The sequence below is a fragment of the Watersipora subatra genome, chromosome 9 (genome assembly GCF_963576615.1).
Source record: "Watersipora subatra chromosome 9, tzWatSuba1.1, whole genome shotgun sequence".
NCBI lineage: Eukaryota > Metazoa > Bryozoa > Gymnolaemata > Cheilostomatida > Watersiporidae > Watersipora > Watersipora subatra.
This window is the reverse complement of record NC_088716.1, coordinates 40,720,382-41,166,150: the sequence shown is the minus strand read 5'-3', so window position 1 is coordinate 41,166,150 and position 445,769 is coordinate 40,720,382. Positions and strand designations below refer to the sequence as shown.

The 445,769-nt window shown below is 35.3% G+C and overlaps 17 protein-coding genes, 1 long non-coding RNA gene and 1 other non-coding gene across 31 annotated transcripts; 7 read left to right on the top strand and 12 right to left on the bottom strand.

The window, feature by feature from the left end:
- The first annotated feature begins 30,777 nt into the window (after positions 1-30,777).
- Positions 30,778-36,029, top strand: LOC137404462 (uncharacterized). Its single transcript, XM_068090673.1, has 3 exons — positions 30,778-31,026; positions 31,898-32,080; positions 35,713-36,029. The coding sequence occupies exons 1-3, from the start codon at positions 30,993-30,995 to the stop codon at positions 35,907-35,909; spliced, it is 414 nt and encodes a 137-aa protein (XP_067946774.1). The 5' UTR covers positions 30,778-30,992; the 3' UTR covers positions 35,910-36,029.
- A 40,891-nt stretch (positions 36,030-76,920) lies between these two features.
- Positions 76,921-101,780, bottom strand: LOC137403953 (cytochrome P450 2C37-like). 2 transcript variants are annotated; one of them, XM_068090083.1, is made up of 9 exons: positions 101,763-101,780; positions 92,861-93,069; positions 92,227-92,379; positions 90,023-90,133; positions 87,315-87,523; positions 85,905-86,088; positions 81,802-81,942; positions 79,025-79,177; positions 76,921-77,479 (listed from the first exon to the last, which is right to left on the bottom strand). In XM_068090083.1, exons 2-9 carry the CDS (start codon positions 93,060-93,062, stop codon positions 77,154-77,156), a joined length of 1,479 nt encoding a protein of 492 aa, XP_067946184.1. In that variant the 5' UTR covers positions 93,063-93,069; positions 101,763-101,780; the 3' UTR covers positions 76,921-77,153. The 2 variants fall into 2 exon arrangements, with proteins under 2 accessions (XP_067946184.1, XP_067946183.1); XM_068090082.1 differs by lacking the exon at positions 101,763-101,780 and adding an exon at positions 101,642-101,755.
- Positions 101,781-105,423: 3,643 nt separating this feature from the next.
- LOC137404045 (rho guanine nucleotide exchange factor 26-like) lies at positions 105,424-156,597 on the bottom strand. 2 transcript variants are annotated; one of them, XM_068090199.1, is made up of 20 exons: positions 156,131-156,597; positions 146,959-147,147; positions 135,133-135,296; positions 133,042-133,161; positions 132,634-132,911; positions 124,781-125,212; positions 124,516-124,677; positions 118,857-119,006; positions 116,728-116,927; positions 115,536-115,718; positions 114,953-115,080; positions 113,986-114,140; positions 112,491-112,643; positions 111,972-112,173; positions 111,488-111,580; positions 110,712-110,875; positions 108,808-109,005; positions 107,988-108,067; positions 107,710-107,814; positions 105,424-105,889 (listed from the first exon to the last, which is right to left on the bottom strand). In XM_068090199.1, exons 1-20 carry the CDS (start codon positions 156,540-156,542, stop codon positions 105,741-105,743), a joined length of 3,717 nt encoding a protein of 1,238 aa, XP_067946300.1. In that variant the 5' UTR covers positions 156,543-156,597; the 3' UTR covers positions 105,424-105,740. The 2 variants fall into 2 exon arrangements, with proteins under 2 accessions (XP_067946300.1, XP_067946301.1); XM_068090200.1 differs by lacking the exon at positions 114,953-115,080 and having other exon boundaries at positions 111,488-111,581; positions 112,075-112,173; positions 113,986-114,154.
- A 4,208-nt stretch (positions 156,598-160,805) lies between these two features.
- Trnar-ccu (transfer RNA arginine (anticodon CCU)) lies at positions 160,806-160,878 on the top strand. Its single transcript has one exon. It is a non-coding gene; the product is annotated as a tRNA-Arg (tRNA).
- A 3,404-nt stretch (positions 160,879-164,282) lies between these two features.
- LOC137405074 (histone-lysine N-methyltransferase 2D-like) lies at positions 164,283-166,832 on the bottom strand. The gene is made up of 2 exons (XM_068091301.1): positions 166,825-166,832; positions 164,283-166,293 (listed from the first exon to the last, which is right to left on the bottom strand). The coding sequence occupies exons 1-2, from the start codon at positions 166,830-166,832 to the stop codon at positions 164,283-164,285; spliced, it is 2,019 nt and encodes a 672-aa protein (XP_067947402.1).
- A 6,646-nt stretch (positions 166,833-173,478) lies between these two features.
- Positions 173,479-214,112, bottom strand: LOC137403686 (uncharacterized). Of its 5 annotated transcripts, none has more exons than XM_068089691.1 (21): positions 213,993-214,112; positions 202,758-202,954; positions 201,355-201,490; positions 200,009-200,142; positions 197,825-197,975; positions 195,023-195,234; positions 192,032-192,235; positions 190,777-190,997; positions 189,158-189,342; positions 187,589-187,711; positions 186,451-186,613; positions 185,088-185,259; positions 184,164-184,358; positions 183,897-183,994; positions 183,486-183,686; positions 183,014-183,148; positions 181,596-181,749; positions 180,471-180,576; positions 179,677-179,697; positions 176,641-176,810; positions 173,479-175,198 (listed from the first exon to the last, which is right to left on the bottom strand). In XM_068089691.1, exons 2-21 carry the CDS (start codon positions 202,950-202,952, stop codon positions 174,323-174,325), a joined length of 3,852 nt encoding a protein of 1,283 aa, XP_067945792.1. In that variant the 5' UTR covers positions 202,953-202,954; positions 213,993-214,112; the 3' UTR covers positions 173,479-174,322. The 5 variants fall into 5 exon arrangements, with proteins under 5 accessions (XP_067945792.1, XP_067945787.1, XP_067945788.1 ...); XM_068089686.1 differs by lacking the exon at positions 213,993-214,112 and adding an exon at positions 207,532-207,614; XM_068089687.1 differs by lacking the exon at positions 213,993-214,112 and adding an exon at positions 207,532-207,614 and having other exon boundaries at positions 176,641-176,807.
- Positions 213,976-273,964, bottom strand: LOC137405073 (proto-oncogene tyrosine-protein kinase ROS-like). The gene is made up of 15 exons (XM_068091300.1): positions 273,950-273,964; positions 257,611-257,735; positions 252,535-252,648; positions 246,786-246,824; positions 238,047-238,228; positions 230,507-230,604; positions 228,425-228,629; positions 223,848-224,070; positions 223,570-223,728; positions 222,527-222,674; positions 221,263-221,420; positions 220,595-220,770; positions 219,172-219,361; positions 217,784-217,976; positions 213,976-214,150 (listed from the first exon to the last, which is right to left on the bottom strand). Exons 2-15 carry the CDS (start codon positions 257,690-257,692, stop codon positions 213,976-213,978), a joined length of 2,142 nt encoding a protein of 713 aa, XP_067947401.1. The 5' UTR covers positions 257,693-257,735; positions 273,950-273,964.
- LOC137405072 (uncharacterized) lies at positions 270,614-271,228 on the bottom strand. Its single transcript, XM_068091299.1, has 2 exons — positions 271,219-271,228; positions 270,614-271,086 (listed from the first exon to the last, which is right to left on the bottom strand). Exons 1-2 carry the CDS (start codon positions 271,226-271,228, stop codon positions 270,614-270,616), a joined length of 483 nt encoding a protein of 160 aa, XP_067947400.1.
- A 12,417-nt stretch (positions 273,965-286,381) lies between the features above and the next one.
- LOC137403613 (pyridine nucleotide-disulfide oxidoreductase domain-containing protein 1-like) lies at positions 286,382-305,746 on the bottom strand. 4 transcript variants are annotated; one of them, XM_068089585.1, is made up of 13 exons: positions 305,681-305,746; positions 305,034-305,152; positions 304,865-304,954; positions 301,879-301,998; positions 299,350-299,421; positions 296,600-296,736; positions 296,272-296,438; positions 295,785-295,861; positions 293,485-293,712; positions 292,173-292,301; positions 291,336-291,473; positions 287,578-287,653; positions 286,382-286,917 (listed from the first exon to the last, which is right to left on the bottom strand). In XM_068089585.1, exons 2-13 carry the CDS (start codon positions 305,100-305,102, stop codon positions 286,742-286,744), a joined length of 1,479 nt encoding a protein of 492 aa, XP_067945686.1. In that variant the 5' UTR covers positions 305,103-305,152; positions 305,681-305,746; the 3' UTR covers positions 286,382-286,741. The 4 variants fall into 4 exon arrangements, with proteins under 4 accessions (XP_067945686.1, XP_067945688.1, XP_067945690.1 ...); XM_068089587.1 differs by having other exon boundaries at positions 305,034-305,149; positions 305,567-305,706; XM_068089589.1 differs by having other exon boundaries at positions 305,034-305,149; positions 305,681-305,701.
- A 1,475-nt stretch (positions 305,747-307,221) lies between these two features.
- Positions 307,222-330,624, top strand: LOC137404405 (neurochondrin-like). Its single transcript, XM_068090605.1, has 13 exons — positions 307,222-307,846; positions 307,965-308,083; positions 310,197-310,402; positions 311,096-311,204; positions 314,521-314,703; positions 318,304-318,431; positions 320,621-320,780; positions 322,844-322,976; positions 325,787-325,861; positions 327,448-327,505; positions 329,187-329,289; positions 329,903-330,000; positions 330,352-330,624. The coding sequence occupies exons 1-13, from the start codon at positions 307,252-307,254 to the stop codon at positions 330,467-330,469; spliced, it is 2,085 nt and encodes a 694-aa protein (XP_067946706.1). The 5' UTR covers positions 307,222-307,251; the 3' UTR covers positions 330,470-330,624.
- A 143-nt stretch (positions 330,625-330,767) lies between these two features.
- On the bottom strand, positions 330,768-331,389 carry LOC137404406 (histone H3). Its single transcript, XM_068090606.1, has one exon. The coding sequence runs from the start codon at positions 331,381-331,383 to the stop codon at positions 330,973-330,975; it is 411 nt and encodes a 136-aa protein (XP_067946707.1). The 5' UTR covers positions 331,384-331,389; the 3' UTR covers positions 330,768-330,972.
- Positions 331,390-331,931: 542 nt separating this feature from the next.
- LOC137403910 (histone H4) lies at positions 331,932-332,430 on the top strand. Its single transcript, XM_068090021.1, has one exon. It carries the CDS (start codon positions 331,943-331,945, stop codon positions 332,252-332,254), a length of 312 nt encoding a protein of 103 aa, XP_067946122.1. The 5' UTR covers positions 331,932-331,942; the 3' UTR covers positions 332,255-332,430.
- A 2,864-nt stretch (positions 332,431-335,294) lies between these two features.
- On the bottom strand, positions 335,295-335,809 carry LOC137403909 (histone H2A-like). The gene has a single exon (XM_068090020.1). The coding sequence runs from the start codon at positions 335,807-335,809 to the stop codon at positions 335,432-335,434; it is 378 nt and encodes a 125-aa protein (XP_067946121.1). The 3' UTR covers positions 335,295-335,431.
- A 255-nt stretch (positions 335,810-336,064) lies between these two features.
- LOC137403911 (histone H2B, gonadal-like) lies at positions 336,065-336,882 on the top strand. Its single transcript, XM_068090022.1, has one exon. The coding sequence runs from the start codon at positions 336,095-336,097 to the stop codon at positions 336,461-336,463; it is 369 nt and encodes a 122-aa protein (XP_067946123.1). The 5' UTR covers positions 336,065-336,094; the 3' UTR covers positions 336,464-336,882.
- Positions 336,883-338,050: 1,168 nt separating this feature from the next.
- On the bottom strand, positions 338,051-340,765 carry LOC137403912 (uncharacterized). 3 transcript variants are annotated; one of them, XR_010979633.1, is made up of 4 exons: positions 340,526-340,765; positions 339,916-340,073; positions 339,048-339,142; positions 338,051-338,945 (listed from the first exon to the last, which is right to left on the bottom strand). It is a non-coding gene; the product is annotated as an uncharacterized lncRNA (long non-coding RNA). The 3 variants fall into 3 exon arrangements; XR_010979632.1 differs by having other exon boundaries at positions 338,051-339,142; XR_010979634.1 differs by lacking the exon at positions 339,048-339,142.
- Positions 340,766-344,364: 3,599 nt separating this feature from the next.
- On the top strand, positions 344,365-392,301 carry LOC137404184 (H(+)/Cl(-) exchange transporter 4-like). Its single transcript, XM_068090345.1, has 17 exons — positions 344,365-344,644; positions 348,491-348,712; positions 349,532-349,668; positions 352,763-352,927; positions 357,452-357,524; positions 359,675-359,889; positions 362,889-363,074; positions 365,774-365,919; positions 374,495-374,708; positions 382,368-382,453; positions 383,494-383,615; positions 386,517-386,631; positions 387,094-387,248; positions 387,418-387,525; positions 389,394-389,518; positions 390,216-390,310; positions 391,610-392,301. The coding sequence occupies exons 1-17, from the start codon at positions 344,404-344,406 to the stop codon at positions 391,710-391,712; spliced, it is 2,508 nt and encodes an 835-aa protein (XP_067946446.1). The 5' UTR covers positions 344,365-344,403; the 3' UTR covers positions 391,713-392,301.
- Positions 390,968-393,447, bottom strand: LOC137404186 (succinate dehydrogenase assembly factor 3, mitochondrial-like). The gene is made up of 3 exons (XM_068090346.1): positions 393,312-393,447; positions 392,361-392,662; positions 390,968-391,708 (listed from the first exon to the last, which is right to left on the bottom strand). The coding sequence occupies exons 1-2, from the start codon at positions 393,410-393,412 to the stop codon at positions 392,416-392,418; spliced, it is 348 nt and encodes a 115-aa protein (XP_067946447.1). The 5' UTR covers positions 393,413-393,447; the 3' UTR covers positions 390,968-391,708; positions 392,361-392,415.
- Positions 393,448-404,822: 11,375 nt separating this feature from the next.
- On the top strand, positions 404,823-421,955 carry LOC137403760 (nicastrin-like). 2 transcript variants are annotated; one of them, XM_068089790.1, is made up of 4 exons: positions 404,823-404,975; positions 415,740-415,836; positions 418,065-418,212; positions 419,798-421,955. In XM_068089790.1, the coding sequence occupies exons 2-4, from the start codon at positions 415,744-415,746 to the stop codon at positions 421,678-421,680; spliced, it is 2,124 nt and encodes a 707-aa protein (XP_067945891.1). In that variant the 5' UTR covers positions 404,823-404,975; positions 415,740-415,743; the 3' UTR covers positions 421,681-421,955. The 2 variants fall into 2 exon arrangements, with proteins under 2 accessions (XP_067945891.1, XP_067945890.1); XM_068089789.1 differs by having other exon boundaries at positions 415,736-415,836.
- A 16,838-nt stretch (positions 421,956-438,793) lies between these two features.
- LOC137405071 (ribosome-binding protein 1-like) lies at positions 438,794-443,603 on the bottom strand. Its single transcript, XM_068091298.1, has 6 exons — positions 443,523-443,603; positions 440,364-440,921; positions 439,989-440,318; positions 439,567-439,896; positions 439,145-439,474; positions 438,794-439,051 (listed from the first exon to the last, which is right to left on the bottom strand). The coding sequence occupies exons 1-6, from the start codon at positions 443,601-443,603 to the stop codon at positions 438,794-438,796; spliced, it is 1,887 nt and encodes a 628-aa protein (XP_067947399.1).
- Positions 443,604-445,769: the final 2,166 nt, after the last annotated feature.

The following is a 445,769-nucleotide window of genomic DNA, read 5'->3' as shown; positions in this document are numbered from 1 at the left end:
TCTTTTTTACAGTAGGCTCCCACCTTTCTGTGGCTAGATACCATGTACGATCAACGCCTAGGTGATGGGCTTCATGTAGATCACGAAGTTTCCTTTCTATACTGTCAGAAGTTCTTACACTGACAGCACATACTCGTTTCTCCAACCATTTGCGGGGAACTCTAGTCAGTTCATCAGCTTTATTGTCTTCAGACTTTACGAGAGGTATCTGTAAGACCAATTGATACTCACTGATTAGATCATTTAGTAGATTGAGACGTCGTTTCACCAGCATTTCACTGAGGCCGCTCACCTTTGGTCTTATACAGTCCTGTAATACAGATTTCACCCATCCAAATACTGCGGCAGAGTCTATCAAAATTGTCACATTTTTGAGATTCCATTTCATAACCATATTGATTGTTTTGATAACTCCTTCTAACTCTGCCATATTGATAGGGGTTTCATCATTGACACCTCTCAACCAACTTGCATCCTCTACTATCTGATTATCAATCTCGACACATGCTCCTATTGCCAAGCTGCTAGCATCACACCACACTTTATCACTCTCAGATGCAGGTACTTTCCATTGGCCAGTTACAGGGTCATGGCGGTGTATGCTTTTATCAATCTCATCTAATTTTTTCTTGACATTACTGGGTACCTCATCGTCCCACCCATAAGCGTTAATTTCTCTTTTGAGATAGCTACATGCTACTCACAACCACCTTGCTACTGGATAGTGACCAATCTACTTTCCACATATTGAGTACAGATCTCATTTGGTCACAGTGGAATGCACTTCTGGCAGCTCAGAGTCTCTACTCCACTTGAGAGTACCGCTATTGGAAGCCTTTACTCTCAAACCCAGTACTCGTGCGCTTGACAGACTTTCTGGTTTTTTTGACAGTAAGCCGTACTTCTGCAGATGATTCTTCACTTTCAACGCTGACACAACATTTTCATTTACCACAATATCATCTATGTAATGATCTGTGCCTTTGGCTATCTTCTCATCCATTGACAGAACCTTTGCTAAGATACGAGACATTATCTTAGGTGCCACATTCAAGCCAAACCCTAACCTTGTCATCACATATAACTGACCATTGAATCGAACAGCTTGAAACCGTTGTCGTGAACTGTCCACATGAAGTTGTAGGTATGCCTTTTTCAGATCTAACATACACACATTGTCCCCAAATGTTCTCCACTGCCTCAGTTTTTCTTGACATATAGCTACGTCATTTCCAGGATTGCCGTTCACATGCTTGTTTAACTCCCTGCTATAGTCCATTAATGGTCTCACCTTTCTACCTTTGTTTGACTGAAAGACTGCCATCAGTGGAATTATGCCACTTACGTTGTCATGAATCTTTACTTCATGTGGCTCCAGCCAGCCATTAGAGATCCACTGCTCAATCTCACAGCTGTATTGTTCTTTATAGTCTGTGTTTATAGCATACTAAGCGAATTGATTTTTCAACTCTGGTTCGTGGCTTTTCCATTTTCATACTACTGTCTACTTAGTTCCGTCAAATACAATGCTGCTTTAAAGTCAGTATCTTCGATAGTCAAACAGTCTGTCTCAGGCTTTTTCTACTCAGAGTTATCTTCATATAACATAGTAACCACAGGTTGTGATGCACATCCAAATGTTACCCTGTCTCTTGCACGTATTGTCACACCTTTAAGTTTGTAGATTCCGTCTACACCAAGAATCAACCCGCACCCACATACTAACTCAGGTACTACCAAGCAACGTAACTGAATAGTGTCATAATGGTCTATAGCTACATCGATGTCAGCTTCTCCACAGCATTGCGTGCTATTTCCATTTAACATCTTTACTGTCCTTTGTTGCCCTCTTATGCCAAGACCTAATTTACGAACAACACTTGCTGAGATTACCGACTGCTCACATCCACTATCAATTAGAGTTTTTATGGACAGTCTATGAAGCCTCACAGATATAATTGGCAGCGCCGTCTCTAGTGTTGGTTGTTGGAAAGAACATGCAATGCTGAGGCTTCCCCGTTCTCATTTCTCTGCTGCTTTTTAGCTGTCCAATTTCTGCTTATATGACCAATGTTATTGCGGTTGTAACCACAAGCTGGGTTACTAGAAAAACTTTTCGTTTTTTTCATGTAGGACAATGTCTTGAAATATGTCCAAAACATGGGCAAGCATAGCATTGAACACCCTTGCTGGCTGATTACGTGTGTCATGTGTAGCAGCACCGCATACATAAGATGACGCACCTGAATTTGAAGAAAGAATTGCTCGAGCTCTAGTTACAATTTCCCTTAACCCCATCTCCTCTACGGCAGCCAAAGCTTTAAGCTGGCATGCTACCTCTGATGGCAGCCCTGACATAAAAGCGCATTTAAGAAGCGGTTCTGGATTAGTCTGTCCCATAGATTCTACAAGCCTTCTCAAATCTGCTAGGTAAACGTCTACTGTTTCATTATCTTGCAAAGCTCGCTCACGTAGTTGACTGTAGGCACTGTATATATTTATGCTAAATGCCGTCAGTAGTTCTTTTTTCAGCTTAACATAGTCACCCTTCACATCCTCAGACAGCTGCTCATACAAAGCAAATGCTGAGCCATTTAAGAATAGTGGTACAAATATTTTAAGATCCTCTACTTTTTGTAGTTTAGCCACCAGTTCTAGTTTTCTGATCCAAGTGCCGAACTCTCCACTGATATTATTGTCCTCATAAGATTTGATTAAATCAGATAGTTTTACTGCCATTGTTTCTTATAGCCGAAATAGCTTGTAATAAGTACTTTTATCCTTGTATAGTGCACCAGCTAACTTGACACCAAGACCGCTTGTATTCGAATGACACAATAATAGGTATAACATAACGAATGACGTAACGAATGGCGTAACCACTAGGTAAAAAACACAGAGACAGCAATCCATGAGACAGCAATTACTTGTACACAGAATGAGAAATAGTATTACATGCAGTAGCAAGAGTAAATGATATAGGCTTATAAAATAATACATGCACGCATAGGTTATTATATATACATAGACTACAACTACTATAAAGTGACTGCTGTATATTAACTATTATAAACATCACATGTTATATATAATATATACTAGCTGCGCTTCTCAACGTTGCCCGAGTGTTACAAATCAGCTTATAAACAATGAAAAGTATTGAGAGTTGCTTGCCACTTGCTATTAGCCTGACACATTGCCAATAGAAAATTTGAGTAAGCTTACTAATGAGAGCTATTCGTCTCCGTAACGTTACGGAATTACCCTGCTTTGTACGCAAAGCCATTGGGTATTTGCTCCTATATAGCCACATATATCAGCTAGCTAACAAATCAATCTCTGTGGCCTAATTGGTACGGCATCAGACTGGTGAACGAGATGATGAATGATTTGATTTCGGACATCGAATCAATTTTGGTACGGATTCTTTATTTCAAGGTTTTAATAGCTATAGCTGAAATGATACACATATCCACACACAAACTTTAAAAAATATACATGTGTATATAGAATAACTAGTATATACATGTATTACCTTTTATATATTATATGTTATATATTATTTGTTACATTTTATATATTACATGTATATATTATGTATAATATATTATATTTTTTATATCACGTTATGTGTTATATATTATATGTTCACTATTATTATCTTTTTTACTTTATTACCTTAGTCGATAGGAACTGCAAAGGCCTATTATATCTTTATATCTCTATATCTCTATATATATATTTCTCAAAGTCCGTCTGAAAGTCTGTCTGTTGGAAATCCGGCTATAGCTATTATTAGAACAGCTGAGCTGGACAACTATACAGACTCAAAGTCACGGCTTACTGTCATTGAAAGCATAACCTTATTAACTAGCTTAGTGGAGTTCTCCATTGGCAATATGCCAGGCTACTAGCTTGAAAGGTACAGTTGTTTGACAAAGTTTTAAAACCTTTACAGTTGTTTTTATTTTTCTCTTAATTTATTTCAACTACACAACACACTTCTCTCATAATATGTACATGTACTTTGAAAATTATAATGGCAAATGTAGTTATATGTTAAATACAAATCAATTTTCTGTCCAAAGACTCTTCTATTACATGGGCAACGCCAGGTGGCACAGCTAGTAAACAATAATAAATAGATCCCTAAGTATCTTTCATCACTGTATCTAAGAATGTTTTCAATCAGAGTTGAAATGGTTAAAGAAGGCAATAATAAACTCTTAATCTACACACATTTATTTGATATTATATTATATACTTGACTTATATACTTGTCTTTTGAAAACCTTTGTTTTGGATTCCGGAATCTAAGGTAATCTATATATATATATATATATATTTCTCAAAGTATGTGTGTACACATTCTGGCTATAGATCTTAAAATCTTTAGATAAATATTCCGTACCGAAGAAAGAGATTGGAACTCGAACCCTGCCATTCATCAGACTGACGCGCTATCCACTAAACCACAGAAATTGAATTGCTACCCTGCCAGTATAAGTCAGTATGTGAGAGCAAATACCCAACAGATTTGCGGACGACGTGGGTCATAGCATAACGTCACGAGAAGCTGTTCACTCACATTATTAAATGTACTGGCTGATAGCGCACAGGCTAATAGCAAGCAACTCTCACTACTTCTCATTGTTTATAAGACAAAACACTTTTCTCATGATATGTAGTTGATAGTTGGAATGGCAAATGTTGTTATATGTTAAATACAAATCAAATTTCTGTCCAAAGACTTTTCTATTACTCGGCTAACGCCGGGTAGCACAGATAGTTCAACTATAATTAGGTAATTATCACTTTATGCCTTCTTAAAGGTAATGATTTTTCTATCATTGTTTTATACAACAAGCCTTTGCAGTTCACATTATATAAGGTGATAAAATTAATAATAGTTACTATATAGTATACAAGATATAACTTATAATATATAAGATATTATATATGACATATCCAATAAATATACAAGAGCAACAGTACAGTGATTGGTTTATCTTTTGAAGGATTAAAGTACTGCTGCAATTAAATTTACCTCTGTAATGGTAGGTTCTGCTGTGATCGTTGTCAGTAGCTCTCTTGCACTGGTTACATCTAAGAAAACCATTCAATAAATGTTTTTTATAAACTATTTATAAAACAGAGTTCTCATAATGAGTAGCAGCTGCTGTCAGATAAATTATCTTTATGTCTTCATGCCATTTTAATTTCCACACTTGTCACAGTTTTTTAGTTACAGCTTTAAACATATTCTGGACATCTAGCTGACAAGTTATGCTGAGTTTCCTCAATGTTTTTTAATTTGTTAAAACAGTAAATCTCTCTTAAAGACATGACATATCACGTTTTACAACATTTTTAGTTGAAATAAATTATATATCTGCCCTTATTAATACTGTAGTTGTGGTAAAGTTGTGGAGACACAAGAAGAACTTGACGCACACAAACTCACCTGTGTTCAATTACTTAATAAATACCTGGATGAAAACATTGCTATTCCTGAGGTTCATAGGTACATCTACTGCAGGCTTTGTGGTATGCGATGTACAAATAAACAAGATTATAAAAAGGTAAGTTGTAAAGTTAGTTATTTAAATTACTTATAACAAAACTACAAAAAACGTTAATGTACATTGCTATAGCACAATACAATATAACATATGTGCATCACTACATTCTGATATAATATATTGTATATAACAAAGTACTACATGATGTTATTTAGCATACTATATAGTATGTAGTAAAATAATATGAAATTTAGGCATCAATATAAGATGATAAAGTATAGCACAGTATGATGTAACTTCTTGAAATATAATATAACAGAAAATCTATATATGTAAATTTCAGTGTTTGTCTGTCATCTTTAGTTTCTGTTTTAAGTAATAGCGATGAAATTAAAGGAACAAAAAATCTGCTTTGAACTGGAATTGAACTCGAAACCTCCAGTTCTGCAAAAAGGTGTGATGTTCACTAGGCCAAGCGACTACATTGCCATACAATGGAATAATCATGGTCAGACTCATTATGCCGGTTAAAATATGCAGGCTTGAAGCACTTGCAAAAATACTATTTGTTACTACTAGCATGCTTAAATATCATGACAGATTTCATGAGAGATCTTGATGCAAAACGTATTGGTTACAAGCTGGTTTCACAACTAAAATTATAATAAGTTAATTTAGTAGCTTATAAGCTTATAAGCACCAGATTGGGGTTCTATTCCCAAAAAATCAACTGGTTGCGACAGGAATGGTTTTATTTGACTTCCCTTATTTGCAATTGTTTTTTATGTTTGAGGTGATCTGGCAGTCAGGATGTTTTAAAATAAAAATTGACAAAACGTTATCACAGTTAAAATGCTCAGATCAAGCGGAAAGCTTTTGCTTGCTGCTAAGCTGATACCGCACTTTATCTTTGAAGAGGTTTTCACAATAATTCCATGCAAGTTTTGATGTCTATTCATTTGTAGTTTATCACATTTCTTTGTTCCACCTACTAGGATTTTAAGCTTAAATTTGATTTCAATAAAACCAATAGAAATATGATTAAGTGAGAAAGTTTAATAATGATATTGCAGCATTTCAACAAACATCATTCAAACCAAGGAGAGTTGCACGCGTGTAAACACTGCAATAAAAAGAAAGCATTCACAGACAAAAAGAAGTTGAAGGCACACCATAAAACTGAGCCAGTCTGTCCCTCTTGTGGGAGACGGTTTGACAAACTCACCACTCTGAATATTCACATGCTAAACAAGAAACATGATAAAGAAAAAAGAAAGGGTAACCTAAGAATGTTATAAGTTGAATTTTTGATAAAGTTCTAAAAATAATTTTTGATTCAGTTAAAGTTGAGCCTGTGCTTCAATCGTATACTAATTGCTTTGCCATAATTACTTGTATTTTCAGTAGAGAAATGCTGACATAACTTGTGACCAAATTAAACTACAAAATTCACTGAATCAAACGATTTAAAAACAATCGATGCTTTTGAAATACTATACATGTACTTTAAAATGATCAAGCTCAAAGATCTATGTTGTGCACTGCAGCTAAACTATTCAATGAATACTTATTTCACTTTCATAACTTGGCTTCAAATGTTATGAAAGTGAAGATAGTGAAGCGCTAATGAGCAGCCAGTGACAGCAGTGCTGCCGGCGCTCGCTCACTTGTGTGATGCCATTAATGTGTCTGTTCTTCTGCAAGCTGCCAGTGGGGCTGTTCTGCTGCTAGTCTCAAGCTATCGGACAGTCCCTTTTGCGTTGTTTGTGCTTTCCGTTATTTTCTATGCTTCACTTATAAAATATTTGCTATAAAAAATCACAAACAAAAAATTACCAAAACTCGCACTTATCATAATTATCATAATTTATTTTTTAGAACTAGAAAAAATTTCAAATTTTTGAAAAGGCTGTATACTGCTAAAATTTGAGTTTTATATTTTCCAATAAGCTTTCTATGAACTACATGAATTGTTGTGTTGATGATATAGATTCATGTTTAATGAAGTTGTGACTTGTTTACTGCTTTAAAATTGACCTAGAACTTAGTTTTTGCAGGTTTTATAGATAAATTATTTTGCAGAACTAATGACCTAGCCTGCTATCATAAGAGTTCTTGTTGTTTTCTTAATAATTTGCTGAGTTGAAAATTTCACATATTCAAAAAAAAGTTAAATCAATTCTAGTATCAGTGTGTTTGACTTTTTAATGTGTCAAACATGTGCTTTAATATTAATTTTGTTAGAAGTACAATATTATTTAGGGAAGGGGTATAACGGGGTACCTAATATCAACACATGTAATTTTTACTTTCTCCTATCCTGAGACAAGTAATATTTGTTTTAATGCAAGCATGTCTATGTTTATTCTATATAAGTCTACTCAAAGCTTCATTGCAGCTGTTTATAATGATATTGAGTTTTTTGGTGTTTTGTAAATTAATCCAATTTCCCGTTTTACTCCAAAAGTGTGGGTAAAACGGTATGCTACGCTAATATCAGGAGGAATGTTTGGATGATTAAAAAAAATGCTTTTATTAGGTATTTATTTACTCTAATAATTAAAAAAATAATACAGTAAATTAGACAGCTTGAGAAATAATGAACTGTAAGCCTATAATTTATTTGCCTAGTTCACACATAAATTCATCTTCCGCATCATTGAGGCCAGCACAAATCTCGTGAGCCCAGCTACTGCAATGCCTGTATTTCACCTATCCATTGTCAGTACATGTATTACCTTCCCAGTAGGAATCATTGTAGTATAGACAGCTAACGTCTCTGTCGTCGTTGTTACTACTTACTAGTGTAAGAGTCTTCCTTCTCTTAGCCTGTTTAGTTTGTTTCTATCTAGATGTTGTTTAGCCACTTGTTGAGGGTTTTTCTGTCAAATGAGCTAAATAAACATTAGTAGTAAGTATAGCGCGTCTCCTTCTGTTAGCTTTACGTTTTTTGAGTGTGTCAGTGGATTTCTTAGGAAACAGTGATTTTGTTTTTGAAAGTTTATGACAAGATGTGCTTTTAGTAGTTAATGCAGATTTTGATGGTTCGCTAAGGACAGATGAAGGATTACTAGCTTGAAGATTCTTGTACGCTTCTGTATTGCCAGTAGGCGCTGCTGCCTCAAAAATGTTTTCAGTAAATACCCCACGATCTGCTGGAAAAAGCTCACTCTTCCTACATGTAAATCTGCCTATGATATTTGCTGGAACCGGAGCTTCGACATACGCCTTACTAAATAAGGTTGCTACTTAGTCCAACGACACTACATGGCCAAAATTACTTCATAGCCATACCTCAACTTTTGTGGCATACTAGGTGCTGAGTGAACCCATCACAGACATTTCCAGGGGCTGCATGCGGTGGCTACAGTGTGGTGTCAAGCATAATATGGTAACTACGCTGTCTTTTGCCTTTTGTATTACAGAGAGATTCTGCGTTTTGGTTCTGTGATCATCGAGTATCAGCAGAGCTGGGTTGTTCAGGGTAGACCCAATGTGCTTGAGAAAATGTTCAAACCACATTTTACACAGATAGGTTTGCATCTATCCCAAAGGGTGTGTGACACAGAGGGAATCTGTTGGGGTTTCTAACTTGAAATGGGGCTTCGTGTGGACTCGAGGAAAAATTAGCATTGGAGGGACAAACATTCCAGCAGCATTCATACCATTACTGCAGTGCTCAGGGTACCCCATTCAGCTGATGTCAGGGAGCCCACCTGTTTTTTTCACAAAGAGAAACCACTTCAGAAGTTTTGGCCTGCACTGTAGTAACACCTGTATCACCTGCGTTAGATATCCTGCTTGCTGGAAATTTTTTAGCATCCTGAATACTCTACAGAAGGTCAAAGAATGAGGATACAGATCGCCTAATGAAACCTCAGGCTCATGCTGCGGAGGTAGCCTCGGGGCTTCTCAGTGACAAGTTATGCCTACTCATAAAGCTTCTTATCCAATCCCAACCAGCCTGTTTTGACTCATGGTTGAATGAATGATGAATATTGTTGCTCTCAGCATATCAATACACTAAACTACGCAGTCCAGTTGTAGTTAGACCATACAACTTCCGTAGACAATCTATGAACTTTACATAGGTTACAAGCATAGCTTCTTGATCAATTGTAAATGCAGTTTGTCTACTACCCAGTGATTTACTGTTTTTTTGGAATAGTTTGTTGCCATCCTTACCTACATCTAATGTGCTCTTTGAAACACTGTATGTCTTTGCCGCACTAAGGTATCCACATTTGGCTTTCTTTACATAAGCTATTGCTTCAACCATAGAAACCTTATCCTATGACTGCCTGTAGGTTTTTTTACATAATTTCGTGGCATGTTGACACCTAAAATGTAAAGAAATGAAGTTTTACAGCCTGAGGTAAAACGGGATAGCATTGGGTCAATGGGATACAAGTTATCCCATTTTACCCAATACTCTTAGCCTATAAATTTCATGTGTAAAAAAATGAATAAATAAATCCTTTTTGAATCCTATTTCACCTGCAGCTTAAACACTGAAAAAATTGTGAAAGTTGTTACAGGTTATAAAACAGATAATTGGAGATTTAGTGACTGGTCACATGACCTTTGGTTTTTTACAAAAAACTTTGAAAAATATGAAAAACTTACCTCAAATTTTCTGATCATGAGAAAATGAAATATGACCTTGACATTTAGTAAGCATAAGTCACTGGTATTCCCTGTGTGAATTAGGAGTTACTACCTATTTCCTATATAAAAAATATTGCCCTATCCCATTTTACCTCAATATCCCGCTATACTCCCCATTTCTCTACTTGTCTAGTGTGTCCTTTCATTTTATCGTTTTTAGAATGATTAATAGAATTCATAAGTTTAATGTTCATTTGATAAAATACAAAATAAAACCGGACTTCTCATTCTCTTTCAGAAACTTTAGCAAAAAAGCAACATCGCAAAGGTCCACATGTTCCCAATGTCATGGAGGTAATGGAAAAGTCTCAACAGCCCGACCTTCCAGAAGGTTTCAATTTCATGTCAGTGAGGCTAAATCCTCTTTTCAAACTACCAGACCCTGAGACAGAGAGGGTTGTACACGTCCCCGAAACTGCTTACAGGCAAGGCTATAGTTTGAGGGCTGACTTCTCCGCTTCACCTTTCCCAGAGCTACTTGATGATGATGAGGAATATTCTGATGACGAGCTGTAATTCTTACATGCAGTCGGGTGTCTGAAGTGACTGCCTAAACTTTCTCTTAATTGCATGCGGACCTAGTTCATTTGTAACCAACTTAAATAAAATTTTAGTAGATTTTACATAAAGTAAAAACAAGTTAAAGAAAGTCGATTTCATTCAAAAGCTATCTTACAGTTTTCAGAGTTGCTTTCATCTTTTTCTTTGGTTGTAGCTCTTTAAATCTTTGCGTATTTCCAAGAAAACTATCAACTAGCCCAATCATTATCTTTGTCGCATATGAACTTTGTCTATTTTATAAATGTACTATAATATTACTTTGACAGAAATTTAATGATGAGAACACAATATGAAAGTGTAACTACACAGATGAGGTCAATCAGCAATACAATTATGCACATAGGTTCTTGTTACTGAAGGATAGCCACGATTCCTAAGTTTATTATTGTTTAAGCTAAAATGCATGACTAGCCTATGCCTTTTGTATGTCTTTTATGATTTTAGTTTATTTACTTTGTTGTTGAGTTGTATTTTGGATAGTTTTCTTATATAGAACACCGTAACTAACAGATAACAGTGGTTCCTTGGTATATTCTTTGTTCAAGTAAAAATCAATTTCGCCCCTGGAGTCTGTCTGGTTGTTATACTTGAAATTAGTCTCTTTTTACCCGCATTATTAAACTAAAACAGATTGCATCAATATAAGCCTTTTTCCTACTTGCATCCATTTTTATTACTGTTTTATTGTTCTGGGAGGTAATGAGAGACGAATGAGAATTAATAACCAGTTTTTTATTACTTTATTGGGAATAACTTCATTTTGAACAGAAATGTTTTCCAAATTATGCCACCATTTCTTTTGGTTGTTATAAGTCAAACTATTCATTTTCGTTATATTATATTAATTAAACAAAAATTATTCAATAGCATGAGTATTACTAAAAAAACAACATGTATGTTACATTTTTACACCAGCTGTATTTAAATGATGAAAGTGTACTCTAAACAGAATTGAAAGGGGATAAGACTTGCATATATTATGTAGTGAATATTAGCCAGCATGCTACTTGATCTAGAAAAAAAACATTCAATAAACGTTTTAAAAACTTCATAAATAATATATAGTTGAGATTTGTCTGATCTTGCAGCTCTTTCGCAGTCTTATCACAGTAGTGTCTGCCATGCAACTCCGAAACTCTCGTTATTAACCGTAGTATATATGAAACAGGTGAGAGTTCCAGATGTATGTATGTTTGACTGACTAAACAACAACTGAACACAAGATAGTAACAGCTATACAGGATAATACAGGATGACTTTAGCAGTGATCATCACACAAATATGTAAAATACGATGGCGCGGGTTACAACAATATGATGGCTTTATAACAGTAGCCCAGAAGCCATTATCTGAACTGGGCATGCAATGGATCGAGCCTCATAACTTGTCTTTTTCTATACAGTCAGATTTTAATGCAACTGTATCAAACATGCAAATATGTGCAATGATTTTTTTATACAACATTGTCGAATATATATTTACACAAAGTCCAAAAGTGCACTCAAATGTTGGATGAAATTAAAAATATTAATATTTCTAACAAATATCAACTCCGCTGTAAAATATTAGTTTGTTAACTGCAAGCAAAATATAAGCTACCAGCTGGTAAAAATTTTGTCAGCTTTCCAATGCACATTTATTTATGGCTTGAACACAATAGAGAACGTCAAAAAGCAAATTAGAATATCCAAAGTGGAAGGAATTCATCACAGAAAATGAGTCAATCGCCTTACCAGAGAAACACCAAAAAACATCAGCGATGGATCAGGTGATTACAAATATGCAGATCTGTCATCCCCTGCCAGATATGACCTAGATACCAGGAGTAGGTTACGAACTCCATCCTTTATGTCTACATCACATACACTAGCTAGAGACTTACACAAACAAGATATCTTCGCACACCTGACATGAAGCATTGAGCCTTAACACTCATCCTATTCTCCACAAGCTAGCCTTCCCACATACTAGACAACTATAAAAGAGAACAGCTTCAACGACTCAGCCTCTCTTTTCCTCAGCCTCTCTTTCCCGAGGGCCTGCTTAGGCACTCTCACTCTGCCTGCTGAAAAGCCTCTTTTTCTCCTGCCTGAGGAGTCTCTTTCCCCTACCACCTGCTGAAGCTTTCCACCTATAGACAGTCATGACTCCCGTTTGACACCTATTCAGACACTAGACAGCTATTCAAGTAGAGTTATAACATTCATTAGCTATTTTAAATTGTTTTCATTATTATTATTGTTTAGAATTTTGTTAGTCATGCATTTTAATTGTTGGACTAAGAGAATGAAGAAGTACTTTTTACTGGTAAATATCAGTATTGCTTACAATAACTTAACACCTTCACTTGTACCTAAACCAGTAAGAATCAGACTAGTTCTCACAAGCTAAGCAAAAGTGCACAAACTAAACAGTCAGAATAGAATAAGATGACAAAGCTAATTGAACACTGAATGATGTGTGTGGATTTACATTAGTTATGCATAACATAATTTCTCCATATCCACCTATCACCAAGTACATACAGTATATGAATATTTAGCTTTGGTTATGCGTATATGTGTTAGGCAACATAAGCGTTATCTTTGAGTAAACTTTTATATAGATTAAAAACGATCGGCTTATGCGCAACGGGAAATAGAAGATTGGGGAAATTATGTACGGTTCAGCAATTTGTGTTATTAGTCTGGTTGATATATCGATGGTGAATTGCTACTTTTTGTTGTTTCAGCGTAATCTTTGCATCTGCTTCACTCAGTGAGTTCATGCTTTGTTGTGGCATGCCTGATTGAACATTATTTATATAAATATATATATTTATATATACCAATATATATTTATATATATACATATATATTTAGAAGAAACCAGCCCACCAAAGAAGGAGAACATAAAGTTCACTAACAATTATTGCTGAACTTAGTGTTCTCCTTTTATGATGGACTAGCCCGTACGCAAGCCATGCAAGGGCTTAGATACAGGCTAGCGGTGCACTTGTTGTTTTATCAAGTTACAACAATGTTCCACTCAACAACTACTCACCTCAGGCTGGTGGCGAAATGATTATATAATTATATACAACTTACCAATATATCACTCAGTCAGCAATATACCATTCTAAGTCAGCAATACACCACTCTGAGTCAACAATACACCACCCTGACTCAACAATCTGAGTCCGCAACACACCATTCTATGGCAACAATACACTACTCAAAGTCGACAATACACCACTCAAAGTCAACATATACACCACTCTATGTCAACAATACACCACTCTATGTCAACAATACACCACTCAACGTTAACATTACACCACTCTATGTCAACAATACACCAGTCAACGTTAACGATATACCACTCTCAATATAGCAATGAAGATGATGCACTTTGTATTTTGAGTATTCTCAATAAGTGATCGTTAATTATTATTGTCTTAATCAAGTACCAGCAAGATGGCAGCGAGAAAGAATTTTCGAGTTGTAGCGAGTTGAAGCGGAAAGGAGACTTTTAGGATAGAAATGAAAAATTTTCTACCGTATATGCCGTTTATCGGGGCTCCCCAGGACATTTTGGATAGGAACTAGATTTTTCTCAGTTGGTGGCCGTCGTAAACGCTAGTAGCCTAGTTACAGTAAAAAATTTATATCTGTACCTAAATTGATTTTTACAGCTAGCTATTATGATTGCATAATTCATTACAATCGAGTCTCACATCTCAATAAGCTAGCACGCTTTACTAACAAAATAAAGCCGGTAATCGGCCGTTTTTTGAGCTGTGGAGCACTATTTGCACAGAGCCTGCGAGGCTCCAAGGCAAAGTAATTAAATTCATTGCAACAGCTTGCATTGTTGACCTGTTCAAATACGAAATGCTGGATGAAATTGCTAGTGAGTCAAAATATCAATTAACGGGCTTTTCAAGCTGCAAGGAATCTCACACCAACTGAAAAAACCGAGATGAGAAAATAGCGAACCAAGTTTACTCCAACTTTCAATGAATAATCAAATCATTAATCAATAAAGATGTAAATGTATCATTTTATTGATAATTTTACACTATTTTTCTAGGTCATTCATTTGCCAAAACCATGTACTTCGTTGTTTGAGGGTTAGTACTAGTACTGTAGTACTGTAGTACTAGTACTGTAGTCGATTGTATGATTTTAATATAATCACTACAACTAGGCCACTTGAAGCAGCTCAGTTGGAGAATGATTCCAGCATGATATCACTACAGCAAAGGGGCTTTATGGTGATGAAAGTCTACTACTACCACTCCTGTAAAAAAGACTACTGTCACATTCTGCATACGCAAACTGTTTCTGCCACAACTAAAATCAGTAAGTTGAGGTAATGACATTGTATAAGCTATTTAGAGCAAAATTAAATCTTTCATTAGCCTTTCTCACTGAAAAGTGCTGTCTAATCTTTTGTCTTTGATTCAAGAAAGATAGATTGTTTATTTTTCCCATTTTATTCAGAATTGATAGTAAGTTTCGTAACTAATCCATTAACCTTTTCATTGATTGTATATGTATATTTTTATTGATAGGTTGCGATACACAAGGACCATCAAATGGATATGAATGATACTATTTGCAACATAAAGACGATAGATAAAGATAGCTGTGATAATGGTGATGATGAGAAGATCACCATATTACTGACATCTGTCTGAAAACGTTCTATCAGCAAAATAAATAGCATGCCCTGTTTAACATTTTGTGCCAAACAACATGAGCCAAAATTTTGTTGTAAATACAATCTAGTATCAAATAGGTATTATGATGGTTGTTTGTTATGAATAAATGGCATCAGTGGTGAAGTAAGATAAAATAATATAGGGTTTCCAAAAGTGTTCAATATTTATCCTATGCAGACATCTGCGATCATTTGTCATGGGTAGGTTGCAAATGTAGTAAGTAGCTATAGCCCCATCTAGACAATGATTATAATATTATACAACTATCTTAATTGTCTGATCATCAATTTCACTTTTTTTTTTAACTCCTATTCGCTCACTAGTATATGTTGTTTGCTCTTAAAGTGAAAGTAAACACATAATTTTAACATTGTCTTATATGATTGGTAATGCATGATACTATGTTAATTGAACGAGAAAACAAAATTTTAGCAGATATTTCTACTAGTTTAGCAAGTTCAAAGTTGAAAATATATTTTGGTGCATTTACGTCGGACCATCACTGATTCTTAATACAGCGGTTTCCGGTAACGATTTCTTTACTTATTTGTTAGTAATTCAAAGCATTTTATTTTCTTTTAACCACAGTCAGTTAATTACGATGGGTAAATGTCTCTTTGCTATTTGTGAATCTGACACTAGAAGTCGTAGCATAACCTTTTTTAGAGTTCCTGTCTTTCAGTCGCCAAATTTAGCAAAACTATGGCTGTCTAAGGCAAAGCGTGCCGACTTAACTTTTTGCAGACTACCTGCTAGTGCGGTCATGTGCATTAGGCACTTCCATAAGAGCCAGCTTTATTCGGAGCAATTTGGGACAACTACAAGATTAAGAGTGAAAGAGGGAGAGGTTCCATTCCCTAATGGTGTTGTACCATACAGCAAGAGAGCATCGTCAAACAGAAAAACCTCAACCGTAATTTATGAAGAATTTTAAATAAATATTAATAACAAATATAGTTATTTTATAATATAAATTAATAAATATAATAAGTCAAAATATGTAGTACTGTACATTAGTATAAAGAAATGATTTGATATGACTGGGTGACAATGAGACTCAGGCTGAGTTGCATAGGCTACGTTTGATGTTAACCTGATTCACTTGAATTAACTTGGTTAACTGAGTAAAAGTTAGTAAGAGAATCTAAACTTTCTGTTCGGTCAGAATTGTCAAAAATACTCTAATTGTTCGTAAAATATATGACTAATATTATCATAAAATTTGGATTGCATTATTATTGTTATATTCATGCCACCATTACTAATATAGGCTTTACAGATAACTTGAAGCGATTAGCCCACATGATTATATTTGTAGTATTTGCGTTGTTTTGTAACGTTGTTCCATCAAAAGAAAACCTAATTTTTACAATCTAATTATATAATAATAAATTGCAGATTTAAATTAGGCCTCAGTTTGTTATTGATTGTGTTGGCATTTATTTTTTCCTCTGTAATTTTAGCAATCATCCCATGCAAGTATACAAACCATGTCGCTAATATTCACAGGAGCTTTCCAGGACATAACAAGTTCATCCAGTGTTCTCATGAACCAATTGATGCGTGAGTGATGAAAAAATATATTATTTATACCCAATTTTGGCATGAAAGCTGTATGTTGAATCTAATAATGTATTCAGAAATATCAAAGCACAGGGAGATGTGTAATATAATATTTTATATATCACTTAGAATGCCTTTGGTTTGGGATATAAGAATATGTAGTCATTTGTTGCATAATAGTAAACAGAAATTGTACAAATGGTAAATATTCTGCAGCTGGTTGACATTTGAATAAACAAAAACTTTGCAGATTTATAATATCTTGAAAAACAACAACGAATAATTTGATGTTTACAGAGAAATGGAAAGAAAGGTGAAATGGTTAATTCCAGGAAGTGCAGGGCACAAAGTCCTTTGTGATGCGTTAGGGCAAGCGAGACTGCTAAACACATTGCGTCTGTTGAACCATGGTCAACACACGGGTGCTTTAGAAAACCTTCACAGCCTCATATTAAGTTATGCACCAAAGCGAATAGACTTTGATCCCCCAGGATATTTTACAAGAATTAAACTAGCAGTGATAGTTCACAACGCGAATGTGGGAAGAGAAGTTCTGACTGGTAAGCTGTATCTGCAATAAAATTATATATGAATTATACTACTCTTCAGCAAGGATACAACTTTTACAGCTTGTACAACATTAAAGATAAATTTATGCAGAAAGCCAGAAATTGTAATAACACAATTGATAGCTGGCTTTAAATTTTAATTATTATAAAGTTATTTATTAAAGATAGCGATGGGGAACTGAAGATGACAGTCTATTACTCTAAAGAAGCTAAACGCTCTCACACAAGAAATTTATATGCTGAAAAAAGATTTGAATTTCGAAGAGAGCTTTTGAAAATTATCTGTAAGAAATCTATTGGATCAACTCCAAAAGTGCATGCAGTAAGTCATACCTAATCTGTAATGTAATAAAAGCTCATTTTTGCGGCAAGATGTTGGTTCAATTAATCACTATCACACAGTCTGCTGAATAATGCATGAACATACAGTCAACATGCAGTCTTAAATTAACCCTAACACTGTACTGTGCAACATTCTGAAATTACTATGATGGTGTAATATACAAATATTTGAATTGCAGGACACAGCAGCTCCACTTTCAAAAAATCTTATAAAACCAGATGGTAACACAGCGAAAGTAATGCATAGGTCAAGATTTACATAAAAGTTAAACTCAATCCCTAGTTTTATGTGAGATACTTTTTGATAAAATTAATATAACAGGCTATTCAAATTATAAATATTATGCAGTTCTTTGTATAACACGATTTACATTTATGTAACGTAAGCTGTTAAATGTGGTGTTTTTATGTCATGGCGCAAGTCAAATGATTGAAATATAATTATTTCTCAAACCATACATTATTCACTTATTCACTGTACAAGTCATGAAGATCAGCTAAGTAACGTTGCTGTCAGATTCAGTTAAAAGATTTATAAAAACCATATTTTGCTCAACTCACAACTGAACTTACATTAATTTCCTTCATTCATAGTAAAAAGCTCCACTGCATCTGCGTCATTCTGATCTTCATCTTCTGATTCCACATTTTTGAAGCCTACATAACTCCCATTTGGATCAGGCCACATTGTGCGTATGTAGGCACGAAGGAATAACTTTCCCATCTCTTCTTCCAAGGTACCCGTAGACGAAATCTATATAGTTTCTATAAGCATGGTGTCTGTAGTTTAAATTAGTCATGTTAGTAAACAGAAGAGCATCCCCTCTGAAGCCAAGATACCTTTGATGCTTGAACTATAAGAGTTGTATCGCAACTTTCCCCAATATCTGATGTATTAGTAAATTAGAGTGCATGATGCAGCTATTTATACCGGGACTATACTGATCATCCTGAAAGTTTGTCATAGCCAAATTTTCAGTGTAGCCACATACTTTTTCAATAGCTGTCGGCAAGTCAGAACAATTGCCACACTTGCAAAATTTATCTAGAGTTGGTAAGACGTCAGTGGAGGTAGTCGTAGGCAAAGCAGTTGTAGTCGAAGCAGTGATAGTAATAGTAGTGCTGGTGGTCGTTGCTATGCTAATCGTTGTTGAACATGACAATGATGAATCTGACTGTCTGTTTCGCTTGCGCTCATTGAAAAGTTCACCTCTGATATATTTATATCTTTGCCCATCTTCAACTTCAGCATCAATTGGGCAGCTTCTATAAGGAGTGGTTGTTTTAGCTGTGAGTCTTTTAGCCATTGTATTGTGAACCAGGCCCGTATTTCCTGAAGTGGCTGGGCGGCTGAGCCGCCCCAACTTTTTAGTAATTTTTAACGGATAAGTACTAAGAATTGCAGTCTAAGCTCATTCACTTAGAATTTCCAACTACTAATTACAAGCGCTAGTTGCGCCCTAGTGTAACTAGTGATGAGGCTCACTAATCTAGTATTGGTTTTGCTTGCCACTAATTCCGTGAGTAAGAGATCATTTTCTACATTGAAGCAAATCAAAATAGCGATGAGGAGCACTATCAGGCAGGCTCGTCTAAATAAATCTTCTAATATTACACATATATAAAGATGTTGAAATACATGTAGATACAGAATCAGTTGTAAAAGATTTCTGCCATGGACACATTGACAGAACAAAAGCTATTGCAATAAAGAAGTAATAGCTCTTGTTCTTTCAAAGGTTTTTACAGAAATCTGTATTGTCATGAGTTTTAGATCGTTTGTTGAATAAAGAAAAAGTTTTGCCTACCATGAACTATAAGCAATATATTTATGTAGATTTCGATGCTTACACTTGATTGCATTTATGCATACTTTGAGGGTTGTTGATGCCTAAAAGGTCCAGAGCTCCGGGGCACTGCCCCATATCCCGTTGAAGAAGGGGGAGAGCTAACACCGCCCCCTAAACCCCCAAGTGTTCATAACTAGTTGCCTAACATTTGCAGCCTCAACTTGCAACCAGGGAATACAGGCTTGTTGTGAACGTAGTAGAACAACGACAGAAATAATTTAAGTTGAAATATTTTAGTGATACGCGTACGTATTAGCAATGACGATCAAAAACGTGTTCTAAATGTGCGCTTGTTTCCGGATCGTCACAATTGCGGGAGATGTGCAATGTCCCTCACATTAGATCACGATTCCAGTCAAATGTTACGTGTCTCATGATTGGATGATTGATTGAGAATCAGTGTTCCCAGTGGCAAGTCCGTTTCACACTCATTTTCGCAATGGCTTTATCTATCCGATTTTTGCAAAACATGTGTAGTATATTAGCTTCGTCCCTTTTTCATAAACTTTGATGCGCATGTGCAGCATGCGCCATCTTTAACATGATTAATAAAACGCCTTATAAAGTTATAACAAGTTGGCGACAAGCTGTGGGATTTTTTTTCTTTGTTTTGCCTTACGAACATGCCGGTGGGCAATATTGGAAAGTTTAAACATGAGTCAGAAGAATGGAGCACTTATAAAACTAGATTAACCTCCTGGTTGATTGTCAATAACATTACTGAAGAGGGAAAGAAGAAAACGGCACTGATAGCGGTGCTGGGTGGCAATGCTGTTGGACTGTTAGTTAGCCTCACTTCACCGGATAAAATTGATGGCAAGTTGTATGATGACCTTGTTGGAGTAGTGGATGGCCATTTTGGAGCTAAGAATGAAGTTGCTGAGGCTTACGTGTTTGATACTCGTAAACAATCATCTACAGAATCAGTATCTGAATTTGTGTTCACTCTCAAGACATTAGCTACTCATTGCAATTTTGGACCCTCAAAACAGTTGAAACAAAAACTACTTAACCGGTTAGTTGCGGGAGTGAGATCAGACACAATTAGACAGGCTCTGATTAGAGAGAGAGCAGGCTTGACCTGAGACAACGCTGTAACATTGGCAACATAGATGGACGATTACCAGTCAAGTGCCATGGCAAGACAAGTCTCTTCTGACTCAGTTGCTGGAATTAAGGTTGTTAGACATAGTGGAAATACTTATGGTAGAGTTCCGAATGCACTAAAGTCCCAGGCATCCAATGACAGAGCCCCTCGCCTGGGGCCGCCATCATCCGCAGCTAAGTATTCTAATGTTAACAAAACTACGAGATGTTGGAGATGTGGTAGGGGTCACACTGCTGATAGATGCCAATTTAAAGATGCTAGCTGCCATCTTTGTGGAAAAAGGGGCCACATTAGGCCTATGTGTAATTCAAATCGGGCGCAGGCTAATGCTGTAGAACATTATGATGGAGAATTATGCTCTGACTTTGAACATTTTGAAATTGCAAACACTCTTTTAGCTGAGCAATCAAATATGTCTAATCCATATTCTGTTGTTGTCAATGTAAATGATGTTGATTTGACCATGGAAATTGATACTGGTGCTTCTATCTCTATAATTCCATATCATATGTATCAAATGTATTTTAGTGCTGTTGAGCTTACACGCTCTAAGATTACCTTTGGTAGTTTCATTGGAGATGGGGTGAAGTGTGAAGGCAAGACATTAGTGTCTGTTAAACATTTTGGTCAGACTAGGCGGATGTGGTTACATGTGCTTGGTGCTTCTTGCTTCGCGTTGTTGGGGAGAAATTGGTTGGGTGAACTACGTATTAATTGGCAGGCAATAAAGAGTGTTGTAAGTACACAGGTGAGTGGCATCAATAAGCTTTTAGCTATGTACTCTGACCTCTTTCATGGTCAAGGTTTGTTAAAAGACTCGCCGGTTAAACTTGAGTTGGTCGACGGGGCGCTTCCAAAATGCTCTCAACCATATAGAGTACTCATTGCACTTCAGTCCACTGTTGATAAAGAAATTGACCGACTAAAAAATGAAGGGATTTTGACACCTGTTGAACACAGTAATTGGTCTACTAGCTTGCTGTTTATTCCCAAGTCAGATGGCTCAGTAAGGCCTTGCGGGGATTTTAAGTCTACGGTCAATCCACTTCTCAAAGAAGTTGCACCACCTCAAATTAATATGAAAAATATATTGTGCGATTTAGCTGGAAACAAATAATTTTCAAACCTGGATTTTGCTCAGGCATACAATCAAATGGTTATAGATGAGTCATCAAGAGAATTGTTAACCCTGGTCACCCACAGGGGTCTGTATCAATATACGAGACTGCCATACGGTATAAAAACTGCTCCGCCTTTGTGGCAAAGAGCTGTCAAGGGTGTTTTGAATGGTATAGAAGGTATTCATAATTATTATGATGATATTTTGGTGGCTGGGCGTACTGTAGAGGAACATAATCATAGACTGGGATAGTGTTTCAGCGCATAAAGGAGTATGGGTTGAAATTAAAACGTTCAAAATGCTCTTTTCTTAAATCTGAAGTGAGCTATCTTGGTCATGTTATTAGTGGGGAGGGTACCAAACCAATTCCTTCAAAGATAGAAAGTATTCTCCAAACTGAGGCGCCTCGTGATAAGTCTAAAGTTAGATCTTATGTTGGATTGTTAAACTTTTACAGACGATACTTGCCTAATCTTGCTTCTACTATAGCACCGTTGAATGCCTTACTGAAGACGAATGCTAGATTTATCTGGAATGAGGCGGCCAATTGTGCATTTGAAAGGTTTAAGGACTTGTTGAGGGCTAGTAAATTATTAGTTCATTTTGACCCAAACTTACAGGTGAGACTTACATGTGATGCTTCAAGAGTGGGCGTGGCAGCGGTTCTTTCCCATGTTGTTAATGGAGAAGAGCGACCTGTACAATTTGCATCACAGAAACTAACTCCTGCTCAAATTTTATATCCTCAGATAGAACATGAAGGTTTGGCAGTGATTTTTGGTTTAGACAAGTTTAGACATTATATTTATGGTCGAAAATTTATCTTAGTTACAGACAACCAAGCGTTGAGTAAAATATTTGATTCAGAAAGAGGTCTACCAGTCATGACTGCTGAACGCATACAGAGGTGGGCGTTAAAACTTTCAGGTTATGCTTACACGGTTGAATGGCGCAAAAGAGCAGAGAATAGGGCTGATTTTCTTTCTAGATATCCTGACCTAGTTGGTGCGAGTAACTTGAATGAAGAGCAACATGCATTCATTTTTAAGGTTGACAATCTCAGGCTTCCAATCACTTCATCTCAAATTGCTAGGGCTACTAGTAGGGACCCTGAACTGTGTAAAGTACATAGGCTAGTAATCTAGGGTTGGCCTCACAGGCTATGCGAGGCTGATCGGGACTTGAACCCTTTCTTTATACATGGACATGAGCTATCTGTAGTGTCAGGGGTGGTAATGTGGGGTAATAGAGTAGTGATACCACGGTGTCTTCGAACTAGTCTTTTGAAAGAATTACACATAGAACACTTAAGTACGTCTAAAATTAAATCGGTAGCAAGATCATTTATGTGGTGGCCCTGCTTAGACAAAGATATAGAGAGCACCAGTAAGTCTTGTGATGCATGCATGGCCACAAGCAATGACCCTAAGGTATCTAATACGCATCCCTGGTTACCCACAGCACGGCCCTATCAACGCATGCATGTAGACTATGCTGGACCTGTTGAAGGTCATATGCTACAAGTGGTTGTCGATTCATATACAAAATGGCCAGAGGTCTGTTTTACAAAATCTACTACGTCTCAAAGTACAATAAATATGCTCAGATCAATTTTTGCTAGGTGGGGTGTGCCAATAGAACTGGTTGGTGACAATGGTCCGCAATTTTGTAGTAAAGAGTTTGACAATTTTGTTGCTCATTTAGGAATTAAACATCAACGTGGTGCTCCATACCACCCAGCCACAAACGGGCTAGCTGAGCGTTTTGTACAAACAGTAAAGGGTGCGCTTCTGGCATCTATTTCTGAAGGTTTAGATATACAATATAGGCTAGACATGTTTTTCTTAGCTTATCGTAATGCCGCTCACTCAACTACAGGTGAGAGTCCTGCTGACTTAATGCTTGGTCGACCACTTAGGACTAGACTTGATTGCTTAAAACCAGAGATTATGTCAAAACAAAAGGATGCAGGGCCAATTTTGAAACCTCGTGAATTTAATTCAGGCTAACATGTGTGGGCAAAGGGTTACCTTTCAGCTGATAAATGGAAAAAAGGGTAATTTTGGATAAGATTGGACCATTATGTTATTATGTAGAAGTTGAAGGGAGAAAATAGAAGCGCCATGTGGACCAACTTAAGGTTTGTGAAGGAGAAAGTGGCATTTCGTCAAACTGTTTTGATAATGAGATTCCCTTAGATATCTGGGTGTAACCATTGGGCCATTTGCCTTGTGAGGTAATTTCTAAGAACACCGCCGAGACTGCTCCCCGTTTACCTCAGCCGATCTCTTCACCTCAAGCGGAGGCGATACCCAGGCAGGTAGAACCTCCTCCAAGTAGTCCTCTAATCTCTCAAACTGTAAGTACACCTTCTACTCCTGTCACCACATCACCGGGAATTAGACGCTCAAGCAGAGTGCGAAAGCCACCAGAACGTCTGGACTTATAAGTATAATTCTAATTGTATGGTTACATATGTTTTGTTGCAGAATTGTATAAGTCTGTTTTCATTATACTACCACTCATGTTTTGTTATGGAATTGTGTTTAATGTTTTATACTGGCCACTCAAGCTTTGTAGTGGGAGAGCTGTAGTATATTAGCTCCGCCCCTTTTTCATAAACTGTGATGTGCATGTGCAGCATGCGCCAAATTTAAAGGTTGACTTGCAACAAAATTCACATTACAGTTATTTGGTATCAAAAGATTCACCATGTCTTACTCTGTTGTGTTGTAAGTGCGAAGTATGTGGAAGTGTGATTACAAGCTCAAAAACGAAAAGCCGCCGTAGATTGGAATCTCTTTATTTCGATGACGTAACCACGAAATTTGGTTATCGTCTTGTCATGTGATGTTCTCACGTGAACTGAAAGGCCAATAAAAAGCTCAATGTAAAACTTACCGTAGTACTAGTTTATGACAAACACTTCGGGTTTTACCGAAAACCCCGTATCAAATATAGATGCTCGCTACTTTACAGTTTTGTTTCGGCATTATTCCATCGTCAAGTCGTAATCTGATCATGTGACCCAATACTTCGCAAATAATTTTTGCAAAAATTTTCGATTATCACAGGTTACCAATAGGCTCGTCATGATTATCAGACAATGATATGTACTCCTTCGAGCTAAGGTTAAAAAGTTTAACGGTTTTTACGGTAAGTTATAAGATATCAGTGCTAACAGTGACAACATTACAACGACGATAAAATAGACGCGTAAGAACAATAGACATGGTTTTATTGAATGCGTGAAGTATATTTGTGAAAATATTTTGACGAATGAGATAGCATGAAAGTGTAAACAGAAACCATTCTGTAACAAGTACGTCCCATTTGAGCCTTTTTGGAAAGCGAATCCAAACTACGGCGGTCTCGTGTGGCTGCGATTAACTGTTCGTTTTTTAGCTTTTAAGAGCTTGTAATCACATTCGCATATATTTTGCACCTACAACACAACGAGTAAGACATGGTGAATTTTATGATACCAAATAACTGTAATGTAAATTTTGTTGCAAGTCAACCTTTAACATGATTAATAAAACGCAGTATAAAGTTATAACAATATGCAATTGAAAAAAGACTCTGTACTCAGTTATATGTGAATGCACGGGCATTTTTTGTTTTTAAAATATTATTCCGAGTATTTATCTGTTGTAAAAAATAATTTATATTTTGCTAAACGCAGTAAATTACACAAAACAAATAGGGTAAAAGTTGGCCTTCATCAGTAAATTGTGTTTACTTTCCCTTTAATGTACCTTAACCTTAGTTTTTTGTAAGACTAGTATTCATAGAGAAGAATGGTAATTTTATTTTTCACAGTCAACAAACAAGTTTGGAACACAGGCTATCAGTAACTTTAGAAGGGCCAACTCTCAGGAAAAGCAAAAACTCGTGTTTGACAAACAGTATTACATGTATATTAAAGACTCGCTAATGCATAGCCTGACCGTGTAATTTCACCACAATATCACGAATTGGCGCGTGAGTAGCGATCGGATTGTTTCTCGACTGTTGGAAAAACGTGGTTTCACCAGATATCTCTTTTATCTCTCTATTTGATGTCGGTTGCAGCATCGAAACCTTACTACGGTAAATGGAATTTCTGAAATTAATTGGTTACAAGCGATCTACACTATTTTTATATTTTTTTTATAGATTACACAAATTTGTATAGCCACAGCTAAACCAATTCAGACTAGCTATCCCAATTCTATCGTTTTCAAAACTCCAAGGCGATGGCATACTGTACGTAGTTTTACTGCGAATTTATTGACAAATTACCACATTTCCTTTTTGTTTCTATTCAGGTTTTTAATTATGCAATACAAGACTTTACTAATGTAGCCGCCACTTTTATTAGAATATCCCTAGGTTTTATTCTGGTTGTGGTTAATATTGTTTGGAAGGTTCGTATCGCTATTGTCTATAACATTGTTATCCGACTATTGATGGAAATCTTTACAGTGCAGTGCCTTAGAACAACGATTTTAATAATTTGGATGGAGCAGACTATGCTTTAGGAATATTTTGAAGCGCTCTAATTTAGATTGCTCGCTTGCTTTTAACTCAATAAGGGCCAATAAGATTATGTACGACTAAATACGATTTGTTATAGAGTGCAACTGATAACTGTACGATTCGATTTCAGTGTGCAGGAGAATCAGTGGTCTGACTTTAAAACTATTTCTGAGTAGTACGTTGAAAGTAGGTCTGAGTTCAAATTTTCCTTTGCTGTATTTACCAATCGCGACGATATTACTATGCTACACAGTATGATCTATGTTCAAGAATAAGGTAGGCTTTATCCATAGATATAATAAACCCTATTTATATACATGTATTTATAAATCATTTAAACCCTAAATATATATTTATGTTATATATAACACTATTTATATATTTATAAATCGTATATATATAAATTTATAAATAAATTTTATAAATATATATATAAATATGTATATATATAAATTTATTTATAAATTTATATATAAATTATTTATAACCCTATTTATATATTTATAAATCATTTAAACATAAACCCTATTTATATAATTATAACTAAGGTTTATTATATTTATGGCTTTATCTATATTTAAATTATGCGCCTTTTATTAAAGGTTGACTTGCAACAAAATTCACATTACAGTTATTTGGTATCAAAAAATTCACCATGGCTTACTCTGCTGTGTTGTAGGTGCAAAATATGTGGAAATGTGATTACAAGCTCTTAAAAGCTAAAAAACGAACAGTTAATCGCCGCCATCACGTGTTCAATCCATTTGATTATTGGTTTGACACGTGATGTTTTCACGTGAATTGAAAGGCCAATAAAAGGCTCAATATAAAACTTCTCGTAGCACTAGTTTATGACAAACATATCGAGTTCTACAGAAAAGCCCGTATCAAATATAGATGCTTGCTACTTCACAGTTTTGTTTCAGCTTGGTCTAATCGTCTAGTGTAATCTGATCATGTGAACCATACTTCCTGCCAAACAGCACGAATAATTTCTGCAGCGTTTTTCGACTATCACAGGTGACCAACAGGCTCGTCATGTGTATCAGAGAATGATATGCACTTCTTCGAGCTAAGGTTAAAAAATTAAACGAATTTTCACGGTAGGTTTTGAGATATCAGTGCTCAAAGTGACAGCATTACAATGATGATGAAATAGACTCGTAAGGACAATAGACATGGTTTTATTGAATGCGTGAAGTATATTTGTGAAAATATTTCGACGATTGAGGTTGCATGAAAGTGTAAATGGAAGTCATCTTGTTCAATTACATCCCAATTGAGCCGTTTTGGAAAGAGATTCTAATCTACAGCAGTTTTGTGATGGCGGCGATTAACTGTTCGTTTTTTTAGCTTTTAAGAGCTTGTAATCACATTTCCACATATTTTGCACCTACAGCACAGCAGAGTAAGACATGGGGAATCTTTTGATACCAAATAACTGTAATTTGAATTTTGTTGCAAGTCAACCTTTAAGCATTAGGCAAATATAGTTTAAGCAGTACGGTTGAACAATTTCAAATGTTGAATAAATAATGAAATGTCAAAATTATAATAGATTGTTTCTCATAGAACAGGTTAACTTGTTAAAAAATAAACACGTTTGGAACTTGCAACAGTGGTCTGTAGGCCTTCTCGGTTAGCTAGCAAGGCTAGTCAGACAGAGAAATCTAGAACTTTAGTGTAATATAATTATTTTATCATTTAATAATTTAGTGTGATAGAGATAATTGACCGCATATATAGTACAATGCTACAGGAAGACCTTTGAAGTGAAAACTCATTTGTTTATTTAGTAAACCTGGATCCTCATTTCAAAAAGACCTTCTGTAGCAGTATACAAGCAGTCCAACGTATTCACACAGCAGCAAGCTGTGTGAATACGTTGGACTCTTCTTAGAATTGTTTCATTGGTTCATTTTCAGGATTGATAAAGAACGAGATAGGTTCTTTATTAATCCTTTATCAACACACGTTACAGTCCTTATTTTTGATGTATAGAAGAGATCAATATTGGTTCTTTTACTCCACTTCCTGAACAACAGCTCTTTCTTACATAATTTCGGCTCACAGTAAAGAGATTACAGCTTAAAATGAGCTCTTCATACCATTACCGTAAAACCTCTAATTGAACACTATGGTGCTTTATTTTTCAACCCTTCCTCTCTAGTGGCACTCAATTGGAGGTGGCGTTCAAATAAAGGCTGGCATTGTATTGTTTAAATGATTCATCAGAACTTTGGGAAAATTAATTTAGCCCTTTTTTGGGCGAAGCGAATGTTGCCTATGTTTTGCCCTCTTTTTTCCGGTGGAGCGGTGTTAAAACTTTTGGATTCAATAAATTTGCCAACTTACCTCTAACTTGTCAAAAATCTCTAAATAAAATTTGCATTGGGAAGCCGAGAGATATCTTTACTAGTTGTTATCTATTGCTTGAAATTAATCCCAAGGATATCATAGCCTTTGCCTCGCTTTGCAATTTATTAGAGCTTTCAATTTTTTATTTCATTCTAAATTTGAAGGCATATTTTTATTTTGTATCTATATTTAACAATGTTGAATAAAAGCTGATTGCACTTATTAATATGTTTGCTGCAGGTTGCAGCCAAAACTAGCTTTTTATGTGCAATAGAAGAGTAGTTATGAGCGCCAATTGTTAAAATAACCGCAAGGATGCTATTAAATAATATGCTATAAATCTGCAAATTTATAAGTTATATAATGATAATCGATCAAATGCTACAAATATATATATTCATGAGCAAGTGACATGATTGAACCATATTTATATGACATCCAGAAACTAAAATTAACGTTTTTAAAACAAAAATATTTGCATCGTTTGCTCGGATAGCTGTATTCTGATTGTTGCTTTCGATGGAACGAACATCTTCTGATTGTTCACTACCTTCCACAATGTCTTCTGACCTCGACTGTTCTTCTGCACTGCTGAACTAGTCAATAGTTTTTAGTCAATCTTTTTGGCAGGGCAAAACTTTTACGCTTTGCGTTTAGCACAAAAGCAACGCACAAAAGTCTTGCTCGCTAAGCGTAACCATTGTACCATCGTAAATGTAAACCATTGTTATATATTTGTACTTCAGTGTATAAACCGTTTTTATATACATGTATTTTGAAGTATCAAGACTGGGTTAAACAAGGAACTACTATTAGCCTGAGGCAGTTGTTAATTATTTCTATGGTGTTGCTTTTTAGGTTTTAACGAAAATAAATGGATAAGCTTAAATGTACGGCCACACGTAACGACTTTTTCGTTGATTCTGACCGAAATCACGAAAAACACAGAATTCTTCGGCCGAAATTCACAGAATTATCTTAGGTGTGCATGCACACCGAATCGTCGACGAAGCGCTTTTAATTGGCTAAACAAATTATTAGCGAGCATGATTCTAGCAGCTTTTACAATTTATATAGTCCAAGAAATGTATTCCGACACACAATAAAAGTACCAGCGCAATTCGCCATTGTACGTACAGTGTAACTGCTTAGATTGCGCTATTGTTGATTCTTTATTGTTTGGACACTGGCTACAAATCGTTTCTTTTTTAATAATAGTAATTTCTTTTTTAGCAGCAAAAGTTCCGTTGTAGAAAGAGTTGCCATCTTTAACTCAATCAAGTCAGTTGCATCGTATGTACTATGTCAACTTGCGCTGGTACTTTTATTGTGTGTCGTAATACGTGTCTAGGACTATATAAATTGTAAAAGCTGCTAGAATCGGGCTCGCTAATAATTTGTTCAGCCAATTCAAAGCGTTTCGTTAATGATTTCGGTGTGCATGCACAGCTCAGATAATTGTGTGAATTTCGGCCGAATAGTTCTGTTTTTCGTTGATTTCATGATTTCGGTCAAAATCAACGAAAAAATTGTTACGTGTGGCCGTACCTTTAGAATGGGACATCAAGAAAATTAATTGTTATTAATGTAAACCATTCATTCTTGATACTATTTTGTGGACACTTTCTACGGATCAATTGATATTATGGGCTCGTAAAGATCAAATAATGTCAAAGTGATGGTTAAATGGAGATGGTGCTCAATTAGAGAGAACTCTATTTTTCAACCCTTCTCTTAACGTGGTGGTCAATTGGAAGTCGCATTCAAATAGAGGTGGCGTTCAATTAGAGGTTTTACGGTATATTAATGAGTTAGGTTAACTAGTTTAATATTCGCTTAATAATAGTGTCTAGAGAGCTGTTATTATCCTTATCCTTTGTTATCATAATAAGATTTATGTACCATGGCATGGCCAGCGCAGGCTGGTACATTTTGTATTATATTCTATGCCTTGTTGAACAAATATAAACAACTATTGTCTTATATGACAAAGCACAGAGTTTTCTATGGTTTGAAAGCGGAGATAATGCATTATTCTGTAGCTAGCTAGTGAGACGAGTGGAATAGAGTGAGCTGTAGTGTTCTTCTCAAAGACTTTGTCACAAATGAAAAAGTCGCTGCTCTACATCGTCCTCGCAGGTATGTGCAAGTGCTTTTCAAGTTCTCATCGGTGTCAGTAAAACATTTTTTTTAGCAATAACATTTGTTGTAAGGTCATTCTTGAAACATGATGAAAGTTAGCACTTGTAAGTTGTAAGATTGTTTTTATTGATATATAGTTTATATATATCAGCATGTTTATTGAGGCTGTAATTTAAGTATATATAAACTGAAGTGTCTACAACTTTTAGACGTTATAAAATCAACCACAGTAAAGAGTAACAAATTCAAGAGATCAGCAGCTAACCAAAACATTTGTAAATGCACATTTACCATGTTTTAATCAATGTTTTGGTTTCGTGACTTACCCGTATGTATGTAAACAACTGTTATACTGTTTGAGAGGTTTAAATACTCTTATTTAGCTTGTATGAAGCATTTGATGCTGAATAAGTGAACATCCAAAGTCCAATAGAAGTTCTGTGATGCCCACAGTCAGCTTAGATATATCAAAGCTTTTCAAGTCTTGCAGTTACGCAGCTATTTCCAAATGCACCAAGTGTGATACGAATATCTCAGTTTTGACAAAGCTATATTATAGGCCTATCAACAATTTTATCGGTAGTCACTAAATATGATGAACCATATTCAAAAGTCTAGTATTCACAGGTTTTATGCACTCTGATAAAATGGGAAACACCTACAAGTCTTTTCATTTTGCTTTGATTGTTTTTATTTTGGTCACGCTTTGCCGAAGTGCCCTTCTTAATATCTTTATTTTTCTTATGGCTGGTGGTCTATTTACAGCATCAATTAATCAGACTATAAAATGTTAGAATTGGATGCAGTCAATCTGTAGGAAGTGGTTGAGTAATTGAGACCTTATGAAACACTTGTATATAAATTACAGGAGTATTTGCTGTTACCTCTGGCACCATATGCTATACATGTGATGACTCAGATTGTGATGATGCGTATGACTCACCAGCGGGACATGAAATTCAGTGTTATGATGACAGGTTTGCTCTAGAGAACGGGGGCTGCAGCAAGGCCAAAAGCACTGCCAAAATTGGAGGCCGCATGGTTTCAAGTGGTGAGTATATTCTTCTACTAGTGCAGAAAAAGTCAGTCAAGACTAGTAGAATGTGTTATTTACGAAATGGAATCCCTTTCAGCTGGAGACAAAGATGCCCTACATTGATGGTTAATCCTAACAGTATTTCCCTACTGGCTTATTAAAGCCTATAATATCAACTTTTCCAAGATGGCAGTGAGGCTTAATAATTGCCTATACATAATGTATCGCAGTTGACTAACATACTCCGTGTTCTCCTTCCATAGTTTTATATTGAAAGGATATTTATTCCAAGTCTTAATAATAATTGTTTTGATATCAGTGGTAGCTTCAGGTATTGTTAAAAAAGATAGAAATGATGCTCAGCTGCAGTGGTTGATGAGAGGTAATGTATATAATCAGCTAGTGTTTCAGCACTGTTCACCATGCTGGTTTTTATCCATCATTATTTATTGTCATGAGTTGGTTACATAAGCTATACCATTTTGTTGTTTGAACATAATACAGTCATCATTTACTTGAGGAAGAGAATTGAAGCTAACCTCTGGTCATGAGATACAGCTTCGACTAACTCTAGCACTTACACTAATCAACAGTCATTTGGTGTTTTAGAATAAGTATGCATATAGTTGTTCTCTAAGTGTTTCAAAAGGATAAACCTGATGATCATTCACAACACACTAGCTTAAGTTTGTTACCTTGCCGTGTGTCACGCTTTTCAGTGATTAAAGATGGGATTGCGTCAAATTTTAGTTCATTTTAACAAAATGTATTGATTTTTTTATCAGTTGATATGTTGTTTGTTGTTTTAGGCGATCTCATTGTCAAGATATTTGAAGATTAAAATCAACAAAAATTGATCGCGATAAAAAGCTCAGAAAAAAAAGATGTGCCCAGACTCGCCCAAAATGATGTACATATATATAGTGAAACAGTCTGTTTCTGTCCCTTGTATTCACATCGACTTTGCAATAAAAGTCTAGTCCTACGCAGCTCTATTGGCATATATTTTATTTTGTAATTGCTCATGATTGCTAGGATGAAATTTTAAATCTAGCTACAGATACATTATTATAAATGTCTCAAATGCCTCAAATAAGGGAAATTAAAAATTTGTCATACTACTTTCCTCTAAATGCTGTGTAAACATTTGAGTCCCGGCTACGATTCTACCAGTTTACAGTCATTAGGTCGTCGAGTTAACTTAATTCATCGCAGCCTTTGTATCAGCGAAGTTCTCAGTTGCTATCCACACCAGAAACTAGTTACTAAATAAAATAAGCAAGCCGCATCTTTGAAAATAATATGTTTGAATATATGGCGGAACCATCCGCATCCCTAAAAAAGTCATGTATAGTCAACCTTATCTAGTCATTATGCCTATCAGTATCAATTTGTAAAAAAAATTTACTGGTCACATTTTATTAGTTGATTCAAGTACAAAACAAATGATTTTATGAGTTGACCGAATTAGTGAGCGCAAAACAACATCAATTTCTTTGAAATCAATTAACCCACCTATTCTGGCAAAGGGTTAATAAAGCCATTCTTGCACCTGGTTGGCAGTTTGGGACTTACCTGCTTTCAATGAGCAGCGTGAAGCATAAAAATTTTTGAGCTTTTAATTTTTGGTCCGTTGGAATTGAGTCGAGCTATGCAAAAGTACCGTTAATACAGCTTGGATTACACTCCATAAATCCATTTATCAGACAAGATTTTAGCACAGATGGTAACAGGGCTATGATGTATTGAATATTTTCTGCAAATCATGTTTTGCATTATCTCCAACAATATTATTTTATTATATAATTTTTACAAGCCAAAAAATTTTCATCTCGGCATAAAGCTTTTATTAAAAACATCTATCCAAGCCATGTTCATAGTTTCAGCTCATATAATACGACAACTTAATCTACTGCAGCAAACTCAAACAAAACATATCATGGTTTGTGCAGCACACATTCGTGTCTCTCTTTCCCATTTATGGCAGTTTACAGACTGACGTAACTGCTTTGCTGGTGGTGCCACATGAACGTCATGCAATCAATAAAACAAATGTAGATATGTAGACATTTATAGCTATGTCATTCTAACACTTATCTACTGAATGCTTTCAATTTGGGAGTTAGATAGATTGCTGGTGTAATTTTCAAAATGATTAAATGTTTAATAAAAGCATAAGTACGCCAAGCCAACAATTCGAAGCTTTGTTTCCGAGAGTTGAAGATGAGCATCGATCAATTGATTTTCCTCACTTTCTGCAAGTGAGAAGTGAACATAAATTCTAATCATAAGTCTAATTTATTAGCTAAAAATGCGAAAGAAAATTTGAAGCAAATATTATAGCTAGGTGAAACAATAAAAAAGTTATGAAACGGTGATTGGTTATCGCAAAAAGTTATAATTTTAATTATTAGTAAATGTATTCATGAGTACTAAAATTATTACTTTTAGTATATTTAACCCCTGCTCATTAATCTAAACCATTATATTGCTAGATGCTATAGATTAATTTAGAAGCCGTCAATTTATCAATCAACATTGTTTATTTTGTAGCAAGAACTCATTGTGCATCCGTATCACGCACGCGTGCACAGGAAGTTAAATTATAGTCTCAAACGGAATATAATCTGAATGTAAACATAACAGTATATATATAGGAGACTCAAAGTTAAAGATAACTTTACCTCCATTCACCTATTTTCTTCTGCAGCATAACGCTACTGATGCCTGTCAGCTCTAGACATAAGCTGTCTGCCCCAATCTTTAACCACCTGATGCTCAGAAAACTCTGAGTCACCTTCGCTCAATAAAACATGTCGATGCAGTAATTCAGTACGTAAATTAACGATGTCAATTAATTAAGTAAATGTCCAATGTTGCTGCACTATCTAGTAATTGAGTAAAATCCTTAACAACGAGAATCATTGAGATCACAGACAACGCGTTTTACAAGTGATAAAATTTATCATGACCTATATGAAACATTTCGTGCTGATGATTGGCTAAAGAAGAGATCTTAGATTTATCGCTCGTGGGCTCTTTTCATATGTATCACTATATACGTCACGAATAAAGCACCCGCTTGAATCTGAACGTTTCAAAAGATGATCTCATTCAAACGCTGATATCTCTGAACAGGGTTAGTCTACAAAGACAAAAATTACATCAAATTGTAGCTGATATTTTAGCCTTTTATTGGTCTTAATTTCATTTGATCGATTTTTTTGACGCAATCACATCTTTAAATAAGAATAAATTAGAAGTATCTCAGTACAAACAACAGCTGTCCAGTTTTTTTCTGTTTAAACACGCTGGCAGAATTTTTTTAGAAAACTCTTGATCTATAATAAAAACACATTATTGTGAATTTATATTATTTAGTGTTTATTTTCAATATATATATATATAAACATGAGCTGTCAATTGCCTCGGTAGAAAAGTAGAAACTAAACAAGGAATACACAACCGAGGAATTGTCACCAGTCTCTCTAGTACCTCATGAATAATTTAATCATTGCATTAAAGCATCTTCCATTATATTCAATTAAGAGTCACCTAATAATTGATGCTAATGACTCTACAAAGGTTACTGATGCTGTGCATTGTCTTCCTTCAGTTTTATTGGCTCATTTATGTTAACATTTTAGTGGTGAGGTCATGTGGAGACATATATGATAATAGTCAGTGCGCTAACAAGGATCGTGAGATCATCAAGAGTGATGGATACAACTACCGTGTTTCTTACTGCTCATGCCGTGGGGACAGATGCAACGGTGGACTGTCTCTGAGTTTTCATGTTTTCTCTGAGTTTGTGATTTTATTGATCAGTTTTTTTCTTTTTTGATCGCGTTGGTGCGCACCTGTGATAGCACTATAATTATATTTTTGTATTTTTAAAAACTTTTTAGTGTATTAAGAAGTTATTATTCTATTATTACAATCAGCATAATAATAAAAAATTGGAAGGCTATCATGACATGTTATCTAATGTCTAAAAGGCCTGCTAAACTGATGACTAGGGGGACATGTTTTCATTGGATAATAGATTGAACAAAATGCTATTATCAACTGTTGTCTGACAGTTTTGGGCCCATGAAAAATCATCAGGTGTAATAAGTAACTGCCTTACTATTCTAAAATATGGCAAGATAGTTTATTGCCGCAGCTGGTAAAGTGGTGGTCTGTAGAGCCGAAGGTTGTGTTGGAATCCTGTTGAAAGCATTCTTTTTTCCAACTTCCAATCATGGCTATGGGCAGATGTCTCTTGTTAAAGTGAAGGTTACAGAAGTCACATGATTTCAACTGTTAAGTGTTGTAAGTTTACTATAATAAGAGTTATGTCTGTCCGTCCAATGCTATGATTGGAGGTGAAAAAAAGGATTACTTCGTACGGGGTTCAAACTTCACATCAACTATACCATACCAACTCTGTGACCAGTGCTCTATTCAACCACCCTTTGATTTTCCAAATAATTGTGCACATATTTATTACACTTGACTATCTCTCACTGCATACCAGACTGCCAGGTACTAGTATAAATAGTTTACAGCTCATTTCTTCACACTTTCTGTGCAAGCAAACTTTATTTTTAGCCAATAGATTCTTGGCAAACTTTATTTTTAGCCAATAGATTCTTGGCAAACTTTATTTTTAGCCAATAGATTCTTGGCAAAGTTACAACTAAAACTATTTAAATAGACAGAGCCTAAGAAGGCCAAACATTACATAATAATTATGATCTGTAGAAAGATTAGGTACACTCCGATAAACTAAGGAGGGTCTGATATTGATTTGTATAATCAGCCAGAATGATATATGCATGTATTTCTAAAGTTGAACAAATATGCAATAAATGCTCTTGCACTCAGAAGGAAGGGCAATATATAGTCAAATAGTCAAAGTAGGAGACAATATATCCTTTTTAGTACGACGCGTTCTCAAGATATGCTAGAATAATCAGAAGACAGTGCGTTATACATTAACACTCGAGTAAGTCCAGAATACCTATTGGTGAGATAAAGGACCTATATACTCATATTACCGGTTTGCGGGTGCTATAAATATTTTTACAACCAGATCAGAGTCAATATACATTGGCATAGCCAAAATGATGTACAGCAGCATATCTATATAAATCTCAGAGTCAATCATTTGGTGTGTCTAGATGAGCTATTGAAAACTAGGAATGACAGATTCAGTTCGCGCTGGATTAGAACTTGGAACCTCCTGATCAGGCTCAGGAGGTTCTGAGCTCCTCCTTACCAATTGAGCAACACAAGTTGCAGTAATTCATTAGACAATATGAATCATTATGTCAGCTAAAATACGCATAGCACTCTGGCTTTCGCATCACTCTAAGCTTGCTATCTCTGCTCTTATTACTAAGTTTAGCAATACGGATAGTAGTGTACTCAAATTGGTCAAGGGGGATGTGACAGGCTAATGGCAAGTAGCAGGCAACTACGCAACCTGCCACTATTTATAAACTGTTTTTAATACCCGTGCAATGCCGGGCATTTGGCTAGTACAAATGAGTACTGTTAGTATATGACTATATATAGTCATATACTAACAGTAAGTTTGGTTATATACTTAGATTACAAAAGTAGGGTGCAATGTATAAATACATAGTCAATGTATGTATCTCGCTGGAGAGAGTCAGAGAAGGGTGGAACGTACACTTGTGTGATCGGAGCCAGTGCAATTTGCACTCATACAACTACAGGTTGCTTTGGTTAAAGAAATGTATCTTCACTCAATCTGAAATGGATCTAATGTAAATTCAAGTAATGAAATGAGGATGCAATATATACTTCTATGATCACAGGACGATAGAATATAAATTTGTATAAATAGTTGAATACAGAATAGGCACTCAAATATCCAGTGAAGGGCGCATTATAGACAAGTATAATGAGCGGGAGATGCATTATATATAACTTTGCAGAGTGATCAGATCATAACATATCCATGGGGGATCAAAAGTAGGTACAATATCCACCAGTGGAGTCAGTCGACGGCCCACATACACTTGTATGAAAAGAGAAATGTAAAAGGTATTCTTGCATCATCAGTTAAGATGCAATAAAGGATTAGGGATTTTTGGGCATGTTATTATCATACCTGTGGGCATGTGCCTAATAAAGGATTTAATCTCTCTCTTTCTCTCCTTCTCTCTCTCTCTTTTCTCTTTCTCGCTCTATTCTTTGTTTCCTTTTCTCTCTTTCTCTTCTTTTCCTTCTCTCTTTCTTTTTTCTCCTCCTCTCTCTTTCTATTTCCCCTCTCTTTTTCTCTATTTTTACTCCTTTTTCTCCTTCTCTCTCTTTTTCTCCTTCTTTATCTTTTTCTCCTTTCCCTCCCTTTTCCTCCCTCTCCTTCCCTTTTCTTCCTTCTTCCTCCTCTCTCCCCTCTCCCTACCTCTCTTTCCTTCTCTTTGCCCTTCACTCTATTATCACTCTCTATGTTTATTATAGGTGTAGATGGATAAAATCTAAACATATAGGTAGTATGTTCACAATGTAACAATATGTTCACAGATTTTTTGATGTAGTTGGTAAAAATGTGGTGATCTGGAGTATGTGATCAATAGTACACAAGTCTTAGCATATCGTTGCCTGTCGTCGGTATGGTAAAACAGGAAATATATATGAACGACATTGATCAGATGACAATGACATGAGCTTAAAGTATAATAACAATGTTTTCTTTCATTTTATGTAATATCTACATGTACATTGCCTAAACAGAAACTTGTTTGTTAAACACTTGCTGCAAACATGATCAATATGTTTGAACCATGTAAGATTATTACTTATGGCGGAGTCAAGGAGTTTTGTTGATCTCCCCATAACAGAATGTTATTTCTACACGTAAATTGAAAAATGCAACATTCATATTGAGATGACTAGTTAACCAAAATGGCAGCCTTTGCAGTTTGATAAGTATGGTAGTACCCAATGAACAGTTTTTTAAATATTAGAATCACATTTCTGTTTCAGTAAGGTAATTTTGTTGTGACTTCAGACAAAACAGTTTCATCGACATATGCATATGTGGTATACTTAACAAAAGCATTGTAAGCAAGTCATTTATGTAATTCGTGTAAACTCATGCTCATTAAAAAGTGTAAAAGCACACATAGATCCTGGCAGCACTCCAATTGAGATATTCAAACTATTGGATTGAACATTCTTAACACCTGCAAATTTTTGCGGTCTGGTAGTACTTGACACTTGAGAGAGGCTATACAGTCATAATTGCAAGGAGACTAGTATTTTTAATACTGAGAAAACAACTTCAGCGCCTGAGAAAGGCAGTATAAATACTGAGGTGATAATTAAGTTGACCTATATTTAGATGAGGACAAATCACGTCACAAAAATCTAGCAGATAATAAAAAAGTTGCTAGATTATATTGGCAGTTGAATATCATAGAGTGTGGTTCTACCTATAGCCTGTCTTGGTAAACTGTTGTTTTTGCGGAGCTGTCTCCCGGCGAGCGGAACGAGCAAAAAAACAGCTTGTCACAATACGCACTGCACCTGATGCATCAGCTGCACTAAAAGGGAGTTGTTCTCTTCTGTTCATGCAGCTTGGCTTTTCTGATATGAACCATATTTAGATAGGCCTTTTCTGTTTATGTTCTTCACCAAGTTAATTGCTGTAAACTTTTTCTTCTAGATTGGGAATGTTACTAGTGAAGCAATATAGATTTTATTTGTTTTATGTTTGTGTTTTTATATTATGCCAATGTCAAAAGTCTGACCTTCTTTTGCATATATTTAAAGTTAAAACATTCAAGTATTTCTAATGTGCTAAATATTTTAATAAATAATTTTTTGACAAATATGCGGATCATATTATATTTATTATAATATTAGAAAACAATTGATTTTAGTATAATAAGTTGAGTATACAGCTTAGAGTTAAAGGGTGTGGTGTTGAAAGGTTTAAGCAAAAATGTAAAAATACTAATTTTTCAATTAAATTATAATGCAATTTTATCGATAATTATTAAAATTCACATAAGATATCCGTATTCGGATAGTTTCATTCTGTTGACTGAGTGGATTAAATTAAACGTTATGGCATCAGGACTTAATGAATATTTTTTGTGTCAAATTATGAACAAAAAACTTTTCAATTCCATCGCTGTAGGGACAATGTAGTATTCACCCTGATAATACACAACCGAATGTTGGTATCTTGCCGAGTTGTGCTGAAGTAAAAACGCTTTTCTTAGCTCTTTCTTATACATAAAGTTAGTATTCATCCATGTACCGAATTAACTAGCATTGTTAGCAGTAGAGTATACAATTACTTTATGTAAGTTGACTATATAGCTCAGGGCTGAAGGTTAATGTACAGTTGAACTTACCTTCTTTATTTGTTCTATATAAAGCCTTGCTGTTCTTTTGTAATTGTAGGAAATAAAGTGGAATTGTCTGTAGATTCCACAGGGTATCCTTCATTCTACAGAGATGAGTTGATAACTCTAATGTGTACCTTTATTGGGGATGCAGCTGTTACTGATGTCTACCTAGTTAATGGTAACACTGTAAGAGCCGATAAGGCTTTTTGAAGATTTGATTCGGTAGATAACAAATGGTCACCTGGTAATGCTCTGAACATACCAGGAATTCATCGAATAGAAGAAGATAATTGCGCAGCTGCTGCAGCTGCTGCTCCTCCATTTATTCTCTCCATAACAGGAACCGTATCAGATGATTTGCTTAATGTTAACTTTAGATGTTTCGCTGACTTCCTATCAACTCGTGCCAACTCTTCATCATTTACTATATCCACTATTAAAGGTAAGTTGATGTTACTGGTGTGCTGTGAGATTTCTCCTTAGAGTTTTTAATACATGTATGTGAGCAGAGAAACTCACTTCTAACTCATTTATGTATGTCTAGGCTGTGGCATGTTGGGTACAATATATTCATAAGAAAATATTGTAACTCTTTAGCGTATTCCACAGCCCAAAATATTAGAACCGCCTTAATAAATACTGTAGGCTTGGTGATCCACAGGGTCTCTTATGTGTGTATATATAATATATATATATATAAAAATTGTTTCCTCACCCCGGATACCCCGTATGGGTGGTAAATTCTGCTCTAACTCGGGTCTCCTACCAGAGACCTGGGAGTTTGAGCACTCGCCTCAAGATCTTAGCTGTTCCCAATAGCGCACTTTTCTGCAACTCACCTGAGTTGATTGTTGTTGGTATTTGGGCAAGCCACATTTTATGCGCCGGTGTTATTGCGCCCAGTGCCCCACTGACTACTGGGATTACAGTTGTTCTTACATTCCAGCATTTTTCAATTTCTTCTCCAAGAGGGAGATATTTCTCTACCTTTTCTTTTTCTTTGCTGGCATATATATATATATATATACAGGACAGATAGCGCAGTTGGTAAGGTATTGGGCCCATGATCATTAGGTCCTCGGTTCAAACCCCAACAACTGCACTTTTCTGGGGGTCCTTGGACAAGACCCTTGCTTGTATAACGTCTACAACCTCTATGATGAGTGCAATAACCAAAGCCATGCCGGCTCGGACGTCGCCCGGTCAAACAAGGTCCGCGCTCAGCCTTTAGCTGAACCAGGACAAGGCAGTGAAAAATGGGCTACTGGTTCAAAACAGATGAAATGGACTCAGACTGATAACACGGACCTCATGCAGTGCTACTTTATGAGTGAACCTCAAAAGTGGGGCTATATGGGAAGGATGCGTCAACTGTGGATAAACATGCGCCCTGAATTGCCACTAACCTCTAAGCAACTTGTAGCTCAGAGGAGTAACATAATCAAGCGGCACCTCATATCGGAACTTGAGGTAGATGAAATTAGGGAACAGTTCACCCAAGTAACCTCAACCAAAGAGGAGTGCATATCAACACACACTGTCACACATACACGAACATGTGTTGATTCACGGGTTGAAGAAGACATGCACTTGGACCTTGACCCAAGGGTGAGAGAGCTTGCGGAAAATATCATCAACAAGATGTCAGCTGCTAATGATTATGGAAGCAGGGTACCACTACGAAGAGTTAGCAAGGCCATACCTAAGAAGCTGTTAGAAGACATTAACATGGCACTGGAGCCGATCTCAACTGGATCAATCAGTGAGACTAATGCCTTAATCTACAGTACAGCAACCGTCATCTTGGAGGAGACGGATATTAAGCCAATGCCAACAAGGCATCAAGCCATTCCATCCTGGCAGCTAAGGCTACAAAATAAGATCAAGGAGTTGCGCAAGAAAGTTAGTAGGCTCAGTGAGAGATCTAACCATAGTTTGGAGCGTCCAAAAAGGGAAGCCACAATAGAAGCTCTAGAATCTGCCAAACAGCAGCTATTAGCACTCTCGGCACGACTGAAGCGGTACACCAAAGAGCGGGATAACAAGAGAATGAACAAACTGTTCATCAATAATCTATCTAGAGTGTATTCCCAGTTCAAAGGTGAACTGCAGAGGCCAATGTCTGAGCCTCCCCGATCTAGCACTTCAAAGTTCTGGAAGGACATCTGGGAGAAAAAGACTACTCATAACACCACTGCAAATTGGCTGAAGAGGCTTAAAGAGAGCCATCAACACACTGTGGCCCAGCAAGGACTCACCATCAGCAAAGAGGACATCAAGTGCAGAGTGCAGCGTATGAAGAACTGGGCAGCACCTGGCCATGACATGATTCAAGCCTTCTGGTTAAAGAAATTGACATCACTTCACACTAGAATGGCTAAGCAGATGGAATGCCTAATAGAACAAGGTGACCATTCAGAATGGCTGACTAAAGGACGAACTGTACTTCTGATAAAAGATCCAAAGCAGGGGCCGATTCCCAAGAACTATCGACCAATAACGTGCTTGCCCACCACTTGGAAACTGCTCTCAGGAATAGTTGCAGACAAACTGGAGGAGCACATGAGTCACTATATGACCAGTGCTCAGAAAGGAATTGGGCGCAACACCCGAGGAGCTAAACATCAGTTACTGGTGGATCGGATGGTCTGTCAAGACAGCAGAAAAAGGCAAACCAATCTTGCCATGGCTTGGATTGACTACAAAAAGGCCTATGACTCAATTCCCCATAGTTGGATACTTGAGTGCCTCAGTATGTACAATGTTCACCCTGCTCTTGTGGCATTCATCAAGATGTCAATGACCAAATGGAAGACAGAACTGGAGGCTAATGGCAAAAAGCTGGCGAGTGTACAAATTAAGCGAGGTATCTATCAAGGTGACTCCTTATCACCGCTGCTCTTCTGCATATGCCTAAACCCTCTAAGCAATATGCTGGAGGAGACTCAATATGGGTACCAGTTTAAGAGTAGCACCAAGATAAACCACCTCTTCTACATGGATGACATCAAGCTGTACGCTAACAAAGAAAGGGACATTGATTCGCTAATACATCTCACTCAGGTATACAGCAAGGACATCGGAATGACCTTCGGTATTGAGAAATGTGGAAGGCTAATTCTTAAGAAAGGCCATTCTATGCTCACAGATGGCCTAAAAATGCGAAATGGTACCATCAAAGATATAGAAGAAGGGTACAAGTACTTGGGGATTATGCAAAGCAACATCAACCACGAAGCCGAGGTACGTCACAAAGCCATTACCGAATACAAGAAACGCCTTCGGCAGGTCTTACGGAGCCAGCTCAATGCCAAGAACCAAGTCATGGCAATAAATACCTACGCACTGCCAGTAATAAGATATCCAGCAGGCATAATAAAGTGGACTGAGGAAGCCATCAAAGAAACAGATATAGCAACTCGTAAACTGCTGACCATGCATGGAGCACTCCACCCAAAATCTGATACTACTAGATTGTATCTCGATAGGAAAGATGGCGGTAGGGGACTCAAAAGTGTACAGCAGACAGTGAAAGAGGAGGAGCAAAGCATCAAAGCATATGCAGCCTCCATGGCCATCTCAGATAAGTTGCTAGCTGAATTTCAATCGGCTGCTCTTACAACGGACCTATGCCCTGATGATGAGGAAATCGACTGGCACACAAAACCTCTTCATGGTGCTTACCACCAACAAATATCTAAGGTTGGCAATCTTCACCAGACATATATGTGGCTGAACAAAGGAAACCTAACGGCCAATACAGAGTCGCTAATCATGGCAGCCCAGGAGCAAGTGCTCCCAACAAGGCAACTCCAAACGAAAATCTATCACACTAGAGACGATCCTAGATGCAGACTGTGCAAAGATGCACCTGAGACCATCCAACACATCATCAGTGGATGCAAGCAGCTAGCAGGGAACGCATACACTGAGCGGCATAATCATGTCGCAGGTGTTGTGTATAGAAGTCTATGTGATGAGTATGGCCTTAATAAACCACAACACTGGTGGGAAGCTCCTGGTAAGGTGAATGAAAATGACCGCGCTAAGATCCTCTGGGACTTCTACATCCAAACTGACAAGCATGTCCTAGCAAACCAACCAGATATAGTGGTGGTAGACAAGGAGAACAAGATGGCTACTATAATAGATATAGCAGTACCTAATGACTACAATATAGCCAGCAAAGAAAAAGAAAAGGTAGAGAAATATCTCCCTCTTGGAGAAGAAATTGAAAAATGCTGGAATGTAAGAACAACTGTAATCCCAGTAGTCATTGGGGCACTGGGCGCAATAACACCGGCGCATAAAATGTGGCTTGCCCAAATACCAACAACAATCAACTCAGGTGAGTTGCAGAAAAGCGCTATTGGGAACAGCTAAGATCTTGAGGCAAGTGCTCAAACTCCCAGGTCTCTGGTAGGAGACCCGAGTTAGAGCAGAATTTACCACCCATACGGGGTATCCGGGGTGAGGAAACAATTTTTTTTATATATATATATATATATACATATATATTTCTCAAAGTATGTTAATGTATGTAAATATAAGAGAGTGATGAATAACTGATACTAACGATAAATCTTGCAGATAATCTTACATTAATCTTACAAATGATTGTTGTAAAATTTTAAAATAATTACGAATTACTAATTGATTAGGTTTAGAAGGAAAGATGTGAAAGCTAATACACAAAGTGAGAACTGATAGAAAAAATTTTGAAACACGCATTTCACGAACAAAACATTTGGCTGTTGAGGAAAGGAAATAGCGCTTGTTACTATACTATATCGCTATTAAAATAAATGCTAATTAACAAAATGAATAACATTCAACAACAAAAAAACTGTAAAGGTTTTCAAAATTTCTCAATCAACTAACTTTTAAACTTCATACCATGAGACAAAGGTTCCCAAACCACTGTAAATTTAAAAGTTCCTAACTTTCAGCTTTTAATAACGTACAGTTCAACCTATTCTAGCGGGACTGTTTTAGCGTTGCTAACCGAGTTTTTCGAGATCCGAAACAATTTTTTCCATTAAAATAAAATTATTTAAATTTTACTCCGTTCCAAGATGAGGAAAAACTTGGGTAAATTCGGAAATATACTTCGGTAAAGTATGTTTTCAACATTTTACACCATAAGCTGCACTGCATACTATAAATAGAAACGGGTATATATTGTAATAAAATGTTTTATATTTATGATGATGGAAAAAGAAAGCAAAAGTAAACATTTTGTATGCTTGGCTTTTAAAAAATCCAAAGCATTAAAGGTTAAAATACAATAATAAAAATTGCAAAAATAAATAATGACGCAGCAAGAAATGCAACAAATATTTGCATCAAAAATCGTAGGAAAAAGAAAATATAAACAGCAATGGCCTGTTTACTTTACATCTTTAACTTAACATCTTTACATAACAACTGTAACTTTCAAACTTCATATCATGAGAAAAAGGTTTTGTGCAGGACAACTAAATTAAAACTAAATAAAAGAACTGTAAATGTTGTCAAACCACTGTAAGTTTAAAAGTTCATAACTTTCAGCGACGTATAGCTTTTAGTAACGTACTGTGGAACCTCGGTTATCGAACATAATCGTTCCAAAAGGTTGTTATGTGTTACCTGTTAGGTTATGTTATGTGTTAAGTTGTTCTAGCGTTGCTAACCAAGTTTTTCGAGATCCAAACAATTTTTCCTATTAAATTAAAATTATAAAGATTTTAATCCGTTCCAAGATGAGGAAAAACTTGGGTAAAATCGGAGATATACTTCGGTAAAGTATGTTTTCAACATTTTACACCATAAGGTGTACTGTATACTGCATACTATAAATAGAAACGGGTATATATAGATCGTGTTTAATTTTAATAAATTGTTTTATATTTATGATGATGGAAAAAGAAAGCAAAAGTAAACATTTCGTATGTTTGGCTTTTAAAACATCCAAAGCATTAAAGGTTAAAATACAATACTAAAAAATATGCAACAGATAGTTACATCAAAAATCGTAGGAAAAAGAAAATATAAACAGTGATGGCCTGTTTACTTTACATCTTTAAAGGAGACTCATCATCCAAAACAATTTAGGGTAACTCGACTGAAAGGGTTAACTCCCTAGCAAATTTCTTCGGTAGAGGAGGCGTCGTCCCACATGGTTTCTCCCTTTTTGTAAAGAATTTACGAAGCGTAAAATGCTTATTTGTTTCCGAGCGTTTCCGGAGCTTTTCTACTTGCAATGCACATGCTCCAGCTTAGTCGAGAACCGAATTTATGTTCGAGCTCCGAGGCAAACAAATCTCAAAATCTTTGGTGAAAAACCTAAGGCTAAAATAATTAGCATGCGCACGGCATTATATTTTATATGAAAACGCATCTGATTGCTATGGCGTAATAGCTCAGTGGTAGAGCAGACAGATAAATCCCTCGTCGATGAGAGCCGTCATGAGTTCAATTTTCGAATCTTGATTTTCAGCGATCCATCAGATCGCTGAAAATCAAAATTTTAAGATCTATAGCCGGATTTCCGACGACAACACACAGACTTTGAGAAATATATACATACTAGCTGTACCACCCGGCGTTGCCTGGGTAATAAAAAGTCTTTGGACAGAAAAATTATTTGTCCTTAACATATAACAACATTTATCATTCTAAATTTCATACTACATATCATAAGAGAAGTGTTTTCTGCAGTTGAAATGAATTAGGAGAGAAATTAAAAACAACTTTAAACGCTTTCAAACTTTGTCAAACTGTAACTTTCAAACTTTATATCATGAGGGAATGATTTTGTGCAGAACAGGTTCTTTTCTTTGGAGGTATTAGACAATGTGTAACTTCTGAGAATACATGTATTTAACAGATTAATAAAAAAAATATGACAGAATATATGGTAGTATTTTGTGGTTGAAATTTTATTAGAACAATGTCTGCCAAAAAAAGTTGAATGAAAAATTAATATTAATAATAAAGGTTGGAAACTAACTATGTAATAATAGGTAACAGTGATAGGACAATGAATAATGGTTAAACTTCAAACAGATATTAAACTCAAATTATGTTTAAAAAATGCAAGTTGCAATAAAAACAATAACGTAACATACTATAAAAACTTATATTATTAACTTCAAAAGTCATACAAAGTTTATAAATGTAATAAGAGAATGTAAATCTACCTATATATATATTTCTCAAAGTATGTAAATGTATGTAAATATAAGAGAGTGAGGAATAACTGATACTGATTGTTGTAAAATGTGAAAATAATTACGAATTACTAATTGGTTAGGTTTAGAAGGAAAGATGTGTAAGCTAATACACAAAGTGAGAACTGATAGAAAAATTTTTGAAACACACATTTAACGAACAAAACATTCGGCTGTTGAGGAAAGGAATAGCACTTGTTACTATACTATAACGCTACTAAAATAAACGCTAATTAACAAAATGAATAACATTTAACAAAATAAAAACAACTGTAAAGGTTTTCAAAATTTTTTAAACAACTGAAACTTTCACACTTCATATCATGAGGAAAAGGTTTTCAAACCATTGTAAATTTAACAGTTCATAACTTTCAGCGACGTTTAGCTTTTAATAGCGTACAGTTCAATCTATTTTAGCGGAACTGTTCTAGCGTTGCTAACCAAGTTATTCGAGATCCGAAACAATTTGTCCCATTAAAATAAATTTTAAGTAGATTTAAATCCGTTCCAAGATGGGAAAAAACTTGAGTAAATTCGGAGATATACTTCGGTAAAGTATGTTTTCAACATTTTACACCATAAGCTGTACTGTATACTACATACTATAAATAGAAATGGATATATATAGATCGTGTTCAATTTCAATAAAATGTTTTATATTTATGATGATGGAAAAAGAAAGCAAAAGTAAACATTTCGTACGTTTGGCTTTTAAAACATCCAGAGCATTAAAGGCTAAAATACAATACTAAAAAATATGCAACAGATAGTTACATCAAAAATCGTAGGAAAAAGAAAATATAAACAGCAATGACCTGTTTACTTTACATCTTTAAAGGAGACTCATCCTCCAATACAATTTATAGGGTAACTCGACTGGACGGGTTGACTCTCCAGCAAATTTCTTCGGTAGAGGAGACGTCGTCCCACATGGTATCTCCCTTTTTGTAAAGATTTTACGAAGCATAAAATGCTTATCCGTTTCCAAGCGCTTCCGGAGCTTTGCTAATTGCAATGCGCATGCTCCAGTGTAGTCGAGAACCGAATTTATGTTCAAGCTCCGAGGCAAACAAATCTCAAAATCTTTGGTGAAAAACCTAAGGTGAAAATAATTAGCACGCGCAGGCTGTATATTTTATATGAGAATGCGCAGGGTAACTATGGTGTTATAGCTCAGTGGTAGATCATCCGGATAAACCCTCCCGTTCATAAACCCGTCGAGAGTTCAAATCCATCAGATCGCGACAAATCAAGATTTTAAAATCTATAGCCGGAAAACCGACATATACACGACATACTTTGAGAAATATATATATATATTTATATATATATAAGGTATGGCCTTCATTTCTATAGTTATTTGATTTTTCAGCATTTTCAGTTTCATTTGCAAAGCGTTTGTGTTTTCCGTGTCTTGGAGTGCTGCATATTTGAAACTCTTTGAATTGTAAAACCAAATTTATTATTATTTATTATAAGGTAATTACAAGTAGAGATTTGGCAGTACATTTACTCAGATGTATTATTAAAATATAATAATACATCTGAGATTTTGTGTGAGGGCACTGAACACTTATCCCACGACCAAACGAGCGGAGTGAAGTGTGGGAGTTTTTATGATAAATGCATGTGCACACAACTTACGAAAGTTATTCATCAACAATGAGACGAACCCTCGTCAAGAAATTTCATCAACAAATTTAAGCATCGGCATGTAAAGTCGTTAAGGTATAATAACGATACAAAACACATTTAAACCTTTTTAAATATATTACCAAGTCTTTGTAAACCGTCGGTATTATCTTAAGACTTACCCATCTAATCGGATTATACACAAATAGGCAGATTAATTTCAACGAAAATAGCCAAAAAACACTCGAAAAGCTTGGTTTAATAAAAGTTAAGACCGAAAATTGAAACGCCGAGAGACAGATAATAGAACGATTAAGTCTCGCGCATTTCACGAAAAGATAACGCGCATTTTTCACCAGTCTATAGCATTGTCGAATTGCCGAAGGTTTTGGCAACTAACATAGGAGTACAGATATCGTTTCATTTTTGCCGATTTCAATTTTTTCATTTTCAATTGCCGACACATTTGAATACTTTCTCCATTCTAACTGATGTCCAACGCAGTATAAGTAAAGCAAATGACGATGATATTTTTTAACGTTTCTTATGAGATTATTACAATAATTAATTATAAGTTTGGATAACTACAGAACAATGACTACGTAGTACAGACTTTCTAAAAATCTAACGCAGTGTAAGTAAAGGCATGACGATGATATTTTTTCTAACGGTTCTAATTAGATTATTGCAATAATTAATTATAAGTTTGGACGACTACAGGACAATGACTACGTAGTACAGATTTTCTAAAAATCTATATAAATATCACAACTTCGTGATATTGTTAGCTATGCCGTTTTGAAATGTAAACAAAATTGTGCATTGGTTTTTTATTATTACTATATGAATTATATTGGTTATTCTAATAATATCAGTGCATTTTACTTCTAATATTGGCCAATATTGCATTTCTTTTTTTGCAGGAGAAGAGATATAAACATATAATCATTTCCTTTCATTATTGCTATTTGTAGTATATAATAACACCCAGTACATTACAGCTACCATTGCAGTTATCATATTTGACTGCTAATATTGCATTTCTCAACCATCAGTACCCTTTCTTTTTTCCAATATCACTTTGGTCGTGGGCTGTATGACAGTGGAATTTCTAGTTATCCCGCGACCAAACAGAGCGAAGCGATTGGTTGGGAGATTTATGATAAATGCACATGTGCACACAACTCCCGAAAACTATTCATCAACAATGAGACGAACCCTTGAATCAAAATTTCATCAGCAAGTTTAACCATCGTTTTGTAGAGTAATTAAAGTATAATAACAATACAAAACACATACAAACCTATTTAAATATGTTACCAAGTTTTTGTAAACCGTCGTTATTATCTTAAAACTTATCCATCTAATCGGATTATACACAAATAGACAGATTTATTTAGACGAAAATCGTTATTAAAACTTGTCAAGCCTCACTTTTATAAAAGTTAAGACCGGAAATTGAAACGCCGAGCGACAAAGAATAGAACGATTAAATCGTGCGCATTTCACGAAAAAATAACGTGCACTTTTCACCAGTCTATAGCATTGTCGAAGGTTTCAGTGATTAACGTAGGAGTACTGAAATCGTTTCATTTTTGCCGATTTCAAATTAACTGACATTTCAGACACATTTGAGTACTTTGGTATTCTAACTGATGTCCAACGCAGTGTAAGTAAAGGATATGACGATGATTTTTTTTCTAACGATTTTTATGAGATTACGATATTTAATTATAAGTTTGGATATTCTTCTTGATACTTCTTGATATTGTTAGCTATGACGTTTTGAAATGTAAACAAAATTGCGCATTGGTTTTCTATTATTACTGTATGACTATTACTAAGTTTGGATATTCTTTTTGATACTTCTTGATATTGTTAGCTATGACGTTTTTAAATGTAAACAAAATTGTTCATTTGTTTTGTATTATTACTGTATTACTATATTAACTAGAAATTCCACTGTCATACAGCCCACGACCAAAGAGATGGCCAGAGATATTGGCAAAAAAATAAAGGGTACTAATGGTTGAGAAATGCAATATTAGCAATCAAATGGCTCTGCAGTGCAATAGGATAACTGCAATGTTTTGCAATGATTTTGCAATGATAAATGTTTTCAATGATTTGTTTGCAATGTTTTCACAATTTTTTGCAATGCAAAAAATGTTTGCAATGATAAATGCAAAGGTCAACGCGTCGACGAAGGACAATGATGTCAATTTGTTGTAATTGGCGAGGTAAATTTATTACAAAGTCATTTACGTTCTGAGGGAAATTGATGACATGACCTCTGAACCCAAATTGGCCACCACGTGGAAGACGGAATATAGACATTGTAGGATTAACCTGAGCAATGAGTAACTGTTCTATAAGTGTAAGAGAAGATAACAATTCAACAGATGGACCTGGGTCCATATTGTTGGCTGCACTGAATTTATTAACAGTGTCAGGTCTAACTTGTTGACACGTATGACATAGTTGTATTTGAGCATTGTATGTAATAAAATGTTTTTCATTACATTCAGTACATGTGAGCTGTGATATGTTGTTCTCAAGTCTGCCTAAAAAGTTGTTACGCAGTTCTTGAAAAGCAGGACAATCTAAAGATTGAAAATGAGGAATGTGATGAAGGGGGGCATTATTGGGAGGAGCAATATTGTTTTGTGCAATATTTTCATTGTCAATGATGTCCATAAAATCATGATCATCATCTGGAAACAAAGGGGCTGTCAAGTCGATGTCATTTACATCGCCTACAACATCTACTAAAGAATTATCTGAATCAGATGAGTTGTTGTTATTAATTTGAGTAGCGTGTTGTTGAACATTAGCATTTGATGTAGATGGTTGCTGTGAGGACCTATTTATCCTCCTATTCATCCTAGTTATCCTCCTATTGCGCTGTAATAATTGAGAGACACGTGGACGGCCACTGCGTCGGCCGCGACGTGGTGTTATGGGAAGTTGTATGTCCATGGCAGTTGTCAAGTTGTTTTGAAATTAAGTTCAAAGTCAATTATGCAAAACAAAAGGTTGTAAAAAAATCACACCTAATCCACTACTATCCCAAAGATATGGTCTACAACCCGATTTTACTGAAAATCGCCACAAAACAGTTAAAAAACTTGATTTAATACAACAATAAATCACACCTAATTTACTACTATCTCAAACCTGTTTCACAACACTAAAAAATATTAATTAAAGCTGTAGGCCTAACCTACTGTAATTTAACAATAAGTAACTTAACAATAACGTAATTTAATAATTAATTTAATAATGTTAATGGAATTTCTAGTTTAATAATGTAACTTAACAACACTTAGCAATAAGGAAATATGTTTATTATAACTCTGAAATACAAAATTAGAAGTAAAATGGCAAGCTACTGTGTACTATACACAGTTGAAAGTTGGTTGCGTTGAATGTGGAATGGTGTTGATAGCGATCTTTAACAGAAAGCAAGTATGAGCGTTCACACTTCTGAAAGTTTTCTGCAAACTGCAGCAAAATAAAGAAAATGTTATCGTCATAAACGGGCGTTGTAGTTCGGCCCTAGCTGGTACGTAAGTTGTAAAGAATTTCGGCTAACGTTTTAAATAATGAAGCCTTCGGTGATTGGACAAAAAAACATAGGCTGATAAACGGTGTACCACAATTTCGTACCTGTAAATCGGTCTACGCCTCAAACGGTCTACGTTTATTACAAAAACCTTCGAATAAATTCGATTACAAGTAAACAGCACCATAGACTGGTGAAATGAACACGGTTTTCTCGTGAAATACGCACTACTAAATAGTTCTACAATCGGTCGCACGGCTTTATTGGCGTTTCAATTTTCGGTCTTAAATTTTATTAAACCGAGCTTTTCAAGCTTTTTGTGGCAATTTGCGTTCAAATAAATCTGTCTATTTGTGTATAATCCGATCAGATGGGTAAGTTTAAAGATAATACCGACGGTTTACAAAGACTTGGTAACATATTTAAATAGGTTTAAATGTGTTTTGTATCGTTATTATACTTTAACGACTTTACATTCCGATGCTTAAATTTCTTGATGAAATTTCTAGCCAAGGGTTCGTCTCATTGTTGATGAATAATTTTCGTAAGTTGTGTGCACATGCATTTATCATAAAAACTCGCACACATCGCTCTGCTCGTTTGCTCGTGGGATAATATTGGTTATTCTAATAATATCAGTGCATTTTACTTCTAATATTGCATTTCTCCTATTGCAGGGGGAGAGATATGAACATATAATCTTTTCCTTTCATTATCGCTGTTTGTCATGACCAAACACTTTTTTAAATAGATTTTCTAAAAATCTATATAATAAATATCACTTTTTGATATTGTTAGCTATGACATTTTGAAATGTAAACAAAATTGTGCATTGGTTTTATATTACTACTATATTAATAATCTTGGTTATTCTAATAATATCAGTGCATTCTACTTCTAATATTGGCCAATATTGCATTTCTCCTATTGCAGGAGGAGAGATATAAACATATAATCTTTTCTTTCATTATTGCTGTTTGTTGTATATAATAACACCCACACCCAGTACATTACAGCTACCATTGCAGTTATCCTATTGCACTGCAGTGTCATTTGACTGCTAATATTGCATTTCTCAACCATCAGTACCCTTTCTTTTTTCCAATATCAATTTGGTCGTGGGCTGTATGACAGTGGAATTTCTAGTATATATTATCCCGCGACCAAACAGAGCAAAGCGATTGGTTGGGAGATTTATGATAAATGCACATGTGCACACAACTCCCGAAAACTATTCATCAACAATGAGACGAACCTTTGAATTAAAATTTTATCAACAAATTTAACCATCGTTTTGTAGAGTCAGTAAAGTGTAATAACAATACAAAACACATACAAACCTATTTAAATATGTTACCAAGTCTTTGTAAATCGTCGTTATTATTTTAAAACTTACCTATTTAATCGGATTATACACAAATAAACAGATTTATTTGGGCGAAAATCGTTATTAAAACTTGTCAAGCCTCACTTTTATAAAAGTTAAGACCGAAAATTGAAACGCCGAGCAACAAAGAATAGAACGATTACATCGTGCGCATTTCACGAAAAAAAAACGTGCACTTTTCACCAGTCTATAGCATAGTCGAAGGTTTCGTTGATTAACGTAGGAGTACTGAAATCGTTTCATTTTTGCCGAGTTCGAATTAACTGACATTTCAGACGCATTTGAGTACTTTGGTATTCTAACTGATGTCCAACGCAGTGTAAGTAAAGGATATGACGATGATGTTTTTTTAACGATTTTTATGAGATTACGATATTTAATTATAAGTTTGGTTATTCTTCTTGATACTTCTTGATATTGTTAGCTATGACGTTTTGAATTGTAAACAAAATTGTTCATTGGTTTTCTATTATTACTTTATTACTATTACTAAGTTTGGATATTCTTTTTGATACTTCTTGATATTGTTAGCTATGACGTTTTGAAATGTAAACAAAATTGCGCATTGGTTTTCTATTATTGCTGTATTACTATTACTAAGTTTGGATATTATTTTTGATACTTCTTGATAATGTTAGCTATGACGTTTTTAAATCCAAACAAAATTGTTTATTGGTTTTCTATTATTACTGTATTACTATATTAATAATATTGGTTATTCTAATAATATCAGTGCATTTTACTTCTAATATTACATTTCTCCTATTGCAGGGGGAGATATAAACATATAATCTTTTCTTTTCATTATCGCTGTTTGTCATGACCAAACACTTTTTTAAATAGATTTTCTAAAAATCTATATAATAAATATCACTTTTTGATATTGTTAGCTATGACGTTTTGAAATGTAAACAAAATTGTGTATTGGTTTTATATTATTACTATATTAATAATCTTGGTTATTCTAATAATATCAGTGCATTCTACTTCTAATATTGGCCAATATTGCATTTCTCCTATTGCAGGAGGAGAGATATAAACATATAATCTTTTCTTTCATTATTGCTGTTTGTTGTATATAATAACACCCACACCCAGTACATTACAGCTACCATTGCAGTTATCCTATTGCACTGCAGTGTCATTTGACTGCTAATATTGCATTTCTCAACCATCAGTACCCTTTCTTTTTTCCAATATCACTTTGGTCGTGGGCTGTATGACCGTGGAATTTCTAGAAATTCCACTGTCATACAGCCCACGACCAAAGTGATATTGGAAAAAAGAAAGGGTACTGATGGTTGAGAAATGCAATATTAGCAGTCAAATGACACTGCAGTGCAATAGGATAACTGCAATGGTAGCTGTAATGTACTGGGTGTGGGTGTTATTATATACAACAAACAGCAATAATGAAAGAAAAGATTATATGTTTATATCTCTCCTCCTGCAATAGGAGAAATGCAATATTGGCCAATATTAGAAGTAGAATGCACTGATATTATTAGAATAACCAAGATTATTAATATAGTAATAATATAAAACCAATGCACAATTTTGTTTACATTTCAAAATGTCATAGCTAACAATATCAAAAAGTGATATTTATTATATAGATTTTTAGAAAATCTATTTAAAAAAGTGTTTGGTCATGACAAACAGCGATAATGAAAGGAAAAGATTATATGTTCATATCTCTCCCCCTGCAATAGGAGAAATGCAATATTAGAAGTAAAATGCACTGATATTATTAGAATAACCAATATTATTAATATAGTAATACAGTAATAATACAAAACAAATGAACAATTTTGTTTACATTTAAAAACGTCATAGCTAACAATATCAAGAAGTATCAAAAAGAATATCCAAACTTAGTAATAGTCATACAGTAATAATAGAAAACCAATGCGCAATTTTGTTTACATTTCAAAACGTCATAGCTAACAATATCAAGAAGTATCAAGAAGAATATCCAAACTTATAATTAAATATCGTAATCTCATAAAAATCGTTAGAAAAAAAAATCATCGTCATATCCTTTACTTACACTGCGTTGGACATCAGTTAGAATACCAAAGTACTCAAATGTGTCTGAAATGTCAGTTAATTTGAAATCGGCAAAAATGAAACGATTTCAGTACTCCTACGTTAATCACCGAAACCTTCGACAATGCTATAGACTGGTGAAAAGTGCACGTTATTTTTTCGTGAAATGCGCACGATTTAATCGTTCTATTCTTTGTCGCTCGGCGTTTCAATTTCCGGTCTTAACTTTTATAAAAGTGAGGCTTGACAAGTTTTAATAACGATTTTCGTCTAAATAAATCTGTCTATTTGTGTATAATCCGATTAGATGGATAAGTTTTAAGATAATAACGACGGTTTACAAAAACTTGGTAACATATTTAAATAGGTTTGTATGTGTTTTGTATTGTTATTATACTTTAATTACTCTACAAAACGATGGTTAAACTTGCTGATGAAATTTTGATTCAAGGGTTCGTCTCATTGTTGATGAATAGTTTTCGGGAGTTGTGTGCACATGTGCATTTATCACAAATCTCCCAACCAATCGCTTCGCTCTGTTTGGTCGTGGGATAACTAGAAATTCCACTGTCATACAGCCCACGACCAAAGTGATATTGGAAAAAAGAAAGGGTACTGATGGTTGAGAAATGCAATATTAGCAGTCAAATATGATAACTGCAATGGTAGCTGTAATGTACTGGGTGTTATTATATACTACAAATAGCAATAATGAAAGGAAATGATTATATGTTTATATCTCTTCTCCTGCAAAAACAGACAAAACAGACAAAAACTGACCAAACAGAGCGAAGCGATTGGTTGGGAGATTTATGATAAATGCACATGTGCACACAACTCCCGAAAACTATTCATCAACAATGAGACGAACCCTTGAATCAAAATTTCATCAGCAAGTTTAACCATCGTTTTGTAGAGTAATTAAAGTATAATAACAATACAAAACACATACAAACCTATTTAAATATGTTACCAAGTTTTTGTAAACCGTCGTTATTATCTTAAAACTTATCCATCTAATCGGATTATACACAAATAGACAGATTTATTTAGACGAAAATCGTTATTAAAACTTGTCAAGCCTCACTTTTATAAAAGTTAAGACCGGAAATTGAAACGCCGAGCGACAAAGAATAGAACGATTAAATCGTGCGCATTTCACGAAAAAATAACGTGCACTTTTCACCAGTCTATAGCATTGTCGAAGGTTTCGGTGATTAACGTAGGAGTACTGAAATCGTTTCATTTTTGCCGATTTCAAATTAACTGACATTTCAGACACATTTGAGTACTTTGGTATTCTAACTGATGTCCAACGCAGTGTAAGTAAAGGATATGACGATGATTTTTTTTTCTAACGATTTTTATGAGATTACGATATTTAATTATAAGTTTGGATATTCTTCTTGATACTTCTTGATATTGTTAGCTATGACGTTTTGAAATGTAAACAAAATTGCGCATTGGTTTTCTATTATTACTGTATGACTATTACTAAGTTTGGATATTCTTTTTGATACTTCTTGATATTGTTAGCTATGACGTTTTTAAATGTAAACAAAATTGTTCATTTGTTTTGTATTATTACTGTATTACTATATTAATAATATTGGTTATTCTAATAATATCAGTGCATTTTACTTCTAATATTGCATTTCTCCTATTGCAGGGGGAGAGATATGAACATATAATCTTTTCCTTTCATTATCGCTGTTCGTCATGACCAAACACTTTTTTAAATAGATTTTCTAAAAATCTATATAATAAATATCACTTTTTGATATTGTTAGCTATGACATTTTGAAATGTAAACAAAATTGTGCATTGGTTTTATATTATTACTATATTAATAATCTTGGTTATTCTAATAATATCAGTGCATTCTACTTCTAATATTGGCCAATATTGCATTTCTCCTATTGCAGGAGGAGAGATATAAACATATAATCTTTTCTTTCATTATTGCTGTTTGTTGTATATAATAACACCCACACCCAGTACATTACAGCTACCATTGCAGTTATCCTATTGCACTGCAGTGTCATTTGACTGCTAATATTGCATTTCTCAACCATCAGTACCCTTTCTTTTTTCCAATATCACTTTGGTCGTGGGCTGTATGACAGTGGAATTTCTAGTATATAATAAATGTTCAGTGCCCTCACACAAAATCTCAGATACTGATAAGTTTCAAACTTCTCTGAACTTCATATATTCATACCTCAAGTTGCTTGCTAATACTTTTAATGTTGCATGCCTATTTTGACAGTAAAAGTTGTGTCAAGTGTTTATTAAGTATTTTAAAGAATGTTGAATTAAAATTTAAATGTGAATGAGTGAATCTTTAGTGAGTTATTTAGTTCGCTTTTATTACAAGCAAATATACATTTCTGAGGTCTTAGTAGGAATTTTGCATATCTCTACCATTGACAGCAGGCTGTAAATTTCTTTGTTCTCTCCCACCAACATAATTTTACTTTTTTGGTTGGTGGATAAAGTTTGTTTCTTTATGTTTACTCAATCTAAGAAGATTCATAATTGTAACAAACAGTGAAAATAACTGCCCAAATTTTGTCTTCTGGACAGAAATAATTGCAAAATATGCCAATCTGCAACCTGTGGATTTCATCGTGTTAATATTTTATTCCAAATTATATAGACCACCCTTATCATTCATGTGGGACAACTCATGTAAGATTACTAGTTTGTTGATTATCCGCATCTGGCAGTTAGAGCAACCGGAGAGATAATATGTAGTATAAGATAAGCATAAGATATTACATAGCTGTTTTTAGCAATCCTAGCAACAGTCTTTCCTTTATTCTCCTGTTATGATTTTTTGTTTACTTATGCTCTGTTGTTTCTTAGATAGTTCTTTCTGTAGCCTCCCTTTATCTAGATTCATCTCCTTATTTATAGTTAAACCTGAGAGTCTTGTAATGAGCGAACCAGATCAAATAGTCGAGGAGAATGAGTTTACATTCAGCTGTGTAAATACTGGAGGAAATCCTGGCTCCATGCTAGAATACGGTTCGTGTTTAACTGAAATAAGTCTAAAATGTATTGAAAAAGTATCGTGATATAAAAGTGTAACAAAAATTATGCAGCCTTTTCTCAAACCTGCCCTAATTTCTAAATCAAGTTTTGATTTGCTCCTGTTATTGGTTCCCTACGTGATTGTACAATCAGATGTTGGCAACTATACATTTTTGACACTGCTTCAGCTTAGAGTCCAAGAAAATATATTAGTGTGTATTGTAAGATAACACACACATTGTGAAAGTTTGTTGATACTGCTGCCATGAACATCTTGTAATAAGAGACTAATATCTTACACTAAGATGTATCTCATGACTCATCACTTGTGTTACCATTTTTCCACGCAAACAGGAGATCATTTGATTGATAGCAGTAAATAAATTACTACACTTCTGGTATCTTGTTGTTGGCTACGCATTTTACTCTGATATGAAATCAATGACTATATGAAATATTTCATATAGTCATTGAAAACTCTACTGACGACATTAGTTTGTTAACAATTCTTTAAACGAGAGCATGTCATATACTTGGTAGAAAAAGTTTGCTTTGATCAAAATAAATGTTTCTAAGAGTATATGTAGAAAAGTTTGTTTACTTTGGCAAAAACTGAAAAACTGTCATTACTCCAAAAACAGAAGTTAAATTAATAGAAACAAAAGTTATCCTACTATGCTAATCATCGACTTGCACAATCGGGTCTAAAGGAAAACCTGCCAAGCAAACGCCAGCCAGCAAAAACAAGATTAGCCAATTTCACCTGCAACGAAGAGGGTTAGTCGCGTGCCTCAGCCTTATGACTCTGTCTCTTTCACCAGCTTTAGGCCACTGCCTTTGACACTAGCCTTAGTCTTGGCCTTACACGTCAGCTTACGTCTTAGGACTAAACCTAACACATTAGCCTTAGGCCATAAACTCATCCTTAGTGCTTAGCCCTAGCATCTCGTATACGAGGTCTGATCAACAAGTTCCAGGAATGGCTGTATTGTTGCAATATAGATAGTTTTACAAACAAACTAAATTAGTCTCCTTCAAAATACATTCCTTGAGAGTCTATACATTTAGTCCAACGCCGCTTCCATTGCTCAAAGCAGTGACAAAAGTCCGCTTTCTTCAGGGCCCGCAACTCCAAAGTTGTATTTCTTTTAATTGATTCGATGTCTTCAAATCGTTCACCTTTAAGCGAAAATTTTAACTTTGGAAACAACCAGAAGTCACAGGGAGCAAGGTCTGGTGAGTACGGGGGATGAGGCACAATAGAGATGGAGTGTTTGGCACAGAATTCATTCACAGTCAAAGATGTGTGTGCTGGGGCGTTATCATGATGTAACCTCCAACCACCTGGCTTCGCTAAAGCTGGTCTTTTGCGCCTGATACTTTCTTTCAAGCGCCTTAAGATATCTCTGTAAACATACTGATTAACAGTAGTTCCTGGAGGTAAGAATTCTTTGTGTACTATTCCATCAATGTCAAAGAAAACAACCAGAAGCGTTTTGATCGCTGACCGTGACATCCTCGCCTTCTTTGGTCTAGGAGACTCAGGTGACTTCCACTGTGAACTCTGCATTTTAGTTTCAGAGTCGTACCCATACACCCAGCTTTCATCAGCTGTTATAACAGTTTTTAGGAAGTCGGGATCATGCAGTACTGCTGTCTTAAGTTCGCTACAAATGTCAATTCTTCTCTGCTTTTGATCATCATTCAGCAAACGTGGAACAAACTTTGCAGCTACCCTATGCATGTTAAGATCATATTTTAATATTTTATGAATGGTACCAAAAGAAAGCCCAGTTTGTTGGCTTACTTCTCGTATAGTAACACGGTGATCAGCGTTGAATATAGCCTTTACAGTGTCAATGGCAGTGACAGTCCTTCGTGATGTTGGAGCTCCAAAGCGTTTATCATCTTCAACCTCTTCTCTTCCTTCTCTAAACCGTTTGTGCCATTCATAGACTTGTGATTTCTTTAGAGACTCATCCCCGAAGGCTGTATGCAACATTTGAAGGGTATCTGATGTTGATTTACCGAGTTTGGCACAAAATTTTATACAGACGCGTTGTTCGTTTTGATCGGCCATTTTGAAAAATTCGCCGAATGATCCAAACTAGTCCGTGATTTTATTAATATTGCTTGGCAACGACTACGAATTTTGGCCTAAAACTTTCTGTACTAACTAATTAGGAGTTGTTCTTTCGTTTGCAACTATGAAAAAGTAACTCCGACATAGACTACTAGTCATGATAACACAATTCCGGGAACTTATTGATCAGACCTCGTACTTGGTATAGGAATAGCTCATATGCTTGATATAAGAACATATCTTATACTTGGTATAGGAGCATCTCAGATACTTGGTATAACAGCATCTCATATACTTGGTATAGGAGCATCTCATAAGCATGGTATAGATAGATATCATATACTTGGTATAGGAACATCTCATATACTTGGTGTAGGAGTATATCATATCCATGGTATAGGAACATTTCAGATACTTGGTGTATGTGCATCTCAGATACTCGGTATAAGAATATTTCATACACTTGATATAAGACGATTCATATATAATTGATATGAGAGCATCTCATATCAATTATATACTTATTATAATACTTACTATAATAAGTATCATTATAAGTATATTAATATTTATTATATTACTTATAACAAGTATTATTATACTTAAAATTTATATACCTAATAGCCACATACTTATTATTATGCAGGTATAATAAGTATGTGCACAATTAATTCCAAAGTATAGTGAGTTGGACAGTGTAGTGTAATTGTCTAATGCCTTTCTGCTGAGCTGGAGGTTGTAAGTTCAAATCAACAGAGTAGAGTTTTCATTCCTAAAATGTTACTATAACTGGACAGTCGGACAGACAGAACACATACAATAACTTATATTTGTGTATATAGATTGGTAAATGTCCATTTTCACTATATTTTTGTCCACAAACACCCCAATGAGATAGTGAGCATTTTGTAGGAAGTGTGCTTTTCTCCCACCTTGTGCGTTGTTTGAAATAGACTAGTTTGTGTTTTCTGCTTTACAGAGGTACTACGAGGAAACATGGTGGTAGCGAATACCCATACCTACACCCCCACAAAAGATGATAGAAGAGGGCTTACTTTGATATGCAGGAATGCAGCTCATTCAACTCTTGAGAATTTCTACCCCAATATTGTCAAACAAGAATTTACTCTGGAGCCACGCTGTAAGTCTACAGGTGTCTCTATGCATAACAACAATAGTAAATGTCTATAAAATGAGAGGATAGTAAGTTTAGATGTTGCAGTCAATAGTATCATGTGTACTTTTACTTCCGATTTAATGATCATATAATTTTATTTGTGGTTTAATCTGTTCATTTAGTTAATGTAAACTGATTTGCAGTCATACACTATGTTTCCATGATGCGCAGTACTTCGATGCAGCCCCCTCCAAAGTCGAGGGATTGTACGTTTACATGCTGCGCAGTGGTTTTCAGCAAATTAGCCAGAGAAGAGAAATTGTATAAATCGAATCGTCGGATGAAGACATAGAATCGATCATGGATACCAAACGTCAGGAACGGTCTTTTTATGCTTCTGTCGTCATTATACTTTTATTTACAATACACATTCACAAGGCTTTACAAACCTTAACACAATTTTTACAAAGTAATATATTTTTATTAGGTATTTTTAAGTAATACGTATATTATTTAAATGTTACTTTAGGACTTGCCACCTATTTTTTGAAAGTATTATAACAAAGTCCGGAAAAGTAATCACCTCATCATCCTCGTCTGTGCAGACCATAATTAAATTTAAGTGAAAGAAAATCGAAAGATTAGAAAAAAACAAGATAAGAGGGATAACTTTTGTACTAGTTTATGGCCCTCGATGAATCTACCTTCACAGCAAGAGAGGTATCCGCAGCCACTGCGCAATTGCCGTTTCCTTGCTGTGAATTTGCACTGGCTTCGCACTGGTCAGTGCGCAGTGATTTCAGTGCGAAGATGCCGTTTTCATGATTCGGAGAGAGCGCAACTCCGAAATACTGCGCATCATGGAAACATAGTGATTGTTTTAATAAACATGATAGGCTTGAAGACTAATAGGTTGCTACGTAATTCCCTCTATTATAAATTTGGTTTGTTTGTACAAAAATAAATCGGTAGAAGATTCAATCAATATATTGTCAAAGACTCAGCAAAGTGACCGTAATAGAATACTTTTGGTAATTATATTATTAAAGTAAAACGATCAAGGTTTGTTTTACAGATATCGTCTTTGAAGAAGGACACTCCGGAGAACTATCTGTGACCCTTAGCCCCGACTTTGATCAGACACTCAAATGTGGTATCACTGGAGCTGGTGTTATCATTAGGTGGGAATGTAAAGAGGTCTGTGCATTAAGGAGTGGCGAAAAAACTGTTATTCCTGCTGATTCTGCAAGTGATGGAGATGAACAAGTGATGTCTTGCACTGGAACGGTTCCAGGAACTGGTATAATATATATTATTAGATGAAAGAATTATTCTATGAATGTTCTGACACCATGGAGTTATGCATTGTTACTAGTGTTTCTGATAAGACTTAGTATTCTCACTTTGGTAAACAAATGTGCGTTGACAAAGGTTTGGTAAACAAAGGTGGATTGACCTATCTTAATTAGTTTTTGATCATGTAGTTGTTTGTTTCATCTATTTCAAGATAAAGTACATTTTTTGTTGTTTCTTAGTTTTGATATGTATTAAAAAAAGGCACAAAACATTTCTTGCACCAAAACAATCATTTTAGAATACCTCATCATGGTATAATATAATAAAGAGACAAACAACTACGTGTATTCAGAAAAGGGCCATTGAATGTATGAAGTTTAAAAATTCTATAGTGTCTTTATAGCTTTATTTTTTACTAGCTTTAGTGCTTTGAGTTTGTCTTTATGAGTTCTAATCTTACCTCTTCCTTCATGATCTTTACCCTCAGGAAGTGTTTACAACTTTGGTTTATATAATAGGATTGCAACCTAAAACATACAATTTTAACATCAAATGGCGATCGGATGGTGCTACCCCTACCAATCCCGCGGGAGAGAATAAGAAAGATTCAAGTCTGGGAGCTACCATCGGAGTTGCAGCCGGTGCGGGTGTACTGATTATCGGAATGGTTGCTTTGACAGCAGTTGCGATAAGAAAACGAACAGGTGGGAGTTACAAGATTTTATTATTAGCTCTGACATACCTTTTACTTTGTATCTAAAGAGCACATATTATTGTGGGAAAATGAATTTAGACAGAGGGCAAAATTGTCTAGTAATATGAGTTTATATTAAAACACACAATTCTTAACTGGTTAAAGTTGTTTCATTTGTTTACAATAGTGAATTATCTTACATGAGCAATGAGAATATTTTCTTTTAAATCATTGAATGTGTTTATAAGGCTCTAGTATAAAAAAAACTACCACGACTTTTTTAAATTCAGGTCTATTGTGTGATTAACATACAACTACTACAGTTTTGACAGGATCTGCCGAGTCATGTTCATGTGAAATAATTTTTTGTTATTATAATGTATCATAATATATTATACATTGCATTACTATATATTATAATATGTATGTATTATATAATGGCGATGTTAACATAGTATTATAGTATGTTATTTTATTATACCATAATATATTAAACATTGTATTATACAATGTTAAATAAGAGACTTTTAACTTAGATCAAAAAAATTTAGGTCACCAGGAGCATCAGCTCTTTTGTAACGGACTAAAATTTACGTAGTTATTGCCATTGTACTTTAATTTTTACTACTTATATCCAGAGTAATGTTTCAAAAGATGTTGTTTTTATATAAAAAAAAACTTTGTTCAACAACACGATGTTACTATATTGTTTTTCCTGAGCATGTATCAACAGCACCTTTTAATTATATTTCTTTACTACTGTTAAATTATTTAGCATATGTACATAATCGTAGTAATCTTTGTCATTATCCGACTCTAGCATAGAACTTTGTCTAGTGAGGAAATAGTAAGAAATGAATTTGTTTAGCTGGCCAGTTTGTTTATGTTTCGTTACTACACTGAACTTATTATTGTGTGTTTTTAAATAGGTAAAAAAGTTAGGTTTTCATTTTTTTATCAGTTATGGTAAGTTGCTACAAATGCAACAGGGTAGAATCTCTCATTTTTTACCAAAACATAAAAGAGCATAATAAAATTATAAAGCATTATGTGGTTTTAAGTAGGTACTCCGTATTTTTTGAACACTGTATTTGGCAGAAAGCATAAGGTAAACTACCATGTAGTTTTAGCTTTTAGAGTTAAAACCTTTTTAAAGTTAATCTCATAAGAAAAGCACTAACAATAGAATCATCACAAGATATGTAAAAACTGCATGAAATGTACTTGTATTAACAAGTGTGTGTACTTACACCAGTTTAGCCATAAAAAATCGCGGTCTTTTTATACTGACTTATGCATTGTCCAATACTACCCAATACTGCCTAATACTATCTAATGCATTAGCATTATTCACTCACTCTCACTGCCTTGACTACCCCTGGCTGCTTTGACCTCAGACGCCAATGTAGCCTGAGCCCAACAAATTCAATATTACAACATGCCCTTTTTTGGGTCACATCAAAACTACTAATGAGCACACGTATTAACTCACCTTACTTGTGACGCTCATTACTTGAACCCATTAGGGTCGTCTCTATAGGCTATGCCTCTGACTTGTCTGACCCTGTGCCTCTGTCAAAAATGTCTTAAGTGCCAACACCATCGTTAGTATGTACTCTTTTCTGCATCCCCCTGACCACTGCCACCACCAATACCTTCGCTGCGACCACGGTCACTGCCAACATTACTAACAGCCCTTCCACCAACGCTGACTAGCAAAAAACCTGTTAATTGGGTCAATAATGAATCCTCAATCTTATCTTCAATCTCTTCCATCTTAACCATGCTTTTCCTAATAGAGGCGAACTTTGATGGAGACGAAGCTCTACCTGGATCGTAACCAACTGCACAAGGGGTAAAATTACAAAACTGGGTGTCATCATAGACCTAGACCTATCGATTTCAGCCTGATGTCCTGCTGATGCAGGTCTACTACTGGCAAACCTCTTCAAAACCTTGGTTAATTGCTGTGTAGGTAACTGAATGCCATTGCATTTTCTAACTCAGATACTACTGCCGTTAGCTTAGCTTTCAGCTCAGCCATTTTCTTCTTGCACTTCTTCTGTACTGCCTCTTCCTCTCTAAATCTATGCTACCTTTCTCTCATAACCGTCTCTGTCCAACATTTTATTAGTGAACATCTCAGCTAAAAAGGTATACCTTCCCCACTATGGATACGGGTGTAGCTAGTTTCTTAGCACCTTCACTCGCCTCAGCATGACAGCCTTCCCTAACAGGTCCCACAGACCCTCTCACCTTCCTGGTGCCCAAAGCTGACCTTTCTTGACTACCAATATGTCTACCACTGTGTTTGTACTGGTTTTTGATACACCCTTTTTTTAATGGTTTCGCTATTTCACAAATATTGAACTGTACTGCTCTTTTCAACATCTCTTCCCTGCCAGATTTATTCATAAAGTTTTGCAGCTTGACATCATCTGAACCCTGACAACTTAACCCATCAATAATTGACCTTGATGAAAACAATACAAGTGGCCTAATACTATCAACCTCCTCCACAAGCTCAAACTTCCTTTTGCAACAAGCAATTATGACATCCAATAATTTCAGCTGCTTCAACTCAGTTACGCTCAAAAAGTTCTTTCATCGTATAAACTTCAGCATCCATAGTCTGTGTTTAATGTCCAAATGAACTATCACCATTCCAACTGCGTTCAACTCACTACTATTATCATTTTCTAAAATGGTTGATGGTTTCCCTAACCATAGGTTTAACGTGTTGGCTGTTACCTCAGTTACTATCAACACCTCAGCCCAAATATCAAACATAAACTCAACAGACACTTTATTGATTTTTAGAAACTGCTCCACTCTTTTGCCTAGTCAATGGTCTTCACCATGTTTGTTCTTACAGCCAACAAAGTTTACACTTTTACCGTTGCTACTGTCACTGTACCTCTCATCATGCCTATCCCTTCTCCTCTCTCACACTAACCATCTTTCTCATACCCGTTCATACTGTGGTCTACTCCACTTATCCTTGTCTCTGCTCTGATACATTTTCTTACTGCTATCTTGACTGGTAAACTTCTCATCATTGCTGTTATTGCTACTTCTTTGCCTACTGTTACCTTGATTTCTGTCTTACCGCACTTCTCAGCCCCTATCTCTGCAGTCTTGGAATAAATGGCCTCGGTTCCACAAAAAAACACATTTAAAAGTGGAGCGAAACTATCTGAGAAAACTGTAGAAAACTATCTCTACTACATACTCTACTATCTGCTCTATATATAGAGACACACAGATCTTTGTTATAATCTCTATACCTCCTGTTCTCAGTTCTCAGTATATTCTCGACCTTTTGCCGCATACTTACTGAAAACACGCTTATCATTGCTATCTTCGTATCATTTCCTATTGCCTCTAAGACTACTTCTCAGGGAACATCTACCTTACGAATCGTATCCTTTATCACCACCCCTAAGTTACTGCATGTGATTATCCGACATATTTGCCACCTCGTTCTTAATCTAACTTCTCAAGTCATTTAATCATACAACATCTGATCTTTGCTTTCACAAACATGTTCAAATTATCCGCCATATCACGAGCCCTCAATGCCTCATTCAACATATCCAGAATATATGTCAAATCAGCTTTTTCATCATGTTTCTATTCACTTCTCTATCTCTCAACCCGTTACCTGCCACTATTAGAGCAAACCCTATTCTATCAGCACTATTAACTATCTTGTCATATCTCCTCAAACTCTCAACTCGTTGTAAAAATTATCTATCGCTTTCATCAACTGCCGATTTAGTCATAAGGAACTTATGCCTTTTTACAAACATGCTCTCTTGTCTATCATAATACTCCAGCAAAATCTTCTTGACCAATTCATAAGTAGAATTTGCATCAGCTACATCAAACCCTGCACCTCCAAACAATTCTCTACCGCTGTGTCCAACAGCTCTCCACAATGGCACCAACTGAACTCTACCCCTCATGGTAGGTGATCTATTACCACCTTCAATTTCATACTCTCTCCTCTCAACTGCAATCTCGATACACAAATTTATCTCCTCTACAAATATATCCTACAACAATCACCAAGATGACCAAGCACTAGCTTTGTATAATTAATCTTTATCACGTCACTTTACTCTACACCTCCTCTCATTATATATTCTATTCTCACTATCTCATAAATAACAAATTTTAAAATCTTACTCGTACATCTCCATCCCTTCACAGCTTTGACACCTCACAGCTTCAACAACTCGTCTCCCCAACATGTTACTCACACAACATGCTACTTTCATGCCTGTTAAAGAGTACCGTCAATCAATAAACTTAAAGAGAAACTGCCACGAACAGCTTTCATTGTCTTTTCATTGGTAAATCAGACACGCTGATTCCGATTTTGTACTCAAAACAAAGATTGATCCACTAACTTTCAAAGTCATTTTTGTTTTTGAAGGCTTTTTTACAGCGATTCAATATTGGTGTCGCAACGACACAATTGACACAACAAGCCCCGCCCATAAATATGTGACGTAGCCTAACTTTTTAGAGGCGGAAGTTGGAGATGTTTAGTCCGATCTAGAATTATAGAGACGGGTGTCTTAAAACCCATTATTCTCCAAATCCAGCCATCAAAATAATCTCAGTATTTTTTTAAAGGTGGATAAGCTTTTTAATATTGCTCGTTGCTTGTTTCAAGATGTGTAATAGGCTGAACGCCAAGAAAAATGAGCTTAAAAAAGCACGGTAACAACGCTATCTTGTTATAAAATCGCGCCTTTTGAGCTCATATTTTTGGCGTTCAACCTGTTAAACATCCTGTAACAAACTACAAGCAATCTTACATAGCTTAATGCCATGAAATGAACTTGTTGCATTATCAAGTGTATGTACTTACACCAGTTGTACCATAGAAAGGCTTCGTCTTTCTTTCCGCTGACTTATATACTGACCGATACAACCCAATACTGCCTAATACTCTCCGATCACCTGGCTTTATTCACTAACCGTAATTGCCATGACCGCCCGCACATGCTTCGACTTCAAATGCCAATATAGCCTGAGCTCCACAAATTCGATAATATGTCAGTACTTACAGAGAAGATATATATTTTATATTTTTCTTTATCATTTGCATGGTAACTAATATCTCCATCAGACACTCTCTAACCTATTCATGTTGATGTCATTGAATTATGTACACAATAGGCACAATGGAGGATCAGAGTGCTGGAGCTGGAGGTGTTGGAAAGAATGCACAAGGGTTTGTATCCAGTCTATCTCTTTTCTATCAGAGACCGTTACTTCTCTTGTTTAACTTATGTACAAGGTAGAAAGTATTAAGTGTAAAGAGCTGACTTACCAGCTAGTAAATCGATAGACCTTGACTAACATATTTCAACATATAAATCAGCATTGTAATACCTCTTCAAGTCGGCTGTCCTTTAGCAGTTCAGAATAATTGTAGAGATAGTTATTTTCTGCGTTTTATCAGCACACATGATGATCTCTCACAGCACATTACGCTGCCAGGTTACTAAGGCTTATTAATTTGTCGATTATACATTTACTATTATAGCTGAACAAAAACTCAAAATGTGAGCTGACCTTCTCCATTCTGACCTTCTGACCTTCTTGCAGCGAGTAATCTTTTGAGATATAAGCATAATAGCTGCTTCTAGATGGCCACTACAATATGTGACTAAATTCGTGAGAGGCTGCTTTCAAGAACAGAATCGCTCAGTTTTTCTCCTCGAGTTAGTTTGAAAATTTTTTTTAAAAGGTTGGCTGAAAGTTATAGTGAATACAAGACAAAAATTACTCAACCAAGAACGAATGCTAAAATATATGATAGTAAAGTTAAAGTAAGTTTAGTGAAAGATTAAAACTTAGCTTCAAGTGTCTGTTTAGTAAGCTAAATTTGTTGAAGTCAAATTCAAATTCTATATTACGTAGGGTCACAAAGGTTTAGTGTGCCAAACGTGTTACCTTAAAGTCTTTCTAAAACAGCCGTTATCCACGTCTGTCTTGAAATTAAAAACTTACAGTAGTGTACATAGGGATGTTAACATCTGTTGCAAATAATAACTGCTAAGTAGGTATCCTAGCTACTGAATTACAGCAATTAAAACAAGTTTCTTAAAAGGTAGAATCTTGTTTAGGTGGGTTTTTTTCATTCTATGGTAACGGATTAGGTTAAATTGTATTTAGTGATTTTATATAGGAAATAGTGCCTTGAGATGCGAGTAAATTTACTTACAATCTCAGTTCCAAAATACATTAAGCTCGTATGCCTATTATATACGATATTATACGGAATAAAACTGTAATATGTAAAATAATTCACACATAATTTCAGTGTTCGCAGTTTGTTATTTGACCAGTTATAGCTATGAAGTTTTAATAATGAAAACTTGGCTTTGCACTGAATTTGAACTCTGAACAATTCACTACCATTCAGCTAGTATATACATGTATATGGTATGTATGGTATCTGTATATACTATACATGGTGTATAGTATATATACTATATATATTTTGTGTTACCGCGGCAGCAGCGCAGCGCGGCAGCTTTTGCAAGGTTTGTGTTATTTTTGTAGAGCTTCGGAGCCACATACAAAACCAACTGCCGCTTAGTCTGACCATAAAACTGATTTCTTTTGTGATAAACGAGTAAGTTTATTTAGATTTTACTAAACTTACCAACTTCTTTGAAAGTATCTTTGACTTTATTAGCAATAATTTTTAAGACTGTAGTTATTAAAGACTTGTTTCACATAATAACTCGTAGCCATAAAGTCACTGTATGTAAAGTTTGTTTCATGACTCAATCATAGGCACAGCCTGTTTATACATGAGCCAAGATAAACTGAGGATATCCCATTGCCGTTTTGCCAGAAACATTGCTGTCTACACAAACCTTTGATATATAATAGTTTTGGAAACATTTTTAGATGTTCAATCGCTGGTATTATTTGAAAGCTTTTACTTCTATGTAGGTTTTGCTTTTCATCTCATTATTTCGGGTCAGCTGATTCAAACTGAATGCTGCAGCAACTGAAACAAGTTCAGATAAGGCAAAAATTAATTGAGGAAAATATTGAATTTACAGTTTTAAGATATTATTACAGATCCTTGTTTAGGTTCAAACTGTCCACCCCATAACTATAATATTATTATATTATTAAGTATATTAGACTCTCACACTTGCTTAGTGTGAGAGTCTTGATGTCAGAATAGTTAAAACTAGTTGGTAAATATGGTAGACTTTCAACAAAAATGTAATACATGTAAATGTTAAACTCAGTTTACAAAATCTACAGATATAAAAGCAATGAGTTAGAAAAACTTTCTATTACATACATAGTTAGAACGAAAAACAGAAATTAGCTTCACCTTTTGCTTTCACTTTATTTGTTTTAGAGTGAAATTCATGCGGGATGGGATCAGCCAAAGAAGCAGAAAAGATGTCAAGAAATTACAAAAATGTTCATGCTGTTATTTTTTACTGTTTGTTTATCACGTCGGCCAACGGCAATCTAAAAGAACTCATGTCTTTCTTTTGTTGTCTTCATTCAATAAAGTGATTTACTATTGCTCCAATCTATAAAACTATCTTAGCAGATGAATAACAGTCCAAGAGCCTAACCAGTTAACAAGTTACATAGTTACATAGCAAGTACATCTTGATAATTTAATATCAAAGTAATTTTATGTACGTGTAGTAACGCTTACATGTATGTGTTGTTACGTGTAGTAACGCTTACGTGTATGTGTTGTTACGTGTAGTAACGCTTACGTGTATGTGTTGTTACGTGTAGTAACGCTTACGTGTATGTGTTGTTACGTGTAGTAACGCTTACGTGTATGTGTTGTTATGTGTAGTAACGCTTACATTTTTACGCAGTTCCATGGACAGACAGCCTACCTGATAGCGTGACATGAAACAGCAAACTTTTTGAATCGTTGAAAGACACAAGCGAGTTGTGTTATTTTGCACAAACCTTGCAAAACATGCCAAGTTGCATAACCTTAATCGTGAGATAGAAATATTTCATATCTCATCTCTTAGCTCGATTTTATATGGATAAAACTATGACAGCTGGCCAACAGACACTGATACTGAATTTGTGAAAAGAAGATGTTTTTGCAGTGAAATTCATCTAAAATACACTACCATTCATTTTATACTCATTTATACTACTTCATTTTAACTTTAATAATTTGGCTTAATTTGCTATTCCTAGTTAGGCTATTTGGTATGTCACGTGTCTAGACAGTTAAAGATTTAATAAGTATTACATAGGTATCAATATGCTTACAGCACTGAACTTTGAAAAATAGACTTCTGATGTTTTGCTAAATAAAGTAAAAGTGTTTAGGCACTTTTGAAATTTTGTTTTCATACAGAAATACAGCAAATACATTTAGTTAGGTGAAAAACATAAATTTGAATCTATATATATGTAAACCTCAAAGTTGGTCGGTGTGTAGTTCGGTACATCCAGCTATGGCTATTAAAGTCTTGGAGACAAAAAATCTGTATGACAAAATATTTGATTTCAGACCCTCCTGTGCGCCAGGCCAATTCCTTACCAATTAAGACACACCAGCTTGATTAATTTATTAGATTATATATGTATAATTATGTGGGTACAAATACTCTACCACTCTCAGTTATGGCTTGGTGTAATGCTTGCTCTCCTGTGAGAGCAAGCATTAGCTTGCTCTCACAGGAAGTAGATGAAAAAGTAGATAAAAATGTAGATGAAAATGAAAATTAGATCTGCTATCTAAGGAGAATTTGATAATTGAATCCCCATTTAACTGAAATCTTAGATTTTATTGAACCTTACGCAATTCGTACAAAGGTGCGAAAGCATGCAGATTAAAATGTTTGTGGTGTCCTATTGGTATATACATGTATATGTTTACTTTCCTGTGAGAGCAAGTAGTTAGCTCTTATTAGTAAGCTTACTCAAGTTAGCCATATGCAATGTGCCAGGCTAATAGCAAGTGGTAGGCAACTAAATGACCTCTCATTGTTAATAAGCTGATTTTTAATACCCGTGCAACGCCGGGCAACATATATATATATATATATATACGTATATACATATTTATATATGTATGTATATATTTATATATGTGTGTACCTATATATAAAAAAGTTGTTTTCTTACCCCGGTTAACCCATATGGGTGGTAATTTCTGCTCTAACTCGGGTCTCCTACCAGAGACCTGGGAGTTTGAGCACTCGCCTCAAGATCTTAGCTGTTCCCAATAGCGCACCTTTCTGAAACTCATCTGAGTTGATTGCTGTCAGTATCTGGGCAAGCCACATTTTATGCGTCGGTGTTATTGTGCCCAGTCCCTCGATGACTACTGAAATTACAGTTGTTCTTACATCCCAGCATTTTTCAATCTGTTCTCCAAGGAGAAGATATTTCTCTACCTTTTCTTTGCTGGCTATATTGTAGTCATTGGTCACTAATATATCTATTATAGTAGCCCTCTTGTTCTCTTTGTCTACCACCACTATATCTAGTTGGTTTGCTAGGACATGCTTGTCAGTCCGGATGTAGAAGTCCCACAGGATCTTAGCGCGGTCATTTTCATTGACCTTACCAGGAGCTTCCCACCAGTGTTCTAGTTTATTAAGGCCATGCTCATCACATAGATTTCTATACACATAGACTTCCGTGACTGACTGGCACTGACAGGTGTTAGCGTGTTGGGACAATAAATTGAGCACGGTAAGTTTGAATCCTGTAATATGTTAGCTTTTTTACAACCACCCACATGCCTTCAGACTGACATGGCTTTCATAATAGGGAAGATTTAGTGCAATTGAATCTACGATTCTGGTATATTATTTTATTATTGGATTACTGGATTTTTCAAAACATTCAGTGAAGTATGAAGTGAAGTTGAAATAGGATAAATGCTCTGTGAATAGTTTTTTGGGTGAAAACTTTAGCTACAGTAAAACTGTGGGTGTATGAGCAGCATAAAAACTTATTATCATTTAATATATAACAAAATGTATCATTTTAACTTTTAAACCTCATATCAAAAGAAGAGTATTTTTGAGCAGTTCAAATGAATTAAGAGAAAAAATAAACTATGCGTACGTGAAATTGTGCATATAAAAGAAGTTACTGTTGCAGCAGAAGCTCGTTGTATTCACAGTTTTTTATGGACGATACTGGCACCTCTTGATACTGGTGCCTCTTAATACTGGTGCAAATGTGAAAATGAGATGTTGATTTTTCCTAGTCTGATACTTTGTCTGACCAAATGGAGAGAGAATGTAGAGGCAAATCCTATTCCAGATAATACAATTGTGCACTTGAAAAGCATTTAGCTTTGACAGATTTACCAAAACTGGAAATATGAGTGTAATGGCTTGTTTGAAATGGCGCATTTGAGCATTACCAATTAAAAAATAGGTGATAATAAAACAAATTTCAAAATAAGGAGCAAACACAAAAGGCAATATTAATTAATACACGTGTGGACCCTCCCTATATAAATTTAATTTGCTCCAGTATTGGCATTGTACGGCAAAAGTGTCGTAAAAAGGGGTTTAACATCCCATGGTTATTATCTAATGCAAACATACCCTGGTAAAAATCATCAAAATTTTATCTACTGTACATATTAAAAATTAGCAACAAATAATATATTAACCTTAGTAACTATAGTTACCTAGAGTAACTTGAGTGTATTTAAAATGGCTTAGCTCTGTGGATGCGCACGCTTGTTTCTAGGCTTAGGATTTAAACGTCTCGAGTAAATCTACTACGAAGGTGATTTTTCATTGCTCAAACTCTATTGCTGTGACTGGACAGACATGCGGACAAACATTGAGATTTATATATATATAAACTTCAGAGTTTGTCGTTGTCATCTGTCATTATCTGTCTGTCCTGCTCTAGCTATTAAAATCTTGGAATGAAAAGCTTGCTTCTTGCTGGATTTGAACTCGCGAATATTGCAACCGCAAGTTTCTAAAGTCCTTACAATTCTATCACTCTTATCATATACTGTAAACCTTTTCTTGATGGCGCATGCTAAACAACATACCAATTGATACATTGCACCCACGTGCTACGATGCTCCTGTTATAATATATTTTTCGCCTAATTCTATGAAACAGGTTGCTTTTTCGTCCTTGCCAGACTAGGACAAATTTGCTTCCCGCCAAACAATATCAACAAAAACTTCTCTCGAAATTAAAGTTTGGTGGTTGTTGTACTGATTACGACAAAAAACAAGAAATTTACCTCCCAAAAATACAGAAATACCTCCCACCATGGCCCGAAACAGATATATGTTGCTTGCTATCTCAATTCAGCGTTATTTGTGGTGGTAAAAATGGAATTGACAACAGATAAGCAATACCATTTTAGTTCAAAGTTTGAAGTTTAGCAAAATACATACTAAAACTTCCTTAAGGTATGTGTTTAGTAAGCTAAATTCATTTAAGTTAGATTCAGCGTTTATATTATACATATGTCTCGAAGGTAAGAACTCTCCGCGGTACGTACTGCATATGGTACATTTTAATTGTTACATTTTCTTGTAGATCATAACCACAAAAGGCACTAAAGTTATGGTAGGTAACTATATTACTAAGGTTAACATATTGTTTTGTTACTATTTTTAATGTTGATGATTTTGATTATTTTTACCAGAAGGTGATTAGGTTAGATAATTACTATGGGTTTCTGTAGCACTCTATATGATATTTTCCCATTCTCATGCCATCACTGAAACGAACTAAAAACATATAATTGTATACCAAATCATTTTTCATTGTAATCGTAGCAAATCAGACAATATTTAGCCATTACTTGCTAATGATTTCTCATTTATATACTTTTACAGTGTTATTTTTTTTCCTAATTCATTTCAACAAAACACTTCTTTCATGATATGATATTGAAAGTTACAGTTGTTTGAAAGTTTGAAAACCTTAACAGTTGTTTTCTTTTTTATCTTAGTTCATTTGGACTGCACAAAAAACACTTTTCTCATGATATGAGGTTTAACAGTTGGAATGGTAAATTTTGTATAAACTGGATAAAATTAATTTTTTTTCCAAAGACTTTTTATTATCCGGGCATTCTTCTAGTTTATATAGATTAAATGTGTTAATGAAACAAGTCACCAAATTCATGTATAAGAAAACAATCATCAAGCAGACTAGCACAAAATTGTTTTATAAATTTTTCTAAAAGTCCGTAAGACAGTTTCTTATACAAAATATGCTATTTTGTGCATTATTAGTAGACTTTTTGCATCATTTCAAAGCTAATCTTTGTTTCAAGTAGATTTCCCTCAAGACTTGTCTACTTCTGCTAAATGTGTCTATTCGACGCACAATATTACAAGCCAGCAAAAGAGAACTCTGAGATACATATCGGAAAAAGAAATTGTATTTCTCTACTAATGCTGCAAATTTAAAGGAAAAAAATCTAATAATCATTAAAAGATAGCTATCCTATTCTAAACACATACGTTAAGATAAATAGAAAAGAATTGTGATGACAAGCATTGATTTGCAATTATTGCAAGTTATATAATAAATTAATCAAGTCATTTAGAATAGTGAGCTTACAGCTCTGTTTAAGCTACAGTTACAGTTACAAGTGTTCACAGTCGCTGTTTAAGAATAAAATCAAACTCTCGTGGGGTGTAAGAGAAAATATTAATCCCGTCTTCTCTGACCTTCTCCTCCGTGAGTCTCTTCACCTCAAATCTTTGCACAAACGCGACGAACATCATGAATAGCTCAGCACGAGCCAGTGCTTCTCCAGGGCATGCTCTCTTGCCAATGCTGAATGGGAGCATCTGTTTGCTCGACGGTCGTACAAACTCTCCGTTTTCATCTAAAAATCTATCTGGATGGAATGTGTAGGAATCCGGGTAAATATCCTCGTCGTGGTATGTGCTATAGAGGCTGGCCATCACCACCGTGTCTGCAAGTAATGTATTTCAACTAGCCTTCAAATAGCTTATAAACAACAAACATATTATAGCAAAGGCCTCGAACGAAAATTAATGTTTACATCCTGACATGATTTTACCGATTTTTATGTTTATGATGGCCATTAATGTTTAATCAAAATCGATGGCTTTCATACAAATAATATTCCAGACTTCATACAAGCCAATATACAAAACATGATATAGGTGTTCTTTAAATGCACAGAAATCTTTTAAAAGTCACACTTTGAGTGAATAAACATGTTTCATGTCAGCATTTGATGTGATCATTACCAGCTCATCCGTTGAAATGCTTCATGCGCGCACTGCACTATTTTGAGTATGGTGAGGAGGATGTGTTTCAATATTCAATAAAGTTATTCTGTTATTCTCATACCAACACAGACAGCAACACCAAATAAATAGCCTTGTATGTATGTATGTATACACCCACATTAGCAACCACAATAGTAAGAAACTTTTTAAATTTGAAAATTCAATAAATTTAGCAGCATAAAAAGAAGAGTGTCAGGAGAAGATATAAGAAGTATCTTTGCGATGCTGCACCTATGATACCGGAATTTTAATGACTGAAAGGATGCCAGAGATTAACACTTAGAATTTGCTGTGTCCTTATCAGGAATAGGTTTCACCCATATCAGGACAGACTTGAATGGTTCGTTGTATAACAAAATTTTGTAATACGAATAATCTTGAATCATTTATAGAGAATATCGTGGAAGTTCGAATATATTTTTGGGTTTATTAAATATCAAAATTAAATTAAAATTGAACAGTTTAATTCATAAACTGCAAACTGAACAACATTACAGAAGCGTCTGTGTTGAATACTAGTGGTATTTGATAGTCCTCGGCACAGACAGATTAGCTGTTCCTTATAGACAACTACTATCTTCAATTCTTTTGCGAAAGAATATTTCTCTGAATGTGTGCCTCATGCAAGGTAACACATGCAAGTGATTGGTTCAAGTTGATAGCCAAAAATACTAAGATGGAATGTGTAAAGTTAGGCCGATTTTCCCGTGTTTAGGCAGCGCCTTCTCACGTCAATTACCTTCTATGATTCATAGGTCGCAAGTTTAACACCTGTGGCAATATATATATGTAATGACCAGACATTACTGAGTCAACATTGTGGTTACCAACTCCATGGCTAAACGTACACTTCAAGACAATAGATAGCTCGTACACTTAAAAACATGAAAAAAGCCTTCGTTACCCTATGATACATCTGAACCAAAAATTGTTAAACTTCTTAACTGTCAAATGTGTAGTAATAAATGGGTTAATAAATTAGCTGTTCCTTATAGACAACCGGTATATTTAAATGAGTTAATAAGTATATTACTATGGTGAACTGTAATGTTTAATTGCTGCTGGTAATGCTTTAAAATATGGCCTGAGAATTTTACAGTAATACCCAAAAGATGTGGCAATAGTTGAGTGAGCTATCTCTTTGCGAAAATAATAAATAAAGATATGTCCATGAATATACAGGTATTTTGTGGAGATCTTACCTTTGGGAATTGTATGCCCCTGAACAACAATATCCGCCGTACACAGGTGGGTTAGGGATATCCAAGCGACTGGTCCACATCGCATCAACTCCTGAAGGAAAGCTTGAGTGAAATGCATTGAGTCTTTGTCAGCCAAACTGACTGACCTATTGCCTGAAAGAGACACCATCAGTGTATGTTACTGACTGTTACCATCAGTGTCTATTACTGACTGTTACCATCAGTGTCTGTTACTGACTGTTACCATCAGTGTCTGTTACTGACTGTTACCATCAGTGTCTGTTACTGACTGTTACCATCAGTGTCTGTTACTGACTGTTACCATCAGTGTCTGTTACTGACTGTTACCATCAGTGTCTGTTACTGACTGTTACCATCAGTGTCTGTTACTGACTGTTACCATCAGTGTCTGTTACTGACTGTTACCATCAGTGTATGTTACTGACTGTTACCATCAGTGTCTGTTACTGACTGTTACCATCAGTGTCTGTTAGTGACTGTTACCATCAGTGTCTGTTACTGACTGTTACCATCAGTGTCTGTTACTGACTGTTACCATCAGTGTCTGTTAGTGACTGTTACCATCAGTGTCTGTTACTGACTGTTACCATCAGTGTATGTTACTGACTGTTACCATCAGTGTATGTTACTGACTGTTACCATCAGTGTCTGTTACTGACTGTTACCATCAGTGTCTGTTACTGACTGTTACCATCAGTGTCTGTTACTGACTGTTACCATCAGTGTCTGTTACTGACTGTTACCATCAGTGTCTGTTAGTGACTGTTACCATCAGTGTCTGTTACTGACTGTTACCATCAGTGTATGTTACTGACTGTTACCATCAGTGTCTGTTACTGACTGTTACCATCAGTGTATGTTACTGACTGTTACCATCAGTGTCTGTTACTGACTGTTACCATCAGTGTCTGTTAGTGACTGTTACCATCAGTGTCTGTTACTGACTGTTACCATCAGTGTCTGTTACTGACTGTTACCATCAGTGTCGGATAAGCTGATCTTAATATTGAAAATATTTGATATACAGTCATACCTTGACATACGAGTCATACCTTGACATACGAGTCATACCTTGACATACGAGTCATACCTTGACATACGAGTCATACCTTGACATACGAGTGCGCACACATATGAGTCATACCTTGACATATGAGGACACATACGAGTCATACCTTGACATACGAGTGTGCACACATATGAGTCATACCTTGACATATGAGGACACATACGAGTCATACCTTGACATACGAGTGCAGACACATATGAGTCATACCTTGACATATGAGGACACATATGAGTCATACCTTGACATACGAGTCATACCTTGACATACGAGTGCGCACACATATGAGTCATACCTTGACATATGAGGACACATACGAGTCATACCTTGACATACGAGTGTGCACACATATGAGTCATACCTTGACATATGAGGACACATACGAGTCATACCTTGACATACGAGTGCAGACACATATGAGTCATACCTTGACATATGAGGACACATATGAGTCATACCTTGACATACGAGTGCGCGCACATATGAGTCATACCTAGACATATGAGGACACATACGAGTCATACCTTGACATACGAGTGTGCACACATATGAGTCATGCCTTGACATATGAGGACACATACGAGTCATACCTTGACATACGAGTGCAGACACATATGAGTCATACCTTGACATATGAGGACACATACGAGTCATACCTTGACATACGAGTGCGCACACATACGAGAAATTAGAAATATGAGAAAAATTCTGAGCAATTTTTTGCCTTGAGATACGAGACAAGTTTGAGATATGAGCGTATGAGACAGTTCTCAATGCGGCCACTAGGTGACTGAGTAAGTGAGAGGTTACGTTTAAAAACAGCATCACTCGATTTTTTTCATCAGATAAGTTTTAAAGAAGCAGGCTAAAAATGAATGCGAGTCAAGACGAAAAGAACCAAACCAGAAAAAGAAAACTAAAAAATGAATTAAGTTTAGTGTAAGATTGAAACTTATTTTAAGTGTGTGCTTAGTGAGCTAAATTCATTAAGTTATATTTAAAGTTTGCGTCAAGTTCGCATCGCAAAAGTGTAACATACTAAACGTGTTGTCAGCAAGTCTCTCTCACCGCCATTATCCATTATCATCTGTCTTCAAGGTAAGAACTCCATACAGTACTGTACATAATACTGTGACAGTTTATTGCAGATCATAATCACTAGATAGTATTTACTACTTTATGAGCATAGGTGGTGAATTAGAATAATTAAAAACATGTTTTTCCATTATAACATCCTGTTTTAGGTGGTTTTCAGGGTGTGGAAACAAATTAATTTTTATCTTATTATTTTATATAGGATGAATTGATTAGAGATATGAAAAAATTGACAGAATGCATTAAGTTCGTATGTCGAGGTATGACTGTGAAAGCATTCAGAGCATAAACCCTCCAGACAAGACAACGGGATGCCTTAGCAGGTAGTAGTGGATATAATGCAAAACCTCTATTTGATCGCCACCTTTATTTGAACACCACCTCTATTTGAACACCACCTTTATTTGAGCACCACTATAATAGGAGAATGGTTGAAAAATATAGCTCCATGGCATTCAAATAGAGGTTTTAAGGTATCTTGCAAGAAGATGACAGACCCTATTTGCTATAGGAGTCGAATATTGCATTTATAGTAAGCTAGGCGGAGTGAGAAGAGAACACAATACACGCAGAACGGAAAGAGGAAGAATCTTACCAACCACTTCTTGTATCTCCTCATATACTCTTTGTTGGGCTGATGGATAGTTTACAAGGAAGAGTACAGACCATGTGAGGGTAGTTGATGTTGTGTCATATCCGCCGAGGAACAACTGCCTCACACTCGCTGTTATTTCCTCTAAATAACAAGAAATTGAAAAGAAATTTTTACCTCCATGTGATTGGCTGAGTTTTATGCATGCAATGCAAAGACTAACTGTGATGTTATCACAGAACTATTGCACAGTAAGCATTATGAAAATAAACTAGGTGACTACACCATAATAATTTGTTCTATTCTATTAAAGCTTTACTAGAAAACTTGGAGACTACACAAGTCGTTAATATGCTGGATGTAAAAGAATTTATATACAGACCTTTTTCTGTAAACTCATAAAAGTGTTACATCACAACAGAAATTAAACTGAACCTATAAAATGATATGTGGCATTATTATCATCATCAGCATTGTTACAAATAACCATGGATTACAATTAAAAAAACCTAGAGACAATAACCTAAATTGATTTAAAAAATATTTTTTGAATCTTGAAACTTTAAAAAGCTGCAACTTCGAAAGATTAAAATAACGATTTTGCAAATTTCATTATTGGGCAAAGAAGAGAAAACCCAAAGGCATTCCAATAAAACTTACAGCGAGTCAGACCAATGTACAAAAGTTCATGGCAAAGCTTCATGTACAAAAGTACTATGGCATCACGATTACTAACCAATCAGGTGACAGCTGTGCAGAATTGTTGACAAATTACCATGGTAACAAGCACTGACAATGCTTGCAACGTGGACGTCTAAACAGCCAAACGGATAATCTAACCAAGGTCTGAGACTATAATTTTCCTTACTTTGTAAAGTAGCAGTTTTTAATAGTTTCATTTAATCAAAACTAAATTTGGAGTTGTCTTCTGTGGTATGGTTGTAAAATGGTGGTTAGTTTCATTCATTGTTGCCCCACCATAAATTTTACTAGCGCCTGTACAACACTTCATATGTATAAGCCTAATGGATAAAAAAGCTAAAAACTTTGGATGCTTTCCAATACAGCAATGACAAGAGATGTTTGTGACAAATTTCTGTTACGCAGTAAAACCTTTGAACGATTTTCGATTTACCGCAATGGTGAAATAATACAACTTCTATACATAGATTGAGCATATAATAGACGTAAATAAGTGTGGAAACAACGACAAAGTCTATGCATTTTATAAAAATCTCTGGCCGGACAACTTTCTGTTAATCAAGAGCAGGCCTGTATTCCCTGGTTGCAGGTTGGGGCGGCAAATGTTAGACGACTAGTTATGAACATCTGGGGGTTTTGAGGGGGACGGTGAAAGGCCCCTCCCCCCCCCAACAGGTTTCGTTTATGTAAGGCCTCGACTGTACTTAGCCACCGAAAACAAGTTCCTAAAAAGTTGGGGCGGCTCAGCCAGCCAGCCGCCCCAGAGAATACCGGCCTGATCAAGAGTAATTTTAGTTAGGGATAATCATTAATCGTTGAACACATTTACACACAATCAGCAGTAGAGGTCAAGGACAGAAACACACTATGGTTGGTATATATATATATATATATGTTTCCAAATACCTACATAGTTAATTAAAAATGCTCAACGGTATAACCATTAGCATTGCCCATTCTTTTTGTCAAGTCATTACGTAGATTGTTGTTTAAAATAACATCACATTTGTTGCAAAAAATCATGCTACGAATACACCTTGGAATGTCTTGTCATCAAACCTAATATCTCGGTACTGCAGATCAAAATTAATGGAAACGCAAGGAACATAATAGGCATCTAATTATAATAGTACATACGATATTAGCGAAACAACGATCTTGTTTAGCGATGACTTAAAATTATAATTATAATGACCTCCATAAAATTAAAGTCAAAAATTTAAAAATACTGTTTCATTTACTCCTTTGGATCTGCGGACCATCGAAACTCAAGCTTAGCAAGAAGAGGTAAGATGTTAGAGTAAGGAGAATTTTAACTAAAAGAGGAGAGGAGGAGAGACCACACTACCCTAGGACACTTATATTTCGCTAGTATTTAGTTTCGAGAGTAGCTCACAGAGTAAAATTTCGAAGCAACTTAATTTCGCAGCTCTGATGAGTGCGAAAATATAGTGATGTGAAAATAAATGCAATGGAACAAACATAATTAGATTCCTCAGGATCAGTTCACCGATAAAAAAAACTTCAATTTGCGACTAGTTTGTAATTGTGAACCGCAGGTAGAATGGTGTGGGCAAGGTCGATAATGCAATTTGATCACTTGTTGCCATTTGTTTCTTGGACTATCAACGAGCCCGTTTTCACTGGGGCAGCTGGCCGGCTGAGCCGCCCCAACTTTTTGGAAATTTTTTACGGTAAGTACAGTCCAACTCGGATAACTCGCCCTCAGATAAAATGTAACATTTCATCTCAAACACAAGGTTAACTCTAACGGATTTGTTTGGTCAGTTCGAACGCAATGATAAATTGCTTCAGATAACTCGACCTCAACATCATTTATTCGAAAAGTTATTTGCCCAACGGCCATGGACACGGCTTTTATCGCTGTAGAATATCACTTCATTCCAAGCCATAGAGACAAACATCAACTTCTAGTAGTTCTTAGGCATCATTATTATCATCATCAGAGGCAAAATATTTTTGTTAACGACTTTTATAAAGGTTTGCAGAAGATTAAGTTTTATCAAACACCCGCTCGGCCATGTCCCATCGAAAGCGTAAAAGCCTCCGAATGAACTTAAAATAAAATCCGCAAAATTGATTTTTGTTAAAACGCTCAAAAGAAAAAGATGTCTTTTTTCTGAGCGTTTTAACTGCGGTCATGTTTTGCCTATTTTAATTTAAAAACGTCTCGTCAGTCATATCACTTAAAACAAACAAATCTCAAAAAATTACAAGTTATTGAAGAGGTGTCAGTGGTGAATCCAAACCTTTCCAGAGCCATGCTGCTTGTGTAGTACTGCGAGTGTCAGTGTGTCTTATTTTCTTTCAACACACGGTGCTCACTGCATTGATTGATGTCCCCAGCAAACGATAACGCTACTAACGCCGTGTGCATTGACATCAAATTCCTATCATTATAAATCATTAATAATGGGAAAATAATCATAATTAATTGCAAAATAATAACGTAATAAATTTTGACAGTCAAACTATTTTGTTGGTTTATATTTTAACGATGCTATAGTGGTCGTTAAAAACGTTAAAATAAATGTCGTTATAAAATTCCATTCTACAGTATCAATGAACAAAGCTATTTAGTTTCGCTTTTTCACTCGTTTGTTATGATAGTTTAGTTTCGTACATGAAACTTTCGCGAGAGGATGACACCGCGAAAACGCGAAAGTTAGATGCCGAGAATACATAAGTGTCCTAAGGTAGTAAGAGAGACACTTGGGGAACTAGCATTTATGTTTAGGTATATACATTCCCTGAATAATATAACCTATATGTAACATGTTGCCACTTACCTACTCCAGAATCTTTGCTTAGTGAGTTATACATTTATAGCGCCCTAAAAAGGTTTCGCTACGTCACAAAATCATGAGTGTTTTTAGTGCCCAGACTCCATTGTAAAATGGGTATAGGTAACCATTGGACAAACACTCAGCATTCGAAGGACAATCCAATGTTTAATTAGCTACCATAGACCAACTCTGATATTTGATTGGCTACCACAAACTAGCTCTGATGTATGATTGGCCACCACAGACTAGCTCTGATATTTGATTGGCTACCATAGACTAGCTTTGATATTTGATTGGGTATGACAGACTAGTTCTGATATTTGATTGGCTACTATAGACTAGCTCTGATATTTTATTGGCTACCATGAACTAGCTCTGATGTTTGGATTGGCTACCATAGACTAGTTCTGATGTATAATTGGCTACCACAGACTAGCTCTTGATATTTGATTGGCTACCATAGACTAGTTCTGATTTTTAAGTAGATACCATGGACTAGCTCTGATGTTTGATTGGCTACCATGGACTAGCTCTGATGTTCGATTGGCTGCCATTAACTAGCTCTGATGTTTGATTGGCTACCAACGACTACTTTACCTTCATTAGAGTAAATCTCATCTCCAGTTTTAACACCTTCAGCTAAACTATAATCAATGTAGTCCTTGGGCTCATTCACATCCAGGTTAGCCTTGTGTTCTTGTATCTCTTTGGCGATAAACTGGCTAACTTCGTCCCAATATCCGGTGTATTCCTTTAATTTCAGCGGGTCCAACGGCCAAAACTATTAACAGATATTTCAGTGTATCTACAGGAATACATATACATGTAATTGGTTTACAAGGCTTCAACATTTATTTAACCTGTATTCAGCATGTCTATTCATTTCCAAGCTATAAAAGGAAGTCACATATTCCAGCAGGTTTAGCAGCAATTGAAACCACCAAAAGTTCCTGACAATACATAGTTAAGATACATTTTATAACATAGGACAGAAAAGTGCATTGCAAAAACTGGCAACTGTTCCAAAACAAAACTGATCCAGAGGTTTTTGTCATAGCTGTACCTTGTTTGGCCTCACTAATCTTGGTTAAACAAAACTCAAGCTAAAGATAAGAAACCCAGCTAACTCGGATCACTCTATTAAGTAGGTCAAGGAAGAACTTACAATAAATACCTGACGGAAAGTTGAAGTGGTGTCTAATTGCAAACAATGCACAAAGGTTTAACTATGTACTACGAGGGATGGTTAACACTGAGAATACTGTAACATTGTACCATCTAAAGTTGGATCACATCATGAGCTACTTTGCAAATCAAGGTTTTAGCGGGTCTTTTTTATCCTCTAATGAACAACCCAGAGTGTGTGAATGTGGCGGCAAGGCTAAATATAAATAGTACTTATATATACGGCTCGTGCTTATTATATAGACATGTAGGCCGGGTTGTACATTACGGAAGTACTAGCCATAGATAACGCTTGGTATTATATCATGAAACAAAAGGATTGGCAACAATATGAAAGGTGTATATTAATACTGGATTGTGAAGGCCTTTGTACTGTAATGAAGGACCATAACTGACCACTGTACAATGGTCAATATTCTACTCACCTTGTATAAAGGACCATAACTGATCACTGTCCAATGATCAATATTCACCTTGTATAAAGGACCATAACTGATCACTGTCCAATGGTCAATATTCACCTTGTATAAAGGACCATAACTGACCGCTGTCCGATGGTCAATATTCACCTTGTATAAAGGACCATAACTGACCACTGTCCGATGATCAATATTTTACTCACTTTGTATAAAGGACCATAACTGACTACTGTCCGATGATCAATATTCTACTCACCTTGTATAAAGGACCATAACTGACTACTGTCCAATGGTCAATATTCACCTTGTATAAAGGACCATAACTGACCACTGTCCAATATTCTACTCACCTTGTATAAAGGATCATAATTGGCCACTGTCCAATGATCAATATTTTACTCACTTTGTAGAAAGGTAAACGAGATGCTATGAGCTGTTTGGCAAAAAATCCGTCAACTTTCAAAAGTCGAGCAAACTGTTTGTCAGCATAGTCGAGTCTTCTACCAAAAACAACTTGGTTGATGATGTTGCAGATTCCCTTTCCGACAACCTCTTTAAACGTGCGGCTGCTCTGTTTGCCCTCTAATGTTGCAAGCAACTCAAGGTTGTACTCTGTAATTTCATCAGGAAATAATAGTAACAAACCAACAGAAGACTGGCTCTTAAAATCTAAAGTCAGCAGTTATTAATTTTACTGAATAGAAAGTCAGGTAATCGCGAAAATTTCTACGCATATAAAAACCAAGCTACACAATTACATGAAGAGAAGTGATTAAACTATCGATATAGTGAAACAAGTAGTTTGGTCATCAGCCAATCACTGAGCAGAACAAATGAGTCAGTCTTCAAACATTTTTTTTGTCATCCATACATGAATTGTTGATCCATATATGGTTAAAGACTGTTATTTGTAAAATAAATTGTTATAACTTTTTATTACCAATAAATTATTACTTGCTTGAAAATACCGTAAAACCTCTAATTGAACGCCATGGCGCTCTATTTTTCAATCCTTCTTCTATGGTGACAGTCAATTGGAGGCAGTGTTCAAATAGAGACTGGCGGTGTACTTTTCAAATGGCTCGTCAGAATTTTCGGAAGGCAAATTTAGCACTATTTCAGGCGAAACGAATGTCACCTATATTTTGCTCTCTTTTTTCGGTGGAGCGATATTAAACCTTTTGGATGCAATAAATCTGCTAACTCGCCTTTAACTTGTCAAAGATCTTTTAATAAATTTATGTGCATCGATAAACTGAGAAATATCTCTATTAGTTGATAGCTATTGCTTGCAATTGACCAGCGATGATATTATAGCCTGTGTTCTTTTTTGCAATTTGCTTGAGTTTTCAATGTTCATCTCATCCTAAATTTGAAAACATATTTTTATTTTATATCTGTATTTGACATTGTTGAATAAAAGCTCATTGCACGCTTTGATATGTTTGCTACAATTTGCAGCCACAACGAGCTTTTTATGTGCAATAGAAGTGGAGTTATGAGCATCGATCCATCGTAAGCCAATTTAGGATAGCTGCAAGGGCGCTATTAATTAAATAACATGCTATAAATCTGCATATTTATAAGTTACACAATAATAATACATCAAATGATACAAATATATATATAAATATAAATATAGATATATATATATATATATATATATATATATATATATATATATATATATATATATATATATATATATATATATATGAACAACTGACATAAATGAATCAAAAAATGTTACATGCAGAAACAAAAATTAATGTTATAACACAAAAATATTTCCATCGTTTGCTCGGATAGCTGCCTCCTGATTGTTGCTTTCGATGGAACAAACACCTTCTAGTTGGCAAACACCTTCCAGAATATCTTCTGGCTTCAACTCTTCTTTTGCGCTGCTGAACTAGTGAATATTAGCTTCCAAATATTTTTAGCATAGCTTTCACGTGCTGCATTTAGCACGAACGCAGAGCGTAAAAGTTTGCTTAGTAAACGTAACCTTTGGTCCAAAACTTTCGAACTGGATGTTATACGCATGTCCTTCGAAGTATTAGGACCGCGCTACACAAGAAATTATTAGCCTGAGACAGTTAGTAGATATTTCTATGGCGTTGCTTTCAAAGTTCCATCTACCATCATAAATTTAAACCATTTTTGTATATGTACATGTACTTCGAAGAAGCACAACCGTGTTAAACAAGGAACCACTATTAGCTTGCGACAGTAATTATTTCTATAGCTTAGCTTTGAAAGTTCATCTATTATTGTAAATTTAAGCCATTTTTGTTATATGTAGATTTCTTCGAAGTAGAAAAACCGCATTAAACAGAGAACTAATACTAGCCTGAGATCGTTATTGATTATTTCTATGGTGTCGCTTTCCAAGTTTTACCGGAAAACAACTAAAAGCTTTGGAATTGGATAACGAGAGAATTATTTGTTATTGATATAAATTATAAACGATTCGTTATTAATACGATTTTGTGGACACTTTCTACTGATCAGTTGATATTATGGGCTCGTAAAGCTCAAATAATGTCAAAGTGGTGTTCAAATGGAAGTGGTGTTCAATTGGAGAGTGGCGGTCATTTTTCAACCCTTCTCTCAGGGTGGTGGTCATTTGGAGGCGGCAATCAAATAGTGGCGGCGTTCAAATAGAGGCGGCGTTCAATTAGAGGTTTAAAACTGTGACATAATTTGCGAATTACGATCGGTGATCTTTGACATCAGCGGGTTGAGGAAATAGATAATGGTTGGGTGCCTCCTTTAAATTCTTCAGCTTCAAGCTGAATAAATAATTAGCAAGAAGCAAATGATGAGTTGTTTACTATTTGCTTCTACTTATCTGACAACCTAATTTTGTTTTAGTTTTTCACAAGTGTCTGGCTAGCCCTTATGTGGGAAAAGTTATAGTACAACTCCTAAAACTGTTTAGATGGTAGTTCATTGCCTTTGGAAGAGAAGAAAACTACAAAAGCTGTTAATGTTTATTAGTAATTCTATGTTCTGTTAGCTACTGACACATGAAGTGTTTGTCACAACAAAAGCAAAATAACGTAATAATCATGACCTTCACATAAGAATGAGGACCTATAAACAACCAACCAAGTTCTTGAGCAATCTTGCTCTCCACTTTAGCTTTACCCATACCAAAATCTCTTAACACGATCAGTGCCAGCCTCCTCTGCTCCTTCCACTGGCTGCTAAACACCAGCCCTGTAAGAAAGCTTCCATTTTCATTCTGCTTTTGTTATAATATGACAGCATTTTATAGCTAAAATATTACAAAAACTATATCAAACTTGAGAACGTTGCCTCAAAATTTTGAGATAGCAGTGGTACACAATACCCAAATATGTTTATAGCATGTGTAATATTGCTTATCTTTGTAATTACAATCCATGTATTTACCTGAAACTACATGATTACAAGCTTAGATATACATGTATATATATATATAAAAAAAAAAAATTGTTTCCTCACCCCGGATACCCTGTATGGGTGGTAAATTCTGCTCTAACTCGGGTCTCCTACCAGAGACCTGGGAGTTTGAGCACTCGCCTCAAGATCTTAGCTGTTCCCAATAGCGCACTTTTCTGCAACTCACCTGAGTTGATTGTTGTTGGTATTTGGGCAAGCCACATTTTATGCGCCGGTGTTATTGCGCCCAGTGCCCCAATGACTACTGGGATTACAGTTGTTCTTACATTCCAGCATTTTTCAATTTCTTCTCCAAGAGGAAATTGTATATATATATATATATATACAATTATTATATGAAATATATATATATATATATAATATATATATATATACATGTATATATATACATGTATATATATATACATGTATATATATACATACATGTATATATATATACCTATATATATATACATATATATATATCTATATAGATATATAGATATATATATATCTATATAGATATATATATATATATATATATTTACTGTATATATAATCAATAAAACAGACTATAACTTTAGATGAAACACTTGATTACTATTAGTTTCATGCTTGGTAAGAGCAATCTTCAGATAAAGTGACTGTACCAGTTTTGGTTACTTTATAGCCAGCTAGAACTATTAAAATTACTAAAACTTTGTAGCTGGATGATTATGGTCGTTAAAGGATTCATAGAAGTATCAGGTTTTAAAATTAGACAGTAGAAATTTGCTAGCATGCCCGCAGGCGCTGACGACTTCATTGCATTTGTTTAATGAGGCTAGGTGTGGCCTGTATATCTAAAGTTATATAGCAGTCTAATAAAACATGACTGACAGTGAAGGATGTCGGCTGTCACTAGAGTAAATCTTTATCAGCGGCTGCCAGAACATCCCCTGTAAACACTTTTGTGGCCTTCAATGAATGAGTACGGACTAGTACATATAATATAACATACGCTGTCACAGACATCATGCGATGTTACTTCCATTTTTTATCAATATCAATACTTTTACTTAGCTAAACCAACGACCCAACATTAAACACAGAGAGCTTCGGCCACAAGCTAAGTTGTTGAATTTTTTTGAGCGTCTTTCAAAGCAAAATGAGCAAGCTAATACTTTGAATTGAACTTTGAATTTATGAAAAAAAGGTTAGGGAACGAAGTAGCAAGTATACTAGGGAAACTTGGTGCCTCTCAGTAAAAATATGATGATGAATTCAGTTCTACAGAGGCAGACAACTCCATGGATAAAGCACCTCAAATCTAAAAATTCAATTTTGGTTTTATACAGGTATTTAGCGGTATTCTCCTAACAAAATTACAATCCTGCAATACTGAGCAACTTATAACTTATGTTTACCGAACTAAATCAGCCAACCAGAATACTTATGTTTTCCATCACTGTTTGTAGCTTGTAGCAGAAAGTTTATAACGCTAGTGCAGGACAATGTCATGATAGCTATCATTGTAACCCATGGTAACGAGTAAATAATTATTTATATTAACTAGGAAATTCTTATTACATTTTCAACTGCCAATTACTTATGTTTTTTTAATTTAAGTTCAGACAATTTTCGTGACTTATTTTGTTCAAGGATAAAATTATTGTAAGGAAGCATTTCAGAGTTTGGCATAACTGAGTAGCTTTATAATAACCTAAACTTGGGAATTCTATGCAAAGGCAAGATAGATCGTGTGCTTAAAGACCAACATAGCTAACAGATAATATAAACCTCAGTCCTAGTAGGAATCTTAAAGCATTCAATCCCTTGCTCAAGTTATAAGTGTGCTAGAAATATTCCTCTAACACCTTTCAAAGCTGACATATAACTTTCACACTCACCATGAGCCTTTTGAGTGATTGGCATCTTTCGGGCAGAACAATGTTCAGCATTCTTCACAAATGCCTCATGAATGGCATCATAGCCAAATAAAAGCACATTCCAAGATCCTAAACTTACAAACGAAACCACATTCCCGTACCTCTTCCAGTTGTCTACAAATCAATTTAACCATAAGATATGATTTAGCTCGTGCTCGTATATCAGAACAAGATCAAGGACAAGTCTGATACGCTGAGACAGTTTGGCTGTCTTTGAGACAGACAAAAATCGCTTGACTAAAAAGCAATATATCCATAAAGATGTAATCATCGATGAGAATGTCAAGTTATTCTGCTCCTTGTCAGGATAAAGGCAGGCACTTGTGTAAAAATTGAGAGCCATTAATCCACTCAATAAAGACTGCAAAGTATGTGAAAGTTACAAGCCAATTATATAACATAGAAATTACTGAACATTTGATCTCTTCAAGGAATCGATTCAACGGCCCTTTTTGATTACCCTATTAATTGTTATTTACCAATTATGTGGTCATATCAAAATAAAATAAAAAATTTCATTTCAAAATCAGTATTTCCTATTAACAAAGAGATCATAAATTTTCTGAATGCGATGAATCTGATGCGAAGTACTTACAGTAGCGATATGCGTGGCGAGATTCAGCAAATAGCGCAATATCATTGCCGATAAATGGCAGAGGGAGAGGACCAGGAGGATAGAGATGCTTCTCCAGTAACTTCCTCCAGAAGGCCAGTACAAACACAACACATAGGAGGAAGATGGTAATGATGTTGCTAGAGAAGATGAGACCAGCAAGCTCCTGAATAAGGCCAAGCATTCTTTATCTACATATAGTGAAGAAGCAGCTATGACGAGATTTGTGGAACCAACAATTTATTGCAAGGCTTCATAATCTGCTCGCTTCTGGGTAGATATATTATTTTGTGAATTAGCAATGAAAACAAAAACAAAATTGAAATAATTCTTAAAAACAGTTCCAAGAAATATATTACTGCGAATCAGCTACAAGCACAATCACGATATTTGAGCTAGAAATAGGCATAGATGTATTTTGGAATAACACACAATTCGGTTTGATAGCCTGTTTTGATAGAAAATCATATTTTGTAATCTTTTGAAGTTTTTTCAAACTAGCATCCTAGAGCTATTCTTCAATAGAATTGATTGCCTATATAATTGCATTTGTTATTGCTATATACTACCAATATTTTAGTAGAAATAGTGGCTAGTCTCATGTAAATACTATGGGTTTCTGCATTTTTCGACCAATATCATCCAAATGTCACACACATATGTTCTGTGCCTCCCACCGAATTGCTAAAATATTTGGTTTCAAAATCTTATTTGGTTCTTGAGAACCAGCCTTTTTAAACACCCAGCTGCAGGCTATCTGATTGAACATAAAATAAATCACAGGCTTACTGCTAGTACTAAAGCACATATGTAACCTTACATCTGACTGAGTGCACATGCACCAAGGTTTATAGTATTGACTCATTTATAAACCACAAAACTGAATGGGTCTTGTGGGAGTTCCAAGTGGGTCACCTCTAACAAAATGGCTTTCCAACAATTCTTTTTCCCAATGTAAGGAAACAAACAGGCTAGCAATCGGATAATCTATTGTAACAATATAATACTAAAACATTCCCTCTTTAACAACCCTACTTTCTGACATACAGTTTTGTATAATGGCCTTATACATATTCGTATCTTGGTTTTTTCTGCTTACAACCCACTTAGTGGGTTTGTATTTTTATGTTTTATATTTAACCCACAGTGATGGGCTTCGTCTACAATTTTACTACTTACTAGCACGTTACACCAGACATTATCCTATAATATCACCAAATATTCCTAACAAATAATAAAATCTAACATTAGGTAGGAGAGTGATATGATAGCTCTGAAGGTACCAATCATGATATTCAGTTAGCTAATCACCGTAGAGCAGTTACTGAGTTCTCTGAACACTGAAATTATACAAAGATAAGATGGTTGTTCTCTCAAAGGTGATAGGCTAATAATTGCCAAAAAGATAACCATCTGGACATCAAGATATTGCGGCAAATTCAATCTGTCTTTCGACAGACTATGTATTACTTAAGATGTAAAGCAAATCAACAAAGCATGTGGTGTCTGCCAAAAAAACTGTCAATGGTGGTAGGAGTCTTGCTAGGTTTATAAGACACAGCATCCATGAGGTGATCTAACAAAATAGTGAGCCACAATATTGATTCAAGGCGACTCAGATGTTTGCACACATAAAATTTTTCTTATTTTTTCAAGTTTAATGAAAATGCAGAATCTGCCAAAAAAAGTTAGAAAATATATCAAAACCAGCAGGTTCCCCTAGAGAGGCTTTTCTAGAATACAGAAAACGCTGATCGCCATGATGGGCGGTAATCTTGTACGAGCTGGTTCTACAAATTCATGGTTTGTATTCTCAATGAGCATTGAGGAAATATACAATAAAACAGTAAACATTGGCCCTGGGACTTCTATAATGGCAGTGTCAAGGATTTTTAAAAATGGATAATGGGTAAAAACATTTTGATGAGGATTTAAAATTTACATAAGATAGTGGTAAGAAATTTCGAATCATCCCAGTTCTCTGATAAACGCTAGCTCAAATCAAGCATCAAATATAAGCTTAAAGTGAAAAAGAAAAAACTCCAGAAAGGGCATCAGCATCAGAAACTGCAACAGCCTGGTGTTTTAAATACTGGTCGAGTTTAATCGGAACTAAAAGCTGGCCTGGCTGACTTGGATCGAAACAGGCTGAACTAGACAGAAAAATGGTCCAGCAAAAGTTGAACAGAAAACTCGCCTGGCTCACTGGATTTGAGAGATTGCCTAGTTGAATTAAACCAAATATCTGTTGTAACTGCTCAGAACAAGTGGATAGCCCAGTAAGAGGAGTAAAAGACAATTTGAACACAGGTACTTGAAATTCTGATTGGCACGAGGACCTAGGTTATTTAATCAAATGCAACCAGTTTAATCAAATGCAGTGCTCAGTTTATAAAACATGTGTCCAGCCAGGTTAGTGCATTTGACTAGATGCAGCTATGACTCATTACCTTATTTTACACCTATGTACCCCAAAATTACAAACAAGCCGAACCCATTAGTTGTTTCCCAAAACCTCAGGTGACTGCAGCTCTGAGACTCTAATCTATGTCCTGTTTTATATGCAGGAAACAGAGCTGATTTAACCAGTGTTCTATGTTTTATGCTAACTAGTCAGCCAATAATTCAATTAATAACGCTTTTTAGTGAATTTGGTGAAGTTAACTAAAACAAAAACCAACACACAGTAAGAGAAGACTACCAAAAATGTTCAATACACAAGCCTCGTATACAGAGTAAAAATAACAAAACACAAAAGAATGATTAAAATAATATAGGCCGAGCCTAATGGCTAAGATTGGTCAGTGTACATAATACAGAAGGTTAAGAAGAGCGCATACAATGTAAATCACCCAATCGCGTGTCACAATAAATAAGTAATAGTCAAAAATTTTACTGACTTAACGTTATGCCCCCTTACGCTAGAGATATTTCTACTACATCCTTTTATTACGTATAAATATTAGGCGCTTTGCCTGAGGTTTCCACTGGTAGCCATGGCGCTATATTGTGTCAAGTGCTCATACGAAACAAGTGGTTTTGTAGCCTAAAATACCATGACTAGCTCCACCGTTGTCGAGTGTGTTGTCTTCAGTGCAGTGTTTATCTCCCTTTTTAGATTGTTCTGAAGTATCATGGGATCATGGCTATGAAATTATTCAAAGACTATAATGCATAGTGTCGGTCTGAGGTTTCTCAGGACCAAGGCTTGTCTCCGAAGAGGTCTCGCCGTAGGTCTATAGAAAAGCAGTGCCTCAAGAGATGCAACACTCACTTTCGTATATGCCGTCTTCTTCAATTAAATAAAGAAAGCCCTTGGAGAGGCAGTCATCTCTACAGCGGCTTCGATGGCAGCCCACAAGGACTCACAGATTTGAGCGAGAGCCAACACAAGCTTTTGCTGCGATTCAGGTGATAGCTACTCTCAATACTATTAACTACAACCTGTCATATTGAGTTAACGTTCTTCTCAAGGGCCCTTTTCAGAGCCACAACTTTATTAGGGAGTAGGCTATGGCTCTTTTGGGTATTTCCATGTTCTTCAAGCTCAAAGCACAGCAGCGGATAACAACAGTATTCTTTAATGGCTAATCATCTTCCTACTTATTCCATAGTTACTCTCCGGCAAACAAATTTGTGAATTTCTATTTGTGACACTCAAATCCTTTACAAATCAGTTCACGGTCCCAGGTTGCATGCTTATCTGTTAGGTTTGTGTGGTATGTTTATCAAACACTCAGTTTATTCAAATTCAAAACGCAACTGAATTGTCCAAGTACATAGTCTAACACAAAGTCATTGCATCAAGCATGACGTAATGTAAGCATTGCAATAGGCTGTACATTTTACATAGGCAATACATTCTACATCCCCTCTTGATCTCAAGATCAACTGTTGTAAAACCATACAGCATAACATCTAATATATCTCAGGATTAACTGACTTGTACAACCATTACAGCACAAAATTTGATAACCACTTAAGAAGACGTCTATCTTGAACAGGTCTATTTTCAAAGTCACTATTTTGATCGAGATCAGAGTCAACAGGATCTCGATTCAACTGAGCATTGTTATCAAGCAGGTCTGAAGTACTAAACTCAACTTCGACCTAATTAGACTCTCTAGTTGGCCTAGTTGATACATGTATACCATCTGCAATGTCGTCTTGATGAGCCAATCTAAAGTCAGACACATGCCTATTTGTGCCATCGACTTCAACCAAAGTGCTAGAATTTATCTTTGTCACTTTTCGGCATGTCCACTTATCAAAGCACCTAGCATTAACTGACTTGACATAAACAGTGCCTCCAACTTTGTATGGGTTAAGGCTGCAGTCTCTATTGTCACTAAGCTTTTGTGGTATTTCTGTCGATTTGGTCGCCCTGCTAAGTCACTGCGATAGCTGTATAGTTCTTCCACAGGCACTATACCATTGGAGTTTGGCGAATTGTTATACCAATATGCCATTTCGTCAGGTCCTTTACCAGTTCTCATGACTGCTCTTTTTGTAGTACGGTGATGTCTTTCAATTATTCCATTTCCAGTAGGTTTATAGGCACAGCTGAGGATCTGTTCTACACTCCATTTCTGCAGAAACTCTTTCATTCTAGCGCTTGTGAAACATGGGCCATTGTCACTCAGAAACTCCTTAAGAGGTCCACGTCGTCGAGACACATTGTCCAACTGTTTGATTACTATGTCTGATGTTTCATTAGCCAGTTTGAACCAAAGAGAAAACCTGCCAGGCCCCCAATCAATAATAGTCAGATAAGGTCGACCGTTCACATGAGTAATATCTGATGCAAGGCGCTCCCATACATTTGCTACGTTTAGCTGACCATGATCCCATTTGATTAGATGAGGATCTACACTGTTACACATAAGACAAGTTTTCACTACTTGCTCAACTATGTCTTTCTTGATTGTTCGTCCAAGCTTTTTCTGTGCTAAGTACAGGGTTTTGCTGACACCAGAGTGGTGGTCTTGATGAACTTTCTTTACGTCTTCTATCTCATCTGTGTTAGAAAGTACAACCCCTGAGCATGCAACAACTTGTAGCCATGTCTTTGGTACTCTGGTTAGAACATCCGACTTGTTCTCACCTGATGGAAAAAGTTTGATCATTAGTGTTAACCCGTATTCATCAATCAGCTGACCAATAATTCCAAGTCTACGTCGAATGATCAACTCACTGAGGCCAGTAACCTTAGGCCTTTTGGTATCTTCTATCACTGAATTTATTCACCCATAAACAGTAGCTGAATCTGTGATCACTTGCACATTTGTTATTTTCCAGTTTAGCGCTAGGTTGATTCCTTTCAATGCAGCTTCTAGCTCAGCAACATTTATATGAGCACCATCATCCTCTTTACGTAGCCATGCTGCATCCTCAACAGTGTAACCATCTACCTCCAGAGACACTCCGAGAGCCAAGTTGCTGGCGTCACATCACACAGTACACTGAGAGGTCTTCTTGACATCCCACTTGCCTCTCACTGGGTCTTGCTCTTGTACTTTTTGAAATATTTCATCCAACAAAGATTTCACAGAACTAGGAACTGTTTCAGACCAGTCTATGTCATTAGTCAATCTCTTTACATAGCTACAAGCAACTCTTAACCATCCAGCAACTGGGTAATGTCCAACTAGTTTGCCACAAATGGAAAAAAGGTCTCTTTTTGTAACCTTTTCTGAAACTACAGGCAAATCACCATAGCATTTCCAGTTGTACTGATCATCTTCTGCATTGTTTACTCTAAGACCCAACACACGAGTATTTGATAGTGTCAATGGGTCTTTTGCCACAAGTCCAAACCTTAGTAAGTGAACTCTAAAACATCAGCTTGAACCACCTCCTCGTTTACCCAAATGTCATCAATGTAGTGATCAGTTCCATTGCAAATCTGTTCATCCAATGAGAGCACTTTATCTATGATCTTGGACATTATCTTGGGAGCAACATTCAAACCAAATCCCATGCGTGTCGTTACATACGTTTTACCTCTGTACTTTACTGCCTGGAATCTTTTCAGACTGGGTTCTATATGAATTTGTAGATAGGCCTTCTTCAAATCTAACAGACATGCTTTGCTTCCCCCTAACCTCCAAACTCGCAGTTTTTCTTGGCAAATTGCAGTCTCAACACCTGGATTACTGTGAATATAGTTGTTTAGTTCATGGTAATCCATAACAGGGCGACGCTTATTGGGCTTGTTTGGTTGTTTTGCAGCCAACAATGGAATTATCCCCTCTACATGACCATGGACTGTGCTATCATATAACTCCAGCCATTCATCATCTATTCAGCGTTGCACTTCTTCATCAAACTCTTTTCTGTCATCATCATTTATCTTGTATTCAGAGCAATGATTTTGTAGAATCGGTCCATCTTTCCATTTCCATTTGACAAACCATGCACTACCATCAAATCATGCTATGAAATCCTTATCATCAATCTCTAAACTACTCTGGTGTCTTGTGCCAACACTTATCACTGGCACCTCACCACCAAACTTACACCATTGTGAACATCAACATTAACTCCACCGAGTTTAGCAATAGGATCCATTCCCAATATCACTTGTGCTCCACCTACTAGTGCTGAAGCAATCAAGCACTGCAGAGGAAGCTCTTCATTTCCTGTGACATTGACTTCTAAAACAGTTTCACCCTTACACTCAGTAGTTTTACCGTTTAACATGCTGACAATTCGAACAGGACCGCTAGGCCTTTTACCCAATTTAACACAAAAATCATCTAAAACCACAGTCTGTTCGCAACCAGTATCTTCAAGAGCTCTTGCCGATACTTTGTTTACATAAATATCAATAAATGGTAGCACCTCTTTGTTCAGTGACTTGTAGCGGGGAGAGTATCTGGTGCAGACACTCCCCCATTCTCGTTTTCCTTAGCCTTAGAGCAATTCCTAGCTATGTGATTGCCAAGCTCTTGACAGTTGTAACACTTTATTAGCCTTTTTGCACTCTTTACAACCTTGGATGAGCACTGGTGGGCTTCATGACCTCTGCCATTACAAATTGAACAAATCTGTTCAGCAGGTTTTGAGCCTACATACCCCATTGCACAGACTCCTTGTGCTCCACCATTGCTAGACATAATCATTCTGGCTCTCGTGGCCAACTCTGACAACGAAAGTTTTTCAACTGCTGAAATGGATTTTATCTGGGTAGCTACATCGATTGGTAACCCAGCCACAAAAGCACACTTCAACAAGGGTTCTGGTACTGTTTGGCCAATCAGTGCTACTAGCCTACGCAAATCTGCCAGATAAACATCAACAGTTTCTCCTTCTTTGTATATCCTTCTTTGTAGTTGTCCGTATGCGCAAAAGTTATTTACTCCAAAAGCAGTCATTAGCTCCTGTTTAATCAGTGCATAATCCTTATTAGTGTCGGCTGACAGTTGTTTATAAATGGCGAATGCCGGTCAAGACAGAAAGAGTGGCACAAAAGATTTCAACTCCGTAATATTCTGCAGCTCAGCTACAAGTTCTAACTTGTCACACCACTCAGAAAAGTCGCCACTCTTCTCTACGTCGTCATAGGTTTTAATCAAGTCTGAAAGTTTTACTGCCATTATTGGCACAGTTTTGCCGCCATAGCTTGTGGTATGTTTATCAAACACTCAGTTTATTCAAATTCAAAACGCAACTGAATCGTCCATGTACATAGTCTAACACAAAGTCATTGCATCAAGCATGACGTAATGTAAGCATTGCAATAGGCTGTACATTCTACATAGACAATACATTCTACAGTTTGTTGACTAGATGAACCCTAGCTAATATTTCCCAAGCTCAGTGACATCTGCAAATATGTCCCGCCTAGTGAGCATTCTGTCACACTTAGCAAACGCTGCATCCTGTCCAGTGGATTCTGTCAGCAAAATGATAAAGTTGCTCTTGTGGATGATGATTGTGACAGGTTGACCGTGAGATTAGCTTTCATTCCTTCCATGTTTTCGCGTGCCAACTCACAAATAAACTTTCTGTTTTAGTACGCAAAGATACACTTCACATCTAATGTAATAATAATAAATAAATTTGTAAGCATAAGTACAACATATTGCGCCAATTATGCAAGGGCTCCTATACTGATCTTTGGACTGTTATTCTAAAATTTGTGACACAAATTAGAAAACGTTTGCTAATATAATAGCCTCAGTTACACCTGCGTTAGCTGTAGCGCTATCAAAATAAACGGGTCGTCATTTACATTGAACTCAAAACCCCTGGAATGGCAGAGGTCATTCGCGAGTACGGAAATCCGGCCGACGCCATGTTCAGGTACCGTTTGAATTAATTTCGTTGGGGAAACAGTCCCAACATCGACAAGTCCGAACCTAGACAAGTCCCAATCTCGACAAAGGTTGGTCCGAATCTAGACAAAGGTTGGTCTGAATATCGACAAAGGCTGGTGCAGTTTTACAATAATTTTATCCTTTGTTCTGGTGCTCTCACGCACTAATCTTCAACAAATAATAATAAATACCTTTCGCAGTGTAGTCCTCACTTCAAAAAATAAAAAGGGGGGAGGGGGAGGGGGGGAGGGGGGAGAGGGGGAGGGGGGGAGAGAGAGAGAGAGGGTGTAGGTGCACAGTGCTATTGCTATTCCATGAACTGCAAAAATCGCAAGAATGGACTTTCAAAGGAAAGGGCATGACATTTCACAAGTGAGTCACTTCTACTAGTAGTTATATTACTATTGCTAAAGTCTACGACTACTACTAGTTGTGCTACTACTAGTTAGTGTGAAAGTTTTTCTCTGTATCTACGTATGTGTGTATGTCTATTATAGAAGAGTAGAAAATGAGAGCTGTATGTATAATGTATTGAACTGTAATGTAGAAGTGTAATACTGAACTGATTTGCCATAGCCAGGAACTTTGCTTATATAGTAAAAAAAAATATTCTAGAATTTGCCAGAATAATAGTAAACATGACTTGCGCAATTCTTGTCATGCAGACAAGTGTATAACAGCATAACATATAAACAAGACTAGTAAATGATGCAATAATGTAAGCATGAGTAATAGTCTAGAATGTTCTGGATTATACTATACTATGACAGTTAGTACTGCCACTAGTTAGTTCTACTACACTAGTCACAGATCTGCCATCCCCAAGAGTGGGGCAATGCGTGAGATTTGGTTTTGGGGCAATTGATGTATCAATGATAGTATATATAAAATTGTAGAAATTGGGGCAAAAATCTCATGCATTTCTCACGCATTTTCATTTTTTCTTTGGGGTGGCTGCGTGAGTCTCACGCCCAATGCGTGAGAGTTGGCAGGTATGACTAGTCACTGGGTGAGTGAGAGTCGATCAGTGTCACTACTGAGTGTACGAGTTTGACTGTAGTTTGTCGGTGATTAGATAAATTTATAAGCTAGTGAGTGAAATGTTCTTCCTTCAGAATGAAGGTTTTTATTATTTAAATTTGGATTTTTTTTTATAATAATATTTTGGAACTACAAACCATTAGGTTATTTCTAAAATATTTATATTTGAAAAAATGTTTGTTGTACTTATAATATTATTTATTGTTGTAACTGGATATAGCTAGCAGTAAGGAGATAAGAGTAATAATACTATTGTTATTACTATTGTTGCTAACTAACTACTACAGTTTCATTTTAATTTTTAGATTTCCAAACAAAGCAACTGAGGACTCACGTTATTTACAATGGTATCGCAACCGCAAAAGAGTGAATAAGCCTGATCCTTGGGCACTTATCTGCAACGAACATTTCAATGATCCATATTTTGACAACAGGTTAAAACGTTCGACTGAAGTCGTTTAAAGGTAATATTTTTCAATGTTGAATGATGCTTTTCAATGATTGAATTTAAAACCATATTGTCAAGCACAGTGCTGCAAGGTTATTCAACTTAAAGTAGATATGTTTAAAAAAAATTCAGAAACCTCAAACAGCATGCCAAACAGTGACAGCTGCCACAGCAAGTGCTTATGAATATGCCAGCAGCTTAGCAGAAGATGTGATGTGAATTTCTCTAGCAATGCATCTGTGGCAATGGTTAGTACATCTTTGCAGTATTTCTGCAATTTGTTTGTTGTCATTTCTATTGAAATAATCTCATGGATGCAATCCATTTTTGAGTCATGCTTGATTAAGAAACTTCCATTAAGCTTTATGCCTAAGATGTGTGTGAATGACTTCCAGTGAAAATTGCCACATTTTCATTTTACATAGCGATATGGTAGCATTTTGACCTGTTTTATTTTCGCTTGTTTTATTAGTTGTATTGTTGTATCTTAAGGGTACTATGTTTATGTGAATAAGACATTCATTTTTGTTGATTTTATGTAATTGTTATAATTGATGCTTTTGTTTAGGTGGTTGGAATAATAATCCTACTGTTACTCAGTTTAAGGCTACCTTTCACAAACTTATCAGCAAATGTGTTACAAAATCAGATGCTGGTAAGACAGTTAATGTTAGTGCTCAAAACGAGATTATTATCATACAGGCTACTCCAGAAGTTGATCAGTTTGGGGAGCACACAATGATTTCAGATGAATTTCTTTTATAGGTAACATTATAGTCTATATAGCTGGCTAAATTGTGCGAAAGCTAACTAAAGTATTGTCACGTGACATTTGCCATCAGTTGCTGGTTACCACTGAGTCAAGTATCCAGTACCGACATCTCTATACTCTACTCGAACTACAAAACAATGGAGGATTGGTGCGTCCATCAGACGGTATCATCAGGATCCTGCTAGTTGCAGATCAATACTTTCATATTATTACAAAGCCAGATCCACTCCATTGTGTGGTGTATTTTATTAGTAGTGTAAGATCTAGTGATGTGTTATGCCTTGGGAAACACCTTACGGATATGGCAGATGGCATATCCAACCACTGCGTCATCGATGAAAAACCTTATTCAGTCGTTTTATGATCACCGACAGCATCATTATGCTAAAATTCTACACTCAAACTGCAAGGTGCATCTTTGTGGCATACAATACTAAAGTAGTACTTTTTAAAGGCCAGTAACAATGTAATCACTGTAATATTCATCTGCAGCTGTTGTTGTGCTGTTATTCTTAATCTGATTTAGTTCCAAGAAACTCTGATGCACCTTGGCTCAATATCCAGTGCTATACAAATCTCCTTTTACACAGTTTCTGTAACGTGTATGTATAAGTTTAATCATCTGATTCCACTAATTCCTGCATTTCCTTGTTTGCATTATTTTGATTATCCTCTATTACAACTGTTTTTAATTTCCATTTAGTTGTTGCAGTAGTTCATTCCATCTTTTACAGATACTGTATTATACATATCATACATTCATAAGCTATTATCACTTAAATCTTGAAAACAGTTGCTGTTTTGGCAGCATGCCTATGTGTTGTTTTTATCGAAATACTTCATGTGCTAAGTTTTTTCAAATGCATTTATGCATATGTAATATAAATTTTAATATAATGGAACAGTTATTTGCCTGGATATATCATTTGCTGGGTTTATGCATCTTTAATACAACAGTTTGTATGAATAACATGGTCCATGAAAATCTATTTTACATCTACTTATCATTTGATATATCCCACTCCATATGTTATAAATAGGTTTTCTTCTATCAGGGCACTCTAAACGTTGTGTAGAAGAAGTTTTCATTAACACCCAGCTGGAAAATAACTATTCAACATGTACATTTCTGTCATTTTTCACCGTTTGTTTAAAAACGAAACTAGCATTCGATTAGCTCTCCAATATGGCGCATACGTTACACATCACTATCAACGTAAAAGTCATGTGATTGCCATTCTAGGGGTTTTAAGTTCAATGGACATTCACTTGGGTTTTAGTAGAGACGATACCAACGTATGCCAACTGTAGAGTGCAATACCGTACTTGCCGCTTTAGTTACGAAGTTACGTAAGAGAAGACAAATCCTGAAAGGTTTACATTACCGGTGACAGTTTTACCACCTTTGGCGAACTAATGAAACAACCAACATTGATCTATTTGTACATTGTGCCCTCAAAAGCCATTGATCGATCTCTAGCCTTTAAAATTTTTTGAATTATTTATCCGCAGAAACACACCGCTTGAAATAATTTATAATGTTGTAACCTGCTGACAAATAATAAAGCACATCTGTAATCTTACATTTGACTCGGTAAACATATAGCAAGGTTTATAGTATTGACTCATTTATAAACCACAAAACAAAAAAAGTTTTGTAGCAACTCGAAGTGAGTCACCTTCATCATATTAGACATGCACTCACCACCGCTTTCATTTCATTCGCTGCGTTTTACAAAGCTACTGTAAATCGTTTATGTGACTGGAGATAAAGGCATACCTAAAGTTACTTGAAGCTATCAATCCAAGAAGACTCATTACAAATGTGCAATACAACAAACCAGTTGAAAATATATACACCACTCAATAGAATTTATTTATAGACCTTCCTTGTCAACTATAGATGCTATCATTGCGTGTAATGATTTTGAGGAGTAAAAATCATGCAAACTTTATTAGTTAAAATTCTGTGCAAACTATCTATAGAATAAATAGATACAAAATAAAGTTATAATATATAAAATGATAAATTCTACATGAACTGATTGACTGTAGAAAAAGGCAAGGTCAAAGGTCAAGCTCCAAAAGTGCCATGAGCTTGAGATCAGTAATTATTAGATGATCTTTTCTACTCTAGCACCAGAATAAACTTTCATATCTACAGAAATATTACAAGTTAAAATAGTAAATCAGAGTAATTAATATAAAATGCATTCCAGGAATAATGATATGGCGTGGAGAGACAAGCGGGTGATAATAAAAAATAATGTTGGTGATGGATTATTGCAGAAGCTGAGCTGCGGCTTGCAGTAGTTTGTTTCGCTCCTTGAGATGTCTCGCCCTAACATGTTCATTCTGTAGTTCGAGAGTGTAGCTCTTTGGAAGCCAACCGCGTCTGCCATCAGTAACCCGCTCCCCTTCATACCAACCTGCAGAAGTCAGCGTATATATATTGCCAAATAGCTAGCTGATATAAACATTCAAATTACCCATATAAAGATTGGTAGTTCTATGTCTGTTGCGGCAAAAATGCTGGTAATAAGTTTATCTTATTTTTTTTTGTGCAAAAATTTCAGAAATTTTTCACTATAGCATTTTATATATTTTTTGTTTATTAAATTTCATTACTGTGTTTTCATTACATTCCATTTTACATGAAATGTAAATGACAAATTATTTTATGATGTTTTAAACTTAACACTATCGTGAACCAGATATAGATATAAGGAGCACGTACTTCCATTCCCATTGCATACACATCAGGTTGAACCACTCTGATTAAAAATTGAAATTAAATACTTGTGAGAAGAGGCTGGAGAGCTGAAAAATACATATAAAAATTTGTTTGTTTCAACTACTGACTTTCAAGGTACCGTAAGTGCTGACAATACATTTTTTGTTGTTAAACAGGACTGGCACTCGCGATGATAAAAAGTGAAAATCCATGAAGCAAAAAATAAGAAACTAACGAACTCTAATCTTATGAAGTCACTTTTTCATTAATCAGAAGCATTTTTCCTCTCTTTCTTAAGTTCACTTTTGAGGGTTAAAAGTTCTTAGGAGACATGATGAATTGCGTCACAAACATTTTGCACTTTGTACTTATACACTACACAAAGCGTTAAAAAACTGCCAACCGCAATGACAGCTGTCACAATAATGCTCACGGCAGGATATCATTAGGTAGGCGTTTATACCACTAGGTAAGAGGAAAGATTTATGTATTTTTGTTTTGTTTTTAATTGTTTTCTTTAATTTTTATTTTTAATAAATATTTTTACACCGCTAATTACTTAAACTGCAAAAGCTGAATGTACGGTTAAGTAGAGAGAAATTACTGTAATGCCAACTACCATTTGTAGCAGCCCAATGACATCACAAGGCAAGAATGTAACATTGAATAGGCTTGAATTGAGTATGTCACATGATCTATAGATGGACATCGCACAGCTTTGTGGAGTAGAGTAATCACTCATTTACAGCAGCTAATGGGTCAGAACTGTTCATAAAAAAACATATTTAGGGAGAAGAGAGAGAATAATTTAGGCAGTTTACGAAGAAAGTACAACCCAGTAAAAATAAACTAGTTCATCGCGTTGCTTTTCCTAAAAAACATGGATTAAGCTGGCTGGCTCATTTTTTTAATAGTAAGAAAAATGCTGCGACGAGATCATGTGATTAAAATAATTTTTGTGAATGACTTTCACCTATGGAGCTTTTTAGAATTAACATACTAATCCAGCAATATGATATGTTGGGCTAATATGATGGTGAAGTATTGTCTTTCATGCCTTGTGGCCTTCACTAGAACTCTCGCCTCTCATTCTTTCATCAATTGTACGTCTTGTCGATGACACAAAAAACATGGGCGTTTTAAAATGATATTTCTTCAGCTAAATATCGACCGCCTATGATGTCAACTGAACTATTAGAGATCAAACGATTTGAGCCAGAGAAGGGGGTCGGACTTATACGACAGGTGAACGTCAAAACTAGGATTTTTAAACTAAACTTTAAAACTCGATTTATAGCGGCGGGTCAACTTGTACGCCGGAATTTACGGTAATTTGGTCTGCTGAGCCGGTAACCCGGCTCTTTGAGTTGTTATTGCATAGGCACAGATCCAACAGCAACGACCCAGACACTGAGTTGATATAAAGTGGAGTAGTGGGATATGGTAAAAAAATCCACTAAATCACCACAACAGAAACAGTTAAATGAAGTTGCATGGCTACGAGCGTTCACTTACCATCAGGAGTTTTACGAAGAACATTGACCACATCTCCAATCTGCAAATTCAATTCATCTGGCTGCTGAGCAGAGTAGTCATGGGTCACCTGTACTTGAGGACAATCTGTAAATATTGAAAGGATAAAGAATATACCTATGTAGGAAATGACATAACCAATTGAATTGTATACAAAAGCTCTCAAACCCTTATAACATACAATCTCAACTAGAAACACTTGTTGTCTTATTTGAGATTAACAACAAATTGACCATCTCCAGAGAAAACTGAGAACTGACCCCATGACTCGTAGATCTTCTCACCAGTGTCGTCAGTTACTGGTGGCAGAAAGGCTTCAACCCATCTTGTCCTTTCCGTCCTAGGAAATAGAAGATGATAACTAATGAGGGAGACAGCTCGCTGAGAAAGAATAGGTAGTTAGATTTAGATCTTATAATACAGTTACCCAACAAACACATAACTCATAACTCTCACAACTATGATAGATTTTGGTCGAGTACTACAACGCGAAAAATCTCAAATCAAATCATAGTCGACCCGTGGAAAATAAGAAAACTAAATCGGTTGTTTTGGCTGAATACCACACAGTGCCGCTGCGTATGGCCAAAAGCTGCATCAAGTGGCTCTAGTAAGATTCATACAGAATGTTTCTGATCAGTGAGTAGTTAATTAATTAGCCTATAGTCTGTAGTTAAACGAAAGGATCTCCATCCCATGTTTACATCTCAGGCTGCGCTGAGTTTCATTTGGCAAAAGCATGAATTTTTCATAGCAATTTCTTTTCACAATGACCAGCCATGTCATACGCATTACAGTTACTGGGGCCTCGCAAATTTTAGATCAATGGATTTCTGATGGTAATGGTACTAGTGACAGTAATTTTTATTGTAACGCATGTTGGCAAGAAGCCAAAAAAATGTTCACACTCACTCTGCAACTCATTTGTAGACTTGCTTCTAGAACATTAGCAGGTATTAAATTTGATGATGAATTGAGTACCAGCTACAATGATGTACACTTACTCAACTACCATCATGTCAAGTCGAACATTAAGTTAGTACAAGTCACACAAGTCTCACTCTCAAGTACAGTACTTACTCAGACTGACAGCTGAACAAGAACTCAGAGTGCTTCTTCTGGTGATTCTGTAACAGTAGAAGCATGAACATAAACTTAGCCTTGGCCTGAGATTTTTGTGCCGTTGGGCTGGGACGGGATGTGGAGGGCTGGTCACCTTTCCATAATTCGGTAGATATATTGGCTCTAGATGCATAGTCTATGACCGTGAAGTTGTCCCTGTATAAAGTGAATGAGTGGTTAAGAAATGTAGAGAAGAAAACTTCAAACAATACAATTACATTCAGGCGATCAAGGGAAATAGGGCAAGCTACATGTAAATGTAGCAAAGGAATCTTGTTTGCAAATACACCGATGAGCATTGATTTAATTTTTAAATCCACCAATGAGCATTGACTTAATTTGCAAATCCGCCAATGAGCATTGATTTAATTTGCAAATCCACTAATGAGCATTGATTTAATTTGCAATTCCACCAATGAGCATTGATTTAATTTGCAATTCCACCATTGAGCAATGATTTCTTGGCATTTTCACCAAAAAGCAATGTTATTGTGTGCTATTTTCCCAACAAGCAGTAATATTATTTCCAATTTCATCAATAAGCATTGATTTTGTTTGCGAATCCGGCAATGTTTTGTTTAACTTAAAGACAGTTTTTTAATGATTATTGGTAATGATATCTCCTCAGATATTACTTTTACATGTAGATTGAGAGAGAGAGAGTATTTAGAGCAACATGACTTGCTATGTTTATATTCAGTATTGACATCATGCTCTTATTAGACAATAAAGATGGTTTTACAGTGAGATTATAATCTATGAATACAATTTGTGATGCTGATTAGCATGAATTTAGTAATGGTTTTGACTCGCTGTTCTTACTTGTGAGCTGATAAAAAGTCAGGTGAATAAATGGTTTTAACACGGGTCAAATCACCATCATGCCAGTAAATAAAACCATCACCATAAAAGTCAGTTTCAGCGCACCGTAAAATGGAAAGATTTTGAAATAGACTTCCAATTTACACAAAATATGTATTGTGTTGAGCTGAAAAACTTTAAGAATAGCAAACCAATGCAAAGAAGCAGAAATATCAACTTTTAAATCAATAGTAAAAGAACCAGATGTTTAAATTAAACATATGTCGTAATCAGCTGCTTTAAAATCCAGCCCTGTCAACAACACTATGATTGAAAAAAAAACTTTTTATATAGAATAACTTCTAGCCAGTCAGTGAACTTCTATTGCATAAAACTGTAAAACTCAACTGCAGTCATTTTGGGACCAAGAATAAGTTTGCTATGTTACCGTAGCGTTACCATGGTTACCATAGTTACATGTAAAATGATGTTACCATAGTTATCATGGTGTTACCATAGCGTTATCTTACTAACTATAGTATTACCATAGTGTTACTATCTTTAACCTCTCAACTCGCGGGTTGACAGTACTTTACCTTAGATACAGGTGAGCAGGCGCGTAGAATTGGGTATGCTTAGGCTTGCAGGTAGAGCGAGTGATAAATAAACATGGCGAAAATTAATCTGGATCAGACTGGATGTAGTCTCAATAAATTGTATTTATTTGTGCTATTCTTTCTTTTAACAGCTTTATTTTCACTTTTCACCAAACTTTTTACTTTTCTTCACAAAACTGTCGTGTTCAAAATACTTTGGATATTATATGATGGAAATTATCCCACATCTTGAAACAAATACTTGCTTAAATTTCACATGTAGTCTTTAAAAAAATGTTAAGTCGAGGTTTGACTGTACTTTCTTTAAACCGATCAGCTCAGCCATTGAGAGCATACATATCCTTTTTCAAACCAAGTTAAAACATAGCTTGTAAGGCTACAGCTCAGCTACCGCTACACCACTTTTTAGGCATGTCATTCACTAGAAATACGTCATTAACGCACCCTTTCTTTTTAGTGATGAGCAAAAGATCGTTGAAGAGAAACAAGGAAAGCGTTTTTGGTTTGACATTAAGAAGGTGGACAGCAGACTTGGCGCCATCAGCTGACATGTGTTGCAGGTCTCCTTGTTTCACCAGCTGCCTTGATTGAGAAGCCAAAGGAATTTTCTACAATTGCAACCACAACCAAGATAAGACAAAGCGATTTCCATATGCAGGAGTTATCTCCTCAATACCACACTGAATCCCATCAATAGCTATGGTTGTGACAATGAGTTGGGTTGATCTAGAACAGGGATTTATTTCAAAAAGTTTAGCAGCATGATTACAAGCAATTTTTATAATAAGAGTCATGTTCGTATGTTCGTTTGTTCGTTCGTCATGTTAGTATGTTTAAAGCCACGGTTGAAAAAAAATTTGTTTCCAACAGGATTTGAACTCATAGCTTTCAGCTTGGTAAACCGATGCTCCACCACCTTCACCAATCACCTCTTCACCATATTATGGAACAATTGCACAGCTAGCTTTTACACCTGACTATCTCTTACAGCGCACAAGACCGCCACAGTCCTAATGTTATTAAATAGTCTGCGCGAGGTTCATGCGCAGAAAGTCATGGCTAACATAACCAAGTTGCGTAGGTGATAGAAACGCTACATGAGTAGCGTCAGTTGATTAGCCAATATCCTTCTCTAGTAGCACCAGAAATGGAATTTAACGTTAATTTAAAAAAAATTAAAGATGAACTTTCTGAGCATGTAGAAATATCTTATACTCTACCTTGAGTTTGTTAAATAAGAGCTTGTTTTCAATATTGATAATCTGTTCTGTCTGCTCCATCTTCCTCGCTCCCTCGTTACACCGAGATACAACCTACAATACCATGTGAGAATATAAAGTATACTAAATAATAGAAAAAAATACACTGCTTTCATATTTCTAATGCACTTGAAAATGAGAGTTTGTTTGTACTGCTTTTGCAATTTTAAAAAAGTTTAATAAAAACAAAATGAATATTCAACTAACATTGAATTTTGCTGATCTTTGAACTACTGCAATAGCGATACATTACTGTTTGTATTGAGTAAAAGCATCGTGCAATAGGCTTAAAATCTTTAGAAATTTGTTTTTTTAAACTGAGTGTGATAACAACGCTCCCTAATTATTCTTGTAGTAGGATTAGAGGCTAGTTTATACAAAGTTCTGCAATCACATGTGACACTGTCACATCCCTTTAAACAAGCAAGCAATCAACAAAACTCACCTTTTTAACAAGATCATAGCATTTTTGAGCATTCATATATTGATTAGAGCCAACTTCCTGCCTTCTGAGAATAGCATCAAGCAAAAGGGGTAACCTTGTGATTCGTTGCATAGGAAGAAGGAGGAAGGAGGACATGTTAAGACCTTGGCATTCCTTCGATCTTTCTAAGGTTGCCAACGCCTCTTGAAATCTTGCATTATCACTACAAAAAGTCAGATTCACTTAACCACCGATGTCCATAATTATTCACCGAAACAGATATTCTGCTTAGACCAAAGGATATAAGCAATTCAACAAAACCATAGATGTGTCTGGCATAGCCAGCAAAATCATGAACATGCTTGAGATAAATTACAATAATGCTAACATTTTGCATTTACCCGATAGACACTACTAGTAATTCCATAAATGTATGCAATGCCATAGATTTAAGCTACGCCATAAGTGTACGCAAACAGCTAAACATCAGGAACAGCAACTCTTAGAAAGCACACAAATAGACTAAAATCATATGGATACCTGAGCTTTTTGAGAGTTTTATCCTGGAAGGCCTGGTTGCTGCAATATTTAATATATACATCAAAGTCGGAATGCGCATATTTGGATACCAGCTCACAGACATCTGTCAGTATCACATTCTCCTTCCAATGTTCCTCCAGCTCCCCGAACAACCTGTGAATTTATGCGTTTGGCGCCATGAGCACGCAATAAACATGCAGAGAAAGTTCACATGCATTTAGAATGTCGCTGGTGAAGCAAAAACTCAGAAGTACCATGAGTCAATAATAGTTTCCATAGAACTGTTTGACACCTAGTATTTATTCATTTTATACATTTTGATGGCTATTAGAAACAAAACACAATATAAAAGAGTGCTAAAAGACAAAAGAAATAATTAAAGTTATTTTAAAGCGCACAGCAAAGGCTGGACTGAGGCATAAAAAGGCCTGTGGTACAGTCGGAGGAAAGGGCTGTGGTACAGTCGGAGGAAAGGGCTGTGGTACAGTCGGAGGAAAGGGCTGTGGTACAGTCGGTGGAAAGGGCTGTGGTACAGTCGGTGGAAAGGGCTGTGGTACAGTCGTAGGAAAGGGCTGTGGTACAGTCGGAGGAAAGGGCTGTGGTACAGTCGGTGGAAAGGGCTGTGGTACAGTCGGTGGAAAGGGCTGTGGTACAGTCAGTGGAAAGGCCTGTGGTACAGTCGGAGGAAAGGGCTGTGGTACAGTCGGTGGAAAGGGCTGTGGTACAGTCGGTGGAAAGGGCTGTGGTACAGTCGGTGGAAAGGCCTGTGGTACAGTCGGAGGAAAGGGCTGTGGTACAGTCGGTGGAAAGGGCTGTGGTACAGTCGGTGGAAAGGGCTGTGGTACAATTGGTGAAAACGACTGGAAGTCAATAAGTCAGACAGTCTGGCGTCGAGTTGACCAAGCAGTCTGTGAGCCAGTCAGTCAATCAGCCTGTGTTTCCATGCTTTAAATAGGTTTGGAGTTGCCCACTGCCAACATATTTGCACCCTACCATTTGAACGATTTGGAGTTGCGCTATGTAGATCTTTCCAATATTTGTGATGTATCACAGCGAACGCCTCCGCACAAATTTAGTGAAGCGAAATGGTGTCGAATACATTCAAATTTTATCGTTACTATAGTTTAGAGTGGAAGCAACTCCGAACTCATTTAAAGCATGGAAACACAGTGAATGTGTCAGCGAGTCAGTCAGCTAATCAACCAGACAATCAGTCAATAAGCCAACTAGTCGGTCAGCTAGCCAGTCCAAAAAGAACAACCTGGAATATTCCGGAAGAAAACAATAGCTGGATGTTACAGAAGTTGTTTGATTCTTGACTCAGACAATCCATTGCACATATTTATTCCCAGCAGAGCATACTTGCATGATTTGATCAATCAAAAGAGAAGAATCATAACAGCATCAGAAGAGTAGGTTGATAAAATTAATTTATTGTAACTAGCGTACTAACACTGTAGTTACCTAACAATGTTGTGATATTTTCAAGTATTACCTGGTTGATACATCGAGCACTGCCGTGATATTTGAAAATAGATCTTTTTTATCTCTTGCGCACAAGATCTCTTCATTGCAGAATTGTTTAGAGTGATAGAAGACATTGCTGAGCATCATAATGCTGCGGAGATAAGAGGCCTCTGATGTGACGACCTGCGAGAATACGACTGCCCAGTATGTTTTATGTTCGATGTCGAGATGGAACCAAGCAGTGTATATTAACCATTAAATATCTTACAAACCATCATCATCAGAAATGTCTTACAAATCATCAGTCAAGATCATAGTTATACTGTATAACAATCTTTTTAACTACATAATCTACAACGTACAAAAACACTTCTGCGGATTCATGAAGTCACAGCATTGTGCCAAATAGTACTGGGCCTTTATAATACTTTGCCTAGATAATACTATGCCTAGATAATACTGTGCTTAGATAATACTGTGCTTAGATAATACTATGCCTAGATAATACTGTGCTTAGATAATACTGTGCCTGAATAATACTATGCCTAGATAATACTCAGCTTAGATAATACTGTGCCTAGATAATGCCTAGGGTGAGTTTGGGAAGAATTTAGAACGAATTAGACAATTTACACGTATTTTACTGTTCGTATAACATAAAATCCCTATAAAGTAAACATTCCCGGAGGGAGTTGTTTACATTATATCTCATGGCACACAAGTCAAGTTTTTCTTGCCGAAAGAGTAAGTTTAGAAAGATATTGGAAGAGATTAGGCAATTTACATGTATTTTACTGTTCTTATAACATAAAATCCCTATAAAGTAAACGTTTTTGGAACGGATTATTTACGATGCAGGGGCGTCTACTGCACTTGTGTTGTCCATTGTTTATTTATTTGTCTAAAATTTAAAATTTGAGACTGAAAATTATGTTAGCAATAAACCTCTCATTTTTCCTCTTCCGCACTCTGCACTGCGCCCACTGCGCTCTCACCTCAAACATAGCTTCCTGTAGTTTTATTTCTTCAGCTGTCATGTGTTCAAGGACACGGCTGTTGAGTACGTCGGGAGTTGTGGACCAGAGGGCAAGATTTGGTTGACCTCCTCTCATCAATGTAGAAGCTGTGGATGCAAGCAGTTAGTTAAAATAATGGGTGCATATGCAAGGCAAGCAAGGGTTATCACACGGTAGAGCAAGAAATGACTCTTGACATTTATAGTTCTCACGGCAAGCGTAGCGACTGATGTTGAAGCGACTGATGTTGAAGGATGATGTACTGCAGGTAGTAAATAAAACCAATAAAATAAGTAGAAAAACTAAGTGTTAGTTTTAAATGAACTCAGCGAAGAGTGAATCAAAATCTGCTAGTTTCAGTCATCAGTACATCATCAAACCTGTTCTGGTCTAGCATTTACATCTACAGCACAATCCTTAACTAGGCATTGAATCAACACACAGACCAGTTTGAGAGCTCATGGTTTTCAGCAGAACTCTAAAACTCATAAAACCTTTATTCCAGTAGGAGCATTTTTGAAAAAAATTTTAACGATTCAAAACAGTCTAGGCTAGCACCTACTTTTGCTTTTGTTTCGAGACCTGTCCTTGACCGAGCTGAGGATGCATTCGTGATATGACTGGTAGAGTGTCTCATCTTCTACCAGTAGCTGACTGGTGACCCTCTTAGACTCTGTGATGCGCGGGCTGCTGCTGTCAGTGATAGGTGATTTACAGCGTAAGATACCTGGGGCCTCTTCTTCTTCTGCAAAAATTTTAATACCATCACAAACTGAAAATGGACATTTCCAAATGCATGCTTGGCAAGAAGGCTGAAGCAATTGCTAGTGCCAGTCTGGCAATGAACACCCTACGAAGCACATCGCGGGTAGTAAACATGAGTGTAATATTTTTTATTGACATCTATGCGGATCGATTTTATTATGATGCATGTAAAATATTTTGTATATTTTTAGTATTTACTTTTATTAAATATATTTTTCAACTTTTTTGAATTTAAATTGGTATTATATTATTTCTAAAAACCCAGTTTACATTTTAAGTAAAACTACATGTACATTGTATAAATGCATTTCGAGTTTCATTTTAAAGCATTCTCTCTCACAATCAACCAGCCAATCACGAGAAAGCTGCAACTATAGATATCAAACGCCCCTAATACTTGCGAATAAGGAAGAGCTAGCCACATCATCAAATCATTAGTATGCATTCAATATTTCTCAAGGGTGCTGCCGCTTTAAGATTTGAAAAAATTTAACAACACAAATGGCAATCAAACTGGTTAAAATTTCAAATATTTAATTGAAGAATTGAATATTTAATTTAATCCCATTGCTGAAAATACCAAAGTTGCAATCTTGAATAAATGGAGTCATGCTTGTAAGCACCATTTTAGACGCAGTGATGTCACGTCAAACTTTTATCAGCTAGACATGTTAAAATCCAATAGAGATTCCTAACATGAAAAACTGCTGTAAAAAATTTACATAGACATGTCTAAAATGATATTTACATTTATTACTCAATATTTTGCTAGAATGTGACTTACATACTTGATGATTATTGTAGTTTGTTACGACTAAAATTGGAGTTATCTCCCTACACTTATTGAGCTGATTAGCCGCATGTGATATTACCTCAGCCTTGAGTCTATGCATAGACTAGTGAAATGTTTATTACTACACGATCATAAAAATGTTTAAAAGACAGTCTTACAATATGTCCAAAAGACTCGCTGGGCTGCTTTCACGAACCTATAGGAGGAGTGGTTTTAAAACTGTTATTCCTCTGAACGGTAGCCCGAGCGCTATTCAGGATCTCAGTCCGCCTGCGCACTGACTCATCATCTGAACTAGGCATGATAAGTGTCAGTGAGCTCTCCTTTCTTAGTGGAATGTGAGGGATGGGTGCAGTCGTGTCAGAGAGCGAGTGTGAGCTAGGGAAGGCAGGCGTGCTACAACATACAGGATTTTGTAAACAAACATGATGCTTAAGCGTGGTAACTTTGTTGCTGATGCCACAAGCTATGCATTGATCACAATACCAATAGTGAAAGCGAGATCACAACCCAAGGATTTGGTTTAAAAAATGTTAGTATGGATTGCATTTCATAGGTTAAATTTGGAACAGGGAAAACTGGCTAATATATCGATTAATATTTACTTTTTTCTTATTATCGACGTTATTACGTAATCAGATTATCTCGCAAGTAGCCAGCTTCTTCTAATCCATATACTGTACTAACTGAAAACTAGTTTTGAGATATATTGCACAGGTAAAATATCACCATCTATAGCATGAGAAGATAACAACCAATATTTAAGCACGGGAAGATAGTGAATATGAACGTAGACATGAACATAATTAATACAGCAGAAATCATGTAATGGCTATGAACAACCATGGAGACAGCCAAAAGAATGCTTATTTATAAAACTTCCACCCTAAATGTTTGAAAGACCAATCAGTAGTCAAAATAGCTCTTACAGAACTTCAGAAACATGTCTATGAAAACATGTCTATGGAAGCATGTCTATGGAAACATGTCTATGGAAACAAGGGTGCATACAGATACTCTATGCATAAGGAATAGGTGTATGGAGTACATATACTCTGCTAAAATTCTGATGACATGGTAACCAAAATTGTGGAAAAAAATACAATACAACAGACGCTCCTAAAACAAATATCGCACCGACTTCACGCTTTACATTATATGAAATTTTTTTACGTAATACGAAGCAAAACCTTCATATAAATTATTTGCGTTAAGTGGAATTTACGCAAGAGGTTTACATGTTAGGAGCGTCTACGGTATTTATTATGATTAGGATACACAAAGGTAAGTAATAACCAGGTTTGGTAAGCCTCGAATGCTTGAGGCAAATATGTGTCTCTCGATACATAATAGAAAATCATGACCAAAGATCTTTGTAAATAGTTCATGTTTCAAGGCGACCACCTAACACTTGCATATAACAGACATCTACAGTGAACGCTGATGTTTGTACTGGATTAATCTAACAGTCATTATGCGATTTATTGAGCAATCCCATGTCACTGAGCGTTGATAACTGCAAGTTCATAGACGCATGGAGGCTTCAATCATTATTTAGATAGATATTATTAAATAATATATACTAGATGGATAATTATTGCAATAGACATTTGTTTTTACCCATATCATTTATAATTACATCCATGGTGAGATTCTCGTCACCTGTTGAATGTGAATTCACCGTGTGAATGTACGAGGGTTAAAGCAGATGCTTGCCTTGCCATGGGCCAATTTAGCTCAGCTGATAGTAGCCAAATCTAGCCTGCATTCTAATATTATAATGGTTTGTTTAATTATGTCCTGACCAGTATTGTTTTCCCATTTCTAGTAAGCAACTGCATTGTAATCTTAATATTCTAATGTTATGTTTATATCACTTTGAAACATTTCGGCAGAACAGAAGGAGCAGCTGTATACTTGTAGGAAAGACAACTTGTAATTATAGAAATGTAAAACCACTCTAACATATCTTGTGTAGCGTTTCAACCTATTTTACTTATTCGTGTTATTCTTTCATTTTCAGCTTTATTTTCACTTTTACCAAACTTTTTACATTTCTTTTACAAAACTGTAATGTTTCAACAAACTTGGGATGTTGTATGTTGAAAATAACTCCACATTCGATTGGTCAATATTATAAATTTTGGTTATCACATAAAATGTAAGCGTGTGTTGAGCTGCTCAGTAACATGCGACTGTCTTTCCCCTTTGTAGCCATTCCATCACATGAATACAAATTTATGTAAATCTAGCTCCATTGTCGAAATATTTAACATGAATATGATAAGGCAAGATGAAGCAACACCATGATAGCCCAGCACTCACCTAGCAGCCTTATGAATGTGTGGGTCTTCGTCCACGACAGTTGCATAGATCTGTGGTGATGATGTGGGTTCCTTGTGTTCCTTGCCTACCAGTCTTGGTGAGCGTGGTAAAGGTTTTGGAGATTTGGCAGGCATAAACTTTCTTGTATAGCTGAAAAAGACAAAACGAAACTGTCAATTAACTGTTAATTAAAATACCTGGTTCAGCATACCATCACGCGAAGGGCAGACAGGGGAGGCAAATCTATACAGTAGATATTCCTATAAATTATACCTTCTTTAAACCTAAATTGCAGAAAACGTAAAAAAATATGCAAAGTCTTTGCTTCGTAATACGTAAAAAATTCCATATAATGTAAAGTGTCAAATTGGGGCAACTTCTCAAACTCGATTTGAATGGTAACATATCTCATCGCACTTGTGAGAGCAAACGAAGTATGTATAGCGTTTTATATATATATATATATATATATATATATATATATATATATATATATATATATATATATATATATATATAAATAATTTCCTTGACATTTTGGTTCATCGTGGTAGACCGACAAAACAGAGAATAGGTAGCTACGCAATTGGTAAAAAATACTTGAAGGCGATCGATTTGTTAAGGTGTACCAGCGTCGGTCTACTAATCTGAACGCCACAAGTTAGGAGTATCGCCAATAGTTACTGTATATTCTATCCTAACCTTGACCCCTGGGTACAGATAGACAACGAGCAGGTAGACACCACTCTGGATATTAAAACTATATTTTTGTTTTGCTTTATTGAAGACGTATAAAATATTTTTTATTAGTTTTACTTTGCAGAATAGACTTGGCTGTCTAGAAAAATAAACAGATCGTTGTAAATGGTCGTCGAATATATGCACTCCCCATCAATTTATTGTAAAATTACCGCAATCTGAGGCTATAAAACCAGAGAAATTGATCAGAAAAAAGAGAAAAGTTGTCAATGCAAACTAATAATATTACAGTTACGATACAGCCAACAAATTAAACAGTTAAGTCTAGTTTTTTTTGTATGGCCCAAGGAATGAGTTTGGAAAGATCTCGGAACGGATTAGGCAATTTACATGTATTTTACTGTTCGCATAACATTAAATCCCCATAAATTAAACGCTCCTGGATCAGATTTCTTATGTTGTAGGAGCGTCTACTGTAATTAGTTTTAGCGTAAATCCAAGCATGAAAAAGTTGTCTATCTATATATATATAAATCTCAGTGTTTGTCTTTTTGGGAACCCCTGTCCAGCTATAGCGATTATAATCTAGCAATGAAAAATCTGTATCGCATAGGATTGATCCCAGAACCTCCCGATCACAAGGCGGCAAACTAACCCATTAAATTACACAGGGTAAAATGGATTCATTGGGCAGATGGTCATTATCTGTATTATAATACGCATAGCTACTCTGTTTTACGCGCAACGTCACTAAAGCTTGTTCTCACAGCTCTCATTGGTAAGTTTAGCAATCCGTATACTAGCTTACTAAAATTAACCAACGACAACTACGTGTACACTACCTCCCACTGTTTATACGCCGTCTTTTAATACCCGTCTAACGTCGGGCAATCGGCTAGTAGCTGTACGATTTTGTTAGAATTTTGGTGCGCCCCTCTTGTAAATACTACGCTTGGAAAAAATTTTTCCAAAAATGTGCTGAAGTGGTATGATTAACCATAAAACCAATGTTATTTTTTCCCACAACCTTTCATGTTTTGTACCATTTTTATCGTGCATGCACCAACATAATAAAATGTCTCAATATATAGTCTGCTGTTGATCGTTATCGCACATCATCTGATTGATTAATCCAAACTTGATTCAGCGTTTTAATTGACCATTACAAGTATGCATATGTAAATGATCATATCATATTTGATACCATTAGAAGCCTCAGGCTGTAGGTGTTCTAACAAGCATTGTCTCGGGAGAACCCAAATAAAAACTTTGAGACTTTATATTTGATAAGGCATATACATGCTGCAGGTACCAAAAGTGGCTGCAATGAAAGAAAGCGACCACTCTATCAGTATTTTATCAATTTTGCCAAGTGTAGTCAAACACATATCCCTAAGTATCCAGAGGTCACTTGAGTAAACTAAACAAAAATCCTTTAAAGTAGTAGTCCATATGAGCTGCCTGTGGGTCTGTTATAAAAATAAAACAACTCAATAAGTGAGCTGTAAAATTTACCTAATGTTACGTTGATATTTTTTTAATTACAGTTGTATTTATATAAATTAAAAAATGAGTTTGATAAGTTTAGGTGAACTCCAGTCACCTATAGGTCCTGCTTCAGTTGAAGGAAAACTATTGTGCCCGTAATGTAAATAGTGCTGCTAGAAAGTTCCAAGTTGAAAGCTGACAGATATAGCGAAGATGGGTAGTGAATGCAGTTTATCACCCACGAAGCATGACAGCATAAAAAACTTATCACTATAACATCAAGAGCGAAGGAAACTTCCGTGTATTTGTTCAAGAGTGAAGGAAACCTCCGTGTGTTTGTTTTGCAGGATGACTGTGATCACAGTGAAGCGTCACAATATGGAGCGACCCTTCACTACTCGTCACAAAAGCTGTCTTGCTAACTATACGCTAGGAGGTGCACTTCTGGCAGAAAAAAACCTGTGAGCTAAAGCCACCTTTGAGTAAGCAACAGTCCTTCAAGAGGCTCACAAAAAGCCACAAAAAGAAACCAAAGCCCAGTTTAGAGCTACACATTTTCTGATCAAAACGAAGAAGGTATGTTCATATAGAGAAGTTGTCACAGAAGCGAAAATGAGTATTCAAACTGTATTTGAAGGCAAAAAAAACAGAACCGATGTGATTTTCACTCTTTCTGTGTCGGTCATGCCTGGTAACTTGGCCAGGTGTTTTAGGATCCAGCGCAATAAGTCTGGAGACAGCAGTAGGACAAAGCACCTCCTAGTCTTTAACAGTTAGGGCCTTTGAAGATTTCTCCACAGCAGAAGAACCTCTGATACTAATGCCATTCAAGGCAACTATCAGTGCAATAGACATGTATAAGACAATCAGGGTTTTTGTTCATGAAAAGGTATAATCTGAAAAGCTATGATCACCCGATGTAGTTTCATCAGTAACTGTAAAAGTGATAGATTTTCTCAAGTTTCTGCGCAACTACTGCATCATTCACCACCAGGCACCATGTGCTTTGAGAGCAGGATATCTTCCCTCGTGATAATCATAAATTGACATTTGCTCAAAAGCAAAACAGAACAAGATTCTTAAGATGCTATTAGAGGAAATGTCATCTAAACATGGCGACCTGCTGCTCCATACAGTACATACATGTAGATCTAAAGCTTCGGCTCAGCAGAGAATAAGTTTTACTTTATTTCATGATTTTTGGGTAAAATCTAAGAGTTCAGGCAGTCCCAGGGCAAAGAAGTCTCGCAGCGAGAGGACACGGAACGACCTTGAAGTTCTGACAGACAATAGTGGGAAATGACCAATTACAAACTCGCATTGATATGATAAGTTCTTTAAATGTGTTTAAAGCTAAAAAGGAACATTCTCTCTGCGGATTTTCAGAAAAAAATATGCTGCACTTTCCGGTGCTGATAAACAGCGTTTGCATCCTAGTCATTTGAAAAGTATTGTGAAGTCATAAACCGAGCTGGCCAAGAGTTCAGAATAGGTTATGCGACCTTGCATGCTAATGCTTGCATGAGTGTAAACACAGGTTTTTGCTGGCAACTGAGTTTAACATTCGACTTGTATGCTGGACAAATGGAGATTGAAATCATTACATGTATTATAAAATGGCTTCCACTTGAACGCCTACCAGGATGTGCTAAACCTCTGGTGCCTTGTTGATACAGATATGAACAGTGATGTATTCTCAGATCCTACAAAAGTTGTCAGCCCGTTCCAGAACTAGAGAACTCTGTAAGTAGAACTTTTTACTTTTCTTTACAAAACTGTAATGTTTCAACAACTTTGGATGCTGTAACTAGAAAACTTTGTACTGTAAGTAGAAACGTATCTATATATATAAATCTCAAAGTTTATGTGCGTGTGTCTGCGTAGTTCAGCTTGTCCAGCTATAGCTATTAAAATTCAGGAATTACGAATCTGTATTGCAGAAGATTTGATCCCAGAACCTCCCCTTGGCCAAGCAAATACCTTACCAATTAAGCTACGTGAGATTGATGGATTCAGTGGGCGATATATGTCGATGTGTAAGTGAAAATACGCCACCACTCTCCGTTACGGCGCAACGTACTTTTATGCTTGCTCTAACGGCTCTTTATTAGTAAGCTTACAAGAATTACCCATTGGCAATGTGCCAGGCTAATGGCAAGTGAGAACCAACTACATTACCTCTTACTGTTTATAAGCTGACTTTTAATACCCGTGCAACGCCGGGCATTCCACTAGTTGCACCATATAAATGCCTTAACTCATTCCGAATACCCAACAAAACTTAGACCAGGTTTGCATAAATTATAAATTCAAGTAATGGTTAAGATCTGTAACAAATACATGTTATAAATAATTATATTTCTACATGATAAATATAAAGATAAACATGAAAGAAAGAACCAAAGAATAAGAAACAAAAGCTACAAACGGTTTGTTATCTTTGGCATTGGCTGTATAGACAAGGTTAAACGAAGACCGTGGGGGAGTGGGAGAACACTGAGATTGGGACTGAGACTCAGAGTGGGAGAATAGATTGGCTGTCAAACTTACAAATAAAGCTATTTCGAAGCTATAACTATTTCGAAGGTTTTCATTTGTGTTATCCAGAAAAAATGAAATTTTTGTAAATTAATTGTCATGAGATTTGAAGTACACCAGTTGCTGATAATTTGCATGATGAGATTGCAACTCACCTCAAAAAGTTGCACATTTTTGTTATGATTCACAAAGACAGCTTTATTGACATATCTAAGTTATATTTTATATTTGTTCAAAATTGTTGTAAAACAATTTAAATGTAGCTCCAAATAAATTGCTATGAATGTCACAAATGATTTAACGATAGGTTAATTAAAATTTGAACAAGAATTTGCAAAGTTATCATACATTGACAATTTTTTATAAGACGACCTGTTCTCATATTTTCAAAAAAAATTAGCTGAAAAAACTAAGATTTTGCATGTTTTTTTAATATTTAAACCAAACTTGACAGAAACAGAGCTACACAGTAAAGAGTAATTAACTCTGCAGGCTTTGAAAGATATTTTAATAGCAACTCAATTTCACTTATAACGACAGTCAGTGCGGGTAACATACTTAAATCCCAAGGAGTTTGTAACAGAAAAATTAAGTGTGGTACATATGCATTCATAAACACACTGCCAAGTGGATTGGTTTTCATGACAATGGTAAGCATCGAATCTCGGACAAAAAAAACTATGAAAATACGTTGCTACAGCATGATTTTTTTCATTAGCTGAGGCGGTAGTCCATAACAAAGTGATAGTTGTATCGCCACTCATGAGCAAGCATTTCAAACGTCAATAAATTAATCCATGAGGAAAGTACTCTTGTTTAAAACATAGTTGTGTCCCATGCGCATACTTTGCCAATGTCATAATTTTTTCAAAATCTTTCAAACCACCTCAAACGGAATAAATCATAAGTAACTCATGTGAGTAATATGTCTGACCTTGGACTAGGCAGCAAGGTCATTGCATGCTCAATTTCTTCGTAACAACTGGAGTCACTTTCCCGAGTCGTATCCTCTTGCCCTAGTGTATTATGGGCCCTTGAGGTAGTCCTCGGTGGAGGGGGTGGGGCAGGAAGAACCCCTAAATCCATACCTTCATCACTGCAAATATTAAGAGCACCAGATAGATTGCTACACCGATTAACAGTTTAACAATCAGGAGAATTTATTGTCAAATGATGAAAGTCATCATTACTCAACATACCAATTCATGGACTTGGTGTTTCTAGGTGGAAGAGGTGGTGCAAACATAACAGAACCAGCACTTTGTGTACGATGCCTACTTGACAGAAGAGTTGTCTTCTCTCTGGGTATAAAAACGCGTCCTGAATCACTTGCTGGCCCATGGCTGTTATGGCTTGATACGCTGTTGACATCACTCTGCGAATCGCTATGATGCATATCCATCGAACTTAAATCTGTATTAGGCTGCACGGAATCCTTTGTATCGATGCTTATATGTTGTACGACTATTTCCGTCTTGCTTGTTTGAGGATTACCGTCGGCCTTGGCCTTCTTTCGCTTAGCAGCGAAGAACGTTTTGACAGCTGCCAGGGTGCTGCTTGAGCTTTCTACTAATTTTTGCACAGTGGTTTTGCGCTTGAAGTCCTGACTGTTAAACTTTATGAATCTAAAACTAAACAGTACCTCCAAAATTAAGCGCATAAACAACACTAGTAATGTCTTTAAACACAACAGGCATGATTGTAATTCCGTAGAAAATAAAAATCCACTAATCATTAAATATGTTAGCTTGAAATGCCTCATTCTAACTCCTATAGCGTAATAATCTAACAATGAATAGAACAACATAATAAATGCAAATACGCATATAATCTTTACTGGATGTTTTCATGAGCTCCTGATTGTCATGTAACGAATAGAAACCAGTTGGTGTTTGATTAGTAACAGTTGGTGTTTGATTAGTAACAGTTGGTTAGTTTAATTGAAGGAACGGTGTAGAAACTTTCAAAATGTTTTTGCATATTTTTAGTAAGTTCATTCAATTAAACTAACGCAAAAATAGCGAGGAAAATTGTGCCAAAAGCACAAGTCATATAGACAACCACATGTAGATTGAAATATATTTCTACCTTAATCGGCAAACCATGATTCTTAATACAAGAGAAACTAAAGAGAATCTCAAAGTCTCTCAACTATCCATCAGCCAACTACTCATCTTCCCGCTCATACTTGAATTCCTTATAGCACAGTACATACTCGAACAGTACTTACTAGAACAGTACTTACTAGAACAGTACTTACTCGAACAGTACTTACTAGAACAGTACTTACTAGAACAGTACTTACTAGAACAGTACTTACTAGAACAGTACTTACTAGAACAGTACTTACTAGAACAGTACTTACTAGAACAGTACTTACTAGAACAGTACTTACTAGAACAGTACTTACTAGAACAGTACTTACTAGAACAGTACTTATAGAACAGTACTTATAGAACAGTACTTATAGAACAGTACTTATAGAACAGTACTTATAGAACAGTACTTATAGAACAGTACTTATAGAACAGTACTCATAGAACAGTACTCATAGAACAGTACTCATAGAACAGTACTTATAGAACAGTACTTATAGAACAGTACTTACTAGAACAATACTTACTAGAACAGTACTTACTAGAAAAGTACTTATAGAACAGTACTTATAGAACAGTACTTATAGAACAGTACTTATTGAACAGTACTTATAGAACCGTACTTATAGAACAGTACTTATAGAACAGTACTTATAGAACAGTACTTATAGAACAGTACTTATAGTACAGTACTTATAGAACAGTACTTATAGAACAGTACTTATAGTACAGTACTTATAGAACAGTACTTACTCGAACAGTACTTATAGAACAGTACTTATAGTACAGTACTTATAGAACAGTACTTACTCGAACAGTACTTACTCGAACAGTACTTATAGAACAGTACTTATAGAACAGTACTTACTCGAACAGTACTTATAGAACAGTACTTATAGAACAGTACTTACTAGTTGACCACTACTTCTGTCATACCTCTTTAAACACGGGCAGAGCCCAAAAAATGTGCTAGTGTAGGTTAATAAAAACCTCGACTACAATGATTTTTTCAATCTAAGATTCTTGAGATCTGATGATCAGAAACAAGATTAAACCAATCAAAAGTGATAACCAGACATGTATGCATTTTGATTGGTTCTACATCGTACATTATATACAATATTAATTTATTCGTCGTTTAAACCTTTTTGGGCAAAATTTTGTCGAATGAATTCTCACATTTTAAAAATGTTTTTTACTATAAATCTTGTTTTGAAAAGCTTACGGATTATAAAATTAGCTAATATGCAATAGTTGAAAAACTCTTACCACAGTCTTAGAGTGTACACCTCCCTACACATTTACCACAGTCTTAGAGTGTACACCTCCCTACACATTTACCAAAATGTACAGATACAACAGCAGGCGCTCAGTCCAATAAAACAAGAATATGTTTTTCTTAATCATTTACTGTTACGTCTTGCTTCAAGTTACTTTACATAAAGTGCATTATTGTTGTTACAACAATATTTAATAATACTAATAATTATAACATAATAATAAACAAGTTTTAGTCTTATAATATCAGGCCAATTATCTAACAAAACCCGTTCATCATCATCAGTGCATTGAAGAAGAGCAGAGTATATTGAAAAAGTTCACTTTCATACCTTCCCATCTAACGCATGCGAGTAGAATACAGATTAATGCCCACTAGACTATTGGATAAGAGGCGAGTATAGATAACACACTAACACCTCTAACCTAAAAACCAATCCAAGGTAGCTGAGATCACTGGACTATTTGATTAGAGATGTGTGTGGATAACATACCAAACCCTAGCTTATAAACCAAACACACCAAGACCTCCAACTTACAAATCAATCCAAGGTAGTTGAGATTCCTAAAACATCTGTTTAGAGATGAGTGTAGATAACACACCAACACCTAAAACTTCAAAACCAAACACACCAAGACCTCCCACCTAAGAACCAATTGAAGGTAGTCGCGATCACTAAAGTATTGGATTAGAGATTAGTCTAGATAACACACCAAGACCTCCAACTTGAAAACTAAACACATCAAAACTTCAAACCTAACAACCAATATAAGGTCGCCGAGGTAAGTAACTGCGAGCTTCAACCTCGTACATTACCTGAATGCTAGCGAATTTTACCCTCCTAGTCTAGTCGACTGAAGACTACTTACACTTAATGAGAACTTGTAGCGGTGAGAGCTTCAACCACAATGCTTATCACGTACAATGTCATAGAGTTATCATTGTGCAAAGAGATAAGCCTTAGCAATGATACTAGTCCACATTCCTAGTCTCTCACTTTTACCTTATATAATCAGAGAAAAGTAAACACCCTTGAAACAGAGGCGCCGGATTAGCAGGACGAATTTCTTGGCCACATTTAGCTATGCATTAATTCTGATTGGCTCGTTCCATAACCCGACTGCCTCTTCAGTTGAGCACACTATAACACTGAGCAAATATAGAGGGTGTACATAGTATATCTTGTTAAATAAACCATGTATTAGATTTCTACTATTTCCTACTGAAATATAGCTTACCTTTTTAAACACTGGAAAGCGCGTAGGATGGGCTAACCAATACACGAGAAAACCTTGAGCTAAACCGACTCACTGAGTTTTCATAGTCCAATTTATCTCCAGTTAATCTAACAAAGCTCAACACGTTTACATTTCAACTAATATAATCATCATGATATTTTTGTAAGCTCCTTTCAATAACTGCTCAATGCAATTAATCTTTTCACTGTTAGTTAGCGATGTATTCATAGAGTATGAATGTAAACAACTATTAAGAAATGCAATGGTCTGACGACTCCTCAAACTGAACACTTTCATGTTTCAATTTGTTGCATTGGTTTGATTTTTTCATAGAAAACTGGGAATCAACGATTCAATCGTACTGGAGCTATTAACCTATGTCAGAGAAAATAAATCAAATTTTTCTAATAGAGATAAAAACTCAGACTGCACAATTTGCTAATAAAGTCGCCATTCACAGTAGATGGTATATGCGGTACTTTGTAGGTTTTATAAAATATGCCCTTTAGCCTTCTTTTGTTCATTGTTATGTAATTGTTATAAGAAATACTCTGCAAACAATAATTGAATCTAACAGGATTTGTCAAACTGCATCATATAAAAAAATGCAACTTTATAAATAACGTTGGAGAACGTTTTATAAAAAAAAAATAAAAAAACAAGATATTCGTTCACATAATTTACGAGTAACAGCAAAAACCTACTCAGTTTGTTGAAAAGAGTTGCAGAAAAACAAACTCATCTATGAATTTTTTTCCCGACAGGTTTGCTTGAATATATCAATAGTAGACATTGATACAATTTTGGGATCATTTCCTCTTTTTATGGATAGTTGTTGAAGTCTAATACATATTTAGATTACTATTTTTTAAATATGTCACATATGGTTTTTAGCAGCTGTGTCCATGACGTATGCTAAGCAAGCGAAACAAAAAATTTTAACGATGTACAACATGACCTGTTCAGGGAACAGTCATAATAACCACTGCATTTTAATGTTGGGAAAACATCTGTTATAGGAGTTATCATTCCTTTAAAAACAACATTTGGACAAGTTTAATCAGAATCAGAAAAGATGGTCAACAAAATGATATCATGACTTCCACAGTGGTGTGCCAAACTACGACAAACTTCTACATAATACAACATCTGACATGTTTCATTGAAAGCTTCTGCGCTAGAAATCACCAGAACTAAGCAACTCGAACAATTTCTACTCAGAATTTGTGAGCGGTTTAAATATGCAATTGAAAATTTATATAGTTAAAGTCTATTGGTTTCATTAAACAAAAACCTGACACATGTCTATAGTTTGTAGACAAACATAAATACAAGAAAAGTGTTAAAGGTAGTTGAGCCTTGGTTCTTGCTCAAATATTGTTTTCAATCAACCAGAACCTGTAGTTGATTGTTATGCCAAAACCAGACTAGGCTCACAAGCTAGTACATGGCTGCATTGAATTGATAAGGTTGACAACTGAAACTGCCAACCTCATTGACCTCTTTTGGCCATTCATTGCTAATGACCTATATTATCAGTTACTCGGTGTTGAAGTTAAAATTGTAATAGAAATCTATTTTTGACACTTTTAGTTTCAAAGTACAATTTCATCAAAACAAAGTAAATTATATCATATAATTGTAATAAATATAGACGTGAAGGGGTTTTGCATATAAACTGACATCGGTGAAAGCAGCTAAAATGATCCAAGATGATCGCATCCATTGATAGAATCTTCATGTTTCAATTTTTCAACAAATGCATATTGTAGAAAAAAATGGCCATCTGAGGATCAAATCTTCTTTTTTACGCAACTTATTGCCCTACAGAGGAAATAATTGTCAATGGAAACACAATGAATGATATGTGCATATAAAAGTTTTGTGCTCAAAAAAGGATGTAAACATTTTAAAAATCTGAATTATTCTGTTCAAATAATTATGTATATTTTCTTGTGACCTTTTTTTCATTACTCATAATTTTACTTTACTATTCTATTTTTCCTTTATTTTTTGTCTTGTCTGATTTGAACTGTTGACCTATTGACCTATAGCATCAAACATTGTACATATAGTTCATATCTTCATTGACCGATGTACATATAGTTCATATCTTCATTGACCGATGTACATATAGCTCATATCTTCATTGACCGATGTACATATAGCTCATATCTTCATTGACCGATGTACATATAGTTCATATCTTCATTGACCGATGTACATATAGCTCATATCTTCATTGACCGATGTACATATAGCTCATATCTTCATTGACCGATGTACATATAGCTCATATCTTCATTGACCGATGTACATATAGCTCATATCTTCATTGACCGATGTACATATAGCTCATATCTTCATTGACCGATGTACATATAGTTCATATCTTCATTGACCGATGTACATATAGCTCATATCTTCATTGACCGATGTACATATAGTTCGTATCTTCATTGACCGATGTACATATAGTTCATATCTTCATTGACCGATGTACATATAGCTCATATCTTCATTGACCGATGTGCATATAGTTCATATCTCCATTGACCGATGTACATATAGTTCATATCTTCATTGACCGATGTACATATAGTTCATATCTTCATTGACCGATGTACATATAGTTCGTATCTTCATTGACCGATGTACATATAGTTCATATCTTCATTGACCGATGTACATATAGTTCATATCTTCATTGACCGATGTACATATAGTTCATATCTTCATTGACCGATGTACATATAGTTCATATCTTCATTGACCGATGTACATATAGTTCATATCTTCATTGACCGATGTACATATAGTTCATATCTTCGAACTCTGCTTTGAACGGCATCGACCGGCGATAACAAGTTTTCATATCTATTTACATTCATTTAAGTTGAAGGCTTTGCCTCACGCCTGCTACTTACAGACTTTCAAAACTAGTTAAAATACTACGCATAGCTAAAACTAGGGATATACATATAATCTTGAAATGCAGGCAATTTTATTATGACATCAGTTGGAAATGTATGGAAATGTTACTAAAAAAAGATACAAGCCCATTTAGACATACGAGCCTGTACTCTTAGCAATTAATTTCTCACAAAGATAAGATCGCAGAGCCAGCGTTTCGAATGTTTAATTTCCAGAACTTGTAAACATGGATGAAAAGATTGTGCTCATTCATAGACTTTGCTAGGTGCACAGTGTTCATCCATCCATTGGTCTCAGTACGATTGTTAATGCCTGTCATATTCACAATAATTGCCTTCATTATTCATTTATTTTCTCCTATTCTCATGCATCTCTGTATGCTTGTATGTTTTTAAGCTTTCATCATGTGATGGTACATCAAAAATTCAGTCGTGTGCCTGTCAACTATAAAATTCAGTCGTGTGCTACCTGTTAACTATAAAATTCAGTTGTGTGCTGCCTGTCAACTATAAAATTCAGTTGTGTGCTGCCTGTCAACTATAAAATTCAGTTGTGTGCTGCCTGTCAACTATAAAATTCAGTTGTGTGCTGCCTGTCAACTATAAAATTCAGTTGTGTGCTGCCTGTCAACTATAAAATTCAGTTGTGTGCTGCCTGTCAACTATAAAATTCAGTTGTGTGCTGCCTGTCAACTATAAAATTCAGTTGTGCGCTGCCTGTCAACTATAAAATGCAGTTGTGTGCTGCCTGTCAACTATAAAATTCAGTCGTGTGCTGCCTGTCAACTATAAAATTCAGTTACGTGTGCCTGTCAACTATAAAATTCAGTCGTGTGCTGCCTGTTAACTATAAAATGAATCCTTTTATTTCAGCGTACAGCTAATCAGCGTACAGTACGTTGTTGTTGGTTAGGCGCTAATGTAGCTATACCTAACATTGGTTAGAGTTTGCTAAAACTCTAGAGCTATGTATTTCTGAACACAAAGTGTAGCAATATTACATTCATCAGCCCAGTTCTTCTGCACGCCTCAATTGAATAACATCATGGAATACTCTATGAACTTGTAACTTATCCATGATACTAAAAGCGAGTGTTAGCTATAATTCAAATGTTGTTCAATCATAACTTCAAAATTAAAATTAATCGCATTGGTCGATACATCATCGCAGGGTCAATATATATCGCAAGGTTGTTCTTAGACATGCCATCATCGTGCCATTTAGTAGTTTTCTAGTTAAACTTTAGAAACTGTTATATCCACATAGATTAAAAGGTAGCACTTGGAAAGTATACACATAATGTACTATGGATTGTATATCTTCAATCTTATGGTGTTTTCACAATGAACCATCCTCAACGTATCCCTCATCTAGAATGACCTCATTGGCTAACAACGGTTAGAGTTAAACTAGATTGTTTTGCATGATTTTTTACGTTGCAACATAATAAATGATAATAGGCCTACTCTTTTTCCACCCATACCAAACCTTGTGTATCAGCTCACCTTTTTGTCCCACCGGCTTGTTTCTTTCCAGAATGTTCTCTCATCAGCTCCAATAGCTGACGCGAGTCTTGATTGTCATGATAGTAAAACTTGGAGCGAGATTCGGGATGGGTTTCAGAGGGTATGCAAGTGTCATAGTTACTGTCATCATTCCCGTCATTATTATTATCTATGCGAGTGCTTAGTCTATCTTTGTTTTGCATAGCCTCAGAACCTGATTGATTGTCGTTGCATGGGCCATCACTACCTTCACCATCTGTTTCCCATTCAGAATCAGACTATAAAACAAGAAAATCCATCATGGTTTATCATACAAGTCAAACAGAGAGAATTGAACAAAGGATTACTTGTCAAACTAACATTCAAGGCTAGAACCAGCAACATATCAAGACAATCAGTCAAACTTACAAAGTCACTGTCTGACCCTGAATCTGAATCAGCCAAATTTATAGCATTACGCTTAGAACTTATAGTCTCGCTCTTGCTTTCAGTAAGAGTATAACTGCCGCAGGTTTTATCCTCTCCTGTCTAAAAAATGAGACAACTGCCATAATTTCAAAAAACTATGCAAACTATGCAAACTAATATAGCTGCAGCTACGGTACAGCCTACAAATTAAAAAGGTTAAGTTTTCCTTTTTGTATGCCCAAAGGGGTGAGTTTGGAAAGATCTTGGAACGGATTATGCAATGTACATGTATTTTACTGTTCTTATTACATAAAAACCTTATACCATAAACGTTCCTGGAGTAGAGTATCTACGTTGTAGGAGCGCCTACAGTACATTATTATTTCAAATTGGATACCAAAATAAAAAAAAATTATAATTTACCGAACAAAGCCTGTTTTATGCTATTTCAATTACTTTTTTTTGTAAAAATAGCAGATGAAAATTTTTAAATCATGTTCAATTTAAAACATTGCCTCAGGAAACAACATTCAGCTAATAGCTGCCATTTAAATACAATCAATACTAATATGTTCATTTTCATAGACATTGCTAACACAATGCCAACAGCTTGCACAAAATTACAAAAGAAAATTGAAAAATTGTCTGAAACGATCAATCGCTGCAAGCAAAGATTGCATAGATGCCCACAACTCCCTAGCGGCGCAAACCATTTACATTTTTGCAGCCTCCACAAAATGCTACGATGAATCTAAAGAGTTTTCGATTAGTGCACATGATCAAAATTAACTAGAGATAAATTGGACACCATATAAGCTAAAAAATCGCTGACAGATTTCTTATCGGTAAAACCTCTACCTTCAGTGCTGAAACTTATTTCCTTCTGGTTTGTTCAACTCATTCACATTATGACTCAGGTCTATAATCCACTGACGGAGTCAACAGTTTTAATAAATTATCGTTACAACTTGTAAGTTGATGTAATAAACAATAAATTAATTACTTGTGTTTCTCCACCCATGAATTTGAGGTTTGTGCAGGTTGAATGAACTCAGTCATGCTTGTTACAACAGAACATCTGTTTATGAACCTCGAGGAGAGGTCATTGTTTGTAACCCTACTGATCCTCAATGCCTCTTGTTGGTCATTAAAGCACATTCAAATACATTCTTCTTCAAAATAACATTCTTATGTATTGTCCTGCATTTATTTTTACAATCTTTGCTCTGTTTTTCTTATGAACTCGTAGAGATGTTTACCGCAAGGAAAGAGTAAAGCATCCCACGTCTATAGTATTAAAACCAACTTCTGAAGCGCATCCTGATATCAGGTATGATGATTCAAACAAGATAACATGAATCACCTGGTCAATCATCAAGAAATCACCTTATGACTAGGATGCAGAAGAGAACGAATGCAATTCCACGGCTAACAAAAAATCCATACTCCGATCAAGAGCCATTCATGTGAATTATGCGAGATGCTATAGTTACCCTAGTCAATTATTGATATGTTCAAAGTACACGACTATCACTAGAGAGATGACATTAGTCGTGCAATCGCATCACAAACAAGCAGCTGTCACTAGCCATTCTGAATTCACGCAGCTTTGTATCGACTGCAGCCCTAATCTGAAAATTTAATAGGCTTCAGCGACTACTCTTGTCTGACACTAGCTCGGCATAGAGAATTTACAATCTAATTTAAATAATATAGATGTCAAATTTTTTTTTCTGCCATCTAAAAAGTAGTCACATGTAAAAAGATGACCTCATTCCATGAGTGTCCAAGCAGCCAAGTACTCCAATAAAAACACCACTCAGTGAGAAGATGAAGATATAAGCCAGATATATTATATACGCAAAAATACATTTCTACATCATTTAATTCACTTGTGAACTTTTGTGAACAATGTTTTGAAAGAGTAAAATTCTTTTCAAAACCCTCATATATAATCATAAGTAAAACCCAACATCAATTTTCAAATATTTTATAACCTCTGCACCAACTTTTCGAAATGCCATATTTCAAGCCCACAACAGCGGTACAGCCATTGAGCTATGTACCTATTCTTTGGTGCTAGTACAATACCTTTGTACTCTTCTTTGTAAGAGTTGTTCTTCCTTTTGCAACGGCTTTCCCTAAGATGGCTGCCTTCTTCCGGTCCCGTGGTAAAGTTCCATTTAGTTTGCTGGGCACATGATACTTGTAGGTAGAGATATGGGATTTGTTTGATCCACCCCCACGTGCTGGTCCTATAACCACAGGCTACATACATCTATTTTTTATCTTAAAGTCCTCTACAGTCATAACTAAGTAACTTCATGATTCCTGTTGAGCAAATTGAATAAACAGTTGAAATAAATAAATTTTCCTTAGGCCTACCATAGGGTGCATCATACCATAGGCCTACCATAGGGTGCACCGTACCTTAGGCCTACCATAGGGTGCATCATGCCATAGGCCTACCATAGGGTGCACCGTACAATGGCCTACCATAGGTTGCATCATACCATAAGGCACACTCTCAAGTTCAAGGTCAATTTCTGTATTTTACAAATATACATATAAGGCGCACAATATTGGAAAACGCATTTTAAAACATAGGCTACCTAGAAGCATCAGCAAAGACAAAACAGCGAGATAAGTAAAAACTCTATTGGTTTAAATATTCACTCTTTTTCCAAAACCCCTCCGAGTTTTTTTCCTCGGTATCTGAATTAAACACCTGAGCTATTTCACTGCCCAACATTCCAGGCTTCTCCTCATCATTGTCCGAGTCGCACTCATCGGCCGGTTGAGATTCAACATCGATGCCAGCTTTCTAGAAAGCTCTGGTGATAATGGATGGATTTACCTTAGTCCACCCTCACAGATGGTGACCTAACTTGCCAGCCGCTGCTTGCAGTTTAAACTGAGCCTCATAAGCGTGTCACTTTACTGATGCCATTTTAGCTGGTTTCTTAACCAACTAAATAGCACTTACCAGCCACCTCTGCTGTATGCCCAGCATGAGTTTTGATTGGTGTAGCGAAAACGGTCTGCGCAGGGTGACCCTAGTGCACTTAACAAGGACACAACAGATTTTAGAAGTCAGTCCACAGACAGAGAACGCCGTATTAAAGGGCACGCGATCAATTTTTTATAAAATTCTAGGCTTGTAAGTACGCCCTACGTTGCGAAAAATACGGTACTTTAATATAAGGTAAATTGAAAAATTAAACATATTTGGGTAATAAATAATTTGATTCAAAGGTCTCTAATTAGAGAAGAATCAAGCAAATAAGTTATGACAACTCCTGCCACATCCATACATGTACTTTTTCTAACAATAAAGGCAGAGATGGCGCTGAAAGCACATTTAATAAGCTCCGATTTATAGCTTAGGCAACTACCAAAACATTCCTATTTCAAAAATGTTCACTACATGTTTTTTCTTTATGAATAGTTCAGGCCTTAACAACAGGCTCTTTTAGCCATAAACTTCAATAACGAGATAAAAGTGAGAAAACCCTTCAATATGGTCAGAGTGGATGGTGTTGTTAAGAGTTAGCCTGTGGTGAGAGGGAAAAATAACAGAACTATAAAAGCATTAACGAGGACTAAGGCTGAGAACAAACAGAGAGGGAACAATTTCCCTTGAAGGAATGTTGATAAGCACAAGCGGTAACAATTAATCATCAGCTACCAGCAAAGTGTATGACAGAAATACATGGGGCACCTGCGGTCACCCTGGATATACTTATCTTGCAGTGTCATTGTTTTACTGTGCATCGCCACAAAGTGACACAACTACGAAGGTTTTTTCAGATGAGTGTTATCTATACATTACATGACCTTTCTCTATTACAACGCAGATGAACAGTCATAGAGATAAATGAACAATTGAATATCTTGGACTAGAGAGAAGGAATGCAGCCTCGGAGATACCAAATTGAATCAGACAAAAATATGACTAAACATGAAATAGTGCCAAAATTAAAAAGAATAAACTACAATATCTTGCAATAAGCTGTCTATGGTAAATGTACTTACAGGCTTGCAACACCAGCGAAGCATTTTAGATCTCCGATATAGGGTCTACCTATATTACAAGTTACAGACACAGGGTCTACTTGTGTTACAAGTTACAGACACAGGGTCTACCTATATTACAAGGTACAGACACATGATCTACCTATATTACAAGTTACAGACACAGGGTCTACCTATATTACAAGGTACAGACACATGATCTACCTATATTACAAGTTACAGACACAGGGTCTACCTATATTACAAGGTACAGACACATGATCTACCTATATTACAAGTTACAGACATAGGGTCTACCTTTATTACAAGGTACAGACACAGGGTCTACCTACATTACTAGGTACTTACACAGGGTCTACCTACATCGCAAGGCCCAAACCCAGAACGAAGCCACAAAATGACAATTTACTTGTTGCTGTTAAGCAATTTTAGATTATTGTGGATCGGCACTAATACAATGCCATGGTTTATCACTGATATCAGAATATGTTACAAGACTCAAACTGATATGTTCAGTAAACTGCATTAAAGAATGAAGCGTAGGTTCCTCGTGATCAACATGGAATAAAGAAGATGAAGTAGCTAGAAGAAAAGCGAGGATGACATACTTGCGTATAACTTGAAGCATAACTGCCACGAACAGCTTTCATTGTTTTTAATAGGTTAATCAGACAGGCTGATTCCGATTTTGTACTCAAAATAAAGATTGGTGCATTAATTTTCAAAATGATTTTTGTTTTTGAAGGCTTTTTACAGCGATTCAATATTGGTGTTGCAAACGACGCAACAAGCCCGCCCATAAATATGTGACGTAGCCTAGCTTTTTATGGACAGAAGTTGGAGATGTTTAGTCCGATCTAAAAATATAGAGATGGGTGTCTTAAAACTCATTATTATCTAAATTTAGCCTTCAAAATAATCTGTCTTTTCTGAAAGATAGATAGGCTGTTTAACATTGCTCGTAGCTTGTTACAGGATGTTTAATAGGCTGAACAGCGAGAAAAATGAGCTCAAAAAAGAGTGATTTTATCACAAGCTAGCGTTGTTATCGCGTTTTTTGAGCTCAATTTTTTCGGCGTTCAGGCTATTAAACATCCTGTAACATGCTACAAGCAATATTATATAGCTTATCTACCTATCAGAAAAGACAGATTATTTTGATCGCTGAATTCACAGAATACTGGGTTTTAAGACACCCATCTCTATAATTCTAGATCGGACAAAACATCTTCAACTTCCGTCCATAAAAAGCTAGGCTATATGTCACATATTTATGGGCGGGGCTTGTTGTGTCAATTGTGTCGCTTGTGAAACCGATATTGAATCGCTGGAAAAAAGTCTTTAAAAACAAAAATGGAGTGGACCAATCTTTATTTTGAGTACAAAATCGGAATCAGCATGGCTGATTTACATGTGAAAAAAACAATGAGAGCTGTTCGTGGTAGTTATGCTTTAACCCAGGCATGTCCAAAATCCTGCCCGCGGGCCAAATGCAGCCCAGGGTCAATTTTCATCCGGCCCGCAGCCTCTGTCATAAAATCAATAACATCTGACCCGCCTGTGGAATTAACCCTTTGAACCCTAACGCCGATTTTCAAGCATTTCGTAGGGAGTGTCAAAATCCCTAACGGCTTGAATTCTGGCATTGGCATGGCTTTGTTAACAAAAGCAGTTTCTAATTAACAGCGTAAACCAATCATATTAATTCTTGCACAGGATGTTTGACCAGAAATGTCTCGCCTATTTGTAACAGTTTTCAAATATCTTCACTTCCTTCGATTTAATAACAAATTTTATTAGAACGGTATCGCGAAAAAATTGATACAACTCGTTTGTTGGTAGGTCATAAACGATTGTGATGCAAATAACAAATTTTATGATACTAACTATAATTTTCCACTATATTTTGAGTCATGAAATGGTGATGAACATGTGCTCAATGGATATGATGCTACTGTAAATGTTTTTACAATTTTTTTTAAATCGTACAAACCTTTATAGGTTTGGCCTGAATAATGTTGACACACTGTTTTTTCTGTTTGATGACATTTGCTGTGAGTTGCTCGACCTTTTCACTAATGTTTTATCAAATATCATTGTATTATGAACATGTTTAGTTATATTTAATGAAAGTTTAAAAACTTAGGATCATTGGACAGATTGCTTAGGGTTACTGACACCACTGACAAAAACGACCAGGGTTCTAGGGGTTAATAAATTGGGCAGAAGCACTGTTACCTGCGTGTTAAACATTCAAAAATCCAACCAACATTTATAGTTACTGTCATATTTTAAATGAGCCCTGCACTTGTTGATATGCCTATTACTTGTTCACTTCTCTGTAAATTGTGTTTAAAAATTCTATAAATATTGAACTGCCATAGTGAGATATTGTTACACGTTACAAATGTAATTTGTATTCAAGAGTACAATTACTTCTTTGCAATTGTTACAAAAAAGTTAGTTTTAAAAAAGTTAAGTTAACTGATTATCAAATTTCAATTATAATGTCAATGCAATTTTGATATGCATGTTTCAAACGAACCAAAACACATGCGTAAGATAAGTGAATTTAAAATTAAAAAGCAAATATGAAACACAGATTGGTGCGGTAAAATTTATTTAAATTAATTGCTGTTATATGTGAAAAGTTTCTGCCAAGGTTGGCCCTCTATATTTTTAACACGCCGAATCTGGCCGCCTTTGCAAAAAGTTTGGACACCCCTGCTTTAACCAATGATAAAATAGCAAGTAGAGATAAATCCACAACCACCCCTTCTTTAAATCACTTAACAAGTTGTGATAAAAGGGCAATCTTTAGTACCATCATCAAGGTTTACACCGTTTGGACATACATGTAATAGCATAACTGCCAAACCTGCTAAATTGGAGTTGTGTGCTTATGGTGGAGCCATTTACTAAGTTTCCATACTGCGATTGTATAGGCTATTTGCGCCAGTGCTCAAGTCCTATGCTGGGCCAACAAACAAATCATGTTTCTATAGAGTGCTATAGTAGAGTGCTATAGTAGAGTGATGGTTGTGTGATGCCTTATGTCAATGCATATGTCTGTATATGAAGCAACACGAAAGCCAGACCTATGCATGCACAAGTACGACGCTGTTGGTCGCTATAACCCTTTTCATGGTACAACGATGGCGCATCACACGGGTGTTTCACTTCCCAACAGCTATTCTGAATCACGGCAGAATGAGAGTGACACGGCCGTTTCCATGATGGCATTGCAGTTATATACAGAGGGATGGGGTATCGCTGTCACTACTCGGCTGTCACTACTCGGCTGTGAAAGAAATAAAGGAGAACATGCCAACCGCTATCAAAAGAGATGTCTAAATCGTGTGTGTCAAGTGGAAGATTGGTGTCATCTCCCTGCGTTTGTTCACTTCTGATCAAGTGCCAACCATTTCTTATGGAATGTCATTAATAGGTGAAAGTGCACAGAGAAATCTTAGGCACAGTGTTCACCGAAATGCCCCCACTTCAAACTAATTTTATTAGCATCTTTAGCCACAGACTATTTAATTCTTTACCGTCTGTGGTATGACCCTATAGCGGTTCAGGGTCAAGCGGTTTGTTTATACTTTCATTTGCTAATTGCTAACGCTTCACCACCGGGACACGATGAAGGATTGGGGTGGCGGTTTTATAAAAGTCCAATTGAGCGATTTTCAGGTGAAATAATCCGCTAGCAATCTTTAAAGGTTGACTTGCAACAAAATTCACATTACAGTTATTTGGTATCAAAAGATTCACCATGTCTTACTCTGTTGTGTTGTAGGTGCCAAATATGTGGAAATGTGATTACAAGCTCTTACAAGCTCAAAAACGAATAGTTAATTGCAGCCATCATGAAAACGCTGTAGATTGAAATCCCTTTCCAAAACAGCTCAAATGGGCAGATATGTTTCCGCACCGAAATTGGCTTACAGACTTTTTAACAGACTTTTGTATGATCTCTATTTATATTAGTATATTTTGCTACTTTTAAATATTTAATGGTTAAATAAGTCAATTGCGAATAGCTGAGATAGGTATTTATTGAAAAATAATGACGTTTGCTTTTTGTGAATGCTATTAGATTGGCTTAGCTCAAATGCGAAACTGCGCATCTCATTCAGAGATCATATAGCATTCACGAAAAGGATTTCCCAGAGTTTTCCATGGCGTTACGGTGGTCTTGACTGAGTGAGGTAGTGATCAGAAAACAACCAAAAATGTCATTATTTATTAATAAATACCTATCTCAGCTATTCACAATTGACTTATCTAATCATTAAATATTTAAAAAGAGCAAAATATACTAATATAAATAGAGATCATACAAAAGTCTGTTAAAAGGTCTGTTAGCCATTTTTGGTGCGTAAAAATACCTCAAATGGGACGTAATTGAACACGATGGCTTGTTTACACTTTCATGCAACCTCATTCATCAAAATATTTTCACAAATAAACTTCACGCATTCTATTTCATCATCATTGTAATGCTGTCACTTTGAGCACTGATATCTCAAAACCTACCATAAAAATTTGTTTAATTTTTCAATCTTAGCTCGATGGAGTACTTATCATCCTCTGATAAACATGGCGAGCCTGTTGGTCACCTGTGATAGTTGAAAACTGCTGCAGAAATTGTTCGCGCTATTTGGCAGGAAGTATGGGTCACATGATCAGAATACAACTAGATGATTAGACCAAACTGAAACAAAATTGTAAAGTAGCGAGCATCTATATTTGATATGGGCTTTCTGGTAGAACCTGAAGTGTTTGTCACAAACTAGTGCTTATATTGAGGATTTCATTGTCCTTTACTTTCACCTGACAACATCACAGGTCAAAACAATAACCACAATGTTTGAGTACGTCGAAATAAAGAGATTCAAACCTACAGCGTTTTCGTGATGGCTGCGATTAACTGTTCGTTTTTTAGCTTTTAAGAGCTTGTAATCAAATTTTCACATATTTTGCACCTGCAACACAGCAGAGTAAGCCATGGTGAACCTTTTGATACCAAATGACTGTAATGTGAATCTTTTTGCATGTCAACCTTGAAGCCGAGACTTTGATACTGAAAGACCAAATTTCAGGTTATTAGAAACATCGTTATTTTCGTAACTGGCTGAAATCTACATGTAGGCCTACAATATGTTTGGCCTCTGTTCAAACTGCCTTAACCAGTCATTTGACAACATATAAAAGGAATTCCATGCTATGGTGTATTCTGATGCAGTGATTCCCATGTTGGTCACATATCGTTGAAACCGATATGTAGGAGATAACTCGAAGTTTATGGATACGCACAGGACAAACAAATGCTTATCACACACCCCATTCTACGATGATATTTGCTAAGTATTATGTCACGTTTACCTCCCTGGAATATACAATATGGAATCCAAAAGTACCCATAAAATAGCAAACTTTAGTAAAGGCATACTCCGGTATAAAATTTTGATGACCATGCACAATGTCAATCAAAAATCTTATTGATTAGTACTTTACTACCTATGTAGGGGCATGTCTTACAAACTTCTACTAGATTTGAAAAGACAGGAAGAGACGGCAAGTGACTGATTACCGGAAATCAATCAGTTCTAGGCAATATGATTAATAACAAAAAGGCAAGAATAAAAATATGCTTGGAGTCAACAAAGTACAGGTGAACCTTGCGTGGATGACCCTTAGAGGGAGCGCACCAGCGGAGGCAGTTGAAAAAGGAAGTTGAAACATAATCTATGATGAAATGAAAAGATTAATTTGGCACAGCACTGGGGCGCCAGTAGCAGCTAGTCGCGAAGTGATTTCTCTCTCTTTCCATCGATCTTATTGGACATGCTTAACAAATGGAGTTTATCAGCTGCGTTTCTTTACGCAATACAATGCATACAGCCAGAACTTCCTCAATGACTTTCTCGATATAACCCATAGCAGGTGGGCAGAATGTGTCCAGCTGTGAGCATTGCAAGGAACACTCCAGGGCACTCTAACTCGCAGATCTTCCATCAAGTTACTTACTTGAAAGAAAATCACCGTGTTGTGGGTTACTACTTAATTTTTATATATATGTGTAAATGACAAACAGATTTTTTCTATCATAAAGCAGCGGTTCCTAACCTTTTTAATCATACAAAACCCTACTAGTTTCATATGCCCTGTCACCGAACCCTTCTTTATCTATATATACATATATATATACATATATATATATACATATATATATCAGTATTTGTCTGTTTGTTGGTCTGTCATTCGCGTGTCCAGTTATAGCGACAAAGTTATAGGAACAAAAAATCCCCTTTGCACTGTATTTGAACTCGGAACATCCAGGCCTGCAGAAAGTCATGCTAAAACACTAGGCTACATGTCCATGATGAATAACTGTGGACATACTTGTTACATTGGTTAAAATACGCATAACGATGTTGTGTGACGCTTAACTTCACAACGTGCAACGCGCATGGCCTTCACTGCTCACATTATAGAAAGTTAAGCAATATAAGCAAGCTTAGGTTACTAACTTAAGCCACTAAAATTAGCCAATTTGCTCATTTTGTCATTGGCTAATTAGTCAACTTGGCCAGTGGCAACTATATTACTTGCCACTGTTTATAAGCTGTTTTTTATTACCCTTGCAACGCCGGACATTCATCTAGTTGAAAAATGAAATATGATTTTTTTCACAATCAAGAACTTAGGTGTACGTTTTACTGCTGCACAAATTAAATTGAGCATTAACATCATGGTTTTCAAATAGCAAAACCAATACAATGCATGAACTAACAAAAAATGCAGTATCATTTCATAGACATGCCCTTGCAAATCAGAGTGACTTCTGCTATTGCCTTTGAAGGACTGCCATATGTCTTGACCTAAGCAGAATCCCTGAGGCTGACTAACCAAACCCCTAGAGTTTAATCGAGTCAAAAACAACTGCCTCAAAGGTATGATGTATCGTAGGTTGACCTGCTTCATCTAGTCTCTATCGCAAGAACATGGCAGCATAACTTTCAGTCTATCGACCATGATGAGGAACAAAAAATACCATGAGGTTGCTGTTAAAACCTTATAACATAAAAAGCTACAGCACGCTATTTTCTGGCATAGAGCAAACCACTAGGAGAATGCCATTCTGACGCACACCAGATAGTTTACATCCATGACAGGTCTAAATATCGTCATATGGTCAGCGCTATGTGCCGCACTCCAGAGCATCTCCTGAGCAAGCGTAAATCCTTGATAGCGTCATAATAAATATTACAGCATACTATGGCTATATCCGCACTGATAACTCGGGTGACAAGGATGATGCCTCGCAACGAGTAGTTTACATTGCTTGAGCCATAACTGTTGGGCCTTAGCCTGAGGGAGTGGGAGCATAACTACCGGAAAGTTTCAGACAGGAAACACAAATGGGAGGAGCTGGTGGCGGACAGCTATATTCAGATGTGATGAATTTCCACAGTTCAAACCTGTATGTATAATTTCTAAAACTACCTATTGCTGAATTGGTATGTGCAATAAGCCTTGCTTAGCATTCGTATCTATAAACATGGAGTTGCATAACAAGCGTCGAAGTGATATAGCGGGTAAAAAGTAAAAATTAAGAATAAGGAATATTTCTTCTTGCACACCATCGGTTCTTATCATACCTAATGCCAAAGTTCACAAAACTATAAATAGTGACATATTAGCATTGATAATCTACCAGGAAGTGAATTTAATTTGTTAGGTAATAAGATTTAACTTGCGAAACGAAACTTGCGAGACTTGTCAGAACGATATTAATAAAAGATAACGCCATTTTGACATGAGGTTACTTGCGAGTAACTTATGATAGCCTTGCGGTGTTATAATTGTAAGCAGATGAATCCTGAACATTGCTCGTAGGAGAACACCAGCTAAACCGTGGTCAGCTTGATTCTGAACTTCTCGTCAATTGATAGGACCGCTAGGACCTTTAGTTTTACATCGAGAACCCTTGAAAGTAGATAGTCAAAAAATTGTTCATTCCTATTTTATGAAAAAGGTTTTATTTCATCTTTATTTTATAAAACCGGTTTTATTTGCTGAAACCATCAGATCCTCAGACACTGGAAATATTAGCGAGTTACAATTATTTTAAATGGCTAAAATCTTTACTATAATAAGAGCCGTGTCTGTCTGTCTGTCCGAAACCACGTTAAAAGCATTAGGAAAAGAAATTGCCACACGTGAGAGTTGAACCCGTATTATCGTTTCACAACCAGGCACGTTATCAACTGCACCACTCGACAACCTTACTGAACTGAAGAATAATTGTGCGTATAGTTATTACACCTGACTATATCTCACAGTGCACAGGACTGCCAGTGTACTAGTACCAATAACAACAACGTATCATCAATCTGTAAAAGGCCTTACTATATGTGGTTGCAAGTTGCAACTAGGCTTATGAGGTAACACAGAATCGAAAATCAAATCACTCAATAAGAATCAGAACTGCATAAAAATAAAAACTGCTCATTTTTACGCTGCCAGTTAATCTGTCAATGAACCTGATAGGCTGCCCATTATCCGTGTCAATGGACACCATATTTGACTGGTTTCTGGGTCGTTTACACCGGTCTCTAACTCATAGTAGATCAAAACATAGGTGGGAAGTTGGCAAAAGACTAATGTCTATCATAGCTAATCCTCCATGATCGAAACAACTGCATACCATAATTTACATATTTCAGACAGAAGTGCGTGGAGCTAACAAGTGAAATGAAGGATATAAGTGAACAGTCGGTAACGGGTCGTGCACCTTACCACTCAAGCTTCGCGATGTTATGATGTAATTGTTTGGTGGCGATTCTGTAAGTAGACGCTTTGAAAATCGGCACCATGTAAATAGATATCAGCAATAAGAACAGAGATATTGACAATCGTATGAATGATACGATGAGAATATCAGAGTATCGCTCATTCTGAAAATGATCACTCATTTTCAGAGTGAGCGATACTGGAACTAAAACACACAGGCTTTCCAGTCTTATAATAAGCTCATTCCATGACCTTCCACGCACACAGGCATTCATGTAATAAATGTCTCTAATTATCACGAACACAAAATGATTTCTTTTCAAGTTAAAATATACAAATAAATATTAGCAAAAGTTTACAATTATTTTTACATAATAATAATATTGCGATATATCATGAGTCATCCATAAATAGACGATTTGAGATACATTACGATGCGATATTGCAAACTTGCAATATCGCATCGTCTAGTGATTTTGGAAACCGCGAAGCTCTATTCACACTTTGGCCCCAGGAATCATAGAGTTATAACAAACCTGTTGTAGAATAGTCAGTACTCAACAATCTCATATTAGATTATGCCTTTTAATATACTGGATACATAAAGAAGTGATTTATGCCTACTGAATACAATAAGTGGTATATAATAGCAGAAGATATAAAGGAACTAATATCCAAATCAAGGAGTGACTAAACACTTTCATCAAACATAAAGAACTAGAGTCAGGTAGCTTGCGTTTCCCTCATAGCTACTAAAGTTTATTGTGCGATCATGGCCAGTCAAATACCAATCCTGAAAGCCATGCAGTCGAGCTCCAACACCGAGCCCTGTCAGCATTTGAGTAAAATGTTGTGATATATTGATAACAGCTTCGTCATCACACGAACATACCCTTGTATTAGTTGTTTTACTTGTAAGGCTGCCAATAGTAATGAGTTAAAATACAAGGGATACATTAGGATGGTCCTATTTCCATAAACATTGTATCTACTAATGGGTTGCCTTTAACAAATTACCATAAATGTTGTACAAACCTCAATAGGCTATGTTGAAACAGCATCTATTTATAGTCAACTCACGCAAATACTTTGCTGTGTCATCGGTAGTTGTCTCCACCACACTAGGATCGGAATAATGAGGTGGTTCTGTAGCAGCACTGCCAGTAGTACCGTAGCTACTGGATGTCCTTTCTGAGAATGTGTCATCCAGTTCAGAAAGGACTTGGTAGTTAGGGTCCTGACTACTGCTATGGTTGCTGGAAAGAGAACCTGTCAAATGTAAACAAGATTTCAGTAAAACTCAAAATGAGCAACCTCTATAAAACATACTTTAAAGTGATAAATACTGGATTAAACCAGCACCATACGTCTGGCAAAATGGCGAAACAACCACAAAAGTCACCTCTACGTGTATCATGATTCATACAGAGTTTTAGTTATAATAAAATTACTAATAATGATGGACTAGTAGCGAAGATCAATAGCATTTCCTAAAGACAAAATGCATGCTACTTCACCAGCTTATATTGTGTCTATAGAGTACGTGGATGGCTTAAGGATTCCTGTGAGAGTAAGTAACCAGATATGTCATAAAAACTGTGGCCTGAGTTCTTTATAACCAGCATTTATGTGCAGGCTACAGATAGCCGCTTATTGCATAGTAAGCCTGCTTGATGAATACTAATAATGTTTTTATTGGATTCATTATCTGGTCATACTCCAAACAATAGAGCAATTACAGGGTAAATAGTATACCATTGTAAGAGGCTGGGTAGAGGACGACTCCAAGTCAAACGGCCAATGTAGGCCTCAACAATCACTTATATATTCCTATTCAGAAGTAGATATATTTGTCATGTACGACGAGGCATGTGATTGGAACCTGAAGCTATCCTTAGTTTAGGGCAAGGCGAGGGGTTTCCAACAAAACCAGTATGGCTATAACTACATGTATGATAAAATCTTTGCAATAATTCAGCTGGGAAACTTCAGGTAAAAAATCAAATTAAGATAAAGCAATAACTAGACCAGTTTAACAAAAAGATATAAAACTAGTATTGGTTTAAATTTTAATTTCATAAAGTAAAACTTTTATAAAATTACAACTTTTTATACCAGGCAGGAAACTGGTTCATCGGAGCATCCTTTGATGCATGGTAACACACAAGACTAATAATATTCAACACTTTGAATGAAATTCTATTAAGTGTTTCACAATTCAGAGCTGATCGTGTGAACCTTTGACACACGGAAATGGCTGTAAGGTTCAGTTTTTATTCAAGGTCATGTGTTGTGTGAACCTATCACAAATAAGCAATGAAAATAAATATATTTTAAGAGAATTGCTGATATTATAAATTGGAATTAGAACTGTTAAACTGTTTATTAGAATATTTACCCACATTGACCGTTTGACAGTCAACTCGAATTTATAAATTTGATAACATACGATCATCTCTGACTAGATAGGCCGCCATGTAGATAAGTTTTTGAAGCAATAGCTACGAGGAATATATTTTAAGCATAAAAACAATGAATGTCTTAAACAAACAAACAATCTCTAATACGATTCGGAAAATGGTTTCTAAGGCTTACTTTCATAGAACCAAATGCAGCTAAGATTCAATCTTTACACAAAATTTGTTTAGGGTACAGAATACTTTTCCTAGACTAGTTTTAGTGATTTGAGTGCTCTTGTTATTGGCTCACTGCAGCATAAGACATCATTGTTAGCTTAAGCAGGAGGATAAGCTTCTATATTGGATTGCAGCCTTGTTCAGATTGTTCATAGGTAAGAAAATCGTCTAGAGTCGACTATAAATAATTGTTCATCTTGGTGTGCAAGAATATAGTATAAAAACACCATAGCACATAAAATATATATCTTATACATAATAGCAGATATATATAGCGTATAGAACAGATATTAATAATAGATATCATATATATAATAGTGGATATATACAGCGTATATAACAGATATTAATAATAGATATCATATATATAATAGTGGATATATACAGCGTATATAACAGATATTAATAATATACATCATATATATATAATAGTGGATATATACAGCTTATATAACAGATATTAATAATACATATAACATAAATATAATAACGGATATATACAGCGTATATAACAGATATTAGCAGTGCATAAAATTGATGTTTGAAGGTAAAATTTAGCCTAATTTGTATAAATTGCGATAAAGACAGCGACGAAGACAGCTGATGTAGCCATGACTATGCCTGTTTATACAGTCAGCTCCTTTTATCAAATAATAAATATTTAGCAAGAGATCAAAGCAAATATAAGCTAGGCATAATCAGTACCTTTGTTTATCACGTCTGCTCAACTAGAACCCCTACCATTAGAAAAAACTACAGCTACAGCACATTTCGCAGCAACAAGTTTTGCTAAGAGCATTTGACAAATCTCAGAATTCCCTGAAAGTTGCCGTAATACGAACATCAATATCATTAGGGACTCTAACTGTAGAGCATTGATTGAAATACATAGGACCAGCTGCCCGGCCATAAATTGTTATTGATTAGTGACCCGAGCAAACAAACTCGTAATTGTTGTTGGTTGGATGCGCGTGTCTGATGACTAACAGTCTCTCGAGGAGTGACTCACACGTTGTGTAAAATGGTCGATACCAGCAGCTTAGACACCAAGGTATGCGTGGACTGTAATCCCGTGACTAACTATCGATCGCAGCGTCATACGTGTCATGGTTCAACTATCCCACCGCAAGTCGGAAAGCTTTGGTAAGATGGAAGAGAATTTTTCTTCAGCTTTGAATCACCAAAGACAGGAGATTTTGAAACTAAAGTCATAAATCTTTTAGTAGATCACCGTAGCAACAGCGCATTAGGCATGGTAGATGGAAGAACATATTAGCATACAGTAATTCCAGATTGGTATGGTATGTGTGGCACGCTGACGTAGGAGTATTTGAAACTTTGATGATAGGGAATAATTAAAATAATATATTACACTTATTTTATATTTGATGCTCATTTGTGTTCAGCAAAAACTTATCAACATCAAAATGCGTTCATTCGCCCTATCAGGTATCAAAGGACAGGTGCGCTGGGATAAGTAGCTACAAATCCTGATGGTTGCTTCAGATATGCTGCCAAATCAGACATTGTCCTAAACCAAAATTATAACAAAATATCTATTTTGCAAAAAACAAAGTTGCAATATATCGCAGATGGTCAATGACGCTTCTCGAGATGGACATGGTTTAATCGAATCGATGACGCCTCATTCTACATAAACTTGCGATATTTATTATCTGACCTATGGTACTTCATAAAATTCCTCTTTTTCCAAATAGTGACGTGTAACTCTCAAGTGTTTATGAACTTAAGTAGTCACTGTAAGAGCCATATTCTAGAAGCTGTAGCAGTTCACTTTGTTCCTTGTTTTATTAGTTTATCGTTTAGTATCCACCACATTTATTCCTTTGCGACGCTACGAATACCACTTTTTGGCACATATGTGTTTATTTTTCGAGGCCAACTTACGACATAGGGCAGCAATCGTATCGATCCAAGTTCTATCAACCTTTGTTGGCACGATATTAGCCTACAGCTATATATTCACTGATGTTCTAATCTTTCCACCTTTTCAATCAAATTCATATCATTGACAACAGCTCACTATACCCTTGTAATAAACTACTTTCAGTAGTAATGCTACTAAAGACGAGACCTTTTGGAACACCGGCAAATTTGCGAAGTAAGCGATGCATGATTTAGTCCAGAGAACTGCAGTCCAAAACAATAAGGCATCTCGACAGCTATAGGGTATGAATCCATGGAGTTAATTGCACCTGAGTGACTGCATTGTTTATTTTCGAACGGGGAAGTAGGGCCTACATACAGCTTACACCGCTGTTGCACATATCGTATCACTTGTAATGCTGCCAAATAACATTACTAAATTTCAAAAGTCAAACCAATGTTGAAGAAGAGAGCCATTCAATCGGGTAACTACATGTAGATGTTGATGTCAGGGACTATGCTGGTAGAACAAGGGCGCTAAGCAATTGATCCCACACCCGTGCAAAACTGAACAGTGGAAAACTAGCAGTCGTAGATGAAGAGGTACGACGGTGTTCCTCTTTCATCGATTCGAGATAGAGGAGCCGAGAAATGATAAGAAAAGAACAACCATTGCATTGGCTGACTTCATAATCTGCCGATGTCAAAACTGTGAACCATAATAATAAAGATAACACTGCAATTTAAAGTCTGTCTGTTTGTAAACAAGTAATAATTAGTAGCAATAGTCACAGGTGATTGCATTTAACAAATTGAAACCTGAGACTAAATAGCCTACAGCTTAACAATTTATCTAAAAGTAATGCCTGTGGTCACATGATCACAAACCGCAACATTTTCATATTAGGCGTTAAAATCATCTCTTACTTATCACCCTGTGACCAACCCATAAGCCTAAAATGACTCAAATGGAAAGGTTAGATTGTAATGCAGGAAATACAAAGATAAGTTGGAACCATCAATGCATCGCCACAAATAATAGTTCAAACATAATTCATCAAGATGGATAGTGCTGTTTCCTGAGGAAATACTATTGTTTGTGATATTGAGTAGAGTTAAGAAAAATTGAGTATAAGTCTACATGACTCCTATGTTATATGGAAGGCTATCATTTACTGTAATTATGCTTTTTATGAAGCTCAACTTATTTAGGGAAGGAAGACAGCTGGTTAAAGTTTTGTCAATGAATGCTAGGTTATAGAGACTATAGTTGCCTCCAGAATACTGTAGCTATGGCTAGTCAAAGAAAATTTAAGTCAATAAAACCCATTGGATGATGGTGAGGACCCCATTTATGAAAACCCGTAGCCTGCAGGTCATCAATCAAGGTTTAAGACTATGGATGACTAAATTCAGCAACAGTGATAAAACTTCACTGCTCGATAACGAAAACTATCCATTCTTTTTGGAATATTGGCGAAAAAAATTAGATAATGACCAATTTTATGTGTTGAAAGCAGGGAGTAGCAGTGACCTGATGGTCTGGAGTGCTTAACCTATGAATAGCAGGCTGGGGTTCAAATCCCAAAAAAAACTGATGGTTGTGACAGGAAGTGCTTTCAAACTAGAGTATGCAAAATAGCATAATTAGGTTTTGATGACAAAAAACCTTTCTGCATGTAATGAACATTTGTTCATAATATATCCACAAATAGTTCGCGATTAGAGTATCTCAATTCGATAAGGGAGCTTTCGTCAGACAGTCGGTGCGCAGGTTGCCGAATTATTCATTTCTTATGAATGCATTTAGCATTTGTATTCCAATCATTTGCTGCTCTCAATTATAAAAGAACTAGCGAAATTCCCAAGTCATTGCACAGGTATTAAAAATCAGCTTATAAGCAATGATAGCAATGACACACTTATAAACTCAGCTTATAAACAATGCTACTTGCCATTAGCCTGGTACATTGCCAATGGCTAATATAAGTAAGCTGTTTATCTACTGCTCTTACTAATACCTAGAATGACATGACGTTGCGTCACAACCGAGAGTCCTAGCTTTTTCACCCACATAGCATTATATATCGCTCAATAAATCTATCAAGTTTGCATGGCTTAATTGGTAAGGCATTTACCTGGCCAACGGGAGGTTCCAAGATCAAACCTTTTGCAATATGGATTCTTCATTCCAAAATTTAAAAAGCTATGACTGGACATAATGAAGCTATGGAACTTTTCCGACACCATGGAACTATCCCATCGTTGAAGTGGTGCACATCTGTGTAATGTGCACCACTTCAACGATGGTGATTGGCTGTCGCGGAACACTTGGTTTATAGTTGCTGCGGGACTACTATTTCATCGTCTCGACGAGCGCATTGCAAAATGACAATGCTACACCGTGGACCATTCCCTGATGTGAATGCGGGATGGAGTTGTGATAGTGTGAACAATGTTATCACAAACAATCACCGACTCATGTGATTTGGGAAATAGTACCGACCAGCCTTAAAATAGTGATTGAGGCCTCACCTCCCCATCATGCCTTAAAGGTTGACTTGCAACAAAATTCACATTACAGTTATTTGGTATCAAAAGATTCACCATATCTTACTCTGTTGTGTTGTAGGTGGAAAATATGTGGAAATGTGATTACAAGCTCTTAATAGCTCAAAAACGAACAGTTAATCGCGCCATCACAAAACCGCCGTAGATAGAAATCAGTTTATTTCTCTGACGTAGTCATTACATTTGGTTATTGTTTTGTGACGAGATGTTCTCACGTAAATTGAAAAGCCAATAAAAGGCTCAATATAAAACTTCTCGTAGCACTAGTTTATGACAAACACTTCGAGTTCTACCAAAGAGCCCGTATCAAATATAGATGCTCGCTACTTTACAGTTTTGTTTCGGCTTGGTCTAATCGTCTAGTCGTAATTGATCATGTGACCCATAACTCCTGCCAAACAGCGCAAATAATTTCTGCAGCATTTTTCAATTATCACAGGTGACCAACAGGCTCATCATGTTTATCAGAGGATGATATGCACTCCTCCGAGCTAAGGTTAAAAAATTAAACGAATTTTTATGGTAGGTTTTGAGATATCAGTGCTCAAAGTAACAGCATTACGATGATGATAAAATAGACACATAAGAACAATAGACATGGTTTTATTGAATTCGAGAAGTATATTTGTGAAAATATTTTGACGAATGAGGTTGCATGAAAGTGTAAACAGAAGTCATCTTGTACAACTACATCCCATTTGAACCGTTTTGAAAAGAGATTCTAATCTACAGCGGCTTCGTGATGGCGGCGATTAACTGTTCATTTTTGAGCTTTTAATCACATTTCCATATATTTTGCACCTACAACACAGCAGAGTAAGATATGGTGAATCTTTTGATACCAAATAACTGTAATGTGACTTTTTTTGCAAGTCAACCTTTAAGAACTGCAACTTGAGATATCTTTGAATGATTAACATTAGTATGGTATTATAGGCGAATACATGCTGTATAGCAGCTATATTCAGTGAATCATAAAATGCAGATGAAAACTAAAAACCTATTTCATCACATGATGGATAAGATTCAGCATCCTAAATCCGGTTGTCTCCTTGCAAGCAATGCCACCATATTTGTAATATGTGGCCACCACTCCCGCAGTCACGCCTGCAGTCCATTTGATTGCTTAATTTTTATGGTTAAAACACTGGTAACAGCAAATAGTTTTTCTGTCTGCTATATCAATTACTAGTTGGTGTAATCATTGATAACTGCATGCAAAGTGCAAGCAGTTTTGAGCACATAACAGTAACATATAAAAACTAATTTCTTTAGAATCTATATTGTTGAACTGATAGGAGTCATTGTAAACTATCAGTCAACCAGAGGTTGCCTGTGAAAGCCATTTGTGAAAAGATTATCATAAACTATATCATGCTGGTCAATCCTAGGGCAAGCAGTCATATTTAAAATTAATACCAGCATGCCAGGCTTTTCACCTCGCTACCCTATCGCTTCATCTACATGTAGACAGTATGTACAACTCACAATGTACAAGGGACGCCTAGACTAGATAAACTAGCACCTAGAATATATCATATACAGTGCACCCGTCAAACAACATTAATCCGTTTCGGTGTTGGTATCGCAAGGCAAAAATGTCAGAGAGGGGTATAGAAACTCATAGTAATTATCCAATACAAACCTCCATGGTAGAAAGTGTCAAAATTGTATATAGATACTGTACATATTAAAAATTAGTAAAAAAAAATAGCGTATTAACCTTAGAAACTAGGGTTATCTGCAGTAACATTAATATATTTAGTGTATTAGTGGTTATGATCTGCTTATGATCATAACTTTAACCTTAACGTTGTTATCAATCTTAGGACCCATGGCTTATGAACTGAAGTTATATATGTAGTTATACGCATAAAATGAATTGAAGTTTATAGTAAATATTATATTGAACTCTCAAATGCACAATAAATTTTCACTTTCGCGTAATTTTCACTAATTTTCGTTTCACTAACGCAATATCAAGCATTTACAAAACACGAAGAGTGCTGAACTGAGAGAGGGAGAGCATCGTATAACTTTCAGGCATTGTGAGAGTGATTTCAACTCTCGACATCTTCGTTATTTTAATGTATTAAGCACACTTACTGCCCAATTTGAATTTTGAGACAAAGTTTTGTTGATATCGTATGGCAAAAAAAATGTCATATACCGGGGGGGGGCGGATCACAGATCACTCAAGTTGCTCTTCCAAAAGATGATGGAGCGACGATGCCTTCATGGATCGTTTATAGCACACTATCGTGTACCTTAATATAACATAAACCCCTGTAATCCCTTCATAATTAAGAGCAGCAAACGATTGGAATGCGAACACACTTCTCAAACACCAGATATAAGAAGTCATTACATCCTCTCACACGTGGTAATTTGAAGGTGTTCTTAGCACATAGACAATGATTCAGCGTGACAACAAACAGAACCCAGTTGGGAGGTCATTGTACTTCGGGTTTTTGACAGAAATGTATCAAAGTATGATATTAGCCAACACATGGCTGCAGTCTTAGCCTTAGCACCTTAGCACTCTAACAAATTGAATTCCTGACCTGATGCAGGAAAATTAAAATGACTAACATTTTAATACAAGCAGCTCTTCGGGAAAATAAGCTTCTTCTCACAATAAAATGTTATACATGGACTGTATGTTGATAGCACTTAGCATGCTATTTTGCTGGTGACACCATCACTGAGAGAACATACGGTTAGTACTGTGACCTAGTAGCACAGACGTGACATAGCTAGCTTTCATGCAGCAACTCATGGAATCTCTATTATAGGGCATCCAAAAATAACACTTCAGTTGGTGACAGCCATTAAATAGCACTGTTGTAAGCTTCACGACCTCCGCTAGTAAGGCGAGATTGACTCCGCAAACTAGTATATAACTGGGTGGATAAGGGAATTGACAAAAATGGAGTGAGATGAGTGAGAGGAGGTGATGACGGTCATAAATTTATTGCAATCTCCTTACAACACAGCTAATATTGTTCAATGCTGATTAGTCATAAAGATTTTTTGTTAGCTCATTGCAAGCCAGGAAAGTAAGAGCTGAGGGCCAAATCTCTATCCGTAGCGTTATTGTAATGATTTCCATAGCCAGTGAATCTATATCATGTTAGGTTAGAGCTGTTAGTACCCACCGCTATACTTGAGATCGCATGTAGAATGGCCACTGTCTTCGCTTGGACACCTTACTTCTACTGATGTGGTATCCTCTTCATCGGGCTGTGGAATTTTCTCCCCTGGTGTATGCCTTGCACCACGACAGCTACTACTAATGATAACAAGGGCTGGAGCGTGTCTGTTTTGTTTTAGTGATGGCTTGGCAGTCAATATAGGAGGTTTTTCTCCACTAAAAGATCGAGCTTTGGTAGTTAACATAGAAGTTTTCTTCCCATCAAAGGTGCTGGATTTGGTCGTTAGATTAGGTTTAGAGTTGAAAAAGTCTGGCTCTGGTTTCTTACCCTTCTCCACCATCTCGATGAAGGCACGAACATTACTCCCACGAGGTTTCGTTTTACTTTGTAATAGATTATCCCCTTCCGACGACATTATGACGCTGTTCAGTAATCTTTAACAATTAAACATGATATAACAGGCAGTAAAATATTCCTTCGTACAACCTCAAATGTTAGCACTATGGCTATTGCTGCTCTTTTCTTCCTCTATATAATCCTTGACCTTCTTATGTTCAATAATTTGATCCTAGAACAAGATAAATATATTATTCATGAACACTGCTACGGCGAAGGCTAGACTGTTTCGCATCCATTCTCTGGCTTGCAGTGAAGGAAGCATTCAAGCGTGTGAAATGTTGAAAGGTTAAAAAACAAGTGGAGAGATATTCTAGGATTATGGTTACAAGTAAGGTCACCTCTAACAATGTATTGTCTAAAAACCTCCAGGTGAATCACTGTGGTGATAAATGTATCCTCATCAGTATTGCCCTGACTTACTAGTCTTTGCCAACTACTATAAGCAAATGCTATTAATCACAACATATACATATCAATGAGTTAATTGTTGCTTATACACCTTCTGAGGCTATAGCCCTACAAACTGGACAAAATGTCGACTTTATGGAAGTTAAGTGCGGTATTAGTCAAAATTATCTGAGAACTCTTAAACTTCATTAGGAATACTACTAATGAAATAATAGCAAAAGTAATCGTTCTTTGATAAGGCACCCGACTGTAATCGCCTTTGGTAAATCAGTGTCCCGAAAATATCTAAAGACATAAATAATTACAGCAAATGCACCGGTTCATATATTCCTGGCTGACATCACTACATCAGAAACCAAGCGACACTATACCAATGTATAACATCCAATGTTATCAGAACTTGATGATTAATTTCTTTTGAAACTGTCCTAATTCTTCCTAAAAATAATAGCAATATGTTTTCTATAAAAATATACATGTATATAGATTATGTAGATATAATCTACGGTATATATTATGATTTCGATAAATTTGCCTAATCGTTGAAATGTTCCCAACATGGTATTCAACTAGCTATACAAGTATACGTATCTGTCTGCAAATATATAGAATGAGCTATCGCATAAAAAATGTTTATTTTAGTAACTAACTACCTATGCAATAAATGTTGACAACGAGATGATTAAAAATCTAGTGATTATGCGCCGGATCCGAGATTAAGCACTTGGTGACTCCTAATGGGTCTAAAACTATCTGTATTTTATTCGTATTGATCTATATTTATAAATAAATTTGTGTAATAAAGAGAAAAGTATTAGTCTATATGCGACTGTAGCAATACCTTCAAACCAAGAGCTCGTTGAAACTCTTAATTAATATATTGTCTCAGCTTTGAAGAGACACAAGCGAACTCTGGAGTTTTATTAAAAAAAATCTGCTGAAAACGACTCTTAGTCTACCCATATCAATCGGGGTATAGACAGGCTGCTGTTTATTAACCCAAGATACACTCAGGCTAAGTTTGCGGAGCGAGCCTAAGGACAAACCGACTCGCCGAAAACTCATCGATGTATTTTTATGACGAGTTTAATCTCAACGAGGGCGAAAGCGGAAACTATTGGTAGTGCAAATCTGGAGTTGCTTTCTTTACGGGCAAATGTCTGACAACTACTTACAGCAAGGATCGATAAGCTTGCATAAATTGTAAGATACATTGTAATAGATTTTATTGAATATCCATGTAATGCCCACAGGCGTAATGGCTCATTCTTTATAAATATACACTGTATATCAATGTGTATTTGAATTCATACTAATTGTTTCACACATCAATAGAACACTATTTCACTTAATTGGTCAGCTATTTTTGTATAAATGGTAAATTCATAAAAACGCTATATTACACTTATTTTGCTTATCAGACACAAATTACATTTGTTTCATATGTAATGCAGTAAATATAGATGGGTTACCCTTATTGTTGCTTTTATTAACCTGAGTACTCTTGCGGTAAATAAGGCATTACATAAAAGTAGCAAAAACAAAATGATCATTCTGTACAGATTTTTTCTCAAAATAATTTTTGCCAGATTAAACTGTCCGCTAAACAGTTGGTTTTTTATTTGCTCTTATAACAAAAATTATATTGTATACTAGCATTAAGCTCAGCATTGCTAAAAGCTTTTTCGTTTTCAAACAATTAGCCCTTCATAAGCTTTAGAAAACACAGCTTATGAAAATAAAAATTCATGATCGTGTTCATTGAGGGCAGCCGTCCTTAATGCTTGTGAAGCCGCAATCTTGAGCTTCTAATCAGATAAGTGATGAAGAGGCAGGTTATCAAGAACCAGATAAAGTTTTAAAGCCAAATACTTTTGGTGATCTGACTGAAGGCACAGAGCTATACGTGTGAAGTGTGGATAAAATCGGGCAGAGATGTAAAAATTCATAGCACATAGCATGCACTACACCACACCATACTACATTACACCACACACGTGCATGTGGGTGTGTGTGCATGTGTGCGTGCATGTGTATGTGCGTGCGCGCGTGTACACGTGTGTGCGTGCGCGTGTGTGCACGCATGTGTGTGTGTATGTGTCCGTGTGTGCATGTGAGCGTGCGTGCGCGTGTGTGTGTTTTTGTGGTTTTTACACAATAAATAAATTGTAGTGAGTCTGCTCATGTAACTCTTCTCTCATATGACAATTTATTAATATCACGGAATGCCACTCTTATTATAGTAAAGATGTTCTGGTCATGGGAAGGTGGTTGATTAGAGCAGTTGGTAGAGAGTCTATCTGTCATATTGAAGGTCATAAGTTTGAGTCATAAGTCTTTGTAAAAGAATTTTTTACAAAGCATTTGAGTTACCGCTTATATAATTTCTCTAACGTGTTTCAAGATTAACGTTTTATAAAATAGCAAATGATGCTAACATAACTTGCATATTCCAGATTGTTCATCTATTCCTACAGCCCTTAAAAATGTGACTGATGTGAACGGCAGCTGCCAATAAATGGCTTCAAATTTAGAGTAAAGAATTTATGATGTCATAGATATAGGAGCTCCTAGACTGTCCTTACATATTGACTCACTGATCAGACCAGTCCCTACCTGAAACTAACCTATTTTGTGATGGCTCGAGTGTGTGCAAGAAGGCCTGCACAGGTAATACCTTGGCTTAAAAAGATTTAAAACTGTTGACAAAGCGTTTTATTTTGAAAAGAATTTTTTCAATAATGTCTTCCACATTATGCATATAAGATGCATGAATAAACAGAACTGTATATCATTTGCAAGACTAGAGGTACGTGTCATGATTATGTTGGTAAGAGGCTCATAACTCCTCAGTTTGGCTATTAGCTGCTTATTCTATGTTAAATTTATCCTTTTTTATATAGTTTGCGTGTAATTAATTGTAATCAAATAAGTTTAGAATATGTAAAAATTTAGTCATAACTTTTAGGGAAAAGAAATTAAAAGAAAAAGCGACATTTCAGTTTTCTAGCAAAAGAATATTAATATTCAATAATATACATATATTGTTTATATATAGTTGTGCATATATGTGCATCGACGGTCAGTTTTATGACCTTTCTTGTCACTCATCTAAAATGATTTTATTCAAACGCGCAAAGATTTCACTGAAAAATTAATTTTTTTCTCAGTATTTTTTTGTTACATATACATATATTATAACAATTTATAATAATATACTCAATTTAAAATAATATAATAATCTTTCTTATATAGTAAAACATTTTGTAAATCGTGAAAAATTTATGCTTGGATATGACGAGAAACCAGTTTATTACAATTTAAACAATATATGTATAAATTTTTTCTTCACTTTGGTTTACCAAAATAGGTGGTAATGTTTACTCATGCTTGGGGTCTCCTACCAGATTTCTGGGCATTCAAGCACTCACCTTAAAATTTTGCCTGTTCTTAATTACGTGCTTTTCTGAAGTTGACTTGTGTTGATTGTTGTCAGTATTTAGTAAAGCTATGTTTGCTGTGCAAGTGTTATTGTACACAGTGTTCCAATGACTACCAGAATTACCTTTGCGTTGTTCAATCTCTTCTTCAAGTGGGAGATATTTTTAGAATTTTATATCGCTAAGCTAAAAATTCTAGTGTTTGACAAGTATGGACAAGTTTAACTTTTGCATGTTTTTGGGTATAGCCTGCTATTTTGGTTCATATTGTTATATATATGCAAACTAGGTTCTTATTTTGATTTTAGGCTGTCATAAGTTTAATAAGCGTGAATGATTTGTTAAATTTTACTTTTTGTAAAAGCAAAACAATGCTCTTATGTTTATAACTACTGGAAAGTTTTTTTGACATAAATGTAGCTCGCTATATAGCCTCTGTGGCCTAATGGATAAGGCATCTGCCTCCTAAGCAGGAGATTGCGGGTTCGAGTCCCGCCAGGGGTTAATATTATACATCTTTAGAAGATAATGTCATTTTGATGAAACATTTTGCAAGCTACACACTCTGTATCGGAAGTACTATGGTTGATGGCATTTAAGTTTCAAATAGGGTGTTATGATTTCAAAGTTTTTTTACTTACTCTATTTTGTCAAATAACATTTTTATAGTCAAACTAGTTGAATGTCGGGCGTTGCATAAGAAATAAAACAATTATGTAATGAATTTGAGTAACTTACCAAGTAAGCCAGTAAAGGTAAGCTTACCTTTACTAAAACAAAAACTAAAACAATTACTGTGTCTGCAGATGGCTTAATAATCGTTACATTATCTATTGCACTTGTAAAAATAGTCTAAGAGCTTCAAGTAAATTTAAATGATAGCAAATATGCAAAAAAAAATTTTAAATTATGAATATGTTATAATATACAGTTTGTAATAATTTGTAGTTTAACATAAAAATTTAATTGCTTTTCAGAAGATATGCTAAGCATTTTTTGTGACATGAATTTAGATATTTCACCTATGGCTTGCTACATTTTACATAATGAACTTGAGTGTTTGAACTATATAAATAGACTAGCTGTGCTACGCGGCATTGCCCGGGTATTAAAAATCAGCTTCTAAACAATGAGAAGTAATGAGAGTTGCCTGCCACTTGCTATTAGCCTAGCACAATGCCAATAGAAAATTTTAGTGAGCCAACTAATGACAATTACTTACGCAATCACCGTGTGGTGTGCGGTATGCAAAGCCATTGGGTATGTGATCCCATATAGTGACTTATATCTGCACGTGAACAACTCAATCGCGAATAGTAGGGTCCAAGATCAAATCCTCTTCGGTACGGATTCTTCATTCCAAGATTTTAATAGCTATAGCCAAAAAGCCACAAATACATATGGACATACTTTATGAAACATATAGATGGTTAAATAATACATTTACTTTATTCACACCTGTCAATGCTGTTTCGAGCAAATTAGACAAAGAGACAAAAAAATATGCTCCACCAGTTTGTTCAACAAGAGACAACTTCAACATGAATAAATGAACCCCCTGAAAGTTTACATTTTGTTCGTCAGTTCGTCAGTTGTTACAGTTCATCAGTCTATAACTTTTATGTTTTAGTCGTAATTTGTTGATAATTGTAAAAAAATAACTTACAAAAATATTATTGCAGGTTGCTTTTGTATTTACATTGTGGCATGTTAGTCGTCGTAAGTTAAAATTTTGTCAAAGTAATATATTAATGTAGTAATATAGTATTATAGTAATGTAGTAATATAGTATCATATTAATACAATAATACAATAAAAAAGCAAACGAAATACATACAGCAATATTACGATTGGCTATGACTAAAATAAATCTTTTAGAAAACGCCAGTGAAGAAGTCGAAACAGGCAAAACATACAAAACAGACGAAGCAGACGAAGAGGAAAACTAAGCGAAAGTACCGTAGTCGTGAAGTGAGCCCATCCTGGAGGCCTAAATATGGTTGCGGTCGACTGCATTGGAACATGAGAAATCATGGCAAAATAGACGTCCGACGATATAAACGTCAATCGACCACTAAAGAGACAAAGAAAGGTAGGGCATGAGTTGTTGATACAATTGAACATGATACATTGCTAAAATATCTTCACCAATCCTATCAAGTGTGTGTAAAGTTTTGAAATCAAGCCAGTTGCTAAACATTTAAATTCGATATGAGGATTGTCGTAAACTGACAACATATGACATATGACATATGACACATTCATATAGACATATGAAAACAAAAAATAATTGAATCCTCCCTATGCAACAAACTCAAGAAAGCATGTACAACATTAGATAAATTTAAATTGTTGCATAACTAGTTGTTTTTAAATATCAGCAATTGAGAATTGAAAAACTATTATTTTAAAATTTTTAAATTTTGTATTATTTTTATAATTATTGTTAAACGCAAAAAGCCTTTTTGATCATAACATCTATGAGTACTAACTAGATGTATTGATTATAATAGCAGTTCTAGTTAAAACTGTACTTGAAAAGCTTGCTTAGCCCAGATTTTAATCTTAAAAGGTTTTTGTCAAACATATACACATATTTACCACTTGGATTTGCGACATTTTCTATCACCATCTCTAATAACTGACCGATGCAAAACCTGTTCAAGGTTTTGAATATTCTAGCTCCATGTTACTGTCAGACCCCAAATCTGTATGATTTTACAGCGCTGATCGTAATTATGGGCCCACCTAAAAGATTTTCCAAGTTCTATGTCATTTATGTCATAAACCCACTTTTTTATATCAGACTATACATACTATATGCATTTGAGAAACAAGTTTTGTAGACAATCTGTCTGCCACCAAAAATATTCTCAAAAAACATTGTATTTATTCTATTTTATGATTGGCAATAGGGAATATGATTGGCCAATCAAATATTAAAGCCGGATTAACACTTCAAAGATCAATAATTTACTTTTAAATGGTTATTTGTATAATCATGTTCAAAAACCATGTTGAAATTTAGCCAATTTGTCGATTAATATAATGTTTTATTGGATTTTTATTCATAATGTGCAGATACCGCTATGTTACACCAAAGCCAGATTAAAAAGACAAATATTGGTATATATTAAACATTATTCATGTGTAGAAAATCCTTAACTTTTCACTAATGTTTGTATTTCTGTAATTTATTTAACAAATACTAAAAAACTATGAATTAGTAACAAATAACGTGTTTATTTTAAGCCGCCCATTAATTATGCTCACCACTGTGGTTGAAATATAAAAAACCTCTAAATAAAATAGTGCAATTACTGCAATGCTAGGAATTTTTTGAAAATTTTTATAAAAAGTTTATACCTTAAAATTATTTTTAACACTTAGAATATAGCTAACAACATTCTTTACCCACTTGCAGCTCAAAGGTTAGCAGTGAAGGAAACCATCAGAAAGTCAGCATTGCTAGAATATTCCGAGGCAGTTTCAATACATGAAAAACCATCAAGCATTCATTCAACAGGTAAATCTGTCAACCGACTTGTAACATGCAAGGCACCCATTTTTTGTTTGCACTTTCACTTTTGACTTTTAGGTTCATATATACATCTCATACTAATTTCAATTCATAAAGTGATAATATATCATTATAATGTCATTATATTAACATTATAACTAATATAACGTTTTGTGTCATTCTAAAAACTATAGAATCTAAACAATTTCTTTGGATTATTATGTAAAGAAAAGTAAAGCCTTATTTTAGAGTGTTATTTGTGTGCTGCTTGCGCTGCCACCCATTTCTGTCAATATTAACAACACAACATGATAACCAAGGCTAGCTTAAAGAACCAGCTTCATTTTATATTTAGCTCAGGTTATTGAACTGTAATAAATAAATAGTTTTAATATGAATAATGGTAATAATGATTGTATAGCAGTATTTGAAGGGGTGCTGTGAAGGGGTACTGTGATGGGGTACTGTGATGGGGTACTGTGATGGGGTACTGTAAAGGGGTACTGTGAAAGGGTACTGTGAAGGGGTACTGTGATGGGGTACTGTGAAGGGGTACTGTGAAGGGGTACTGTGAAGGGGTACTGTGAAGGGGTACTGTGAAGGGGTACTGTGAAGGGGTACTGTAAAGGGGTACTGTGAAAGGGTACTGTGAAGGGGTACTGTGATGGGGTACTGTGAAGGGGTACTGTGAAGGGGTACTGTGAAGGGGTACTGTGAAGGGGTACTGTGAAGGGGTACTGTGAAGGGGTACTGTAAAGGGGTACTGTAAAGGGGTACTGTGAAGGGGTACTGTGAAGGGGTACTGTAAAGGGGTACTGTGAAAGGGTACTGTGAAGGGGTACTGTAAAGGGGTACTGTGAAAGGGTACTGTGAAGGGGTACTGTGATGGGGTACTGTGAAGGGGTACTGTGAAGGGGTACTGTGATGGGGTACTGTGATGGGGTACTGTGAAGGGGTACTGTGATGGGGTACTGTGAAGGGGTACTGTGATGGGGTACTGTGATGGGGTACTGTGATGGGGTACTGTGAAGGGGTACTGTGATGGGGTACTGTGATGGGGTACTGTGAAGGGGTACTGTGAAGGGGTACTGTGATGGGGTACTGTGATGGGGTACTGTGAAGGGGTACTGTGATGGGGTACTGTGAAGGGGTACTGTGATGGGGTACTGTGATGGGGTACTGTGATGGGGTACTGTGAAGGGGTACTGTGATGGGGTACTGTGATGGGGTACTGTGAAGGGGTACTGTGATGGGGTACTGTGATGGGGTACTGTGAAGGGGTACTGTGATGGGGTACTGTGATGGGGTACTGTGAAGGGGTACTGTGATGGGGTACTGTGAAGGGGTACTGTGATGGGGTACTGTGATGGGGTACTGTGATGGGGTACTGTGAAGGGGTACTGTGATGGGGTACTGTGAAGGGGTACTGTGATGGGGTACTGTGATGGGGTACTGTGAAGGGGTACTGTGATGGGGTACTGTGAAGGGGTACTGTGATGGGGTACTGTGATGGGGTACTGTGATGGGGTACTGTGATGGGGTACTGTGATGGGGTACTGTGAAGGGGTACTGTGATGGGGTACTGTGATGGGGTACTGTGAAGGGGTACTGTGATGGGGTACTGTGATGGGGTACTGTGAAGGGGTACTGTGATGGGGTACTGTGATGGGGTACTGTGAAGGGGTACTGTGATGGGGTACTGTGAAGGGGTACTGTGATGGGGTACTGTGATGGGGTACTGTGATGGGGTACTGTGAAGGGGTACTGTGATGGGGTACTGTGATGGGGTACTGTGAAGGGGTACTGTGATGGGGTACTGTGATGGGGTACTGTGAAGGGGTACTGTGATGGGGTACTGTGATGGGGTACTGTGAAGGGGTACTGTGATGGGGTACTGTGAAGGGGTACTGTGATGGGGTACTGTGATGGGGTACTGTGATGGGGTACTGTGAAGGGGTACTGTGATGGGGTACTGTGATGGGGTACTGTGAAGGGGTACTGTGATGGGGTACTGTGAAGGGGTACTGTGATGGGGTACTGTGATGGGGTACTGTGATGGGGAACTGTGATGGGGAACTGTGAAGGGGTACTGTGATGGGGTACTGTGATGGGGTACTGTGATGGGGTACTGTGAAGGGGTACTGTGAAGGGGTACTGTGATGGGGTACTGTGAAGGGGTACTGTGATGGGGTACTGTGATGGGGTACTGTGATGGGGTACTGTGAAGGGGTACTGTGAAGGGGTACTGTGATGGGGTACTGTGATGGGGTACTGTGATGGGGTACTGTGAAGAGGTACTGTGATGGGGTACTGTGAAGGGGTACTGTGATGGGGTACTGTGATGGGGTACTGTGATGGGGTACTGTGAAGAGGTACTGTGATGGGGTACTGTGAAGGGGCTAGAAATTGTGGAGAGAGCGGAAAAAGTACAAAACAAAATAAAAAAATAAAAAAGATTTCCAAAGTCCAACTTGTTGCACTTTTGGGATTAGCAAAATTAAAACACTTTCTGGAGCCCACCTTATAAGGTAACTTAGTGTTTTTAGCACCAAGACTTCAGTAGAGCTTTAGACTATGTGTACTAGCAACAAAAGCAGCAACACCAACAACAAAGACAACAACAGCAACAACAACAGCAACAACAACAATTACAACAAGAATAATTAAATTTCAATATTGTGGCAAAAGAACATAGCTGTTGTTTAAATTGTAATTCAGAGCATGATAGCAGATTCCCTAATGCCTTTTATGATGCCATTTCATGCTCAAATTATAATTCTATTTTTAGACTTTTCCAAAGTCTGCTTTGTTAGAAATAGTGCACTTTTTACTAAATGTATTAGGGATTAAAAGTTAAAATAATATTTTAAATATTATATTAGATCACTTAGATGCTCAGAAAAGAAATAGTACCAGCTTAAAAAACAAACTTTAGCATCAATAAACCTTTACAGTAATAATACTAACAACAATGGTAATAGTTAAAATGCTAACAATGCTAGTAGTGATGATAATATCACAATGAATATAAAAGGTTTAGCTGATTTCAGATGTAGACCAGCCGTGTACAAGTCTTGATGGCAAAGTGCAAGAGATAAATAGCTTCAGTGAAAATGGAGTGCCAGTTATAACTGCAGATTCCAACATACAGGTAGACACACAAACAGAGGATAAGCAGGTTTCAGCTCATCTCATCTATGAAGATGATGATGATGATGACGAAGAAGAGGAAGAAGAAAGCATAAAGGTAAACAGCTATGTACTATAATTGTTGCAATAAAGTCTAGCAAGTTGGATAAAAAATACATCTGCAAATTATGTAGCAAATAAACATCCTAAAAAAATTAATAATATGAAAGTTAAACTTGAAATAGAAATTAAAGACAACTATGAGTAAATAATCAGTTAAATTGTTGAATGAGGAACCAAATAAATGAGTGACTGAATATATAAACAAAATAAACAAATAGATGAACAAATTATTCAAAAAATAATGTATTTACTATTTGCATAGTGATTTATAGACAGTTAATAGAAATTCTTGTTTCTTCTGCTTATACATTTACCAAATATTTTATAATAAAAATAAATAAAAAGTTTTGTTGCTTAATATGCAGAAAACATGTGTAATAATTAGAACATAAAAAAATATTTAAAATAATGCCACTTATAAAAATGGTGTTTTATAGCATAGCAAATCAGCAGGTCGTTTGAGCCTAAAAATAGATATTCAATCAACAAGAGAGGAACATTCCTTCTAGGTAACAATTCAACAATTCTCAATTAGCCAATGAGATAGCACCCGGAGATAACAAAAGGTCTGTATGTTTACAAGAGAGCATAATTTCTCTCATAGATGCGTGCTGATTTAGAAGATTCTCTTATGGATGTGGCCACGGTACCTGAACAGGAGCCAAATACTGATGCAGCTATGACAGACCAGGCACCTCACCTCCCCCCTCGCTATCCATGGAGTGATGATGAGAATTGCAACCATAATAACAATGTTTTACTACCTCGGCCTGATCCCTCAGGTCTGGTTTTATTACGGGAAACATCTGTTATACTTCCACTCGTTAGTAATGTCATTTGTCATAGAAACAAGCGAGATGTCTCTAGAGTACTTGTTTATTAAAAAAAGTTTTTTAGAGATAGAATTCAAATGTCAAGAAAAAGCAACTTTCTTGTTTGTGTGATGAATAACATCTTTGGAGTTGCTTGCTCTTTAAGCAGTTGAATCGTTTAACCTATCAAAGTTAGTTGAAGATAGCTCATTAGCATGCAATTAGTATTACATTGAGATTCTACCTAAAAACCAAGACATACTATATTATATAATATAGCTATAACTATAATATATAGATACAAAATAGCTAAAATATAGAGAATTGAAAGGTTCATGAAAAGAAACAAATCAAAACGTCACTTATGTCAATAGATAGACTAGTTATAGCTGCAGCACATCCACCTCAGGGTATAAAGACTTCTTCTGTCATTGTGACGATATCATTCTCATTTATACAAAAACTTACTTTGGCATGTCTGAGATACATAATGCACATTCCCTCATGCTTGGTGAAACTCTGAAAGTTCCATCATTCTGAAGGTTCCTGCAGCTCAGTTCCTCATGTGTGTCAAAACCTCCTTCAATTAGATGATGCCTGCAGCACACTTCCTTATGTGTGTCATAACCTCTGTCAATTTGATGATGCCTACAGCACACTTCCTCATTAGTGCCATAACCTCTGTCAATTGTATGATGCCTTCAGTACACTTCCTCATGTGTGTCATAACCTCTGTCAATTTGATGATGCCTACAGCACACTTCCTCATGAGTGCCATAACCTCTGTCAATTGTATGATGCCTTCAGTACACTTCCTCGTGTGTGTTATAACCTCTGTCAATTTGATGATGCCTACAGCACACTTCCTCATGAGTGCCATAACCTCTGTCAATTGTATGATGCCTTCAGTACACTTCCTCGTGTGTGTCATAACCTCTGTCAATTTAATGATGCCTTCAGTACACTTCTTCATGTGTGTCAAAACTTCTGTCAATTTGATGATACCCTACATTGCACTTCCTCATGTGTGTCCAAACCTCTGTCAATTTGATGATGCCTACAGCACACTTCCTCATGAGTGCCATAACCTCTGTCAATTGTATGATGCCTTCAGTATACTTCCTCGTGTGTGTCATAACCTCTGTCAATTTGATGATGCCTACAGCACACTTCCTGGTGTGTGTCATAACCTCTGTCAATTGTATGATGCCTTCAGTACACTTCCTCGTGTGTGTCATAACCTCTGTCAATTTGATGATGCCTACAGCACACTTCCTCATGAGTGCCATAACCTCTGTCAATTGTATGATGCCTTCAGTACACTTCCTCGTGTGTGTCATAACCTCTGTCAATTTGATGATGCCTACAGCACACTTCCTCATGAGTGCCATAACCTCTGTCAATTGTATGATGCCTTCAGTACACTTCTTCGTGTGTGTCATAACCTCTGTCAATTTGATGATGCCTACAGCACACTTCCTCATGTGTGTCATAACCTCTGTCAATTGTATGATGCCTTCAGTACACTTCCTCGTGTGTGTCATAACCTCTGTCAATTTGATGATGCCTACAGCACACTTCCTCATGAGTGCCATAACCTCTGTCAATTGTATGATGCCTTCAGTACACTTCTTCGTGTGTGTCATAATCTCTGTCAATTTAATGATGCCTTCAGTACACTTCTTCATGTTTGTCAAAACTTCTGTCAATTTGATGATACCCTACATTGCACTTCCTCATGTGTGTCCAAACCTCTGTCAATTTGATGATGCCTACAGCACACTTCCTCATGAGTGCCATAACCTCTGTCAATTGTATGATGCCTTCAGTACACTTCCTCGTGTGTGTCATAACCTCTGTCAATTTGATGATGCCTACAGCACACTTCCTCATGAGTGCCATAACCTCTGTCAATTGTATGATGCCTTCAGTACACTTCCTCGTGTGTGTCATAACCTCTGTCAATTTAATGATGCCTTCAGTACACTTCTTCATGTGTGTCAAAACTTCTGTCAATTTGATGATACCCTACATTGCACTTCCTCATGTGTGTCCAAACCTCTGTCAATTTGATGATGCCTTCAGCACCCTTCTTCATGTGTGTCATAACTTCCATCAATTTGATGATGCCTACAGCACACTTCCTCATGAGTGCCATAACCTCTGTCAATTTGATGATACCTACAGTACACTTCCTCATGTGTGTCAAAACCTCTGTCAATTTGATGTTAACCCTAAGGCACACTTCCTCATGTGTGTCAAAACCTCTGTCAATTTGATGATACCCACAGTACACTTCTTCATGTGTGTCAAAACCTCTGTCAATTTGATGATACGTACAGTACACTTCCTCATGTGTGTCAAAACCTCTGTCAATTTGATGTTAACCCTAAGGCACACCCTATCATAGGTGCCATAAAACTTAACATAGCGCTTAGAGCGAGTGTAACGAGTTACAAGTTTAACACATATATTCTAGGAGTAGGAATCATTGTCAGTTGTTACTGGACCGTGCATTAGTTCAGTATTTGTAAAAAAAACATTACTCCGGAACATAAAATTAATTATCGTGTAGAAGGAATTAAACATGCGTGATTAAAAGAGTTATTCCCTCTTTGCATCATTGTTCACTGATGCGATGATGCTTAGGTGGTGGCATCTGTAACCTTCAAGATGAATACTTCATAGAACTATTTGTGTTGATGAGTGATAAAGATTTGTCATTATTAAATCAATAGCATGTTTAACACTATGTCACAGTTTTCCATGAAGACAAAGTTATCCCCTCTTCAAATTACTGTCTCCGTCGGGATTCAAAAATCACTTTTTGACAAAAATAAATGCTCCGCATGATTTTTGGATTGGGCAACAGATTCTATGAAAGTGTATTGCTTCTTTACTAAAAATTTTAGTTGAGACTTTTTGTGTTCAGCAATAATAATAACAATAATAATAATACAGGTTTGAAAAATTTTTAAATTTAATTTTGTTAATTTTCAATTGCTGAATATCAAGGACAACTAATTTGTAATTTGGTAACTCTTTGTTAATCTCAACTTGCCCAATTTTGTACTTTCTCTCATGAAATTGTTATATAAAGATGAATATATTATTATTTGCTTTAATATTAGCTTGTAAAATTAATTATCTAAAAATAACTGTGTACCGTATAAATTGGTATGTAAACTAATCTGAAAATTTTTAACTTGAAACAAAAAAAATATTTAATTTAAAACAAACAAAAAATTTTTTAAACTTGTTTAAAAAGTCAGTTCGATTAAAACTTTTTGTCTCACATCTTTTTTCAGCTTTTATCGATTTTTCTTTTGTATTTGCATACATTGGCATATTTCATCAGGCTTTATACATTGTTTTATCACTGCTGATAATTGCAGTTTTGTACCATATTTAAGTAGTTAAATATTTTTACCCGTTCTTGCAGTACTAACTATGATTAGAGACTATAAAAGTACAAGCCGTGGAGGAAGACTTCCACACAGGAAATGTGCCATGTACGCGAGAATCAAGATAAAACAAATGTTTGTCAGCACTAGGAAGCAGACTGGGATCAAAGCTCCACACTCAAAATAATCATTTCATCAGAAAGTGTATTTCGATTTAAGCAAATGACTGCATAGCGACAGTCTGCAGAGACAGCAATCATTGCATTTCGGAACTAGAAATTAAGATAGGTTCTGAGTAGATGATATATAGTACATAATTATGTAGAGCATTTTCGTAGTTATTTTGTGAGTTGTAATGGTCCTATATGTATATCTAATACAACACAAATTGAAGAAAATAGATAAATGCAATATCATATTATTAAAAATATTGCTTGTTATACGCTGGCAGGGTCATTCGCATTGCTCAGCCTAAACTAACATGAAAGGTTATGATTCACTTTGTTCTGCTCTGCCATCCTATTTAAATAGACCAGCATAGTGTAAACAGTCTATGGTTTGACCTATTTAAATAGACCAGCATGGTGTATACAGTCCATGGTTTGACCTATTTAAATAGACCAGCATGATGCATACAGTCCATGGTTTGACCTATTGACCTATTTAAATAGACCAGCATTGCGTATACAGTTCATGGTTTGACCTACTTAAATAGACCAGCATTGTGTATACAGTTCATGGTTTGACCTACTTAAATAGACCAGCATTGCGTATACAGTCCATGGTTTGACCTATTTAAATAGACCAGCATGATGTATACAGCGCAATCTTAATAGACAAAGTTAATTACATGTATTCTGCTATTTGCCTTGTATGTCAAAATCGTCAAACACTGAAACAAACAATTTATATAAATTACGTTGTTTTTTTACAGTTTATTTTAGAGCTAAAAAACAAAAATAAATATTTTAAGCAATTACATACAACTTTAAAACAAATGCGTTGTACGAAAGTAACAAAACATTTAAAAAAATGAATGTAAAAGCTTAACAAAACCTCTAAAAATAAGTTAAAGCACTATTGTATTATTTTTATGCTTCATGTTTGTAGCTTTTATCATGGTTTTTAATTTTCAGATACAAAACTTTCTCGAGAATTTTTTTAACTTCATATGCTGAAAATTACTTCGTATGTAGGGAGATACATCTGCACAAATTCTACTCGTTACATTGTAAAGTTTGTACATGGAGGTGATCGCTAATTTGGGTTAAACTGTTTGAGTTACCAGAACTGTCGGTAAGAGCAAAGAATAACAAATTTACAAACAGATAAATACGGTTGGGGTTGAATATTCAGCAGAGCAGAAGTCAAAGGATTCATTCAAAGGGTCTCATTTAAAAAAAAACAAAGTCTGCCATCCAATAAGTTGTTTTTTAATTCTTATATCTGGTGCTAGTGATTGAGCAACAGAAAAGCAAATCTGACCACTTAGAATGTACGACCATCAGACCACAGTTTCTGATTGTTTAAAGCTAATTCCGTTTTTACATCGCAACATTTTTTGCAATCGATATTTTGTAGTTTAAATGCGTGTCTGTATCTGGAAGGTGTGACAATAACTGGTGAGTGCTCTCTTTAACAGCATGTATCACTACAAGTGTATGTGCAGTCACGATCCTAAGTGTTAGCACTCCTGCCTATTTTCAAAATTTTCAGCATTTTTTGTAGCATTTTGTATTCTTTTGATGAGCAATACCAAACTTAGCAAGTTATAAAAACTCATTCAATATATCACATTGGTTTGAGTGGATTACAAGCCTACCTTCTTTGTAGCTAACTAGCTATATAGCCTAGAATCTTAACTTTCAGATGATATCTAGAATGAGTATTTTACTTAAATACTTCACAAACTATCATTGAGGTGAATGTTACTATATAAAAACCTATAATGGACAGGCAAAATATCTAGAGTTGCTAACACTTGTGATCCTGACTGTATATATATCATATCTTTTAACAGAAAGTGTATATTGCTGCTTAATAACTTCTCAGTGTTGTACATGAACATATGTTGTCACAATTAGGCAATACAAAGAAACTAGGAAACAACATAAGATTCTGTTCATGTTAAATTTATTCATCACTATGAAAATATTGCACTATGTACAATAACATAAATATTTGCGTAAATATAATACTTTCACTTATTACTCAAACGATCGAAAAATAAAATACTTTGCACATAAATGTTCCAAAGGGATGACCAGGCAATATTGAAGCTTAGAGTGTGAGTAAAGACAAGAATCATGGGTTACTGCTCTCACTATTAAATGGTATTTCACAAAAATATATAGGACATGCCTGAAAAAATTCCATCTTTAGACCCGCCTACCCTTAATCATACCTGAAACAAAATTATTTTGTCTTCATATTATTTCTGAGTGCAAAAATTAAAAAATTAGGAACTCAGTTGAAGCTGAAATTATTACACAATATATTAACATTAAAACCTGGCAGTGGTTTCATCATCGATTTGTTAAAAATGCTGAATAGAATGTTAACATTAAAATTTGATGTCAATTCTTTTTAACATGGCTAACTATGAATAACATTTGTTACACCAGAAAAAACGATATTGAAATAAAGAACACATTTAAAAGATTTGTTGGTCAATACTCACCTGATGAAGAACCAAATAAAATGTTTGCTGCAATAATATGTTCAGCTAATATCGAGGCTGATCATTGGCTGTTAAACAGCATGAAGCCCTGAATTAATCTCTCATAGAAATTTAAATTATCTAATTTTAATTAATATAGTATGTACAACATAATTTAAATACAATACCAAATTGTTAAAACACAATTTAATAGGAATGATAAGTTATCTTTGTTAATTTGCTGGTTGAAAAATGTAGTCAAATCAGAAATGGCTATTAAAATTATTCCCTCAATAAATTGTTACAAAGTTTGAGTAAAAATGACGGATGAAGTATCCAAGCGGCTGGGATCAGCCAGTCGTTTCTGGCGCCTCAATGGTGGGTGGTACTGAAACCGATCAGAACTGTAATCGACTTTTGCTCCAAAAGGCGTTGACATGGTGAGCCTACGCTCTTTCGCCGAACCAATAGCGTCATCTGACAGAGACGAAGTTAACGATGGCTTATTCAACCTTGAAATACCCTTTGGGTCAGCGGCATGCTCTGAATATTTTACTTGCGTTGAATCACTTTCTGGAATGTGGTTGTCATTACTGTTGTTGTTTGCATTAAAGTTCATTGTTGAATATTGCACAGTACCACTGGCTTCCGTGTCAGCAATTGGCACAGAGGTTACGGTGCCAGCTTCTGAGGCAGCAATTGGCACAGAGGTTACGGTGCCAGCTTCTGAGGCAGCACTTGGCACTCCTTCATGGTTAGGAAAGGCCATAGTTGAGTATTGCACATTTGCCTCTGGCAAAGTTTGTTTGGGACTAGAAGCTATAGATGTGTATTGCACAGTATTGGTGTCTGATGTCTTATCAGAAACTTTTTCTGCGGCATCGTCTTTTACATCAGCAGCCGCCTTATCTGAGCTTCCAAAGTTGATTGATGAGTATTGAACAGTTTCGTTTGAAGTTGGTGGCATGCCCGAAACATCTACACGTAAATGACTGTTCGCTAACTTCTCTTCCCGAATAGAGCTCATTGTTGGCTCTCCAAGATTGGCCATCACACTTTCTTCAAAAGAAACTTGCCGACCATCGGACTCGGTGTAAGTTTTTATAGTTTTACAACGATCAGCAGAAATTGTGCTGTCACTCCGAATATATTTGTTGACTCGCCGCCCAGAGTCAGCCTATAAACAGGTAAAACTGGCTTCAATAACCAAGTTTACATACTCATAAATACTGTAAAAGCTTTTTTATCGCAAACATAACTGGCAAATTTTATCAGAAGTTGAAAAAAAAGTATTTACAACTGAAATACATTTAGCAATGTAAAATATGAACTCAAAGAATATGGATAACAATAAAGCTGACAACACAACTAGTGGCTTTGAAAGTTTTTAAGACATTTTTTTCTATAAATTGAACCATACCAAAATAATTATAAATGGTTAAAATAGCAACTGTTTTATATGAATGTATGTATGCTCACTAAAGTAAATTGGTGTATATTTTCCAATTGTCCGGATTATATTAACATAACTCCAATAGAGACATACTACAACAATAACTCACTGTAACAGGAGTTTTTATATAACCGAGCTAGTACAGCTTACATAGCTTACAGCTTACATAATATGTATTATGTATAAATGTATTATTATATTATAGTAATGAATCATTAGAATGTTCTAGAACAGTATTAATAGTAGATCACATATCTAATTTAGCATAGTGTGTATAAGTAATGATGATGCAACAATGATTATAATATATAAAATTATACTGTATTTTTCGTTTCATATTTTCTTTTCCTTCAAAGTTACCTTATCACAGCTACTACTTAGCACTGATGTAAACACCAGAATAAGCATTGACATGTTTATCACATGCTTTCAATAGCAACAGAGCGAGAGATCTTTGAATTGTGTGTATGTTCAGAAGCCTTTCGAATTACTGCCATCCCATTGGCTAACAGTGACAAAAATTTATGCTTTTTGAAAAATTGATGGAAACAATAAGAATGCCATTGCAATAATTCTTTTCATGACTAAGGAAATAAACAAAACATCACAAATACACCAGATGTCTTTATTACATAAATTCTACTTAATATAAAAGTTTAAGTAGTTTTTGCTTCTTATTATGTGAAAAATTCCGTATAATGTAAAGATTTAAGTCAGTATAAGTTCTCAAATTTGATTTGAATAACAAGAATCTCATTGTTAGCCTGAAAATATAATTTTTTTCTTGCGGCACTTGGGAGAGAAAATGAGGTTTAGAAGTATCTCTATTATATATAGTGCAGCTGTAAGCACACAACTTCCTTTATTAACAAACAACTAAACTAAAGCAGGTAATAATTAAAAATAGTGAGTAGGTAGGGAACATCAAGGAGGAAGCATGGCCAGAATATTTGGCCCGTGTTGATACTACATGTAAGTCACTGGCAAACACGTGACAAATGTCAGCACCCTAAAACATTGGTTTGTATATCCATGGTTTAGCATAATGTTGACAGCAATTGACTATGAAGAAGCCTTCGTCTAAGGAGACCTATTAGCAAGCACCGGCTAAATACCTATCTAATAGCAAGCACTTTCTAGAGGTTCGTGAGAAAACAAAAACTCACTGGCACGCTTTGCCCTCTTTCCAAGTGTCGGTGACCAGATGTTTTTCTTTGGAGAAACTTTTTCACCGAGCTCATGATGCCTCTCTGCTGAATACGCTGTTCAGATGAAGTTGCAAATTGTTGAGAACTTTCTTGTGTGTCTTCAGTGGTTTCTCTTTCTGATGGATCTGCTAAAATTATCCAAAAAACATTAGAACTAATTTTACAAATAAAGTAATAAAAAGTTCCTCATCACAAATTTGGCCGATTATGAAACCGGATCAAAACAAAAATTGCAGTTTATTATTATTGTGAAGGGTTTTGGAATTATCCAATCAAATTCTAAAGTACTAAAACACAACAATTAGGCTAGTAGACCATCCTTTGCCAAAAATGAGCCACAAATGATTAAGCGCACCGCTATTTCTGATTACAACAGCGAATAAAATTGTGTGAAATTGAGTTCACTGGGTTCCGTTCCACAGCACTACTTGCGGATGTCAGCTAATTGAAAAAAAATGCCTCCTTGTAAATTTTGCCAAAATGTGTCAGAAACAGTGAATCAGCAATAAAGCCTGGTGCAAATTTAACGGATGCAGAAAATAATCGATAAAAAGTATGAGAATCAAAACGGTTTAATCTGACCAACTTTATAGACAGAATTAAAATCTTCGTCGTTTGCTTTAAATTTAGTATTTTCAGATTAGTTTACATACTAAACTACATGTATATAATACTTCGTTATTCTTAAATAATTAGTTTTCTGGACTAATATGAAAACAAACAATCATAGATTCATCTCTATATAACAAAATTCGCCCAATTTCGCTAAACGCAAATTTGGGAAAATTGCGATTAGCAAAGAGTTAATAAATGAAAAATTAGTTGCCTCTAAAATTTAGTGATTGAGAATTAAAAAATTATAAATTTTAAGACTTTTGAAACTTGTATTATTTTGTTATCATTATTATTGTAGATTGCAAAAACCTTTTTGATGATAACATCCGAGTGGTAAATCAATGTACACTATATAGCACAAATACCCTCCAATTTATAAGAATGTACATGCAAGCTGATTTTAGACCTGCTGGTAATGCCATCTCTCAACTGGTAAATGTTGACATCATCTGCAGGTTTCTAAAGTATATCTACATGTTTGAATAAAACAGAGAATGAGTGATATGATATGTCTTCTAAGTGCCATTACCTAATTGTAAATGCAGCTGAAAAGAGTTGATACTGTGCTCAAATGTTTCGAGAATCAAAAAACCTTATAAAGAAGTACGGACGTTTAAACAGGTAGTTGCAATAAATTCCTTATCAGAAAATAGTTTTTCAAATTTGCTTATCTGTTGGTTTTTTTTTTCAAGCTACAATAGCAATAAAAGTTGTAAAAAGCGATGGGGCAGCGAAAAAGCTCTAGCATTCTCCAATTTCATATTAAATCGGAAATAAGTTTTTTTCAAACAGTTTATAGTTGTTCTGAATGCAGTAATGTAGGTAAACAGTCAACAGTTTAGTAGAGCCAAATAACAATATATTTATCATGAAAATGAGCTTTTGTATACAAATATGCTTTGGGGAGTCATTATTATTATTATTATTAGCTGACCTTAATTCATTGGAAACAATTTGACAGCTCTATACGTGCTGCTGTTCATCAATAGGACTAATATTATATTGCTAGTGCGTTAGCAGAAAAGTTGGAAGAGTTGAGTATTGTTTTAATTTTTAATTTTGTTTTTATTGAGCTTGTCTAAATGCTACAAAAGCATCGACGTACAAAGTATCTCATTTTCAGTTATTCTAAAAGAATCACAATTTTTACCCTTCAACTGTGTAGGTAATAATAAAAATACGTAAATGGTATTATTTGAGTTCCGTAAAGGTTGAACTGAACGAAAATGAATTTTTTAAAGATAAATCACGAAATAAAATCGCAATCGCAATGTGATGTTTGTAAAGTTTTACCATCACGCCTTAAAGACATTCTATTGCTAATAAAAATCATATAGGCCTACCGTTTTATTCATTGCATAATTTAGCAAAGATTTTATGTTTAGCGCTCAAAGTTGTACAGGAAACTTGCCGATAGTAAGGAAACAGTTGTTTACTAGCTACTGTAATGTAATAGACAGTATTCTAGCACCAACAGCGATGGCAATACACTTTGTCAAACAAGATAGTATATAGTGTCAAAAGCTCAGCCAAGCATTCAATGCCACTCCCGAGCAAGCAGAAAGTAAATCGTCAGATAATGTACTTCCTTCTAGTAACAGTAAAAGCTTAGTTGGAACCTGGGCCTCTGAGAATTAGAAGTAACTTTACTATAGCATGCTTTCTTCATCAAAAGACCGAGGACTTTATGTAGTATGGTGTTATGAAATAGCAGATATGTTTCCCCACCGAAATTGGCTTACAGACTTTTTAACAGACTTTTGTATGATCTCTATTTATATTAGTATATTTTGCTACTTTTAAATATTTAATGGTTAAATAAGTCAATTGCGAATAGCTGAGATAGGTATTTATTGAAAAATAATGAAGTTTGCTTTTCGTGAATGCTATTCGATTGGCTGAGCTCAAATGCGAAACTGCGCATCTCATTCAGAGATCGTATAGCATTCACGAAAAGGATTTCCCAGGGTTTTCCATGGCGTTACGGTGGTTTTGACTGAGTGAGGTAGTGATCAGAAAACAACCAAAAACGTCATTATTTTTTAATAAACACCTATCTCAGCTATTCACAATTGACTTATCTAATCATTAAATATTTAAAAAGAGCAAAATATACAAATATAAATAGAGATCATACAAAAGTCTGTTAAAAAGTCTGTTAGCCATATTTGGTGCGTAAAAATACCTCGAAATAGGAGAAAACCCACAACCATCTTAAAATGATTATTAAAAGCTAACATTTAAAGGTGACACTAATTTACCAAAATGTAAAAGGGTTCTACTAAAATAACACATCTTGCAAACACTTCACGGGACAACAAAGTTTTAAGCTGACAGCAGTTGGGCGGGACAGCATCACAATAACCCATAAGATCTTACCACACATAGAGAGCAGTGGAACTTTATAACATGAGAAGACAATTGTAATTGACAAAAAACTCTGCTTTCAAAATGGTCAAGTCAGTAATAATGTATATGATCATATTCATTTTAGCATAAACAACATCTATAATCTAAAACCGTTTTTCTTAAACGTGCCAAGATTGGACGACTGTACCAGTGTTTCTTTGGATGCTTTGAGTACCTTAGCTACTCAAGTCAGTATAGTTGGTTCAAATAATGACTTTTGCAAATCTTTATAAACAAGCAAGATATAACCTCTTGTTTGTTCATTGAGCGAATCAACAAGATTTCATAGTAATCCACATGAGCTAATTTAAAACCTGTGAGTTGTCTGCTTCCGACAAATAAAAAACTTGCACCTTTCTTAAATATTTTTTTCTCTGGAGCAGACAACGCCATGTTTGTGTTTGTAAGGTATTTTTTAAAACAAAATATTTAGGCCATCTAAACTGGGATTGTCTTTCTCTTAAAAGGTTTTTTAGGTAGAATGAAACATTTAATCTTAAGCAAATAAGGCTACATAGGTAGAATCATAGTCCATGTATGATAAGACGAGGAAGGGAAACATGTACCATGTACAGTTAAGCAAACATTTTGGAGTATAAGCCATCGCAAACAAAAGTGGAAACCAAATAATACTAGCTCAGGAGATCAAGGAGACAACTCTAAATAATGCTAGTAGCGCAGGAGATCAAGGAGACAACTCCAAATAATGCTAGTAGCTCACGAGATCAAGGAGATAACTAAAATGAAACAAAGATAAAAGGTACCTCTGAAATCTTTTTCAAGATTCTGCTCCGACTCGAAAACTGGTGATTCAGCACTAGCATTATTCTCTCCAGCACCACTGGATGTTGAGTTAGCAAAAAACTCATTCTAAAAAGAATATGACAGTTATGTGTGAGCCAATGATTTGCATAGAATGATGTATTGTAGATGCTGCAAGAATTACTAAATGCTGCATGCTGGTGTAATTACAACAACATTATTAACAAAAAACCTGCAAACAGCTAACATATTCAAAGCTTATTCATATCAGCTCTGTGCAAAATTCAGATCATCTATATTTCTTCATACTTGCATATTATTAGTCATAAAATGTCTATTCTATATGTCTATTTTATATGTTTATTCTACATGTCTATTCTACATGTCTATTCTATATGTCTATTCCATATGTCTATTTTATATGTGTATATAGTTCTGACTGTCTATTTTTGTATTAGTAAAAACATTGTTATAATTATGGTACTACTATTATATGTTATACTTATTATTATTATAAAAAGTATAAACATGCAGACCCCTACTAAGTCTTCATTAGCCTACGCTCGATCAGTTTATAGATTGAAAATGTGCAATTTTTAAAATGACTAGAGAGTATATACATGTACATAAAATGCACAGCTAGCCAACACAGTACCAACAGATATTTTACTAACATTGAATACTATCATAATAATATTGGTAATATTGATAATGTGTAAAATATTGATAATATTGATCTGTAAAATATTGATAATATTGATCTGTAAAATATTGATAATGTTGGTGCGTAAAATATTGATAATATTGATGTGTAAAATATTGATAAAACAATGATGCATAACAAGATCTACAGTGGACTAAGCAATTAATGCCGCATGATAGGATGTAATTTAATCTTTCAATTACAAATTAGTCAAATACAATCAAACAGCCTTGATTACTAACTTCCTTCCTAACGGTCTGCATGCCGTAACAATGACATTTTGACCATGGCAAGTTGTATATGAACTTTTATACGTTGGTTTGCTGTCAGCTAGTCTATGGTAGACCAGTTTCTATAGTTTTCATATATTCTCATTTGTAGCCAGTTTTTATGATTTCCAAAATTTAAAACGTTCACATCGCACCTCTGACATAAGTGGCTTATTGGAGTTGTCAAACTCTGTTATAATTTCATCACTCATTTCTTCATCTAGGAATTTAGTCAGTGTTTGGTGAATGTTTGAAAATGTAGGTCTGTCAGCAGCATTGTAACTCCAACAGCTGCTCATAATCTCAAACCTGAAACAAACCAACAGACAAGCATATGACTAGTAGCTAGTAGTACTTTAAATGGCTGAGAAATGAATGAATGACTAACATGCTGCTGGCTTGAAGTTATAGTTAAAAAGATGAATGACAAACACCCTGCTGCTCTGACTGCAAAACTAAAATTCCTGCTACTTGCTATCTTCAACTACTCCTAATAGATGATATTAAAGCTGATCAGGATTTTATGAAAAGAAAAAAGCATGAGAAACAGGTTTGGTTGCTGTCATCAGAGACATTACAATGTGACAAAACAATATGATATTATCTTTTACTATTTCACTCCATATTACAGCTATTCTTTATCTTTACTATAATAAGAGCTGTGTCCATACGTCTGTCCGAAGCCATAGTTGACGGTTGGAATAAAATATTGCTTCATACAGGATTCGATCTCATGACATTACCATGAGAATTTTTACATTCACTCTAACAATTCATTCTAATCATTCACCTTCCAGCGTCTTAACTGCGATAAAGTTTTGACATCCTGCAGTCAAATCACCTCAAACATCAAAAACAATTGTAAATGATAAAAAATACTGATAATTTCTGATAAAATCGACTAAAATTTTGTGTAAGTTCATCTTTAAGAATATTTGTGCACATAATTATTCTCTGTGTTTATCCTCACGCAAGACGATCTCTCATGGCACACTAGACTGCCATAGTACTAGTAGTTGTTCTCAAAATGCCAGCATGACATTTTGATAAAATAACTATACAAGTCATGTACATGTATGAGTATATTGATTTGATGTACCAAACATGATTAGTCGAGTTTCATAACAGAAAGTATGTAGAAGTCATTAATGAATCCACCCACTGTAAACAGCTCTTTAACTTATGCAGCTATTAATAACTTCACATGGTCAATGTTGCTATTGGTATTGGCAGTCCAGTGCGGTGAGAGATGATCATGTGTAATAAGTGTGTGCACAATGATTCTAAGATACAGCAAAAGGTCTAGTGGCACAGATAGTAGCATGCCTAACTGTTAGGCTGAATGTCTGAGTTCGAATCCTGTGCCACGCAATATTTTTTCCCAACATCCAGCGGTGGCTTTAGAGGGATGAATGCAGCTCGCATTATAGTAAAGTTTTTATAAGTAACTAATAGCCAGCAGGTAAAAGACAGTTCCTAGCAAAATCACTAGTAAAAGCAAGCTGTGTGCTGTAAGGAAAACTATTTTCAGCGAATGAGGAATCAGTTTACAGTTAGTATGTGATTTACTCACAGCATCTCAGGACACCTGCACGGTTTGTCAAGTGTGCCCGAATTGGTGACAAACTTGAGAACTTCAATGTTAGAGCGTGCTGGATATGGCTGCATAGCCAGAGTAAAAGCCTCCCACATGAGCACTCCAAATGCCCTTCAACACAATGTAGATGATAACAGCTTTAGAAATGAACACATGTAAATTTGCTCTTACGTAGCATTGTGTGCCAACAAACATTCAAAATCGTATCTTCAAAAAATGACATGGGTAGATTGGGAATAAAGGGCATATAAAACATAACCACCCTAAAAGCTATGATAAACATATATAAAAAAACATTCAAAATGTTGCAGTTAGCAAAGCAAAAATTACGAATTAAAAACTTTCAAGACCATTCCTTCAAGAACAAATTTTATGAAAACATTTTAAAACTCTAATTTAGAAAAATCTAAAAGGTAATTTCACTCCGTCAAAAAGTGCTTAGACCTACCATATATCACTCTGTGTTGTGAAGACACCATCTACAAGTGCTTCAGGAGACATCCATCTGACGGGTAGCAGTGCTTCCCCCTCCTTACGGTAGTAATCATTTCTGTATATATCACGGGCTAGTCCGAAATCTCCCAGCTTCACCTGATATTCAGACTCTTCCGAGAGTGAGCTCACTAGACAGTTTCGAGCGGCCAAATCTCTAAAGAATGATTCGGAATAGCTGGTAACAACAGTTTCCCTTTCTATTAGCTAGTTTTCTATGTAATCATTAGTTAAGAAATTGTGAATAACAAAATAATTAAAACGACTTTTTGTGTGTCAATTACGAAAAAATTTGCAAGAGTATAGCCTCAGGCCTATTAGGGTTAACTTTAAAGAAGTTAAACAAAGTATGTCATCTAACACCAACCTGTGCACGAAATGCAACATCTCCAAATACTTGCATCCAGCTGCAACATCTATGCATATGGATACCAGCTTATGAAGGCTTAAAGTACCTGCTTTAGCCTGTCAAACATACAAACATCACTATTGATTAAAATGAAAACTAAATCACAGAGTTAAAGTACCTGCCATGGCCTTTCAAATGCACAAACACTTAGGTATTCCTTTTTAAGTATCATTGTGTTTAAAATAACACCGCAAAGTTGAGTTTTAGAAATGGTTTGGGGCTCACCCTAGTAGGCCTAGCCTTTCGGAGAAACGCTACAAGGTCTCCCTCATTCATCAACTCAATGATTATATAGTATGGGTCCTTGTCTATGCAACTGCCAAGTAATCTAACAATGTTCTCACAATCAAACTGACACATCAGCTTAGCCTCTTTAACAAACTCTTCTTTATAGGACTGTGAAGCATCGGCCCGCAATGTCTACAATGAGCCACATCATTACAATGTTTTTCTTGAAGCTAGGCTACTGTAGATACTGAGGACATAAAATTGAAAAAGATAAATTAATGCTGACGTGTATCTAGTACAGTATATATAAAATCATATCAAATACTTCAAGTTGTGAAAAAAATCTTTTCAATCAGAAGGAAGAGAATTATATTTTTGAATGTAGGCTCAAATTAGTGAAAATCATAGTGAAAATTATTTTTCACTATGATTTGTGCAATATATAATATAGTTTTATTATATTATTTGATATATGCTTATACAAAGAAAATTTTAACTGGAGCTATTTTTGAGATTAAAAAATATGATGTATGCCAAAGTTTTTGTATTAAAAATAACTAAACGCATTCAATTAAAAATAATTAACAGCTTTGCTGACTTTTTGAATTCAGAAAGAGTGATGTGACACTGTTTGCAGTTGTAGACCAGAATTATTTATCAAAGCTAAACTAAAAAGATCAGCCTGATAAGAAGCTCTACAAATCAACCATTCAAATGACGAAATTAGATGTAAAACAGACACAATTGTTCATGCGCACACCTATGAACCAGGTATATTATTCAAAGAGTAGACTACTCCAAATAAGAAAGAAGTTGTCTATCCACAAACACTCTATTTCCCATATTTAATCATGGCTAAAATTCAGAAAAATGTGAACTAATTGAATGTGATGCCCTAGCCTTAGGATCAAAGGTTTTTACCTTAACAGCTACGAGTGTGACGGAGTCATTAGCAATTATATCCTTGGCTTTACCCGCGTACACTTCACCAAAGGCTCCACTGCCCAAAAACTTGGTCAAAGTAAGCTTACTTCTATCATATGGCTTCAAAAACGCCTTTTCTTCCACAACAGACTCTCGAAAATGCAGCACCCTACAATACCATCACCTGCATACTAAAAACATAGAGCGATGCATAAGTGCGTGAAGGCTAATCTATGGTTTAGATATTAATGGGTAAAAATATATTTCTTTGGATGTAAAATTCTACCAAAAGTAACTGAGAGTACATACAAGCAATATGTAAAATAGTTACGTTCATATCTCAAGTATGCAGTTGAGATGCTCGTAATTTAATAATGATAATAATAATGATACATGCATTTCTCAACCATCTATAACCCTTTCTTTTTTCCAATATCACTTTGGTCGTGGGCTGTATGACAGTGGAACTTCTAGTAATAATAATGATACATGGCAGAGATTCAAACTCTTAATTTTGAAATGCTATGAAAACATAATCACTGCGTTTTCATACTTTAAGCGGGTTCAGAGTTGCCTGCTGCTGACAAACTTGCACCCTATCGTTTTGATGATAGGGTATTTTACGTTAGCACTATATAGATATTTCCAAGGTTCACGATGTATTCCTCATAACAACACTTGTTCAAGTAGACTCTCTTTCGGATCACAGTTACTTTTAGATTCATACGCAGTCAACTAGTTGCATTAACTAGCCCAAGATGTCTGATCGCAATGCTGGAATTTTTTACCTCCACTGGGAAAGCTTAGCCAAGTATTATTAATTCAGATCCATCAACAGTGAGAATATCTATGAAGTCAAGTACTCTCGCAGCGAATGACTTCTTACAAATTTAGTAAAATAGAGTAAAATGCATTCAGATTTTACCGCTTCTATTTGCACCCACTCGTTTTAACGATTAGGAATTACAATATAGATCTTTCCAAGGTTCACGATGTATAACAACACTTGTTCAACACTCTGTCGGATCTCAGTTACATGTACTTATAGATTCATACATAGTCAACTAGTTGCACTAAATCAGGATGTCTGATTGCAATGCTGAATTTTTTTACCTCTACTGGGAATGATAGCCCAGTATTATCAATTCAGATGCATCAGCAGTGAGCATTTTTATTATGTAAAGTAGTCTCGCAGCAAATGTCTTCTTACAAATTTAGTGAAGCGAAATGGTGTCGAATGCGTTCGGATTTTACCATTTCTATGAACTGAGTCGAAGCAACTCTAAACCCATTTATGGTTTAGTTTACCTATAGCTTTACAACAGCAAAAGAGCGGGCTCATTAAGGTAATTCATCTTACCCTTCTCCTTCATAGACTGAGTTTTCCGTGAGTGTGTAGAAGGGACCTGAAAGTCTATTTAGTTGATCATTCACATCAGTGGAAGGCATGCTAACCATTCCTGTATGAGTGTCATATCTCACTTGTGATGAGCTCTTCATTTTCCTTCTTCTCCATCGAAAGCCTAAAAGATAAAATAAATGTAAATTCTGCAGCTTATAATGTTAGATATTGAATTCTTATTTTTCCTAAAGTATGAAAAGATAACTCCAACAGCAATTGCTTTTGGTTATGCATAGGTTACGGCCAGTCTTTGCATTTTACACAATCCTAGAAACAAAAAATGTTAATGTATAAACACACAGGCACGCATGCACACATATATGTATATATAGTAGCGGAATGTCCGGCATTGCATGAGCATTAAAAATCAGCTTATAAACAGTGATAGCAATGACATACTTATAAACTCAGCTCATAAACAATACCTCTTGTTATTACCCCGACACATTGCCAATGGCTAATATAAGTAAGCTAGTTATCTACTGCTCTTACTAATACATAAAACGACGTTGCGTCGTAATGGAGAATGGTAGTGTATTTTCACCTACATAGCAACATATATTGCCCAATGAATTCATTGATCTCGCGTAGCTAAATTGGTAAGGCATTTGCCTGGCAAACAGGAGATTCCGAGATCAAATCTTCTGTGATACAGGTTTTTCATTCCAAGATTTTAATAGCTACAACTGGACATACCGAAGTACACAAGTACACACAGACAAATTTTGAGATTTACATATTTGTAGTTCGACTGTCTATGTACAGTTGACCTACGAAAATGTGGATATTTGGAGTTGGTTATCCTTTTTCTACTGCTAATACAGAAAATAAAGAATCATTTACCTTTTCTCACACTGTTAGCGCTCTGAGCAACCACTGAACATTTTGAGATGCCTTCTGGCAGTTCAAAAGTGCTCAATTGCTGCAGATTGTGTTTTATCTCACAGTCAGCGGTGTAAAGTCATCTCCGCAAGATATACGCAGAGTTATCTTATCTTTACCAAAAGTTACATCTATGCCCAATGCATCACACTGGGTGTAAATGCAATTTTGTTTTAAAATACAACTGCAAAAACTATTGTTAAGGAATGCTTACAAAAATATGCAGTTAGACAAGAAGTGAGTAGGATAACTCCAGCAACACAAACTCCCACGATAAGACTTGTATTTGAAGTTGTTTCCGTCTCCACAGTAAAGTGTATTTGAGGAGACTCTGGCCCTAAAAATATTAGCATCTGGTCAAGCGCAACATTGACAGAAAAACTTCAAAACTAGAGAAAAAAAGTACTCCTAACTTTTAAGAACACAGGTGTATAAAACATGAGGTTTGTGGTCAGTTAATAGTGCTTCAGGTCCCGATGACCTGTTATAACAGTTTTTTTTACTTTACTATATTTTGCCATGTTTTTTCCATATCTTCCATATGCTGGCAATATTTTTTCACCTTTTTTCCAAACAATATCAGCAAAAAATTTTCAAGAAAATAAAACTTGACAGTTAGTGTACTGATTAAGACGAAATAACGAAAATGTCGATATACTATTTGTCAAAATTCCTCCTTACAAAGCCTGTAAGAGATATACAAGGCTCGCTATCTTAGTTCAGTGTTATTCGATATAAGTTATATTAAAAACAAATTCAAAAACAGATAAGCGGTAAAATTTTAGCTTATGACAAAGTTGACATTTAGTTTAGCAAAATATATATATTAAAACTTAGCTTTAAGTACGTGTTTAGTAAGCTAAATTCATTTAAGTTAATTCAACGTTTATGTTATGTGTCTGTCTCAAAGGTAAGAACTTTTTCTGGTACATACTGCAAATAATACATTGTAATGTTACATTTTAATGTAGATCATACACTATATACGCTAAAGTTACTGTAGGTAACTATAGTTACTAAGGTTAACATATTATTCTATTACTAATTTTTAATATGTACGTACAGTACGTATATAAAATTTTGATGATTTTTAGCAGCATTAGAAAAGTTCAATGAGTTTCTACACCACTCTATGCAATACTTTTGTTTTATGATGCCAACACTGAAACGAATTAAAATCATATAATTGTATACCAAATAATTGTTCATTGTAATCATAGCAAACCAAACTTTATTTTGATTTTAATTATTACACATTTATAATTAAACACCTTTATAGTGGCTTTATTTTTTATATTAATTTATTTCAACAAAACATTCATGATATGAAATTTAAAAGTCGAAAAACTTTTACAGTTGTTATATTTGTTTCTCTTAATTTATTTGAAATGCACAAAACAAAATTTCTCGTGATATGAAGTTTGCAAGTTGGAATGTTAACTGTTGTTATACAGTATGTTACATAAAAATATATTTTATGTGCAAAAATCTTTTTATTACTCGAGCAATGCCGGACTATCAGTAGTATAGTATAAATAGTACAGTATATATACAGTATATAAGTAGTGTATATACTGTATATATACTGTACAGTAGGATATATATGTAGGATATATATATACATATACAGTATATATATACAGCATAGGTATACAGCATACATATACATGGAAATATAAGTTTTTTTTATATATACATAACTACTGTAACTTACAAAAATGTGGATATTTGGAGTTGTCTATCCTTTTTTTACTGGTAATATAGAAAATGAAAATGTCTCTACCTTTTCCCACACTGTTTGTGCTCCAAGCAACCACTGAACATTTTGAGATATCTTCTGGCAGTTCAGACCTGCTCAAGCGCTGCAGATTATATTTTATCTCATAAGTCAGCGGTGCAAAGTCATCTCCACAAGATATACGCAGAGTTATCGTATCTTCATGGCTGCCTGATGTTGCCACCCAACATCTATAAAATCCAACATGAAAAATATAAAAACTATGATGATGATAATGAAAGATCCTCTCATATAAAAGGTAAAAAAACAACAATTTAACTAAATTATACAGACTGAAGCACAACTCCATGCGTCTACCAACAGACAAAAATGCAGCAATCTGCTTCAAATGATATTAACCAACGCTAAGTAACTTTACTAAGTTTTCATATAGCGATAGTGTGGCGACACTTCCCTACATGGCCAAAACAGCTGCATCACTCTCATTCTGTCATGATTCAGTGACGCTGTTTGGAAACGAAACATCCATTTGATGCCGTATCTTTGCACCATAGCAACGGCCTTAGTGATTAACAGCATAGGTCTCGCTTGAAATTGACATAAGGTGTCGCACAATCATTGCTCTGCTACAGTGTCCTATAGAAACATGATCTGCTTTTCGGCACAGCAGAGGGCTTCAGCACCGGTGCCCCGAGGTGCCACTACACTATCGCTGTATAAAAACTGAGTCTTTATGCTAAACAAACTACCTACAGGTTGATGCCATTAACTTTTACCTACACTTGGTTTCTGCACTTTTCCTAAGCAATGGTATGCAAGCAACACAAGACTCGTGGAAGAGAGCAGCAAGAAGGTTGTTGTTAAATGGCATGTGATATGTTCAGTTAAAGCAACTTCTCTGTGACACCACATTCGTGTGATCAAACAGTATTCAGGAAATTGAGGCTGTTTGAGTCATGTGCGTAGGAGGACTTTCTTTTATATTCCACCCAAAATTATGGCCTCCTTTTAAAGCGCTGACCCTTACCCATCGTGCTCTGAGCAAGGTTACGCATTTAGTGTGAATCTTTGCTGACATACATATGTAGAGTATTAAACATGTGGGATTGGCAAAACAATTAAAATTTTTATCTTTGCGAAAACATAGCTCGGGAAGGATCACAGTTTGGTGTTAACATTGCATAATATCGTGGTATCCTCTTACAACCCATGTAAAAGTTAAAAAAGATATACTTTCTCAGTTAAATATTGTTGAGTTGGCAGTTTGATTGACAATGAGTAGACACACATTAAAGAGCTGCAAAATAGGTATCTATATCAAATGAGACGAACAACTTCATAAAAAATCGTATCAAAGAAAACAAAAAGCTGACATAATTTGGAAGTAAAATTATTAGATCAGTTATGAAATAAGAAATTAGTAGTTCTCATATCATATTGAGATATTAGATGATATCCGCTATCATTGATGATTTTTCATAAAAAGTTTTTAAAAAATCGTACCAAAGGTTTTCATGATGCAGTAATAAAGACAAAAATTTAACAACAAGTGTAATTTAGAATAGATTTACGATTAGGCACAAAGAATTGGAATAATCACCGAATATCTTTGGTTTATTAGATTACTCTCAACTTGCAGGAATAATATTGAACAAACAACATACTTTTCTGCGTTACACTGCGCGGAGGTAATTGAAATGGCAGCAGGTGCAGTTTTGTTGGTTCTCACAGAGAAGGCTGGAAGAGTATAGTCACGTAGATATGGGTATTCCAAAACTAGCACAATGTTATATTCGGTATCTGACTGCAAGTGTGAGAGACCCACTGTATAGCTTGAATCAGGTTGTACCTCCATGATGGTAGACACTTGATATAAATCTGTATTCTACATGTAAAGATTCAACCAGCATAACATGTCAGCTTCTACTACTGGAAGAATAATGCGTAATGACACGGAATAACAGGTGCTCAAGTGTCATTATTGAATGTGACAGATTTAATGCTGATGAGCAAAGCAAAGCCAGTCGATGATATACGATATCCGCAACTGGTGATATTTCAAATAACGGTATAGGCTAACTAACTTCAAAAGCAGCATGCAGCTTGGCATGTGTTCAAATATGTCTATAAGTGCAATTTTGAGTAAGACCAGCACCGGAGACCAAAGTTTATATTAAAACTTTCAAGCCTACTCTTGTATACACAAGCAGATCCCCTGATACTAGGCTGTATTAACAACTTTCCATAGACTGTGAAAGTACTTAGAATAGAACAATTCTTTTTTTAAATAAATATCCTTTTGAAGCTGCAAGCTTGTAGAATTCAATAATAAACAGAAGCAAAATAGAGTAGATAATTTTGTTTTCACACTTTCTAAGATGTGATGTTTTAGAGATAACCGAAAAAACATAATAGTTGAAGTACACAGAGCCTGATAGAGAGTGTATATTTGTTATAAATAGAAAAACAAATCATTTTAGTACAAAGCTTTTGATGCTGAGAAGAAGCTTGCTAGCTTTGTATATGTTTTATCCTTCATTACCAAGAACTTCAACCAGTGTGTCATTAGAAACTAACGTTCTGTTAGCAGCCATTTTTCATTCCTCTTTTGATTAGAAATATTTAGTAAGAAGTACAGAGGGTACTTCTACTTACTATTTACTAAGTAGAAGTACACTCTGTATTTTAGTGATATCTCAAGAACTAATAGTACAATCAACTTGAAACTTTGGAATCGTACTGAAAACCTATTAAATTGTAATAAGCAAAATTATCAATCATTTGTAAACTCAAAGTGCAACAAAAAACAAAATGGAACTATGCAGCTGGGTTTACTCCAGCAAGGGATCAGATGAGAAAACAACTCCCCGACCATCTCAGGCCCAGGCTTGAAAGTGTTAAGCAATATGCACAACTTACGTTAGGCCAGTACTTTATATGAAAGCTTATAACTTGATCTTTCAAAGGAGAGATCCAACTGAGAGAGATAACACCAGTTGAAACAGCAACAACCTCAAGAGGCTGGGGTTGCTCGAATGTTGACATTTTAGCTCTGTTTGTACGTTCACTTTGTTCACCAGCAAACCAGAGTGATTCATCGTCACTCCTACAGTCTACCTGCATCTGCATTAAGAAATCAACAATAAAATCTCACTTGCTTTAATCTGACATGAAAATCTCAGACATCTGCAAGCACTATATTATTTTCGTTGAGACCAATTGAAGCTGGAGTAATCGCTTTTAACTATAAACATTAAAAAACTGCCAGTAGATTAATTGATTCAGTCCATGATTTTGTTGCTTAGGGCTTATTTTGTGGCATTTTGGGGCTTATTTAGTCCCATTGTTAAAATTTACATACGCAAAAGCTTTGTAGTTGGCAAGTTGCTAGTTTGCAACAGGCAAGTTGCCATTTTCAAACTAGCAAATGCAACCTGCCAGTTGCAAGTACTAGTTTTCAAGTAACTAGTCAAAATAGCCAAGGACTTGTGGCATATTTGACATATGGCATATAAGAAATTCATATAATATCAAAAATAGTTAGCCTGCAATGCAAATTAGCAAGTTGCCAGTTTGCTAATTAATAAGTTGCCAGTAGCAGACTAACACCTGTATGTTGTCATTTTCAAATATCGCTTTGCAGGTTGCTAGTCAGAATAACCAATGACTGGCAGCTGCAGCAAATGGTTGATTAGTTGCCAAAAGTATCAAAAAATTTGAAATATTAAGAATAGCGAAAGCCTACTGATTTCAGCCTCACTAGTGAGAATGAACCTCACTAACTTTTAACTTCAATACTCTCAGGCTAGCCATAGCCTGTTCTTCCAATTTTATAGTTTAATGCGTTTTATACTATCACTTTAGTGATTTAATGAACTATTTCAAAGCATTGTTCAAAATTTCTTTGGAACTAAAGGAGAAAGGTAATGTGAAAATTAGATATCTTTTGCAGATGCCTCTTCGTATCAAAGTGTTTAATTCATACCATTGATGATAGGCAAGAAAGCAAGTTAAGCTTTGCTCATCAGAGTCAAAGAATGTGAAAAGTTAAAAATAACATAGAAAACAGGCTGCTCTTTTTGTCACCCCTATTGATTCGGCTTGGTATGATTGTTCTAACATCGATTGGTGTAATACTAATTTGTCTAAATCAAACTGGTTTGATAGACAAATTAGTCCAAAGACATTTAGCTTAAAACTAATTTGTTTAATATGAAATTTGGTCTAATGTACAATTTGGTCTAATGTAAATTTTGGTCTAATGTACATTTTGGTTTAATATACAATTTGGTCTAATGTACAATTTGGTCTAATGTACAATTTGGTCTAATGTAAATTTTGGTTTAATATACAATTTGGTCTAATGTACAATTTGGTCTAATGTACAATTTGGTCTAATGTAAATTTTGGTTTAATATACAATTTGGTCTAATGTACATTTTGGTTTAATATACAATTTGGTCTAATGTACAATTTGGTCTAATATACAATTTGGTCTAATGTAAATTTTGGTCTAATGTACATTTTGGTTTAATATACAATTTGGTCTAATGTACAATTTGGTCTAATGTACAATTTGGTCTAATGTAAATTTTGGTTTAATATACAATTTGGTCTAATGTACAATTTGGTCTAATGTACAATTTGGTCTAATGTAAATTTTGGTTTAATATACAATTTGGTCTAATGTACATTTTGGTTTAATATACAATTTGGTCTAATGTACAATTTGGTCTAATGTACATTTTGGTCTAATGTACATTTTGGTCTAATTTACAATTTGGTCTAATGTACATTTTGGTCTAATGTACATTTTGGTTTAATATACAATTTGGTTTAATATACAATTTGGTCTAATGTACAATTTGGTCTAATGTACAATCTGGTCTAATGTACATTTTGGTCTAATGTACATTTTGGTCTAATTTACAATTTGGTCTAATGTACATTTTGGTTTAATATACAATTTGGTCTAATGTACATTTTGGTTTAATATACAATTTGGTCTAATGTACAATTTGGTCTAATGTACATTTTGGTCTAATGTACATTTTGGTCTAATTTACAATTTGGTCTAATGTACATTTTGGTCTAATGTACATTTTGGTTTAATATACAATTTGGTTTAATATACAATTTGGTCTAATATACAATTTGGTCTAATGTACAATCTGGTCTAATGGCGATTAGTTTAAAATTGGTGCAAAGACAAAGATAGAAATATGAAAACTTAAATCAGAGACTTGTATTTAGTGGAAACAAATTATAGAGTAGCGGAAATTTTCTAGGATTAAATGTACATGTAAATTCAAGTAATTTTTATGAACAAAAAGAACTTTACAAATACTAAAACACAATTCATGCTTTGTAATTTGAAAATTAGCCTAAAAATTCTCACATGCGCAGAGCCTACTAGCACCTCCAGCTGTCTATGCCATGCGTCTGTATGCCAAGTTGTTCTGGCTAAGGCGATAACAAAAAATATAGCTGTAGCTAGAATAAATAAATTTGGCACTGGAATTAGGAATTAGGCGTTGGTTTTAGACCATTTGGCTAATCCATATTAGACCAATCGTCTGGAACCAAATTATTGATATTAGGCCAATCGCCTTTGGACTAATCGATATTAGACCAATTGGCTTTGGAGTAATTGATATTAGACCAATCGACTTTGGAGTAATCGGTATTAGACCAATCAGCTTTGGACTAATCGATATTAGACCAATCGTTTTTGGAGTAAACAATATTAGATCAACCGTCTGGAACCGATTGATTCAGGCTAACCCTAAGCCTCTAAACATGAGCTACACACCGCCACTCTTCTGAGCACAGGTGTATGCCTGAACAAACTTCTACCCACTTCCTACTCAAGGGCATGTTGTGTACATATGTACATGCATGCATACATACACTTATCATGTAGAGGGTGTCTGGTTTCAAATCAACCATTCTGTACAGAGGATTGCTAGCCTCAACATATGCAAATTTCAGATCAAGATGGTCCGAGAAGTATTTGATGGAATAGGTGTAAAGCGTATCATTCAGAAGAGGAGACGACTTCCATTTGACCTCTATAGCCTCTGGTGTGTATGGGACAGCATATATTATAGGCAAGGGAGATGCTGTAAGAGGAAATACAGAAACACCATCCAATAAGGTATTTTTCAATGTCAAATAACTGGAGTGAAACTACATTTAAATGGTTTATATTCAGTTGAAGACAAATGATCTCATAATTCCTTATATTCAAGGATCTTATATATTTGAAGAATAGCTTAAAAAGGGCTAGGTGACTCGTACATTTGCTGAGTTAGGGGCCTACAGCTCCCACATTTGTGGGTTAGGGGAGTGGTCTCATATCAACCTATTATTATCATTAGTAGTATTACTATTATTACCATTAGTAGTATTACTGTTATTATCATTAGTAGTATTACTATTATTATCATTAGTAGTATTACTATTATTACCATTAGTAGTATTACTGTTATTATCATTAGTAGTATTACTATTATTATCATTAGTAGTATTACTATTATTGTCATTAGTAGTATTACTGTTATTATCATTAGTAGTATTACTGTTACTATCATTAGTAGTATTACTATTATTATCATTAGTAGTATTACTGTTATTATCATTAGTAGTATTACTATTATTATCATTAGTAGTAGTACTATTATTATCATTAGTAGTATTACTGTTATTATCATTAGCAGTATTACTATTATTATCATTAGTAGTATTACTATTATTATCATTAGTAGTATTACTATTATTATCATTAGTAGTATTACTGTTATTATCATTAGCAGTATTACTATTATTATCATTAGTAGTATTACTGTTATTATCATTAGCAGTATTACTATTATTATCATTAGCAGTATTACTGTTATTATCATTATTAGTATTACTATTATTATCATTATTAGTATTACTATTACTATTATTATCATTTTAGTATTACTATTATTATCATTAGTAGTATTACTGTTATTATCATTAGTAGTATTACTATTATCATCATTAGTAGTATTACTATTATTATCATTAGTGGTATTACTATTATTATCATTAGCAGTATTACTATTATTATCATTAGTGGTATTACTATTATTATCATTAGCAGTATTACTATTATTATCATTAGTAGTATTACTATTATTATCATTAGCAGTATTACTATTATTATCATTTTTATTATTACTATTATTATTAGTAGTAGTATTACTATTATTATCATTAGTAGTATTACTATTATTATCATTATTAGTATTACTATTACTATTATTATCATTTTTAGTATTACTATTATTATCATTAGTAGTATTACTGTTATTATCATTAGTAGTATTACTATTATCATCATTAGTAGTATTACTATTATTATCATTATTAGTTTTACTATTATTATCATTAGTAGTATTACTATTATTATCATTAGTAGTATTACTATTATTATCATTAGCAGTATTACTATTATTATCATTTTTATTATTACTATTATTATCATTAGTAGTATTACTATTATTATCATTATTAGTATTACTATTATTATCATTAGTAGTATTACTATTATTATCATTATTAGTATTACTATTATTATCATTAGTAGTATTACTATTATTATCATTATTAGTATTACTATCATTATCATTAGTAGTATTACTATTATTATCATTAGTAGTATTACTATTATTATCATTATTAGTATTACTATCATTATCATTAGTAGTATCACTATTATTATCATTAGCAGTATTACTATTATTATCATTAGTAGTATTACTATTATTATCATTAGCAGTATTACTATTATTATCATTAGCAGTATTACTATTATTATCATTAGCAGTATTACTATTATTATCATTAGTAGTATTACTATTATTATCATTAGTAGTATCACTATTATTATCATTAGTAGTATTACTATTATTATCATTAGTAGTATTACTATTATTATCATTAGCAGTATTACTATTATTATCATTAGCAGTATTACTATTATTATCATTAGTAGTATTACTATTATTATCATTAGTAGTATCACTATTATTATCATTAGTAGTATTACTATTATTATTATTAGTAGTATTACTATTATTATCATTAGCAGTATTACTGTTATTATCATGCTTAGTATCACGTCATAGAAAATAAGCACGCGAAAAAGTGTGCTTTGCACTAATACCGAAGTTCCAAGGAACTTCTAGGCAAAACAAGGCAAGACTATTAAAAGACACAACAAATACCTCATTTTAACATATTTATCCTATGTTTATTTATTGGTTATTTTGATTAGCGGTATTGGCAATTTAAGGTCAGTTAAGACTAGGTGGTTTTGTGAGTGATCTACAGCTGATATCTCATATGTAAACAACCGATCATGGGTTACGGTGATCAGGGTAATTGACAGAAATCCATCTACGCTAACATGAACACAGCTTCAAACGTGTCAATTGTATTAATTTATATTCTTATAAATATAAATTATATATAAATATAATTTATATTTATAAATTATATTTATATATTATAAATATAATTTAATATAAAGATAAAATATAAATATATATTTATATCTTATCCCTATTGCATGACAGCTATATCTTGCTAAAGCCTTTTAAAAATGTTGATACACAAAGGATAAACACATAAGAAAAACTATTAAAGAAAACTCAGCTATACTAAGAGTTATTCTCTCACGTGTAGATGTGTTGTAGAGACGGCCAGCAGACCAATCACCAAAGCCAGCAGAAGTCTCTGCCCTAATACTGATGTTATACAGAGTATTGTCCAACACATCAGCCTCAATTTGTGGTGGTGATTCCTCTCTAACAAAAACTTCTTCTCTCACCTACAACCGCAGAAGTACCCTTCGACGATAACAAAGATACAAGACCGTATTATATATCTACTAGCTGTCGTCAATTGTTTATATTCGCTGCCAAAGCAGTAGAATTGGCAAATCATAAAACAGCTCATACCCAGTGACAAAGTTGTCGAAACAAACTGAGCTATGTAGTTGATTTCAAGCTGTTGATGTTTATACAGCGTAAAAATTTGAGGGGAGAAAATTAATAAACAGAGGAGAAGGTTACAATGCAGAGTTAAGCTCCACAGATGACAGACAAACGTCAGTGACGAACACTATATGACGAATGTCTGCCACATACATATGGCAATACATATGCACTAGTATCCTGTCAGTCTCCGGTGCAGGGAGAGATGGTCAGGTGTGCCAATAAAGCGCTGAGAATAAGTATGGGCATAATTATTCTGAGCTTGTATAATGTGAATGGTTAGTGGAAGTAGTAGCGTGCTGAGTTGCTAAGCCAGAGATGTCAAACTGAATTGTACAAGAGGCCAAAATTCAAAACACAATATAGGTCGTGGGCCGAACAGGATAAACATTTATTGAAAACAATAAAACTAAATGTTCATGGAACATAAATGTGGATGAAAACAGACAGAAATATAATTCTGAAACGAACTTCAGGTTAAATTGACCCGAGAAGTATGCAGCAAGGCAGCTGAAGCGTTGCATTATCGGATCTGTAGTTCTGTGCAGTATTATGTCATCAGTGCTCCATACGGATGAGCCACGAATAACAATGTAAAATGTTCTTGCGGGCCAGATCTGATTACAAGGTGGGCAGGATGTGGCCCGCGGGCCATAAGTTTGACACACTTGTGTTAAGCTGAGTGTTGTGAGTTTGAATCCCATACGATGTAATCTTTTTTTAATCTCTATTTGTGGCCTTAAACAGACAGACAGATTTGACTTCTTTGTTATGGTGAAGATTGAATAAAGAGGTTAATCAGATAATAAGATAGTTAATCAAACAGTAATACACATAATGACAGAATCATTTTCAAGTTTAATCAGCAAAGTCAAAAGTCATAAAGTTGACAAATAACAATTCATAGAGTTATCAATCGCAAATCGATTGAGTTTAAATCACAAAAGCAAATTTTATACAGGCCAGGATGAAGTCCTTGTGAATTCTGACTTTACTTAAAATAAAATTGACAAACTTGATCGCTATCAAAATGCTCAGAAAAAATACGTGCAAAATGACGTCACTAGTTGTTATTATTATATAATTGATATCTACTATTGCGTTCAAGCTGAAGCGTTACGCGTCTCTATTCTGACAGTCTCTTTGCAATTATAGATGTTGTAATCGCACTTCCGATTGAGCGTTTTAGTCGCGATCAAGTTCTATTGATTTTAATCTTGAAACATTCTGGCAACCAGATCATCTCCAAAAATCAAAAACAATCGCAATTGATAAAAAATACCGACATTTTCTGATAAAATCTTCAAAATTTGGTGTAAGTTCATCTCTAAACATCAGCTAGTAATGACAATAATGATTTAATTCTCTTTAAAAGAACAGCTTCAAATTGAACCCTGCTATTTTTACCAGTCATTCTACAAGTTTGACCTCTAGATGTTTGACCTCTAGAAGTTTGACCTTAGTTGCTAGATCAAAGTCAGCAACAGTCATGCTTTCTCATTAAACTACTGCCATTGCAGTAATGGTCGAAAAACTTCAAATCTTTTTGTTCCCATCACAATCTATAAATAATGTCAAAGTTATATACCCGTATATCCTAAATTCTTTTGACATCATCCAGTCAAATGTTGCAAGGCATGAAATCACAACACTAGATTTCTGATTGATCATCTATCATACATCAAGTCTCACCTCATAGTGGGAATAAAGCTCAAGTCATTTCAAGTCAAAGACTTAAGTCATTTGTGAATGCTCACTAACCTGTGGCATTCAAACTTCAGAAAAGCATAAAAGATAAACTCCTAAATAAGAGTTTATTATTTTTGTAAAATGTTGAATTAAATGTTGAACATGTGATTTACTCTACCTTTGATATCAGACTGATCTCGTACCGGAGTATTTTACCGCCAGTAAATGAAGGAGCACTCCATTTGGCAATGAGGCTAGGATGGGTGAGGTTTCTCCTGACAAGCATTCTAATATCATTGAGTACTCCAGGAACTATAAAAATAAGCAATGTATTAATAGTCTATTTCAACCATGTTTTTATTGTAACAACGCAGAGCAGGGAGAGGGCAAGTCTTGATCAAATTCCAATTTTTTTTCAATGCATTTTTGCGGCTCAATCTGTAATATTTGTAGATCTTTGCTTCTGTTTTAAAATTTTCTCTTAGCAATATTACCTCATGCTTAAAGGTTGACTTGCAACAAAATTCACATTACAGTTATTTGATATGAAAAGATTCACCATGTCTTACTCTGTTGTGTTGTAGGTGCAAAATATGTGGAAAGGTGATTACGAGCTCTTAAAAGCTCAAAAACGAACTAAATTTAGCAATTAAAACAGAATTTAGCTACAATGAAGTGGCTAGAGAAACTAAACACATTAAACAGTTTCAAAACCTCGAATGCCATTTTGATGAAATTTACATGCTAGCTGTTTTGACCGTGCTATAGATACTCAGTGAATTTTACTGAATATCATAACTGATATTATTTGACCAACTTTAGACTGTGGAGACTGAGTATGAACAAGTTCTAGACTGCAGTCATAAGTTCACTAATTTAAAACTCTCATCAGAGAATACTTCCTGTACTGGTCCCAACTTGATTTATGACTCACATAAAATTGTCTTCCTATTCCGCTGCCATTAGCTAAAGAAAAGGCAGCAAGGCTTGTTTTTATATTGTTTAAAAATCTTTTTTTCTAAATAATTTTGATGCTTTGAACATTACAAGAACTCTTTGCATTAAAAGACAGTAAAAATGGATAATTTAATTGATATACCAACTTCAATAACTTACATACATTCACTTGAGTATGAATCCTGGTTCATAATGGTCACTGTTCGTGCGTACAAACATTTATAGATAGCAAAGGAAATATTTGGTTTAGTCATAAATGTTTGTCTGTATTATGTGCCTTCTATGCGTGCAACGCTACCAGTGTCAACAAGTCTTTGGACAGATTTAGGTCAGTGAACCTTATTATCGCTGCTCACTGAAGCAGTGCATCTTAGGGTAAATTATTTTTATGCATTTTTACACACTCTTTCATTTTTGTTGTTGTTAAACGCTTGTAAACACTGGCTGTTGTGAACCAGGATTCAATATGACAGTAAAAATAACCTCCAAGTTCCTTATGCTCTCAGAGAGAGAAATATGATGAATGCTAACAACTTATGTTACCTAAACTGAAACAGTGTTACTTACTTGTAGCAGGTGAGTTTCTCTCCACTTTATGACTTTTTCCAGTCCGCCATTTTGTGTACGGCTCAACAGTGATGAGTAGGAGAGTCTCAGGGTCGATATTCGTGAGATACGGAGTACTTGACTCATCTAGCTTACTCTAATAAGTCATACAACAGTTTGACACATTTGAACAGAAGATGCTAGAAATGAGGTTAGCCTACTTACCTTTAGCTAATTATTCTCATATATTTGAGAGAGTAAAACTGCATTTACGCTAGCCAATAGCTAATCAGCTACTTTTAACAATGCCTAATGGTTGACAAATGGAGAATGACTTATTTTTGGCTGAGTAAAAATTCGCTGAAGTTGGTGTTATTATATTACTAGGTGAATCCCCGGCGTTGCCCAGGTATTAAAAATCAGCTTATATACAGTGACAGGTATTGTGAGTTGCTTGCCAATTGCTATTAGCCTGGCACATTGCCAATGACTAATTTGAGTAAGCTACTATCTGTATTGCTAAACTTACTAATAAGAGCCATGAGAGCAAGCTTTAGTGCTATGGGTATTTTAACCGACATAACGACTCATAAGGTCTAATGAATAGTGTAGTCTATTTGGTAAGATAATGGCCTGAGGAACAGGTGGTTCTGAGATGAAATCCGGCACGAAACTGTTTCCCATTCCTAACTTTTAATAGCTATAGCTGGACAGACAGACAGACAGGCATTGAGATATGTATATGTATAGATTAGCACTATAAAGAAACAATGTTAGCAAATTATAAACAAACCAGTCCGGGTAACTGGGTTCATTCTGGTGTGTTACAAGTCGAAAAAAGCAAAACTTGCTGTATCAAAGGACTGTTGAAGAATGAAATATATTATAAAATATTTACCATAATTTTTAATGAGCCAGTTGGATACTGGGGAAAAAAGATTGCATTGCCCAGGTTTTGAGCTCAAACAATGAGCTAAGCAGCCAGGCACATTACTATCTGCACCACTCAGCTAACTTGTTGCAATGTAGAATAATTATGTACATAGTTATTACATCTGATGATCTTTCGCTGTGCATGGGACTGCCAGATCACTAGTTCTTATAAAATCTGGTGCTGAAGCGGCTCAAATAGATCTTTTACTCATGCTGCCGTTTAGTCACCTGTTAGGGTTTGAAAGCCTATCGTATAGTTAAGAATAGTAACTGATCAGCTATATTTTAAGGAAAACAAACATAGTCGGCATTTACAGCCATTAATGACTCACCACTCTAGCTAGCAAAAAATATTGCGAGTCAATTATCTTGACATAAATAAAATCTAGTACAAATATGAACTAAAATTTGCTCAACAGAAAGACAACAAATTATATTAAAGCAATAGTAATACTTTTATTACATATAGTACGGTTGGGTGAACGGCTTACCGAGTTGTAATACAAAACTCTGGGAAAATAGTACCCCTCCACTAGGACCATGTAGTTAACTTCGATAGGGGGAAGCGGGTCTGGTGATGTCAAGTTCCAATCAATAGTAAAATTATCAAAGACTCCATTGATGCGTATGGAATCAGCAGCAATCTCTGGTACAACATACTCCACCGTGTCTGTCTGGTTGTCCATACCTGACAAGGATACAGTGTACAATGGTGATTACCTCCTTTTCATTTTACTAGCTGTTAACACTTTTAGTTATGCCAGCTTGTACGTGTGTGTATGCCGCACTTACAAAGAATAAGTATATCTTGGATTATGTTTACTACAGGTAATAGACCTGTACTGGTCCATGAGCCATCCAACTGAGAATAACAGTGATATGATTATCTCTGTATGTATGATTATAGCCTATTGAAGACATCAAAGGAAATGATACGATTATCTGTGTATGTGTACTTAGTCTATCAAAGGCATCAAAGGAACTGATATGGTTATGCCGCATGTTTATACTTATAGCATATTGAAGACCTCAAAGGAACTTTGAGCTAAAATCAGTAACAGATTAAGCGTTAAAATGAGAGAGGTAATCCACTCAATATATCTGTCAGGGTAGTAAAATTGTATTCTAGTCTGAAAAAAATTAACATCTGTTCATTCTATAGCCCTATTAGCTGTCTAAGTTTATGTATACCGATTACGTTTTTATGTCTATGCATTCTATATTAGCCTTTTATACCTACAATGTATGTATATTACCTTTCTATGTCAGAGTTGATGTCTCATGTTAATGTCTTACAATACCATCTAACAGGTAAAACAAGAAATTATAAACATTTTATCCATGCTTCTTTGCAGACCTTATCACCTTAGATAGAAAATTTTAACCTTCACAGATCCAACCTACCCAGGTTATAATAGCAAAATAACAAAAGATATGCCGGTAGTTATAACATCATCTATTGGGAGTTGTCTTCTAAATATTGCGTTCAATCGATTAGAAGCCAGTAAACAAACCCAGTGAAGACACATAAGCATTCACTGCAAACAACTGCTATTCAAGAAGTGGTCAGCTATCGTAGCCTATTAAATTTCGCTACTCCCCAAGACCTTGAGCTACTGTTTTTAAGGCTGCTTTGAGAAGCATGTCTGATAATGAAATTTACTGACTCTAACCATACAAAGTTACTGCAATTATTTTCTAATTATAAAGAGTAAATGATAGCATTTTGTCTAAGATAGCTTATTGCTAGTAATGAAAATGAAGCCTTCTACCAATGTAATCTTTGGTGAGTTGTTATCAAACCTAAACTTTTCAGTACGTTGTGCTTAAGAATTTATGTTTATTACACACCATCTGTTTCAACTATTAATATTACACTGCTATTGTAACAACGGAGTATATATTTGAGGGCGCTTCCATATCTATCATTGAATAGAGGTAGGTGTTGAGCAGCTGACGAATATTTATCATTAAATGGAGGTAGGTGTAGATCACCTGTTGAATATCTATCATTAAATGGAGGTAGGTGTAGAGCAACCATTGAATATCTATCATTAAATGGAGGTAGGTGTAGAGCAGCCATTGAATTTGGAGTTTTCCTCTTTACACATTAATAATGTGCCAATAATGCTATCAAGTAAGATGTCCCGAAGACAAAAAGATGTTAGGATTCAACAAACACGCCTGTTATATGGCGAGTGTCTAATTATTGTAGTCTTCAAATATTAACTATTTACAAATAACTTGGACCACAGTCTGTAATGATAGATCAAGAGGCATGCGCTTATCTGCTGCCAATGAGGCTGACCTGAAACTTACTATTCTGTACCCGGATAATACCAAAACTACCATAATTTTCTAAAATTAAGATATGAGGAATTCAAACACTCAACATGTACTCCATGCATGGGTGTATCTGAAATCACCCTTGATGTTTTACAAAAGCTGTCTGTATAATCAACATAGACAGGGAGCAGCTGCAGCTCAGTGGTCAGAGTACTGGCTTATGATTAGTACGTCATGTCAGTGGTTGGAATCATATGAGGATCATTGGTGGTGGTAGGAAGGGCATCCATCTATGACTTCTCCTGCACTACATTATTCCAAAGTATGTAGATTCAGCTCAAAAAACAAAAAGACACTTACCCCCATAGCCTCCCCCTCCTCCCCATTCTCCCCCTACCCGAAAGGTCTCATAAGAGCATCAGACTATAAACAGTCAGGAAATCTATATAATCGGCGTAAACAAAAATCGCAACTTGTTCAAAAGCCTTTGTGTTAGTCATGTCACCCTGGCTCAAACTTTGTTACTTATAAAATGAACTCAAGCTAAATATTTGTTATATCCATGTTTTAACAAACAGCCTGTACACTTTTAATGCCCACTGGCTGATAGTCATCGCTGCTAAGAAGTCAGCAAACCCCATGTTCGAAGCTAACGAGTACACACATAGTATGCAGTATGTCAGTGAAGATTCATACCATAACACGAGCCATGATCAAAGTGACATCTAATGTTATTATCGCTAGTTTGTTTAGATAGTGAAGAAACTCTACTGAACGGAATGAATAAACTTGTGACTCCGCAATTCTAGTTCTACTAGCGCAATGCACTTGATCAGTTACTAAAATAAGTAAGCCGCAAAACAAGCAGTTTAAAATTGACAGTTTATGGTGACTACTTAATTTCATCACAGCGTATTTTAGGCAGGCTGTAGTTCCAAATTCTAGCTAAAATCTAAACATGAATGTTCTCGCATTGTATCATGCTATAGATAAGCCCCTTACATTTAGAGTAGTAACACTTACTAGGCTTGACATTCCACAGACTGAGTTCAGTTCGCAAGTGCTACCAATCTTTTTACATATCCCATTGTTCATTCTATACTATCACAATTTGCTGTCATTCATGATAATCTACCTATATGTAAGATTTGCTTGGGTAATCCTACACAAACTTTACTGAAGGACTCAAATTGCATTATCGACCTCGCCCACACCATTCTACCTGCTGTTCACAATTACAAACTAGTCCCAAATTGAAATTTTTTTTTTATCGCTGAACCAGGCCCGTATTCCCTGGAGCAGCTGGCCGGCTGAGCCGTCCCAATTTTTTAGGAACTTTCCGCGGCTAAGTACAGTCAAACTCAGATAACTCGCCCTCGGATAAAATGTAACATTTCATCTCAAACACAAGGTTAACTCGAATGGATTTGTTTTGTCCGTTCCCACGCAATGATAAATTGCTTCAGATAACTCGACCTCAACATCATTTATTCGAAAAGTTATTTGCCCAACAGCTATGGAGACGGTTTTTATCGCTCCAGAATATCACTTTATTCGAAGCCATAGAGACCAACATCAATTTTTAGTAGTTCTCAGGTGTCATTATTATTATCATCAGTGGCAAAATATTCTTGTTAACGACCTTTATAAAGGTTTGCAAAATATCAAGTTTTACCAAACATCCACGTGGTCATGTCCCATTGAAAGCGTGGAAACCACCGTATGAACTTAAAATAAAATCGGCAAAATTGATCTTTGTTAAAACGCACAAAAGAAAAAGATGTTTTTTTCTGAGCGTTTTAACTGAGGTCAAGTTTTGCCTATTTTAATTTTAAAATGTCTCGTCAGTCACATCACCTAAAACAAAACTAATCTCAAAAAATAGAAAAATGTTGATACTTTCCGATAAAATGTTTTAAAACTTCACACGAGAGGCCCGGCTGAGGCTCTACATAAGAAAAACCAGTTGGGGGGTTTACACCGCCCCCTCAACACCCCCAGGTGTTCATAACTAGTCGCCTAACATTAGCCGCCCCAACTTGCAACCAGTGAATACAGGCCTGCGGTGAACTGAACCTGAGGAATCTAATTATGTTTTTTCCACTGCATTTATTTTCACATCACTATATTTTCGCACTCACCATAGCTGCAAAATTAAGGTGCAGTGAAATTTTACTCTATATGCTACTCACGAAACTAAATACTAGCAAAATATAAGTGTCCTAGGGTATATGTGAGATTTGGTAGGCAAGTCCTATACATGCTTCACTGAAGGACTCGAGTTCAATTCCCAAGTGCTACCAATCTTTTTACATATCCTATTGTTCATTCTATACTATCACAATTTGCTGTTAGCACTGCTAATCCACCTTTGTATAAAATCAATTCTCAAGAGCCCTCACTCATTGCCCGTACTCTATTTTTATGAATATGAAGTGCAGCTAGTTATTGATAATTTGATTATGTTATTAATAGTTGGTGATGAATGCAATGTTATTTATAGTTGTTGAAGGCTGCAACGGCAGTTTCGATACAAATATTAGAAGCTGCAATGACAGCTTCATTTCACATAGCTAAAGCAAACACAAACCATACAGCGTAGCAGACCAATTATCAAATGCTCCACGCATAAGTTGCTAGCCTACCAAATGTGAGTGTCTAGAAATTTTCAAATGTGACTTTTTAAATGTTGCCAGAAAAACAACAATTTTTAGCACAATGCAATGTTTCCATGGTGTAATACAGTGTTTGATGGGAGAGTTTTTATCGGGATTAAAGTTCACTATTCAAAGCACATCCCAACACTTTTATCAGCTGATGAGATAGTGAATTGATAGCTTACATATTGTAAACAATGACACTGTGTAGCCATGCTAGCATTTTGCAGAGCCCCAACTAGATGTAAAACTTTTATATACTAGAGTAATCTTTTTACAGCATAATATTAACAGTATGAAGAATCAATGAAATTCGTCTTACCACATGCTGAACTAAAGAGAAGCAAAAGTTGAAGAACTCTACAGCCGTCCATAACATCCGCCAATGTTTATCAAGTACATCCCACTGAGACGATACCGTGTGACACTTTATGAGTTGTTCCCAATATACTGGTAGCAAGAATACAGAGCGAATCGACTCTCCGATTAGCCCCGGAGAGCCAGCATGATTGGTGAAAACAACATCAATATAGATTGTCAACTAATAGATTAGCTAAGCGGATCTAAAAACAAAACCGCTGTCATAGCGATGAACAAGTTTTGAGGTCAGAGTAACGAGGCGTCACACGTTACAGTGAGATGAAAAGATAAAACGGCGAGGTTATCACTAACTAGCGGTATGTTACACGTCTGTCGCTTATGTAAGATCACCCTTCGTAGCTACTTCTACACACCCTTTGAAATTTGATGCCTTTTTAAGAAAACTATGCGTACACTGTAACCTATAACTCGTCGCTAGTGGTGTTGCGTGGGAAGTGTCAAAGACCCCCCACATTCTTGAGAGATACGATATGTGCCTAAGGTTACTTAGTCACATTCAAGAGCTTTGTATGAATGGCCAACAAGAATAAGAAAGTGGTTGAATATTTGCCTGCTTTTGAAAGTCATTGATTCACTCTAGTTGTTTGGTTAGTTACTAGACCGCAATATGACTGAACAATTTCATAGCCTAGAAGCCATGAGGGTCCTATAGATATCATAGCTTAAAAATCATCTGCTACAAACTAGGAACCAAAGGTTTGTGATAGACATCATAGCCTAAGAACCAAAGGTTTGTGGTAGATGTCATAGCCTACGGCTTGAAACCAGTATCATAGTTTAGAAACCACGGGTTTGTTAAAGATATATAGACGCCATAGCTGAAGAACCATGGGTTTGTGACTTATGGCATAACCAAAAGTTTGTACCAGCTGTCATAGCTTAGGAAGGCAAGTTTGTTGTAGATGTCATAGCCTAAGGACCATGGTTTGCAAAAGTTTTATTAACCTAGAGAAGAAAACTTTGCTCTAAATGCTATACATTAGGAACCACGAGTTTGTTATACATTTCATAGCATACAAACCACGAGTTTGTTATAAATGACATCCTAAAAACTACAAGTGTGTTATATATATCACTGCCTAAGAACTATGAGCTTGTATCAATATCAGCAGATATGATTACCCTCGGCGGCGTGTAACCAGGTCTCTCATCAATGGTTTACCTTATAATAATGATAGTATCTCCATCACATGCTGGAGGAGGTGTGACACTAGAAGTTAACAAACTGTATGCAGCGTTAGCTTTGTCATATGTTGTTTTATGTAAAAACTAAATTCAGAGTTGCTTCCCCTGATCGGCTTTAAATGCAATGGTGCATTCAAATGATGCTGACCAGTCATTATTCCTGCTGCTTATGTAATACTCCACGAATAATATGATGGCAAGTTGAAACAGTTGGCTACATTCTCATTTTAGAGCAACTAAACATGGGAAAATGCATGAATCATTTCCTATAACATAAACCTCCTATAATATAAATTTCATTAGGCGTAAAAAATTTATGTAGTGTTTGCTTCGTATGGTGTAAAAAATTCTATACAACGTAAAACATTAAATTAGTACAAGTTTTCAAATACGACTTGAATAATGAGAGTTTTATAGTTAGCCTTAAAATATTGTTTTCTCTTCTGCCGTACTTGTGAGGAAAAACGATGTATAGAGGTATCTATCATATTTCTGTGAGAGATCATCAGATGTCATGATAAATCACAGCAAATAAGTATGTGCATAACTATTCAGTCGTGCCTAAAGGCATACCTAATATGCCTTTAGATATGATGATATCAGTCATACCTAATATTATTATTTTTGTGATATTTAAACAAATATAGTCAACTAGCTGCATTACTTGTGTTCGGGAACAGATTTACGCAAAGCAATAGTTTTATTTAGAGTTGTCTTTCATACTGTAAAACAACTCCAAATATGCAAGTTTTATTGAGAGTTGTCTTTCATACTGTAAAACAGCTCCAAATATGCAATCTACTGAAATTTTTGGGCTGATCTGACTGCATACACATATGCAGTCGTACATGTCAATAATATTAACGAGACCAATGGAAATATGCAATGTGTTTTGCAGCTAGTCTACAATGCATCAGTCTCGAACCACTCAAATCGGAATTGTCCTAATTTTGTACACAGAACTGATAATGAAATTGACATTGCTAGGCAAACTGACGTTCTTCAAACTGGCAGTATTGAAAAGTTTTACATATTTTAAGAAATTCTAGAAAATATTTTCCTATTGCACTGCTTAGCTATCACCAACATTTATTGAATTGAGACTTCTACATGCTTGAAACACTAATCATGACTCACCAGTTCTTCGTCTATAGCCTGCGTTTTGACATGGTATATACAAACTGTGCAGCAGTAATGTGGTAGTCTTGATAAAATTTATTATCAATAAAATCTACTATATAAACTACATATATGGCCTCTCGCCTTTTCAACGTAAAGCATTACATCTGGAGCATTTTTGGACATTCGTCCCATAGAAAAATTCGGCCCTATGCTATGTTGCAGGACTGTAGTCAAGTGCAAAGTTTTCTGTCCATACACGGCGCCTGGTAGCAGCTTCTGTAGTTAGTGCATCTCGCTGTTGTCGCCGTTTCATCTGCTCAGAAAATTCAGCTCATCGAGCAGCTGTTGTAGCTAGAACATCATGTTCTTGTCGCCGCTGCATCTGCTTGGAGGTTTCTGCACGTCTGGCCGATGTAGCGGCTGCTCTGAGCCGTTTGAGTCGCTGCTGGGTCGGTTCAGTAGTCTCTGCACTTCTAGCGGCTGCAGCATCTATTCTGGCCTGCTCTTGATGTACCTGTGTTTGTTCAGCGGTTTCTGCTCTTCTAGCAGCTGCTATTCTGTTTCGTTGTGGGCGTAGCTGCGTTTGCTCTGCAGTTTTTGCTCGTCTAGCTGCTGCTTTGCGAATTCGGTCTCTTTCTCTACGGGAATCAATCTGTTCTTGCATTTGGGCAGTAGGCTTTTTGAAAGGCATTGCAATGCTTCAAGCATTTTTAAAATTGAATGAGATGGTGTGCTTGTTTTGAAATATACACTGCTCGCTTTCTTCTCACCGTCGTCTATCGCAACGCTCGGAGTGCCCGTGCAAGTTCTGTAGTAGCTGTAGATCTTTAGTACTTGTAGCTGGAAAAAAGAGTAAAAGTAACTCAGCTGCGGAAGGAAATGAACATGTTTACTATCACAAACAGCCGCAAATCCAACGGTTTTAACCTTTTCACTGAAATAGACTCATGAGTTTTCTATGGTCGACCGCCGTAGACGCATATTTGCGACTTTCCCAGCAGATGCTAGTAACTGAATTTTATTATTCGTTGATAACATAACCAACGATCTTTAGGACTTTTATGGTAGTGACAGTGTTGTCCTAAGATTTCTCTATAAAATTAGCCTAAAATTTAATTTTAAATCTTTGTTTGAGAATTTCCAACTTAAAAGCGAAGATTTTTTGTGCGAGTTCATCAAATGCGTCCGAGTTAAAAAACAAATAATTACTTATGTTGATGACACTATAGCCATTTCAGATTTTTGTGATTACACAGATAATTAAAATGCACAAAGTATAGATACAACAAATTTTTTGTATAGCAGTGCTTGTTAACATGTTGGCAAAATGAAATATATAACCAAAACAAACGTTATAGATGGAGTTTGAAATTGAAAAAATATCCTATACATATTAAGCAATATCGGCAAAATGGCTGGCAGTAGGCCGATAGCTAAATTTGTACACGGACGCAAGTGAAAGGTGTATGTAGTGGAAGTGTGGCAATTCATAGACAATACAACATTGATTAAGAAATACCTACCTTTTTTATGTAGAAATGTAATAGGTGAGAACTGCATTTTCCAGTGGCAGCAAGAAACCAACGTTCGCGTGACCTTCTCGGTACACGTTGGCAGTAAATATTAATCGCATGTAAATTACTATTCGTTAATTTAATTTATTAGTTAGTACATACGTTAGTACATTTGTATAGCTGTATAGGCCGCCGAACTCAGGACGGCGCTTTCTAACACGACAGCAATTTTGCTGTTTCAAACGCACCATTGTCGTTGGGCGCCGTAAAGAGGCGCGCTAACCAGATATGACGTGTTCCATGTAAAAACGATGATGATTAGGTTATGTATAATAGAAGCGTGTACTAACCGGAGATTCCCGTTAACGCGCCCAAGATACCTAGTAGCGGGTAATAGTCCGAAAAGTACGGTACTCTATAACGCGGACACTCAATCACACACACACAGACAATGATTGCCGTTTATATAGTAGATTTATAATTAAAAATTAACTGCTAATAAATTTAAATTGTTTTTGAACAACTGTAATAGCAATGTAATATTAATAGTAAAACAGACGGTAGGGTGTAACTTTAAATTCTAAAGCAACGTTTAGGGCCCACTTAAAAATTCAGGTTAGAGAACAGCCCACTAAAAATTACATTGGTAAAAAGCTTCATTTTAATTACTAGCAATAAGCTATCTTAGACAAATTGCTATCGTTGACTCTTTATAATTATAAAATAATTGCAGTAACTTCGTATGGTTAGAGTCGGTAAATTTCATTATCAGACATGCTTCTCGATGCAGCCTTAAAAACAGTAGCTCAAGGTCTTGGTGAGTAGCAAAATTTAATAGGCTACGATAGCTGACCACTTCTTGCATAGCAGATGTTTGCAGTGAATGCTAATGTCTAAAGCTAATGGTCGCTAATCGAGCGAAAACAGCATAAAGAAGATAACTCTAAGCTGACTCCAAGATAACTCCATATGTATAAGTCTCAACAACCACTCATCTTATATACCATTAAACTAGATATATATTTTCACAGAGATACATGCAGATATACAAACACACCGTAAGTTGCAAATATAAAAACAATAATCAATATAATAATAACAATAATATTGCATCAACATGAAGCAATTGTTGTGGAGCATTTACAATTTGCCAAACCTTGGCAATTTTTAACGGAAATGGGTCACTTTCTGAAATGCTAAAAAAATCATTTAATGTACATCAAGAAGTATTGCAACAAAAACTGTCATATTGGCAAAACTTCAACGATGAACAGTTGGCTAATTGGACAGTTGGCTAATTGGACAGTTGGTTAAATGGACAGTTGCTTAATTCGACAGTTGGCTAATTGGACAGTTGGCTAATTGGACAGTTGGCTATTTGGACAAGTTGACTAATTGAACAGTTGGCTGTTTAGACAGTTGGTTAATTGGACAGTTGGCTAATTGGACAGTCAGCTAATTGGACAGTTGGCTAATAGGACAGTTGGCTAATTAGACAGTTGGCTAGTTGGACAGTTGGCTAATTGGATAGTTGGTTAATTGGACAGTTGGCTAATAGGACAGTTGGCTAATTAGACAGTTGACTAATTGGACAGTTGGCTAATTGGCTAAGAAAAATGACGCAAATGCTCACAACAGATTATCAAAAATTAGCGCAATAGTGTATTAGATTGTCAAAAAATCGCTCACCCAGCACACATTGTGTCTATTAAAAGTACTTACTCTGTAATTCCTGCAGACTAACCAAGTAAACCATTTGCATCCCATATAGAATGTCACCCTACCCTGTTGCACTTGTGTTTATCTCTGTACTAACTGATGTCAACAACAAACATTTTCACTGTACTTCATGGTGCATAAAAATACAAACTTCTTATGGTTTTAAAGTCATAGTATATTACAGGTTTTACAGATTTCTACACTCGGTTTCAAGTGAAGGGATGTTAGAATGACAAATCACCAACAATTTGCTGTCTCTGCAATGATCACAATCACTTGTCTAAGCATGCCTTAAGAGTATTGAAGCTACGCCAGATTTTGGCTGATGCTAAAGGCATGATTCTCTGGGGCCACAGGCTAAATAGTAAGCTCAACATTTAAATGTGTGATTGTAGCTCTGCCCTAATTGTGTGATATTATCAAATATTTTTAATAGCAGTGCCACTCTGCAATTACTAGCAAGGTGCAATGTTTCGACAGAAGAAGCTATTGAGATCTGATGAGGATCTGAATTCGATGAGGTGGAGTAAAAATGTTCACCATATAAACTTGATAAGTGTGCCGATTAAACCACCTCACCCCCTGCCTTTTGTAGATTTTTAGTCTTTGAACACCTTTTTGTTTAAAATAAAATACCTGTATCAGATTAGTATAACATTTTAAGTATGAGGTGGCCTTATTATAAAAATGTGTTTTTGCGTCAAAATTTTAATATCCTTTAAAATAATTATAGTTTTGTGCATGATTAAAGCTTTTAAAAGCCTCTAATTTACTTATCCATGGTGGAACTACTCCTGTCCCATGTCCAACCTTTGCTGGCACTAAGGCTAAGCAAGATGTGTCAGTTAGGAATCTGGCTTACCTTCGAGTCGGGGATGAAAACTTGGTGAGTAATAGAGGAAAGCAATGACGTTAGTACCCAAACTATTGTAATTCGTCTTGAGCTTAACATCCAGGGTTCTGAGACTAGAGTTGAGTATCACATAGAACTTGTCATCTGAGGCTATGAATGGCTGGCCACTAGCAAAAATAAACAAATTATGTTAAAACCCATAGAAATAACAATTGATACGAGCTCAACTACGATGTACATTAACATTAGATGCTCCTACAACGTAAATAATTAATTCATTTTGAGAATGTTTATGTTATATGAATTTTACGATATATACAGAGTGAACTACATGTAAGTAATCTAATCCATCTCAAGATTTGCTTATACTTACCCATTTAACGCTTCAAAAAAAAAACTAAACCTAATTTTTAATTTAATGACTCTACAGCAACTGTAGTATTATTGGTTTGTATTGGCTACTTTTCTCTTTTCTCTTATCGCTTACACTTGGTTTAGGATCTATGGTTACGGTAATTTGACCTCACGTTACGTCAAGGGAAGCACACGCACACCTTCAATGTTAATTTAAATCAAGTTCCTTCACTGCTTTTTCACACGGCAAAATTGTATACAACTAAAAATAAAGTAAAACAAAAATACGTATTGACTACAATAAGAGTCTGTCTGTCTGTCCATCTGTTCGAAGCCAGGATTAAAGATTAGTATAACAGATTGATTTTAAGGAGACTCCAGCTTGTGACATTCAAAATGGTAGACAGGCAGTCTAACACCTGCACCAATCAATTGCCTTTGGGTACGACTGAATAATTGTACACATACTTATTCGCTGTGCTGTATCATGACATCTGATGATCTCTCACAGATATATGATAGATACCTCTATACATCGTTTTCCCTAACAAGTGCGGCGGAAGAGGAAACAATATTTTTAAGGCTAACTATAAAACTCTCATTATTCAAGTCGTATTTGAAGACTTGTACTAATTTAATGTTTTACGTTGTAAAGGATTTTTTACATAGTACGAAGCAAACACTACATAAATTCTTTACGCTTAATGGGATTTATATTATAGGATGTTTATGTTATAGGAGCATCTACTGTATTAAGTGAAAAGAAAAACAAACCAAAGGCAAATCATTGATTGGCTGAATAGCATTGAAAGCTTTTTTGTGACTTTTATAAAAACAAATCACTTTATCATAAAATTTATCAATCTAATAAAACCTATTACACTCAGTAGTTTAAGAAAACAAGTAGAAGGTCATGTTTGAAGTAAAAATTATTAGTCCAAGAACTCATTTATTTTTTAGTAATTTTTACTTTTTTAATAAATAATAATTTAATAATAATATTTTTTTAATAATAATATTTACTCAACAAATGGACTTTGCTAGATATCTACAGGAAGAGATTTTAAAGACACTGTTAATCCAATATGTCGAATAAATACATTTCACATGTGGTAAAAAAGACTGCCACTCATGTGACATGTGCAGCCTATGATGCAGAGGTCAATTCATCATTAAAGAAATTGGGTGTGAAATCGTAAAAGACTTCAAATGCAAATTTGGGCACTCTCTCAAATAATTTACACATCAGGTGAAAAAAATGATGAATATGTTTATGAATATTCTTTTTCATCAAAAGTATAACCACCAAAATATTGTGGTAATCTTACAGATAGAACTAAACAACCAAATTGTAAGCGCATTCATTAGAGCGTCAGTCTACCATTCCACAGGTCGCAAGTTCAAATCCAGTACAATTCAACTTTTTCCCAAACTCCAGCTGTGGCTTCGAACAAACAGAGAGATGCAGCTCTCATTAAGAACTCATGCTACACATGGACTGACCCACTTTTGTTCCACGTGACTTCTATGATTCTTATCATTATTGAATGCTGTATTTTAATTTAGAAGCACTAATACTTAATTGAAGATTTTTCAGAAAAAAATTCAAATCTACAGGTCACATGTTCTACATAATGACAATAACTAAATTGACCAGTAGCACCGACTTAATGCAGAGAGAAGATAATTTCTACGTGCAAAACTGCTTCCCAGCATACTAAATGCTGGTAACATCAAATATAATATGGTAGAATAGGTATAACTTATGCTATTCAAGCACATCCATTATAGGTGAGCTACATAGCAAAAAATGCTTTAAAACATGCATAGGTTGTTAATGTTCAATTGATTTCTAAAACTAAAGAGAATACAACTTTAGTCTTCATGCTGTTTCAGGAGTTTTCAATGAATTGGTTAATGGTTCAAAACAAATGCTGACTTGAGCTGACATGCAATTAGATTTACACAGCAAGGTTAGTAGCTACTACCACTAGTAGTTAGTAGCTACATGTACTACCACTCAAACCAGACACCACAAGCCAAGGTAAATACCTCCGAATAGAAAGATAGCTGAAAAACAGCACAGCGTCAAAGCGTCAAAATTTAGCGCAAAAGTGATGAACAGGAACAAATTCTGTAAGCTATACAGTTTGGCAAAATTCAAATTCTTGTCAGATACAAATTCAACATAATTTTACCTCCGCACATACACGAAGGGTTACAATGCATTTTACTTATGAAAGGTCTAAGCGAAATCAATATTTTTATCTGGTATCATGGTTTTTTATATAGCCTGTTTTTCACATATCTTGTAATAGTGACCACATATGAAATCTCATCATGTCATCTACATGCTCATAGAAATATAATTATGCATCAAGAGATGTACAATTAAACTTCAATAACATAACCTAGTAGTAGACTCTAAATTGGATATTTTAAAACCTGTTGTAATTGATAATTTAAAGTTTGACAAAATAGCCTTAGTTTTATATTTAGTTCCTGTATAACTGTCATAGGTTTTACGCAAAGATTTATTTTCTATTATTATTATGAGCAATCTTTATTGTGGTAATCAACAGTCACATGTACTATTATGTTTTCCACAAAGTACCACAGCAAGTAAACTAACTAACAAGCAAAATAAAATAGAAAAAAACTAGAGTGGTGTAACTAGTATAATAATGCTGTAAAGCCTTTACAAGAAAAACATTTTGAATAAATTTTAAAGACTGTTTTAAACTATCACTATGACAAAATCAGCTCATATTTAAAATAATTAAATTGTTTTATAAAGAACATAAGCTTCAGATATAGTAACCTAAACACTCGCACATGTATGTCAAAAAGCTAGCTCATCCTCTAGCTAAAAATTAACTCATTTATAGATTAATTCTCTTTAACTTTTCATTATAAAACGGGTGTTATATTTCAACTCAGAATTTACAGCATAATATCGCAGTTTCTAGTTTTTTTTTTCATTTTTGTTTTAGGATGGACAAAAAGAAAAATTGTAAACAATGACCTAAGTGTATTACCGTGAGTAAAACCTTTCAACATTGGCACTCAAATAAGTATAGCCTACTGATATTTATATTTTTGTATTAGGGAATAGGGTTTGCGTTTTGGTCAAATTACGAAAGTGATAGTTTTTCTTTGGCGTCCAGTTTTCACAAAACTGGAAAACAATATTAAACATAGCAACTTTTTTTCAAACGCCATGACTCTTGCGCAAAATTTTCTGGTGATTTAAAAAATTTTTTAGATTAAAACTTTATGACAGAAACTTTAGAGTTCAAAGCCAAAATACTGAGTGTATGCCAGTAAAGATTATTCGGCGAGAATTAATTCCGTCTGAATGAGCGAATGTTCTGTAATGAAAGAGTTAATATATATTCAAGTGAGAAAAGCGTCCAAAATTTATTACGTGAAATACCCAGCCTTACCTCATATCGATAGATGACTCAACAGAGGTCTGTGTGTTGTCAATCAAGTCTCTGGAGTAGAGAATCGTTGTTAATAGACTTGTCATAGCCCAGTGAACCTTGTTACTTGTCATATCTACTACCGGCCCATTTAAGCGTCTATATGGGAGGCCATCATACAGGGCAGCACTCACCTCATAGCTGTCAGCGGGTCCTTAACAAGTACAAAATATAAAAACCTATTGACGATGACTGTGTTGTGACAGCTAGTATCACGTTACAAGGAAGGTATATAGGATCAGAGTCTAAAAGTATAAGACTAACTGTAGATAACTAGAATGTATGTGATAACACAAAAAAGGAATTTGTTTTAATGTGGAGAGTTTTACAATAACAGCTTTAATGAGCAAGTATGTTTTTATGAAAAAGGTTTTTAAACGTTTCCAAAATGTATTTCATAAATAGTGATGTTTTGTGGAGTCAGCATAACAAAGCTGACAAATGCAGTCATCAGGACAAGGTGTTTTTATTTTTTATAACATTGATATTTCCAAGATTAAATTAAATTTAAAAAATCTAATTAAAAGAACAAAACAATTTATTTTTAAGATATTCAACTGCTCAGTATTAACACTTTTCACAAGTGGACAGCATAAAATATTGCCAAGTTGGTATGTTGATTACTGCCACAAAAGACTTCTGTGACAGTAATCAACATGCCAACCTATTAAGCTTTTAGGCTGTTTTCTGTGACACGATTAAATAGTCTTTTATTTTAATGAACCGCTATATGATTACTAACATAGTGCAATATTTTTACTGAGGAAGGCTTTATATTGATGTGTCAGATTATTAACAAAGATGTCCACATCTAACAACTGCACATGATGCCTCTCTTAGTTCTGTAGTCTCTGAAAACCTCTTTAGAATTTAAAGAGACTTCATCCTCTTTTAGAATGAGAAATCTATCACAGATGGTTATAAAATTCAAGTATAAAGCGACAATACTACAAAAATCTTTTTTATAGTCTTTGTATGTCTTTTTGGTGCAAAAAGATTTTTTGCACCAAAGTTTAATATCCTGTAGTATAATAACAATTTTGTAGATGGTTAAAAGCTTTAAAGAAAACGCTGATTTGTATAGACCATGGTGGAGCAGTAATGGCTGCTTCACTGAGTTTAATGTCGATGAAAAGATTCCAAATAAGGATCTCTATAGCATGACTACGAGGCTACAGAGCAGTCATGGTGGTAAAGTAGAAAAAGAATTATTATTCTCACAAGTAGAAACATCACCAAGCGCGTTAGTTAAGAAAATGATGCCATAGAGTACTACAAATAGCTTTGAAAACCAAAAAGAATAGCAAAGAAATTCTATTAGAAGGTGAGAGCAACTCCAAGTAGCATACCCATGTCAAAGCTGTATAAATTATTGTCTCTGGTAGGAGTCCAGTAGATTCGACCATTCACTGAGTCGATGCTGAGATGTTTAATAACAAGGTTCAAAGAAGCAAGCTTTTCCATATTTTCGTTTAATGATTCGGCATAGGCATCAGCCCTAAATAGAGCTTGTGTGTCCGAACTTGCCATGTACACCATCTGGAAACAGGAAAAATTATTTCAAAAATACAAATTGATTGTTTCAACAAGAACAAAGAGGAGGTATCAACAGAAACGAAGATATCATTTCAACAGGTACAAAGAGATCTCTTCAACAGGTACAAAGAGATCTCTTCAACAGGTACAAAGAGATCTCTTCAACAGGTACAAAGAGATCTCTTCAACAGGTACAAAGAGATCACTTCAACAGAAATAAAAGGCAAATATTGGCGTTAAATAAAAATAATGATTTGACAATAGTAAAACTAGTAATAATATTGGTTGAGAAAGAATAATAGCATAATATTGTCATTGTTACGCGTGAAAGGCAGTGATAAAAATAGTAGAAGTAATATAATAATGGTTAAAAGTAGTAGTAATTATAAGATTATTATTATTAACATTAAAGGTATAATAAGTAAATGTTTAAACCAACAAAAATATTAAAAATAATATTAAAAAAAATAATAATGCCGTTTATGTTTAGCTATAGTTACAGAAAACTTTGACTTTTGCAAAAACCAGGTGATTGGAAATGGCCAACAGTAAAATAATAGTCATACAATAATGGTAGCATTATTAACATACATAATAAGATGCACGAGTTTACTGTATAAAGATTTTTGTTTTGGTAACAAAAACAACATTTTGTTGATGATTACAAACGCCAATAAAAAATTATATATACATATAAAGATCAGCATCTGTAGCATTATGTGTTGGTGTAACAGATGCTGCATGGTGGAGGGCACTAAATTAAGTTGCTTTCATGTCAACCAAAGCCTCTACCACTGAACCAATAACTCTACATAAATATAAACGCTATCTCTCGCTCTAAAACTAAGTTTCCATTCAGCGGTGATGTAGTGACACCTGGATGCGCTAGGGCCGAAGCGTTATGATGGGCCGACAAGCAGATCATGTTTCTATAGGGCACTATAGCAGAGCGATAGTTCTGCGAGATCTGCATATGAAGCAACAGGAATGCGTGACCTACGGGCAAGCACAAGTGCGATGTCGGTGGTTGCTATGGCTGTTTCTATGAAACAAAGATGGCGCATCGCATGGGTGTATCACTCTACAACAGCTACACTGAATCACAACAGAATGAGAGAGATATCATTGTTTCCGTGATGACATTGCAGTACCATATGGAGGTGTGTCGCAACAATATCGTTGTGTGGGAAATCAGTAATAGAAAGCTCTGTTTCCATTATATGTCATTGCACATACCTTGCCTATCCAGTCGTAGCCAACAGCAGATATAGCTGTGACCTCTTCAGATACAATAGCTGTTTTGCTAGAGATGTCCAGCAGCACTAGTGTAGTAGTAGACTTGTCGATACACCCAACAGAAAGTCGAGGAGAGACGATCATGTATAACAGACTTTCATCTCTCCGTATCATTTCTAGAGGTGAATAGAAAATTATTTTTTAGTTTTTTTTATGAAATAAAATCTTCAGAGATCATGAGCTAAGAGTTTAGTGATGTAACAACTCGAAAAGGTCTCAACAAAATTATGAGCTCATCAAACTGACTTGGTAAATTATAAGGGACTTGCGATGAATGTCTGAGTGTGGTCTTGCAAAAAGGATACACAATATTTTAAAAAAGTTATTAGACTAAACTAGAATAAACTGAAGATTAAGCTAGACTAAACCTCTCATGACCTGGCAGAATTTACCAAGAGAAGGTAAATCCTATAGACAAAAAAAGACTAAGAATTTTTTTGCATTTGTTAATTTTGTTTAAAATAAAAATATATAGAGAATCAATCGCAGTTCAAGAACTTCACACCAGCAAAGAACTTTTACAAAAACCTTTAATTAACTAATGAGATTTAGTCTCAGAACACCACTGCTAGAAAAATAATACTAGGCATGAACTGAGGCTAGCTTACCACAGATGACCCAAGAAAAGCTAGAGACATTCCACGTCTGTTTCAGGTCTCCAAAAGCATCGATAGCACGGAGATGAGATGTGGTGCTCGTGTAGATCAAGGGGTCGGACGAGAGCGTTCTACATGTTACTGTTCTCATAGGACCTCTATCTGTCTCTCTGATGCAGGAAAAATCAGATGAGTTACGCATGAACCATGGCAGTTTAGACTAGCACTTGTATTTTTCTTTTAGTTCAATAAATTTCAAGTCAAAATTTACAAAGACTACAGTGATACTATTTTAGATCATAATACAAGGCACGTTTATGTCTACTGTATCTATTTCTCTCTTTCTCAGAGAGCCAACAGGTGGGTGTTTGAAAAGCTAATTTTTGGAGTTCAGATGGAGTTCTAAAACTAAATATTTTCAGAGATGTGGTGGAAGACATGGAGCATATGCTTGTGAAGTGTGAACAAAATCGGCTAATAAATATATAATAATAATATATATTAATATACATGTATAAATAAATCGACACACAAATGAATTTTGCATCACGTGTTAGAAAATTCGTATGTAGAGGCATCTCAAGTAGGGAATTAACTGTATTATACCTTTCAGTGAGCATATTCTATGAAAGCAAGTTAAAACAATAAACTTACTACACATACATAGCTTCACTTCTGCATTTGATCGGTGAGATGGGATGATAAATCTTAATAGAAGCTAGCATTCAGAAGAGGCTTAAGAAGAGGCTTTCATCTTAGAAAGATCTTAGAAAGATGAAAGCCACAGTAAAAACAAAATCAACCATTACCTATCAAGTGCATAACTTCAACTCTACACTTGACTGGTGAGATGAGACGATATACTTTTATAGGAGTTATCTTCTTTTATTAACTAGCTTCAATTATAGATTAGAAAGAAGTCGATGTAAAAGATTAACTACCACTTATTGGTAAGCAAGAACATCATATCACCGATAAATATAGAGACTATTACCTATGAGAGAGATGCACTCAACTGATGCAGCGGTTAGATAAAACCATAGATTTAATGAACCCTTATTACATCTATGGATAAAACCAAAAGATCTACGCTGATTGCGATGAGGTGATTTACCAAAAGAGCTTCTACCAACAAATACAGCATCACATGTGGAAACTAGAGCATTACATCGAAAATAAGTTTTGTACCCATTAAACTTTCACAATTCTAGCTAAAATAACAAAATATGCAAAAGAAAGACAGGTGACAGATACCAACAGGTAAGTGAACACTTACGTATACGCTAATATAGACACACTGTAGTTAGTTGAAGGCTGCAGGTCACCGATATAAAGTGACAAGTCTGTCAGGTTAGTAATGGACTGAAAGTACTCATCAGATGTGATATTTAGCTCATAGTTCCACGCTGACCACGCTGCCTCTGCTGCAAACACCAATATTTTTAATATAGCGTGTTAAGCTCTGGTGTTTCTTTAAGCAATCCAATATGGATATTAGATTGAGTAACTAATATATGGTGAATATTGTCAAAGTGCTAAAAACCTGTTAACACATTGTTACAATATCGTTATGTTTACTAGGAGAAAGCTCGGCGTCGCCTGGCGTTGCTTTTATTTTTAATCTGATAGCCCGCAGCATACATGTAGATTTTTAATCTGATAGCCCGCAGCATACATGTAGATTTTTAACGCAAAATCGCTAAACTGCTTGTAATCGAGTCCAAAGTCATATGGCATCCATATTGTATGTTAAAGATTTGCAGATAAAACTAATAATTTAGAAATTTATCGTATTCTTTTTGTTTCTATTTTTATTTATTATTAATGTCAGATTTTTAGAGTAAAAATATTATCCATATCAAATATTTTATTAATAAAATATCCAGTTTAAGTCAAAAATTATTAAACGTGATTTTCTGCTAATATATGTGTAAAATCAGCAATTTTAAACAAGACAAATATTAGAATAGGTCCAAGACACAACTAAAAGTAATATATTGATTATGTAATGTTTAGATCAGAGCAATAGCATATGATAGTTTCAATTTCTTTGCTACACCAGTGAGCATCTGATTGCATAACAACAATTATCTATTACATAATTACCAATACTGTACAAATTTTTAACATTATTTGACGCCGTGTGTATGAGCTAAGCATAATATATTTTACTTTCATCTAAAAGTTTAAACTAGATTTATTCTGCTGGTCAACTTTCAAAACCAGTTTTAATAATCTTTAAATATTTTTAAGCATAACCAGAAAAAAAAACAAGAAAAACACAAGAGAAGCACAATAAAAAGAAGCAAAGAGCCTTACACTGCATGTACTTAGAGTCTTTGGATAACAAGCCTGACCACCGAGCCAAAACCTGCTGCTTAAGAAGGTAGTGTCCAACAATGTCTGGTTTATCCCAGTGCATTCTGATGCCAGTACTGTCAGAGTAGTATTCGGTGAAGTCTGGATACGTCGTTGGAACTGAAAATAAATAATGGAAAAGGAAGGTCAATACACTTTTAGAGCAGCTAAGACATATTTTGCTACCATGAATATTTAGATAATAAAACCCTTGATCATGAGCTTTATTGATGACTCACCAGGCAGCGGTTGCGCTTGTCTATTCCAGAGAGTTAATAAACTTTTAGCTGAAATGTTAAGATTCTCGATGCTAAGGAGTTGTCCACTCTCTTGCAAACTCCAATGCAGCAGAGTTGAGTTGTTATTGGTCTCCAGCCATAGACAATGGGTGTCGTGAATGCAGTTTAGTTCTGTGTAGATGTCTCCTGGAGTATGCTCCAAAGGAAGGTGGGTTCTGACATTCTTTACATATAATAAATGAAATAAAATAATAAGTAAATTATTTTAAATATAATAAATGATGCATTTATATTCAACTTTTTAGAAAAGGTTAACAGAGAAGGTAGACGCGAGTTGTTTGGTTATGAGTAATGGGCTACACTGATTAGTAAAGTTGTTTTCTCTTTTTGGTTGGTTGATTAACCATCAAATGTGAGATAATATCTGCAAATTTTGAATAAGTAATTCATATACTCCTCAAATTTCAATCTAAGGCTCATCAGTGGATTTGTGTTGGATAATAATATTTTATTTACAACTCTCGCAGGCACTTGCAACATTCTTACTATCTTAACAGGCACAAATAATGGCACTACCATGAATGAATGAATGAATGAATGAATGAATGAATGAATGAATGAATGAATGAATGAATGAATGAATGAATGAATGAATGAATGAATGAATGAAGGAATGAATAAATGAATGAATGAGGGAATGAATGAAGGAATGAATAAATGAATGAATGAGGGAATGAATGAAAGAATGAATAAATGAATGAATGAGGGAATGAATGAAGGAATGAATAAATGAATGAATGAATAAATGAATGAATGAATAAATGAATGAATGAAGGAATGAATGAATGAGTGAATGAAATTTGTATGCTCTTCATTTATAGCTTCTTTAAAAATGAAGATAAATAATAGCTAATGTAATGCAGTCATACTTGGACATACAAGTACCCCAACATGTAAGAAACTCAAAATATGAGCTGACTTTGGAGCAAGTTTTTTCCTTGAGATACGAGTAATCTTTGAGACCGAGCATACGGACCGGTCGTTGATGGCCACTATAAGGCCAAGCTTGCGAGATTTGCTTTCGAGAACAGCATCGTTCAATCATTTGCCTTGAATCAGTTTTGAAAATTTTTACAATGAAGTTACAATGAACGCGAAGCGATACGCCGCTAACCGGAAACAGATACTAAAAAATTAAAATAACAAAAATAAAGTAAGTTTAGAAAAGATTATAACTTGGCTTCAAGTGTGTGTTTAGTAAGTTAAATTTATTCAAGTTGAAAGGGTTGCTTTCAAGTCTCTCTCAGACGGCCATTATACACAATGACTGTCTTGAAGGTAAAAACTTCAGAAAGTAGTGTACATAACGGTGATACATGTTATTGCAGATCATGACAACTAAATACGTATTTGTTACTTTTTTACCACATCTTCTGAGTTACAACAATTAAAAGATTTTTTACACTATAATGTTTAATTCATGTTTTTTTTCACAGTATGGTAGTGAATTAATTTGTACTTATATATTTTATATAGGGAAATGGTGCCTTGAGATGAGAGTAAATTGACATACGCGCTCAGTTCCAGGACGTATTAAGCTCGTATGTCAAGGTATGACTGTATTATTTATTATGATCCTAGTTTTCCCAAAAGTATCACTACCACATGTGCACTTGGCAGTTCCGTGCACCATGAGAGATCGTCATGAGCAATCAGTATGTGCATAATTATCCGATGAAAGATTTAGGTGACTGAGTAGTGTAGTAATTGACACACAGGTCTCTAAATCGGAGGGTTTGAGTTCAAATCTCATGAGAGGTATCTTTTTTCCGCTAACCCTGTGACCTTGACTTTGGATAGACCAACAGATGAAGGAACACAGCTCTTATTATAGTAAATATTTAGACAGTTGACAGTGGCAGCACTACCGGTGATTTATTCCAGCTCACCACCCTTCTACCAATCACTGTATCACACGTTCACACCACTAAATATTTAGATAGTTGACAGTGGCGGCACTACCGCACTACCGGTGATAAATTCCAGCTCACCACTCTTCCACCAATCACATCATTAAAGATTTGAACATATTGCCTAATCTTAAACTTGCTCTTTCTGCATTTATGTTACAGGTTTCAAAATCTTGCATAAACTATGCCCAGAATACTTATCTTATTATTATAGGTATTTAACCTTTCACATATGATTGACATTGTTTTCTATTTCATGACACTAACATACTACATCCACTATCATATGTTTCAGTTTATGAAGTTTGATGATGACATAACATACATGATGACACTAACATACTACATCCACTATCATATGTTTCAGTTTATGACTCTGATGAACCTGATTCTACAACCTACGATCGTTATCCGACTCCTTCATAATACTATTAGATTACCATCTTTTAAAACACTTCTATTTAACCCGCTTAATAATTCCTGATTTCTCTCTTTTCTTTTGTTTTTTTTGTTTTGACATGTAACAAAAACTATCATTTTTAAGGACTGCTAATACCAATAAAAACTTATATATATACAAAACCGGTAGTCAAAGCTTTAAACCATTAAAATAGCCTTAGAACTGAAAAATTATCAGTTGTTCGACAAACTTAGGCTTTAATAATGAGAGAACTAAAATATTTAAATATACAAGTGGCGTTTAAGTTCCGCCGAAACAAAATATTGACCAACTCTCATTCTACAACATGTTCTACTAGTCAAAGACATATGACTAAAGTACTTTGACTCGTCCATCACATGAGCCAATGTGAGATAACGATATCTATTTATAGATTGTAGGTACTTGTAAATCGATAAACAGAATAGACATACTGTTTCAGGATAAAGCCATTGTATAAACTACAGAATAATACAAGTGATAATGCTATACCAGCTGGCAGCTGCAGTGACTGCAGCTACGGAACAGAACACGTATGACCTTTTAGACTGCAGCTGCACTCTAAAGGGTCATATGTGTTCTGCATTGTGACTTGACTCAATGTTATAAATAATTCGAATGATTCATTCAAACTATCAGCATTTGGGTCACATGAGCAATGCAGGCAAATTATTCAGCATGCTTAATATTTTTAAATTTGGCTCATTTTATTTCATTCGTTATAAAATGTACTTGTTTGTAACTAATTACTTAGTTGATTTAATAATTGATTTACTCAGTTTTTAGTTCAAAGATTTCATTCAAAAATATTTGTTGGATCATGCTAAAAAATTTTGATATTATAACAAAAATTGTGATGGAATGCATGACAATAATTTTAATCTATAGAGGGAAGACAAAAAAAGTTTGAAAACATGTATGAGAAATTTTTTAATGGTTTTAGTTTGTTTTTAAGAAACTGTCAGCACAAGATAACATTCAGAGTGAAAATGGCAAGCATCCTTTGCTGGTATTTTACTGTATGAACAACATTTGCTGCTGTGTTCAATGGACGTATTAAACAACCACTACATTAACTAAAACAACAGTATATTGTGTAGACTGAGTCATATGAGGTCTCCTTGTATGTCCTCAAACACTAAACAAAATTGGGAAACAAAAAAAGAATTTATTTTAATATTTTTGTTGTTGCATATTCTGTTTCTGACTAAAATTTACAAGTTAAAACGATGACTTTGAAGTTTTGTTAAAATTTAACACTGCTGTTGTACTTGTACAACATTTTCTACACTAGTGAATAAACAAGCCCTATTTTATTTAACCATTTGAACCCTAATGGCCGGTATTCTTGCATTGCGTAGAGTGTGTCCGAAACCCTAATGGCCGGAATAGCGGTATTCATATGGCTCTGTTTACAAATTTTTCAGAAACAGCGTAAACCAATCAAATTAATTCTTGCACAGGGCATTAGACCAGAAATTTCACTTCCATTTTTAACTGTTTTTAAAATTTGTTATCTACTTCCTTTATTATAATAACAATTTTTATTGGAATGATATCGCAAAAAAACTGATACAACTCATTTGTTGGTAGGTCATGGATGTATGTGATGCAAATGAAGAATTATACGATACTAACTATAATTGCCCAGTTTATTTTGAGTCATGAAATGATGATGAACATGTGTTCAATAGATATGATGCTACTGTAAATATTTTTACAAGTTTTTAAAATCATACGAATTTTTATGGTTTTAGCCTAAACAGCTGTGAAACACTTTTTTTCCGTTTGATGACATTTGTTGTGGGTTACGGACATTTTTATTAGTGCTCCACCTAATACCATTGTTATACGAGTACATTTAGATATATTTAATAAAAATTTAAAAACTTTGGATCATTGAGCAAATTGCCCAGGATTACTGACATACATTGACAAGGATGGCCAGGGTTCAAAGGGTTAAACTCTCAACTAAAGTTTATTTGCAGAAATAGAATATGCGAAAGGGCAGTAAACACCTAGAACTTGTGGAAATAACCGAACTAATTAAGAACTCATACCACTATTATAGTTTTCAACATAAAATAGCCTGTGTTCTACTGTTGACCCAGTAGACCTAGTCACGACTATAGCCGATGCTAGCGATCGCGCGAAAGTGTTGCACTGACCTCTCCATCGAGATACGTTAAAGTTATCTCACGGTAGGCGACATCGTAGTTGTAGATTGAATAGAGATCATAGCAATCATATGCCACAGAATAGGTAGATACATTAGCCCTGATTGCAACGTCAATGTTTTGCATCGACCCGGAAATTTCCTTAGCCATGTCATGTTTTATCAGCATCCCGGTGTCTGTGATCCAGTAGAGATACCTGAAGGTGAAGAATATAAAGATATTATATAAAATTTATAAAACGGCTGACTTTTTACATAAGGCTAGTTCACATTATATTGTCGAATGTCGAAGTTGCTCTCACGGTGAATACTCATCGACTATGTTGAGGCAACCCGGATACATCGAAAAAGTTAGCAGCAGTTGAACTTTTTCAATAGTTGAGCATTCACTTTAAAGATAGTGATTGGCTGTCGATAATTGCTTGATCTATAGTTTCCTTCATAGCAGTTGCTGCGAGTCTGGTATTTCATCATTTCCTTGAGCGTATTGTATAGCACTATGCCGCGAATTATTCACTGATGTAAACGCAGATGGTTTTGAGAAATGGTGAACACAGACAATCATTGAAATATTGTATGATTAACACCAACATATGGCAATATAGTGTGAGACGGCCTTCAGTCTCATTAGGTATGACAAAGATTTCCACACGGAGATGTTGGTTAATATATTAATTATATGGTAAATTATAACCAATGATTTTATGTATAATTGTTTTACTATCAAACAAGAATTCTAAATTTATGTACAAGGGTCATTCAATTAATAAGGTGAATTAATTTATATAAAAAGTTCTATTATAAGTAGAAGCCTAATTTGTTTTTAAAGTTTATATATTCTCTACTGATGACGCACATCATTTTTCTTGGAGATCATGTGATCATTTTTAAAGCAGATTAAAAACGATGTAAAAAAGATGTCGAGGTGTATAGTCAGTTGGAGTCATCTTTCCCCAAGAAAATGCTAGGCTCCATACAGCAGCCGGAACAAAAGAACAAATCAACACATTTTATTGGAAATCGCTACCTCATGCTCACTACAGTCCTGATCCTGCATCATCTGACTTCTACCTGTTTGGGCATGTCAAGGAGCTTCTGAGAAAAATCCACTTTGATAATTAAGTTGAGATTAAGATTTTCATGGGGGGAGTTTAAAAAAATCAATATGAAGATTTCTATGCTGAAGGCACTCGAGACCTGATACCTCGATGGTTAAAAGTGTGAGTCATTGCTTAGAGATTATGTTGAAAAATTAAAAATTATAAGCTTCTACTTATCATAGAACTCATTTTCTAAACCAACTAGTACCCTGGCAGTCTACTGTACTGTAAGAGATCAGCAGGTGTGACAATAAAGCACAGGGAATAAGTATTTGCATAACAATTCTAGAGCAATCAAATGTGAACAATTAATACAGATGGTATCGTGCTTGACTGCTAAGCCTAATATTGCCAGTTCAGACCCCGTACAGTGTAAGCATTTTTTTTCAAACGGCAACAGTGGATTTAGACAGACGAACGGACCGACGGACAGACGAACACCATTCGTATTGCAGGAGAGATCAAACATTCCTTATTTGCTTTTTAAATATTTGCATGTTATGGGTGATTAAAGCTCTCCGAAAAACTGCAAGTAGAAAGAAGTAAGGCAAAGACTACTGTAAGCTTATGAGATTTTAGTCTCATTCCAGTGACTTAAAATTAACTTTCTACAAAATATTGTAAAAATAACAAACCCGGCAAACGGTACTAAAACCTTTATTACTAGTTGTTCTGAGTACAGCTAAACATTTATATTAAGTAGACTTGATACCTTTAGCTTATTTTAGAACAGTGAAAATTATTTTATTACTTGCTATTTGAGCAGAGTAAAATAACAATTACATGTTCAAAGGTTTACTAAACGTGGCCAGCTTATTCATAGGCAACATCGTGATAAACTAGCATCGCTTTAGGCCAAAGCGTTTGAAAATACTTTGGACCACAGGCTAATTATATATATATATATATATATATATATATATTATATGCTGCATTATAGTTTTAATAACCTGAGATCAAAATTGTACACTCACCCATTAAATGCATCAGCGGCTATTGCTCTTGGTGTGTATGTGAGATATTCATCATGCAGGTGGAGGCAATTCCGCAACATCATGTCACATTTGTAGAGCTGTGAAAGGAATTTTTTAATTAAATGTGAATGCACAATATTTTACAAATAAATAAAAAGGAAAAGCCAATCAAGACTGATAGCATACCATCAGCTCAATCAACATAAATTGGACAAAATGTCAAAACCTAAAAAAAGTATATTGTAAAATGGTACAATTGTCAACCTGCTATAATGAGTGAGGTTCCTTATAAAATGATTTTAAAATGACCACCAATAAATAACTGCACATATTTTAGAGAATGGGAGTTTTCTTCTCATGGAAAAAAATTATCTTTTTGTTGTGACTCCAAATAAAAAGCGTTCTTGCTAGTGTGCAATGGAATCCTTGAGCATTAAATTTTAATGCACCCACTATCAAAACATTTTATGGCCATACACATATTATTGAGCATAAAAATTATTATTGTTATCTAATGGGAGGCCTCAATGAAACCTTGCTTTACAATCAGAACAACATAAGTGGAACTAGTTAGCATATATAAACTAAAAATTCCCCTGTCATACAGCCCACGACCAAAGTGATAATGGAAAAAAAGGGTACTGATGGTTGAGAAATGCAATATTAGCAGTCAAATGGCACTGCAGCGCAATAGGAGAACTGCAATGGTAGCTGCAATGGTAACGGTAATGTACTGGGTGTTATTATGTACAACAAACAGCAATAATGAAAGGAAAGGAGGATATGTTTATATCTCTCCCTGCCATAAGAGAAATGCAATACTAGAAGTAAAATGGCAAGCTGCCGTGTAATATACACAGTTTGAAATTTGTGTTGGAAAGTTGATTGTGTTGAATGTAGAAGGGTTTTGACAGCGATATGTAACAGAAACCAAGCATTAGCATTAACGCGTCTGGAAGTTTTCCGCAAGCTGGAGTAAAATAAAGAAATATTCTTGCCACAAAGGGGCATTGTAGTTTGGCCCTAGCTTGTAGATAAGATGTAAAGAAATCTGGCTAATGTTCTAGATGATTTAAAAAACCTTCAGTAATTGGACAAAAAACGTAGGCTGATAAACTGTGTAACACATTTTCATACCTGTAAATCGGTCTACGCCTCAAACAGTCTATGTTAATTACAGAAACTTTCAGCAATTAAACAATGCTATAGACTGGTGAAATGTGAACATTTTTCTGGTGAAATGTTGGTGACTTAATATTTCTACTCTTTGTCGAACGGCTTTATCGGCGTTTTGTATGCCTGTGTTAATTTTGATTAAAGTAGGCTTGTAAAGTTTTTATTTCGATTTAAAACCGAATTAATCTGTCTATTTATATAAAATCCGTTCAGATGGGTTAGTTTTAAGATGTTGCGGTAACCTTTCAAAGACTTGGTAACATATTTAAATAGGTTTATATGGGTTTTGTATCATTATTATACTTAAACGACTCTACACAAAAAGGGTTAAATTTGTTGAAGAGATTTCGGTACAAGGGTTTGGTTACGGCCGTTAACGTATAATTTTTCGGGAGTTGTGTGCACATATGCATTTATCATAAATCTCCCGAACAATCGCTTTGCTCGTGTTTGGCCCTTGGATTATTGGTGCTGCATTATAGATTGGTCGTAAGCAATAGATACAAGTGTTTTCTTTAAACCACACTTACTTACCAGCTGGAGCGCTTTCATGCATCTGCCAATACTCGAGGGAAATTACGCTTTATTGAATTGCAATATGAAAGCAAATACAATCAAACTTGCTCTGAAGTATGTTGACAAACGGTCAATCGTTCAATGCCATCCATCAGTAATATAATCCTTTAGCGTGTTTTCAAAGCAGCACATCCTACCTACTCTCTACACTAAGTGTTTTCAAAGCAGCGCATCCTACCTACTCTCTACTCTAGCGTGTTTTCAAAGCAGCGCATCCTACCTACTCTCTACTCTAATGTGTTTTCAAAGCAGCGCATCCTACCTACTCTCTACTCTAATGTGTTTTCAAAGCAGCGCATCCTACCTACTCTCTACTCTAATGTGTTTTCAAAGCAGCGCATCCTACCTACTCTCTACTTTGGCGTGTTTTCAAAGCAGCCCATCCTACCTTCTCTCTACTCTAATGTGTTTTCAAAGTAGCACATCCTACCTACTCTCTACTCTAATGTGTTTTCAAAGCAACACATCCTACCTTCTCTCTACTCTAATGTGTATTCAAAGCAACACATCCTACCTTCTCTCTACTCTAATGTGTTTTCAAAGTAGCACATCCTACCTACTCTCTACTCTAATGTGTTTTCAAAGCAACACATCCTACCTACTCTCTACTCTAATGTGTTTTCAAAGCAACACATCCTACCTTCTCTCTACTCTAATGTGTTTTCAAAGTAGCACATCCTACCTACTCTCTACTCTAATGTGTTTTCAAAGCAACACATCCTACCTTCTCTCTACTCTAATGTGTTTTCAAAGTAGCACATCCTACCTACTCTCTACTCTAGCGTGTTTTCAAAGCAGCACATCCTACCTACTCTCTACTTTAATGTGTTTTCAAAGTAGCACATCCTACCTACTCTCTACTCTAATGTGTTTTCAAAGTAGCACATCCTACCTACTCTCTACTCTAATGTGTTTTCAAAGCAGCACATCCTACCTACTCTCTACTTTAATGTGTTTTCAAAGTAGCACATCCTACCTTCTCTCTACTCTAATGTGTTTTCAAAGTAGCACATCCTACCTACTCTCTACTCTAATGTGTTTTCAAAGCAACACATTCTACCTTCTCTCTACTCTAATGTGTTTTCAAAGTAGCACATCCTACCTGCTCTCTACTCCAATGTGTTTTCAAAGCAGCACATCCTACCTATTCTCTACTTTAATGCATTTTCAAAGCAACATATAATAAATATAAATAATGAATAAATATATGAGCATTCACTCGTGGACTATCGCTCATGTTATTAATGCTAAACTACCAACAAAATGACTTGCGTCAGAAACATCGTTCATCCCACAATTACCCAGCATTCCATATTACCCAGCATGACCAAGTTAGTTATTTTACTAAGGGGGTGTTGGTGGCTGGAAATATAGCCTGACTACTCATCTGTTGATTTTGATTTGATGTGTCCTTGACCTTTCTATATAAGAAACTTATAAGAGTATGGCATATGGATAAGTCTTACTGCTTGATATAGAAGCATAGGGAACTTTGATGTCCTATTTGTGTGCTGTCAGCACAGTTATAATAGCTGTCAAAATAGAAATGCTGATAGAAAAATAGCCATGCATCTTAATGCTGTTATCAATTTATCCGTGGTTTTAAGAAGACCACCCAACCTTAACCGATCTTCAGCTATGTTAGTAAAAGTAAAACTAAGGCTATCATTTGACATGCTTCGACCTTAAGGGAGTTCGATAAACAAACAGTAAAGTTTATCTTTAGTACAACTAACAGTGGAACACCAGCTGTGTATGATAGCCTGCAGGAGTAAAAAGATGGTGAATAAAAATCCTGGGAACTTTTATTTTGAATATTGTTGTTGTTACTAGGCATGCTCAAGGCTACCAACTTGCAGATGTCTGGCTGAGTTTGTAAATAAGAAGCTCCCACACTGTTATATTCTAGAAGGATTATGGGAATAACATGGAGCTATTTATTTTACGAAGATTACGGACTACAGCTCAATATGCTTCAGTTTTTATTGTTAAATTTTGTTTTATTAGTATTTTATTGCAGTATTTCGGTATTAATAGTTGTAAAAAGTCTTTTATGTAGCGTATAACTGGTACTGTCATTGTGACTACCAGTAAAAAGTCTTTTGTCTAGCGTATAACTGGTACTGTCATTGTGACTACCAATAAAAAATCTTTCATCTAGCATATAACTGGTACTGTCATTGTGACTACCAATAAAATGTCTTTTGTCTAGCGTATAACTGGTGCTGTCATTGTGACTACCAATAAAAAGTCTTTTATCTAGCGCATAACTAATACTGTCATTGTGACTACCAATAAAAAATCTTTCATCTAGCGTATAACTGGTACTGCCATTGTGACTACCAATAAAAAGTTTTTTATCTAGCGTATAACTGGTACTGTCATTGTGACTACCAATAAACAGTCTTTTATCTAGCGTATAACTGGTACTGTCATTGTGACTACCAATAAAAAGTCTTTTATCTAGCGTATAACTGGTACTGTCATTGTGACTACTAATAAAAAATGAAACAAGGTCATCAATTAAACTGTCATGTAACCTAGAAGCGATGATTTTTCTTTTTTTCACATTTGTCAGCCCACTAGTCGTACGTCGCTGTTTCCATGATACGGTTAACCCACAGCCCACTAGTCGTACGTCGCTGTTTCCATGATACGGTTAACCCACAGCCCACTAGTCGTACGTCGCTGTTTCCATGATACGGTTAATCTACAAGTCATCAGCAAGATGGAAATGGTACAAATCTGAAGGTCAAGCGAGTTTACATGCAAATTTTATTGAATATTTCACGCTAGCAAAAGATGGAAGTGGCAGTTTTGAAAGAAGCGCAAGAAAATGCCACGCAAGCTATTCCATTTAAAACATTTTCTACACTTTATGAAGTTCACACTTCAACTTCATAAAGCTTTTCCTCAATTGTTCCGATTTTAAAAGCATGTTGCTAAGTGACATGCATGTAGGAGTGCGCTTCTATGACCTATGACCTACGACCTCTAGCATAGAATGCCTTATCTTTTTTAAAAAATGCCTGAGTTACCAGCAACTACTGAAACACTTATCACGCAGTAACTCAATGTGCGGACAAATCCAAATTTGCATCATCTGGGTCATGGAAACATAGTTGGTGCCTGATACGTACTGAGCCCTTGACAACTCCCTTGGTAAGAAAGATGTGAAGTCAATATCTAGTTGCATGTGCATTCACCATATGCCATTGGGAGATACGCAGACTTGCGTTCAATTATTTATAGGATGGTTTTTTTCACAGAATATCAACTGGATAATGCCACAATCGAACTAATTTTAAGTTTGTTCAAAGATTTCCTAGATATAGATAGTAGGAGCATTACTTTGTCTGTATATGATGGAGCATGATATCAAGCGTGATTGTGTCATTATTCTGAAGAAAGACAACTGAAATAGACTGACAAAGGATGTAAATCCTAGAAACAAAGGCTACAGATTAAAAGAACTTAGGCTTTTGTTGAAAGCTGCTATGTAAGAAACTAACCCATGTCAGCTATTCCTACGAAGAAATTGAGCCCATTTCAGGGCCAAAAAAAACCAACAGTTTTAAAACCTTCATACAGAGCTTCACCATTTCCAAGGATCACCAAACGATTCAATTCAATATTGCAAATAGAAGCTTCATGTATATTATGTGCTATACGTATATTATTATATACATTATTATATATGATAATATAGTGTGTATATTATATTATTATATGTATTATATCTTGTTAATATTTATGTGTATATTTTAACTTGAAAAGAAACAGTTTTGTGTTCATGATAATTAGAAACATTTATTTTATGAATGAAGGACTTATTATAAACTATAAGGCCCGTGCGATTTGGTTCCAATATCGCTCATTCTGAAAATCATCAGGTGTTGAGATAAATCTTCGTTAAATGATTATATCATTTATACGATTAGTGATATCTCATTAATTGGTGGCGATTTTCAAATCAACTACCTTCCAAATCGCCACCAAACAATTGAATTGCCATATCATGACGTACTTTCAAATAGACACCTGTCGGGTGGCAAGAGAAAAATGAGATGGTATCTCTACTTTCAGTCTTCCCTGTCTGCTCTGGATACAACAACTCTACGAGTATATCATGTATGCTCCACCAGTATATCATATATACTCCACAGGTGTATTATATATACTCTACCAGTGTCTCATACTCCTCCAGTGTATCATATATACTCCACCAGTGTATTATATATACTCCACCAGTGTATCATATATACTCCTCCAGTGTATCATATATACTCCACCAGTGTATCGTATATACTCTACCGGCATATCATATATACTCCACCAGTATATCATATCTACTCCATTCAGTATATCATATATACACCATCAGTGTATCATATATACTCCTAGGGTGTATCATATATATTCCACCAGTGTATTATATATACTCCACCAGTGTATCATACATGTATATACTCTACGGGTGTATCACACACTGGTAGCTGAAGCTCCTGCTTTTACCATAATTATCAGCACTCAAGAAGGAAGTAGATACACATGCATGACAAGCCTCTCAATACAGTTACTTATTTACATAGCCAATGAGGAGGGATAGGGAGAAACCTTTCTTTTCCCCCATTGTGTTTACATTCCAATAAATGACTAGCAAGTCTGAAGAAAGAGGATGAGGTGAAGTCACCTCTAGAACTATTTTTGTAGCCTAAGAACAATATACATATAAGACACGACATGAAGAACTCGAGCCTCTGTGTATTTTGCTGTGACAAAACTATTCAGACATAAACTATATATTGCAATGGTTCCCCATTCATAAAAAGATTTACTCTACTGTTTTACGTGATAATTACAGATTTTTGTTGTTGCAAAAAAGAGCATTTCGACTAGCTTTCAAATCTACATCATATTCCAGCATATCTTATTCCAACAAATGAGCTTTCCAAATCTTGGTGCCTACCTATTTACATGTACAGGCTAAATGTTTATTTTAAGTCAATTACAGGTTTCAAGATCTTTCATGGTTTGTGTGCTCATTTTTTACAAGACAATTACAGGTTTTCAATTCATTTCAACTTACGTGATATGAACAAATCGCATCCAACTTCTAACAATTATTTTGAAAATATCATTACTAGCTGCTTTAACAATATTCCACCTAATATCCGTTCACTTAGCAGAGAAAGGTATTTTAAACACTACATGTCAAACCATTGATATGATTTCATTGGCTAACTGTTACCATTCAATAGATTTCATTGGCTGACAGTTGCCCTTTTTTGTTTTGTTTTATGACTTTTGTATGGCATAATTTGGAAATTTGGAAAGTATTTCTGTTTGAAAAAAAAAATTTCCAATAAAATGATATATATATATGATTAATACACTATTAACATACTAAACAGCTGTTTGCGTAAAAATATACCAAGTATTGTTACAATCTTTTACATTCGCAGGTCAAATTTGTTATGGTCTATCACAGCTTTTATTTATAACACATTTACCCCCGAGGCCACTTTTCATGAAGCGATCGGAAATATGAATTACCTAAAAGTGAATATCTTCTTTGTCTACATGACTAACATTGAGATATGAATCTCAAAGTTACATGAAATTTGCAAGAACATAGCTCAAGTTCCAGTCATGTAAAAGTTTTTCTTGGAACTAACAATTTTTTGTTAGCTAGCACCATGGCAAACAGCTTACGTTCTGCAAAGTAAGCCTTTTCGTAATAAAGTGTTTCAGAATGAGATGAATTATAGATGAAAGGAACTCTTACCTGCTGTGTTTGTGTTAGGACATACAGAAGGGGACTTAGCCAATCAACGCTCAGCTCTGCCACTTGCCATTGGCTGCTTAGGTGTTCAACAGTTATAGGACTGGCTTTGATGTCTATGACATGTATACCTCCAGAGATATCAGTGATAAAGATCGTGCAGCCTTCATAATAGACATCTAAATCTAAAGGGAATAATAGAGAGTGTTTGCAGATAAGGCATACCTGATGTTAGAAAACATATTGCCAGACGCATAGTGAAAACAAATGCCAAAACCTTGCCATTTAGAATGTGAAAATACACATGCAAATAAGGAGCTCCTAGAGGTCAATCTAACCCTAATGTAGTAATAATGGATCAGCTAATAATTGATGAATTAAAATCATGCTCAAGTGAACGCGCTGGCAAAATAATAGACAGCCAAATTTATTCTAAGTTATTATGTAGTTTAAATGTCAAATAAAACATGTGAAAGATACTATCAGGTTTCACACACTTACTACAGGAAAGTATGCATGACAAAATATGAAAGTATCTTTTGTGGAGCTGTGGTAAAAATGCGTTAAAATATTTATAAAGATCTGAGGTGACAGCCTTTGCTTATGGATCACTGCATGGTCTTGGTAACTATTAAGGAATCCTAACTGAACCTATATAGGTTATCGTGTTCCATCATGTACCCTACAAAAGCAAAGACTAGCGTGTTTTTTTTGAAAATGTGAGTGGTGAACGTTGATAATTCTAAAGCTGCATTCATACCAGCCGATTTTCGACCAATTCTCTGGCCGATTTTCCCACCAACCGAAAATCTGTTTGCATCGTGTGAACAGAGCCAACGAGCCCGAGACTGATTTTGTCTAGATAGAAATTTCCGGGGGCTGATTCTAGGCCGATTTTCGATTTGAGTAGCCACTGAAATCATTTTTACAGCTAGTCACACATTGTCATTTAACCCTCTGAACCCTAACAGCTGGTTTTCCGGCATTGCGTAGGGTGTGTTAGAATCCCTAACGGCCGGAATTCCGGCATTCACATGGCATTGTTTACAAAAGCTGTTATTAAGTAACAACGTAAACCAATCAAATTAATTCTTGCACAGGATGTCAGACTAGAAATTTTACTTCTATTTGTAAGTTTTCAAATATCTTTATCTACTTCCTTCGTTATAATAACAAATTTTATTAGAACGATAACGCGAAAAAGTGGTGGGTCACAAATAATTGTGATGCAAATAAAAAGTTTTATGATACTAATTATAATTTTTTAGTATATTCTCAGTCATGAAATGATGAATAACATGTGCTCGATGGATATGATACTACTGTAAATGTTTTTACGAGTTTTATTAAACCGTACAAACCTTTATAGTTTTAGCTCGAATAATGGTGAAGTACTGTTTGTTTCTGTTTGATGACATTTGCTGTAGGTTGCCCAACTTATTTACTAGTGTTTTATCAAATATCATTGTAATATGAGCATATTTAGATATAGTTAATAAAAGTTTAAAATCTTCAGATCGCTGGACAAATTGCCCAGGGTTACTGACACGCATTAACAAGAACGGCCAGGGTTCAAAGGGTTAATGTGAATGCCATATTTGTCTTTGCATTCGTGCATGTTTTTGTCATAGCTTCCGTCTTGAATAAAAATTCTGTTGATAGCACCGCACCACTGAACGGTGCTATCAATGCTCAGGTTGAACTATTATGCCATTGAATAATAATTGCTAGATAAATAATATTGAATAGTATTAATAGCTATAATAATTGAAGCATATTATGTTAGCAAAAGACTGTCCTCCCTAAAGTTATGCTTTATTAGTAATAAGCTGGGCAGAGCAAAACAATCAGTAAATTTGCTAAAAAAAGGTCCATGAAAAACATTGTAGGAAGCAGTCAATAAATGCCAAGCATGATTCATTAAAAATATACCTGCTAAAGTTATTTGACCCTGCAAATAAAAACTGGCAAAATCACTCATTCTTGGTCCAAACTCAGCCTGGTGTGATCGGAAAAGATCTGGCTAATAGCACTTATAAAATCAGCTGCTAAAACTTGGTTTGCAAATCGGCTGGTGTGAATATACTTCATGTGTAAGCTTACGCAAAGAGAATCCAGAAGCACCCTAATTATGACCTACATTAGCACCTTAAACAGGCATTAAAGCTGTCAGCCGGTCATTGACCCTGTAATCTTGCTGCCAACATCGCATAACGTTCCTAATTGCTTGTTGCCTCCCTGCCAGCTCCCAACAGCCTCTTAAGACCCGTGCACACTATCGCGGCCAGTGTTTAGCTGTGCGATAGACTGCAACGATTAGCTGTTCTTAAGTCATCACCAATGATAAGGTGTACACACTACAAGCAATTAGCTTAATAGGTGACCCCTAACCAACAACAATTACAAATTATGAAATTGCTTTGGTGATATCATAGGTCCTTTTGTTATCTTTTATTTATCTGATTATGCAATTCATCATGAGTGTAGTTCATCACCATGCTTGCGAATATGAATCGACGCCAATCTTCATAACTGTTGAAATTGCATCCAATTTGGTCAACAAACAGCCAATCAAGATGCTAACAGTTGCGATCATCGGTATCAAAGTTCAATATGTTGAAGTCCATCGTATCATCGCTAGCAACAATTATGTTGGCCGCCCATCGCAAAATGATGTTATAGGAGCCCATCGTTGCGGTTAATCGCACAGCTAATCGTCGATTTGAGCAACAGTGTGCACGGACCTTTAATAATGTTCACAAGTACTTGATAAGGCAGCAGAGGAGAGGTTAGAAAAGGACTGTCAAGTTTCTGAGGAGCAATGAAACTGTATACTTCAGCTAATGACCTGTGCAGGTTTCCGAATATAAGCAATGACCTGTTTCACATGCTTTAAATCTCTCCCCTTCTCTCTCTGCAGCTCACATAAACTGTTGATTGGACGATAGATCATATGGGCAGCCTGTTACCAACCTTTTTTTACTCCTGCACCCCTGAAAAAACTTTGCTCTAACCTCGCACCCCCATAAAATAGCAAGTATGTAAACTACGAGATGTTGATGCAACGTATATATTTTGGTAACGTATATAATCAATACAAAAATCGCCAAATTTCAAGCTCGAGATTAACTCTTAGCTTTAACGAAAAAAGACGAAAAAGCATCGTGCTGCATATACTTAGATCCCAAAACATTTCAATGTAATTGTCAGCACGAAAAGAATTGGCCTTGACCCCAGATATAGTAATTGAACCTTACAAAACATAATCTTTAACAGGGGTGTCGTAACGAGTGACCGCATCGGTAAAATAATCAGCGTGCGCTATATCTATAGCTGAACGCACACACTAACACTTAGAAACATATATATTCAGTAGATAGATCGTATGATAAACTTTTGTACGTTTGGCAGTATCGCACTTAAACGCGGAAAAGTCGTTCAGCAAGGACTCAAAGAAGTAACATCTCGGGAATCCTTTTTTCTGTTTGGTGCCATGACATTCTTTTCCGATTAAGATCAATTCATCATCAATGTACATATGAAAGAGGAATCAAGAATGAAAATACTATTTAGGAACTCCATGATGACATCAGCCTAAGTTTTTGAAAATTTTCTTAGAATTTCCTCAAAAGATATCATATCCTTTAAAGTGCAAAACAATTCATGAAACTAATGAAATTTCTTAGAAGTTGCAGCCCTGCTTCTCGCACCCCCTGGGATGATGTCTCGCATCACCTGGGGATGCGAGCACCCCTGGTTGGGAACCGCTGCTCTAAAGGCTGGTTTACATTATATCACAGTGTGTCTCAACCTTGATGCCAAGATACTTTATATACACAGACTTCATATTAGATTCAGAGTATTTCTTACAAGAAGAAGCCTTGTTTTTAAAGTGCTAGAACGATCATACGCCGTTAGAAAACCATCAACACAGTCAACAATCAGTAATAATGCAGCGATGGAGCGATGAAATCATTCATGGTAGCCAATAGCTAAACAGTAAAGAGAACATTTACTTCCATATATTATCATCATATGAAGAGGTTACACAGAAATGCTGTCTGTAAATGCTGTCCGTATATGCTGCCGTGTAGTTAGTTTACTAAAGGTTACTCTCATTGACTTGAAGAGTGTGAGTGATCAAATTCAATTTACCAAAGTTAACTAAATCATGAAATTTTAAAACCTAAGATAGGCGGTTTAGTGTAAAAAGTTGTCACTCAAACATCAAGTTGTTGATTGGTTGGTGTTTAAACACATCAGTCCAAATCGGCAAATCATCTAAATACTGCCACTAGTATATCAAGTACTTTTCTAAAAAAATTTCAATTTTTACACAATTTTTTTGTATGAATAAACATTAATAATTATTCGTAAGTTATAGTTTGGGGTTACAAACTCCATTATAAATGATACAGCTTTACAAGATTGTAACGTATTTAAACCATAACTGCCACGAACAACTTTTATCGTATTTACTAGGTAAATCAGACACGCTGATTCCGATTTTGTAATCAAAATAAAGATTAGGCCACTAACTTTCAGAGTAATGAAGGACTTTTTATAGCGTTTTAATATCGGTCTCGAAAACAACACGATCGGCATAACAAGCTCCGCCCATAAATACGTGACATAACCTAGCTTTTTAGGAACAGAAGTTACCTAGGGATGTTTAGACCGATTTAGAATAATAGAGATGGGTGTTTTAAAATCCATTAATATCTAAATTCAGCCTTAAAAATAATATCAGCCTTTTCTGAAAGGTAGATAAGCTATTTAGCATTGCATATTTAAAAAGAGCGATAACAACGCTAGCTTGCGATAAAACCGCGCTTTTTGAGCTCATTTTTCTCGGCGTCCAGCCCATTCAAACGTCATGTAACAAGCTGCGAGCAATTTTAAATAGTTAATATCCCTTTCATAAAAAACTGAAATTATTTTACAGGCTGGATTTAGATAATAATGGGTTTTAAGACACCCATCTCTATTATTATAAATCGGACTAAACATTCCTAACTTCCGTTTCTGAAAAAGCTAGGTTTCATCACATATTTATGGGCGGAGCTTGTAATGCCGATTGTGTCGTTTTCGAAACGGATATTGAAACGCTTTAAAAAAGCCTAAATGACTTTGAAGGTTAGTGGACTAATCTTTATTTACAAAGTACAAAATCGGAATCAGCGTGTCTGATTTACTTAGTAAACACGATAAAAGTTGTTCGTGACAGTTATGGTTTAATGATCATACATACAGCTGTGTAAAAGATGGCTATAGCAAGATGTGAATGTAAAGATAGATGCTGCAATCTAACTTTGGAGTGATGACAAACTTCTAAAGTATACGATTGAAATTTGAACTTCACAGTGAATCACAGTAATTCCAAAAAATATTAGCATTGGCATTAAAATTGGCATTAAGTATATAAACAGCGATTAGTCAAAATAGAGTCAAGCCTTCGCCCATGATTGTGTTAGCAGAAGTGTCCTGTCCAAACTTTAATTTTTATCTACTTATGCTTACTAGCACCCTGGCTCACCAATGAGCTGTGAGGGATTGTCAATGAAGCAGAGAGAATAAGTATGCGCACAGCTATTCGCATATGTCTGAACATGATCAGTTAGAGCAGGTCATAGAGTGTCAGGCTAGTAAGCCAAATATTGTGAGTTCAAATCACATTTTACGAAATCTTTTTTCGTTAGCCTCCAACCGTGGCAGCAGATAGACGGCTGAACTGATACCATTCCTATTATGGTAAAGATTTAGCAGCAAAGTACAATCCAAGCCTATGTGTTCAATGTACACAATGTAGTGGATTAAAAGATTGTTTGACACTCCAAGGTTGACACATAATACATGCAGCTGTAGAGGAGATTGGCTAGACAAGTATGTGAATGATCTGGAAAGAAAATAACTTGAGCAAATATTGCAAAACATCAGTATATTTTAGAATAATAATTAGAGTACTATTAACCACAGAGTCTGTGTAATTTTGTAACTTTTAGCAAATATAGTTTTAGACAAGACAGGATATGGCATTTGGCAGAGAAACCAATCAGACCACAGGGAAACCATTCGGCATGTGACCGGATGCAGTTTACGCTTTCCCATGAAGACTTCAGCTAAACCTGAAATGCCTTTTCACTATGTTTGGTTTACCGAAGCATGCAAGTTCACCGAAGACCTCTCAGTTTTAGCAAATATAATAAAAAAGTAATAATGAAAATTAAAAGAAGTTACAGTTGTTTTAATTGCATATATTATGTAATCGCATGTCATGATTGTTGGTTTATCATTATTAGTGTTTAACAGTACTGTATGTATGTCCATGTTTTCAGTATAAAAGATGTAACAACAACAAACTAAGACATTTTTGAAGTTGTCTGTGGTAGCTACTAGATATTATATACACTTAATTAGCAATAATTTCATTTTAAACAGAAACCTTTCCAAATCATGCAATATAGAAATCATAAAACAAAAAACAGCAACAGTCAATCAAATAAAACAAATATTTTAAAATATAGCATTACTACTAAAATCAAATATATGGCTTGACATATTGCGTTTAAAATACTTTTCTTAGTTAAGAGGACGAATATTACGGTAGAATAATTTTAAAGGAGCTAGTTATGGTATTTTCAAAATAATCATTAAAGTTTGTACCCAATTTGTTCACATCACATAAGTTGAAAAGAGTTGAAAACCTGTAACTGTCATGTAAAGAATGAGGGCACAAACCATGGAAGATCTTAAAACATTTAATTGAAGTAAAATAAACATTTAGCATATAAAGTAAGAAGAAACAAAGATTCGGAAAGATGTGCTGGAATATGATGTAGGTTTGCAATTAGTCAGAATGCTGGTTTTTGCATCAAAAATAAATCTGTAATTTGTTAATGGATATTGTTATTTTATCTAGACCAAAACAGTCAGTTAATATCAACTCTTTAATTATTTATACAATATGTGCGGAAACAGTAGTGTAATTTTTTATTCTTTTTTATAGAACCTTAGCTATCAGTATTGAACATTTGCTAAATAACCAACCTTTAATGCTAGTCCCATAGCGTTAAAAGTTGGTTAAATCCAGCATGTAGAATAACCAGAGTCAACAAATAACTACAAATATTTTTGCTTATTACAATTCTTTTAAAAATATTCTCACTAGCTCTTCTAACAAGGTTCCACCAACTTCAACATTTATTGTTATTATATTAGAGAATCATTCCTGTAAAATGCTAAAAACCATTCTCAAAATGTAATTAATGTGGCAAAAGTTTGAATTATTAGAAATTATTAACAATGATTATTTTAGTAAATTGTTGCTTAAACCATGCTGAAAAAACTAAAAATATATTGACCAAAGCAGCTGCCGAATTATTGGATACTAATTCTGCTGCTGTGGCATGATTAGCTACCTAATTGTTTAAAAGGTAGCCAATCACCGATTAATTCATTTGGTCTACTTCAATTATGAAACGGGCCAGTTCTGCTTATTTTGCTTATTCTGTTATTCTGTTATTCTGCGTCAAAACCAAGCATGCTACCACTCCATCACCTAATCACTGTGTTGGACCACAGACTAGTCATGCATATCATGATGATAAGATGCCGATCTCTCACGGAACTGCTAGCATGCTAGTATCTTTACTATAATAAGATTTGTGTCAGTCTTTCCGAAGCCACTGTTGAGGGCTTTTAGAAGAAAAGACTGCTTTCAACAGGATTTGAACGCCCAGCTTTAAGTTCACTAGAAACTGGGCCAATCGACTGCTTTGACATTTTTGGAGTAATTGTACATAATTATAGTTATTACATATGATGATATCTCACAGCACACTAGACTCCCAGATTACTAGCATTGATAAAATCAGAAAGATCAATTTTGTCTGAAATAAAATCTGAAAGATCGGTTTAATTGCACCAAAGTGTTGTTGTAACTACACTGAGTAGTACAGATGCCTAGCAATTTGCTGTCACATGGGACAGAGTCATTTAGTGCTGCCACTGAGCTAGACACACCCAACCTTTACAACTTTGAAATTCACCGATGAGCAGAATGAGACACCATTGATTGGATTAAAAAGGATCAATCTTGTGAAGTGCCATAGAGCAAGGGGTCAACTATCCTAACTTTACATTTTACAAAATCGATAAAGTTTGGGTGGTGAACAGTGGCTGATAGAAGTAGTCAGAAAGCACCTACATGTAGGTAACAGACTATAATGTACTTGAGCAGTAATTAAGCTCAAGTGGGCCATAATTACTAGGTACAGCGATTGTGTAGCGACACCTGAGTGTGCCCGTGCTGAACCACTGGGCTGATATGCAGATCATGTTTCTAGGGCGCAACAGTAGAGCAATTGTTGTGCGACATCTTATGTAAAGGTCTTATGTACCTTTAAGAGGTCAAGCAGAAAACAAATCTTTAATGGTCTTTATGGCGTTATTCGTTACGCACATGACGCCAGTTAATCAACAGTTTTTGTTACTCTTGTTTCTATGGCACAAAGATGGTGTATCGCGCAGTTGTTTCGCTTTTAAACAGCGACCCTGAATCACGACATAATCAGAATGACATGGCCGTTTCCATGATGGCATTGTGGCACCACATTGGGGCACATCGCTACGCTACTGTATGAAAACTTAAAAATATTGAACTGTTACGACACACGGGGTTGAGAGCCAAGAGAAGTACGACTGAAGACGAGATAAATCAATCTGCAAGGCATATCTACTGACCTGTTAGAGTGGAGTTGTGGGAGTACAGCAGTCGTTCATCTACAAAATAAGTTAAAATATCATTAGCAGGCAGCTGTTACAAAACTTGACAAACAGGCTTGACAAACAAGGCTCAGTCCAAGTATTTCAATATTTAGGAGTGTAATATTGGCCCCAACTGCTATTGCTTGACCAACGATATTTGATCATTCATAACAAGTGCATAATAAATAACATAACATATACTTTATTCAAAAAAACTTAATTGTATACTTAGAGAGCTGGGTTATTACATCGCTGATGCCTTTGTTTTTACTGCTAAGAGGTGTGGCTTTAGACATATATAGTGTTTAGACATATATAGTGTTTAGACGTATATAGTGTTTAGACGTATATAGTGTTTAGACGTATATAGTGTTTAGACGTATATAGTGTTTAGACGTATATAGTGTTTAGACGTATATAGTGTTTAGACATATATAGTGTTTAGACGTATATAGTGTTTAGACACATATAGTGTTTAGACGTATATAGTGTTTAGACACATATAGTGTTTAGACGTATATAGTGTTTAGACACATATAGTGTTTAGACGTATATAGTGTTTAGACATATATAGTGTTTAGACGTGTTAGTGTTTAGTGTTTTATATAGTGTTTTAAGCTTGAGTGAGAAAACCAGAGAGATAATTTGATATCTTACTTTGCGAGTTTTTATAACATTAATGTGTTTAAAGATTAAAGATTAGCTCATAAGTTTATGAATTAACTACCCTGCAGTAATAACTACAGGAGCTGCAGTAATTAACTACAGGAGCTGCAGTAATTAACTACAGGAGCTGCAGTAATAACTACAGGAGCTGCAGTAATAACTACAGGAGCTGCAGTAATAACTACAGGAGCTGCAGTCATAACTACAGGAGCTGCAGTAATTAACTACAGGAGCTGCAGTCATAACTACAGGAGCTGCAGTAATTAACTACAGGAGCTGCAGTAATAACTACAGGAGCTGCAGTAATTAACTACAGGAGCTGCAGTAATTAACTACAGGAGCTGCAGTAATTAACTACAGGAGCTGCAGTAATAACTACAGGAGCTGCAGTAATTAACTACAGGAGCTGCAGTAATAACTACAGGAGCTGCAGTAATTAACTACAGGAGCTGCAGTAATTAACTACAGGAGCTGCAGTAATTAACTACAGGAGCTGCAGTAATAACTACAGGAGCTGCAGTAATTAACTACAAGAGCTGCAGTCATAACTACAGGAGCTGCAGTAATTAACTACAGGAGCTGCAGTAATAACTACAGGAGCTGCAGTAATTAACTACAGGAGCTGCAGTAATAACTACAGGAGCTGCAGTAATAACTACAGGAGCTGCAGTAATTAACTACAGGAGCTGCAGTCATAACTACAGGAGCTGCAGTAATTAACTACAGGAGCTGCAGTAATAACTACAGGAGCTGCAGTAATTAACTACAGGAGCTGCAGTAATAACTACAGGAGCTGCAGTAATAACTACAGGAGCTGCAGTAATAACTACAGGAGCTGCAGTAATAACAACAGGAGCTGCAGTAATAACAATAACAATAACTACAGGAGCTGCAGTAATAACTACAGGAGCTGCAGTAATTAACTACAGGAGCTGCAGTAATAACTACAGGAGCTGCAGTAATAACTACAGGAGCTGCAGTAATTAACTACAGGAGCTGCAGTCATAACTACAGGAGCTGCAGTAATTAACTACAGGAGCTGCAGTAATAACTACAGGAGCTGCAGTAATTAACTACAGGAGCTGCAGTAATAACTACAGGAGCTGCAGTAATAACTACAGGAGCTGCAGTAATAACTACAGGAGCTGCAGTAATAACAACAGGAGCTGCAGTAATAACAATAACAATAACTACAGGAGCTGCAGTAATAACTACAGGAGCTGCAGTAATTAACTACAGGAGCTGCAGTAATTAACTACAGGAGCTGCAGTAATTAACTACAGGAGCTGCAGTCATAACTACAGCAGCTGCAGTAATTAACTACAGGAGCTGCAGCAATTAACTACAGGAGCTGCAGTCATAACTACAGGAGCTGCAGTAATAACTACAGGAGCTGCAGTAATTAACTACAGGAGCCACAGTCATAACAAGATGAATATGAATGGTAAATAACTGATTGTTCATTAACCATATCCCATTTACAAAGCTTCCTCGAGGTAATGGTGTGTAAAATGTGGAGATGCACTGATGGTGTGTTGATTAAGTCAATAGATTTCTATACAGAAATATCCATCAATGAACAGTCGAAGCATAACCGACGTTAGATGGCAAAATGGCTTCAATGTCAGGAATGCATCTTAAAACATAACTGTCACATACAACTTTTATCGTAGTTTCTAGGTAAATCAGACGCGCTGATTCCGATTTTGTACTCAAAACAAAGATTGGTCCACTAACCTTCAAAGTCGTTAAGGTTTTTTTAAAGAGTTTCAATATACGTCTCGAAAACAACGCAATCGGCATAACAAGCTCTGCCCATAAATATGTGACGAAGCGTAGCTTTTTAGGAACGGAAGTTAGGGATGTTTAGTCCGATTTAGAATAATAGAGATGGGTGTCTTAAAACCCATTATTATCTAAATCCAGCTTGTAAAATAATCTGTCTTTTATGAAAGGTATATAAACTATGTAAAATTGCCTGTATCTTGTTACATGATGTTTAAATAGGCTGAACACCGAGAAAAGTGAGCTCAAAAAACGCGGTTTTATCACAAACTAGCATTGTTATTGCGCTTTTTTAAATATACAATGTTAAATAGCTTATCTACCTTTCAGCAAAAACAGATTATTTTGAAGGTTGAATTTAGATAATAATGGGTTTTAAGACACCCATCTCTGTCATTCTAAATCGGACTAAACATCCTTAACTTTCGTTCCTAAAAAGCTAGGTTACGTCATGTATTTATGGGCGGAGCTTGTTGTGCCGATCGTGTTGTTTTCTTGGCCGATATTACAACACTGTAAAATAGCCTTTATTACTCTGAAAGTTAGTGGACCAATCATTATATTGAGTACAAAATTGGAATCAGCGTGTATGATTTACTGTATGATTTGACAGTTAGGGCTTGAAGCTCAGCGAGAAAAAGTGATATTAACTCAATGCGTACCACGAGTCGCGTAGCGTGACTCGGTGCAGGTTTTGTGTGTGGCCAAAAAACGTGTTGTGCAGCTTTAGCAGGTGTTGTACAAAACACTTCTGATTAGTGAGTATTTAATTAATTAACCTATCGTATCCGTGCTTGAACAAAAGGAAACTATAGTCTACCTCTGTTTAGCCAATAGAAAATTTGTTTAAAGCTTACCCTGAGCTTAGTTTCACTTTGCAAAAATGTCTGCTTATATTTTGATTTCTTCTAAGCAATAACCAACTGTATCAGTCGCATTATAGTTACGGAGATTTCACAAATTGTAGATCAATGAACTTCTAATAATTATCAATTGAACAATAGTACTACTGAGAGTGGTCATTTTATTTTTATTAGTAATAATGGTGCCATATGCTAAGATAATATTGAAAACTCATCTACTTTGAACATTTTCACAGTACTAGGGAAAGGAGCCAAAAAAGTGTTCAAGATCATGTTGCAACACATTTGTAGCTTTTTTATGGCATCGGTTGATGTGAAATTTTACGCTGATGAATTAGATAACTAAATTTTTTCCATAGACTGTGCAATTCAAAAGTTAAAACATTTTATCTATGTCCTTGTGAAATGTTACATTTTACCTTTTTACCCGATGCTTAATTATGCCCATGAAAGAAATTCATTCGGTAGTGAAAGAGTTAACGGAAGACATCGTTTTAATATTTTTACGTAATGCCAATTTGCTTCTTCAATTCATGAAAGAGTTTTGATGACTGAGGCAGCAATCATACGCTGCCCAACCTATTTATCTAGAATACGTCGGTCAAAGGACTCCGTTGAGAAAGCATAATGAAGGAACAATCTTCGATGCAATAAATAATCTCTATCCATTTACAAACCAAACCTCTGACAGACAATTGCCTCATGAAATCCTCGTCGTCTATCGTATCTAATTGTACAGTGGGCAGAACCACTAACGACCAGCAAATATAATTAAATTCCTCTATGCAGGAAAACACATTCCTCTATGCAGGAAAACACGCTCCCATAAGTGATGCTGGTATCATTCATAAAAGGTGAAAATGCCCACGGCACTCTATTAGACTGAGAGATGCATTAACGCGCATAAACAACATGATTGTAAGTCTAGGCAGTTTCACAGCATGCGGTTGCTACTTTCTCCTTTTAATGTAGATGTCTAATTTAGTGCAATTCAGCTGTTTGTTATTAATATTATAAGTTTTAGATAGAAATAAAGTTTTAGATATATGGATAGAGTTTAGACTTAGCTGGAGTTTTAGAAATGAATAGTTTAGACTTAGGTGGAGTTTTAGAGATGAATAGTTTAGTCTTAGGTGGAGTTTTAGAGATGAAGAGAGTTTAGACTTAGCTGGAGTTTTAGAGATGAATAGTTTAGACTTAGGTGGAGTTTTAGAGATGAATAGTTTAGACTTAGGTGGAGTTTTAGAGATGAATAGAGTTTAGACTTAGCTGGAGTTTTAGAGATGAATAGTTTAGACTTGGTGGAGTTTTAGAGATGAAGAGAGTTTAGACTTAGCTGGAGTTTTAGAGATGAATAGTTTAGACTTAGGTGGAGTTTTAGAGATGAATAGTTTAGACTTAGGTGGAGTTTTAGATGTGAATAGAGTTTAGACTTAGCTGGAGTTTTAGAGATGAATAGTTTAGACTTAGCTGGAGTTTTAGATATGAATAGAGTTTAGACATAGGTAGAGTTTAGACATAAATATATTGTAATAAATATGATACTATGTATTCTTGAGAAAATGTAAAACAAATCCATTTATGGGTTAATATTTTGCACAGCTAATGCAAATAATAAATTTTGACAACTACAGATTAAATTCATCTTATTACTGTAGATAAATTAATAGCATAAAATAATATAAAACAATAAAATATAAAATTATACATTAATTATTATATTCGATGATCAAAGTATCTTGGTTATACTTTAGTAAATGTGATTGTATTTAACATTGTCACAAAATTGTGACAAAATCTCAAATAATGCTGGCTAAAACTACATTATAATAAGCCAATCACTGTACGCTTTATTCTGAGATGTTATACTGTAAACGAAACTCCGTTTTGGACTAACTTGCGTAGGGAACTATTTTTATGCTAACATCCAAACTGTATATTTTTATATCCGATACCAATGAATATTTGCAAGAGGAAATTGTGCCGATACTGTGCAATACTTGATCGCAGTTCGTAAAATTGATTGGACCATGGTTTACTTTCTGTGGAAATTGTCAGCTGCAATAAGACAAACCAAAAATTTAACCAATTAATACAGTTGTATTGTTGTTTATTATTTTGAAATAAATGTGAAATGGCAGGAGAGATAGCAGCTACTAAATAGCGCACTTTAGCACCTAAACTGTAAAAAATGATGCAATTTAAAAATTTAATTATTAATTTAAAATTGGCGTGTTCAAAATATTTTAAAAAATGGCACTTGATAGTTTGCCCTCTCAGCCATTTCCTACAAGAGTAGTTCTCCTATAAAAAAAACCCAATGCACAGTTTTGTTTTTAAAAATTTTTTGACATAAAATAAATACACTTTTGAAAACCGATTGTGGTTATATTGTAGAAAGCAATGATCACCTTCGCAAGTTTGATTGAGGGAGAAGCATCGAGACGTGTAGACCTCATTGTCATTAACGAACAGCAGACCGATTATTGTGCTGTTCTCTAGAGTTTCCGAGAACCTGGAGTAACCTAAAATATGAAATAAACAGTAAACTATACACAAGTATAAACAGTATACTCAAGTACTTTTGGTATAAAACTAATACAATTTACCATTATAATATCTTTACACTTTTTTAGCAAGCATCATCAAATATATAACAAAGCTGTACAAAGAAGCAGTAAAAGTTTTGTATGCTTGTACGCAGGCGAACCCGATAGAACGTATGGTTTTGATAGTTTTGATTGGTAATATGGTGTGAAGCATACCGTTTCCATTTGAAAATTGATACGACCTTGAAATGTGACGGTTGTTGCAGCATTGATCTACAGTAGTGTGCAAAAATTACGGCAAGCCCCTAAACAATACAACATATATCATGTTTCCTTTAAGGTTACTGCTGAAATTCACCAGAACTAAGCAACTCAATATATTATTTTTATTCCAAATTTGTGAGTATTTTAAATATGCAATTAAAACTTAATATATTTCAACTCTACTGTTTTCATTCAACAAAAGCCTGATACATGTCTCATCTTGCAAAAAACTTTCAAATAGCTTTCAGTTGTTTGAGCCCAAATTGATAGCCAGCTCTTTGCTTTGAGATGTTTCTGTTTTGTTACTAAACTCATCGGGTGTTTCCTGTATTCTTTGTAGCATAATACGACTTTTTTGAGATATGTAATGGTTGACAAGTTTACTCAGAGTTTTGGGATTACAGCTCAGTTTAACTTTTAACTCTTTGTGGTCAGAGACAGTTTTTTATCATTTAATTAGACAAAAAGAGTACACTATAAACTTTAAAATGATGTATGGCCCTACGTACTTAGAGCTGATATGAGATGAACTTTCAAACATTTGGGTCACTTTAATTTTGTATATAGGCCTATATATAAAATTTTGTATATATATATAAAATGACAAGTCTGTGTGCAAACTTATTTTCTCTAAGCTCTTTCTGTTTTTATGTGTTTTGCTATTAATATCTCACATTTTCTTTATGCATTTAAGGTATATTGTATGTACTCGGCTTGCAAAGTTATTATAGGTAAATGGAGAAAGAACAACTTCAATCAGAGATGATGAAAAACTGTAATTAGTGAGAAAACCAACTGTATATGTAGCACATTCAGTGAGTTTCACATAAATAGGAAAAGATTAAAGAAAAGGAGTGATAATCAATATTCATACAGCTAGCTTAAAATTTATAAGTGGCACTCATCATATAAGATCTGTATAAAGACCTAAGTAGAGCACCCCTGGGGATTTCTTGTAACGATGCTGCCTCTTTCATATGTCGACTGTGACCGCGCTGTTGCCCGTAGGCTGATATCTCAAATAGTAACTACTTTTGTATAAGGTTTCACATTGACAGGATATATGTGATGTAATGCAATATTACCGGGTCATTTACGGAGGCAGCGCAAACATCAATTTACTTTAATTTCCAGGTGCTGTCATCATCGTAATAACATTTTCCTGTTGACATATCCTTTAATTAATGGCTAATGATGTCATTGCTACTATGCTTTCGCGTGTCGCTAAATCGTGTCACAGAATTGTGTCAAACTGAAGCAATAGTGATATGCACGATCCTTACATACTTTGAAATCAAAATGAAAAGGATTTTTAAGAGTCGTTTGTCCAATTATATTAATGAAGTTCTATAGCTACAATAGATGCTCAAGACAACGTAAGCATCTTTTTATGTAAATTTCACATAACGTGAGGAGTTGATGTAAAGTTTTAGCTTCTTATTACGTAAGAAATTCCATATAACGTAAAGCGTGAAATTGGTGTAAGTTCTCGAATTGTACTTGAATAGCTCCAGTACTTGAGTACTTGAGTACTTAATAGTACTTGACCTCCGTAAGTAACTTTAAAAATATCTTTTCGTTTTTGCCACTTTTCCAAAAAACCGACGTATAGGGGCATCTCTATCGTATATACAGTACTAGTAAACTGGTACTTCAGTGTAATATAATAGATAATAATAACACATACATGTATATAATACCATATAGTTACTGTATACAGTTGTTAAATTAATAGGTTTGGTTTTGGGTTTTTCCTTTCTGAAGGGCCGAAGGGGTGAGTTTGGGAAAATCTTGTAATGAATTAGGCAGTTGACACGTGTTTTACGATTCATTTAACGTAAAATTTATATAACATAAGTGTTTTCAGAAAGGCTTGTTTACATTGTATGGGTTTCTACTGTAATCATTTTGGTAAAATGTTGATTTTTGTTATGGTATTATACAACTTTATATGCTATATTACTATATACATCAAGTAACTGCTGTAGTTGCCGCTATATCAGCGTATCAATGCTAAAAATTGTATAACCTTTTGACCTATATATTATGCATATCAGCATCTCAATTTAACAAGTGTTGATATAATTCAATAGTGAGTGTTATATTATTCTCCATATGAAGGTGTAGCAGTCTATATACTTTGACAGACAATTCCATTTTAACCAAAAGTAATTTCCTTGCGGAATAATTTTAACCTTTTGGCATATTTAGTCATGACCAATACTAAAGGTAAATGACAACCACAAATTATTGTAGTTATAACCAGGCGGCAGAGTATCAACTCAACTGGCTGAATAGCCTCACATTATGTATGATGCAATATTACCATCTATTTTTTAATGCTTAAGGCTGATGTCGTGCCTTGTTTAAGATAACATGATATTCATGACAAAAACAACCCTTTTACCAATATATTTACAGTAGACACCCCTACAATGTAAATAACCCTTTCTGAGAACATTTATGACAAGAATTTTACGATATACAAAGAGTAAAGCACATGTAAATAGCCTAATTTACTCCAAGATCTTCCCGAACTCGCCCTTTTAGCCCTCTAAAATGAAACAAACTAAACTTAACCTTTCAATTTAATGACTGTACAGTAACTATGGTATTGTTGGTTTGTATCAGCAACTTTCTCCCTTTTCTCTTATCACTTCCACTTGATATAAGGCAAATGATTATTGTAATATTATGTCTACTGTTACAGTATAGACGCATTTCTATCAAAGCCAACATGTCAGTTGTGCATTAGTAAGAAAACTATGTCTAATATATACTACTGCTTATCACTGCAACATTATATCTCAGTCAGCAAGTCAGCAAGAGTCAGCAAGAGTCAGCGCTATCTCAATTTTAGCTTAATTTTTATTAATCTAGTTCAACTATTTTAAAAAAGAAAGCACGCAAATCAGCTATTTTTTGTTGCTCAAGATAACTGAAAACGGCCAAACTATTTTCTATACGCACTCATATTGCTTATGCAGGAGCTAATGAGATGAAGTGAAACAATTCTAAATTTAGTTTTGGCATAAGTCAAATGTAAAACACTCATTACTGTATATAACTATATATATATTACTTTATTGATGATAATTTTATCTCAAACAAATGTTGTTCAAATTATGCCATACAAGAATCATAAAACAAAATAGAACAACAGCTAGTATAGTCAATAGAATCAGAGAAATGGTTTGATATATAGTGTCTAAAATACCTTTCTCTTTTAAGACTTTTAGGACTTCCACTGTACCACTATCTACTAATACTACTACCTAGTAGTTGCTAGTGCCATTGATTACCAGCACCAAAATTTTAGCACTGCTGGTTACTAGTAGTTATACATAATACTAGAAAAAGATAAATTTATATCTATATTAGAATGGACAAAATAGTTTTGGGTGTCAACAAACTGCTTTTCAGACAGCCTTCTGAAAATGATTATGGTCTAGAACTGTGGTTTGACTGTAGTTTTATTCACTTGAAGTAGCCTGTGTACAATTTTACTAATTCACAGAATCACTGGAATGCGATTTTGGGTGCACCTGAGCAAACGATATGCCGCATTTTTCAGATTATAAGTCAGTTTTCTCATAGGTTTGCTGGGAGTGCGCCTTATACCTCGAAGCTACGCCTTATGCCTAGAAGCTACTTGGTTGTAAAATTATTGACTGCATAACTTCTGGTATGCACCATTTCACATGCTATTTTCCCACTAAACAACTCTAGGCTTCTATGTCGATAATTGCAACATTGGTGTAAAACTTGTAGACTGGTAAAAAATGATGGTTGCTCTTATTGAAATGAATAAAAAAATGCTAACCGCGGGCTAAAAGCTAGGTGGTTGATTCTTCTACCTCTGATGTTAACATCGTGGAAAAGTAACGCCGTAGATGAATCTTTAATTGGATTTTAGCTACCATGTATTTGGAATGAAACTTTTTAGCATGTTATTTATATTAAAGTTATCAAAATAACTCTTAACATGTATTGTTAACATGCTCAATTGTAACATACAGTGTAAGCATACCGATCAGCCTGTTGTTGCCTTTATTATATTTTTAGACTAGCTGTGCTACCCGGGTTGCCCAGGTAATAAAAAAGTCTGGGCAGAAAATTGATTTGTATTAACATATAACAACATTTGCCATTCTAACTTTTAAACTACATATCATGAGAGAAGTGTTTTGTGTAGTTGAAATAAATTAAGAGAAAAATGAAAACAACTGTAAAGGTTTTAAAACTTTTTCAAACAACTGTAACTTTCAAGCTATTAGCCTGGCACATTGCCAATGGAAAATTGCAGTAAGCTGTTTGGCTTCTAATGACAGTACTCCATGACATGGCGTCAGCATTGTTGTCCAGCTGCAGTTATTCTAATAATAGCTATAGCCGGAATGCAGACAGACATACCACACACGGACATACTTTGAGAAATATATATATAGATGGTTCATTATTTAAACTTTAAATGACATGTCTCTTTTTGGCGTTGGATTTTATCAAATAAAGTTCCTAAAATGTGATTTATATATGCTATTTCTTCAGTATTATACATTTTATGGCTGGTGTGATTTACACTACAGAGAGGCGTGCTTTCCGGAAAATATGTTAAATTTTTCTAACTTGCTATGCTCCACGTTGCGCTTCATAGGCATGTGATAGGACACTCACCTGCTACATTAATGTCACATCCCAAGGCCGGTGTCAAGAGAGTGCAAACGACAAGGAATAGCAGGTTAGTTATTCGTGACATCTTCGCATGCTGAAAGTTATGCAGGGATCTTGCTGTGGCACATCTAAAACATTAAACCTTTGAAGAATGAATAATTAATGATCTTATTGAGAGAAAGTAGAATAAGTGGCGATAGATGAACCAACGATGCATCGATTACCACCTTCAGTTGTCAGTTGAATGCAAATTTGGCCGAGTCCGCGTTTACTAGATCAAGCTATAACCATTAGATAACAGTTAAGCATTCCTGAGTTGAACACCGACTGTTTAAAACCATCTGGCTCGATAGGAAATGTGATGTTTCCGAACTTTATGTTTCCATTAGCTGTTGATTCTACATACAGACGTGCTATGATAATAGCTATATACGCTAGCAACATCCTTGAGTATAGTCATTTGATCTTTCCAAACATCTCACCCTGCCAAGACTACGCTATCTTCGTTATAGATTAAATGGAATGATTAAACAGACAAACAGACAGATACAAACCATGAGTACAAAAGTTGTGTAAGTCTGCAAAATAAAATAAAAAAAATTTTGACACTGTTTGATCGGATTTTCTACTTTTTGGAAGCTCATTGCCCTGAGTATTTTGTATTCCGCTTTCATGAAGCAACGCAGTGACTAGCATAGGTAATGAATTTATATGTACAGTGTAAGTGCAATTCCAAGTTTAGTTGAAATATAGCTGAAAGATGCTGGTGTCACAGTATGGGTGTCAAATAACTTTTGTAAAGCTCAGTCTAATGTTAAGAAAAACAATATTAACGACACAAAGTTCTTTCACATCTTTGCCTTTTTACATTACAAATGGAAATGGGTCGTAGAAGGATAAAATGGCATGATTCTATTCACAGATAGATCAACCATAACGGCTCTCTGCTAAAGCTAGTGTTTGTCGACGAATCATTTTTGAGCCACGAATTAATTTTCAAGTACCAACGAATCTAATCATCCACGCCTTATCCCTTACTCAGTTCTGGTAAGGTAATGCATCAGAAAGGCTGGTAAGGCTCGGTTTCACCGGCTATTCCATATATCAAAAAATATTCGACGATTTTTCATAATGCTGCAAAAACCAAGATCATATGAAAAACAATAAGATACTGTTAAAGGTTGACTTGCAACAAAATTCACATTACAGTTATTTGGTATCAAAAGGCTCACCATGTCTTACTCTGCTGTGTTGTAGGTGCCAAGTATGTGTAAATGTGATTACAAGCTCTTAAAAGCTAAAAAACAAACAGTTGATCGCAGCCATCATGAAGCCGCCGTAGTTCAAAATCAGTTTTTTCTCTGACGTAGTCATTACATTTGGTTATTGTTTTGTCACATGATGTTCTCACGTAAATTGAAAGGCCAATAAAAGGCTCAATATAAAACTTCTCGTAGCACTAGTTTATGACAAACACTTCGGGTTTTACCGAAGAGCCCATATCAAATATAGATGCTTGCTACTACACAGTTTTGTTTAGGCTTGGTCTAATCGTCTAGTCGTAATCTGATCATGTGACCCATACTTCGCGATTACTTTCTGCAGCATTTTTCGATTATCACAGGTGACCGACAGGCTCGTCATGTTTATCAGGAAAATGATATGTACTCCTTCGAGCTAAGGTTAAAAAATTAAACGAATTTTCATGGTAGGTTATAAGATATCAGTGCTAAAAGTGACAGCATTACAATGACGATGAAATAGACGCTTAAGAATAATAGAAATGGTTTTATTGAATGCGTGAAGTATATTTGTGAAAATATTTTGACGAATGAGGTTGCGTGAAAGTGTAAACAGAAGCCATATTGTACAACTACGTCCTATTTGAGCCGTTTTGGAAAGAGATTCCAATCTACGGCGGTTTTGTGAGGGCGGTGATTAACTGTTCGTTTTTGAGCTTTTAAGAGCTTGTAATCACATTTTAACATAGTTTGCACCTATAACACAGCAGAGCAAGACATGGTAAATCTTTTGATATTAAATAATTGTAATGTGAATTTTGTTGAAAGTCAACCTTTAAAACCTTTTTTAATGTCCTGCTTATTAACATAGAAAGGACCTTATATTGAATAATGTTAACCACATTAATAGTGGTTAACATATCCACTTCCAGATATGTTAATATATTTTACTAGCATTAATGAGTACAAATATTGAATAGTTTATCTCCTTCAAACATCACTGATTTTTTTTAATTTTCAAATATTAGATTTTAACAGTATGATTATTTTATTATATAATTTCCAAAAGATGCACTCAACAATTTTAATGCTAGTCCTTTCAATATTTTGTCAAAAAAGATAAGATGTATACCCAAGCTTAGTAGTTGCGAGGCTTCCTGGTATAAATTTTTGTTGTTGCGTATATGACATCACATGTCAATACCTTTTTGTTTATTTTTTGTAGCACCATTTGAAGAACTTTTTTATACAAGTGATTATGGACTGCCCAATAAGAGTGCACATACATGTATAATTTGTTCCTTTATCATTAACTATAGAGATATTAGTCACTTGGACGCATTGCTCAGTGATATCAATATTCCTCAAGAGCTACTACAAGTTGAAAAACTAATCAATGATCTTGTCGTCATGCTTTGTATTAAAGCAATGAAAAAATAGTCAGCGATTATTAGCCAGAAAAAATATTTAGATGATGTAATTTTTATTAAAAGTTGTTGCCTTTGTTAAATGAAAGTTATAGCAATGTGTCGATATATATCGCTAATTAGTACATAATTGTTAGCGAGTAAAGGCTGGTTCATGCTGTATGGCAGTATGTAGGAGTTGTCCTCGCAGCGATTATTTGTCGATTATGTGTACTGCAGACCGAAGGCATCCCAGAGGCACCGCGGATACATCAGGAAACATTGCAGCTGTCAAACTTTTTCAATATTCTACCGAGGATCCATAAAGTTCTGTGCAATATGCACCACCTCGACAATGGTGACTGACTGTCACGAGTTGCTTGATCTATATTTCCTATCATAATAGTTGCTGCGGGACTACAGGACTCAGGACTAGTAATTCATCGTTTTAGCGATCCCATCGTATAATGAGAACACTGTCACAGACGATTCACTGATGTAAACAACGGATGAGTTTATGGTGGTGTAAATACTGTTATCACAGACGATCACAGATGCATTGTGGGATTAACACCGACATATAAATAACTTTTGATTATAAATAACTGTAATGTGAATTTTGCTGCAAGTCAATCTTTAAGGGACACTTATTTAAAGATTACACTTCTCATCTAGTAATCAGCACATACGGCATCAATGTACACTCCAAGGTTTGCTCGCATTTCAACACATGCTAAAGATAAAATTAGATGGGACAACTTGTTTTCATGTATGGTAGAAATTGGACTTACACAAACACATGATAATGCAATGCTAAAGATGACAAGCCAACAGATAGCTGACAAAGTTGTCAACAAGATGATAGTGACAATGCATAAGTTAGCATTAGCATAACAAGTTTAAGTTCTCAACTAAAATGAGTAAACATGTGAGCCTCTTTACTGTGCATTTAATCAATCGATCAACAAATAAATTTTACAAAGATTAGCGTTGATATTGTTAGTCGGAATAGTTAGACTGAACTCCTGGTTGTAAATTAAAGAGGATGTTAAGTACAGAAGCTATGTTTTTCTTGCAGCAGACATATAGAAAGCTAGACTGATGCTATGCAATAATATATAATATAACCCAAGCTTTAATATATACGGGTCTGCATTTACGGTATATCGATGTTGGCCAACTTTGCATCCTTACATAAATTGAGGCTATACGCGTAACATGCATCTACACATTACACATTCACAGACATATAAGTATGTATTAGCATTTTGGGTATGCACATGCACACATCTATGCATATAAATCGTCACTGTACATGACAAACATTTGATCAACAACAGGTCGATAAATTAGAAGATCGGTAAAAATACATTTATGGACTAACACCAAGCCAGCAAAGATTGATTAAAAATGGATTGATAGATTCTTAACAAATGATTTTTTCAAGAAAATATAGTTCTTAGGAAAAATACAGTTCTTAGTAAAAATTTGTCTTTGAAATATCAAAAACCGATGGTTGTCGAAAACCAGCAAAAGCGTCGCAAAGCAAGAGATATAGTGATGAGAAATTTCAAGTAACTAAATCGTGATATAACTAAAAAATTAAAGAGCATTATAAAAAGAAATTAATTCAGAGTTCTGCGCTCCATACTGTCAGCCTCAACGTAACCAATATAGGTAATACAGGGAAGATGATCAATGCGTATAGAATGAGACAAATGAGCTGATAGAAGGGTTTGACATTGTGGCATGCAATCGACCAATATGTTAATTTTACATTTCAGCAAGAAAGATCAGTCCGAAGATTGACCTAATTCTGGTCACGAACAGTGGCTAAATATGAGTTATTAACTCTTTCTTTTAAGACCAAAAATTAACCAGATCGAAATCATTATTTAAGCAAACCCAATCTGGTAAATCGTTGTTTTGTGAAGCTAAGATTAATATTTTCTGGAATAGAGATTAACGTGTTCAAAGGAATGTAGATAAAAAAAAATTTCTCAAAGACATTAAAACAACAAAAACCTGTTTGAACATAATTGCGCTTTTCATAAAATTATATGTATAAATATAAAAACTGGCCAAGCTAGCGTAGCCTTAAAACAGTGTTGCAGATGGGACGGGTGCCCAAAAGGCTATGCTTATCTTATAATAAACTCAAATACATATATCAACCCATCTTCTGAGCTACTTTGAGGTAATATGTCTAGCTAATAGCTTTCGAAATGTTTTAGTGCTGCAAATAGTGCAACACAAGGTCACCAGTGCAACACTCGCTGCTGATTTACTCATCATGCTTGTCGTGAACATGCATTTAATATTCCCAACGCATATGCAAAAATTTCATTAAGTCAAAGTTTTATGCTAATAGAATACGCAGACATGGAGACGATCATTGATTGATTAGTTTAATACGCAGTGGCTAGTAGATTTTAGTAATGAACAGAATTTGAACTAGAGAGATAATAAAAACACAACAATAGCAATGATAATGATGTAATATTTAAAGAGACTCAACGGATAATTTCAACTGTCTCATATCACTCTAACATCAACCACTCAATGAATTGACTGTAGAGAGGTGAATAAGTTGAAATCTTAAAACTGTATTTGTTAGTCGTTTGTCATCTACATGTCCAGTTAGAGCGTTTAAACTTTAAGAATTAAAAAACTACTGTGCACTGGCATTCAACTCAGAAACAACAGTTCTGCAGACAGGCGTGCTATCCACTACGCCTTGCAACCACCTTACCATACTATGGAATAATTGTGTACACACTTATTACACATGCCAATCCTTAATGGCAATTGTTTAAAGTAAGCACGTTTCAGCTAGCATGCTTGAACTACTAAAAAAGACATGCCAATACTTCCCCAAAATGCTATAAATATATGTATATATAGCATAAACTTAAATAAACTTATAGCTCACATAGAAATAAACAAACTTTTTAATGTAAACAATAGAATGGTAAATGTTGTATATATATATTGATAAAAAATAAATTTTCTCGACAAAAACCCTTTTTATTACACGTGCACCGCCAGGTATTCAGCTAGTATGTAATAAGCTCACTTTCAGCTGAAAAGAAAAAGATTTCATTAAGCTTTTAACAGCCTAGACACTTATGATAATTCCTGAATAAACACTATAGATAATTTTATGAAGCATTAATACAAAAACATTTCAATTATCTAAACTATCTAAAAAAACTGAGCGTACAAAGATAAATTAATAAGATAATAATTCATAAAAAGAGGTGAACGGCAGACAACTCAAAATCTGTTTTAAATTCAGAAAATAAAAAATATTTTCTGACTTTCAAGTTTCTCGACTATATGTATTGTCATTATGTCTCGCCAGATATAAGCAGTTCAGGTTTTATGAATTTCAAAGAGATCAGAGACTTACAATTTCCAGGCTTACTCACATAACGCAAGCTAAAAATAGACGTTTTTCATAGAGGGGTTTGTGAAGTTGTCACCTCTGTGTAATAGGCCTTGCTATCAACTAATTTATGCTTGAATATTGGATACAAACTTTATTCTTGGCATCTTTCCAGCTAGTGACCTAATCAAGGGAGCTCAAATTTATCTATAATTTTTGACCCGTCACTAAAATTACTTCATGAAAAAGCGGTCACATAGATTTCTTGTTTTACACCAGCTACATGAGTGGTGCATAATATAGTATGCGTAATTTGACAGGTGTAAATTGTCTCGCTTCAAGGCATACATATCTGTAACAATAGCAACCAGCTATTGACAAAGATTCCAACGCCCACAGCAAAAGGAATCGGGCTACCAATAATACGTGACAAGCGTCAGTTAGCTTGGAGGGTTAACTAATTGAAACAAATACCGTGACTATATTATCCCTATAATTCGACGAAAAAAGATCAATCCGCATTGTTATATGGAGGCCATGAATGCTGAGTGTACGACAAGAAGTTATAAGCTCTTCTTGGAAGGATCTCGCAGGGAGGCAGCAAACTGTACGACTAGCAGGGAATGCGCGGCTAGTCGTCTGCTTCGTATAAAACAAGAATAGTTATGTTCACCGCTTTTGTCTAGTTTATTAAATATTATTGGACCAATTCGATTTTGAAATCATGGTCAAAAACTGAATTCTTGCATCCAGAGAGCAATAGTACAACTTGACTCTTTCGCTACCGTAAGCCGATGAATCGGCTTATCAATAGGATTTGATTTTTCTTTTCATTACGGAATCTACACATTAGCTAGAACAATCAAATTTTGTCTCCGATGAAACAACCTTGTTGCCAGTTACCTACAACCAATTAAAAATCTTTTAGCTCAGCACTTTTATTACTAATTATTTTCAAAATGGGAAAACCAGATCGTTATTGTCATGGCAATAAGCAACTCACTTGCAATAAGCAATTGAGCAACTCATTTGTTCAACGCAAAAAACCGTCAGAGGTTTTGTGGGAGTGAGATTCACTAAACAATATTATACTTATCTTGTAGAGAATTTTGTTTTGAATAACATGAATTTTAGAGTAAAACACTATCTACATTGATTCTTGAGATATTGCATAAATACTAGCAGTATATAGATTTTTCGAAAATCCGTTTGAATTAATTTGGGGGAATAACGATTTTAGCGCAGTAGTGAAAGAATTAACTAAATGCTAACAATAAATAAGCAGACGTATGGAGATAATCATCTCATCATAAAATGATGTGATTATCTCCACATGCGACAAGCCACATCACAAAATGATGTGACTTGTCGAAAAGTATAACCATTTTACTTGTATGTTAACTAGCATTAACTCATTGCACAGCGTTCGCACATGGCCAAGAGACATGTGATGCGGCCTTAGTAAGCTCCATACAAAACATTTTTGATTAGTGAGTAGTTAATTAATCGACCTATCATATTTGTACTTAAACAGAAGGAAAAAATCATCTGTCTGCGTTAAGCTAATAGGAAATGTGTTTACAGTCTGCCTGAGTGTAGTTTCGTTCTGCAAAATCTATATTTTTGTCGCATTTTTCTTTTTCACAAAGATCAGTCTTGTCAGAGGCATTACAGCTATAGAGGTTTCACTGATTGTAGATCAACGTACTTCTGTCGATTATGTATTGAACAACAGCTCTACTAAAAGTGATAGTTTTATTTTTAGCAGTGAGAATGATGTCGTAAGCTATAATAATTTTAATAACTCATCCGACTCGGAACATGCTCACGGTTAGTAGCAAAAATGGCCGATGAAGTGTCTGAGCTCATTCTGCAACACATTTGTAGTGTTTTTTATGGCATCAGCTGATATAAAGTTTTATGCTAATTAATTTGGTATGTAAATATGTTTATAGACATGTGGTTCAAAGGCTATGACATTTTATATGTGCCTTTGTCAAATATTAGGTTTTACGAAATATTTAATTATGTTCAGGTAAAATAATTAATTGGGTAGTGAAAAAATTAAGGAACATTCAGGATACACTCATATTACCTAATTGAAGAAACACAGGCTATATACACATACCTATATATGTATATGTAGATTCAAAGATTAACTAATTGAAGGGGCACAGACTATATACACATACCTATAGGCTACATGTACATGTCGATTCAAAGGTCAACTAATGAAATGCAACATACCTAAACAGCATACGTGACTGATCGATCGATCATCTCGTTATTAGAGATAGAAACAAGAAATTTCCATACAAAGCAAAAAACCCCATAGCCTCAGACCAGGAACTTTCAAAATGTGGAGTTTACACACTAAAGTGAAAATAAAGAGACAGATAACAACTAGTGAGCAGATTTTGTTTGTCGAACTCCAAGGGATAAGAATGAAAGACAGAGGAAGTAGTTTAGAGTGTAGGATGGAACAGGATCGACATCTAGATGAACCTGGGGTTGCAAAGAGAAAAAACTCTCAGGACAAACATAGCTCTCATGACAAACATAGCTTCATGAAAAACATAGCTCTTATGACTAACATAGCTCTCATGACAAACTTAACTCTCATGATAAACATAGCTTCATGACAAACATAGCTCTCATGACAAACATAGCTTCATGACAAACATAGCTTCATGAAAAACATAGCTTCATGAAAAACATAGCTCTCAAGACAAACATAACTTTCATGACAAACATAGCTTCATGAAAAACATAGCTTCATGACAAACATAGCTTTCATGACAAACATAGCTTTCATGACGAACATAGCTTTCATGACAAACATAGCTCTCATGACAAACATAGCTCTCATGACAAACATAGCTTCATGACAAGCATAGCTTCATGACAAACATAGCTCTCATGACAAACATAGCTCTCATGACAAACATAGCTCTCATGGCAAACATAACTCTCATGACAAATATAGCTTCATGACAAGCATAGCTTCATGACAAACATAGCTTCATGACAAACATAGCTTCATGACAAACATAGCTTCATGACAAACATAGCTCTCATGACAAACATAACTCTCATGACAAACATAGCTTCATGACAAGCATAGCTTAATGACAAACATAGCTTCATGACAAACATAGCTTCATAACAAACATAGCTCTCATGACAAACATAGCTTCATGACAAACATAGCTTTATGACAAACATAGCTTCATAACAAACATAGCTCTCATGACAAACATAGCTCTCATGTCAAACAGCATTGGTGTAGTCAAAAGGTAGAATAACAATTAAAACGCTGATAAGATTGTCATGTGTAAATGGTAGAGCACTGGAAAACTACAAACAGCGATGAGAACCGGTAAAAACTGCTACTGATCACTTGAAACGATCCAATCGATTGAAAGAGCGAATCAATTAACTGACGTCCATGACCAGAGAGCATATGATCTTGCAAAAGTTCGACTTTTCCATTATTTGTGTATTTGTAATTTTTCCAAACACGACTCAATTCAATGGTGATAACAAACTATGCTTGATAGGACAACTTTCTGTTGAAAATAAATATTTTTTAGTCGAAAGCCGATGAACTACAATGGTAACTTAATAATATTCAGCCACCATCTGCAACATAAGTTTAATCAATTTCCAAAAGATCAACATTTGGAACATTTACAGTGGTGATATTCGTTGGTTGGTCGATTGCACTATCAGATCAAGCATTTGTAGTCTAATTCGTAACATTTCATTCTGTGAGTTGGCAATCATTAAATTAATAACTGTAGTGGTTACATTACTTGTATGACAAAGTCGGCGGCATCACTAGTTGCAAATCGTCTCATATTATTTGCTTTGCGACATAGCAGCGATTTTTTACACAATCAGTTTGATCTTTTTTCTACAAACAACATTACGATCTTTCAAATCGTATCGATATAAACATTGTCAAACTTTGCTAGCTCAATCTTAGTCCAAGACTATACCTTTTATTAATCTTCTAAAGACATTCTGTGGCTCAAGTGTAATGGACAGTGGCTTATTGTGTAACAGTGTCTGCAGCTAGTGCATTTGCATAGCATGAAGGTGAAACAAGATGTTTGCTATTACAATGTGCTTAGTAGTTATAGAACTCACAGATATCTACTCAAAAGTTCCAAATGATTGTATTGGTGATAGTACATGAATTATTGAATTTTTAAAATTTCCTAATTCAGTTGTATGTATGTATAACCCATAGATATATATACCCATAGGTATATATATCTATGGTATAACCTTTTATTGGCATTAGTATTAATTAACAAAATGATGATCTTGGTTAAATGCCAAAACAGAAAAGAACCAGAAATCAGTAATTATTGATTGAGTTGAATGGCCGTGTTTTAAAAGATGATAGTCTAATAGTATTGTAGAGGAGTAGGAATAGTGGTTGAAGGTTGCAGTAGCAGAAAGTTCATAAGTTTAAACATATAATAGTGGATGCAGTATGTTAGTGTCATGAAACAGACAACGATGTTTGTCACATATGTGAAAGGATAACTACAAATATTCTGGACAGTTTATGCATGATTTTGAAACCTGTAACACAACTGCAACACAGTTCAGGCTTTTGTCCAAAGATCCGCTCATGGATGACTTAGCCTTTTGGCTTACTGGCATAGACCTATTAACTATACTATTACTAATAACTATTAATATTAAACATAGTTAATAGGTCTATGCTTCCTGGTCAAAACCTGTAAACCCTTAAAATGTTGTCATTTGTATAAATGTGTGCAGTTATGGTTGTGATACGGAGGAAGGAAAGGAAGAAAAGCAACAGCCTCCTTTCATCTACGAAGTCAACACAACACAAGATGAACACTTGTCAGTTATGAATGCAAGGAAAGTGTGAAACTAAAGTTAGTATAGTTCATTCAGTTTTTATCAATAGAACTAAAGAGCTTTATAAAGTAGCTTTATAGAAGAATTCAACACGTCATTATGACCTTTAGAAGGAATATGAGAAGCATTTGTGCACGAGGAGATCTACTTCATTGATGCTATTTAACAACAGTTTCTCGCATTAAAATGTAAATTTGATGTTACTAATAGACTTATTATTTTACACCGAGTGAAGATAGATCAAAATTAACTTTATTATCCCGGGTCAATGCCATTTCAAGCAAATTAGACCATGAAACAAAAAACAAAAACAGTAAAAAATGTAAGGTAAAATATGTGTATTTGAAAAAAGCTCTTGTTGCTAACGCCTATGCATAAAGAGTATTACGTGTATGCATATTGTTACATATTCACTATGTTTCCATGATGCGCAGTGCTTCGGAGTTGCGCTATCTCCGAATCATGGAAACAGCGTCTTCGCACTGAAATCACTGCGCACTGATCAGTGCGAAGCCAGTGCAAATTCGCAGCAAGGAAACAGCGACTGCGCAGTGGCTGCGCATAGCTGTAATGTCGTGGAGACGGATTCTTCGAGAGCCATAAACTAGTACAAAGGTTGTCCTGCTAATCTTGTTTTTTTACTATTCTTTCGATCTTCTTTCACCTAAATTTAATTATGATCTGCATTCACGACGATGATGAGGTGATTACTTTCCTGGACTTTGTTATCGATGCCAACACTTTTCGAAAAATAGGTGGCAAGTCCTAAATTAACGTTTAAATAATATATTACTTAAAAATACTTATTAAAAATATAATACTATGTAAAAAGTGTGTTAAGATTTGTAAAACCTTGTGAATGTGTATTGTAAATAAAAGTATAATGACGACAGAATCATAAAAAGACCGTTTATGACGTTCGGTATCTGTGATCATTTCTATTTCTCCATCAGGCGATTCGATTTATACAATTTCTCTTCTCTGGCTAATTTGCGGTATTTGCTGAAATCCACTGCGCAGTATGGAAACGTACAATCCCCTCGACTTCGGAGGGGGCTGGCTTCGCAGTACTGCGCACCATGGAAACATAGTGATTGTTACATGCATATTACATGTATTACAATCTATAATGTAAATGGGTAAAGTGTTGGTGTCTGATATAAGGCGTCATGGTTTTTTGGGAAAGTAGGAATGAAGTGGATTGTCAGGCAGATTGGAGATATGATTCGAGTATTCTCAACAGCAAATAACTAAAAACACATCAAGCTACAGAATTAAGGGCATTTAGATGCTGTCCGTAACTGCCCATATCTGGTAGCATAACCCTAAAGCATATTTTTTGAAAGCGTTCTAATTTTTCTTTATCCGTTTTCGATACAAAGAGATACCAGCTTAGCGCGGCATAAGACAAAATGGACAATATATAATTCTGGTAAAAGAGCGATACACCTTTTTGTTTTACACCCATCTTTCTGAGATGAATTAGAGCATGAGTTGATGGTCGAGTTTAGGAGATAATAAAGTTGACATAACTTTGGTAGAAATGGTAAATGGTAACTTTGGACAGAATGATAAATGGTTGTCTATTATCTAAAATAAACTGTTGGCTTTTTATTTATAAACACTACAACTGTGATATAAAAAGCTCATAACATTTTAGTAGTAGGTATTTAGGAGCTAATCAAGAGAAGAGTTTGAGGCACAAGACAGACATCTTTATTAAGAACAAGTAAATTCTTACACCAGCCAATGAATTGGTAAAGGCCAAGCGAGCAAGACAGAAGTGGTAAATGTTGGTTATGAAACTGCGTGTCAAGGAAAGACAATGGTTATCTTTGAAGGTTCAGTCAAGTCTCGGGTCGATAAGATAAGCATACGGATGTGACATGTACGGACAAGTGTGTGTGTGCTCAGCAGGGTGCACAGTAAACAAATAAGAGCTTGATATTTATTGCAGCGATATGACAGTAGAGCCCTTATCACAACTATTATTAAGCAATCATCTTCCCTTCTACTTCAAGGAAGAAATATCATCCTATGCACTGACCAACAGACACTGAACTAACAATTCAACAGGGGGTGGGGGTAATGGGGTGAGAGTAGTGGGGTGAGAGTAGTGGGGTGTTGGTAGTGGGGTAGGGGTAGTGGGGTGGGGGTAGTGGGGTGGGGTAGTGGGGTGGGGGTAGAGGAGTGGGGGTAGTGGGGTGAGGGTAATGGGGTGAGGGAAATGGGGTGAGAGTAGTGAGGGGGGTAGTGGGGGTAGTGGGGTGGGGGTAGTGGGGTGGGGGTAGTGAGGCGGGGGTAGTGGGGTGGGGGTAGTGGAGTGGGGGTAGTGGGGTGGGGGTAGTGGGGTGGGGGTAGTGGAGTGGGGGTAGTTGGGTGGCGGTAGTGGGGTGAGGGTAGTGGGGTGGGAGTGGTCGGGTAGTTTGGAATAGTAGGGGTTGTTGGGGGTAGTGGAGGAGATAGTGAGGGAGTAGTGGGGGTAGTGGGGAGAGTAGTGAGGGTTGGGGGAGGGATTTATGGGTTAGGTAGACTTTTAATACTATGATATTAATTTTTGGACTTACCAAATATGACTACATGTTTTGATTCAATTTTACAGCTTTAAATAAGTTCATGAAAACTAGTATGGTTGAGAAAGCATGTTTGGAACCTAAATGAACCTCATGCTTACCCAAGTGCATTGGTCTAGTTTTGTGTGCCCTGCAACTAAAAAGAGATGACTTTGAATGCTATAGAGTAAATTGGGATCGTAGGATGGAGGCACAAGAGGAAATGGCAAAATAGAGTTACTCACTACACTCAGTGTTGGAAATGGTCATAGAGTGTTCTGTAGAAAGTGTGAGTAGCAATTATAAATTAATTTAGTTCCTTGTGGTAGTGCGGTTAGATAGGTCGATTGGGCCCTCAAACTTGATCCTAAGAAACTTAACAAAAGTATTCACATTTTCTGATAAAACTTGAGATTAGAAGTGTCAACTTTTTTATTATCTCAAATTTCTTTACAATTTCTACAAATAGTTGAGATGTTTGTTTGGCCTGCTGTACATTAGGCCATCGCATAGCTGACCTCTGAATAATGAAGTACAAGCACATTGTATATCGACCCAATGAAGGTTCAAGTTCAAGAAATGTTTTTTGTAGTCTAAAATTAAACCAAAAAAACGTTGAAGCAGATGCTTTAGTAGAAGATACTAAGTTTAAAAGGTCAGGAATTGGATGTGATGATCGCTTGCTTCATCGCTGAAGGTAATAAAGGAATAGTGAGTAGAAGGCAATTTACAACAACCTCAAAAGTGCAGCTGGTAGTTATTTCTCACATTCCAATGGTCTCCTTCCTAGCACTATCACAAGAAACTAAATTGATTTATAATTGCTACTCACACTTAGTACAGAACACTCTATGATCATGCCCAACACTGAGTATAGTGAGTAACTCTATTTGATTATGTCCACTCGACCACTCGTACTTTTACATTACGGTAAAGCTAAATGTAATTTTGCAATATTAATTGATTGGATGTATATATTGTGGCCCCACTTTGGTAATTTGCTGCCAGTTATAGAAAATGGGTTATTTCTTTGCTGAAGCTAATAAAGGTAGAATGAAACATAAATTCAATGATTTTGCAGGCACTTCATTAATGGAATTTTAACAGCAGTTTAAATTGCTGATCAAGTAACCTCAAGATGGTTGTTATCAAGTGCTAATGTTGCTAGAGCAACCTGTGAGATCAGAGCCAGAGGTTGTGGAGCAACAATCCCTCCACTGTCTTAGTACCACAACCAGTAATAAATCAACTAGAATTATAAGTTAAGTCAAATGAGAATTTGAGGTCAGCTTTGGCTCATTTCAGAGTAACTTGGAATATCTCTGAGTCCCTTTACGCTCCCAGCGAGTTTCACGTAGTGCTGCATACATTACCAGACCATTACAACTAAATTGATCAAATACTAGTACCCTGGCAGTCTGTGCACTGTGAGAGACCATCAGGTGTAATACCTATGTGTACAATTATTCCATAATGCAGCAAGGTGGTCGAGTAGTGCAGTTGGTAGTGTGCCTGGCTGCTAGCTCAAATATTTGAGTTCAATTTCTGTGCGATACATTTTTTCCAACTTGTAAGTGTGGCTTGCGACGAAACAAGCGAATGGACTGACACGCCTCTCATTATAATAAAGATTTGGCAAAAGATTGCAGTTTATGAAGTGAATTCAAATCTTTGTACCTCAGAGTATCAAAAATCTGCAGTTCAATGTAGTGAATAGAAACAAACACAAACATGCCTTATAGATAGTAGTTGGAAGCTAAGTACTAACCAAGCTAATCTAGCATGAGTACTACAGGCATTGTGCTACGGTGCTCTAGCCTCCCCTAAGATTAAAGCTAATCTAGTGTTTAGCAAATGAACTAGACCATGTTTAGTCTAATGCGATAACGTCTACCTTGCCAACTGCTGAGTAATAAAATTGGCTAAAGTTCCATTTAGAACTCTGTTCATCGGCCCAAGTTTTCCTATAACTTGTCATAAAAGGAAATTCCATCGAGTCAAGTCGTTATCACCTTTTAAAGAACTAGGCTATGACATCATAAGTTAGCAGGTTTAACCCTAACGTAATGCTTGTCCATAAGGTAGATCAATTCTGGAAGAAGTATTTAGAAATCTATGATTACCAAGAATTGGATCGACTTCACGAAGTGCTAGACACTATACTGCAATTGCATGACTTTAAAACACCCCAACTACTGCTAAATAATTTCTAGTGCCTCAAACTTGAAGAAGACATAATAGGAAAAGTTTAAACTGATGTTATTGTGCTGGTAAAGGAGGAATACTGAGATGAAAGCTAGTAAATTTATTTAAAAGCATTGATGGTGTTGTAATTCGTCAACTGGAAACAAATACATTTAGTAATTGCTAGTACTCATACATGTTGCCCTGTTTAAGTTTCGCTATACACCGGTTTTAAGGTTGATAGAAACATGAGTGGAAATGAGAAAAGTCAATGATGATGATGGTTAACATGAAACAATTTTGAAAACTGTAACAAAAGCATCGCTTTATAAACATCCAACTGGTAAGCGCAGTCAGGAGATAGGCCTACAAGAAGCCTTTTTTCTATTGAGGCAGTCAAGAGTGTGACGAGTAATGACAGCTAGTGCAGGTTGATACAAGATAAAGCACACGAAGCAGATGGCACTCACTACAGGTTGACTCCTTCCATACTCACCGGGTGGTTTGTTACTTCACCTAGCTGTATAAATATCCAACTGAATACAAGGAGCCTCTTGCTATTGTGGAAGTCTATAGTGTTGACAAGTAATGACAGACACTGCAGGTTGACACAAGATGAAGCACACAAAGCACATGGCACTCAAACAGGTTGACTCTTTCCATACTCACCAGATGGTATGTTACTTCTGTACTATATATAATCCAGAAGAGAAAACATTTTCTAAACTTTCAAGGTCAAGCGCATTCGCTTATCGTTTAGATTACGTAGACTCACTTCTGCTTATCAAACGCATAGTCACATAGAGCAATCGAACGGACAAGCACATGCTCATGTTATGCTATCGAAAGTCACATGATCCAGTGAGCAGTAACAATAACAGAGTTGAAGCGTGATTGATTGAGCTGAACAAATAACAATCAACTGCTTGTTGCATTCTATTGGAGGCTGTACTTTCCTATAGACTTATGAAAATAATTAGGTTGCATCTATTATGAAACCCACGCTGTGTCTGGGTTTGCTATAGAAAAATTAGCCTGAGCATCATACATGCATTATTTCACCTGGCTAGTAGGTGAAACCAAACTTATTGTAGCCAACCAGAGCTAGCTAGCAGCTGTCAGGGGGTTAACCATAGATATAGTAAACCCTAGATATGCGAATAATCAAAACAAGTGAGGCCTATAATTAGCATGACGCAACGTCATGGTGATGTGCAAAGCGAATCAGCTGATCTATTAACTCCTATTGACTTAGCACTAAAAACTGCTCAATTTTTCCATAGTTTGTGCATCTGAGACTACATATTTTATTGAAAATATGTAAAACTTATATGCAGTAATACTTCAACTTACGAGTGCCCTAGCGTACGAAAAACTTGAGGTACGAGCCAGCTTTTAAGCAAGTTTTAGCACTAAAATACGAGCCATGTTTGAGATACGAGCACATGAGACAGTTGCCAAGTATGTCGGAGGTGTTTTATGAGAACAGCATCACTCTGTATTTTTCAACTGCTCAGATTATACTTTTGTACCAGGTTTTTTGTGCGCGATTTTCAGTGCAGAATTATGTGAATTAAAAGTACCGTGCGTAGACCGAAAGTTTGCCAGTAAAAGGATAGATAATGCAAAGAAAAAGCGAATGATAACAATTGATATTAAATGGAAAATTATTGAAAAATATGCAAAAGATGTATGCGTGATGGAGCTTGCTCAACAATATGACAGAAATACATCCACAATTATCAAACACAAGGATTATATTCAAGGCATTTAGTCTGCAAAAGGACTAACCATAGTTTCTAAACGATGCAGCGATCTTCACGACCACTGATGGAGAGACTGCTCAGGTTTTGGATAAAAGACAAACAATTGGCCGGTGACTGCGTAACTGAAACGATGCTACGTAAAATGGCCGGTGCTATCTATCAAGACTATAAAAAATAGACATTCGGACAAGTTGGCTAGCGGTCGTGCATTAACCCTTGGTGACAACACCTGTGTTCGTCCTGATCGCAACACGTTAAAAGGGCAACGAAGGCAAACGTCCTTAGATAGGTTTCTCTTAAAACGGCCAGCTGGTCGTGAGAGCGAAACAAAAGAAAAATTAGCTAACCACCGAGAAACTTGAAACTATGAACGCCGAAGAAACTTTAATTGCGTTAAGTTAAAGATTAAAGTTTGCTTTTAGGTTTGCTTTTAAGTTTGTCTTTTAAGACTTAGATAAAATCCAAATTTATCAAAGTCAGCTGTTGTAATGAAGGATAACTTATCTCTCCCTCCGTGGCAAATGCTAGCATTAGCTGCTATTGTATGTATTTAATTTAACATTTTAATTAATCACATTTCCTTGCATTATTTTTATTTGTTGCTTTTTGAAAGCATGTGGTAAGTTAGGACAATAACCAACATGTTCTTTCTGTTACAATATATTGTTTTGAGTGTTTTATTTGCATTTTCAAAGTATGAAAACCTATCAATATATATTTAATTGTTCTATATATAAATAAATTGCACCAACATGCGAGTAAATTGACATACGAGCTCAGTCTCTGAACGCATTAAGCTCGTAAGTCGAAGTATGACTGTAATGACTTTGGATGAGAAAGGCAAGAATCTTACACACATGGTAATAAATAATACCAATGATTTAGAAGCTTCTATATCATTGATAATACAAAGAGTGACCAAATAGAAATTAAACTAATAACAAACTAATGAATCAAATGAGGTTTAGAAGCAGTTACGCTGGACCCCTGTATTAAACACCCATTAGACATGACTTAAAATAACTAGACGAGATAGTTTTTGTCTAAGGTTGGTTGAACTAGATTCCTGCTTTGAAGCGGCATAGTGTTTTCTGATTTTAGTATAGCGATTTACTATAGTTTTGAGTAGACTGTTGGCATGCACTGTACATGTAAAACCTTGATGGAGGTTATGTAATAAAACATATATGTTACTGTCTGTGACGTTACTTGTTTAAAAGCTCTCTGTGTGATACCACAGCTCTCCATGTGTGAACGTAGGCACTTTTCTGCAGCAATTCATATTCGGCCTATCAATCTGGTCACCAATCCTCCTCTGTTTTTAACTGAGATTAGGGTTATGTCATCACTATTTCTACTTCCCACTACTTCGACATCGGTCAAGAACTTGATACGCTCATCACATTTGAGTTAGAAAAAATCCTCATCACCGAACTCCTCATCTTCACCTTCCTCAGCTTTTGTCTCTTCTTTCTTTATCTTTCTAGCCAGAGAATGTAGCAGGAGTTGGCCAGTTTTTTCAGCCCTGCTCACATCCAGATCAATACAGTTAACATTGGGATTTGGTGTGATATCTGCTTTTATGAACAGTGCTCGAAGTGCAGATCTAAAGCACTGCACATCCGGGTTATTGTTATAGCCACCCTTAGATCGTATTGTGGAAAACAGAATCTCAATGTGATCCTGGTTGATCTTAAAGGTTAGGAAGTAGTTGATGTAAGGGTAGTTGCTGAAAAGATATTGAGCAATGTCATGTACAGATTTGGCTGCTGACTCAAAACCAATGACGAAATGATGATGATTTTCCTATTATTTTTCACTAGCAGCTTCCAGCTTGGTGTCTTTAATCGGCATAGATAGCTTATGATATTGTTGAGAACTTCTCGTTTTGAGTTGAAGTTCTGTTTTGTTATGGGCAATTCAGGATATACCTGAGGTGTTGTGGTCTCTTCTGATGACATTTCACTAAGAATTTGGTCTTATTGTTTGTGTTTGTTATGTTTATGACTTAAAAACTAGCATGCCAAGCATGCTTCCACTACTGAACTTATTGCTCAAATGAAGGCTTTGATGCTGTGATGCACATCACTACGACGTAACGTCGTGAAAACAACAGCCAATTATAGGCCTCACTTTTGCTCCATTGTATTGATAGCTATTCGCCAATCTAGGGTTTACTATATCTATGGGGTTAACACACTCATTGCACCTGATCAGGTGATGAATTGAACTGATTATCAAGCAGTTGTCTTCTCTTTGTATTATTAGTGACCAGAAGTGTTTTTTATGCGGTTTCCAGATTTTTGTTTAAATATTTTTGTTTTAATATATATATATTAAATATATCATTTTAAATATAAATGATTTTTATATTATTAAATATATATACTTTAATATATATTTGTTTATAATATTATTTTGATGAATTACTGGGCTATACAGTATTGGGTATGCTGATGTAAGGTCCAAAATTGAAAAAATTAATGATGACATGATCCGGTTTTTTGCAATTTAAAACTGTAAAGATAAAACCAGTTATCATGCTTCAAGTAAAAACTGTTGTTAGCATACATATAACTTTTACACATGAGCCTATATATATATATATATATATATAGCTCCATTCTGGTTGGGCCATGTACACAGAATAGGACAAGACCGGCTTCTACATCAACTATTATACTCTCAGCTGTGTGATGGTAAGCGAAATCAAGGAAGGCCTAGACTCCACTTTAAAGAGATATCTAAGAGGAATTTAAAATGGAAACAGACCAATATAAACTCATGGCAGACAATTACTTGTAATCGAGCTGAGTGGAGATCTGCTATCGTACGTAAGACATAACTATAGGCAGTCTTAGACACCTTGACTGACTGCAGAAGAGGCATTCATCTCTCTCTCCAGACAGCTCGCTGTTTCATCTTTTTCTAAGCTCATCAGTGGAACAAGAAGTGAATGTTTGTTATTTGCAGCTCTTAGACCAGAGATGTCAAACGCAATTGTACAAGGGGTCAAATTGAAAAGACAATCTAGGTAGGGGACGAACAGGATAAACATTTATTGAACACACTAAAACTAAATGTTTTTGGAGCATAAATATGGATAAAAACAGACAGGAATATCACTCTGAAACAAACTTCAAGTTAAATTGACGCAATAAGTATGCATCAAGGCAGCTGAAGCATTTTATTGTGGGATTTGTAGTTTTGTGCAGTATTATGTCATATTATGTCATCAGTGCTCCATACGGATGGGCCACGAATAGCAGTAATGTAAAATGATCTTGAGGGTCGGATCAGATTACAAGGTGGGCTGGATGTAGTCCCCCCTTTTGCAGGCCATGAGTTTGACACATTTGCAGCTATTAGACTATAGCTCATTATTTTCGAACTTTTCCCAGCACCATTTTTAAACATACACGCTGTAAAACTCAAATATTATACACTGTTTACATGAATGAAGAGTTTCAAGTGAAGATGTATTCAAATATTGATTTACATGGAAAGCCCAACCTCCTTGAGTCTTATACAAATCATTAGATCTTTGGCTACTTTTTCAGAACCCACTGTTTTGGTAAAACGTGCAATCTGAAGGAAACGGAAGTACGCTAGCAACACTGACTTTGCTCAATTCAAAGACTTAACCAGGAGTGATTGGTTTACTTGAATGGTAAAAATCAAACCTGGTGCAGTCAAATTATTTCCACCCGCTTAAGCTTAGAAGTCAAATCTTTGTATGCATCTACAGTGCTTGTTTTAGTTGCCGTCACAAATTATGTCTAATCTGTCAAATTAATATTCTAAGCTATGTTTCCATTTTATTGTCTCCTGTCAGAATAATTATTTTATTGTATTAAAGGTGAAGTCTACTTTAAAAAGTAGCATAATAAAATTTCATAAGTGCCAGTCAATTTTAGTGTATAGTTAACAGAGAGCAAAAATCAGGTGCCAATGTCAATATTTATGAACAAGAGTGGGCAACTTCTTAATTTTAATGTGTTATTTGTGTTTAAACAGTCTTTCTGCATGTAGTAGCCAAGCGGTCCTGTGGTGTTCATTCTAGGATTAGCATCAAATCTAAATGCTCCTAATGACTTGAACATCACGAGAGACATAAATTTAAGGTAGCTGAGGCTACCTACATACAATACGAAGGTAGATCGCATGTACATGTACGTACCTTCGCATGTAATGACCTTCCTTTTATGGTTGCTAAGCCGATGAAATTGCAAATTATATTATTGTAGCAGCCAGCTGCTGTCAGGTAGCATGTGTACAGCATGAGTTCCAATTACTTATACTTACTGCAGTTCCCTTGTAGACTGTCTCCATTCAACAAACAAATTATGTACTTACAATTTACCTGATATGGAAAGTTATGACCAACTTTCAAATGCCCTTAATGCTGAGAAGCTAAATGTGTTTTGAGATATTTGCTGTTTAAAATACTCAGACCGCATCTCAAATTTGCCTGGCCATATATTACATTCCTACATTCCCTACACCTTGGACCAGACACCATCAGCTTTCCAGTTTACATTAGACAACAGGGTTATGCGAAAAGAGCTTTTTCTTTCAACACAGACAATTAACTGTACTTTACTACTTTTTTGTTGTGGTTTTTTGTCTCAGGGCCTAAATAGCTTTAAACGGCCTTGACCTGTGTAAATAAAGTAAATATCTATCTAAAGCAGAACTTCCTGGTAAACTATTGCCGTCAAGCATGCTAACAACCTGGTAATCATTAATATGGGCGAAGGTTTTTTCAAACATACAACAATCTTCACTTCCACTGACTCGAATGTGTATATAAGATGAACTTACACAAAATCTTAGTAGATTTTATCAGAAAGTATCAGTATTTTTCCATCATCTGTGATTATTTTGATGTTTGAGGTGATCTGACTGCCAGAATGTTTCCACTTTAAAATCGATATAACTTTATTGCAGTTAAAACCTTCAAACCAAGCAAACGTGCGATTATGATGTCTATAGTTGCAAAGAGTTCGACAGAATAGAGATGCGCACGCTGCAATTTGAACACGATAGTCGATATCAACAATAGCAGCTAGTGACATTAACCTTGTGCACATACTTTTCTTGAGTGTTTTAACTGTGATCTTCCCGACAGTCAGATCGCCTCAAACATCAACATGATCGTCGCATGTAGTATTTGATATCATCCTTTTCTTGAACAATGATGCCTCAAACATCAACATGATCGTCGCATGTAGTATTTGATATCATCCTTTTCTTGAACAATGATGCCTCAAACATCAACATGATCGTCATATGTAGTGTTTGATATCATCCTTTTCTTGAACAATGATGCCTCAAACATCAACATGGTCGTCGCATGTAGTGTTTGATATCATCCTTTTCTTGAACAATGATGCCTCAAACATCAACATGATCGTCGAATGTAGTGTTTGATATCATCCTTTTCTTGAACAATGATGCCTCAAACATAGGCTTGTTTAGCAAAGGCTTTAGATAGAAGCAACTTAGGTGGAGAGCTTGGATGATGTTTGCACCTTGTTTGACCGTGCACCTGCGGTGATTAGCTGCACTTTGACGTAAATGATAAAATGCACGCCATTATACCAATTTTGTGATGAGAAAATCAATTGAAATGCGAAAACAGACCTTAGCACAATCTGAAGTTGAATAATTTTAGATAAAGTTTAAGGATGCCACCAAAAGCAAGTAGTTACACACGTCTCAAACCAAAATCCTTCAACATTTCGTGACTGATTGGCTATAGAAATAGGACTATCTTATAATGAAGGGAAGGTGCAGTAGCAGGTGTCTGGAAGGCATCTTTTTATAGACTGTCATTAAGACCACAAATAGTTATGGCCATCTATAGCAGTTGGATGGGTCAACCTCTACATTCCCTACCCCTCTATAACCATATACAATAAACGCTTCTATAAACCTCCCATCATGTAAATTCCATTTAATGTAAAAAAATTTTATAGTTTTTGCTTCACATTATGTGTGAAGTTTCATACAACGTAAAGTGTCAAGTCGGTGCAAGTTCTCAAATTTGATTTGAATTATGGGAGTCCATAGTTAGCTTTAAAATATAATTTTCTCATTTGCTGCATTTAATGGAGAACACTACGTATAGGGTTTACTATATTATATATACTGGTGACCCGGACAATCTAGTTTGTCGTGAGACATCAGCAGGTGTTGATAAAGCGAAGAGAATAAGAAGCTGCACAATTATTCAGAAATGCCTCAAGGCAGTCAATTGGTGAAGGTGCTTAAGTGTTGGTCTATCAACATTACTCTAACCCTGGCTTCAGAAAAATGCACGAACAAACAGACACCGCTCTTATGGTAGTAGATATATATTTGTATATATCTATATTTTATATTTATATTAAAAAATGTTTAAATATAAATATTTAAATATATTTATATACATTTAAAATATATATCTATATTTTTTTACTCTATTTTAAACACACAATTTTCTGTTTTTTCTACTCTAGACCTTGCTGTCTAAAAAGAGGAAAAATTTTTTAATTGACATTGACATTGTGCACTTCCCTAACTAAACGTAAAAATACCGTAATCATAAACCCTAAACCAAATGAAAGTGATATGAAGAGAAAAGTTGCCAATACCAACCAATAATACCACCGTTACTGTACAGACATTACATTAAAAAGTTAAATCTAGTTTTTTCCTATTTCAAGGGCCAAAAGGGTGAAGTTGAGACAATCTCAGAACAGATTAGTCAATTGATATGCATTTTACTGTTCATATAACATAAAATCCCTATAATGTAAACTTTCTTGGAACAGATTATTTACGTTGCAGGAGTGTCTACTGTCCATGGCTATTTAGCCAGCTAGAGAAGCAGGATTCATGCAATAAACATCACCATGCAATGTCATGAGGTATGTGAGTTGGTCTATACATCTATCTATTGGTTAACCAGCAGCAGTGAGTACCACCAGCTGCCGATCTCCTAACCAAGATTAGAATATCAGACTGTTTGTGAATGAACATTGCCAATAAACTGTAACGCCCCTTCAGGAAAGCTCATCAATGAATGACCATCTATTTTAACAGCTGTGACCAAAAATTACTAAATAAGTACTAGCTTGGAACTTGACTTGCCTCTCAGCCAAGATAATCACATTTTGAATATGCAATGTGCCAGCCAGCAAGCGAGAGTATACATAATAACTGGAGGCGGACATATCTTCGCTGAACAAGCTTATAAACTTTGTAACCGATAATATATATATATAGAATAATATAACAATATACATGATAACAATATATATGATAACAATATATATGATAACAAATAAATATATATTAATAGATATATTTTAAAGGTATTACTGTTATTGCAAAATTCCCGAAATCAGCTCTTTGCTGACATCCGGCGAATCAAAAACGCTAATCTAGTTAGTATGGTCTTGAAGTGGTACCCGCTGCCGAGGCCGGAGTAATCTACACGCCATTGGGCTGTCCTTTTTCTTTTTCCTTTAAATTGCAGTAATTTTTTTATCCACGTGAGCCAACCCCTACTCACTGCTTGTCATCTGGGCTCTGCACCTCGATTAGCCAACCTATTGCACACATGCAGCCTTCATCAACAATTTTCATTGTGTATTTCTGAACAATTGTCTAACTCGGTGAGAAAATAGAACTCCATTTAAAAAGCTTGCTATGTATTAACGAATCTAGTACATATGTTAACAAACATTCTGATCCTCCAAACCCCAATATATTCATGTGTTTCAAAGACAAAGGCATGCGAGTTCCCTGGTTGCCTTTAGATGGTGTAATTTCGGTGCTCTGCATGAGATGAACTTTATGTTAGTTAAATGCAGCATCATTTTGACCTGATTGGCCTCGTGTTGCAACTCACAAATAAAATTAATCATTTGATGCGTTTCATTGAAGTGCAAACAGTGCTTTATTGTTCTTTTACATAAAAGATTAACTTTTGTTTAAGAGTCAACTGTGAAAAGATGTATATTTAACAGGCCAAGAGAGCAAACATAAAGTATAGTACTAAGCCAAATACATATGTTGTCAATTGAATAGACCATAAGTGTTTTACTAAGAGCGTACTCACAATTCCTTGCTAAGTTTAAATGAATCACTTTGGATAACATTACACTCACAGTAAACAATTTGTGTCAGGGAGCATGAGCAAAGCTCCCGTAATGCTAAATCTCACAGTGAGAAATTCAGTCTAAACGGTTTACAAGTATGCTGATGCTGATAAAGAAATAATAATCTCCAGCAAACAACAACAAGAACATCAACAAGGAATTGCTGCGAAGTAATATGAGAAGTTGAGAACATAAATGGTATATTCTACTCCAAACTTCAATAAGGTATAACCTTGTCAACTGCAAAAAAAATAATAGACTCTAATCAACTTCTTAAAGCAAACTGTACTTTGATCCCAAATATTGCAATGCCCCACAATAGTCATCCAAAACAGTCTAATGGAAAGGCCAAATCAACCTCTGGAATGAACATGCAGCAGGTAGTTAAAGAATATTTTCCAGAGAGATGTTGATATATTAAATTCCATTGCCTTCAAATTGAACATGATAGTAACATGAGAAATGTTCTTTTTTGCTCAGCTGAGATATCTGCTTCTCATCCACCAATATTGCTATCTCAGACTAACCACAAGTCTAGGCAAATCCTGAGGCTTTTTCTAGTTATTTGTTTACCAGTCAATATGTAAGTCTCTAGAACATTTCACAGTGAAATTAACCGCAGTGAAGTGAAGAGCATCTATTACCAAACAGGCTTTTCGAGACATTGACAACGGATATGGCACAATAACCAATTTGAAGTGTCCTCAACTTTGACAACATTAGCAGCTTGGCTAAAGAAATGTATCTCATATAATTACAGAGCCAACAAGCCGATGGACAATAAGAATTTACTATCCTTCGTTTTTTCGTGACGTCATTTTATCGTTGTCGGCTATCTTTATAGACAATTTTATCGTTAGAAACACGAAGCTTTTGCAATGATAATTTGAAAACGATGTTTTTGTTTGCAATTTTTTATTATAGTATCAAAACAACACTTAAAAGTACTAATAACTCAAAGAAAAATGATCATTTCCTACAAAAATGGCGGCTCTTTCGTGAACGAGCGCATGTGCAAACGACTTGATGACGTCAAAAAAATGATGGATAGTGGATTTGCTACGTTATGCTGTACTAGTGCCCTTGGAGTTTGGCGTCGTGGGAGATAGTCAGGCGTGTTAATAACCGGCTCAGTACCGTAAAACCTCTAATTGAGCACCATGGCGCTCTATTTTTCAACTTTTCTATAGTGAGGGTCAATTGGAGGCGTCGTTCAAATAGAGGTTTTACGGTATATGCACAATAATTCTAAAACAGTCAAATGTCAATGATTGGTGCAGGTGGCAGTGGTGCCACATGTCATGGGTTCAAACCCTGTATGAATCAATCTTTTTCTCCAACCGTGGTTTCAGACGGACGGACCAACACGGCTTTTATAATAAGATTTAAACATAATAAAGCATCAGTTGAAACAGTGACTGAAGAATTCTACAATTTAGAATTTAGTTAAGGAGTAGACCCACCACATAAAAACAGCTCTACTCTCTTGTTTGCATTCTACTGCTTAGCATGATTTCGTATTCCCTGTTGTTATGAAGTAGGCCTACATGAGTTTTTAATAACATACCCCTCACAATTGTAAAATAACTACGATAGTTTGGGAACGAATTTAGTAGATGGTGATAAGTGAAAACAGAGTTGTAAGGGACTCATTGGCATTAGGTAAGCGTCAGGATTGTGACACATTAAAACTGCAGTGCATCGTTGCAGTTCAGTATGCAGTAAGTTTGCAATGCATTACAATTTTCTACCATGCAGTAGACATTTATTGCTACTGCAACTGTGATCCCACTGCAAATTGCCTACGGCGACCTAAGGCACATTTACTTTCATGGCAATTACCTGAAACCCAGCAATTTAGGACCCTACAAATATGCATTCTTGAAAACTTGAAACTAAATGCTTGTGTGTGTATTGCAACTACGCATTAGTATGGTTAATACTGTAGATTAACCGAAACTACCGACTTTCTAAGTCTTTGTATTGCAATTTCACTGTTACTGCACTATACCCGAAGTTCTCACCACAATTGATCTTGTTCAAAAGTTGAATTACCTGAACAGCTTTAGATTTGATTGACTCCAGTAATTACCACTAATTAATCTAGTCATTCATATCTGGTCGTGTCATATTGAGTGTGTTTCTACTGTTTGCTGTAAGGGGAATCTAATGCAACCCTCCTTAGCTGACTGAGACATTGTGACTACTGAAATAGGCTGAAGTCTGCTGTGTTCATGTGAGATTTAATTCCGAGTATACATATAAATGATGCCAAAACACTGGTTCTTTATTTCAACAATGTACAACACTGATCAATTTGTTTGCCACTCATACTCAAGTTTCCGCAGCTTTCACATCTCACAATTGTGTTGTGGTTGCGTCCGAGTAAACTCAATACTTGATTTTGCGTAAAACCCTGGTAGAAAAACCAGCATTATTTCTAAGGGAGGTAAGAGTATAAATACACGGTAAAGGTAAGTAACAGTATAAATACATGGCCCAGATTTACCTTCTGTTTCGTTGATAAACAAAAGAATTATATTCATATCATCAAAAAAGTATAGGCAGTACAGAAGGAGTAAAAAAAGACAATAGAAATAATCAACATAACAAAAATATCTTTAGCATTAGAAACAACAGAACTTCTCTGCAGTTTAAATTAATTATTGAACCTGACTTACACAATTTAATTAAAACAAGACGTGTTAAAGAGGTTTGACCTTGATAACGTTTCTTTTGCAATAGGCTCTGTTCACTGAGTGATTTTTAAAACATGGATTTAAGCAAGCGCACACATAAGTTAAGCAAACAATAAATTACAGGATGTGATAGAAAGAGTTGTCTGCTCTTTTTTAATATTGGTTAAAAGAGAAAGCAATTCTTAATTTCCAAGATAATAGAAGCAACTAGTATACTTGAAGTCTGCTCACCAAATTACTATTTAAATTTCAAAAAATCAACCAATGAGCAGGCCACGGAGTTCCCCAATTTTTGTATAGTGATGTTTTATGTAGAGAACATCCATAAATTTTATTTTAACAAAATTTCAATCTAAAACTCATGTCAAGCATACTCAGACAACACACTCATCTGGATATAACAAAATCTCTTACATCAGCAGCCAATCAGTGCAGGCAAGAAGAGATATATATTTATATATTTATAGAAACCAAGGTGATACAAACTAAAGAGGTGATATATATTTATGGTATTCACTACCTTTCACTGTGTGAAAACTACAATATGAACTGGCACTGCTGTGGTGTAACTGGTATGATGGTTGATATAATACTGAACATTGAACATGATCTCTTACTTGTTTGTATATTAAAGCTTTGACTCATTATAGTGCATCTACACCGAATAGCAAGTAATGTTGTCAATATATCTCACCAACTGGCACGATTATAAACAAAAGTCACATCTAATAACTTGAATATAATTGTTAACTGAGCAAGGAGAAGTTTACCCTGTTACTTGGGAAGGGGTGATAAGTGCAATCGTAGACAGATTTATTAAATTTGCAGACTAACATGACGCCTACCTCAGTCGAAATAATCTTCAATGTCAATGTCTGAGTCCAGCAGAGAGTTTTCAATATGAGAAATATCTAATCTGTTCAAAATGAGATTCTCAAATGTCTCTTCTAGGTCGGTGTCCCCTATCAGTACTGCCCCTACCATTCGACCGTTCTCCATGACCACCTTGACATACTCTTCACCTGCAATTGGCAAACAAGCTGAATGCAATAATTCAATTTAGAATATAAAAAATTATAAAAATATTTGAACATATTCTGGAGTTGAAACCAGAGTAAACGCTTCATATGAATGAGGCATACACAACAACAAAGACCAGCATACAATTCTATCCTGTGTTCAAGGCACACTTCACATCTGCTGTAATTCTCAACTAGAAAGTTAAAAAAATCTGCTAGTTGAAGATTCGAGGTGAACAACAAAAATTAACACCACATATCCTCTGTAACCCGACCGTTCAGCCACACCCCTCCTCTCGAATTATCAAACTTTAATACTACAAAGCAAAGTGCCATGATAAATTGGGGGTTATGTCTATTTTTTATGTTATACAAAATACGTTGAGCCTGTGAGTCGATTAAAACACGAAACTGCGCTGGGTTATAGCCAATTGTAGCAAAATAATCAAGTGCAGTAGCCAACAACAGGCTGCAGGAGAAAGGTCTACAGGTTATTTCTTATAAATATATCTGATAAAGCAGGTGAGTTGGGTGTTGAAAATCTAATACCAGAAGCTTACCCTCATCTCCAAATCTGTGAGCTAACTTTACAACACAAATTTGAGCTAAAGGAGGTAACTACTGTTGAAGAAAAATACAACCAGCGCTAGTATAGTGACCTACCTTTAGTACAACGTAGGTGCACAACATAATCATCAGGATCCATACCCTGCGCATTGTAGAGGCCTAGCAGTACCACCTAAAGAAACCAGACAAAAACATTGAAAGGCAGACAGCTCCAGTTAAGTTAATCTATATACATGTACAGTGAAACACGGATAACTCAAACTTCAAGGGACCGAGCAAAAGTGTTCGAGTTATTAGAGCGTTCAAGTTATCAGGACAGTCATAAGTGCACGTATTTATCAGTAGATAAATGTACATATACAAACTATATATCAATCAAAAGCATAGATTGCTTGTTGCAAGTTAAAGGGTTTCTCGTGTGAAGTTTTAAATATTTGTAATCAGAAAGTACAGATATTTTTTTATCACTTGAGATTTGTTTGTTGCTTTAGGTGATGTGACTGCCAGGACATTCTCAGATTAAAATTGGCAAAACTTGATCGCGGTTAAAACGCTCAGAAAAAATACATACGTATTTTTTTACCGAGCGTTTTAACCAAGATCAATTTTGCAGTAAGTTAGTTATTAAAAAACTGCTTTACTATTAAAAACCCATTATCAATTTTGCCGATATTACTTTAAAGTTATCCAAATTTTACCTCGCATTTCTTGCTTTCGGAGGGCTTAACGCTAAGCGGATGTTTGGTAAAATTTGATTTTTGCAAACCTTTAGAAAAGTCGTTAATGAAAATATTTGCCGATGTTGGTAATAACGAGGCCTAAGAAATACTAAAAGTCGATGTTTATCTCTATGGCTTGGAATAAAGTGATATTCTAAAGCGATAGTAACAACCGTCTCGGTAGTTGTTTGGCAAAAAACTGTTCGAGTTAACGAAGTTTCGGTCGAGTTATCTAAAGCCATTTATCATTGCGTGGGAACGGACCAAGCAAATCCATTCGAGTTAACCGTGTGTTCGCTATATCCGAGGGCGATTTATCCGAGTTTCACTGTATATATAAATCTCAAAGTTTATCATTTGTCTGTTCCAATAGAATGATGAAAACCGTGGAATGAAAATCCATATCACACAAGATTTGATCTCGGAACCTCTTGTTCACCAGGCAATAAGCTAACCTATTAAGCTACATGAGATGCGATGGAGTCATTGGGCGATATGAGTTGTTATCTGGGTTATATGCACAGCGACTTTGCGTTACGCGCAACGTCGCTAAAGCTTGCTCTCTTATTGGTCTATAATGGTTGCTTGTGGCTCTTATTGGTTAGTTTAGTTTAATATGGTTACTAGCTCACTCAAATTAGCCAATGGTTACTACATTGCCTGCCACTGTTTATAAGCTGTTTTTAATGCCCATGCAACATCGAACATTCGACTAATCTTTACTATGATAAGAGCTGTGTCCATCTGTCTGTCCAAAGCCAGGTTCAGAGGTTAGGATAAAAGATCCCTACGTACAGGATTCAAACTCGCAGCAATCAGCATAGCAGCCCGACACTCTAAACCTCGTCTACTATCCAGCATTTCTGAATAGTTGCGCGAATATTTATTCTCTGTGTTTCATCAGCAAGCCTGATGATCGCTCTCGGCACACTAAGACTACTAGGGCAGTCTTAGTGCGCTATCGGTGACTGTGGTCGCTATTATATACTAGTGGCAATAACAACTAGCTGAATAGTTCAGCGAACTAATACACGATGAATGTTTGGCGATTGAGATTTGAAAAACCAGAACTGCTCGAGTCATCTTGATATTTTACTATTAACAAATATTTCAGACCAAGAGGCTCACCTCAAATCATAAATTTTTTAACACTTTCACTGCCGCAGACGCATAAATGCGTTTTCGTGGGACGACTGCCGTAGACGCATTATTGCGACTTTCCCCGCAATTGCGTAGTTACCTAATTTTATTATTCGTTGACAGCATAACCCACGGTCTTTAAGACTTTTATGAAATTGACAGTGTTGTCCGAAGATTTGTCTATAAAATTAGCTTAAAATAACGAAGCAGTTTTAAACTTTTGTTTGAGAATTTCTAATTTGATAACGAACATTTTTTTGTGTGAGTTCAATAATTACAGCAAGCGAGTCAGAAAACAGGTAATCAGTTGTGTTGATGACAATATAGCCAATTCAGATTCAGATTTTCGTGATTATACAGATAATTAAAGCAGCAGCACTGTCTCCGATAGTGGTGAAAGTAATAATTTTTACGAGTAAGGAACATTATGGAGGATCGTTTTAGCTTCGCATCGATCATAGCTTCACACAGCTTTATCATCGCACAAAGTATAGATCCAATGAATTTTTGCATAGCATTGTTGGTTAAAATGTTGGCAAATTAAAATATGTAACAAAATTGTTCTAGATAAAGATTGAAATTGGAAAAAAATACTGTTTACATATCATGAAGCAATGTCGGCAATTTTCGGTAAAATGGCTGGCGCTTGGCAGATACCCAAATTTGTACATGGCTGGCAGTGAAAGGGTTAAAGGTTGACTTGAAACAAAATTACATTATACAGTTATTTGGTATCAAAAGGTTCACCATGTCTTACTCTGCTGTGTTGCAGGTTTAAAATATGTGGAAATGTGATTACAAGCTCTTAAAAGCTCAAAAGCGAACAGTTGTTCACAGCTATCACAAGCTATAGATTATATTTTAATCTAATTCTATTTTAATGAGGCCGGTGTTATACAGTTTTATGTATGAAATGTTGAGCCTCATTTCTATTAACAGTGTTTTCTTTACTTTATTGCTTCATTGCTACCTGAAGCAAACTTCTTCTTGGGGATGATAAGCATGTACAGTAAACTATGATTTAAAGATACTTGCTTCCGCGACACTCCGTAAGTACAAGTGGACGCATATCGCGCAGGTCATAACTCGGTAACTACTTACAGCGGAAACTTGGTTCTCGAACGCTTCAGTTCTCGGCCAACTCGGTTTTCGACCAAAGAATTTGAGATTCGTTTGTCTCGGATCTCGAACATAAATTCGGTTCTCGACCTAACCAGAACATGCGCATTGGAAATAAACATTTGGAACAGCTGCAGAAACATTCGGGAGAAGCAAGTTACGCTTCATAAATTCTTCACATGGAGGAAGGAACCATCTGGGATGATGTCTTTTCTACCGAAGAGATTTGCTAGGGAGACAACTCCTCCAGTAGAGTTACCCTAAATTGTTATGGAGGAGGATTCTCATTAAAAAATATGAAGTAAACTTGCCATTGCTGTTTATAATTTCTTTTTTACATAATTTCTGATGTAACTGTTCTGTTGCATTTTCTGCTGTTTCATTATCAAATTCTGCAATTTTTGGTATTGGTATTTGGTATTGTATCTTAACCTTTCATGTTTTCGATGTTTTAAGAGCTAAGCATACGAAATGTTTACTTTTTGTTTTCCTTTTTCATCATCATAGATAGAAAACCTTTTATTAAAATTAAACACGATTTATATCTACCCGTTTTTATTTATAGTATGCAGTATACAGTACAGTTTATGGTGTAAAATGTTAGAAAATAATTTACCGAAGTTGTTTTCTCAATTTGGAACAAATTAAAATTTACATACATTAATTATAATGGAAAAATTGTTTCAGATCTCGAACAACTCGGTTTTCGAACAACCTTCTGGAATGGATTATGTTCGAGAACTGAGATTCCACTGTACTTTATAAATATTGGTAACAATTCAGAGTTGACTTGAATCGATTGCTAGACAACAACACATAGTTATGGTTGCCACAGCCACAGAAGTGAAATTGTGACCTTGAAACCATCAAACTGACCTTGAAACCAAAGAACTTCGTCACATGACTGAAGATCTCAAAGCAGAAGTCCATCGGCACAGAACAGTCAGCCAGGTGATTAAACATACACTTGGCAGCATAGCAGCCCATCTGCTTAGCTTGGGTCCACAACCGCATCTACGTGGTATAGAAATACAGTTTGGACAAATGTGTGGTAAACAGCAATAAGTACTAGAATGCAATATAGAGTTATCTGCTCTTTGCTTAACATTAAATGAAATGACAGTGGAAACAATTTCTATATTTACGACAAAACCTTCTATAATAATAGTCGTGGCTCAATATTTAATGCCACAGTTGGAGGTTGGAAAAAAGATTGCATCTTTTAAGATTCGAACTGGTGACTTTCAACATGGTAGACCAACACACTAAACGCCATGCTAATCAGCCACCTTTTTGGATTTTAGAATAGGTGTGCCGATAGCTGTTCTCTGTGCTTTATCGGCTCACCTGACGATCTCTCATGGAACCCGAGACTGCTCACAATATATTGCCAATAAAGCGACCTGAGTTTGACGAACAGATATCGAGTTTGCCCACTGTGTACAAAAAGCAACAACCTGTATCAAATGTTTTGTACCATCTCTAGACATGAATGTATCAACAGTTCACCAAGCATTCGTATTTATTTCACAACAGCCTAGTGCCTTTCTTGGGTTGGCTAGATGACTGACTCTTCTGCAGCTATGTTCAGAGTTTTAAAACAACCAATCATGGAAAAGAGAATTTAGAATAACCACACTAGATGTTGTACTCATTTAAGTCTTCCAGCATTTGATACAGGCATCAGCAACACGCAATAATGAACATGGTTACCTGAAACCATTGAGAGGACTGCTGCCAAAGACTTGTATCGACGATATCTCCAGCAGCATAGACATCTGGTATATTGGTTCTCATCTCTGTGTCTATGAACAAGCCACCGTCTTCAGAACAATCTAACACCTGTAATAAATGCAGAACGAAATAAGCTCACACATTATAGCGCAGACTGTAATGAGCCATGTGTCATGATATATACTGAAAGGCCTGCACTCTGTTAACACTCTGAAGCCTAGGCCCAAGATCATTCTGGGAGTTGTTTTCCGACTTGTTCCCACCCCAAGTAGGCTTGGCTATGTAGTTTTACTGTTTTCTTTCCGATTGAAGCTATATTTTGGTCACTTTATAAGTAGTAAGTTTTCAGTATAGCTCCAATGTTTCAAGCAGACTAGATGATTAATTCTTGAGATATCACCAAAAATACCGGGGGTATTTCCAATGTCCTAATCAACCAAGAAATGAAAAATGGCAGCCGACAAAAAATTTGTTTCTAATGACACACTGATTGAAATTCTTAGTAATGAAAGTTCAAAAATAAACAAAGCTACAAAGGTTCTTGTCCCCAGCACCAAGAGCATTAAAACTATTTGTTTTTCTATTCATAATAAATATACACACTCTATCAGACTTGGTGTACATAATAAATATACACACTCTATCAGACTTGGTGTACATAATAAATATACACACTCTATCAGACTTGGTGTACATAATAAATATACACACTCTATCAGACTTGGTGTACATAATAAATATACACACTCTATCAGACTTGGTGTACATAATAAATATACACACTCTATCAGACTTGGTGTACATAATAAATATACACACTCTATCAGACTTGGTGTACATAATAAATATACACACTCTATCAGACTTGGTGTACGTTTCTTCAGTTAAAATACTTTCCGTCCTGGTTATTCAGTTTTAAAACATCACATCTTTGAAAGAATGAAAAAAAAATTATTTAATCGATTTGATTTCTGTTTTTTCATTGAATTCTACAAGCTTGCATCTTCAAAAGGTTATTTAATTAAAAAAGAATTGTTTTGTTCCAAGTACTTCCACAGTATATGGAAAGTTGTTAATACTGTGTAGTATCAGAGAACCTGCTTGTGAATACAAAATTGGGTTTCAGATTGTTGAACAGTGAGGTAAAGGTACTACTGCATCATGAAGTCTGGTGTATATTGATAGCATTTATGGCCAATATAAGGACTATAACAACAACAGCAATTGTAATCCCTGCTAGTGTTAGTAAGATTACTACTATAATGCTCATTTGACACACAGAGACCTCTACCTCGAGTTTCCCAGCGAAAAGAATATCACAGGATGGCACAACTCCGGTAGCATTGACAACTACATCTGATCCGTAGACACAGCCATTGGTTAGCTCTATGTAGACAGGCCATGCATTTGTAGAGCTTGTAGCCTCAGCTGATCCAGACTCTAGAAAGGTTTGATGTGTCATTATTTTCTGAGCCTCCACTTCATACTCGACCTTCACTTTCTTGATGGGACATTCATTCTGATTAAGATATAAAGCAGGTTGTAGAAGTTGTCTCAACATGAATTGTTGAGAATTATAAATACAGTTCATTAGCAAGCACGTGATTTGATGAAAAACAACCTAGATTTCAGAACACACACAACGAGACAACAGGCTATTTTCAATAACATGTTCAAATCATACCATGAACAGTATATTAACTTAAACTTCTGACATTGTTGACATCTCAGTAATTAAATTTGTTCCAACGTTGTTCATTATATCTACTGAGCTGCAAAATGCTCCCATCAAATATTACAGTTTATTCTGGAAGAACCAGCCAATCAGAAGCATTTAAAGTAATACCAAAGTGCACTCATCGTTACCGAGAGAGAGAGAGAGAGAGAGAGAGAGAAAGAGAGAGAGAGAGAGAAAGCGAGAAAGAAAGAGAGAAAGCGAGAAAGAAAGAGAGAAAGCGAGAAAGAGAGAGAGAAAGAGAGAGAGAGAAAGAGAGAGAGAGAAAGAGAGAGAGAAAGAGAGAGAGAGAAAGAGAGAGAGAGAGAAAGAGAGAGAGAAAGAGAGAGAAAAAGAGAGAGAGAGAAAGAGAGAGAGAGAGAGGGAGAGAGAGAAAGAGAGAGAGAAAGAGAGAGAGAAAGAGAGAGAGAAAAAGAGAGAGAAAGAGAGAGAGAAAGAAAGAGAGAGAGAAAGAGAGAGAGAAAGAGAGAGAAAGAGAGACAGAGACACTACCACGTGATTAGTACAGCTTAACATAAAACATTACAAGTAGCCAGTATTGATGCTGCAAGTTCAGGGCACTCCGCTGAAGTACAATGCTTAAGTACATGCATGCACTAGTTAGATTATAAGATTAACTAGATTAATAAGATTATAGGATTAACTGGAATACAAGATTAGATAGATTAAAAGAACTAGCGATTTCTTGGCTCAAGTGAGTGAAGAATTTAGATTATAAGACCAGCTACATGTAGATCATAGGATTGGCTAGGTCATAGGACTACCTAGATCAGAAGTCTACCTAGATCAGAAGACTAGCTAGATCAGCGGACTAGCTAGATCAGAGGACTAGCTAGATCAGAGAACTAGCTAGATCAGAGGACTAGCTAGATCAGAGGACTAGCTAGATCAGAGGACTAGCTAGATCAGAGGATTCGCTAGATCAGAAGACTAGCTAGATCAGAGGACTAGCTAGATCAGAGGACTAGCTAGATCAGAGGACTAGCTAGATCAGAGGACTCGCTAGATCAGAAGACTAGCTAGATCAGAGGACTACCTAGATCAGAGGACTAGCTAAATTATAGGATTAACTGGAATACATGTACAGGATTAGATAGATTACAAGAACAATTTCTTGGCTCAAGTGAGTGAAGAATCACAAACAATCAATTGGAATCCAAAGTAATGATAATGTAACAATACAACTTCTCCCCCGCACCCCTACCTGCAAAGATAGGGGTGCGGACAATGAGACAACATACATTCTTAGACCACTATCTCTTAAAATCAAAGTCAGCAATGTGGCCAGGCTGTTTTTGATGACATACATTTCAGTAAATGTTTGGTTCACATGATCTTTTTATCCTGTCATGATTTTACTAGTAGCCAATAAAGAATTATCTAGCTTAGTAGATTGCGAAATTGAAAAAAAGTGATTATAGGGCTGAACGGAACCAAAGGAGGAAAACTAGAAAGAGCAGTAGCTAGGTGTCTATACTTGTAGAAGCATCAGTGAAACATACTAATAAACACAACTGTGATGATGCAAGCAAAAATAAACTTTTTGTAAAGACGTAGGTGACAGGTTTTTTATAGTTTGTTGTTTAAGACGAACAACCTGATTGTTGTTATAAATGGCTTTAAATTCTTTTAATCGAGGTCAAAGAGGCTACTTTTCATGTAATTAAAACTACTTTCAACACTTCATTCACAAAAAACCTTCCATGGCAAGCTTTTTAAACTCTTTTCTTACCTCTCAAACACCACAAGGGAATAAGTTTTTTTAGCATAATTAGGCAAGATGCAGTTTTTATACGTTATTGACTAGGTGAAAAATGCTTCGAAAAAAATAAAAGCGAAAACAAAAAGAAACTCACTTTAGCTCCAGAGAGGAGAAATGAGTTAGCCCAATCAGGCCCTAACGCATTGCCTCGGTGTCTGTAGATTTCCTTTCCTAAAATTGATGCAAGTGAAATATCAGATACAGTTTATGTCATTAAGCATCACATGCTGATGAAAAGCAAGCTATGAAAACACTTGCAGCTTCAGTCATCTCAGTTGAATGAATGTGTTTACACATTCTATCATTTTATTAAATTACTCCATTTTATTATTTAATTTATATCTATTTACTCTTTGAATTTTTTTGGACACACAATCACAAACAGCAAAATGGTTGGTAAATCAGATTGTCCAAGTGTATCTCATAATCTTAGCAATGGTTTTGACAAAACTAGCCAAGCAAAGACCAACGAATTGACCACTCCTCCCCCCTCCCCCCCCCCCGCCTCTCTGAAACTGCATCACATATATTAGTCGGATTAAAAATCAGTAATTTGTTAGCAGGTATAACAGTCTACCTACCAGGTTCTTTCCCATATTTCCATCTTTTATGTACACTTTCCTTGCCTTCTGCTTTGCTGTCTTGCAAATGAGGGAGAAAAAACTGGGCCGCTGATCCATCAAAGAAGGCAGCAGAAATTGACTTGTGTTTCACACACCATACCATCTCACACGACTTGATCTCGTAACTGCAGTAAATGGAAACAAACACTTTTCTTAAATATAATTTGTTAGTAATTAGCCAATAGTAATTGTCAACAGGTTACTAGCTACTGTTCAGGTTACTATCGTAGTCCACAATAAAATAGCGTTATGATAATCTCAACATGCTGAATTATAAGAAACTCACACAAGCTCAGTAGCAATACCACCATTGCCAACAACCACGACTCTTTTTGCAGTTTTGAGCCGACCTTGAAATTCTGCAACACTTTCTGTATCCCTGATGGAGAGCTCAAGGTTGGCATCACCACGCATTGACAACTTCTAAAAATAATTATGGAGCAATATAAAAATAAAGGAGTTAATTTTGTCAAACCAAACAATGTTTGGTCACAATGAGAAAATATACAATAAAAGTTGAGTGTTTTCAAAAAATTATGATTTGAAAATAACTGTAAATGCATACAAATTGAAAGGCATTATGCTGGACTATAGAACTTTGTCCATATCCAAAAGAGCAGTTATTGCTGCTAACCTTTTAACAAACAACTGATATTTTCAACGTGAGACCCACAAAACTTGATCCACAATAAATTTACTGAAAACTTTCAACAGAGACTTTGAACCGTTAAAGATAAAAAAGCCTTAATTTGTTAATTTAATTCAAGCTATCTGATGTAGTTAGTAGTTAACCTTGATTTGTCATGATATCTGGTGGAGTTAGTAGTTAATCTTGATTTGTCATGCTATCTGGTGGAGTTAGTAGTTAACCTTGATTTGTCATGCTATCTGATGTAGTTAGTAGTTAACCTTAATTTGTCATGCTATCTAGTGGAGTTAGTAGTTAACCTTGATTTGTCATGCTATCTGGTGTAGTCTGCTTGAACAAACAAATGGAAAGCTTTGGACACTGAAGACACTTTGCGGACAGTATTGATGAGTTCCACAAAAAGGTGGTTTAGTGAAAAAGCTGACCATCTCACCAGCACACTAAACAGCAATAGTAACTTCTCTTGTCTATTATGTTTTCTGATCTTTTAACACAGTCCAGGTTATACAAATCTCGTGTAGAAAACACTCTTTTACACAAGACGAAGATTATGGTACACAAAAATTAGAAATAGTCGCTGCCTGCTGGGCTTCTGAAACAAAGAGAGAGTAATTAATAGCTTTAATAACTTTGGTTAAGCTTGAAGCTGTCAGCATACGAAGAGATGTCAAAGAATATCTAAATCAGGTTTGTACAAAGCTTATATGATTTCAACTATCAAGTTAGCAGAGTCCTCAAGTTGGCAGAGAAATGAAATGTTTTAAATGCTCGAGTAATCCTGCTTACTTATTCACCAACGAGCTAAAAAATGTAAGAGGTACGAGAGCTTCTATTCATTACAGAAAAAATGATAGACTGAGCAATTCACATACAGTCTCGTTTCTTTTAAGTCTTGCTAAGATTTACAGCTGTGTGCCAAACGAAAAGGGACTAAGACCTGACATTGCCCTTAGCTTAGGTTCAAGCAATGGGCTTTATTAGAAGCGCAAACAAAAATCTACAGCATGAGTTCTTATCTTTAGCGTTCTGCAGAGAGAAAACCAGAGCAGTGAATTATTGGGCACTATGCTATGTAGAAAAGCAAATGAATGCTGTAAATGTGTGTTTCCCAATTAATATTAACTATAAGGGAAGCTCAAAGACTATGTGTATAATAACAGGGACTGGATTTTAGTTCATAGCAAGTAACTTTATTTACGGCTGTATGTCGCAACGCATCAACTTGTCATATCATTGACAATGAGCCGTGTTTAACTGTGTGTAGCCATTTAAATTACAGTAAGCTATAACTTTATACAGCAAAGCATTATTTTATTATTATTTTTCCTAATATCTAATAATAATAGGGATGCCAGAAGAAAGTCTATGCGCTTGCAAAACACATTACTTTCCAGTCTAAATTAAATTATATCAGTAATAATTTCCTCATGCGATGTAGATCAATTGTTGATAGACAGGTGTCACAATTTTCATGAGAAAAATTCAATTTCGGGGTAATCAGCCCCCATATTGTGACCTCTTTTTCTGAACACCATAGCGGGAAATTTTTAAAAATTAAAGTCAGTAATATCTGAAGTAAGTTGTTTGCTTTTACTACACTTTTTAAAAATTGCAGAAATAGCTCATGCAAAATATCTTATTCTAGCTACTCTAAAAATAAAACCAATGGGTTTTTGCTATATATCCTTATATTAAGGACTATCTGTGCTACCCGGCGTAAATAAAAATCGTAATAAAAATCAGCTTATGAACAATGAGAAATAATGAGAATTGCCTGTCACTCGCTATTAGCCTGGCACACTGCCAATGGATAACTTGAATACGTTTACTAATAAGAGCTACCCCTCTCCGTGACGTTAAAACATCGTTTTGCCTCGTGACCTAAAGCGGTGGAGTATTTGCTCCCATATATCGTCCTGCTAATTTATCGAGCTCGTGTGGCTAAATTGGTAGGGTGTTGGACTGGTGAACGGGAGGTCCCTAGATCAATTCTTCGGTGATACGGATTCTGAAATCCACGATTTTAATAGCTATAGTTATTTTAATAGTCAAACTTTGAGAAACATATATATCGCCTGTGTAAGCAACTATGAAAATGTGTAATAAACAGCAGTGAATGATCCATCAAAAAGGGGAGACAATATCCAACTTCAGTTTCAACAAACCTTTTTATCAAAGACCTATTAATTTGATAAAATTCTCATGTCACACCGCTTATAAAACTTTGTGTTCATATCAATTATATAAAAGATCACTTTACCTGTATGGGAATGAAACAGAATCTTGTCACAACTATGAGGCACAACAGCAGCTAATACAACCTTCCATAAACACCTAGTGCGCCATGGTACATGTAACTATATCTAACAGCCTTGCCTGCCACCTACCTTTGGAGTAGCCCCGGTAGCTATACAAAGTTTATCATAGGAAAGGAGTGAGCCGTTGGACAGCACCACAGTCTACAATTGTAGGTAGTACAAAATACAGTTAGTAAAAAAATAACAACACAGCAGGCAGGTATAAAAAGTATTTCATATTCATTTATAGAATGTGAATGAGGGCATAAAAATGATTATCATCAACATCACACTTTTATAACTGATTCCCCAAATATGATTATCACCAACATCACCCTTTGATAACTGATACCCCAAATAGCACAGACTGTCTTACCAGTTAACAAATCGTTTTGACATGCTACACATAATATATATTGTGTCCATTCATGCTTACGGTATATAAAATACTTTATAATACAATAAACGAGCACTTCCACCCACTCCTGAATATGCTGAATACTGCTGATGCTAACTTGAAGCAAACACTCGGCTCCAGCCCATAACAATTTCTAATATATTACATCTGAAGTTCCAAACTTCCTGAAAGTCTCACAATTTTGCAAGTAAATTAAAGTGATAGATAGAAATTTAAAATTGATGTAAAAAATTTTACAATATAAAATGTAGGCACTAACTTAATGCTCACACAGTCTACATACGAGTAAGTTATGCTGTGTATCTGCATCCCAAATAAAATATTTTTACAAATAGAAATAAAATGTTTTTACAAATAGAAATAAAATGTTTTTACAAATAGAATGTATTTTAAATACAACTAAACAAAAATAAATAAGATAAATTTGTCTGTGAAGTTATGCCCAGTTTCTCAACCAATACCACTACCTCTATCCTGCTTGCGGCCTGCTTATATATATATTCACTTTTTAAAGCGACGATAACATTTTACTGATTATTATGTAACCAATTTAGTTTTTCTCACAAATTTAACACAATACTTTTATTTTAATATTTATTGTGAAATTGTTGTAGGTCTATGGGACAAATTGAATGAATTACAGTGTGTTCCAATAAGAATATTTGATACAACAAACAATAGTTTCGATGTGCAACCCAGAGCGAAAATAACTGCTTATTCACACATTACAATCGCTCCAACTAATTTCTATTACTTGAAAAACAAAACCTCATGCTTAGCATGAGATTCACCACAGCTCCATAGAAATAACTAGGGTATATCATAGACTTCCAATAAAATTATTAGCATAGACATATATTCTCTCCTCAAACAGTTTATCGGTGAATAGATTACAAATAGATAATCAACTACATAAAACCGTTTTAAGCATATTCAAAGGAAAATTTAAAAGAAGATACTTTTCTGAATGTGTAACTTTTAGTGTTTGCAAACAGAATGATTTATATTTCAGTTTTTAATCAGCTTATTATTCAAAGTTACTGCAATGCTGCCCAGTATATCAGGAATAATTCGAGAATAAATATTTGGATTGATACAGCACGGAACTTCTGAGCATTTTAAAATTAAAAATATTTAATGTTTACAGCTGAAAAACTAACCTGTCTTGCTTTACTACTCGTAGACATGTTAGAATATAGCTGAATAGCTTTTGAAGCTGATCACAGCCATAATCGAAACATTGTATATTGTAAAAAACCAATATGCATTGCCCGGTTGTGTTCCCATGCTTGATACTAAAACCATAGTTGATACTTAATACCATTGCCTAGACCAGCTATGGCCAAATCGCGGATCTAGATCCGAATTCTTTTAGTTTGTTTTGTGGATCCTTGTGGTTTTGTTTTGTGGAAGTTGGCTGTCAACGAAGATTTTTTAAGTATTTTTAACAATATTTGGTTTAAAAAGATGTTTGTAAACTTTTCTTAAAACTTTTGTAAATTCATTGTTTTCGGCAATGAATTTTTTGAAAGAATATCATAGAACACAACTCACAAATACCCATCTTCATGAACTTTAGGAGTCCGCTGTAAGTAGCAGGAAACCGTGTTTTGATAATATTGAAAAGTCAAAGCCCGCTCATCATTTTCTCACTGATATCAGACATACTTGTTACATCACATTAATTCACTGATTTTTAGTCAAATTATGGATACAAAAAAGTTTTTTAATCGTATTTGACTCCTAATTTTAAGATGTACACAAATAATTGCATGTTTATGTATGGTAAAAAAGAAAAATGCACACCTACAGCTTGTGGGTCTTTAGTGCGTCATATTCGGCTGTAACGGTTCACAGTCAGAATCATTTGGCCATCCCTGGCCTAGATCTGAGAGGCACTCTAAACTCATATTGACAATGCATTGTTTTTTTTTAAATAAGCACCATTTGGATTACTGCTGTATTTTATCATGTCTCTAAGTAGGAAAGCACACCAGTTAATTTAATTAAACTACAAACTATAAATGTTCATAATTTTAAAATGGTCAACAAGAAGCCGCCCTACTCAAGCTCCGCGCTGCATCAATCCAAACAGTTATTCAAGGTTAAACTTTGCTACAATATACATGTATATCTACGATATTTAAATCCATCTTAGGTATTTAGGTAGTCCATAGCTACATGAACTAGTTGCTTCCCACCTTCTCATCAGCATTGATCCGTTTGACCTTGCCATGCTTGACAGTGATGTTGGGAAACCTGCGTGTCAGTATATCGGCTGCCTTTTCAGCAACGTCCATTGACTCCAGCGTCTGGCCAAACTATTCAATAAAGGGAGAGACAACTCAAAGAATCAATCAACAAGCAAGATCAATATTGTATAATTAATATAATATCATATGAATAAAAATAGCCAAATAAAACTTCAACAGTTCAAGCACAGGATCATGGGACAAATAACTTTGCTTTACTCGGAAGAAATGGTCACAGAGTGAAATTAATTTTTATTTTTGCATTATTTACAATGTGTTACACACTTTGACTCCACCATGTGCTAGGAAAACTTGTGTGACGGCAATTACTAAATAGCATGAACTGCGAATAACGGTAAAAAAGCAGATTTCATCTAACAGAACCATATTTTTATAGTTTGGTAATATAAAATAATTCAGATCCATTGTGTTTTGCTGCAGTAATCATAACTTCAGTTTTAACAGACGCTATTACAGTAGTTCTAAAACTTTACAAAACTCTAGCAAAACTAACAACTACCTTAAAAAATTAGCTAAGCTTACAACTAATAAATTAATGATTACTTTTTAAGAACCATATCTATATAGCAAGCATATTAGCTGGAGCCTTTTATTTCTAGCTGATCTAGTAATAAAAAAGATGTTGATTGTTGTTACGTAATTGTGCATAGGTTGCAGCAGTTACATAGAAGAACAGTCCGAGGGAGGCAAATCTAAATTGAGTTATGGCATATATCATAAAATGAAAAGCTTGTTACTTCATAAAAATAGCATAACTCCTCTGTTTGACCTTCCGATTAATGCTTACAGGCTATAGGTGCTAGGCCAAAGCACTTTTTGGAAAAATTTGTGGCAAGGTCATGGACATGGGTGAAAATTGCAAGCAACGGGCGTTGTGTGTAATGCAGTACATTACCAAAGCTATCCCCCCTATGATTCATTGTCACAATTGGCTAAAAATTGTTTTATACCATCATCAGACAATTATCAATTATATTTACTAATTAGAACAGAGAAAATAGTTCTTAAAATTGATTTAGGAGCCTCAAAAAGTTGAAATTTTGGCAAAAATGGAAAAAAATGCACTTGAGGGTCATGTTTGGGGGCCATTTGGAGGTACATGTGAAGATTTTAGCCGCAGTATCTCTGCATTTTTCAACAGTTCAGGTCTCAAAGGTACTAGACACAAATTTTCATGCATGTCCAAGAACTTGCCACAAAAAATTGATTTTGAGCACTTTTAGCCTATTGGCCTAGCACCTACTAGTTTAACGCTTTAACTGATCCGAGACTGTGTTAACAATTTTTAATAGACTGTGAAAACACTTTGGATAGCACAACTCCTGAACTGAATATCATTTTGATCCTATAAGCTTGTAGAACTCAACAAAATAAACAGAAATTAAATAGAGCGAATGGTTTTTACTTCACCACTTTTCAACAATGTGATGTTTTAGAACTGAAAAATCATATGATTGTCGATATTACTCTGTGTACATTTGATGTACACCGAGTCTGATAGAGTGCATACATTCTTTATGAATTAAAAAGTAATTTTATAGTTTTAGTGTAAAACTCTTGTTGCTAAGGAGTAGAAGCTTTCTAGTTATGTGTATTTTTGATCCTTTATTGCTAAGAATTTTAAGCAGTACATCATTAGAAAATAATGTTCTGTCGGCAACCATTTGTCATTTCTTAGTCGGCTAGAAGTGCCTTCAGTAATTTGGCAATATCTCAAGAACTAACAGTTTAATCAACTTGAAACTTCAGAATTATACTAAAAACGTCTAACACACAAAGCGACCCAAATTTTAAAATCCTACATGAGTTGGAAAAACTAGAAACAAAATTTATGAAACCGAGTTTACTCGGACGTAGGATCAAGTGGGAAAACATGTTCCCTAACTAATTCGGGTCCAGTCTTCAGAGTGTTGAATCTCACCAATGTTCTAGAATGGTCTGATGTTTTCACCTTTTATATGCATTTAAATGTAATATTAAGGCGCTTAAGAAATTTTTTGAGCAAATAAAGAGACAAGTTTTTTTGCAATGCCAGCGACCCAAACAAGTCCTGTGTTGCATTTTTTTGTTCATAGACAAAACCAAAATTAAAGTTTTATCAATAATTACTGATTATAGCGATTTAAATTTTTTTGTTTAAAGACCAACTACATATTACATCAAATAGTAAATTCTACACTTTATCAACTGATGATGTGCAGTTTAAAACCTGATAACTAATCAAATATCTATTCATCATTTTACTACGCTCCTCCGAAACACCATAACAGTTTTAACTGTATAGTGCTATTACATCTCCGTGACATCTAAGGTCAGTGACGAACCTTTGTGTTTATATGGATAATAGCCTACGCACAAGCTGGACATCTATTAGAAAAAAAGCCCTAAGAAGTTTCATTGCAAAAAGTTCTTGATACATTTTCAAATAAAATTAACTTACACTCAATGAAAAATTACAAACTATTTTGAATTAAATTCATCTTATATTCTACATTTGTTAAATTTGTTGTGTTAAAGTTTTATTTATTAAAGTTATGTTAAATAATTTAGATGCTACTTCAACAAAGCAATTATTTAGAATGTGAACTCTGATGCAAGTCTAGCTATATACTGCCATGTAATATTTTTAGAAATAAAAAATGGTCAACAAGGAATGTCCTTTAGAACCCAAAAAAAGTCAGAACCTGTTAGTTTACAGAATATTTCCTAGTATAGATTTCTCTTAAAATCTACACAGATTAAAATATTAATGAATAAAATTACTTGGTCAAACTAAATAATTAAATTCTAGGAAAAAGAATACCGTGACGACGAGATGAAAAGTGTGTGCTACTAAACCAGTCCAATTTAATGTTACTGTTGCCCAAATCAAGACCAAGTCATACCTTAAAAGTGCCCCGAACACTTTACTAACCTTATGATGGTTGACAACGGCTTTGATGAGTGTGGAGGCGCTGACAAGAACAATGTCCACGTCATCACAACTCTGGCTAAGATATCCAAGCTAAAATAGTCAGCCATAATGGTATGTTGCTGATATGATAAGAAGCAATGTGACATGAATTTTGAGCAAGCCTACTAACCGTTTCAGCACACGTTACTCCAGCGATTCCTCCTCCAATCACCACAAACGTTGCTCTTTTAGCAGCCATCTTCACGGTTACAGTTATGAAACCATTTTACATAGGTTACTGAGGAGCTGCTGAAACAGATTCATGAACAATAAAATTTAATGTAAAAATGAATATGGGCTGACCAGGTTTACTTCTCAGTTTTAGATAAATTTCAAGTAAAAGGGTTAATAAACTACAACGAAATATTCTGCAGAAACGAAATGGATAACAGTAACAAAATAGATTATCGACATTATCCTGCAAATACAAAACTTGGTATACAAATTAAAAATCACTTTATAGCAACTTATCCCAATATCTTAAATCTCACTCGTTGATGGGCGCATATTGGACTTGACTCAATAAACTCAAGAGTCTATGCAGGTTTTCATGTATAAATAAACCAATAAATAATTATTAATATTCTATGAAATCGTTGCACATATCTTACTTTTTTAGTTAGACAAAAGGAATAAAAGAACAATAGTTTTAATGGAGGTCACCTGAGTATTGACACGTTGAATAGGACAACGTTGTAACTCTAAATGCATTTCAACTAGTTAATTATAAATGTATTATGCAATGACTCACATTGAATCGTGTTTGCGCTACTGTACCACAGTTCTACGGTCCCCGCTTCACCTGTCCTTACCCCCTCGGACAGTCGGTGCACGTACCGATAGTCTACTACAAGAAATCCGAGATGGAATTGTTGCAAGGTAAACAGATGGTGCAATAAGAAGTTGCGACTTTATGATAAATACGGTATTTAGCAATAAGTTAAAAACAAACATATTGATGTAAAATATTTAGTTAAAAACATTAAAAAAATGTCAGTAATTATTATTGATAAATATTAAGTGTTAATACGTTCGAAACTACAGCAAACAACACGTTTGTCAAGGTTAAATACAATTTCCAGTCTCGGTAATTAACTCGTACTTTGCATGATTTTACCCGATAAGTTTTCTTTATTTGTAAAAGTTTCTATTTAGATTTTAAGCTGTTTTAGTGACATAACGATCATTTTCTATTTATAAATTAAAATCAGATGTTCTGGTTTAATGTTTGTATTCTTGAGTCCGTGCAACCGTATTTAATACACTACAATTGAACAACGTAGTCTGTTCACTTGTCACACCGTTCACTTGTGGAACCTGGTTACTTGTCATACAATACATTGGTGTTAGTTAACTATATAGCTTTTGTTTGTAATTTAAGTTAAGTGAATATTTAGTTGCATTGTTCTACTTGATTTTCCCGCAGATCGCTGCGTTCTACCAGATTTTTACGATGATTTCGCAGTAACACTGTTATACAAAAACATCTATATATTCTACCATTATTATCAATGTTGCTCAAACTAAATGTAAAATATAGTATGAATGTATTACTAATAAGTAGGGTATGCTATATTTGGCTACTGGTGTTGTTCACGTTATGATGATGCTTAGTTCGAGTGAAAAACATTTATTTTTTCAGTTATGCCTAGAAGTAAAATGTAAGATGAAGATATAGAAGTTTAAAAGTCAAGTCTTATTGTAAGTGCATAAATTGTAATTATATGTTATATTGCACCAGTTAAGTTTACTTGGTAAATTTGTTGTTCATTGTGCTATGTGTTATCACAGAATACATTGATTTAGGTGTATTATCTCTTTCAGAAATATAAAAACTATTGTTAAAATGCTAATACAAAAATAATACAAATGGTCAGTGTTCAGGATAAAAAAGCCTATAGGTTGAACTTCCGCCGTTGGCAAGTTATGTGATTGCTAACAGCAGACAATTCACTATTGCTTATAAAATTGTAGGCCCTACCTGAAATTTCATTCACATAGGTTTAAACAATATTTCTGAGAATGAGGATTTAAATTGGTATTTTCTAGTTAGTACTGCTAGATTAATTTGCTGATGGTGGTAAACTTTTCTACTAGTCTTATTTCCTTGCAAAGATTTAGAATAACCAACCTAAAGCTATATTGTCATTGTTACAATGCCGTTAAGCCTGTAGCAAACACTGATGGCTTTTTGTCTCCGACTCTCAGTGCCTACCATATTTCTATACCTATAAATCAAATCGCCAATTACAAGTTTTATATGCTCCAATGTTTATGGTTTTTGTCGACTTTCATAAGCATTAATTATTACAGCACTCTTGGAGGGTTCGTAGATCAGAACTGCAACAATGGCTCTTCCTAAAACTTCAAAGGAGCGAGAAGAAGCTTGCTTAAGACTTTTGAAGGCAACAAAAACAGACAATGAGAAATTAGCTGCATTGCTTCTTGTCCCAAAACTATTTTCTGTATCATTGGACGATGATAGAAGCAATGAGACATCCAGCGAGGAGACCTGTAATGATTTAAAGCCAGTTATTGACAAGGAATTTCAAAGAGACTTAATATCAGCCATCGATTTTCAATTTTTGAAACGAATGTTATCGGGCACTTGCTCTGACGAAGACTCGTCACTGACAGGTGACAGAGCATCACTAAAGATGGCGGCTCTTAGTGTAGTTCTTTGTTTTACTGAGGATGGCGTACTTACTGAGGATCAAGTTTCTGACGTCATATCTGAGATTGAATCCATTCTTATAGTCGTTCAGCAGAGCAAGATTAAGGATGACAATGAAGAAAGTGTAACTGCAGTTCAAATGCATAAAGAAATTGGGAGTCTCTGTATTCAATGCCTAGAAAACTTTGCCAGGGATCAGGATGTAGCCATTTTGGAGACAATACTCATCCCAGCTATGTATCGTGTTGCTCTCAAAAATACAAGCAGGGGTGGGTTGATTGTTCATTCCTGTATCACCGACATTGTCTTGTTGTCGGCGTGTTGGATTGAATTAGATGGGCTCCATTTTTTATGTACAATGCATCCTAACCATTTTGCATTTTACAGGTCTTGTTGGAGATCAACTACTACAACTTGCATCAAATATTCTCAATCGTAGAGGAACATTCTGGTTGCATGGCAACAGCAGGCTGGCTGTAACAGCAATATATTTACATCAAATAAAGGTTACTATACTCACATATTATTGGGTGTACATTAAAATGTGTAGTCAGCGTTTAGTATAGTGTTAAGCCTTACCGAAAAGTTATACAACACTATAAAATTATTCTCAATTCAGCTAAAACTGCATGCCTATAACTGAACTGTGATGAAATGGTGGACCAGAGTTGTCTCCTCATACTCATTGAATATTAGTGCTTGTAGTATTAATTTAAAGCTACAATTGTAATAGGATTGTAAAATTTAAAAATTAACGACGAAACACAGCTTGTCTTAGTTGAATAACCTTCAACCTTGCATATTGTAATAATCTTTATGGAAAAACTCATTAATTCAAAGAACTATGTTTTGTGTTTACAGGTTTATTCTGTTTCCATCAGTAACGATATTTTAGCAATGATATAGTCATTTGTTTGCATGTAAAATCATCTGTTATTATTTATATAGTCATTTGTTAGCATATACATTGAAATTTTATTATTCATATAGTTATTTGCTAACATATATACAATGATATGTTATTATTTATATAATCATTTGCTAACATATACATACACAATGATATGTTATCCCACGACCAAACACAAGCGGAGTGATTGTTTGAGAGATTTATGATAAATGCATGTGCACACAGCTCATGAAAATTATTCATCAATACCGTCGCAAACCCTTGTACCGAAATCTCATCAAAAAATTTAACCATTTTTCAATGGAGTCGTTTAAGTATAATAACGATCCAAAACACATAAACCTATTTAAGTATGTTACCAAGTCTTTGAAAATTGTCGACAATATCCTAAAACTTACCCATCTGATCGGATTATACACAAATAGACAGATTAATTTGGCCGAAATTTGCAAAAAAAAACTTGCTTTTTTAATCCAAATTAAGACCAGCCAACGATACGCCAATAAAGCCGTGCGACAGATAGTAGAACTATTAAGAAGGGCGCATTTCAGGAGAAAAACGTGCTCATTTCACCAGTGAATAGCATTGTCTAATTGTCGAAGGTTTCTAAAAGTTTTTCATTTTTAATATCTTGCAAAAATATTTAATTATAAAAATAATTATTTGATTTTATAAAGTTATCATAAGAATAATTATTCGAATTTATTTGTCCAAAGGTTTCTGTAATAAACGTAGACCGTTTGAGGCGTAGACCAATTTACAATTTACAGGTATGAAATTGGGGTACACAGTCTATATTTTTTCTCCAATTACCGAAGGTTTCATTAAATTATTAAAAACATTAGCCAAAATTCTTTACATCTTATGTACAAGCTAGGGCCGAACTACAACGCCACTTTATGACAAAAATATTTTTTTATTTTGCTCCAGTTTGCAGGAAACTTCCAGACGTGTGAACGCTCATACTTGCTTTCTGCTAGATCGCTATCAAAACCATTTTACATTCAACACAACTAACTTTTAAACTGTGTATATTACACAGCAGCTGGCCATTTACTTCTAATATTGCATTTCAGAGATTTTGTTGTTGTTAATTTACATACATTACAGTAAGTTAGGCCTACAGCTTTAATTAATATTCATTTTATTGTTGTAAAACATAGGTTTGAACATATGTTCCCCTGTCAAATTCCTAGATTACTAGAATTTCCTTTTTGAAGTCATGCTCCATCAAATTTATTTTATGCCATCTCGAACAACTCTCATTTACACTTTTACACTATACTCTGTCAATTCCTGCTGACAACTAATTTTTCAACAACCAGCACTACCCTTTCTTTTTTCCATTATCACTTATTCCATTATCAGGTCGTGGGCTGTATGACAGGGGAATTTCTAGTTAATTAATATTACCATTTGCGTTTGTTATTTTTTTGAAATTAATTTAAAAGCTAATTTTCTTATTAATACCTATTTTTTAATTTGTAATTTTTACATGTACCGTATCAATTCCAAATATGCTGTTATTTTATATTTCTAGTTATTTATATAGTCATTTGCTAACATATACATTTGTAATTATTTATTTAGTTTTTGGCTAATGTATACATACACAATCATATGTTACCAATTAAGTAATCACTTGCTTGTACATACAGTTGACTTTATTCCTCATATAATGCTGCCAGTGTGTATGTTCAATTTCTCAGATCAGTGAGACTGGAGCCATAGATTTCGACACATGTGAAACAGCATCTAAACTTGTTTATCATATAGCTAAGGGCAGTCTTCCAGAAGGGCTGCACACCCTTGTCACCCATGTCATGGGCAAGCTGTGTGATACCCTGAAGAACCGGCTGCCAAGTGCCCAGCGACAGCAAGCTCTCAAGCTTCTTACCGGTCTTATTCAGATCAGGTGGGTGTCTTCAGAGCTTATGTATTCCTCATCTGTTCTAGCTCTACACACTGCCTAAACTGTAGCGTGGCATATATTGCTTTGACCTTGTCTTTCTCCATGTCATCACAACTGAGCTTGTGTGAATGTCAAGTATTTTTCAAGGTCATCACAACTTTAACCTTGTGTAAGTGTCAGGAATTTCTCAAGTTTGTCACAACTTTAACCTTATGTAAGTGTCTGGTATTTCTTAAGGTCATCACAACTTTGACCTCATGTATGTGTCAATCTGATTCCCCCACTAGATCAAGCTAGTGGTGGTCACCAATGTAAAAGTTTTACTGCTGCGTCCTCATGTGGACATGGGGTTTTAGTTTAACTTTTGATGAACACGCTTGATTAAGTTCTGAATGTCTATTTTTACAAACGAAACTGAGATACATAGATTTAGCCAATTCACCTCAGGCTAAGCTATCGCCCAGAGTGTGACCTCAAACCTTATGTCACGAGACTGTGGTAAATTATTACCGCAATAGCATATGGAAAGATGGTAGATTCAAAAGATGGGGTGGGACAAACTTTTCCTGTGAAGTTAGAATGATAATCTATGTCATGAATTATAAAAATAATCAGTGTATTACTTTTAAATTTAGCTCATGTTGTTTTGTCTGGTGGTATTTTGGTAGGTGATCAGAAATATGTTTTTCTATTCAGAGGGATTGCAGATCTGATCAAAGAAAAGGGCAGCAAGGCAGCACTCTTAGTCATTCATCTCTGCAGTATTGATGTAAGGATGACTTTGGAACAGGATGATAATGAGAAGGTATTACATTGTATATTAGTATTATGTGGAACACTGACAGAGTACCAGATTTTCAGAATGTTAAAATTACTACTAAGTGGCTGCCGATGTCACATTGGCGAGTAGTAGAGTCATTGCTATGTATTTATACAGTAGATGCCCCTATAACAGAAATAATCGTTATGGGGATCTCACATTATACGAGGTTACGAACAGTAGAATACATGTAAATAGCTTACTTCATTCCAAAATCGCCACAAACTCGCCTCTTTGGTTCTTCAAAAAGGAAAAACTAAACTGAGATTTAATGTACTAGAAATTCTCCTGTTATACAGCCCACGACCAAAGTGATATTGGAAAAAAGAAAGAGTATTGATGGTTGAGAAATGCAATATTAGCAGTCAAATGGCACTGCAGTGCAATAGGATAATGGCAGTGGTAGCTGTAATGTACTGGGCGTTATTATGTACAACAAACAGCAATAATGAAAGGAAAAGATTATATGTTTATATCTCTCCCCCGCAATAGGAAAAATGCAATATTAGAAGTAAAATGCACGGATATCATTAATATAGTAGTACAGTAATAATAGAAAACCAATGCACAATTTTGTTTCCATTTCAAAATGTCATAGCTAACAATATCAAGAAGTTGTGATATTTATATAGATTTTTAGAAAATCTATTTAACTATTTAGAACAAATAATAACAGTAACATATTGCCCAACATCGGTCACTATATACTTCAATCTTGCAAATTCGAATACTTATTCTTATAATTAAATCTTATAAAATCGAATAATTATTCTTATACTTAAATATTGTAATAAGCTCATAAGAATCGTTAAAAAAGATATCATCGTCATTTCCTTTACTTTCACTGCTTTGGACATCAGTTAGAATACCTATGTACTCATAAGTGTCGAATATGTCAGTCATTTTGAAATCGGCAAAAAAGAAACGATTACTTTTCATTACTTCTACGTTAATTACAGAAACCTTTGGCAAGTGGACAATGCCATAGACTGGTGAAATGTGCATGTTTTTTTTTTCGTGAAATGCGCACGACTTGATGGTTCTATTCTTTGTCGCTAGGCGTTTCGTTTGCCGGACTTACTTTTAATAAAAATAAGGCTTGTCAAGTTTTAATAACGATTTTAGGCCGAATTAATCTGTCTATTTATGTATAATTCGATCAGATGGGTAAGGTTTAGGAAGTTTTCTACAAATAATAAAAATTTGGTAAAATATTTAAATAGGTTTATATGTGTTTTGTATCGTTATTATACTTAAACGACTCCATTGAAAAATGGTTAAATTTGTTGATGAGATTTCGGTACAAGGGTTTGCGACGGCCATTGATGAATAATTTTCGTGAGTTGTGTGCACATATGCACTTATCATAAATCTCCCAAACAATCGCTTCGCTCGTGATTGGTCGTTGGGTAAATTTAATAACTGTACGGTAACCGTGGTATTTTTGGTGTGTATTGCCATTTTTATTTTTCTTATTACTTACACATGGTTTGATTAAAGGTCAACTTGCAACAAAATTCACATTACAGTTATTTAGTATCAAAAGGTTCACCATGTCTTACTCTGTTGTGTTGTAGGTGCAAAATATGTGGAAATGTGATCACAAGCTCTTAAAAACTCCGAAACGAACAGTTAATCGCAGCCATCATGAAAGCGCCGTAGGTTGGAATTCCTCACCAAAACGGCAACACTTTCATGCAACCTCATTCGTGGAAATATTTTCATAAATATACTTCACGCATTCGATAAAACCATGTCTATTGTCCTTAAGCATCTATTTCATCATTATTGTAATGCTGTCACTTTTAGCACTGATATTTCAAAACCTAGCCTAAAAATTAGTTTAGTTTTTCAACCTTTGCTCGAAGGATTGCAAGTCATCCTCTGATAAATATGAGGAGCCTGTTGGTCACCTGTGATAGTCAAAAAATGCTGCTGAAATTGTTTGCACCATATAGCAGGAAATATGGGTCACATGATCAGATTACGACTAGATGAATAAAACAAGCTGAAATGAAACTTTAAAGTAGCGAGTGTTTATATTTGATAATTGCTTTCCGGTAGAACCCAAAGTGTTTGTCATAAACTAGTGCTACGAGACGTTTTATGTTGAGCCTTATATTCGCCTTTCAGTTCATGTGATACCATCACATGTCAAAGCAATAACCACGTCGAGTTGAGTACATCATCGAAATAAAAGGATTTCTACCTACGGCGTTTTCGTGATGGCTACGATTAACTGTTCGCTTTGAGCTTTTAAGAGCTTATAATCACTTTTCCACATATTTTGCAACGACAACACAGCTGAGCAAAACATGGTGAACCTTTTGATAACAAATAACTGTAATGTGAATTTTGTTGAAAGTCAACCTTCAAGTTAAGGAACGACATTGACATTCAATGTCAAATCTAATCATTTTCAAGCAGAAAGGTTTATGCTGCAAAGGAAAAATAAATTAAAATTGTATATGTCTGTAACGAAGTAAAAGAAAAACATATCTTTGCTATAATAAAGGAGAGTTTGTCGGTCTGTTCAAAGCAATGGTTAAATTTTGGGATAAAAATTGCCTTCAACGAGACTCCAACCCATGACATTCAGCTCGGTAGACTGATACTCTAACACCTGTACCAATCGACATCCTCTAAGTATTCCGGAATAATTGTGCTGCTACTCGTTTGCTGCGCTTCATCGACACCCCTGATGATCTGTCATGACACACTAGGTTGCTAGGGTATGGTATAAACACGGTGTAATAGATACGCAACTATACGTCCTTCTCTCTCCCAAGTGCTACGAGAGAGAGAATGTTAATGTAATATTAATTAATATATAATAAAATATATTAAATTAATATATAATATTAATTCTTGTTATTCAAACCGAGTTTTACAACTTGTACCGACTTAATGCTTTACATTATATGGAATTTATCACTGTGGAAGATACTTGTGAAAGGTTTATGTTGTAGGTGTGTCTACTGTAATAAAACTCTGGCATCTCATCTTCGTACTACATAAGTGCATCGTTGCAGCAGCGAGCTTATCTACTTAGTATTGCATGGTTACGCTTACGGTGTGTATCATTGCTGTTGCAGCTGCACACTATATTGTTATTTGATGGTAATCCATAGTCAATTCGCCGCTTTCCTCTAGCCATTCAGCAGCAAATATTGGATGAGCTGACTTCGCTGTGCGACTGCTTGTTTACAACTGGCTGCTATGTAATAAACTAGGCTTGGTTTCCTTATGTAAATTATACGCTTTTGTCCTTTGTTTTATTTGTAAGTTCTGCCCTCCACAGGTAGTGGCAGAGAGTGAAACACTCAGCTCGGGTTTCTTCGCGCTAGAGCAGATGATATTCTACATGGCGCGAGAGGAGACAACCCTCGCCCTTGACAGCAAGGAAATTTTACAAGTACATTCAGCTCTGCAGGGTGCTGTCAGTGCTATCTTGTACTTCTTGACAGGATGTGACACAGATAAGGTAAGCACTGTCATTATCATGATTACAGTGAGTCAGTAACATTCATTGTTACTATAAAACCTCTAATTGAACGCCACTTCTATTTGAACGCCACCCTGAAAGAAGGGTTGCAACGTAGAATGCCATTCTCTAGTTGAACGTCACCTCCGTTTGACCGCCACTTTGACATTGGTCCTTTAGGAACTCATAATAACAAGTGATCAGTAGAAAAGTGTCCACAAAATAGTACTAATCATGACTCAGTTACATCGATAACAATTAATTCTCAAGGTGTCCAACTCCAAGGCTTTTCATTATTTTTTGTTACAACTTGGGAAGTAACTACCATAGAAATGATTAATAACTGTTTCAGGCTAAAAGTAGTTCCTTGTTTAACGTCGTCTTAATACTTCAAAGTACATGTACGTGTATATAAAAACATTTTACATTTACGATCGTTGATGAGCCACTAGTTTTAAGCTAAAGGTTGCTTTTAGCGAGCAAAACTTACACATTGCGTTTGTGCTAAATGCAACACGTAAAAGTATTACTCTGCCAAAAAATACTTTGAACGCTAAAATCGACTAGTTCATCAATGCAAAAGAAGAGTTGAAGTCAGAAGACATTGTCGAAAGTATTGGACTACCAAAAGTTTGCTCCGTTGAAAAAACAATCAGAACGCAGCTATCTGACCAAACAATGCAAATATTTTTGTTTTAAAGACGTTAATTTTTGTTTCAGCATGTAATTTAAGTATGGTTAGTTTATGTCACTTGTACATGAATATATATATTTGTAGCATTTGATCGATTATCCTTATATAACTTATAGATTTGCAGATTTATAACATATTATTTAATGCTTGCGGTTATCCTAACACGGCTTATAATGGATTGACGCTCATAACTCCTCTTCTATTGCACCTAAAAACCTAGTTTTGATCGCAAACTCTAGCAAGTTGTGCAATGAAGTAGCAAGCAACGAGTGCAATGAGTTTTTATTCAACACTTTTAAATATAGCTTTAAAATAAAAGTTTTCCTTCAAATTTAGAATAAAATAAAAAATATAAAGCTGTAACAAATTGCAAAGCCAGGCACAAATTTGTTTTGACAAAGCTTTGTCAGATTATATCAGAGTTGACATACTTTGAATCTTTATGATGATTTGACAAATTTCCCATTTTTATAGTTGCCCACCCAATTATTTCAAATTTGAAATACTTATCCTTCAGCTTTTCGCAAGCTATTTGCGGTTTCCCTACAATAGTCAGGGCTTAACTATATGATCAAGAGTCTTGAGTCTGTGCCGTATCTAGCAGCATTTGTGTCATGGATTCCAACAAGAGGAAGCTATGTCCTCCTCCTCAGGTGTCCAATACTGGTAAGTTTCTGCAGGAATTGATCTCGGCTGCCTGTTTCATCTATTGCTAATGAATACTTACTCAGGCATGTTTAAGTTCTCAGTAAGTTATTCTCTATGCTAGTTGCAGTTGTTCCCAGGCTATATGTGGGTGCTAGTCGTGAGTTTAAAAATGAGAATGTTTTGGATATTGTGTGTTATTATTTGCCAACGATTTGATATCATATCTGTCAGCTGCTTAAAAATCGTTTGAGTCAGCTTGGCTTCATGAGTTTTACGTAAACTGTAAAGTGATGAAAAGGTTTTTGTATGTTTGGCAGTTTTGTGTGTATTAATAATGTAATGTATTTAATGTAATACAATGTATTTAATATATCTGTAGATATTACCACAAGTTCTGGGGCCGTAGTTACTGGAGAGCTAAATCAAGGGAGTGCTACCTCATGTTTTTCAACACCGACTGAGAGCATACAAAGTTATGAAGACTTCTTGTTTGAATGCAAAGGCGCCGGGTCATCCTTCATCTTCAACCATGAACATCTGTCAAAGATGATGCACCAACATCTGCACGAATTACAGAAAAAACATATTGATGAGAGTATTCAATTTCTTTTTCATTCGATATCACAGCCAGCTGCTGATCAAGGACAACTGCTTAGCAATGTGTCTAGAGTCGAAAGTCTAATAACTTTTCTTCGAAAACCCATGCATGCCGAAATTGCTTTGGGAGCTTTTGTCACTGTAGCCAGTATTCATCTCAAGCTGTTGCATAAATTGGGGGCCATGGGTTTGGTTCAAATCTCCAGTTTATCTCGTCTCGTTGTGGAATATACTCGTCATTGCGAAAAAGTCTGGTACAGAGTCTGTATAGCGAGGAATTCAACTGTTACTAAAGTTTTATCCAGTGAAGATCAGATAGATGCAAGAAAATGTTGTCGAGTCGTATGGTTTGATACCTTTGCGTTGCACTCTTTTAAAAAAAAAATTTATTATCATGAATGTGCGGATGCAAAGGCAGTTCAGTCTGCCCAAGAGAAACTTCGCACTCTTGCTCAAAACAGCAGATCTATATATGTGAATAAAATGAATGAAAGTTTGCATGCTCTTCTTAACCACCCTTTATTTGTAATAAATCATTGGCAGGCCCTATACACACCTCACTTATTATAGCATGTTATTAAATATTTGTTTTTGTTTACGTTTTGTAACTTGTTGAATAGAATTTTGATTGAGCGTACTGTTCATTGTTTTTGTTGTCATGTTCATTCTGTGAAAAAAATACCATTATAATAAAATGTGTCTTTAGCAATGCATGTCTTTCAAATTGGTGTAAATGTTACTATTCAAATACGTTCTCTGAAGAATACATCTTTGCTTTTTCATTCATTATATGAGGCAATTTGAAATAGACTTTTAAACATTGATATGATTTTTGTAGCAAACATTCGTGCAAAATACAATGTGTGGTAACAGCTTGTAATTTGTTATTGACATATGAACTGTTCTAAAACGATGCTGTTAGGCCGTTTCATGCTGTTAGGCTTGCTCTGAAAATCCGTTTTTGGTTTTCAGAATGTATTAGATAACGAAAGTATAATGGTAGTATCTGTGAATTAAGTGGCATTGAAAAACGACTTCTAAGACTATATTTGCTCGACTGTAAATGGTGGTTTTTCTTAGATTGGCTGAAAGTGTGCTCTATATTTCGTAGTGACTTACAGTTTGAAAAAAACACTAGTTCCCCAAACATATTTCAACTTATAGATGGTCTGACACAAATTCATTTGCAATTGTACTTCATGTTGGGATGTCTGCAACATAAACATGTTGGTATATTGTGCATTACATGATAAGAGTTCATATTTGACAATTTGTAAAGTATTATTTGATAATTATACTAATTGTTAGCGTCACCTCTATTGGTCAAGCTATTTTTGAAAGATGTATTACAATGCTCCTTTATGCTAGGGTTTAGCATTGATTTGACTTTGATCGGCCAGTTTATTTATCTCACCGAAAACTGTTATTAAATCACGTAGATGTGTGAACAAACTACTAACTCTTCAACTCAGATTCAAACCTGCTTATATGTGTCGTTCATTACTACCTCGATATGGGCTGGAGAACTAAGCACTCAACCTACTGATGTAACATCAAAAAGATACTCTTTAAAAATTTGATGTCTCCGTATGAATTATCGGTTGGAAAGTCAACTTTGAAATTAATCAACACTCGTAGACATTATTCTATTGTGGTTGTAGCCTCTGGATCAGATGCTGTTTGGGGTAATCGCTGCATGTGTGCGGCTGCTTGGTGCTTGGACAGCTGAGGAAACACAGAGTCTATTAAGCAAATACACTAAAATACTGCCCATAATCATAAGACTTTGGTAAATATCTTTCAGCAGTTGATCTGTGCAGATTATACCTTCACAAATAAGACCTCATGGGGACTCTTTCTTTTAGCAGTCAATCTGAGTATGTTATACCTTCATAAATGACTCCTCGTGGGGACTTTTTCTTTTAGCAGTTGATCTGTGTAGATTATACCTTCATAAATGAATCTTGTGGGGACTTTTTCTTTTTACAGTTGATATGAGTAGGCTATACCTTCATGAGTCCTCATGGGAACTTTCTTTTTAGCTGTTGATCTGTGTAGGTTATACCTTCATAAATGAGTCTTTGTGGGGACTCTTTTAGCAGTTGATATGAGTAGGTTATACCTTCATAAATTAGTCCTCATTGGTACTTTCGTTTTTGAGTGCAATGGGATAGTAAAAAGTTGGTTGTTGCACCATCTTTTTCAGACCATGCTTGTAACTACACGAAAAAATTATTTTTTGTTAGGGTAGGAATATGGCATCAGCAAAAAAATCACATAGGAACCATAGTAAATATGAGGAGTTTACATAATTATTTGAACACATCACACTTTGGTCATGGTACCTTCAGGTGTACGAAGAAGGCACTAACAACTGATCTTTTGTACAAGTTACAAAGCTGATTAATTTCTCATATTGAAATCTTAATTTTTTCAATACATACAGAAATCTCTTTCCATTCGTTGCTACAGTCAAACATCAACATAAATTATCTAAATTATGAAATAAAACTAGCAAATATTTGATTTTATACCTGAAGTAATTTCAAACATATGACCTTTGAAGTTTGCTGTGGAATCTCAGCTTTACAAATGAAAATTAATAATGATGCATAAATAATTGTAGAATTTTTAAATAATAAAGAATATATAAGCTAAATTATTTTTATTTTTACCTAGTTTAAAATATAGCAAGTTACGCTGCAGATCTGAAGCGCAACCTCTACTTCTGAACCTCGACATAGCTAAGATTATTTTTTTGTCCGAATTTTTCTAAGTTACAGGACTGATAAAAATATTTTCTTATAAGCTGTTATTTTATTAGTTTACTGTTTATATATTAAGGTAGCTTTTTAAATTTAGTTCTTTACATGGTTTACATTTGTCTTAATGTTATTTGTAATTACCTGCGTATACTATATATTAAGGAGATAAGCTTTAGGCTGTGGTTAAACTGATTAAACATATTACAGTGTACTCTTATGAGAATTTATGATTTAAAATATGAAGATTTTAACACACAAAGACGTTCTCTAAAGAAATGAGCTTCATTTGTAGAGCCTTGAATGTAGTAGATTAAGTGAAGGCAATTATCTTATCTTAGAGTATTGGAGTTATCTTATCTTACAGTATTATAACGACAAAATCCATTGTGCTAAAGGTCTTTTTGCATTACCTTGTTTTGAAGATTGGAAACCACAAAGCTATAAATACTCGTCTTTTCAAAATGGAGTTTTGCTACATCATTTTTTTATAGAATGGGTGATATAAAGATTCCTTCGGCAAATGAAAATGGTGATCTTCAAAGATCTTGAATGTTGTGAGCAATTTCTGATTTTTATTCGAGAACAATGATTGCTATTTCTATACAGCCAATAATATCAGTCCGCAATGACAAAACAACCAATTGAATGCAATTTTAAATTAAGGCAAAATTATTACTTTCTAAATACAAACATCATTAAAAATGTCCTCAACATTTCATAGAGATATGCATACAACTGGAATGAGTGCATACAACATACTACTGTACTAGTACAGTATTAGTATAGTAACTGTTTAGTACAGTCGTATGTACATAGTACATACAACTGTACTAAACAGTTTATTAGCTTATGTACCTAATTTGGTTTTGCTATGGAAGCCAGCTACAATATATGATATTTTGTTCTGTTTGACCTTTTTTGACATTTGGAGTACATATCTGCAAATAGGCCTTCGAAAGAATAACTACTTCTACAAAAATATCTCCAAAGTGCGAAAACACGAAGATGATATTTGATAAATGGCCTATTTTTAGATTATCCATTATTCACCATACGAACTACCTAATGGCGTTTTAAAAAATTGTAAATGAACAGCCCAAAGTGAACTTTTTTCAAATGGTTGGCAAAGTATATGAAATTTTATGTCGATGAACTTTTTATGTTGAATTTTATAATGGCTCTTGGCAGTGTCCTTTTGCCTTATCTATTAAAGCTCTGGCATGCTGAGTGAGATAGACTGCTTCCAGTTCCTTGTACCAGGGCTCAGCAATCTCTCTACAGACACCGAAGGCATTGTCGAAGTGCTCATTGACAACGTGGATTTCTTACGTACTTATCTCTGTTATTGCGTTTCTCAGCTTATCAATCAGAAGGTAAGCTTATCTCATTCCAAACAATCAACTTTTAGTAGGGGCTAGCCGAATACCCGGGTATTGCGCGGGTATTAAAAACAGCTTAAAATTAGTTGCAGGTAGTGTAGTTGCCTGCCACTTACCATTAGCCTGGCATGTTGCCAAAGATTAATTTGAGTCTGCAACTATTCGTATTGCTAAACTTACCAGTATGAGCCGTGAGAGCAAGCTTTAGTTGCGTATTGCAGAATGCTACTGTACATGCATTTTAACCGACATAACGGCTTATATAGCCTCAGAATTTAATGCATTTCGCGTAGTTTAATTGGTAAGATATTTGCCTGGCGAACAGGAGGTTCCGAGATCAAATTCAGCATTAAACAGATATTTAATTCCTAAATTTTAATAGCTGTAGCTGGACAAACCGAAATGCACACACATAAGCGTTGCGATTTATATAGATAGATAAAAGAGTTAGATCCTTGGGTACCGTTTCTTGAAAGATTATAAAACAAGACACATCCACAGGGATTTTTATATAACTTTAGTAAGAGTTACTGTATTCAAAAACTTTAACAAATATTTTATTCAACAAGAAGTTTACTTTGTATATTAGATGTTTGGTTTTACTTTATTTTCTATTTTTCATTTTGAAGTACTGCTGAAAGTTTCAAAATGGCCAACAAATAACAACAATATTACTAGACACTGAGGACGAAATCACCAGTACTTGATTTCGGCTGAAGCAATCTTTATTGATTGAATCATAAAGAAAAAGTATTGAAGGATTCTAATTTTTTATTGGTTTATGGATCAGGTTCTAAGCCATCGCATAAACAAAATTTCCCTAACCCAACCTTTATAGAAATGACTAGCATAGCCAAACTATGTTATAGTATGGTAAATTTGTTGAGGGTTTGTGAGGAAGAGCATGAAAACTTGTTTCAAGAGCATGATTGGCTAAGGATTAGCAGGCTAAGGAATAACCAAAATACTGTGATCTGGCATCAGCCGCTGGTAGCAGCTTGCCATCCTAGAGAAGAGTTAAGACAAGTACTACAATGTGCTTTCTGATTGAAAATTGATTCAAGTGCCACTAAGTTTGATCTTCTTTGTAAATTTTGAATATTATATTATATTCGTTGAAAAGCCAAAAAATAAGATTACACCATTTGTCCAGGTTTTTTGCAGGTTGTTGCAGGGCATGTAATAGCACTAGGAAAATATTCTGTTACGCAGCACCGTTTCTAACCAGTATTATTCCATGCTATTGTAGCACACGGTAGAGTAGCTAAAGCCATAGTTTCAAAAATCACAGGTAGGTAGCGAAATTAAGCTTTACTTGTTCTTAACATATCGTTGTTTTAGCTGTTTATTTACAGTATGTTAACCTAAAACCACCGTCTGGGCTAATCCACGCTGACCAATATTTAGTTATAAATGTGTTTCATTGTCCAATTGTCTCTAGTTACTTCTATCCAATCAGTGATTAGATGCAGATCTCGCCTTCAAATCAGTGATCAGATGCGGGTCTCATCATCCAATCAGTGGTTAGATGCGGGCCTCATCATCCAATCAGTGGTTAGATGCGGGTCTCATCATCCAATCAGTGGTTATATGCAGGCCTCATTATCCATTCATTGATTAGATGCAGGTCTCATCATCCAATCAGTGGTTAGATGCGGGTCTCATCATCCAATCAGTGGTTAGATGCGGGTCTCATCATCCAATCATTGATTAGATGCGGGTCTCATCATCCAATCATTGATTAGATGCAGGTCTCATCATCCAATCATTAACTAGATGTATGTGTTTTGTTACCCTAATATTACTTAAAAATATGTTTATTTGTTCGATTATTATTTTTAAACATTTCCCAGTGATCAATCATCTGTAATTTTTACATCGTGTTATCCAGTTATTTGTCAGATAAATACTTTATTGTTTAATTGTGTTTGGTTCATATCTTAGAATCACATATTGATGCGCAACCACGAGGCAAGTTATGTTTCCTTATCCAATCATGTCACCCATATGTTTCATTGTCTAGTTTGCATCCTAACCGTGAGTGTGTCTTGCTGCAGGAGGAGTATGAACACATGCTGGTTAATTGCTGTGTTGTAATACTCAACTGTCTGATGATGCCAGATGTCAAACTCCAACCGAGTCCTGTCCAACAGCTATTAGACGCTGTAGCTATCGAAGCACTCAAAATTGGTGAGTGTATAGAGGGTTGGAGGGGATGACAACCCGCTTAGTCTGCTGGTGGAATGTATTGGTTCACAGGCTAGTTATGTTTTTGTGGGCATTGGAAACAATATGTTGCTGGTTGAAGTCTCTATGTCTATGCTTGTCATTCTGTAGCATTGAATTTAATTCTTTTAAAGATGAACTTATAAAAAATATTGGGAGGTTTCATCAGAAAATTGGTATTTTTCTATCATTTGCAGTTGTTTTGGATGTTTGAGGTGATCTGGCTGCCAGGATGGTTCTAGATTAAAGTTGACTTGATCCCAATTAAAATGCTCAGATTCGAGGGAAAGTGCGATTATGTCGTCTATAGTCACACTTCGACAAAAAGACCGACAATATAGAGACACGTAACGCTGCTACTAGAACGCAATAGACTATCAAAAAACTAGAAGACTAATGATGTCATTTTGGCACATAGTTTTCTTCCAAAGGTTTCAACCACGGTAAAGTTTTGTTGATTTTAATCTTGAAGTATCCTTGTAGTCAGATCACCTCAAACATCAAAACAATTGCAAATGATAGAAAAATACCAATTTTCTGATGAAACCTCCCAATATTTTTTATAAGTTCATCTTTAAATTCATGTTTAATCTACTAATTAAAGCCGGATGAAGGTTAGAGGCACAGGTAGTATCGGTGTAGCTCTCTTTCAAACCTTTTTGTATTTTTTTGGCCTTCCCCCATCAAATACCAATGATCAATATTTATGTACACTACTATAAATACTGATATATATATATATATAATTTATGTACACTACTATAAATACTGATATATACATGTATATAATTTATGTACACTACTATAAATACTGATATATATAATTTATGTACACTACTATAAATACTGATATATATAATTTATGTACACTACTATAAATACTGATATATATATATAATTTATGTACACTACTATAAATACTGATATATAGTTTATGTACACTTCTATAAATACTGATATATAGTTTATGTACACTTCTATAAATACTGATATATATAGTTTATGTACACTACTATGAATACTGATATATATAATTTATGTACACTACTATAAATACTGATATATATAATTTATGTACACTACTATAAATACTGATATATATAATTTATGTACACTACTATAAATACTGATATATATAATTTATGTACACTACTATAAATACTGATATATATAATTTATGTACACTACTATAAATACTGATATATAATTTATGTACACTACTATAAATACTGATATATAGTTTATGTACACTTCTATAAATACTGATATATAGTTTATGTACACTTCTATAAATACTGATATATATAGTTTATGTACACTACTATGAATACTGATATATATAATTTATGTACACTACTATAAATACTGATATATATAATTTATGTACACTACTATAAATACTGATATATATAATTTATGTACACTACTATAAATACTGATATATAATTTATGTACACTACTATAAATACTGATATATAGTTTATGTACACTTCTATAAATACTGATATATAGTTTATGTACACTTCTATAAATACTGATATATATAGTTTATGTACACTACTATGAATACTGATATATATAATTTATGTACACTACTATAAATACTGATATATATAATTTATGTACACTACTATAAATACTGATATATATAATTTATGTACACTACTATAAATACTGATATATGTATAATTTATGTACACTACTATAAATACTGATATATAGTTTATGTACACTTCTATAAATACTGATATATATAGTTTATGTACACTACTATAAATACTGATATATATAATTTATGTACACTACTATAAATACTGATATATATAATTTATGTACACTACTATAAATACTGATATATATAATTTATGTACACTACTATAAATACTGATATACAGTCAAACATGGATAACTCGAACTTCAAGGGACCGAGCAAAAGTGTTCGAATTATCAGAGCGTTCAAGTTATCAGAGCACTGTCACAAGTCCATGTATTTACTTAGTGAGTAAAAGAATGATAGAAATTTAGGTTGGATCAGATTGATGAGAATGTCTAGAAAAGAATTAGAAAGAAATGAATGGATAGGCACTTCAGGAGGAAAATAAAGAGTATAGATTTTCCACTGGCAAATGACGCACAGGTCTTTGATACGAGAAGTTGTAGAATCTCTTTGAGAGGTCTAGAAAAAGCCAACCATCTAGGATTATCTAAGGGCCGTGTTCAATCAGGTAGCAGTCAAGGAATGTTTCCATTTCGGGGATGGTCCGTACAGCCTTCTGCCATTTGCAGTGTCACGTAAAAACAAATAGATTAGAGCGTTTTAACAACAAAAATTTCTGTGTATGAAGCAACAACAAAAACAGTCAAGTTTTTATGCACAAGTGTGGCATCATTGGTCACTACGATTGTTTTCATGGCACAAAAATAGCACATCACACCAGTGTTTCACTTCTAAGCAGCGACACTGAATCATGACAGAGTGAGAGCGACCCGGCTGTTACCATGATGGCATTATAGCGCCATATAGGAGTGTGTCACTATCGAAACTCAACATATAAGTGTACATAAGCAAATGAACATATCAGGGGGATATTGTTACTATTCCCAGAAATTCAATTTGTTGACAAGGGCCAGCATGTTATTTGTTGTTAACCTATTCGTATGTTAAACAGAAACCAAGATAAACTCGTACATGAGTGTGTGAATCTATTTATATATATACATGCATGTTTGTGTACGGAGTAATGGATAGTAGTTGTGTTTGTTTATTTCTGTAGTTACAATATGCAAGAATGTAGACTGCAATATAACAATCATGGTTACTGGACTGGCAGCTCGTCGCAAGTTTCAAGGTTAGTTCCCAAATGTTGTTCACTAAGGCTAACCGCTTGCTGTGTTGATTAAGTCAAGGAATTTCACTATTAGCACTACCTTTGATTGTCAACATGAGTTCTGTATCAGAAAAAAAGTTGTGCTTTTGACAATTTACTGGACGTGAATAGGGGGCTTTTAGAGCATTAGTTTAACATGTTGGGTTTTAACTATACAGTAGAAGCTCCTATACTGTAAATAACCCGTTCTGAGAATAGGAATTTCACGTTAGACGAACAGTAAAATACGTGTAAATTGATTAAGCCATTCTAAGCATATCCCAAACTCTTCCCTTTGACCGTTCAAATAGGAACAAACTAAATCTGCCTCATGATACGCTAGACTGAGTGTACTACTATATGTAATAGAGATAACCCTCTACATCGTGTTCTCTGCCAAGTGCGGCAATAGACTGAGTGTACTACTATATGTAATAGAGATAACCCTTTACATCCTGTTTTCTGCCAAGTGCGGCTAGAGAGAAAACAATATCTTTACAGTTAACTCTGGTTAGTAAAATCAAATTGAGACAATGCACTGACTTGATGTTGTATGTTATATGGAATTTTGTAAGTAATAAAAAGCAAAAACTATGAAAAAAAACCTTTGCATTAAGTGCAATATACGTTACGGTAAGTTTATGGGACAGAATTGTTTACTGTAGTTTGTTGCAGAAATGCTTACTGTAGTTTATGTTACAGAAGTGTTCACTAGTTTATTTTACAGAAGTGGTTAATGTAGTTTTTGTTACAGAGGTGTTTGCTGTAGTTTATGTTACAGAAGTGGTTACTGTAGTTTATGTTACAAAGGTGTTTGCTGTAGTTTATGTTACAGAAGTGGTTACTGTAGTTTATGTTACAAAGGTGTTCACTGTAGTTTATGTTACAAAAGTGTTTACTGTTGTTTAGGTTACAGAAGTGTTCACTGTAGTTCATATTACAGAAGTGTTTACTGTAGTTTCTGTTACAGAGGTGTTTATTGTAGTTGATGTTACAGAGGTGTTTACTTTAGTTTATGTTACAGAGGTGTTTACTGTAGTATATGTTACAGAGGTGTTTACTGTAGTTTATGTTACAGAGGTGTTTACTGTAGTATATGTTACAGAACTGTTTACTGTAGTTTTTGTTACAGAGGTGTTTACTGTAGTTTATGTTACAGAAATGTTTACTGTAGTTTATGCTACAGAAATGTTTACTGTAGTTTATGTTACTTAAGTGTTTACTGTAGTTTATGTTACATAAGTGTTTACTGTAGTTTATCTCACAGAGGTGTTTACTGTAGTTTTTTTCCTTTGCTGCCTCATATTGATCTGATTCAGTCCTCCCACTAGCAAGACTACCATGATCTATCTGTATAGCTGATTAGGTTTTTGGACCAATTTCTAAAGTTTTTACTCACCTTCCATGAGCGCCTTATGCATTTTTGTTAGGATGAAAATACTTTCAAAGTCACCATTGTTTAACGATTTATTATGGAGTGTCTATGGACCAGCCCTTTATATTGTAGTCCAGCTACTATTATTAATTCAGAACATTTCATGTGTTATCACTTATTTTACTGCTCGTAGAACTGGAAATGGATTCAGTTATGGACGAGGATGAACAAAAACACAAAGAGTTTTACAGGTGAGACAGGCCTAATATTAGTGTAATCAATTTTGCTGGAAAGCTTACGGGTGGCAGTTCTTGGGTTTAAACTTGGTGATAAGCTGAAACACTTTTTGCTGTCGCTCTGCAATTATTTTACACACGTAGACACGGTACTGATATTATGGAACATGAATATCGGAATATTCGTGGCACAAAATGTTTGTGTCAGATTCTCTAATGGTAAAAGAATACATTTGTTGATTTCATCATCTAGTGTGTAACATCTCCGTTATAGACATAGTCCCATAGACACGCTTCCATTCATAGACATCCTATAAGAGACTATTCAACATTTGTTAACACTTCTGATTTAGAACACTTGTAAGAATTATATAAGTGATATACTGTATCACTTATTATTGGGATATAATTATATACTGATAATAAAAAGTCTTTGGGCAGAAAATTGATTTGTATTTAACATAATTATAACAACATTTGCCTTTCTAACTTTCAAACTACATATCATGAGAAAAGTGTTTTGTGTAGTTGAAATAGACTAAGAAAGAAAATCAAAACAACTGTAAAGGTTTTCAAACTTTGTCAAACAACTGTAACTTTCCAACTTCATAACTTTAAAAAAGTGTTTCATGAAATGAAATTTTTCATCGTGTTTCGATGAAAAATAAAAATGTAAAGGTGTTTAAATGTAAATGTGAAATCATTAGCAAGTAATGGCTACATATAGTCTGTTTTGCTACGATTACAATGAAAAATTATTTGTTATACAATCATATGATTTTCGGTAGTTTCAGTGTCAGCATGCAAAAATTGGCATGCCAAATCGCATGCCAACACTGGCGTGCGAAAATATTGTAGGCTATAGACATACATAGAGTGGTATAGAAACCCGTAGAAATTATCTAATGCAATCACCCCCTGGTAAAAATCATCATCATTAAAAATAGTAGCAAAACAATATGTTAACCTTAGTAACCATAGATACCTACAATGACTTTAGTGCATTTTGTGGTTATGATCTGCTAAAATAATAGCTATAGCTGGACAATCACAACAACAGATGAATACACGCACGACCAACTTTGAGAAATATATAGACTAGCTGTGCTATTCGGCATTGCCCGGGTATTAAAAATCCGCTTTTAAATAATAAGAGTTGCCTGTCACTTGTTATTAACCTGGAACATTGCCAATGGATAATTTGAGTAAGCTTACTAATAAGAGCTACGGATTCTCATGGCATTGCATCGTGAACGAAAGTGTAGCGTATTTGCGCCCATATAACGACATGTATCGCCTAGGGAATTTAGCCAGTCTGTGTGATTAAATTGGTAGGGCATCGGACTAACAAATGGGAGGTTCAAGATCAAATCTTCTGCGATACGGATTCTTTATTCCAAGATTTTTATAGCTATATGGACATATACAATGAAGACAAACTTTGAGAAATATATAAATAAATTAGGAGTACACAATTTAAAGTTTGCGGGAATAAGGCTCGAATAATTGAATTTAACTTTCAAAACAAAACTATGACATTCTACATTATGACATTGTATGTGCAGGTAAAATAGTATGCCTAGCCAAAGTAAGGCCATTGCTCTGTTAGCCATCAGAGTGCAAGAACAAGTGACGCTCATTGCTAGTCCTAAACAGAGTCAATCTCACTCAGGGAGTTGTCTGTCTTGTGTTTCAGTAAATCCATAGAGTACATGTTAGCTATATCAGACAAGGAGAAGAGATTCAAGGATACAGTCAGATCTGCTGATTTACCGGAGATATGGCTCATGGGAATTCAAGTATATTGATACTGTTATTTGTTGATGTTCATTTGTGCTTTGTCAATCACTCGATATTGTGTTAAAAATACTCAGCTACAATAATATCATGTGTGACAAATAATAAAAATAATATCGTGTGACAAATGATAACAATAATATCGTGTGACAAATGATTACAATAATATTATGTGTCACAAATGATAGCAATAATGTTGTGTTACAGTGATATTAAAATATATTGAGTGTGACAAGCAAGCATTACCAAATCACACGTGGCACACAATAAGTATGCTCCTAGTATGTTTTGTACAAAAGTGAGGGCTAGTTACCGATATAGCTGGTTAGAGATCACAGACTGCGGCAAGGTTTTGGTGACATTGTTCAACTCTGACCTAACCAGTGTTGTTGCTGGGATACAAATTATGTAGCATACTAGAGCTCTTGGTCAGCTTGTGAATGCAAAAGTTCAACAAGTCAACACAACTTTTATGACATTTTCATAGCAAGTGTGTCGTCGTTGTATTTGTACTCTGGAAAATTTGATTGTCAAAGGTAGCATAACACAGGCTAAGGTTATTTGTATTAATATAAAGGGTTTGTGCTACAGAGCTACATTTAGGCCATTTTGCAGGTGCTTGGAGACCTGATGAAGTTGTCACCAGCTATCAAGGCTATCCTTATCGAAGAGCGTATTATACGACAAGCGCTTAGCTTATTTGATAGACACAGGTGGGCATGATGTTTAGCATATACTTGCATCATAAATTGTCAGCCATTGCCACACCGTGTTCGTCTCATGTAAATTCATGAAGTTGAATTGTGAGCTACATCAAACTTAAAAGTGTGATTGATAATATTATTTTATATTTTGAGCAGTAAGTCAAATCGCATCAAAACTCCAGCTTACTACAAATAGGTAGATTGGTTTACATCCTAATCTAGATGCAGATCACATCTGGTGATGCAGAAAATCAGTTTTGGTAATAGTATACATAACTGTTTTGCTTGTGCTACTAGGCCATGGATGTTTGCAATGCTAGGTGTCAAAGTAATGCCTATATGTGGAACAACTATTTGCAGTTCCAATGTGGATGCAGCGTTTGTATTGGAGAAGTTGCTACTAGCGATGGCTGAATACGGTGGTGCTAAAGATCTGATAGCCAAAGTAGATCGGGCACGGAAAGGAAAGAACAGCTGACCATAACACTACTTTGATAAAGCATCTCCAGTGCATTATTATACTAGTGGTGGCGAAGCCATTGCGAAAAGACTCAACTTATGGATGAGATGATTTTTGCTGACTGCTCGTTTGTCTAAATTCACTCAAACTCGAATAAAATACAGTGAACCATCCTCAATGTTGATATTCATTACAAGACTGCTAGCACTACACATTCATCACTGATGTTGAACAGCATTTGTAGAATACACATCAAGTTTTTTGTGAGGTTCCCATCACATAGGGCTGGAAGATTTGATCTGCATTCCATAGCAAAATGCACTCGATTTGAACGAAAACTTACTAGTATGTAGTCGAGCTATCACATATGGGCACTGAAAATTGTTCACTATTGTCTGCACTATACTATTAGTATTCAAGTGTTTACTTATTAATTAGTTATCGAGGAACAAGACATGAAACAACTCTCGTAAAAGTGGTGGCCCTGAAAAGGGCCGTTGTGGGAGGACTGGCTAATTGATTTAAGCGCGTTCACCACGGATACGCCTTGCCAGTTGGATGTCCTTGGGCATGATGGTTACGCGCTTAGCGTGAATGGCACACAAGTTAGTGTCTTCAAACAGACCAACGAGGTAAGCCTCGCTAGATTCTTGAAGCGCCATTACAGCAGAGCTTTGAAAGCGGAGATCAGTCTTGAAATCTTGAGCGATCTCACGAACCAACCGCTGAAAGGGTAACTTTCTGATCAGCAGCTCAGTGGACTTTTGGTACCGTCTGATCTCACGAAGAGCTACGGTTCCTGGCCTGTATCTGTGAGGTTTCTTCACGCCACCTGTGGCCGGGGCACTCTTTCGAGCAGCTTTAGTAGCCAATTGCTTCCTTGGGGCTTTGCCTCCAGTGGACTTACGAGCGGTCTGCTTTGTACGAGCCATGTCTCCTGTTCCGTTCAATGATTTGAAATGAGCGCTTAAGGGAACCTCGCCGTTTTTATTTCTACGCACTAAGCATCAAGCACTCTCATTGGCTGAAAAATATATGTGTCAACTATGCTTCAAACAAAGTTTAACAATTTAGGCAATTTATCAATGACAGTATGAACAAATGTTACTAAATTGTTTTTATTTTCATTGCATCTAATGTGTTTAAAATAATAAAATACCACATTTTTGAGCGAATGCTCAAACTTGAAAAGAAAAAGCTTGTTTCTACTATACCGCTTTCGGGTAGCTATAAAGATTTCTAATTGGTCACTAATACCATAAGTTACGAAAGTCACTGAGACACTCGCTTATCTGGCAGTATTCCGTCTATGTATTTTGCGCCAACGGGTAATAATTTGAATATAAAACAACGATCGATACTAAGACTTTATAGCTAAAGGACGACCGCTTGTTTCAAATATAAATCTGCCGTCGCACTCATTGCAGTCATTCTGAATTGTAAATTCAGAAATTGTCATTCTGAATTGTAAAGTCATTCGTAAACTTGAAAATGTCTGGTCGAGGCAAAGGCGGCAAAGGATTGGGAAAAGGAGGCGCTAAGCGACACAGAAAAGTTTTGCGTGATAATATCCAAGGTATCACTAAGCCAGCTATTCGACGTCTTGCACGTCGAGGTGGAGTGAAAAGAATCTCTGGGTTGATCTATGAAGAAACACGAGGTGTGTTGAAAGTCTTCTTAGAAAATGTCATCCGAGATGCGGTTACCTACACAGAGCATGCCAAAAGAAAGACCGTCACCGCCATGGATGTTGTGTATGCTTTGAAACGGCAAGGCCGAACTCTCTATGGGTTCGGTGGTTAATTCTATTAACATGTATTCGCCCCAACGGCCCTTTTCAGGGCCACCATCTGACTAAGAGTTGTTCAAAGCTTATTTCGACAACCATTAATATTTTAGTAGACACATGCAATTTCTATTACACACAATTTCAGCTTGTATGTTCTTTGATCATCAAGTAATAGATATCTTGACCCGTAGCAGCTGCGCACGATATCATTTTCAACAATGATAGCTTCTAACAAGACACATTTTTGAGAAATGTTAATTGTACCGGTCATGCCTTCTAATAGCCATTGTGGTGTTCATTGTGAGACTCTGACAAGTCTTATTTTAGGGTTACTCTTAATGAAGATTAATACCATAATAATATATTACAAATAGAAGTCTCTTAACTACAAAACATCACATGAATTAATTTGGCAAGAGTTAAGACTTGCTACAATGTGGATGAAAACAAATACTCAAAGCACATTTGACTACCGATCAATGCTATCTCGAAAATTTGGCTAGGAAGCTGCTGTGTGGGCATGCGCAAATATCGAATCGTGATGCAAAAATTCGGTTCCTACGCAGTTGTCTTCTCCTTCTGAATCTATGAACCGAGAGAGAACAACTATCGAAAAACTGAATGCACTTGAATTAGCCTGGGCAAGGCTCTCGTGGGGCAGTGGGGGATTGGGAGAGAGAGCCTGGGACACATTGCAACACGCGAGGAAGACAACTCTAAATGTCGACTTCTGCAATCGCTAATATCACAATCGTTATTTCCGAAGGAGTATCGAGTGACGGTCTTTTTTATGATCTTTGCGAGTATTATGTATTACATGTATTTTTAATCTGAATTGGCAGCAAACAAACGCTGGTTGGTATGTATGAAATGTTGGTCGCATAATAAATCAATCACGGGAGTTATATTATTTCATATGTTTAATTAATTCGGTTTTGATTTAATTGTAATCAAAAATTAAATCAATTGAATAAAAGATTTCCAAAATAACAATACAAACGAATAGCAATAGAACAACAAAAATTAATCGTACGCCGCTAATAAAGAAAAGTTTATCTAGGAAAAAGTAATCTCAGTTCTATTTTACTCCCGAGTATTGTGATTACTCGCGACAGTTATTATGAACAACTCGGACCTACCACTGCAAAACGGTGTCATCATACCTGCCAACTCTCACGCATTGGGCGTGAGACTCACGCAATCACCCCAAAGAAAAAATGAAATTGCATGAGATTGTTGCCCCAATTTCCACAATTTCATATATACTATCATTGATACATCAATTGCCCCAAAACCAAATCTCACGCATTGCCCCACTCTTGGGTTGGCAGGTCTGGGTGTCATCTGAAAGCAAATACTCTTTCCGAAGCCAGTAGGAAGAACTATAAATTAGTCAAAACCTGCGATATGTTGCAAAGCTTGAGACTGTTTTGGTCTCAGCGTGACTATGCCTAGCTCTGATAGATGAATTTTGAATCACTCTATTTTTTATCAGTATATGAAATGAAACTGCAAACGTGAAAACGCAAGAGAATAGTAACTTATGGTTCTTATCGTTTTGTTATCAAACGGGGTATTACATAACTACCCAGCCTATCAAAAACATGACGATAGGCTTTTAAATGCGCCACATCTAATACTACATCGTGAGATCTGAATCTATCGACACGCTTTTCGAGAGCCATGCCCAGGCTACACTTGAATGATTATCCAGCACTACCCTTTACCACGACCTCGTACGATTAGATTTTCTAGAAATATTACCAATCAACCTACACTTGCTAGCTCGCTTTAAAGCAATTGGTGGGTTTTTGAATAACATTTGCCATACATCTCACAGGTAAAAACCTTACATGTATTTGAGAGAGGAATGTATGATAGTCAGTTGTATATGTTGATATAGATATAGATTGTGTGAGTCTCACGCCCAATGCGTGAGAGTTGGCAGGTATGGTTAGTAGAAACAGGAGAGAGAAAAAGCCAAAATATCAAAATTATTTCATACGTTTAAATGCGTTTGCAGCCTCCACCTTACAAAAATACAATCATATTACAATGTATATGAAGAATGTTTTTCATACATAAACGAATACAGAATATGCTATATACGTATTTGCATAGCTGCCGAATACAGCTATGCAAATACGTTATGTTATTTTGTTAAAAGATCTCATATTTGCAACTAAAGATTTGTCTCAAAAGTATGCTTATGTTATATTTCGATGACGTAGCCACGAAATTTGGTTATCGTCTTGTCACATATGTTCTCACGTGAATTGAAAGGCCAATACAAAGCTCAATATAAAACTCATCGTAGTACTAGTTTAGGACAAACACTTCGGGTTTTACCGAAGACCCCGTATCAATTATAGATGCTCGCTACTTTACAGTTTTGTTTGGCCTGGTTTAATCGGCAAGTCGTAATCTGTTCATGTGACCCAATACTTCGAAAATAATTGCTGCAGCACTTTTCGATTATCGCAAGTGACCAACAGGCTCGTCATGATTATCAGACAATGATATGTACTCCTTCGAGCTAAGGCTAAAAAATTAAACGAATTTTTACGGTAAGATATAAGATATGTTCGTTTTTGAGCTTTTGAGAGCTTGTAATCACCTTTCCACATATTTTGCACCTACAACACAATAGAGTAAGACATTGTGAATTTTTTCATGTCAAATAACGGTAATGTGAATTTTGCTGCAAGTCAACCTCTAAGATTATAAGATCTATTTTATGTTCTACTCAGATCAGGCCTGCCACTCACACATCAGGTGTGAGAGACACGCCATTACTCGTTTTACCCAAGCTAACCTGTTTTTTTGCCCCAATCTCCAAGTAGCCGTATGGAGTTGTACTATCTTTCGCTGTGATGTTTTTATACGCTATGAAAATTCACCCCACTTATCAACCTCGCGTCTTAATCACCTTCAAAATAGACACTCCTTTACCCACTCAAGGGTTGGCATGCCTGAGCGCAATTCCAAATTACAGCTGCACGCTTTGTAAACTGCGATACTAGGCCATGATTAGATTAACATACACTAATTGCACAAGTAAGAAACTATAGTATTTATGATGCACATGAATTATTCAAAAACTACTGATATTTAAGATAATTGAGAACAACTCTCGGGATATGGTGGCCCTGAAAAGGGCCGTTTGGGTTTTGGACTACACGAGTGCGGTCTTAGGCAGATGCCTTTTTGGTCTTGCTTGGCAGGAGTACTGCTTGTATGTTGGGAAGAACACCTCCCTGTGCGATGGTAACACCGTTTAGGAGTCGGTTGAGCTCCTCGTCATTACGAATAGCCAGTTGGAGATGTCTTGGGATGATCCTGGTTTTTTTGTTGTCTCGTGCAGCATTGCCTGCGAGCTCCAATACCTCAGCTGCAAGGTATTCCATCACAGCTGCCAAATACACTGGCGCACCAGCGCCAACTCTTTCGGCATAATTTCCTTTTCTCAAAAGACGGTGAATTCTGCCAACAGGAAATTGCAAACCAGCACGAGAAGACCTCGTTTTGCTCTTGCTTTTGGCTTTGCCACCTTTTCCACGTCCGGACATTTTGATTAGAAGATTTTGGCTGATTGTTCAACGAATACTTCGGCGTTTCGAAAGTAGTTAAATTTATACTTCTTTATCAGTAGTTGAAATGAACCAATGATATTGGACTTGATTGTTTTAAGCGAGCGCCTTTCAAATATTCAAGATGTCTATTACAACCGCTAATAATCCAAATATAAATGACCAATCAAAGAAACGCATTTAAACTACCTAATTTGCATAAAATGTTGTATAAAGACGCTAGAAGTTCTTATGGCTTTCATCGTTCAACTGATATCGTCAGTCATGCCACCCAAAGTTAGCAGCAAAGGAGCTAAGAAAGCTGGAAAGGCCAAGGCCGCCAGATCTGGAGACAAGAAGAGGAAAAGAAAAAGGAAGGAAAGCTATGGCATCTATATCTACAAGGTGCTTAAGCAAGTTCACCCTGACACTGGTGTCTCTAGTAAGGCCATGAGCATCATGAATAGCTTTGTCAATGATGTCTTTGAAAGAATTGCTGCTGAAGCTTCAAGGCTTGCTCACTACAACAAGCGTTCTACAATTACTAGCCGCGAGGTACAGACTGCTGTTCGTCTCATTCTTCCTGGAGAATTAGCCAAGCATGCTGTCTCTGAAGGCACCAAAGCTGTTACTAAGTATACCAGTTCTAAGTAATTTGACTGCTTTCATGTAGTCGCCCAACGGCCCTTTTCAGGGCCACCACTTGTTCTAAGAGTTTGTTCTGGAGTAAATAGTTTTCATGTAATCAAGCTTGGAGTCCATCAAGCTGGTTTACATTAGCGGTACTACACAAGTGCTGGTATATCAGTCAGTTCTGTTTCCATTACAGTAATGTATGTATGTAACATCTCAGTTCAGCCCTCCTTCTGCATATATTAATATGTTTGTGTTCATAAAACCGTGAAGTTAGTGTTATAGCCTGTGAAGAATGTTCTGGTGGATGACAAACAACCTTCCCATGTGCAGTGCCATAGTTGCCATATTAATGAGTGAGGTATAGAGAGACATATGAGAGTGACTAGATCAAGGTGTTGTAAAGAGAATTATAACTGATTGGAAGCTTGTCTTAATAAACTAATGTACTCACACAAACTATCCTGTATACCCAACCTCCAATTTCATAGATACATTACACATACAAAAGCCACTGAGCGCCTCTGACATACACATCTTGCGTGTCCCTCATCTAAACAATCCTTACATAAGATGTTATAAAGATGTTCTAAAACTTTAATTATGTGATGTGATTTTTCCCACAAGGCCTGATTTGCTTTTGGCAGCATTGCTGGTGAACTAAAGAACATTTCATCAGAGAACCTCGCCACAATTATGTTTAATTGTCTCCTCCCAACTAGTTGACCAGTTGTTAAGGTGTGTTGTAAAGAAGTGTATGAAGGTCTTATTTGTGAGGCACTATTCACAGTTGAGCTTAACTGACAAAATACTTTTCTTCTGCGCCTATATCATTATAGATGCAGGCCTTTGCGATCTATTAGGAGTTGTTTGCTCATGACTGACTGATGCCAGATTTATCCACGTTTGACTACTGGTTGTTCTCCTGGAAGCATCACCAGTGAAATGTTGGAAAGTGTAGATGTGAAATGTTGGAAAGTGTAGATGTGAAATATTGGAGATGATAGATGCGAAAAGATGGCAGTCATTATTTATCAATTCTGATGCATAGTGACAGGTGCCAGCATGGTTTCGCTCTCAAATGTGTCACAATTACTGTGTCATATTTTGAATGGGTTTGGAGTTGTCCACTGCCGATGAATTTGTACCCAGCTGTTTCAACGTATCGATTCGGATCTATCAGCAGTGAGCATTTCTATTATGTCGAATTATACTCTCACAGCGAATGCAAACGCGTTATAGCTAGTAGCAAACACAAATAGCTAGTGATGGAAAATGCTTTCGTATGCATCCAGATTTTACCATTTTCATGATTCGAAGTAGAAGCAACTCTGAACTCATTTATAGCATGGCAACACAAGGTATATCTTTAGCGACTGTTAAGAAATATCGTGAATGTGATTTTTTTTAGAAGTACCGCATTGATTCTCAAATGATCCTCTTGAGTGCTTGCAGGTGATGATGATTAAAATGGTTGCATGGCGAGTTGTAACCAAATATATGTATAATAGATTTTCGTCGACCATGTTACTCATACAAACTGTTGTATTACAAATGCATAAACCCGGCAAATGATATATTCAGGCAAATAACAACTGTTCCATTATATTAAAATTTATATTATATATGCATAAATGCATATGGAAAAACTTAGCACATGAAGTATTTCGATAAAAACAACACATAGGTATGCTGCCAAAACAGAAACTGTTTTCAAGATTTAAGTGATAATAGCGTATAAATGTATGATATGTATAATACAGTATCTGTAAAAGATGGAATGAACTACTGCAACAACTAAATGAAAATTAAAAACAGTTGTAATAGAAAATAATCAAAATAATGCAAACAAGGAAATGCAGGAATTAGTGTAATCAGATGATTAAACTTATACATACACGTTACAGAAACTGTGTAAAAGGAGATTTGTATAGAAGTGGATATTGAGCCAAGGTGCATCAGTTTCTTAGAACTAAATTAGATTAGGAATAACAGCACAACAACAGCTGCAGATGAATATTACAGCGATTACATTGTTACTGGCCTTTAAAAAGTACTACTTTAGTATTGTATGCCACAAAGATGCACCTTGCAGTTTGAGAGTAGGATTTTAGCATAATGATGCTGTCAGAGATCATAAAACGACTGAATAAGGTTTTTCATCAATGATGCAGTGGTTGGATATGCCATCTCCCGTATCCGTAAGGTGTTTCCCAAAGCATAACACATCACTAGATCTTACACTACTGATAAAATACACCACACAATGGAGTGGATCTGGCTTTGTTTGAATACGAAAGTATTGATCTGCAACTAGCAGGATCCTGATGACATCGTCTGATGGACGCACCAATCCTCCATTGTTTTGTAGCTTGAGTAGAGTATAGAGATGTCGGTACTGGATACTTGACTTAGTGGTAACCAGCAACTGACAGCCAATGTCACGAGAGCACTTTAGTTAGCTTTTACACAATGTAGCCAGCTATATAGACTATACTGTTACCTATAACAGAAATTTGACATCTGAAATCATTGAGTTCCACAAACTGATCAACTTCTGGAGTAGCCTGTATGATGAGAATCTCGTTTTGAGCAGTAACATTACCTGTCTTACTAGCATCTGATTCAGCACCACATTTGCTGATAAGTTTGCGGAGGTAGCCTTAAACTGAGTAACAGTAGGATTATTATTCCAACCCCCTAAACAAAAGCATCAATTATAACAATTACATAAAATCAACAAAAATGAATGTCTTATTCACATAAACATAGTACCCTTAATAAGCAACAATACAACTAATAAAATAAACGAAAATAAAACAGTTCAAAATGCTACCATATCGCTATGTAAAATGAAAATGTGGCAATTTTCACTGGAAGTCATTTACACTCATCTTAGGCATAAAGCTTAATGGTTGACTTGCAACAAAATTCACATTACCGTTATTTGATATGAAAAGATTCACCATGTCTTACCCTGTTGTGTTGTAGGCAGGGTTGTTTAAATCAAAACAATCGATTTCTATTGTTTTATTTGATTTTTTTTATTTAAATCGATTTTTTTGATTTTTTTTGTTCCAAAAAGATGTTTTGTGTTCTAAATTGCAAGTTATCGCTATCAATACGGAATTTATGATTTGCAGGAGTATTATGTAGTTTTATTACAACAACTAAGAAATGAAAAAAACATTTACACAGTTAACACACGATAAAAAGGACAGCATAATTTATGCGTTGGACATTAAATCCCAGAAACGAAGAATCACAGAGAACAGATCACACAACTGCTAAGCTGCAGACATATTCATAGGCACTTGCTGTGGCAGCTGTCACTGTTTTGGGTGCTGTTTGAGGTTTCTAAAATTTTTTTAGATATAGCTACTTTAAGTTGAACAACCTTGCAGCACTGTGCTTGACAATATGGTTTTAAATTCAATCATTAAAAAGTATCATTCAACATTGAAAAATATTACCTTTAAATGACTTCAGTCGAACGTTTTAACCTGCTGTCAAAACATGGATCATTGAAATGTTCGTTGCAGATAAGTGCTCAAGGATCAGGCTTATTCACTCTTCTGCGGTTGCGATACCATTGTAAATAACGAGAGTTCTCAGTTGCTTTTTTGGAAATCTAAAAATTAAAATGAAACTGTAGTAGTTAGTTAGCAACAGTAGTAATAACAATAGTATTATTACTCTTATCTCCTTACTGCTAGCTAGATCCAGGTACAACAATAAATAATATTATAAGCACGACAAACACTTCCTTCAAATATCAATATTTAGAAATAACCTAATGGGTTGTAGTTCCAAAATATTAATATAAAAAAAATTCAAAATTTAAATAATAAAAAACCTTCGTTCTGAAGGAAGAACATTTCACTCACTAGCTTATAAATTTATCTGATCACCGACAAAATACAGTCAAACTCGTACACTCAGTAGTGACACTGATCGACTCTCACTCACCCAGTGACTAGTGTAGTAGAACTAACTAGTGGCAGTACTAACTAGTAGTAGCACAACTATTAGTAGTCGTAGACTTGAGCAATAGTAATAGAACTAGTAGTAGAAGTGACTCACTTGTGAAATGTCATGCCTTTTCCATTAAAAGTCCATTCTTGCGGTTTTTGCAGTTCATGGAATAGCAATAGCACTGTGCACCTACACCCTTATCTCTCGTACATAAATTATTAGTAGTAATCTCAGTAGTCTGTTCCTTTGATTGAGCGGTGTATTCGTGACCTTCCATAGCTGTTAAATCTGAAATTAGATTTCTTTCTCACATTGAACACAATGAAATTAGCTTGAACATTAACTGATAATGGCGTCGGTCGGATTTCCGTACTCGCAAATGACCTTTGCCCTTCCAGGGGTTTTTAGTTCAATGGATACCGCATTATTTGTAGCCTTTCTCTTGTCATTTGATTATTTATCGGGGGTATCCCAATAATACGGTAACGTAATGATTCTAAAGATGGCTTTACATCTCAAACTAAACATGAATTGTTCACAACTATCTTGCATTCAAGACACTTTGGCAGTTTCCATTTTATTTGATAATATTCTTGCAAATAAAGACTTTTTGTCATCAGCAAAATAGATGATTACATGTACATTTTAACTAACAGCCCTCGTCTGAGCAACGGCCCTATAGCGAAAACTAAACGCTAATGGTTTGGCTCGCCAATCATACAAGGTAGTTGTTGCCTTAGCGATTTTGCTGTATTTTCGGTTTTGAGATGCGTTATCACGCTTTCATATAAAAAGCCTCACTAGCGACAAGTTTGTAAGTTCACAGTCTATTTCTTGCATTTCCTTTCAATTTTCATGTAGCATTTTCTGGAAGCTACAATCTTTCCAAATCGTGAAGTTTGTTCAATAATTGTATATATATGTATATTTGTGGTTTTTGTATTTGAATATATGATTGATTAAATTTGGGTAGTGATAGGTTATTATATAAATGATTAGATTTGTGTATGATAGGTTATTAGATAAATTTGGCAAATTTATTAAAATCTGACCAAGAATAAAAATTACTATAAGTTTCATATTACACAAGAGGCGTTTGCCACTCATTCGATAAAAAACTAGGCATCTTATCTGATGAGTGTTTCACACCTTTTGTGTAATATGAGACTTTTAGTAACTTTTATGCTTAGTCAAATTTGAATAAATTTCTTATCAAATTTATAGTAAGCTCTACTTTAGTATTGAGCTTTTTATGCCGACTTTTAGCCTAAACGTTATTGTAGGTTATTATATAAATTGGCATAATCATTTTAGCGTAGTACTTAAATCTTAAGTCTAAAGAAGTCGAAAATCATTTCAAACTAAACACCTCCACCGAGTGGTTATATAGGCCTATATATATATATATATATATATATATATATATATATATATATATATATATATCTCCAACGCTGATATTTAAAACTGCGATCGTTTAAAATTTAGATGCACTGAAAAATATGAATTATTAATCATTCGTAAGCTTAGTTCGACTGGTAATTAACTAGCATGACACCCATCAGTAAGAGGCTTAAAGAAGACACTCAACTCTTGATTTCATTTACACATTAGCTCTTTGTCTGTGGAACATATAGTTTTTCTTTACTTAATTTACATGTTAGTTAAAATTCTACATGGAAGATGACGTCACTTCCATTCTGGTCTATCTTGTGAAATTCAGCATTGAGCTACATTTCATGGTACAATCAAGTTAACATTATTGAGGCAGTAACATGTAATTTAAAACAAAAGGTTTTTCAAATTGTTTCTGGCACTTGTCACCTTGGAATCTTGGTGCTAGGCTTTAAAATTTTCCAAGCACACCATTCATTTCTGTGTGCAAATAGCATTCTGGTTTACTTACAAAAGAAATTGATAAGACATTGACAGATGTTTTTTTAATTCTAAACTTATTTTTTGAGTTTATGTAGCCCTGTATTAGAGTTAATTTTCAGATCCAACACTCAAAAAAACACTAAGCTACTAGGTATCAAGCAATAAATTTATAAAACAAACTGAAAACCAAAAATTGTTGTCCATGCTATTGAAGAAAAGATGAAAGAACCGCAGTACATTGTTACTGTTGTTGAAATAATCTGATGAAAAAAATTCTTGATGCAATCTTCTTGTACCATTATCAGCTCATGGATAAAACAAGCTGAGTTGCTATCAAAAAGTTACCATATTTTATATATATGTGCTTATATATATAGAATATGGTAATTGTGCTGATATATATTTATATATATCAGCACAATTATTTTATGAGAATTTTCTACCATAAGCCACAAGTGATCTTTAGATCCTAAATATTTCACTGTTTATTCCATATTGCTACATTTACACAGGAAACTAAATGCTGAAATATAAATGTAAAAACGAATACGCTTAGGAAGCAGTCCCTTTATTCAACAAGCTTATAGAATCGACTAAGAGGTTTTAGTTAATGATTAGATTAAGCATTTTATTCCACATGAGGTAGTTCCACATGAGGTATGAAAACTTTTATTATTGAACAATAAAGCATTAACTGGGTGTTTGAAAGAATTATCTTGCAATTAACAATTATAATTTGTAGTAAACTAATTTGTATACTGTATTATATACAGTCAGAATTTATGATACCACTCGATAATTCATATCTACATTCATTTTGGTACCTTTGCTAGCGTCATTTTAATCCATTTAATTGCCGTATTTTCAACATAATTAGATGCAGAAATTTCCTCTTGTTTTAGCAGAGTAAAGCAAACGCCTTTTAGTCTCATTTTATAGCAGAAATAATGGAGTTAGTGTTACAAATTATACAAACAGAGTACAGTGATCTCTCATTTTTCATAGTTAATTAGCTCCGGTTAGAGTTTGTTAGAAACTAACAAACATATATATATATCTAATGTTATTAAATATCATCGTATGTTTCAGTTTATGATTCTCATGTTACTACAACCTTCAATTCACTATTAAGACATCTCCACAATACTATTAGATTATCCTGACTCATCTACAATACTGTTAGATTATCAACTTCTAAACACTTGTTCCACTCACTCAATAATTCCTGATTTCTCTCTTTTGTTTTGGCACAAAATGAAAAACACCATTTTAATGATGATTACAAATGTCAATAAAGAGATACATACATATATACACATATATATATATACATACATATACATACATACATATATATACATATATATACATATACATACTTATATATATATATATATATACATACATACATATACATACATATATATACATACACATACATACATATATATACATATACATACATATATATATATATATATACGTACACATACATATATATACATATGTATACATACATCTAATAAAATCACTTTCATTAACCGTAAGAATTTCTCTCTTTTTTCTTAGGTTCATTAGACCAATTAGTAGTAGTTTAGTTTATCTTGTTATAACTGTATTAATGGTATTTTAGCCATTTTACACACCCCAATCGCCCTTTTTAGAGCTACAAATTACAAAAGTTGTTCAAATTATGTTGCAATCGTACCACAAAATTAATTAGTTAAGATTACAATGAACAAATAACTTGGTTATCTTTTGTTTTTGTCAAGGTCAGTTGCATATGCATTTTCATTGAAAAAAATTAATTATCAAATGTTGTTTATTGAAAATTCACGCCATATTAATCATTAGATAGTTTTGCATCTCACTGTATTTGGTTCATGGTGGTTTTTAGCGAAATCAAGGCAGTCAGTCATTGCTACTAACAATTGTCCCTGAAATGAGAGATGGTCTTATAATCGCTGACGGCACTGTAGTTGTAAACATGTTCACAAACCTCTATCGATTATCAAGTATCCTGCATCATTAAGTTTATCTCTAATGTATTTGTATTATTTTTAGATGTTCAGAGTTTTTTATATTTAATGTAACTAAGAAGTGGCTCCATGACTGAAAGAGATGCATTGCTCTCCGACTGCCAAGATGAGGATGAGCCGTTAGTGTCAGATGCAGATTTGCAGAGAACAAATCATCGAGGAAACAAGGCTAAAGTCAGCAAGGGCAAAGAGAGCCAACGTAAAAGAACAAATACGCAGATGTCTATGCATAGCATGTCAGCGTCAGTAGCTAGCAGCACTGATGAGGACATGCTGGATGTAAGCAGCGCCTCAAATTTTTCTTCAACTAGTAAGTATCGTATTATTCCTCTTTATGCGTGTATTTGGCGTGTTAGTTTTACTGAAACGTGCATTCTGAATTAACTCTTTCACTATTCTGCCGGAAAGCCTTTATACACCTTAGCCTTAGCACCTATACAGGAAAGCCTTTATACACCTTAACCTTAGCACCTATACAGGAAAGCCTTTATACACCTTAGCCTTAGCACCTATACAGGAAAGCCTTAGCACCTATACAGGAAAGCCTTAGCACCTATACAGGAAAGCCTTAGCACCTATACAGGAAAGCCTTAGCACCTATACAGGAAAGCCTTTATACACCTTAACCTTAGCACCTATACAGGAAAGCCTTTATACACCTTAGCCTTAGCACCTATACAGGAAAGCCTTTATACACCTTAGCCTTAGCACCTATACAGGAAAGCCTTAGCACCTATACAGGAAAGCCTTAGCACCTATACAGGAAAGCCTTAGCACCTATACAGGAAAGCCTTTATACACCTTAGCCTTAGCACCTATACAGGAAAGCCTTTATACACCTTAGCCCCTATACACCTTAGCCTTAGCACCTATACAGGAAAGCCTTAGCACCTATACAGGAAAGCCTTAGCACCTATACAGGAAAGCCTTAGCACCTATACAGGAAAGCCTTAGCACCTATACAGGAAAGCCTTAGCACCTATACAAAACAATTGATCACAGAATTATCAGATCCACACAAAATTTTGATACAATAAGTTTAGAATATCGAATTATCTTTAGTCGAAAACAAAATGAACCAGTTAATTTTCTTTTTACTCGGAATTCACAGCATATTGTTACGATTTCTGAATTTTGTTATTTTTGGTTTGGGATGAATGAAGAGAAAAATTGTAAACAGTGACCCAAATGTATTTCTGTTAGTCGAATCCTTCAACATTGGGCCTCAGATATTTTTGATAACTATATTTTTAGATTAGAGAATGATAGTCTGGGTTGTTGGTCAAACTGCAAAAACGATAGCTTTTTTCTTTTGCATTTAGTTTCACTAGACTAAACAAAATATTAAACAAGGCTTTTGTTTGTCAAAAACATTGACTTTTGAAAATATTTTTCTGCCGATTCCAAAATACTCTAGATTAAAGCTCTATGACAGAAACTCTAGATTTTGCGGCAAGTATACCCAGAGTGCATCAGCAAAAATCATTGAGCGCTTAATAATTCCGCTAGAATGAGCAGAAAATTTTGTTGTCAAAGAGTTGATACAACAATTTTGGGTGTGTGGACAAATTGTACCCCAATAGACTGCCGGGGCATTGATTACTTTCAATATTTCAATATTTAACTCTTGGTTAACCTTTTCTGTCAACTGGTAGTGTGCTTAGCGAATCCTTCTATTCACCTTGTTAGCAACTGGTAGTGTGCTTAGCGAATCCTTCTATTCACCTTGTTAGCAACTGGTAGTGTGCTTAGCGAATCCTTCTATTCACCTTGTTAGCAACTGGTAGTGTGCTTAGCGAATCCTTCTATTCACCTTGTTAGCAACTGGTAGTGTGCTTAGCGAATCCTTCTATTCACCTTGTTAGCAACTGGTAGTGTGCTTAGCGAATCCTTCTATTCACCTTGTTAGCAACTGGTAGTGTGCTTAGCGAATCCTTCTATTCACCTTGTTAGCAACTGGTAGTGTGCTTAGCGAATCCTTCTATTCACCTTGTTAGCAACTTTGCCAAGTTCTAGGTGTTGAATAGTTTATTGTGTGGAAATCTATTTAGAAAGTATGAACATCGAACTGAAAGAGATTTTATCAGAAACAACAAATACGGGGAGTGATTTGGATGGAAGCACTCAATCCGTAATAGAGAACTATGGAGCTCTTCGAACAATTTCACTAGAACCATGTAATGCTGGCTCCTCATTGCCAGTTTACAATAGTTTTGAGAAGCGTAGGAAGTCTGGTAAATGGCACTCTTTTCTGCTTTCACATTCTCTTTGCGACCAATCCAGTATTGCTGCTCAGCATGTCATTTGATTCAAGGTACTGGTCATTTCCTGCTGCCGAAGCCTTTCAGTTAAGAAAAGTTAATGGCTATTTAAATTCATTTTTCCTCATCATCGCTCACAACTACTGTATCATGTCATTCTTTGATTCCTGGTGATTGCTGGCTCAAGTGAACATCTGGTCTACAGGCCAACCCTATATGTAAAATATAGAAAGCATTATATGTATGTGGTTTTGTTTGTCATTAAAAGACTGTTGTTATCAGGGTTTGTATTCGGCTGTGTGTGAAAGAGTTTGGTATGTTGTTAAAATGCATATAATAATCTTTGTGTGGTCTCTGTACAGCCTTCAGATAAATTCTACAATGGACATTTTGTGAATGGCTGTTTTATATATATATATATATATATATATACTAGCTAAATTTCCGGCATTGCCTGGGTAATAAAAGTCTTGGCACACAAGATTAAACATATAACAACAGTTACCATTCTAACTTTCAAACTTCATATCATGAGGAAAATGTTTTGTGCAGGTCAAATAAAATAAGAAACAAAATAAAGCCACTATTAAAGTGTTTAGATGTGAATGTGAAATAATTAGCAAGTAATAGTACTAGTATTAGTAATAGCTAAATTATGTCTGGTTTGCTACGATTGCAATAAAATATGATTTGGTAATGATACATTTAATATGAACTGAGAAAACAAAATAAAATTCCTGAATATTTTGAATTAATAATAACAATTCGTGCACAGAAGTGTGAGTGTATAAAAAAGGTTACTGTTCCAGCAAAAACTTTGAATACGACGATGCTGGTACCTCTCGATACTGTTACAAATGTAAAAATGAGATATCGGACTGTCCTTGTCTGACTTAACGGAGAGAGAATGTAGAGGCTATTGCTGCTCAAGATAATACAATGGTCCGCGGGAAAAGTATTAGCCTTGACCGCTAATTAGCGATTGAACTTTACGAAAAACCGAAAATAAAAGTTCACGAAAACACGAAAAAGCATCGTGTTTTCTTTACGTCATTTAGCGTGTGGAATCGGGAAAATCGTGTTCAGTATATAGTAAGAGCTATGCATCATAAGAGCCTTCGTAGTCTCGTGGTTAGACAATTGGATTACAAACCTTTGGTTGCAATCTTCGCGAGTTCAAATCCAGCACGGTGAAAGATTTGAACTCCAAGATTTTAATACCTATAGCTGGACATACTGAAGTGCAGAATCACAGAAAACACACAAACTTAGAGATTTATACATATAAATATAAGATATATAGGAAACTGCTGTGTGCTGAAGTAAGCTGGCTGCTTGAAGTCATCCATTTTACTGCTCTGCAAATGCTGCTTGATGCGGTGTTAATATGGCAGCATGTGAATCAATATTTGATAATACCGGAGGTTGGTGCTCATACTCACTCCTTTAAATGAGGGTATCAAAGATCTCTATATTTCATTTTATCAGGTATTTCGTATATCATAAAGCAAAAATGCTTTCGGGTTTGTATTATTTGTGTTTGTGTAATTATGTAATACATGTACATCAATTTCAGTAGCTGCACTCTCTGCCTTATCATAAAATTGCTTATCGTCCATATGCTAAAATACAGGATGATTGCAAGTTGATTACATATAATTATAATTACATGCTATTAATTCCTATATATAAATACATTGCTATAATTACATTATATACAAGTATAATTACATGCTCAGAGTATTGAAGCTGCTATTCAACTATTAGTATAGGCAGAGTTGTCTTCCAGGTTATGAGTGATTTTTGTGGCTAACCATCTTTGATAAGTTTCTTTGTTCAATTTTTTGGTCAGTTTCTTTAGTTTGCTATGGATCTCACTCTGGGTGCGATTGTAGGCTACGCAACAGATCAAGAAGATGCCTTGGAGCAGTCATCCAGATATTCTGATTTTCACACAATCGATTGGCTGAGAGATATCTCACGAGATAGGCTGCGGCACAGACAGATCATTCGGAAACGAAAGGGTTCAGCGACAGGGAGGATGAGCAGTGTTCTGGATGCAGTAAGCGGTTGGCTTATCGTGCTCATCATAGGAGTTTCTGTCGGCGTTATCGCAGGTAAGTTTTGTTATCGCAGGTAAGGTTTGGTATCGCAGGTAAGGTTTGGCATCGCAGGTAAGGTTTGTTATCGCAGGTAAAGTTTGTTATCGCAGGTAAGGTTTGTTATCGCAGGAAAGGTTTGTTGTCGCAGGTAACGTTTGTTGTCGCAGGTAACGTTTATTGTCGTAGGTAACGTTTGTTGTCGTAGGTAACGTTTGTTGTCGTAGGTAACGTTTGTTGTCGTAGGTAACGTTTGTTAGCGTGGGCAACGTTTGTTATTGGGGTAAGGTTTGTTATCACAGGTAAGGTTTATTATCGCAATTGGGAGGGGTTATCATCGCAATTGGGAAGGTTTATTATCGCAATTGGGAAGGTTTATTATCACAATCGGTAAGGTTTGTTTTCACTGGTAGGGTTCTTACAGGTAAAGTTTGTTATTATGGGTCAAGTTTGTTCTCAAATATAAAGTTTGTCGCCACGTGTATGGTTTGTTATGCTCTTGAGGTTTGTTATCATAGATAGGGTTTATTATCACAAGTAAGGTTTGTTTGTTCCTTTAAATGATGAATTATAATTTTTTTGTGCATTTCAGGTGATGTTCAAATTTCTCATATTCTCCTGACTTTCTACCTTTGTGGTAGCAAGTTAGTTAAATGTTCTAGTTTAATTTCTAGAAAATATTCTTTTCAAAAGAGCACAAAGATTCCGTGTCTATGGGTTCTATGTGTGGGGCTCATGTAATGCTCTGAGGGTTCAGATTGTACTCCCTACTGTTTATCATTTCATGTGTTACCTTTTAATACCAGTCTGATCACGTTTTCTTTCCTTTCCTTGCAGGTGTTATAGACATCGCTTCTCCGTGGTTCTCAGATCTCAAAGGTGGCATCTGTAAGGATGCATTTTGGTTGAACAAAGAGCAATGCTGCTGGGATGATAATAGCACAAATTTTGAAGGAGATGACACTTGCTCACAGGTATCAGTGTTGTGCCTGTTAGTTTATAACTTATGTACAATTATCAGCATTGCCTCATAACGCTGACACCTGTTGACAGGTATCAGTGTTGTGCCTGTTAGTTTATAACTTACGTACAATTATCAGCATTGCCTCATAACTCTGACACCTGTTGACAGGTATCAGTGTTGTGCCTGTTAGTTTATAACTTATGTACAATTATCAGCATTGCCTCATAACTCTGACACCGTTCGGCAGTTATCAATGTTGCCTCATAACTCTGGCTCCTGTTGACGGGTATCAGTGTTGTCTCATAACTCTGACACCTGCTGGCAGTTATCAGTATTGGCTCACAACTCTGACACCCGTTGACAGGTATAATTATTGTCTAATAATTCTGACAGTTATTGACAGGTATCAGTGTTGTGCCCATTACCTTGGAATTTTTATATTGGTGTCAGTGTGTTGTTTGCAAGTAAAACTATTACAAGGAGTTAAAGTTACAGTTGTAAATTACAGTTGTTTTAAATCATTTTATAGAGTTATGTTTAACTTGTCACCCATTATTTATATAATTTATATGGGTGGATATATCTGTAGTTGAGTAGTGGTGTAAGATGAGCAATCAATCAGGCCTATGGCTATCCATTACCTCAGAGTTTTCTCCTCCGTTCCACTTTCAATGGTCGCCATCATAATGACATTATCAGCTGGAGAAAGATCCATGAACAAATCCAAATACAAACATCAACTATTTACGAATATCTCAGGCAACAGTTTTCAATTACACATCTAAAGGCATATACTTACCGGCAGCCAATGAGGTCTTCCCAACTCGGTTACCATGTTCCTCAAGCATTGCTAAAGATAGTGCAGTTTTACTACCAATCATGAGGGTATGTAATTTGATGCCTCGCGGTGCCCATACTCTTAAACCTGCCTGGAGAGAACCTGGAAGCACCTTTATGATAACAATTCAGACCAGCATCTGCCATGGCTGACAATCCTAGAGAGATCAGACTAATTGCTGTTGGCAATTCTACAGGACTTCAGGGTCTTTGGCGCAGACTAACTAATCTTTGAACCTGATAAGTCTCTAATTGTTTCAATTAGTAGAAACCAAATGTTGATAATTGAAACCCAAAAATATATTGTAAGAATCTTCTAGTTAATATAAATTATTTACTTGGTTGTCATTGGTTACAATGATAGCTATCATGATATTGTCCTGCACTAGTTTTATAAACTTTCTGCTATGAGCTATATGCATGATGGAAAACATAAGTTTTCTGATTAGCTGCTTTAGTTCAGTAAACTGAAGATGAGAGACAGTGAATGTGTAAGGCTTTTGAGGGTGTCTTTGTATTATCTATAGGTACCTTAGAGGGGTACTTGTAGAGAAGACAAGTATCTATAGTATAATCCACGCTAGTATTTATAGGTACCCTAGAGTGGTACTTATAAATATAGTGTGATAAAATGGGAAAAAGAACATCTATTGTGAAATTGATACGCAGTGAAGCTTTCTTGTAAAGACGAACTTACCCCAGATTTAAGTAGATCTTATCAGAAAGTATCGGTATTTCTACCATTTGTGACTGTTTGTGATGTTTGAGGTGATCTGACTGCCAGGATGTTTCAAGATAAAAATTGAGAAAACTTGATCGCTGTTAAAAGGCTCAGATCAAGCGGAAATGTGATTACGATGGCTATAGTTACAAAGAGTCTGACAGAATAGAGATGCGTAACTCTGCAACTTATCGCTATAGCCGATATCGACTATAGCAAAGATAGCAAGGAGTGACATCACTTCGCATATACATGTATGTTTCGTCTGAGCGTTTTAACCGCGATCCAGCTTTGTCGATTTTAATCTTGAAACACCCTGGCAGTCAGATCACCTCAAACATTAAAAACAATCGCAAATGATAGAAAAATATCAACATTTTCTGATAAAATCTACTAAAATTTTTCTGCAAGTACATCTCTGAAGTCGCTTAACTTTAGGCTGTTAGACAGAATAGCTGCCAGCAGGAGGGTGATATAGCCATGCTCTATTGCACTCGATTTGTATCATTTAGTGCAGAGGTTATGTTGAACATGTAAACAGACATGGAGAGGTGTATTGATATTAGGTAATGCAGTCAGCTCAACTGACTAGCATTAACCCACTGACTGCAGGCAGACAGCAGTAGCTTACTGTAGGTTACTGCGCTCTATGAAATTCTATAGGTAGAAAGACTGTTACATCATCTTCTGTTCTGTGAGTTTAGTTGATGTGATAAAGGTGCAGTAGACACTCTTATTACGTAAATTCCCTTCTACATAAATTCCACTTAACGTAAGGAATATATGTTAAGTTTTTGCTTTGTCTTGCGTAAAAAATACAATGTTGTTTTTAGCATAAATCTTGCTGTAGAAAAAAGTGAAAAACCTGATAGGAGCTATATGTTTTTGTTTTAATTTATCTTAGACATGTACGATATTCTTTTTTTTCACCATAATAAACCTTGCTGTCTAAAAAAGAAAACAAAATTAAATTGACATTGAAGGTATAGACTCCCTCTAACTTGAAGTAAAATTACCGTAATCGTGCCAGTTACATCATTATATCTTTAATCAGTCATTAAATTAAAAAGTTGTGTTTATGTTTTTTCCTTTTTGAATGGCCAAAGGAGTGAGTTTGATTAAATCTTGGAACGGATTAGGCTATTTACATGTATTTTACTGTTTATATAACGTAAAATCCTTATAAAGTAAATGTTCTCGGAATGGATAATTTACGTTGTAGGAGCGTCTACTGTATTTGTAAATGCTATTGAACCTTATAAGCTCAGCTTAAATCTTAACCTGGAAACAAAAGTTCAAGAGGAATCTGCTTTTGTACATTACTAGAGGAACCCTGCATTTGCAGAATGAGAGCCTGTCTGCGCCAATTTGTATTTATCTGAGCTCAATAATGTATGTACAACTGGTTTAATCCGCTCACCCACCATTTGCATTTACAGAATGAGAGCCTGTCTGCACCAATTTGTATTTATCTGAGCTCAGTAATGTACGTACAACTCGTTTAATCCGCTCTAAGAAGCTGTCAAATTCCTTTTTGTGCTTGTAGTGGTCCACTTGGTCAGATCTGTTTGGGATCAAGATTCAAACTGGTGCAGGTGTTTATGTCCTCGAGTACCTGTTCTACTGTGTTGTGGGCATCGTGTTTGCTGTTATATCAGCCATTGCCGTCAAAGTATTTGCTCCGTATGCGTGTGGGTCCGGAATACCAGAGGTATGTGTAAGCTCCCTTTGCATTTGTTAATGACATTGCGAGTGTTTACCACGCTGACACATCGTTCTCTCCTGGAGTGGTATAAAATAATTGATGCTATGTGGACTATTGAAAATCCATCTTGAACTTCTAAACTCTCTCGCTACCAAAGTAATTTTTTTACCAAGCCGAATTAAGTATTATGTAAAGTCTAACATTTGACAAGAAATTGTCATAACTTTTGAATATTAAGTATTGAACATTTAAATTTTTTTCAAAATCTGATATATGACAATACATATATGATGATATATGACAAGGGCGCATATAAATTGTCATAACTTTTGAACCATATGGTCTATAAATAGTAATATAGGTACCAAATTAATCGGCATGAAATTTTCATCAGTTGATGCCATAAAAATGTAAAAATGTGTTGCAAAATGAGCTCAGACACTTTTTCAGCCATTTTTGGTACAAACCGTAAAAGTTGCACATATCAGATGTATGTGCCAGTTTTACACGATTTAGTCTGCGCTATTGCTGACACAGTAATAGCCTTGAGCCTTCGAGGCAATCCTCTTTGCATTTGTTAATAACATAGCATGTGTTCACCACTCTGACACATCGTTATCTTCTGGAGTGGTATACAATAATTGATGCTATGTGGATTATCCAAAGTCTATTCTGAGTGTGTTGAAGGAGGAGCGGCACTAGAATTATAACAACCATATATGGTAATAAATTATTCATGATTGGATTTTTATTAAACCATAACTGCCACGAACAAGTTTTATCGTATTTACTAGGTAAATCAGACATGCTGATTCAGATTTTGTAATCAAAATAAAGATTAGGCCACTAACTTTCAGAGTAATAAAGGATTTTTATAGCGTTTTAATATCGGTCTCGAAAACAACACGATCAGCATAACAAGCTCCACCCATAAATACTTGACGTAACCTAGCTTTTTAGGAACAGAAATTACGTAGAGATGTTTAGACCGATTTAGAATAATAGAGATAGGTGTTTTAAAATCTATTAATATCTAAATCCAGCTTTAAAAATAATATCAGTCTTTTCTGAAAGGTAGATGAGCTATTTAGCATTGCATATTTAAAAAGCGCGATAACAACGCTAGCTCGTGATAAAACCGCGCTTTTTGAGCTCGTTTTTCTCGGCGTCCAGCCCATTTAAACGTCATGTAACAAGCTGCGAGCAATTTTAAATAGTTTATATCCCTTTCATAAAAAACTGAAATTATTTTACAGGCTGGATTTAGATAATAATGGGTTTTAAGACACCCATCTCTATTATTCTAAATCGGACTAAACTTTCCTAACTTCCGTTTCTGAAAAAGCTAGGTTTCGTCACATATTTATGGGCGGAGCTTGTAATGCCGATTGTGTTGTTTTCGAAACGGATATTGAAACGCTTTAAAAAAGCCTAAATGACTTTGAAGGTTAGTGGACTAATCTTTATTTTGAGTACAAAATCGGAATCAGCGTGTCTGATTTACCTAGTAAATACAATAAAAGTTGTTCGTGACAGTTATGGTTTAATGTCAATCATAGATTTGCCTCCCCTGGTCTGCCCTCTGTGTGATGGAATTTTGACACGCTGATGACTACCTATGTTAATTACAGAGTATACGGTATTTCATATAGGCTTATATCTCAAAAATATTAAAATTGTGCTAAATTCACGCTTTTAGTGCAGCTAAATATAGGAGATTTGGTATACAGTTGTTTTTGTAATATTGAAATACAATACAAAAATTTTACTTATATACAACTTTGCTGAGTTTTGAGCTATTGCTGTAACGCTATTATATTGCTTGTATTCATCGACAGCGACGCACGATAGACGTAATTTTTGAAGTAATCACATATTTGAAGACTTAGGTGGAAAGATAATATACTCATAGTTAGTGTTTAGGTTTGTTTTTGTGATGAATACGTATTAGTCTATTTTATACAAAGTTTATCACAAGCCTCCTGGAGAGTTAAGATAATTCTAAAGATAAGACAGCATTCCTGCTTGTGTACAAGCCTCCAAACAGGTACAAATTGTATCACGAAGAAATTAAACTTAAAGATAAGTTAGCCACCCCAAAACTGCTTTTGTAGAGTTTGCTATCTTACGTTTTGGAGTTGTTGTTCCGCATTGTATCAATGTTTACAGGGGCAGCCAACTACTAGCTATCTCTTTTGCCGAAAATAATTTTGTGCAAAGCTGTTTCATCGTGTGGAGACTCGAACTATTGATTGATTCAGCTGTCAATTGCTTTATTATACTGATTAGGGACCAGAGTTTTGGGTTTCTTAAAAATCTGTGAAACTTCTTTTATACACATTACAGTTAGGTAGGAGCCGAAGAAATTTGGGACATATGAGAAAATAGGCTGACTGTATCAATAAAAAATATTACACAATACATTGCATCATGGATATATTGTATAGAGAATTTGATTGTTTTCTAAGAATATGCTAATTCTATGGTTGTTATTTGGAAATAAATGGCACACCAGATATGATTAAATAGAGGCGTCATAAATGGCCCCTAGATGTTGAGTAGTTTTTATTTCATCGATTGCTCTGAAACAGGCCACAAAAATTAAGGCGATTCACCAATGAAGTGAAGCAATGAGCAAAATAATTTAGCAGTGTTTGATGCACCTGATTCACTTTATTTTTACTTTGCTGAGCTATCACTTTTCGTCTGGCATCGGTTTCGTTCCTTTTTGGGTCGATTGTGTCGATAGGATGTGTCATTGTTTCTGAAGTCCGGATATAATTGATACCTTTCAAACTTGGTTCAAATTACATTATCATCGGGGAGTTATGTTCACATGTACACCTATTGGGATGGCCTTACACCGCATTTTAGTAGATTTTATCAAAAAGTATTATTTCTTTTGTATAATTTTCATGATTGCTTTTGATGTTTGAGGTGATCTACTTACCAGGATGTTTTAAGATTAAAATCGACGAAACTTGATCATAGTTAAAACGGTCAGAAGGAAAACACGTGCAAAATGATGTCACTAGTTGTTATCATTGCTATAATTGATATCAGCTATTGCATTCAACTTGCATCATTACGAGTCTCTATTCTGTCGGTCTCTTTGCAACTATAGTTGTTATAATCCTACTTTCACTTGATCTGAGTGTTTCAATCCTGATCAAGTTTCAACCTAGAAACATCCTGGCAGTCACATCACCTCAAACATAAAAAACAATCGCAAATGATAGAAAAATACTGATATTTTTTGATAAAATCCACTGAAATTTTGTGCAATTTATTTTTAATACTGCTTAGTATTAGCATAGATTTGGGGTGTAAATTTGCTTGGGTAGAAGAGGTCCTGACTTGTTTTGGAAACTAGGTAATAGTTATTTGTTGCATAATCAGATTTACATGGCAGAAGTTGAGGTTTTTATCACAGACCATTACATGAGCGGTATCATGCTATATATCCAGGTGTTAGACTTTGGGACAAAAAGACATCTTTGGGTTTATTTGAAATATTTGCGTTAATATTAGTTAGTCAGATGCATTTCTTTTTTTAACAGTAGAGTAATCTATTGCTATTGCGCGGATAAGCTTTTGTGGCTTCAGTACTTCCCGGGGTGTAAAATAAACATAAAAGTATTAAAGATTTCAAGAAATAAAACGAAAATACATGACTCTCTTTTATACTCTCTCTTCGTGAGATCCTTACACGGGCGTCGTTGTGATAGTAGTTGTTACTGGTTCACATTTTTCTTGTGACACTTTGTAAAGAGTAGAAGTGTAGTGCTTGTGAAAACCTTTCATCACATCTCATGAACACCACCTACTTTTTAAAGTCGTCCAGTGAACATGAGGAAAAGAGGAAAACGCTTACAAGTAACGAAAAAGTCACTTTATTATATACGAGCCTATTAGCTTGTATTTCGCCGATGACAATTTGCCGATTATGACAATTTTCACTTCTCACTGGGTTGCCGGGATTCACTTACTCGCAATAAATGAGGGACTACTGTATCCTGTTTTTATAATCTGTTGATTTTTGGTAGGTTATAATAAAAATAACCAAAATAATATGATAATCCTTTATAAATATATTTTAAAATATTTGGAATATTTTAACAATACTATGTGACTTTTAAGTGTAAACATTTGATCGATCTAAACATTTTTGTTTGCAACACTTGACAGATGTAAATTTATGTATACTATGCAATGTCTACTGTCTGCGCTGTCATAGATTGTAATCAGATTTGATACCTACGATGTTAGAACTCACGGGAGTTGTATTCTCATTAGAGTAGGAATCATCAGGACTGTATCTAATGCATCGGAAAAGGAGTTGCAATTACACATCATATGCAGTAGAACATATCCTCACAATCGCTTCACCGTAACTACTAAAAAATGAATACACGTACATTGTAGATAATAAATATTACTAAAAAGCAAGGCATTTTAGAGTTGTCCTGCTCTAAAATATTGAAGAAATAACTCCAATATTCTGATTATATTTTGTCTATTTGTTGACAGATAAAAACCATTCTCAGTGGATTTGTCATCCATGGCTATTTGGGAAAGTGGACACTGCTTATTAAGAGTACAGGTGACTTGTATATCTTGTTGCTTTCTAGATCATTGTGTGCTGCTTTGACAGCAGACATATTCTGTGCAGAGCTTTTTCTCTTTTTATGACTTCTTGGAAGTCGCACAAAAGAAGTTGATGATTCATTCTATAGCACGATTAGTAGTTGACTGATATCATTGGCTTACCAACAATTCTATTATGTTTATCTAATGTATTTATATTGTATAGTCTGCGGCTGATTCTTATCTTGAATGTTTTAGCTGGTTTCAATCGCGATGCCGATTAATTGAATATCAACATTTGCACTACAGATGACAGGGTTGTCTTTCCTTTTGTGTGATTATTTATCCTTGATACATCAGCGAAATTAAAAATAGTTATATGAGGAGTTTTTGTAATGTATCTCTACATCCTTTGTTGATCGATCTTATTACAATGATGTCTCATGAAAAAGTCCTTAGTTTTATTTATTTAAACGAATTGCTGAATAATGTTCATGTGAAATTCGTCTTATAATCTCTTACGATATTTCAATTCTAATTTAGTAATTCTGCATAGATGCTTTTCATAAAGATTGAGTTGTGATGGTCATTCGATAAACAAGGTCAATTTATTTATAAAGAGTTCAATTATAAGTAGGAGCTTGATTGTTTTGAGGTCATATAATCTCTACTGACGACTCACCTAATTTTTTTTTGAGATTATCTGGTCTTGTGATCCTTTGTTTTGAGGTTTTCCAAAACGGCCGATCAAGACACATGCTCCAGGATTGAACACAGACCAGCTATTAAATTTATGGTGGCGGAAGGGTATAAACCCAGTGAGGTTTACAAGAGATTGGTAAATGTTTATGCAGAAAACAGTTTTGGCCAGAAAAATTTAAATTGGCGCTAAATGGCCGAAATAGTTTAGAGAATGCAGGACAAATATTGATGATGAGTAGAGATCAGGTAGAGCAGTTAATTAGCCTATTTAGTAGGAGTGAAGGTAAGAGAGGAAGATTTTGCAAAGAACTTTGGTGCGTCAGTTAGTACAGCCCACAAAATTACTCATGAGGAGCTGTCTTACTCTAAAATCGACTCTCACTTCCCAAACAGCTGATCCAACAGCACAGGCAGAAGAGGATTGAGCTTTCAACAGAACCTTTGTCGATATAAAGGAAAAGCCGATGAGTGTTTTAAAAGGATTTTCACTTGTGATGAGACTTGGATTTGGCCCTATGAACTATGATTTGGTCAATTAAGAGGAAACAGAAATTCGCCTGTTTAGAATAAGTTCAAGTTACAACGATCTACCCGTAATATCATGCTTACTGTTTTTTAGGACATGCAAGGGTCTATCACTATTTCATAGCTTGACAATGTCACCACTGTCAACAGTGCCACCTATTTTTAAAGCAGGCTTAGAAGGATTGGACGAATAAACATCGAGGTTTACAGTCAGCTGGGGTCATCTGTCACCAAGACGATGCTAGGCTTTATACAGCAGCCAAAACAATTAAAAAATTAATAAATTACTTTGGGAATTGCTACCACATCCTTCTTAAAGTCCTGATCTTGCATCATCTGACTTCTACCTGTTTGGGCCTGCTAAGGAGTTGCTGAGAGAAACTAACTTCGATAGTGATGACGAGGTTAAGCTTGCAGCAAACGAAATTTTTAAAATTCTGTATAAAGGTTTATGTGCTGAAGACATTTAAGAGCTGATACCTCGATGGTTAAAAGTTTGTGTCATTGCATGGAGATTATATTGGAAAAATAAAAATTATAAGCTTCTACTTATAATAGAACTCTTTATAAACCACCTTATTTATTGAATGGCCGTCGTACGTAAGCTATTAATGTACACAGAATATTATGAGTAATGTATATTAGGTACAGAGATTGATAGCAAAAAAATTGTAATAGATGTCAATTCTATACACGCTAAGCTTGAGCGTCGACTTTGATGGCAATAACCTAGAGATGAGATAATTGGAATGACGTACTCATAGACTTATATTTATACAAACTTGGTTGGCAAGGCATCGATTGGGCATGACACACCATGAAGCTTGTATCATCTCTTACAATGACTCTGCAATATAAATGTTTTCCACGTTAAATTAAACTCTCTCTCTGTGTTAAACTCTCTTTGATGTATATTTATGCACCCTTTATTGCTTGTAGGGTTAATCCTGGCTGTAGCCTCAGGTCTTTCACTGGGAAAGGAAGGCCCTCTGGTGCATGTAGCCTGTTGTCTTGGCAATATACTATCGTACTTCTTTCCAAAATATCGCAAAAATGAGGCTAAGAAAAGGGAGGTTCTTTCTGCGTCAGCTGCTGCTGGTGTCAGTGTGGCTTTTGGTGCTCCTGTGGGTGGCGTGCTTTTCAGTCTCGAGGAGGTAAGGTTGTCCGAGTTGTTTGTAGATCTTATATATGCTATTAGGTAATGCCGGATATATAATTAATTATTATCAGACGGTGTGTTTGTATTAAGGGCAGTCTTTAACTAAGACATGCACATGTCGGAATAGGATAGTCGGATTATACAAGTGACAGCAGAGGTTGAGCTAACAGGACTGCGTCGGAACTCTCTACACATTAGGGAGAGAAAGTGACAACTTGATTGTAGTCTATTTATAAAGCTTTTCATTAATAATTTGACCGGTCATGGAGGATTTTATGGCTTGAAAAAATCTTGTGACTCGACAACATTCGGAAGTTGAAACAAAATTAAAAATCTGAAAATTAAATATTATAAATGAAAGTTCCACTTCAGCCACGAATCTCTGATCTTATTTGAGTTCTATAATGTGCTGTAAATGGAATGTGAGCTATAATGTGCTATAAATGGAATGGGAGCCATAAATCAACTCAGAATCTGTTTCTCAGCACCCAAAGTTGCTCAAACTGTCCAACTGATCAACAGGTCACTATGGGACTGGGAATAAGTATTGTTGCTTTTTATTTTTTCACGGTTTTTCTGTATGTAAACTCATTGGCAGAATAAAACATAATATTTACCATATTAAGAGCGGTTTCCGCCTGTCGGTCGATCTGAAGTGACATTCGGAGATTTAGAAAAAAGTTAGCTTTTAACTTCATTTGAACTCACCCCTTTCAGCTTGGTAGACCAGCACTCTACCACCTGTGCTGGTTGACTGCCTTAGCACATTTAGAAATAATTGTGCACATAGTTATTACACCTGACCATCTTTGACAGCACTCCGGGTTGTTTTTATAAAGTATGAGAAACACAAAATGGTGTTTATTTTTATGCGCTCGAGTATCAAATCGTTTCAACATTTTTTCAAAATACACCTGCTGTTAGAGAAATACCTGCATTTGTGCTACTGCAATGTTTTTGCAGTTGACCTGACTTACAAATGTGATTTCATATTCACCAAAAATTTTTAAACTTCAGGTGTTCATAAAAGCGAAGTTTACTAAAAATATTTTTGTCAAAGCTAGTATACCTTAACGCTTGCATGTTGACAGCAGCAGATGTTTAATGGTAAATATTAGGTCAGCTCAGCTAATATTGTTAACAACATATTATTATTTGCTCCATCATCGATAGATTTCATAGCAGTTTGAATTCTGCCTTTTCTCTAAAACCTGTCAGTGCATCGATCTCGCTTGTCTCTTTTCATCTTGCATATCAAAAAGTTTATCGTTTCGGTTCCTTTCTTGCGATCACTTTGTCTTTAGTGGTAAATAACTCTTACTTAATGCTGTTGGTTGTTATAATTCTTACACCGGCCTGTTCTCACTGCACTGTATATCAGCTGCGCTAAAAAGTCACTCGGTAGGCAAAAAACTACAAACTGTAACCCGCTCATTTTTTATCAACAGTTATCTGAAATCCTGCTACTTACCATTCAATCATCACACAGAATCGTCTCTAAGTTCTGCATTGCCAAATCACATGGTGCATAACTATTATATTTACAGTCCACACAATATAACGGTTGACACAGAACTCACTATTCTATAACTGGTTTGTTAAAAGTCATTTTAATATGCCATTATTAATTAGTCCAATAATAATTTGATTTTGTAACTGCTGAAAGTGGTTGGGTTTTATATTTTGTAATGATAGTAACAAGTATAAAAAGTAAGTGAGAGCTATACATTTATATTTGACCAACACATTTCATAACAGACCAATTCTTGCCTAAAAAGGAGTTATCTCCTCACCATAATATCATAAGAATGTGACAGCTTAGTCTATAGCTCCTCTCATCCTCATCTCTATCCTTCGGTTTTTCGTGACACGTCATTCTATCGTTGTTTGCCATCTTTATGGACAACTTTTATTGTTAAAAACACTAAGCATCTGCAATTAATTATTGCAAACAATGCTTTTGTTTGCAATTTTTTTAGTATCAAAACAACACCGAAAAATACTATTAATCAAAAGACTGACAATCGTTTTCTACAAAGATGGCGGCTTTTTCGTGAACGAGCGCATGTGCAAATAGGGTGATGACGTCAAAATAAACGATGGATTACACTTTAGTTTCTCGTTACCACTTCCAACCAGTCACTCGCCATTCTGTGTATTCTTGTCGATATCTCTGCTGGCAGGTGGCGCTAGTTACTGTATGATGAGTACACTGTTACTTCACTGTAAGTTTTTTAGATGTTAAACTATATGTTAGGTTCTACTAGTACCCAGAGAGTCTCGAGTGGCATGAGAGATCATCACGTGTAATAACTATCTCGAAAATTCTTCTGAGGTGGGTAGGAGGTTGATTGGTGCAGTTGTTAAAGTGTTTGACTTCCGTGTAAAAAGTTATGGGTTCGAATCCTGTATAATACAATATTTTTTCTCAACTGGCGTCGGGTAAAACTGGCTTCTATTTTAATTAAAATTGTAATTTTTAGTTTTCATCATAAATGGATATTTGGTTTGACAATACCAATAGCTTTAAAGTGTACGCTTTTGTTGTAATGTTTACTTTCGAGACTCCGCATAAGTCATGCACTGGTGAATTGAGTTCACTATTTAATCGGACTTTGTTAATAAGTTGGTTACAGAATGGGCATGATTAAGACAGTTGCTATGTTCACTACAAATTGAGTGCCTTTATTTTGTGGTTTTAAAATCATCGCTTTTGTTTCGAGATTGGAATGTGCAATACTCTTTACTGTGAAAACAATGACCTTGCATGTCAGTGTGAATAGGTACAGTCATGTTGTTGATCTCTATTTTGTTAGCGTTTATTCACAGAGCCAATATTTCATTGATGAGAGTGATAATATGATGAGGGTGAAAATGTGAAATATTGATGAGGGTGATTATTAGCATCACCCTCATCAATATTTCGTTGATGAGGGTGACACTAAAAACTGATGGTTCGTTAGTCTCTGTTACTGTGGTTTTGAATTTTTACAGGCAAGTTATTACTTCCCTATGAAGACCTTATGGAGGTCATTCTTCTCGGCACTTGTTGCTGCGTTTGTCCTTCGCTCCATCAATCCTTTTGGCAACAACCACCTTGTTATGTTCTATGTCGACTATCACAACCGCTCCTGGTATTTCGTAGAGCTTATTCCATTCATGTTCCTCGGCATACTTGGGGTGAGTGTCTGTCCACAGGCTAAATTAACATTGACGACTTGACTCCATCTGATATGTGGGACACTTTATTATTACCAACTTACCGTGTTGCGCAAAACAAACTGGCCCCTTTTTGGTCAGTGAACAAATTTCTCCAACATTTTTATATTTTGTCGTTCCTATCGTTTTACTAGTGAACAAACATTTTATATACCGCTTGATTCAAAATCCTGTCAAGATTCGAAATATTCCAACAAATAATATGCGGGATGCACCTAAATCAGATTAGATGCAGTTTCTCAAGCCGTTGTAATAAAAATAATTGGATTAATATATTACCTTGTTTCATGAGAAAATTTTTTGTTTGTAAAATTTTTACATATAAATTCTTTTTTTTTCAAAGTTTAGTCTTGTAGGCAACTATATGACTCAAAATAAACAAATATAAATGTATGCGGTGTGATCATATCTGTACAGATTGTTCTCTTCAGCGTCTAAAAAATAAATTGTTCAGAATTAGCCTTAGAGCTTCACAGTTTCCAAAAGTCACCAGACGATTCAATTTGATATTTGATCAATAAGCAATTTGAAGCCAATTTGTGAAATCAGTTCCCGGTATATCACGAATCATCTATAAATAGACGATTAGCAATATATGGTGATATTATTATTCTGTAAAAAAATTTGTAAATCTTTGTTAATATTTTTTTGTATACATGTATTAACTTGGAAAAAAACGTTTTTGTGTTCATTATAATTAGAAACATTTATTTTATGAATGCCTGTATCCGAGAATGGCCATGGTATGGGCGTGTTATATGACTTGTGCGCTTTAGTTCCAGTATCGACCACTGAAAATCGTCAGGTGTGAGATAAATCGCCATTACACGATTATATCATTCATATGGTATGCGATCTTGTATGCAATGGTATGCAATCGTGGCGATTTGCAAATCGTCTACTTTTAAAATTGCCTCCACAAAATGAAATCCCCATGTCGTGAAGCTCTATTTAGTCTGCGTAATCATTCAAAAACATAATTTGAACAGCTGTTCAGTTTGAATATTTAAAATCAGGACAAAATGAGGATTAACTTAGTATATAATTTATGGCTATTGACTGAATTCACAACGAATAACAATGTTGTAAATGAGAATATTAGTTTTCCAAGGGTCTAGTTTATTTCATACACTACAGCAGCTACTTATGGTTATCTGAGAAATGCATGAAATACACGTAGTTTAAAGTAAAATTGAAAAATTACTTTTTTTCCCTTTTTTATCAATTATTATTATTATTGGTAATAATAGGAGAATAATATAATATTCATAGTAATTATTCAGTTTAGGCTAGGGGACATAACTGCTTTACGAGCTAATTAGTAATACATCATATTGTCAAACCTCGACATAAAAAGTTAACCTATTTCGATATCTCCTTCACATGTCGAAACCGTCACATGTTGGTGCAATTCTTTTTATAAGTAAGTGTACATTGAAATCACTTGGAGTTGTTTTCGAGTTACAAAAACAATGAAATGCGCATAAATGTAGTTGCAAAAAAATTTAAACCATGCGCCATATAAAACTAAAAAAGTTGAGTGTTTTACCCTAAATTGAAATAGAATTAAAAAATTAAGTATTTGTACAAAGAGCTTTTTATTGTTACTTACCCTTAAAGACACGGAAACAGAAGTTCAAACTCGGCGACGCTTGAGTTCGGTGGTAGAGTGTGTGATAGGAATGTACAGGGTAACTTACTCCCGCTGACACTAGATGTAGTTCACTTGGACTCAATTTATATATTCTCTACTATTTTTATGTTTTCTACCAGCTCTCTTAAAAGTAAGTGTGAGCAATCGTGTATGATTTTTGTTGGAAATTACTTTGTATCTTGAGACAAGTATTTTCTCAATCGTTACATTGTTTTTCAAGTAATTCATATGTCGAGGGGATCGTAAGTCGAGGTATGACAAAAGTTTGACTTAGCAAGCGAAAATATAATAGTCGATGACTGCAGTACTATAAAAAGAGTAGTCGGTGCATCAACCTACTCAGCCAATAGAATGTTAAGAATATCTTGAGTGCTCACTTGCACTTTTTACTATATACTACGTATCTCTATTTTCATGGCAAACTCCCATTGTGGCTGCGTATGCATTGTGACTGCAATTTTGCATATGTGTAGTTGTCTGCTCACTTGTGTGGGAAAGTAACTCCTTTTTTCCTCTTTGTGAGAATACATGCTTTATTTACAGTTGCTCATCTCGTTCATATGAATTGGATTGCACCTGCCACTGTATGTTGAAGCTGTCATTTTATCTTCTCTAGCAATATATAAGAAGAAGTGTAGACTACAATTTGAATTGGATGAATGGGTTGGATAATAGTTTACAATGATCGCACCTTTATGTGTTAGTCTGCATCACCTTTCATGGCCGACTCTCTTGTCAATACATTATCATATTTACTTACATGCATATCAATTTATTTAAGGTTTCTTTGTCCTTGTGCATGTCTCGGCACATTTATTGGTGTGCAGAGTTAGTGCTGGGCTAGCATGATCATCGGGATGTGATCAGGAAAAAAATATTTGTTTTCTGAATGAGAATGTTTAGATAATTAAATGACGATGTGGATACCCACATTTCTATGATTGATTCTGGTGTGACTCTGGCTACTGAATGGCCACATAAATACACTAAAGGCTGTTTTTTGCAGGGTCTATTCGGAGCTCTCTTCATCAAGTGTAACATTGCGTGGTGCAGATTTCGGAAAAATACAAAACTCGGCAATTTTCCAATACTAGAAGTTTTTGTTGTCATCTTGTTGACAGGCTTGTTTGCGTATCCCAACCCCTACACAAGGTATGTCACTCAATAGTCTGCCCCAGCTATGAGCAATGTATGTATTGTATGTTGCTAGATAGAGTCTACCCTAACTCAGGAAAAAATGTGGGCATTCTGCTCGATGAGGTCTACACCAACTCTTGGATGAGGCGTGTTACACATTGAATATCAATTTTATGCCAGATGGCCATACCGTTAGCATGATGAGGTGTATACTAATCGCACACATGGAAACTGTCTATCCTGACCCTATACGATGGGAATATACTGCTAAAATGGGCATGTTCACTCAAGGCCATATAAAAGATGGCTGCTTTGCTGTATAACAAACTTGCGAGGCGGGGCGGGGCGCTAGTACTTAGCCTTCACACCTGATAGACCAAAATAATGTAATATTTGCTCCTGTAGGGAGCAGCCATAGGTCATTGTTTAGTACTAACTATCATGTCAGTATTAGCACCTGGTACTGTCAGCAGTCGACCCCTCAATGAGCGGGCAAATCTAGTGGAAGCAAAGCTATAGTTTAGTGTACCAATAGTATGGTAGTATTATTTGATGTGTTAGAAATGGAATATCATGAGATCATTGTAAAAGGTTGGAGATCATTGAAGTGAAAGAAAATGAAGGGTGCACATACACACACAAGCGTTATCTATGAGTGTAATCTCTCAGCAATTAAGTAGAAGGGTAGTTTTGCTCAATAGCTATCAAATTCTGATAAATGATTCAAAATATACAGTCAATATGGAAATAAAGACTCTTTTAAGCATTCATAGAGATTGTCTATGATAAATGGTGTATATAATATATAGTGCCTGAGTGAGGGTACATGCAAATTTGACAGATTAACTCGTTTTTGCGCTACTCTGAGTTCACAAATAGTTTGGCAGCTGTTGGATGACACCAAAGCAACGTGTTTACCCTGTCTGTTGTTTGTGTATCAGTTTTAATCAATCTTAGTGCATGTTACCTGACGCATCGAGTGATTTATTCTAGTTGTGAAAGCACTTTACACATGTAAATCATCAATTGTTAGCAGGTTTCTGTCAAATTACACAAGTATTTTAGTACGCTTGAGCGCTCTGGTTCGGTGACTCTTCTGGTGAGTGTTACTTTGATGTGTTGATGATACAAGTAGAGCATGGTTGCACATGTTAATAATGGCATGGATAGAAAGTGAGGCATATTGATTGATTGTGTAATTTGTCATCCTGCCATGTTTGAGGACAAGATTTAAGTAGAGTGTAAACAATTATTAGAGAGAAGTAGTGGCGGGTCAGATCTTTGCTAACCTTTATGACTGTATGCGCGCTAGCAAGCGTCTTAGTCTGTACATCAAAAGAGTCTCATATGCTTTATATCATATTAGTAATAACTAGTATATACTACATTCCATGCAAGTTGGCATAATAACTAGTAGATAGTAAGTGAGATAGCAACTACTACAGAGTATATACAGGGTGAGATAATCACTACTACAGAGTGTATAAAGGGTGAGATAGTAACTACTACAGAGTATATACAGGGTTAGATAATCACTACTACAGAGTATTTACAGGATTAGATAATAATTACTACAGATTATATATATACAGGGTTAGCTAGTAGCTACCACAGAGTCTATACAGGGTTATATAATAGCTACTACAGAGTTTATGCAGGGTTAGATAGTAACTACTACAGAGTTTATACAGGGTTAGATAATAACTACTACAGAGTTTATACAGGGTTAGATAATAACTACTACAGAGTTTATACAGGGTGAGATAGCAACTACTCCAGTTTATACAGGGTTAGATAGTACTTGCCACAGAGTATATACAGAGTGAGGTAGTAACTACTACAGAGTAAATACAGGGTGAGACAGTAACTACTACAGAGTACATGTATATACAGTGTATTACAGTATACAGAATTTATCTCTAACTTATTCTTTCCGTATTAAAAAAGGAGATATGGTAATAACTATGGTTCCTGTTAATCCTCTGTTAGCAGAGGTTCACATCTGGTGTATAACTATTTTCACTATTGTCGAGTATCTGTTTGATGCTTAAAGTTACTTAAAGAATAGAGAAAGCATAATATTTTTATGCTTTATTATTTATCTTGAGGTGTTGACTGATGTTCTAAAAAAAGAATCAAGGAGATTGACCAACCAGAAGCTGAGATATAGCCAGCCAAACACAGGTCTACCAAAAAAAACATAAGTGTTTTGGTAGTCATCAATATATGACGTATGAAATCAACTTGTGTGCCATTGGTCAATTAAGCCAACTAATGCGCTCTCCTATAACAATCACGGCGTTTTAATTGGTTTAATCCCTGGAAGTATAGAACAATCAAATTGGGCCTAACAATCATTGCTCTGAGAATTCCGAACCAGTCCCTCTGACGTGTAGATTAGTTTTAGAATAAAATAATTACACGCATCTATTATTTCGCAGCATTCTGCTATCACTTTCTACAAATTATATTAGTTACATCATTTATTCTATACGCAGTTATATTATTATTTTGTATAATATGCATTATGATTATAATATTAATCATAAAAAATAATCATAGATAAGATAATAGATCAATAGAAAAATCAAATCAAAAGTTATCGTTTTCTTTTTTTACAGCAAGAGCAGCACGGTCAAGTTATTCTTTTTAAGATTATGGCTGTAGTGAACTTACAGTCTGTTAATAGTGACGATAATCATGAAAATCAACTAAATGCTGCAGTAGATACACAATAGAAAAATGATGAATGAACAAAAATTCACATTCTCATTTCTTATTCTAAACGACTTGCAATCGCGGATGTCGCATATAGACTATACACGCGCCGTTCGTTGAACAGAGGATCTTCGGAGCATATCCGTGGAGATCGAGTTAAAATTTGAAGCACAATAGTCAAAATATGCTCTTCTGTTTTGACAAATCACGGCGAGGGGTTGTGGGCAAATGCCTTTACTACACAATGTTTGCTTGATTTTCCTGAGAAGCCAGAGCTAGTCTGTAAATTATTTACTATCGCGAGAAGCTTTTCACATCTCGTAGCCAAAACAATCATTATACGTAACGGCGGTAAGGGTGCACAACTCCGGCACATGAACATTAAGTCGATTTTATACGTCACAGTTTTCGGGATTTTCGAAGGGTTTTCCTCTGATTCTTTATTAGGTAGACCTATGTTTGGCTGGCTATATCTCAGCTTCTAGTGGGTCAATCTCCTTGATTCCTTTTTTAGAACATCAGTCAACACCTCAAGATAACTAATAAAGCATAATAATATTATGCTTTCTCTATTCTTTAACGATTTTAAAACTAGTTTGGTTTCAGCTGCCTGTCAGTTCACTTCAAATAAGCTGGTAGAACCATTTGGTTGGCTCATTTAATAGATAGTTTCCTAAGTTTTGACAGAGAGAAAGATTGTAGAAGTAAAAGCTTGTTTGTTCTGACGGATGCCACCTAAAAATGTCTCACAGAGATATTACCATCTCCTTTCCAGTCAGGTTACAGAACATGCAGACTAAGTAATTATGATAAACTTCAGCATGGAAATTTTTCACGTGCAATCTAAAATCTGAATACCATAAATATATGACTCTGTATTTGCGATTGATGGCATATGATGTACAAAGTTTCTCAAAATGTCGCAGTTCGTACAATACTTTTATTTCAAACAGAAGCGTTTTCTAAATTATGCCACACAAGAATCATAAAACAAAAGAGAAGGCAACTGTTGGTCAATACAATCAAATAAATGGTTTGAAATATAGCGTCAAACTCATAATATTGCTATTATTGTTATATTATTATATATTGTTTTATTAATATAGTTTTTCCGCATATAATTGTTTGTACTAAAAAGATTTAGTTTTTATGCTCGAAATCTTTACATTTACTTCTGAAATAGTATCTAGTGAATTTATTTGGAAGGTAAGTGAATAACCTCCGATATGTATTATAGAGGAAGTGTCATAGGTTTTTGCGATTACTTGTTTTAACAAGCGACAGTTTTATGAAGTTGGTCTCGAAATGAATTATCTTGGTATGTAGAGGTCTGGCTGTATTTTCATCTCCATTCTAGCTGAGGTTGCAGAATATACAGGTCAAGTTCTAGTATCCCCTCCTATAGGATAACAGGCTCATACTTTGTTCCGCTCAATTGGTCAACTGAGAATCATAGTAAAGATATCACACATACAAGTCATGGTATTCTCTCAAGGACAGTAAGGAAAGTCTAGACACGTGAAAGGACGATGAACAGCCATTTGGGCAGCATTCCACAAGTAATGCGTCATGCAATAAACACTAACTGCAGATAGCGTTCCACAAGTAATGCGTCATGCAATAAACACTAACTGCAGATAGCGTTCCACAAGTAATGCGTCATGCAATAAACACTAACTGCAGATAGTGTCTCACATTTATACATAATAATTTAGGTATAAATAGTTTTATAGTACTGATTGAGGGTTTTATAGGTGATTACTATTAGCTCTGTGTTGGGTAGAATTGCAAGAATTTGGTTAGTTTCACAATGTGTGTGTTTCATGCTTCGAATGGCTTTTGAGTTGCCCGCTGCTGACGAATTCACAGCGTGTTGGTTCAATGAATCGGAGTTGCACTATATATAAATCTTTCCAAGGTTCATGATGCATTCCTCATAACAACACTTGTTAAAGTAGACTCACCTTCGGGTCACAGTCAGTTTTCAATTCATAGTAGTCGACTAGTTGCACTAACTAAGCCAGGATGCCTGATAGCAATTTTAATTTGTGGGTTCCTTATTTTTTTTACCTTCATTGGTAAAGCTTAGCTGAGTTTTATCGTTTCAGATCCATCAGCAGCGAGCGCCTCTGTGATATTAAAGTGCTCTCACACCGACTGCCTTCACACGAATGTAGCTAAGCGAAATAGTGTTGAATGCTTTTGGATTTTATCGTTTGTATGATTGGAGCAGAAGCAACTCCAAACCCATTCGAAACATAGAAATGCAGCGAATGACAGCGCCGTGTTTTATCTGGGTTCTCATGGTAATCTGGTAGCATCTTCGTGCTGTAGTACAAGTAATTGTAGATGTACTACCAAGGTATATTGGTCTCTCTACCAAGCCTATTGTCACTTTGCTTATGAGCGCATGCTGCAAGTTTAACGATATCTTACCATGTTTGTTGTGAACTACATATAAAATTAAAATATAGGGTGCTTTCGGGTCCTTTACGCTAAGAGTGCTACCATAAGAAGGTTCACAAGTGGCATTTGATACCAATCGTGTATCTCACCTGGTTGTAGAATACTTTTAATAGTTTATGCTTTGATTTAGGTGAGAGGAACCTAGTTGGTCGGATTTGTAGACAGCGGATAGTGCAGGGCTATCATGTGTCATTACCAGCCGTAGCCTGAGGTCTCCGTAAATAGTTTGTTAGCCGGTTAACGGAATGTTTACTGTATAACGAACGGAATGTTTACTGTATAATAATTGTGTTTGATGATAGCTGGAAAGGTTTGTTGAGATTCGAACTGGTCTCCCTTTAGGTGATAGAGTAAGTACCATATCAATTGCTCATTTGTGAAAGTAGCTTATAGAGGATAACTCCATGTTTATGTAGAGGCCTAAACGGTTACCTATCTCGTATCTCCATCTAATGGTAGATATTTTTAGAAATTTTATCTTCTTGGGTAAATGTTGGGAATCAAAAAGCACCCATAGTCTCACTGGCTAAGATGTTGGTCTTCATGATTTCCAAAAAATCACTAGACGATTCGATATTGCAAATAGACGATTCCTGATATATCGTGATATTATTATTATGTAAAAAACTTGTAAACTTTTGTTAATGTTTATTGCATATTTTAACTTTAAAACTATAATAAAACCTGAACTACATTTTAAAAGAAACAGTTTTGTGTTCATGATAATTAGAAACATTATTTCTTGAATGACCGTGCGCGTAGAAGGACATGGAATGAACTTATTATAAACTAGAAAGCCTGTGTGTTTTAGTTCCAGTATCGCTCACTCTGAAAATCATCATGTGTGAGATAAATCACCATTACACGATTTTATCATTTATACGATTGGTGATATCTCTTTAATTGGTGGCAATTTTCAAATCAACTGCCTTCAAAATCACCACCAAACAATGAAATCGTCATATCGTGAGCCTCTACTAAGAACATTGTTGAGCTCGGGTTTACTCACTGGAAATGAACGCCGAGTTGGTCGTGTCGATGAAGGTAAATAAACCAGTACGATTATGGGCTATTCCGGCATCATCCATATATCGACACAGCCTATTTCTGCTGCTTGTCTCACCTTAATTTAAGTGTACATTGATATTATAGTTAGTATGGGGTGTTAGTTGGGATGGGAACTGAAATGGGATATGGCACTTTAGGAGTTTAATTGGAATCTCTGTCTACGCATGGCATTCTTCACAAGGTCATTTGATCATCAAACTCGGCGCCTATTCGCTTAAATTTGTATGCATATGCTAGCCGCCAGCCGCTGAAGACAGCGTTGCAGGAAGTGAGGGGTCTCGCCAGTCATTTCGATGCAGCCACCTACATGTTTCAGAATATTAAATATCAAAAAAAGAGTTCATCACATCTGATTTGCTAATCCAGTTGCTTATAGAAGAATCTGGCAGCATGCAGGGCTGGGCAGCATCATTGCGAGGTCACATTATCGAAGGAGAGAGAGAGAGAGAGAGAATGGGTCCAAGCGTTTATTATAAACAGCTCTGTGCCACCTTTTGATGACTTCATAGCCCTTTGAAATATCACCAGTCTGAAGTCTGAACTCGTGACCAACCCTGCTCTGAATCACCACCGTCTAATGTTCCATTGACATAGTATTCCAACCGCAGTCATAGACACTAAATATACTGGCTCAACCATAGCATGAATTAACTGCCACTTGTCACCAGCTATTGACCTAGGTAGTAAGCGAATGATCTTCAATGAGGGAGTGGTGGGGTGTTTCTTGACTAAAAGCCGCAGCGTTGGGGTTGGCTGAGTTTGTCGGTTGGGATCTGCATATACATACATTGTTGTCATTATTCTCAAGGATGAACCTAGTGCGATATATAGTAGCGAGAAAGATGGTATTTTTCTTGTTAACAACATGTTGCTCATACTCCCACACTGGTGGGTTTTTAGTCCTATGCAACCATTTTTATTAACAGGTTCAACTGAATAACACCTTTAAATATTATTTTAAGCTTTACTCCACCTAAAATTATAGTTGTGTCTACTAGATGTCCCTCTAATTAAAACTAGGATAGTCTTCATGGCTGCCTTTTCTCCATTAGTCTACTATAGAAGCTATCGTTGGTAGCCTGAAAACCATAACGCTATCATATGAATTACTGCATACGGCTTAGCATAAATCCTCAGCTATATTTTCATCGCTTTAGTCAATCCAATCTTAAGATTGACTACAGGTCATCTTCACAGGGTTACACAGGGTTAAACGAGTTCACGGGGTTGCATTAGGCTATGTTCTGAAGCCCTCATCGATGGGTGTTAAATGACCCCCCTCCCCCATCGAGTCTCTGTTGCATACGCATAGGTTATTAATACTACTTCTTCACCTTTTCCCATTCCCTCCTTTCTAGTCACTTTTTTAATGATAAATATAAACATTTAACAAGCAATTTAATTTTCAACTTTTTTATTTAGTTTTTGCGTGTTCACGAGCCTGTATTACTACCGTAGAGTACATTGCAGTAGATGTTACATATTTTTACATATTATTTATGATTACTTTCTTGGTATTTCTCTTTTTATTTAGCATCTGTATGTGCCTTAGCTTTTTCTTTATAATGATTCATAACAGCAGTCTTTTAAGTTTATTCAGCTCTCAAAGCATATCTGTGACTATTTTTAACATGGTATCGCAACTCCGAGCACATCATTAAGTGATGACTACCTGTATTACTGTTTTTTTAAAGGAGGTGGTTAACAATGTTTATATTAACAAATTATACTTTTTCATGTCTGTCTGTTAGTCCGCGTAATCGCTGTTTCCATATTTGTCATTTAATTTTATCCAAACTTCATACGCACATGCTCCGTGCCCTCCGTCAGGTCGCCATAAATATTTGGTTTCAAAACTCCGTCTGGTTCCTGAAAATTGGTTCCTGATTGAAAATGATGGAAATTCCGGACAACGCCATGCGTACTGCTAGTTCCTACTAAAGTCAAGCAGAGTAACTGACTAGCCTTTAAATAAAGTAATAATCAAAGATTTTGAGTAAATGTTATGAACAGTTACATGAATAAGTGAGAAGGCAGCCTTTACTGCAGTACATGTTGGAGTTGTGTTCTCTAAATATCTTGGTTATGTTAAATGCCTTGCAAATGAATGCCCTCTTCGTATATATAACACAAAAACGTCATGCGTGTAATTTCAGGCTTTAGTTAGGTTAGGAAAATCATTGCTTTGTGCTGTTTTGGGTCAAGTCATACATTGCAAGGAAAGTGAGGAACTCTGTCGAAACAAAGGGATGATTACTATTTTTATACAGTTGCATGTACGGTATAGGCCTATGCATTCCTGCGATGTTATACATAGTTTCATCTATTTTCCATACAGAATGGATGCCAGTGACCTTATCCGGGAGTTGATAACAGCCTGTGGACAAGAGTCCTCTGAGGGAATATGCGACTACGTGAACCGTACATCTCAGACAGCCTATCAGGGAATAAGCAGCGCTCCGATTGGACCTGGCATGAAGACAGCCCTCTGGCAGCTCTCTCTCGCTCTTCTTTTTAAAATCGTTATCACTATCTTCACATTTGGCATCAAGGTCAGTTGTGGTCGCTGGTTGTGAACAGATTAAAATGTATGACATTCAAAGTCCTTTCCTAATTGAAAACTCCTCGATCACTTTTCTCTAGTGGAGAAATAGTTAGAACTTGTAGTTACTAGTACCCTGACAGTCTGGTGGGCAGTGGAGAGATCATCAGCTGTAATAACTATACGTACAATTATTCCTGTAATCCAGGGGATGGTTGACTGGTGCAGTTGTTAGAGCGTTGGTCTACCATGTTGAATATCATGGGTTCAAATCTTCCATGATACAATCTATTTTTTCAACCTCAACAGCTTTGAACTGACATATCTGACATTATAGTAAAGATTTTGGGGTCTGTTTGGGTATTGTTTCAAAAGGAAACAAAATTAGATCAAGGATTTGCAACTGTATTCTAAAAGACCTACTTGTAAAAAATTACTTGGCTGTCGATCAGGTTTGAGAACACATTTCATATTCATGAGCATCCTATTTGAAGTATTCTGTTTCAATTCATTTCAGTTTACTCGTCGTTCACATGCTATTGACAGAGCACCAGTTTTTGCCCTCATTCCCTTCCTTGTTTTAGAACTTTCTCCGGTTCGTAGTTCTTTTTGCATCATTAACTTGTAATTTTGTAACCGGTGCATGGCGGACACGGTATGGGCACGGCATCATGGTTTTTAACTCGCAAGGCTTCTTCGTAGTCAATGTCCTCTCCGCAATCTTATGCAATGCGTAAAAATAGCTTCTCAATAGGATTTAGAGTCGATTTGGACATTTCATCACACATTTGAACAGCGCTGATATCACTAGCAGCAGGAACTCTTTGTTAAACAAAACATTCAGTTATTATAAGAGGATGGGATGGATAGTGCCACTACGGGTTTGCATTCAGGGTTGGACTTTTCATGGAAAAACTTTCAAAAGAAGACAACTCAAAATTAATGCTCTTAAAGATAAACTTACTCAAAATTTGGTGAATTTTGTCAGAAAGTATCGATATTTTCCTATCATTTGCGATTGTTTTTGATGTTTGAGGTGATCTTACTGCCAGGATGTTTAACAATTAAAATCAACGAAACTTGATCACAGTGTTCAGATCAAGCGAAAGGGTGATTATGATGTCTATTATAGTTGCAAAGAGATCGACCGAATAGAGACATGTAACACTGCAACTTGATTACAATAGCAGATATCAACTATAACAACCGACATCATTTTGCACGTGTTTTTCTTCTGACCGTTTTAACTATGATCAAGTTTTGTCGATTTTAACCTTGAAACATCCTGGCAGTCAGATCACTTGAAACATTGAAAACAATTGCAAATGTTAGAAAACCACCGATAATTTCTGATAAAATGTACCAAAATTTTGAGCAAATATATCTTTAAGATGCAATAAGGAGGAAATACTTGCTATTTGCTTGTCGAGTCTCGTGGCCTGATCTACTGTTGCCAATAAATGTGTGGGTAGGAGTGCATATCAATCAAACGTGTTCGCTACTCACATGTCACTTAACACCTTTCCATTCATTCGCTTGTGAGAAGAAGTTACAGGTATTCACGTGTCTTGTTGTCTTACGCACATAATCAAGACGAAATATAACCGCGTGCTAGCGGCTAATTTGCATATTGAGCCGGTCTCGCAGTCCAATCACCATCGAGATTTATAATCATTAAATGTTACGCAAGATCGAGTAACCGCAGTTGTTTATTCGATCCAGTTTTGCCCAGTCATGGGTAGTTCTTGCTTGTTGAGCCGGTGCGACAGACATAATGTTGTCAAACTGGTAAACAGCTTATGTATGTATGTTATTATTATGTTTTGTTTCCAAAATTATAATATATACGGTGTTTATTTTTCCCACTCTTACCTCTCACCTCAAAAGTATGTAGGGATGCACTTTGATCAGTCATAAAACATAAGTTTTATAGGATTATGGATTTTTGATGTTCAAATTCAACTCAATTTCCCTGACTCGCTAGAATCTTCCATGACTTGGAGATTATATTAAAAACTTTGTATGTAGCCAAATGATACATGTATCTCCTTTCCTAGCTGAAATTTGCAGGGTTTTGTTAAGGCCGCAACATTTTCTATTCGCAAACCTTTTTATTACAATCTAAAAGAATTGCAAAAGTTATATATTGTGTAATGTTCTCAATTAAAGTCTTTAATCAGACAAAAACTAAATAAAGTCAAAAAAGTCATTTTGCCAAAAAAATAAATTTCAGTTACTCTATCATCATCTGCTGAAACTCGTAACGCTATCTTGTGTTTTGATTACACAATACAGGCTGGTGGCAGGCTGCAATTTTATTGACACTCGCGAGTCTACTTACGAAAATATAGAATTCTGACATATAAAAAGACTATAATATGTGACTTGTCGTCATAAGGTTTTTTTAATTAATCCATCACTTCCACGCAGTGTGGGTGGTTTTTTGAGCAGTTAGCAACGGTTTGGCATTTGAACCATTCAAACAGTTTGAAGAATCGTCTCACCCTATTACAAAATAGTATTCGTGGAATATGTTAACATATTTGTATTGAAGATTAATCTATCTGGAAGCTCTTGATTTCGTATGAGCAGTAGCAACAGTTTGAACATACAGTTTTACAATAGAAACAGTATAAATATAATTATCAGATTCTTGGGCAAAATGCAGCAGTTTTTCTGTAAGTGGATTATCATGGGCTGTTCAGTAGATATCCAGCCATCATAATGGTTAAGTGTTGTTTAGTTCTGCGAACATCGGTTAGTAAAAACTTAGCTTAGCTAGCACCAGCTCCTAAAAACTGAACTAGTCTCAGCTTCTAAAATCTGAACTCTCTGCACCTTGTAAAAGCAAAACTAACCTCGCATTGTAAAATCAGAACTCATCACACCTTGTAAAATCGAAACTGGCCGGGTTTGCTTATTTACTCATCGGTTAATTTAGGAGTGGCTGATTCACCTTCACTACTGTTATTTACAGGCTCTGTCTTCTTGTTTTCAGTTTATGCTTGGTAGATCTTACTGGGGCTTTAGTATGCTTCTCTGCAGAGGTCATATCCTTGGTCGGGATATCAGTCAATATCAGGGTTTTTCACATTCTCGGTATTTTGTTCGTGCTTCTCAAGGTGGTACTTTTGGTACTAGAAATAATGGAGCGGGTAGCGTATACCGTGTAATTCTAGTGCAAGATAGCTGAGGTGGAACGTCCAATGGAGATAACCTTGAATTTTCTAGTAACCCTGCCATAGGACGATCTGTAACATCAGCTGCTACGAAGTCTGATTCACAAAACACATCACGATTCAGATGGATATACCTGACCTCTCAAATCCAAATACAATGTTTTTAGGTGTTAGAGGATTTACAACAGCTCGGTTGATAAACTCTGCAATTTTACAATTTAAACAGGTTGACCAACATTAAACCATAACTGTGACGAACAACTTTTATCGTATTTTCTAGGTAAATCAGCCCCGCTGATTCCGATTTTGTACTCAAAATAAAGATTGGTCCACTAACCTTCAAAGTCATTTAGGCTTTTTTAAAGCATTTCACTATCCGTTTCGAAAACAACACAATCGGCATTACAAGCTCCGCCCATAAAAATGTGACGAAACTTAGCTTTTTCAGCAACGGAAGTTGGGAATGTTTAGTCAGATTTAGAATAATAGAGATGGATGTCTTAAAACTCATTATTATCTAAATCCAGCTTGTAAAATAATCTCAGTCTTTTATGAAAGGTATATAAACTATGTAAAATTGCTCGTATCTTATTACATGATGTTTAAATAGGCTGAACGCCGAGAAAAATGAGCTCAAAAAGCGCGGTTTTATCACAAACTAGCGTTGTTATTGCGCTTTTTAAAATATACAATGTTAAATAGCTTATCTACCTTTCAGAAAAGACAGATTATTTTTAAGGCTGAATTTAGATATTAACGGATTTTAAAACACCCATCTCTATTATTCTAAATCGGTCTAAACATCCCTACGTAACTTCTGTTTCTAAAAAGCTAGGGTACGTCACGTATTTATGGGCGGAGCTTGTTGTGCCGATCGTGTTGTTTTCGATACCGATATTAAAACGCTGTAAAGAAGCCTTCATTACTCTGAAAGTTAGTGGACTAATCTTTATTTTGAGTACAAAACCGGAATCAGCGTGTCTGATTTACCAAGTAAATACGATAAAAGTTGTACGTAACAGTTATGGTTTAACCCTTATCCAGTCATTAATGGCAGTGTTAGAATGTGCTTTAAATGGTCGGTATATTGTGATGTCAAGTGGCTGGATAAGATGGGAAGCATGAGGAAATGTGGTCAGCATCACCAAACCTGCACATTTTACTTTCTCTATACCATCAATGCTGATATGTGAACTATGATTGTTCAAGATCAGAAGTATGGGGATTCCTGTACATATCGGATAAGTTGAGCATGATCAACTTACTCAAATCAACAATGATCAATATGCCCCACACGCAACTTCTCAGGTGTTGTGATCAAAGCTGGTAAACCTACACATGGAATCACAAAAAATTATGCTACTACTTCAGAAACATTCTATTAAACAAGATGTAACGATGTAGTGGTCACCAACTAGCTCAATTTGGCCTGTTGCACAAGTATCGTGTACATGAAAATTACAAGAAAACAGAAAAATGACAAAATTCTGAATGAATGGTTTACCTCTCTGTCTTTCACCTTGAGCTTGTAAATACCTGGATGTAATGTAATGTTCAGTCATAAAATTACGTCACCAACGTAAACGACAAATCACATGGTTAGTAGGAAATGGTAATGCTCAACTTGCCCCTACGCTCAACTTACCCCACTCCCCCCACAGGTCAACACACCCTATCCAGTTTTTTATAGTAATATTGTATTAGTATGTTAACTATTTTCTGAACTAACAGCAGTTTAGTCTTTTGATCGTCATTATGTATGAAAATGGCACTTGGTCATTGACAATGCCACCTTATAGGCTGAAGAGGAGCCCCACACACCATATATTTTTTCTCAAATGTTTTGGGTTGCTAGCTTGGGCCACTCAAGGGCGAATCAAACAAGCTTGATGTGCCACACCAGTCTAGTTTGCCTCCTAGCAGTGACAACAACAGTAATTATTTGAAGAGTTACTGTCTTTGTGTTGCGTTAGATGTTGAAGAGTCTGAGCAAGAGCTGTCACCAGCTGATTGTTTGTTTACCTTACATCTATTTTTAGACAAATGTAATTGAAACCGGTTTTTACCAGTCTCAATTACATTTGTAAGCGAGTCATTTTCGTGTGTACTGGCTATCTTGCAATTAAGATACTCAAGTGTGCTATGTTTATTCTGCTGGCGTATGAGCCTCAAGGGCTGATAAGCTTGTGACATAATTAGTCTGTCAACTTGATTGGTTTGTTGATTTAAATTTCAACATGAGTTCGACGCGACGCGCTATATTCACTGAGGTAAACAGCGCATAGGGTGCATAGGGTAAAGTGTAACTGTACTTTAAGCGCATTATGTCACTGTCCCTTCTCTTCAGGATGTCTATATATGGATGTCTATATATATATAAAAACAGTAATTTCTCAAGGAAATTTTGGATGTTGATTGACAGCTTAAATATTTCATTTATTATCTATATAAATCCAGCGATGCTGGCAAATTTGAAATATGTCACTTAGGAAATATTTTTGACATAGCAATCAAAATTTAATTAGTCTGGCATAAAAGAATGCTGGCAGATTTGGGAGTTGTCATTCCTAAGCCAAACAGTCTTGTATTAGCATGCAACATTTCATATCAGCACAAGGATGTCGTGAGATACTAGTGGCTGCAAAGTTCTAGTAAATTTATATTGCCTTTGAACAATTTTTTTTATGTAGACTCTGCGAATAATTTTGCTTTTTAAGCCATTTATTTTATCTTTATCTTGTATATAGTATCACTCAAAGTGGCTACACACCAATCAATATGACAATCTATGGAGACATTAAAATTGAACGATGGGTGGTAAATTGGATACATAACTGCAACATAATTCTGTAACAAACCTCTTGTTGCCATTGAACTTGTGACTGTTTTTTATCAAAAAAAATTGCCATAACCTATCAAACTCGCATAAAAGTAGGTTTGCACGCAACTAATCAGATGCATGACCATCCTTCCTCTCAGGAATTCAATAAACCAATTTCAGATCATGCTCATTGTGATTAGTTCCTAAATTCCTGTCCATTCGACCAACTTGGTCAGCGATTAGATTACTGCGGGCATTTCACGATTGCAACACGAACGAAGGGAAGGAAACGATATCATCACATTGGCCACGAAAATTCTTTTAGAATGACATGCAATATTGAGAGCTGAAATTGATATAGCGTAGCAAGTCTGTAGAGAGAGTCCTAGTAATTTGGTATGAGATATATGAATATCGTTCACATATGAACGATATTCATATATCGTTCATATATGAACGATATATGAATTTCATTCATATATCGTTCATACATGTATATGCAAGATATATCTTCAGCAATTGATATACAGTGTGTAGTTAGAATTCTTGTTAAAGTCATGGCTGCTTGTATATAGTTTTGTAGCTATAATGGCCTATACGATACATTATCGCAACAGAGAGTAGATTTTATGGCTGATGCAATGACGAATTGTCAATATCAAGTTTACATGTAAATATCACACCACCAAGCCTCATCACTATAAATGCTGCTTGCAATATAAGTTTTTAATGAGACGCGTTTGTTCTACTTCGGGTTCATGGTCATGGCTGGCAGTAACAATAGAGTCATATTAGTTGCACCCTAGTTGCTATCTGAAAGAGGAAAATATTCATAAAATTCTAGATTTTACACGTATAATCTTATTAGGTCATAAGTTTATTTACCAATCTTTGGTGTTGATGTCAGCTCCAGTGTATTCATATACATGTATATATATATATATATATATATATATATATATATATATATATATATATATATATATATATATATATATATATGTATATAGATAAATGTAGATATATATAGGTATATATATATATCTACATTCAAAATCTATTTTAGAAAAGACAATTCTATTTCTGCATCTAGGTACTAATGTTTGTTGTCATTCCTATTCAATGACTCATAGAAGCGTCTCTAACTACGAAATATCGGTCTGGTGACATATTCTCAATTGCTTTATATATCTGCGCTTCACCAAGAAAATATTCAAGTCTATGATTGTAGCTCCTCTGTTGTTGAAACCCTTTTAATGTCATTATTGCAACATTTCAAATCATTATATAACCAGCAACGCTTACAACCGGTCAATTTTTTTTAATAACTTTGACGAAAACTGATTTGAATATTACATTAAACAAAAAATAGGTATTTACTAATTTTAGTTTGGCTGAAATACGAAATGACTCATACATTTAAATCTGTTTACTGTATTGGCTCATATGATTCCTTGTGTGGGCATTTGTGAAGAACAGAACAAAAAAAGCAAATGGAACTAAACCGCAATGTTTATCACAAATTTGTCTTTTTTCTAAATTTGTCTTCAACATAGTGTTACCGAATTTATTAAATGTCAACAACTGGAACTCCGGTTGCATTTCATCCGTTTCATCATTTGTACATGATAGTTATGTTTGTATTGAAGAGATACATCCAACATTGTAGGTACCAGCTGGACTGTTTATTCCAAGTCTGTGTACCGGTGCTATCATCGGTAGGATTGTGGGTACAGGCGTAGAGCAGCTGGCATTGTAAGTGACACCTTTTTACAGAATATCTATTTGGAAGAAACGTATTATGGCGCAGTGAGGCATCGTGTTGCACCACTCATTTGCCACTCTGGCATTTCCTTGCGCAATATTCAAGCATCTCTGTTAGCTCAGCGCTGAGTGAGGCAAAGTGGTATCACGAAAGGCCTGGTTCTATTGGCTCACTTTGGACCAGTTATGTTGCACTTTAGGCTTCCTCGTATCTAAAGGTGTCAGCTATAGTTTGGTCATATGTTTGTAAGCAGCCGCTGTTCGTACCATGGTCATTTCACACCCAAGACAATACATATATTTGTGTCAGAGAATTATGGTTTATGGAAAATGAATATTGGTTGGATAAATTGTGACCGTTTGTATGCGTACACATGGATTTGCATGTTTGTAGACCTGTGTACATGTAGGTGTGTGTGCGTGGCTATTGATGCTCATGTGTGTGCACATGTGCGGGTATGTACAAGCACATGTGCGGGTGTGTACAAGCATGTGTGCAGGTGTGTACAAGCATGTGTATGCTTATGTTTTTGTATGCTTGTACATGTAGATGTATGTGTTTGAGTTTTTGTAAATATGAATGCATAGGTGATGTCATAATTTTAAAATTATCTAATTTAAATACTTTAGAACAACTTTCCGAATAAAATGTGATAAATTGTCGCAGATGACAGTTAGATTGGTTGTCTCATATATGTTAGCAGCTTTTACATGTACTTGAAAGGTAAATGACACTATTTTTGGTGCGATTTTTTATGATGGCTTTGATCATTATTATCATTATTATTATTATCATTATTTATCTCCCATGTGTTGTTGCCAGACAGCAAATCATTCTTGTGACGCACATCACCTAGTTTCTACCATTTGATGTCGGTTTTTATGCTTTAGCGTTAAACCTTTTACAGCGTAAGACTACAAGACTCTTGGCCAGTTTGAAGGGTTTATTCCTGCCATATTTGATTAATTGCTTCTGCTGAAATAAACAAAACATTGTAAACGTCACCAGCTACGTGTACGTATGTTTTTAGTCACTACCAAGATTGGCTTGTGTTTGACAACATGTGCAGAAGCGACCAATCGTGTGTCGAGCCGGGACTCTACGCTATGATTGGAGCAGCTGCTGCCTTGGGCGGAGTTACTAAAATGACAGGTAAACACTTCTCGCGATATAAATATATTTAGCGGTGGCCATGTCTTTTTCATTTTGTTAAGTGATAATCGGTTTTTAGGAAAGCGTAATGCGATATTTGCAGTTTATGATATCATCATATCGGTATCACGTAGCTCCTTAGTAACTGTCACATGTCAATGGTTTAGTCGGCCATGTTACAACACTAGTTTATATTTCAACATACTGCTCGATCACTCCACCCTGTGATTATTCGTTATTGCTCTTCTAATCATGGTCATCGGGCTGAAAATCAGTGAGATGAAAGAATTGCGACAATTAGTGAATATTGATTATACTCGGGTTGATGGGGTCTCGCTTAATCTTTTGTCTAAGGTAGTGGGGATAGCGAAATAGATAAGCCAGTCTCTCGTATCTAAATTGCGAGCAAGAATCGTTCCATAGCGGTTGGACGTAAAAAAGTTTAATAAAAGTGCTATGGTTACATAAAACGGTGTGCAAAATTATGGCAAGCTTCTAAACAATACAACATATGTTATGTTTCATTTAAGGTTGCTGCTAAAAATCACCAGAACTAGGCAATTCAATATATCATTTTTATCCAGAATTTGTGAGTATGTCAAATATGCGATTAAACCTTTATATACTTCAACCCTATTGTTTTTATTCAGCGAAAACCTGACAAGTATTTTATCGTCCAAATTTATAGCCAGCTCTTTGCTTTGAGATATTTTTGTCCTGTTGCTGAAGTCCTCAGGTGTTTCCTGTATTCTTTGTAGCATAACACAATTTTGTTTGGAGACATGCAATGGTTGACAAGTTTACCCAGAATTTTGGGATTAGAGCTCAGTTTAGCTTGTAATTCTTTGTAAACAAACAACAAAATAATTTTATTGAGTTGCATGAAAAAGGCTGACATTAAGCTTTAAAATGATGAATAGATCTATCTACTTAGAGCTTTCAATCAACAAGGGGAGGCTGGAGAGAGGGGATGCCATAATTTTGCACACCGCTGGAGCTAAAATACTCAAAAAATTGCATCAATGCACAGTTTAGTTGTATGCGCAGCTTTAAATCAAAGAGCCTTTAGTTATGTGAGTTTTTGCATTTTATGTTTTAAAATCCACTTACTGTATCTCAACACTGGATACAATATAAATAATGAAAGACTAAAAGACCAGCGCCATTGCGAGTCAATTTAATTTCAGTTATTTTTATCAAGCAAAAGGATTTCATATTTACGCAATGCTCGTAGTTTGTTTATTAGAAATTACCGCAATGGTTTCATTCGTTGCAAATAATATATAGATTTTTAAAATGCTCATTCAGTGTTGAATGTTATAACAACAAGGTAATAGATCGGACCAATCAATAGTCATGTTTATGCATTGGTACTACTATTTATGTTTATGCATTGGTACTACTATTTTAAGGCACTGCATTCTTTTCTAGCTTACAAGCTTTTGTTTTATGTATGAAAGTTTCATACCTTTTCTTCCATTACAGTCAAATAATTTCTTGATGTGTTAATGTTATGGAACTTTGCAAGGAAATGCTTAACATATTATTTTGTTACTAATTTTTAATATGTACAGTATTATATGCATACTGTACATATACACAAATATATGTAGTGTATATATATTTATGTATGTGTATTAATATAATATTAATATATGTGTTATATGTATATATATTATTAATATATATATTATTAATAGATATATATATATATACTAATGAATGCCCGGCGTTGCCCAAGTAATAAAAGTTTTTGCACAGAAAATTTATTTTTAACATATAACAGCAGTTACCATTCTAACTTTTCAATGACATATCATAAGAAAAGTGTTTTGTGCAGTTTAAATAAATTAAGGGAAAAAATAAAACAACTGTATAGGTTTTCAAACTCTTTCAAACAACTGTAACTATCAAATATCATATCAGGAAGAAAAATTTTTGTGCGGGTCAAATAAATTGAGAAATAAAATAAAACAAAATAAAAGTGTTTGAAGGTAAATGTGAAATAATTAGCAAACATTAGCTAAATTAAGTTTGTTTTGCTATGATTACAATAAAAGCTGATTTGGTAGGGATTCAATTAATTTGAACTGAGAAAACAAAATAAAAATCCTGAATATGTTGAATTAATAATAACAATTCGTGCATAGAAGTGTGTGTATAAAAAAGGTTACTGCTCCAGCAGAAGCTATCCATCAAAACTTTGTATACGGCGATACTGGTACCTCTCGACACTGGTACAGATGTAAAAATGGGATATCGGACTGTCTTTGTCTGACCGAACAGAGAGAGAATGTAGAGGCTATTCATGCTCAAGATATAAAATTGCCCCCGTGAGAAGTGTTGACCTTGACCACGATGTAGCAATTGAACCTTATGAAAACTGAAAATAGAAATTCATGAAAACACAAAAAAGCATCGCGTTTCATAGAGTTCATAGAATTTCAATTAATACGTCATTTAGCACTTTAAAATGTCATTTAGCAATTAATACATTATTTAGCGTGTGCAGTCGAGAAAAGGGTATGTAGAGTGTATATTAAAAGCTATGAATCGCAAGAGCTGTCGTAATCTCGTGGATAGAGAATTGGGTTGCAAACTTGCGGTTGCAACATTCGCGAGTTTGAGTCCTGCAGAATGTGAAATTTTAATATCCAGGATTTTAATAGCTATAGCCAAGCAGATATCCAAACAGATGACGACAAACTTTAAGAAATATATCTTTAGATTGTTAATATATATATTAATAATATATATACCTTTAATATATGTATATAATTTATATATTTATATATTAGTTAAATATATATACTTTGATATATATACATGTATATATCAAGTTTTAGTTGCACAGATTATGTTTGTTTTAACTGGAATCGTGTTCTCTGTAATCTCTTTTAGTGTCTCTGGTTGTTATAATGTTTGAGCTGACAGGAGGCCTCGAATATATAGTACCTCTCATGGCTGCCATTATGACAAGCAAATGGGTCGCTGACAGTATCGTCTCCGAAGGAATGTATCCTTATGTCATACATCACGTAGTTTTAAACTCTTTTGAGAACCATTTGTAAATACTATATATAGTATATACATATGTAATACATACTATATTATATAAATACTAAATATAGATATGTCAGTTTCTAATCAATAAGGATTATGCGAACACAAACCTACGCCTATATCTTGTTTGACTCAACCATTTCTTTGACACGATATCGCAATAGATTCACTAAGAATGTTTGGCAAGGATGCTTGTTTGCATGTATAATATATTTATGGTGGCCAACTTCTATTGACACATCAGTCACGTGTGCCTAGCAATAACGTCTTTCACTATCTGCAAGGAGTTCCGAGCTTTGGCCATAAATCAGCCATAGACTATCATTTGAAAATTTTGCTAGTCATGAGATCTATCTTATGCGTTTACGCTGAGTTTATGTCCCAAGCAAGGTTCTGGTCTTGACCCTAAATGCAGATATGATGCACACATCACACTCAACCAGTATCCATTTCTTGACAACAAGGAGGAGTTTACCTACACATCAATAGCTGCCGACTGCATGGTACCGCAGAGGCATGACCCTCCTTTAGCCGTCCTAACACAGGATGGCATGACTCTCACTGACTTAGGTCTGAATATTTTTGTCAAGCCACTAGCACTGTTTTGTTACCTTTAAGCTCAAATTTAAAATCAAATTTCTTTTAGCATTTGACTTGCAATGAGAGGGCTTCTGTAAATCGTTCAATGTATCACTTTAATTTTACATTAAAGGTCATGCGTGATGCTGTCTGGTTGCAGATGAGTTTTTAGAAGAAAGTAGTGCAAAGGGCTTCCCTGTGGTTATTTCGAGGGAATCGCAGTATCTGGTTGGATTCATTGAGAGACGCGACCTTACTACTGCTATCTGTGAGTTTCCAGAAGAATCCTGGCACACTACATATAACCGCAATACATGCATATGGGTGGTGGAGACAGGAAGTCTCGGCTCATAGCTTCCTAAATGTGTTTGTAATCCTTGTGGAAAGATATGCTGTCAATAGTATTTTTGGACTCATTCACTCGTGGACTAGTTGTTGTAATGATGTGACTTCATTGGGTGATAGAATGGTATTTATTAAGGTTTATTGAAGGAAATCTGTTGCAAAAATCATAAGCACTAGTTTGATCTATGAGCTGGTGTCTTCACATGATTGCGAGGTAATTTCCAAAACACAATGGCAAAAATTTCTCAATTTATTTCAATGTTTTAAGAAAAAGTAAAACAGCTGGTAGTAATTATAATGTAAAAAAAATGAAATGAGTAAATATAAACTTCATCTGGTGTAAGTTAGAGCCATTTACACATCATAGTTCTATCACTCCTCTTCTTTCAAATCATTAAACTTGTCTATATTACTTTACTAGTTGAATGCCTAGCGTTGCCCGGGTAATAAAAGTCCTTGCACAGAAAATTATTTTTATTTAACATATAACAACAGTTACCATTCTAACTTTCAAACTTCATATCATGAGAAAAGTGTTTTGTGCAGTTTAAATAAATTAAGATAAAAAATAAAACAACTGTAACGGTTTTCAAACTTTGTCAAACAACTGTAACTTTCAAACTTAATATGATGAGGAAAATGTTTTGTGCAGGTCAAATAAATTAAGAAACAAAATAAAACAACTATAAAAGTGCCTAAATGTGAATGTGAAATAATTAGCAAGTAATAGCTAAATTAATTCTGTTTTGCTACAATTGCTATAAAAGATGATTCGGTAATGATACAGTTGATACAAACTGAGAAAACAAAATATGAATCCTGAATATGTTGAATTAATAATAACAATTTGTGCATAGAAGTGTTTGTGTATAAAAAAGGTTATTGTTCCAGCAGAAGCTATCCGTCAAAACTTTGAATGCGGCGATACTGGTTCAAATGTAAAAATGAGATATCAGACTGTCTTTGTCTGACCGAACAGAGAGAGAATGTAGAGGTTTTTCCTACTCAAGATAATACAACTGTCTGCGTGAAAAGCCTTGACTGCAATTTAGCAATTGAACGTTACAAAAAACCGGAAATAGAAGTTCACGAAATCACAAAAAAGCATCACGTTTCATAGAGTTAATAGAGTCTCAATTAATACATCATTTAGCGTGTGCAATTCATTCCAAAATTTTCATAGCTATAGCCTGACATACACAAATACATAAACAAATACATACACACACATGCAAACACACATGTATACATACATGCACACATACATACACACATTCATACACACATACGCACAAATGGCAAACTTTTGAGATTCATACAGAAATGTTTTTCAAATTATGCCATACAAGAATCATAAAATATAAAAGGGCAACAATTAGCCACTAAAATCAAATGGTTTGAGAGATAAAATGTTAAAATACCTTTATCTGCTAAGAGAACTAGCATTAGGTGTAAGTTCTGTTCACATATCTCTTAGGTCAAGTAACAGTCAAAGCCTAGTTTCATGTAATACCTGCTTGGATTCCAGTACATAATTATATGAAGTATTTATCATCAAGCTTTTGAGCTCTGAAATGAATAAATTAAATACAGTGTATTTTTATAAGGATATTTGCTCTGAAAGTTTTTCAAATGCGAAGCATAGACATTATGAGTTAATGTTATGAATTTTATGAACTTATGAATTATGTTAGTGTAATGAAATTACTTGCCGGTTCATTCCGTTGGCATTTCTGATAATCTGCTCAGAAATAGGACGTTTCATTTCTGTGTGTTTTCTCATTTGTTCAGCAAATGCTAAGGCGAGAAAGTCAGTGAGGGAGAACTCTAAAGTTTACTTTACGCCACAATACCCAGCCAATATCCATGCCAGTGGGCAGCCACCCCCTTTTAAACTCCGTCGGATTGTCGACCTGGTGAGTTCTGTCGTGAGTTGTGTATTTTGGCAATCTTTTGGTTTATAATCAGTCTTATAAAATTCCTCTAGACAGAATTTTTAACACCGAGTAGTATGTACCACATTTCCAAATCCCAATGTCTATGAAATCATGAATATGATTCGTCGAATCTGACATGATACGATTTTAGGTAAATCCTTTTGGCTGTCAACAACCTGTATTATTCACCTTTGAGTGCTTGGCAGTATTTGGTATCAGTTTGCGAATTTGGCAGGTCTATTAATAGGTAGATTATATAAACATAAATAATCTGTGACAGCCAGGACAGGTAATATGAGTTGCAAATACTTCCTGATCACGTTTGTATACTTAATGATTCTCGTATGTTGGAACAGTTTCAGAAATCATGACTGGCGGATTTTTTTAGTTTCTATATTTATTGCTCCTCAGATTTACATTGTATTTTTTCAGTTTATCTTGCTTAAATATAAATGTGATCTTCGAGTGCAAATCGGACAACGTGCTGATGAAATAAGCCTGACTGATCCTTTTTTGTATATAACCCGATACGGGTGCTGTCAGTAACCTTTGACCGGTTGAATGTGTGTTGTCTATTATACACCAGCATACCATCAGCTTTTGGCCGGGGCTGCTGTTTTGTAAGAAATCTTTTTACATATCACATGGGATTGTTATACAGATGTTTGTGTTTCAGGCACCTATTACGATAACAGATCAAACCCCTATGGAAACAGTATTCGAAATGTTTAGAAAGTTGGGCCTCCGATACACACTAGTAACTCACAATGGGTATGTTGAAGTCATAGTCTTAATAGAATGGTCGTAATTATTTTCAAACTCATGACTGCATTTTTAAGTGGTTATGATGACCTACGCAGAATCAAGAAAAGGTACTCTCCGCAACTGCTGACCAGACTGATGTATTAGAATAAACTTATAGGCAACACTGCTTTACCACTCACCATCCATAGAAAGCTTTTACTTATCTAAGAAACTAGTAATTGTTTGAGATCAATTGGCAGCTCAGGATTTAAATGTTATCAGTTCTGTGTAATTTAGCACCATCCAAATGTTCACATAAAGTAAGACATCCATTTATCAAGTCGTCTCTAGTGACACATATGTAAATCTTTGCAATAGTAAAATCTGTCTCCGCCTGTTTAAAGACACCGTTAGAGGTTGGGTAAAAGATCGCTTCCTACGGGATTCAAACTCATAATTGTTACAATTGTGATTGATCTTATTTATGGAATGTTAGTGACCTCCTGTAAAAGTGCTTATGCATTCTTTTGATTTCTTGGAGTAGTTCTACATGTTTTTAATTTTATTCCTTACAAAACAACAATGTGTAGCGTATAACTTGCTACCGTTTATCACATCGAGGTTCTCAGTAGAATGCCTGGACAGGTTTGTGGTAACAGAGTTTCCAACCAGACTGCTTCTGGATCCAGTGAGATATTCTTTATTACAAGGTTGTTCTACCGTGTCATATTGAATGAGTGCTGAACAACATCTGCACTGTTAGCTGATAATACACAGGTCACATAGTAAAGTACAAACTGAAAAAAAGATCATCTTCACATTGCCAATTGAAAGTTTTAGCTTCAACCATTGCTGCAAACTTAGCATTAAAGAGTAGCAAAACTACGAAAAGAAGAGAAATTAACAGATTATAAAAACAGTAACAATAATGGTATTACTAGATGCAGGGTTTGTATTGAACGAAAAGAAAAATTGGCTGCGGCTATGTATTTATGGAGGAGATGATATCTGCCCTCGGTATAAAATCATATGTACGAAAGGGAAATCATTTAGAAATAGCGAGTGTATCTGTGGAATCGAGTTTCATAGTTTGTATCCTTCCCTGCCTTTTAGAATAGCTAAAGCAGATTTATAATGAATTCTTTGCAGATTGTCAAGTCTCAGCATCAACCAACAAATGGACTCGTGTGTTACTGTAGTATTTCATATACTTGATGATGGGTCTCCATGTTGGGGAATTGCTGAGACTTGTCACAATTATTTAACCACTTATTATTCTTGAGTAAATAAAATGGAGCAGTGCTTATGACTGATATTGTTTTGCAGACGTCTGCTGGGTATAATAACAAAAAAAGACATCCTTCGACACGTGGCTTATCTCGAGAACAGCAAAGGTACAGTGCACCTCAGTTCCGTCAGCATCAACTAAAATGACAACGCGAAAGATATTCATCATTCCAACAACAGTGCCAAAGATTATGAAGAAACAGCTGTAATATTTTACTAGTAATGATTAATGTAACAGTTAGCTAGTATTCCCTGTTCTTATGTGCATTTCTAGATTACACCGTGTTTTACTCAAGGTCAACAACCTCTATCATTGCCCAAATCGTTAGATTCTCACATCTCATATTTATTCTATATGTATTATTATTCTAATTTTTATTTCTTTGTGTGCAAAAGATGAACTAAAAGGTGCTTGGGTTTTACTTTCTGTGTATAACTTAATGATATTTACTCAAACTTCAATTGACTTAGCATTTTTTATATGATCTGTGAAAAATGAAGATATGTTTACAATGAATAACAGTAGAATTATATTTCTAGCTTTTTTGCTCAAAAGGCGTGTACATTTTCACTGCATTTTATAATTTGTGCTGGTCTATTGAGATAGTGACACAAATCCTTATATATTTGCAAATTGTCCCGGAATATTGCTTATACAGATTCCATTGTTTCCACATTGGTAGATTACATATGCAATTATTGATATTTAGCAAAATATAGATCTATGTTCAAAATAAGACAAGTGTGCAAACATGTTTGATTTCATGGTCCATGCAGACAATCTACATACCATTTCTTTCATTTATGCCACAGCACTGTGTTCCACCTGTCCACTCTTGTTCATCTTATTTATCAGCTATCCCATCCAGTGGCCCCTTCAACTCTTTGTACAACTCGTGTAACTGAACCAACTGGTCATCAGCGAATTCGTCTAATAACTGTTCATCCAACTGTTTTCCTATTGGTCGCTTCCTTGCATCACGACCAATCTGATTTGACAATGTAACGTAGTACTTTGTCCATTCTTTCATAAACAGTTGAGAATGAGCTTCGCTCGCATCCTTATGCCTTTTAAATTCCTCCTTCGCATAGCTGTTGGTCACAAATGAATGAGGGTGGGAGAAAAAAGTAACTCGCCGTGCTAATCGATTTGGAAACACTTTTTACAAAGCAATAACAATCAGCTTAACGACTACAACTTAACAGTGTGTTTTTGTTTACTGTGCATTAGTTACAGAAACTTGTTCGAGTTACTAATGCTATTCATAAAAACTTCAATCACCAAAGTGATCCACAGGTGGCGAGATAGATGTTTCGTGAATAGGTGCACTAACTCATGTAAGAGCTATCTGTATAGCCAATCACTAAACAGCAAAAAACGAAACACAAATTCACGTTTTGCGCTATTATTTTTTATTCATGCAACACTTGTGTATTAGAATTGAGTCAATGGTAGCTATTTTATAGTCACTAAAATTGATTTTTGGCATTGTAAAATCAGACAAAATTGGCTAAGATCAAAAACATTTTTTTCGACATGATGGCCAAACACAAGTAGAGGTGTTTGCTCAACTTCAAGCCTTGTCTTGTGACTTGCTTTCCTTTCTTTGTGTGTGGCTGACTTGTAGTTTCAAATTTGGTTTCATAAAAAGTTAATTTATTAAATTTTAGTAGTTAAATACAAGCAGATAAAACTATACCTACAATACTCGGTTACATAAATTTTTGTGTTAAGACTAACCTGTCACCCATTTCCTTCATAGGGGTGGGGAGACCTCGGTGCAAACGTAGAATTCCTTTATATAGCAGCTTGACTCGTTGTACATGGTTTAATGATGACATATTGCAGTGTTTTCCCGCAAACCACTAAAATAGTAAACGCAGAACTCTTAACTGTATAATAATTAATAAAAAGCCTCAGCTAGATCATTCTACAAACAGGACAAATTTTAGCTTATGCAAAGAGTTCTCACAATTCTGGTTTATGCCTCAGCAACACCTCAGCTTAGCCATACATATGGTTTAGTATATCAATACTATTATACGCCAATTGTAATTAAACATACAATTTGTATTTCTGGAAAGTCAAAGATCAACTTACAATCACCTCAACAGATACATTTTGCAAGAAGTAACATGAAATTACAACAAATATTTGTCTCATTTTTCATATTTGTCTCGAATTTCCAACATACAACATCGAGACCTTCTTAAAACATTACAATTTTGCTAGCAAATGTAAAACATCGAGCGAATGCAAAAAATAAAACTGACAATAATATATAATTTAAGTAATTTAAGTAAATTTCCTAGTATATGGCGCATACTTATATCACTCGCTCTACCATTAACAACAAGCATTGCTGAGCTAATTCTTCTGCTAGCATGCCTTTAAAGACAAGTAACAATGAAACTCTTTTTTACTGGTTATTACATTACTAATTTAGTTTTTACATATAATTTAGGCTTTACATGTAGTTTCACATAGTTTCATACAACACATTTGTTTCAATGCTATATGTAATTACACGCAATATTTATTAAAGGGTTACGGCAGGTGTTTGAGTTTTGGAACCAACTACATGAATTACAGTGTATTCATGTAGCAATATAGGTTTCTAAGTAAAAGGATGGTAACATAATAATATAAGTATATGAATTAAATTACATCTTTATATCTCGTGTATTTTAGAGTAAGTTATACTACATATTTTTATTACTCAGTTTATCATCAAAGCTATTCATTGTTGAGCCTAGACTTCTATTCATGTGTCTCGGAAATAAAGAAACAAAAAACCGTTTAATGGTTATTATTAGATTAATTTAATTTTTACATATAATTTAGGTTTTTACATACAATTTGGTTTTTTTACATCCTCTTTAGGTTTTTACATACAAGGATTTTTATATGACTTTACATAATGTATTTGTTATGTTATATGTAATTTTTGAAGCTTTTAGAGCTGTGGAACAAATTAAACAAATTACATTATGCTCTTATAGGAATATTTGCTTTAACATAAGATAGTTCACCTAATGAAGCAAATATTAGTTATATTAGTACAATACAATAGTTATTGACTATATAACACAAAATGTTCCAACAAAAATGCTCCTGAAATACCTAGAAGAATATTGTTCCTCTTTTATGACGACCATAAAATATTAAAACTATTATTTTATAATTATATATTATTATAAATTATATATTCAACTTCTAGTTGGCTTTCACTGATTGGCCATTGTTTTACTAAAGCCCAGGGTTGTTATAAATTTTTCTGCTTTTTGGCAATTAATCCTAATTTTTCAACGATGATGGTGAGATGAATTGGTATATTTCAAGCCAAAAGCTTGCCATCTCAAATAACTTCCTTATAACTTTTAACTAAATGTGATTCGCTAAATTATAAACCTGATGCTTTTTTTGTTCAACTAACATGTTGACTCAGCACATGCATACGCAGCTGTTTTTCACATTATCCTTTCACGGAAATCAAGTCAACAGCTCGTAAAACCTACAAAAAACAAAAAATATTTTTGCAAGAAATGAATGTGGACTCATGAAAACTTTTTGACACCCTTTGGAGGATGAAACATGCACCCGATAGTTTCTTTTAGAAAATTCAGAATAATAAAATTACGTGAGCCAGCAAAAAATATTAAAATTATGAAACCTTCGAATTTAATGAATTCGTGAGATGTTTCAACTAAAAGAGGTGAATATTTGAGGTGAATGAAAGAGGTGTATTTGAGCTCAGACCACAACCGGTCTACTGTATTTTGTTTAACACGACTACATAATTCTTTATGAGCTATATACATGTATATACGCTCCTTATTGGCAAACCAAAAATGAATACTAACATTTGAGAACAATAAAGACACAATATTTTTGTCTATGCGTAATTTACTTTTGAAAACAGATTTTCGCAACATCTTAATTTTCCTTAAGTAAAAATTTTTTCAATGCAACAAAATTCAAAAAGACTACTACAAAAGCTTCGAAATCGGTATCTGGTATTTGGAAATTTCGAGATTAGTCATAGTTGCGAAAGCATCTCAAGTGAGCGTCCATCGTCAAAAAGGAAACGTTCAATAAGACGTTATATCATTCGAAGAACCAATACCTAACTGGCCTTTTTAAACAGGCTTTTATACCTACCATTTAATTGGAAAACTTTTAGCCTTAGAACACAGCAAAGCAATGCATCTTGTAGCTATTGAAAATACTAACAATTTAGCGGTCTCTCTTGAATAACAACAAATTTGTTTTTGTTGTCCTACTTACCTATACTACGCCTTGAAATTTGATGTATTTTATTTGATATTTTTGATATATACTTTAGTATGCTAGATGACTGAGTACAATGATTTTTGTAAGTTGCGTATGTAGGTTTGTAAATTTAGTTAGATATTCAGCATATGATCATTACCATATTATGTAGCATATCCATTTACAACTTTTATATAAATTAAAGTACGGTATCCTGTTAGGAATAATTTGTAGGCACATGTGTAAGTAAAGTAAAACTAACGTCCCCTATATCGCCAGCTCAAAAAGTATTGTTTAAAATATTTTCCTACTAACTCAAAATGTGAGCTCACTTTTATAAATTTTAACTAAACTACTGGCTGAAATAGCGAATGACATGCAATTTAATCCTTAAAGAAATTAATTAATAACATGCCATTCCTCTATTGTGTTATGTATGAGAACCGATCCAGTGTGTGTTTATTGCATGAGTAAAGGTATGAAAATGTATGAGAACCGATCCAGTGTGTGTTTATTGCATGAATAAAGGTATGATAATGTATGAGAACCGATCCAGTGTGTGTTTATTGCATGAGTAAAGGTATGAAAATGTATGAGAACCGATCCAGTGTGTGTTTATTGCATGAGTAAAGGTATGAAAATGTATGAAAACTGATCCAGTGTGTGTTTATTGCATGAGTAAAGGTATGAAAATGTATGAGAACTGATCCAGTGTGTGTTTATTGCATGAGTAACGGTATGAAAATGTATGAGAACCGATCCAGTGTGTGTTTATTGTAAGTAAAGTATTGTTATTAGTATTAATATTAGCAATGGCAAGCTAACTAAAACACAGCAGCCCATATGCTGCCACAAACAAGTCTTCGCCATATGTAACAGGCGTTCGTTTGAATGATGCGACAAGCAGAAATGTTAAATACGTTTGTAATTATTTCATGTCATATCCATTATCTATGCTTAAAACAAGATTTTTAACAGATATGGAAATATTAAGTTCATCATGAGCATGACGAGCTGCCTATAGACTTGCATTAAATCTCTGAATTAAATTCAATTGAAACTCAAGCTTGTTATAGTGACTGGCAAATTAGAAAGATTTAAGTATCCGGTACAGAAATGATTTTGGCAGAATGCTTTTCCTATTTCATCATGACAGAAAACTGCCAACCAACGAGCTTGTCAGTTGGGGTTTGTCAAAACAGAACCTCTCCGTTAATCCTAGTTCTTTAGAAAATATGTATTACATCATCTCGTGTTGGTTTGCTTTAAGAATGCTGTAAAAAATATTTCGTTACAATAAACTTTTTTCTGTTCTGGTGCACGGCCAACGGCCTAAAGGAAAGAATTGTACTATTAGCGCTAAAAACCACATCAATTTCCATTGGAGTAACTGAAAAGAATACATTTATAGGAAGTAAAAAATGTGACAGAATTTCACAACTGTACTGGTGTAACCAGTAGTTTTGTAAACAATGTGTGGCGCAAAAAACTTTATTAACTAGCTATCATATTAGCTTTTTGTATTTAGATTTACCAAATTTTGATTGGCCTCTGCTAATTTTCTTTTGTACAATTGTGCCTATAAATGTCATCGACATACATTCTATTGTAGCCACAGCAATGCATATATAGGGTGGCTACAATAAAGCCATATCTATCTATATATAAATATATATATATATTTGTGGTAGAAAGTATAGAAAGTGGTAGGCAACTCTCATTACTTTTCATTGTTTTTATAGGCTGATTTTTAATACTCGGGCAACGCCGGGTAGCACAGCTAGTATTGTATATATTTAAAGGTATATTTCAAGACAGCTACAATAGGAGATGCTGCGTGTATTGCTTTTTTAAAGAATTTAAACCAAATTCTTAAGCAACTCATATCTGAAAATTGGGTTTGATAGTAATGCACCCACCATAATATTGGGCCAACACAATTCTATAAAGGCTGCCCTACGTTTATCTAGTGGCTGGCGATAAATAGACTGGCACAATGATAATGTATGATCTATTGATCTACTTGGGTATTTTAGTTTTCAAAATTTTGACAGTATACATTGTATCAAACATTAAAGGACTATAAAAACCTCGACAAATTCCACCCAAAAACACTGAAGAATGATTTTAAAATAAATATACAAATATCTCATACTGTAGACACTATGAAGAAAATCTCTTTGTAAAATGGCAAAGCAATTCTCAATGTATTTTTAACTCTTCCAATTGATCCGTTCACTTTATCTAATGTAGTTAGTCAAACTATTCCTTGAGCTGAAAAATACAGCGCGACACATTTTTTGATCTTCGATGTTGCCATACACATGTAGCATGTATACATACATGTACATGCTACATATATATGTACATATACATGTAGCTATATTATACTATAGCTACATGTATATGTAGCTATAGTATAATATATGTAAAAATATACTATACTTTGGTGCCATGTGTACATATACATGTAGCATGACACCAAAAATCTCTGTTCGGATATTCTGAAGTTACAATGTGTGTATATTGGCAATTCATGGCTTCGATGTGACTGCATCAATCCTAATATTGTCACAAATGGGAGAAATAAAATTCCATTTAACTGGACAATCTGGAATTTACCTGCTATAAATCTATTTTATACGGTAAAATTAGCACAGTATAGTTACATTTAGTTAGATATAAGTAAGGTGCTAGTTGGATGAATTGGAGATACTTACTTATAAGGGCTATTTTTTTTATATTTGCCATTTACAGTCACACAATTGGATTTACACAGTGCTCTGAGAATATATGAAATTATTAAGACTCGCATTTCAGTACTGATTTTACACATTATTGTGTTCAAACTATTTTATTGTGTTCCTGGTTGAGCCAATTGCTTGTCAGCCAATCAGATGTCAAGTCTTACTATATAAGCAATGATTTTTGCAATAGTGTTTGTGTAGCTGCCTGCACTGTTGATTAAAACATGAATGAATATATTACATTTCAACCATAACACTGCTTGGCTATCTGGAAATCAGTGGGAGTATAGTATCATGTTTTGTCACTCTTCTTACTGTAACATTATGATACGATTCAACATACCAGAAATCTAAGTACCTAGCGCATTTGGTCCAACCTGAAATCTAATGAGTGCCTTTGTATTTACAAGCATTGTATCGACTTACTCTCATGTTTTTTTATCACCTTATCCTCAAATTCATGTAAGACCTATTGATATATTACCCGGAGTTAGTGCTTTGGCTTATTCAAGCAGTTATGTATCAGCCTGCCCAATCTGTTTGTGCGGTTTCAACTTTGAATGCCCTTAAAATGTCTCTTACTGACCTTAAAATGACTTATGTCTCCCAAATGAAATAATTTCACTACTTATGACTTGTACTTTGAAATGGCCCCAATTCAAAGAATGTTGCAAAAAATCAAATACTACTAGAGCAGAAACTTTTAACATAAAGTTGTCAGGCTCACAAGACTTGTTAGTATCAATGTTATTTAAAACTTAACTTTTGTATATGTGTTATGCTTGACCTTATTGATTCTCAAAATTAGGTGTGGTTATATACCACCTACTGTAAATTTGTATTCAATGAAAGTATTGAAATGCTTTGCATTTGCTGTTAGCGACAGGATAGCTAAATCAGTACATCTCAAGAGTTGAATGATATTTGCTCCATCAATGTCGCAATGATGAAAATGTTGGTGGTTTGATATTGCCCAACTCAAAGCAATTTACAGTATTCCTACTATTTCACAGTTTCAACTATCGCAATTTTGCTGTATCACTGGTTTTTGATGGCTTCCACTTGAATTCGTGTTGCAACACAAAGTCAGTCTCATCAATAAGGCATATGGAGCACACAGCTTATTAATATGAAAGTTTTCTAGCAATAAGCTGGTTGATGCAAGGACAAAAATGAAATATCTTACGAGAATAATTCAAGATAGTTGTTTAAATATTGAATAGAATTTTACAATCCCAGTTTGACAAAATCTATTTTATTTGCCATGCTTACTCGACAATAAGCATGTTCTATCATATTACGATCATGTTTGGCTCAAAAATTTTCAGCATTGACTTTGCTTCTCCGATTCTTGCCCCAGTCATGGTTTTCGATTCAGTTCTAGTTGATCTCTTACGGACTTTAGTATTGCATATACAATGTACTATACAAGTAGGCTGCATGTAGAAGAACATGGACTTCCAGTTGTGGCCAAAAGTAGTAGCACCCCTCATTATTTTGTGATACATTTAGTTTTTGCTCATTCCCGCTACTCTATGCTACCCAGATTAGACAATATACATATCAAATTATTCCTCTGTAAGAATTTTGTACAGAACTCTACTATCCAACTTTCTGTTGCTGTTCTGAGATAATCCTATATTATCATAAGACTGATAAAATTGTTTTTAAAAATGTTCCCTTAAACACACTATTTAAGTTACAATAAAAACTTTACGACTTATATGCAAAGACCTAAACAAAATAAAAACCATCACTTACCACCTACCAACATATATAACAAGCACTACTGGTGTTCTTCCCTTACCTAAGCTATCACAGTACTTTACCTGCCTCACTGCTCATTCAATACTCCACAATAATTGCCCTAAATATTTCAGCTATAGCTTCCAAACCGTAAACTAAACTAGGTCACAAAACTAGGACCAGATTGAAATTACCCAGTGCCATAAACCACAACAAACTCAACAGTAACCTGCTAAATTCATTTAATTACCTCTGCACTCATTTAAGAACTCTTCCTCTCCAATCTTCTAAAACAAAACTCAAACTAACCTACTATTCTCTGACCAATAATACCATTCACCATCTATCTTTACCTATTTTAACATTTTTATATTATACGTGGTTTTCATAACTAGAAATTTGTTGTCATAGATATGCATAACTATTTTCACAAAGCTGTTATTTGTCCACTTTTTGTTGAAACAATCTCATATCAATCCTCAAGCTTGCTTTTTACACATGTTATGCATTCAGTTCCAACATTATTATATTAGTTAGACTATTCATTAGTTTTTTAGACTATAGTTTTTATTTTCCTTTTTATTTTTTGTTGTACACTGCTTTTTAGTTAGTTTACTTGCTGTGGTACCTTGTGGGAAACATGTTGTAAAATATGACTATTGATTACCACAATAAAGATTGCTCATATGGGCCTGTCCATAAATAAAGGGATTTGTAGCAGAAAAATGAAATGAAAGTATGAGCTTGTCTTTTAAATGAAACTTGTTCTAGACTAAATATATCTATTGTTGAAAAAAAACGTTTCGAGATATCTTAAATCAACTTCGATATATCATTGGTTGAACCTTGGGTCAGCATACATGCAATTTTTGCTAGGTTTAGTAATTTACAAGGTGCATACAAACCAATACATTGTTAATGCAAGTTCTTGAATTATACTATAATTAGTTGACCAATAATGAACAAATTTTAAAAGTCTCAAGATACTCTGATCAATCGATAGACAGCAGCGGTCTTTACAAAACTACATCTAACCAATGTCCCGCGAGTAACCAGAAAGGTTGAAAAGTTTCCATAGCCAGCACAATAATGGCAATAAGACAAAATCTTTTGAAATTCTCTGTTTCTGCATTAAGCCGAACAAATGCACACAAACACTTTTGCTCCCAGCCTTTTGGATAACAAAATAATTGGTGATTCGCGGGACTAGGGTAACAACTCTTCTCCAGACCATTTACATGGTGAGATATTCATTTTGTTGCGGGAAAATAAAGAAACACGCATTCTCTTATTATTTAAAACACAAAACACCAAGTTACTGTACTATTTTGGTATCTCATCAACTCTAGACTAGCTCTAGACTCCAGGTCTGAATTTTCCCTTTCATGTTCCACTCGGTAAATAAATATGCTGTTCATGTGTTTCTTTTAAAGCTGTTTGGCATGATCAGGGATGAAATTCCAAATTTGCAGACCATCACTGTGTTTTCGGATGGATCAGCAGCACAATTTAAACAGCGGTTCTTATTATCAAATTTAAACTGGTACAAAACTGCGTTTGAGCTGAAAAGGCTGGAGTGGAATTTTTTTGCAACCTCGCATGGAAAGGGTCCAGTCGACGGCTTAGGAGGGAGTGTCAAACGTTCAGTAAGAAGGGCAGTAACTAGCAGAAAGTTGGTGGTTACAAATGCTGAAGAGTTCAAGGGGGCTGTGAAAGAGTCTAAGGTTTCGATTAGTGCTGGGCACGGGTAGTAATACTCGTTGAACTCGCGGGTTTATCTTCTCTCGAGTATCGGGTAATAGAGATCTCGGGTATTCTGGTCTTTCGGGTTCGGGTTTTGACTTTCGAATTTGGGTTTTGGTACACGGATCCGTCGGGTACTGTGAACAAAAACTGGGGGCCACAGGGCATTTCTGTGTCATGTTTGCTAAGGAGGCACGACAATGGGTTATACGAGTCTTTAATTTAATAGATAGAATAAAGCATCTCATACCTTATTTACTATACCTACTAGAGATCTTGTAGTCAAGCAGTGATTACTTGTTATTAAAACGTGAGTAGAAATACATAAATCAACTTGTATTTACGCAATTAGCCAAATCGGCTTCGTAAACAAATCTATGCATTTTTTTAATACGGCATGTGTTCGCTTTCACCAATAACACATAGGTCCTTAGTCTGTTTCCGCTATCGCCTTGTTAGAAACTGCCATCAGCGTTGGTAGTAGCAGTGAAAATTTAATAACTCTGTTTAAATTGATTACCACAGCTAGCTATTATGGATTTTATAATTCATTATAACCAAGTTTTACTAAGCCAACAAGCCTTACTAACGGAAAAAGTCGATAATGTAAAGTTTTTTATGAGATTTGGAGCACCATCTACAAAAAGTCAGAGAGGTAAATAGCACATTCTTAAGTATTAAGCTACCATAGACCCTATCTTCTGCCACCTGTTGACACAAAAATACCCTGTGGCACCAGACTATCTTGACTGTTTAACAATCCGGATGTTAACGCTGCGAGTACGAATGTCAGTCGATAAAAACTGTGAAAAATGATAAATAAATTGAAAAGAAATATAATTGCTTTGTAAATTTGAAGATATGTCTGTTTAGAAAATTTAAACATAAAATCCATATCAACAGACCCAATACCCGAAAAACCCGTAGGCAAAGAAATACCTGAGCCTAGCACTGCTAGCTACCCGATACTCGAAAAATCTAAACCCGTTGGCCAAGAAGTACTCATGCCCAGCACTAGTTTCGATCATTGTAGTAAAACCTCAGGAAATAGAAAGTCAAAAAATGTTTTTGGATGAACGGCGGAAGGACATCAAGACGATGAGTGGTACACAACAAGTCCACCATGTTGTAGCTTTGCATCCAGCTACTGTGGAGCATAGCAAGTTTGGGGGGCTGAAATGTTGTCTATTCACGACTTTTCAAGTAACGAAAATACCACATGTAGTAGTGCTGACGTTTCTGCTGACACTGTAAACAATCAAAAAATGACACCAAGTAACTCAGACATTTCTGATGACACCATAAACAACCAAAAAACGAAAGCAATTTCACCTAAATTTGGTGATTATGTTTTGGCAAAATTGGTTGGAAAAAGATCGATCAAATTTTATGTGGCAATTGTCGAGACAGTGGACCGGAAAATTGGGGAGCTCGAACTAAAACTCTTTAGACGAGTTTAGCCATCTGGGCATGTTTTTGTACCTAAGACCAATAATAAGTCATGGCTACTTGCGGCCGATATCTCCAAGCTATTTTCGTGCCCAACTATCGATGGTAGAGAGAGATATACATTTGTTGAAGATTTAGGTATAGCAGAATAATTGTGAATTATGCTATAGAGATGAAGTTTTGTTGTATCGAACCAAAGTCAGATAGTAAGCATACATACCATTATTGTAAATTTGTTTGGTAAACTTAGTTTTTAGACCTACTGCATCACATTTAAACAATAAAAATAGCATTATAATCAAAAGAACAATGTGTTATGTTTCAATATTCATATACTAAGATTTAAGCAAACTTCTGCACTATTTCTGTGAGATTATTGCCATGTTTTTGAATGTGTCATTTTTGTCCCGCGAGTCACTGTCCCGCGAGTAACCAATTCTACTGCGTATGCCGGCTCAGGAAATGCATTGTTGGCGATTCTTCTGGGTGTTTTAGATTCACCACACAGTCAGGCAAGTAAATATTTACTTTTTTTGCATTGTGGAACCATACTTCACAGAGTTTTTAGTTTTAAAATTATGTCTTCAGTCTACCATTCTCTCTGATGTCCCGCGAGTCACCCATTCTTTGCTCGCTGAAACCCTTTGGGTACACTCTACCATAAAAAGTTATATATATTCTGAAAGCTAACGAGGAGTTCTTTCTGGTGAACATAAAATTACTGCTCTAAATCATATTGGATTCAAAATACAGATACAAAAGCTTGTGAATGTCCCGCAAGTTATTTATGGACACGCCCATATGTATATAGTATATGTGTGTGTGTCGGTTGAAAAAACTTTCTCGGTTAGCGCAATGCCAACAACGGCAGCTACGGACAGTTATATGTATACGGACAAAATATGTAATACAAAAGTTTGGTATAAAAATATATTATTTAACATCTAACTCTGATTGAGCACATGATACCGATTATTCAGATAATATAGCGAACCAGAATGGCTATGGTTTAAATGATTGTCTTACACAAGATACCTATGTAACCGGGGGTGACAATGGCTAAACAATAACTTGACTCGTTGAATAATAGCGAAAAAGCGAGATCATTTATCGGGGGGACGGTGGTCCTAACTCAACATATTATACGTACATGTATTAGATTTTTTAAACCATTCTCTTTCAGAATGGTCTTCTCTTTTTGTCGGATTTAGCGTTGTTTGCGGAAGCGTCTTGAACGTCTACAGTTCTATTAACTACTAAACTTCCGTTGTTCTTATCGGTTGAGTTTCCTGACAATGGAACTATGAATTGTATGGTCTTTCAAAAAATTCGACATCTGAACATATCGCTGCCTCTCAATTTAATAAATTCGTGAAGCTTTACTAATGAATGAAGTCATAGTTTCGGAGTTCAAAATTTTTACGGTGCAAAGGATAACGTTATAATTGTATGTACATGTATATAGTTAGGAACCTTTATTACATCAGTTTTCTTTTAATCTTGCATTTGTTCAGAGTTCCAACTATTTTAGAATGTAAAATATTACCCTTTGCTTTTGTGTGAATTCTATTGTGTGTTACTTCACCTACAACAAAGATACATGTAGTTGTGTTGTAGATAGTTAACGGTCTACTTATGGTTCTACCCCTTTGGCATCTGAAATTCTCTATAACCAAATTCAACAAGACTTGAAATTACGAACTTAACATGCATAACTGGAAATCATGTTGCAAGTGTGTTGTTTTTTCTCTTTTTTGTGAATATTGGCTTGTTTTATAATTAATTCTTTTTGTACTTCAAACAATAGCCAACATTTGTGCTACACTGTTAAATCTCAGTAATTAGGTTTATAATATCAAGAGATATTTTAGAGTTTGTAAACAGCCGTGTAAACGATCCATTATTATGTTCAGTAGTTTTTTTAGTAGTATAAAGCTGTGATACAAAATTTCATAGCCTAAAACAGTTTGTTAGCTCTAGGCTAACTCATCAAATTTGAGATGGCTTAATTCGAAGCTAAAAGATGCAAATATTAAGTCAAAAGCCACAACAAAATTAGATAGCAAAATAGCAAAACTTATGAACGATTTAGAATACAGATGTGGTCACTAAAAAAGAGGGGGAATAGTCATGTTAACGATCTGATTATAGTAGAACACTTTTATTTTTCTAATAAAGGGTAATTTATCATCAAAACAGTTGAAGGTTAGTTGTTGCAGGTAATCACATTTAGCATAATATCTGCTAAACATGGTCATACAAATAGTTTTTGCCATAGAAACTTGCATTTTTTCTAAACGCAAGGCCAGTATTATTTTTTTCGTATGTTAAGGACATCAGTAATCCGCCGCTCGAGTACCTATCTACCACTAAGTATTAGTGTGATTAGTTTTTACCATGAATGAACTTTTGTGGAAATGACCCTAAAAAAATTTCAAGTTCCCTGAAATCTAACATTTTTGTTTACCTTTTTACTGCAGCTATATTCAAAATGACTTCTTCGAGTAGCTGTTAATAAATATAATATTATAGTGTTCTTTGAATTAACTTTTAGTAATTGTGTAATTGTGAGATTTGCTATTAAAAGGTTGAGAAGCACCTTGGCATATTTTAGCAGACAGAATAGTTCTATTATATTATGCTCGTAGACAATTGAAAAGATCGGTTCACTATTGTCTCACCCATGATTTGCTTAATTTAGATTATGAAGCATGAAAATGTCTTTTACGTATTTTGCAAATGCTTGAGCATAAGCTCTTAAAATATAAAAATGGAATTTATAGATTGGATGGAATGAATATAAAAAGATATGTAGAAATGGATGGAATTTATAGACATGGATAATAGATTGTGGCAATTGAGAGTTATTACCTCTCACATAGTCACATGTGCCTTCTCACAATGAATATTCAGACCAGAACAAGTCCATACTAATGCATAAGTGGATTTTCAGGCTTAAAATGCAGAAACAGAAGCTTAAATATAAACCGAGAGTTTATCAAGAAAATTTCGATTCCTATTCATCAAACTTACATAATGTGCACAAAATGTGCATGGGTGTGGAGCGCACAGTCTATTGATATAAAAGTTCTTTAGCAATGAACTGCTGCTAAGGAACATTGATGTCAGCTATGAAAGTAGAATCTCTTTCAACAACAGCTCGAGACCATTTTTTAACTATTGAATAAATTTTGATTGTCCCTCCTCTATATGCACAGTCGCCAATAAGTTCTTTCCATCATTATGCTATATCCTGACTCTACTTGGGCAATAATAGGTAGCGTTAAATCTTTGATTCCCGCCCCGATCATGTCTCACCAATTAATTTCTTACAGATTTTAGGTTTGTTTACACTATACATGTTTGCTGCATGTAGTAAAACACATACATATACTTATACGTACATGTACTTACACGTACATTAATTGTAAAAGCTGAACTAGCAGTTTATGTATTCTGACGTGTCAGAAATTATAGCTCCCACTTGAAAAAATAGCTTCTATTTCGCAAAAAATTCTGGGTTTGTGGGTCCTGGAATGTAACCCCGCCTAGTAGGAGAGATTACTGTCCATCTATTTGATCAGTGTTATTCATTCAAGGGTTCGTTATTCATTCAAGTTTTGTATGAATGTATATCTATTAGGGCGTAACTTATAGCATGGATTAACAGATAATTTATGTTAACATTTTATACAATAATGAGCATTAGAAGCATTTTTCGCTTTTGAAGTAATATATACCATGAATCATCAGGCAAATTTGAATGCAACATTAAAGTCAACCTATGCTCATAAAGGACTGTGGCAACCTGCGCCAAGGATCAACTTGCGCAATATGTCCAAATCCAGCAAGCTTACAGCCATTTTATTGCTTAATAAATAAAAGTGGTATACATTAAATATTATCATAAAAGCTTAATATTGAGATGAACTGCTGTTATTTGCTATAATTTCTCGATTAACAAGTTTTCATTAGTTTGTACTACAGTAATGCTTCAACTTACGAGTGCTCCAACATACGAGAAACTTGAGATACGAGTCAGCTTTTAAGCAAGTTTTAGCACTAACATATGAGCCATGTTTGAGATACGAGCACGTGAGTCAGTTGCCAAGTTTGCCGGAGGTGTTTTATGATAACTGCATCAATCTGTATTTTTCAACTGCTCAGGTTATATTTTTGTACCGTGTTTTTGTGCGCGCTTTTCAGTGCAGAATTATGTGAATTAAAAGTACTGTGCGTAGACCGAAAGTTTGCCTGTAAAATGAAAAATAATGCAAAGAAAAAGCAAATGATAACAATTGATATTAAACGGAAAATTATTGAAAAAATGTTCGAAATGTGTAAGCGTGGTTGAGCTAGCTCAGTAATATGACAGAAATACAACCACAATTATTAAACTGAAGGATTATATTCAGGGCATTTGGCTCGCAAAAGGACTAACCATAGTTTCTAAACGGCGCAGCGATCTTCACGACCGCTGATGGAGAGCGCTCAGGCATTGGATAAAAGATAAACAATTGGCCGGTGGCAGCGTAACTTAAACGACGCTATTTGAAAAGGCTGGTGCTATCTATCAAAACTATTACGATAAAATAGACATTCGGACAAGTTGGTTAGTGGTCGTGCATTAAACATTTGTGACAACACCTGTGTTCCTCCTAATCGCAACATGTTGAAAGGGCGACAAAGGCAAACGTCCTTAGATAGGTTCATCTTAAAACGGCCGGCTAGGCGTGAAAGCGAAACAAAGGAAAAATTAGCTAATCAGCGAGAAACTTCAAACTATGAACGCCGAAGAAATTTTAATTACGTTAAGTTAAAAATGAAAGTTTGCTTTTAGATTTGCTTCTAAGTTTGTCTTTTAAGACTTTGATAAATCCAAATTTATCAAAGTCAACTGTTGTAATGAAGGATAACTTATACCTCCCTCTCTGGCAAATGCTAGCGTTAGCTGCTATTGTATGCATTTAATTTTACATTTTAATTAATCACATTTCCTTGCATTATTTTTTATTTGTTGCTTTTTGAAAGCATGCGGTAAGTTAGGACAATAACCAACATGTTCTTTCTGGTACAATATCTTGATTTGAGTGTTTTATTTGCATTTTTTAGAGTATGGAAACCAATATATATTTAATTGTTCTATATATAAATAAGTTGCACCAACATGCGAGTAAATTGACATATGAGTTCAGTCTCGGAACGCATTAAGTTCGTAAGTCAAAGTAAGACTGTATATGCTAAGCATTAAACCTGTAGATATACGCACATAAATTGTTGAGAGTAACCATTAGACTCACCAAATTTCCCAAAATATATGACCAATATTCAGGTAAATCAATAATTATGACATGTAGGTAGTGCGATGGACATTCACTTGGTGATGTAAGAGTCGATCTTTCAAACAATCGGTTAGATTGGTTTACAAGTTAAAACTTTGCTGATAACAGTATACTGCGCACCCTCGAGATATGATGTTGATCCGTTCCAAGGTTGGCATCGTATATTGAAAAAATCGTATGTTGGGGTATAGAAACCATTGTAATTATACAATAAAAAAAGGTAAAAATCGTTCAAAATTTTATAAAAATGCTGTACATATTGAAAACTAGTAACAAAATAGTATGTTAACTTTAGTAACTATAGTTACCTACAGTAGCTACATTGTATTAAGTGCACCAAGTGATTATGATCTGCAAAACTGTAAAATGCAACATCATGTGGGTACGAAATGCAGTACGCGCACAGTAAAGAGGTTCTTAATATCAAGACGTACGTACAACATAAGCTTTTACTTCACTTCAAATATGTTTAGCTTACTAAACACACATTCAAAGCTAATTAAAGCTGAGTTTTAGTATGTATTTTTAACTATTTCACTAAATTTTAACTTTTCATCACTAAAATCTTTTTGCTTCCCAGCTTTTACTATAGCCTTTAGCGAGTCTGGTTAAAACCTTTTTAAACCTAACTTGACCAGAAAAGCCGTGCGTTGCAATTCTCAAAAGCGGCCTTTCACAACACTTGACCATATAATGGCCATCAAAAAATGAAATTTTATTTACTGTAGTGTACGCACATACCTTTGGAGTAACATGATCTAGTGTTGACCTAGTTTATAATTTTTGGGTCGTGCAAAGCAGAAATTGCCAGAAAGACACAGCTTTGCTGTTGGTACAGAGAGTGCTCGAAGAAAATAAGCTAACTTAGTGCGGAGTATCACTTATTGAGGATGACACTTGCTCGTGCACTGTAAATGCTGGTGCAGCGCAGAAAATTGCTACCTAGCTAACATTTGTAAAAGGATTCAGAGAAGGTTGTGCAGTAGTTTGTCTTGAATGAAATGTGCACAAAAATCAATGTGACCATATATACAGACGTTTGTACGTATTTATACCCTAAAGGGCATGGTTTTAGCAAGTTCTAGAAAGTAATATGGATGCGTCAACTATCTTGAGTAGCTAGTAATATATGAGTTACATACACACGATGATTTGTATTTACGTAGTAAAAAACAGGCCCATCTGCAAAAACATGGTTAAACAAGAAAATAAAACATAAACTGAAATAAATAAAATAAAACCTAAAATGTATCGAATAAAGCACAAAAAACATGCCACACAAAGAAGATAAATAATGATATGCATTGTACAGTATTATTTTTATGTACCAGTTCACATCAGTAAATTAACACTCGACACTTTTCTGCTGATGTAGGTTTTTATGTCTCTTCAACATCCCGTGTATTGCTTTCAACTCCTTCAAGTTATCAGTCGTAAGCTCCTCCTTGTGTTTGCTTTAACGGATTTCTGATTTTTAATAATTGCAATTGTTGATTGGTTGCGACCATATTCCTTGGCAATGTTAACAATACAGGCGTCCTATTTATTTATGACCTCCAACTCTGTTGTCATGGAAATCATTTTTCCTTTGTCTTGTAAAGGGATTATAACGCTAAAAATGAATACTCCCTCACGATTATGTGCTTTTCACAAAATTTCCCACGTGGAACATTGACTTGAGAGAAGTCGTTCATCGTGTCTCTTCTGAACAATGTGAAAATGCTTTCGGCAAACAGCATTTCAGTGTCTTTGTTATTTCGATGTGTGTTATGAGCACACCGACTGCCACATTTTAACTCGGGCGAAACTTTTCTCGAATTCGTATGGTGAAATAAAGTTCGTATAGCGAGGTGAAGATCTCACCATGTTCAACTTCGTAAGGTGAAAAAATCGTATATCAGGATAATCGTATCTCGAGGGTGCACTGTACATGTTCATCAAAAATCTGGTTTTTATAAACATATCTAAAGTGTCTAGCACCATGGCCCAGTGCATCAACATTGCAATTACTTAGTCAGCAAAGGCCGTTTTAGATGTTTTTGCAAAAAATTAATATTTGCTAAAGTTTGACAGCTAACTATAATTGACTTAAATCGATGTTTTACAATATATTCCTAAAAATCCATAGAATCAGTGCAGTCCAGGGTTGCTCCCAACAGCTTTAAATTCTTTCACAATCAGGTTAGAATATCTGATAAGCATCATAGCCCTGATTCTTATACATGTAAAATTAATTCCTTTAGACGATGTCAAGTTCATCGCTATTCAAAATATTCCGGCACATTTTTGTAAGATTTAGCTGTCATAAAATCATGTTTTTAATCTGGATACGCTATTGTGAAAGTTGATGAAATTGCTGCAATGCTTTTTTGCTTTGAACATACTTGCCTCATAAAGATAAGGTGTGGCGGTTTTTCCTGTTGTGATTTCGTGTACTCCACAGTCATTCCTCTATGCCCAATATTTCCTCATGGGATATCTGTACAAACTAATTATGGTAGTCAGCCTGTGTACTTTCTCGAATCTGATAAAATAGTGTTATGAAGGTTATCATTTCAAGAAGTATACTCAGTTATGGAAGAGTTCAGTATGCTCAGTTCAAGAAGTAGGCTCAAGATTTTGAAGCCATGATTAGTCTTGGCTTCTGTTAGCAGTCGGCTGAAGCCTTTTTAAATCATACGAATAGTGTCATAAATCATTAAAAACTAGTAGCAGAGTATAATCAGGAGATATCTCGTTGATAATTCCTGTACACTGAGCCTATATTCATCTGAAAATGACATTATAAGGTCTATATGGAATTCTCATAAGGTTCATATAGCACTCATAGGCAGTTGTCCAAATTTATGGGATGGTCACCAGACTGTTGCATGGCGAATCACACTTTTCAATATTTAGCCAAAAATTTCTGAATTGTGATATTTTTCATTGGTGAATTTTCACTGTTTAGCTGTCAGTTGTCCCTGTTTAGGTTTTTTTCTAAAATCTTTTGGGCAGTCTGGTATTTATAACCTCAGTCTCATCAAATTTCGTGGAACATCATTATGACCAACAGTAAATTGTGTAAATTTCAAAGAATTTGCATTGGCAAATGATGATTATGCTAGGCTGTTATTGTTATTATCAATTATTATTATGCTTCATTTGTTCCCTAAATGTTGAGAAGTTGTAATAAAACATATTTTCACTTTTTAAGCATTCAGTATATTTGAAGAACAGTTGATACAAAAACAATATTCCATTATGTTTAAACAAAACTAAAATATTATAGCGTTGATATAACATCAATTTCCTGAGAATCAGTAGAACTACGGCAGCCACACATCTTTCCTTCAGTGGTTAGCGAATGAAAATTTTAATGTAAGAGTTTGTCTCGGTGCGGCGCTACCCATCCAGGAATACAGGCAAGCTTTCTTTTAGGTTTGGCCTCAAAGGAGTTGGAATTGTCTCGTTATGACGGTATTTTATTGGGTGTTTAATAGGTCATGGTTGTACTAGTAAGTTAACGCTGTAAGTCATACTATGGATTAATAAATTTGTATAAGTACTGTAGTATCTATGTAATTTTAATCGATTAGATTATCCAATTCTGTAAACTTTTTTATTTATGGTGCTTTTTAAAAATGACTCTCAATGTAATAATTTGTATAGAATAAGAAAGCTTAATTTTATTTAAATGGATAGCATTTAACACTAAAATCTGTGCCTGTAATCACCTAACGTGTGGGTAAGAGTATGGAGCCATCTACTGTAACTTAGTATATCTGTGCCTGTCTGTAATCACCAAACATGTGTGTAAGAATATGGAGCCATCTACTGTAACTTAATATATCTGTGTCTGTAATCACCAAACGTGTGTGTAAGCATATGGAGCCATCTACTGTAACTTAGTATTTCTGTGCCTGTAATCACCAAACGTGTGTGTAAGCATATGGAGCCATCTACTGTAACTTAGTATTTCTGTGTCTGTAATCACCAAACATGTGTGTAAGCATATGGAGCCATCTACTGTAACTTTGTATATCTGTGCCTGTAATCACCAAGCGTGTGTGTAAGCATATGGAGCCATCTACTGTAACTTAGTATATCTGTGCCTGTAATCACCAAACGTGTGTGTAAGCATATGGAGCCATCTACTGTAACTTAGTATTTCTGAACAATATATAATCAGTTATAAGTTGTCTTAAAAAATAACAAGAATATAGAAACTTTGTATGCTTTTAATGCTCAAAATCACCTCTATCAGTTTTTTCTATCTACCAGTCTTTAAACACAATACTTTTGCTGCTCCGTTGCTGTCATGTTGCTAAGCTGTCTTAAATGTAAATTTCTAAATGCTCATTTGAGAAATGAATGCTGAAAATGTCAAAAATGACTGAATTTATACTGCTAAGAAAATAGAAATTTCCAGCATTTGAAAAAAACTTCAAAGAATTTGACACACTATCTCGAGAGGAAAAATTAATGCTAATCATTTTGCTGATGTTTCATTAATACAGAGGAGATCTCAGTGAGTGAGTGTATTATGTGACTAGGAGAATTAAAGTTTTAACTCCTGAATAATACAATAACATCACACAAAGAATACATTCATAAGATTAGGATAATAACGTGGTTATATTTAAGTTGATATATATATATAAGTACATATACATATTGTACATATAAATGTATATATATACAGGTACATATATTTATATACGTCTATATATTGTATACATTTATATATCTATATATATATTCTCAAAGTATGTGTGTCGCCATAGCTATAGCGCCCGCTGATTATTTTACGAATGCGCCCACGCGTTACGACGCCCCTGTTAAAAAATGTTTTGTAAGGTTCAATTACTATACCTGGGGTCAAAGCCGATTCGTCTCACGCGGACAATTATATTTCTCTGTGGAAAGAGCCTCGACATTATCTCTCCGTTCGGTCAGACAAAGGCAGGACGATATCTCATTTTTACATTTGTACCATTATCGAGAGGTACTAGTATCGTTGTATTTAAAGTTTTGATGGATAGCTTCTGGTAAAGCAGTAACCTTTTTTATACACGCACATGCACACACTTCTATGCAAGAATTGTTATTATTAGTTCTACATATTAAGAATTTTTATTTTGTTTTCTCAGTTCGTATTAATTGTATCATTACCAAATCATCTTTTACAATCGTAGCAAAACCTACTTAATTTAGCTATTACTTGCGAATTATTTCACATTTACATCTAAACCTTTTTATAGCTGTTTTAATCTTTTTAATTTATTTGACCTGCACGAAACATTTTGTTCATAATATGAAGTTTAAAAGTTGTTTGACAAAGTTAGAAAACCTTTAGTTGTTTTTATTTTCTCTCTTAATTTATTTCAATTACACAAAACACTTCTCTCATGATATGTAGTTTAAAAGTTAGAATGGTAAATGTTGTTGTATGTTAAGTACAAATCCATTTTCTTACCAAAGACTTTTATTACCCGGGAATGCCAGGTAGTACAGCTAGTACATATATATATATATATATATTTATATACGTCTATGTATCATAGACATTTATTTATACATGTATAGACTAGCATTAACTAGCATTAGGATTACTTCCATTGTCAATCAGATAGCTTTGAAGTGGCTCTCGAAGAGCCTGGGTCTCAGAAACCAGATGGAATTTGCCATAGATATAGTAAACTAGATAAAGTAAGGTTTACTATATCTATGGAATTTGCAAACAAAATATTTGTAGCGACCTAACAGAAGGCCCGGTCGTACGTCTTGGAAGTTTGGATGAAAACATCCAAAGAATGTGGAAACGCACGGACAAACATTTTTTCATTGTATCTGTCTGTTAGTCTGCTACAGACTAACAGACAGATAGAATGAAAAATTGTGATTTATTAATATAGATATACAGTAGTGTGTATTTTTAGCGTTCGGTAATTACATCTGAAGTTGCATATACAGTATATTATATATAATTTTTTAATTGAGATAGTATGATATATCCAACATGAAAAAATGTACAAATGACCTAGACAACAGGGCATCTATTTACTGGAAATACTCACTGATAGCAAATACTCACTAAGTCGCAAGGCATACATTTTCAGCAGTAGCAATCTAACATGTCAACAAAATTGATAATGTGGATGCTTTAGCTAAGGCCTAATGGTCTCTACATTTGAAAGAGTATAGTATGGTCATACATTTGTTTTGTGTTATACATACTGCATATATGGTCATGCTGTAGTTCACACTAGCCAATTTTCTTTTTTGTTTTGACATAACTCACACAGGCCAATTTTTTTCATATTTATGGTGTAGTTCATACTAGCCAGTTTTCTTTCATGTTAGTAGCATAGTTTACATTGCCTAGTTTTCTTTCATGAGGTTGGCTTAGTTTACACAGGCTAGTTTTCTGTCAGGAGGTTGGCGTAGGTTACACTGGCCAGTTTTCTTTCATGAGGTTGGCGTAGGTTACACTAGCCAGTTTTCTGTCAGGAGGTTGGCATAGTTTACACAGGCCAGTTTTCCTTCATGAGGTTGGCATAGTTTACATTGTAACCAGTTTTCTTACGTAAAGTTTATTACCTTTAAAATAAGTACTTAGTATTACAGAAATCTGATAAATAGTCAATAAATAGATGGCGCAAACTTTTCAGCACCAAAAGTGCGCGCATCTGTTACAAGCTCTGATAGACTGATAACTAATGGCAACTTTTATTTGCTCTAATTTCTGTACACTTTCTAATCCGTTTTAATTACAAACAGCCTTCAACGCTTTAGCAAGATCTGGAGTTCTTTAGTTCAAGGTTTGGCTCAATTTTTGACATAACAATTGGTACAACTGATCTATTTCTTTTAACATTTGTAGATAGAAAAATGATGATCTCTCGTTTATTCTCAACAAGTCTCGTTTTATTCATCACAATGGCTGAATGTATGGACCATACCAGCACAGAGACTTATAAACTGGTAGGCAACAAGCGCTTCGTAGTAACTTCCTCGTCCTAGCATTGATTGAATGACCGTGTATGAAAAACTTATTCTTGGATAGAACGATGATTCATTATTCAATAATTTCTATTGTCATGTGTCACTCAGTTTGCTGCTCCTAAAAGGATATTGAGATCAAATATCTACAGTCAAACATGGATAACTCGAACTTCACGGGACCGAGCAAGTGTTCGAATTATCAGAGCGTTCAAGTTATCAGAGCACTGTCACAAGTCCATGTATTTACTTATTTATTAGTAGATACATGTACATATACAAACTATAATATAAATCAAAAGCACAAATGGCTTGTTTCAAATTAAATGCTTCTAATTTAAAGTTTAAAACGTTTTTATTAAAAAGTATAGAGATTTTTCTATCACTTGAGATTGGTTTGTTGTTTGAGGTGATGTTATTGCCAGGACGTTTTTTAGATTGACATTGGCGAAACTTGATCGTTGTTGAAATGCTCAAAAGAAAAGACATCTTTTTCTTTTGAGCGTTTTACTCACGATCAATTTTGCCGACTTTTCTTGAAGTTTATGCAAAGATTACCTTACTTTACCTGGGATTCGTTAAGAGCAACACTCCGAGGCAGTTCAATTAGAAGTTTTACGAGGTTTTACGGTTTTACACGTATTCTGTGTTTAGGTCAAACGATGAATAGTTTTTTTAGCTAAGACAACGTACACGTTTAATTACAACAATTTTTAAGACGTTTTAAACATTCAACGTTCCGACATTGATTCAACACGGAATCAACGTCGGAAAACTATTCATCGTTTGACCTAAACACAGAATACATGTACGTTCAATAAGTATCCATTTAAAAAGCGTGAGTGATAGAGTGATATTCAATGTACCGTAAAACCTCGTAAAACTTCTAATTGAACTGCCTCGGAGTGTTGCTCTTAATGAATACCACTTTCCTTCCTTCCGAAGGGCGATCGCTAAGCGGATGTATGGTATAAATCAAATTTCACCAAACCTTTAGAAAAGTCGTTGACAAAAATATTTTGCCGATGGTGGTAATAACGACGCTTATGAGTTACGAAAAGATGAGGTTTACCTCTATGGCTTAGAATAAAGTGATTTTCTAAAGCGATAACACCCGTTTCGGTAGCCGTTGGGCAAAAAACAGTTCGAGTTAACAGCGTTGAGTTCGAGTCATCTATAGCAGTTTATCATTACGTGGGAACGGACCAAAGAAACCGTTCGAATTAACCATGTGTTTGAGCTATCCGTGGGCGAGTTATCCATGTTTGACTGTATTTACCAAAACGCTTATTTTTTACTTTGAAAATTCTTTTTTTTATAATTTGACATTTTTAGGTTTTGAAAATGTAGTATAAAGGTGGTGGAAATATAGAGTTCCGACATTTACTTTTATCTTTTTAAAGTTTTTGTTTACTGATGGGAAGAGATATCATAAATTAACATTGTTCAATGGGTTTAGTCTCTAAAGTGTTGCAAAATGATTCAATTATGTCTTGACCTTCTCCAGTTTCATTTTAATATCAGCTATATGTTATGTGCTAAACTAAACACACCTCCATCAAGGAAATTTACTGGCTAAACATCAACCCCAGCTAAATGACCTACTGTCAACCGGCATGTGTCGTTTCTGTTGCAAGATATAAAAATAATGAAGGAATTTAGTGTGTCAAGTTTTGGATGGTCAAGTAATTTGGTATAATGGCTGTTGCGACTCCCAAGTTTTTTAATTTTTGTAATGTTTTTCGTTAGTTCGTAAGTTTGGGTCCGTAAAATAGAAACAGCCAAAATCTGCAAGTCAAGCGAGTTTGGCTACTTGCTAATTTTTACCAATTTTTTCAAGCTTGCGAAAGATGGAAACGGCTCTCGCGAATGATTCGCAAGAAAATGACACACAAGCTATTTCTTTTTAAACATTTTTCACCTTCAGGTCATTTCTATTTCCAAAGCGTATTGCTAAGCGAGACAGCAGTGAGCCGCATGACCTTCGAGTGTTGAATTCCTTAGCTTTTTTAACAAAGCGCCCGCATTACTCTGCAACACGCAAATGTCCATGACACACTTATCAACTCACAAATCGAGCACAAATAGCACAACTCCAAATCTGTATCATCCGCACAGTGGAAACATAGTGAATTTGATCAATAAACATTCTAATCAAACATGTCATTCAGACACCCAACTAGTAGATAGTTGTGTTCTTCTGTTCACAGATATATGACGAATTCAGGTCATTTAAAAATTGCTTCAGAAGGTTTAACGGCACACACGAGATCGGCTGCCATTCGGCTAACAGCGGCAATGTTGGGGTCATACATTATATTAATGACTCAGCGAGTTTGGACTGGCTAATAGACAAAGGTAAGGCAATTCTCAGGTCTTCACTTTTGATGGTGTTGTCTGTCTGCTTGTCTCATTCAAGTCACAAATAAGTTTTACCTCAGAACTATGTAGGTTTGACCAATCAAAATGCATAATTTTTTAGTTATATATATTTGTTGTTCGTCTTTAATTTTTCATTTTGAGCAGTTTTACTGCAAAATTGTGTAGTTTAAAATCATTTACTACAAAAATCATATAAAAATTATGCATCACGCTAGCTACACTGACAATTGCTTCCGTTTCATCTGTGTTAGATTAAGCAACTTATTGCAATCAAATGACCAATAGCAGATCAGTTTGGTTGCCAAATGACCAATGGCAGATCAGTTTGGTTGCCAACAATTACTATGATTTGTTCCATGTTAGTGTTTTTATACTACTGGTGTAGTCTTCATATTTTTTGCCATTTTGTGATGGTTACAAATAAAAAGGACAGAAACAGTAGTTGTGATTATTACAGTTTTTAATTTTGGACTGATAAGTGGAAACCTGCATTTCCAGATGTACGTTCAACTAACTACGTACAGTCTAAAAAGACTCCTTTAGCATTTGTCATGGTCGGTCATTGAACTTAGCGGTAACTTGGTAACTAATAATTGTTTCTTTTTCATTAATATTGCCATTGATTTAAAGTAAAATCTAAATGTACATTTTTGACCTTTTAAATTATCTAAACAACTAAAGATTTAATTATAATATAATTCAAAATGTTCAAGTTTTTTAAGGTCGGGGCCAAACCCTTGATACATTTACTGCATGTTTATATTAATGAAAACATTTCCAGTTTTGTTTTGCAATGATTTAAGTGTAAAAATTAAGACTGGCGTCAGCAAAAATGAGCTGTTCGAAAAAGTTGTTTCACATTATGCTAAAGCTTTTAAGAGTTGTGGTACTGTCAATGTTGATTAGCCGGGGCCGACAACTCTTTGTATAACATTGTATTGTCATTTTATTACTTTAGTATTGTGTAAATTTCCATGCTCGAATGCGACTGCAAACATATTTGGCATTAGAGATCACCAGGGATGCTCTCTTTGGCAGTGCTTGTGATATCACTATCCAATGATTAATTGACGTTACTGGTTGTCTCATTTTCCTCGGGTGTGTAAGTGTGATTCAAGGCTCGCCTCTGCAGGTATTCCGCTCTAATAGCCGCTATTGTATTAGCGTGATGGGCGGGTTTGCCAAGAACTGGTTACAACATATTGGCTATTGGTTTGAAGTTCTGCAGCGATTTACATTGCTTATTATCCGTCACCCTATCGACTGGGTGATATCATTGGCAAGGCTATTGTTTTTCTTCACGCGATTAAACATTGACTGAAATCATACCCACAATCTGGATAAAGGGTTCAAAGTTGCTTGCATTTATAGTCGATAGGTGTCTAGCTGCCCGGCAATACCATTTATAAATTATTCTATTTTTAGATTTGTCAAGATATCAGCTGTTTTCATAATGAGCTTCTTGAATTCTAAGCAGGTTTCGCCATTCCTCTCGCATTTCTCATGCCACCTCATATGCAAATGATTTTCTATCAACAATGCATGTACGTCTTTTCTGTAGGTCCTCATCCCCCTTATATACCTCTACTTGAGACCAGCATGTTCACCGGAGATACAATTAAACGATTGAATGCATCAGGCAAAATCAATGGACTGATGGTTATTCACACCTCAACATCAAACTCGGCGAGCTATCCATCCCATTTTTCTTCGGACAGGCGCTGTCCCAATGAGCGTTCCAGCATATATGCCGACGACACCCAGCTCTCTTGCAGCAAATTTAAGTTTAATCCTGAGGCTAACGAACTTTTATTTGTCGATCTCAAGATGCCACTGGCGTTGCTGACATCCCAAGTTGAAGTAGATAGAGCGCTCAACTGTTATTTCACTCATAATATACCATTAGCGGAGAGTGATTCCGTTCCTCCTTTGTGTTCTGCAGAACTACGGGCTGTCATGAACGGGGCGGGTAACACAGAGATTTGTATGCGTAGAAATAACATATTTAGAAACCTGTCGCCTTGGTCATACTGCGACCCTCTTGGGGGTTATAGTTCTCTCGCTTTTCTTCATTCCACCGAATCGACACAACCTCGGGACAAGACTATTGTCATCGTAACACGTACAGATACATTCTCGTTGTTTGAAAATGTTTCTCCTGGTACGAGTAGCCCCGTCTCTTCTCTGACAGTGCTGTTTGCTATAGCAGAGACGCTGAATCAAGTCGCAATAAAGGAAGAATTGCTTAGTAGCGGCTACAACGTCCTGTTTCTCGCGCTGTCAGGCGAGTCGTTCGACTACATTGGCTCACAGAAGCTTGTGTACGATATGCGTCAAGGTTTCTTCCCTAATTCCTCTTACGAAGAAGCAAGGATGAATCTAGAGGATATCGATATTCTTATCGAGTTGTCACAGCTGATAGATGCATTTGGTACTCGTCAAATCTATGCCCATGTAGATCCTCTTACTTCCTCCAACCACCCCGCAGTCAAGCAGTTCATTGATTCTCTACAAGAGCAGGCATTTTCTCTGACTGTGGAAACGGCCACAGTTGATCAGCCCTTGCCGCCCTCGTCAGCTCAAATGTTTCTGAGAGAGAATGAAGATGGCCTTCCGGTGGTCGTTTTGGCCGACTACGATAGCAATTTCAGCTCTTCTTATTATAACAGTTATCTTGACACACCCGAGAGTCACCAGTTTTATTTAAACCGCTCTATTGCCAATAATACTCAACCCATTCCTAAAGCTATCTTCCTCGCTAACATCGCCACAACAATATCGAGGAGTATTTTCTCGTATGCCACTGGTAAAAATGCCACGTTTGTCACCAATAGTTCTACGACTAACGACCTGCTCTATTGTTTCCTTGTCAGCAGGCAGTGTGCCCTTCTCTACGCTACTATCGGAACTGACAACATCGATATTCTGGAAAATTCTCCTGCCCCTTTGCCGCTGTATGTGTCTGTTTACAGAAGTTACGGTATAACGCAGAATTTTCAGTTGGTTGTCAAACAGCTTTTGGCTTATTACACAGGTGTCGATGTAACAACCCCTGATATGGACTACTCCGAATGCGTGAAGAACAAGACTAACGTATATATCAGTGGCTTCGTAGAAAATGGAACTCGCAAGGCAATGTGCATACAGTCATCCGCGCAATACCATAACGCTAGCTCACCCGCCTTTGAGATCGAAAACTACAATTTCACCTCACCAGAGTTTTCCACATGGACTGAGAGCGTATGGTCTAGCGATGCCTTTAGAGTGCGCCTATTTTTAAAGCCTAGTGCTGAGGTCGAGCTGGCTAGCATGATAGCAGGCATATCTATCTTTATAATATCTGCAATAGTTGTAGTTCTTTTGCACAGGAGGGCAGCTGTACTATTCCCTTTGCAAATGGAGAATGCCCAAATTCTATCTAATGATGATGATGGTACTACATAGTCACAAACTCATCTGTTCGTTCCAGTGTTCATTCCATCTTACTTTTGCCCTATTAAGTTTCTATTAGCTTCTGCTTCAGCTCACTCTTCTATGTTTAAAGTTTCATGGTAACTTATTTAAAGGAGTACTGTATACTAAAACTGCAGCGCTAGCCGACCATGTGTTAGCGATATATCTGTCTTAACGAGGTGTTGTCTCACTTTTCTTGGCAACAAATCTTAAGTATGTCACGCAAGGTTGACTTTGTTTAAAAATAAATCCTGTTATACTTCACACTTGAAGGATAAATGACTTGTTTACACACACTGAGCTGTGGTTCTTCACATACATCTTCAAATTATTGAAAGATCAATTTTATTTACATACTAGATGAATGCCCAGCATTGCACGGATAATAAAAAAACATTTGCATAGAAAATTTATTTACCATCAACATATACAACATTCACCGTTGTAACATTGAAATGAAAGTAGTTGTTTATTTTTGTGTGTGTCCGGCCAATGCGTAATTCAAATATTAGAAAGCTCGAGGCATAGCTACAACAGATGGATAAAAAAGCATTACTTCTTATTTGTACACATTCGCTCAAGACTTACCTTATAAACAGTGGCAGGTAATGTAGTTGTATTTGGCTGTTTTTTTATGCAATGAATTTGAGTAACATAAGCTAGTAACTTAAGCTAGCAACTTAAACTAATACTTTGTTCTTTACTGTGATAAGATTCGTGTCTATTCAAAACTAGTTAAGAGCTCTAGGAAAAAGTATTGCACCGGACAAGAATCTAACTTGTACATTAGTGTAGTTGTATTTGGCTAAGTTTCTTCACCTACTGAATTTGAGTAACATTTTTTGAGTAATAGATTTTTTAAAACGATAGATTTTTCAAAGCATGGTTTTTAGATTCAATGATGTACAAAAGTTTAAAACATGAAAGAAAAAAATATGTCATAACTGCTTCCAAAAAATTCATCTTCTATTCAGTATTTTTAGATTGGATTTCTGCTAGAGTTATTTTTGGCAAACCCTAAAATTGTCAACTTTTAAAAACATTAAAATTCTATTTTGCAAGCGGATTAGTCACTCTAGCCATCCGTCAGCATGTCAATAGCTAGCCAAGTGGTCATCAGGTCAGCCAGCAAGCATCAGTCATATTGACATCGCCCTAATGGCTGGTTAAATGTTTGTAAACTTGTCAGGGTTAACTCGATGTTGATTGGTTACTATTTTGCGACTATTCAGCAGTTTTGGATAGTTTTGTATTTGTCATGTTGGATAGTCTTGTATTTGTCAGTAATTCAATACTTGAAGTTTGTTTTAAGACAAAAAGAAGTAAAGTTAGGTAAGCTAAAAACTTCATTATATTTTTAAAATAGAAGGAATATTGAGCAGTGCGATGGAGAACAAGTTTGGCGCAGATGTCATACAACAAATTGCTGCTAGCTTTAAAAAAATTATTTTAAAACGGATGCCGGAAAGCCTTTACTGAATCTATAAATGGATGTTTATCTGTTCATCAGTTTTTTAACACAGCTTGGTTTAATGCACCATATATTTAAAAAACTTTAATTTTTCATTTTTAGGGTATTTTTCATTTTTAGCTCTTTCGGATTTGCTCATCAATTAGCCACCGTCAGTTCTCTAAGCAACGGCTTTGCTTGAGCATAAATTCTGCTGTGTTTATTAGTAGGTTAGAGTTACTTGATGAGACCGACTTTTGATGGTTGGCTCGTCCCTCAATCTAGACATTGTCGAATGTCGAAATACCAACAGTAGGGTTCATGTCAAGGTTGTTAGTATAATTTGCAGAATTCAGTGAATGCGGTCATTTATTTTTTGTTTCATAATTTATAAAAGCGTTACATTGGATAATTTTAATCTTCATATTTATTGTTTTGTGGTTATGCAACTAGCTTTTGGTGACGATTTGGATGGTTGTTTCATGGCCTCTTTTGTTTCCGCAAAACTGGATCAATCTTAAAAATTGTATTGATCTGATCACGTTGATCCAATTGCTAGCACATGTTGGTTCGTGGCCATATTTTTATGGATGTTCCAATGTATTGACCTTTTGTTGATCAATTTGTATCATGTACAGTTATGATTTATATGCATAGTTATGTGCATACTCAAATTGCCAATACATACTTATATGTATGTAAAGTTTTAATGTGGAGACACACGATAACACATATAGCCTCAGTTTATGTAGGTGCGCAACGTTGGCCAACAAAAATATTAATGCAGACACATAATATTGAAGCTTGGGTCCGTTACTGTATGGAATCAGTCTGGCTTTCTAGCTGTCAGAACGAAACATAGTTTCTGTACCTAACATCCTCTGTTTAATTTACAACAGGAATTTCAGTCTAATTAAACGCAGCAGTTCAATATTTCAACTAACAATATCAAGGCTAATCTTTGTAAAATTTATGTCTTATACAACAGTTATTCAAATCCGATGTAAATGCCACCAAGCAAAAAGGTTGCTGCAAAACCCCATGTATAAATCTATTTTTTCACACGCGGCGTGTATAACCTTACACGCAGTCTAAAAATACATAACACTTCTGAAAATAGAACACAGCTGTCTCTGGTAATGTAAGTATGTATTGCTCCATACTCTACAACGGGACAATAAAATGACTCACATCAGTATCAGTGTTTGCTTAATATCACTCCAATTGGCATAGATATGATAATAAAACCACCAGCTTTGGTATAATACTCGGTTTAACTGCTTCAATGCTTTTAGACGCTTGCTGTTTTTATCATTTTGGTTAGTTGACAGGCTGTTGAATTTTCGTATATACATGTACATCAGCCTCTAGGCTGGCTGTACATTAGTAGCTGGGTACATTAGTACATTAGTAGACTTGGGTTTTTTAGTGAACGCAAGTAAAAAGTTTGCATACAGTGATACTATAGCAACACCTGAGCGTGCCAGTGCAGAAGTGCTTCGCTGTGCCGACAAGCAGATCTTGTTTCCATAGAGTGCTATAATAGAGCGATAGTTGTGCGATGCCTTATGTTAAGGTTGTATATTTAAGTAAAAACAGATTAAAACGTTTTAATAATAAAACATTTTGCATATAAAGCAATCGAAAAGCAAGACTTATGCATGCACTCATGCGACGCCATTGGTCAAAAAGGCTGTTTCCATGGCACATCGCACGGATGTTTCGCTTCCCAATAACGACGCTGAATCATGACAGAATGAGAATGACATGGCTGTTGTTATGATGGTATTGCACATACCTTGCCTATCCAGTCATAGCCAACAGCAGATATAACATTGACCTCTTCAGATGCAATAGCTGTTTTGCTAGAGATGTCTAGCAGCACTAGCGTGGTAGTAGATTTGTTGATACACTCAACTAAAAGTCGAGGAGAGACGATAGTGTATAACAGACTTCCATTTCTCTGTACCATTTCTAGAGAGAACTGGAAAAATTATTTTCAGTTGCAGGGTTAGAAACCGTCAGAGTTTAGCGCTGTAACAACTCGAGAAAGTTTCAAAAAAATTATGAGCTCACAAATGCCTGATTTGGTAGAATATACACATTTAAGGGGTGTCGAAGGAAATATCACCAATTTCTGTTTGTTATATTATCACCTAACAAGGAAAAATTGTTGAAAAATAGGTTTTACTAGGCAATAAGTATAGCTACCAGCCTGTGGGTATTACATGTAGGCTACATGCTGCGCTATCTGTTTAATGAAAGCTATACCACTCTCAGTTTTATAGCATTGTCTTACATTTTAGATTCAGGCAATAATATTTTTGTGAGAACATACATTCCACTTGTCAGTTGGCAAATATTATTATAATCTAGTCTCCAAGACGCTAAATGTTCCAGAAAATTCTGTTGCGGTAAAGACAATTAGTAATGCAGAAGATGTCACAGTTTGGTAGATTTTCAAAGCACACTAACTTGTAACAGCTGGCAATATTAAGGTCAGATTTAGGTGATGCTATTACTTAGTGGGTTCAAACACAAAATCTTTCGTGTATGTGGTGGTTTGAAAGATTTTTGCTTGTCTCCTGTTTCTACCGGATTATTGCTAATTTTTGTGTGTTTTTGATAGCATTTTTGTGAGTTGCTTTTTCATTATAATTTTAAATTTTGGGCTCTAAGCTAATAGCTGCCTACACAATCACTGAAAAGACTGCAGCGTGTGTATTATCAGGTGTTTACGGTCACTCTGTGGTCAATCAACAACACTTGTGAAATTGTGCACTAATTTTTTTCATCTCCGGTCTTCATCCATAAGCATAAAATAGTCAATTGGGCCTTTCCTTAGCGCTGTGTTTTGTGACAAACAAATAGTTAGAACTTTAAAAAAAAAGCTAAAGTTGAACAATTAAAAATTTGTTAATAAAAGCTCTAATGTAGTAGTCAACTTGCAATAAATAATGTAACTGAATGCTAAAGATATTCGTAAAAATAAATCAATTGGATGCAAGCGGTTTTTATAGTTAATAGTAATTTTATAAATTCCTAAGGCATACCTAAAGCCCCAAAACTGACTAAAATTGAAACCTTGCTGATGTTATTTTCATGAGAATTTTGATCTTTGAAAGCAAATGCTCAAGGTCAAATTTTATTGTCATAAATTATTGCTATTATAAAAATATTAATTTTCCCTTCATAAGATTTGACCTTGAGCATTTGCTTTTAAAAATCAAAACGCCCACACTTAATAGCAAGCATCTTAAAAAACATCAGCAGTTCTTTCATGGATGGCCGCTGTCAACCAGACGTCGCCAGAAAAAATCGTCCTATGTGGTCAGTCCTTTATCAAGGCACGATATCTCTTCAAGCATGATTCCTATCAATTCCTTTGTGTAATTAAATGCGTGACAATCTCGAATTGATCTGCAACAGTGCACCAGGGATGATAAAACATCTCCCTGTGTGGTCCCTGTTTAAAATTGTAGTAGACCTTCCCCTGAGATACGCTTATATATTTTAGAGTTTTAAACAACGGTATGCTGCACTCTGAAAATTTGTTTACATAAGTAGGAGGTAACTTTATTATAGTTGTCATTCCAAAGTTTTAATATTTGCTACAATAAGATCCATATCCGCCGCCACAATTTGATTTTGGAAAAGAAAACTAACGCACAGGATTCAAAGTCCGACAACCAACTTAGCAGCCGGGCATGCTACCATCTGCACCACTCGACTACCTTACTGTAGTGCGGAATAGTTGTGCACATACTTATTACTCATGACGATCTCTCACACCGCACGGGACTGCCAGAGTACTGATCTTTATCATTTTTTTAAATAAATTGTTTTGGCAATGCATTAATGAAAAATTTATAAAACAATTTAGAAGAGGTTTCTACAATTTAATAGAATAAATGGTGGTAATTTACCAAGTCTATATTTTACATTGACCATCACCTGGCACATTCATTTCAATTACCTCAAATTTCTTGTCTGTTCGCCTTGGATCCAGCATAATAGCTGCCATCCTATTTGACTGAAATGGCCAGAGATGAGGCAGCTGTAGGTTTTTAAACTAATATGTTTAAATGCAAAAAAAATAAAAATATGGCAATACAATTTTAATTTTGTTTGCAAAAATATTTTTCTTCTCACACATGAATTACTAAGTGATATTCATTTACTAAAAAACAATGTTGGCATCAGACCATTTGTTTATTTCTATTTTTGAAATCAGACATATTTTTTCAGAAATATAAATTGTTTCTGTCAAATCTGTGTGTCAGTAAATTTATACCCTGCTCTAGGTTTAGTTCTCATTTAAAGCATTCCAAGAAGGGATATTCTTTTTGGTAGCTCTCTAAATTTTTAGCCTGCGTAACTGATACAGTAGACACTCCAACAATGTTAAAAAAAAGGTTCCAAAAACATTTGCTTTATAGAGACTTTATGTTCCATGTCCAATAAAAGATATGTAAATTGCCCAATTCGCTCCAAGATTTTTCAAAACTCGCCCTTTTGGCCTTCCAAAATGAAAAACTAAACTAAACCGTTGGTAACTTGATAACTTTACTGCGACTATGGTATTATTGGTATGTATCAACAATTTTCTTCGTTTTGTTTTATCACTCTCATTTGGTTTAGGCTCTATGATTACAATAAGTTTACGTCAAGTTAAGGGGAGCACACTCCGTCAATTTAAAATCAATTTTTTCACCTTTTTTTTCATAGCAAGGTCAAGGTCTAAGCCGCAAAAAATTGTGTATGCCTAAAATACAGCTTTAAATGTATACAATAGATACCCTTATACGTCATTTTCTTATCGACGGACGGCAAGCAAGGAAACAATATTTTAAGGCTATTTCATTGTTCAAATCGAGCTTTAAAACTTGCACCGACTTGATGCTTTACGTTGCATAATACGAAGCAAAAACTACATAAATTTTTTATGTTCAGTGAAATTTATGTAAAAGTAAGTTTACGTAATAACGGCGTCTACTGTATCTATTAACTATTGCCTGAGTCAGCCTGACAGTTGAAATTTTTAAAACACAACTTTATAGGAGATGAGATTGTTGCGTTTACCTCTACAAATTTCCAATATAAAATGATGTCACGGCGATTTGATACTATCTTGGACACTTCTGCAAACAATCATTTATGGTTTCATGTTCTGATGGTATTCCTCCTAAGAGTTGTTATTTGTCTGAAGAAGTAGGCCTACTCACATGTACATTTTCACGCTGCCGGAAATGTTCTGATGTAGACTTAACTTCCAACTTAGAGCCAATGATTACACAATAGACACAATAAGTCTGCTGCCTAGGTTTAGACAGCGGATTTGACCTTGTTGCTTACCAATCCAATAAAGAGCTGTTATAGCAGGGATTAAATTTTTTAATTTTGCAACAAATTTATTTGCTATCCGTTATTTGCATTTTTGGTGTTGAATAAAAATTCAATTAAATTAGTTTTTATATAATGTAATACCTGATATGAAATACCTGATATATACCTGGTAAACTGATATGAATGGCTTGGCTACAATTAGAACTCTGACATAGCCAGTAACATTCTTGAAAAGTTGCCAATTCCATAAGTTCGAAAGATGAACGTTATTAGCAAAGCGCTGTTTAAAAATTAGTCTTTCTATTTTTATACACTGAAAGATGCTTTAAAGAGATCGATATTAAATGTACAATTAGACGACAAAAGCAGGTATACAATGAGTGTACAATTAGACGACAAAAGCAGGTATACAATGAGTGTACAACTAAAAGCAGGTATGGAGGGTTTAGGAGCCAGATTTCTGTGTTTGGTTTTGAAACCGGCTTAGTTTGTAGTAACATGGAATCGCAACAGTATTTGTAAGTTTGAAATGGCCTTAAGTTGTAAAGCTTATATAAAATAATTGCGGTATATCTTGAAGTTTATTTTTAAATGAAAGATGATGAAACTCTGTCTCTAGTATTACTTTAAATTTGTCACTATCAACTTTATGATTCTCCTCCATCTTACACTTACTGCTATTTCTACTAAGCTTGTCTTTTAGCTTAAATAATTTCTCCTTCATTTGATGTCTAGTAATCGTTGCTCTGTCAACCTCAATATAGGGCCTGTTGCCCTTCTAATAATAATAAGATGGTGTTGCAAATCTTTTCTCAAAACACCTTCTTTTATTGATGTGAAATTGGCTCAGACATGATTTCTTCCCAGCTCCTGCGTATAGAAGGAGCAGTGTTAGCCGTACTTTTCATAATATTGTCAATGACATTCATCATTATTGATTTGTAAGCTTGTGCATGTCTTAGTTTCCCAATCATAGACCGGGTCAGCAGTACTCAAGTGTTACCAAGCTCTCTGACATCATAATAGCTGCCTCTGCCTATGGAATGCATTACTAAACGGTAATGATTGGCATGAGCCACTAAGAAACTTTTTTCTAGAATGTTCCTTGTGCGATCCGCCATAAATAGATGGATAGTTAGAAAGATGGATAGATAGATGGATATATACATGTAGATATATGGATGGATAGATACAGAGATAGATAGATGGATAGATAGAGAGATAGATAGATATACGAGACAACTATATCGTATATATATAAAAATATATCGTATAGATATATATATATAAAAATATATCGTATAGATATATATATAAATATATCGTATAGATATATATATATAGCTATATATGTATAGATATATATATATAGAGACAAAATATATCGTATAGATATCTATACGAGATATATATCGTATAGATAGAGAGAAGGATGAATAGATAGATAAATAAGAACTTTAATTAACCAGTCAATGCTTCAAATCAGACCATAAGACAAAACTAAAATAAAGAGTAGTAAAGTAAAACTACGCATAATAAAAGAAAATGCTCTTTTTAGATAACAATCGCAGCACCATCAGTGTGCTGTTCCATCTTGTGGTGGTAGCACAATCAGTGTGCTGTTCCATCTTGTGGTCGCAGCACCATCAGTGTGCTGTTCCATCTTGTGGTGGTAGCACAATCAGTGTGCTGTTCCATCTTGTGGTCGCAGCACCATCAGTGTGCTGTTCCAACTTGTGGTGGTAGCACAATCAGTGTGCTGTTCCATCTTGTGGTTGTAGCACCATCAGTGTGCTGTTCCAACTTGTGGTTGTAGCATCATCAGTGTGCTGCTCCATATTGTGGTCGTAGCACCATCAGTGTGCTGTTCCATCTTGTGGTCATAGCACCATCAGTGTGCTGTTCCACCGTGTGGTTGTAGCACCATCAGTGTGCTGTTCCATCTTCTGGTGGTAGCACAATCAGTGTGCTGTTCCATCTTGTGGTGGTAGCACAATCAGTGTGCTGTTCCATCGTGTGGTCGCAGCACCATCAGTGTGCTGTTCCAACTTGTGGTGGTAGCACAATCAGCGTACTGTTCCATCTTGTGGTTGCAGCACCATCAGTGTGCTGTTCCATCTTGTGGTCGCAGCACCATCAGTGTGCTGTTCCAACTTGTGGTGGTAGCACAATCAGTGTGCTGTTCCATCTTGTGGTTGTAGCACCATCAGTGTGCTGTTCCAACTTGTGGTTGTAGCATCATCAGTGTGCTGCTCCATATTGTGGTCATAGCACCATCAGTGTGCTGTTCCATCTTGTGGTCATAGCACCATCAGTGTGCTGTTCCACCGTGTGGTTGTAGCACCATCAGTGTGCTGTTCCATCTTCTGGTGGTAGCACAATCAGTGTGCTGTTCCATCTTGTGGTGGTAGCACAATCAGTGTGCTGTTCCATCGTGTGGTCGCAGCACCATCAGTGTGCTGTTCCAACTTGTGGTGGTAGCACAATCAGCGTACTGTTCCATCTTGTGGTTGCAGCACCATCAGTGTGCTGTTCCATCTTGTGGTCGCAGCACCATCAGTGTGCTGTTCCAACTTGTGGTGGTAGCACAATCAGTGTGCTGTTCCATCTTGTGGTTGTAGCACCATCAGTGTGCTGTTCCAACTTGTGGTTGTAGCATCATCAGTGTGCTGCTCCATATTGTGGTCATAGCACCATCAGTGTGCTGTTCCATCTTCTGGTCGTAGCGCCATCAGTGTGCTGTTCCATCTTGTGGTCATAGCACCATCAGTGTGCTGTTCCATCTTCTGGTCGTATCACCATCAGTGTGCTGTTCCGTGTAGGAAAAAATCAGGGCGTGCAGCACTTTAGTTTATGAGGCAGTTTGTTGACAACCGTTTTCATTTCTACTCTGGAGCACTTGAAGTTTTATTTAAAATCCAAATTTCTCCAAAGTGGAATATAATAAAAATAATTACCTTGCATTATTATTGTGATATAAACAAGCAAAGGCATATCCCCCCTTTCCCCAATTCCTTCCAACACCTGACATTTATCATAAAAACGACTTTTGGCCATTGATAGGGCTCACTTAAAATTTATTAATGGCTCACACTTTGTAATAGTTCTCTAGTTACTGGTTTGGTTCATGGATCAGCTAGTCAACGCAGCCTCCAAACGTGGCTTGTAACAATAGTAATTTGTAACTAGAAGAGGAAATGGCATTATTGCAAGTACTCAACTTTCCAGACACCAACAGGATACAAAAAATAAATATTTAAAACTATTTTATTTAGTCTTATTATACAATATATGGATATAAAAGCACCTCACCAACCTAGTAGTATCTAATGAAATTATATTATTAATAAACAACCATTAATGTAATGAATAACTTTAAAATTCAATGAATATATTTTATTCCATTATAGACAAAAGGGTTTAAAATACATTTTAGATTTTTTTGTAGAATTTTTCTTGTACTGATGAGAAGACAGGTATCTTACTTTATTGCATTGTGGGTACAGTTTACGTACCCACAATGCAATAAATGAGCACTTACCTATTGGTTTTTATCACTGGCCTCTCAACAACTGACAATGGCACTCTCACACTCCTACGTTTTGAATGAAACAAAAAATGCTCAAAACATAATAAAAAAACAGATATATTTGGAATAAGTAAAGGCAATATATTATTGGAAGGTGACTCTAAGAAGAGTCTGACAATTTCACACAGAAGCAATACAAAAAATCAACTCATTTTATCATCTTTGACTGTTTTTCTGCCTATTTGCTTTTATCTGATCAAAATGTGGTCCCTTGCAGGTGAGTGAAATGTGCAGATCATTATCAGGCTTGATGGCGTTATTATACTATTTTCAATATAAAGAAGAGATGAAACTCAAGATTCGCATAGGCAAGTTGTTGCAACGACAAATTCACTTTTGCATCTCTTAGGTGTGCAAGCAACCCCAAACGAGGTGCCCTGCGCTTGATTGTTAACATTTTATAGCTGACAGAGTATCAATTTGGAACAAAATATCATAAGCTAGCAATTTTTTAAAAATAAATATTCCATATGTCACCAAATACAATATATTTTTAACTTTATATAAGAGAACAACTTTAAAAGTGTCATATAAAACACTTTGAATTGGTGGAAAACAGTAAGCATGACAATATCCTTATTCAAGGTGTTAGTCAGTAAGTGTCTGACACCGTCATGGTACCGATTGATTAAGTTTCCCAGCTTTAATACCTGCATTGACAACTTGGAACATGTGTGGCAATGTGACAGTTGTCATGTATTAATTGCCACACCCTTTGTATTTAGAGAAAAGAAAATGAGATTTTTCACGCCACCTAATATTGACTCCCGCGATAGCATAGGTCAGGACATTACTCTGGAAGTTCCTGTTTGACGGCTTATTATTCAATAGTCTCAGAGTATACTGGCTCATCCTTAAAAATGGGATTCTGATTAGTATATTGTCATCGCCATTTGATTTATATCAAGTTGTAATCCACTATTATAAACGGAAACAATCACTTTTAGAACGATCCGAGTTTACCTACCAGACTGATAATTCATCAGTCGTCAATTTTATTGATTAATACGCACCAGTTTATTATCATCGCATATGGTTTGACAATTGGAAGCAGGATGTCCATAGCAGGTTTGTCTCAGAAACTCTTACAATGACTCATGTGTTGCAGGAGAAGTGATTGATTTGGCTTTAAACTTTTGCGTACCATTTCTCACCATTTCCTTGACCTTCCAGGCTATTGTTTCAACAAATCTTGTGATACTGAATTCACTGATGCCGGCTTCCTCTCTCTGCATATCCTTGAGCGTATTGGAGTTGTCCCTGAATCTTTACAACTACAACTTAATAGTAAGAACTTGGGTTTCTAAGAGATTAAAAAGTATTTACCATCAAACGCTTGTAAAATTTTTGTTGTGGAATAGCATTTAATAGTTTGCCCACACCAGATGGATGATTTATTTACAATATTTAGGAAAAATATGTAATCCTATCATAGTTTTATATTGTTAGAAACTTCTTGCATTTTTTCAATTTATTTAAATGTTTCGTTTAATATTTTTTGTAAAAACAAAAATATTTTTGTAGTGTTTTTTTTAAATTCCAAAGTGGTACAAATTGGCTCATACATATATTTTTTGCGTTGAGAAGCGCTGATATACGAATAAGTTTATTCTACAATATTTCTGACTGTTCTCTTTTAAGTCGTTGTTTTTTTTGCAATTTTAAATCTATAGCTAGCCAATACCCTAGCAGTCCGGGGTGCCATGAGAAACTGTCATATGTAATAAGTATCTGCACAAGTATTCCAAAATGTAGCAAGGTAGTCGACTGGTACAGATGGTAGCGTGCCTGACTGGTAAGCCAAGCACACTACCGTGTGTAATAAGTAATCATCATGCGTAATAAGTATCTGCACAAGTCTTCCACAGTACAGCAAGGTGGTCGAGTGGTACAGATCTTAGCGTGCCTGGCTGGTAAGCCAAATGTCAGAATTTGAATTTTGTGGGATGGAATCCTCTTTCTCAACATCGACCCGGGCTTTGGACAAGTGAACGGACACTATAGTGAATTGGTATTTGCTAGACTTTAACTGTTCCACTGATCACAACTAAGAAGGTTTGGACCTTTACAGATGAGTGTGTGGTACTTTATGTCACTATTTCACTGACACCGACCCCACACTACCGCCACTGTGAAATCTAAAATTACCTAGCAAAAATCACATTAATGTAAATACCCGCATGTAAAGCTTGTCGAACAACATTCAATACAAGCAAAAATGTAAACAAGTGTATGCAGTTAAAATATAATAAAATGTAAAGAGACATACATGTATATGCACTGCTAACCTTTGCCTCTTTTCCTATGAAATCTTGACTTTCAAAACAACCATAAAATGGATCGAGATATACGCTAAAATACTGGGTTGAATACTTTTCAACAGAAAGCAAAATGCTTGTTGTTTAACTGAATAGCAAAAACTGAATGAGCACGCTGAGCGGATGGTTCAAGGCAGCAAGAGCTCAACATGTGTCAGTACACCAGAAAGTCGCATCCCATTGGTCAACAAAACCGGCCCCATGAGCCCAATCCAATCATATTCAAACACACACCCAGGTGTGACAATAATCCGAGAAGCACTAAGTCAATCAGGCAGACCACGAACAGATCTGCACCGAACAATTGTGTAATCTATACAGCTTGTTACATAATTTTTTTGTACCATGCCAGAAATAGAACACTAGTGCGAATGCCTGCAAATCACAAAAAATAATACTTCCACCAACTTTAATATTTATTAAATTTCTACAAATTAATCTTAGTTTTAACATCATTTTATAAAACACACAAAATAAACTAAAAGAATTGAACATAATCTATTATACTAATAATGACAAGATAGGGCGTAACATAAATAAGTAATGTGCAATAACTAAAGTAAGGTCTACACATAATACGAAGGCGTAACATGCAATTTCTAATACTATGTTTGTACAACTCCTGAAGGAGTTTCACAAGCTTTCACTGGTCTTTGCAAAATTGTCGCTTATTCTATTGGCTTGCTCTTGATTTTCACATTTGACACATATGTTCACTATGTCTCTAGGCATTCTGGCACCTGAGATGATTCAGTAGCCACTCTGTCTAACTGCATTCAATGTATGCGCTCGTCCTAGGTGAGATTGTTCATGACATTTTGTGACGAGTAACTTAGCTGTACGACTATTCTTAGGGATGATAATTGAATGCTTTTCACTTGACTTATACATCTTGTTGTTTCTGGCTCTCCCACCGATGCGCAGTAATCCTTCTTCATCGATATATGGATTGAACTGAAGTATGGCGCTAGCCCTGGATATCTGTTGTTTCTTTTCTAATGCATTTAATTCTGCTGCAAAATGTTTTCTCTGAGCTACTTGAATAACAAAATTCTTTGCTACATCTAGCTCTGGGACTGTGGGTACAGAAACAGTTTTTCATGATTTACGTCTGCAGAGTTTTAGCAAATAAGCCATAGAAGTCAACAGCTTCTTGAGACGACTGAACCTCGATAATCTGTCATACATGGGAGTCCATGAACTAACATTGGTCTGCCTGACTTCCTTAACCGTTTGCACTTCAGGATCTGAATCCTTTACTACTTTAATCTTCTCAGCTCTTAAAAGCCTTTCTTGCATCTCAATGAATTTCATGTCCTCTTGGGCGTTCATGGTTTGTTCATCTGAGTCATGTAATATTGTTGAATTGGTTATATTTTCTGTAGCTTCTTTTTTTTCTCGGGTGGACTTTTCTTCCAAGAACAGTCCATCCCAACATAGTTCTCTGTGCAAAAAGTTCTTCTCTTTTTCCTTATATGGATTATAAAGGTTCAAATGCTTCCAGGCTGTCTGTGCCAATTAACCTATAGGTATGTCTAAAGATAGAGGTAAATAATAAGCATAGTTTCGTAACTGTGAAAATCTGTGAGCATTGACACCGTCAGGTATTGCTTAGGCGTCACGTATAAGCTTCTTCCACCCAAAGGCCTCAAAAGGTGTTGAGTCAGTTTTCTTATATCCTCGAATCCTAAGGCCGCTGTACAACTTCAGAGACTCACATGTATCACCTGTAAGAGTGTCGACTGTAAAGTTGTTAACAGTAAATGATGACTAAATCGTATTGGCTTTAGTTATGTAAGATGCGTTAGATGCTGTGTTCAACATTGAGTAGACTAACATTTCTTTGGAAGGATTTTGCTTAGTGGATACCTGAGCTGGAACTACCATGCTCGTTGTCATGCATGTAACTTTGGTTGTTTCCACCTGAAGCCTTTCGGCATCTTTGATTTCATCCTTTTCTTTAGGTGGCTTTGCTAATTCTTTCATTTCATTGTCCCTTTCCACTTTCCGATGACCGTTTTCACAAGTCTTTTCAAGCCGGTTTGATGGCTCCTTGTGCAGGGTAGTTGGATGATGAAAGCTATATTTCTTACATGTGGCGCTTTGATAGCAGTCTGTTGGCCAATGGCCTGAACTTAAGCAGCTGTAGCAAAGCCTGTTACTTTTAATAAAAGTTTCCTTTTTTGCAGGAGAGTCTAGCTAGTGAAGAGCATTCTGTCGTTTGATGGCTTCTTTTACAATGTTTGCAAGATTCAGTTTTAGTTGTAGAACTCATAGCAAAAGTTGTAACATTTGAGTTAAGAGATACTTTCGGACTTCTAGTGCTGGCAGTAGAGCTTTGATTTCTACTAATGTTTTTCATCAAAGGCTCATTCATAATCTCTGCATGGTCCACAACAAATTAGATGAACTCATTGAAGGTAGGATAATGAAACTTCTCATTTTCTTGGCTATAGTTGAGAGACTGCAATTCAGGAACATCTTTCATAGCGGACTTTATGTGTGACAAAGCCTTCATAACTGCGCAAGATGTGCGTCTTTTGCACCAACTCCCGGCCAGTCCCCTAACTTTTTCTCAATTCTTGATTGACGTTATGTTTGCTTTCAAACCACTCTTTCAGTTTTTGTCTAGCATCTATGTAAGCTATTTCTGTGTTGGTAATAAAATGACCACTAATAGCATCTTTCGTTGTACCTTTCACATACTTTTTAAGTATCCAAGTGGTTCTTTTCCGCAGAGTCCATCTGATTTGATGTAAGCATCAAAATCTAATTCCCAGTCTTGGAAATCAATAGGGTTGCCATCGTACATTGTGGGTTCAGGGGAAGATTGAAGAATTCGTGATTAGTACTATATTATTTGACAACTCCTTTACTACACTCATGCTATCCGTCTTTTTTTGGTTCTTGAAGGAAGAGTGTTGAAGATATGTCGTTGTCCTCAAATCCAGTGGTTTCTATGTAGACATACTAGCTAAAGTTTTTTGACTAGTTACAGTTGGTTCTTGATGAGGTACAAAGGTATTTGTTTGTAGCAGAACGGTTGTAGAGTCTACAGATCTACCTCTGTCTTTTGGCTTGCTCAATACCCTATCTTCTAATGCTGTGCATTCTGCTTTTCACTCTTTATATAATCTGTTCTGTTCTTTTAACTCTGCTTGCAGGCGCTCCATTGTTTGCTCCAACTCGCGCATTTCATTTTCTTCTTGTGCCATTGAATCTATTTTTTCTTCTAATGTTTGTTTTAAAAAGTGAACTTCTTTCATAAAATCATTAAATGGTTCAAGTGTGTTGAGTTCCATTTTATTATTGGATAAAACAACAAGCTCATCAAATATATCATTTGCGCGCATTGCATTCTCAGATAACTCAGCAAGTATGCTTTCTAAAGTTTCAACGGAATCAAATTGCTCAAAATTGCTACAAACGTCATCTAAATGCGTTGACTTTTGAAAATCTCTTTTGAGAGGGTTACACGTAATTTCATTGCACTATTGTTTTTAGCAATAGCAGTTAAAGTTTTAGGTCTAGATGACCTTCTGAGGTTACTACTGTGACCATTGATAGATACATTATTGCTAGTCAATTGTTCACTAGCTTCTGTGTTTTTTTCTAAAATGCAAAGTGCTTTCGATTTTGACTCGCCAGACTCATTGGATCACTGGATTTATATTCCATCATGCTACTAAATAATTATGCTTTTAAATTATCCGTTTTAAGTTAATTACACGGCAAGCTGTAAGCAATGCAAAAAATGAAACAACCTGCACGATAGACCAGCCGACTAAACCAATACAAACAGTGGAAACTGACACACCAAGGATGGGTTGACGAACAAGAATTAAATGATCACAAAACCAAATCCATCAAACAACAAAGACGCAACAGTGATGCAATGACAGCACTCGATGCACTACCACGCTAAACCGCACACTCAGCCTGCTCAGTTTACAAATAGTAACAATAAAATACCCTAACTATAACTGATCAAAAAACCAAAAGCAAGGCAAATATCAAAAATTATTTTTTAAGGTTGCAGCCAATACTGCGAAGTAGTGATTGCTGCTTTAGCTTCGCGATGTAAATATAATGTTCGTAACTTTGGCAGGCTTCATTTTTGATAGACTTCAACTAAATATCGCTTAGCTGTAAAAAGGGGGTAGAGACGACTCTGATATGCAGGCTGAAGTACTGATGTAGGCAAGAAATGAAGCAGCATTAGCTTGGCGCTTTGTTGATAGACTAAGTTGAATTGCCAGTTTGTGGGCTGTGTAGACTCTTGATGGTTGGAATGTTTCTTGCTCACAATTATTTTTAATCTAGAGGCTGTAAAGACCTTCATAGACTGCTTGCTCCAAATGAGAAAAAGACTTTACTGCTTGCTCTAGGTTAAAAGAAAGACTACTGCTTGCTCCGGCTTGAGAGGAAGGGTTCACTACTTACTCCAGCTTGAGAGGAAGGTTTACTACTTTTTCCAGGTTGATAGGAAAGTTCACTACTTTCTCCAACTTGAGAGGAAGGTTTACTACATTCTTCAACTTGAGAGGAAGGTTTACTACTTGCTCTAGTTTGAGAAGAAGGGTTCACTACTTTCTCCAACTTGAGAGGAAGGTTTACTACTTGCTCTAGCTTGAGAGGAAGGTTTACTACTTGCTCTAGCTTGAGAGGAAGGGCTCACTACTTTCTCCAACTTGAGAGGAAGGTTTTACTACTTGCTCCAAATTGAGAGGAAGGTTTACTACTTTCTCCAACTTGAGAAGAAGGTTTACTACTTTCTCCAACTTGAGAGGAAGGTTTACTACTTTCTCCAACTTGAGAGGAAGGTTTACTACTTTCTCCAAGTTGAGAGGAAGGTTTACTACTTGCTTTAGCTTGAGAGGAAAACTTCACTACTTTCTCCAACTTGAGAGAAAGGTTTACTATTTTCTCTAACTTGAGAGGAAGGTTTACTACTTTCTCCAACTTGAGAGGAAGGTTTACTACTTTCTCCAACTTGAGAGAAGGGTTTACTACTTTCTCCAACTTGAGAGGAAGGTTCACTACTTCCTCCAACTTGAGAGGAAGGTTTACTACTTGCTCTAGCTTGAGAGGAAGGTTTACTATTTGCTCCAACTTGAGAGGAAGGTTTTACTACTTGCTCCAAATTGAGAGGAAGGTTTACTACTTTCTCCAACTTGAGAAGAAGGTTTACTACTTTCTCCAACTTGAGAGGAAGGTTTACTACTCTCTCCAACTTGAGAGGAAGGTTTACTACTTTCTCCAAGTTGAGAGGAAGGTTTACTACTTGCTTTAGCTTGAGAGGAAAACTTCACTACTTTCTCCAACTTGAGAGAAAGGTTTACTATTTTCTCCAACTTGAGAGGAAGGTTTACTACTTTCTCCAACTTGAGAGGAAGGTTTACTACTTTCTCCAACTTGAGAGAAGGGTTTACTACTTTCTCCAACTTGAGAGGAAGGTTCACTACTTCCTCCAATTTGAGAGGAAGGTTTACTACTTGCTCTAGCTTGAGAGGAAGGTTTACTATTTGCTCCAACTTGAGAGGAAGGTTTTACTACTTGCTCCAAATTGAGAGGAAGGTTTACTACTTTCTCCAACTTGAGAAGAAGGTTTACTACTTTCTCCAACTTGAGAGGAAGGTTTACTACTCTCTCCAACTTGAGAGGAAGGTTTACTACTTTCTCCAAGTTGAGAGGAAGGTTTACTACTTGCTTTAGCTTGAGAGGAAAACTTCGCTACTTTCTCCAACTTGATAGAAAGGTTTACTACTTTCTCCAACTTGAGAGGAAGGTTTACTACTTTCTCCAACTTGAGAGGAAGGTTTACTACTTTCTCCAACTTGCGAGGAAGGTTCACTACTTTCTCCAACGTGAGAGGAAGGTTTACTACTTTCTCCAACTTGAGAGGAAGTTTCACTACTTGCTTTAGCTTGAGAGGAAGACTTCACTACTTTCTTCAGTTTGAGAAGAAGACTTCTCTACTTTCTCCAGTTTGAGAGGAAGGTTTATTACTTTCTTCAAGTTGAGAGGATGGTTTCCTACTTTCTCCAGGTTGAGAAGAAAGTTTACTACTTTCCCCAGGTTGAGAGGAAGGTTTACTACTTTCTCCAAGTTGAGAGGAAAGTTTACTACTTTTTCCAACTTGAAAGAAAGGTTTACTACTTTCTCCAGGTTGATAGAAAGGTTTACTACATTCTCCAACTTGAGAGGAAGGTTTACTACTTTCTCCAACTTGAGAGGAAGGTTTACTACTTTCTCCAACTTGAGAGGAAGGTTTACTACTTTCTCCAAGTTGAGAGGAAGGTTTACTACTTGCTTTAGCTTGAGAGGAAAACTTCACTACTTTCTCCAACTTGAGAGGAAGGTTTACTACTTTCTCCAACTTGAGAGGAAGGTTTACTATTTTCTCCAACTTGAGAGAAGGGTTTACTACTTTCTCCAACTTGAGAGGAAGGTTCACTACTTCCTCCAACTTGAGAGGAAGGTTTACTACTTGCTCTAGCTTGAGAGGAAGGTTTACTACTTGCTCCAACTTGAGAGGAAGGTTTTACTACTTGCTCCAAATTGAGAGGAAGGTTTACTACTTTCTCCAACTTGAGAAGAAGGTTCACTACTTTCTTCAAGTTGAGAGGAAGGTTTACTACTTTCTCCAGGTTGAAAGGAAGACCTCACTACTTTCTCTAGGTTGAGAGGAAAACTTCACTACTTTCTCCAACTTGAGAGGATTTACTACTTTTTCCAAGTTGAGAGGAAGACTTCACTATAGCGAGTTGGTGTCCTGTTGACTTTAACTGTTAAACTGTTCAAACAACATTCATTACAAGCAAAAATGTAGACAAGTGCATACATTTCAAATATAATAAAATGTAAAAAAACATGCACTACTAACCTTAGTCTTCTTTACTATTAAATCTTGACTCTCAAAATAACCATAAAATGGATTGTGCTATAAGCTAAAATACTGAGTTGAATGCAACTGTTCAAGTTCAAGTTTCAACAATTGAAGTTCAACAGACAGCAAAGTGCTTGTTGTCTAACTGAATAGCAAAAACTCACTGGGCACGCTGAGCAGATGGTTCAGGGCAGCAAGAGCTCAATGTGTGTCAGTACACCAAAAAGTCGTGTCCCATTGGTCAACAAAACTGGCTCCATGAGCTCAAGCCAATGTTATTCAAACACGCACCCGTGGTGTGACAATAACCAAAGAAGCACTAAGTCAATCAGGCAGACCACGAACAGATCTGCAAATCTGCATACAGCTCGTTACATAATATTTTTGTACCATGCCAGAAATAGAACAATAAAGCAAATGCCTACAAATCCCAAAAATTAACAGATGTTTTTTTGTCAAATTGGCCTAAAACGTTCAAAATCATCTACATGTAATTACACCGAATTGAGGCTTTTTAGCAAGTATGGTCAAGTTATAACTTTCTTCGTTTTTGTCAAATTGGGCTGAAATGCTGAAAATCATCCAACTACACCGAAGTGCCGCTTTTTAAAAAGCCCAAATCGTAATTTTTTGTAATTTTGTAATTTGTAATGCCGAAATTGTAATTTTTCGTTTTCGTTATATATGCCTAAAATGCCTAAAATCATCTAATTACACCAAATTGAGGCTTTTTAGCAAGTTTGGTCGACATACAATTAAGATTCCTTCAGCTCCAGATTACTTTAATCAAAATTGGCTATTATATATATTATTTCCTGATGATCATACATCACATATCACTAAAATCCTTATATTGAAAGCTTTCTAAAAAGCGTAATTATGTCATTAATGGTTTAGCAACATAAATCGAGGCTTAAACTTTTTATTTTAGCAAAAATTCATACGCTGTCAGTAGCCTAAGAGTTAAATATGTGATTAGAGGTCTTATAGCAAATTAAAAATGTCAAAATGTCTTATTTAAATATTACAAGTGGCTCAAAGTATTAATATTTTTGTGATGACGGACAGAGCTGTAAACTTACTAACCCCGTGCACAAACACCTATTTCAACTTAAAAAATAACATAAAGAATTGAAACTTTGCACACCATCTGCCAGATGGCTATTTACTAACCACAAAAAAATCACAGTGTTTGATACAGCAGTTTTTAAGCTAAGGCCATTTATAAGCATTTTTAAGCTTCACAAACTTTGATTTTGTGAATCAGCTGTTACACTAAAATGCTTGTTGTTAGAGTCAAATTTAAGCTCAGAGAGCGCTTGTTTTACTAATAGAAACAGAGTTTCGACATTAATTACAAAAATATTTTGAGTACACTAATATGTACCAATCGTCATGACATGTCTATCCTAAACAGAAACCGTTCATAAATATGCAAGGCGTGATCCTCCTCACGTTTATCCGTGAGTTCGCTCTATGGTGATGATCTCTGTTTCCTTGTTGAAGAGCTAATCATCTCATCTGCTTCAACTGTTTGCAATTAATGAGTTAATGAGGTAAATGCTTGTGTTTATGGCACCCGTGAAAAACTAGCATGCTCTGCGCGAGTCTATCGCTGATTTGAAAATACGGTTGTAAAACCGCAATTCGCATACAGATACCAATGTTTATTATACCAACGCTGAGCGAAACAAGCATGGAAAACATCCGGGACAATAGGTTGTGATTACGTACAAACGTTTATTCATACACAAAAGTCAAGTCAAAAGATGTGCCTCATGCGATGTTATAACGATGAATGGCTATGAAATTGATCAAACAATAGGTGAGGAGAGAAAACAACTAAGTAACACCCACCAGTGTAGGCGTACATATTTATCTATTGTGTTTCTTGCGGAGCTAAGGAGATGTAGGAATGTCCGAGAATGTTTTTAGTGTTGCCTGTTGTTCAAAAAGAATATTTAATTTGGTTATTGAAGCATTTGGGAATAGGTCTAGATGATTTGGAGATACAATTTTCATAGCCAATAATCTGTATTCATTTTCTTCACTGAACCATCTACGACTGACGAGGCAGTCTCCCACCCCCTTAGTATGAATGAACAAAAAAAGTTCAAATTGTAATAAAAAAACATACTTATTCGGAATACATAAATACAATATGTTATTGGAAATTCATTTTAAGACGAGTCTAACACTTTCATTAACATAACAGAGTAACATATAATAACCTCACCTTACCATCTTTGACCTTTTTTCTGTCTCTTCGCTATTATCTGATGGAAACCTGTATTTTGTAGGTGAGTGAAATGTGCAGATCATTTTCAGAATTGATGGTGCTATGGTATTTATTTGTGACTTGTGGATGAAATTAAAATTCGAATTTTTATATTTAAGTCGTTGCGACGACAAATACACTTTTTTCGTTTTCATGATTAATGTTTGCACCCGCCAACAACAGCTTGCACCCTTTACCGATGCGGACACCCCAATCAAAAAGCCCTGCCTTATTCCTACAGTCATGCAAATGTCTGTTCATACTAACTGCCTGAATAGCTCACTTTTGGTGTTAGCCAGTGGAAGTCATTGAGTAGCCAATTGTAAGGAAATTCATTTTTAGAAAACGAATTATTAGCAGTACGCACATTGAGATCATGAAAAATGGAATAAATGAAAATGCTTGCATTCTGCTGCTGGTTAGCTAGCAGTTGTCAAACATTTTAAAGTTGTAATTAAACATCAGCGGCTAACATATCCTTGTATGTTTGTTGAAAGGCATAGGAGAAGAGATTTGGAATGTTTGCAAGCAATAGATATTGTAACAAATTTACACCTTTTGCTTGTCTTTTTGCCATTTTATGTTTAAATTATTCTACTGTCTATGTCTATGTTCATAATGCAAAAAATTTAAAACATTAAAATCTATATTTTTGACAGCATTATTCATACATGTTTTATAGAAAAAAACTTATAAATTTAAGTTTTACTGGGTTTGAAAGTATTACAAAAGGTTGCAATAATGTTGATAATAATAATGATGATGTAACATGATAATGATGTAATATGATAATGATGTAATATGAATTGCTATCAAGCGAAAGAACTCGCAAGTATATGACACAACTATAAGATGGATATGAGTAGTCACTGACTAAGTGACTAGTCATTCCACTGAGACTAATATATTCAGCTCAGCGTAGGTTACCTATTATAAGTGTGACCAACACATCCGTTTATGATGGCAAAATCTTTCACAGAAGTTTTTGCCTAGTAAGGACCATTTTGTTCTGTCTACTTAACTTAAAGGGGATGTTATCTCATGACTAATACATCAGAACATAAATCTTGATCAATTACAAGATGTACATTGATTCGCCCGCAGAATTCACCAAACAGCCATCTTGTACCAGAGTTATAATCTAGTGCTTTCAACAATCAAGTATATTTATGTTCACATGAAACCAGATGGGAGATAGACTATGCAAAGTAACAGCTGCGAAGCCATTGTCAAACTAGTTTATATGAGGACTATATAACTGCGGAAATGGCTAGAGGTAAAATCATTGGTTATTGTTGGTTTATGATGTCTTATGCAAGCAACTGTGATAACAACTGCATAACATAATCCTCTGCCTCTAGCCAGCTATTCTCAAGCCCTTTTTTATGGTTCAATTTTCTTCTGCGCATAACTTTCAAAAGAGTAGGTGGATATCCAGGCCTCTAGTCGACAGCAGGGTCTTTGGCAGCCTAACACATGAATGTTCATGTGAGCGGTAACCCAAATTAACTCACTCTTTTAATAAAATAAAAGCCAATGAGACTTTGGGTTATTAAGGTGCATTTAACCAAGGAAGATTCATCGAAGTTGCTTCCCCGCTGACAAAGTGTGTTTGGTATAAAACGAAAATAGCTGTAAAAATTGCTTTGTCGCAGCAGTCGACACAAGATTGATAAAATGCTGCATACTATGTGTGTTCGCTTTTTATGGTCATCATTGATAGAGTACAACATAAAATTAACCAATCATATCTCACAACGATAATAGCGTCATAAATGCAAGCAAAGCGATATTGGATGAAATGGAATACAATAGATATTGCGATGTATATTATTGTCTAAAAAATAATCAATTTTGTATAGCTGGAGTTTGAATTGTTTTGATGTAAAGTCTTTGTAAAATCAAATTTCAAATCATAAATGGACTAGAAGCCCATTCCAACTCCCTCGGCGGACACACAACTCTCCCAAATAGTCCTGGTGTAAACACACCTTTTAACGGCCATGACCATCGCTTTTAAAGAGAATGATGAAACATTCATCAGGGAGGTTCAAAAATGCTTTATCATTCTGAATTTTGCATCACCGATAGAATTATGGAAAACATGCATTTTATGTTGTTCGCTGCAGAGTCATCCCTAGTGAAATATATTTTATCAATGCAAAATTAAAAATTTATAAAAGAAAATCACTGTTGAAGTTTTAGTGAAT

Bases quoted from the DNA above. Each gene is read 5' to 3' on its own strand.
- LOC137404462 (XM_068090673.1), top strand. From the start codon at position 30,993: ATGAAAAAGTCGCTGCTCTACATCGTCCTCGCAG. The intron at 31,027-31,897 runs GTATGTGCAAGT...TATAAATTACAG, and splicing joins GCTCTACATCGTCCTCGCAG to GAGTATTTGCTGTTACCTCT. The intron at 32,081-35,712 runs GTGAGTATATTC...TTAACATTTTAG, and splicing joins AGGCCGCATGGTTTCAAGTG to TGGTGAGGTCATGTGGAGAC.
- LOC137404184 (XM_068090345.1), top strand. From the start codon at position 344,404: ATGACTGAAAGAGATGCATTGCTCTCCGACTGCCAAGATGAGGATGAG. The intron at 349,669-352,762 runs GTATCAGTGTTG...TTGTGCTTGTAG, and splicing joins GAGATGACACTTGCTCACAG to TGGTCCACTTGGTCAGATCT. The intron at 387,526-389,393 runs GTGAGTTTCCAG...TCATTTGTTCAG, and splicing joins CGACCTTACTACTGCTATCT to CAAATGCTAAGGCGAGAAAG.
- LOC137403910 (XM_068090021.1), top strand. From the start codon at position 331,943: ATGTCTGGTCGAGGCAAAGGCGGCAAAGGATTGGGAAAAGGAGGCGCT.
- LOC137404406 (XM_068090606.1), bottom strand. From the start codon at position 331,383: ATGGCTCGTACAAAGCAGACCGCTCGTAAGTCCACTGGAGGCAAAGCC.
- LOC137403760 (XM_068089790.1), top strand. From the start codon at position 415,744: ATGATGATCTCTCGTTTATTCTCAACAAGTCTCGTTTTATTCATCACA. The intron at 415,837-418,064 runs GTAGGCAACAAG...TTCTGTTCACAG, and splicing joins GCACAGAGACTTATAAACTG to ATATATGACGAATTCAGGTC. The intron at 418,213-419,797 runs GTAAGGCAATTC...TCTTTTCTGTAG, and splicing joins GGACTGGCTAATAGACAAAG to GTCCTCATCCCCCTTATATA.
- LOC137403911 (XM_068090022.1), top strand. From the start codon at position 336,095: ATGCCACCCAAAGTTAGCAGCAAAGGAGCTAAGAAAGCTGGAAAGGCC.
- LOC137405073 (XM_068091300.1), bottom strand. From the start codon at position 257,692: ATGTCACGAATAACTAACCTGCTATTCCTTGTCGTTTGCACTCTCTTG. The intron at 238,229-246,785 runs GTCAGTAGATAT...TATTCCCTTTAG, and splicing joins CCACAACTCCACTCTAACAG to ATTTAGATGTCTATTATGAA. The intron at 223,729-223,847 runs GTGAGTCATCAA...ATTTATTTTCAG, and splicing joins ACAAGCGCAACCGCTGCCTG to TTCCAACGACGTATCCAGAC.
- LOC137403686 (XM_068089686.1), bottom strand. From the start codon at position 207,583: ATGGACGGCTGTAGAGTTCTTCAACTTTTGCTTCTCTTTAGTTCAGCA. The intron at 187,712-189,157 runs GTAGAGACATTT...TAATATTTTTAG, and splicing joins CACAAACAGTGTGGGAAAAG to GGCCAGAGTCTCCTCAAATA. The intron at 179,698-180,470 runs GTACCTTTTATC...CATGTTATAAAG, and splicing joins TCTTGAAAAAGATTTCAGAG to TTCCACTGCTCTCTATGTGT.
- LOC137404405 (XM_068090605.1), top strand. From the start codon at position 307,252: ATGGCTCTTCCTAAAACTTCAAAGGAGCGAGAAGAAGCTTGCTTAAGA. The intron at 307,847-307,964 runs GTGGGTTGATTG...TGCATTTTACAG, and splicing joins TCTCAAAAATACAAGCAGGG to GTCTTGTTGGAGATCAACTA. The intron at 318,432-320,620 runs GTAAATATCTTT...TATCTATTAAAG, and splicing joins CCCATAATCATAAGACTTTG to CTCTGGCATGCTGAGTGAGA.
- LOC137404186 (XM_068090346.1), bottom strand. From the start codon at position 393,412: ATGTCATCATTAAACCATGTACAACGAGTCAAGCTGCTATATAAAGGA. The intron at 392,663-393,311 runs GTTAGTCTTAAC...TGTGACCAACAG, and splicing joins ATGAAGGAAATGGGTGACAG to CTATGCGAAGGAGGAATTTA.
- LOC137403613 (XM_068089585.1), bottom strand. From the start codon at position 305,102: ATGGCTGCTAAAAGAGCAACGTTTGTGGTGATTGGAGGAGGAATCGCT. The intron at 296,439-296,599 runs GTGAGTTTCTTA...CATTTACTGCAG, and splicing joins GGTATTGCTACTGAGCTTGT to TTACGAGATCAAGTCGTGTG. The intron at 292,302-293,484 runs GTAGAGGTCTCT...CATTTATTACAG, and splicing joins TTTTCGCTGGGAAACTCGAG to GTGTTAGATTGTTCTGAAGA.
- LOC137403909 (XM_068090020.1), bottom strand. From the start codon at position 335,809: ATGTCCGGACGTGGAAAAGGTGGCAAAGCCAAAAGCAAGAGCAAAACG.
- LOC137403953 (XM_068090083.1), bottom strand. From the start codon at position 93,062: ATGCTTGGCCTTATTCAGGAGCTTGCTGGTCTCATCTTCTCTAGCAAC. The intron at 87,524-90,022 runs GTTGGTTGTTTA...ATGAAATTACAG, and splicing joins CAAGATTGCTCAAGAACTTG to AGTACAACCTTGAGTTGCTT. The intron at 79,178-81,801 runs GTAAGATTCTTC...TGTCTCTTTCAG, and splicing joins GGAGATACAAGAAGTGGTTG to GCAATAGGTCAGTCAGTTTG.
- LOC137405071 (XM_068091298.1), bottom strand. From the start codon at position 443,603: ATGATCTGCACATTTCACTCACCTACAAAATACAGGTTTCCATCAGAT. The intron at 440,319-440,363 runs GTCTTCTTCTCA...CTTCCTCTCAAG, and splicing joins AAACTGGAGAAAGTAGAGAA to CTAAAGCAAGTAGTGAAACT. The intron at 439,052-439,144 runs GTTGGAGAAAGT...CTTCCTCTCAAG, and splicing joins GTAGTAAACCTTCTTCTCAA to CTAGAGCAAGTAGTAAACCT.
- LOC137404045 (XM_068090199.1), bottom strand. From the start codon at position 156,542: ATGTCGTCGGAAGGGGATAATCTATTACAAAGTAAAACGAAACCTCGT. The intron at 115,719-116,727 runs GTTCGTGAAAGC...AAATTTTTGCAG, and splicing joins TAAAACCACTCCTCCTATAG to AAGAAGAAGAGGCCCCAGGT. The intron at 112,174-112,490 runs GTATCCATATGA...GACTTTTTGTAG, and splicing joins AAAACTCTCAAAAAGCTCAG to TGATAATGCAAGATTTCAAG.